Source organism: Odocoileus virginianus, chromosome 4 (assembly GCF_023699985.2).
Source record: "Odocoileus virginianus isolate 20LAN1187 ecotype Illinois chromosome 4, Ovbor_1.2, whole genome shotgun sequence".
In the NCBI taxonomy this organism is placed as follows: Eukaryota; Metazoa; Chordata; class Mammalia; order Artiodactyla; family Cervidae; genus Odocoileus; species Odocoileus virginianus.
Window position 1 is genome coordinate 36,072,671 of NC_069677.1, and position 576,716 is coordinate 36,649,386.

The 576,716-nt window shown below is 39.7% G+C and overlaps 3 protein-coding genes and 2 long non-coding RNA genes across 10 annotated transcripts in view; 2 read left to right on the forward strand and 3 right to left on the reverse strand.

Moving 5' to 3' along the window:
- GHSR (growth hormone secretagogue receptor) overlaps positions 1 to 915 on the forward strand; it is a 13,592-nt gene extending 12,677 nt beyond the window's left edge. For all 3 annotated transcript variants that reach the window (XM_070466409.1, XM_020879606.2, XM_020879608.2), the window contains one exon: positions 1 to 915. This exon is cut by the window's left edge and continues 3,774 nt beyond it. The gene's annotated coding sequence lies outside the window, so the exon portion shown is untranslated.
- A 74,137-nt stretch (positions 916 to 75,052) lies between these two features.
- Positions 75,053 to 423,086, reverse strand: FNDC3B (fibronectin type III domain containing 3B). Of its 3 annotated transcripts, none has more exons than XM_070466411.1 (26): positions 422,932 to 423,086; positions 348,799 to 348,937; positions 323,539 to 323,614; positions 238,530 to 238,606; positions 220,228 to 220,471; positions 216,888 to 217,178; positions 180,538 to 180,596; positions 172,507 to 172,658; positions 167,974 to 168,033; positions 159,146 to 159,284; positions 156,097 to 156,150; positions 142,379 to 142,503; positions 140,978 to 141,152; positions 138,852 to 138,938; positions 137,507 to 137,645; positions 135,405 to 135,476; positions 132,738 to 132,856; positions 130,782 to 130,887; positions 129,743 to 129,915; positions 127,281 to 127,394; positions 126,801 to 126,950; positions 119,891 to 120,171; positions 105,561 to 105,773; positions 91,713 to 91,879; positions 88,946 to 89,073; positions 75,053 to 78,572 (listed from the first exon to the last, which is right to left on the reverse strand). In XM_070466411.1, the coding sequence occupies exons 2-26, from the start codon at positions 348,907 to 348,909 to the stop codon at positions 78,261 to 78,263; spliced, it is 3,624 nt and encodes a 1,207-aa protein (XP_070322512.1). In that variant the 5' UTR covers positions 348,910 to 348,937; positions 422,932 to 423,086; the 3' UTR covers positions 75,053 to 78,260. The 3 variants fall into 3 exon arrangements, with proteins under 3 accessions (XP_070322512.1, XP_070322513.1, XP_070322514.1); XM_070466412.1 differs by lacking the exon at positions 422,932 to 423,086 and adding an exon at positions 422,031 to 422,108; XM_070466413.1 differs by lacking the exons at positions 323,539 to 323,614; positions 348,799 to 348,937; positions 422,932 to 423,086 and adding an exon at positions 267,700 to 267,763.
- Positions 141,150 to 142,639, forward strand: LOC139034753 (uncharacterized). 2 transcript variants are annotated; one of them, XR_011487294.1, is made up of 3 exons: positions 141,150 to 141,242; positions 141,408 to 141,479; positions 141,891 to 142,639. It is a non-coding gene; the product is annotated as an uncharacterized lncRNA (long non-coding RNA). The 2 variants fall into 2 exon arrangements; XR_011487295.1 differs by having other exon boundaries at positions 141,894 to 142,639.
- An 89,341-nt stretch (positions 423,087 to 512,427) lies between the features above and the next one.
- On the reverse strand, positions 512,428 to 531,893 carry LOC139034659 (uncharacterized). The gene is made up of 2 exons (XR_011487153.1): positions 531,671 to 531,893; positions 512,428 to 512,607 (listed from the first exon to the last, which is right to left on the reverse strand). It is a non-coding gene; the product is annotated as an uncharacterized lncRNA (long non-coding RNA).
- A 31,009-nt stretch (positions 531,894 to 562,902) lies between these two features.
- Positions 562,903 to 576,716, reverse strand: part of TMEM212 (transmembrane protein 212) — a 16,615-nt gene continuing 2,801 nt past the window's right edge. The window contains exons 2-4 of the mRNA XM_020878100.2: positions 571,289 to 571,348; positions 570,001 to 570,324; positions 562,903 to 563,088 (exon numbers count right to left, since the gene is read on the reverse strand). Coding sequence (XP_020733759.1) covers positions 563,068 to 563,088; positions 570,001 to 570,324; positions 571,289 to 571,348 — 405 coding nt within the window. The 3' untranslated portion in view covers positions 562,903 to 563,067. The remainder of the gene's footprint in view (positions 563,089 to 570,000; positions 570,325 to 571,288; positions 571,349 to 576,716) is intronic.

The window sequence follows — 576,716 nt, forward strand, 5'->3', positions numbered from 1 at the left end:
AGCCAACAAAAAGCAATGTGCCGGTGGTAAATGCTCACTGCTGTAAGTTCATGTCACTTATTTATTCATATTAAATGAATTCAGTCATGTTAATTCTTGACAATAATCTCTTTGAAGCAGGTGATGGGGAAGATTTTGGTGAGGCTTATTTTGGGTTTTTCCTTTTGAATGCAAACTCTGGCAGGGTGTTGGAGTTTAGCCATTTTGGTTGAGAGAATTATCATCACCCTTTGGAAAAAAAGAAAAAGCTGTCGTGTCTATGTCCTTTCCAATTGCTTGGATATTTGCTGGAATCTCAATAAATAATTTATGTTGTGACACATACCCTTAAAGGACTACTGACTACCCTCAAAACTGACAAACCATTAAGGCCTTCCAAAAGCATGTCTCATGTCAACTCTCAGAAAATTCTCCCAAAATGTTCATAGATTTTCTTTCCAGAACTATTCTGCCTCCTGGCCCCAGAGAAAGTGCTTGGGAAGAATAGTTTCAAAGATTTTCTGTGATTTAAGCATCTCAAATCTAAAGATTTCTCTGGCTCAGACAACAAAAATATTTATATTTTTCAATTTTAACTCGGTAAATTTAGGATACTAAAGAGCCCTTGCTCATATAAATATATTCATACAGCATAATCTCCCATTTCGCTTATACCTGCTGTTCTCTATGTCTGTGTAGAATTTACAACTTAGTTGATTTATATTGTCCCAGTATAATCTAAGTGTGACTAATGATATTTTGTTTTGTGATTCTTTTTATTTAAGGTTTTTGTGGATATTAAAGAGTTTACTTTAGCTCTCCATGTACTTGTATTATGAAATTAGGCGTTGGTTTTCCTTTCTTTGGGTGTCCTTAACCAAATAATTGCTTAATAAAAAAAGCTTACAGCTAATTTCTTCTGCTTACAAGGATAAATCTTGGTGTCTGGGTTATTTAACCTCTACTTTTGTCCTACGTTCAGTCTAATTTTGTTCTTTTAATTTCTGAAATACATACTGTGCAACTCTGAGGAGGTGTTTGTTGTAGTGAATTTTATTTCCCCAGGGACTCCAATGAGGTATATCGTTCCTGTAAGCATTAAGACTTGGGGACCCTGTGATACACTGTGATTCCCATGTTCCCCTAGCTTTCTGTCATTTACAACCTGTCACCCCCAGAGACAATGGTGTTGCAGCTTCATGGTGTTATACTAATGTGTGACCCAGAGATTTCCATTCATCTTGCACACAGCATCCACTCACTGAATGTTGGTTGGATAAATGAAAGTTTCAAGACTAGCTTATGTGTCATTTGGACATTTGCTTCCAGATATATGGATTCCAGGTACCTATAAAATTTAAGACTAAAAGTAGAAGACAAATAAAGTCTTTTATTTGCCAATTAAAAGACTCTAAAATACCCTACCACCATCACCATTATTTCAATTTTAAAAGAACTTTGAAAAGAAAAAAAGTAGCAAGGACATAATCTCAGAATAAAGGATCACCACATTGTGAAAATTCAACATATTCAATATCCCACAAAATTCTATACATATGCTGTTAATATGAGTTAATTACAATTTGGAAGTAGTGTCTAAAAATGAATAAGTAGTACTTGGCAGTAATTAATAACACTAAAGTAATCCAAAGAAGAAAATTATGGGATTTGTTTTTATTGATCTGACAAGGGTTTTGCACCGTCTTCTAATCTGTCTAACCTCTCCTTCAGTCTAGGGCCATTCAATGCCCATCACATTCTGTCAGGTTCCTTCCTATGTCAGAACCTGGACCTGATTTGAGGTGGAAGAAGAGAGGCCAGCAGGCCTGCCCAGGATTTGGTAGGTATTATGTGCTGGGCTCTGCCGATTGCTTCTTACTTCCCTACTTATGTAACTCATCATCGGTTCCTGATTTCATAGCCACCTCTTCCAAAGGGCCATCAAATTAACTATAAATCAACACTCATCTCTTGAAGAATAGTTTGACAATGTGTATCAAATGCATGCAAACTCTGCATACCTTTTGATCCAGTAATTTCGCATCAAGACATAATTATAGAGGACCACAAAGATCTGTATGTAACAGTGTTCCTTACCTCTTATTCATGATAGTGAAAACCTGAGAAACCCAAATGTTGGAGAATAGGAAATCGGTAAGTTTACAGAAATGATAAGAGTTTGCATATATGCAGCACTGTGGAAAGCGTTTTCAATTCCGTTTCTCATATGATTGTCCCAACATACCTAAGAGGAGAGTCTGTTATTCTCTTCATTGGGTGGAGGGGTTTTGTCATATGGTCAGGAAAGGCAGAGCTGGAATTTGACCCCAGGCCACTTAGGCACTTGGTGCTCTCATTCCTGCTGTTCTGGAGCACTGTGCAGGCATTAAACATGTTATTGTTTAATTGAGAACTTATTAAAATGTGGCAAAATGTTTACATAGTATTAGTAAGTGAAAAAGCATATGGTCCCATCTTGTAAAAAAAAAAGAAAAGAAAAATTCATGTTCCAAACTTGAAGATACTGCATTCTAAAGTCCTAACAGTATTTTTCTGATTCACAGAAATATTTTCTTCTTTCTATTTTTTTAAGGTTTTCAATCTTTCTCCAAAGAATATGTATTATTCTTATAATAATAGCAAGTGGTAAACTGAATTACTGTGGTTCAAAGACTGGCTATCTTTCTAACCCTCTCATCTCCCCAAGGGACTTGCCCTCTGCTCTCTGCCTCTGTCACCTTGGGTTTGCAAGTTTCTTCTCTTCCCTTTCAAGTAAAATACCAGAAGCTGGTAGATGCTCATTAAATGGTCATGATTATCACTAGTTACTTGGCAAAGCATGAGACAGCCCCATTTTGAGTCCTCCTCTCAGGGGCTCTGCAGTCTAGAACCCTTCTCCTGACTTCTCTGTCTGCCCTGACCCCAGCCAGGCAGAGGTCCCTCGGCAGCTTCATGGATCGTTTACAGGGATTAGCCTGGTAAAACAGATGCAACTTTAGCAATGCTGGTGACTCCTCTGGCCAGGGTGTTGACAAGATGCTATCAGGTTTTCAAGACGCAGCAGACATACTTTGGAGTGATCCCTTGGACCCTCTCTCCCAGGGGACATTTGTACCTCTATTTATGGAAGGAAAAATAATTTCAGCCTCAGTCAACAGAAAGCAAAAGAGACAAGGCAAGCGCTTCTAGTTTCCTGAAAAGATAGCTCTAGTCATGGCCACATGTTCACTATCTAAGCCTGTTTAATAGCATCCGAATCTTTATTGAGCAGCTTTTTTCTTTCAAAATTTATCTTCCAGAAACAAAGCACATGACATTGTGTATGAAAGACTTTGAAACCAAAAAGTTACAGAATTTACTCCAGGCTTCACCACGTACCAGCCATGTGACAGTGGGCAAACACTTAGCATTAACCTCTCTGGGTCCCGCTGTCTTGACGCTCACAGCAGCCACTTTCCAGGAAATGTCCTTCTCTGCTTCACACAAGATGCTGAGCAACGTGGAGAAACATCTCATAGTACAAGCGCTTGGCGTTTCCAAACATTCAAGGTGAGCAAGCTCTCCTGATCCATCAAAACTCCATGGTGGTGTGCGGGGAGTTAGCTCCATTATTCTCTACAGAATCAATTTCAGGGAATTTCCCTGGTGGTCCAGTGGCTAAGATTCCAAGCTCCCAGGCCAGGAGGCCCAGGTTCAATCCCTGGCCAGGGAAATAGATCCCACATGTTGCAACTAAGAGTTCATGTGCCACAATTAAGGCTTGGCACAGCCAAATAAATAAATAAATAAAAATGATTTAAAAAAAAAAAGCTGGTGTTAAGTTTCTTAAAAAAGAAAAAGAATCTATTTCCAACCTTCTCGGTGATCTGCTTCAGTGGACTCTTTCAAGAAGCAAATAACTTCAAGGAGCAAATAACTGCCTGCTAATTGCTTAACCCTAATTGAGTTGCGTGCTCTGGTGGGGAAGTCCTGGGGTAGGTGTTGCTGTGAGCCCCCTTCATTCACCCAGCCCAGTGCGGGGCATGAGACTAAGGAGGGTCTCCTGGGGTAATGATGTTTACACCATAATATGGAGGGTAAGTGGGAGCTGATCAGATTGCTAGATAGATTCCAAGTATAAAAATAGTATGTTGATATGGCAGAAACCAACACGACGTTGTAAAGCAGTTATCCTTGAATTAAACATAATTAAAAAAATAGTACAGAAGAGACCCGAGTTGGGTAGGAAGGTGCCACATCTGAGGAGGTGAAAGACAGTCACAGGGCTGGAACATAGCAGGCAAGGGAAAGAGTGGCATAAAGTGGGCACCGCCCAAGAGACAGGGCCTCAACGGCCATGCCAGGGAACTGCTTGTTATCCTAAGAGCACCTTAGAGCCAGTGAAGTGTTTGGAGTGGGAGAATGATGGGTCATGTTTGCACGTAAAGAAGATCACTCTGTCCGCTAGTGGAGTGAGACTGAAGCAGGAAGGAGCAAAGATCAAGACACTTCTCTCAAAGGGAGAAGTCTCTGAGACAATGTGCAGTATTTTTTCCACACATGTTGAGATCAAAGGGTTGGTCCGTGAAACCAATTCAGTGGTCTCTTTCAAGAAGCTTCCTCTTTCTGATAGTCTGCAAGTCCATCTTGCTTTAGCATCAGTGAATCTCTGGTTTCCTGGGCCATTCGTATTCTGTCCCAACTGAGGCAGCCACCCTGGGAATCAGCACAGCAGATGGTAGTGCGCAGATTGAAATGGGGAAGTGGAAACATTCTCACTTTGTTTTCAAGGCCGCCGTCAACCAGCAAGTGAATGTCAAGCCCTAGAGCCTTAGCTGGCTTGAAAGTCCCCATCAATTAGGAGCCCAAAAGAAGCTGCTAGAATATCTTATTTATTCACAGAGAATATTTTCTTTTCCTTCCTTCCTTCCTTCTTTATCTCTTTTTAAAATATTTTTCTCTTTCTCTCTTTCCCTTCCTTCCTTCCCCTCTCCCTTCTGTCTTTCTTTACTTGTCTGCTTTGGGTCTTAGCTGTGGCATGTGAGTTCTTTATTGCAGCTCACTGGCTTAGTTGCTCCATAGTATGTGACATCTTAGTTCCATGATCAGAGATCAAACCTGCATCTTCTGCCTGGGAGGAAGATTTTAAACCACTGGACCACCAGAGAAGTCCCAAGATTGTCATTCTTAAGATCTGTATAGTATTTTATTAATTGTATTGACTGTAATTTAGTTAACCTTTTGTAATAGCCTTTAGGTTATTTTCCTTCCTTCTCTATTTTTCCAGCCTGAAACACTCTTTCATTCATTAACAGATATTCATATGACTTAAACATCTCAGCTGCTTCGGCCATCTGCCAAATACCAGCAAAGCTTCCCCGGGCAGCCTCTGTAAGAGAACACCTCTCCCTGCCCCTGTTTTGTTTTCCTTCAAAGCACAGACCTAAAGGAACAGAGGGTCCAAGCCATATGACTGTTTGTTAATGGATGAAGAGCGTTTCAGACTGGAAAAATACAAATGAAAATGACTTCCCATCTCCAGCAGGATAATGTCTGAGGTCCTTGACAGTGTATTCTCCCGTTGCCTGAAGACCCCTGAATCAGTTCTTGTGCTCATTCTCTCCACTCCAGCCTCCTGTTTGACATCTTCAAAATGGAATGCTGGTGATTCCTCTGTGAAATATCTCTCTCTTTCCTCACTCCCTTGCTAGGCTCTGCCTTCCAGGGATTTTAATACCAAGGACAATGGATAAGCACCATTCATCCATTCAATGCTTACTGAATGTCAACTTAGTCTTCAAGACACATCTCAGGTATCACTCCCCAATCTCCATCACTAATACCACCCCTCCAACAGCAGTGAGGGGCACTTTTCAAGGTCACTAGAGCACAAGTATCCTTGATCACTTCTCTCTGTATTTATCACACAGAGGTATATCTGTTCATATATCTGGCTCCACCACCAGAATGTAAATCCACACAATCAGGAACTTTCCTTCCTAACGTTTCCTCTCTACTTAAAACAGTGCTTGACACAATCAAACTGCTCCATGTGCATTTGTGGAACCATTGAGGGGATATATACTAAAAAAACCATAATTTTTTTTCATTTATTTTTATTAGTTGGAGGCTAATTACAATATTGTAGTGGTTTTTGTCATACATTGACATGAATCAGCTATGGATTTGCATGTATTCCCCATCCCGATCCCCCCCTCCCACCTCCCTCTCCACCCGATTCCTCTGGATGCATGCATGAGACAAGTGCTCGGGCCTGGTGCACTGGGAAGACCCAGAAAACTATAATTTTTAAATTGTGTAGTAGTGTGGAAATCTCTTTGCTGTGGTCTGTGTAACACAATCTAACACAAGACTGACTGACTTGTGATGGCTTGTCTTGACTGTTAACACTCCGAATCTCATAGAGAAATGAGTCTCTAAGTTTCATCTCCTAGTTAAAAAAACTGAGCAGTCCTGCCTATGCCATCCTTTTCACAGGGCTTTCACACTCACTCTCTCATCTGCCCCACAATGACCCTGCCAACTAGGATTCCTCCTGAGAGTGAGTGTGAAGCCCCGCATAGTTCTATAAGGTGACGTGACTTGCTGAGGGTGGTGTAGGTTGGTTACACAGGAATCAGAAATAGAATATGAGATCAACACCTGATTGCTGTGAAAGATGCTCATCATCTAGGCATTGTTTTTTATGGACCTTGAAGGCTAAACAGGATACTCAGAAAAAAAAGATCTAGGTTCTACCCCTCAGGGATAAAACTCAAGATGAAAAGAGCCAGAGGCGAGGAGAGAGTTGATGTCACTCTGCCATTCCATCCTCTTCTCTTGATTCCCTGTAACCCCTTTTCTGCCCACCAGAAAGGAATTGTTGTTCCAGACATGAACTGCTGTCATGTCTGACTCTTTGCAACCCCAAGGAAGGACTGTAGCATGCCAAGCTTCCCTGTCCTTCACTGGAGTTCGTGATGCTATCCAACCGTCTCATCCTGTCACCCTAGAAAGAAATAGAAAGATGCTTCAATTGTGCAGTGATATGTTTCAATTCAAATGCATTCAAATTCATCAATGTTCACGAATACTTCAGTCCAAAACCCTGGGTTAGGGGCTGCAGGAAACCAATATATGAATGAAGCACCCTCTGCCATAGTGGATAATATTATGAACAAAAAGAATTCCTATGTAAGCAATATTCATACATTCATATATAAGCTTATTCCACAAATATTTACTAAATGCCCACTGTGTTCCAGGAAATGTGCTAGGTGTTAGGGATACAGTGTTTAAAAGACAAAGTTTATGTTCTTGTGGTGTGCTGCGTTCAGTCACTCAGTCATGTCCAGCTCTTTGTGACCCCATGAGCTGTAGTCTGCCAGGCTCCTCTGTCCATGAAATTTTCCCAGGCAAGAACAGTGGAATGGGTTGCCACTTCCTTCTCCAAGTTCTTGTGGTACTTCCATTTTATTGAAGAAGAATCAGGATAAACATTTACCTGCCTTAAGGAATTTGCCCAAATAAATACAACCAGTGATGGAAGTGTGTGCATCCTAGAGCAGCATTCAAGTTTCAGCAGTCTGACTCTAGATCCCTGCTCTTAACCACTATCCTATTCTACCTAAAACTCCGAATTTCTGAAATAAAATAGACTGATGTGTGGTCAGGCCATTCAAGATGGCTATTTCCCAAACTTATGTTTACCAGGGGGGAAGGGTTTGGAGGAGGGACAGTTAGGGACTTTAGGATCAGACCTGTACACACTGCTATATTTGAAACTTCCCTGATGGTCCAGTGGTTAGGCATCTGCCTTGCAATGCAAGGCTCACCATTCAGTCCTTGATCTGTGAAGATACAACATGCCAAGGAGTAACTAAGCCCTTGTATCACAACTACTGAGCCCAGACTGTAGAGTCCATGAGCCACAACTACTGAGGCCACATGCCCTAGAGCCCATGCTCCAAACAGGATGTAATAGAGTGCCTTGTAGTGCAGATCTTAGCATGCAGCTAGTTGCTATGGGCCATTAACCCCTCCAGGACTGAGGACTGAACTGAACTGATTAACCCCTTCCAGCCCCCACCCCCACCTGTTACCAGGCAACCATTACTAGGGGAACGTTAGTGGTACTTCTCAGCCATTGGTCAGCAGTAGTGAGCATCTCCCTCAAGCAATCAACTATCAGTGAGGGACTATCTGTGGGTCGGTGCCACAGTAGGCCCCGCCCACAAGCAAGCATCAGTGAGACTGTTAGGGAGGCCATTCACCCAACAATCAGTGAAGTATTTGCCCTCGGGTGGAGAGCGAGGTAAGAGGCGATCTTAGCTTTCTCCCTGGGGCCTCCAGCTCACCCTGCCTTGGGCCAGGGAACAGGCTGGGGTGGGGGGAGTATATGTCTGCATGACTCAGAGCCCTCCCCAAGACCGCTTAGTAGTTGTGGCACAAAGGCCTTCCTCTGTTTCAGACTCAGGCATTTTGGCACTGTTTGGCCTCACTGTGCGTTGGTCACAGGGCCTTGCCTTTAGATACTAGCGGGACTTCCCTGGTGGTCCAGTGGCTAAGACTCTACACTCCCAACGCATGGGGCCCAGAGCTTGACCCCTGTCAGGGAACTATGATCCCACATGCTGCAACTAAAATCCCGCCTGCCCCAGCCAAGACGCAGCACAGCCAAATAAATAACCATGAATATTTAAAAATTTTTTTAAAAAGGATAACCAATAATACAACCTATTGTATAGCAAAGGGGACTCTGCTCAATATTATGTAACAATGTAAGTGGGAAAAGAATTTGAAAAAGAATAGATACATATGTATGTAACCTGAGTCACTTTGCTGTAGACCTGAAACCACATTGTTAAAAAAGATGGCTGTTCCCTTGTTTTCTGTATATCCTCTGCTCAAGGAGGTTCTGTTTCACTCAGGGACTATGCAGTCCTCTTAATTACGGGACTTCATCGGTAACTGCCTGCCTGCTCGCCCCCTGGCCCAGCTGCTGGTTTCCCTGGTAACTGATGAGACAACGTGACCTAACTTGCCCCTATAAATGGTAGCCTCCTTCTCTCCTGAGTAGCCAAGACTGCTGCCATGTCCTGCCTGCCGTCTGCCACACATAGTGGAGCTGTCGTTCCAGGACCTTTTGCTTCAGACATCTAAGATCCCTCGTCCACTAAACCACTGATGTCTCTGTCCCTGGGGTCTTACTCAGGTCTCAAGGCTGAGCAACTACAAGGCTTGCAGGCCTGCGGGGTGCAGCCCAATAATTGATGAGCAGTCAAGAAGCCGAGGAACCTCCTGTGAGTATAGCACTGTTAGGAAATAAACTCAGGGGACGGGAAGTTATGGGGGTGATCCTGGGATGATGGTTGTCTCAATGAGGGCTGTCTTTCTCTTCCATTATGTTGGTATTTTGTCAACCTCAGGTCTCTTTCCACCTTAAAAGGAGCAGCCTCACATTCACGGCTCACTTGAATGCTTGGGGATGGCTGTTGAACACAGGCAAAACACAAGGGCCTGGATTAGATGCAGAATACCAGCATACCCCTGAACCATCAACCCTAAACAACTAAAGAAGTGGGCTTTAGAGATGTTAACTCAGGGACAGATTTGTGAATTGGATATGGATGGCCAGTTACCTGGAAGGGTTTGGTAGGGACCTGTGGTAACAGCAAAATAATACTGCCATTTGTGGCCTTGTGGTGAAGAGGATTAGAAAGGGGTTTATAGGTCTCACCTGTCTGCTACCTGTTCCACCTAAGACCAATAAGGTAATTAATCCAGCTCTGACTGGAAGAAGGCACAGCCATATTAACCCTGTGGGCCTCTCCAGGATTCAGCGTGGGCTCTGGGGACTGAGGGTGAATGGATGGTACTGCCACCAGGATAGAAACCTCAGGCAGGGGTGGCACTGTCTCAAGATGCTGTTACTGATTGTATGTTGGTTAATGGTCATGATCTTCCCTGTTCAGTGCCTCTTAACAAATTTAGTCTGAGCAAAGGCAATCTGTTTGCAGGCTGGGCACAGTGGTGGTGTCGCTGTGAAATGAGTCTGCTTGCTGGGTCTATAGCAAGATACCATTGTTGTTGTCCTCTGGACTTTCATGAAAACTGGAGCCTGTAACCGGCTGGCTTGAATGTTTGCCCACCTCCTGGACCCTTTACACTCTTTAACTGCTGTTGTCTGTATTGCATTTGTGGTCTCTTGTTTGCAGTGCCCCCATACATACCTGAGCCCTGGGATATCACAGAAGAGGGATGGAGCAAGATTGTAAGGGTTGTACAAAATGTGCAGGGGTGAATTTTATGGTCAGGTCATTGAGGATAGCTATTTTTCTTTTGTCTTCCTTTGTGTCTATCCCCTGCTCAACCAGGCCCTGTTTCATTCATGTGACTATCCAGTCCTCCTAATTATGAGGTTTTATCAGTAACTGCCTACGTGCTTGCCTCCTGCCCCAGCCCTGGCTTCCATGGTAACTGAGGGGCCCACCTGACATCAATTCTCCTTATCAGTTCAGCTGCTCAGCCACATCCAACTCTCTGTGACCCCATGGCTTGCAGCACACCAGGCCTCTCTGTCCGTCACCAACTCCTGGAGCTTACTCAAACTCGTGTCCATTGAGTCTGGTGAAGCCATCCAACCATCTCATCCTCTGTTGTCCCCTTCTCCTACTACCTTCAATCTTTCCCAGCATCAGGATCTTTTTGAATGAGTCAGTCCGTTGCGTCAGGTGGCCAAAATATTGCAGTTTCAGCCTCAGCATCAGTCCTTCCAGTGAATATTCAGGACTTATTTCTTTTAGGATGAACTGGATGGATCTCCTTGCTGTCCAAGGGACTCTTAAGAGTCTTCTCCAACACCACAGTTCAAAAGCATCAGTTCTTCAGTGTTCAGCTTTCTTTATAGTGTAACTCTCACATCCATACATGACTACTGGAGAAACTATAGCTTTGACTAAATGAACCTTTGTTGGCAAAGTAATGTCTCTGCTTTTTAACATGTTGTCTAGATTGGTCATAACTTTCCTTCCAAGGAGTGTGTCTTTTCATTTCATGGCTGCAGTCATCATCTGCAGTGATTTTGGAGCCCAAAGAAATAAAGTCTCTTACTATTTCTATTGTTTCCCCATCTATTTGCCTTGAAGTGATGGGACCAGATGCCATGATCTTAGTTTTCTGAATGCTGAGCTTTAAGCCAACATTTTTACTCTCTTCTTTCAGTTTCATCAAGAGGCTCTTTAGTTCTTCACTTTCTGCCATAAGGGTGGTGTCATCTGCATATCTGAGGTTATTGATATTTCTCCCTGCAATCTTGATTCCAGCTTGTGCTTCATCCAGCCCAGCATTTTTGCATGATATATCCTGCATATCTTTCTGGTGTAGTAGAAGGATGTGCACTCATCTTCTCCTGTGAGAACTCCAAAATTACAACTCACTGCTGAACAACCATTGACAGGAGGATGTTGGATCACACTAAAAAAGATGCCCCATGTCCAAGGGCAAAGGAGAAGCCCCCAAAAGATGGTAGGAGGGGTGAAATCCCATGTAGTATCAAACCCCATACCCACCAGAGATGCTCAGAGGGCTCAAACAAAACCTTTGTGCACACCAGGAGACCCCATAGAGACTGAGTCAGGCCTGCCTTTGAGTGTTTGAGTGTCTCCTGTGGAGGTATGGGTCAACAGTGGCCTGTCACAGGGGCAAGGGCTCTGGGTGCAGCAGACCTGGGGATGGCATAAGCCCTCTTAGAGGAGTCACAATTAACCCCACCATAGAGCCACCAGAACTTACACAGGACTGGGGAAACAGACTCTTGGAGGGCACAAACAAAACCCTGTGCAGACCAGGACCCAGGAGAAGGTAGCAGTGACCCCACAAGAGACTGACCCAGACTTGCCCGTGAGTGTCCAGGAGTCTCTGGTGGAGGTGTGGGTCGGCAGTGGCCTGCTGCAGGGTCGAGGGCACTGAGTGCAGCAGTGCTTGCACAAGACCTTTTGGAGGAGGTCGCCGTTATCTTCATTACCTCCACCATAGTTTGGCCTCAGGTCAAAAAACAGGGAGGGAACATAGCCCCACACATCAACAGAAATTCTCCCTATAAACGGAGCCTAATCCCCTGAGTAGCAGAGACTACTGCCATGCCTTACCTGCTGTCTGTCATGCATAGTGGGATGTCATTCCAGGACCTTTGTCTTTAGACATGTAAGATCCCTTGTCCAAAAAACCACTGATGTTCCTGTTGCTATATCTGGGCTCTTTCTTCAGTCCAAGGTTGGGCAACTACAAGTCTTGCAGACCTCTGTGGAGTGTGGCCCAGCACCTGGTATCCAGGAGCCAGAGACATTTTTGCAGAATAGGAAGCAAAACAAGACTGACTTTGCAATATACAGATTGGATAAAATGGAACTTCCAGATTCACATTGTTTGTGATAGTCTGTTCCTAAATCTCCAGCTAGCAAAGTAATAAACATCAACTAATAAAACATGGGCCTGGAATGATGTGTGACTATTCTAAGACCTAGTCTATTTATGATTATCAAGTGATGTATGTTTGTTATTTCACAGTGTCTTACTACTCTTCATAGTATGTTTATAAGTCTGCTCTTATCTTAGCAGGTACAGGGGACAAATAGAAGAAGAACAAAATTGGGAATGTGAAGAGGAAGAGCTAGATGGTACTGCTGATGTGGTAAAGCCATCACCCTGGTCTCAGGTGGCTCATGTGGGCTCCAGACCCTTGACTCTTCTGGAGAAGTTAACACACAATGGAGGACACAGCATCACTCCTCAGGTGAGGCTCCCACCGAAGATGAGCAGCCTTGGTTGATGAGAAGGGCATCTTCTAGGAAGGGTGTACCAGTGGCTCCTGTCAACTTGAGGGGCATAGCTCTGGAATATTAGAGGAGAAATCTAGTGATGGAGCTGTAATGAAGTAGTGAAGGGAGTGAAGTATTTGAGCAAAAGATTCTGTTCCCTTTCGATACAATAAGTTTCCCATTTAGACCCTAGTGACAAGGGAGTGACAGTATAAACAAAGGAAGGTACTGAACAAATGATATTTAAAGAGGCGCTGTTGACTCAAGGAGAGCCTTGTCTCTAAGTTCAGTAATAACAACTCAGCCCTTTAAAAGTCGAGGAAAACAAATGCATCCACAGATCTCATGATTTTGGTGTGGCTTAGATTTCAATTCAGGCAGGGTTTGTGACTTCACTGGGTGGTGCTAATGAAACACAGGGCACATTGACTCATTTCTGCTTGACATTTAACTGGCTGCATGATTTCTAGCATGTTCTGTTTGACTCAGGTATTTTCAGGATGGACAGATCATTCAAAACAATGCCTTTTTTTTTTAAGAGGTGGTAATATTAAAAAGCAAAACAGAGTAAGATCTAAGTGCTATGCACGTTTAAACCTCCAACCCTATTTAATTCATGATTCTTTCAATCATAACATCATTATGAACCCAATGTCTACTTTGTCTTTGGCCTCAAGTTGAATATGCATGGCAGAAATCCAGAGGGGGAGCATGAAGACTCAGGTATTATATAATTTCTGGTTAATATTTATGAAAGAAAGACATTGTCATTTTAAAGCCTAAAAAATGCAAAGTTTTTTGACTTGCCAAAGCATTAAAATAATATGTAATTGATTGAATTGAAGATTTGTTTAGCAATAACATGGTAAAGGTTTTGATAACCATTGCTATGTTTTAAAAGTGGTGGACAATGACACATTATATCCATTATATTGTGTAAACTTGCTATGAAGTGGAGGAGAAACAGAGGTAAGAAGGCATCTGTCTAGAAGTAGGTCAAGCATTTGTCCATATATGGTCTGAGGAAGAACCTGTGCTACAGAAAAGAATAAGAATATTAAAAGGAAGCCAGGAACAGCCGGTCTCCAGAGCCTGACAGGCAGGCTTACAGGGAAATCCTAGCTCTGTTGCTCTGTGATGTGAGGCTATTTTGATTGTTGTTGCTGTGTAACAAATTACCCTAGAACTTGTAGAGAAACGACATTTTTGTTTTGCTCCTCATGTTGAGGGACAGAACTTCAGGAAGGGCTGCACTATGTAGATCTTGTTTGGGGTCTCCTAAGGTTGCATATTAAAAAGTAGAGACATTACTTTGCCAACAAAGGTCAGTCTAGTCAAGGCTGTGGTTTTTCCAGTGGTCATGTATGGATGTGAGAGTTGGACTGTGAAGAAAGCTGAGTGCCGAAAAATTGATGCTTTTGAACTGTGGTGTTGGAGAAGACTTTTGAGAGTCCCTTGGACAGCAAGGAGATCCAACCAGTCCATCCTAAAGGAGATAAGTCCTGGGTGTTCATTGGAAGGGCTGATGTTGAAGCTGAAACTCCAATACTTTGGCCACCTCTTGTGAAGAGCTGACTCATTGGAAAAGACCCTGATGCTGAGAGGGATTGGGGGCAGGAGGAGAAGGGGACGACAGAGGATGAGATGGCTGGATGGCATCACCGACTCGATGGGCATGAGTCTGAGTAAACTCCCAGAGTTTGTGATGGACAGGGAGGCTGGCGTGCTCTGATTCATGGGGTCACAAAGAGTCGGACACGACTGAGCAACTGAACTGAAGGTTGCGCTGAGATGTTGGCCTGATCTGCCATCATCTGAAAGGTTGAGGTTGGACCAGATATGAGAGCTAGATGGGGGCTGTCGCCTGGAAGCTTGGTCATGTTCAGGGGATGCTCCAGCATAGTGGCCTTTAGGATGGCAAACTTCTTAGCTGGTGGTCGTCCTTTGCCAGAGCAAGTGTTCCAGTGGAGGCTGGTGGTAGATGCCTGGCACTTATAATGAAACCTTTAAAGTCAGTCATTTTAGTCATTGCTCTGTTGGTAAAAGCAGTCACAGCCCCAGGGGTAGGGGAATTAGACTCTGCCCTTTGACTGAAGGGGCTTACCTGGTGGCTCAGCTGGTAAAGAACCTGTATGCTAATGCAGAAGACACGAGAGACATAGGTTTGATCCCTGGGTTGGGAAGATCCTCCAGAGAAGGAAATGGCAACCGTTTCTTTGCAACTAATTGCTCCAGGTATTCTTGGCTGGAAAATTCCATGGACAGAGTTGCCTGGTGGGCTACAGTGCACAGGATCACAAAGAGTCAGACAGAACTGAGCGTGCATGCATACACACACTGTGACTGAAGTGGCAAGGCCACATTGTGGAGGATGGGAGATGTGGTTGCAGCCATCTTTGTAAATGAAATCTGCCACCATAGCCTTGAGAAAAAATAACTTCTAAAGTTTAGTTTCCCTATATGTAAAATAGAAATAACAATTATTCTATAAAATTATTCTATAAAAGATTATCATAACTAAAGAAAAAGTGCTTATAAGAGGCTTAGCCTGGTGCTGGAAACCCAGTGAGTGTTTAATCAATATTTGCTATTAATGGTCCTGGCACGTGGGGTGCTGACTCTAGCTCCCACTTTTACCAGAGCAGGATATGAAGCCATGCCACATCTCTTCGTGATACTCAAACTATCAGTGCCTCTCACTCCCTTCCTACCTATCCATAAGGAGATTCTTCTCTCTCCCCTAGAATCTGACCTCCTGTGACATCATCAAAACACTCATAAAGTGCTGGTCATTCACTTTCTTGACACTGCCCGTTGGGTTTCATCTTTGCCAGAGACATTCATTGACAGTGGTGGGCACCTGCTCGGGCTGTTCTGTTCTGAACCCTGTCTTCTCTCCTCAAGCTCCAGACTATCCCTCCAGGCCTTTCACCCCTGAAGAGAATTCTTTCACTAAGAGTCGAGATCCCTCCAAGTGGGAATTCTCTCATCCCCGTCTGCTCCATCTCCACAGTTAGTGCCACCTGCACCCATCATCATTTTCTCACCTTATGTCTCAAAATGAAGACGGATATTCTCTGGTTCTAAGCCTGGGTCCCTCAGCCTTGAACTCTGTTCCCATCCTTTCTCTCTCCTCTGGAACATCACTACACTGATGACGCCTTCTCTTGTATCTTCAGCTGCCTCCTCTAGACCGGCACCTTCCCTTGAGTCTATCAAATGCTGAAGCTTTTCCTAGTTTACTGTGAATTAAATCAGAACTGATCAACCATACCCTTTCTGCAGTCTTGTTCCCCTGGCAAGTGGCTGTACTCACCTGTTCTTCACACCAACCTCACTACCTACAAGTCCTTGTCACTATTCATTCTTTACTCCCTGTAATATCTCCTGCTCTTTCTAGAAACTGTTTCTGCAGAGGAACCTTGGGGCCTCTTAATTTAAATTGCTGTTTTGAGGTGGCTTGTTAGACAGGAGAAGTGAACTACCATAGTGATCAAGCCGAGATCTTAACCCATGTGATGATTGCAAAGTCTCTTCTTCCTTTCCATGTCAGCAAGTCCTAGAGAGTAAGGCTGATGTTTCTTGTGGGGGCTTTGACTTTCAAGTGAAGGAGTCAGAATATCTCAAATTTGGTTGTTTGCCTCTTTTTAATCTGCAAGGTTCACACTAAGGAATACTGTGTGCAAAGGGAATGGGGGGCAGAGTTTTAAAAGAATCGCTTGGGAAGGTTTTGCAAAACCTATGTGCCTCTCTTCTACTCTCTCACAGCTCTTTTGTAATTTGCTCCCTCACATAAAGGTAGTTGGGGGTGTTTGGAGTCTGTTTCTACACCCTTGTTGATCAGACCAACATTTTTCACCTGCAAAGAAACTAGGTCCTAGAGGGGCTAAATACTTGCTTAAAGTGTCAAACCTGCTAAAATGCCAGGATTTTGTACTCGGTTTTAACATATGTATGCATCCATATTTTTATATGTCTGGATTTCTCTAAATGTCTGGATATCTGTCCACAGCAAGTCAAACAATACAGAGGTTTATAAAAGAAATTCAGTCTCCTTTTCTACTTTATTATTGAGGTTATTAATTACAACAGTTTGATTAACATTTCATACTTCTTTATGCTAACATTTATTTTATCTTATCAGTGACATATTTCCAGGTAAGTAAAAATGGTCTAATTTTTTCCATTTTTAGACTGATAGTTGACATAAAATGTACCTCTTTAAAGTATAGAGTTCAGTCACTTTTAATATATTAAACAAGGTTATGCAACCATTATCACACTTCATACACTTTCATTATCCCCAAAAGGAGGCTTACCCAATTAGCAGTCACTTCAGTTGTGGTAACTATTAATCTACTTTGTCTTCATAGCTTGCCCACTCTAGACATTTCATATAAATGGAATCATACAATATGTAGCCTTCTGTGTCTGAATTTTTTCACTCAGCATAATTTTTTCAAGGCTCATCTTTGTTGTAGCATGTATCAGTACGTTCTTTATGGTCAAATAATTTCATTGTAAGGATAGACTACATTGCTTATCTGTTCATCAATTGGATATCTAGCTATTACAAGTTTTGTGTAGTCTTAAGTGTTATTTCTCTTGGATATGTACCTAGGAGTAGAATTGCTGGGTCATATAGTAATTTCATGTTTAACTTTCTGAAGAATTGTCAAGCTGTGTTCCAAAGCAGCTACACCATTTTACATTGCCATCATGTATGAGAGTTCCAATTTCTCCACATCCATGACCGTGTTTGTTGTTATCATCTTGATTATGGTTGTTCCTGTGTGTAACATGATATTTCATTATGGTTTTGATTTATGAGTAGTCATGTCTAGCATCTTATGTGTTTATTGGTCACTTGCATATTTTCTTTGGATAAATGTCTATTCAAATTCTTCTTTAATCTGATTGTTTTTGAACTGTAGTAGTTCTTTATATATTCTGGAAACAAGTACCTGACTGAATATATAATTGGCAAGTGTTTTCTCCCCTTGTTTTTACATTCTTGTCCTTGATGCACACAAGGTTCAAAATTTTAATAAACTAATTTATCATGTGTATTGTCATATCTAAAAAATTGTTGCCTAATCCAAGGTCATGAAACTTTATGTTCTAGACACTTTGTAGCATTAGTTCTTACACTTAGGTCATTCTGTTTTGAGATTATTTTTTCTATATGGTATGAAGTAAGGGTACAGATTTATTCTTTTGTGTATGGATTTTCATTTATCCCAGCTTTGTCAAAAGATGGTCCTTTCTCCATTAAATGGTCTTAATGCCTTTGCTGAAACTCAATTGATCATAGTTATATGGGTTCATTTCTGAAGTCTCAATTCTATCACATGTATCTGTGTTTATCCTTATGCCATTACCAAACTGTCTTTATTATTGTAGCTTTTCTGTATTTCTGAAATTGGAAAGTATGAGACCAATAACTTTTGTTTTTTGCAATATTGTTTTGGCTAATCAGAATCCCCAAACTTCAACATAGATTTTAAAGTTGGAGTGCCAATTTCCTTAGAGCATCTGGAGTTTTGATGAAGATTACATTGAATCTGTAGGTCAACTTGAGAACTTCTGACATTTTGATTTTGAGACTTTCAGTCCATGAACAAGAGGTATTCTTCTATTTAAGTCATTCTTTTAATGATTTCTGGTTTCTGGTGTACAAGTCTTATATTTTTCATTAAACTTATTCCTAAGAATTCTTGATACTGTCATAAATAGAATTATTTTATAATTTTATTTCTTTTCATGGCTCCTTGCTAATATATAGACACAATTGACTGTTACTATATCCTGCAGTCTTGCTGAATTGGTTTACTAGAAATTTTTTGGTTAGGATTTCAATATAAGATCATGTCAACGGCAAACAGTTTTATTTTTTTTGCAGTTTGGATACTTTTACATTTTTCTTAATAATTATAGTTAAAACCTTCAGTACAATGTTGAAAACATGTAACAAGAGTGAACATCCCTGATTTGTTCCTGATCTTTAGAGGAAAGCTTTCAGTTTACCATAGGTTTTTCATAGATCCCCTCTATCAGGTTGAAGAGGTTCCTGTCTATTCCTGTTTTGAGTCTTTCTATGATGAAAGACTAGATTTTTGTCTAATACTTCGTGTGTATATGGAGATGATCATACTTTTCCTTTATTCTATTAGTATGTGTATTCAACTAATTTATCACATGTTGAATCCACTTTCACTTTCATGCATTGGAGAAGGAAATGGCAACCCACTCCAGTGTTCTTACCTGGAGAATCCTAGGGATGGGGAAGCCTGGTGGGCTGCCGTCTATGGGGTCACACAGAGTTGGACACGACTGAAGTGACTTAGCAGCAGCAGCAGAACCCACTTTGTGTTCCTCACATCATTTGTCAATGGTTTATACTCATTTTTATGTTCCTGGACTCCATTTTCCCATATTGTATGGATTTTTATATCTATTGTAATAAGGGATATTGATTTTTTTTTTTTTCCAGGCAAGGTTTTATTGGGCCCCTGCTTTGGCAGCGGGGAATGAGGACAAACAAAAGTTTCCCTTGCTTGCTCCCTCCCTGAGGTGGGAGTGAGTTTGTTCCTTAGATGGAGTGTGTCCAGGGGTCTAACCAGAGGCGTGACTTAGTTTGCTTATCCCTGGTGTAGTATTGTGTGTAGGGAGCATGCACAGTACCATGCTTTTGCTCCTGACCCCTGCTTTCGCACCACACTCCTCAAAATGGCACTTGGGTTTTTTTGGTCTCTCTGAATCTTTGGTCCAGAATTTGCCCCAACCGCACAGGCACAGTTATTTTTAGTCCCAGTTTCTTTAGATTTTGTTGCTTGAGGTATATCCAGGTGCAAGTACCGCAGCGGAGCGTCCCAGGTCCCGGCCTGTCTCATTATCCCTGAGAGACTCTAAATCCTTACTCTTAATAGGTAAGGGAGTAAGGAACTCTTCTGAAACTTCTTCCTGCTGGACGGGGCGGCAGACGCTAGCCCATCCTAGAGGAGTGGAACTTGCTTGCTGACTGTTTTAAGGACCTGTAGGGACCTGGGCCACTTCCCACTGGAATGCGCTGAATTCCTTGAGCAGTCACAGCCTTACTTCAAACTGTTAGAGTCTAAAAGATGCAAACTCAACCAAAAGGTTAAACAAACAAGGGCTAAAAAGGAGATAACAATAGCCATGAAAGGGCCTAAAAAGGGAAGGAACCAGGTTAACTTTGGGAGGACCTTCTTAACTGTTGACCAGAAAAGGGAGGCAATATTACCCCTGCCGAAGTTAGGAAACCACTTGGCCTGGGTATATATTTACTTAGTATTAACTTTTACCTGTCCTGTTACATTGATCCAGGTGCAGCAGGGAGTATTAGTTATTGCACAAACTCTGCCTTGTTCTGCCAGAAGGCAACTAGGGGCCACACAGTTGTCAAGAACCACCTCAGCCGGGGCAGCAAGACAGGCCTGAAGACACATTAAGGCTTTTAAACAGGAGCCAACCCACTGCATCATTTTACTTATCTGTTGATGGTGCCTGTCTTTTGAATAGGTGTCTTAGGTCTTCCAATGGCTCACAAGTATATTGTTGTTCTGCTATGACCTGCAGGGTTTCTGAAAGTAAAAGCTTGAGTCTGGACAAATGTACCCAACTAGATATCCCTTGCAGTTTGACAGCAGTGGGGGGTGGTTAAAAGTGCTTTATAGAGGCTCTTCATTTTGGCAATAATTGGTTTTGGGGACCCCTTCTTCTAGGCTTTGAGAAGAACTTGGTCCCCGGGGTTTATTTGTTAGGAACTGCTCCTTCCTCTGCATTTTAGTGGGAGTTAGCAGTGTCTTGTGGGCATAGTCCTGGACTGCCTCCTGAACTTGTCCTGAATTAATATCTTAGGGCCTGATTCACATCCTCACCCAATAGAATGTCAGTAGTAAGACATGGCCTCCATAGCTCATTGCAGATGGTCTAGGTCTCGACCACTCCTGGGGGTGACATGGACGCTGAGGACTGCAGTAGGAAGCAAGCTGGTTCAGGGATCATGAGTTTCTTGGCAGAGGTTTGCTAAGGTTTAAAGTATGGTTCATTTTCTCTACCTTCCATGAAGACTAGGGGTGCCAAGAGGTGTGTGGCTTATAGTCTATCCCGGTGTAAGCCTCTGTGTGATTTTGGTTATAAAAGAGGGACTGTTTTCACTTTGGAGGGACTTTGGAAGTCCAAACCAAAATTAGTTCTCTTAAAAGCGACTTACCAGGGCTTCCCAGGTGGCTCAGTGGTAAAGAATATGCCTGCCAGTGCAGGACAGACGGATCCGATCCCTCATCTGGGAAGATCCCACGCGTCTCAGAGCAACTAGACCTCTGAGCTACAACTATTGAGCTTGTGCTCTAGAACCTGGGAGCTCCAACTGCTGAAGCTCATGCACCCTGGAGCCTGTTCCACATCAGGAGAAGCCACCACGATGAGAAGCCTGTGTACCACAGCTAGAGAGAAGTACCACTCACTGCAACTAGAGTAAAGCCCATGCAGTGATGATGATGCAGCATAGCCAAAAATAAATTAATTATGTCTTAAAAAAAGGGACTTACTGGCTTCCATAGCCTTTTCAAATGGACTGGAGAAGACTTCAACCCATTCTGTGAAAGTATCAACAAACACCAGAAGATATTTATATCCTGATCGTGGAGGCATTTGAATGAAATCTAACTGCCAGTCTTCCCCCAGATATGTCCCTTGGCATTGAATTGGCCTGAGTTACGAAGGGCGGATTAGGTGGGTCTTTGGTTTACTACAGACAACATAAATCATAGGCAAGCATTACTTGTTTTTACTGCTCTTGTAAACCTCTCCCCTGAAGCTGACTTTTGCATCAAGTCCCATTGTATATCCCTCCCATAGTGGGTGGCATATGTAAGCTCTTAGTGAGTTTTCATTGTTGGGTTTCAGGGATTAGAACCTTATTCTTCTTTTTATACCAGCCTGTGCTTCCCTTCTCATAGCCCCATTTTTAGTATTTTCTTGTTCCTTTGGGGTTATTAGGGGATGCCAGGGAGTTCAGGGGGACCAGTCACTAAAGCACTATAGTCATAACTTGTTCAGGGTCCTGAAATCTAGCTGCCTGTTTTGTCATCTGATCATCTGTGCTAATCCCTTGTTCACAAAGAACCCATCCTTCTGATGGCCCCTACAGTGGATTAGTGCTACCTGAGTCGGGAACTGCACTGCTTCTAAAAAAGCCAGAATCAAATCTTTGTGTTTTCTGGGGGAATTTCTAGCAGTTAACATTCCTTCAGTTCCAAGTGGCAGCATGAGTATGTAGCAATGTGGAACCCATGTTTAGAGTCAGTAAAAACATTTAATTCTTTATCCTTCCCTAATTGCAAATCTCTCATTAATGCAATTAGTTTACCCTTCTGGGCTGATGACGGGTGATGGTCTTGGATTCTATGACTTCATCTAGAACAACTACGGTATACCCCACCTTTCTGGTTCCCATTTCTACAAAACTGCTCCCATTAGTTAGCCATTCGACCTCAGGGCTGTCAAGAGGCTCATCAGACCTGCTGGAGTAAGTTTGTTCTGTGGTCTCTCTGCACTGATGCAATAAGTCTCCACTCTAGACTGCTGGAAGCAGAGTTGCTGGGTTCAGGATTTGGGACAACCTTAATGTCGGGGGTGTCCATTAGGAAGGCCTGATAGCATTTTAACCTTCCTCCAGTCAACCAGTGATGTCCTTTGACTTCCAGTACAGATTGTACCTAATGAGGGGTTAACACATCTAAGTGTTGTCCCTGGATGTACTTGGAAGCCTCATTAATGAACAGGGCTGTGGCTACAACTGCCTATAGGCAGCTTGGCCATCGCTAGGCCACTGAGTCCAGTTGCTTTGAAGTATGCCACTGGTCTCAGATCCAGTCTTAGCTTTTGGATCAGGATTCCTAGTGCTATCCCTGACCTCCTGTGAACATATACCTAGGTGTGCTGTGCAGGCTCCCACATTTGGAAGTCCCAGTGATGGTGTCTCAACTCAATTCAGTCTCTAGAGTCTCAAAGCTCTGCTGGTGGTCCTTCATCCATTGAAAGGGTTTCTTTTCACTTCCCTTTAGAAACTCATAGAGGGGTTTTGCTATAAGGCCATAATTTGGAATCCAGATATGACAGAACCCAATTATACCAAGGAAGTATTGGAGTTGCCTTTCCGTTGTTGGAGATAATAATGCAATAATTGCTATTTTTCCATCTATGGCCAGAACTTGTGTCCCTGGGGTCAAAACAAATCCTAAATATTGAACCCATTGCTGTGAGATCTGAGCCTTTGTTGAGAAGACTTTATATCCCTTTTTTGCCAGAAAATTTAGAACCCTAATAGTATTTTGACCTGAATCTTATTTGATCTCACTATTTATCAATAAATCATCAGTATATTGAAGGAGAGTTCCCTTCTCAAGGCTCAGTTCCCTTGCTAATTAATGCATTTCTTAAAAAAGGGAGATGTTCCAAAAACCTTGTGGAAGCACTATTGATGTATGTTGGGCATCCTCCAGGGTGTCAGGGTCCTTTCATTCAAAGGCAAAAAGGTCTTGAAAGTCTGGATGTAGGGGAATAGAGGAAAATACATCTTTGAGGTCCAAAACAGAGAAAAGCTGGGTCCTCCTTGGTACTTGGGTGAGGAGGGTGTATGGGTTTGTCATCAGTGGGTGAATAGGGATGACTGCCTTATTCATTGCTCTTAAGTCTTCTTCAAACCGGTACTCCCATTAGGCTTCTGAACAGGGAGGATTGGGATATTGCAAGGGGGTTGGCAGGGTCTAATGAGTCCGTGTTTTACAAATTTGCTGAGCAGCAGTTGGAGTCCCCTCAGAGCCTCAGGCTGTAAGTAATATTGTCTCTTCCAGGAGTATTTTTCTCAAGCCTTAATCTTTTTATTGGAGGAATACATTTTGTCCTTCCTGGCACCAGGATATCCCAAGCTGCAGGATCTACATATTCTCTCATTTCTTGGGGGATGTCTAGGGGAATATTTTGATGCCCACCAGTTGGATCATCTGGGACTACTAATAGATGCATTCTCTGCTCAGATTTTTTATCTCTTTGGACTTCACCCTGTCCTAAGAATATACTAGCTCTTAGCTTATTTAGCAAATCTCTCCCAAAGGGTGAGACAGGGCATTCTGGCATGTACAAAAAGGAGTGAGAAATAATAATAGACTCCATTCTGCAGCAAGAGAAGATGTAAATCATCCTCCCTTTGGCTGCCCATCAACTCCCATTGCAGTATAGTCCACAGATGGAAAGGGGGCTGGCCGGCCAAATCAGAGCAGAGCAGGCAGCTCCAGTGTCTACAAAAAATTCAGTTCTACCTGCTACATCAAGGGTGACCCAGGGGGTCTGCTGGAGTAATGAGAATGGATCAAGTGGGATAGAAAGCCAGGCAGGCCCTCGGGCCCCACCAGTCAATGTGTGGGAATTTCTCATCCAAGACATTCGCAAGGACCTGGGGCTGGTCGGGGTTGACCCTCCACATCCCACAGGAGGGCGCTCAGAATATTTTTCTGTCCAGTGCCTCCCTTTCTGACAAAAGCATGTTGATTCATGCCCAGGAGGCTTCTGGGTGGTCCGTCCAGCCATCTTGGCCCTGCAGGGCCTCGAGGTGGTGGGTGAATCAGAGCAGTCAAGATCTGTGGGGTTTTTGTTTTTTGTTAGCCTCTTATCTTTATTGGCCTTTTCTATTAAGTCTTGGCTGTTACAGACCTTGAAGGCCTCCTCTACCAAAGTTGACAATGGGGTTTGAGGCCTAGCCTTAAGCTTTTGTAGTTTTCTCTGGATGTCAGGAGTAGTATGGTTGATTAAAATGCATGGCCAATAGTGTCTCCCCCTCTGCAGACTCAGGATCTGTACGGGTTTGAAGGCCTCTGTCTCCCACTTAGAAAGATTATGGGTTTTCATCTTTTTCCTATGTAACCTCTCATACCTTATCATAATTTACAAGCTTTACCATACACCTTTTCATTCCTTCTGATAGGCAAGTAATATAAAATCTCATCCAAGCCTGGACTACACAGTCTTCATAGTTTCAGTGTGGGCTGTGTTCTGGGATCGCATCCCCACCTGCATGATGAATTTGATGTGGATAGGTGGTCAGTGGGCCATCTGTGTGTTCCCTGGCCTTTCTCAATAAAGGCTCCTTTTCATCTGAGGTGCAAGAGTGGTCCAGAACAGCCATGATGTCCTGCCAGGTGAGAGAGAACATCACCCTGGCCTGATAAAACATCCCTGAACTTGTCAGGGTTCTATGAGAAACTGGCAAACCTCTCCGTACAGATAAGTCCAGTTAAAGATCTCCCTTTGGGATGTTCCAGAGGTTCCTTGAAGCGAAAGTTGTAAAAAGCTTTAAACACCTGGTCAGATAGAATCATATTAATAGGTTTCTGTGGAACAATGCTTACTCCTTGAGCTAAGGTGGGAAAAAAATAATCAAAGGTAAATATAGATCACTTAAAGGCACAGGAACTCATACAAACTGTTATCAAAAGTAGCACTCTAGAACAATTTTTTTTCTCTTATGAGAAAGAGAAACCAAATTCAGTCTTGCATCGGCCTACTCTTAATAAATATCTATTTACCTAATTAAATATAATCCATCCTTAGAAAATCCTGACCACATACAAAGTTCTTTTTCTCAGTATTACTCTTCTGTAAAGCTTCTATCTTTCTGTAGCCATACTTTTCCTTATTCTTTCCCCATTCAGAAATAGCCAGCTGTAGGACAAAATCACCCTTTTCCCTTCCAATGTAATGTATTTCCATTCCTCATACCTTGTTTTCTGAAAATGTGCATCTTACTTTCCTTTGTTGTTCGGTTGTGTCTGACTCTCTGCAACCCCATGGAATGTAGCATGCCAGGCTTCCCTGTCCTTCACTATCTTCTGGAGTTTGGTCAAACTCATGTCCATTGAGTCGATGATGCCATCCAACCATCTCATCCTCTGTCACCCCCTTCTCCTCCTGCTCTCAATCTTTCCCAGCATCAGGGACTTTTCCAATGAGTGGGCTCTTTGCATCAGGTGGCCAAAGTATTGAAGCTTCAGCTTCAGCATCAGTCCTTCTGAGGAATATTCATGACTGATATCCTTTAGGATGGACTGGTTGGATCTCCTTGCAGTCTAAGGGACTCTCAAGAGTCTTCAACACCACAGTTCAAAAGCATCAATTCTTCAGCACTCAGTCTTCTTTATGGTCCAACTCTCACATCCATATACGACTACTGGATAAACCATAGCTTTGACTATATGGACCTTTGTTGGCAAACTGATGTTTCTGCTTTTTAGTAGTCTCTAGGTTTGTCATAGAGTTTCTTTCAAGAAGCAAGCATCTTTGAATTTCATGGCTGCAGTCACTGTCTGCAGTGATTTTGGGGCTCAAGGAAATAAAGTCTATCACCATTTCTATTTTTTCCCCATCTATTTGCCATGAAGTGATGAGACTGGATGCCATGATCTTAGTTTTTTGAGTGTTGAGTTTAAGCCAGCTTTTTCACTCTCCTCTTTCACCCTTTTCAAGAGGTTCTTTAGTTCCTCTTCACTTTCTGCCGTAAGCATGATACCATCTGCATATGTGAGGCTGTCAATATTTCTCTCAGCAATCTTGATTCCAGTTTGAGCTGTATCCAGCCTGGCATTTCCCATGATGTACTCTGCATGTAAGTTACATAAAGAGAGTGACAATATGCAGCCTTGTCATCCTTCTCTCCCAATTTTGAACCAGTTCATTGTTCCATGTCCAGTTGTAACTGTTGGCTTCTTGACCTGCATATGAATTTCTCAGGAGACAGGTAAGGTGGTCTGGTATTCCCATGTCTTTGAGAATTTTCCACAGTTTTTTTGTGATCCACACAGTCAAAGACTTTTGCATTGTCTATAAGGCAGAAATCAGTTTTTTCTGGAATTCCCTTGCTTTTTCTATGATCCAACGGATGTTGGCAATCTGATCTTTGGTTCATCTGCCTTTCTAAATCCAGCTTGAACATTTGGAAGTTAATGGTTCACATTGCTGTTGAAGCCTAGCTTGAAGAATTTTGAACATAACCTAGCTAGCATGGGAACTGAGTGCAATTGTATGGCAATTTGAACATTCTATGGCATTTCCCTTCTTTGGGATTGGAATGACAACTGACCTTTCCCAGTCCTGTGGCCACTGCTGGGCTTTCCAAATTTGCTGGCATATTGAGTGCAGCACTTTCACAGCATTGTCTTTTAGGATTTGAAATAGCTCAACTGGAATTCCTTCACCTCCACTAGCTTTGCTCATAGTAATGTTTCCTAAGGCCCACTTGACTTCATACTCCAGGATGTCTGGCTCTAGGCGAGTGATCACACCATCGTATTTAACTAGTTCATTAAGACCTTTTTTGTACAACTCTTCTGTGTATTCTTGCCACCTCTTCTTAATCTCTTCTGCTTCTTTTAGGTCCATACCATTTCTGTCCTTTATTGTGCCCATCTTTGTATGAAATATTCCTTTGGTATCTCTAATTTTCTTAAAGAGATCTCTAGTCTTTTCCATTTTATTGTTTCCCTCTATTTCTTTGCATTGTTCACTTAAGAAGGCTTTCTTATCTCTCCTTGCTCTTCTTTGTAACTCTGCATTCACATGGGTATATCTTTGCTTTTCTCCTTTGCCTTTCACTTCTCTTCTTTTCTTAGCTATTTTTAAGGCCTTCTCAGACAACCATTTTGCTTTTTTGGATTTCTTTTTCTTGAGGATGCTTTTGATTATCACCCCCGTACAATGTTGCAAACCTCCATTGATAGTTCTTTAGGTACTCTATCAGGTCTAATCCCTTGAATCTATTTGTCATTTTCACTGTATAATCATAAAGGATTTGATTTAGGTCATATCTGAATGGCCTAGGGTTTTCCCTGCTTTTTTAAGTCTGAATTTGGCAATAAAGACTTCATAATCTGAGCCACAGTCAGCTCCCAATCTTGTTTTTGCTGACTGTATAGAATTTATCTATCTTCAACTACAAAGGATATAATCAATTTGATTTCAGTATCAACCATCTGGTGATGTCCATATGTAGTGTCGGCTTATGTTGTTGGAAGAGGATGTTTTCCATGACAAGGGTGTTCTCTTGGCAAAACTCAGTTAGCCTTTGCCCAGTTTTACTTTGTACTGCAAGGCCAAACTTGCCTGATACTCCATGTATCTCTTGACTTCCTATTTTTGTGTTCCAGTCTCCTATGATGGAAAGGACATCTTTTTCTGGTGTTAGTTCTAGAAGGTTTTGTAGGTCATCATAGAATCATTCAACTTCAACTTCTTTGGCATTATTGGTCTGGGCATAGACTTGGATTACTATGGTATTGAATGGCTTGCCTTAGAAACAGACAGAAATCATTCTGTCATTTTTGAGATTGCATCCAAGTACTGCATTTTGGACTCTTTTGTTGATTATGAGGGCTACTCCATTTTTTCTAAGGGATTCTTGCCCACAGTAGTAGATATAATAGTCCTCTGAGTTAAATTCACCCATTCCCATTCCTCCTGTCCATTGTAGTTCACTGATTCCTAAGATGCCAATGTTCCCTTTTCCATCTCCTGATTGACCATATCCAATTTACCTTGATTCATGGACCTAACATTGCAGGTTCCTCTGCAATATTGCTCTTTACAGTATTGGACTTGACTTTCACCACCAGCCACATCCACAGTTCGGTATCACTTCGGCTTTAGCTCAGCCTTTTCATTTTTTCATTCCACTCTTCTCCAGTAGCATATCGGTCACCAACTGATCCAGGGGGGTTCATCTTTCAGTATCATATCTTTTTTGCCTTTTCATACTGCTTATGGGGGGGTTCTCAAGGCACGAATGCTAAAATAGTTTGCTATCCCTTCTCTAGTAGACCATGTTTTGTCAGAACTCTCTACCATGACCCGTCTGTATTGGATGGCCCTACATGGCTATTTTCCATAAGCAACCATGAACTGTCCTTTAGCATTCTGTAAATTGGTAGCGAACATGTCAAGGTGACACCAAACATCTTCAGTTTCTCTCCCACAAGAAGACAAAAGTAGACAAATTTAGCCCTATTTAGCAATTAATGTTCTAGTACTTTATCTTATTTGAAATGGCCTGAATGTTCAATTAATTCCTATTATTTAACTTCATTTAGTTTCAAATTTATTAATACCAAAATTTGGAGGGACTGTTTTAGATACATGTTTCCAAGACATCATTATTCCTATAGAGTTTACCAATATTCTTATTCCAGTTACACTTACTTAAAAGTTTAATCATATCATGCTCTTTTCCATGTTGATATATTTTTATAACAGAAATAGTGTACACTTACCTCCAGAAACCATAGGTGTTATGAAAGTATCATACTTACTGTTGATGACTAAAGACAGACAGGTCTGTATTAATTAAACCCACAAGTTTAGGTTAGACAAGTTAATTTCTATAGAACCAGAGATCTCATAGTTTTCCCACTTTAGTTTAAAATGACCCTTTTTGATCCCCTCAGTCTGGGGGGCTACAGATGAAATCAGATAGTTCCTGAGAACCGAGGCAGAATAGTTACATTGCAAGCTGAGAGGAGAGAGAGATGCAAGCTCCCGTCTTTTCTTTTTGTTCTTTAAATTCCCGCTAAGTAACCCAAGGCTGGAGTCTCAGGCAATGCGGGCTGTGTTTGTATTCCAAGGCTTAAGTGCTCCACCGTACCCACAATGCCGGTCAGACTTGCAAGAGCAGTTGAACAGACAAGACTACAACACAAAGATATCAATCACAAAACTTGGACACAACCAAGGACTTTTCAGGATAAAAGTGTTGGGAGTGCAGGTGTGAGGACAAAGGAAGAGGTAGAGGGAGGAGGGACAGAAAAGACTGAAAAAGAGAGAGATCGCCACGTCTATTCAGACACTAACCTGAGCACGTTCAGAAAGGGCCAGTGAAGGAGGGAGCGCCCTGTCCACTGCCCACCGGGGTGATCAAGCCCGGAAACCAGTCAGTTGTACATTGTCTGAAGGACAACCCATAGATGGGATTCTCACCCGTGTGTATACCACTGTATAGAAATCTGCCACTTGAGCCTGTTCCCAGTGGGACTTCTGCCACCAATCCCTTCCAGCATCAGGGTCTTTTCCAATAGTCAACACTTCACATGAGGTGGCCAAAGTATTGGAATTTCAGCTTCAGCATCAGTCCCTCCAATGAACACCCAGGACTGATCTCCTTTAGGATGGACTGGTTGGATCTCCTCGCAGTCCAAGGAACTCTCAAGAGTCTTCTCCAGCACCACAGTTCAAAAGTTATTTTTAGTCCCATACAATTTCTTTGTATTTTGTTGCTTGAGGAGAGGTGTGTCCAGGTGCAAGCATTGCAGCGCTGCCCCAAAAGTCCCGTGTCTCAGGCCTGTCTCGGCTTTAGTGCCCTTGCTGAAAATCAGGTGACCATAGTTATATGGGTTTATTTGTGGACTCTCAATCCCATCGCATGTATCTATGTTTCTTTTTCTGTTACTAGACCATCTTGATTACTGCAGCTTTGTACTAAATTCTGAAATTGGGAAGTGTGACACTATCAAGCTTTGTTCCTTTTCATGATTGTTTTGGCTAATTTGAATCCTTAAACTTCCACATGGACTTTAAAATCAGAGGGTCAATTTCATTAAGGCAGCTGGAGTTTTGATGAAGATTGAGTTGAATCTGTAGATTAATTTGGGAACTTTCGACATCTCAGTTTTGAGACTTTCAATCCATGAACGTGAGATACTCTTCCATTTTAGTCTTTCTTTTAATGATGTTTTCTGATTTCTGGGGTACAAGTTTTGCACTCTTGCATTAAACTTATTCCTAAGAATTCTTGGTACTGTCAAATAGAAGTATCTTCTGATTTTATTTCTTTGGATGGTTCCTTGCTAATATATAGACATACAGTTGACTTACTATATTCTGTAATCTTGCTGAACTGGTTTATTAGCACTGAAACTTTTTGTGTGACTTGTTTTCAGATTTTGATACATAAAATCATGACAACTCCAAATAGGGTTTTATTTCTTTGTAGTTTTAACATTTTTACTCTAATAGTCCTAGTTAAAACTTCAGTACAACATTGGTCATACATAACAAGACTGAACATTCACATTTGATTTGTTCTTGATCTTTAGGGGGAACGGCTCTCAGCCTTTCACCATTAAGTGTGAATTTACTATAGGTTTTTCATAGATCCTCTCAGGTTGAAGAGATTCCTGTCTATTACTGTTTTGTTGAGTCTATGATGAAAAACTGAATTTTTGCCTAATTCTTTTTATGTGTCTCTTGATATCATATTTGTCCTCTATTAATATGGTGTATTAGATTGCTTTATCATATGTTGAACCCACTTTGTATTCCTGAGAAATCATTTGTCAATAGTTTATGCTTTTTTGTGTTACTGGATTTTGTTTGCCAGTACTTTATGGATTTTTGCTCTTATGGTCATAAGGGATATTGATATTTCTTATGATAACTCATTTTTAATACACCTAAGAGTAATGTGGGGCTTCCCTGGTAGCTCAGCTGGTAAAGAATCCACTTGCAATGCAGGAGACCTGGGTTCAGTCTCTGGGTTGGGAAGATCCGCTGAAGGAGGGCATGGCAACCAGCCTCAGTATTCTTGCATGGAGAATCCCCATGGACAGGGGAGCCTGGTGGGCTTGCATGGACCTGGTGGGTCCATGGGGTTGCAAAGAGTCAGACACAACTGAGTAAGCACAGCAAAGTGATGCATTCATATTATGGACTATGTATTGAAAAATATTTTAAATTATTTTTCCCTGTAATAAGTAATGAAGAAATAAACACCCTTTTACCTGTGCTAAGTTGCTTCAGTCATGTCCGACTCTTTGTGGCCTATGGACTGTAGCCCACCAGGTTCCTCTGTCCATGGGATTCTCCAGGCAAAACCTACTTACATACAAATTCATTTTATTTCTGTAGACTTCTAAATATAAGTCTGCTTAGCCAAAGTGTGTGTTCATTTTAAATTTTAATAAATATTTCAAAAAATGCAGCAATGTAGATATTTCTAGAGATGTAATTATATACTTTCTCCAGTATAAGATACTGATATTTTAAATTTTTGCCTAATGGGTCAAATATTTCTCATTATTTCAATTTTCCTAACATGTGCCAAGGTTGAACATTGTTTCCTAAGATATCTGCAATTTACCTGTCTTCTATAAACTGCCAGTTGATTTCTTTTGGCTATTTTTAATTGGGTTTTTGTTCTTACTAATATAGGAGCTTTTGCATATTAGTTTTTAATGTTTTGTCACTGATGCTTTGCAGTTTTCTATATTTTTAATTAGCTCGTGTGTCAACCCTTTTTGCTCTAAGTTTTAAGTTTCTTTTTACCCATACCACTTCATGTACTCCAAAGGTATACAAATATGCTCTATATTATTAGTTTTTAAATACTACATTTACTTTCTATTGCTGCTGTAAGAAATTACCATAATCCCTCTCTCAATCTCTATAGATGCTTAGAACGTGCTTTTGACAAGTATTTGACAGAGGGAAGGAAAATACCAGGGCTTGGTTCTGAAGGACTTGATATTGCTGCAAGGTCGAAGACCTTCGGAAGGAAAGGCACATGGGTCAACAGGTCCACTTCCTGAAGATTAGGGCTCTTCTGGGCAAACCTACCCGAGATCCCATGGGATGCTTCAGCAAACTCCCTTGGCCTTCCAACTCTAGGGACTTCAGAGTCTTCAGAACTCATTTCTGCATTTCCTTTTCCTTTATACACTGTCTCACATTTTTACTCTTTCCTTTACCATTTCTTTATTAAAGTATGATTGATTTACAATATTGTTTCACATGTAAAGCAGAGTGATTAAGTTATTTATTTTCTGGTTATTTTCAGTTACAGGTTACTGCAAGATATATAGCTCCCTGTCCTATATAGTAAATCCTTGTTGCTTACCTATTCCATGTATAATAGTTAGTGTCTGTTCATCTCATTCTCTTAGCTTATCACTCCTCACTTCCCTTTTCCCTTTGATAACCCTAAATTTGTTTTCTGTCTGAGTGATTCTGTTTCTGTATACAGGTTTATTAGTATCTTTTAGATTCTATATATATGTTATGCTATAAAATTTGTCTGACTTCCCTGAGTATAATATTCTCTAGGTCAGTCCATATTACTGCGAATGTCAGTATTTCATTCATTCTTATGGCTGAGTAATACTGCATTGTATATTATTAATAGTACATCTTAAGCCAATCATCTTCTAATAGGCACTTGGGTTGTTTTCGTGTCTTAGCTACTTAAATGGTGCTGCTATGAATATTGGGGTGTCTATATCTTTTAAAATTAGTTTTCATCTTTTCTCAATATATGCCCATGACTAGGATTGCTGGGATCATATGGTAGCACTGTTTTTGGTGACTTCCATACTATTTTCCGTAGTGGTTGAACCAATCTTCACTACAACCAACAGTATAGAAGGATTCATTTTCTTCTACATCCTGTCCAACATTTATTTTTAGACTTCTTGATGATGGCCATTCTGACTGATGTGATTTGATACGTCATTGTGGTTTTCATTTCCATTTCTCTAGAAATCAGTGATAGACACCTCTCCATGTGCCTGTTGGCCATCTGTATGTCTTCTTTGGAGAAATGTCTGCTCAGGTCTTATCTCAGCTTTTTATTGGATTTTTTCTGATACTAAGTTGTAGGAGCTGTTTGTTGGCTTGTCACATTGTTGGCAAATATTTTCTCCCATTCCATAGATTATCTTTTCATTTTGTTTATGATCTCTTTTGCTGTACAACAGCTTTTAATGTTTGATTAGTCCCCATTTGTGTTTTTTTTTTTCTTTTATTGCTTTTCCCTGGAGACTGATCTAAGAAAATATTGTTACAACTTAAAGTCAATTTGAGTTTATGTTTGTTTATGGTGTGAGAGTACTCTAACTTCACTGATATACATGCAGCTGCCAACACTTGCTGAAGCAACTGTCTCTCTTCCATTTTGTGTGTTCTTCCCTCCTTTGACAACTAGCTTCCTAGTTGGTGCAGCAGTGAAGTATCCACCTTCAGTGCAGGAGATTTTTTCCATACTGGGTCAGAAGATCCCCTGGAGTAGGACATGGTAACCCACTCCAGTATTCTTGCCTGGGAAATTCCATGGACAGAGGTGGGCTGCAGTTCATGGGGTTGCAAAGAGATTGTCTCTCCTCCACTGTATATTCTTTCTTTCTTAGATGATTAACTGACCTTAAATGTTTGGGTTTATTTCTAGGTGCTCTGTTGTGTTGCACTGATCCATATGTCTGTTTTGGGGCCAATACTTACTGTTTTGATTGTCATAGTAATGAGTATTGTCTGAAGTCTAGGGAAGATTATGCCTCCTTTGTTCTTTTTCTCAAGATTTCTTTGGAAGTTCTGAGTCTTCTGTGGTTCCATGTAAATTTTAGGATTATTTGTTCTAGTTCTCTGAAGTGTCATGGATATTTTAGTAGTTCATATAATACCTGTAGATTGCTCTGGGTAGAAGGGCAATTTTAACAATTTTAAGTCTTCTAATCCAAGAGTACAGGATATATGTCTGCTTCTTTGAATCATCTTCAGTTTCCTTATCAATGTTCTATAGTTCTCAGCAATAGGTCATTCACCTTTAGTGAAGTTTATTTGTAGGTATTTTTTCAATCAGATTTTTAAATTGAATTATGATTGTTTACAGAGTGTTTCTGGTATACAGCAAAGTGATCTAATTATACATATATTTTCATAATATTTTCCATTATCATTTATTACAAGATATTGAATATAGTTCCTTATGCTATACAGTAGGATCTTGTTTGTCTAGTTTATATATAGTAGTTTGTATCTGCTAATTCCAAACTCCTAATTATTCTTCCTCTATTGCCTCTGCCCTTTGGTAACCATACATTTGTTTTCTGAGTCTGTGAGTCAGTTTTTGTTTTGTAAATAAGTTTATTTGTATTATATGTATCATATTTTAGATTCCATGCACAAGTGATATCCTATGGTATTTGTCTTTTTCTAACTTCACTTAGTATTATGATTTCTAGGTTCATCCATGTTGCTACAAATGGCATTATTTCATTCTTTTTTACAGCTGAGTAGTATTCTGCTGTGTATATATAAAAAATCATATGTATCTTCCTCTGTCTACAGATAGGGTTGCTTCCATATTTTGGCTTTCATGAATGATTCTGCTATGAACATTGAGGTGCATGTATCTTTTCAACTTAAAGTCTTCCCTGGATATATGCCCAGGAGTAGGATTGCTGGATCATATAGTAGCTCTATTTTTAATTTTCTAGGAACCTCCATACTGTTTTCCATGGTGGCTGCACCAATTTACATTCCCACAAAGAAAGTAGTAGGGTTCCTTCTTTCTACACTCCCTCTCCAGCATTTATCTGTAGACTTTTTAGTGATAGGCATTCTGACTGGTGTAAGGTGATACCTCATTGAATTTTTTTTTAAACTTCTATTGGAGTGTAGTGGATTTAAGGTGCATTAGTCAGGGGTACAGCAAAGTGAATCAGTTATGTGTATATCCACTCTTTTTTTTCCTTGGATTTTTCCACACAGGCCATTATAGGGTACGGAGTAGAGTTCTCTGTGCTATATAGCAGGTTTTTATTAGTTATCTATTTTATATATAGTAGTGTGTATATGGCAATCCCAGTCTCCTAATTTATCCCTCCCCCTCCCTATCCCCTGGTAACTAAGTTTGTTTGCTAAATCCATGATTCTACTTCTGTTTTATATATAAGTTAATTTAAACCCCCTTTTTTAGATTCCCCATGTAAGTGATATTATATGATACTTGTTTTTTTCTGAGTGACTTCACTCAGTATGACAATCTCTAGGTCCAACCATATTGCTATAAATGGCATTATTGTGTTCTTTTTTATGGCTGAATAATATTCCGTAGTGTACGTGTAACACATCTCCCTTATGCATTCCTTTGTTGATGGACATAGGTTGTTTCCATGTCCTGGCTATTGTAAATGGAGCTGCAATGAATGTTGGGGTGGGTGTATCTTTTTGAATTATGGTTTCCCAGGAGTGTGGTTATGGATTATATGGTAGCTCTACTTTTAGTTTTTTAAGGAAGCTCTATACTGTCCTCCTTAGTGGCTGTATCAAAATCCCACCAACAGTTTAGGAGAGTTTCATTTTCTCCACACGCTTTCCAACATTTATTGTTTGTAGATTTTTTATGATGGCCATTCTGACTGATGTGAGGTAATAACCTCATTGTTGTTTTGGTTTTCATTTCTGTAGTAATTAGTGATGCTGAGCACCTTATCATGTGCTTTTTGGCCATCTGTATCCTTTGGAGAATGTCTATTTAGTTCTTCCAACCATTAACCTTTTTTTTTTTTTTTAATTGAGCTTGCATGAGCTATTCATGTATTTTGAAGATTAATCCCTTGTCAGTTGTTTCATTTGCAAATATATTTTCTCCCATTCTACAGGCTGTCTTTTAGTTTTGTTTATAGTTTTCTTTGCTTTGGAAAAGCTTTTCACTTTAATTAGGTCTCAATTATTTTTGTTTTTATTTTCACTACTCTAGGAGGTGGATCAAAAATAACTTGCTAAAAAAATAAATAAATAAATAACTTGCTGCAATTTACATCAAAGAGTATTCTGCCTATGTTTTCCTCTGAGAGTTTTATAGTATCCAGGCTTACATTTAGATATTCACTGTAGTTTTGACTTGCATTTCTCTAATTGACAATGTTGAGCATTTTTTCATTGCCTGTTAGCCGTCCATATCTTCTCTGGAAAAATATTTGTTTAGGTCTTCTGCCCAGTTTTTTGATTGGGTTATCTTTTTGTTATTGAGTTGTATGAACTCTGTATATTTTAGAAATTAAGCCATTTTAACAATGTTAATTCTTCTAATCAAGAGCATTATTTCCTGAATTAAAAAAAAGAGCATTATTTCATTTCTTTGAATCATCTTCAACTTCCTTTATCAATGTTTTAAACTCTCAGAATATAAGTCTTTCACTACCTTGGTCAGATTTATTCCTAAGAATTCTTTTTGTTTTGGATGCAATTTTTAAAGGGATTTTTTTTACATTTCCTTTCTGATATTTCATTGTTAAAGAAATGCAACTGATTTCTATATGTTAACCTTATATCCTGCTACCTTGTTGAATTTGTTTATCAGTTCTAGTAGTTTTTATAAGGAGTCTTTAGGATTTTCTATATAGAGTAGCATGTCATCTGTGTATAATGACAGTTTTACATCTTCCTTCCAATTTGGGTGTCTTTTATTTCTTTTTCTTGTCCAATCACTGTGGCTAGGACTTCCAATAATAGGTTGATTAGACGTAGTCAGAGTGTGCATCCTTCTTTTCTTCCAGATTTTAATGGGAAGGCTTTCAGCCTTTCACCAGTGAGTAATAGATTGACTATGGGTTTGTCATAAATAGTCTTTATGCTGAGAAGTGTCCCCTCTATACCCACTTTGGTAAGTTTTTATCATGAATGGATGTTGAATTTTTTTCTGCATCTATTGAGATAATTGTGTGGTTTTTGTTTTGTCTTTTGTTGATGTGGTATAGCACATTGATTTTCCCTGCATTTTTGACCTATCCTTATGACCCCAGGATAAATCTAACTTGATTGTGATGTATTAGCTTCTTTATGTGGTGTTAATTTTATTTGCTAATATTTTGTTGAACTTTTGTATATCTGTTCATCAAATATATTGGCCTGTGATTTTCTTATTGTCAGTATCTTTGATTTTGGTATCAGGGTGATGGTGGCATCATAGAATGACTTTGGGAGTGTTCACTCCTCCTCACTCTTTTGGAAGAGTTTGAGAAGGGTCATTGTAAATTCTTCTTTGTATATTTTTTAGGATTCAGCTGTGAAGCCATCTAGTCTTAGACTTTTGTTTGCAAGGAGTGTCTTAAATTACAGATTCTGCTTCACTTTTAGTGACCAGTCTGTTCAAGTTATCTATTTCTTGATTCAGTTTTGGTGGGCTGTATGTTTCTGGAAACTTGTCATTTCTTCTAGGTTGTTCAACTTGTCATCATGTAAGTGTTCATAGTAATCTCTTATGTAAAAAATGAAATTTTTGGCTGTGCTGGATCTTAATTGCTGCACACCAGCTTCCTCTAGCAGCAGCAAGCCAGGTCTACTCTAGTTGGCAGGGTGGAGCTTTTTATTGCAGCGGCTCCTGTTGTTGTAGACCACAGGATTTAGGACGTGTAGGCTTCGGTAGTTGTGGCTCGCAGGCTCTACAGTGGGGGCTTCGTAGTTGTGACACTCAGGGTTAGTTGCCCCAAAGCATGTAGAATCTTCCCAGAAAGTGAAAGTGAAGTCTCCGAGTCGTGTCCGACTCTTTGTGACCCCATGGGCTGTAGTCTGCCAGGTTCCTTCGTCCATGGGGTTTTCCAGGCAAGAATACTGGAGTGGGTTGCCATTTCCTTCTCCAGGAGATCTTCCCGACCCAGGGATTGAACCCGGGTCTCCCGCTTTGTAGGCAGACACTTTCCTGTCTGAGTCACCAAGGAAGGCCAGAGCAGGGATCAAATCCATGTCCCCTGCATTGACAGGCAAATTCTTAATCACTGTACCACCAGGGAAGGCTAGTAATCTTTTATTTTTGATATCCCTGTTGTATCATTTATTTCTCCTTTAATTTCTTTTGAGTCTTTTCTTAGCCTGAGGAGAAGTTTATCACTCTTCTTGTTTTTTTAAATTTTTTTAAAAGGAAACCAGCTTTATTGATCAATAAAACCAATTTTATTGATCTTTGTTTTCTATTTTATTACTTCATTGATCTCTATTCTCTTTCTTCTACTGATATTAGGTTTTGTTTTCCTCTACATGATAAGTTAGGTTGTTCTCAGATTTTCTTCTTTCTTGGGGAAGGCCTTTGTTGCCATAGACTACCCTCCTGAACTATTTTTGTGGCATTCCACACATTTTGTATGGTTGTATTTCTATTGTTATTTATCTTGGTGTCTTCTGATTTCCTTTTTTATTTCATCATTGACCCATTTGTGGGGTTTTTTTGTAGCATATTTTAGTCTCCAATTGTTCATTCTTCGTCTTTTTCCTTCTATTGTTGATTTGTCATTTCATATTTGTTGTGGTCAAAAAAGATACTTGAAGTAATTTCTATTCTCATATTTCTTGAGGATTGTTTATGATCTGTTATGTGGTCTGCCCTTGAGAATGTTCCACATGCACTAGAAAGAAATGTGTATTCTGGTTTCATATGTAGTATTCTGGTTTTATATGTAGTGGTCTGTAGACAGAAATTAAATTCAACTGGTCTATTGTGTCATTTAGGACTTCTATTGCCTTACTGACTTTCTGTTGAATAATGTGTCCTTTAATGTCAGTGGGATATTAAAATCTCCTCTTATATTTCTGTCAACTTCTCCCTTTGTCTTCTGCTGTTGTTTTTGTTCAGTTAATCAGTGCGTCTGACCCCATGGACTGCAGCATGCCAGGCTTTCCTGTCCTTCATCATCTCCCAGAGCTTGCTTAAATTCATATCTATTGAGTCAGTGATGCCATCCAACCATCTCATCCTCATCCTCTTCTCCTCCTGCCTTCAATCTTTTCCAACATCAGGGTCTTTTCCAATGAGTCAGCTCTTCACATCAGTTGGCTAAAGTATTGGACCTTCAGCTTCAACATCAGTCCTTCCAATGAATTCAGGATTGATTTCCTTTAGGACTGACTGGTTTGATCTCCTTGCAGTTCAAGTATTTGTTTTATATTTAGGTGCTCCTAAACTGGGTACATATGTTAATAACTATACTGTTCTCTTCTTATATTAATCCCTTTATCACTATATACTGCCCTTCTTTGTCTTTATGGCCTATGTTTTAAAGTCTTTTTTGTCCAAGGATCATGTTCTTTTTTTCAGTGAATTTGTTTAGTTTTCTCAAGTCTCTATTTAATTAGATAAGATAGAATTAAGAAAGGGTACCTGATCACAGGCCCCTGACAGCATGTATTTGCTCCTGTCTAATTTTCAGTTTTATCTACTTTAAACATAAAATGTTTTAAAAAAATGCATCTTTATATACTTTGGCCAAGATGGCAGAACGGAAAGATCCTGAGCTCACCTCCTCTCACAAGCACACCAACAGAACAACTATCTGCAGAATAACCAAAGATGAGCAAGACTGGAACCTTAAAGCAAAGGTCTTCTATGACTTAAAGACAAAAAGAAGGAGCCATAATGAGATGGGTAGGAGGAGTGGACTTGCGATATAGTCAAGTCCCATAATCCTGGGGTATGTGAAACACAAACTGGAGAAATAATTATATTGTAGTGGTTCTCCCACAGGAGATATCTGAGCCCAACTTTGGGTTCCTTAGGCCAGGGGTCCTGCGCCAGGAAGACAAGACCCTAGAGCATTGGCTGTGAAGGCCAGTGGGGCTTAATTTGTATAGAAAGAAAAGCTCAAACCTGTAGCCTCCTTACAAAGCTTGCCCAGCAGCAGGCTAGACCTTGCCCCAAGACCAGCTGAGCCCTAACCCTGCCAACTAGCATGCCAACACAAGCTTTCGGACACCTCTGATGACATAATCTGCTCTGTCAGGAACTATCCCCAGCCTATGTGCAATCTGACACCAGCTCTGGGACCTCTGAGCACTGCAACCAGACTTCAGGATCCATTTTGGCCTGCTAGTAGTCCAGCACTAACCCCAGAAACTTGCATTACCCACCAGTGGGCAGGCAGCAGCCCTGAAGTCTTCTGGCCTCTGACTCTGCCCAGTGAGCTAGTATTAGTCCCAGGGTCCACTGGGTCTCTGCAGTCAGCCACCTTATGACCTGACCCTGCCAACCAGCAGCTGCAGCCATTGTATAACACAAAGCCTGGCAACCAACTGGACTGGGCATCAACCATGCCTACCAGACTCCCCATTTATAGACACAATAGAGGGATCCATGCAAACCTCATAGGGGAAACTGCTAGAGCATATAAAGTGGAATGCACAGATTGGACATCCATGTTTCCTATAGAGAGCCAATTCTCTAAGTTTTGGAAATGTAAGTAAACTACCAGACTCATAAATATACAAACAGAAACTTAGGTAAAACTAGGGAAAGAGAAACATGTTCCAGACAAAGTAATAAGATAAATCCCCAGAAAAAGTAAAGTGGAGTTAGGCAATCCACCTGAGAAAGAGTTCAGAGTAGTGATTGCAAAGGTGATCAAAGAACTTGGGAGAGGAATGGATATACAGAATGAGATGTACAGAGTGAGAAGCCTTTAATAAAGAGTTAGAAGATGCAAAGAATAATAAATGAAAAATACAATAACTTAAACGAAAAATGTACCAGAAGGCATCAACAAGTAGACAAAACAATTCAGAAGAATGGATCAGTGAACTGGGGAACAGTGTTGGTATTCACTGGTGTTGAACAGGAAGAGAAAAGTGAAAAATGAGGACAGTTAAGAGACTTCCCTGATGGCTCAGATGATAAAGCATCTGCTTACAATGCAGGAGACCTGGGTTCAATCCCTGGGCCTGGAAGATCTCCTGGAGAAGGAAATGGCAACCCACTCCGGTATTCTTGCCCGGAAAATCCCATGGATGGTGGAACCTGGTCGGCTACAATCCACGGGGTTGCAAAGAGTTGGACATGACTGAGCAACTTCACTTTAAAAGACCTCTGGGACAGCATCAAGAGTGGCAAGATTTGCAATAAAGGGGTTCAAGAAGGAGATGAGAAAGGGGCTGAGAACATATTGGAAGACATATAGCTGAAAATATCCCTAACATGAGAAAGGAAGCTGTCACCCAAGTGCATGAAGTGTGGAAGCTCCCAGAGAGGATTAACCCAAAGAGGACCACATCAAAACACACTATTCTGGGGGCTTCCCTAGTGGTCTTGTAGTTAAGAATCCACCTGCCAACGCCGGGGACATGGGTTTGATCCCTGGTCCAGGAAGATCCCGTATGCCATAGAGCACCTAAGCCCGTGTGCCACTACTGAGCCCATGTGTTGCAAATGTTGAAGCCAGTGAGCCTACAACCTGTTCTCTGCCACAAGAGAAGCCACCACAATGAGAAGCCTGTGCCCAGCAACAAACAGTGGACCCTGCTCGCCACAACTCGAGAATGTCTGCTCACAGCCAGAAAGACCCAGTGCAGCCAAAAGAAATAAATAAATCTTTTAAAAACACTATCTTTAATTTTTTGCCGTTTTAATCGCAAAGAATTTTTTTAGAAAAACTTATTTTGTATTGGAGTATAGCTGATTAACTACAATGGTGTGGTCACTCACCTAGAGCTGGACATCTTGGAGTGTGAAGTCCAATGGGCCTCAGGAAGCATTATTACCAAGAAAACTAGTGGAAGTGATGGAATTCCAGGTTATTTAAAATCCTGAAAGGTGGTGCTGTTAAAGTGCTGGACTCAGCATGTCACCGAATTTAGAAAACTCACAGTGACCATAGGACTGGAAAATGTCAGTTTTCATTCCAGTTCCAAAGAAGGGCAATGCCAAAGACTGTTCAAACTACCATACAATAGCACTTATTTCACATGCTAGCACTGGAGAAGGGAATGGCTACCCACTCCAATATTCTGGCCTAGAGAATTCCATGGACTGTACAGTCCATGGGGTTGCAGAGAGTCAGACACGACTGAGCGACTTTCACTTCACTTCACATGCTAGCCAGTTTATGCTTAAAATCCTTCAAGCTAGGCTTCAGCAGTATGTGAACTGAGAACTTCCAGATGTACAAGCTGGGTTTCAAAGAGGCAGAGGAGCCAGAGATCAAATTGCCAATATTCATGGGATCATAGAGAAAGCAAGGAAGTCCTAGAAAAACATCTACTTCTGCTTCATTGACTACATTAAAGCCTTTGACTGTGTGGATCACAACAAACTGTGGAAAATTCAAGGGATGGGAAAATGAGACCACCTTACCTGCTTCTTGAGAAACCTGTATGCGGGACAAGAAGCCACAGTTAGAACTGAAAATGGAACAGTGGACTGGTTCAAAATTGGGAAAGGCTGAATATTGTCACCATGTTTATTTAACTTATATACAGAGTACATCACGCAAAATGCCAGACTGGATGTATCATAAGCTGTAATCAAGATTTCTGGAAGAAATATCAACAACCTAAGATATGCAGATGATACCATTCTAATGGCAGAAAGTGAAGAGGGACTAAAGAGCCTATTGATGAAAGTGAAAGAGACTGAAAAAGCTGGCTTGAAACACAAAATTCAAAAAACTAAGATACTGGCATCCAGTCCTATCATTTCATGGCAAACAGAAGTGGAAACAGTCATAGAAGCTTTTATTTTCTTTGGCTACAAATCACTGTAGACAGTGACTACAGCCATGAACTTAAGATACTTTTGCTCCCTAAAGTTATGACAAACCTAGGCAGTGGATTACAAAGCAGAGACATCATTTTGCAAACAAAGATCCATATAATCAAAGCTATGGTTTTTCCAGTAGCCATGTATAGATGTGAAAGTCAGACCATAAAGAAGGCTGAGCAGCAAAGAATTGATGCTTTCGAATTGTGGTGCTAGAGAAGAGTCTTGAGAGTCAATAGATCAAACCAATCACTCCTAAAGAAATCAACCCGACTATTCATTGGAAATACTGATGCTGAAGCTGAAACTCCAATACCTTGGCCACCTGACGCGAAAAGCCGACTCACTGGAAAAGATTCTGATTCTGGGAAAGATTGAAGGCTAAAGGAGAAGGGGATGGCAGAGGATGGGGTGGTTAGATATCATCACCAACTAAAGGTGAAAGGTTGTTGCTGCTGCTGCTGCTGATGATGATGATGTTGATGATGATGCTGATGCTGATGATGATGCGGGATTCTTGGCCTCCGGAGGAGACGAATTCAATCCTTGGCCAGAGACGAGACTGGATCTCTCAGAGCTTTTGTATAATAAAGTTTTATTAAAGTATAAAGGAGATAGAGAAAGCTTCTGACATAGGCATCAGAAGGGGGCAAAAGAATACCCCCCTCCTAGTCTTTAGCTGTGTGTCATATAGTCACTCACAATCTGTTAATGAAAAGAAAGGCATGTCATAAAATTTAGAATGGCACCAGATAATTCATCCCTGGCCATAAAACGATTGACTTGAATCTTGTAGAAGGGCAGAATACCAACAAATAGTTTCGTTTACATAGATTAGGGGAACAATACCTGAGTAAGTAAGTTAGGCCCTTTGGCGGAACCAACTTGAAGATAGAGTCTGGGGTTCATTAACATAGCTTAAGACAACATTTCCATACGAAAAAGAAATGTATTGGTTAACTCAAGGTTTGAGAGTAGTTAGCTTCAGGTGAGACCAGGTGTCATGGCAACACAGCACTTTAAGAGAAACCTCCTTTTAAATTTGTATAGAGAAGGAAAGACATATCGCTGTTTTTTTTCTTCCTGCCGCTTAAGAGAGATAAAAATGTCTGGCACCTTCAGCCTCTTTCCTACATTTGGAGACCCCTGGCCTTCCTGCCTGTTACCCTCTCAAAGGAACATGAGTTTGAGCAAACTCTGGGAGATAATGGAGGAAAGAGGAGCCTGGCATGCTACAGTCCCTGAGGCCACAGAGTTGGACATAACTTAGTGACTGACCAGCAACAACAATAGCTAATCAACAAACAATGTTGTGATAGTTTCAGGTGAAAAGCAAAGGGACTCAGTCATACATATGCACATACTCCCTTCCCACCCAGGCTGCCACATAACTCTGAGCAGAGTTCCATATGCTATACATTAAGTCCCTGCTGGTACCCATTTTATTTATTAATTTATTTTTTGGCTACCCATTTTAAATATAGTAATGTGTACTTGTCCATCCCAAACTCCCTGACTATCCCTTCCCTTCATACTTCCCCCCTGGAAACCATAAATTCATTCTCTAAGTCAGTGAATCTCTTTCTGATTTGTAAGTTCATTTGTATCATTTCTTTTTAGATTCTGCAAATAAGGGATGCCATATGATATTTCTCCTCCTCTGTCTGATTTACTTCAGTATGACAGTCTCTAGGTCCATCCATGTTGCTACAAATGACATGATTTCTTTCTTTTTAATGGATGAGTAATATTCCATTGCATATATGTGCCACATCTTTTTTTCTTAATCCATTCCTTTGTCAATGGACATTTAGGTTGCTTCCATGTCTTGGCTATTGTGAACAGTGCTACAGTGAACATTGGGGTGCATGTATCCTTTTGAATCATGTTTTTCTCCAGATGTATGCCCAGGAGTGGGATTGTAGGGTCATATGGTAGCTCCATTTTTGGTTTCTTAAGGAACCTCCATATTGTTTTCCAGGGCTTCCCTGGTGGGTCAGAGGGTGAAGCATCTGCCTGCAATGAGGGAGACCCAGGTTTGATCCCTGGAGAAGGAAATGGCAACCCACTCTGGTACTCTTGCCTGGAAAATCCCATGGATGGAGAAGCCTGGTAGGCTACAGTCCATGGATTTGCAAAGAGTGGGACACAACTGAGCAACTTCACTTTCACTTTCATATTGTTTTCCATAGTGGCTGTACCAGTTTACATTTTAGGGAGAGTTCCCTACAAAGAGAGTGTTTAAAAAAAATTTTTTTATATTGGAGCATAGTTAATTAATGATGGTTGTGTTAGTTTAAGGTGTACAGCAAAGTGGTTCAGTTTTAAATATCTATTCTTTATCAAAAGTGATAAGGGAAAAGCAACAAGTAACTTATAAGAGAACTCCCATAAGGCTAGCTGCTGACCTTTCAGCAGAGATTCTGCAGGCCAGAAAGGTGTAGCACAATATATATGCTCCTCAAGTGGGTTGCCATTTCCTTCTCCAGGGGATCTTCCCAACCCAGGGATTGAACCCAGGTCTCCTGCATTGCAGGCAGATACTTTACCCTCTGAACCACCAGGGAAGCCCAACATAGGAGCACTTAAATATATAAAGCAAATATTGTCACACACATACACACACTCATACCACCTCTTCTTTATCCAGCTGTTGATGGACACTTAGTTTGCTTCCATATCCTGGCAGTTGTAAATAATGCTGCTATAAACATTGGGGTGTGTGTATCTTTCTGATGGGCTTCCCGGGTAGCACCCTGGTAAAGAACGTGCCTGCCAATGCGGGATGTGCAAGAGACGTGGGTTTGATCCCTGGGTCGAGAAGATCCCCTGGAGGAGGCCATGGCAACCCATTCCAGTATTCTTGCCTGGAAAATTCCATGGACAGAGGAGCCTGGTAAGCTACAGTCCACGGGGTTACAAAGAGTTGGACACAACTGAGCACGCATGCACATGTGTATGTGTACACACACATATATACACATACACACACACATATATAATGAAATGCTGCTGCTGCTGCTAAGTCACTTCAGTCGTGTCCGACTCTGTGTGATCCCATAGACGGCAGCCCACCAGGCTCCCCCGTCCCTGGGATTCTCCAGGCAAGAGCACTGGAGTGGGTTGCCATTTCCTTCTCCAATGTGTGAAGGTGAGAAGTGAAAGTGTCGTAGCTCAGTCAGGTCCGACCATTAGAGACTCCATGGACCGCAGCCTACCAGGCTCCTCCATCCATGGGATTTTCCAGGCAGGAGTGCTGGAGTGGGGTGCCATTGCCTTCTCCGAATGAAATACTAGTCAGTGATAAAAAAACAGAATTTTGTCGTTTGCAGCAATATGGATAGACTTGATGATCATTATGCTAAGTGAAAAAAATCAGAGAAAGACAAGTACTGTGTGATATCACTTATATGTGGAATCTAAAAACCGCAACAAACATGAATTTAACAAAAAAGTATACTCAGATATAGAGAAAAAACTAGTGGCTACTAGTGAGAAGAAGCAAGAGAGGGGTAATTTAGGGATGTAGGGCATTAAGAGTTAGAAAGTAATAGGGATAAAACAAGTTACAAGGAAATATTGTACAACATGGGGAATATAACCAACATTTTATGATAAGTACAAATGAAATATAACCTTTAAAAATTATGAATCACTATCGTGTACATTGGTAACTTACATAATATTGTATATCCACTATACTTCAATTTAAAAAGACATGTTACATATATATGGAATTTAGAAAGATGGTAACGATAACCCTATATGCAAAACAGAAAAAGAGACTCAGATGTATAGAACAGACTTGTGGACTCTGGGAGAAGGCAAGGGTGGGATGTTTCAAGAGAACAGCATTGAAACATGTATGTTATCTAGGGTGAAACAGATCACCAGCCCAGGTTGGATGCATGAGACAAGTGCTCGGGCCTGGTGCACTGGGAAGACCCAGAGGGATGGGGTGGAGAGGGAGGTGGGAGGGGGGACCGGGATGGGAAAAAAAAAAAAAAAGAATAGAACTGTTTGCTATAAAAAAAATAAATAAATAAAGTAGTCCTGAATTTGGTTTGGAAAAAAAAAAAAAAAAGAATGTTAAAAGTCTATTTTGTCTGATTGCTATCCCTGTTTTCTTGTCATTTTCATTTGTATGAAAATTATTTTTCCAACTCTCCGCTCTCAATCTGCTTCCCTGGTGGCTCAGTGGTAGAGAACTGGCCTGCCAATGCACGAGATTTGGGTTCGATCCCCGGGTGGGGAAGATCCCTTGGAGAAGGAAATAGCAACCCACTCCAGTATTCTTGCTTCAGCAATGCCAGGGACAGAGGAGCTAGTGGGCTATAGTCCGTGGGGTCACAGAGTTGGACACGGCTTAGTGACTAAACAACAACTTTCAGTCTCTGTGTGTTTTTTGCCCTGAGGTGAGTCTCTTGTAGGCAATATATTGTAGGTTCTTGTTTTTTAAAAAGTCTAATCTCTCACTATCTTTTTATTGGAGCATTTAGTCCAGTGACATTTAAAATAACTATCGATAGGTATTTATTGCCATTTTAAATCTTGGTTTCCAGTTTCTGTACTTTTTCACTTATTTTCCTTTTGTGGTTTGATGGTTTTCTTTTGTATTATGCTTGAGTTCCTTTCTTCTTGGTATTTGTGAATATATTATATGTTTTTGATTTATGGTTACCATGGTTTTCAAGTATGTTGACAACCCATACTTATAGTATTTGCTTCAACTGATAATCATACATTCTAAAAAATCTGCATTTTAACACCCCCTTCCCCACATTTTAATACTCCCCTTCCCCACATTTGTGATTTTAATGTCCTATTTTACATCTTTATGCTATAGTTTTGCTCTTAATTGTAGTCATAATCACTTTTATAAAAATTTGGTTGTTTTTAACCTATGCATTGGCTTATTTAAATTATCTTCAATCCTTTTGTATGTTTTCCTTTCCTATTGTGATTCACCCTTTCCTATAGGTTCTTGCTTCTTTTCTATTTAGAGAAGACCTTTCAATATTTCTTTTAGGGTATTTTTAGTATTACTGATTCCTTTGTTTTTCCTTGTCTTAGAAATTCTTTATCTCTTCTATTCTAAGTGATAAACTTGCTGACTAGAATATCTTACATGGCAAATTTTTCCCTTTCAAGATTTTGAATATATCTTGCCACTCCATTTTGGCCTGAAAAATTTCTGCAGAAAAATCAGCTGATAGTCTCTTGGGGGTTACCTTTTTTTTTTTTTTTTCATTTATTTTTATTAGTTGGAGGCTAATTACTTTACAACATTGTAGTGGTTTTTGTCATACATTGACATGAATCAGCCATGGAGTTACATGTATTCCCCATCCCGATCCCCCCTCCCACTTCCCTCTCTACCCGATCCCTCTGGGTCTTCCCAGTGCACCAGGCCCGAGCACTTGTCTCATGCATCCAACCTGGGCTGGTGATCTGTTTCACTATAGATAATATACATGTTTCAATGCTGTTCTCTTGAAACATCCCACCCTCACCTTCTCCCACAGAGTCCAAAATCTGTTCTGTACATCTGTGTCTCTTTTTCTGTTTTGCATATAGGGTTATCATTACCATCTTTCTAAATTCCATATATATGTGTTAGTATACTGTAATGTTGTTTACCTTTCTGGCTTACTTCACTCTGTATAATGGGCTCCAGTTTCATCCATCTCATTAGAACTGATTCAAATGAATTCTCTTTAATGGCTGAGTAATATTCCATGGTTTGTGTATGTACCACAGCTTCCTTATCCATTCGTCTGCTGATGGGCATCTAGGTTGCTTCCATGTCCTGGCTATTATAAATAGTGCTGTGATGAACATTGGGGTGCACGTGTCTCTTTCACATCTGGTTTCCTCAGTGTGTATGCCCAGAAGTGGGATTGCTGGGTCATATGGCAGTTCTATTTCCAGTTTTTTAAGAAATCTCTACACTGTTCTCCATAGCAGCTGTACTAGTTTGCATTCCCACCAACAGTGTAAGAGGGTTCCCTTTTCTCCACACCCTCTCCAGCATTTATTGCTTGTAGACTTTTGGATAGCAGCCATCCTGACTGGCGTGTAATGGTACCTCATTGTGGTTTTGATTTGCATTTCTCTGATGATGAATGATGTTGAGCATCTTTTCATGTGTTCATTAGCCATCTGTATGTCTTCTTTGGAGAAATGTCTGTTTAGTTCTTTGGCCCATTTTTTGATTGGGTCATTTATTTTTCTGGAATTGAGCTGCAGGAGTTGCTTGTATATTTTTGAGATTAATCCTTTTTTATTGCTTCATTTGCTATTATTTTCTCCCAATCTGAGGGTTGTCTTTTCACCTTGCTTATAGTTTCCTTTGTTGTGCAAAAGCTTTTAAGTTTCATTAGGTTCCATTTGTTTATTTTTGCTTTTATTTCCAATATTCTGGGAGGTGGGTCATAGAGGATCCTGCTGTGATTTATGTCGGAGAGTGTTTTGCCTGAAGTATATCTACCTAAAGAAACAAAAGACCTATACATAGAAAACTATAAAACACTAATGAAAGAAATAAAAGAGGACACAAACAGATGGAGAAACATACCGTGTTCATGGATTGGAAGAGTCAATATTGTCAAAATGGCTATCCTACCCAAAGCAATCTATAGATTCAATGCAATCCCTATTAAGCTACCAACGGTATTTTTCACAGAACTAGAACAAATAATTTCTCAATTTGTACGGAAATACAAAAAACCTCGAATAGCCAAAGTAATCTTGAGAAAGAAGAATGGAACTGGAGGAATCAACCTGCCTGACTTCAGGCTCTACTACAAAGCCACAGTCATCAAGACAGTATGGTACTGGCACAAAGACAGAAATATAGATCAATGGAACAGAATAGAAAGCCCAGAGATAAATCCACAAACCTATGCACACCTTATCTTCAACAAAGGAGGCAAGGATATACAATGGAAAAAAGACAAACTCTTTAACAAGTGGTGCTGGGAAAACTCGTCAACCACTTGTAAAAGAATGAAACTAGAACACTTTCTAACACCATACACAAAAGTAAACTCAAAATGGATTAAAGATCTAAATGGGGATTACCTTTTAACTGACACTTTGTTTTTCTCTTGTTGCCTTGAGAATCTTGCCTCTAACTTTTGCTATTTTAATTATGATATGGCCTAGTGTGCATCTATTTGGGTTCCTCTTGTTTTGGACTCTGCATCCTGTGCCTGGATATGTTTCTTTCTTTAGGTTTGGGAAGTTTCCAGCCATCATTTCTCCAGATACATTTTCAATCCCTTTCTCTCTATCTTCTCCTTCTAGAACCCCTATTATGTATAGGTTGGCATGATTTATGTATTATCCCTTAGATCTCAACATTGCTTTCATTTGTCTGTTTGTTATTTTGATTGGATGATTTCCTATACTATTGCTTCCAGATCATTTATTCTTTCTTCTAGGTCTTTAGTCTGCTATTCATTGCTTCTAGATTGGTTTTTATCTTGGCAATTGAATTGTCTAATTTTGATTGATTCATCTTTACAGTTTCTCATTCCTTGTTACAGTGAACATTTCTGTAATCTTTCTTAATTCCTATAGCAGTTTCACTATTTTATTTTTGAACTTGGGGTCTAATAGTCTGATGAGGCATATTTCATCATTTGTTCTTTTAGTGGATTTCTATTATTGTTTTAATTGGGGTATTTCCTTTGCTTTTTATTTTACCTAACTTTCTTTGTCTGTGTGAATTTGGAAGTAACAGTTACCTACTGTGGTGTTGAAGGTTTTGTTTCGTTGTTTTTATTTATTTTTAATGTGGGAACATCCCTCTGTAGACCGTGAGTCCAGTATTCTTGGTGTGAGGGCTGCTTTTGGTATGGATTCAGCCACAGTTTTTCTTAGATCATGCTGACCTTTATCCCCTTGCTGGGGGCTGTAAGTGGTGGTACGGTGTCCAGAGCTTGCGCTGGATTGAGGTAGGGCCCCCTCTTCGCTCCATGGCTGTCACTGCCTTGTCAGGGGCAGTGTCTCTCCCCAGCTGTTGAAGTAGAAGCCCTGAGGTTTAGGTCTCATCATGCTTCATTGCCTTTGAGTGCATGCCTTGCCCCGAAGTAGGCGGCCACTAAAGAAAGTGAGGTTCGTGTGGTCACAGTGAGTCTGGGCATCTCCTGCGTGGGTGTCCAAAAGCGGCCCGAGTTCACATCCCTTTCTCTGTTGTGTTTGACAGAGACTTAGTGCTAGGCTGTGCTGTTGAGTGGGTAGGGGCTGGAGGCTGGGGGTCTGGGGGTGTGGCTGCAGGAATCTAGATGGCTGTGCTGATACCTGGGACCTGGGCTGCCTCCGTGGGGGACCTCTCCAGGACCTGTCTGCCCCAGATGTTGAAGTGGGCAGAGCTGGAGCACTCCCACCAGGAAATGAACAGTCGTGTCCTCCTGCGCAGAGCCTGTCCATCCAAGACTCTGCGCCCATTGCTTCTGTGTTCCTGTCCATCTGGTTCATGGCAGCCAGCAGCCAGCCTATACCCTGTACACGTGGAAAACGGGCTCCACAGCTTGGCCCTGCTCACACCCCAGGCACCCTTCTGTCTCTGCAGTTAGACCAGATCTCTGCTGTTATCCTGTGCGAAGCTGCAGCAAGGGGCGAGGAGGGCAGGGTGTTTGCCCCTTCCGGTTGGGAAGTACAGCGAGTCCACCGCCGCTAGCGCATGTTTCTCTCCACGCTGATGTTAGAAAGCCAGCACTGGGGCACTTCTCCCCAGTAGCCTAGGCTTCTCCAGCCCTTCTATCTGACCCAGCAGATTTCTCAGTAGTAAAGGGAGCCCCCAGAGTGACGGTTCACCCATGTGGACCTTCTCTTCCTCACAGATCCCTCCCAGGGCCACCAGTTCCATCCTGATGATTTTTTTCCCATCCTACTCTGGTTATATGGAGGTCTTCCTTGCAGTTTGGATATAGGAGATCTCTTGCCAGTTTCCAGCTGGTTCTCTGTGAGAACTGTTCCACACATAGATGCATTTTTGATGTGTATGTGGGGGAAATGAGCTCCGTATCCGCCTCTGCCATCTTGATTCCTCTCCCTAGACCATTGTCAATTCCTAACCACTGCGTGGTAATGTCTGAAAATAAGCTTTGTAGAAATGTACTGTGTTTCCTGAGCAGTGAGAATACTGGTGTTGGCTGGGCAATCTTTTGACTGGCAGCTTTGCAATCTAAATTGCAAATGTTTACCATTGACTTGATGTCAGTTTTCTCAGCCTAAGTCTAAGGCTGTGCATATATGGAGGATGTTGTAAGGGGATCTTGTTACCCTAATCATATCAGTCCAGGAATTGTAGTTTGGAAAGAAGCTCACCTATCTCAGAAGCGTCCAATCTTCATAGAATCATAAAGTTAAGGACTTTAGATTATGTAGTTCAAAAGTTGCTTTGCATTGGAGAAAACCAAAGCTCAGAACCCAAAATTTTCACTCCTTGTTTCAGAGGAGTTTCAGTTTATTTTTTAGAAAGACAATCACCCCGTAGTCAAACATCTGACTCTTGGATGGATACCTCTGGTACCTTTCACCAGGAGGGGAGAGGCTGCCAGTGAAGAAATGGACTCAAGCCTGAAGGTCAAAGCTACAGCTGCTAGTCCTTTAATTCTTATTTAAACCTTATTTTAACACCACATTATTTATGAGTTTGAAGTTTGATGCTAGTATCTTTGTTGCTCACATCAGTTAAATATAACCACAATAGAAGAGGTCCTGAAGGGTTCTGGTAGGCAGTACAGCACAGGGTTAGTGTATGCTGGCTTCAGAAACTAATTAGAGCCAGGCTTGATCCTCCATCAACACTTACATGCCTTGCCCAAGTTACTTGAGCATTCTCTGCTTCAAGGGGATAGCTATACTCAGCTCAAAGAGTTGTTATGAGGCATAAATGAGGTGATACATGTCAAGTGCTCACCAGTAAGTGCTCCAAATCAGCTTCATTTTATTAAATAAAAAATAGAGCTCTCCTAAGTTCAGCGTATGTAACTTGAAAGGTAAAAACAAAACAAAAACACACAAGGGAATAGGCCAAATCTGGATGAATTCCCAGCACAAAGATCTTTTAAGGTTGTGTATTTTATACATTGTATATCCTAATTATTTTTAAAAAAAAATTTTATTGAAGCATAGTTTATGTATAATTCACATTAATTTCTGCTGTACAGAAAAGTGATTCAGTTATACATACATATATATATATACACACATATTCTTTTTCATATTCTTTTCCATTGTGATTTATCACAGGATATTGAATATAGTTCCCTGTGTTATACAGTTTAGGACCTTGTTTATCCATTCTGTATATACCAGTTTGCATCTGCTAATTGCAAACTCCCAATTTATCCCTCTCCAACGGCTTTCCCCCTTGGTAACCACCAGTCTCTTCTCTATGTTCCTGTATTGTTTCTCTTTCATAGATAGGTTCATTTGTGTCATATTTTAGATTCCACATGTAAGTGATATAATATGGTATTTGTCTTTCTGATTTACTTAACTTAGTATGATAATCTCTAATTGCATGCATGTTGCTACAAATGACATTATTTTGTTCTTTTTTTAATGGCTGAGTAGTATTTCATTGTATATATGTACCACATCTTTAAAAAAAAATTTTATTGGAGTTCACTTGATTTGCAATGTTGTTACTTTCTACTATACAGCAAAGTGAATCCATTATATATATACATATATCCACCCTTTTAAGAAAGGGTGGATTCTTTTCCCATATAGTTCATTACAGAATATTGAGTAGAATTATTTTTAACTATACAGTAGATTCTTGTTAGCTGTCTATTTTATATATAGTAGTGCATATACATCAGGTACCATCTCCCAATTATCCCTCCTCCCTTTACCCCTATGGTAACCATAAGACTGTTTTCTATATCTGTAATTCTATTTCTGCTTTGTAAATAAGTTCATTTTTACCACTTTTTAAGATTCCACATATAAATGACACCATATCATATGTTATTTGTCCTTCTGTCTGACTTACTTTACTCAGTGTGACAAACTCCAGGTGGCTCCAATTGCATGCTTTTGTTCTTTTTACGGCCATTGTATATACGTGCCACATCTTTATTCATTTCTCTTGATTCACATTTGGGCTCCTTCCAGGTCCTGGCTATTGTAATAGTGCTGCAGTGAAGATTGGGGTGCAAGTATCTGTTTGAATTATGGTTTTCCAAGGAGTATGACTGCTGGGTTATATGGTAGCTCTATTTTTAGTTTTTTAAGGAATCTCTATACTGTTCTCCATAGTGGCTATACAAGTTTACATTCCCACCAATAGTATGACTTGCTGTTGTTCAACTGCTAAGTCATGTCCGATTCTTTGCCACCCCACGAACTGCAGCACATCAGGCCCCCCTATCCTTTACTACCTCCTGGAGTTTTCTCAGATTCATGTCCCTTGAGTCAGTGATGCTATCTAAGCATCTCATCCTCTGCCACCTGCTTCTCCTTTTACCTTCAAACTTTCCCAGAAGCAAGGTCTTTTCCGCTAAGTCAGCCCTATGCATCAGGTAGCCAAAGTATTGGAGCTTCAGTCCTTTCAGTGAATATTCATTGTTGATTTCCTTTAGGATTGACTGGTTTGCTCTCCTTGCAGTCCAGTGGACTGTCAAGAGTCTTCTCCAACACCACATTCAAAGCATCAATTCTTTGGTGCTCAACATTTATGTTCCAACCCTCACAACTGTGCATGACTACTGGGAAAACCATAGCTTTGACCATACGGACCTTTGTCAGCAAAGTGATATCTCTGCTGTCTAGGTTTGTCATAACTTTCCTTTCCAGGAGCAAGTGTCTCTTAATTTCATGGCTTCAGCCATCATCCACAGTGATTTTGGAGTCCAAGAAAATAAAATCTGTCACTGCTTCCACTATTTCCCCTTCTGTTTACCATGAAGTGGTGAGAATAAATGCCAATATCTTTATTTTTTGAATGTTGGATTTCAAGCCAGCTTTTTCATTCTCCTCTTTCACCCACATCAAGAGGCTCTTTAGTTCCTCTTCACTTTCTGCTATTTCAGTGGTATCTGCATGTCTGAGGATGTTGATATTTATCTGAGCAGTCTTGATTCCAGCTTGTGATTCATCCAGCCCAGCATTTCTCATGATGTACTTGACCATGTAAGTTAAATAAGCAGAGTTAAATATACAGCCTTGTTGTACCCCTTCCCCAATTTTGAACCAGTCCATTGTTCCATGTTTGGTTCTAACTATTGCTTCTTGACCTGCATACAGGTTTCCCAAGAGGCAGGTAAGGTGGTCTGGTGTTCCCATCTCTTTAAGAATCTTTTTCCACTGTTTGTTGTGATCCACACAGTCAAAGGCTTTAACGTAGTCAATGCAGCAAAAGTAGATATTTTATGGAACTCCTTTGCTTTCTCTACGAGCCAACAAATGTTGGCAATTTGATTTCTGTCTCCTCTGCATTTTCTAAATCCAGCTTGTACATCTGGAAGTTCTTGGTTCATGTACTGTAAAGGCTAGCTTGAAGAATTTTGAGCATTATCTTGCTAGCTTGTGATGTGAGTGCAATTTTATGATAGTTTGAAGATTCTTTGCCATTCCCTTTCTTTGGGATTAGAAAGAATCTTCTAATTGATTGATCTTCCCTTGTGGCTTAGCTGGTAAAGAATTCACCTGTAATGTGGGAGACCTGGGTTCAATCCCTGGGTTGGGAAGATCCCCTGGAGAAGGGAAAGGCTACCCACTCCAGTACTCTGACCTAGAGAATTCCATGGATTGTTTTGTTCATGGGGTCACAACAAGTCAGACACAATTGAATGACTTTCACTTCTTTGGGATTGGAATGAGAACTGACCTTTTGTAGTCCTGTGGCCACTTCTGAGTTTTCCAAATTTGCTGATACATTGAGTGCAACACTTTAGCAGCAGCATCTTTAAGGATTTAAAATAGCTCAGCTAGAATTTCACCACCTCCACTTGCTTTGTTCATAGTAATGCTTCATAAGACCCACTTGACTTCACCCTCCAGGATGTCTAGGTCCTGGTGAGTGATCACACTATTGTGGTTATCGAGGTCATTAAGACCTTTTTTGTATAATTCTTCTGTGTATTCTTGCCACCTCTTCTTGATTTCTTCTGCTTCTGTTAGGTCCTGACTGATTCTGTCCTTGATTGTACCCATCCTTGTGTGAAATGTTCCCTTGATATCTCATTTTTCTTGAAGAGATCTCTAGTCTTTCCCATCCTATTGTTTCCCTCTATTTCTTTGCATTGTTCTTTGAATAAGACCTTCTTATGTTTCCTTGTTATCCTCTGGAACTCTAAATTCAGTTAGGTATATCTTTCCCTTTCTCCTTGGCCTTTCACTTCTATTCTTTCCTCATCTATTTGTAAAGCCTCCTCAGACAACCACTTTGCCTTCTTCCATTTCTTTTTCTTTGGGATGGTTTAGGTCACTGTTCCCTGTACAGTGTTATGAACCTCCATCTGTAGTTCTTCAGGCACTCTACCAGATCTAATCCCTTGAATGTATTCATCGCCTCCACTATATAAATGGCCTAGTGGTTTTCCCTACTTTCTTCCATTTAAGTCTGAATTTTGCAATAAGGAGCTGATGATCTGAGTCACAGTCAGCTACAGGTCTTGTTCTTGCTAACTATCTTTGGCTGTAAAGAATATAATCAATCTGATTTCAGTATTGACCATCTGATGATGTCCATGTGTAGCATCTCGTGTTTTTGGAAGAGGGTGTTTGCTATGACCAGTGCATTCTCTTGACAAAACTCTGTTAGCCCTTGTCCTGCTACATTTTGTACTCCAAGGCCGAGTTTGCCTGTTACTCCAGGTATCTCTTGACTTCCTACTTCTGCATTCCAATCCCCTATGATGAAAAGGGCATCTTTTTTGTTGTTATTGTTAGTTCTAGAAGATATTGTAGGTCTGATTGCAGCCTGCCATACTCTTTTGTCCATGGGATTCTCCAGGCAAGAATACTGGAGTGGGTTGCCATGCCCTTCCCCAGGGAAGAGAAGGTCTTCACAGTAACAGTCAGCTTCAGCTTCTTCAGCATTAGTGGTTGGGGCATAGACTTGGATAACTGTAATGTTGAATGGTTTGCCTTGGTAACAACCAAGATCATTCTGTTGTTTTTAAGATTGCATTCAAGTACTGCATTTTGGACTCTTATTGACTATGGGGACTACTCCATTTCTTCTAAGGGATTCTTTCCCGCAGCTGAATTGAATTCGCCTATTCCCCATCCATTTTAGTTCACTGATTCCTAAGATATCAATGTTCACTCTTGCCATCTCCTGCTTGACCACCTCCAGTTTACCTTGATTAATGAACCTAACATTCTAGGTTCCTATGCTTTATTTTTCTCCACAGCATCAGACTTCACTATCACCACCAGATACATCCACAACTGAGTGTTCTTTCTGGAGCTCTTAATTGCACTTTGCTCTTCCCCAGTAGCATATTGGATACCTTCTGACTTGGCGGGCTCATTTTCTAGTGTTATATAATTTGGCTTTTCATACTGTTCATGGTCTTCTCATGGCAAGAATACTGGAATCGTTTGCCATTTCTTCCTCCAGTGGACCACTTTTTGTCAGAATTCTCCACTATGTCCTGTTCACCTTGCGTGGTTCTGCTTGGGTAGCATGGTTCATTTTATTGTGCAAACCTGTTCTTCATGAGAAGACTGTGATCTTTGAAGGGAAACAGTGTAGGAGAGTTCCCTTTTCTCTATACCCTCTTCAGCATTTATTGCTTGTAGATTTTTTGATGAATGCCATTCTGACCAGTGTGAGGTGATACTTCATTGTAGTTTTGATTTTCATTTCTCTAATAATTAGTTACATTGAGCATCTTTTCTTGTACACTTTGGCCATCTGTGTGTCATCTTTGGATAAATGTCTTTTTAGGTTTTCCATCCATTTTTTGTGTGTTGTTATTTTTTTGCTATTGAGCTATACTAGCTGTTTATATATTTTGGAGATTAATCTCTTATTGGTCACATCGTTTGCAGATATTTTCTCCTGTGGGTTGTCTTTTCATTTTGTCTATAGTTTCCTTTGCTGTGTAAAAGTTTTTGAGTTTAATTAGACCCATTTATTTTTGTTCTTATTGTCATCAGGAGGTGGGTCGAAAAAGATATTTCTGTGATTTATGTCAGAGTGTTCTGCCTATGTTTTCCCCGAAGAGTTTTTATAGTATCTGGCCTTACATTTAGGTCTTTAATTCACTTTGAGTTTGTTTTTGTGTGTAGTGTCATAGTAATATCATTTCAGTTTTTTACATGCAGCTGTCCAGTTTTCCCAGCACCACTTATGGAAGAGACTATCTTTTCTCCATTGTATATTCTTGCCTCCTTTGTCATAGACTAATTGATCTTAGGTGTGTGGGTTTATCTGTGGGCTTTTTAACCCATTTCATTGACCTATATTTTCGTTTGTGTACTAGTACCATACTGTTTGTAGCTTTGTAGTATAGTCTGAAGTTAGGAAGCCTGATTCCTCCAGCTCTTTTTTGTCTTTCTCAAGATTGCTTTGGCTACTTAGGGTCTTTTGTGTTTCCATATAAATTGGAAAAATTTTTTGTTCTAATTCTGTGAAAAATGCCCTCGGTAATTTGATGAGAATTTCATTAAATATGTAGATTGCTTTGGGTAATTAAAATCATTTTGGTAATATTGATTCTTCCTATTTAAGAACATTGTACCACATCTTCTTTATCCATTCATCTGTCAGTGGATATGTAGGTTGTTTCCATGCCGGTCTATTGTGAATAGTGCTGTTATGAGCTTAGAGGTGCATATATCTTTTGAATTACAGTTTTGTCTGGATATATGTCCAGGAGTGGGGTTGCTGAATTATATGTTAATTATATTTTTAGTTTTCTGATAAACCTCCACACTGTTTTCCACAGTGGCTGCACCAACTTATATTCCCACCAGTGGTGTAGGAGAATTCTCTTTTCTCCACACCCTCTCCAGTGTTTGTTATTTGTAGACATTTGTCATAGACTTTTAATGACATTTAATAACTTTTAACATGTAGTGATGGTCATTCTGACCAGTGTGTGGTAGTACCTCATTATAGTTTTTATTTGCCTTTTTCTAATAATTAGTGAGCATCTTTTCATGTGCCTATTGGCCATTTGTATTTCTTCTTTAGAGAAATGTCTATTAAACTAATCTCCCTGTTTTTCAATTGGATTATCTTTTTGTTGTTGTCAAGTTGTATGATCTTTCTGTATATCTTGGAAATTAAGCCCTTGTCAGTCACATCATTTGCAAATATTTTCTTCCATTCTGTAGGCTGTCATTTAGCTTAGTTCATGGTTCCTTTGCTGTGCAAAAGGTTATAAGTTTGATTAGTCCCAATTTGTTTATTTTTGCTTTTATTTCTATTGCCTTGGAAAATGACCTAAAATAACATTTGTACAGTGTATATCAGAGAATGTTTTGCCTTTGTTCTCTTCTCGGAGTTTTATGGTGTCATGTCTTATGTTTAAGTCTTTACACCATTTTTAGTTAATTTTTTTGCATGGTGAGAGGGTGTGTTCTACCTTCATTGATATATATATGTGACTGTCCAGGTTTCCCAACACCAGTTACTGAGGAGACTTTTCCTCATTGTATAATCTTGCCTCCTTTGTCAAAGATTAATTGACCATAGATGTGTGGTTTATTTCTGGGCTCTCTATTCTGATACATTGGTCAATATGTTTCTTTTCTGTGCCAGTGCCACTCTGTTTTGAGTCCTGTAGCTTTGTAGTATTGTCTGAAGTCTGGGATGGTTATGCCTCATGTTTTGTTCTTTTTCTTCAGGATTGCTTTGGCAGTTCTGGATCTTTTATGGTTCCATATGACTTTTAGGATTATTTTCTCTAGCTCAGTGAAAAATGTCATAGGCAATTTGATATGGATTATATTAAATTTGTAGATTGCTTAGAGCAGTATGGCCATTTTGATAGTTTTCTTCCAATCCAAGAACATGGGATATTTTTTCACTTCTTTGAATCATCTTCAGTTTATTTTATTAATGTTTCGTATCTATAAGTCTTTCACCTCTTTGTTGAGGTTTATTCCTAAGTATTTAATTTTTGAGATTATGATTTTAAAAGATATTTTTTCTTACATTACCTTTCTGATATTTAATTGTTATAAAGAAATGCAACCAATTTCTGTATGTTAATTTTGTATCCTACTACATTGCTGAATTCCTTTATCAGTTCTAGTAGTTTTAGTGTGGAGTCTTCAGAGTTTTCTATGTATAGTATATCATCTACACATAATGACAATTTTGCCTTTTCCCTCTAAATTTGGATAGATTTTATTTCTGTTTTTTTGACTGATTATTGTAGCTAGGACTTCCAATACTGTGTTGAATAGAAGAAGAAAGAGTGGGCATACTTGTATTGTTCCAGATTTTAAAAGTAAGGCTTTTAATTTTACACCATTGAGTATTATATTGATTGTGGGTTTGTCATTAATAGCTTTTAGCATTTTGAGATATGTTCTCTCTATACCCACTTTGGCAAGAGTTTTTTTTTTTTTTTTTTTTAATTTTTATTAGTTGGAGGCTAATTACTTTACATCATTACAGTAGTTTTTGTTATACATTGATATGAATTAGCCATGGATTTACATGTATTCCCCATCCCAGTTCCCCCTCCCACCTCCCTCTCCACCCGATCCCTCTGGGTCTTCCCAGTGCACCAGGCCCGAGCACTTGTCTCATGTACCCAACCTGAGCTGGTTATCCGTTTCACCCTAGATATACATGTTTCAATGCTGTTCTCCTGAAACATCCCACCCTCTCCTTCTCCCAGAGTCCACAAGTCTGTTCCATACATCTGAGTCTCTTTTTCTGTTTTGCATATAGGGTTATCGTTACCATCTTTCTAAAGTCCATATATATGTGTTAGTATACTGTAATGGTCTTTATCTTTCTGGCTTACTTCGCTCTGTATAATGGGCTCCAGTTTCATCCATCTCATTAGAACTGATTCAAATGAATTCTTTTTAATGGCTGAGTAGTATTCCATGGTGTATATGTACCACAGCTTCCTCATCCATTCGTCTGCTGATGGGCATCTGGGTTGCTTCCATGTCCTGGCTATTATAAACAGTGCTGCGATGAACATTGGGGTGCATGTGGCTCTTTCAGATCTGGTTTCCTTGGTGTGTATGCCCAGAAGTGGGATTGCTGGGTCATATGGCAGTTCTATTTCCAGCTTTTTAAGAAATCTCCACACTGTTTTCCATAGTGGCTGTACTAATTTGCATTCCCACCAACAGTGTAAGAGGGTTCCCTTTTCTCCACACCCTCTCCAGCATTTATTGCTTGTAGACTTTTGGATAGCAGCCATCCTGACTGGCGTGTAATGGTACCTCATTGTGGTTTTGATTTGCATTTCTCTGATAATGAGTGATGTTGAGCATCTTTTCATGTGTTTGTTAGCCATCTGTATGTCTTCCTTGGAGAAATGTCTGTTGAGTTCTTTGGCCCATTTTTTGATTGGGTCATTTATTTTTCTGGAGTTGAGCTGGAGGAGTTGTTTGTATATTTTTGAGATTAATCCTTTGTCTGTTGCTTCATTTGCTATTATTTTCTCCCAATCTGAGGGCTGTCTTTTCACCTTGCTTATAGTTTCCTTTGTTGTGCAAAAGCTTTTAAGTTTCATTAGGTCCCATTTGTTTATTTTTGCTTTTATTTCTGAAATTCTGGGATGTGGGTCATAGAGGATCCTGCTGTGATTTATGTCGGAGAGTGTTTTGCCTATGTTCTCCTCTAGGAGTCTTATAGTTTCTGGTCTTACATTTAGATCTTTAATCCATTTTGAGTTTATTTTTGTGTATGGTGTTAGAAAGTGTTCTAGTTTCATTCTTTTACAGGTGGTTGACCAGTTTTCCCAGCACCACTTGTTAAAGAGGTTATCTTTTTTCCATTGTATATCCTTGGCAAGAGTTTTTTATCATGAATTGATGTTAAATTTTGTCAAGTGTTTTTCCTGTATCTATTGAGATAACTGTGTAATTTCTGTCTTTTGTTTATGTGGTGTATCACATTTATTGATCTGTATGTGTTGAATCATCTTTGTGATCTTGGGATGAATCCCACTTAGTTATGGTGTATGATTTTTCCTATGTGTTGTTGGATTTGGCTTTCTAATATTTTGGTGAGAATCTTTACATCTAAATTCATCCCAAATATTGGCCTATAATTTTATTTTTTGGCAGTATCTTTTTTTGGTTTGGTATCAGATGATAATGGCTTCATAGAATATCCTTGGGAGTGTTCCCTTCTCTTCAATTTTGGAAAAGTTTGGGAAGAATCAGTATAAGTTCTTGGTATGTTTGGTAGAATTCACCTGATATTACTATGACACTACACAAAAAAATAAACTCAAAGTGGATTAAAGACCTAAATGTAAGGCCAGATACTATAAAAACTCTTTGGGGAAAACATAGGCAGAACACTCTGACATAAATCACAGAAATATCTTTTTCGACCCACCTCCTGATGAAAATAAACAAAAATAAATGGGTCTAATTAAACTCAAAAACTTTTACACAGCAAAGGAAACTATAGACAAAATGAAAAGACAACCCACAGGATGGGAGAAAATATCTGCAAATGATGTGACCAATAAGAGATTAATCTCCAAAATATACAAACAGCTAATATAGCTCAATAGCAAAAAAACAACAACACACAAAAAATGGATGGAAAACCTAAAAAGACATTTATCCAAAGATGACACACAGATGGCCAAAGTGTACAAGAAAAGATGCTCAATGTAACTAATTATTAGAGAAATGAAAATCAAAACTACAATGAAGTATCACCTCACACTGGTCAGAATGGCATTCATCAAAAAATCTACAAGCAATAAATGCTGAAGAGGGTATAGAGAAAAGGGAACTCTCCTACACTGGTCCTAGACTTTTGTTTGTAAGGAGTTTTTAAATTACAGACTCTATTTCAGTTCTACTGATCCATCTGTTCAAATTATCTATTTTTTTTAAATTCAGTTTTGGTGGGATGTCTGCTTCTAGAAACTTGTCCATTTCTTTTAGGTTGTTGAATTTGTTGGCACATAATTGTTCATAATATTCCATTATGGATTTTTGTATTTTTGTAGTATCAGTTATTTTATTTCCTTCTTCATTTCTTATTGTGTTTATTTGGGTGGGTCCTCTCTTTTCTTCTTGGTAAGCCTAGCCAGAGATTTGTCAAACCTGCTCTTGGTCTTACTGAATTTTTCTTTTGTTTTTTTTACTTTCTATTTTATTTTTTTCCTCTCTGATCTATATTATTTCCTTCCTTTTGTTGACTTTAGGTGTGTTTTTCCCCTAATTCTTTTAAGTGCTAGGTTAGGCTGTTTGAGATTTTTCTTGTTTTTTGAGGAAGGCCTGTATCACTACAAACTTCCCTTTAAGAACTGCTTTTGCTGCCTCCCATAGATTTTGTATGGTTGTGTTTTTATTGTCATTTTTCTCAAGCTATTTTTAAATTTCCTCTTTGATTTCATCATTGATCTATTGGTTTTTCAGTAGCATGTTGTTTAATTCCCATGTGATTATTTTTCTCATTTCTGTATCTGTGGTTATTTTCTAGTTTTATCATATTGTAGTCATAAAAGATGCCAGAGACAATTTCTATACTCTTAGATTTGTTATGACACCACCCTTATGGCAGAAAGCAAAGAAGAACTAAAGAGACTCTTGATGAAAGTGAAAGAGGAGAGTGAAAAAGTTGGCTTAAAACTCAACATTCAGAAAACTAAGATCATGACATCTGGTCCCATCACTTCACGGCAAATAGATGGGGAAATAGTGGAAACAGTGACAGACTTTATTTTTTGGGCTCCAAAATCACTGCAGATGGTGACTGCAGCCATGAAATTAAAAGATACTTGCTCCTTGCAAGGAAAGTTAAGACCAACCTAGACAGCATATTAAAAAGCAGAGACATTACTTTGCCAATAAGGTCCCTCTAGTCAAGGCTATGGTTTTTCCAGTAGTCATGTATGGACCTGAGAATTGGACTATAAAGAAAACTGAGTGCTGAAGAATTTAGGCTTTCGAACTGTGGTATTGGAGAAGACTCTTGAGAGTCTCTTGGACTGCAAGGAGATCCAACCAGTCCATCCTAAAGGAAATCAGTCCTGAATATTCATTGGAAGGACTGATGCTGAGGCTGAAACTCCAATACTTTGGCCACCTGATTTGAAAAGAACTGACTCATTTGAAAAGACCTTGATGCTGGGAAAGATTGAAGGCAGGAGGAGAAGTGGATGACAGAGGATGAGATGGTTGGATGGCATCACCAACTCAATGGACATGAGTTTGAGTAAACTCCAGGGGTTGGCAATGGACAGGGAGCCCTGGTGTGCTGCAGTCCATGGAGTTGCAAACAGTCAGACACAACTAAGCAAGTGAACTGAACTGAACTAAGTTTGTTAAGGCTTATTTTGTGCCCTGATATGTGGTTAACCCTAAAAAATGTTCCATGTAGACTTGAGGAGAATGTGTACTCTGTTTTTCTTTGTGATGTAATGTCCTGAAAAACATCAAATGAGTCTAACCATTCTATTGTATCATTCAGTATCTGTTATATTGATTCTGTCTAGAAGATCTTTCCACTGACGTGAATGGAGTATTAAAGTCTCCTACTATTATTGTATCCTGTCAATTTCTCTGTTTATGTCTGCTAATATTTATTTTATGTATTTGAGTGCTTCTATATTAGGTACATATTTATATTGATAACTATAAAATCCTCATCTTGTATTGATCCTTTTATCATTACATAGTGTCCTTCTTTAGCATTCTATTGTTGTTATTATTTTTTCTTTTTTTTTCTTGGTGGCTCTGCTGTTGGCATGTAGGATCTTAGTTCTCTGACCAGGAATTGAACCTATGCCACTTGTAATGCAAGTGTGGGGTCTTAACCACTGGACCACCAGAAAGTCCTATCTTTCTATATGACTTTTGTTTCAAAGTCCATTTTATCTGATATGAGTATTGTGACCCTCACTTTCCTGTCATTTCCTTTTGCATGAAATATCTTTTTCAGTCCCCTCATTTTCAATCTGTGTGTGTCCTGTGCCCTAAAATGGGTCTCTTTTGGGCAGCATATTGTAGGCTTTTGTTTACTTTTTACTGAATCTGCCACTCTGTGTCTTTTGATTGGAGCGTTTAGATCGTTGACATTTAAGTCAGTTGTTAATAGATATGTGTTTATTTCCATTTTAAACTTTGTTTTTCATTTATTTTGTATTTCTTCTTTGCTCCTTTTATTTTTCATTTTGTGGCTTGATGATTTTGTTTTGTTTTATACTTATGTCTTCTTTTTGGTTTTTGTGACTCTTTGTAGGTTTTTGTTTGTGGTTACTCTGCTTTATAAGTATGTTAACCTCTTATATTCACTTACCTTAGATGGGTAGTTATATAGGCTCAAACACATTCTAATTTTTAAAAATCTACATTTTCTTACTCTCCTCCCACACATTTTATAATTTTAATGTCTTTTACATTTTTATATCATCATTTTTCTGTTCATTATGGCTATCATCACTTTCACAGAAAAATTTTGATTTTTTAAAAAATCTGTATATGGCTTAAGTTATTTTCTAATTGTGAATTTTCTCTTCTCCATATATTTTTCTTTTCTATTTGGAGAAGACTTTTCAATATTTTCTTTAGGATAGGTTTAGTATTGCTGTATTCTTATAGGTTTTGCTTGTCTGAGAAATTTTATCTTTCCTTCTATTCTAAATGATAATCTTGCTGGGTAGAATATTTTAGGTCGCAGATTTTTCTCTGTCAGAGTTTTGAATATATTAATGTCTTGCCACTTCCTTCTCACCTGCAAATTTTCTGTGGCAAAATAAGCTGATGGCCTTATGGGGGTTTCCTTGTAATTCACTTCATTTTTCTCTTGTTGCCTTTAAAATCCTCTCTTTAACTTTTGCCATTTTTATGATAATATTTCTTGGTTTAGGTGTGTTTGGGTTTGTCTTATTTGGAACCCTCTGTGCTTCCTATAGCCGAATATTTGTTTCCTTCTTTAGGTTTGGGAAGTTTCCGGCCATAATTTCTTAAAATACATTGTCAATCTCCCTTTCCTTCCCCTTCTGGTATCCCTATTATGTATAGATTGGCAAACTTTATATTATCCTGTATGTCTCTTACATTACTTTCACTTTTTTTCATTTGGCTTTTTGTCTGCTGTCCTGACTGGGTGATCTCTATTTTTCTATCTTCCAGGTCACTTATTTGTTCTGCATTATTCTTTCTGCTCTTCACTGCCTTTAGTCCAGCTTTGGTCTCTGCAAATGAGTTTTATAGTTTTTCTTGGTTCTTCTTTATAGTTTCTAGTTCCTTTTTAGAGTACTTTGCATTTCTGTTGATAGCCTTTAATTCCTTCAGTATTCTCATCTTCTTTTTGAAACTGCTGTCTATTAGACTGAAGAGGCCTGCTTCATTGTTGCTCTTTTAGAGGAATGCTCTTGGTCTTTTAACTGTGAGTGGTTCCTCTGCTTCTTTGTTTTACTTATATTTCTCTTACTCTGTGAGTTTAGGATAAACAATCATCTACTGTGGTCTTAGAGGGCTATTTATTTGTGGGGTGGTCCCTAGGTAGCTTGCGTGGGTTTAGTATATTTGGTAGAGGGCTGTTTTTAGTGTAGATGCCTGCTGTCTCTTTCCTCAGTGGGTGCTGGTCATTATTCCCTAGATAGGGGATGTGCATATGTGGTGGCTGGTGCCCAGTCTTGGAGTTCTCAGTGGTGGTGGGCAGTTGAGGTACATTCCCAGGGCATGAGATGGGAGTGGATGTAGCTTGCAACCACACCTGGGCAGGTGGTGGGGGGCGGCACTCACAACCACTTCTGGCATCCAGCTGAGTGGTGGCTTGCCAAGTTTGTGCAGTCAGTGTCCTGCCCTCTGGGAATACAAGTGCAGACATAGGAAAAAAGACTACAATTTTCACCCTGCCCTCCCCCTCATATGCCCCCCAAACAATGGTCTCTGGTTTCTAAGGCAGCCCAGGCATCCTTGGCATACGTGGTTGCATGTATGGCTGCATTGGATTCCAGTCCCTCACATCTGTCTCCACATAGCCAACCCCAGTCCTCTCCTTGGTTATGATCTCTAAAGTCTGAGTTCGAGCACCCAGCCCCCTCCTGAGCTGATGGATATGCATGTCAGGCTGGGGCGTGCAGAGGGGTGGTACTGACTGTCTGTGTGGTACTCCCTTTGTACTGGTTGCCACAAATTGGCTACTGTGCCCTCCTTCAAGGTTCTGAAGTTCGCCTTCTGTTCTGGCTGATCTCCCACAAGTGAGGGGGCTTCACAGGGTACAGGAACCTTTCTCCTCACAGGTCCCTTCCAGTGGCACAGGTTCCATCCCAATTCCTTTCTTGCTTTTTTTCCCCTCTTTTTTTCTACCCAGTCATGTGGAGATTTTCTTGCCCTTTCCACAGTCTAAGGTCTTCTGCTAGCATTCAGTAAATACTGTGAGAATTGTTCCACACATAGTGAGTTACTGTGATTTCTTGTGTTTGTGGGAGATGGGAGCTTCACATCTTACTATACCACCATCTTGATCATGCTCCTGTATATAATAATTTAAATAAGCCCCTTTTGCAATATGAAATATGTCTTACATGCTTCCTATCCTGGTTGGGAATCTTCTGGTCTCTGTGTCAGTAAATACCCAAGTCCAAGTAGCTTAAACACAAAGGGGCAGAAGGAAAGCAAGGAAGGGGGGTCTCAGTGAACCTATGTGCTTAGTCATTCAATCGTGTCTGACTCTTTGCAGCCCTATGGATTGTAGCCCACCAGGTTCCTAGAGAATCCATGGAGATTCTCTAGCAAAAACCCATGGAGTGGGTTACCATGCCCTCCTCCAGAGGATTTTCCCAACCCAGGAATTGAGCCCAGGTCTCCTGCATTGCAGGTAGACTCTTTACTGTCTGAGCTACCAGAACCTAAAGGCAGAATAAATAGGACCTTAAATATATGGTCCCTTTGCTTTGCTTCTCTCTTCCTGCCAGCATATTTTCTCTAACTGACCACTTGCTTACTTACTCTACACTGAGAAAACCAGTTGCTCAAAATCTTCAAAGTTTTCATCTTGCAGTTACAGGCATAACTTACATCTTAATCCCAAATGGTTGAGGGCCCATCTCTAGAATAATTTAAGTCTGGGCAAGGAATTTTGGGAAAACACAGCAACTTGTGGAGAATCAAGTAGATGGAGTTGGAGGTGGGAAGGAATGCCCCCCTAGCTCACTGCCCAGAAGAGGGAGTGGCAAATGAATAAGTAGAGGCCCATTATATTTTCCTTCTCTCCCACATGCCCATTGCAAAAACAGAATCTACTCTATCTTGTCTCAGGCTCTACAAAAATAACATTATTGAACCTTCAGGGTTCGGGAAAGAACACTATAACTTTAGATAAGCTAATTCTTAGTCTTGTGACTATTCTTAAGTATTGAATGTGAAAATATGCACAGTAAAACAGGAAGGGATAAGCAGGTTATTGAGGCTGGTAGGGCTCAGCTGCATGGTTTCTAGTTCAGCTCCATCTCCAACTGTGTGTGGATTGTGAGTTTTTATTCCCACTCCTTTTCCCCTAAAGTAACTTTATACCTGAGAAGGAAAAAGAATGTATCTGCAGATGCTAACTTAAAATATGTGTTGCACAGACCCATTTGTATTTTTAGGAGGCAGTATTCTACAGTGCATTGTTCTCAAACTTTAGTCCTATTTGTTTATCAGTCCTGTGATTTCTGCCATATCTGAGTAGGACCTGCACTATTTACTTGCTCTATTTCATTTGTAAACTTAAATATCCACTGTAATCCTATGTTTTTCTTTAATGTGCTGGCTAAAATTTTCCCTAGTACAGAAAACAAAAACTATCTAATTTTCAAGGTGTTGGCCTTCAAGCCTGGGAGACAGCATCTCAAGTGACCCTGAGAGAACTGCTTTGAGGAGATGAGGGGAGGAGCCAGGTTACATAGAAGTTTTACAACAAAAGGCAGGTAGTCAGAATGCCAAAGGATTGTTAAAGAAAACCAGATATCCCAAGTTAAGGAATATAGCACTTTTCTATGTATGGGAAGATACATGAGTCTGGGCTCCCTGAAATCATTCTTTTCATATGCATCTTAGCTATCTGGGGCCAGGATCCTGTGTGTTCACTCACATCCTGAGCTTCCTTGGGGCTCACCATAGGGAGTGGCTGCAGCCTGATGGTTAACAGATGGCAGGCATTCCCCTTCCTGAGTGCTCTTAGGGAGCATTGGAGGGTTGTGGTCGCTGATGACTGTTACATCCTTATCTACTGACGTGGCAGGAAATACTCCCTTTCTCAGCAATAACCACTTAGTCATCTTGTATACCTCCTCACTTTGGGAAACAATGCTATAGTGGAAAATCATCAGCAGTCAAGGGCTCATGTCTGCAAGAAAGTGTGTTTGTCTAAATTGAACACATTTCTCTTATAACTTGCTCAGATAGAAAACAAATCTGTACCTTTGGTCCTCGAGGGAAAAAATTAAGCATTTTCATTTATCCTTTGGCTCAGAAAAGAGGGAAGAATTTTATTTTCTTCTATATGGCTTTGCTTAACATGAAACTAATTTTTATTATATGATATATAAATTAATATTTCATCTAAACAGCAAACATATTACAGTTAAGACCAAAGCCGTCTTTGATTATCACCTCCCTATTCCTCCCATGGACAGAGGAGCATGGTGGGCTATAGTCCATAGGCTCGCAGAGTTTGACATGACTGAAGCAACTTAGCACACATACACAGAATCTGTACTCATCATTAGCAGGTCTTCCCTGGTGAATCAGTCAGTAAAGAGTCGGCCTGCAATGCAGGAGAACCGGGTTCAATCCCTGGGTCAGGAAGATCCCCTGGAGAAGGAAATGGCAACCCACTCCAGTATTCTTGCCTAGAGAATTCCATGGACAAAGAAGCCTGGTGGGCTACAGTCTACAGAGTCACCAAGAGTTGGACACGACTGAATGACTAACACTTTTACTTTCTTTTCATTAGGGTAAATCCAAGTTATGAATTTGGCTTCCCTGGTAGCTCAGCTGGTAAAGAATCTGCCTACGTTGCAGGAGACCTTGGTTTGATTCCTAGGTCAGGAAGATCCCCTGGAGAATGGATAGGCTACCCACTCCAGTATTCTTGGGCTCCCCTGGTGGTTCAGCTAGTAAAGAATCTGCCTGCAATGCAGGAGACCTGGGTTCGATCCCTGGGTTGGGAAGATCCCCTGGAGGAAGGCATAGCAGTGTAGTCCAGTGCTCTTGCCTGCAGAATCGCGATAAAGAGAGGAGCCTGATGGGCTCAGACATGACTGAGTGACTAAGAACAAGTTATGAGTTCAGACTATCTTTCCAGACTTCTTCCTTTGAATATGGCCACTAAAGTATCATTGTGTTTTAATGGTGAGTTAATGCATGCTCACAGGTTTCCTTAAATGCCTTGAGGCAGTAAGTCTTCATTTGTCAAGGGACTCTGTATGATGGAGTGCAACCTCAATGCACAGGGAATTTATCCTTCTGCCTTAACCTTCACTCCCCACTTGCACAAGGCCAGAAGATCAGTCAGAAGTGAGATTAGGGCCTTCTCAGATCTTTGCTGAGCATGCGCACAACCCCGCTCATGCATATAGCCTTCCATACCCGGAGAACTATGTTACAAGCTTTTAAAAACCCTTAAGGATATTTCATGCTCCCAATCTTGAAGTTTTGGGCAAACTCTTGTTTGCTCCCATTGGTATTGCAGCCTCAAGTAGATGCAGGGTTAGACTATTGCACTAAATAGCTTTCAGCAAGTGCCCTGGGTATACAGCTTTCCCATAGAACGAGCTTTAAGGCAGGTTAAGTACTACCACCCTGCCAATGCGGCTTTTCCAGAAAACTGTAAGACAGGTTAAACAGTGACCATGTACTTGGGATGAGCCATTTTGAGGTGCTCCAAACCCAGCGTGCTCCCTCTGGTGGTTGCAGGGCTGCTGGTTTTCAAGGCTGGTGTGGAGCTGGGGTAGGGAAGGAAGGTGTAGATTGAGTTAAATAGCACAAAACCTGCTCTTCTTACCAAGGTTCAGATTGTTATAAGCAACTCGTTGGGCTTCCCAGGTGGCACAGAGGTAAAGAATCCACCTGTCAATGCAGGAGATGAAGGAGAAGAGAGTTCAATCCCTGAGTCAGGAAGATCCCCTGGAGAAGGAAATGGCACCCCATCCCAGTATTCTTGCCCAAAGAATCCCATGGACAGGAGCCTGGCGAGCGACAGTCCATGGGATTGCAGAGTTGGACACAGCTGAGTGGGCTGGGTAGAGGTTAGGTTGAGTTCAATACCACAGAACCTGCTGTTCTTACCAAGATTCAGATTGTTACAAGCATTTGGTTAATTTCTGGAGCTCTGAAAAAGTTTTCAGAAAATTTTGGGCAATTTTTTTTGCCAGTGTTTTTGTCACTTCTTTGGAAAAGCAGATTTATAGACACCCTCACTCCATCATTCTTGGAAGTCTTGACCTCCCCATCCCCTCACCCCCAACCTGTTTTCTCACTGTTGATTGAAACAAAGCCAGGCGTTTTTCTTTTATTAGAGGAGGTGTCATCAGCCATATCCATGCTGGGGATTTAGGGGGGAAGGTGGTCAAGTGCAGGGCAAATGTCAGTCTACAAGGACAGCTGCTGTCAATTCCTGTTGATAATCACCATTCCAGAATAAGACTTCGAGTTGCTGGATCTCTCAAACCTCAGTGGAATCTGGAATTTCAGTGTTTTGTGTTCAATTTCTACATTTTACTTTATTGACTACAATTTTAAAAGGAACTAAAATACTGTACAGAAAATCACACACCATGACTGAAGATGACTGGAGCAGTATCTTACGGTTCTCATCACTACTACGTGAACTTTTCTGGCCAAATTAGTCAACTGAATTCAACAAACCTTTTTTTAGCTTCCATTATGTGCCAGAGAATGTGGTGTGTGCTGCAGAGTTGAGTGAACTTATTGTCCTGGGTACATATTCACTCTCCCATGCTTTTGAGGCACTTAGAATCTGGTGGTGGAGGTGAGAACTTCTTTTAAGATACCACCCTGAACAGAGGGTACCAGTGCTGGTACAGATTTAACCGTTAGTTGTTTTTTTTTTTTTTTTTTTGGCCATGCCACATAGCATGCAGGACCTTTATTTCCCCTATCAGGGATTGAACCCATGCACCCTGCAGTGGAAGCACAGAGTCTTAACCACTGGGCCACCAGGGAATTCTCTAATTGTTAGTTTTAATTATTCCAAGGTCAAGTGTTGAAAAGGATCATTTTGCAGTTTTTCTGTTGAGAGAAGTGTGTGTTTATGCACCCATCAAGACTGTGGATAGGGAAGGGATAAAGTGAGAGTTGCACAAAGTTCTCTGAGGCAAAGGGCCAGAGAGCCAACAGCTGACCTGTGTGAACAGCATTGAAGGTGGAATCCCATAAATGCATCTTTCTTGGTGCACCCACTCTTATCACACAGGAAGCATGCAGCATGCCTGGTGGCTCAGATAGTAAAGAATCTGCCTGCAATACAGGAGACGCGGGTTGGATTCCTGGGTTGGGAAGATCCCCTGAAGAAGGGAATGGCTACCTATTCTTGCCTGGGGAATCCCAGGGACAGAAGAGCCTGGTGAGCTACAGTCCATGGGGGTCATAGAGTCAGACGCAGCTGAGTGCATATTCTCTGGTAGCTTCCTAAGAAAGGATACTTGGTAGGCAAAGGTGCGAGAGCTCTAATTTCTAAAGATGTCTTCATGATGCTTTACCCTTGACTGAGTAAGCAGGTGGGAAATCTTTTTCTTTCAAAATCTTGACATGCTTCACTGATTCCTTGCTTCTGGTGTTACCACTAAGAAGTATAAAGCTACCCTGACTTCTTATCCTCCTGTGTGATCAGTTTTTCCATGTGTCGGGGAGCTTCTCTGGGTTCTGTTGTTTAGAAATTTCAAGCTGGTGTGGTTTGGCAGAGGCCCTGTTTTATCTATTGTGTTGAGCACCCTGTGTACGTTCACTCTGGAAACTCATGTGTTTGATTTCCTCCTCTACATTTTCTCTTCTTTCTGCAGTTCCTATTATTTGGCTATTGAATATCCGGCTCTGATCCTGATGTACTTATCTTTTCACTTTTCTGCTTTGTTTTGGGATTATTTTCAATTCCAGTTTCCAATCCTTCTACTTGAGTTGCTAATTTCCAAGAATGTTTCCATGTTCCTCACATATTCTTCTTCCACAGCGTCCTAACTTTGGTCTAAAGATGACTTGTCTTTTCTCATTTCTTTGGGGCTATGATAGTTTTCTGAAGCTTCTTCTCCCTTAGCCTCAGATTCTTCCAAGTTGTTAGCTTTGGACTTTTCACATTAGCAGCTTTCATCAGATGTCAGGTTACCTTTGGTTAAGCCAGAGGACTAAAAAGCTGAGAAGATTGCTGCCTGAGAGTTTCACCTTAGGATAGTGGTTCTTGATCTTGGCTGTACAATGCAATCACCTGGCAGGTGTAAAAAACATTGATATTCCAGAAATACTCGTTCTTGATCTTGGCTGTACAATGCAATCACCTGGCAGGTGTAAAAAACATTGATATTCCAGAAATACTCATTTTATTGGTGTAGGATATTCCAAAAATACTCATTTTATTGGTGTAGGGTCTGACATAGGGATTTTGAAAAGCTGCCCGGGTGGTATTACTGTGTAGCCAAGACTGAGAAGTACCACTGAAGGGTGGACTGAACCATTTCATCTTCAGGTGAGAATAACATTCTCTAAGTCCAGGGCTTATTTTACATTCTCTTGGGGATAAACTTTTGGTTTCTGCAAAAATGGAGGAGCAGCTGTCTGGCTGAAAAAAGACATTATTTTTTATAATGGCATTTTTAACAGCTTTTTACCAATACTATTTGAGGTTCCCATCCCTCTTTACCATCACTTTAAAGGGAAACATGTCTATCAGTTTTTGAACCTTCTGTGAATTCGGCACGTAAATTGAGTTGGTGTTCATTCTCTTCTCTGGTAAATGAGAATTCAGAGCTTTCTTTGGTCGGGTTTCCAAAATTCTCAGGCTAACAATTCTTTCCCACTCTTCAGTGTTGAGAGCAGTTATGACTTAAAAAAAAAAAAAAGCCCTTTAGTATATTTTCATGTAAGAAGCATGCAAAACTTGATGTGTTCAACTTGGCATTTTTACCTAAAGAATGATTATCAGCATTCTTTGAGAAAGAGAGCTTTGAGTTATAAACAATCAGTTTCCCCAATCATTTTTCCCTCGGGGGAAAAAAGATAGCAGGGATTCGTAGCAAAACAAATCTAAACATCATGATGAAACCATGACTATAGTAGCAACACTATACTTTATTGCTGTTGTTGTCGCTGAATGGGACCTGGAGGAGGGAAGGGGGCGGTCAGAACCGTGCGAGTCTGTCCCAGAGAAGGAGCATCCCAGGTGCTAAGTGAAGAGGCAAACCTGGGCTCCTGAGTTTGGCATATGGATAACATGTTAGAATACAAGTGTATTTTATCTACACAGACTCTGAAAAAGAACTGGCTGCCCATGGGCCTTGTCCACAATCGCATGTTAGTTGGCCCACTTAGGGAGATCTGGACTTGCAGCCTCTTTTGAAAAAACTAGCCTACATGTTTGTGGGTGGCAGAACCGCAGGACCCCAACCAGGAGCAGGGTGGCAGCCACCCCTTTAGATGGGCAAAGCAAGCTCCCTGCACTATGCCACCTGCCTGGTCTCTAAAGGCATCTGAATTTACAACTTCTGGGATGTAGTTTAAGATTTTAAAAAGGAACAACAACAAAAGCAATCCTATCCATGGCAGAAGAACCCTGCTTAAGTCAGAAAGAATTAAAACATTTATTGGGCATAAATATATTACATATACACTACAGATACAGTTAGGTATTACATATAGCATAGTATTTGCAAAATCTATACATTAAAATTGATATGGCAGTTTTAATACAATGTATATGAAATAGTCTAAAATTTACAATACAGGAAAACATGATTATTTTTTTTTTTCTCCTAAAGTTGAAAAGCTTGGAATGTATGTCCAACAGTGAGGTAAAACATTTTGTCTTTCAATTTAAAGAATTGTGCAAGGATAACATTCAAACACATTCAATTAGGGCACTTTTCAAATTTGACAGGAATACTGAATTACTGTAGCCGACAAAACATGGTTAGAAAATGCCAACATTTCAAGTTGATAAGAACAAGGCAGATAATATGCAAAAAATCTTTTAAAAAAGTTTTCTTTTTAAACAATTTCTTTGAGGACAAAAGGGAATTTTGCTTCACATGACTGGAATTTCTTGTGCCAGAGAGGAGTTTGACATATAGAGAGCATCAGAAAGCCACTCACTCATTCCTACATATTGCAAAAGGGCAAAGAGAGAAGGTTAACATAACACTTTATTTTATTGTTCATGTGTAATGGCAATATATAATCATATATCAATATCACATATACATAATATTTGTAATATAAAATAGTGCCAGATAGTGTGATAACTTTTTGACTGAGGAATTATAATGAACAGTCAATAGTGGAGAGCAATAAAATAAAGTGCTGTTAGTTAGTGTTCACACACTCAGCTTTCTGGTGGTTAGACAGTATGAAAATCTCAAAGATCAAATATTCATAGCAATTTTGGCTTAAAGTACGATTTCATTAAGAAAAAATGCCAACCAAGTCAGAGAATTTCTTTATAGCAGCAGTTCTGAAGTGTTTCCAAAAAGGGATTTTATTTTTCTCCTGCAGACAAGGTTCTTGTAACTCAGCTGACTCTTCATTGTTTAAAAAAAAAAAAAAAAAAAAAAAAAAGCCTTCTCCCCAAAGGCATGAGATTGTTTCAGAAAATGCAGATGCAGTTGTTATAGTGGATTGTAATGCACATTTAATAGTGGAGTGAGTTTTGGAAGGCCAGAAACTTTGGCAGAAATATATTTACCTTGATGCCATCAGTTTGCAAGGCTAATTAAACTAGTTCTTCTAGTCAATAACAGAATACAGAACTTTCTAGTACTTACTACATCACAATGTAGGCACACAGAATAATTCATTGATCTTAGCACTTTCTTTAAAGAGATGATTATGTTTTTCTTGGGTACATGTAAACGTTTCAATTACTGATAATGGATTTTTTTTTTTTTTTGGCATTTAATGCACTAGATGCTCTTTATCTTTAAAAACACAAGAAAATGTCAGAAGAATGGTAATACTACAGATGTTGCCAAGGAACAAGACTGACCTAAAATTACAAAAGTATAAAACACAAAAAAATAACATGCTACAAGGGAAAATTAGTACATAAGTACATTTAAAAAATTTTACAATAAATAAAGATTGCACTGTAATTGGCATTTAAAGTACTGTATGCAGAATATAGTATAAATAAACCAAAAACAAAATAATGTTGGTTTCCCCATGACTTTGGTATGGGAACATTATAAGCTAGTACAGGATACTGCATTTTAAGACAACACAGACCAAGCACAAAATAGCCATGATCAGGAAAAACCAAGTAGCAAAAATATACAAAAACAGAAGCAGGGGGATACACTGTGTCTGTTGCACCCTTTTGGAATATATTTGCACCTCCAACTCTTAAATGTCCCTGAGGTACGCAAACATTATGGACTTCATATACATAATCCAATGACTTTGGGTTAAAATTGACAATCTCAGGAATCAAAAGAAACATGCAAGAGTAACACTTTGCACTCCGATAGCACCTGTTGATCAAGGATCTCAAAGCACTTACAAACATTAGAATCCCCATTTTATTTTTTATTTTTAATGCATGGGAACACTGAGGCACAGAGAGGTAAAGTGACGTGTTCAGGTCACGCAGCAAGTTAGTGACAGATCCAGGGAGAGAATCTAGGCTCCTTGACCCCCAAACACCCTGTGCTTCTTACCAGCAAATACCATTCCCTCTCCACACATAGCCAAATCAACCCCCAAAAATAGGAACTACAAATTTATTGGGTTTTAATTTTCACTTGCTATTAGATTAGTATTATGTGCACTGAATTAAGGAACTGAAATTCAATCACTTCATTGATACCTCAAAGAACAGCCTAACGGCAAATCTTTCAAAAATAACGAGCTGACATATAAGGAGACTGATCACAATTAGTGTAAATCATGGACAATGGGCAGAGGCACTAAACTGTCACCAGTTCTCGTCATAGAATTCTGGTCAAACATAACAGAATATAATAACTCTAGTGATTAGATTAGAAGTAGTTATATACAAAGACAAACAAGTTAAAGCAGCTTTTAAAATAGCTGAACAAGGAAACAACTAACTATTGCACAATGCCCTCGAAAAGTTACTGCTATGAATTGACATGGTAAAATCTACAATGCTCCATAATTTATAGGTGCATTTTGGTTACTTGATTTCTTAGACAGGCAGCTCATAGTGTTAAAATCATAAGAAATACAGATTATTAAAACATTTTAGATTAAAGTACACATTTTGATTTCAATGAGCTAAACAGTTAAATAACTGAGTGACAACTTGGTTGTTTAGGGCAGCCTTATCTGGGTGAACATATTTTCCATCATGTGGTGGTTTCTGTGTGGTAATACTCTTGACAATGCCGAAATCCTAGCCCTGTAAGTACACACACTGTGATTCATGTTCACAGATACAGATGATCAAGACATAAGAAGTGAATGGTGAATATAAATTACTAAACTGTAACATGGAAAAAAAAAAAATCAAAGGCTTGCAAAAGACATCAGTGAAGACAGAATGAAGGCAAATCTGAAAAATTTAAAAGAAAACATAAGCTAGCTTTTGGTATCTGGTTTGCTTTTTTTTTTAAAAAATCCAGTTTAACCTCTTCCTAGTTTTGCATTTCAAAAAGGTGCACCAAAACACTGATATTTTTTTCCTAGCTAAATCTGTAAAATAAGTATATAAATCAAAGAACAAAAGGGCTTAAAAAAGGGAGTATCTGAATAAATGTGTATATTAAAATGTGTAGCATTAATTAAATTCATACCTCTAGTTTTGTTGGGTTTGTTTACTTCATTAAGAAGTACTGTAATATAAAGGCAAATAAAATGGATAAAGTTGCAAAGCCAACCACAATGAGGGCTGCAAACTGTTCATCAGTAGGCATCATGCTCTTCATTTTGGGATCATCTAAGCTCCCCATGTCCCCTGTAAGCATGACCTCACTTCGTTGTAGTACAAAAGCTGCAGAGGGACTGAAAGCTCCGCTTAGCTCCTGAGAGGTGTCTAAACAGCGACGACACGCACACACGCGGAACCGATAGTCTGTGTTGGTCTGGAGGCCTGAGATTTGGAATGTGGCTTCTTCCCCCTTGTACACCTTCAAGAGAAAGAAAAGTCCTGGTCAGTTAATTTATAACAACATTGCGGTCTCTGAAGTAATAATCATATAACATTGGGTCCTTGTAGAACTGGTTTGGTTTAAATGAACTCCATAACAACAAAGAGTACATGGAATGGCATTTGTCCAAGTCTGTATTTCATCCATAAAGTATTCTGACCTACTCTGAATAAAACATAAATTCAGTGACTCTGATATTGACAGGAGGTAAGGCATGCATCAGCACTGCAGCTGATACAAGTAATGGTGATGCATCTAGTTGAATTTTAATAATTTAGGCTATAAATCAGCAGATGACTTAATTCTTATAAAGGGCTCTCTGATCTTGGTGCACAGAACTAATTTTTTAAAATGTAAACAATTAAAAACAAATTACAGAAATAAAGTGCAAAGTCTCAGTTGACATTTGCTAGTGGCTATACCATGAAACTCTACTCCATTAGATAGCTCACCCCAGCCCTAAGAGGTACACACTATTTTGACTTTTCATCCTGTAATTTGTTTTGCCTGCTCTAGAGGTTTACACAAATACAGTCACTGTGCACTTTCCCATGCCTAGGAGATTCAGCTGTTCCTTTTACTGAAGAATAAGTATTTTATCATATGCCTGTACACTGATGTGTCCATTTGCTTCTTGACAAATATTTGCATTATTTCCAGTTTGGAGTTTTTATACAGTAAGAGTACTATGAACATTTTTGTTCAAATCTCAGGCTTAAGTTTCTCTTTTTCTTAGGCGAATACCTAGAAGTGCTGAGTGTAACTCCATATCTAACTGCATGGGAAAGTTTTAACAAACACATCCCTTTGCACTCCTGCCAGCTAAGAATGAGAGTTCCAGTTGCTCCACACCCTCACCAACATTTGTTATTGTCAGTCATTTATATTTCAGTCATTCTCATGGGTGAGACTGGTATCTCAGTTGCATTTCCCTGATGCCTAAAGGCATTTCCCACCTCTTCATGTGCTTATTTGGTCATTCATATAACCTCTTTTGTGAAGAGTGTGTTCAACTATTTTGCCTATTTTAATTTGCAGTGGTTCTTTAATATAATCTGGATGTAAGCTCTTTGTCAGATATGTTATGAATATTCTCTCCCAGTTTTATGGCTTACCTAATCATTTTTTAAGAGATTTTTTGATATAGTCCTATTTATCACAAATTAATATTTACTTTAATGGTCTGTCTTAAGTGTTTCCTGTTTGACAAACCTGTCCTTTTCCATTTTTCTTCCACTTTGTTCTTCTATCAAAATGCTATTGATACTCAAAACACTTAGAGGAAATGATAATCACCTTAAAATTACATAAAAACCCATGTCTTATGTTAGAGATAGGAAAAAACTACCTGAAACTCAAATCAGTAAAGAGATTTGGTTAATTAAATAGGAAAGTAAAATTGACCAAACACTTTCTGGTTGAGTAGCACTGACTTAGCCTCATAAAGTGCTTAAAACACGGGTGGTATATAGGCAACTGCACAGCAAAAGTTAGCCATTATTATTACTCCTACTACTACTGTTTAGATTTAAAAATACTTCAGATATATTTTTAACATTCAGTGATCAAAAGTGATAGGGGCATTTTTAGTGACAGGCCACCTTAGTAAAACAATTTTGCCCATTAACATAAACTCCCTAGAAAATAAAGAGCATTTCCAACAATCTCAACTCTGTCTGAAACACTTGCCAGAGTCAGTGGGAATCTAAAAACATTCAGGTGCTAAAGACCAGCACATAAACTCCCACAAGAAGCAGGACATTGTATTAGAGAACACAAGTGCGCTGGCCACTCATTCCATGTTGTGAGAACTGAAAGAGCAAGAAGATTGTAGTTTAGAAAAGGCATCAGAACATCCAATGTTCACCTGATACTCAGCCTTTGGAAAATTTTTTCCTCCCTCATTTTGAAACTTTAGAAGTAGCCATTAAAAGTCTTATTGTATTCTGTTTAGTGAGTAGGCCCCAGAAAATCAATTGTGTTTCTCATATTTCCCAGATTCACCCTTGTTTTTGCTATTCCCTTTTATAAGACTTGAAGCATGTGCCTCCAGGTGAGTTTACTGTTTCTCTGTGAAGATTGTGGCATGTGTCTTAGCAACTGCAGTTACAGACTGAACAGGGCTGGAGCAGCCAAGGATAAAAGAGCAATAAGAAAACCCCAGTGATCCTGAGAGATCACTCCTTTCTCATAGCTCACTGTTCCAATGATAAGTTAGTTAAATGGCTATTTTAAGATGAACTTGTCATCATGGTGACTGCCCCAACCCACACACAGCCAGCTATTCAGGAGTTCAGACTACAACATGATGATACTGTCTATGGATTATTTCCCAACATCATGTGCATGGTCTCAGAAAAACAATGGTGCACCTTTGTTTCTCTACAGAGAATGTTCTTTACAAAATTTAGATGCTCAAATCAGTATTTTTTGAAACAAGTCTTTTTTCGAAACTGTTGGGACCATTCATGAAGGGAGTGACCAGCATACTACCAGTCCCTTCACCATCTGAGCCTTGGTTTCCTATCTGCAATAGCCCAGGTAAACAATCTATTCTAACTCTATGGTGGCAGTAGTTAATGTTAGGATGTTGATGGAGTTGAAGAAAAGATGCCATCTAAGCTTTAGCTGTAAGGTTTCTTGATACTTTTCTTTCACCAATCCTTTTGGAGGTCTCACCTCTTGAAATGTTTACACTTATCAAAGGGTAAAATATGGTAGCTACTGGAGCTCTTTTGTGGGACCCCAGGGAACTGGCATCAGGATTCCAGGTCTAAGTCCTTGCTCTGGCACTTTCTAGGTTTGTGACCTCAGGCAAATAACAGCTTTGGGCCTTACTTTTCTCATCTTTAACACGGGACAGTAACAGTACCTAACTTAATCCCAACAGGGGATTATTAAATAAGAAACTGTGCAAAATGCTTTGTGAAAGGAGTATGCTGGAGATAAGTCCTCTTTATCAAATTTAATCCTTCTGATTACTCTAGCAACTGAGTATTACTCCCATTTTAGAGATGAGAGAGCTAAGGATCAGAGAGCTGTTAATTTCTTGAGGTCTCAGGCGAGTAAGGGTGGTTAGCAGTAGCCCCTAGGGGAGAGCTCACATCTCACTAGCTCCTGCTCGTCACTGGAACCGCTCCGGCTCCACTGGTTCCATGTCCTTGGGTTGAACCCACCCTCCAAGTTGGTATCACACCATGGTCACTAGATGAGGACTAAGAGTACTTCCCTTGACCTTCTGACTTTGTCTTCCCAGGGAGTCTGATAACTTCACTGGTGTTTCCATGAAACACTTCTAGATCACCCCACCCTGGGTCCCACTGCCTTTCCTTTATGACGTATGGAAAGCAGGTCCCCAACCCAGACTCTGCCAGGGAAAGTCTTGGGCAGCACTTCCGTGATGTGTCCTCTTAATTTATGCTACACTGATGACCTCATGGCTGAAAACCACTTAGTAACCTATTTCCCCACAGATGTGGGAGAGATTTTTGGAAAGTTGATATAAAGTTTCATTTATATCTAGTGTTAAATTATTTCTATGGTTTCCAGAGTTTGCATAGCTCCTTCTATGAAAGTTGGCTCAGTATATTTAATTTCCCAGAAACCCAATTCATGGAATCTTGAATAGAGACTTTATATAAATTTTTTTGATTTATACCACTTCTCTCCCTAAAGATCCCTGAAAATGTATTCTGAAAGTAAAGGAATGCTACTTTTCTCATACCCTTAGGCAAAAAGCTTAGCGAAGGAAAAATGAATATCTAATAGAAGGGAACTTCCTTAATGACAAGTCCAATCAAAAGCAGAGCTTTAATTTGTAAATGTTTTTCTTTTAGCTTTTATTTTAATTGGAAGACCTCACCCCTTTCAAAAGCATTGTCAACACAATGTTTTTATTATCTTTAAATATATATATGTGATAAATATATTGAGTGTGGGACTGGGTTCTATTTCCATAGCAAATAGCACACAGCTATAACAGAGAAGATGCGCACCGAATGTTCTCTAATTAGAACCCATAAATATTTGAGAGTAGATATGCTTATACCACGCAGTTTGAAAAGAGGAAAATTACCAGAAACAAGTACATCTGGACATGTAGAACCCCACACAAACCACAGGGCGTAGTGTCAGTACAGCCCTGATTATACAAGGGAGTCATTAGCAACGATTGAGCTGTTTTCAACGCGTTGATGGTACTCAACAACACTTAGGATTAACCCTTTTGGGTTCCTTCCTAGCTAAGGAAAAAATGAAACAATCCCAATACTCCATTTTCTGAGGATTCTGGTCCCACAGGTTTGAGATAACTGATTTGTTTTTGTGTAAAGAATCACAGCCATAGGATCACACCATCAGTAAGGTCACCAGGCCTGCAGCACAGTTCAGGTGACTTTTCATGGGACTGGGCCTCTCCTCCTCTTGTTTTCATTCATTTTGACAGGGGCACCATTATGGGTTCTTCCTCCTGCCTCAACCCAATTTAAAAGGCATAGCTCCATCTGAGATTATCTTTATTGAAGTAACCAATCATAATATCACAGTAAGTATACATGCAATATTATTTTTACAAAGACTATTTCTGTCCTTGATTTGGTGTGCAATATATTTTAAAGTAATTTTGACATGTTTATTCCAAGTGAGAAGATTTAAAGTAATACCCAGATAATCAAAATGAAGAATCTGTGACCCTCAATTCAGAGTAACATGCTGTGTAGTTGAAATCCTTGAAATCTCTTTTACTAATTCTCCCAAGAAAAAGGGATATAACTGCCCAGTATCACCATCTGCACAGCACCCTCTCAAGACTGAACAGAGTTGATGTTCACAGTAACCCTGAAATGGAGAATCAGTATCTCCACTTTGACAAGACAGCAAGGCCCAGAGAGGTGAATGAGTCCTCCAATACCACATGACTCCAGAAGGCAGACTTGACCGTCCTTGGCCCCTTGCTGAAGTGGGCATTTACTAACCTGCAGGATTCCCCTGTGGAGAGTGCAATGATGGGCAGGAACTGCTGCTCCTGAGCCAAAGAGGATGGGAAGGGCACTTACCAAACTGCATCTTGGGGGCATGCTGTTTCCACCCCAGTGGGACTGGGAAGCTCTGAGTGCACAGATTATGCCATTCTGTCATATGCCAGGCAGCCCTCACTGTACAGGGCACCTAACAGTTTCTCAATGAATCAGGGGTCCTATACCAGAATTCCAGGAAACTGAATATACATTTGTTTTATATGCAATTTAAAATGGATGTATGCATGAATATTTTTCTGGTAGAAGGGGTTATATCCTTCATCAGATACTTAAAGCGACCTATAAACCTACAAAGTGTTGAGAGTCGGTAAGACAATAATAGCTTTTAAATATTCCCATCTTGATCTATTCTTACTTTGGATTTGAACCTTTATGAAAATAGACAATCATAGCCTGTTTCATTTCTGTTAGGGAATTAAATTGCAAACCATTAAAAAATATGCAGGCTCCAAGTCTTTAAAATCATTCCATCAAGGTCAAGAGAAGATCTTTCTTCACAATACCTTGTGTGATACCACAAAGAATCAATACATGTCCCAATACTATATTTTAAAAATGATACAAAATAAACTCAGAGAGGCCATCAAGTTAAACGTGGAGCTCTATGAATTTTCAGATGCTTCAAATGTTTTCTTAATGCAATAAATCTGAGCAGCAACAGTATTAATAATATGTCAAAAATTTTGGCTCCCAGTAGGTAATACTTTCTTAGAGTTTGTTACCCTTTTCTTACCTTCAGTGTTTATATTTACACACTTTATATAAAAATCGTTGCTATCTGAATGTGTATCATTTCAGTTTCTTGATTATAAAAGTGCTTATGTTCTGTCTTATGAGGTGAAAAAAGTCACCTGGATATACACACAATTTTCATTTTTTTCTTGAATGCTTTATAATTAATGTCTGAAAAGAACTTTTAAGCTTCTTGAAAAAAAGCTTATGCTTGAAAAGACTTTTTAAATGGCAGAGAAGCCAAATCAATATATGCATGCATACTAACGCAGAGTAAAACTTTAGGTGAGGACTTAATACTTGAAGTTAATAGACTGTTTCATAATTAGAACCAGCTGCTCACCCTACATCATGATAGCTAAACAAAAGAAAGCTAATTACAGAGTTTAACTCAATGTTTCCGGCAAAATATCAGCAAAAGCCTTGGCCCTTGCCATATGTTGCCTGTAAAACATGAGCGTGGGGAACAGAAGCCACTGCCCTATGATGGGTGATTTTTTTCACCTAAGTTACAAATATCACTTCTAAATCCCCCCTATGGTCAAGTTTAATTTTCATCCCCACTGCAAGTATAAATCACCCTGTTCCTTTGAAACAGGCCTCTTTCATGCATGCAAAAAACATTTACAGAGTGCCTAGCTATGTTCCAGTCCTGGAAAGATAAAAATGAATAACACAAGCCCACACATTAGTGGATCCTGTGTGATTAGTGCTGTAATTGAAGTATACACAGTGCTTCCTATAAGCCCACAGCTCTGCCGTGGCGTATGCTCTGCAATCATGACCTCTCATTTTCTTTTCCTTTGCCTCTATGAATTCAAAGCCTGTTATCTCTGGACTATAATTAACTATTATTTTGCACACATAATATAAACAGGCTTCATTCCCTATCTTGTGTCCAGAACAAGTGAATGTAGGGCTCAAAACATCATGCTTAAGTTAATGCTTGCTGAATAGGGAGAAGCGAAAAACTCAGTACAAATTGTCCCTGACTCAACTGCAACTTTTCATGTACCACTACCTGCCTTAATCATTTCTTGATAAATGCAGGAAACACATGGTTACAAGAAGATTGCTAATTCCTATCTACTGAGCCCGCCCTGGTTTAACTGTTTTCACCAAGAAACTCTAATTTATAGCTGTTTGTTTATAATAAGAAATATATTTTGAAGCATATATGTAATTGTATACTAGTATTTTTATGTTCATGGGTTAAAATATTCTAGCATTAAACAGCAAGATTCAAAGCAGCACATCTACCAATAAAATCTAAGTTGAATTAACCTACACTCTGGCAATGCCTGATGTATAGGTATTGAGTAAATGGTGTTTTTCATTGAAAAAGCATTAATCAGTGTGCTTTGAGAAGCAGAACATTTACCCAAGAACAAGCAGAAATGCATGGTACCTGGAGAAAAGGTTTATAAAATACAGTGATGAATGTACTGTTGGGAAGTGAATATTGTTAAGTGTTAAATGATATGTTGTAAAATTTTGTAACACTTCGTCCTTTAACCCATTTTTACAATGCTATGGGACAGGACCGTTCTGTTGGTGTTAAAGATAACTAAACCTAGTGGGAGAAAAAAATCCTCTATTCTCCATGTGAGCTGAAACTCTGAAACCAATCATATCTTTGAGGTACGTTGAAAGAGTAACACATGTAAAATTATTTACTGTGAAGAACTAGAACAAATAATTTCACAATTTGTATGGAAACACAAAAAACCTCGAATAGCCAAAGCAATTTTGAGAAAGAAGAATGGAACCGGAGGAATCAACCTGCCTGACTTCAGACTCTACTACAAAGCCACAGTCATCAAGACAGTGTGGTACTGGCACAAAGACAGAAATATAGATCAGTGGAACAGCATAGAAAGCCCAGAGATAAATCCACACACCTATGGACACCTTATCTTTGACAAAGGACGCAAGAATATACAATGGAAAAAAGACAATCTCTTTAACAAGTGGTGCTGGGAAAACTGGTCAACCACCTGTAAAAGAATGAAACTGGAACACTTTCTAACACCATACAAAAAAAAACAAACTCAAAATGGATTAAAGGTTTAAATGTAAAACAAGAAAATATAAAACTCCTAGAGGAAAACATAGGCAGAACACTCTCTGACATAAATCACAGCAAGATCCTCTATGACCCACCTCCCAGAGTAACAGAAATAAAAGCAAAAATAAATAGATGGGACCTAATTAAACTTAAAAGGTTTTGCACAATGAAGGAAACTATAAGGTGAAAAGACAGCCTTCAGAATGGGAGAAAATATTAGCAAATGAAACAACTGACAATCTCAAAAATATACAAGCAGCTCACGCAGCTCAATACCAGAAAAATAAACAGCAAAATAAAAAAATGGGCCAAAGAGCTAAAGCAGACATTTCTCCAAAGACGACATACAGATGGCTAACAAACACATGCAAAGATGCTCAACATCACTCATTATCAGAGAAATGCAAATCAAAACCACAATGAGGTACCATCTCATGCCGGTCAGAATGGCTGCTATCCAAAAGTCTACAAACAATAAATGCTGGAGAGGGTGTGGAGAAAAGGGAACCCTCTTATACTGCTGGTGGGAATGCAAACTAGTACAGCCACCATGGAGAACAGTGTGGAGATTCCTTAAAAAACTGGAAATAGAACTGCCATATGACCCAGCAACCCCACTCCTGGGCATACACACCGAGGAAACCAGAACTGAAAGAGACACGTGCACCCCAATCTTCATTGCAGCACTGTTTATAATAGTTATGACATGGACGCAACCTAGATGTCCATCGGCAGATGAATGAAGAAGAAAGTTGTGGTATGTATACACAATGGAATATTACTCAGCTATTAAAAAGAACACATTTGAGTCAGTTCTAATGAAAATGGAGCCTATTATACAAAGTGAAGTAAGTCAGAAAGAAAAACACCAATACAGTATACTAACGCATATATATAGAATTTAGAAAGATGGTAATGATAACCCTATATGCAAGACAGTAAGAGAGACCCAGATATAAAGAACAGACTTTGGACTCTGGGAGAAGGCGAGGGTGGGATGATTTGAGAGAACAGCATTGAAACATGTATATTACCATATATGAAATAGATCACCAGTCCAAGTTTTATGCCTGAAACGGGGCACTTAAAGTCGGTGTACTGGGACAACCCAGAGGGATGAAATAGGGAGGGAAGGGGGTGGGAGGTTTGGGACCGGGGGACACATGTATATCCGTGGCTGATTCACGTCCATGTATGGCAAAAACCACCACATTACTTAATTGTAAAGTAATTAGTCTCCAATTATAATAAATTAAAAAAGTATTTACTGTGAAATGAAATATACTGTATAAAATGAGATTCTAAGGTGAAAGGAAACAAGAGTGTGTTTGCTCTTATTTAAGAGGAATGATGGAAACTGGTGAAACCACCCACTGATGTTAAACAACACTGGTGGCTGTCATATTTAAAACAAGTTTTTGCAAAATGTATTTAAAGCAATTCACTTTTTAATCTGACACTTCATAGTAACAAAGGATTATGAAATTTACTAAAATTTTCTTTCTTTCTACACATTATTATTATATGAGGGATGTTAACCAGTGAACTAACACAAGCTCTGAATCATTTTTTCTACTTGTTTTGTGTATCTGGAGCCTTTATTCTTTATCTGAATAAAGAAGTTTTTGTAAATTATGATAAAGACTCAGAAGGCAGGTGGCATTTATCTTCAATTTCTTGAGTTTGATGTAAATGCACACCTCTATTACAAGTGCTGGTAAGGAGCAGGTCTCAGCTTTCCTAACAGAGCAACAGTGTTATATTCTGCTTTTACATAGTTATTAAGTTTCTGGGAGTGTTATGGAAACCTACAGAGTAGTTGAATCTTTCATAGCTAGTGACAAGACAATGAGTGGCTCTGGAAGAATCAGGATCAAAAAGGGTGTAATGAATGATAAACCCAAATCTTTATCATGTGATATGTATAGTCTTGCTACTCAAAACATGGTCCATGCACTAGCAACATCAGTGTTACCTGGGGACTTGAACCATGACCCCAGACTGACTGAATCAAAATCCACATGAACAGATTCTCATATGATCCTACGCACACTAAAGGATGACAAACAGTGACCCAAAGCTTCTGAATCATAGCCTTGAGGGCTGATAAGTCCTCTTCTTCCTTCCTCATCCTTCAATTATAACTTCCGTAAAAAAGGCAGATGGAACAGGGGCTTCGGTAATTAGGCTGACACTTTTTCCCTCTAGAGTAAAATCACTGACACAGTTTTCGATACATACACAGTTTGATACTTGTGAATACCATAAGCAATATCAAATAGAAATATAGAACTTAAAACCCATAAGATCATGCTTGAGAAACTGAAAATATAAGAAGATAAGCTAGAGCTATTATATCCTAAAGAGTTAGCTAATGGGTACTTGTGAATCAGTTTCTACAATTGATTTTAAGAAAAATGTAGTTCACTTGCCACTGAATCCTCACAGCAACAGGCAGAGGCCAGGAGCCAACCAGACTGACAGGCCACACACATGCTACACATGCTGGTTCTCACCTGTTTGTACTCAGATTCTCTTCCAACCAACACCTGCAGAACGTAGTTGACAGGGTCGCCTTTCATGGGTGGTACCGTCTCCCATAAAATTTCACACGCATTTCCTTCTAACTGTGTTACTCGAGGTGCTGAAATACAAATCCACACATTCATGGTCAAAAATTCAAAGTATCATATAAATGGTCAGTATTTCAGTAATATTACTGAGAATCTGAGAGAGGGAGAGTGTGCTTGTGCCAGCCCTGGGAGGGGAGTTTATTTGTCCAGCCCCCTAGAAATCTATCAGGACACCCTTTACAAAGAGAAGGCATTGAATTCACTGGCGAAGAGTCCTTTGCTCACTATCGTATTAATAACTGTTTGACCTGACTTGCATTCTCATTTTTTTCCTTAAGGCTAATGAGAATCTTCTATGATTAAGTCCTGTGTTAGGTACTTTGCAAAACTGGACACTACTTTCAAGGAAGTTAAGATGTAGTTAAGGGAAGCAGAGAGAAAGGTATGAAACAAAGATAAGCAAGCAGACATAACGTAGGCCAGATGGGAATGAGAGGTACAAGGAAAACATTGGGGAGTTCCAGGGGAGGGAGGTCGCGTTCATGTGAGGGTCTGAGAAAGGTTTGAGGAGCAGGTGGCCTTCAACATAAGCCTGTAAAAGTTATCTTACGTTCGTATATTTTAATTTTCTATCTACTGGACTCATCATTCCGGTTTAAAGTGAAATTATATTAGTTTGTAGCAAAGCACTTACAGGCTATAAAATTTTAATATTTTCTTATATTCAATATCTGATGTGTTTCCATTTTGTGACTAGCATGTGTAACTCCTCTCACTGAATGCCCTTATTTTAAATTTCTAATTACATGAATTCTTTAGAGACAGTTGTTTCTACTTTCAATTCTGTACAACACTATCTCAGAAAAATAAAAGTTGCCTTTAAAAAAAAGTTTGTATGAGTTGGCTGAAATTTATGGAAAAACTAAAGAAAGAATCTCAGCCAACCATAGTCCTCCAGCTCTGACAACTTCCTGAATCTAAAAGTGAGAGGAAGACTGGGTAGTGTGGCAGCGTGAGGACATGGTCCACCTGAAGAAGTACCAAGACCTACAAGGACTATTAATTTGGTGGTGTATTTTCCAAAAGATGAATCTACCTCAATAATCCCTTTCAGAGGCAAAGACAGTGTTGGAAGAACCCCCGTATTTATTTAGGTAACTGGTAAAATGTGGCAACCCTCCCTGTTACAACAGCAAACCTATCAACCACAGCATGGTCAGGAATCTCCTGTTACAGCTGAAAGGCAAAGCCACGCCAAAGTGCCAGGGCGTTTAGTACCCAAGTGACCCAGAAGTCTACATCCATTTACATCAGTACCTTAGTCACAGGAAGAAGTCAAAGAGCTTCTGGACCCCTGAGGGCCAGGGGAGCACAGGGAAGGCATGTACCGTAAAGTACCCTGCAAGGGGGCTTCCCTGGTGCCTCAGTGGTACAGAATCTGCCTGCAATGCAGGAGATGTGGGTTCTATCCCTGGGTCGGGAGGATCCCCTGGAGTAGGAAATGGCAACCCGCTCCAGTATTCTTGCCTGGGAAATCCCATCAATAGAGGAGCCTGGCGGGCTACAGTCCATGGAGTGGCAAAGAGTTGCACACTACTGATTCTAAGCAATTCTAAGTTACCCTGCAATTCTAAGGTTTCCTATGGGAAACCTTAACAGATTGTGAGTCAGACCCTGACTCAGGCCCTGGAGGCCCCACACCCTCCTGTAATGCACTCCATGTCCTGGTATATCCGATACAGCTCTGTGTGGAAGCAGTGATTCAAATGGCCTAGCTCTTGGGGCCAAATACATAATTTGTGCTCACTGCCTAGCACCTCAAATAACAGAGCCAACCCTCACTTGACCCCATGTAAAACTGGGTTCAGGTGGGCTGCTAGTATATCTGTCAGCCTCAGAGTCATTTTGGGCAGCAGCTGGATAAAGCAAAGGAGGGGAGGGTGCAGACTCAAGAGTTCTAGAGGCGCTGGACCTGCACTGGTGAGAAGGGATGAACCAGCTTTGCCCTGTTGCTGTCTGCCTGGCAGGTCTGCTGTGCAGAGGCAGCGCTCTGGCTGAAAGCGGGAGACAAGGATTGAGCAGGCCTGGTGGAGGGAGAGTTGAGTGGAGCTGGCTTTTGCTCACTCCCTGATCCCATGAAGTGGGCAGAGAGTCAGCCAGTCATTCACAAACCTCGAGACAAATACTCCAGGAGATGAGGACAGCCTGGTGCTGCAGCCTTCCCGTGAGAGCTGCGGGTTGGAGGGAAGGTGGGGGTGCCACCCTTGTTAGCCTCTCATTTACACACCAAGGGCATCCAAAGATGCGGATCAACTGTTGAAGGGAGGTACTCAAACCTCTGTGGTAAACTCCATGAGCATTACACCACCAGGAACTCACCTGCATTCCTAACCCAACATCTGTCGCTCTGGTCTCTTTCTTCCCTCGGCCCATCTATCTCCTGTGGGGATAAGACTGCCTCACTGTTGTTTGTGATAATAATTTACATGTACGCAAGAGAAGTCACACCAGTAAGCCATCTCCTTTAAGGCCTCTCATTCCCCCTGTAGAACCCATTTCCCAATCTTCTCTTTTAGAAAGTTCTTTTGATTCTATCTGGCTAATATGAGAAATATTAGGAGAGCACATTTAAGGTCAGAATTGAGCCTCCTACAGCTAAATCCCAACATTTCCTCATAGACTAGCACACGGAAATACATGGTCCACAAACCTTTGATGGTGGGGGGGACACTCTTGGTTGTGCTGAAGGTGTAGGTTTCTGAGAAGGGCCCTTCCCCAGCCTCGCTGGCTGCCTGGATTCTGAAGGAGTAGCATGTGAATTCCGTCAGCCTCTGGACCTTATAGGTATGGCTGGGTCCTCTGTAGATTGAAATAAACCTAGAGAAAGGAACAGCATCCATTAGCCACCTGAACTTTTATTAGGGACAAGAAATTAACTATGATACAAACATGCAACAGATTAGGCCAACTTGATAAATGCTTTTCATACCATCTGAAAACTCAACCAGTTGCTATGTTATAGTTGTTTAATATCTAATATATGTCTACATAAAAAAGAAATACACACACTGAGGTACTCCTACGTTGGGTGCACAGACATTTACAATTGTTACGTCTTCCTCTTCGATTGATCCCCTGATCATCATGAAGTGTCCTTCCTTATCCCTGGTAATATTTTGTCTGATATGAGGATTGCTACTCCAACTTTCTTTTGCTTCCCACTTGCATGGAATATATTTTTCCATCCTCTCACTTTCAGTCTGTATGTGTCTTGAGGTCTGAAGTGGGTTTCTTGTAGACAGCATACATATGGGTCTTGTTTTTGTATCCATTCAGCCAGCCTGTGTCTTTTGGTTGAAGCATTTAATTAATTTCCATTTAAAGTAATTATGGATATAAACGTTCCTATTGCCATTTCCTTAATTGTTTGGGGTTGCTTTTGTAGATCTTTTTTCTTCTCTTATTTCTTGACCATATAAGTCCCTTTAACATTTGTTGTAAAGCTGGTTTGGTGGTACTGAATTCTCCTCACCTTTGCTCGTCTGAAAAGCTTTTTACTTCTCCATCAGTTTTGAATGAGATCCTTGCTGGGTACAGTAATCTTGGTTGCAGAATTTCCCTCTCAGTTCTTTAAATATATCCTGCCATTCCCTTCGGGCCTGCAGAGTTTCTGCTGAAAGATCAGCTGTTAAACATATGGAATTTCCCTTGTGTGTTACTTGTGGCTTTTCCCTTGCTGCTTTTAATATCCTTTCTTTGTGTTTAGTCTTTGTTTTAGTATGTGTCTTGGTGTGTTTCTCCTTGGGTTTATCCTGTATGGACTCTTTGAGCCTCTTGGACTTGATTATTTCCTTTTCCATGTTGGGGAAATTTTCAACTATAATCTCTCATCAAAAAGTCTACAGATAGTGAGTGCTTGAGAGGGTGTGTGTGTGGGGGTGGGGGTGGGGGGGCGCTCTTGCACCGCTGGTGGGAATGTAAGTTGATGCGGCCTCTGTGGAGGACGGTGTGGAGATTCCTTGAAGAACTAGGAACGGAGCTGCCATGTGGCCCAGTAGTCCCACTCCTGGGCACATACCCTGAGGAAACCAAAAGTGAAAAAGACACATGTATCCCACTGTTCACTGCAGCACTGTTTGCAGCAGCTAGAACATGGAGGCAACTTGGATGTCCACTGACAGATGAATGGACGGAGAAGTCGTGGTGCATATACACTATGGACTGTTACTCAGCCATAAAAAGGAATGTCTTTGAGTCAGTTCTAATGAGACGGATGAAACTAGAACCTATTATATAGAGTGAAGTAAGTCAGAAAGACAAAGTTAAATGTTGTATTCTAAAGCACATATACAGAATCTAGGAAAATGGTACTGAAGAGTTTAACAGGGCAGCAGTGGAGAAACAGACATAGAGAACAGACTTATGGACGTGGGGAGAGGGAAGGAGAGGGTGAGATGTATGGAAAGAGTAACATGGAAACTTACGTTACCATGTGTAAAACAGACAGCCAATGGGAATTTGCTGTGTGGCTCAGGAAACGGGCTCTGTATCAACCTAGAGGGGTGGGATGGGGAGGGAGATGGGAGGGAGATTCAAAAGGGAGGGGATACATGTGTACCTATGACTGATTCATGTGGAGGTGTGACAGAAAGCAACAAAATTTTGTAAAGCAATTATCCTTCAACAAAAAAATAAATAAAAATTATGGTATAGATTCTAGAAACATCAGTTGATGCTTTTACTTACCAATAAAAACAAATTTCAGATTTTCCATAAGGTAATACTATATAATCTGATATATTAATTACCTTCTACTATGTACTAGGCAAAGAAGTTAATGTTAACTGGGCATCTGAGAAATACCATGTCCTCTTTACCAGAATTTTCTAAATAACTGAGGTTTAACTAGAAAATCCTTTCAATTTTAGTCTTTATCTTCCCATAGAGCTTCCCAAGCCCCTTTCTCAAACTAGAAAGATGACATTTAGGACTACACATCTTTGAGGAAATCTGTAAAAAAGAAAGATTTTGCTCAGAATCATCCATCAGGTTAATCAAAATAATAGAAAAACAGCACAGGTGAGCTGGACAGTTTTGACTGGCAGCTTATGGATCCTTCTCCCATCTGAATCAGGACTATTTTGTACTTCTCTGCTAAATAATTTTTCCATGACACAGGCATAGAAGGCATGAAAAAAACAGGCCTTACATTTTAAGTGTTTTCCCCAGGGTCTTAAGAAAATTAAAAATATCATAATGAAACTGATGGCATAGAACTACAATAGAACGTTACCACTTTTCTTTCTATAGTTAACTGTATACCTGTGGAAATAATATAACTTCTCAACACTATCCAGGATCTTTAGTAGATTCGGAACCTGAATCGGCTGGCCTGATGACGCTCTGAGAACTGCCACGTGAGTTAATCCAATAACAATGCCTTGTTCCTACAAAGGCCAATTCTCTCTCCCACTTTCCAGGGCTTTGTCCCAGCACCTGGGGACAATGCACTGTCTTCAAATACTGCCCCAAGTCAGTCAGCGGTACAATCACACACAATTTAAAATGTCTCTTACACTGATTTGGCCTAAGGGTAGGCAGAATTTATGCATTCATTTAGCACACATTTCTTGAACATCTGTTGTGTGTCAAGCTGTGTATTCAAAGATTGATTAGACCTAACCCCTGTGAACTAGTTGGTCTGGTGTGTGGGCAGGGTTTTCTGAAGGAGAGCAGCAGCTTTTCCATGTGCTAGACAACATTCCCTCCAGATGGACGGATGGACAGATACAGAAATTAAGCAGCCTTTTTTTTTTTTTTTTTTTTACAAAACCTGTCAGAGTTAATAGTTATCTTAAAGTATCCATGCATTAATTAGCCTTTACAGGTAGTTCCTGAGCCCTAGTCATTTCACCCGTTTAATGTTCCTTCTGCTTTGTTGTGTAAGGAAGAACATTTTACTGAAGAATGAACATTTTTAATTTCAGGAAGAGCCAGAGTCCAGGCTGAAACCCACAAATACCATGGTAACCTACTTAGGGTACCTAACAACATCACTACTTTAATGAAGATACCTCTTGCTAATGATAGAGGCAAACAGCTATTTATTAACTCAGCTTCACTCAGGCTAGAATCTCTAACTAGAGTAATTGCCCTTAATTATACCACAAAATGGAAGTCACAGTTTAAGAGGTAGATCTTCACTACAACCTTGCAATACAGCCTGGTTTTTAAAGAAGTTTGGAAAGGATGACTAGCAGCAGTACTGCTTCCCTGCCCGTTCCTGGCTCTGAGGAGGGTATCTTCTTTTGAAATAAGTTCAATAAATCTACATGGGCAGCAGCACTCGCATTCATAAAGAAATTTACTGAAGCAGAGTCAGTACTCTAATTTTGTCATATAATCTAAACTGAGCAAATGGCATATTTTCAAATATTTCAATCTTCAAATTCATCAAAATCTGCCAGTTTTAGAATAGCTATTTTGTTCCTTCTTCTTGTTTTGCTGGTGTACCACAGCATTTTAATAATCTTTTAAAATTGCATTCCAGTTTAGAAAAAGCATGCGGAACAGGTGATGGAAACGGAAAAGTTTACAATTTTGCCATTAGGGAGCTTGTTTGCATCGAGGGATAGTGCAGTGAAGCTAATGACAGGACCCACCTCATGGAACTGTTGTGAGGTTGAAATGGGTTACTACAAGGAGCGTGCCCAGAATGATCTTGGACAGGTAACAACCACGCAGTGTGGGTCACAGTCATTTTGTAAGGCTGAGAAGACAGCTAACCCTGAGGTTGCTTTCTTTCCTCCTGGGTGGAGGGTCAGCTGTGTGGGAAGAGGCTGCCCTGCACACAGCGGTCGTTTACCCTCACCCACTAGACCGGATAGTGAAGTGTGGGCAGGAGCACCTTCCTCCCAAGATGGCAGGATTCAGTATGAAAGCTCACGAAAGAGCCCCAGTCCCTATAGACCAGGCCTCAAGTAAATATCTGTTGATCCTAAACTTTCTGTATGTGCTGACAGTGACTTCTCTTTCAAACAATAATGACCAACCAAAACAAAAGCGCACAAGCCAACACACACACAAAACAATCCCTCTTTCACCCCAATTCTATATTTTCTATCACTCCAAGAGGCAGGAGAAGAAAGAACCTTCTTCAGAGCCAGTGATTTACAGCCAGTTGCATGGTGGCCTCCCTGGGAACCCCCCTAGGTTAACACCCTGTGGCTAGAACCACTCAGGAAGAGATTAAAAATATTCATTAAATATTTGTTTTACCAAGACCAACTTATTTTTAAAATCCATTAATAAGTCAACCAGAGGCCTTTGGTGATAGAATTAAACATGCTACACATCACAGTGATTGAAGACACAGTGATTGAAGACTCCACATTTTACAACAACCAAGGACTCAGAGTGAGGCTCTGCCATGAAGAAGAGGCCAGCGGCCATCCAGGTGTCCCGATGGCACCTCCCCGCCTTGTGTTTAGAGTGTTCAGGGTCAGTGTTGGGATCCCACACGTGTGCATGCGCCACCAGTCCTGGAACGTGAGCCACAGCCAGAGGCCCTCCTGTCATCTAGAAGGACCTGATCCACATCACGTCACAATGCACCACCCCAAGCCCTGGAAAAGAAGAAGATCTCTGCTATGAGAAGAGATCATCGAGGAAGGGAGAGGACCTACAGCAGCTGGAGTGCCCATCTCACCAGCAGGAGATGCTGAAACTGAGACCTCAATCTCCTGACAAGGGATGCACTATCTGGGGAGTCCGTGTTCCCCTGGGGCATACCTTCGTCTGTACTGCCCAGTAAAGACTGGCTACCCTTCACTTCTTCCCGCCCCTGCTCCCCAACTGTTGGTTTCAAGGGGGTGGAGCAGGGGACTTGGACCCAGGAAGACTAGCCATGAGTTTCAGCCCTGCCTCTTACTGCCAAACCATTTGCCCCTGTTAATCATTTCTCCATCTGCAAAACAGGGACAGTATCCACCTAATAGGTTGTTTAGCGAGTCAACTGTGGAAATGTGGGTAAAAAGCTTAGCACCAAGCCCAAGACACAGTAAGAATTAAATACAAGGAGCCCAGTGGCTCCAGACCCTGTACCATGAGTGCCACCAACCCTCCCAGTGAGGGCAAGGTACCCTGAGGACCACTGCGGCTCTCAACTCCCACCACACAGGCTATTCTACAGGTTGCTGGGGCCACCACCAGTTTATGTCCCAGCAGGAAGAGGTCCCTCTGAACTTGTGATGCTCGGCTGCATCTGTTACGGCTTGTGCTAGACATAAAACATCCCCCCCCTCAATAAAGTTAATCTAATCTGGTAACCAGGGAGTGTGCATGAAATTTGCACTGCTTCTCATATCAAATGAATGCCTCTGTGCTATCAAAACACAAAGAGATTACACACACATGCACATACATACATACATAACAGGTGGCATGGTTTCTAGAATGTGGTTCATGCTCAGTAAAGTCACCGAGTAATTTTAGTACCAGTTCAAGCCACAGGGACCTCTGGTGGGTGATATCACAGCTCCTTAAAGATCTTCCTGGAGCCCTGGGCTTACACTGGCAGTGCCTGTGAGTGGTCTTCCACTCCACCCTCAACCCCTGATGCCCATGGCCACGTACTTTCGGAAGCATCAGTCCCATGACCTAGGGTTCCTGTGAAGGCCAAGTAAGAGGAAAGGTATGGAAACACCTTGAGCTCCACTGTGGTGTTCCCTCACTGGTGCAGGGGCTGAAGGCACGATGGGTAATAACAATCTTTGCAGGCAGACTTGAGTTTGAGTTCAACAGCCTGGTGATCTTCACTAATGTAAGCCAAGTAAACTGTTTTCTCCTGTGTAAAATGGGCACAACAGTAGTGCTGACCCCCTCAGAGGGTTATTATGAGAATTAAATGGGAAAATGCAGAGAGAACTCATTACAAATTGCCTAGCACCTGTGAGTGCTTGATAAATATTAGTGGTTATTGTTTATAACACTATTAATAACAAAGCAGCAAGGTTCATGAATGATTTACCTCCTTTCTCAACACTGGAGAAGTCTGGAGGGCACCCCCCTCACCCACATCCCTTTGGCTTCCTGGAGCTGACGGGAAAACTGCATGTAAATACCATCCACCCTGTCCTGGGGAAGCTAGGCTGAGAATCGCTGATGAAAACAGTCAAAAACAGAGCAGCAGATGCTACAGAAATGCTGGCCATTAATGGAAATTTGGGCATTTTTACTTAGGGAAAAGAAAAACAAAGAAATGCTCTCAGGTACTAAAACAAATACTTGGAAGGGGAAACAACAATGGCAGAAGGTTCGGTGGGTCACTGGAAGTTTAGGGTTTAAATAAACTCTTTATGGCTCTGCCCCCAACTGGCTTCAGCTTTGACTATAATGTCTTCTTGAAACTAAACACTCTGACGACAACACACACACATGGGTTTCAATGCTGGCAATTTAGCACTGATTGAAAAAAACATTTTACATATTTACAAATGCAAAATGAACATGCCTCTATTCTGCTTGCCTGACCAAATACTCCATGCTAGATATGAAGAGGTACAAAGACCTTGGCCACAATGCAGAGCCTATTACTGTCATGATGAACAAGTCAAAACTCTCCAGTCTGCTTTGAGACACTTGGGATAACAACTGTCTTATTCACCTGGCAGGAATTTACTAAGATCCAAATGAAAGGACCAAGAAAATTATATGATTTGTTATTAAATATATATTACGAAGGCAAAACAACAGATTTTTGACATTTTCAAGAAATTCTTTCAACCTCAGTATTTTAGGTTTTAATTTAATATTGCAAAAGATGACTTTTTTGCACCAAAGTGCAACTGACAGAAAAAACTCAGACATATTACATTTTCAAGTGCTTATTTTAAATCATTTCAGGGGAAAATGATATACAAATAATTTAATTTTAAAATCTGTTTCCTTAAGACAGTTTTGTTTAAAAAAATCCAAGAATTCTCTGGAAGGCATTTAACAAGTTCATATAGAAAATAGATAATCCTGAGGTTTCTGTGTTTACTTTCCTGTTGCTATCTGCACACTGAAGGCTAACAGCGGTCCATTAATATGAACTCCTCAAAATGATCTAACCTGCTGACCTAAAATGGCCTGTGGTCCACAAATGACTGCAAATGGCAATTTCGAAACATCATAAATTAACAGGTGCTAGTAAGCTCAATGCAGCTATATTCCTTAGCAATGCCATGCCATTGCCTTCATTTTTTTCTTAATTTCTCTGGATTGTATATGTGTGTGTGTGTGTGTGTGTGTGTGTGTGTGTGTGTGTGTGCGTGCATTCTCTACATTACTGAAGTTATCTTCGGGATGGAGGATGTTCAAAACAGGAATGAATAGTATGTGTCCTCACCCCACCAGGAACACAGAGTCCCGCCATTTCTATGCAGAAGCAGATGGCAGCAGATGGCATCATGTAGGGACACCTGAGGCAAGGAAGGTTCTTTTCCTAAACTGGCTCTTATGTTGCTGAGAGTACCAGTTTGGAGACTGAACTCTCAAGTGCCAACAGTGATTTCCAAAAGACCAAAGAGGAAAGGAGTTAATTTCCTAACCCCCATGTTCCCAGCTCCACACGGACAGCTCCCAGTCTCTTTTTGGCTTATGAGTAACCAGACTGCAATACATTTTGGTTATGCTTCTTTTCTAAGAAATAAAATGTCACTATAGCTACTGATGAAATTCTGTACATAGAATAAGATTCCTATTTTCATCTTTTTTTGTCCACACTGCACTTGATATAGATCAAAAAAGAAATTTACTTATATTCAAAGCAAGGATGACTAGAATCTCTAAGGACCACCTGAGAACCTTGAAACTCTTTTCTTTTACTTTGCTTTCTAATAAGTGCAGGGAACCTCATCTTCAAGCATATTCTTCTCAGTCTTCCAGATTTTTATTAGCTTACTTTTATTTTAGTGACCTTGCCTCAATCTTATCTCATTTAGGAAAAATGGAACGAAAAATGCTATCTACTTCCATTCTGCTACTTATTTTTTAAATAGAAATTCGATTCTTAAATAGAATAAAAAACTGTAGTCTGAATTCTACTTGTGCAAGCAAGTAAGATGCAAGTAAGGTGCAAGTAAGATCTCAAATAGTTCATTTATTACCCCTCACCTCAGGCTGTACTTAGAACATTTCAGCCTGAAACAAAATAAACTAGTAATACTTTTCATTTTGCATGATGAATTTTCATGCTCCCTTTTAAAGAAATAAAAATTCTTTTTTTCCCCTCCATCAGTCAGGGACTGAAGACAGGTATCACTAGCTTCATTTTGTAAATGGAGAAACTAAGGCAAAAAGAAGTTAAGGGACATGCCTACAGTCATTTAGAAATTCAGTAATGGATGTGGGATTACAACAGAGAATTGATATCCCTGTCCAGAACTACAACTGCCTTCTGGTGATTGAAGGTTATAAAAATGCCATTTACCCAGCAAGGATGGTCATGTGAATTGCAGACTGGTCCAGAAAAGCAAAAGGAAATGAACACCAAGGGTCTTTTGCAGGCCCTGAGTTAGTTAACATCTATTTCATTTAATTCAACAATATTCCCTGAGAAATACAAGCAGGAGTTTGTTCTATAATAGGCATGCATTCACTCCTGGAGTGCTCATATACCCTGCCCACTTTTATTTGTTACCTAGTGTGTATTTTTTTATGGTTTCTTTATGCAGGTTACTTTTTGTTCCTCTCTAACAGTGAACTGGCAGTTATACTGAACACATTACAAACCCCCCCCCCCCAATTTTGCTGGCTAAAGGGAAAAGTGTCATGGGTACAAGGGCTGATTTAAATGGAGAGCAAGTGGCAATTATCCAATTCTATTAGAGCCCTCTCCCCAGTCCCCACTTGGCTGGAGCCTTGCTTTAAAATACACTGGCTGGCTGAGTAACCTGAACAACAGATTAACCATAAATGCATTCCTGGAACTTAAGTTCCTCTTGCCTTGGTGCTGTGTACAATTATCAGGAACAGGGTACCACAGGGTCAGGATGAGAGTCAGCATCAACTCAAATTCTGTTAGGGCAGCATCAACATTTTGTTTCAGTAACATAGACAGATGCATCTTCAAAATCATCATTACAACATTATAATCTTAAAATGCATGAGCTGATCTTGTTATTCTAATCCCTGTATTAGGTTAATGCAGCATTATGAAAATGTTTACTTTTGGGTATATATTTTTCTTGCATATAAAGGAAACAAAGACATTTGAGTCTATGCTAGATCTGTTAAGAATAACAGAATTGATCACTGTATAGCCAAACTGACATAATTCTTGTTTTTCTGTTGAAATTAAAGAAAATCTCTTGTGCTATCTGTTCGTTTTTTCACATTAATTTATTTCCTCAGCAAAATAAGCTCCTTATAGGCAGGCTATGTACCTCACAAGACCTAGTACATTGTAGTAATTAAAAAAAAAAAAAATGGATGACTGAGTGATCGTAATCTAAGTGCTAGGGATAAATTTCGTCCTGCTTTGAGGCTGCTGAATAAATATATAATCTGTGATCCTGAACTGGGAACCTCGTGGGTCAAAATCTTGACTATGTGGGAAACGAATATCTTGTTCAAGGCGAAAGACTTTCCACACAGCAAGTCCCAGTGAGCTGCATGAATTCTAGGTGGACTTCCCTTGAAGCAAGGATTTGGGCAAGGTGCCCTACTGGTTCCTTTTATTTACATGGAGTAGTAGTGAAAGTTGCTCAGTTGTGTCTGACTCTTTGTGACCCCATGGATACACATACAGTCCATGGAATTCTCCAGGCCAGAATACTGGAGTGCATAGCCATTCCACCTTCTCCAGGGGATCTTCCCAAATCAGAGATCCAACCCAGGTCTCCTGCATTGCAGGTGGATTCTTTACCAGCTGAGCCACCAAGGAAGCCCTCATTTACATGAAGCTGCCCAAAGTTAAAAAAAAAAAATCCATGTGTAAAAGTACCAGAATAGAAGGGCATTTACATGAAGAGCCAGGACATTCTGTTTCCTGAAGATTATAGCTTTGGTTTCCACTCAGTCCTGAGTCCTTATCGCTGGTCTCCATCCTGAGGCTCTCTAGCATGAGGTTATGTGGACTGATACTCTTCTAAGACTCATCCAATCTGTTACCTTCCGAATGAGCCCTCTCTGCTCAATTTTCGGCCTAAAGCATGTGCGATTCTTCTACCTTCCCTCAACACCCTGTGCTTATGTCAAGCTTTCAGCCTTTCACACTATGATCTGCTGTCTCTTCTACCTATGCCCCACCAGACTGTTATCTATTCAAGAACTAAATAATGCTGATAAATGCCTGGTACTTTGTAAGTGCTCAATAAATAGTATTGCCTTTTTGAGAGTTTGAAAATATAGTTTTGGCCAAATAGTATACTTAGAAATCTCTGGGCCATGTCAGATTTTTTTGATTGTGAGCTCTATAAATTAAACATAATAAACCAGCACATCATAGATGCAAAACCTTAGGGGTTTTGACCATCAAGTGGTCACTCTTAAGGAATGTTAGTATCTTTCTCTTATTTATCAAAAGTAGAAGCTAAAACATAAAGAAAAAAAGAGAACAGTCTCTAATCATTTACAAAAGACATCTTTTTGAATAGGATTTAGCTCACAAAGAATCTACAGAGATTCACGGCTTTAAGGTGAAAAAGGTGGGAGTTTTTCTGGACTAGAGTTCAGCTTCTAGTTCAACTCCTTTATTTTATGGGTATGGAAAACTCGGGAGCAATAGTTTAGCAGGTGAAATTAACTCAACTTTTAAATCTGACAATTACCAAGCACGGAGTTATTGCATTGTTCTGCTGCTGCTTCATGTTTAAAGACTCAGATTACTTGCATTGGCTGCCAAGGACAGTGGTAAAACTCAGACACTGTGGCACTCCTTCCAAATGCCCACAGTGATTGGTGAGCCAGGAAAACATGGGAAAAGAGATATTTTGAGAGATGACAGCTAAGTGGGTGCACAAACACCATAAACTCTGGTTCTCACTTTGGCCACAGAAGGATATATGATATTTTTGAAACATCTATAACAGAAACTAATTGGTGGTTAATGAAATCAGTACACGTGCTAAAGAATGTGAATACTTTTCCCAAAAGCCACAACTAGAAACCACTCTAGCAACCACAATTTCAATTAAAAAGACAGCTGTCATTTTGGAAGAAAATGCTGTTCCTTTCGCTGGACAGGCCATATCCAAGTTTTAAAGAACTTCAAGGGGAGCAGAATTGACAAAGACCTAAGTACAAGTATTATGGTCTATCTAATGCCAAGTGTTTCTCCCTGATCTTCAGTAGTCAAGAGTCGAAGTCAAAGGCTTGGATTCATGGGACCATTCACGACAACAGTTCAGTTTCAAGACACTAAGGAAGGTCATCTTCAAACTCAAATTAGGCCATGTTTCAACCTTTTAAATCCCAGGAAAATAATTCCACAAATAGAATGAGAATTTATTACGTTCTCTATCCCCATCACTTTGATAACTTCTGAGAACACTGACAAATCTAATTTAGGAAAAGATAAATCTGGACTCTTAACTCATAAAACTAAGAAAAATACTATTCCTAATGGTGAGTTTTCTTAAATGCCATTTAAATTTAGGCAAGTCATTTATTTGATTAACAAGCCAGCTTTTTTTCCTTTTTTTTTTAATGAGGGAAGAGCATGGATTGATTATGAGGGTTTGCACTCTTTCCGGTCTGACATATTTAGATGTCTCACAACAGCATTCTTATTTGGACCAGTGCTCACAGAGCCTCTGTTCTAAGCATCTGTACGGTTCTCTGCACGAGGGACCTCAGGCCGCTGCCTTGCCTAGGACAGGGCTGCGGCACACTGGGGACAGTGCAGAGCTGTCAATCTCCCCGTGTTCTTGGAGGTAACAGTACAGGCAGCTGCACTGGGAGGTCAGGAGGTGCTAGCTCAGATCCCAATTCTGCCACCAGCTTCAACAATCACTCGGAAATTTGCTTTTTTTCTAAATAGTACAACTAGAAGGTATTCTCTAAGGAAGGTTCTCAGGACCACCAGTGCAAGCCAAAAGCCCAGGAAAAAAGACTCATTTACAAATTTCCCCAAATGCTAAGCTTAATATATTTATCATGATTTCTGTTAGCCATAGTTCCTATTCTTGCCAGTAAGGTTGAGGAGTCTCCTGCCAATAAAATAATGAACCCATGAAAAATGCATCCAAAAGCACACGGCATGGTAAGATGAATGATCTTGTCTGCAAATGAATATGAATTTGATCTCTAATCAATCTCCCCAGAAGTAGCCTTACTTTTTTTGTTCTTTCTGTACTAGGACTCATTTCCTAAAGGATGATCACTTTTTGTTCTAAGTCAAACTATTGTGTTTTCTAGGTCTTTCAATGTCAAGTTCAAACGTGACCTGTTTCAAAAAGCTGTTCCTGTTCTTTGCAACCAGAGAGTCTCTGCACTTTATTCCCTATGTCTGCCCCCTTCAAAGTCCCAGACCACTTTTCTCCAATTCTACCAGTGTTCTCTGACGACTTGTAGGTTGATATCATGCCCCCGGAGGTGGGGCAGGGCCTTCCTTTTGTTCTTGGTCTCCACTGAGATGACTTGAAACAAAGGACTCAAGTACAGAGCAGAGATGGAGGTTGGAAGGGGTCTTAAAAAGAACCAGGTCCCCAAATGAAAGAGCAGGGTACCATGATGCATTAAGGGGAAATGACAGAAACACTTCCACATACCCTGGTTTTTGCTTCAGCAGGTATGTGCAGGAAGGGGCAGCATGTCTACCCCAAAAGGCTGTCTTGGTTTTATGATAATTTCCCTTCTCCTTCAAGCTGAGACTCTTGTTTGAACTTTTGGTAACAGAACTTTCTGCCATTAACTCTTGCTCCACAACTGAATTATTCCTAAATACAGGTCAGCTGCCCATCTTCTGATTGGCCATTCTCAGAGGAAATGAAGTTAGGCTAAATAAATACTATGTGAAAGGCTGGATTTGATTTCTGTCACCAAGAGTGTTTCCTGAGTATGGAATCTTATAAAGAATCTCCTATTTGCTCTAGTTAATTTGATATTATGTTGCACTGCCCAGTTACAGAGCACAGTCCCCATCTGTACATCACCACAGCTATTTCAGACTGGTAAACATGTTTGTGTCCTGATGGTTACTGAATATTTAAAAGAGGATAACATCCCTTCCTGAGTCTTATTTCCCTCTGCACTCGTGACTAATCTAACACTATTACACAGCAGGGACTTGAATTTGACCATTTTCTTTTTAGATAATTTCTCTTCATTTTTCTGGCTTTATGAAAGGAAAAAAAAAATGTATTTATCCTCTATAGGGAAATCAGGATCATTAGATTCTTAATTTAGAAAATTCCAAATGGAGGATACAACTTTGAATATAAAGTGCAGGACCCAAATACCAGGAAGTCTTTCAACAAGGATGAGGAGTGTTTCAGAGGCCAAAAGAACTGGGAAGGCTTCATCCCACAAGCCACAGTCACGGAGTTTTCGAACGAACCCCTAGGCCCCTCACCTCTTGTTTCTGTCCTCTAGCTGCAGCGTGTATACCATGTCGTCGGCAGCGTGCGTCTTGGCGTTACTGTCTCCCCATTTCAGCTTCAGGCTCTGAGGCCCCGCAGCAGCACATTCCAGCCTAGGAGGCAAGGGTGGTAACGGCCGAGTTTTTGCTTTAATGAACTGACTAAATGGTCCAGCTCCAATTTCATTTATGGCCTGAATTCTGATCCTGAAAAAAAGGAAAAAAAAAAAAATCACAAACACAGGCTTAAGAACCAGTGATTCCTCATTTGAAATCAACATTGTATGGTATATTTCTTACTTGCTCCTATAAAGCAGTGTCATGGAATAAAGGAAAACCAGCTAAAATAATCAACACAAAACGGGCAGCTCGGAAGACACATTATCTTCTCCATTCCAAAACCAACAGCCCAAAACAGCACATTAGCAAGATATTCCTTAGTTCTTTTATTTTAAAAAAAAAAAGGACTCTTGTTTAAGGGAACATACACTAAAGACTTTCATATTTTATTCTGGCCACCCTTTGGCTGCCTCATCAGTTTTGGAAGTAAGTAAACTATAAACAATACATGAAATTATAAATGAAAGAGGAGAACAAGAGAGTCTTCTTCAGATTTTGACAAAAAGGACAACAGCTCTTCGATAGTGCATTTTTCCTTCTCTGTCTCCAGCCTCACCCAACAATCTCTGGTAGTCTCTAACCAACACCAAGTGTGCAGACACTGCTGGTAACAGAGTGTCATTCAGAAGTGTAGAAATCTTAACTGGATGCTTACTATGTGCAGTGTTATGGGTAGTAAAGATACATTAACACTTCTCTCATGGTCAAGGAACTGAAAATCAAACAAAGTGTGTCTTCCCAGGTGGTTCAGTTGCAAAGAATCTGCCTGTCAATGCAAGAAGATGCAGGAGATGCCAGTTTGATCTCTGGGTCGGGAAGATCCCTTGGAGGAGGGCATGGCAACCCACACCAGTATTCTTCCCTGGAGAATCCCATGGACAGAAGAGCCTGGTGGGCTACAGTCTACAGGGTTGCAAACAGTTGGACATGAACTGAGCATGCATGCATATATAAGACAATATTCCATCATCATTCCTATTTTTCTTGTTCTTCTACTTGCTTGATTAACTGAAAAATTTCTCCAAGGTCATCAGACAACACACTGATGGCACTGCCCCATCTTTCTTCATTCTCTACACCCCTTGCTGCAGTAAGTACAAGTTACTGAAGCTTGTTTCCTCCCGGCACTGGGGGGGCCTACAGAGGCCTTCCTCCTCCACTTCTCAGAGTAAAGGTCTCAAACAAGCCCCCACCTCACTCTACTCTTCTTCTCCTGTAAATGGACAGTCCTCTCAATAACCTCAGCACCTCCACAGCTTCATCCACACAAGACCCTTCTCGGGTCTGCCTCTCCTCCATCTCTTCATGCCTCATCACTAGGCCTTCAGTGGAAACTTCCACCCAGAGCCCTTGCTAGGTACACAGGCATTTTATTCAGCTGAACAAGCAGTGTGGTATCACTAGTTCTAAAAGCTTCAACTTTTAAACTTGATGTGAGTTTGAAACAGTGTTTCAAAACACATGATAATAAAAAATACAGTCAAAGAGAAATTCTCAGGAAACAGATCAGTTTAAAATATTCTTATAATTTAGCTTTATGCATATCTGTCTCACAATTACTGCTTATATTTAAATAGAAAATATCATTACATATTACAATACCTAAATCCATTGTATGACCGCAAATGAACCTTAATTCTTCAAATTTAAAATTACATAAATTCAGCAAGTCAATTTAATAATGTCTGTAAATTGTTAAGAAGAAGAAAAATAGATTGGTTCCAGGTGAGATGGAGTAAGCACACACCACCCTGTCTCTCCCACTGAATGGAGCTATTAAACCTGGACAAAATAAATAAAGCAGCCATCTAAGAAGAAGAAAAAGGAAATAGCAGCTGGAAGATTTGGGGAAGAAGTTAAGCTATCACCAAACCAGTAGTGGATTTACCATTTCCCTCCTCCATCATCCCCTGGTTGGACTCAGTATAGCCTGAAATCCAGGTAGTTCCCTCCATTCCTCTCTCTTTTGTTTTTCTTTTCTTTTCTACATTGTCTTATTCCCCAGCCCTTAGCCAATTCCATCAATTAACAGCCTAAAGAAGAAAAACTGCATGATCACATCCACTAATACAGAAAATGCGTTTAATGAAATCCAACATATATTCATAATAAAAATTCTCAGCAAACTAGGTATAGAAGGAAACTTTCTCAATCTGAAAGGGGCACTTATAGAAATACCTACAGCCAACATTACACTTAATGGTCGAAGACTAACTGGAAGATCAGAACAAAGCAAAGATGTCTTTCACCACTCCTATTTAACATTAGGCACAAGATCCAGTTGGTGGGGGTGGGGTGGGGGAAAAGAGAGAGATGGTAAATAAATGTCAGGACACAGCTGGGACTACTTAAGACCACCTAAATAGAGACATACTGTGGTCATGGATTGGAAAACTCTACATAGAAAAAAGGTCAATTCTCCCCAAACTGATCTATAGATACAATGCAACTGTAATAAAATTCCAGCAGGATTCTCCTTAGTTGATATAGATAAGTTGATTCTAAAATTACATGGCAACGCAAAGGAACTAAAAAAAAATTGCTAACACAAATCTGAAAAATAATAAAGTTGGAAGAATCACACTACCTGATTTAGGACTTACTATAAAGTTTACTGTAAAGTAATCAAGATAGTGTGATATCAGACAGACACAGACCAACAGAAACAGACCCACGCAAATATGGCTAATTGATTTCTGACAAATTTGCAAAATTAATTCAATGAAGAAAGAACTGTCTTAACAACTGATATTGGAACTGGATATCAAAACCAACAATAAATCTCAATGTAAATTTCATTCAAAAGTTGACTCAGAATGGATCATAGATCTAACAACAGAATGCAAAATATAAAACACTTAAGAAGAAAACAAGAGGAAATATTTGCTACCTAGAATTAAATAATTTTTAGATATGATGCGAAAAGCATGCATCCAGAATGCATCTAAGGCCTTTCAAAACTTAGCAACAAATCTAAAAATTGGACAAGAGACTGGAACAAACACTCCACTGAAGAGGACATACATGTGGCAAATAGGCACACAAAATGATGTTTAACACCATTAGCCATTAGGAAAATGCAAATTAAAACAATGAGCTGCTACTATCTTTCCCTAATAAAGTGGATAAAATTAAAAAATGCTTAATACCATTCTAGCAAGTATAAGTAACATCTGAAATTCCCATATTTTGCTGCTAAGAATGCAAAATGGTATACAGTTACACTGGAAAAGTTTGCTTAGAAAGTTTCTTATAAACTTTAGCATACATTTATCATGTGATCCAGCAAACACACTTCTTGGGCTGTACCCTAGAGAAATTAAAACATTTATGTTCACATAAGAACCTGCACATAAATGTTTATACCAGCTCTGTTCATAATCACCCAAAACTGAATGAATATCTGCCTCAGTTTGGAATGTAGCCAACACTTATCTCTGATAAAGTACAGCTAAAATTCTATTACAAAGAGCCTCCTTTTCTCAGAGTCTATTAAACTAGGGCTTCATCAGGTCTCTCTTAGGTAATGCAATGTGAGTCTCTCAACATAGCATTCAGTTCAATTACTCAGTTGGGTCCGACTCTTTGAGACCCTATAGACTAGAGTACGCCAGGGTTCCCTGTTCATCACCGAACCCTGGAGCTTGCTCAAACTCATATCCATCAAGTCAGTGATGCCATCCAACCATATCACCCTCTGTCATCCTCTTCTCCTCCTGTCTTCAAGCAGCACCTCCTGCCTGCCAGCATCAGGGAACATTGAGTCAGTTCTTTTCCAATGAGTCAGTTCTTCTCATCAAGTGGCCAAAGAATTGGAGTTTCAGCTTCAGCATCAATCCTTCCAATGAATATTCAGGACTGATTTCCTTTAGGATGGACTGGTTCGATCTCCCTGCAGTCCAAGGAACCCTCAAGAGTCTTTTCCAACACCACAGTTCAAAAGCATCAATTCTTTGGTGCTCAGGTTTCTTTATAGTCCAACTCTCAAATCTATACATGACTACTGAAACACCATATCAATATGCTGCCTAGGTTGATCATAACTTTTCTTCCAAGGAGCAAGCATTTTTTAATTTCATGGCTGCAGTCACCATCTGCAGTGATTTTGGAGCCCAAGAAAATAAAGTCTATCACTATTTCCATTGTTTCCCCATCTATTTGTCATGAAGTGATAGGACCAGATGCCATGATCTGAATGCTGAGTTTTAAGCCAACTTTTTCACTCTCCTCTTTCACTTTCATAAGAGGCTCTTTAGTTTCTCTTCATTTTCTGCCATAAGGATGGTGTCAACTGTATATTTGAGGTTATTGATATTTCTCCCTGCAATCTTGATTCTAGCTTGTGCTTCATCCAGCCCGGCATTTTGCAAGATGCACTCTGCGTAAAAGTTAAATAAGCAGGGTGACAAGATACAGCCTTGATGTACTCCTTTCCCTATTTGGAGCCGGTCCGTTGTTCCATGTCTGGTTCTAACTGTTGCCCTTGACCTACACATAGATTTCTCAGGAGGCAGGTAAAGTGGTCTGGTATTCCCAAATCTTTAAGAATTTTCCATAGTTTGTTGTGATCCACACAGTCAAAGGCTTTGGTGTAGTTAATAAAGCAGAAGTAGATGTTTTGCTAGAACTCTCTTGCTTTATCTATGATCCAACAGATGTTGGGAATTTGATCTCTGGTTCCTCTGCCTTTTCTAAATCCAGCCTGAACATCTGGAAGTTCTTGGGTCACATAATGTTGAAGCCTTTTTTAGAGAATTTTGAGAATTACTTTGCTAGCGTGTGAGATGAGTGCAATTGTGCTGTAGTTTGAACATTCTTTGGCATTGACTTTCTTTGGGATTGGAATGAAAAGTGATCATTTCCAGTCCTGTGGCCACTGCTGAGTTTTCCAAATTTGCTGGCATATTGCAACATAGTATTGAAAGACTACAATAAACTCTTCTTTGCTTCCCAACATGAGTCTTGTAAAATAGCTGTATGGTATTAATGTAAGAGTTTTTTCCCTATTATTTGAAAAGAAAGAAATTTTTCTGCAACTAGAGAGGAAAAGTCTTTCTAAAAAGATAGTCCTCATGGTGGTAGAAATCACTCCTTTTTTCCCTATTGAGGAAAAGGGAATTAAGCTAGACCTTTAGGCTCAGTCTTTCTTCAAGACTGAGTAACAGTCTGAGATTTGGGTAAACAAATCTCCCAACCTACGTGGTTTATGTGAATGTCTTTCTACCGTCCAGCGTGCTATTCCTTCCCTTTATTCTGGGCAGAGGTATTCCTAGAGCCCAGAGACCAAGAGGCTTCCTTCCATCCGCTTGCCCATAGTCCTCCAGAGCCAAGCTCACCTTGTATTCAAACGCTCTACTGCTTGGCTCCATGCAGCCACAACAGCCCTTAGCTACACCAGTAAGTAAAAGAAAGTGAGGGACAATGGGTTGCTTAAGATTGCTGTTCTGCCCAAGACAAAAAATGAGAGATTTCAATCATCTATAAGAATTAAAAAATAATTTATAACACACAAGCATCAAGACATAGAAAGAAATGTAGATGTAATATTTAATTTCTTTTGTAAATTCATTTTCTTTGCAAGGCCCCCATAGTATTTTGGTAGGCAGTAGGCTTCTTACATCTGTAGCTCTCTGGCTCTCAGAACTTTTAACTAAGATGTATTTGGTAAATGTATTGAATATTAGCCATAAATATTCCCACCCACCCACCCCAAGAACAAGAAAGTTATGGTAACATTTTAACTCTCTTGAGCAGTGAAGCCTCTCTGGCTACTCTGCTAATCACTTTGGTGACCTCAGGGAAATTATCTAACACCTTTAAAGTAACAGTTTCCTTCTCTATAAAATGGGGGTGGTGATATATTTGCTGCATTTACAAAGAGGATTACTTATTTAAGTAAGCAATGTGGGAAGCATTTTCTACTCTTTACCATTTTATACTCTGCCATTCAATCAAAAAAGGAATCTAGGTGGCCAAAAGCTCTCTGGTAAACTTTCAAGTGCTAATTTATGGAGTTATTGTTTTTATGACTTCTTTTCAGACCGTATTCCTCCCCAACAATGAAGAAAATGTGCTGGGCATCCACAGGAGACGCACTGCACTGGGCTCATGAATGCTATGTCTGCATTTTAGTTGTATTACTACCACCACTGCACTTTATTACTTGAGGAATGTGCTGATACCATCTGTGTTTTTCCTTTTTCTAAGTTATTGTCAAGGACCCAACCACAGCTAAAAGGACTGCCTTCTTTTTAAACGTCCTCAGAAGGTGAGGTAGCAGCTTGGGGACAGGTGAAATGTTAACAATAACCTGTGCAACAAACAACACGTGAACTTGCTCTGTTCAAGGGTCTGTGCTATGGAGTCAGTTGTCCCTCGGTACCCGTGGAGGACTGGTCTCAGGACCTCCGGGGATACTAAAATCCATGGATGCTCAAGTCCCATATATAAAACAGCACAGTTCAGTTGGCCTTCCAGACCACAGATGTGGTGAGATGACTGTTTCTTTGCTTTTAGAGATGAGGAAACTTCAGTTAAATAACTCAACTTAAATGATACAGTAGCAAGTAGGTGCTGAAGTCTAGATTTGATATGTGCAATACTATCACTAATTTCTACCCTGACCCTTTGATTGTTCCACAAGTGCAGAAACTGCAGCCAGCTAGGTTCAGTCATTTGCACTAATCCTCACAGCAGATATAGGTCTGATCGGTGTGTGAAGCTGGTCTTTCTAAGTCTTTCAAAGTCTTAATGTATTTACACACCATTCCCTCCTGGTATAACTTGAACCAAACACAGCTTCTTCCAACCAAAAGATAATTTTAATTCTAACCACACTTTCAATTTAACAACAACTGCCTTTTGCCAATGAAACAGACATTTAGAACAGTCAGATTTCCTTCCACATTATTAAAACAACTTTTGGCCTTGGAATGAACTGTGTGTATGCTAAGTTGCTCCAGTCATGTCAGACTCTGTGTGACCCTATGGACTGTAGGTTCCTCTGTCTATGGGATTCTCCAGGCAAGAATATTGGAGTAGGTTGCCATGCCCTCCCCCAGGAGATCTTCCTGACCCAGGGATTGAACCCACATCTCTTATGCCTCCTGCGTTGGCAGTGTGTTCTTCACCACTAGTGCCCCGAGGTGGCTCAGGTGGTAAAGTAGCTGCTTACGATGGATGCGGGAGACTTGGGTTTGATCCCTGGGTCGGGAAGAACCACTGGAGAAGGGAGTGGCAACCCACTGCAGTATTCCTGCCCAGGAAATCCCATGGACAAAGAAGCCTGGTGGGCTACAGTCCAAGGGGTCACAGAGAGTCAGACACAACTCAGCAACTAATACACATACACACAGCACCACCAAACTACCTAGATTTTAAAATATTTGCTTCAATTTATTCAAGCAACAAAATGTGTTCCAGTAAAAATGTGTTTCAGTTAAAATGCATGGAAAACATTCTCCCCTGTGGCTGATGCACTGAACTAATGTTAATTAGTTTTAATGATGAAGTAACACTCAAAACTGAAATACAACTGAGGACCTGATCAAATGAAGCCATATCTTCTTGCAATTGATGAAAATATTAAAAACTCTGAGTCTAGAAGGCTGAGAAAACTCAACAAGGACTAGGGAAGCTAATATTTCTGTTGTTTGGGGATGAAAATGCAGTGTGTGAAAATAATTTCCTAATTCCAGTGACAACTGACCCAGGACAGATGAAACCAAATACTATCTAGAGGAACAATTCTAAGGATTAACCTCAGAAAAAAACTGATTTTCAAGTTCTACTAAATTAGTCTATCCCAAACCCAAACTTGAGATGTTCTCTCTTTCTCACTGAACTAACAATGTTAATCTTGACATTTAGATAGGACCTATAGTTTTTTTTTTTTTTTCTCCCCCAAACATGCAATGTATGTCAGTTTCTGAAATCGAAAGCTCTGCAAAGTTAAGTACAAGGGAAATGGAAGTTTTCTTTCCAATGCAGGGAAGTGATTTAACTCTGAGAAGCTCTGTCTTGGCCATCTGCTGCTGCTGCTGCTAAGTCGCTCAGTCGTGTCCAACTCTGTGTGACCCCATGGACCGCAGCCCACCAGGCTCCCCCGTCCACGGGATTTTCCAGGCAAGAGTACTGGAGTGGGTTGCCATTGCCTTATCCTTGGCCATCTGAATTGATGTGAAAAATCTCTTCAAGTGTCCAGGAGTCTGCAATATCCATCAATGTACTGATAATACTGATTCAATAAATCAAATTAAGAAGTACATTCTTTATATATTTTGACTGGAATTTCACTATTAAAATGTCTGCTACTTTTAGATTCCAAATGCATTACTGCTTCAGAAGATCACAGCGTAACATGATGCATTTTATATATACACACACTCTCTCTCTCTTTCTCAAGTGGCATTCTGTCAATTTAGTTCAATTCAGTTACTCAGTCACGTCCGACTCTTTGCGACCCCATGAATCACAGCACGCCAGGCCTCCCTGTCCATCACCAACTCCCGGAGTTTACTCACACTCATGCCCATCGAGTTGGTGATGCCATCCAGCCATCTCATCCTCTGTCGTCCCCTTCTCCTCCTGCCCCCAATCCCTCCCAGCATCAGGGTCTTTTCCAGTGAGTCATTACATTATGTCAAAAGAAGAATGACTTTGAAACCTGGAGAAGGTGACTTCTCAGTCAGCCATCCTAGTTCTCAGGAAGTGTTGAGGGAGAGTGAGGACAGCACCCCTCTTCCTCCATGAAGAGTTAGGGATAAGAGAGGCCTAAGAAGCAAAAGATAGGCTTTGTACCCCACCCCACCCCACCAGTCTACTATCTAATAATCTAATTAAGAAGAGAAAAATATTAAAGAGTAGACCTCTGAGGAAATATTAAATGGTAGCTTAAATATAGGAAACCTCTTTAGGGAAAAGATGGGTTCAGAGTAAAGTTATTTGGAGAAGGTTCCCGGGAAGAGTAACCTTTGCTGGCTCAGTCATTCCTCCCCTTCAACCTATCTCCTTCTGATAGCTCCTTGGATACCAGGCACTTAAGAGTTGTTTTTTTCATGTCCTGCCTCTGCAGGAAAGAAACCTTAAATGTCTCCCATGGCTTGAAGGACAATGCCAGATTTCCACACATTTCTACCTGTGAAAGTGAACTCGCTCAGTTCTGTCCGACTCTTTGCGAACCCGTGGACTGTGGCCCACCAGGCTCCTCCGTCCATGGGATTCTCTAGGCAAGAATACTGGAGTGGGTTGCCATTTCCTTCTCCAGGGGATCTTCCCGACCCAGGGATCGAATCCAGGTCTCCTGCATTGCAGGCAGACGCTTTAACCTCTGAGCCACCAGAGAAGCCCGCCAGCCGATTTCTTCCCTTCCAAACATTAGCAACAGAAAATTTATTGAGACCTTATGTGTCAGGTCCTTCACAAGGTACCTGAAGTCTAAAAAATAACACTATCAGGTAGTTAAAGTAATCATCTCCATTTTATAGATCAGAAAACTGAGATACAAAGAGCTTAAAGAGATACAAAGACCTCTGTGCCAGAGGTCACAGAGGCAACAAGTGAGACCCAGGATTGATGCCAAGGCTGTTTGACTCCAGTGCACTGCTTTTGAACCACTCAGAACTTGTCTCCTTATAAAGTCCACTTCATCTTGTTAGAATGAAATGACTCAAGATTCACTTCTTGACAGGCTAATGTAGTGCTTGACATATAAGGATTCATAAAATGTTATTTTCACCCCTATTTTTACCTAGCCAAAAGAGCAGAGCAAACAAATTTACCTTAAGTTTTAGCCATTTGCCAGTTCAACATGAGTCAGACACATAACAAGGTTGCCCAGAAAAAGTGATCCTAGGCTACCTTACCAACAGCTCACTATGGAGAACAAAGAAGGTGACAATCTTGTTCTGCTCTGAGCCAGTCACACTATTCCTGGAGGTGAGTGCACTGCTCATTAAAGAGGCCATCAAGAAACAGAAATCACCCAAAGAAGAGGTTGGAATGGGTTACAGAAACCCCTGCCAGTGGAGACAGATTTGAACCAAGTGAATATGGTTAAGTAGGAGACAGCAGACATAATAAGCTAAAGATGTCTAGGCCATAGGGGTGGGGCTCAGACTTCTGTATTTTGCAAAACCTCTCCATGGGAATCTTAGAATCACTGGTCTAGGGCAAAGTTCTCAAATTTTTGTGTGTGTGCGTGCTAAGTCACTTCAGTCATGTCCGACTCTTCGTGATCCCATGGACTAGAGCCTGCCAGGCACCTCTGTCCATGGGGTTCTCCAGGCAAGAATACTGGAGTGGGTTGCCATAACTTTCTCCAGGGGATCTTCCTGACCCAGGGATGGAACCCGCGTCTCCTTTCAAGTAGATTCTTTACGGCTGAGCCACTGAGCCCTCTCAAACTTTTAACAGGCAACAAAACCTCCTCTGGGGCTAATTAAAGCAGAGTGCTGGGCCCTATCCTGAGATTTCTGATTCCAGGGGTTTCCTCTAGGGCCTGATAAATTGCACTTAATACTGATGCTGCTGGTCCAGGAACCATACTTTTGAGTATCACTGCTCTAGAAGAAAGCCCAGGATCAACTGAGTTGATTTTAGTAGATTTCAGCTCAGGTTTTAACAAAGTATATAGGAAACTCTACAGAAACGGAGTTGAACTTCTTGGTGAGGAGAAGATGAAGCTGAAAACACTGCTTCATCACTGGAGATATTCACGCCAGGGCACTGGGAAAGGGTGACAGCAGGCGATCTCGTCTCAGCTCACAAAGCCTATAGTAGCGGGAGCATGTAAAAGAAAGCTATATCTCTTTTTTTTCCTAACGATTTTTTCCTCCTCGAATCAAAACACAAACTCAATCCTAAATTTAAAGGTAGTACCTTTTAAAAATCTCATTGTAATTCCAACCAAATTGTATACAGGATGTTAGTAAGCCAGAGCACAGTCTGGCAAGCACCGGTAAAGGATTGATCCATTTTAGTGTCCATAGGTTGGCTGGAGAGGTGAACATTTCTGTCCCAGTGAGACAGAGAAAGAATAAACTCCATGTGAGAACAATGTGTAACTGCTAAAGGTTAAAAAAAAAAAATTAAAAAAACAAGTCTTTTTTTATCCAAGCCCCAGAGCCTGTTTCATTCCACATTTTTGTCTAGAACATCATGATCTGTTCACTTATATTTTGACCAATTTGTGGGACAAAAAAAGGTGAGGTAAAAGTTGATTGGACTAAAATTATACTCTCAGTTCCCTGAAATACTCATTTTGTATCTCACCACAATTACTACGATCTTGTGTTTTTGAACCATAAAAGAACAAGACTATGGGCTGATTGGAGTTCTACTATAGAGAATCTAATGAAGTATTATAGAAAAGAAATTCCTTAAGTTGGACAAACGGTTATCTTAAATGTGAATATTAATTTTAATATCTTAAAAGTGAAACATCCAATTTATTTATTGATTGGCCAGTAAATATTTTGACTAAATCTTTTTTTTTTTTTTTTTTTTGTCAAGAACACACAATATGACTTAAGGCCAAAGATTTGTCTTTTCTAAAGCTGTACATTTTTCATGCAATCTGTCTGAAATGGTGTCTTCCAAGCTGCCCTGTAAGGTTAAGAGGTGACATCCTCCCCATGTGACCTTCCACATTCAGCTCAGTATACTAGCCTTGTATATTACCACTGAAAAGAATCAGTGACTTTTTAACATGTCTTTAACCAACCACTTATGTGGAATATATTCTTGATAATTTCCACTGTAATTGGCATTTCATCAATGAACAAAGATCCCCGACATCAGTTTCTTCATTTGAACTTTTGATTTCTAGATTTCTTTCTTGAAGTCATTTGACTATATGTTGACTAATGAATATCAGCATTCATTCCTCCAATATCAACTTTCTAAAACCCATAAAGTTTTATAAGCATTTACACTACCTTTAAGGTATGCATAAATGGCAGGAAGAGGCAAAATTCTTGTGCTGGAACCTTGTCCTGAAAGTCCTTTATGATTGCTGACCTGACTGTTCAGAGGACTGACCCGAGGATCTGAGTCCATTCTGGCATAGACATGGATTGTGGGTCTCACAGCAGACATGAGATCTTTCAGTGAGCCCTGAGCCAGTGGCTTCTTCATAGGTTTTCTGGCCTGAGGGTCCAAGTCAGGCGATATTCTGGACATGTGCTCACTGAGAAACAGTTAGGGGATGACATTCACATGCTCATTTTTCCCCAGAGATATACCTCACGGTCAGGTCTTGGTAGAGCATCATCACTGGGGAATGTCTCTGAGGTCAAGGTCTAGGTTTAATCACCTCTGGATTTCCTCAGCACCCAATTAGAGTGCTTTGGACACAACAGTCAGTATTTGGTTAGCATGTAAAGGTGGAGGGTGGTTTTCTGAGACTGGCTAAGATGCTAAAAATGAAAAATGCCCTTGGGGCCTGTCTCTTCAGCTATGTAAGTCATACCTCTTTTATTCCAGTTATTTCTAACTTGATTCCCACTTTAAACCATCCTGACCATTCTGAACCCTGGGTCTTGACCTTTCTGAAATGCCAAAAGGACTCTGTATAGTGTCATTTTCAGCCTGTGAGGTCATAAGCACCTTCTATCTTAGGTTGCTGTTTAAGTGTCCCAATTCCTTGAGTGCTCTGAGGGCAAGGACGATGTTCATCCCTATTTCATAGACCCACGGTGCACAGTACTGTGCCCAAGACAGATCTCTTAAAAGAAGGAAAGAGCAAACAAACTCTCATCACTTGGAAAAGCAAAATGAATACACTTATATGAATTATTCACAAAAGACTTGGTAAGAGAGGGAAAGTAGAGTTAAGATGCTTAGGCAAGTTGGAACTTTGGTATCTTATAGCTGATAAACTGATTGCTTCTGGGGATGAAAAAGGTAGTCTGAACTACAACATTAGAAAACACTGCAAAAAAAAAATAAGTGGTAAACATTTTTTTTTTTAGCAGTAAAATCACCTGCTTGTATTCCCCTGTCCCACCTCAAGAAGAACCAGGTTTTTTGGTTGAAGATCTTGATAACAATAAAAATGACAGTGCCTGTTTACTGTGGACTTGCTATGTACTGCTGGACTCTACATAAGCATTAAATATTCATCTGCTTACTCCTTACAACATGTTTTTGACGTTAAGTAATCTTGTTCTCCTAATGCTGTGGACGATGCTGAAACACCAAAAGCTTAAGTAATTTGCCTGAAGACATAGCTAAGGATCTGTTTCTGAATCAGGCTCCACTTCACCTCCTTAATAAGCCACTGAACATGACAAAGGGAGACACCCTGAAAAGGCACTGGAATAATCAAATGGTTCCTGCACTCCTCTAATGCTAAGCCTGAATTTTTTGTCTCCCATCTATGGCCCCTTGGTGCATGCGTGCTAAGTCGCTTCAGTAGTGAATGACTCTGTGCGACCCCATGGACAGTAGCCCACCAGGCTCCTCTGTCCATTGGATTTCCCAGGCAAGAATACTGGAGTGGGTTACCATTTCCTTCTCTACGGGATCTTCCTCACACAGGGATTGAACCTGCGTCTCTTATGTCTTCTGCACTGGCATTGGCAGGCAGGTTCTTTACCACTAGCAACACCTGGGAAGCCCTTGGAGACAGAACTAAATGTCTTGAAATCTCAAGAGGCCATGTTGAGAAAAAGGTATATAGGGGAAGGTGACATGCTGGCTCCTTGACAGGAATTCTGGGGGAAAGGAAGAATGCAGGTGTTAACTGAGTTTTGCTGGGTGGAGTGTGATATAATGCCTTTTCTCTGGCTGCTCATGAAATCCTGAACAAAAGACCCATCATAGATGCTCTGTAACAGCGTGCCTGCTTTGAGGGGATCCGAAGAATGGCAAAGCCCTGCTTCAGAGGTGCAGAGCGTGTCGCCAAGTGATGAGACAGAGGAAAAACAGCAAGAAAAGCAGTTTATCAAAAAACTAAGGAGGAGGAATTGACTTAAAACGGTTGGTGAAATGTCCCCTCATGGGTTAGGAATTATATCAATTTGCAACTGACTCATAAGGTAAAAAGTAGTACAAGTTTTTGAACTGTATTTGCATTTAGTACTCTTAAATGCATTAAAAATGACTAGAATTCACCCATTTGGCCTTGAGGACCTGAAGGTTCGGTAGCCCCATGCTCTGATGTATGTGTACATGCAGCTGTATTTCAACTTTCCTGCACTCACCGGTAGGTGGTTTCTGGAAGGAGGTCTTTCATAACATGGGTGGTGGTATTGCCCACGGTGATGCTAGTGTCTCCAAGATCAATGTTGTAAGCAAGGATTTCAGATCCATTATTGCACGGCTCTTCCCAGTTCAGTACAAGGCACACAGAAGGCGAATCGGGATAGGCGTTGAGGGTCTCCTCCTCCAGGACACACACAGTAGAGACAGGGTCAGGGGCAGATGCTGGTGTCTGGCAAAGGACGAGCTCACTGTACGGTCCTGCTCCAGCTTGATTAACAGCCTGGAAAACAGAACAGCGAGACAATGTTCCCATTACTTCATGAGCACCTACTAATGCCTCCATACTAGGTGCTGTTGAGTCTAAAGTAATATATGACTGCTGCCAGAAATGTAGGTGGAGATAAATCCTCCATGATGTTCATATTGATAACCACCTTCCAAAAGATATCAATCACATCTTTTCTACTAATAAAAGATAATGTCGCCATTGTTTCTTATGAAAAATCATTTAAAAATAACACTTCATCTTTGCATAGCCCACTTCAGTTTATGTACTCTCATGCCATCGTCACAATAACTGTCTGAGGTAGATAATTCAAGGAAGCTATTCTTATCTGCCTTTCAGACAAGATCGGGTGTGCTCAGGGTGGTATAACCTTGACTCTTATCTGCCTTTCAGAGAAGAGGGAACTCAAAATCAGATCAAATAACTCAAGCCCAAGATTCAGATGCCAAGCTGGGATCAAAATCCAGTAATCTGACTTTTAACTCAGGTGCTGCTCTGGAAGAACCACAGGAATTTTAGAAAAGCACTCCCTGTTTCCCACCTGAGTGCAGAACTCCTGTCTGAAGTCAATGCTCCGCTCTTGGCTGACCTTGGGCGTCATTGCTGACACTTGTCACTCATCACTCCTGCAGTCTCCGGGACCGTCCTCTTGTTTCTGCGCTGCTTCTCAGTCACCTCTGCTTCCTGCTGCTCATTACCAGGCTCTCTCAGCCCTGGAGGGAACCAGGCCCCGGGCCTTGCACGCCTCTGTACCACTTCTGCTTAAACTCCCGGACATCTCACCTTGTCTCGGGGGCAAATGCCATTTATCCCTTTGTACTCCCAAATTTATGTGTACAGTCCAGACCTCTGCCCTAAGTGCCAGCCTGTTGTATTCAACTGCCTACTCAATTCAACTGACTATCTCCGTTTAAGTGTCAAATAGGCACCTCACACTCAAGTGTCTATACAGTTCCAAAGTGGTGTCAACCGCATGCTTCCTCATCCTTCCTTCCACCCCCCACTGTACCTCCTGTGGTTTCCCCATCCTTCAGGTTGTTCACATCATATCTGTGAATCACTGCTGGGCATCTTTCTTTCTCTCACACCCCTGCCCAAGCCATCAGCACACCCTTTACCATTCTAATCTGACTACAGTCTCCCACATCTGGTGACTGTAATGACCTCCTAACTGGTATCTACATCAGCCCATGCCCTATATATAACAACAACTGTCCCTTCTATGGTCGCCCACAGATACACAAGTGACTTCAAAGTTCTCACAACTGTCTATGAGATCCTATCCGATCTGTTCACCACCGCCGCCTTCCCCAAGAACCCAGAACCATTCTGCCTTCACTGTCTCCCACTTCCTCCACTCCCTCTGCTTCAGCCACACTGGCTTTCTTGCTATTTCACAGGGACACCAAGCTTGCTCACCTCAGGGCCTTTGCAACTTGCTGCCCCTTCTGTCCACAAAGCTCTTTCCCTGACATCTGCATAGCCTATTCAATCAGCTACTCAGGCTTCTCTCAAGTTTTGACCTTTGCAGAGAGACCTCTCTGAACACCATATTTAAACTTGTAGTTACCCCCACCCCAACCCCCATAATCCTTCTCATTTATTTCCCTTCTTTGCTTTTATTTTCATTATAGCACTTATCACCAACATAGTATATATTTCATTTAATTGCTCCCTTCAGAATGTAAGTTCTGTAAGGGCAAGGTTTTCTGGTTCACTGCTATAGCCCTAGCAACCAGAACAGTACCTGATACAAAGCATGTGCTCAATAAACGTCATTAACAATATTTTTTTTCCCTTACAAAAACACTTGGCAACCTCTTGACAAAAATGAAAGTGCTCAAAAATCTAGTTTACTTCTCAGCAGACCTTATGAGAACAAATGATAAACCAAAAGGAAAGTCATCTGAGCTCTTAAATCAAAGGTTCACTACAATGCCTGTGTGTTACCATTCATTTCAAAGAAGCAAGTTAAGAGCACTCATTTGCTATCAAATCGCTTTTGAAACCCTTCTGTAATAAATTTCTTACATCTAGTCCTATTTCATAACAACACCAACTTTCTTTTTGGTAGAATATTTATGTTACAAATTAAGAGTATCTATTTAGATATTCTTTTGAGGTACAAATTTATCATGGGGCAGAAAAATAAGATACTGTGGAGTCCAACTTTCATATTAACTAAGGTTTTAACAACTATGTAATACAAGGAAAAGAACATAGCTTTTAGAGTTGGAGCGTTGTTCATATCTTGATTTCATTACTTGCTAACTGTGTGATCTTAGGCTAATTAATATTTCTGAGTCTGTTTCCTCAGATATAAAATGGGGATAGTAACACATAATTTATAGAATTATTTTAAAGATTAAATTTGTTAACATGTAAAATCCTGGCACAGTATTAAGCCAATGGTCAGTGCTTCACTTCCCTCCTTCTCACTAGGAAAATCAAGAACAAAACAGCAATAGCAATTTTCCTTGTTTCCTAAATTTTCATAAAACAATTTTATTAAAACAAGGCAACAACAAAATACCCTGAACTAATTTTAGACTTAAAGAAAGGTTGAAAAAATAGTGCATATATTTCTCATTTTGCTTCTCCTAATATTAATACCTTATATAACTATCAGTCATGTCCCACTCTTTGAGACCCCATGGACTGTAGCCCACCAGGCTCCTCTGTCCATGAGATTTCCCAGGAGGAATACTGAAGTGGGTTGCCATTTCCTTCTTCAGGGGATCTTCCTGACCCAGGGATTGAACCTATGTCTCCTGCATCTCCAGGTGGATTCTTTACCACTGAACCACCAGGGAAGCACATATATACACACACACACACACACAAATAGATGTATGTGTGTGTATATATGTATGTGTGTGTATATATGTATGTGTGTGTATGAAGTGGCTCAGTCATATCCGACTCTTTGAGACCCCAAGGACAGTAGCCTGCACCAGGCTCCTCCGTCCATGGGATTTTCCAGGCAAGAGTACTGAAGTGGGTTGCCATTTCCTTCTCTAAGGGATCTTCCTGACCCAGGGAGCAAACCCAGGTCTCCCGCATTGTAGGCAGACCCTTTACCGTGTGTGTGTGTGTAATTTTTTTTAATAAAAGAAAATTCCTGGACAGTGATCAAGAGATATAACAGCAGAAGTGGCTGAATGGGAGGCTGAGCTGTTTGTCTTTAGACTCCCACAGTTGGCTATAGACTCAAGTGCCCATGGAAAGAAATGATTTTCTGCTACTTACAAGAATAGAACTGAGATGCTATGCTGGTCTAAGTCTAGAAACCAAAAGGAGTTTCTTAAATACCCCTATCTTTAACTGACTACCATTAATAACTAACCTGAGGGGATGTGATGTCAATGATGATGATCTCTGGGTGGAGTGGGGTAGAAAAGAGAAAAACTCTTTGTTAAAGGTAAGTAAGAAGTAAGCAAATGGTCTACAGGGAAATAAAGGTCATAATTTGTTTCAAATTTTTAAAATATTTATATCTCACATAATTATGACTATACAAATCTAACATACACTTAAGGCTGAATTACTGATTTCTTTACAATCTCACCATATAATGAAAAATTTAGCACTAAGTATTTTATTACCCTTTTCCCTTTTCATGTTATTAATGTACTCTGAGGTATTATTCGTTTTCTCCATTATTTTTAAAATTAACATTTTCTTACTTATTTTACTCTGTGTCTGGGTTCCACCTTTAGTCTGCTCTCACGCCTCCTTCCTGGTGTTAACTGAGGTCTTCAGTAATGATTCTTGACTCATTACTTTGTCAAACGTGTATTTGTGTGGAGTTATTCAAGGGCCAAGGGGATATGAAGGATCCAGAGGAAAAAATACATATTTTAATGAAATAACTGATATCAGCCATACTACACTGGCGATCTCTACAAAAACTAAGAAAGTATCAGTTTTGTAATTCTTAAAATCTGCATTTATATCATAACTATCAGTCATGTCCAACTCTTTGCAACCCCATGGACTGTAGCCCACCAGGCTCCTCTGTCCATGGGATTTTCCAGGCAAGAATACCGGAGTGGGTTGCCATTTCCTCCTCCAGGGGATCTTCCTGACCCAGGGATCGAACCCATGTCTCTCGTGTCTCCTGCATTGGCAGGTGGATTCTTTACCAACTGCACCACCTGGGAGGCCTATATTACTATAAAACAGTGATCAAAACCAGGAGATACCTATTAACTATGTACAGATCTTATGTAGTTAGATTAAAATCTTACCAGTTTCTACTAATGCTCTTTTTATATTCCAGGATCCTACTTAAGACCCAATTTTCTTTTACTAGCCTTATACTACGGAAAATGCTTTCTTGAGTTATATCTCTTATTATTACCAAATTTCAAAGTAAACAATTTTAAAGAATCTTTTTACTTATTTATTTTTACTTTTTTTTTTCCATTTATGTTTTGTTAGTTGGAGGCTAATTACTTTACAATATTGTAGTGGTTTTTGCCATACATTGACATGAATCAGCCATGGATTTACATGTGTTCCCCATCCCGATCCCCCCTCCCGCCTCCCTCTCCATCCCACCCCTCTGGGTCTTCCCAGGGCACCAGCCCTGAGCAAGAATCTTACTAATATTTAAGAGTATGTGTAAAATATACAATATGCCTCATGTAAACAGAATTATTTGGGTACATGTTAATTGAAGCATTCCTAAGGAAGAATATAAAAATTCAAAAACTCCTATACAAAATAAGCAATGCTTCCATCCAATTTTTATGATATTATTTACATATTACAGTGATTTAATTTTTAAAGCACCAAATATTTAAAAGAATATTCAGGCTTTAACCTGACTTTGTAGTAATATCAAATGAAAATGATTCAGATTAGGTTCACAGGTATCAAGAAATTAATATAAGATGAGGAGACTTTTTCCTGGCAATACTTCTTTAGTATAGCAAGTGTGGTCTTGAGAGTACTATCCCCTTTATAGTGTCTGATTCATTTTATGACAAATAAGTATACACGTTTGAAAATACTACTGTTGAAACAGGGAGACAAGATTATTACGCAGGTTCTATTCTTACCAACGTACTTTTAAAATGCAATTTTGGGGTGTTAATGGTAAGTAACAACAAAAACCCCGAAAGAAAAAAAGCAAATAGAACATTTTAAAGAGAGACCAAAATGCAGAAACAGGTTGAACTGAAGTTCTTTCCTGTGATGGCAAAGAGTTTTTATTTATATCCTGCCTTGTTCCAAAAACAGGAGTGAAGCACATACTTCAACCTTTCCCCAATGACTCAGCATTGTTATTATAAATAGCTCAGATAATGTGCTGTGACCCTGACTCACTGATGAAGGGTTAATTATGTCCCAGGCTCTCCATTTGAGGTGTGTATAGCAAAAGAGTTTAACCAGAAATGTTTACGATAAAACAGCCTTCAGAATTTAGCAGAAAAGCTTCTGTTGATCTGGAAAGTTAACTTGTGTGTGTGCATGCTCAGTTGCTAAGTTGTGTCCAACTCTTTGCAACTCCCATAGACTGTAGCCCACCAGGCTCCTCTGTCCTTGGGATTCTGCAGCAAGAATACTGGAGCTGGTGGGTTGCCATTTCCTTCTCCAGGGGATCTACCTGACCTGGGGTTCGAATCTGTATCTCCACTCCAGGCAGATTCTTTAAGTTAACTTAAGGGAAGCCCAAAGTTAACTTAAGAAGGGACTATTTTCTCTAGAGGCCAGAGACACTGAGAGTAAATGGATGTGTAATAAACAATATGATCCATGACTTAAATCAGATGGAGACCTAAACCTGGCATCTTTGCTTCTTTATTTAAATCTAAACACGTGTGAAAATAGGATTCATTGTTATCTCTCCTTTTGGTCATCCTGATCATTCTTGGAGGTTGGCACAAAGCAGGGCCCAAATGTTACTGAACAAATGGAAATAAATGAACAAAGAACCCTGTTTTCTCAAGTCAATAAGGCTTTACAAAGTGAAAAGAAAATATTTACCCAAGTCAATAAAATGAAAGTAAACCTATGACTACTGTCACTCTTGGGGGTTAGGCTAGGAGCAAATTATTCTTTTTGTTATTCTATTTGGACACCCAAGAGGAAGCTTACAGATAACCAGACTTGTTAATGGTCACTGAGAGGTGGGAGGTGGGTCCTATGATCAAATGCAGGCTGTCCGAACTACTCTACTGCTTGTTTCTGGCTCCATTTAACATCTGGAATGGGAAGTTTTAAAGGTTTTTTTGCTTTTTGTCTAAGTGGCTTTCCCAGCAAAATGTGCACCTCGGAAAATTCAGACAAAAGGCATCTTTCCTAAAGCGCTGTGCCCACTTTGCCTTGGACTCGATCCTGTATTCAGTGAATTAACCAACAAACACAATGCAAGGGTGGTGAGGAGTACAGTGGAGATGATTTGGATTTTGTTCCCATGTTTCAGGACCTCTCAGAGAAGCAAAAATGAACTGTAAAGTGCCAAAACGATTGCATCTATTTTTATCTAAAAGGACTCTTCCCCATATCATCCTTCCTTGATGGCCTCCATCATGAGCCTTTGAGTAAGTTTCCCAAGGAGTCTTTCGGGGAACACCAGTATTTGTGTGAGTAGCGGCCGCATGGTGTCAGCCTACCTGTAATCGACAGCAATACTGTGCGGCAGGTAACAGGTCCCTCATTTCGAAGCCGGTGTCTGTCCCATGATAAACAAGTTCTAAGGATTCTTCATCTTCTCCCCACTCCAACCTGTACTCTGAGATGTCAGCACCAGAGCTTTCAGGACTCTGGAAAATTCAGAAATTTAATTTCATTGAGAAGAAAATCCTATGATGTTTGTGTTCAACTAATTATACAAAAAAAAAAAAAAAAAAAGAGCAAGATGCCTCAGAATATTTGAAATACATACAAAAGAAAAGCATGAAAAAGATACTCAATTTCCTCTTAATTTGGATCAGTGGTAAAATTTCCATAACTCCTGGCAAGTGCTAAGGCAGATGACTGCGTAAGAATCATCTACCTACATGTGAATTTGAGCTTTGTAGATCCCTTGTACCTTGCACCGGGGAACAGATAAAGTAGAAGAAACAAATTAACGCAAAAAGTGCCTGACTTACCTCCCAGCTCACTAGGACACATCCATCAGGCGTAAAAGAGATACAAGGTGCTTTGCACTGTCCAGGAGGCCCTGCAGCCGTGGTAATTTCTGAGACATCAGAATAGGGACCATACTGCAAGAGAGAAACACACATGTGCTTGGAGGGGTGTGTGGAGGGGTGTGCGTGCATGTGTGTGTGCACATAACACAAGCTTATACCAGACAAGGAGTGTGTGTGTGTGCGCATGCGTGCATATAACACAAGCTTATAACCAAACAAGGGCTAGGCTAATGGTATCATCAATACAACTTTCAATTACATGAGTAGATTTTCTTCCAACATACATTACTTGAGTGGTAAATGTCTACTTTATATACATTTTATTTTTTTTAATTCAAAAGGATTAGAAAGTTGATTTACTATACATTTTTGCTGTGACCTAAAAATAAAAGGGCTTCCCCAGTGGCTCAGAGGTTAAAGTGTCTGCCTCCAATGAGGGAGACCAGGGTTCGATCCCTGAGTCGGGAAGATCCCATGGAGAAGGAAATGGCAACCCACTCCAGTATACCTGCCTGGAGAATCCCATGGACGGAGGAGTCTGGTAGGCTACAATCCACGGGGTCACAAAAGAGTCGGATACGACTGAGCAACTTCACTTCAAGAAATAAAAAACACTGACTTTTGCTACATCACAGCATTGTGCTTTAATTTCTCAGAGCGTTTCAAAGTAAACCAAGTCAGATGCACACTGTAGTTTAATTTTTAAAGCATAAAAATCTGTGTGGAATTGTTGGTTATCAAATTTTGAGTATTTCTTCTAGACACTTGTATTTTCCAATTTGAAACCAACAGTCCTATTAATGTTTTCTTGGCATGGCCACCATCTCAACTATCTGAAGGTTTATATGGCATTTCTCTCCTCCTCCCACCATCAGTGGCCACACTGCTCAGAGACGATCATCACTACAAATTTGAAACACATCGAGAGAACCAGAAGCACCAGGTTAAGGTGGAATATGTGGTACTTAAAAGAATTGGGGCAGAGAGTAAAGCAATTTTCAGGCTAATGAAGTATATGACTGTGTTTTTCAAAACGGAGGAAAAAACATAAAGAAAAAAATCTTTCACATTTTCTAATATAACTTGCAAATATACTGAAGGTGGGGGAGAAACTGTCTGGAGTAGACCACAAAAGAGGCCCACAAGTCAAATATATGGTTAAATTTTAATATAACAGGATTTAAAAATAAGGCTGAGATACTTTCTTTAAATGATAAATTAGTGAAAGGAGAAAGTAAACCTCAATCAGTCCAGTTGCACATGTCGCTTTATCATGGCAAATATCTTCTTCAAAAGTTGAAGGGGAAAAGCACCAGGGTTTCTTCTGCAGCACTGGTGATTATCACCATCCATCCTCTTTTTACTTATAAAAAGTCAGGGTACAGAGGCTTTCTTATCTTCTCACCAATACATTTTAATTGTCTAGTTTTGTGTGTGTGGGCTTTTTAAAATTTAAACACCTGTATCTGAAATTCTTTCCTCATGGTGAATTAGAAGAGATCCAGCTCTTGATCAAGATTTGCAATCCTACTTCAGACGAAATGTTTTCAAACTAAGGCCTGGCTAACTTGAGACGGATTAAAGACAAACACACTTCACTTCAGAAAGGCATGAATGAACACCAAGAACGAGAGAAGTCATTGCCAGCTTCCTGTCACTGTCAGCTTGGCTTTCTTTCCTATAAAAACCTCATCGATTAATGACGTCTATTTATTTGCACAGGATGCATTTATACACATCACTGGCCGTCTGTAGGGCATTAGCAGCACTTTGTCCTACCCACACCCTTCTACCTTCTTTTACGTTTCTGCCCATCTGTGACATACCAAACAGCCTTATGGTTTCTGGGTCACTTCAATTCTCATTATGAATCCACATCACTCTGCAGTTAAAAAAACCAATCACCTTTGTGCATATAGTCAGACCCTTTCAATCTTGAATAGCCCACCTCAACAGCTTCAAATGGAGTACTAGAAAGGGCCAGAGAGCTCTATGAAATAAAGAAAAAACAAGTAAGCTGGTCTCCCTAGCCCCTACCCCAGCAGAGTTTTAAAAACTGACCTAAGACACTGCTGAGTAATTTAGACAACATGGCAAAGGAATATTATGTAGTCCCAATTTCCCATAAGTGATTTATATAATCGATGAGAAACTAGGAAATTAAGAAACCACCAAAAGGCATCTAAACAGTAAAGTCCTTATTAACTTTGAACTCTGTCTTAATAGGAGGACAAAAGAACCAAAATTTCCAATGCTGGGTCTACATGAAATCAAAGCAGGATTTCTTCAGAAATAAGATTTTACGTCAGTTCCTTAACGGCTGTCATGGTTGGACAGATACAGACGAGGAAGTTTAGGAGGGTGGAAACGGAAGTGCCAGGACCTCATGCTTGTGTGGTGATAAGTAAGCATGTACTCACCCCTCCGTCATTCAGAGCTCGCACCCTGAAGCGGTACACGGTTCCTGGGAGCAGGTTTCCCACGGTGCACTCGAGCTCCGGCCCGTGGTACACCTCCGAAGCCACATCCTCCGGTTCTGTCATCTCCACGCTGTACTCCGAGACTTCACAGCCACTTTCAGAGGCAGGAACGTCTGGGAATGGGGAATGTTGTTCATCTTAGAATATTTTTATATTTCTGGTTGGCCCTATCACACCTTACTTTCTATGAAGCTTGCAAAATATCATGTAGGTAGCCTGTCCTTGATATTTACAAAAGAACTCCCACTTCAAAAAGAGAAAGAGATACAAAAGAAAGTTTCTTAATGATGTTATTCATACTTTTCAAAGCAAGTATGTTTAATGATACTAACAAAGTGATTCCAAAACCATAGAACTTTTAGGCAATTCTTTTACATTAGAGGGGAGAAAAATCTTCTTTTTAACCTGAAACCAAAGGACATATTAAATCAAATTAGAGAACCCCAAACTGGCATAACATCTTAATTTAGACATTAAGTGATGGGGAACAATAGTCTGAGAGTTCTGTAGGTTTATATTTGAAATTTCATATGCTATGAATTATTAATATGACAGGAAATGCTAACATAGCTTGAGCTGAGACTGTAAAACACCAGGACCCACACACGAGAGGGTGGCAAAGGTGAGGAGGAATCAGATGCTACCTGTGAACAATTTCTTGGTTTAACCTCTTTATTAAGCACAACTTTTATTTTATGAATAAAGTTGAGGAATTCCTGCTCTGAAACATTTTCTAGAACAGTGCCCTCTGAGGGCAGAGGGTGAACAGCATGTGCAGCACCATCAGGGCCAGGAGGATGGGCCACAGTGCTGGGCATTCACAAACCCAAGCCCACGTACATTAAACAGAATATGGACACTTTCAATAGACACAAAGCTGGTTTTCAGAAGAAAGACCTGAATCTTAGTTACAAAGCAGTAAGTCTTAAACTCAACCTCCAATGGTCCAAGTTGGCGAGGTGAAAATGTGGTCACTCACCCCACTCTAAGTGGACTTCTTTGTGCTTTGGTCTACCCAAAACCCTCGGTGGGCGACACTGACCCGGTGCAATGCTTAGAGTGCGAACAGGGAGACTTTCAGAACACTGCAGGAGAAACATCAGAGAGAACCGTCTCTTAGTTACTATGCATTTTTTAGAGCTCTACATACCAGGCAAATTCCACTCCATACGAGCAAATGCTGCCAAAGCAGGTGGGGGGGGGGGGGTGTCACACACTGAATGTGGACACTTCTCACCCAATCAGATCCTTCGTCTCTCTGTGTGTGGTGCACGTGTATGTTTGTGTATGTTTTAAGTACGGACATATGCATATGGCACTGGTAAAAATAATTATTGCTGGTGTCAGATTTGCAGACTGACATTTTGACTGTTGTGCATCCCAAGCACACAGTTACTTCCCTTTAAACTAAAAATTAGACACTTCCTGAGGACAGAGGAGAACACAAAACATCAGCTGGATGAGGTTTTTAAATGGTGCCATAAATGGCCCACATCTACACACAGAGCAGAAAAGCAAAAAAGTCAGCTGAGTGTGACATTAACCAGCAGGTTCTGCTAACGTTAAAATCATCAGGGCTTCTTTTTTGCAGGATCTGGCTGTGTAAGGCTGGCAGAATGGAAGCTGACCCCTTTTTGAGATATGAGGAACACGGTAGAGATATGCAGCTCAACCAGCCTCATCCCTCTCCTTAAGGAAACGCGGTGCAGAGGAGATGTGTTTATACACTCAAGGGGCACCGCGGCCTCTGCGCAGCCTCGAGCAGCACCTCGCATGTCAGAGAAGCTCGCCAATCACCTGTGACTTTGAGGTCAACCAAGCTCACCCTGGGAGACACTGTATAAATATCGTCGAGCTGGACCTTTTTTTTTTAACCTGAGAATTCTGTCTAAATATACAGTCTAGACTTCACAATACTGCTATCCTTGGGGGGGGGGGGGGGGGGGGGGGGCAGCGTGGAGAAAATAAACATATGATGGTGTTAGAGGTGGGTTGACTGGCAAAATTCTGCACCTACCAGCAGCTGTTCTCCTGAGAAGTCAACCCAGTCCAGGACTATAAGCCATCTTCTGCTCTCTCTCTCTCTCTCTCAATACTAATGGTTTCAAAACCACAATGCTAAATATCTGTACGACGAAGATGTTTTTTACCATATTGCCTCTCACTTTCTAAATGTTCATCATTTAGATAACAATCTCACTTCTAGAACACTTCATGTGTGCTTCTGTGAGGTTGAAGCCAAGTTTCCTGACATGTTGAATGGTTGGTCTAAGGTCATATAAATTGTAGACAATGGTGGTGGTCATTCTGTAACGTATAAAAATATTAACTCACTGTGTTGTGACAGGAAACATATAATATTTTAAGTCAACTATACTTCAATTTAAAAAAAGGCAGACAACAAGAGAACTGGCGCTACCTACAGATGTATAGGTTGGGCACTGCGCAATTGCAGGAGATGCAATTCAGCTCGGTCATCCTAGGTATATGTGGCTTTACAATCATTTTCCAGCAGATGGCAGTAAAGTATCAAGAGGAAGGTGTGTCTCACATTCTTACAACACTGCCAAAGTAACAGCAAAGCTGAGCTGGATGGAGGTTGTATCTTTTTGCTCTAAATCCTAAGCTTTTCTATCATTTCAATAACTGAGGTTCACCCCCTGTATTTGTTAGCCAATGCAAATTGTAGACCACCCTCAATTTTCACCTGTGACGTGGTCATGCCCAAGTCTTGGAAAGCAGCACAATTCAGTTGAGAATCATCTGGGTCTATCTTTCTATATCCTCTAAAGCACAATTCAGAAAACTCTGATGCGATACCATGGCAGGCTGTAGTACCAAGATATATTTTTAAGAAGCAATTTATTCTGATGTTACAGACAGGCTGTCTGAATTTGACCAAAGATGTTTACTTTTACACCAAAACAAAACCAACCTGACTGTGTCCACCAGTACTTATGCAGCATGCTCGGAGTTTGTACAAAGTGCCTGGTTTCAAGTGGGTGAAAGTGTACTCTGTAGCCGACCCACTGTAGGCCACTTCCCACTGACTCGCTGCAAAATAAGACCATGTGTGAGTTTACGCTTTTTGTAAAAATGTAATAGTATCAACCATTCCTGATAAGAAAAAGCTCTAAGTGGTTTCCATGAAAACGAGCATCTCTGATTCTTTTCTTCTTTTTTAAACAGTCACAGGGCTCTCTTTCCATTTCCTTTACAAAATTAAATAACTAAAATAACACGGAGGCATTTTTAATGCTTAGCACTGCTGGTTACACTACTTAATATTACCATGATCACATTTGCTGACTGTGAGGTTTGGATGCTGGAAAGCACATGAAATCTGTAGTTGGCCCCACAGCAGCAGATGGCATTGAGCAAGCTGGCAAGTGGTAATGGTGTGAGAAGCCCCTGGGGCCAGCTGGGCAGGGGGAAGCAGGCTCAGCCATGAGGTTCCTGGTCAGCCCAGGGCATCACTGAAGAGCTTCTCCCAGTTCTTATCTGCCTGGAGGTCACAGCAAGTGAACTCCCCCGCCCCACCCCTGCCATATAGACCAAGTCCTCTGGGGAAAGGCCTGCTGTCTCCATGGAGCCCCACTTAAGACAAAAATACCCAAGACAGTGACATTAAAGATGAAACACTCAGTTTGACCCAAGTTATCTAACCACCGCCGGGGATTAAAGAAAGCAAGCGGGCCACTGAGGGGCCTGGGTGAGGCTGATGCCACTTCGCGAAGAGCACGCGGCGGAGGCTGCTTCAACCAACCAGGACATTTATTCCTCCTCTGCTTTGCTTCCACTAACACTATGTTCCCAGCAGACTATTTGAAAGGAGCGTTTTACTCCATGCAGTTGTTTTAGGGAAAATACTTTTACCCTCTTCCATGACAGTTACATGGAAGGAAATGGCAGCCTACTCTAATATTTCTGCCTGGAGAATCCCATGGACAGAGAGCCTGGAGGGCTACAGTCTATGGGGTTGCAAAGAGTCAGACATGACTGAGCGACTAACATATACACACACACACGATAGTTACTAACTTCCACAGATACTCTCAGCTGCTTATTAAGCCAGATTTACAATAAAGTCTGGCGAAAGAAATGGCAACCCACTCCAGTACTCTTGCTTGGAAAATTCCATGGATGGAGGAGCCTGGTAGGCTATGGTTCATAGGGTTGCAAAGAATTGGACACAACTGAGCGACTTCACTTTCTTTCTACAATGAAGTCACATGCACAAGGGCCATATAGGAAGAAGGCAGAATAATAAAGACAGTCATTCTGACATAACTGATTAGATGACCTGCACTGAAAAGGCAACTAGGATCAAGGAGTACAGAGATTGAATTAATCACTGATGTCATGCGCTAGCACACTGTTAACTTTAAGTGCAGAATGGCATCTACTTTTAATCAGTGGTCAGGAGAGCCACAAAACTTCAAAATATCCATGGCTGATTCATGTCAATGTATGGCAAAACCACTACAATATTGTAAAGTAATCAGCCTCCAACAAATAAAAAAAATATATATTTAGTTTTTCACAAGGAGACACTGAATATACATGACTTCTCTCAAAGGTCTGGTTTTTAGCATAGAATGTGATTTTATGTTAAGAACAGCTATGCCCATCTCAGAGTATTTTCATGTTTTTTGGCTTAAAATAGGGTAGGCCCAACTGATGTGAAAATAAAACATTCCAGGTGGCTATCATGGCACAGAATAAAAAGCAAGCCACACACCTGCACAGACTGTTTGTAAAAGTTGCTGTTAACTCTTTCCCCCCTGCCCCGGCCCACCATGTGCATCACTTTAAAAAACAAAGTAATCGTTTACAGGGATCATTAGAGTGGTGATGAGACAGGTGTCATTTTTATAGTTCTGAGGACTTTACTTTTTTCTATTAGAGCAATAAATTTTATTAGAAAGAAGATCTAAGCATTTTTTAGAAAACACTATGGAAGGAATCTGGTCTCTAATACTGTCCCACTTTGCTCACCTAGTAGTAATGTAACGATTAGTAAGTAGTAATGATTAAATAATCTGAGAAATCACAACAAGAATGAAGACATTTCCTGAATTGTTACAGTGTGTTCTGCTTGTCAGCAACCCACAGCGATATGTTGTCATCCTCTGCGCACTGCTTTATTCTTCCTGCTGACTGCCTCTGACACTCTCTGCTTATAAGAATTTCTACAGAAAGTATGGCAAGAGAGGTGAAAAACATTTATTCTATTAATGAGGACCTTTGGCTTAAAGAGGAGAAGGAAATGGCACCCCACTCCAGTATTCCTGCCTGGAGAATCCCATGGACGGAGGAGCCTGGTGGGCTACAGTCCATGGGGTCGCAAAGAGTCGGATATGACTGAGCGACTTCACTTTGACTTAAAGAAGTGACAAAAATTTTAAGAAGCATGATACAAATATGCATATCCAGCAGACTGATCCCTGATTCTGTGTTTCAAAGAAAAAACTGTCAACATGTGACTAAAGTCCATTTACCATAGTACCTCTATCAAGAGAATAAATGATCACCCACTATTATTATAGATGTTTATCTTATTAGAAAACAGGACTTGAATAAGAGTTTCTACAAACTTCACCTTCAGAATTTCCATCAGTAATCTCCAGCAAGTACTTGAGTATTTCTGAACCACCATTGTCCTTTGGAGGATCTGGAGAGTAAGCAAATGTTTTATTAGTTATAAAAGCATATTGACTTTTGTTAGTAAACATTATTAGAATACACAGAACCATGTAACATTAGACTGTATAAATTCTGGATTCAACTAAAAGACACGTATAACATTTCGCCCAACGCCTTACTTGAAAAACAAAAGAAACAAAAACACCACGAAACTTTCTATGCAAAGGTTACAGAGCTACAAATGCCGAAAGGTTAGCATTTAGTGAAACATGAACAAAACTCAAAATATGACCTTATTTTACTAAGAGTTATGGTCAAATATTTATTTTGAGAATTCTAAAGCCTGTTCTTCAATATTTTGTGGTTTTTATATAAAACGAAATTCATGTACTTCTTTTCAAAAATTATTTTATTTATTATTTCACTTAAATCATCATGAGCAGATTCTTTGGAGAGATGGAAAGAGAGGGAAACGGAGGTGTAGAAATTACTGATGAAATAAATAAAACACCAGAATATAACAAATATGTTCACCACAGTTTGCTACTAAGCAAACTTACATCCCAAGTGAACCTAATAGAAAATCATATCACCTGGAACCTGTATCAAAGAGGCAGTCTGAGAAAGAGGTTCTGGCTCGTTACTAGAACCCTGTGTACCTCAGCTATTTGTCTACTGCTAACCCAGGGCCTGCAAGAATTTTCTTTTCTGAGCAGAAAAATACCCTTTTTCAAGACGACACAGAAGTTGCCTCTACTATCAATTGGCCATCTCTATGTTTTAGACATAATCTCGGGTTACTCATATAGATTTAGAAACTTTAATTCCTGTCTCTTTTCACCTGTAACTTCCATTAATACACATGAATTTCAGTAGTAGATATTTATAGCAATAATTAAATAGTTAAATATTATGGCACACGGGGCCTCCTGGGTGGTTCAGATGCTGAAAGAACCGCCTGCAACGCAGGACACCTAGGTTCAATCCCTGGGGCGGGAAGATCCCACGGAGAAGGGAATAGCAATCCACTTCAGTATTCTTGCCTGGGAAACCCCATGGACAGAGGAGCCTGGCAGGTTATAGTCCACGGGGTTGCAGAGTTGGACAAGACTGAGCGACTTAACAGTTAACCATGAAAGTAAATATTTAGCATTGACAGAGATTTCTAGGATATTCTGAGAAAAGAAGCTTTAGATCTGGCAAAAAGCACACCTAGATTTTTTTGTTTCTTTTAATCATATCCATGTTTCAGGGAATAATTCTGCCTCGAAATTACCACATAACTTCAAACAGTGATATGTCTCAGTGGTTGGTCTCCACTAATGATTTAGTTATGCTTTACATTTCCTTTATATCACTTAACTGCCAGGTAAAATCTTTTCTTTTTTTTGTCTGTTAGGTAGTTACTACTATTATATGATGTTAGTGATGATCATACACATCATAACAGTTTCACATACAATTGCAAACGTCTCTCAACATTCTAATGGCATTCATTTCATTGAAATAACCCATCCGGCAGGTGAGACACAATATCCTTCTATCAGATTCCTACAAATAGCATATAATGAACTTCAATATGGAAACTTCCTAAAGTCCAAGACTTCTGATTATATACAAACAACAAAAACTGAAGTCTTCCTAATTCATTGTAACTTAATCATTCTGTAAAATCTAATACAACTTAACCTAAATTTGAAATCTATTTTCAATACGAACTTTATATATCAATTTTCATATTAAATATTGCTACATTTTAAGGGAAAGTTACTGAAGAATGATATATTCAGAGACTACCACATACAAATCATTAATACATTAAAATACAGGCAGAAGAAGTGTCTTACAGGAAAATCATGAAGTAAATGAAATGCTCTTGCAATTGTCAATTTATCAACTGGTGGCATTGTCAGGATATTTCTAATATATATATTTCAAACATGTAAAACTCCCTCAGATAATATGGTTTCTTTGTCAACTGGTTTGTCACTACTGAAACTAATCAAGTTTTTAAATAATCTGTCAAAAAGCAGCAGTAGCAATAGCAATAAAACATACCCCATTTGACACTAAAGCCATGAGACATAACTGGTCCTTTAATGAGGGGTCTTGTAGGTGGTCCAGGCCTGTCAGGACTCGTTGTACAAACCAAAACTTCACTTGGGCAGCTTTTCCCTTCCATATTAGAAGCAGTCAGCTGTAACACAACCAATAACACATTCATATGCTTTATATAGTAGGTCTTAAACCAGTGGTGACTTTCAACATGGCAAGATCAAGGCATCCATGAACTCAGATACACACACATACTCTCCCTCACTCTCTCACAATCCCAAACTACTAATTTATAAGTGTTTCTTTAAAGGAGTACTTATTTTCTGTATAGTTTACTTAACAATTAAAAATGAAACAAGGTAGGTTTTAGGTAAAGACATTTTTACCTTTTCAAGAACACAAAACAAAACCAGTATGTCACCACCCAGTTCATTTTGTTTTATGGAAGGAAAATGTGGGGGTGGGGGGGAAGCAGATATAAAGAACCATGCTAACCTTGATTATTTAGGAGTAGGACAATGCCACCTTGTGGAGAACTGCTGGCAGCATACCTCTGATATAAACAGCCATCGAATAGCAAGGTTTTTTAAAATATCAAAAACTATCATTTTCCTTTAGTAGTCACACATTCCACTTGATAATCTGACAAATATTTACTCAGTGACTCCTACAAGTTAAATAACATGATTTGGTTCACTAATTAAGAGAAGGAAAGAGAGAATCAGAAGACAGCCACATCTCTCCAAAACGCGCACTGTTACACTAGAAAGTGCAGTGCTGTGCTAGGATCAGTAAAGGGTAAGGCAGCAGAGAAGGCAGCCTGCTGTCTCCTCTCTCCTAACGAGATGGCAAAACTGTCTTCTGCTCCAACACAATGGCCCATGGTGCCATTAGCAGTGCTTGTCCAGAGCCTAACGGGGAGGGGCGTAGGTAACAGACGAGAAAACGAAAAAGGGCTGAGAAAGAGAAAATGGGCAAAAGAGCACAGGACAATGAAAAAAAAGGAAATCTGATGAAAAGAAGAAACTCTTCAGAAGGATGTAAAGTGCAGGTGAGAGACAGGTATGCTGGGCACCTGGTCTGAATCTTCCTGGGCAAGGGCATCTAGCCTCGTTGTTATATTAATTTATTATAGCACATTAGAGTGACAGGTTTCTTTTCTCAAAAGTTGGGGGTGGGTTTTAAAATTAAAGTATGGTGTGTATTTTATAGATACTACTTTAAAAATGTAAAGTGCAGCAACCTTAAAAAAGTTTTTAACCTGTACAGTTGACTTAAAATGATAAAGGGGTAAAACATAAAAGAGCTTCATTTTTAAGCATTTCAAGTACCCAAATAACTGACTTACCCTGAATTTATACTGTGTGCTTCTTTTGAGATTTTTCACAGTACAGGTTAAATCCTCTCCAGTGTATTTTGGGTGGAAAAGGTTATCCTGAAAAGGCAAATCCAGAAAGAAACATCAGTATCATAAAATCTGGGCATTAAATCCCTTGTATGTAGGAGTTTTATACTGCCTCCTTCCAACATCACAGTGGGCCAGAAGTCTGGCAGCTATAGCAAAAATAGGGCCAGAATCCCAGGATGCTTTAAGTAAAACTTTAACTGTTATCACATCATAATCTGTCCTGATCTGGGCACTTTTATTGTGAGACTAGCACTAATGTGAAAGAGAACAATTCTCTCTCTTTCAAAGAGTGCAAATTTGCTTTGGAATAGATGCCACCATATACTTTCCTCACAGAGCAAACTTTTTCTGGTTACTCAATAAGAATTTTAAATAGTTTAACTACCAAATTAATGAAGCAGTATGCAGTTAAAAAAAAATTATTTAACAACGTTGTCGTGAAAAAAGGCTCTTGTGCCGAAGTCCTCACGGTCAAGCTGCAATGTGTTATGGGGTTGGGATTTCTGACATAGTGTCTTCTTCTGGCCAATGGGGAAAGGCGAGCTTGGATGGGGAAGATATAGGCCTTCAACGGGCTAAATGTCCCACTGACAGCTAACTGTACGGAATTCATACAACAGTATTCTTAGTCATGCATGCATCCATCGATCCACTCCCATTCATCCATCCGATCTCAAAGCACCTCTGATGCGCCAGGCTCTCTTCCACACTCTAGAGGTTTAGCACCACCCGAGAACAAAGCCTTGCCCATCAGAAACTATATGACAGCTGGAGAAAGCAATTAGAAACACTCTGCATACAAATATGAAGCATGTTGTGTGGTGTTAAGTGCTATAAGATGAAAAATAAAGGTGGGTAAGAGAACAGAGTGAGTGACAGAGCGAGGGAGAACTGCTTTCTATAGCTCCCCAGGCTCAATGAAGCAGTCACATGCAGCTCTTCCAATTTAAATTAGATCCAATTAAAAATTCAGTTCCGTGGGCTGACAGCCACATCTCAACTGCTCGACTGCCATGTGTGGCTAGGCTCTATCTTATTACACAGCACAAATTACAGAACATCTCCATCACCACGGAAAGAGCTCCTGGACAATGCTGTCATACAAGGCGGTCAGGGAGGGGCTCTCTAAAGAGGTGACATGTGAGAAGAGACCTGAAGGGGACGAGGGAAGTGACTCAAAGGTATCTGAAGGGGCATGTGAGCCAGAGGGCACAAGGGTCGCATAGGTGTTGTGGGAGGGCATGGCTGGTGCGCCCAGCGAGATGACAGCAGCAGGAACAAGGTCAGGGATGAAGACCCTGAATTCGGTGGACCTGGAAGTCATCATAAGAGTACTGACTTCTCCTCTGGAAGAGAAGGGAAGGCACTGAGATGGGAAGAGTTCTGAGCAGAGCACTGATATGCCGTATTTTATTTAACAGGATCACTCTGGCTTCATGTGGAGAACAGAGTGTAAGGATGAAAGTAGAGAAAATACTTAAGAGGCCATTCCAACAACCCAGGGGCGAGATGATGGGGGCTGGAAAAGTATAGTAGCTGTGCAGATGCTGAGAAACAATCAGATGTCTGGGTAACTTTGGAAGGGAGATTTACAAGCATTTGTTCACTGATTACATATGAGGTCTGGTGACTCAGACGGTAAAGAATCTGCCTGCAATGTTGGAGACCTGGGTTTGATCCCCGGGTTGGAAAGATCCCCTGGAGAAGGGAATGGCAACCTACTCTAGTATTCTTGCCTGGAGAAGTCCATGGACAGAGGAGCCTGGTGGGCTACAGTCCATGGGCCCAGACATGACTGAATGACTAACGCAACAACACAACACACATATGAGGTCAAGGACGGCCCCACAGGTTTCTGGCTTCCCCAAGTGAAAGGTCGGGGATGCCATTTACTGATCTGGGGAAGACTGTGCGAAGGACAGGTTTCTCCTGGTGGTTGCACTGACAGAAATTAAGAGTCTGGTTTCCAATTTAGGCAGTGAATCTAATTTCACAGTGTACCCTGTAGCTGTGATAAAACTGACTTTACGGAATGCACACAGAAGTATGACGTGTGCCAGACTTACATTTTCGTCCTCCTGGATTTCCAAGGTGTAGGTGACTACTTCCTCAGGTGAGCAGCCTTCTGGTTTATTCCACTGCAGTGTGACCCATGTGACCCCAGCTCGAACGAGTCTTGGTGCCGAGGGCATCTGAGGAATGTTCCCTAACGTGTAGCACACCACCTCTTGGCTGAACCCGCTGGGGAGAAACAGACCCGATGAGACACACGTAGGAGCATGTGGAGGAGTCTCGGCATTTCAAAAGCTACCGTGTGACTGGCTTGGGCTGGTAAGGCTGTGGCCTGACAGGTTCAGAGAGCAAAGGCAGGATCCTTTGTGTGAGTTCCTCCCCAACTTCAATGGGCCCCAATCACCCACTCCCTACTTAGTCTACTACTAGAAAAGCATACTGTGTTACAGGACAATATGTTTAAAAATGTATTTCCCCCAACAGGCACCTAGGAGTAAGCACAGTGTGATGGTGACAAGCTATGAGCCACAGCTACCAAGGAACTGTCAAATCAAGGTTTATAAGGGCAAACAACTGTCTGTTGATAAAATAAATGTTTTACAAATATGTACACTGCCGTTTTCCAAAAGTTTGTGGATGCTTTTAATTCATTTATAAATTCTGAAGCTGTAGAAGCCTTTATCATTATGACTGTTCAACTAGTGAACTCTAAAAATACAATGGCTATCATGGGTAGGGAAAGAGGGCTGAAAAGCTTGTGATCTTAACAAGCTCTTTAGGCTGAATAAAGGGTTGGGACCAATCATGTGCTGAACCTTTAAGAAGATTTTCAACAAGCAGTGATGAAAGAAAAAGATTTTTCCCTTAATCAACAGTTACCCAGGCAGTGCAATTGAAATATGGTCTTTTCAAGGCACTTTTAATCTATTGATGCTTCACCATAAACCTGTTCTCGCCTTTCCCTAGCAGCTTGGAGGCAAGCCGTGAGTCCTACCCAGTCCAGATTCTCTCCAGTCTTGTGACTATCTGCCTGGGCTTGACAACAATGGATGGCCCAGCAACTCGTTCTTTGTATCAGGAAACACTCAGACATAATTGAAAAAGGCAACTGAACGAGTAGCTTGCTAAAGTGATGAAAGAAAAAGGCACAGCATCTGAAAAATAAAGTCCTCAGAGGATTCCCTTTCAAAATCTGTAGTTACCTTTACCTTGATTCTCTGAGACCCCTAGTGGGCCTTTCTGCATTACAACCTGCAAGGCTGCAAAGAGGACACACAGTGGCGTTTATCACCTTGGAAAGGGCCTTCTAGCCTCTGAGTAGGATTCTCTTTTGGAAAATCTCCAGCTGGTGCAGTGTTGAGGCAGCAGGCGACCTCACCTTTCAGCAACGTGAGAGGAGGACTCAGGGGCACCACACAGAGGCTTAAAGGTGCGAGGACTGGGCAACACCATACCTGGTGCCAATGTCATTCCGAGCAGCCAGCCGGAACGTGTACCCCATGGCTGGGCACAGCTTTGTCAACTTGCAGTGCTTCTGGCTCCCAAAGAAGCACTGTCTGAAACCACTGTTTCTTTTTCCCTAAAAGAAAACAACAATGTACATAAAGTTTAAAAAAATAAATAAGAAAATGAAGGAGCATTTTGAATAACTGCTTAATTTTCTAGCTTCAATGAACAAAACCAAGAGAAGAAAAGCATTCTACAATGAAACGCCATCCTTAACACAGGCACTACAGACAATTCTGTTACTGAGGCAGGTGGTGTACCATACCTGAGGTATTTTGAAAGAGGACTTTGGTCAACAAAATAGAAAGCCCTTTTCAGGCACAGGGCAATGCTCAAGTTAAGGATCCCAGTTTCTCAGATCTTCTTCCTCACTTGGTCAAATGGCCCAATCTGGACCATTAGAGTGCATCTGCAGCCTCACAGGATCGCTAGCTTAGAACTGTATAGTCTTCCTCAGACGGCTCAGCACTCAAGGATCAATCTATGCAGCCCCGCAGGTCACAAATGTTCCTCCCCTGCCCCCCCGACCACCTCCCTGGTCTTCTCTCTCTCCTGCTCTGTGGCAGCTCCCAAGCCCACACCTGTACATTCCGGCTGGTGAGCTGCTTGCACGCTCATCCCTAAACGCTGGGCACATGCCTTTGACTAACTCTTGTCCACATCTGGTCTCAAAGCAGTGCTTTGGACAATCTGGGACTTCTATCAAGGCTAGTAGTTGAGCTGAATGTCTGACGAGGACTTGGAACATCAGTTCAATTCATTTATGTGTGTTACAGCCATTCTTAAGTGTTTTATGAGGCTGGAAACACATTTTTATGCATTCCTAGCCTTATATGATGCTTCAAATTCCTTGAAGTAAAAAAAAAAAAAAAACCACTCCAGTGGGTTCTCTTAATAGATCTAAGAAGAAAAAAAAAAACAAAACTATTCTGTGCCATGCTCAGAGGCATAGAATACTCATATCAGCAGTTTTCTAGAATGTTTCACACCCATAATTCACAGTAGTTTATCTATGTTCATGCAAAAGAAAATCACATGCTAATGCTAGATGAATCTCAGCATTTTAATCAGCCAAGCCCAGGACTTTCAGGACTATGTTTGAAGCTCTCTATTATATAAAAAACAAAGAAAGCACATTTTTCTCCTTAGAAAATGTAGGCATTTCCTTGCTTTAAATAGGCCTCCAAATGCTTACTGCTTAAAAAAAAAAATCCCAGGTGAAGTTTAATTCAAAATAAGCATACAACTAGCTTGAAGTATCACTAGGCTGAACAGATTAAAAATCACCATACCACAGTCATCCTCAAACTTTTCCCAATCTCCCCTCTGAAGCAAGGTGGTACCCTTTCCAAGGAAAAGAGCAGAAGCCCTAACAGTCTTAAAGAGCCAAAGTTCATATTATCAAGGGTTCAACACACAGTCAGGTACAATGATGAAAAATGGTAGGGGTGGGGTTGGAATGGGGCAGTAAAGCATATGTTTTTCAGCTGCGACTTGGGCAAAGTCACTCTGTGGCTGGCAAATCATGCCCTTATGCTTACTTTAACCTTGAGTATTAAGGCTGCTGCAGACAATTTATTCAAAGGACAGCCGTTTATGCATACATTTGCATAATTACATCCAGTGTCTGATTATACTCCATGCGCTGCACGCTCTGGTATGTTCTGTATCCATTTCAAGCAGTAGCGTGATCCACCTTTTTTCCTCCTCTATTTCTGAGCTCAGAGTAAACAGTGCAAGAAAGGCACATCCTGCCGCCACGGAAGCCTTCCAAACCCAGGTTGGCTCCCCTTCAATGCCTCGTTTTTCCTATTCTTTGTTTGGTCTCCTTTGCCCATTTCTGGTGCTTAGAACTACAGCCAGTAAATAAAAGTCAGTCTGTTCCTTACCAGGTTGATTTGCTTTAATATGGCAGAAACCAGCCTGTGGTTTAAATGAGAAAAAAAGAGTGGGGAGGCATCAATGATGGGAACTAGACTTTTATTTTAAAGGGCCAGAGCACTGGGGCTCACTAAAGAACTGAGAGAGAGAGTCGTTCTGTGACCTTTACGAGGTTTTCCTATATTGCCAACATTAAAAAAAAAAAAATTCTACTTCAGGATCAAGAACAATTACTAGATAAACTCCAGCTTGTTTAGGTAAATCATGCCAAATTTTGTACCTTTCCCGATATCCTACTATGTGCATGAACTTCAAGAACACAGAGAATGACCCAGAGTTGGTGGAAGTTCAGAATCAAGTTTTAGAAAAAGTACTTGTAGAATATGAAGGGGTGAGAGTACAAATGTTTCACAGAGTTAAAAAAGTAAAGCTTACTGGTAAATTTTTAGAAGTTACTGAATATAAAACAAAACAAAAAAAAAGAGGAGAGGAAGTAGGTTAAAATATTTCAAACAAGAGAAGTTCTTGAATAAAATAAAATACTCATGTATGACAAGGAGTTTAATATAACCGGGATACCTGGGAAGAAAGAAAATTAATATTCACAAGAGTCTCTGCAGTGCAAAGGTAATCTACCGCTAAGAGGTGGGCCAGTGAAGATGGGGAACACTGTGGGCTCCCACGTGGGATGGCTCCTGAGTCACCCTAATCTTCCATGGAAGACCACGCCAGTTTCTCTGATGGCTTCAGGCTTGGGCATCAGAGTAAGTACACAGTCAAAGGCACAGGCGATGTAAGAATCTGTTTGTAAACCAAGCGTGACCCCAGGTTGCAAATAGCATTTATAAATTAAATATTATCCAGTTCTTCCTGTTGACAGAAATGGGTAGGGTTTAAAAAATATAATGTTTAGAAGATTTAAAGACTCAGAGAAATGGACAGGAGTGATAGTTCAATTGTTTATCGGGAATTAAATATGTCCAAGCCACTGTGGTTAGTGAAGTTTTACAAACAGTAAATCACAACTTCCATATTTGATAGGTAGCGTGGCTCCAAATGATTGAGATATTATAATCTGTATCATGTTCCCTCTTCTGATAAAGTCTAATTTAAAGCACACAGGATTACTGAGACATAATAGCTGTACCTGGAAAGAATAACCTACGTCTTAATAGGTTAAAGTTAGCTTCATGCAAACTTTCCTGCAAAAACATGGTCCCCACACTGCAGGCCTGCTGTCTTCAATAATCTGGTCAAACATAGGCAGCAGAGACACCCATGGCTGAGGCGTTGCCCTGCTCAGCCACTGCTGCGAGGCCACACGTGGGGTGTCACACAGAGGGGAGCGTGATAGGCCGAGGAGCTAGTTGCCCCACGAGGGCAAAGCTGAGACATGGATGGCCAGGAGCACCCTGATTCTGCATGTTGGGAGATCACGGATGTGCACCACAGGAGCAGTCAGGATCAGAATCTCTCTGAGATAAGCACTCGAGTGCCTCTTCTCCCAGGAAGGAAAGAAAACTTCACCCAGTGAGAGCAGAGGTGAGAGGAGGCTGGAAATCCACACTGGAGGCTGGAAATGCGATCGTTCTGGCACAGACCTAGCCACCACACTACTGACCTCATTGGACATGAAGCCCCAGCATGTTCTGGACCAGCTCCCTACTGCCAGTGTCCACAGGCCAAAAAGAACAGATTTTCAGGGTTCCCTGACTTGTTTCCATTTCATAATCCTGGGCATGCCCAAATGCTTTTTCCTACCACGCACACTGAAGTTCACTCAAGGACAAGGTTAATCTTCACTAGAACGTGAAGAAATTTTGGAGACAAACCAGCTGTGTGTGAAGAGACTTCAAGGTGCTCACTTGGTGGGGAGTGAGGCATCACAAACCCACGCTGCTTCTTTTTTCAGCTGAGTTCCTCTTCTCACTCGTGAGTTCACAGTTCTCGCTAATATGCATCATCCTACACTCAGACCTAGCCTGCAAGCACCCACTCATAGTCCTGGGCATTGGGACAAATGGAACTGTTTTCCACCCAGGGCACTTATCCTCCACTTCTGGTTAAAACTGCTTCTCAGAAAAGCACTCAATTTGCAGGCGGCTCAGTCATGTACACGACATATATCAGATTAGTCTTTCCACAGTCCCAAGCTCCTGTTTGGCCTCCATCACCTCTTGTTACCATTGAACAGAAATACTTGGCATAGAATCTATATTCTAGACTCCACTGATCAGCTTAAGCTCCAGCCCTCCAGGAGGCCGGGTCCCTGATGCCACTGAACTCAATTTGCCAGAATTCACTGAACCTAGTCTGTACATCTCTTTGACCTGATCCTTAGTGAACAAGGGGCTCTTTTCAGTTCTCGACTCACACAGTACGGGGCAGCAGTGGGGGCGGGCGGGTGGTGGTGTGCGGATTCTCTTGGGGGGCAGGTCCCAGCCATCCCACACTCAGAAAGCTCCACTCTGCCCACGTCTGTCCCCCTCCATCCTCATTTTCACTCCCTTGATAGAAGGGTCACACATTTGGTTACAAGTCCTAATAAAAATCAGAGTCCAGATGTTCTTTTAGGTCCTACAAAGTTCCTGCTACATTCTGAAGAGTGCCAGCTTTCTGCCAGACTGTGAAAGGACCCAATCTCAGACCAGCAGGGGTGAAAGAAGGCAGTGTGGAGGCGTGTGAGACATAACTCCTGTGGCTACAGAGCAGACAGTGAGTCACTCCTGGAGACAGTTTTCAAGATGAGTTAATATAAACTTCAGGGACAAAGATATCGTGAAATATTATTTCACTCTTTAAGATGAAATCTGGGGGTAAATTATAAATAAAAGATTTAAAATGTTTTAAGTACTATATTCTCTATTTTCTCACTTTATCTTCTGCCCTTTTACTCTCTACTTAAGTATTTTTCTTTTTAACTGAGTTAACAATTTAAAATGAGTTGTTAAATAAGATGATAAACATATTAGTTTCTATGTTTATAAACTCCCTCAAAAAAGGGGGGGGTGGAGGGAACACTTTGCTGATCTCCTGTGAGTCATCCAAAGGAGGACACATGAAGTGCAACAGTAAGGCAGAGACACTAATTGGCAGGAACGCGGTTTTTCTCGTGGGTTCCCTCTCCTCATCACTGAGGGAGCAGGCATTGACCATGACATGTGTTTAGTGAGAAAAGCCGGGTTTGTGCACCACTGAGTCACGGCCTGTGAGGCCAGGGGTCTGAGTCCCATCCTATTGCTGTGTTTCTGGGGCACATCTGTCTGCCTTCTCCTCTTCCCAGAACACTCAGAGGAGAGCAGGGGCAGGAAGAGAGTTACGCTGTCCTTTCTAAGTCCACACCCTTTTAGGGCATAGTACCTAAAACACCGGCTTCCCTGGCAGCTCAGCGGTAGAGAATCTACCTGCAATGCAAGAGACATGGATTTGATCCCTGGTTCTGGAAGATCCCCTGGAGGAGGGCATGGCAATCCACTCCAGTATTCTTGCCTAGAGAATTCCCATGGACAGAGAAGCCTGGCAGGCTATAGTCCATGGGTTCGCAAAGCATCAGACATGACTGAAGCAACTAAGCACGCATCTAAAACACTGTATATGCTACACAAAGATAAAGGGGGAAAGATCAATAGATTAGGAGAGTCAGGAGAACTTATGTCACATTGTGATGATTGCAAACATGTCCAAACATTCCGTGATTCCCCATCAGAGAGGAGCAAAGTCTATGGCCCTTTCTCTTGAACGTGGGTGGGCTTGTGACTCTCTTGTCATGACAGTGGAAATGAAGCTGTTGTGACTACCAAGGAGAGGTCTGAAAAGGCAATGAAGTTTCTGTCTTTTTACCAGAATATTCACTTTTGCAGTGCTGATTCCCCTGAAGCTGCTGTGCTGTGAGAGCACCTGAGACAAAGCCCCACCTAAGCCAGCAGTGACCACCAGACTTGTGAATGAGGATCCCGCCAGGAGGTTCCAAGTCCAGCCAACAAGCCCTCCCCAGCTGAAGCTCCAGAAACTGGAATGCAGACGAGCTAATTCTCCAGTGCCTTGTCCAAATTCCCAACCCTGAATCCATGAGAAAAGAAAAGTGACTGGTTCAAGACACTGAGTTTTGAGGTAATTTGTTATGCAATATTACACTTATCTATTTTGATGTCCATATATGTTTATAATATGAAGATTTTTTATAAACTTATAAATTCCTCCTGCACTATAAATATAAATAGCCAGGATGTAAGGCGGCAGAAGTGAGTGTGCTTGGATACAGTCAATGTTCAACGTCTGTCTGCATAAAGGGCCCTCAAAGCCATCCAACAAAGTAAGGCTTTTGAATAGATTTTTTAAATTGTTTCTGTAGAACCTAAAAAACCTAACAAGATTCCTAGATAATAAAGATCACCCAAAACTGTTAATCAATGGCAATGCAGTCACTTCATCTTAGAGTAACATTTTAGAGAATTAAAAATTTTAATAATGCTATCTCCAGAGCTGGAGAAAACCCTGGGGAATATTTTTATATTTAAATACAGATAGGCAAAAGTCTTTGGGACACAGCTTAGGTATGGCACAGCCTAAAGCCTCAAGAGTGAGCAAAGTAAATAATCTATCAAAGGACATCCACATGCAATCACATCTCTACCTGTTTGATATCCGTTTACAACACATAATGGAAAAATGCTCCAGTGAAGAAATCAATTTACAGATGTGTCTGCCTATCTGAAAAGGGGTATCTAAGTATACAAAAATATTTGATTTATAACATACAACTGATTGTTAAAATCTGTCTAAGTATAGGTGTTAATTTGTAAAACTATGTAACTGAAAACAGATAAAAGTAGCTTTTCCAAATCTATGCTCCTTCTTTATTAACTTAGTATCTTTATAAAGCTGCTCTTGGTACTTGGGAAGAGGAATCCTTAAAATGGGTTCCCTGCTAAGGAACTTAACACAGCCATAGCCAATTCTATTCATACAACTTACATATACTCCAACTATCTCAAGCCACAGTATTTTCCTGCCAGGAGTGGTTCTGTAGACCGTGGGGAATGTGGTTGCTCTGGCTAACGTTTCCAGTTCCCCTGGAGTGTACTAACAATCTTGGAAGCTGGTGTTTCTAAGTCTGGTACTAAAGTATTGACATATATACGTTACTGTGTGTAACATAGCTAGCTAGTGGGGAGCCTGGTGCTCTGTGATGACTAGAAGGGTGGGATGGGAGATGGGGTGGGAGGGAGGCTCAGGAAGGAGGGGTTTTACATATATATATAAAAGTATACACACACACACACACACACACACACACATATACACTTACAGCTGATTCATGCTGTTGTACGGAAGAAACCTACAGAACATTGTAAAGCAATTATCCTCCAAGTAAAAATAAAAATGGGGGAAAAAAAAAAGATGAAGTTGGCTGACATTTTCAATTGCCTTCAAATTAATAGATTGGAAATGATCCTTCCTGTTCCTCTTTCTGGCACAAGAAAATAAGAAAGGCCAACAAGTGTGCTAGAATCCATGATGAACCAGCAACCTGTGTGTGACTTGTACTCCTCCTGATGTTTCCTCAATCTATGGACCTCCTTCTCTCACAGGCAACATGCATTTAGCTGTCAGGCACCATGTGCTCATGGCCCATGGCTGCTGGATCCAGACATGGGCTGAGCGATGCTGGGCTGGGTACTCTCTGTGACAGCATAGTTCAATCTGTCAGAAACATCAGTGATAAATCAAATAAAAAATAAGGCTGCACTGGCCAACTGAACTACTGCCAGGCTCAAAGATTTAGTCTGCTAGTACATCTATATTTAGAAGTTGTTCCAGGGCTGGCGGACCCTAGGCAACATCAAAGATAAATGTTGGCTTGAGAAATCAAAGCTCGTAAGTGTTTAGCATAACCATCTATAAGAAGGGGTTCAGAACAGGGAGGTGGGTGGATTCCAAAGTTCTTTATGCCAAACCTCACTCTCCCCTCAGTGATGCCTCTTTCACTTCACTGACCACTCTGGCACAGAGGAAATTTTCAAAGGTAAGAAAAGGGGGGAGTTTGTGGCTGCAAGATACCAGATGAATACTGCATGCATTTTATTCCCTGGCACACTAGTTTTTTATATTAGTGGGAGGGTCTTGGCTTCCTAAAACAGCCAAGGATGATCCTCTGGTTCAAAACCAACAAATGCAATGTTTCTGTATATCCCTCCAAATGTGGAGGTTTGCCAGATGTCGAGTGCTCTGATAAGATAGATGTGTTGAGACTGTCCCAAAGAGAAAGGAAAGGAGAAGCGAGCAGGTGATTTTACAATAGGCTGCCTGTACAAGGGACGAACCCAGGGATGGCTGGCTTCAGTTTACCACCTAACCGAGGCCCAGGTGGCCATCTTGTAGCTGGAAACTAACAAACAGAACAAATGAGTTGATGAAGTAGGCGCTGAGGACACAGGTATACAGCCTCAGCTGGAAGTTCTCCAGAGTCTGCTGCCCTAAAACATAACTCCCTCCTTCACACATGCAACAGCTGGTAAAAACCATGGAGAAGCTGCTTCTGGCGTGCAGACGTCCGAGGGAATGAGAGAGCTCCTTGTAACTCAGCTCTGCCTTTGATACTTACGGACCTCTCCGAGTTACTAAATCCTCCCTTGCCTTGTTTCCTTCCATAGAAGCTGCAGTGGAGGAAGCTATTCCCCTGGCTCTCAGAAACTACCCTTGGATGTGGCAGTGAAGACTTGTGATGTGGCAAAACTCTCTCTGCCAGCTCACTAATCTGGCTCTTACGTAAAGATGCTTTCCGATAGACAAATGATAAAGGACTTACTCATTCTCACTCTCGAGAATGAGCAGAAGAGCTCATGGGCCTGGGCGAGTGGCAGCCTCCCTTGACTTGCGTCCAGGCATTGGTGATGGACTGGGGAGTGGACACTGGCCTTTCTGGTATTCTCCACTGGAGCAGCAGGCTATGTAACCGCGGGCAGCAGGGCTCCCAGAGACAGCGGCACTCACGGCAAGGCTCTCTTCATCCATTCTGTAAGTCACTCTGCTTGTCAATGCTATGGTTCCTCCTGGAAAGGCTATTGCCTAACCAGAAACACCATGTGTGAATTCACTTATGGCAAGAAGCCTTTTGAAAGACTACCAATACTAACACCTAAGTTAAACAGGTGCCTAAAAATTGATGCTTTTGAATTGTGGTGTTGCAGAAGACTCTCCAGAGTCCCTTGAACAGCAAGGAGATTAAACCATTCAATCCTAAAGTAAGTCAACCCTGAATATTCACTGGAAGGGCTGATGACTGAAGCTGAAGCTCCAATACTTTGGCCACCTGATGTGAAGAACTGACTCATTGGAAAAGACCCTGATGTTGGGAAAGATTGAGGGCAGGAGGAGGAGAAGGTGACAGAGGATAAGATAACTGGATGGCATCACCAACTCAACAGACACAAGTTTGAGCAAACTCCAGGAGAAAGTGAAGGACAGCGAAGCCTGGCATGCTACAGTTCATGGGATCACAAAGAGTCGGACACAACTTAGCAACTGAACAACAGCAAGTTAAACAGGAATCTGATTAATAAATCAGAAACCAAGCACCTCCTTATGAGGCCAGCTCAGTCCCTAAATGATAGAGGATGCATGGCTGGGGCCTGTGGCCTGCTCTGGGTTTCTGCAATGGGGCTGCTGAGCCCAACCTGGCTGCTCCGTGGGTCCCCAGGGGATTCTGGGCTCTACCTGCTGCTGGCCTTTTCTGTTTGATTTCAAAGTATCCCTTGATTTCTGCCGTATTTATTTCATTCGTGGTCTACAGTTTGACAGCTGTGTTCACTCATTAGTCACCGGGAAAGCCAGATGTGACATTCCTGTTCGGGTGAGCTGAGTCACGTGGAGGAAGAGATTCTTGAGAACTCCACTAGTCACATTCCCACAAAGCTATTTTTCTGGTTCCCTCGAATATTCCCAACATGTCATGTCTGGAAGCAAAGCTAATGGCAAATTAACATCTATATATAGCATTGACATCCGTTTTTGTTTAGTTCAAACCAGAGCCATTAACCTCAGGGCTCCTGTATAAATTCCCAACAGAAAAATGTCATATTTCTTTCACACAATCCTTCTATAATTGTTGACTTTTCCTATCCCAGATCTGAACGTTAACGTGCTTAGGTGACATGAACTAATCATTACACAGAATCTGTCATTGCCCAAGTTATCTCATTCAATCTTAACCTACTTGTGAGATGACAGACACTTTTTCAAATGGAGAAGCTGAGACCCGGGGGGTTAAATTATTTGTTTGACTAGCTTGAGACAAAGCAGAAACAATCCAGTTCTCCTGGGGTGAACACCACACCACTGAACACATCAACATGAATCCATGCCACGTTTTCACAACAAGATCTTAGGAGACCTGCATGTGCACAAGGAGCAAGCTGCTAATAGCAACAGTTAGCATTTCTGTAGAGCAGAAGTTAAAACAACACCTAAGAGCAGAACTCACACTTCAGCTCATCTGAGTCATTCCAACAAGGGGAACGTGGCCAGGAAAGGCTACACCTTTCCAAGTTATGAAAACTGATCTATTTCAGGGGAAAATTGAAACCAATGGCTATGACCGAAAAGCCAGTGACACCTGTGTGTTCCATTTTCAGCTGCTTATTACTATCTCATAGTTACTTCCTGCATTGATGGAAAAATTAAGAGAGTGTCTAGGCACAATTATTAATGGAGAAAAGTAGGCATGCAACACCCTCTTGCAGAACCATTAGTGAGGAGCCTCCAGGTGAATTCTTTGAACAGTGATGTGACGTTACTGACAATGAACTCAGGAGAGAGGACATGTCGGTCCCCACTACCCGCCCCCCCCGGCCCCGTGCTTCATGGTTCTGTTTTCTGTTCCCCAATTGGGGTCACACCTGTCTTCAGAGACCAGCAGGCGGCTAGCTATTGATTGAGGTGGCTTTCCCCAAATCAACTCAGCACAGCATTCCCAGGGGTGGCGCCCAGTGGCCTCTCACTACCGCCCTTTCATTCATGGAGGTCTTTTTCTAGAGCCCGACAGCAGTACTTGAAGCCCTGTACTCTTGGTTTAGTAACACCTTCAGAATTTTACACGATTATTTTACTGGAATGGTGATTAAAAATTGAGGCAAAGAATAGTGTATTCTGGGAACTTTAGCCAATGCTGATATGATAAAAATAAGGGGACACCCAGACACCCACAGTGGGCATGTATGTGGATGGGGTCACCTCACCCAAGCTGGGATTTTCAGGCCAGGTGCTCCACCAGGAAAGGGGCCGGTGTGACCCCTGAACACAAGTTTCTTGGAGACTGAAGGACAGCTGTTGCCCTCAGGTGGGGATCTGCTCCTCCTGCACACCCTACCTCCTTCCTGCCCTTTAAGCTTGTTTCTACAGCCCCCTGGGTGCCAGAGAGGCCAGGGGCGCATGGCTGGAAGAGGCGAACTCTGGCTCTGGAGAGGGCTGGGTGTGGGGGCAGTGACTCCAGCCTAAGCTGCTCTGTTCTCCTACCCCAATGCACCCCCCGCCCCCCCCCCCCCAACCGCTGTGGTCTGGAAGGAGACCTGGTAGCAGCTGCACTTGGCTCAGAAACCACCAGCGAAGGCTTCAGAGGGAGAGTCAGAGCCTGGTACACTCACTTCCTGCAGGTGAGATGGTGTGCTGTGCGTGTACGTTTGATTTTCTTCCTTGAAGAATAATTAAGCCACAGGTCATAAAAGGATTCCTGCGATGACCTATAGCCAGTTAGCCTGAAATCTGCAGGAAAGCTCATCAGAGCTGACACTAGTAGAAATTCAAAGGTGGGAGGGTATATAAAGAGGAAAGGGAAAGAACCAGGAGGAAAGCGAGGACAGGATGGAAGGAGAGCAAGGAGGGAAAAGGCGGGAGAAGGCCCCAAAAAAACAACTTCACACTTTGTGGTCACCAGTTAAGAGTGGGTCCTATTGATTATAAATGCTCATTTAGACAGAGCTGGTCCATTTCATCTGAGGCTGTAGTATGTTCTTCCCAGAATCGTGCCAGGACACCTTCAATTCAAATTCGAAGGGAAGATGGCCAACAACTGAGTCACCATTACCATTTCCTGTTGCACCTGAGTTTTCCTTGGAGGGCCCATTCAAGCACTCAACTTCTCTGACCTTACTTAACTTATGAAGCCATGGTCCAAGGCAGAGAAGAGGAAAAACACAGGCCCCCACCCTCCCCCAAGACACACACAGTGCTGGGCTCTGAGAAGGCATGTGAGAGGAAAAAAGCCTTCTCTTTCCCAAATCTCTATCTCCATGTAAAACCTCAACCACCAGGGCCAGAGGGGATGGTTTCACCTTCCAATCAAGCCGCCTTAAAACGAAATCCATCTAATCTGTAAAATATACTAGTTAAGTCTGAGATTTCACCAATCTGTACATAGGAGCCATTCACAAGGATCCTAGAAACAATAGATCATTGTCTTTGCTAACTTGGAACTCTAGCTGTTCAGACGCAACCCAGATGGGAGAATATGCTTCTGCAAAAAGTGATAAAGAGCCCCCTCTCCACATCAAGATTTCATCATGAGAATTTCACCGTTTTCATTTAACATTGAGTTAAATATTTTTTCCTACTCTCGACAAGTTGACTTTTTGCCTAAGCTTGTGTGCTGAATTTTTCAGTGCCTTTAAATTTAAGTCACAAAGACTAGTTAACTTGGATGGCATCCCAAATCCCACATTTCCTGTATTTCAAATCCTTAGTCCGTTTGCTCTACCACAGAAAGAGAATAAAACATGGGTAAATGAATGAACAGAATAGAATAATACTGTTGCTTTTTAGAAGGAGAAGATTTCTGCATCCAATGTTTCCAGCCTGAGATTCTGTGCAGTGTGACTGAGGCCAGAAAGCACTGGGTCAGTATTCAGCGGAGAGCGGCCTTGACTATAAAAAGACTTCACCATGGATACTATACAAGGACTCTGGTTAGAGAAACACCAGAGGTGGCACTGCTCTAGGATGATCTAGGTAGGGCAAATGCACGTGAGCAGGTGAGACCAGTGCAGCCCACCCTCCACGCCCCACTCCCAGACAGCATTCAACAGGGCAGAGTTCGCACACAGAACTGAAAGCAATGACCCAAATTAGGCTTCTCAGGCCACAGTGTGGTCTACCTTATGGAAACTATCGATTCAGGCTGGCCCTTGGCAGTCAAGATAAGAAAGAAGTCAGTTCTAAATACTCATTAAAGTGAAGTGAAAGTCACTCAGTCATGTCCGCCTCTTTGTGACCCCATGGACTATGGAATTCTCCAGGTCCATGGAATTCTTCAGGCCAGAATACTTGAGTGGGTAGCCTTTCCCGTCTCCAGCGGATCTTCCCAACCCAGGGATCGAATCCAGGTCTCCCTCATTGCAGGTGGATTCTTTACCAGCTGAGCCACAAGGGAAGCCCAAGAATACTGGAGTGGGTAGCCTGTCCTTTCTCCAGGGGACCTTCCCGATCCAGGAATCAAACTGGTGTCTCCTGCATTGCAGGTAGATTCTTTGCCTTCAGAGCAGTTAGGCCCTGTCTTTTCTTTCTGTGGCATTTCTTGCAAATAAGCCAAGTAAATATATTTTAATGCACCATTCACTATATTTCAGTCCATTTTCATTTTCCACAGTCAATAACTATTGGTTTAAATTTTTCTCTACTTACATTATTTTTTCCATGTGTTTAGCATATCTTCAAAAAAGAATAAAATGGCATTTGTTCAGCAGTTTCATTTTTGAAAGGTGTTTTAGATGGATGAACATGAAAATATGATTACCTCATCCCACTCTAAAAGGTAGTTGGTGATTTTTGAACCATTGTCAATTGGTGCCTAAAAAAAAAAAAGAAAAAAAGAGATGAGAGAAAACTGTTTACAGACAAAAGTTTTGAGCTCTCCACCTTGGTTCAAATACACTATCTGTGCTAGTCCTAGGCTCTTCCCACAGGGCAACAACCCTCTGTATCACCTCCATTTCCTTGGTCAAACATTACCACAAACCAATTTCAATGCAAGTAAACTAGTAGGGAGAACTCTATTAATAAATCATACCCCACCAACAGCCAAGCCTGCCTTGCCCACCACCCCTACCCTTAACACCCACACAGTACCCTAGTTCCTTTGTGGGTAAAACTTTTAAGAGGCACTTAAAAGTTCAAGGGTAAGGGAGAGAAATGCAGAGAAACAGGTATGACACGTGGGAGTCTGACAGGGTAAAGCTGACCCACCTATGTTTAAGAGTTCAGAGTCTGTATTTTTGTAACTTTCCCCACACAGTTTTTGTTTGTTTTAAAGAGGTTAAGATTAGAAAGCCTTCTGTGGCATTAAGATTGGCCTTTTTTTAAACACTGAGAAAACCTGGGATCTCCTGGAGAGATTACGAGGGGCAATTAGCCCTTAGCACATTCGCCAAAAGAAGTTTCATCATTTCCTTTCCTCCTAAAATCATAATACTGAGATCTCCCTCACTGAGAAAATAGGCTTTGGACAATGGGAAGAGGAGAGGGGGTGCTACAGGGGGGTCCCTCACAGCACTAGTAAGACCACGTCTCCAAGCACAAATACGCCTGCACCTGGATTTTCCCAGGACAGGAGTCAGGGCTCCACAGACCATGGTGAGCTGCCCCCGGCAAAAGGCAGCCGAGTCGCCAGAACTACACGGACGCCCAGCTTGGCTGTCTGTCACAGGTGGGCTAATATAAGCTGCTCAGTATCAGTGCTTAGTTTCTTTTTCCAAGAATGCATGGGTGTTTTGAGGGACTAGGAGAATATATGTAAATCCCTTACTAAACTGTCCTGGTCTTATACAGGAAGCACCCAAAAAACAACAGCTGTTGGTTCATTGTTCTTAATAATAAAACATCCAGGGCTCAGTAAATATGAGTTAATTAACAAACTCGTATCCCTCGCCTCTCCTTCCTTCTTTTCCTCCTTTCTTCTGAGTACTAAAATCTGGGAGTTCCAAATTTTTTACCCCCACTCACTCACTCCAAATACAAGTGAGTGTTGTATATTCTACTAAGCTGTAATTTCAGGCTTTTGTGGGCTCAATTTGGGAGAAAACATAGGGATGTATTTAAAGTGTAAATAATGTATGAAATCAAAGCTTTAGCTGAGAACCCATTTCTCAGGTAAGGACTACATTTAGGAAGCTCATACATTCCTCTGTGATGCTCTGCCCCACCACTGAGTCTGCGATTCCTTGAGGGTGGGGACACAGACCCCGGTATTTGTGCTGCCCTATGTCCTGGTGCTAACAAAGTGACATTAAAGGACCCCGAGCTCTCTGTGTCCTGGTGGCTTCAAGGACAGGTGGGGAGCCAGAGCGTGGTCCCCCTGTCCTTGCGCCCCCAGCTGGAGTCCCTGGAAAACAGCAAACCTGTTCTAAGGACATGAAAACTGAACTGAATCCAGAACTTTCAACTTTGCACATACCTGAATGGAACAAAAATATGCTTCTGATCTACAACTAAAGGGAGAAAGAAAATGTGAAACCTTTTCCTCCTAGTAAAAAACTTTTGTTGAAGTTGCTGGTCTGCCTGAGACCTGAATTACATCCAGGTTTTGAGCAGAATGTATGTATCAGTGATTCCGAACTTAAGGTTTGTAAGACCCCACAGTCCCTCTGGGAATCTTAAAGAAGATTATCTTATACTCTCCTAACAAAATGGATTTTGATTCTTTCCTTAAGATGTATTTACATATGTATATGTGTAAATAATGAACACACTTTAAAGTGGATGTGTATGCTTCAAGAACTTAAACAGTGATGACCAGTTGGGCGTTAAAACTTTAAAAAGGTGGGGAATCACTGACCTGGACTATCCCTGGAAGCCAGGAAGGAAAATAAAATAGTTCAGATTTTACAACTTTGCCTTTGTCCAAACAACATGCTCAATGTTGACCACTGGCTACTAGAGGGGCCTACGGAAGTCCATGCTCTGTTGCTAACGACTATGCTCAACGGTTTTTAACAACTCCCAGGATAAACTGGATCCTCTGGTCTAAAAACAAAAGGACAATGTATTTCTTCACCAATAACACATTTCCCTAGTCATCTTATTTGCACATCAGTGTTCTTTCCCAGTACTATGTCTTTACTATCTTGACTTCTATTAATTTTACATTTTGAACTATATTTTAAAGTGTTAAATAAGTATATAGAAATAATCACTATAGAGATTGGTAACAGTCTATTTTCTTACAACTATGGCTGGTAAGTTAATAATACACTTTAAGGGGCTCTCTTTCTCAAAAGTTGTTGGTAGCCTAAAAGTTGTATTTCATGAAAACTACTACATAATTCAGATGTTAAAAAAATAATTAATAATCCTAACTGATCTAAGGTCTAACTGGCAAAAATTTCATGAAACCTTAATGTAGTTTAGAACACTAAACATTTTAGGCAGATTTAAGTATTAGACATTTCAGAGTCACCACTGAAAGAAGCCAATGGACCCATAAATCTACTTTAGCTCTAAATCTTTCTTCACAAAACTTTTTACTCAAGTCCTCAAATGTCTGTTGAAATGAATTAAACTATTAGAAAGTGATGACATTTAGGTATCTTAAGTATTTTTACCACTTAGAAAGAACTGCTCATTACCCTAAGAGACTCCCCTGCAAAGAAAGCTAAAACTTGATTTCACAGTTCTCTCTCTTATTCTTTTGCCCAATTTTTGCAGAGATGGTAACTTTTGATATCACAATAATTTGTTTCACAGTCAAAATGCAGAAAATACCAGCACCAAAATGGAATATTGCTAAATAAACCTTTCAAACAGTCACAGACTTCAGAACATTCTTCTCGACACGTTGCATTACCCACCTTCCACTGCAAGGTTAGTGAACTTTTGCTCCTGTGTGCCAGCTTAGGTGGGAAGGGACACTCAGGTGCGCAGCTGTGGGTGGTGAAGCTAACCGGCTCAGAGCAGGACCCCTTTACAGAATTATACATAGCGTATACCCTGAGAATGGAAACACAATACAGTCAGTGCCAGAGGCCTATCACACAAGACTGGGGTGTTAATCTCAGCTTTGCCCCAGGGTTTCCCTACAGGAACAGAATTTCTTATGTAATACACACTGCGGCCCTCATTCTTATTTGCTAGTCTTGTTCTGACCTAACTATGGTCACCATTTTCAGGGGAAAATAATTCCAGCAGGCCATGTGCCTCAATGCGTTCTCTCCTCCCACTAGTTGTCAGAACCACCCAGCCTCATTTAAGATAGGCAGAGTCTACTGACCGGAAAAGAATATGCTAAATAAGGACATATCCTTATTCCCCGAAATGGTCTCCAAGTATATATTCTAAAATCCATCAAGCCCCTCTCTCTGGTTGACTTTGTCTGGAATGAGGCTAAAAGTGCAATTGAAGGTTGGGTGGAAGGAGACAAGAAATGGTGGGGAGAGCACAAACCGGGAGAGAGAGATGGAAGTACAAACAATAAGGTAGATACCATCTTTGAACTGTCTATCATATTGCAGATATTTAAATAGAAATATGAATATTTCACACACAAACAGGCTTGCTACTGCCAAGTGCATCTTTCTCTAGTTCAATAACAACATTGTTCAGGTACAGTTTATCCATCCAACTCTTACACCTGGAGTCAAGATTAAAAATGTGCACTCTGAACATTAAAATGCCTGGCTCAACATTCAACATATGGACCTGATTTCTCAGAGAAGCTGTGAAGAAAAAGCATGTAACACACTATTATAAAACGACACTCCTTGCAAATAGCGTAAAATAGGATTATGCTGATTTTTATCATCTTCCTTTTTTTTAAAAAAATATTGGGGATTAAAAAAAAAAGCTTGAAAACATACTCTTTCAAAAAGACAACAAAGAAATCTTTGCTGCCAAAAAAGATGCATGGATTAAGCTATTCAGAATTGGTAAATACATCAAGCCCTTAGTTCTTGACAATTCTTTATGAGGCGCCATTAAAGACGGAGCAACACTCAGACTGGAGACGTGCAGTGAACTCCCCAAAGCAACACGGCTGGAGAGCTGGACCGACCGCACTCAGTCGCGGAGCTCTAACTGCTGTCCTGGATTCCCCAGCGTCCTGACTCACCCTGCAATTATGTGTTTCTAAACACCCACAGTTCACTTCCCCTCACTCTGCTCAATGAATAAACAACAGCTAAAGATACCATTACGGAAGATAGGACCTACCTAGGTATATGATTTTTAAAATCCTTTCTCCTCAAAGTCCACCACAAAAATTTTACAAAGGCCATACAAATCAAAAGAACTAACAGACATGCCTCGCTTCCATTCTAAAAGGTAAAACATGTATTTATTGGCTATTTGACTTGTTTGCCTTACGGGAGCATACCATGATACGTGATCCAAACAAAAGATGCTTTATCGTTAGGTACACCCAACCTGATGAAAGAAATGCTCCTTTTTGCATTCGCTGTAAGTAGGCAAATGATAATAGAAAATGGAATGGCAGATTTGGCAGGATCATTTCCGTGCATCAGGACAGGCTTGTTGGGAGTAAGTTGCTTAAAAGGAATCACAAAATGTTCCAGACATGGGCAGAGTTCCAGCTTGAACTTTAACAGATCAGTTGAATTCTCCCACTGATCACTCATGGGTTGTATTTGGCCCAAAATATGTGCGCGGGGAGGGAAGAAAGATGGTGTTAAAATATTACCTCCACCTATGAATTAAAGGACACTGGCAATGACCACCAGACAAGAGACGAGCAGACATCACATACTCCTAAGGAGAGACCATGCCACTATCTACAAAATCCCTGCCAGAAAAACGGAAGCTGTATCTGTTTAAGCCTCTTCACTGCTTTATAAGAAACGTGGAGAGAACACCATTAAGCAACACTGCTGCTGCTGCTAAGTCGCTTCAGTCGTGTCCGACTCTGTGTGACCCCTTAGACGGCAGCCCACCAGGCTGCCCCGTCCCTGGGATTCTCCAGGCAAGAACACTGGAGTGGGTTGCCATTTCCTTCTCCAATGCATGAAAGTGAAAAGTGAAAGTGAAGTCGCTCAGTCCTGTCCGACTCTTCGTGACCCCATGGACTGCAGCCCACCAGGCTCCTCAGCCCATGGGATTTTCCAGGCAAGAGTACTGGAGTGGGTTGCCATTGCCTTCTCCGCATTAAGCAACACTACAGGGATGCAATCAGCCTAATTCGCAATGTGGAAAATTCTACAGACAGAATTTTAGTTATTATTTCAACAAATAATTGCAAGAAGAGAAAAATGGAGGGAAAAATCTATAGCTTAAGAGAAATTTAAGAGCTATCAGCCAAACATAATATGCAGACTATGTGTGAATTCCAATGACAACAAACTGAAGAAACAAAACCTTCATTTTTAGGACAGTTTAGGAAATGGGAACAGTCTCTGGACTTTAAAGACATTAAGGAATTTACAATTTTTGTTTATGTTGGATGGGCAAGGGGTGTGTGATGATGGTAATGTGGTTCACAGGTGAAACAGTATGTCTGGACTTCACTTCAAAATAACTGTTGGGGGAGGGGGCTGGTGAAGGCACCAAGGAAAGAAAAAGTTGGGTAGTGGGCTTATGAGAGTTCATTAAATTACTGCCCACTTTTGACTACTGAAATCTTCAGAAATAAAGTAAAAAATTAAGCCAATGTTAGAAAAAATGGAGATCTCATTTTAAAAAATGAATCTCTGGCTTCTCTTGAAGAGTGTAAGTTCTAGCAACACTGAACTGCAAAGCTGAATGACAGACACGGGTTTATTCTGATTTATTTGTTTATGGCTGCGCTGGGTCTTGGTTGCTGCGCATGGGCTTTCTCTAGCTGCTGCAAGTGGGAGCTACTCTCTAGCTGTGGTACAGTGGCTTCTCATTGGGGTGGCTTCTTTTGTTGCTGAATACAGGCTCTAGAGTGCATGGGTTTCAGTGGCTGTGGTATGTAGACTCCGGAGTTGCAATTCAAGGGCTTCAGAACACAGGCTCAGTAGTGGCGCGTGGGCTTAGTTGCCCTGCAGCATGTGGGATCTTCCCAAACCAAGGATCAAACCCGGGTCCCCTGCAATGCAGGCAGATTCTTAACCACTGGACCAAAGTGCCAAATGACAGAAATTAAATGAAACTGAGAGCAGCCCCTCTATAGATGGGGCAGGCGCTGTCCATGTCAGAGTCCCTGTCGCTCCCTACCATCTACCTGGCACTGAGGTGGCTTTTTAAGCTGCCTTTTACCCAATCCTCTTTACCCACTTTCATTCCCAGAAGATATCTCATGCAGTGGTCAGTAGGCATTTGCTTATGAGTTCAGACTGTACTCAGGGAGACCAAGTCCTAAAAATCCACAAACACATTCAGCACCAGAACTCCACGAGGCTAACAGAGCAGGGGAAAGGAGCGAGGGGATGGGCCTGCCAAGAACCAGCAGACCACAGCTGGTTATCTGGGAAGAGCTGGACTCAGTCCTAAGTTCATTCTATATTTTTAACGAGATTCTTGGATCACAAATCCACACTTAGGCTAGCGAAACACGAATAAAGGAGGCTCTTGACAGGCAGACCGGGAGGATGACAGTAGAATGAAGGAACCTGATGGCACAGGTGAAAATCTGAGGTAGCTGAGGATGGACGGTTGTGTGGGCCACCAGGAGTCATTCCCCTCGGCTTTAAACTCACGAACATCACAGTTTGTCTAAACGAGGAGTCAGTGCTCGGCACTGATAAAAATTTGTCTGCAAAGGAAACAAGATCCATTTTACGTGCCATTTTATAAATGTGCTGCACGAAGGATCTAAAACTTGACATGATTATTGAAGTGCCTTATGATTACGTCTGTCAATTCAAATGGTTTAGTGAATAGATAGCAACTAATTGCAATAATTACCAGCTCCATTTTTACCAGCAACTTTCACAGAAAAGTCTCTGGAAATGGCATTACATTTTCAAGAATGCTGCAGTAATATTTCTCACATGATGGTGTGTTTTCTCTACTAATCACCATGTGATAGGAGGATCTGTGGAGTTGGAACAATGTCCTAGGTTAAATATATCAGCAAACAATTCAGTTCTTTAAGCAATTATACCAGCAGAAAGGAGGACACTTTTCTAATTAATCTTGTGCTGGGTTTTTACATTTGCTTCAGTTTAAATACTAACTAACTGCTTATGAAACAGGTGCTCCAAGAATTTCAGAAATTTGCCTCCAACTTCCTCCCAGCACATCTGTAACATACTAGGGGCAACAATTTCTAGTCAATAACACCTATTTCATAACCCTACTCTGAGCTAGTCAAGCCCATATTTTTGGAAACGTTTCATCACATAATTTTTCTGGGAAATGTTATTACATGATATCATCTCTGGGCAACTTCTTTGCCAAATTGTTTATGCCAGTGACTGGAAAATAGCTTCACATTTTGTCATGAAATTGCTATCAATTCCATCACTCAAATTTTTGATTATCCTTTTACTTATAAAAATATAAATTCTTGACCCCCACAGTAAAATGATTGCTTCAATGTCAGTATCAATTATAAAACTACCAATTGAGAGGAATATACTTTTCTTTGCATATGTGTAAATAAATGAATATATAAATATTTTTGATTATAAAAGTTACATACTTATGCATAAGTATTATAAAATAGAATGTGATTTATTTATGTGTATGTATGCACTAGAGTTTTCTTATTCCTTTTTCTTCCTCAACATACACACACACACACACACACACAACACGGGAAATTTTGCATTGGTGGTGTTATACAATATATAACACAATGCCTTATATGGAAGCACTGAATAAATACACTTTGATAATAACAAATTGACTCCTTTTAAACCAAAAGAAGCAATTTGTTTAAGAACTGGGTAATTAAAGTGATGACCTTAATAAAAATAACTCAGGACTCAGCACCTAGACTTTTTAAATCAACATAATAGAGGAATTATTGAGGAATTACTTTCCTCAATCACTAGGAGAAAAAAAAAAGTGGTTGAATATGTGGAATAATGACACAAAAATACAAAGCAAAAAGTGAGGGGGAAAAATCTTTAAAGCCTGGAATGTCTCAGGATACAATTTTTAATGTGGAATTTGGCCTGGAGGGCATGGCAAGTGCCAGTCTAAACAGCCACAGACATATGATCTATAGCACAGTCTCAAAGATGCCACTGGTCTCTTAATAAATTATTCCCAATAACAGTGAGGTGATGGCAAGTAGGAGTCAAGAGCGACTCTTGCCTGGAGACTGATGCCAAGCCCCAGACAGCTCAATGACAGAGCTCCATGACCGAGAGACTGCTACTCTAGAAGTCCAACGTGCTATCCATTGCTCCACTGAGCCATGACAGCCACTTTAAAAAATGGTTATGTATCTGGCTGATGAACTCAGACAATACTCACTAACAGGAGGGAGGAAAAAGTTGGAAAAGAACTCATAGAGATAACAAGCAATCAATGTGAAGGGGATGGGATCAGAGTAGCAAAATCAGAAGCAACAAAAAAAAAAGGAGCCCAGGTGAGACATCGGTACCTGAGAAAGAAACCTGTCCCTCTACAGAAGAGTTATCTGGACAGAGATTTCCGCCAGCCTACGTCAAAATGTTTACTACCAAGAGCTGGAAGGGGATTCAGCCGGCTCGGTGCTGCTAAAAGCATCCTTGTTTTCATCATCAGCTCGCCACACTTCTTCCAAGGCAACACTCTTGAAATTGGTAATGTACAAATAAATAAAAATGGCAATGAATATAATGGCTCATTTTGCAGCTGTATAGTAACGGAATTCTTTTGGCGTTTCTATTGTGGAAAAGTGAGGAAATATTTCCACACAGTCTTTGAGGCCTTATAGTTCAGTTCAGTTCAGTCGCTCAGTCGTGTCTGACTCTTCGCAACCTCATGAATCGCAGCACGCCAGGCCTCCCTATCCATCACCAGCTCCCGGAGTTTACTCAAACTCATGTCCATCGAGTCAGTGATGCCATCCAGCCATCTCATCCTCTGTTGTCCCCTTCTCCTTCTGCTCCCAATCCCTCCCAGCATCAGGGTCTTTTCCAATGAGTCTGAGGCCTTATAGGTGACTATTAAATTTAAAACTATATTTGAGGTCACCGTGTTGATAAAAGTTTATATTTTTAGAACCAAGATGCTGAGAATATTAATACTGCATCATAAAAAGAGATTTTGTTCCTTTTTTCAGCAACAATTATGATACATCTTTATCTCAATAAAATAGTGAGTGGTATGGTCAAACTATACTTAGGTTCAAAGAACCTGCATCACAAAGGTCCTTTTTCTTTTTAGAACAACTTTGGAATAATAAAACAAACAAAAACAACATCTATACATGTTACAGGTTTATAATAGATTTGCACTTATATGTAATTTGCTCTCACGCCATCTTTCTGAGGCTGATATTATTATCCTCATTTTATGAATGAGAAAACATGGTCACTGAAGTTTACATGGCTTGCCTAATCACACACCTGCAGTAAGTGACGGAGCCATTAACTGCATATTCCAAGCTCTGTCTACAGTGTCATCAAGCTGCCTCTGAAAATAATCCAGGGCAGAGGAAACTGACTCTAAGTAGGGGCTGAGAGTCTTCTCTAGTTTGAAAAATGAAAGGCTGCACAGTATAAGGAAAGAGAAGGAATGGTCTACATAGCCAGATCAAAGTGACTACCATTTGGACTGTACACACTTTTCTCAGTAAAGAATTTTTTAAAATTCTAGAAGAGGTTATTACCAAAGAGAGGGAGAATTTTCCATCTCTCTGGCCAGTAGAGTGCTAGGCTAGATGATAGTTGGTGGTGCCTTGGGCTGTGTACATGTAGTGTCACATATGTGTCAAATATGTCACTAAGGTGGGGTCCTTGATGTGTCAGGAGGAAGTTTGGGTCCAAGGCCCCTAGGAGGTAACATTTCTTTGGGGGATTCCATTAATTATTCCTTTTATCTGCCCAGAAGTTGAAGGTGTTCAAAAGACATGTAAGAAGAATTCATGTGCAAGTAAACTCTAAAGTTTACCCTTTGTAAGAGGGGTTTAAAAGAAACTAAGGGAAACAAGAGACAGGACAGTAAATAAAGGGCAGACTGTGACATTTACATCATTTAAAAAAAAGATATCATCGGCTCATGGATGAGCAGAAAATTAATAAAGTCAGTAAAGCAATGGCAGTGAACATTAAGAGAAAAAAAGAAACACATGTTAACAACGTCTCATGCAAAACATCTACATGACTCCCCATACGGTGCTGCATTTTCTGTTGTTTTTTGGTTGTTAAACCCACTATTTGAAAGAATGGTTTAACTATTATCATTCCTGCTTCACAAGTTACACAAATCTTTTTGTTTGTAGATGGTGTGAAAAGTTCAATACTTTTGGGCTAAAGTTAACTGACTCCAAATCCAAAAGTTCTGATTCAAAAGGGAAAAAAAGATGGTTGTCATAGAGTTCATCTAAACAGTGCGGTAGCTAAGCAGATGCACACTTTATGACTGAATGTAAAAACCAGCTCTTTTATGTATTGCTTTAAACATAGCTTTAAACACTTGTGCAGCTAATAAGATATTACTACCTGAACACACCCCAACTTGCCCTACTTTTGTTACCAAGAAAATTTTGGCATGGATTCTCTGTGATTGACCGAAGTTGAAATAGTCAATTCATGGCAGAACCAGACTAGAAGTCAAGCCTACTGATTATTAATATAATGCTCTTCCTATTAGGCTATGCTGTCTCTATTCCACCACAATGGAACATGTTGTGTCAACTAACCATTGTAAAGTATAACAAAGGATGTGTGCTTGATGCTTGCAATTTTATTACATAATCTTGATATATACATGCACAATTGAAGAAAGGAGAGAGAATTTGTTGTTGTTCACCCTATTAGATAAAATAAGAATTTCTGGATAAATTAAAAATTATATAAAATGAAAGTTTTAATTAAAACTTAAAAGATATTATGGATCACATTCAGATTAAGAAATCTGCCTATTTGCAAATGGATGTATCTTTGAATAATCAGATGAGCCCTGATACTTTTCTCTTTGCAGGTCGGTGGTTGGCAGGGTTTCTTCCTAAAATTAGCAGGCCCTGCCTTCCAGAGCAGTCATGAAAGAGATTGCAAAAAAATCACAGAAGAGATTTCAGACTACATATCAAACTATGTGAGTTGTTTTGGCAAACTGCATTAGTTCTTGTTAGAGATAATTTTGATATTTGCATTACTAGACTTCAAATTCAAAACCTATTGCCTTTTATGGTCCAAACTTGAAACATGGGAAGGACTTTATTTAGTCATTCATGCTGAACATATGGTTCGCATGGAAGGTCTATAATGAAATAACTGATATACTCATGGTAAAAAATTATATTTGCTTTATAGAAAGAAAATATCATACATTAAGCCACATGTTCCAATAGATCTTAGAAGGATATGTGAAATAAAAGTTACTTTATAAAAATAATTTAAAAATTCTGTTCAGGGTATCATCTACTTTTCTATGACCAGATGCACTTCTGTGGACTCCCAATCTTGATGCCAGAAAGTGAGGGACACTGAGAAATGGCCAATGAGCAAAGGTGCTGAAACTTTTAGCCAGGCAAGTGCTGTTAATCAGATACTTTTAAAAAGGAGAATACCATTTATTTTAGCAATTTGAAGTCCCCAGTACTCACCTCACATGATAATCGGTTGCTGGCCTAAGATCTTTCAGGTTACATTCTAATTCTTCTCCACTGCAAAGAAAAATCACCTATTAGTCAACGACAACAGTTTCAAAAATAAAATAGGTTTTGGATTTGGGTCTCATAGTCATGTACAAACAAAAGTTCAAGAACTATTATGTCTCAGTTCAGTTCAGTTCAGTTGCTCAGTCGTGTCCAACTCTTTGCGACCCCATGAATCGCAGCACGCCAGGCCTCCCTGTCCATCACCAACTCCGGGAGTTTACCCAAACCCATGTCCATCAAGTCGGTGATGTCATCCAGCCATCTCATCCTCACTATTATGTCTACTTCTGCCATATATCAGAAATAAACTTCCCTATTTGGCATTATCATTTTTTCGGGACTAGTAAATTAGATTCCTTTAAATCATGTCATTCAGGATCTGGAAAAGGGTAAGGTTAACTTATGAATAAAATTCCAAAATGTCTTATCACTTCTTCAAAGTAACTACATGAAAGTAAGTAAAGAAGCAAAAAAAACTGAGTAGACAGATACACGGATAAATGTGTAAATAACAGTACCAAATGTCAACTGAAGGTGACTCTCAGATTCACCCTGGAGAGAACTCCAACAATTTCAACTTCTCAGCTTTCTTCAAGAAATCTCAATCTGTTTCCCTCACATATCAATACTAATAAGCAGCTCTCTTATAGATACATTCCAATAAATAGTTCTCTTATGCAAAATAAAACCACTTATTTGATCAGAAACTGCAAATGAACCTTGACTTAATCATGAGGAAACAACTAACATAAAATATGGACTGTTCCCATTAAAAAATTTTTCAAAGGTAAGAGGGGTGTGTAGGGGCATAACTGTGTTCTTCAAAAATGTCAGTGTCTGTTCAACCACAAATAAGAATGAAATTCTGCCGTTTGTAACAACATGGATGGACCTGGAAGGTATTATGATTGGTAAAATAAGTCAGACAAAAATACTGTATGTTATTACTTATATGTGGAATCTAAAAAAAAAAAAAATCAAACAAATGAATGAATATAAAGAAACAGAAACAAGTTCATAGATATAGAGAGCAAACTAGGGGTTACCAGTGGGGAGAGCAAAGTGAGGAAGGGCAAGATGGGGGTAAGGCATTAAGAAGTACAAACTACTTTGTATAAAGCAAATAAGCTACAAGGATATCTCATACAGCACAGGAAATATAGTGAATGCTTCATAATATCTTAAAATGGAGTTCATCTATAAAAATTTTGAATCACTATGTAGTATACCTGAAACTAATGTAATACTGTATGCAAACAATATTGCAAAGAAGTAAATAAGTGAGTTAAAAAAAAAAAAACCAATGGGTTGTTCCTAAACATGATTTAATCACAATGAGGCCAGCAAGCTCCAGTGCTTCCCAGCGTGCTGGAATAGGAAGGACATAGAGCTACCCTGACGAAAACCTCCCACAAATGTTACAAGGCGGCATCTGATCAAGCTCCAGAGCTGACGATCAATTAATAAGAAATACAGGGAAGGAAGATTAAACTAAATTCAGAGTGGTAAAAAAAAAAGTGATCCACTCTTTGCAACTGGTCAAGAATTTTAAAAAAGGATGGAAGATATACCTGAAACCAATATTGTAGATCAACTATACATTAATAAAAAATTTTAAAGTTAAATTTAAAATTAAATATATTTATATATAAAAATACATTTTAAAATATAAAACTTTACAGAAAAGAAAAAGGATGAGGACAATCTTCTAGATTAAAATGCATTTATGAGATCTAATAATCCCAAGCAGTAAGTAAACTCTGTTTGGATTCCAAGGGGAAGAAATCAACATTAAAACATATTTTTGAGACAACTGGGGAAATTTGAACATGGTCTAGGTATTAAATGATGCCAGGCATTATTGTTAGCTTTTCTAGATGTTAATGAGATTGTGTGTTACTTAGGTCAGGTTTGACTCTTTGCAACCCCATGGAGCGTAGCCCTCCAGGTTCCTCTGTCCATGGAATTCTCCAGGAAAGAATACTGGAGTAGGTAGCCATTTCCTTCTCCAGGGGATCTAATCCTAACCCAAAGACTGAACCTGGGTCTCCTGCATTGTAGGCAAATTCTTTACCGTCTGAGCCACCAGAAAAGCGTTGCAGTTATGTAAAAAATGTCTATGTTTATCTACAGTGAACTATGCAGGAGTAAATTTGACATGTTATCTGTGAGCTGCTACCGAATTCTTCAATCATAATAGCAATAATAAAGATAAAGGGGACATGAGTCAAATGTGGCAAAATCTTGAAAATTTGTTAAATCTGAGTGATGATTACCTGGAGCTCACTGTATTACTTTTTCTACTTTTTTGTATGTTCAAAATGTAATCATAATTTTAAAAATATTTTAAACCTCTTGGCCTGCTAGGTTTAACATTTTTGTTTTTGAAAGAGTGTGTACATGTGTCAGTTTTCTTTATTAAAACAGAAGATAAAAAAAAAAAAAGTCAGGGTAATAGAAGACAATGAAATATGGCAGAAGTGTTCCAAATTAAAGAAGGTTGCTGAGACATGACAACTAACTGCTGTATTTGACCCTGAATGGATCTCGTCTTAGAGGGGAAGAAAAATGCTACGAGACATTATTTAACCAACCAACGAAATGGGAATGTAGATGATGGACTGGATAAAAATATGGTACTGATGTAAAGTCATGAAGTTGGTAACTGCATTGTAGCTATTTCAGAAAATATTTTAGGAAACACACTGCAGTATTTAGCAGTAAAGGGCCACAATATTTAAAACTAATAGAAAAAAACAGATTTAGAGAGAAAAGGCAGGAGAGAAAATCAAATACTAAAGCAAATAGAGTTAAAAGTTAACAACAAGTGAATCTGGGTAAAGGATATGCACATATTCCTCGATCTCTTTATTTTTGCAACATTTTGTAAGTTTGAAAATTATTCAAATAAAAATGCTTTCTAAAAGTTGCAAACTGAAGGCCAGTGTCTACACCTTGGCTACAGCTCTGCTGTTTGACTTGACTTTAAAGTTTTAAAAATTTGCTCAATAATTAATAGTGTAAAATTAGGAATGCTTACAAAATAACTCAGATTTTCAGCATTTCCTTTAAAAAAAAAAAAAAAAATCCAAGGAGTTCACAAATCCAGACCTATAAACCCTTATGCAACAACCTATTTCAGGTGAGTTGCAGCTGCTTTCTCAATGAAGGCAGGAATGTTCCCAATTACCTCATTCCCAAGCTTCCTACTTTCTCACCTATGGGCATCTGGGACTCCAAGTCCTGCCACCAACGACCATCACGCATTGATAGAATCTGTTTCCTAGTAGGCTGGGGGAAATGGCGCTCTTTTATTTTGTTAAGGTCACTACCAATTCTGACTTTTCAAAACAGTACCCAATAGAGTTAAGGGGTTAGGACTACATTCGGAGGACAGTGAAAAAGCACCACAGAGCTCTTTCACAGGGCAGCGACACGGCCTGATTTCTGTTTCTGCAGGGTGGAGGCTGGATGGGAGGACAGCTTGCCAGAGCGGATGCTGGAGGGGCCTGAGGAGACTCTTGCAGGAGTCCAGGAAGAGATGACAGAGCTCCATGGGCAGCCACAGGAGGACAGAGTGACTGAACGGCTGCCTACCCCCTCTCTTCCCCCCTTTTCTTTGTCCAGAAGGAGACAAATCCCCACAGCAACTTAGTAATAAGGAATGGAGCTGGTTGGGGCGGGGGGGATGCAAGGTCTGTAGCAGGGAAACAGGAGAGAAAAGCAGTCTGTCTGGCAGAGGAAGAAGTGGACTTCTGCGACCTCACGACTCCGGGCCCAGGCAGCACTTCCTGGGGCCAGCCACAGAGAGGTCACACAGACTGCCTCCATTTCCTGTTCTGCAAATCTGAGAGTACCCAGCAATCACAAAAGAGAAAACGCTTGACCCTAAAGAATATTTTATCTCATTTAGAGCACAGCTATAAATCATGTGAATGGGTAATATCTGGGAGTTCATAAAGTGGAAGAGGATAATCTCTTATTCTGTGTGCTAATAAACTTTTGACTATTTAAGATAGCCTCCAAATAAAATGCTTCACGACACACTGGAAAACTATCATAGAGGATAAAAAGTAGGCTGAATAGAAACCACATTGTAGAATTTCGAAAAAACCACACAGTAGACTAGTAAAAGGTCTGGGCCTAAAAGGTGAGCATAGGAGGGCAGGATAAATGTCATACTCGCTTTTTGCCCTGCCAACATTAATGGAAAATCTTCTTTAGTCCTATGCTGGCAAGCTAACATAACCAAGTGACACATCTGAACAACACCGAATGGCTCTATGAAAGTCATTTCTGATTAGTAATTACTCGGACAAAATTAACTCTTGACATTGTAATTATCACTAATTCTTAGAAAGAACTATTTAAAGGAAATTTTACAAAGCCATTTAATTTTTCTTTGTTTTTCTATTCTCCTTAATAACGCCAATTTCACAGTTTAGCAGCTGGAGAAAAACACATGGAAATATACATTACCTGTAAATTATCTTGTACTTTCCATCTCGTCCTTTGTCTGACAAAGCCACCTCATAACTGTAGGGAAAGGAAAGACCGCTGTGGGGTCCACATGAAAGTCCAACAGGGGGCGTCCAGGACAACACAACTGTTCTTGCCTGAATGTTAGAAACCTGAGGAGGAAAACAAGAATCACACACCACACTTCTCCTCAGAACATTTTGTGATTATCAGCAGTAGCATAAAAATGGCTCAGATTTAACTCCAGAAAAAATGATTTTAATTCACAAATTTATTTTAATTGCAAAGAAAACCCATTCTATATTGTGTTCTCTTGTCAAGGTCCTGATGTCCAAACTGTAACTCCTGAAATGTCTGTCCTTATTATGCAAACTTATGTCCAAGTCTGGTGTAATTCACACTTGGTCCTCCAGAGAGTAAAAATAATGTCATGTCCGAGAATTTTTCTAAAGGTAAAAAGTTGAACGTGATAAATCTCCATGATAGTACTTTCTGGCAGACTCCAAGGCTTGCTTGATGTCGAATCATCCTACAAAGCCAAGATCTTCCAAATCATGCCCTTCGAAGGCCTGCAGGTCCCTGGAAGGCCTTCAGGGTGCGGGAGGATGGGGGGAGGCAGGGCTGGGAGTGGAGGTAGAAATGGAATGGCCCAGGCAGACAGCTGGCAGAAGGAAGTGCAGAAATGTTCCACCTCTCTAGGCTCTGCTTTTATCTTTTGCGTTGGCCTCCACTTAAGACTTCATTTGAAAAAAGGAGTCTGGGACGCTAAACGCCCCAACTTTTCCCCTTGAGCTAGCACTCACACTGTCTCCTGGGCATCCTCAGCAGGACTGAGACCCAGCTGCCCGCAGCCATAAACTGCTCCTTAACAGGTTAACCTGTTAACAGGTTAACTGGCTTCTCCTTTGCAATTTCATGTCTCGTCTCTGACTGTGCTTCCTGGGGCACCTCCCCACACATACTATTTGCCTTCCAATCTTTGTTTCAGAGTCTGTTTCTGGAGAAACCAAAAATCTAGTGCCCAATCTAATTCTTTAAAATAAATCTATCAGTGCATTTTAAGGTTCTGATCTCCTAAAGTTCATTTTGTTGTTCTCTGAATAACATATTAAAAATATAAGAGTTAAAACATACACTAAAGTTTAATGTCCATACAAGACTTTATAGCCATAGATTAGTAGGCTATGGATGGAGATGACTAAACTACGTTCTTTTCTTCTATTTTTTTTGTCACTATTTGACCTAAATAAAGAGTATTAAAATACAAAATAACATAAAAGCATGAATAATAAATATGGAAATGAATACCAAATTTCCCTCTTCAGTCTATCATTCATTCCATTTTGAGCAGAGCCCTGCACATCATTTCTATTCCAAATAGACATAACATCATATATTTAACCAATGATTTAGTTAAACTCCTACTCATCCTTCAAGACCCTAAGCCTAGGGCTCACTACCCCCAAGTAGCATTCCCTGAAGCACCCTATGGGGTCTCTGTTCCACAGCACCTGTTGCTATCTCTATCCATTGCTAATCACGTTTATCGCATTTGCCTACCTTTCTCACTGGACTGTGGGACTCCCTAAAGAGAAGGCCCAAGTCATATTCAACCACGAGTAGTGGTTGTTTGGTAAACATTGAATGAAAAATAAGAAAAGAGTAAGACAGCCTGAGTTTCTGATACAGGTCACAAGATGGAAGGCAGGCTAGCATTATACACAGCTTTTAAAAAATCCCCAAAAGACACTGTTAGAGAACTGAACTCTACCCTTCTTGCTTCGACTCCAGACTAAGAGCTCCTCTTCTGCCTGCCGCTGCCCCCTCAGCATGCCATCTCCTCTCACACCCTGAGACTTAGCTCTGGACTTGCCTGTTTTCCTGCCTTTAACACACCTTACTTGGTGAGAGGCTATGGACACAGAGATGATTAAGATAGGACCTCCGCCTGGTGAAGACCGAGAGATGCATGAGGAGCCTCATGGCAGACCCACTGAACACACAGGGCCCCAGAGAAGCTTGAGACCAGCTCATGAAAAGTCTCCATACAGTGCCCGACCGTCCGCTCAGGATCTGGCGCTGTTCTTCGTGCTCCAACCAACCACACTGTGTGGGCACTGACATGTACCACTCGCTTCATGCCGCTCTGCTTCGGGGGTTGTTCCCTTGACTGAATTTTACGGCAGTACTTCTACCACATACACCACTATATTTGCTGAATTACTCACCCACCATTCATGACTAGCCTAGAGATACTGGATACTTTATTTGATTTTTAACTTACAAAGAGATATTTTTGCCAGGAGGAGTTCAGTTTATAACTTTAAAGGATGCTGATTAGGTACTAAGAAACATTCAACCTAGATGATAAATGGCCCAATTCCAAGAGCACAGAGTATAGTAACACTGATTCTATGAATGGTGGTGTGAAATAACATCACATCTTAAAATAGCTCAGTCAAATGCTGGCACTTTAGATACTGAACAGGTACCCATAAATTCACATCCCTTTAAACTCTACCATTCTCATCAGCTATTAAGACTGTATGCATAAGAGCTTTTACCACAAGAAGAAAAAATTTTTCTTTCTTTATATTGTATGTATATGAGATGACAGATATTAGCTGAACCTACTGTGATAATCATTTGACAATATATGTAAATCAAACCAAAAAAATTTCTTTCTTTCCTTTTGTTGTTTACTCACTCAGTTGTGTCCAACTCGGCAGCTCCACGGACTGCAGCCCATCAGGCTCCTCTGTCTGTGGAGTTTTCCCAGTGAGATTATTGGGGTGAGTCCTACTCTAGGGGATCTTCTGAACCCAAGGATCGAACCCACATCTCCTGCACTGTCGGCAGATTGTTTACCGCTGAGCCATGTGGGGAAGCCCTCTAGGACTTGGTGAAACTATTACTTAACTGAACAGTGGTGTGCAACACCTGAAGCATCAGCTAAAATAACACCCCTGTTCCCGAGGCTCCCTTAGCAAGCCTTAGGAAGGCCAGCTATCGTCTGAGCACAGATCTCTGCATCCTTCCCACTGGCCAGCCTAACGGAAGTGCACTTGGAGAACTCAGCATCATTCTCAAAGGTTGGCAGCTTCTGGGAATTCTTCCCTGGATCTGAGCAGCCTGCCACCTAGATTACTACCAGACTTGTGAGGCCTGGTCCCTCCTGTGCTCCCCCTGCCCTGCCTTTCACTGAGCCTTTCTGGGTCTCAGGTTTCCTTTCTTCAGGCATTAGAATCCTGAGAGAAAGAGTGCTTTGTCTCTGTTAGAACTTGGAACTCACTTCCATCCCAGGTTTGATGCCAGGGAATTACACGGTGCCTTTCAGGGGAATGTCATGTAAAGGGGATCATCAGCAGCAGAGGCCTTTACTCCAAGCATCCAGGGAGCTGATAACCTTAATGAGGGATTCAGAACTCTAAGAACTAAGCTGGGTTCAAGTCTACTTTGGAGTGACAGCATTCTTAAACAAGTTTCCCCTTCACTCAATCAGGGTCTCTCTCTCTGGTGAAACTTTCTCACCAGCGGTGACCACTGAACTGAACTAGGGCACAGCTAATCTGATCATCACAATGACTGTCATGGCAGTGATCCAAAAAAAGAAGTTTAGAAGCCATAAAACTAACTGACTTTCTGATGTTTAACTATTCTACATAAACAGAAGTCAATCTCCTTTGAATGATGATAAAAGCGGTGATTGCCAGTTACAAAATTATTGGACAAGGCCCAATGTGACATTTGTTTCAGCACTAGAGATATGAGAGAGTCTACTGTGAAGGCTACTATTGTAGGTCTGTATAGAAATTACTGAAACTGCTTTGAAGTATCTCTGAAGGACTCATAAAAACCACTATCTACTTCTCAATGATTACACACTGATTAGAGATCATTTCTGTTATGTATTTATTAAATATAGATGTGAACTTGAGAACAGCTGCGAGTTAAAGGTATATATATGTGTATACTCATGTTCACAAATGATAAGATTGCATATCTTGCAGCTATTTCATATGCAATCCTCAATGTTCTTTCTCTTTTTCCCTTTATCTCCTGTTCATGCTAGTATTTTTATTCTGTGAAATTTTACTGTCTTAATTTTCAGACTATCTTATATGCAAATGATATTCATTATTTGGATCCAAAACACCACTTACTCTCATAAAGTTACTACACTGTTACTCCCATGTTCAAAAATATTTCTGTGTAAGTTAATAGCTTCTAAATTTGGTCTGGTCTTAGGATTTAACTATGTGGGAGGCCTGCTGATCCAATTTAGGGAGTATGTTAAGAAAATATTTCCATAGCAATATTGGCTTCACTTCTAAAGTACCATCACAAAAAACACAAACATAAAGGAAAATTTAAAAGGAAAAGGTCAAAGAGATCATTATTCAAAGAAAAAGTATATTCAAATTTAGGGATTTTAGAATCATCTGTTACTATAATTCCTTAGTGCGAAGACCCTTGAATCTGTCTCCAGATCTATGACTGTTTATCTTTCAATGGATTGCTTCTTGTAGGGACTGTTGTTCTCCTTAGGTCGTTTACTCATGTCTGGAGCCAACAAATCCATTGTTTCTACAAGCTAAACATTAGCGGATGGAAACGATGCAGAACCGCAATTCCTGGTTACATTTATTTACATACTGAAAACGAACTGTCAGGCGGTTCAGGGGAGACTTCATCGAGCATCACCAGAGCAGATTAACCCATGTCAGGTTGGAGCTGACTGGGACTGCAGAGGTTAATTCCTAAACCACTTTGAATAGTATCCAGCTTATTTCTCTGGTATAGCAGTGGTACATGAGTATGCCCCAAGACACCTAATTTTTACAGTCTTGGGACAAAAACCTAGTATATTTGTACCTTGCTTTATTTAATGAATAAGTACTTGGATCTTTACAGTATTTGGGTTTCTGAAGCATAAATGACTTGCTTAATTCAGGGTGCCCAAAGTTCTAGAAAGATGACTAGAATCTACAGGTCCTTGATAATGCTCCTATACCTACAACAAATCATCTGCAAAACGTGGAAGAAAAATATATGAGTATTATTTGGAAGTGTTACCAGATGAGGCTGCAAGAAAAAAACAACAACAATCCTTTAGACAACTGTGTGCCGAACCTTCTGCAGTTGTTTCTTTTCCTAGAAGGTGAACAGTCCTCCTTCCCACTTCGGCATGTTGCAGGGAGTCTTGCCTTTGCCTAATGATATGCTATAAACTATAGGAAAATACTCCATTCCAAGGACTCTATAAATAGCATATAATTTACTTCTCAGATAATCCAATGTGGTATTTATTATTCAACTTTCCAAAGATAAGGAAACCTCTGCTCAGGGTCACAAAGACAGCTAATGGCCATGCTGGGCCCCAACTCACAGGACCCCCCACCAGCCCTCCATGCTGCTGCCTCCCACCCTGGCTCCCAGCCAGCCCCACACCCCACCAGGCTGGCTGAGCCTCATCTGAGCGGGCCAGGCTACCAGCATCTGTCTCACCTGGCGGAGCCTCACTACAGCCACTGCAGGCTGCCACACATTTATTTACCAAATGTTTGTTAAGGGCTCACATTGTGCCAAGGACAGTGTGAGGTAGTAGGGACACAAAGATGAATAAGACACAACCATGGACAACTTCAGACAGAGGGGAGAGGAGAGGAAGGGAGAATAATGGTGCAAATAATTAATTGGGATCAGAAGGATGGGTGGACTGTCACCTAGCAGAGGTTTATGTGGGGACCATTGGTGGGTGTGGTGGACAGAAGAACAACATGCCTCCCTCAAGATGTCTGAATTCTAAGCCCTGGAACCTAAAAGGTAAAAAGAGACTCTGCAGATATGATTAAGTGGAGGACCTTGAGAGGAAGGGCCTACCCTGGCTTATCTGGGTAGGCCTGAGGTAGTAACAAGTGTCTTTGTAGGTAAAAGAGAGAGGCAGGAAAGTCAGAGTCAGGAGAAGGAGGTATGAGAATGGAACGGGTGTGAGCAAGCAATGCGGGCAGCCTCTAGACAGTGGAAGGGGTAAGGAAACAGATTTGCCCCAGAGAGGAGTGTAGCCTAAGCTGATACCTTGATTTTAGCCAAATGAGCCCCACTTGGGACTTTCTGACTTCTCAGATAACAATCTGCTTATAAGTACACTGAACATCATGACTATTTACACAAAAACCTGTCTACCTTGCTGTAAAACCTGGAAAGGGTTTAGCACTTAATAAACACTGAATTAGGGTAAGGACCAATGTGTATAAATACTGTTTTTATCTTACTGCAGCCACATGATCCTCAGAAATAGACTCTGTCATCTGGTAAAGAAATGACCGGGTATAACTCAGAAAAACACTATGTGTGTGTGTGTACATGACAGAGACCAGATGAAGCTGTCTGAGCGCAGCTGGGACAGTCAACCACACTGTCCCCTGCCTTCTCAGGCCGACGATGACTTCTGAGTCCAGCATGGGTTCTTTCTGCGGCACTGGACATGTTCGCCTGCTTTATGACTCTGCCCTCAAGCCTACTCTAATCTCTCCCCGCACTCTGCCCCATCCGCAAAGCTATCCACCCACTCCTATCACCACCTCGCACGTGTTCCCCCACGGCTATCTCATTGCTCTCTCTCCACAGCACTGATCTACCAGATCCTTTGGACTGCCCACTTACTCGTCTTCCTGGATACCCTGCTTGTGAAACAAATTCCACATGTCTAAGAATGGCACTGAAGACAGAAAAAGGACACGGACATGAACTTTTCTAGAGGAACTCACAAATGACTGGGAAAGACACAAAAGCAGGGAAACAGTACAATACATCACATACATGCAGCGAGGCTGAAGAAAGACCAGTGGTACCAAACATCGAGTGGAGCATCCCACCTGATGGGACAAAAGTCAGGGCAGCCAGCTCCGAGGAAGCAACCCCTGAAAGGAGGCATCTCAGCCTGAAAGCCCAGCTATCTGTGACACCTGATATCTAACAGGTTGGCGCGCCTGATGGATTTCTCTAGAAAGGCTCTCATGTCCTTCCTCTCCTTGCAGCACCTGGGCATCACCCTAACTCTGACTCCCATGGTCTCTCACCAGGACTATAGTAACACATTCCTAACATTTGTCTCCCTGGGTCCATCCTCTCTCTGCTCACTGCGCTGCACCTGCCCACTGTTTGATCCTCCTAAAAGTACAGTCCTGATTATATAGCTTCTTTGCTCGCAAACTCTCAGCGGCAACCTGCTCCTTACTGGCTTAAGTGCAGACTCCCCAACCCAGCATCAACACCCTGCTCCTCCACAAGTGCCGTATTGTGCCCAGAGTCCGGCACACCTCATGTTTTTAGGTTGAGTCAAACTCAACTATGTGCCCTGAGGCATGTTTGGACCCTTCTGTTAAAAGTCTCAGTATTTGAAACACATGAAGAAGTAAGGTTTTCCAATTCAGCTAGAAAACCCTCCAAAGAACTTTGGCTCTCTAAACGCAGATGAAAGGCTGAATCAACATTTTGAATTTTTCACTTGAATTTCAAAGCATCTGGCAAAATCAAACTGAAATCTCACAATATCACTACTCCCACCAGTTTTTTTTTCTTGCCATTACAGTTTGGACTTATTTTACTCAGCTAATATTTAAGTATCTTTTGAAATTTACCTGGAAAAATACTTTGAATTACTGAGGTTTTCAAAAAATTATTATTACTACATTTACACAGGTAAAGGGAAATTACCAAAAGAAAACTTTTCTGTGGACCTTGTATGTGTGGGGGTGGTGTTGGTGGTGGTGTATCCTTGGATGTTGGGATGAATACCTAATTGCATTCAGAATATCTAAATAAAGAAGACATTTTAGTGGAGGATGACTAAACAGAAGACTGCTGTTTTATATTTTCATGCTCCATTAATAACAGCTCTATTTCATAGTGTATGAATAATCTGCAATGGGAAGGGGCCCTTTTGCTTACCTACTGTGTGGTAAAAGAAAAGCATGTTTGAAATACTTAAAAGAGCGCCATTTATGCCGAGAAATTCAGAAGACATACCTGTGGCTTCTCTATTCCCGAAAGAATGTCTTGCACCCTCTTTACTTCCAGCTCATACTCTGCATGGCAAAAAGAGGGAGAAAAAGAGAAATCAGTTAACACCATTAGAAGTCAGTAAGGTTGTCAACTTCCTTTCCCAGGGCCTTTAACAAGGGTTATCATTAAGTCAGTTGCCTGTTACCATGAACTTTCGGTACCACAAGCATGATGATAAAAATCAGGAATGGGGATGTCTTTGAGGGTATGGATTTCACTGTGATTGTGCTAACTTGACACTACTTGGTTTACATATTCACAGAGCTGACTAGATTAACACAGAATTCCACCTAATAATTCAAGAGGCAACAGGGAATAGAGAACCCTAAGGAGGGAATAGAGAACCCTAAGGAGGAAACAGGGGAGACCAGTGTGGCTAGAAGCTGAGAGCAATAAGGAGATGAGGTTGAAGATAGGGGTCAGTTCATGTAGGGCTGTGAGTTCAGATTTTTAAATTTAAAAATTTAGAATTTTTATTCTGAATTTGGTAAGAAACCACTGGTGTGTTTTAGTGGAGGGACTGACACAATATTATTTTGAGTTTGAAAATATTTGCTGGTCTGCATGAATAATGGATATATGGAAGCTACGAGTGGGAGCAGAAAGACCAGTCAGCACACTGCTACACGGATCCAGGTGAAGGGTGGAACTGGCCCAACCTGGGGGTGGTAGTAAATATGCTAAAAACAGGTATGGTTCTAGAGGTATAGGTGCTAAAGGAAAGGGCATGATAGGCAAGGATGAGGGAATATGAAGAATCAAAGAATATCCCTAGTTTTGGGCTGGATCAACTGAAGGAATAGTATTTTTAAATAAGATGAGGAGATGGGCAAGTTTTAGGGTGGAGTAAGAATTGTTTTTGAAATGAAAGGGGAGAATTGCTTGGAGGAGAGAGGATGGAGTGGGAAGGATATGTATAAATAGGATAAATGACAGAATTTAAACTTAAGAACCTGTTTTGCTAAAGGAAACATCTGACTTTCACAACTTGCTTGATGGAATCTAATTTTGAATCTACAGATTAACTTAACTGTTCAACTAGTTTATGAGCTATATACCTAGAGAAACATGATTACTAAGACATGTCCTTGACCCCAAGATATTTCAAGTCTAGTGAGGGGTGGGGTTGGGGGTGAGGAATGGAAGCAAATAGGTGATTACAGAGTGACAGTTGCCATGGTACAGGCTCTCCAAGAGACAGAAGTTCTAAAAGTTTCCTACGAACAAACATCCGGCTGAATACTACGGGCAAGCAGACATTTGGAGGAGGAGAGGGGAATGGACTAGGGGGGTGAGAACAGGTTAGTAAGCCCAGCTCTTCACAGTCTGTGCATTCACAATGTTCAAGTCTAATTTCAAAGAATCCCACCTCAACCTCTATCCACTTGCCCCAGGTTTCCTCCAGTCATTCTCCTATCCTACTTATTCTCTTGTCCAGCGGTCATCAAAACCAGACATTAATTCTCCTGTTTAACTGTTTCCTCATTTATTACTTCTTTTCTGCTAAAATAAAAGCTTGAGGAAGGAAGATAAACTATAGATCTGGAGCAGATACATTTTTTCTGTCAATAATTTGAAAAAGTCGAAGTGTTAGTCATTTAGTCGTGTCTGACTCTTTGAGACCCCACAGGTGGTAGCCTGCCGGGCTCCTCTGTCCATGGAATTCTCCAATCAAGAATACTGGAGTGGGTAGTCATTCCCTTCTCCAGAGGATCTTTCCCACCCCAGGGATCGAACCTGTGTCTCTTGTGTCTCCTGCTTTGGCAGGCAGATTCTTTACCACTGTGCCACCTGGGAAAGCCCATACATTTCTGCTGATAACCAGACAGTTAAATATTTTAAACCTTGTGGGTCACATAAAGACCTCTGACATGCATTCTTTTTTTCTAGCACTTAAAAATGCCACCCCTATTTTCACGTGTGGGGGTCACAAGAAGAGGCCACAGCGTAGACTTCAGCTCCAGGCCCCATTGTAGGACAATGCAGCCCAGAGTGCCTCGCATAGATCCTGCAGGGTCAGAGCCCAATGCATACTTGTTGACTCAGTAAATAAAGCAAGCCTACATAAAAAATAACAAGAATTTCTAGTTCGCTCCACCTTAAAGGGATCAGTTCCTTTTTTTCCCCATTGCATTCTGCTTGGCAGAACATGTTTACCTTTATTTTGGTGAGAAAAATAAATGGGTTGGTGGCAATATCATATTTTTAAAAATTGCAACTAAAAGAAAATTCACCCTCAAAAGACTGAATGTCCTAAGCTCATTTATAATCATGTATTCGTGTTAAGATATAGACAATGGACTATACCCCTAAGTCAAAACATATCCTCACTTTTTCTGGGAATTCCTACTGAGCCAACTGTAAATACTATGTATCTCAGAAGTTAATTGTCAGTAAAAAACACATGAGCACAGTTGCAATAAAGGAACTGCTTCAGTTGTTAAAGACAAAACCTTCTGAATCACTGGTTACTCCAGAGTTTGAAGGACCCTATGGTTTCAAACACTCAACAGAGATACAATTCAAACATCAGATACATTCAAAGAGCTAGCTGTTCTGACAGACATTTAAAATGTCTCAGGACAAGAAGCCAAACCCTATTTTTAAGGTAATAAAGCAGGGGTCCCCAACCACCACCAACCTTCCCGCCCCCGCCCCATGACCTGTTAGGAACCAGGCCACACAGCAGGAGGTGGAGGTGGGCAGGTGAGCAAGGGAAGCTTCATCTCAGATCCCCATCACTCCCATTACTGCCTGAACCACCCTCTACACCCTGTCTGTGGAAAAATTATCTTCCCCAAAACCAGTCCTTGGTGCCAAAAAGGTTGGCGATCGCTTAATAAAGTTTTAGATGAGAAGAGAGATGATGGCCTATCCAACAAAGAAAGGACTGAAGAGCTCTGCAAAGGAAGAATCCACTGGACTATAACTAGACATAGGGCATAAAAGAGTGTTTAAAAAAAAAAAAAAATGAAGACCTTCTTCCCCCAGCCAGCTTTCAAACACACACAGGTGACAGAAAAAGGAAAAGTGGGAAAGGAGGTTGAGTTAGAAGGAGGTGTGGGGTGGGGAGAAAGATCTGCTTAAGACTGGAAAAAAAAAAAAATGGGTTTCAGGTAAAAGCCAGACATACAAATGAAAGGCTGACTGAGAGAAAAACAACTAAACAATTTCCAGAGAGAGGTCAGGACTTCTCGTGTCTGTCTTATAATAAGGAAAGCTGGTATTTCCTGAGCATGTAGACACGCGCTGGCCAGGCACCGTCACCATGCTCATCTTTACAACCTTCTTGGCAAGACGGACATTTTCCACTCCATTTTACAGCAGGAGGCAGAACTGCAGTCTTTCCTGCACATCACAGTTTTCACCTTCAGTTCGGAGCACAAAACCTGCACCATGTCTTTGTCGACTGAGGAGTGAGGCTGAGGGACAGATGAGGAGGATTTACTTGCCCAGGAGCACAAGTGAAGCCACGTCACGTGTCCCAGAGCAAGTTGGAACCTCTGGCTGCATCACCAGGAATGAGGAGTCCGAGGGAGAGGGCGTGGACAGGGGAGAGGAGAGGGTGTTTGTGCTGAGGTGGATGGGAGAGAGAAGGGGGCAGCCGGGACACCACAAGCCCCACGAGAGGGTCTGTGTTGTGGGGTTTCTCTCTTAAACTCTGAAAAAGCCGTCAAATGATTAGAGCAAAGGCCTTTGGGGGACAAGCCATACGAGGAGCGGAAGAAAAAGAAAAAGTAGGCCATGGATGGAGCCAAACAAAGGATTCTGAGAAGATCAAAAATACAAAGGGCAGGGTGTGAGGAGGACAGGTAGTGACAGGACGATCATCACCCTATTATATCGGGAGAAATGTGGTATCAAAGCTAGGCTGGATGCCTTCTTTCTTTCAAGATTCTGAATTGTGAATAAGGAGAAAAGAAGAAAATGCATTTACACTACATTTATTTCATGCTTTTCCATTTGTGTTGCCACAGACTAGGAGAAAAAAGTAAATGCCAGGCACACAATCTGCACAAACAAGAGTGAAAATAAAATTTGTTTAACTGTGCTAAAGTGACAGTTACTTACCACATATAAAATAAACTCTAGTGTGAAAGCTAACTTTCTGGTATGAAAATGCCCAAATCCAGGATTCTACCACCTAAATAACTCAATTAACTCAGACCTCTCCCTAAGCAAGATTTAACAGTGCCTGGGAGTAGTCTATGCCTTATCACCCTTCCCACTGAACAGCCTAGCAGACCAGCTCTACAAAGTCCGTTTCAGAGCTGGATCTTGCTTCTGCTTGCTTACATGATGTCTTTTTCTCTACCTCTGTCACACTCTCACACACACCATGAGTGTGTGAGAAAGGAGAAAAAAAAGTAATGCCCTCACAAAAATTAACAAAACAAGGAAGAACAGTTCTGATGATTTTGCCATTAGGATACCTTTCATATCAAGTTTAAAGAGGAAACTATGTCTTGTTCATTTTATGTCCTCCCAGGACCCCCAAGAATTTGGTGTGTGTCAATGTGAACAAGAGATTGTCCAGAAGAGGGAGAAGGGTAAGGCTGTGGGAAGAAAGGGGCTTTTCTCCATTATCAGGGCTGCCTTCTGCCCTCTGGTTTTGCAACAAGCAAATTTATCCAGAGGCTAATCTTATAAGCCAACTTTGTGTTTCTTTCTCCCCACATTGAAGCTGCCATAAGGCAAGAAAACAGATTAAAACCACCTGCTTCAATTTTGATTGTGACCACGGCTGAAGTGGGCAGACACGATAACTCACCTTTTATATCATCACCTTCTTAATATTTAAAAGTCTTTCCCCTGCAGTGAAGGCTGTGATCAGTAAAAAAAGATTACGGGGCATTCTCAGATAGCTTGCCAAATGGAGTGGGTGGGGGGCCGCGGCGCTGGGTGGGTGGTGGGTGTGGGTGTGAGTGTGTGTGTTAGGTGCTTCAGTCGAGTCCGACTCTTTGCAATTCCATGGACTGTAGCCCACCAGGCTCCTCTATCCATGGAATTCTCAAGGCAATAATACTGGAGTGGGTTGCCAAGTCCTGCTCCAAGGGATCTTCCCAACCTAGGGATCAAACCCAGGTCTCCTGCATTGCAGGCAGATTCTTTACCATTTGAACCACCGGGGAAGCCCCAAAAGAGAGGGTGGGGAGCATTTGTAGATATGGACACTTTGGGGGTAGGGAATTTCTTAAAAAGGAATTAAGATGAAAGCCTCTAGTTTAAACATGCCCCAATGAGGTGAAAACTACCCTATTTGGAAAGGCCAAAAAAAGGGAAGGAGAACTTCAACTAAGCAACTTATACCCTTCTTCCCTCCTAAATGCACATCTCCACCCAAGAAAATAAAGCATTTTTAGCAAAGGGAAGCTTAAAATAAAAATACACTAGCAAAGCAAATACATTTTTCTGAAAAAAGACACAAACAAAACAAAAAACAACCCCACACACAGAGGGAATATGTGTCATGTGAAATTTAAACTTTCCACAAATAATGGTTTTCATGTTTGTTCCAAAAAGAACTGTAAGTTCAGACTGTTTGTATAACAGCAAGGCCTAAATTAATTAAAATATCCCACTTTATAAACACAATTTTTTTCTTTGGCTTGTTTCACATTTTTTTCCCTTCTTAGAAGAGAAATAGTGCTAGACACTTAGCTGCTAGCTATAGAATGCATTTATGGTTGTAACAGCAGCCCCTTCATTCCAAAGACATGACATCAGCATTATTTCTCTGTAACCCTTCTGTCTAGCTCTCATCCACAGGGCTCATTTACAGATATGCCCAGCATAACATAATATGCTCTCTCAGATTTGCCAAGAAGCTGACTTAGCTACTCTCTTTAACAATTATATATAATAAACTAAAGGCATGGAAAATATGCAACTTCTGGTCATGCCCATTTTTAGGATAAGAGGCTTAAAATCAAAAGCAAACATTCAATATATAACTAACTGAACAGAAATAAACAGTACTTCTGGATGAAAAAGAGAAAAAAATGACTCAATAACAGGGACACACCGGCTATCTAGTCAACGCCTACTAATGCTGATGACAATAAATGAAGGTGAAGGAATGACAGTTTACAGTTTACAAATGCTTATTGAATTGCTTTACTAATCAGAAAAATGAATCTGCATCTTCATGTTTTAAAATATTACTTATCCTGTATGGAAAAAGGAGGAATCAATAACTGCATACAAAAGTAAGGTTAACTACCTAAGAATCCCCATTTAGTAATTATGATCCACAGTGGTGTTAAATACAAATATTAAAAGTGTGCAAAATTACAAAGAATAAATTCATGAAACATAAAGACAATGCAGTTAATCCCCAAAGACAAAGGTGCCAGAAATATCTTCACTTATCAGTCATCCTGATGCTACAAATGCAAAGACGAACAGCTTTCCAGCCATTTAGCTGGTTAAGTGGTTACTTCACGTGAAATCCTGAAAGACAGACAAGGCAACATCAGATTCTTAATAGTGGACAAGAAAGCAGCAGATAGGTGAACATATGTTGTGGGAAGTTGCCTTTCAGTCTAGGAAAACATTTTCAAGAGCAACTTGGGTTCCAGATAGAGCCTGGAACCTTAGAGAAAGCAGAAGATGAGAGACGAATTCCTTCTGCAGCTGGTGTGGCCAGCTGGACGGGAGAGAAGACTGGAGAAGGTAAATGGGACAAGGGAGGCTAATTTCCTCTGAGATTTTGTTGCTATTTCTGGAATTCAGGAGAAAGAGTGATTTTCTGTCCTAGCCCAAGATTTGAGCAAAGCCCTACTTGGAATATTCGTTATCAGTCTATCTGTACACAAAATGGGTCTCTTTGGGCAAAAGCTATACTACAATTTAGTTAATCAGGCATCGAAGTGTGAGATCTGGGGCTTTAATGAAAGGGGAAAGCCCCAGATACGTTACTCTTGCTGAACCCCAGGTCAACTCAAGTTTCTCTCTCAAATACATCCTGTGATACCAACTAAAGTGGATGGATGAAACTAGATGGATTCTACCTAAAATACCAGGAGATTCTATGTTCATGTCTGTCAAATTCTCTAAGAAAAATTCTCATTGTTTACTTCACAAGGCACAACTCATATAAATGCATGGAACTGGAGGGATGCTGCTAGCGTTTTCAAGAACAGCAAATTACATAGGGATGAAAAACCCACAAAAATGGATCAAGTATGAGGTAGATACGCTTGCCTGGCAAGCCTGACTCTAGCACTAGTCCTTTTCTTTCCTTCCCTCTGTGTGTTTGAACCATATCACCGGCTAACTGAGCCCTAACCTGTACCAGATATAGCTCTTTTATTTTGGGGGAAGGCTGAGCGCCATGATTACCCAGAAAGACCTGGTGCCCTCCCTGGGTGTGGGACAGGAAAGCAATCACTTAAACATAGGATAGAACAACTTACAAAGGTAATTGAAGCTTATACCCTACTTTCTGCACTGGCATCTATAAACGTTTCCACAAAATGTTTTCTCGTTAAAAGATTGGCAAGTCACACTGAAAACCTTTCAAGTAGTGTATTCAATAATTTTGCAAGACTGTTCAACTGATTTTGCAAGACAGAATCCAGAGAGCCTGATTTTGTAACACATTAAATCTGAAAGAGAATTTTAATATTTATACCATCTATCGAGCAAGTTTTGAACAGTTTTTACAAACACATTTTAAAATCTGATGTCTCTCATGACAAAATTATATGCATTTGGGGATGACAGATACTCAGCCTACAACCAAAGAACCCAGTGAAGCTCATCAGCTGATGTGAGAACCATGTCAAGTGCTACCCAGATCCAGTGTTAACTTCAATGTGCTAGGGCTCTATATAACCTCCCAGAGTTCTGGCATCTGGAAATAGCTTTATCATCCAATGATACAACCTACCTCACTGAGGAAATCAACAAATGCATATAGTCACCCAGCAGGTAATGTCAAGGAGTTAGCGGACATGTATCAGGCAAAAGGGAAAAGTAAAGACTGTGAAAAACTGAAAAATGCTTCACCCTTTCTAAAGGAGGCAGCTGCTATGTATCCAATTATCACTAAGCAGGATCCAAGGAATCTCAGGTGACAGACTACCATTTTTCCAGAAAATCTGGAGATGGAAAATTTTCTGTGAAACTGCCTGATCTGCACAAATATATATTTAGAAACATTACCAATCTATATAAAAGTAAAAGAACAGTACTATGAGCCACCACATGCCCTTCAGCTACACTGACCAATCATTAACATTTTGCTATACCTGCATGTTCACGTTTTGTCTCTCTATATACACACACTTAAAAAACTAAAAATTAGGGTTTTTTTTTCAGAACTATTTGAAAGGAAGTTATTGATTTTATGACATTTTACCCCCAAAACTTCAGCATGTATTTCCTAAAAACAAGGACTTTCTTGTACATAACCACAATAACATCACAACCATTTAACACTGAGAGAATAAAACTTAATCTATATTCCATACGCAAACTTCCCCAGTCATTCCAATATGTCTGTAACGCCCTCTCCATTCAAGGATCCAATCAAGGAACATGTGCTGCATTAGTCTCCTTTAATCTAGAACAAAAATCTCCTATAATTTTTGTCTTAAGTTAATATTTTTGAACTGTCCAGACCAGTTTTCTTAGAGCATATAAAACTATCTGGATTGTGTGACTATTCCCTCATAGTTAGATTCATACTAAAAATGTTTGTCAAGAGCTCTATGTGAATGTACCTCCTATTCCATCACACAAGGAAGCAAACGATGTCAGTGAACCTTTCGGGGATGTTCAGCACTTGGGTCACTTAGTTCCGGTATTATGTGACACTTCCCTGTTGTCAAAGGCACCCTCTCCTCCTTTGCCCTGATGGTTAGAGTAAATATTAACGACTGCTGTCAGAAGATATTACTAAATTGATAGTTGTAAGATGGTGACATTCCTAATTCTATCATTCTTTCTATATTAATTAGTTTCCTCTCCCACACCTTTATGCATCTATGAAGTCATGGATTATTATTTTTTTAAATTACTTTTCCACTCAAGAAAACTTGTCATACTCTTTGCCATCATTCTTTTGGATGCTAAAACTGTCTCAAATACAGCCAATAGGAGATCCTTCAAGCTGTTTTCTGTGACCCTTTGTTCATTTCCTTGAGACTTCTGTTTTGAATACCTGTTAAATACTCTGGATTAAGATCACTTGGCTAACTGTGAGAAAATGTGCAGACTGCAGGTGAGAGATTTTATTAACATTAAGTAGAATTCATCCCAAAATTCTAGATTTGTCAAAAGCCACTATTACTCAAGAACTTTCTTATTTAAATGTGAATAGGAAGGGAAAAAATCATCTAAGTATTTCTTGTTTCTGTATCTTTAAGAAATTGAAGCTAAAACAAACACCACAAGAACCATCCTAAATGACATTTTAAAATACAGCGAACTTGAAGTCTAGAAACTTAAACATGAATCAGGGTAAACTTTGAGTGGAAAATCATAGAATACATTTGGGTCTTCTTGGATTATATAATTTCTGCTCTCAGTTTCACTTGATCCTGTTTTATTTCTTTCTCTTCGTAATCAACATTTCCTTTAAAAAACAGATAATCAAGAGACAGCAACATCTGCCCCAATCCAAAAAAGAAAACAGTCTGTATTCAAAATGCATCAAACTGAGAAATAAACTAAAATGAAAAGTTAGATTAGGCCAGTGAGCAGGAAACATCTCCAGAGAGAATACGATTCATGAGAGATTTTTCTCCAGAATTGGGACGATCGTGACGACCAGAGTGCTCTATTCTTAAAGGTTTTCCTTTTACCCTTCAAACCATGTATAATAGAGCAGACAAATCTAAGGTCAATGTGAAAGAAGTCTTAAGTTGTTTACAAGCAAACTACTCTATACCAAAGTCATATGGCACTGATTTTGCTGACTCATGTTAAATCTTTTATAAAACTTAATTACTTGGAATTTAAAATTTTCAGTTTCCTGTCTAAAATAAAGGACTCTCTTGAGCCATGCAGTTGGCACCTCTGTTGTCCAAATGGGATGCCCCATTGTTCAAAACAGGGAAGTTGTAGCTCTATTAATAACATCTTTTGCATGCATGTATATGTAAAAATTCAGTTAAAAGGTCTGAGAATTACATTTCTACCCCAAACCAGCTCAATAAATGGCACACTTTACCAGCCAGCCACATTTTCATGTCTGTAGGTGATAAATCGTGCTCACCTGGGCAATAGCTGAGGCATGTAACTCCTGGTCTACAGCGAACTCCTCAGGCCCTGGGGAAAACCCATGAGCAAAAGTAGCCATTTGGGTCATGAATCAAAGGGCCAAAGAAAAATTGCTCAAGATGAAAATATAAAAGATAGCACAGAAGAAAAAAAACAAAAGAGATGACCAAAAAAAGAGGGCAGCGAATAAGGAATGAGCGACAGAGATAAAAAAGATTTCAAATACGGTTCTCAGAAATTACACTGACAATTTTTTATCTAGGTAATTATTTTATCTCAATAAGTTCTAGAAATTATAATGATAAAATTTCCATTACAAGACACCAAAATGTAAAAGGTTAATTTGTGACAAAGCTTGAAGTTATCCAAGGGTGACAGGACAGTACAAAATATGCATGTGAGTCTATCCCTCCCTTCCTGGTCCAGTTCCCTTTTCTCATCCTTCATGCCTCTGCTGAGAAATCCATTCTTTCTGGCCGTACTGCCTTTATCACCCTCCTGCAATGGTTCTCTTTGTAGGGTCTCCCCTAACATCCCATCCTCCTCCCGATATTTAAGTATATATTCTACTGCATGTTCTTGTTCACAGTACAGCTGGCCCTTGAACTACATAGGGATTATCAGGACAGACCTTTCCTTTAGTTGAAAATCCACGTATAACTTAATGTAGGCCCTCCATAAATACAGTCCCTCCACATATGCATATTCAACCAACCACAGATCGCGCAGTACTATAGCATTTACTATTGAAAAAAAAATCCAGACCTGCAAAGTTCAAACCCATATTGTTTAACGGTCAGCTGTGTAGCCTCCACTTCTACAAAAACAGTAAAGGTTGGCTTCCCTGGTGGTTCAGATGGTAAAGCATCTGCCTACAATGCGGGAGACTCGGGTTCCATTTCCTGGGTCGGGAAGATCTCCTGGAAAAGGAAATGGCAACCCACTCCGGTACCCTTGCCTGGAAAATCCCATGGAAGGAGGAACGTGGTAGGTTACAGTCCATGGGGTGACAAAGAGTCAGACATGACTGGGTGACTTCACTTTCACTTTCGTGAGTACAGGAATCATTGTGCTATGTGTCATTGATCACCCAGTACCTAGTACCTGCATAGGAATAGGTATAGAATTCGTGACTGAATAAATGGTCAGAGACCATTTATGAACAAATGCACATACTGTGCTTTTTATTCTCTGAATATTTAGAAACAAGCACATGATAGAAGTCATGGCAGAGATACTTATAAGGGACGACACCTTGATAGATCATGATATTACATCAAATAACACATTATGATAAACCTGTGTCAAAATCTGTACACTTCTATTTCTGCATTGGAAACCAGTATGCACATGCTAAATTAATTCAGTAAGAATTCTACATGTGATGTGTATCAGAAATATTTCTATAGCAAAAGCTAACAGTCTTCCTGGCAGAAAAAAATAAAAATAAAAAGAACTCAATAAAGTCATCAAGCTTCCTGTGATGATAAAAATGCAACTGAGCACATTACTAATTAAGCAACTGAGAATTCTTAGAATTCACTCTGGATAGTATCCTGGAGAAGAATGGAGCATTTTATCTACTTGTGGTACCTTTCAATCTGCTACATACTAATCTCATTTCAGAAAATTAAATCAGAATGCACAGTGTTGTTTTTAGAGGCTAAAATGCCTTGGTTTTGTTTAGCCAAGTTAGTTGTTTTCCAGTTTTCCTGTTACACAATAGTTTTTTTGTAGATACAAATCACACATGTCTAAAGGACCATTTGAGATGACTCTATTATGCCTATTTAGCAGTTAATTATTCAATCAAATAGGAAAATCTGAACTACAGAAGTATTTGCAAGTCTTTCTTTTTTGCAATATTAATGCATGCTTCCAACTGCTCTGACTACTCAATTCTCCTTTCTGCCTTAGAGTATGTGACTGTCTGGTTGCCTTTCTTTCCATAATTAACAGTCCTCCAACTGCAAACCCAGTGAATGAAAAACCTGGCATTTTCCATGAAGGGATCTCCTTCTTTGCATTCCCCTCTATTCCAGGGCCACAAAGTTGCATTTGGAGTTTACTGCACATCCAATATTTATGGCTTACCAACTATGGTAAGCAGTCTAGCAGTTACACATTTTGAGTAAAACACCACCATTGGCACAAAACTTCCAAGTGAGAGAGTATTTACCCTTCAACAAAAGACTAATTTAGAATTCTTTGATCCTGGCAATAAGCAAGTCACCCACTCCTGTGAAACTTTCCTAATAACCTCCCAAACAAACCTTTACAACTAAGAGTCAAACAAAGAGATGCCCTGAGAGATAGGAACCGGAATAGTGTGTACACAACAGTTAAACCTTATTCCTCCAGAGTAAAAGATGTTATCTTTTGACTTACAAATTCACCATATGGAACGAAAACACAGTTGTGTATTAAATTTTAGGTTTTAAAGAAGCAAAGTATGGTGCTTTTTTATTCCTATCAATGTGCCCACCAGGATAAAACTTTATTACAATATTTTGAATACATAGTGCAATGTGAAGAATTACAAACTATAATTTATCACTTATTATTAGATAGCCCTTTGTAATGTATTGTTATGGGGTGAATTGTATTCCACTCAAAATCCATACACTTAAGTCCTAACCCCAAGTATCTCACAATATGGCTGTATTTGAAGATAGTGTCTTTACATGGGTAATTAAGGTAAAAGAAGATCATTATGGTGGGCCCTATGTGACTAATGTCTTTATAAGAGGAGGAAATTTAGATATAGACCCATACAGAGGGAAGATGATGTGAAGATAAAGGACAAAACCAGCCATCTATAAGCCAAGGAGAGAAACCTAAAACAGATCCTTCCCTTGTGGTCCTCAAACCTTGCAGACACTCTGATCTCAGATTTCCAGCCCCAGAAACTGTGAGAAAGCTACATGTCTGTTACTTAGGCCACCCAGTTTGTGGTACTTTGTTATAGCAATCCTAGTAATCTCATGCCTGTATCATGTATATATTTGTATTATTATATCTATCTACTAGATATGAATCCTACAAGCTAAGAATTTTCAGAATTTGCTCAAGATCACACTAGGCAAACCTAAAAAGACCCAGTATTAACCCCAAGCTTTCTAATTCTCAGTCTCTTTCTTCTTAGGGGACCTCCGGACTTCCTTTTGCCCTGCCATCCCCACTGCCTAAGGGAATAAGAAAAGGGTAGGGAGAACAATTTTACTTATGATACATAAGCAAATCTATTAGTTTGAAGGGATTGCTAAACTACTTGCTTCAGTACAAAATAATTACAGTGGAAGTTAAAATATGTTTATACTACTGCTTCCATAAGAGGTCATATTCAATCACAGAAGCCAATTTAGAAGTCCAAACAAGAAGTGGCTGAAAATCATTTGAAAAACTGATCCCCAAAACCCACTTCCTATTAATTCTACTGACTATTCCATGCCAATGCATCAGTAACTCAATATGCTCTCCCCTTCCTCCCCATGTATAGAAATATATCACTCAGGATGTTTTGAGGCTAGAATACTATTATGCAGTAATTGTTTCCAAAACACATGTTAAAATATTTTTGCAGCTGACTGTGGCTTTAGAGAAGAAGCACATACTGGCTCCAAAAGAATAGAGACTGTGTTGGACCATAAACTACAGCTGTTTGCCGTGCAGTGCACCACCTGAAATATCTGCGTATTGTTTTCTCCCTAACCAGCTAGTACAGAGTGTATTCAGACTACTCAACTTATTTATGGCTCCAGCTGTTTTTCTGTATTTTCAGACATTCCACAAGGACTGGAGTGTGGCAGCCATTTTGCTGAAGTCTTTCAGTAAGGATAAAGAACTGCAAAGTGTACGGTGGGTACTAATTTCTGTTCTTAGATAAAGTAACCGCCATCAGAGTATAGATTAATATCTTTATCTTAGTGGAGTAAAGATCCTAGTTTGAGTCACTGAGCGCAAGTCTCGCAAACACTTTCCTTTGTGTAGGAGACCCCAGCATGCCAGAAAGGACAAGGCAGTGCATTTCTGGGGAGCTAACGGTGGCCTTGTGCACATATAAGACCCTCGGATAATGAGCCAGAACAAAGACGCGGGAGGACATGGGGAAGTGGAGCAGTGGCCTGCGATCAGGTGGTACAGGAGTTGAAGGCAGCTGATACAGGTGACTTGTTCGATCGCATAACACAGAAATTTCTAACAAATGGACACAGAAAAAGAGCTCACAAGTTTCCTTAGGCAGCAAGCAGTTGGACAGTTTAGCTGTAATCACTGTCATCTTCATGTCTACAGTTTGAATGAAATTTACAAGTCTTACTCCTCCTACCTACTGAGCTTCTCACAGTACATTATTGAACAGTGGTTACTGAAATGCAATTGAGTAAGAAATTGCACAACCAGAATTATAAATGATTCCAGCAAGTGAGTGACCTATGAAGGCTCATCATTCACCACAATTAAAGTATCACACTGACCAGTGCTATATTCCAGGAGGATAAAGTGAAATGAACTAGAGAAAACGCAAATAGGTTCTGTGCAGATTTAGGTTTAAAGCTACCTAAGATTGTGAAATTATAAGCATTCCATCTGCTCACCAGCTGTGGTCTCTAATCCTCTTTAATAACTTCAGCTTGCACGACTCCATGAGAATCCAGGCGTCTTCCAAATTTCACTTTACATTAGTTGCCAGGATTGATTTTTAGACACCAGTCTCCAGTGAAAGCAGCATAAAGTTGATTTCGCTGGCAGGTGTTAATTTTCAGAGGAGTGAAAGCAAGTGGGAAGAGAGACTGAGAATGGAAAGAAAGAAATTAGGGAGGTTCCAAGACCATCGCATTGAATGTTTAAGGTTGTATGCTCTTTAGCAATGCCCAAAGGCTCAAATGAAGAATTTTCACCTGTAAAGTGAATTAAATTAAAAGTCCCTAAAGCCTGTAAAAGGCCACATCTAAAATAAAGATTATATACAGCTGTGCCTAGAATGACGCTCTGTCTTCTGGAGATCAGTCCTTTCCCCAGTGCAATCCATAACCTCTGCCTTTCACCAATCAGAGACAGGGTCACAGCACTGTGAAATGTCCCCCATTGTGACAAAGCTAGCTACTTTTTCCTTAGGGTATCATTTCGCTTTTACTAAAGTACAGCTGATTTACAATAGTATATTAATTTTGGGTGCATAGCATAGTGAGTCATTATTTTTACAGATTACACTCCATTAAAAGTTTTTATAAGATAATGCCTATAATTCTCTGTGCTATACATTATATCCTTCTTGCTTATCTATTTTATACATAGAAGTCTTTATCTAACCCCATACCCCTAATTTGTCCCTCCCCACTTTCTCCTTACTGGTAACCATTAGTTTCTTTTTTTCCTTAAGGTATTCATAAGGCAGTTTCTAGCTAGGTTCCATAAAGGTGGTCACCATAGCTTAATTCAGGAATAGTAAAATATGTTATTAAAGAAAATACCCATATGTAACTAAAGTTGCAAGCAGGGCTCATGGTAATATGCTTTATTACTTTTACATTCAAGTATCTTTCCAAACCCCCATTCTCACAGAGTTATTGCAGAGAAAGTAAGAGAAGAAAGGATTCCTTTTCTCACTCAAGGTTGGCAACAGCCTAAGTTCCAGGCAAACTCTGGTTTATAACACCTCCTATACCTCTAGTTCAGACTGCTGGAATTAGAGGTCTATGCTTAAGCCCAGTGGTGATCTGTACCTCACTGACAATATCATGAACACTAGGATTTGCTTCCTACTCAGATGTGTTCTACCATAACAAGCTTATCTTCCAGGCTATGAATCACAGAGGCTTCCTTTCCTAGCATGCTGTCTTTAGGGGCTCTCTGAACCAAGATGGTTCCAACCTTGTTGGAATCCAACCTTGTTCCAAAATGTCAATGTATTATCTTGTAGAGCATGCTTTCATATGTGGATGGGATTTCCACTAATAATTCTCAGAAAAAAAAAAAAAAGAATCTGTTGTTCTTTCTCTCAGTCTATTAACATTTAGAAGGTGATGGATCCCCATTTTTATTTCTGGCACCAACCTGAAGTTTACTTAAGAAGTCCCTCCTAAGAGCATGCTGACCAGTTGAGTTAGCCCTAGCTGGAAGATTGGGAGCAAATAGGCAAACGGTCTCTAGTCCTAGTACAAAGTGGTCAAAAAGTCAGGTTTCATGCTTCCCAACAATCAGAAAAGAAAATTTTCATCTAATCTTTAAACAGAGTAAGAGCAAACAAAACTACCTTCAGTGCCAAAGGTGATGAGTAACACAAAAGCTATCATACCACTTTTTAAACGCTCTAATATAAAAGTGCTAAGAGAATGAGACTACTAAGAGCTACTGTCTGCAAAACATCTCCAAGCTATGGGAGAAATCAACAGTTTAAAACTAAAGATAGACTCAGATTCCACATTAAAATCTGTTCTAATATTGCAAAATGTCTTTACTGCATGCAATCAAGAGTATCTGAGTGAAGTTTTAATTCTTATGAATTACACAAAACTCAGGGTAAACGAGGGGTTCCCTGATAACTCAGTTGGTAAAGAATCCGCCTGCAATGCAGCAGACCCCAGTTTGACTCCTGGATCAGGAAGATCTACTGGAGAAGGGATAGGCTACCCACTCCAGTATTCCTGGGTTTCCCTTGTGGCTCAGCTGGTATAGAATCCACCTGCAATGTGGGAGGCCTGTGTTCAATCCCTGGATTGGGAAGATCCCCTGGAGAAGGGAAAAGCTACCCACTCCAGTATTCTGGCCTGGAGAATTCCATGGACTGTATAGTCTATGGGGTCACAAAGAATCGGACATGACTAGGTGACTTTCACTTTCAGTGTAAACTGGATAGAAGAAAACACAAAGTGCAGATTCTGCCTAAGGGTATAAAAGGTAACAGAAATAATTCTAAACTGCCAAAAATGACTCTGCAACTACCAAAGGTGGTGAACTCCTACTGAATAAAAATGGTGAAAGCGGTGATGGACATTTATTACATTTATTTGGTGGGAAGGAAATAAAAAACTTCATCTATAGGGAAGTCCTTCGTCTTTGAAGACAAATGGGCTCAGCAAAAAATTCTAACCTGGCAGTTTAGTTACTTTCTCAAAAAAAAAAAAATCTTTTGTGCTTCGTGCTGTGCAATTCTGGCACACAAACATGCATTATAACTATCTGGTTAACTCTTTCCAGCTGCAATGGAATACTGTATTTTAAATTAAGCCTTATAAAATGAAAAATTTTAAATACAATAACAAATTCAGCAATTCATATTATCTACAAAAATGTTTGGAAGTTCCTTTGAATGAGCTCTGCACTTGAACCTCTGACAAGTCCAATCTGTTTTAAATACATTCAAGGGGTGAACTCTGGTGGGAGAAAACAGACGGCATACACATCCCCGAACAGAGGATGAGGTCGACTAGTGCCACAAAGACTGCGTTCTAAAGGGTGATAACAATAGTTTGAGAAGGCTTCTCTGATGGAAGCATTTGGGCTACTGGAGGAAGGACGGGGAGGACCCTATCATACAAAGAGCAAGAGAACTTTGGAGACAGCGGTAATAGAACAGAGTAAAGGTGGGAAGGCTCTGGCATCTTGAAGACTGGAAAGGAAGGACAGACAGCTGTTACAAGGCTGGGAGGGGCTGAGGCAGCGGATGGCCGCAATAGATACTGTCACTGGGGAAGAGAGACTGCACTGCATGCTTGTTTGAAGACTGTGAATTTGGGAAGGAACACACAGAGCATTTTAATGAGATCCCCTGGTTGCTGGGTGGAGAATGAACCATGAGGGAACAAAAGTTAAAGCAGACAGACTAGCTCAGGGAATAAAATCTCTGTGAAAGTATACATGCATGCACACAGATTAAAAACTACATGCTGATTTCTCATATAAGAGATTTCCATATCACGGCATATATACTTGCTGTCTTCTTTCACTTACCATCCTGGCTGATACTATATAACCCAGCTGAGTTCTCATGTTTGGCTAAAACTTTTTCCCTCTACTTTTTCTTTCATCTTCACTTGCACATCCTTCATTATTCTCTCAATTTTGCCATGAACCTAGAACTGCTCCAAAAAAAAAAAATCTAAAAAAAAAAAAAAGCACTACAATAATACTGCAAATTTAGAGAAGAGTCATCACACTTAGTGAAATATATTTTGGATATACAGAAACTTATTGCTTCACGATCATCAATGTAATTTTAAATTAACAGATCTAGGGTTTAGTACATGATATTAATATCCAAGAAGAGTTGCAATTCAAGTGACCAAGAACACGTATTCAATGAAACATCTAATGGAAAAGCACAGGTTTGAGCCACACTTGCTCTACAATCTGAAGAATCCAAAAAATGAGGTTGTGGATCCTGAAATGTACGCCTCCATGTAGTTTGAAGCTATCCCTCCTTTCAAACACTGCTGATCAGCATAATGTTGTAATGCAGACTGTAACACCATTCTAGACAGCAAGTAATACCAAAAGCAATAAGTCATACTCTCATTTAAGATTTCAACATATTTCCATGAATGTTGTGACTCACACACACAAAAAAAAGAAAGCCAAATTCTACTAAATGGAAAATTTATTTCAGTCTCCAGAGCTATTCTCAAATAGTAAAACAATTTACCAGACATACTTAAATAGTTCTTCCTGAAGTTCTTTATTTTTCTCATTTAAATTGGTTCCAAAAGGAACTGGCAAAGGCAGAGCATATGCAGTAAGTGATTGATACCATTATGGAAAAATCACGTAAGTTGCTAAAACTGAAGGTTCAGATTATGGGTACAGTTAAGTGGCTTAAATTAGCCTGTGTGTGTGTGTTAGTTGCTCAGTTGTGTCCGACTCTTTGCAACCCCATGGGCCATAGCCCGCCAGGCTCCTCTGTACATGGAATTCTCCTGGCAAGAATACTGGAGTGGGTTGCCACTTCCTTCCCTACGGCATCTTTCTGACCCAGGGATTGAACCTAGGTCTCCTGCATTGCAAGCAGACTCTTTACCACCAGGAAAGCGCTAAACTGGACAGATTTAATATTTAAAATCCATTGAAAATAAGACTGGGAAAGCTATTCAAGGAAGGTTACATGATGTGATCCCCTCAGTTTCTTTCTCCCCTTATTAAGGGTTTCAGCAACATCACTAGAGTTGTTTATACAATCAAACAAGAACATCTAGTGGCTTGACACAGGGAAGATTATGATCCACATGACTAGTACTTTATGCTTCACACCACAACATCTGTACCTGCTGTCTTCTGTCATTTACCCTCTTGGCCAACACTATATAATCCAGCTGAGTTCCCATGTTTGGCTAAAACTCCCCCCCTACTTTTTGTTTTCATCTTCCCTTACACCACCTATGCTCTGCACCTCAGCTTCATTAGTCTCATCAATGAAATATGAACAGATGCAGAGCTCTGACTAATTTGTTCATCCTAGCAATGATTTGCTGACGTGGTAGCTCAGTTGGTAAAGAATGTGCCTGAAATACAGGAGACCCAGGTTCAACACCTGGGTAGGGAACATTCCTTGAAGAAGGGAATGGCAACCTACGCCAGTATTCTTGCCTGGAAAATCCCATGGACAGAGGAGCCTGGGGTCACAAACAGTCGGAAACAATTGAGCATCTGAACATATATAAAGTTAACTTTGATAAATATATATTTCATGTCAAGTTTCACACAATCACAGAATTCTACTAGAGGAAAAAACCTTAATTGATTTCAAATACTATCACGTATGCACTTAAAATCTTCTATGTCTATTTTTTAGGTTAACACATGAAGAAATCTGCAAGACACAAATTTCATTATATGGGCAATAATTATTAAAAAATATAGCAAGGTAGATAACAGGGTTTACAATTTATCACTCTTATGACACCTTGGGGTCCATATAACTCTTCTTCAAAATTAAACTAAATATTAGACCCCACCTAGATACAAACCATCAAGGAAAGGACATATGTAATCAATCTACAGCATTAGTCATCCAGTCAATACTGCAACAAGCATCAGCTTTTATAGAATTTTCTTGGGGGAGTTTTATAATGATTAATCATTAATCACTATAGAATCATTAGATTCATTAGAAGTAATTATTCTTACAGCCTTGTCAATCTTATCTCACGCTAGGTGAAAACTACCTCAGGTTCTTTTTTGAAGAAAACATATGTTCCAAATTGGACAGATTCCTTTCCCTTCTTTTTGGAAAATGCCATTAACTGTAAAGGAAATGATACAGATCCTGATATTTAACTATGGTTTTTCCAGTGGTCATGTATGGATGTGAGAGTTGGACTATAAAGAAAACTGAGCACCAAAGAATTGATACTTTTGAACTGTGGTGTTGGAGAAGACTCTTCAGAGTCCCTTGGACTGCAAGGAGATCCAACCAGTCCATCCTAAAGGAGATCAGTCCTGGGTGTTCATTGGAAGGACTGATGTTGAAGCTGAAACTCCAATACTTTGGCCATCTGATGCAAAAAGCTGACTCATTTGAAAAGACCCTGATGCTGGGAAAGATTGAGGGCAGGAGGAGAAGGGGACAACAGAGGATGAGACAGTTGGGTGGCATCACTGACTCAATGGACATGGGTTTGGGTGAACTCCAAGAGTTGGTAATGGACAGGGAGGCCTGGCGTGCTTCATGGAGTTGCAAAGAGTTGGACACGACTGAGCAACTGAACTGAACTGATATTTAACTTCCATTAAATATGTTCTAAAAATACATAACCCCAATTTATATATATATATATGCACACATATCCACGTGACAACTTACTTCAATTTCCAGAGTTCAAGTGAGCAATTGCAGCGTTCAGCTTTGTGACTTGCCTCCGCTAGCTTAATTACCTGTGCAGAGACTTCCCTGGTGCAGACAACTGCCATAATGAGAAGACACAGCTCTGCTAAGTGACTCCTGTTATCAGAGACAGATACTCGGAGCTGCTTTTAGACATTTATACTAACTGTAAACACCAGAAAAGTCATGGTGGGTGCTGAGGAAGGTGAGCCAATACTTCAATCAGACCTAAAAGTGTTTAGGTAATAAGCTGGTTCCATCCTAGTCACTGGAATGGAGACACTGGAAGTAGTTTGTGACAGGTGGAAAATGGCTCCCAAAAGATATCCATTTCCCAGTCTCTGGAACCTGTGAATGTTATCTTTCCTAGCAAAGACTTTGGAAATGTGATTAGGCTAAGGATTCTGAGGTGGAAAGATCATCCTGAGTAAGACCCACATGAAGTCACATGTATTCTTACAAGAAGGAAGCAGAGTAAGATGTGTCATGAACAGAGGACAGAGCAAGGTGAAGCTGGAGTAGAGAGAGACTTGACTTCAAGAGACTGCACTTGAAGAACAGAGTGATGCAGCCACAAGCAAAGGAATGCTGGCATCCACGGGCTGGAACAGGTGAGAAACAGGTGCTTCTCTGGAGCCTCTGGAGGGAGCATCACCCTGCCAACTCCTTGAATTCAACCCAGTGACACTTGATTTCAGCTTCTTCAGCATTACTGGTCAGGGTATAGACTTGGATTACTGTGATATTAAATGGTTTGCCACGCAAATGAACAGAGATCATTCTGTCGTTTTGAGATTGCATCCAAGTACTGCATTTTGGACTCTTGTTGACTATGATGGCTACTCCATTTCTTCTATGGGATTCTCGCACATAATAGTAGATATATAATGGTCATCGGAGTTAAATTCACCCATTCCAGTCCATTTTAGTTCGCTTGATTTCAGACTTCTGACCTCTGAAATCCTATTCTTCAGATTCCTTCTGGAGTCATGAAAGAATAAAATTCTATTTTAAATCACCGAGTCTGTGGTAATCTGTTAGTTACAGTCCATCAGAGCTGTGCTTCACTAAGCTAACCTCTTTGTGGACAACAGTAACTTCCATACAAACAGAGAGAGCAACAAAAATAAAGTCAAATTAGATTAACTAAGTTCATACTACATGCCAGGACTGTGGCTACAGTTTATCACAGACTTTTATTTTTAATCCATTCTCCTACTAAATAGAACTGAAATTTGCTGAATTTAGGGGGTCTGACAACAACAGATGAGGTACTATCCAAAATTTAGCTTAGGGATAAAAAAGACTGAGCATATGGTATTTACCCCTGCTCAGATGCATTTTCCTTTTTCTTCTGATTTCCAGTTTTTCCCACTGTGTGCATTAAAATGATTTTAAAAACACAGAGGGAACATCTGCTCACAACAGTGGAGCAGAAAGATAGACAATATGCTTTCCAGTATGCCTGGTGGGAGAATGTTTTTTGGTAGCAGATGCCATAAACAGTGTCCATAAATCTAGGCCTGAAAAAATGCTTGGAGACTTACCAAATTGAATAAATGTGAAAAACTACACTCAAGAGCTTCTACGGAACATCCAATTCTTAAATGCCTCAAATTTCTCTTAAACAAAAGCCATCTTTCAAGGAAGAAAAACAACACCTAAACAAAGTATAATTAACATAATAGTCACCTATGATTACCACTTGTTTTGGGATGGTTTATTTTCCATTTTGGTGTCTCATTCACCAGTATTAACCAATAGGACTCTAGACACTATTCTGAGTAAACATCTTGGACATTGTAACCTTATTCCAGTTTACTCCTTGGTATCTTTATCCCACCTTAAACACTTAACTGATTCATTGCTCCCCCAAAATACTGCTTTTAATATGCTGCCTGCAAAAATAACCTATCAGTGAATAAATCATCTATACTCCTTGATGTTGATTGTTTTCTCTTCTTCTTTCTTAACAATGAGAAAGAGGAAAAAATTAACTCTGGCATAGCAACAGGTGAAAATAGAATTATAAATATATAATTTATCAGTTACCAGTAAATATATAAATATATTTTATTTATTATTAAACACTAAATATATTATCAGTTACCAGTCATATTAGGGGTCTGGACTATCAGACTGAATCATATAAAATTTCTACTAATCAACTGTTTTCGACCTTAAGAAAATAGCAATTTTCTATGGACCTACCCAACATGATGAGTCAACCCTATAGGAAATTTCTGAGCATCATTTTAAATTTCAGGTTCTCCTCACACATCAAAGCTTTACCAGCTATTAACAGCAGGAATCTGGACACACTCTCCCTTATCCTCTGATCTAGAACTTGTTACCACTAGTGAGGAGATCACTGAGGATAAACATATACAAGGGTGGTGAGCAGAAAGGAAACGGAAATAAGGGGACAAAGAGAACCTATCAAGCAGATCATGCACCTTTAAAGAAGGGCCATAAACTTATCTCAAGTGCTATTCTTTCCTCCAATGTGCTCAGTCAGCTTTAACATAGTTTTAAAATAAGAACAAGACTTGAACTTTTCTTCTTCAAAAAGCAAAACAAAAATATCCCAGTATATATGAGTGAACAAATGAATGAATAAAGAAATAATTCTGAATAAAATCCATTCATAGTATTAGTGATGACATATATGACAAGTCATGGAAATCATGTATTCAGAGTGGGGAAGGCAAAGGAGAGAATTCACTGGATTTTAAAATTCAAGGAATAAAATAAAAGTATAAAACAGAAGAAAAAGAGAAGCAAAAATGAATGAGAATCTTAATTTCTGGATACAAATATTCCACAAATTATCAAGTTCAGAAAACCAAAGTTCTGAAAGCTTAAGTAATAAAGGCTAACGTACAAAAGATTACTAGTATCTCCCATTATAACTAAAAGGTGCATGACCGTAGAATGGTAACCAACTGACCCTTAAATTATTTAAAAGAAATGGTGCAGAAAACAGGCATTTATCAAGTGTAGAATCAAGCAGATCAGTAGAAAATTTTAGTGATTTTACAACACATTTGTCTTCACTACCCAAAAGATAATCTTCCTTTGATAAAATACTAAATAGTAGAGACTTATCAAACTTTAATAGAGACATTTTTGGCCTTAGATATGATATTCTAGATGGTGTTGAGTCCACTAAATCCAGAGACTGAAATCTATGGAGAATAATATTCCATGGAATGGAAATCTTCAATGTAAAGGAAATACAGTTTCAAATTGAAAACTGTCTACAATCAAATTTGAGCCACCCTCTCGTGGACAATAGTGCGAATAGTAAATACTAATGGTGTCAGTGTTTCAAAGTAGAAAATAACTTGATAGCTCAAGCATTAAAGCACCAACAATCATTTTAAGTAGCACATGATTTTTAAACAGAGTTTTCAAGAGATGCTGGTATCTTATGGAGCTTCTAGGAACAACATTCCACCAAGAAATAAATCTTCCTGAAAGACTAAATATTATTTTTTAATGAGCTTGGCAATATACTTAAATAGTTTTGAAGAACTCTGTGAACCTAAAATATGGCAGATTCTCCATTCCTTTGGACTGTAAGGATCTTACTGTTCCATATAATAACTTGTGTCTTTTCAAATCATAGGAAAAAGGAGGTCAATCTAAGTTCACCATGTGAATAAGAACAGCAGTAACAAATGCACTTATGAAAATCTTTTAAAATTGTTTGTAGACCGAGTTTTTCCCTCTCACTTCCTCATGTTGCTCTCCTGGGGTAGATCTAATAAGTCTAGAAAGCAAGATCTGAGCATTTACCAGAAATGCCATCAATATTCTCTTTTACGGCATATAAATGTAAACTTAAGAATGAACTTTCTTTTTTTTTCACTCCAGAAAGTACTGACTGCATTTTAAAGTAACCTGGGCTTGTTAGAGGACCTAAAAATAATGACATTTGATTAAAGTAGGCTGCTTTTAACAAAGGTACACTAACCCAAGGGTAGAGCTTCCTTTCTTGTCCTTAATTTCTGATTTAAAGTTTAAAAAGGATATTTTTCCCCAAAATTTCCCACAGTTTTTAGGTATACCAGAATTCTGTCACATTAACAACTACAGAGCAGTATTCAAAAACCCAATACTTCAAGCTCATGCACTGCTAATGCCACTGAGGTCCTGTATAAGGTTTCATTCTAGTTTGCTTATCAAATCAATGTACACCAGCAGCGAATGCTGTAACCCACCCACAGAAGGAAGACAGAAGCTTCAGGAAAGCCCAAAGAGGAAAGAGTAAGAGATTTATTTACGTGGAGATATGTTCAAAGTGGAGCCACCCAAAGTGGAGCTGCCAATAAAAGGGCTCTGAGATCACATCAGGGCAAAGGGGCTGTGTTCCACTCCTCTGGAAAATGCTGGGAGGAATGGAATCTATGAAAGTGGAACCATGAAACCTCTCTTCTTTTTTGCCTCTTGTTTTTCTCCAAATTATCTTTATTCCACTATCCAACTAATCTCCCCGTCCACCACACCTGCTCCTTTCACTCTACTTGTTTTTCCTTTTGCCCTGTCCTTTTGTTTCAATGTGCCATTCCTCTGAGGCCCTTCTCCATTCACTCCTGCCTCCATTTTCCAACTTTCCTGAATATCACAATTTCCTTTTGTGCCTGGAGCAAGTCACCCCACCACTATCACCGGTTCTTTCCTACCCCGTGAGCTCAGTGCCTACCTGGAAAGCGCCATTCTTCTGATGCAGCTGGGGAAGCAGTAGCTATAGTTGGGTGGGGGTGGGTGAGCATGTATAAAAAGTTTTTTTTTCACAATGCAAATTCAGCACCAGAAGAAAAAAAAAGGAGATTTTTATAGTCAACTACAGGGACAATTTGCACTCTCTACCTTGCAAATCTTAAATCTCGAGCATTCAGCTAAAGTCACTATTATTTCTCATGGACCTTTCCCAATTTACCTTTGTGTTCTCTATTTCATTCTTAATAGACCTTCAAGGTCTTATGATAGTACCAAAAACTAGAACAGCATGATACAGTCTGCTACACTGTGGTGTGTGTGGTTGGGCAAATGAAATTTAAAATAAAAGCCAAGGCTGGTCACAGCAGAGAGGATGACCTGTCATTAGCACATTTGCAATATTGACTGTAATTGTCATGTTACCAGAAACTGACCCTGTGAAACCAGACATTCAATACCATGCCTCTCTACCCAGCAGTTACATACAGGAATTCCAGAGGACCATTCCACAGGAGACGCAGCGACAAAATCAATGCTGACATAACGGCTGGAAAGTTGCCAAAATTCTATCACAAATGCTAAGACTATTTTAGATAAAGTATTTACAAGAATGGTTTCTGACTACACACACCATGTGGTGGCCAGCTTCTGTGAAGCTCCCTGCCCCACGATCATCCTTTCCTGGTATTCACACCTTCCACACTGCATCAACAGATACAAAATGTGACCAACATAATATGACCAACAGAATGTGCACACGGATGGCTTCTGCTATAAGGAAAAACTGTAAAAGACCTTGAAATTTAGTGGTGTTCCTAGCTAGCTTGGGATTCCCTGGTGGCTCAGATGGTAAAGAATCTGCCTGCAAGGCGGGAGACCCAGGTTTGATCCCTGGGTTGGGAAGATCTCCTGGAGAAGGAAATGGCAACCCACCCCAATACTCTTGTCTGGAGAATCCCATGGATGGAGGAGCCTAGCAGGGGTCCAGTGGGGTCGCAAAGAGTTGGACATGACTGAGCGACTTCACTCACTTCACTAGTTAGCTTATCCACATGGGTTAAGTAACGGTCTTACAGCAAGTAATATGAGTGACAGCAAAATAAATATAGAGAAGCCATTGCCTGCCCAAGTCATCTTCAGCCATCTCCTTCTTGTTTCAACACATCTAATATCTAGCAAAGTAATTTGAAGCTGTGTGTTGAGGAGGTCCAGACCACAGAATCAGGTCGGCCTACTCCTCAGCCTCACAGGAGAGCCCAGATCGGACAGGAGGCAAAGGAAAAACAGAGGCGGACTGTTATTCTTGCCCAGAACTCACCAGGCTGTCTGCGGGTAGCAACTGTCACAGTCTTTCCTGGGGATGGGATGCCCCCCGACTCCCCTCATATCTCAAGTCCTTGGCACTGAAAGTCACTCAGTTGACTCAGAACACAGGACTCGGTGACCTTCAGCTCTCCAAGGGGCATGTTCCCAGGCCCAGGGTTCTGCTAACATGATCCCCACAAGGCAGGCCTCTTACGCAGAAAAATGCCATGGTCTGCCTTCATCCATGTTCTGAAACATTTCTAAAGTACTAAGTGCCTCTAAGGTTGTATTAAGAACTCATGAGAGCCCTCTCAAGTAGGTGCTACTAGTGGTCCCCAATTTATACAGACATGAAGAAACTGGAGTTTAGAGAGGGTAACTATCTTGCCCAAAAGCAGAAGGTTCACAAGGGGCAGAGAGGGGACTAAACCCAGATCTGCTTGGTCCCGACTAGTATGCCATTTTGCTTCTAAGTATGGCACATTTGTGATGATGCCCTCTGACCCAGTTAAATTCAGAATTCAACTCAGCTAAATGAGAGAATAACATGTAGAAGTTTCAATTCAATAAAATTGAAGGTTATATATGTACCAGAAACAAACCATGTCATCACTTATACTTGCTATTTAAAGTGTTCTTTGGGATGACATGTATTTTACCAACGTGGGTTCTGATGTCATCTAAATGCCTCTATGATCAGTTCCCAAGAAAGCAAAAAAGGCAGAGAAAATAATATGGGTTCACAGAGTTAAGCACTACATATGGTAAAAACTAATCAAAATTCTGCCCTCAATCTTCTGGTGAACATTCACTGCAAGAGAAAACTCAAAACAATTTTTTTCATGTTGTTTTGTCATTTTATATGTAAGTGAAAAATAGGAAGTTTCAAGTATGATTTAATGGGTTAAGACTTCTTAAACTGACATGACAAAAATATCTCATCCTGTCTGTTGAAAGAACCATGTAGTTAACATCTTTAAAACATTCCAGATTGCATCAAAAACATAAGGGGATTAAAAAAAAAAAATACAAGGGGGAAAGGGCAAAAGACAAAAGATAAGTGATGGAACTTGATAAAGATAACTACACACCCTATTCATTAGCAAAAATGTGGGCCACCACAGTTTCCAGATTTTTTCCTCAAAAATCTGAGCTGCAGATTTTGCCTCTGCACCAGGAAAGTCAATGCCTCTGGAAGGGGGAAAAAAAAAAAATCAGCACACTGGGATTTTACTGAAAAAGTGACTCATGGCTGGATTTCTCTGGTCCCTAGAGGACAGTGCCCAGGTCAGAAAGCAGCACCCTCTTTCTGAAAACAGCCACATGTTCCCCAGACTGCCTGCCTTCCAGCCAACACGTAGGCAGTTGTTGCAAGGCCTGAAAACCTGCTCAGACCTCTCCCAGCATCACTCAGAGGCCTTCGAGACCAGGGGATAGATCTGGCAGCCGATGTCTAAAATGGAAGTAAGGGTGTTAATTGCCCAGTTTCTTGCCAAAATGAGTGTATCTTGCATTTTGATCCAAGGGTCCACACTGTCCCTTTAAAAAAAGAAAAGTTATTTGGGTTTCCTTGGACTATTTTCACTTTTCAGACTGTACTTGGCAGAAGAATGGATGAATTCCACTGACCTGAGCTCATTTTTAATTTTTTTTTCATGTTTTCTTGATATATTTGCCATACACAGGATTCAAATGCAGCTGCAGACAGGTGAAAACACACACAGGATTCATCATCACCAGAGACTTGAGAGATGAAGCAATTATGAAAAGCCAGCTAGAAACTGTACATTTTTAAATGCACTGCAGAAAGTACCCACATTGGGAGAAAGGACCCCTGCTCCCTCCACAAACAAACTCTCTTCCAATACACCCAGTCTGAGTATGCCTAAGAGGTATGTGCTCATGAGATAAAAAGGCTACAAGTGAAGGAAGAAATCACCCACTCATGAAGTGCAAAAGCCCCACCAAACATCTCAAACAGAAAAGCACCAGTGCTATCTCTTAAGGGGAGCCAGGACCAAAAAAATTCCAAAAGAAAATCTGCTTGGACTCTCCACATTCCTGACCTTATTAACATCAGGCTCCTCCTTCCAAACAAAGCAGACCACTGTCATGCCTGCACAGGTGGATGCAGCCACCTCCTCCCAGAGCCAAGCCACCCAGCAAGACAGCGCTTCCAAGAACCCACAGATGCTCATCATCTCAGAGCTCCAGAGGAAAAGGCTGTCCACAGCCTTACCACAGCAATTCTTATCTGCAGAATGAATAAGCGTGCATACTGATTATCAGTAAAGAGATACTGGAGTCAGATTCTGTCATCTGAATAGTAATTGCCAAATGTAGGAAAAGAAAAAAATGTCAGGGAGGGCCATCTGAGAAGGGATCAGGATACAAAAACTTGGTATACTGCTACTGGGGATGAGAAGGCAGTTTATGACGTCTGAAGGAGAAAAGCACAAGAATGATGCCTTTGTCACCAGCTTTCAATATTACGATTAGAAATTATGATTCTATGTGATGGAATTTTATTGAATGTGTAACTGAATCTCTGGCTTATCAACAATTCCAAAGGTCAAATGCCTAAAGTATACTATACCTTCATCTTCTTCTATATTTGAAATTCTTACCATTTTGTTTCAATTTTTCCCCATATGGCCCTCTAAGTTCAAAAGGTTTTGCCATAAGCTACTATTTACATGCTAGAGACAAAAAAGGAACTTCCCCTCCCTACCCCTCACATATACATATACAAGTACCACAAAAGGAACATGCTTCAGCTTAAATCCAGTGTTTTAATGGAATGCCTCCCATAGCTCTCATTTAAAATCTTCCTTAAACATTGTCTGGTATTCACAGGGCTGCTTGGTTTTCAAATGTTACTGTGCCTGATCACTACCTGGAGAGCCCAGTGAAACACAGGTTGCTGGGCCCCAGGTCCACCAACTGTAACCCCGCAGGCCTGGGGCAGGCCAAGGGGGCACAGGTCTTAGAAGCTCCAAGAGGGTGAGAAGGCAAGAGCCTGGGACTGAACAGCCAGAGCTCAGGAGAGAATGAGAAAGGCCATGTGGATGACAAGTGCCTGTATCTCCCACCCCAACTACAGCAGCACACCAATTCTACCTGCTTTCCTGGTGCACACTCACGTGTGTGTGTGCATGTATGTGACAGAGAGAGACAGAGGGAGAGACAGGGAGATGGTGGCAGGGGAGGAAGGTTACTGTATTTAACTGGGGATCCACATGAGATTTTTTGAAAAAGGAAGATATGCTCTTCAATAAGATATTGAAAATCACTGACTTTAACTCATCCATTCATTTTACTGAAAGGAAAATGGAGTTCCAGTGAGATGACTTGTTATGCATCACACAGTCCAAAACACAACCAGTTGCTATCTTACAATTCCATTAAGGTTTGAATATGTTCAAGTAATGAGTAAAAAAGATAAACCCAGGATGAGGTAAATGTCAGCAGTATCAACTGCATACATGAAATACTTTTACACACACACACACACACACACACACACACACAAGTGTTTGGCGATTTTGACTTATAAACACTCTTGATGTTCTCTCTCTCTCTCCCTCCCCCTATCCAAACCATCCACCCACCACCATTATTAATGAGACTGCACAAGTCTTTTCATATTATCAGACAATGGATCCTCACCATAGTTTTTATTTTTCATTCTGGCTTCACATCAACACTTCTAAAACAGTACCAACAGACAACCTTACTTTCCTACTCAGGATATATGACAAAGAGATTACAATGCTGGTTAAAAAACTAGGGGATTTCAGTTACAAAATTGTATCCCTCTGAGTACCTTCCTTTATACCATGCACTTTGGTTTTTACCAAGGATAAAATGAAAGCATGAAACTTCCCTCTCACTCAGCGAAGAGCAACAGAACCTTCTTTAGTTTCTGTGATAAAAGGAACATGACAGTTTTAACTGGGTTTGGGCCACAGAAGAGCCTGAGCTCTTCTTCCACAACTCTCTGCACACAAGGACAGCTTGTTTCATTCCTGTTCTGGGCCAACTACGGACATGGAACCCAGGCACTGATCTACAATCAAATGTTAGTTAAGGAAAAGAAAAAGTAGGAGGAAATTCTTGAAATATTTTCTCCTAGTCAATTTGCCCTAGCTATGCCTTGGGAGACAGGCAGGCTTAACAGAAGAGGTGATATTTGACCTAGCTCTTGAAGATCTGAGTTGGAGTGTGCTAGGCAGAGGGGCTGGAAGGAAAAGAAGAGAGAATGAGGCATATTCCTGAAATAGGGAAAAACTCTGGACACCTGGTTAGGAGAGCACCAAGCAGTTTAGACAATGGGGGACCACCACAGAGGTTGCATAAGGAGGGGGGATAGCATGTTCAAATCTGATGGAGCTGCAGCCATAATCAGAGAATGGGATGGAGACATAAGGACGTATCTTAAAATAGAAGGTGGTCCTTCTCAGGCTGAGCACAGGGACTCCTAACTCAGGTTTCTAAAAAATGTATGAGAAGATGTCAAAGACAGGGTCCATTAGAAAGGATTCCCCAAGAGGGCACTGAGAGTTATCACTCACTTGGAACTTTAGGGTGGAGAAGACTGTCTGATCCCAAAGCCCCAAGTGTTCTCTGCCCACACCAAGGTATGCAAAGAAACAGGAATCCTACATTTCCCTGATGGTACTGTGGGACTTTGTCCTAAGCTGGTTTTCCCAAAAGTACCAGTAAATGAACAGAGGGGTTGGCTGCAGAGTAGAAGCCAAGAGAGCAGTTAAGTACACAGGACTCTTTCTGCAAATATTTACTAACTATTAGCAGGAGCAGCAGTTCTCTATCTTGCTGGTCACCATTCTCAGTGGAGGTTTGATCAAAAACATCAAGCCAGACCAAGTGAAGAGATTCTGGTTGAGCAGGTCTGAAATGAGGTTGAGGGGGTCTGCATTTTTTGCAAGTCCCATTGGTGTTTCTGAAGTCAACCAAGAAAACCAGGATTCAAGAGAGTAATTAATATATCTCTGTCTTTTTAATGTGTTGATTTCTTCAGGTTAATATAATATGTTTGCTTCTCTATCACAGGACCAGGTACAAATCTGAAGTTTGCAAACCCTTTTCCTTTTACGTTTGTTATTTCCTAAGTGGTAGAAAGGTGCTAAGTAACTTAAGCAGACTCCCTCAAAAGCTAGGGAATTCTGAGGAAAAAAGGTTGGCCTTCTCTGGCAATGTGGGCATCTTAAATAGAACGTAGAAAAATAATACCACAAGCTGCACTTCAAGGCTAAGTATATAACATAATCATGTGCAAAGGACATATGAATGTAAACAGGTCAATGTACTAGAATTAACTTATAGCTTAATATTAATCAGATGGCATTGTATGAATTATCTGAACTTATGAATTATCTGAAAGATGTATTTCCCAGGTACAGAAGTCAATTGTTGTATATTCAAGGAAAAAGATGCTCTGGGAGAATGTTCTCACTTAAAAGAAGGCAGAAGAATAATTGTGGGATCCTTTTAGCCAACAACCACATTCTGAGGCCCACAGGGCAGAACCATTATAAACATCATAATGGACTCCACAAACAACAGGAGTTTTGTTCACTTACTCCACCTGATTCACGATTCCCTCTTTGCTTGGATAACCTAGAGGCTCAAAGCCAAAGAGATGACATATAAAATTGTTCAAGCTAGTCTTTGACAGTATGTGAACTGAGAACTTCCAGATATACAAGCTGGATTTAGAAAAGGCAGAGGAACAAGAGATCAAATTGCCAACATCTGTTGAATCATAGAAAAAGCAAGAGAATTCCAGAAAAACATCTATTTCTTTTTCATTGACTGCTCTAGAGCCTTACTGGTTTTTCCAGTAATCAAGTTTGGATGTTAAGAGTTGGACCACAAAGAAGGCTGAGCACCAAAGAATTGATGCTTTTGAACTGTGGTGTTGGAGAAGACTCTTAAGAGTCCCTTGGACTGCAAGGAGAACGAACCCTGAAAGAAATCAACCCTTAATATTCACTGGAAGGACAGATGCTGAAGTTCCAATACTCAGGCCACCTGATGGGAAGAGCTGACTCATTGGAAAAGACCCTGATGCTGGGAAAGATTGAGGGCAGGAGGAAAAGGGGACAACAGAGGACGAGATGGATGGATGGCATCATTAACTCAGTGGACATGAGTTTGAAGAAATTCTGGGAGATGGTGATGAACAGAGAAGCCTAGTGTGCTGCAGTCCATGGGGTCACAAAGAGTCGACTGGACTGAGCAACTAAACAGCAACATCAGGCCACCCTGCGGGATTCTTTTATGTACAACGTTCCTTGTGTCTTCCTTTTATTTGTCCTCAGTTTCCTGAGATATTTTTTTATACACTAATTTTTTACAGAAGATTTAGTTGCAGAGCAAAACTGAGCAGCTACAAAGAACACTTGGATACACCCCACCACCAAATACATGTATTCTCTCCCACCTATCAGAATCCACACCAGAGCAGTACATTTGTTACAACTGATGTATACTGACATCACCACCACCAGGGCCATAGTTTACATCAGCGTACATGTAACTCTTAGTGTTGTACACTGTACAGGTTTTGACAAACATATACGATGTAAGCCTACTGTTAAAGTACCAGACAGAGTAGTTTCACTGCCCTCAAATCCTCTGTGCTTGGCTTATGCATCCCTCCCTCCCCCAATCTCTGACAACTGTAGATCATTTTACCATCTCCATAGTTTTGCCTTTTCCTATCAGGTAGTTGGAATCATACATTATGTAGCCCTTTCAGACTTGCTTGTTTTACTTAGTAATGCATATTTAAGGTGGCTCCATGTCACTCATAGCTAGACTGCTCATTTCTTTTCAGGGCAGAGTAATATTCCATGTCTGGATATACCAGTTTATTTATCCATTTACTTACTGAAGGACATTCTGGTTGCTTCCAAGTTGTGGCACTTATGAGTAAAGTCGCTCTAAACATACACGTGCATTTTTGGGGGTCAGGATATAAATTTTCAATTCATTTGGGTAAATACGTATTTTTTATACAACATGTAAACTCCCTCAGACCCTTACTGGAATGAGCTGGAGTACGTAAGCTAATACTCCATCTGATTCATGTTTCATGGCTGAACCGCCTGGAGAGCGGCACTTGGGCTGATTCTGAGGAGGCACATAGTGTGACGAGAACAAGGGCGACACCCTGCGCTTGAACTGAAGGGGAGAGAAAAATATTTTCTCTTTTCATTGTGAAACACACACTTCTAAAAGGCCATAGCAAGAGTAATCTCACTGTTACCAACACAGTAACATGTTTTCTACACAACAGCAAAGAGTTTGAGGTGCTCAGAATAATTATATTCTCTGTCAGAAGATAAAATGACAAAATGCCTATAAACATATGCACATTAACAAGCATTTCAGTGTTGATTTCAATGCAAATCCATTTTCTATCTAATAGCTATGACAGGATATTAAAAAATAGGGTAGCTTACATATCTAAGTATATACAAAAGGATATAATTGCATACATAAGGAAGGTACTTAGTTTTGCAGCAGTTAATTCATAATACATTAATTTTGTATGCTAACCTCAACCCTCCTTCATCTTATTTACCTTCTCTTATAATCTCTCAGCTTCTTAGATCTTCCTAAATTTATTTTACTTATCTGTATTATATTTATCTATGTCACCTGTTTTAAATCTTTTCTGATACAAGGCAGGGCAAAAATTATTAAAGAATGAATCAAGTAATCAAGGTATTTAGACTTGGTAAGCTCTCTGAAGACAGCTAATACATTCTTTTTCTCTTTTCTATAGATTAAAATTCTCCTTAGGTAAACCTATTTCTAATTTTGTGTGTTTGTGTGTATGTGTATGAACTATTTTTTATGCCATGATTTAAAATTACAACATTGCTAATACCTGAATTTCAAACTTAAAAATTATAGTATCATCTAACTAAAACTTACTCTATATAATAGACATAGTACTTTCCTCTAGGAGCTGTTTAAAAGCCTCTTAAATCTTGGGTTTCTCTTATATACTTATTTATGCTTTGCTTAATAATTGCTATAATAATGCATGATAATTAAATATAACTTGGAAAATACAGAAAAGAATAAAAAACAAAGTGAAACGCATCTATAATTCATTTCACTCAGAGAAATTACTGTTCACTTTTCACTATATCTTATTATTACTCTTTTTCATGCTACAGTTCACTCATGTAAATAACATGGGGCGAAATGCTGATACTGAAGTCTGGTTTTACCTAATTTTCCTCAGCCCTGACAGAGGCCACTCTTTCCTACACAATTAACCACACACTAATTAGTTTTCATTCACAAACATATTCTCACATACACAGTGCCTTTTCCTACCTGGTTGAGGTCCAAAAAGGAAGGAATATATTTAACCGTATTATAATCAGTTCTGACCTTGTCTTTTACATGTCTTTGTTTATCTACATCTGTAATCTCATCTAACTTATCAAAATGTTCTTCTTTGTCTTCCCTTAAGTCAACCTCCTACATATACCCATATAAAAGGCTTGTTTTTCACTCCTGTGGCGTTAAGAACAGGTTGTGTCTAAATCTCATCTAAAAACATCATTTACAACATACACACCTTCTTCCCCAAATTAACTGATCTACAGCCACAAAATTAATCTACAAAAAAACAAAAACAAAAAACCCAACATGCCCTTCGAGCTGATATCTGTCTACCTGGACGTGGTGACACTATTTCTTCCTTTTCATTCTTGGTCTATGAATCCTTCATTCAAGATGCCAAAGGTGGCATTCAACAATGACTGATGAGGAAGCCAGAAATACACTGCCTTACAAGACGATAAATTTTACTACAGTATAGAATTAATCACATCTGGTTTTATGAGGTAGAATTATGCAGAGATTTAAACTAGCCCTACATTTGGTTTTACTTAAGACTCTTCCACATCTGTCTAGTTAATGAAACAACACAAGTAAGCCAATGTGAAAACACTTTCAGAGAGTTGTTACCGAGATTAAGTAGACTGTTACATGGCCCACGTGGCCAAAGAAATAATATTTCTGTCACGAAGCAGTAATAAAAAAGGGGTGATACAATATCCTGTTCTTGCTAAGCAAAGATAAAGAGAAGGTCTACCCTATCATTCCCAGAAGAAAGACCAACTGCCATGATATAAACTTCCGTGAAACTCATAATTCACTCTTGATGGCAAACTGCTCTGAACATTACCTTGCAAGTCTGCATCGTTCGCCTTCGGGCTGCTTCTGGCCCGCCGCTCGGCTTTCTTAAGGCCCGGCCCGCCGCCGCTGCCACCTCCCCCGCCGCCGCCGCCGCCGCCGCCGTGGCCCTTGCCGTAACCATTGTACACGGTGGTGCAGTTGCTCTTGTAGATCGAAGAAGGAGGGCTGTTGAGGCGGTTCTGGCGGTCAATCTGGCGGTCTTTCAGCTTTTTGTGCGGAGGTTTGCTATACTGGTCTTCGCGGGTGATGTAACTCGACATTCCATAGAGTGGTATGATTTCTGAAAGAATGGTCAGGAGAAACGCAAATTCAGTCTACATCTTCAACAATAGAGTCTTGCATGGTCAAATGACCTGTCTCCTGAAGGAAGAAGTTAACATATTTTACAGTAAATACAGTATAAAATATTTTTAGGAGAGTGGTATGCATATTATATACATGTTTAAAATACTCCCATTCATTTCTAACCAATAAAGGAATAATTAATCATTAAAAAAAATTATAGTGTGTTCAGAAATGTCCAGAGATTAAGGAAAATATTAAAGAGTCTTTTCTATCAAGAGTTCATATTCTAATTGAACATATAATTAAGCTTGATTCTGCCTGTCAATTGTTCTTAATACTTGCAATCTACAAAAAAAAGAATTAACAAATGTCCCCTTAAGTAATAAGTCCTCAGAATCAAAACATTTAAATGTATGCTTATTCTTACAGACAGAATATTTCTACTGGAAAATATACAGCAACAAGAATATAAGAGGTTATTTGTGCCATCTAGAACAGCCAACATTTGAACAAAATCTACTATAATGAAGAGGTGAGAAATTTCCATTAAAAATAATCAAAGCTCACAGAATTAAAGGAAATGTTCAAGAGATTATAGAGCTATATATAAGCCACCTTTGCAACCTGGCGCCAGACATAACCATCTATTGTCTTAAACTTGCATTCTGGGGTAATCAGCAGACAAGACACACCCACCAGTAGAATGTCACCTGGCTTCACTATCCATATTTTTACATGGCTCAGAAGAAAATGGAAGCCTGTGAAATAATCTTATGATCTGAGAGGAAAACACCTATTTTAAAATTATATTTTTTAAGCAATTAAAAGTCATATTTAGATACTAATAAAAATGATAATAAAGAACATAGATACTGGGTCCTTACATGTTTATAACAAAAAAAAAAAGGCCCCACATGCACAGAGGGATCATATAAATTACCATCCAAATCCAGGTACTTCTGAGGGTAACTAGGGAACACTTCTAATTACTTATCTGGACACAAGACCTAAACCAGCACTGTTCTAGGCACATCAGCAATGTAAAGTCACCCTACATAACTGAACAACCGACGTTTCAACTGTTGAATGGTAAAGCTCCACTTTTCATTTTCTTTCTGTTCACATAGCTTGAGGAAGACCTTAAAAAAGCAAATCTTTACAAGATAACCAATTTTTACTAGAGAAACACAATTCTATTCACAGAGTGCATGCCCAAGTAAATTATGTTTAAACACAGAAAAAGAATGATAAAGGCTTTAAATATCTCAAGATATTACACGTGAGACTTAAAATATTCACCATGAGTACTGGTTGACTAATATTTTAAAACATCAAGAACTTTAAAAATGCATACAGTTTGGGAAACTAAATGTCTCAATTACTTTTAGGTGCATACACACTGAGAACTAAGGTACAAGAACATATAAAAGGCTTTTTATTTACAAAGCAAAAGATTTTTGTTTTCTGTTTAATTAGGAATCAATGAAGACAGCACTTTCATTTATTTTACATTATTGTTCTGTGTTATTTTAATGAAAATAAATCAAAACACCCTAATTCAATGAAGAAAAGGGGTTTTTTTTGCTTAATTCTAATAACTTTAATCATGCTATTGTGTAAAATTACAAAAGACACCATTCACAAAACAGTAATTGTGTGGCATGCTACTAAAGACTGTTAAAATAAAGCAGGTCATACATTCTTCATCAAGTAATGATCAACAGCCAAGACTTTTCACACTGTCATTAAGCTCAGACCCAACTAGAAAACTGACAAGTACTCAAATATTTAATGTGTATTGTACGAGTACTGAATATGTTTTTAAAAACTATTCTTAACTAACTGAAATTTTTCAGTTTTTATCAAAATATTTTCATGGATTATGCCCAGTGTCTGATGTTCTAGAGTGTTATGTTACTAGGCAAGAAGACTACAGCAATAGGAAGTTATTGACGCCTCTATGCATTTAAAGTATTGATTTTGTCTTTTGCTGTCACCTCTCTGTACCCTATTATAATAGCATTTAAGTCTTTTGAATTATATTAAATTTCTTTCTAAATGCTACTGCGAGAAAAAAATTAAATTCTATCCCTAAGTTAAAATAGGATACTGACAATTTCACTTAAAATAGCCACATATATATATTTTATATATATACAAATATATATATTTTATATATATATAAAATCAATGAAAGTAAGGTAATAACATCCTCCAAAATAAGAAGACATTTCCCATACACTTTATCTATAAACCAACATAATAAATGTTTGAAGCAATTCATAGTCAGACACAGAAGAAAATTACTTCGCAAAGTTCTAGTGTTTAAAGTCTAATTTTACCCTCACTTATCTGGCTTCTTAGTATCCATTTTGACAGAGAAGGGCCTCAGATTAAACCAATACCAAGGCCAAAACTAACAAGACATAATGCCAGTGTCTCTGAGACTCTTTTCATTTCAAGGTAAGTATCTGCCTAACAAACAGTGAAATTGTGGCTGCACTAATAGCTATTCTCAAACTAAAAACAGCACTCAGGAAGACCTGTCAACAGTGAGAGGATTCTGAATTATGCCAAGATAGCAAAAGAGCATCCAGGAAACTCAAAGGTTACTGAGACCTCCCAGTCTTCTATCACTGGAAGTGCGGCACAAAATCGTCTGTAATTTCCCTTCTACTGCTTGACCATATGGATGCCTAAGAACTCATGTGCTGTAGCTGTGGCTCAGGCCACTCTCATATAAAAATATGTTAACAGGACATGGAAACATATGATAGATTACTGCCTCTTTTCTGAAATAAAAAGTGGTTTGCCCACTACCTGCGCTCTGTGGGGTGGGATGGGGATAGAATTTGAAAAAATATAGAGTCTCAAGATATAACTTGAGGACAAAGAAAGCTAGGAATTTCCAATGAGCTTTACACAGCAGATAGATCCTCCTCTACCATGCTTATTGCAGAAGAAACAAAGGCTCTATGGCTCTCTAAAGCTACTTCAGTTTTGTAACCAGTTCCAACAGCTCCAGATGCCAGCAATCGACTCACCTTGCTCGCTGTATATTGTGGGAGGAAGGTGATGCTGAGGAAAGAACTGAGGGGGCATATCTCCAGGCCCAGTAACAGGTGGGTAGTACGCCGTGTGCGAGTTATGGATGAAGTGTGGGTGGTGAGTCAGGTAGGGGGGTAGGTGATGGGTTGGAGACATGGCCGAGGGGTAGCTTGGGGGGTAGCACTCAGGAGACTGGGGTGTGACCACCACCCGGCGGACTCCGGTATTGTCTTCAATCACCTGGGGAAAACAACAGAAAGAACACAGCATGTATTATCAGCAAGTATCTGTGAGTGTAGATAGTATTTAATTACTTCCCTCCTTAACTTTAATCTTCTCTTCTCTATAGGGGGGAAAAAATAGTGCATGTTGAATTCTGGTTCTCTAACTCAACTAGCTGGGCTTCCCTGGTGGCTCAGTGGTAAAGAATCCACCTGCAATGCAGGAGACCAAGGTTCAAGCCCTGGGCCAGGAAGATCCCTGGAGAAGGAAATAGCAACCTACTCCACTATTCTCGCCTGAAGAATTCCATAGACAGAGGAGTCTGGTGGGCTATAGTTCATGGAGTCATGAAGAGCTGGATAAGATTTAGTGACTAAACAACTACAGAAAAATTCAACTAGTAAAATGAATTTTAGAAATAACATTATTCAACCAGCAGTTTTCTAGAAAGAAGAGATGTTCTGGGTCACATAAATATGCTTTAGAGGTCTGAGCTTCCATTATCTGCCCAACAACACCCAACCCCACACCTGCTTTAGCAAGTATAGTTCCATGACACTGCAGCTTTAAGAAACCAAGAGAGGTTGGCTTTACAAACTATAGCTTCAGAAACTATAATAGTACTGAAAGGTCATTTAATCTGGAACCAAGTTAGTGGATGAAAGGAGGGGATCCCCACTTATCAAACACTTGAGCAATCCCAAATCACAAAGGACACCTTTTGCTCCCAAGATGTCCAGATGACATCCTAGGGGTCGTGAAGGGGACATTATGACCAGGGACTTGCTATGGGCAGAATGAGCCTATCAACTTTCTATCCATACTTTCTTCAAGTGATTTTTTAAAAATCAAGGAAAGTAACACAAGGCAGTACAATGCCGGTATGTACTGGCTCTGTGGCCAACTGCATGCTATCTGCTCTAGGAGCAAACAATTTTGTTGAGATGCAAGACATGAAATAATGCAACAGAAACTGCAATCCAAAGGCAAAGCTGTGGGGTACAGAGAACGAGAGCATGAAATGGCAGAATCAGAGGAGGCTTCAGGGACCTCACAGAACTGGTAAGGCTGGGACAGGTAGAAGCCTGTGAGCCCTGTGTGAGGGCCCTGCAAAGAAGACGACAATGATGGCGCAAGAGTAAATGTGGAACCTGGGACTGGGCTTCCAAAGAGACCAGGTGGGCTAAACAAGCTTAAGACAATCAGGCGCATCCACTGACAGAAAGTTCTGCTTAAACAAACAACAAAACTGAAGAGTAAACTTGTATATTGAAATAGATTTCTCATTACACCTTAGGAGGCTGATTAGGGGCCAAAATAAAATGACTTAATCATGTCTAAAAACATTCTAACAAAAAAAATTATACTAAGCTTTGCTTTTTAAAGTACTGCTTGAGACAAAATGACAAGTTTATCAACATTATTAGTCTGTACTTTAATGTACAAAATAGGTTTAATTTTAATTAATAGCCATTAATCTTTATGTTAAGAAAACAAAAATCTTTGTTTATTAATGAACTGATTAACATAATAACTTCAGAATTTACTATGTTAGCTCATTGATAAAGCAACATTAACTCCATAAAATTAAGTTTCTGAGTCATACTCCCTACTAAAGCTCAGGATGCAGCTTTTTACATATTCTTTACTAAATATAACCTCTCCTTGGCAAGCTAATCACATTAGCCTTATTTAGGTTGCTAAGTTATAGGTATATGTGAAATGGTGCTTAAACCATGACACTAGAAATTCTTTAATGTATACACTAATAATTATCAAAGCATCTCTTTTTTAAAAATCTAAGTATAGTTGATTTGCAATGTTGTATTAGATTCTGGTATATAGCAAAGTGATTCAACTATACAGTGTATGAATCTATGAATATATATGTGTGTTGGTCACTCAGTCATGTCCAACTCTGAGGTTTCATGGACTACAGCCCACCAGACTCCTTTGTTCATGGAATTCTCCAGGCAAGAATACTGGAGTAGGGAGCCACCCCCTTTTCCAGGGGATGTTTCCTGACCCAGTGATCAAACTCGAGTCTCCCAGACTGCAGGCAGATGCATTACCACGTGGACATCCATGGAAGCAGAGTATATATACTTTCTTTCTCCCTTCAGTTTATTATAGAATATTGAATATAGTTCCTGGTGCCATACAGTAGGATTTTGTTGTTTATTTTATAGATATTAGTTTGTTATCTGCTGATCCCCAAATCCTCATTCATCTCCCTTCATCCTGTCACTTTCCCCCTTTTGTAATCACAAGTTTGTGTTCCATGTCTGAGTTGGCGTCTGTTTTATAAATAAGTTCAATTGTATCCTATTTGAGATTGCACATATAAGTGATATCATATATTTGTTCTCTCTGGCTTACTTCACTTAGTATGATAATCTCTAGATCCATTTATATTGGTGCAAATGGCATTATTTCATTGTTTATGGCTGAATAGTATTTCACTGTATGTATGTGTGTGTATACACACACACACACACACACTACATTTTCTTTATCCATTCATCAGTGAATGGACATTTATGTTGTTTCCATGTCTTGGCTACCGTAAATAGTGCTATTATGTACACTCGGGTACATGTTATTTCCTCGAATTAAGAGTTTTCTCAAGATATATGCCTAGGAACAGGACTGCTGGATCATACGGCAACTCCATTTTTAGTTTTTTTAAGGAATCATCCATTCTATTTTCCATAGTAGCTGCACCAATTTACAATCCCACCAACAGCGTAGGAGGGTTCCCTTTTCTCCACACCCTCTCTAGCACTTGTTATTTGTAGACTTTTTAACGATGGTCATTCTGACCAGTGTGAAGTGATACTTTTTTGTAGTTCTGATTTGCATTTCTCTAATAATTAGTGATGCTGAGCATCTTTTCATGTGTCTTTTGGCCATCTGTACGTCTTTGGAGAAAAGTCTTTTTAGGTCTTCTCCCCCCCTTTTTAAATTGGTTTCCTTTCTTTAGAAATTAAGCTTAGATTGCAATATTTTCAAATATTTTCTCCCCTTTCACAGGTTGTCCTTGTGTTTTGTTTATGCTTTCCTCTGCTGTGCAAAAGCTTGTAAGTTTGATTAGGTTCCATTTATTTATTTCAAGCATCTTCTAGTTTGTCTAAAATGCAGAGCATGAATATGGTAGCACATTCTGTACAATTTTAGTATAAATATGGGTTTTTCTTACCATCTGGTATCAACATTTATTCTATAGTGTCTTTTTTCCTTCTACCTTGCCACTAGTTATTAAGAAAAGAGTAGGGCATGTTCTAGATGTCCCTCTTTCATGAAACCTTGATTCAGTCCTGTGCTAGACAATGGAAGGTCCACAGAAGCGAAGTATTTGTTTTCTAGAAACTCACAACCGTCCTTATTTCAGAATGATCAAGCATTCTTAGAATGATCAAGCAGCCCATACACAATTGATTGCGGTAGTAGAAGAGCAGGGCTCTTACTAAATGTGAAGAACAACCCCGGGCTGGTAAACAAGGGTAGTTAGAAGGAAGAGAAATAATTTTCATTTTATCATAGAGTTTTTGACTTGTTAAAGCACTTAAAGAAAAACAAATCGAGCAAACAGCACTAACAAAAGTAAGAATTCTAGTCAAGGAGGGGAAAAGAAAAACTAAGAAGAAAACAGATGAAACATTATCTTTTTACTACTATATTTTATAAGAATAAATTTTTCCACTAATTACAAAAATTAATAAATCTGAAATATAAATTACTTTTCTTCATCAAAAAATGGATTTCCAATTAGAGAAGTAGCTTTTTGAAACCACAAATTTCTGGCATATATGAAAACTATTTCATAGCCCCATGTTTAATTATTATATATTATCCTATGGTGTTTGTGAAAAAAGTCTATTTACATGTACATGTGTAACGGGATACTTTTGTAATGGGAAACTCCCTTAACCAATCAAGGTCTTATGACTAAAAATACTTTTAAGAAATGGAATATTATGAAATAACTAAAAACAAAAATTTAAAAAAAAATTATGCTGAATATTTTATTTATTGTTCTTCACAACACAAACTGTACCATATTTAGTTATCAAATCAGTTTTGAGATCTATGTCTAAGGAAATTAGGCCTATGTTCTTCCAAAGAATAAAAAAGTCTGAGGAGCCAAAATAATACACAATATAATAATCAACTCAGGGAACAGTGGCCATAAATATTATGGTTTATAAAGAAATATACTACTGTAACAGAAGAATGTAGACATTAGAAAGAGTTCAGTCTAAGAATCCTGAGACCATAAAAATGTGCCTTCAATCTCCATAAAAGACCATGGAAAAGACAAGACGTTTCCTTTTGGGGTGAATGAAACTGTGATAATTTTCTGAGGCATGTTGCCTCTGCATACAGGCAAATCACTAGTATTCAATTCAACGATTTCCTGATACAGACTATAAGCTAAGCACTGGATACTCAAAGGTGAGAAAAAAATAGGTGCTAAATATTGACTTCTCTAGTTAGCCTAAAAATAAAAAGAAAAATCAGGCTGAGTCCTAGTGAGTTCTATTCAGAAATCAGGACAAAGTATTTTTTTTCCTAGATATCAGGACCAAGTATTCTTCATCTATAATTTTTTTCTAGAGCTATGACTCAACGGAACACTCACCTTCTCCAGACAGGCACAGACCCTTGGAAAAAATCACTGTGCTGGGTCCTCAGGTTGCCACTTCTTAAGGGATGAATCATGTATACTCTGCCCTGACCCCCACCAATTCATATAGCTAAGTCCCAACCACCCAGTACCTCAGCATGTAACTATATCTGGTGATAAGGCCTATAACAAACTAATTATAGTAAAATGTGGTCAGACGGGTGGGTCCTAATCTAATATGACTGATATCCTTTTAAGAAAAGGAAATTAGGATAGAGACAGGCAGAGGGAAGACCATGTGAGGACAGCAAAGGAAAAAGGCCATCTACAAGCCAGGAAGAGAGGCCTTAAAAGAAAACAAATTGATAGCCTCAGGGATTACAAGGAAGTAATTTCTGTTTAAGCCACTCAGTCTATGGTACATTGTTACGGTGGCCTAAGCAAATTAGTATACCACCTAACAGAGCCTCCTATCATAAGTTCTACCAGTCTTGTCTGCTTAAAAGCAACAACAGAAAAAACAAACATCCCCCCCAACCCCAAAAAAACACAAAACCCCACAATTCTCTTTTAATAGTAGTGCATTTAATTCCTCCTGGACGGGCTTCCCTGGTAGCTCAGCTGGTAAAGAATCTGCCTGCAATGCAGCAGACCCTGGTTTGATTCCTGGATTGGGAAGATTCCCCTGAGAAGGGATAGGCTACCCACTCCAGTATTCTTGGGCTTCCCCTGTGGCTCAGCAGGTAAAGAATCCGCCCACAGTACGGAAGACCTGGGTTCGACCGCTAGGTTGGGAAGATCTCCTGGAGAAGGGAACAGCTACCCACTCCAATATCTTAGCCTAGAGAATTCCATGGACTGTCCATGGGGTCTGCAAAGAGTCAGACAAGACAGCGATTTTCACTTTCACTATCCTTCTGGGTAGAACCACCCAGCCACTTTCCTCTAGCTAAGGAAGAAAGTTTGACGGCCAACAGCAGGTAATTGGAGTCTTTATCATGTCCTTTTACTCTGTTCAGTAAGTATTTATCGAGAAACCTGTATGTGCCTAGTAGTCTTGGTTATCCTGTGGCCTAGACACATGGATGAGAGGCCAGAAAATAAGGCACTAAAGGTTAAAGAGGGAGAATGTTTGCTTTCCTTGCACCAGTGACTTTTAGAAGCACAACCAAGAAAACCACTGAAACAAAATGAGATAGGCTGGGGGCAATAGCAAGAGGGAGGGAGAGGAGAACGCAGGTCACAGCCTGTGCCTATGGTCTGCTGGGTGCATTCATCTCAGTTAACTTTCTTAACTACTGGAGAACTAGATATTAGCATCCATGCTGCACATGAGAAAACCAAGGCACAGCACGATTAATATATACACTTAGTTCAACTAGTGAACCAGACTTGCATCCTGGTCTATACTCCGAAGTTTTCATTATGTAGAGCAAAGTTGAGTATGCTGCAAAATAAACATGTAAATAATGAACTGTTAGAAATAGGTTATGAAGAGATGTGAAAGGATTCAAGAAACAAACAATATTTACTGAATACCCGCTGCTCTGCTTTAATACATTCTACCTAACATAACGCTACTCAATGTTCAAGTCCTAGAATGGTGACTGATACACAGTAGGAAAAAACTTCCCTAGCCATTACCACTATTAATATTACCACCTCACTAAATCCTCCCAACAATCCTGGGAGGCAAATACAGTTATCCTCATTTGAGAGAGAAAAGGAATGAAGCTCAGTAAAGTTAAGCTAACTCACAAAGTCAGAGAGCTGGGGGTGGTGGTACAGTTTTGAGTCCAAGAACTAAAATGGATCTCTTAAAAACATTTATGTTTTGACAATCTTTTCTCTAGTTAATAGAGAAGGTAGTTCCTCCCCTTACTGAACTGAAATATGCTCCACAGGAATTTCAATTAACTCCTCAATTCCTTAAACTCTCTCCTTCTACTTCTGCACTGCAAGCAACAGGAATCAAAAGAAGAGCTTCAATGGTAGGAGGCAAAAGAAAAATTTTAAAAGGCTGCCCCAAGGACCAGTGATGATCCGAGATGCGGGCAGAACAGACTGCATGTGGATACATGTGAGCCCACATGCATGCAGTTAGCATGCAAGTCTGGCTTGCCTGAGTGAGACGCTGCAAACAGAAAAGTGGGACCAAATGAGTTTGTAAAAGTTGGTTTCATGCTCACTTCCTAATGGTAGCCAACATACTTGAAGCAGGTTCCCAAGCCATTCTGGTAACTGAGCAGTGAACAAGGAGAAGGAAAGGCTGGGCAACATGAAACAGCTGCATAGACAGAGGAACAGGCAAACAAACCATCAAGGCTTCTCCTGGCCAGACTGGTGCTCACCCCACCATCAGCATCTCTGCAGCACTGATGATAGATCTGTCTCTCCCACCAACTTCAAGTCCCTCAAAATACCCAGGCATACAGGAGGTTCTCAATATAAGTTGGCTAATGAACAAATGAATGAAAAAGCAAGCAAAAAAAAAATAAGTTTATCTCTTATATTTAATGTCTAGCAACAGTTATTATTGGGTTTCCCTGGTGGCTCAGCAGTGAAGAATCAGCCTTCAATGCAAGAGCTGTAGGTTCAATTCCTGGGTTAGGAAGATGCCTTAGAGAAGGAAATGGCTACCCACTCCAGTGTTCTTTCCTGGGACATCTCATGGACAGGAAAGCCTAACAGGCTACAGTTCATGGTATTGCAAAAGAGTCGGACACAACTTAGCAACTAAACAACAATAAGAGTTGTTAATAATAACATATTCTTTATCAAAATCAATCTTCCCCATAACTCAGGTAAATACCTGACATCATACTCTAAAATTTTAGATAATCTAAACTCAATTGATTCCAGATCTGTTATCCCTGACACTCTTGTTTTAAGCGAGTATGGTTTTACTGTAAGTGAGACACAGAAAATTTACACATTTCTCGTGTAAGTTCTACTTCAAGTCCAAAGGCAGCTGAGTGGTTCTATTTTATTCATCACCAACCAGGAATGAAAAGTGTTATTTTTCACCCTTCCTTTCTTGCACTGACTCCTCACTCTGCATTTTCTAATACAGTAAACATAACAAAAGAGGAAAAGCAAGTTTGTTCTTCATGGAGGTTAGAAACTTGAAATGTAAGGACTGTACTCTCCCTTAGCCCAAGCCCTTTTCTGACTCTACGGATGAGACTCCTACCAACATCACCAAGTGCCTTAGAAGAAAGTGAAAATTAGGATAACGGAACATTCAAAGGGCAACCAAAGACGTGCAGGAGCCAAGCAGTGGCTCTATCTTACAGATGAAGTTATCTGACTTCAAAAACATGGCAGGAGTCAATGGATTTCCCAAATCTCCTGACTTTTCTGCGTTTTCAAATTTAACGATTACGACTGTGGTTGAAAACATCAAATATTACTTCTCAATCTCCTTTCTCTTCACATCTGTTACAGCCAAACACTGATGAAATACTATCTGCTCTTTCCAGTGTTCCATTATTGTGAATGTTCTGAGACGATAAACCCTCTAGGTTTAGGACCAGCTCCTTTTGCCACTCAGCATGATTGTTTTTGTAGCAAAATGGAAAAATAAATTATCAGTGATATTCCTAGGTTTTTAAAAGCCCTTTATATAATATCAAAGGATTATCCTGCAATGTAGATGCAGATAATCAATATCCTCTTTGAATCAAGAGTGAAAAAAAAAGTTCCTTGAAAATTCCACTTTTCTGAAAGAGTTCTTGCCAATGGTTAAGTAAACAATCAATTTCATATGCTTCATAGGTAACCAAACTTCAGGTGTTAAGTAACAAGGTGATTCATGAATGAATAACAATTCCCCAAACATTTTACCCACACACTCACTTATATCTGGAAACCTTAAATTTTCCATTGGTGAATAATTTTTAATGCACGTGCCAACTTCAAGCAACGGCTAAAGTACAGACCAATGCGTCAATGGTTAGATCCAGATAACACATCCGAGGTTGCTGTACAAGGGAATCCCAAGTTCCTGAAGGTACCGAAGTGGCTCACTAGTCTTCAGTGTTGTGGAGCATGACTCTTATAGAGAGGCTTGTCCAGAGGGGAACAGTATAAGGAGATAACCTCATAAATGGCAAGCCTCACTCTACTAGCCTTATGTATACCAACACTTTTATACACAGAGAAACCCCTCACGTGTACATGTATCTTTAATCTGGAAAAAACAGCACAACTAGGTCGTATATAAATGATTTATAACCAAAATCATTGAGGACTGGAGAGGAGGATGGAAATAAGTACATCTATAGTGGTACCTCTTTTAATCCAACTACTTCAGAAAAGGATGTAATGTCGTTGAGGGGACAATGGCAGTAATTGATTAAGTCCTTCCACATTAAGAAGGAAGCCCAGCAAAGTTTGAAACCCATCTTATGAACCACAGAACTGGGGTTGGGTCCTCCGCTGGTGCCAGCTCCATCTTATCAAACCTCAGCTACCCCAGCTTGAGGGGCAGCTATTGCCAACTTGAGGGGCAGAGAGGCAGAGAACTAAGCAACAGAATAATGTATAAAATGCTCGGCACATAATTCACATAACCCTCAGAAGATCCTCTGAAGTGGGCAACATCACAGTCCTAAATTCTAGATGAAGAATCTTCAGGAGCAATTAACCCAAGGCCAGCTAAGTGGGTGACAAGATTCATACCTAACTACTGTGACTGGAAGTGTTGTACCTTTTCTATCATATTTTACTGTATATTGCCACCTAAAGACCAAAAAGTTTCACCACATTTGAAGATCAAAAATCAAATCTAACACTCCTAGTATTTGTAAGAACCCTGGACAACTGAGAAGAGTTATAACCATAGAGTTTCAATGAATAAAATGGAACAAATAGTTTTATCAGACTATATGGTATCTCTTGTTTTAAGGAACAGGAATATTTGTCAGCAGATAAACAGTAAGTAGTAACCTCATGCTTTAATTTGTGCCGAACTGAGTTGCCTTTAAGATATTAATAGTAAACAAGGTTCTACTCTATAGCACAGGGCATTATATTTAATATCCTGAGATAAGCCATAATGGGAAAGACTATTTAAAATGTACATAAATGTGAGTGTGTGTGTGTAACTGAATCACCTTGCTGCACATCAGGAATCAACACAACATTGTAAATCAACTACACTTCAATTTTTAAAAAAGATATTAATAGAACTATTAATAGAACAGGAATCTTCAGGAATAACTGCTCCTATTCCTCATGCCTCTCCACTGATCCGCAGGGAAAACATCACCAATCACATCTTTGCAGTCCAGCTTCTCAGACACATTTATATCCACAGAAACACAGGTAGGTTGTTCTAGACTGTATCTATGAATTTTATATTTTACACTTAAAAATGCTTCAATAATCTGGCAGTGGGCCCCATGGCACAAGAAATGATTAAGAATCTGTGCTGTTGATAATCAGATATTTATTACAAAGCAAAATAACCATACTATACATCCAAGTTTATAAACGTGATGAGTTTCAAAGAATGTGTAGGAATACAACCTCTTAACCTTGGTTAAGTTTTGTGCCCAAAGGCTGGGCAGAGGTGATTGTCTAAGAAAAGTTTTTTACATACTTGGGTTACTAATTTAGAAACACAGACTACAATAATCATGTAATAAAATATAATTTAATTTAATGTACATAATTTAATCCTTTTAATGATTCAGAAGTCATTTGCAGATGTGATATCTTCTCAATATTATTATCATGAAAATCAACTATTAAATCACTATCATTTTTCTATAGAAGTGAGGAATAGCATCCTACTCAATAAAATGCTAAACTTCCCAAAAGCCCGCCCCACTGTTGTTGTGACTGCTTGTGGAAACTTATATGTTCTCTTGGTCTCTTCTTAAGGAGCAGTATGAACAGTAGAGGAGACTCACCTAATTTTAGATTAGAAAACAATCTCAGAGATCCTCAAACACCTTCCTTTGCCCTCCTCCCTCCCAAAGATAAAAATTACTCCAAAAGTCAGACAAATTTTGATAGATGCTGAGCATGTGCTTGACACCTTTCAGGGAACTGAAGATACAGTGATGAACAGGACACAGAGGTCCCTGGTCTTGAGACATTAAATGCTAAAAGGGAGGAAGACCAACAAAGGGCAAGTAAACAAACAAGTAAAACACCCAAACAGATAACTTAAAATAATCCTAAAATCACACAGGGAGCTGGATGCAGAACCCTACCTGGGCTCACATTTCATCTCCTAATAATCCTGCGTTCTATTAGGTCACAATGCCAGGATCTCAGAAACAAAGGAAAGAAATCTAAGAGAAAATGCAGAACAAGGAGACAGAGGAACTTGCACAATGCTCAGGAGAAAGGGTACATCTCTTAATTCAGCATTGCCAACCTTGTCTGTAATCACTCTTCAAACAAAATAAGGCACAAAATAAAAACTAAAGTTACTGTAAATCTGCTGATGATAGAAACTAAAACAGAAGGGATACATAATGTCCTCTGATCTTTTCCACAGACGCTCCCAGGACGCACACACATTGTTGACTGTGAGATATTTTCCTAACTTCTAATAGAAAAATCAATGCTGCTGAAGATTTAAAGTCTTAAAAGAGATTTCAAATTCTTATTGCTGGTTGCCAAGTGGGTCTGATTTCTGGTCTGCCCAGGTACAGGGCAATCAATGCCTCATGCTCCATTCTGATCACCATTTTTACTGTGTTGAGGATGAAGGAGGGCATTAGTCTAACACCAGGTCGTACTTACCAAATGGAAGCATTGAGGCTAAATCTTAATAGCTCAGATTTGGCTGAACAATATGGGGGAAAGTATTCCATGGCTTCCAACTACAGCCCCCACTGTTTCTCCAAAGGACGCTGATTTCTGGCCAACTCTGGAAACAAGCCTCTCTGGAGAATGACCAACCAAACTAAACTTTAAATGTGTTTTTAAATGGATTTCTTGTCTCCCTTCAGTCAAGAGAAATGGAATATATATACTTTCAACAGGTAACCACCCATTAACTAATCCTCAAAACAATGGAAGGAGGTAAAGTGTGTACTTCTGCTATAACAACAGCAGTACTTATTTTGACTACTCTTTAAAGTTTTTAGGTTCTACCAATTAATCTGGAAAAAGAAGCATGGTTTCTCAAATGATGGAACATTAACTTGAATGTTTCACTTTTTCTCTTCATATGCTTTTTAAATCTGGGGGTCTACACGAAATTTTCCCCTATTAACTTTTGAAAATGTTTCATAAATTACTATGGAAGCATGGAAAATTACACATATGGCATCTGCTTAAGAAATTTTTATATATAAATTCTTCAAAAGTTAATGATGAGGTTAAAAAATTTAAGAAAAACCGGGGCAAGTATACAATGAAAGGAAAAATTTGCTTCATATGGCGTGATCTCAATATGTATTGGGGGAGGCAAATTCTGCCAAACTTTCATTGAAATTGCTTTAACAGGCTTCTTCATTCTAATAACTACCACTTAGTGAACTGCCCAGTGTGGACTGCACAGTTTACACAGCATTTCTCTTAATTCTTCCCTCTGCCACATCAGGTAGGTATTCGCCTCTGTGGTGAAAGAATCTGTAAAAGTCACACGGGACATGGCCATGGGAGAATACAAAGACAGGTCTTTTCAAATAATGTCCATGATCTTCCCAGTTCACCCAGCTTTCCCATAGTTTCAACCCTAATCACACTAACAAATGCTTTTCCATGATGGAAATAATAATGAGTGTGATAAGACTAAACTCTCTCACATAAATTCACTTCCTCATAGATGTGGGAAAAAATTTTTTTTCTTAGCCTGTATTTTCCCTCAAGTTTTAAAGGTCAGATTATAATTTCCTCAAAGCTCCTCCAGGCCTCCACCAAAAAGTAAAGCACAACACCCCCCCCCCACACACACACACATGACAACAACAGAAATAAGCCTACTATCTCAGACAAGATGCCACTCATCTCCTGCCCTAGTCTATATTACCTCTAAGGACCGCAGGTTCAGTCCTTCTCAACCTCAGAAAACACAGGCTGTGCTGTTGACTGTACATTGGAGCAGAGCTGTCTTTTCAGCTCCAAATTTCTCTTTAAGATCATCTGTTCAATACTGACATCAGTATTTTGTCAATTTGATCAAGTTTACCAGTCAGTCTTTAAAGCACTTTTAGCTATTAAAGTATGGAATGAATTCTACAACCAAGAATTTCTCCATTGACTCCGTTTAGAGTGACTTCTGTAACGTCTTTAACACTTCTTTCATCATTTACGTGCCTCCCTCTTCAATTTCCTTACAATAATGGACCATCTCATGCGTGAGTAGCTGGTGTTTCATTACTGGAGATGTACAAGCAGACATCCGCACTCCCACTGTCAGAAAGCAATGTAACATGAAGCAAACACAGTTAATCCTTAAACAAGGTGGGTGTTAGCGGCACTGACCCTCCTCACAGTCTAAAGTCCACAAATAATTTAAAATCAGTTCCCCTTATCCATATCCTCATTCACAGAGTCAACCAACCACAGATTGTGCAGTACTGAGTACCTAGTATTGAAAAAAATCCAAGTGTAACTGAGTCTGTACAGTTCTCCACATCGTTATTTAAGGGTAAGCTGTGTATCCATCAAAGGAGGCTCTGTCGCTAACTTTGAGACCATATCATAGTGGCAAAACGGTCAGTAAATTCAGAAATGCCTCTGTTGCAATCCTGATCCAACTCAGGGTCTTAGCTTCCTCATGTGTAAAGTTAGGGTGGTGAAAACTAGAGATGCAAATAAAGCACTGACTGAGCAGAGCATACACAGTATTATTACCATCATCAACCCAGGCAGCAACACAGGCTGGACCACTTTTCCCAGCTGTGCCATTGTTTGCTGATTAATAATTAGGACTAGTCACTATCTCCCCCTTCCCTTTTGTAACTGCTTTGAGATATAATTTACATACCACCAATCCATTCTTTTAAAGTGTCTGATTCAGCTGGTTTTTAGTATATTCAGAGTTGAGTGACCATTACCATTATTTATTTCCAGGACATCATCATGATCCCAGAAAGAATGCCATACCCATTAGCAGGAACTTCCTAATACTCTCTTCCCCAGCTTCTGGCAACAACGAATTTATTATCAGTGTCTATGGATTTGCCTATTCTGTACATTATATATAAGTGGAATGATGCTGTATATGGCTTTTCTGTCTGGCTTCTTTCACTTAGCATAATATTTCAAGGTTCATCCATGTTTTAGCATGCATCAGTACTTCATTCCTTCTTAATGGCTGAACAACAGTCCATTGTATGGATATATCACATTGTGTTGATCCATTCATATGGTGATGGACAACTGGGTTGTTTTCACTTTGGGGTTATTATGAAAAATGCTGCTATGAACATTCATATATAAGCTTTTTTGTGTAAATATATGCTTTCTCTCCTCTTGGATATCTACCTAAGAGTAGAAGAACAGAGTCATATGGTAACTCTGATGAGATGGTTGGATGGCATCACTGACTCAATGGACATGAGTTTGAGCAAACTCAGGGAGATGGTGAGGGACAGAGAAACCTGGCATGCTGCAGTCCATGGGGACGCAAAGAGTCAGACACAACTTAGCAACTGAACAACAACAACAATAGTAACTCTATATTTAACCATTTGAGGAGATGCCAGAATATCTTCCAAAGCAGTGTACTGTTTTACATTATCACAGGCAATGTAGGAGGGTTCCAAGTGTTCCATATTCTTACCAACACTTGTTATTACTTGTCTCTCAGACTAAAGGCATCACAGCGTGTGTGAAGTGTATTGCACTGTGGTTTTGATCTGCATTTCCCTGATGGTTACTGGTGTTCACCATCTTTCAATGTACTACTCGGCCACCTGTACAGTGCTTTTGGAGAAACATCTGTTCTGATCCTTTGTCCATACTTAAACTGGGGTTTTTATCTTTTTATTCTTGAGCTGTAAGATTTCCTGGTATATTCTAGGTACAAGTCTCTTCTAAAATATATGATTTGCATATATTTTCTCCCAATTTATGAGCTCTCTTTTCATTTTATTGATGGTGACCCTGAAAGCATAAAAAGTCTTAATCTAGATGAAGTCAAATTTATCTATTGTCTTCTATTGATGCTTCCGCTTTTGGTGTTACATCTAAGAATCCATTGCTGACTCCAAGGTTATAAAATTTTACTCCTAGAGCTATGTAGTTTTAGCTCTTACACTTACATCCATGATCCATTTAGAGTTAATTTTTGTACATGATGTGAGATAGAGGTCCAAATTCATTCTTTTGCATTTGGATAACCAGTTGTCCCCATGCTGTTGTGGAGGACGCTATTTCTTCCTCTACCAAATTATCTCTGCATTCCTCTCAAGTCCACATTCAGAGCTTTTCATTCCTTGTAGGTATACATCACTATGATCTTGTCAATTTCCCAGCTATCAAGTGTTTTATTACTCTACTTGAACCTGCACATCTTTGAATCCAATCTATGAATCTATCATATATCTACTTTATTTCAGCTTGGCCAATCACTTACATTTAAAAGCACTTATCAAGTACCTACCACCTACCAGGCAGAACTCTAGATTCTCAGATACAATCCCAATGAGGCACCAAGATTCTTGGGGATGATTATAAAATGTATTGTGTTTTCTGACAGAGATGCGGAGAAAGTACCAAAGATGCTGAAAGAATAAAACAAAACAACCATCTCTGTGTTAGAGGTTCTAAAAGGGTCACAATGAGGAGGGGCATTTGAATAGAAGAATGACTGAACTGTCAGACAAAGAAGGGCTCTTGAGTTCTCCAAGAAGAGAGAAATAGTGGGCACAAAAGTATGTAGTTAAGAAAAGGCCAGGGGACATAAATTTAAGGTGGTAGCAATATGGGACAACAGGTATAGGTGATTCTCAAAAAGAGGGTAGTGTTGAAGAATTTATAAACCAAAGAGCTTTAATTTTACTTCTATGCAATGTATATCCAACTCTAGATCTGGACAAGGAAGCTGCATGTAATTGAGGAAAAGGACTGTGGGGTTAAGAAGTAAAATTGTTTTGGATAGTGACAGACTAGTTTTGGGCATTCTTATGTATGTCTAGCCAGGAGGGGGATTTTTCTTTTCTTTTTTTTAAGTGATGCTTTCTCCTCACAACTGAATAACAAAGAGACATTCTGCTTCTTGACAAGTCTAAGATGTTTTATATTTGGCTCCAACCCTCTTCATTTCTTTGAAGTCTGTATATGGTCAGCCTTAAAGAAGATGTTGTACATCTTCTTTGTGCTTCAGGATCTCAATTTTCTTCACTATAATAATTTCTTTTACTTAGACATTTCACTGTCCAATATTATTAACATTATAATACTTACCACTGAGGATCATTTAACTCTGGGCCCATCTTCTGATCAGAAAGCCCAATCTAAATGAAACTGAACACATGCCTTACAGGCTGTTTCTTGCGCTTTTTCTTTTTTTTTTTTTTTGGAATATTTCCATCAACTTTATTTTAAATTTTTATTTTAGATTATTCTTGCTCTTTTTCAATTCAGAATCCAAATTATTTCATTTTAACTATTCTTCCAATATGTCTGAGCACACACTGCCATAATTCTGAATTGAGAAAGTGTCTCACTATACTTCCATCATCAGTTTTATGAAAGTAAGTTTACAGTTCTACTTTTCCTCTTTCTACTTACATTTTCTATCAAAGTTTTTCAGAATCAGAAATACACCATGGTCTAAAATTCTCTATTTTCCCTAGGAAACCTAATAAATGTTTGGCAGTTAGTAAAGTCACAGCAACGCCACTAGCAAGAAAAAGCACGTTACAGCTTCCCTCCACTAGAATTTTTAACTGGTATTCCTTAAATGGGCCTTTAGCATAAAAGGAGGTGTTATTTCAACCATCACAATGGTGAGAACTGTACTCTGTTTTCACAGGAATGAAACACTTCCTCAAAATAAATGAGTGGGAGACATAATAGAATTCTACATTCCTTGTTCTTTTCTGTTAATTGACTGGTGACGTGAATGTGATCCATCATCCTGGGTCCTGGTGCAAGGGCCTGCTCTGCCCCCTTTTCTCCTTTCAGTGATCCTTATTTACAAAGACTTGTGTAAAACAAGTCATTTATTTGCAACAGGGCAAAGACAGGCCAATATTCTGCCTACTCAAAAAAAAAAAAAAAAAAAAATGATGTCAAAAAATGATGTATAAAAAAGTAGGGATGGAAAAAATCAAATTATAGTGGCTAAACTATGGCTTAGAGAGTGAACAAGAGGGTGAATTTTTACATCAGAGAAGGATAAATCTTTGATTCCTGCCTGAACTTCAGCAATTTTCCTATGTAGCTGCCTATTTTTTCACTCTAGCAAAATCATTAAAGCAGCAAATTACACATTTTTTGATCCACTTTAAAAGAAGACAGAGAGAAAGAAAAAAATCTGGAAGGCTATAATCCAAAAAATGTTAAATATAACATTTATATTTAAACTTATATTTATATATTTATATATTTTATATTTACAAATATTTTTATATTTAAACTTATAAATATTTTTTACATGCTTCTCTGTCTTTTCAGAGTTTTTGCCAATGAATATAAGATGCCTTCATAATCAGAAAAAAAAAAAGAAAACAAAGGTAAAAAGTGGAGAGAAGACTTGGTTAGTTGGGTATTCAGGGAAGGAAGTAGTGCAGAGAGGAGTTCCTATTGTCCTAGGAGAGAGGACAAAAACTCAAGTATACCCAGACGTACATGTTCCAGGCAGTCTGAAGACCTTAAACCTTATCCAGGTATAGGGGTATAGCTTTACCTTTTTTTAAAAATCCTTCCAACATACCTCTGAAATTGCCACTTCTTTTTAAACTACTGTTCTTTTTTTTTTTTTAACTTAAATAATCCAATTTCAGAGAAATTCAAGTACAAACAGCCAAGTTCTCACATTATATTCATAATTCACCACGACCAAGTTGTGCCACATTACAGAGAAATTAGGACACCAGAACAGAGCACAGATTCTGTTGACGTTAACTATGTCTCCTTTAATATTTTTGCTAACTGAATCTACACTTCCCTCCCAACTAGCAAATCAGGGTACAGTGGAAGGAAGTCTCTAAGGCAGTAGACTTTATGAAGAAACCACCATCAGATGGTCGAGGGTGAAACCCACCCCGATGGAAGGAGGCCTCCTAACCCTACTGTGTTTGCCTCCAACTGACTTTCTGGGAAGTCGAGCAGCAAGAATCATGAAGAGACCACGTGGTGCCCAAGTGCACACACACAAAAAATAAAAAGCCAAAACAAACAAAAACAAAAACATCCCACAACTCTACCACTCTCCTAACTAAATTAATCCCGGGGGGAGTCTTTGAAGCCATATATTCTTTTGAAGTGACAGGGCCAACAGTGGGTAGAGAAGTCTGTTAAATGGTTTACCTGTGAAATATAACCTGGAGGCACATGGATGGGAGGAATGGATCCATTGGGTGACATCATGGGAACTTCAGCAGGTCCTAAAAGAGGAAGGAGTAAGATATTAACAGCTGAAGAAATATACATTATTCAAAACAATCACTGGTATGTTTAAATATTATCAAAACTGAAGAGAATTATTTTGACTATTTTCTCTTCAATAATTGGTATCTCGTGCCTTAAATCCAAAATGGATGAAAAGGAATTCTCCAGTTGCATAAGTCAAGGGCCTGGGAAGGAGGAAAACCGCTATGAATATCTTTATAAAGATTTAATTATTCCCAAAGCCTCAAATTCCATAAACTAAAGCTGCGCAGGTAAGAGTATTCTAACAAAGCAGGGCAAAAATTTTCCTTTCTTGCCTTTAAAAAAATGTACTATTAATACATGCTTAAGCAAGTAACTTTTTAACTGAGTTTACCTCTTCTGCTTTAAAAAAGCTTTGGGTTTAAAATTTTTGATTATTGTTTCAGCAAGCTACTGTAACACGCCATTAATTTGACATAGAAGAAACCTTTAAAAATACTCCAAACCCACTGAATTTGGCATATCTCTGATAAGGAAGGGGGTAAAAATAGACCATGTTTAAAACTAGGCACTACTACTACTAGGAATACTCATACAAAATTTAATTGGATTATTTCAGAGTAAAGCATTTAATTAACAAAAGGTTAGTTTCAAAATATTAAATGCAACAAATGTTAATGGCATGTCTAAGGCAAATAACGAAAGGCAAGGCGATCATCAATTACCTAAGGCATACTTTGAGTTAAATATTTAATTACAAGGAAACTAACTGTCATAACATAAAAATCAATTTCTGACACCCTTCCAGAGATTCTGTGACTAAATAGTTTCCCTGGAAGAGTACGACCTCAGGTTACAGGCTTTCAGTTTGATAGGTGGCTCCCCTATTTAGCAACCCTCATCCCAAACGTCAATCCAAAGCCATGTTTCGAGTCTGAGATGTGACTTCCTGGCTCCAAGTGCCCTGTGTTGTTTATTTGCTTTCTCCTAATGTGTTGTGCCGCTGGCAATGAAAATTGCCCTGCTGTAACAAAAACAAAAAAAAATACGCTTTTCTTGGCAAAAGAAGACAGACCCTGGCACCCAGTGCTGTATTTACGTATAAGCACAATGTACTTTTCACCTCACAGTACAATCCACTGTTAGAACTACTTCTCAGGAAAAGTGTGGAGGAACAGGGATGTCGGGTGCCCATTGAACGGTCTGCACATATAGGAAAAATATAAAGAAGAAGGGCAGAAAAGATTCCAATATTCATGTAACATCCCGTATGACTTGAGTCACTGCAACTTCAGGTACAACGTGCCAAAGCTCTGAACTATCTATCTGATAATCTAAATACGTACCAAATACACAGCAGTCTCTTACACTGCAAGACACTGGGAATCAGATAAAGCAAAGGATGACAGTGGCATAAGAAAGGATAATTCCATGACCCCAAGGTATTTTTAAGTATGAGTCAAACTAATACATTCATCTATCACCGAAGGCACTTTCCAAATTCATCCTTCTTATCAGCTTTAGCATTTTTGCCATAGCCATTAAGACATTTAGGTATTTACTATATATTTTTATTTTAATTGACTCACTTTAAAAAAATCATAAGCAACTATTTTACCTTTAGCCTGAGTACTATCCTTGAAATACAAGGGTCAATGAACTCAGATCCAACTCTTTGTGACCCCATGGACTGTAGTCCACCAGCCTTCTCTGTCCATGGAATTCTCCAGGCAAGAATAGTGGAGTGGGTTGCCATTTCCTTCTGCAGGGGAAATTCCTGACCCAGGAATTGAACCCGGGTCTCCCGCATTATAGGCAGATTCTTTACCATCTGAGCCACCACAATTCCTACCTCACAGGACTGGGTTTAAAGATTAAATTCAGTAATTCATTCAAAAGCACTTAGGGCAGTGCATGGCACAATAATCACTCATCAAAATGTTGGCAATCCTTACAATTTCTTCTTTTATTTATAGCTTCTTGTTTTCTCCTGTCCTTTCATTACAATTAGATTTTAAGCACTTTTTTTTTTAAGTGCATGTCCCTGCAACACATAAAATCAACACGCATATACTCTGTACAACACTGACTTAACGGCAATAACTTCCTCATCAGACAAATGTCAAATAGTTGACAGTATGGAGTGTGAACAGAAATGCCACCACCTCAATAAAGTACTACTTTTTAATCACCAAACTGTATACCAGACAAACAGTCTCTTAACCCCAGGCGAGACCCCTAAAACTGTTAAAGTCATTTGTATAAAATGCTTTAAAGAATGTAAGACAAGTCAGTGATTTACAGCCAGAAAATGTTTTCTTCCTGGCCTTGATTTCAAAAGTAGCCAAATGACTTTACCATGCTTGTTCCCCCTTCCTCTTGTCACTGTCATCAAAACCCTTTCAAAAAGCATCGCAAAATATACAGTAATGGTTTCTGAAACTCAGCTCTGCCATGGAACCTTAAGATTTCACTCCTTTCTGAAATAAACCATTGCACCCTCAGGCATTCAGGAGTTTAACAGCTAGCAAAATAAAATCCCTTTTCACAGTGGTGGTATGAGAAAAGTCACTGTCTTCCTAAATACTTACCTGCCAATCAATGAGTTTAAGTGCTTCTGCTCAACTGTTTGTGTTTGAGACCCTCCTTATACTATTATAATTATTCCCTAATTAAAATACAAACTTCTTCCTAAACTTTTAGAATCACTAGATACCTTTTGATTTTTTAATTGGTGATCTCATGACACAAGATTTCAAGTATATAGTTATGAGAATACAGTGGAAAATGGTTCTCTTCTTATTCAAACCACCAATACAGGATATGTGAGGCAGGGAAAAAAGCGACACAGTCTCCAAACAAACTTCCTCTTTGACTGTATTGGAAAATCATCGATCTATTAAACTTGAAAAAAAAAAATTTAATCACTTAAGATATCTCAAACCCTCTTTATTTAAACATTCTTGGCACATAAATGTAAGTCTACACAAATATACATACACATAGATGAAATACTTTGAATCCAAACGTACACCTTCAAAATACTGTCTGAATGGGTTTTTTTTTTTTTTGAGAAACTAATTAAGAAGCTCAGCTAGAGACCACATGAGCTCTTCCACAGACAGATAAAAGATGCCACATGTACAATTTCTAGAACTGGAAGTAGAATGTTAGCTAAAAGTCAAGTAATTCCATGAAGAAATGTCTTGGGAAATTTGATCAATTTCAGCTTTTAGGTTGTGACTTCAACAGTCAAGACCTGCCCTACCCACCCGCGCCTCAGCCCTTTTCATTGAATAAGATGTGACATGCAAATAAGAACTATGATCCATTTATAGTCATTAAAATTTTTAACTGCAATATTCATGTACACGGTCTGACATCTTAAAAGTCTGCTAGCATTTGTTAGTGAATTGATTTTTCATTTACTTATAACAAACTGTGAACAAGAAAGGTTGGAGAATGGCTTAATTATTCACCCAATAGTAATTCATGCAAGGATCCTACAACTTTATCAAAGAGACTGAAGGGAAGTCCAGCAATGTTGTATTTTTAGGGCCACACATAGCTCATGGAGCTATGCCCCCACCAAGGCTGTAAGCCCATTCTACTTCACTTTATGTTTCTTCCCTGCTACTGGTGATCCCACACAGCTCCCACATGGAGATACCCCTGGCTCTGACACTATTAATATACTCAGAATATTCTGTCCTGAGAGAAGAGTTAACTAGATTGACTCTTGACTGGAGGAGAATTTGCAAATGAGGTTCAGACACCTAGAAGTGGTGGAAAATGGGAATCCACGGTATCAATTATCATTAAACCAGTCTCAGAAATAGACCAGCTATAAATAATTAATTATACCACGATTTTGCCGTTTTGAAAATGTATTTTTATGAGCTGAATATTCACCAGTAGGTAAACAACTAATAAATAAATAGAATGTTATTACTGTATTTGTATATAAACTGGTACCTGTGTGTCCAAATGGCTAGTTTCAACAATAGCCATAAGTAGCACTAGATTACATTCTTAGCTTATTAACTTAAATACTATCTTGTTCAAAAAGAATGAAAGAGGGAAAAAGGATGTAAGAGGACTGAAGGCACAGCATAGCAAGATAAAGGAAAACTAATGAGAAATATAAAACAAGGGCAAAACAGGTATGTGATGAAATCCAATAAGCCCTATTAAAAACAAAAACAAAAGACTCCAGATCTTTCCAAAGAGCCAGAAGAGAATTTCATGCTGGCTGAAGTAGTCATAAGGGTAAGACCACAGCTAGTAGGTAACCAGATAATTATGGTGAAAGCAATTACCAAGACAAACAGCCTAAATAAAAGTACACTTGCGCTGTTTGCCATGCATGGGTCTAAGACTAAATACAAAATGTGAGGTCCTCTGGTGAATCTTGTGAATGTCCAATAATGAATCTCCAGTTATGTATGGTGATTTGAGACATGTAGACAAGTTAACAGATTATGTAGGCACTTTGGGAACATTGTTGTTGTTGTTGTTTAAGTTATTCAACACTAATTAATCCCATATGAGGACTAAAAAGAATAGAGAGATAAAACACAGGTCCTAACCTAAGCTTAAACTCTAGTGCAGTGGTCCTTAAACTTTAGCACACATCAAAATCATCCAGAGGGTTTCCAAAAATCCAGATGACTAAATTCCACTTCCTGTAGTTTCAGAATCAGAAGATATGGGGTGGATCCTAAGAGTCAGAATTTCTAACAAGTTCTCAAGTTGGTTAAAAGACAATAAGCATACACAGCAAACATCACACTCAACGGTGAAAAAATTAAAGGCTTTCCCCCTAACATCAGGAACAAGAGAAGGATGCCCACCTTCAAAATCACTATCAACAATGTAACCAGAAGTCCTAGCTAGAACAACTGGGAGAAAAACAAAAAGCAGCCAAACTGGAAAGGAAAAAGTAAAACCATGTTCGCAGATGACATTATTCTATATATAGAAAATCCTGAAGATTCCATAGACAAAACACTATTAGATTTAAAAAAAGAGTTCAATAAATTTAGAGGGTACAAGAGCAACACACAAGTCAATTATGTTTCTATGCACCAGAAATGAACAATCTGAAAAGGAAATTAAGAACAAATTCTATTTACAGCAATATCCAAAAGAATAAAATACCTAAGAATAAATTTAAACAGGGAGGTGAATGTCTTCTGCACCTAAATTACAAAACACTGCTGAAAGAAAGTAAAAGACCTGAAGAAGTGGAACCCAAGAACACCTAAACAAAGACATGGAATGGAAGACAGTATTATTAAGATGGCAACACTGTTCAAAGTGATATACTCTAAGTCAAAGTGATCTACAAAATCAGTCCCTTCTCCAGAGGATCTTCCCAATCCAGGGATCGAACCCAGGTCTCCAGCATTGCAGGCGGATTCTTTACCAGCTGAGCCACAAGGGAAGCCCAAGAATACTGGAGTGGGTAGCCTATCCCTTCTCCAGGGGATCTTCCCAACCCAGGAATCAAACCAGGGTCTCAAGCATTGCAGGCAGATTCTTTACCAGCTGAGCTACCAGGGAAGCCAAGTCAATGTAATCTGTATCAAAACTCCAAGTCTTTTTGGCAGAAATGGAAAAGCAAATCCTTAAATTCATATGAAACTACAAGAGGCCTCAAACAGACTAAAAGAATCAACTTGGACTCCTACCTGATATCATATATAAAAGTTAGACCTAAATATAAAAGCTAAAACCATAAACCCTTAGAAGAAAACATGGCTATATTTTCATAATGTTATATTTGGCAATGGATTCTTAGATGTGACACCAAAACTACAAGCAACACAAGAAAAAACAACAAAGAGGACTTCATAATAATTAAAAACCTCGTGCAAAGGACATTAGTACAAAGTGAAAAGACAACCTATAAGACAGGCAAAACATACTTACAAATTCTGTATCTGATAAGGAACTAGTATCCCAAATACAGAAATAATTCTCACAACTCAACAAAAAGACAGCCCAGCTTTTTAAATGACTAAAGGACTTAAACAGCCATTTTACCAAAGAAGACAGAGCCAACAAATGTGAGAAGATGCTCACCACCTCATTAGTCATTAGGGAAGCAAATCAAAACCACAGTGAGGCACCGCTTCAAACTCCTGTAACAGCGATTCTCAGAGAGATGGAAAATAAGTGTTGGTGTGGACGTGGAAAACTGGAACCCTTGCACAACTGCTGGTAGTCGTGTAAAACGGTACAGCTGCTGCGGGAATCAGTTCGGCTCTTCCTCAAAAAGCTGCACAGAAAAGTACTATACGGCCCACCAATGTGATTGAAAACTGAGATTCAAACAAACACACAAAAACAGCAGCACTATTCACAACAGTCAAATGGTACAAACAGCCAAAATGTCCATTTGGGGGAAAATGGGTAAATACAATCTGATATAATACACACATGGGAATATTACTCAGTCATAAAAAGGAATGAAGCACTGATAGATGCTAGAAGGTTGAAAATATTAAACTAAGTAAAAGAAGTAAAAAAAAAAAAAAAAAAAATAGAAGAAGCCAGACACAAAAGGTCACATACTGTGTGATCCCATGTACATAAAATATCCAGAATAAATAAATCAGAGATGAAACTCAGATCTGTAATTTCTGATGGCTGAACAGTGGGAATGATTTGGGAAGTTAACTGCTTAAAAGATCGAAGTGTTTCCTTTTGGGGTGATGAAAATGTTTTAGAACTAGAAAGAAGTGAATGACCAACACTGCAAATGCACTAAATGCAAATGAATTAAAATAGTTAATTTTATCTAATAGTTCATGTTAATATTATATGAATTTCACCTTAATAATTATTTAAGTTTTCTAAAATAATGTTACATGATGAGTACATAACCAAAAAAACTATAAGATGGTAAAACTGGGGTAAAATACCAAAAAGCAACTGAACACAAATCTCCTAGAGCACATTTCATGACGCGTACATTAATTTTGGGGAGGATGCTATTTCTAGACACTGTGCTATGCAAAATACCAGTAAGCTGCATTCTTAGTCCTCAAGAGACTGATGGTCTAATTATGGGGTATAGATATATAAACACACACACACAAGGATGCATTTCAGGCACTGTCTAAATTCAGCAAGATTTTAAATGATCACCATCCTATGAACATGTTAGTGATCACAGAAATGAGCTGTTAGAAGACCCTCAGGATTTGGGAGAGGTCTCACTGTGAGGGCCTCAGTGAGGCCCAGATGCAAGCTGAGCATCAGGCAGGTGATGGAACAATAGGGTCTGGAAGTCAGTTTTTATAGTTTTTAGCTCAGTGTGGTTTCCTTCGGGAGTAAGTTTTGCTGTTTCTTAAAATGTTGCTGCAAAGTCATTTTTTTTCTCTCTCTCAAAGTGTAACTCTCATATGCAGTCAGGTACAGACTGCACATCTCTCTGGTTCAGATGTACTGGTCTCTCCAATCTGTAACTTCTTCCCCCAGTCATCCTGCCAGAGAGGAAACAGACTGGAAAGAGCAGAATCTGAGCAGTGCAGGAAGAAAACCCTTGGAGCTAGGGAGGCCTGGGTTTGAATGTGAGCTCTACCACTTTCTAGCATGACCCTGGGCAAGTTACTTAAAATCTCTCTGACAGATCAGCAGTTTTCTGAGTTACCAAACAAAAAAAAGGACAAGAACTAATTTCAAAGGATGCTCCAAGGACTGAGAGTTGTATTGATGCATATAGTGCCCAGTACAGTACCTGGTTAAATAATGGTATTTTAAAAACAACTTTAACATTGTGCCATAAAGAGAAATACAATATGAACAAAGAGGTTAATAGAGAATTTATCAGAAAGACAAACCTAGACAGCCCATAAAAGAAGCAGAGACATCACTTGGCCAACAAAGGTTTGTATAGTCAAAACTATGGCTCTTCCAGTAGTCATGTAGGATGTGAGAGTTGGACCATGACAAAGGCTGAACACCTAAGAATTGGTGCTTTCAAACTGTGGTGCTGGAGAAGATCCTTCAGAGTCCCTTGGACAGCAAGGAGATCAAACTAGTGAATCATAAAGGAAATCAACCCTGAATATTCATTGGAAGGACTGACGCTGAAGCTCCAATACTTTGGCCACTTGCTGTGAAGAGCTGACTCACTGGAAAGGATTCTAATGCTGGGAAAGACTGAAGGCAAAAGGAGAAGTGGGCGACAGGATGAGATGGTTGGATGGCATCACTGACTCAATGGACATGAGTTTGCACAAACTCAAGGAGATAGTAAAGGACAGGGGAGCCTGGCAAAGTGCAGCCCATGGGGTTGCAAAAAGCTGGACACAGCTTAGCGATTGACAACAGCAGCAACAGAAAGACAAATGAAGAGTTACATGAGCTCTCAAATGAGCGAGTCACTTGTTTTGCCCTTCACATTTTCTCCTCTAAAAATGTTTTTCCATCTTGTTAATTTAAAATAATATTCTCCTTTTAAAAAATAATGCATTCAAGATACATGAATTATGTTGATTAAAAAACAAGAAACAAATTTCTTTAAAAGGGAAAGATAGCTGCTTTGCCATAGTAATCTACTTTCCCATCCCTAATTACTAGCCCTACCTCTCCCAAAACTACCTGTTATCTTTCCATAATTTCTAGGAAACCTTAGAAAATTGCAGGTGTCTAACTTTCTAAATGTCTGGACAACTCTATAAATAAGAAGATCAGCCTTTGTTTTCTGAAAGTCAATCCTCTACTTCTCTCTGACACTGGCTTTATTACAAGAATTTCTAGTCTGGCTCAGCATTGTCCTTAAAAGTAGCAAGTGACCATAACAACAAATTGCCCGGTGACTAAAATATTCCTGCTGAAGTCTTCCTGAAGTAAACCACCGACAAAACGGAGCTGCTGACAGAACTCATAAATAATGGGAAACCACCATCTTAACAGTCAACCATTCAAAACACAAGAAGGTGCGACATTAGTTAAGCATGTTTCCCATTTTGAATGCAACTTTTTCTTTCTCAATACTCCTCTTTGAACTTGTTCCGTTGCTTAGCTGTTATAAGGGCATCAGGAGTAAAGAGTTTAATCTCACACCAGATTAAATTTCATCAATCCCAATGTTCCTTAGTTTCAATAAAATTGAGTTATCTACTTTATCAAGTTTTTTTTAAGGCTTAAATATTAACAAAATCTATACAGAGTGAGTTTCCTGTATTAGTTAATATTTTATTACATTCAATTCAATAAACATTTATTGTACAAGATGCTGTAACAGATTAAACACCACACAGGAGACTTTATAACAGAAATGTTACTAACTACTACATAAACAAGCAGCAATTGTTTTATTAGAGGCCAAGAGCACTGGAGCTGGACAATAATCATCCATGGTGGGTAGAAGGAGCATATTTAAAACTCCCAGTGACTGGCATGAATGGTAAAGGAAGTTAGTGAATCCATTCACAACAGGCACGATGGCTAACACAGTTTTAAAAAGAACTTGATTTAAATTCAGGGCTACACTGGATGGGAGGGAAGTTTGCAGGACAATGGATACATGTGTATGTGTGGCTGGGGGCTTTCCGGGTGGCTCAGTGGCTAAGAATCAGCCTGCAATGCAGGAGACCTGGGTTAGATCCCTGGGTGGGGAAGATCCTCCTGGAGGAGGAGGAAATGGCAACCCACTCCAGTATTCTAGCCTGGGAGATCCCACAGACGGGGGAGCCTGGCAGGCTACAGTCCATGGAGTTGCAAACAGTCCAACACAACTTAGCAGCTAAACAACAACAACAGATATGTAGGACTGAGTCCCTTTGCTGCTCACCTGAAACTATCACAGCATTGCTACTTGGCTATACCCCAGCACAAAATAAGAAGCTTAAAAATAAATACAGTCAGGGCTACAGAAATACAAGCTCTAAGACTGTTAACGATATTAGATATCATGAGAGAGGCCAGTAATACAGCCTTCAACTCCTGATTTTAGAAGTCCTGGTTGCTGCTTTGTTCTGTTCAACAAACCTTTGCTGAACCCAATCTAGTTGCCAGACCCTGAGCAGGATGCCAAGGACACAATGACATTGAAGAGAACAAGGATTTCTGTTCGTAATTATGGAGAGAACGGCATGCAGAATGAGTAATGCACAGGTGCAAAGAAGTGCGGCCCAGGGGTGGGGTGGGGGGCGGTGCGGGAATGCAGCTCTCAGTCCGCTTCTGGCCTGAGATGTCTCTGACAGATAACGGTGTAGCTCGGCATGGAGTCAGGCACACGGCCCAGACATCTCAAACTGCATGAGCATTTGGTAAGATCTAGTCCAGCAAAAGAATTGACTGAAGAATTAGATAGGTCTATGAAAAATGGTTCCAAAGGTACATCTTTGGGCAAACCAAAACATAGGATGCTGAGTTCATAGATCCAGCCTGATGCTGAAACTGGACCTTCCGAGGTCTTAGGGCCCTGCTTTTCATGCTAAACTTTCTCACCCTGTTCAAACTTGGAATATAACTTACTCAGTCCACAGATGAAAACATTCAGTATCATCCTCCCAGTTAAATTTATCTAAATGAACACTAAGATTCAGTCTGTCTTTGATTTTTAATGTCAGGTTTTAATGGAAGATAATCCATGGATTTCCTTATTTATACTTAAACCAGGACCTTATAAACTTCAAAGCTCTGAGGAATGATACAAATACAACTCATTAATACCAAGAATGGGCTCCTGATATTTTACAAAGAGAAGTCGCTGCAAAAGTTCACAGCAAAATTAAAGTCATAAAAAAGGCATTCACTGCAAAGCCTTTTGAAGGAAATCTTTCCTTGCATGTTTTCTCTATATCCATCAAGGGCATCAGAGAGCCCATCACATTTCCTTACTGAGGGAAATGAGGACCCTTTTGCCCAAGAACTGGTGTTCCAGCTAATAACTAATTCAAGAGGAAATTGCCAAAAAAACTGAGGTGGAATGGGTGAGTGTAAGTTCAGTGGAACCCTCCAAGAGAGTCTTGCTGAAGGTAAAAATTTATTAGGGCAGAGTACTTAAAATTTCATTTTAAATGTACTGAAATAAAATGCAAACTGATGTTTTTAAGAAATAAGTCTATTAATTTTGTACAGAAAAAAATCAGAAGAAAGATTATTCATTAGAAGGGCAATGGCAGAGACAGCAACTAAGCAATGTGCCAGCAGGAATGGGGCAGATCTTATTCGCTATGACCCTGAGTATTTTAAACGGGTCTCCCTCATTCTCTCACCAGCCTTCTCTGGTCTCAGAAAGGGTTATGAAAGGGAATGTGCATACTCGGTCACTCAGTCATGTCCAACTCTTTGCGACCCCCTGGACCGTAGCCCACCAGGCTCCTCGGTCCATGGGATTTTCTAGGCGAGAATACTGGAGTGAGTTGCCATTTCCTCCGCCAGGGGATCTTCTTGACCCAGGGATGAGTAAAACGCGGTCCACTCTTCCTACCCAGGCCTCAATTCCCACCCTATTTGGCTGACCAACAAGCCTGTTTCTCCAGGGAAGGACAGAACAGCAAATAAAAGGCAGGACAGCAAATAGTTCATAACTCTGTGAAGAACTCAGGGGCAAATTTGCACTTCCTTACAACTCCAAGGTCATGCTGAAGAGGGGCAAGTTTGAAAATAGCATGGAGTCATTAACCCGACAACAGTATGTGATTGCATTCCTCTCAAGAGCTGTTTTACATTATCCATCTGTTAGAAATCAAAGAACATTTAAACATCACCCAGACCTGAAAGCTGAATTACAAATAATAATGTATAGCTTTACCAACATATTATTACACAATATATTTGGGGGTGGGGGTGAGGTTTCAAGTATCCATTGCTCTGATGAGGTTTTAGGTCAGCCACAGAGGATCCCTTTTAATTGCCCTCAAGGCAGGCTCTTCTGCTTTCCACCCCTGTCCACCCCCCACCAGAAGCATGCTTCCCATAAGGGAAAGCCTTTAACAACATTCTAAAGGCATTTTATTGACAGCATCCCCACACGGCTTACTATCTTGGTTCTTTTAACTCATGTACCTCAAAAAAAAAAGAGAGAAATGTCTGGGATCCATGGCACAGAACTGCTAAAGAAAACTAATAGCTATTATGGAAATAGAAAAAACAAAACAAAACACTAATCCATAGAACACAAATTACAGTTTATCTACCTGATGCCATTTTTCCTCCAGTCTATAAGGTTATTGTATTTGCTCATTCACAATCACACAGGTCAGGTTGGAAGTTGCTTCTCAACAGAAGACCGGCAATCTTCTGAAATTAACTTAATTTTACAAAAATGTTGTCACTGCTAATGAAAATCCTCTAAATTGTCCAGTGGCTGGGACCTAATAATGGGCTTTGAGATGACTAGTTCAGTTTATAGTTCTAATGTCTACCTTACCTAAACCATGCAGAGGAGGCCAAGAGAGTAAGTGAGAGTTCCTATAGACCAGATATGTTTACACAGCTTGTTTGCATTTACTCTTTTGTTTGTACGTGAAAAATAAAGGGCAGGCTGAGACTGACAGTAAATAACAACTACAAATAGATTAGACTCTCCTATTTGAAGTCTGATCAAAGGCAGGTAGTAAACACCTCCAAGTAACTGTAGGACCGCTGAATCACTCTGGCTGGTTATTTTCTCAGCTATAAAAATGAGCTGACACAGTTACTGTTGAGGGGCAGCCGACTGCTTTTATGGCATAGATGCTTTCTTGTCCTGGCACAATGGTGCATCACAAACAAAAAAATTTTCCTAAGTAAGCCACAATTCCAAGTACCAACCCTTCATTTACAAAGGGGCCTGAGACAAATGAAAACAGAGAGCCTAAGCTTGGGGAATAGATTACCAGAAAGTTCTCCTAACTGATTAACCGCTGTTCTTTCTGAGCTTTAAAAAGAAAAAAAAAAAAGCAAGCTTTTCAAGAGAAGGATAAATTTTAAACTTCTCTCATCCACTCAACTACCAGCCAATCAGGAATAGCCAAGACCAGGTCTACAGGGATAGATAAGAAAAGGAAAATGCAGAATTATCAATATGTTTAATGAAAAACAAAAAACAGTGATTTCACTTATACTGCCATCAACGGTTAAACAACATAACCACAATATACACAATATACAAACATGAGCAACTCATAAATCCCTTCAAGGCAAAATGTTCACATTACACCCCTTCCAGTCCAGACATCCCTACTCAGATTAAACTGTGAGTATCAGAAGATGTGAATAAGTCTTTTTCAAACTCTTCTTCTCCATCACTGCCTTCGAGAAACCATTGTTTTGTGACTTCTCTTCCCCGCGATATCACCTATAAGATAACTCCCATATGCACAAGTCTCTGAAGACCTTCTACTGAGATACACCTTAAGCCTCATACTTACTAAGTGATCACCTTCACTTTTAGAAGAGTAAAACAATGACAAATATCTGATTAAAAATTTCTTGGTCACAGATATAAGGTCGGGTTTGTTAGGCAAGGTATTGCTAGAACAGAGTGAAGACTGCTTAACAAGGAGAAAGAAAGTTTCGGGGCAGCAAGTTGACATTCTCCAAAAAGAAACAAGGAACTAGACAGATATCGAATATGGAAGAAGGAAGAAGGAAAAACAAAATCAAACAAAAACACAAAAGAAGGAAATAATCTGATGGATTGAGGAGAAAATTCAAACCATGCGAAAAACCACACCAATTAATCTCTACTGAACTGTTTTCCAATTCAATGTGATGCATTAGAAGGTTTGTGATCAGAGCACACGTATGATACTCAAAGCATGATAGTAATATAGCCACTGGTCAATGGTTCATTTCAGCTTTCAAATGGTATTTTTTAAAACTCTGATCTTCAACACCTCCATCAAAACCAACTGAAGCTCAGTGAGATATGGGATCCAATCCATAAGGCCTTGGGTAAGTCACTTAACTGTGCATGTTAATGCCTCAAATGCAACCCAAAAGAAACCCAATGATTTCCATGCTTCCTTCTAGAGCAGTAGCATTGATGTCATTTAGGCCTATCCTTGCAGACTGTAGAAGAGAACTGTTAGTTGACAATCCCTAAAATCCTTCCGGTATAGTCAAAGCTACGGTTTTTCCAGTAGTCGTGTATGGATATGAGAGCTGGACCATAAAGAAGGCTGAGCACAGAAGAATTGATGCTTTTGAACTGTAGTATTGAAGACACCTGATAGTCCCTTGGACTGCAAGGAGATCAAATCAGTCTATCCTAAAGGAAATCAATCCTGAATATTCACTGGAAGGACTGATGCTAAGGCTGAAGTTCCAATACTTTGGCCACTTAATGGGAAGAGCCAACTCATTTGAAAAGACCATGATGCTGGGAAAAGTTGAAGGGAGGAGAAGGGGACGACAGAAGATGAGATGGTTCGATGGCATCACCAACTCAATGGACATGAGTTTGAGCAAACTCTGGGAGATGATGAAGGACAGGGAAGCCTGGTGTGCTGCAGTCCATAGAGTCACAAAGAGTCAGACACGACTGAGTGACTGAACACAAAAACGAGCCTCAAATGTGAATCACATTAGAATCTCTGGTGCCTTTTGAAAATGTTGATTTCCAGACCTCTAGAATCTGTTTCCTTTCACAGACTGACCAGCTCGACCTTCCTCATCCCTCACCTATATACCCCCCTGGCTTTGATGCAGATGTCCTATGAATCAGTCATAGATGAATAATAACCTAGAAAGAATGAAATAAAGAGTAAGAGAAAAAAGTAAGCACATCCAGGATTCTTGAAGCACATCTCATTTGTACTTACTTTAAGTCAAATTAGCTTAGTCGTAATTTCAGCACAATGTTTAAAAGTGAAGAGAGGAAAAACGACAGCCAAGTTCCATAAATTTTATCCAATTAATGGGTATTTAATTAAGTATATATCAAAGATGACTATAATTTGGCTAAAAATACTCCTCCAGTTTAGTCATAATAAAGCATAATAAAGCAACTATTATTATACTCCTATGGCAACAACAAAATCACAGAATTTCATGTAACACAAAATAATAAACACTCTATTAAGAAACAGTCTAGGGATTCCCTGGTGATCCAGTGGCTGAGAGTCTGCCTGCCAATGCAGGGTACATGGGTTCAATCCCTGGTCTAGGAAGATCCCACATGCTGCCTGGCAATTGAACCCTTGCACTTCAGCTACTGAGCCAGCGCTCTAGAGCTGGCAGGCTGCGACTACTGAAGCCCGCTCTCCAAGAGCCTATGTGCTGTAACAAGAAAAGCCACCGAAATGAGAAGCCGGTGCAGCCCAACCACAGAGTCTCCCCCGCTCGCCACAACTAGAGAAAGCCTGTGCACAGCAACAAAGACCCAGTGTAGCCAAAAAATATATGAATAAAATAAATAAATAAATCTAAAAAAAAACCAAAGATAAACTGAGATCATTTAAAAAATAAAAGAAGCCATCTATACAAGTATTGCTTTTATTTATATGATTACCAGGCACCAGTAATAGTTTAATATGAAACTCTATGCACCTGAAAATAGATAAACAGGGAAAACATTTGACAAACTCTTTATAACTGTTTTTAGTTAACAGCCAAGATCACAGAATCAAAATTCCCTCAGGGGTGGGAACCATCTTAAAGGTCATTCAGTTCAATTCCCCAGCTGAAGCTCCAATACTTTGACCACCTGATGCAAAGAGCTGACTCATTGGAAAAGACCCTGATGCTGGGAAAAACTGAAAGCAGGAGGAGAACGGACAACAGAGGATGAGATGGGTGGATGGCATCATCGACTTAATGGACATGAGTTTGAGCAAGCTCCAGGAGTTGGTGATGGACAGGGAAGCCTGGCGTGCTGCAGTCCATGGGGTTGCAAGAGTTGGACACGACCGAGTGACTGAACTGAACTGAATGAGTTCAATTCCTAACTCAAGGCTTGAACTGTTGATCAAAATCTCTAGTAGGTGGCCAGAATATTTTACATAATATAGAATCCACTTTCTCAGCAAATTATTTTTTATAAATCTTAATTGATAATGGTTTTCTCCCTTTTAATAAGAAGAAATCTGAAATCTGTGCCTCAGAGTGTTACAGACTAAATGTAATCTCAATCCCATAAAACAATTCTTCAGATACTTAGGGAGTTAAATCTCATCAGGCCTCCCAAAGACAAAACCATTTGGGATTTCTTTACCCTCTCCTTCTATGATGTGGCTTCTAACTGCATCCCCACTGGTCATCCTAACAATCTATCTTGTCAACGGCCTTTTTTAAACTTAGGTTCTGAAAACATTACACTCTATCACTCTAAGCACAAGGTGTGGAGAATCATCACTGCCCTGATCTATTTACAGTCAACAAGTCTGTTTCAGGCAGAAGACTAGCAGTCTCTCATCCACACCATGGCCAGCTCACTAATGATGAAAGTGAAAGTCACTCAGCCATGTCCAACCCTTTGCGATCCCATGGACTATAGAGTCCATGGAATTCTCCAGGCCAGAATACTGGAGTGGATAGCCTTTCCTTCTCCAGGAGATCTTCCCAACCCAGGGATCGAATCCAGATCTCCTACACTGCAGGCAGATTCTTTACCAGCTGAGCCACAAGGGAAGCCCAAGAATACTGGAGTGGGTATCCTATCCCTTCTCCAGGGGATCTTCCCGACCCAAGAATCGAACCGGTGTCTCCTACATTGCAGATGGATTCTTTACCAACTGAGCTATGAATCTCTGAATTTTCCATGCCTTTGGAGACCCATGAGCCTCTGCAGCTGGGAACTCAACCCACAACAGGAGTCAGGCAAAGCCCGAACAACAGAGTACTGCCAAGTTCACACCTGAGGGAGATTATGATTTCATTGTTTTTTTCTTTTTTTTGTTGGTTTTTTTCATTTTAAATTGTACTAGGTTATTGAGATCACCAGTATTAGAATCAGCATTATAGTCACTACTTAAATATTTATATCTTCACATTTATATGCTATGTAAGTTTTTATGATATTATATGAAATAATCTAGGTATTATAGTTTATATGTTTTTTTGTTTTAAGTGTATTATCATATGAAATTATAACAAAGCTCACCTCATATTAAGTAGTCTCATTATCTATAACTATAACCCAAAGAATAGTCAGGCATTACACATCCGATAATCAAGATACTTTCTCATTTTCAATCCAAACTTATACAAATATGTCAGCTGCAAAATTTCAACTCTCTTAAGAATACGTATATAAAGAATGACGACAATTCTACACATGGGTAACACATCTACTAATAAAAAGCAGATAACTTCTCAGCTGATGTTTCTCTCACTTGAGCCAGAAAAGAGAATGTTTTCTTCCCTAAAACTTTTGTTTATTCTTCTCAACTTTTATACCTTTTTGGGTATTTGCATGCAAATTTTTTCATTTTTTGTATGTCGCTACAAAGGTTTTTTTTTTTAAACACACTACACAAAAATATAGAATCTTATGAAAAAATTAATACTTAGGTTTTCTTAAACCCTAAAACAATCTGATAGTGATTCATTTTACTGAAAAATATCAACAATTTTGATGGCCTTTATTCCATCACTTCCTTAACCAGCTCCTCTACCCAAGAAAAAGAATGAAAATAATAGCTTATAACCTATGAAGGCGTGTATCCACCTTCCAACTTTGGTAAATTTCATGAATATTTTGAAAGTGCCAATATAATCTGTGAAATATTCTGGAAAGGTTTTCTCAGAGATTCTTGATTCAATTTGAATCTGTTATTTAAAAAAACAAAATGTTGCTTTTTCAAGAACTCGCTTTCTCATTTTACACCACTCTGCAGGTTTTTCATGAGGACTGTTAGCAATTATATGTATATTGTGATGCGCTTATAGCAATTTACAGATCTCTCAACTAGTGAGGTTCCCAGAGGGATTACTCATTCAAAAAATTAAATTTAAATTTATCTACGTTTGTTAGTGGTCCAAAGTCTAGAATCTCGACTATGGCCCGACAGAGTAAGAAGCAGAAAAACAAATGATGCAAGTTATTGTTTGTAGTATAGGGGCCTATTTTTATAAATATCATATTCCACCAAGTCTATGATACCATCAAAAAATTTTATTTGCTACTAATAAAGAAAAAAATGTTGCCTTTAATTGACATTTAAAGATGCATGACAATTCAAAGGGTGTTAAAATGGGAGTAGAAATGCATCCTCATGAGATATGGTACAGTCTGAGAAGAAACTGAAAGAAATTAGAAAATTCATAGTCCCAACATTTAGACCTATCCAATGGTCCAATGGATGTTTAAGAGCTTTGTGAACACAATCACAAAATTTCCACTAACAACCCAATTTGGATTTATCGTAAGAGCCAGCTTCAAGTCTAATGTCCCAGAAACTACCAAAACTCATTTCCTGCACAAAATCTTCCACGTTATAATTAGAGAGTAGCTTACTATAATAAATGTATTCTGCCCCTCTCCTTTCTCCGTTAACTTCAAATTCAGATTCACTGTATATTAGTTGGACTCAGTATTCCTATAACTAACACATTTGTTTTACTTAAGTATAAATTGACTTATACTTTCTAAATATTGAAAGTTCCCCAGAGAAAAGCAGGTCACTGTCCCCTGGAAGGACTGACAAATCTCACTATGCATTAACCTAACACCGAAGACGATTTCTGAGAATAGCCATGCATCTCTAGCTTCCTCATATTCTGAAAGTATTCAAAACCACTGGTTCAGGACTCTTAGGGCAATTGTTTAGCAAACTAAAAAAAAAAAAAAAAAAATTCCATTAAAAAAAAGGTTTTATATCTCTGGACAGACTGGGAACAAACAGTGTTAAGAAAGTTTGGTCATCCCATGGACTCGGCAACATATATGATTCACATTAAAATGCCAAGTCTTACAAATGTATGTGTTCCTAAAACTCATTCTCAACATAATGAAAATACTGCTTTACCCCATGTTTTAAAGAGTCCTGCATCCCTCTTAGTCTCATTCTTGTAATGGAATAAACAATATTTTCTGCTTAAAAAAATATATATTATAATCTATCTCGTCCATTTGCTTCCCATCTGCTTCCCTCCACTTCCACTCCCCACACCTCCGGATGAAAGCTATATGGGGAGGGGTGTAAAATAAATTCACATATTCATGTTTTGAAAAAGCCACTTTTGACAGTGGACAGTGTGTCGATCTAATCTATGACCGCATAGTAATTAACGTTCTGACAACTATGGTTCTCCAGCAGTTAGGAGAAATACCAGATGCCTGTAATTCGTGCTTCATCTCTCCCTGTGTTTCCTTCATCCCATGTGCTCACATCACAATATTCTTATTAAAGTCAGCCAAAGTAAAGGAAGAAATAAAGATGCAGATCTTAAGTACCAATGTATGGTCCTAACCTGGACTTTACAAGATGAGATTTACCAGAAAGTTAAAAACCAAATATTTTCTCTAAAAACCCTGGAAAAAGAATCAGTGTTACTGATAATGTTTTATTTTGTTATCTTTTAATGTCCTAATTTTACTGAATTCACTACTCACAAAATGATTTAATACATCTGGGAGAGTCTAGCCTATCAAAATTTACCAAACCCGAAACCTAACAATCTGAAGCATATGTACAAAAATAAAAGTAGCCAAATCTGACAGGGTGCTTTGGTCACTTTTTTCCCCTGTAGATTCTACGTTTCATTTGATATTCACTGTTTCTTAATGATTTACTCAATGATTGGGAAGCAAGTGCTAAAATGTTATGCTACTTCAACATTCAAGTGGCTATCAAGCAAAAGTAACACCAAATAAGTTTTCCAATTTCTCCAGGTTTTCACACAAATTAACATCTTAGCTGCAATTTATAGACTAATCCTAAACCAAGCAGAAAAGCCTGCTGAAAACTACTAGATGGCAGCTTCCAGAATATTAAAGTAGTGATCATAGGTGTCATTCAGAAAGTAGGGGCTGGGAGTTCTTTAGATGTAAAGTCACCACTTTCTAATGAGCTCTTTTGTGGGGAGTTTGTGAACCCCTCAAAAACAGATTCCAAACAGGCAAAATAGACTCAGGTCAAATAAAATAAAATTGACAAAGGCAAGGAAGGCCAAAACAAAAGAAGTAATCAGAAGAGGTAGAAAGCTGAGCTACTTTTTTGGTCATAATTTCTCTCTCAGAAGAACTTGAACACATTCTCATTTTAGAGCAATTCTAAAACTTCTGGCCAGGTTTCATGTGCTCAACACATTCACACAAAATTGTTAATTTAGTTAGTGTTTATAACCCACATAAAATACCACAATACAGCATGACCTACATTTTTTTAATAACTGATTTTCTGAAATATACTCTCTAGAATATACTTCTAAACAAACTTTCTTTCTGATAGACTCTTAGAAATGAATGACAAAACTTGCCTTACATTATTCATGCACTATTTTGACTCCTTTTCAGAAACCATATGACTTCCTCTTCATTTGGTGCACCTTTTCAGATGACCAGTAACTACTCAACATAGCATTCATGAGCTGCAATAAATATAATTCCTAAAGAAAAAAAATCATTTTAAACTGGCCAATTTCAATCAGCCCTATAATCCCTTGAGAAAAATTAACTATGCTGCCAATAGTCATATTACCTTACAGTAGTAAAAATTAGTCTAAAAACATTCTTTCCAAGTCTTATCCTTCTCTTTCCCTAGTCACATCATAAAGAAATAAATGGCTGAATAATTTCTATATATTTCTCATACACAGCATACAAGAATATATAAACATTCTGATTTTCTACTAAGATACTGGATAGTGACTCATTACCTTCATATTTAAAATAAAAATGCCAATTAAGGGCTGAACAAAATTTACTACCCACCTACCTATCAGCCACAATGTAATTCAATCTATTTATAGTAACTTCCAAGGAATTAAATATGGAACTTCTCTCTGAGATAAAAACAGATACAGGAGAAGGGCAAATTCCTTTACCTATAAAACACATTATCTTTCTGAAGTGATCTCAGCTTCCTAGTATTTAGATTTTAAGTAATTTTAAACACTTCTCCAAGATACACTATAAGAAATAAAAGATAAGCTGAAACTCTGCAAGGAGAATGAAGATTTATTTACTGGCCAGCCACAGAGAAGTAGCTGTGGCAGAGATACTGGGCCTACTCTTCTAGGTTCAATTCCAAGCTTCACCAGTTACTAGTAGTGTGATCCTATGTATGTTAATTACTAAATTCTCTACCCCTCAATTTCCTCATCTGTATAGCTCAGTTGGTAAATCATCTGCCTGCAATGCAGAAGACCCAGGTTCGATTCCTGGGTCGGGAAGATCCCCTGGAGAAGGAAATGGCAACCCACTCCAGTATTCTTGCCTGGAGAATCCCATGGACAGAGGAGCCTGACAGACTACAGTCCACAGGATCGCAAGAGTCAGATACGACTTAGCAACTAAACTACCACCACCAACATAAAACACAGAAAGTAACAGTACCAATCTCACAAGATTACCAGAGGACGGGGTGAGTGAGTGAGGCAGAGACGTGAGGCATGTCTCAGAAGAATGCCTGGCAGCTTAACTCCCCACGGATCAGCTGGGATCACCACTATTACACCATAGCCACAGTAGCCACTTCCTCTCCAGCCCAACCATCCCTGTTACTCCTGTTATACTCCAGTTTTAACCAAGTGAGATAATAGACCCAGATTTTTCTGTGAGTACAGGAAATCACAAATAAAATTATACAGACAACAAATACCAATATCCAGACAATAAAAATGATTAATACCTATCCAGTCAACAAAAATGGTTGTTAACACCATAGCTTGGGATGGGGTGGTGAACCTGGTTTTAAGCTTTCTATCAGGTTAAGCCAAAAAATGATTTACTCCATCTAGGCAAATCAACACGGATTTCTCATTGGCTGAGGGAAAGCAACATAGATTTATTGCTGTGTGGGAATCTACTTTTCCATTCATAAAATCACAGTCCTTCCCATCAGTTACAAGAAACTCTCTTCATTTTCCCCACAATACTCAAGCAAAGTTGGCCCAGAGGTTTAACAAACACTTGATAAATAACTCAGGCTAAAATGGGTGTTTCCTATGAGTGCCATGTACTCATTTAGCTTCATTACCAGACAATGTTGTTGGTTCTGTCCTATCTCCACTCATCCAAGGTTTCTAAACAACAGGTAATTGCAAAGAAAGTCTAACTTTGTCCTGTGAGCTGTGTCCTCAGTTCACACAGCTAACACTAGAGCTTGCCAAAAAGCAGATTTCAGTACAGAAAATGACTCAATAAAGGGACCAAAATGATTTTAAAAAAAAAACAAAAAATCCCATTTTATTTTATAGACTAGGTATGAAACTCTAAAAAGAGTTTATAAAGTAATTAAGACACGTGTATATCAATTAATCTTTTCTTAAGGAATTATTTAAGTGGAATGAAACCCTATTACCCATTTAATAACATATTATGGATGTGTTATATGCTTTGGGAGGTAGGTGTGTGTAAAAGTGAACAGAAATGAGCCACGAGTTGGAAACTCGGTGCTGAAAGTTTTATTTTGCTCAGGGGAAATCAGGAATATTCTCACAATTCTATTTACCAAGGCAGCCTGGTTTATTTATAAAACCTTGGCCATGAGTGGCCAGAATCAAGGCATTTCAATGGGGCTGTCTTTTACTTTCTTCCTTTTCTTTCTCTACCCCCTGTCTCATTCTCCTTAAGAAGCATCTCCGGTGCATGCTTGGTTTCTAAAGGTCTGATGAGACTATGGATGCTACGGTGAATACTTAAGTCTGAAAGAAATATTTCTCTTTCCCTCCTTTGAGTCAGAAAATTCTGAACACAAGAGGATCCATTCAAGGCATGATGGAGTGCCTCACAGAGGCAGCAATATGTTCACAGTTGGCAAACAGAGATCTGTTTGGACAGTGAGCACAGCCATCCACTCAGCAAACATCAGCTTCCCTATTAGTTCACAGCAGAAAGACCCAGATGCTGGCGGCCCTTCTTTCAGACTCCAACACCACTTTGGGGCAAGCCTTCAAAACAAAATGCCTTTGTCCAACAGTCACAATTCAGTGAGTCCCAACGGCTTTCCTAGAAGCTATGTCTGTCTATTCAAAATTGAATTTGGGCCCAAAAATCATTTCTAAAGGTCTAGAGGAAAAAAGTAATGGGGAAAAAAAAATTTCCATTGAAAATACTAGACAAGGAGTGACTGAATGGCTTTATACAATCAGCAAGAACAGCAGCAGGAAAGGTATGGAGTGTATGATGTATCTAAAGGGCTATCAATCCCCTCAAGGTGGTTTTGGGAAAACAATGTTTGCACTGAAATCTGGAAGGACACCAAGTATAACCTTTCAAAGGAAGTCAGAGAAGAGAGAGAGCAAATCAAACAGCAAGCTTCCTGTGGAGTGTGTGTGAATACAATACTCCCTCTCCACAAGGCTTCAAAATCATATGCAAGTTAAAAACTATTTTCAGAAAGACAGTAAAACTGGTTAGGACATCTGGTTCTACCCAAACTTCCACCAAACCCTCAGTCATGAGTTTAAATTCACATACGCACACACACAAAAGACGGAAAACAAATGCATGGCCTGTCTTGCTTTCTCCCACTGTAGGCATGAACTTGCTATAAGAGCAATAAGTGGGTTCCTACAGACCCACTAACACAACTCTGCCGTTTTTCTTAGTATAAATATGAATTCAAATAAAAAATACAAGTATATTCACAGGAGAAGGTTAGGGGAAGAGAGGGCAGTGTCCTCCAAGATAGTACATTGTCCACAGCTGATAACACTAACATATTCTTAGTACTAAGAATTCACTTGTTACCTTACCTCTTCCCACCAACATCATTTCTATATAGTTGGAAATGAAGGGTAAATCTGAGAACTCTCCACGTAACATACTTCTGACAGCAAAGACTCTTACATAGTAAAACTACTGCCAGCCCATAGTCAGGTTCTATAGAGCCAAGAAGCTAAAAATGGTTTTCACATTTTTAAAGGTTGTAAAAGAAATTAAAAGTATGCATCAAAGACCATATGTGTGCAAAGAAAAATATTTACTATCTTGTCCTTTACAGAAGAAGTTTGCCAACCCTGAGAACCATCAAAAGGCCTCAAATAACTCCTGATTCTATTTAAGCCAAATCATGAATGTGGAGCCAAGTTACAAGTATGCTTTCAAATAATCTCTTCCAGGAGTCAAGGACCAGACTCGGGAAGATGAAAACGACACAGTTGAGGACCAAAGGACCTCACCAGGACCCTGCTCATTCAACAACAAAGGGCTAAAAAGACAATCCTAAGATTTAATTAGACAAACTCTTTATCCTCTGGGAAGATACCTAAAAAACTGTTCAACTTGGAAGAATTCCTGAATAACATTGGCCCTCACAAGAAGCTGTTATTTGGATCAAGTGAGTCCAAGAATACGCAAGAGAGTACCTACCAGAGGGTGGGAGAGATCCTTATTTGTATCACATGGGGCACTCTGGTCTTCTTGTCGAATATGCCAGTGGAAATATGGACCAAGTAAAAGACAAGGCAAGGTGGAAGGAGTTACAAATGAAACTTTCTTTTTCCTACAAGTACAAACGCAACCTCAGATAGCTATCTTTTTTAATGAATAAAGAAAAGAAGCTTTTTATGAAGGGAAGGCTCAGTCTAAATTTCTAACCTACAAGCTGAAAAGCCATTAAAGAGGAGGGAAAAAACAGGTAATCTGAAATTCTGGATGCTGTAACTTCAAATTCCTTCCTCAAGCTGGCTGATTTAACTTCGTCTGGGCACCTGACAAATGTGAGTTGCCAGCTCAATTGCAATTCAGCTGCCTTTTAAGGAGAGTTAAGATCAAGTCTCTAATTTTCATCCACTCAGGATTTATTTGTGAATCTTGCCAATTTTTTAGAAATTGATCACATATACACTTTATTCTAGGTATAATATGTATCCAAGTTATTGCATCATGCAAAAACTCATGAAGTAGGGATGCCAAATAAGACACACAGAGGACAAACTCAGAGTTAAATTTGAACTTCAGATACATAATAATTTGTTCCAAATACCGCATGGAACATGTTCATGCTAAAAAAATTATTTGTTGCACATCTGAAGACCAACTTTGGGCATCATGAAGACTTGAAGGGGACTCTGGTATCAGTTAAACAGCTGCCATTCTGTAATACTCCGTAGGCTGGGGAATGAAAAACTGATAAGCGTGAGTCAGTCTCTCAATATGTCAGCAATCTGTACACAGAATGCTAGAGAGAAGAGGTTAAAGACCCAGCAGGAGAGTCCCATCACCTTACTCAGACAACCACAGGGAAGAAAATGCCCGTGACAGGGAAATCCTCTAGAGGTGTTGCTACCACTTCTCAGGAGGTCACCCTCCCAAGAAAGCCAGTGGTGGAAGAGCACTGCCGGGGAGCCAAGTAAAAGGGCCACCTCAAGCCCCCCCAGTACACACACATACTCCACACACTGCCTTCATCCCTAGTATGTCCACTAGTAGTGTTAGGGTGCTTCTCAAAGGGAGAAAGACAAGAGAAGAAACCTCACAGACATTAAAGTGTCTGGAGACTGGCCAGAATCCGATGGAAAAACACCACCCTGTGCCTTCCCCGCTGGGCTGTGGCTTTCTTGAGGGGGCACTCGGCCAGAACCCAGCCCGCAATGGGCTTCCAATGGAAGTGCTAACAGAACTTCACTGTGGGGGCCCTTAGGAGAGGCTGGCTGGAACAGACAGCTCTGAAAACATGGCTGGCCCAAACATCCACACAGGGATAAGATCATAAGCATAAAAATTCTGAACTATTGTTCACATAAATCCTCTAAGAAGCTGGCTTTAGCTAGCAAGTGCTATTCAAACTCTTTCTGCCCACATATGCATATGGCAACAATTATACTGGCAACAGTTGCCATAAAGACAGTTCTTTTGCTAAAAATTAAAGATCAAGGTACTTAGGTACACTTTTGAGAAAAGAAAATTCACTTCTGTCTTCTCCCCAAACTACCAAGTCATTTCACTCAGTTTCACTCTCCAAATTAAGACAATGAATTGTTGACACGTACATTACTGCATTCATTTATTTGTCCAAATGCCAACCCAAAGGACAAAAGTAAGTTATATAACTTTTTCCTTGATGAGATTAGTATCATAGGGTTATCATAAATTCCTAACAGCTACCACAGCTTCACAAGGCATGAGAAAGACATGAAAATAGTTCCTCATTTTGCTTCTTTCTCTTGCCATGCCCTCCTCAAGTTAGACTTCCCAGAGCAAGAGGGTCAGTCAGACATGGGGAATGATCATTGGAGTGAGATGAGGAGGATGCCCAGCATGGAGAAGTCACATAAAAGAGTGGCCTAGCATGGGCATCTGGAGATAGGTTAGGTTCAAGAAGACATCACTCATGGTGGCAGCCTGGTACTGGGCAAGGAGAATGTCCCTGCAGTGAGGCGGTCTGACATGTGCTATCAGCCAAAGGAATGAAGCAGGGGGAAATAATGGGAGGTTGGTTACATATACAGGGAGCCAGACTTGTCAGTATAATAGAAAGGAGTTTCAGCAACATGGTGAGGAAAATTAAAATGCCTGTGTTGGATTGGAATTAGAAGTATCAATGTAAACTCATTTCAATATATACAGTAAGATGTAGAAATACATATGAAATGTGTACTCATGTGTGTTTTTATGCCTATATGAGTGCATTAAGAATGTGCATTAAATATTCTCTAACTCTTGTCACTGAGAGTCTTGGAGAGGTACAATCCCAGTAGTAATGGCCTACATACCATCCAGATCATCTTGGATTCTAAATATCATTCTCTACTAAAAGAAACCAGGGTTTCCTAGGGAAATGGTTAATTGAGAACAAAGGCAAGAGAACCTCAAGATGAGCCCGGAACATCTTTTTGTACTAGAAAAGAAGTACTCAAAGAATGATGGGGATATGTTAAAAGAGTACATAAGATGGTTGGAAGAGATTTTATTTGAGTACCAAAATAATGTTAGTAGTGGGTTATAACCCACTAAATTTTTTAAAAAAGTATGCATTTGTATTAGTATAAATAAATAAATGAATAAATTGACACTTTGATATTGATTTATTTTCATCACTTTAAAATATCTCCCTACAAAATACATATTCATTACAAAGAAATTGAGAAAGTCATCGATAGAGAAGATTGGCAGATACCACCTTAACCACCTGATCAAAATAATCATCATCAGAACAGGAAAAATCAAAATCATGGCCTCCTAACAGGACATATTAAGAACACAACTATCAAATTCCTAATTTTGATGTTTGTGCTGTGGTTTCACAGGAGAATGTCCTTGTTTCTAAGAGAATACAACTGAAGCATTCAGCAGTGATAGACATCAGGAGACCAATCCACTGTGCAGTGGTTTTCCTGTACTATTCACACCATATTTGCACAATTTAAATACAAAGTTTTTGTACCATTCAAATTATTTCCCCAAAATAAATTGGTTTTAGCCAACAAGTGCCAGAAGATATTTGGTACTGCACTTGCAACAAATTCCTTAAGTGTGAGACAGTTTCAAAATTTTAAGTAACTATTTTTTAAAAGAGGAAAATGATAGCTTAAAGGATATATTTAACACAAACGAAGTCCACTTACTGCTATGCCTTCATGTGGCCCATTCTGATTTTCAGATTTTCAGGCTGTCCTCAAACTCTAGATCTCCTCCTCCTATTCAAAATGGAACCTCTGACTATGCACACCCAGAGCTCAGATCACAGAGATAGGCATGACCTAAGATATCAACCAAACCCCACCTCTGTCCCTCCATTTTACGGGTGAGAAAACTGAAGCCCCAGAGAGAACAAGAATTAGGGCCAACACCTAGAAGGTCAAAACCCAGAATCAAGGAAAAAGAGTAAGTGGAAAAAAGCTATGAAAAGTATAACATAGAATAAAAATGTTTAAAGCTGAATAACTCTTTGAGCAATTAAAAGCTTTTGTGGGGGTGGCCTTGTCAAATGTCAACTACTACATTTTTAAGATCTGAAGAAAGAACTCTCACAGTCTCTCCCAAATATCCTCTATAATAATAATTAACATTGAACATTTACGGAAGTCCAGAATAAGTGCCAGAAATTATGCTCTGCATTTCACATAATATCATTTAATCCTTACATCTCTCTGAAGTAGACACTGTTATCATCCTCCTCTTACTGTTGAGGAAATCTAGGATTAGTCTTTCCATGACTCATCCAACATCAGAAAGTTTGAGGCAGAAGACTCAGAACTGAACCCACACAGCCTGACATCCAAGCCTGGGCTCTTGACTGCTTGTAACCACTCACGCATGCCCTAAACTACTCTCCTCCGCTCCTGCAGGCCAGCTTGTGATTTAAGTGGTACTACTCTCAGGAAACTGGGGTCAAACGGGCAAGACCCCCTTCTATCTTCTCCATCTGGACAACAGTCTAGAAAGGGTGTCTCAAAACATGATTTGCTAAAAACAAGCACCTCAAAATCTAGGTAGGTACTAGAAGAAAATAATGTGGAAGAAATCTAAGTTATCCAAAATGATGAACAGTTTACAGCACAATTTTTCAGATTCTTCACTAATATGTGGATTTACAGGTGGAGCTCTAAGAATCTGCACTGATGCCAAATTTATCTATGATGGAAACCTTTTGCCATGAAGCAAAGCTAGCAAAGCCAGGTTTCTGCCCTGAATGAAATTCTTAACCTTAGTGCATCAAGAAAGATGCTACACAGTGCAGCCTTTTTTAAAAATAAAATGTTTGAGTCATTTCATATCAAAGGGCAATTTCTATCAAGTGACAAATTTTACACATATTTTCTCTCACAATCTCAATTCAAACACTCATCTATACATTATAAACACATTGCCAGGAATCTAAGAAAACAAACAGAATGCAAAGTTAAGGAGGGGGAGAAAAATGCACCATTCAATAGACAAACTGTTCTAATTTAATTATTACAGAGATAGTTTTGTATCTTGGATCACAACTTTTTAAATAAATAACTAAAGATCATAACTTAATTAAAAATAACTTGGGCTTGTCTTTCATGTCAGTTTTTACAGACCCAGTCTTGTTTCCCTTCCTGATGAAAAATTAGTTATAACCTGGGAAACAAATTCTCCAAGGTCCTTCGTAGTCCTGATTAACCACCTCCCAGCAGTGCTAAGGAGGCTCAAGAAGCCATTGCTTCACCAAGGCAACTTGATAACATTACAGGTTTCTTAGCAACAAGGTAGTCACAGTAACCATTCACCATGGTATTAGAATTAGGCTACCCACCCGGGTTGGGGCCAAAGGAATAATTTAAACGTATTAAATCTTTAGGTCCAAGGTAACAAGAAAAATACACATTTTTTTAAGTTATTCATAATTTACCTATGAAATTATGTTCTTACATGACTCTTCAGTGCTGGACTAGATGAGCAGATACTTAAAAACATAATTACAAATCAATCCTTAATGCTCTTAATACTTAGCTTTTTTTTTTTTTTTTAAGAAATTTGGAGCTAAGTATACAATCTACACCACAATTAAGATTATTTTCAAGAGAAAAGTACCATGCATCATTTTAACCATGATAAGAAGATGATTATATAGAGGCAGTAAGTTATAATTCAAATATGGAAAACAAAATCTTTCACATGTGTATGAAAGTATTCTTAAATTCCATTTAAGAAACAAATGACAAAGAATGAAAATAATTTCCAATTTATTAAAATGTCTACTAAACAAACACTAATTTGGTTTAAAGTCAAATTTTACATGTTTCCTCACATGTTATAGAAATTTAATAAATGTTCTATATACAAAGAGAAATAAATTCAGAATTTACATAAATTTGACTTTCCAAAATCTACAACACAGCAGACACTGTTTGTGATGGGGACAATATACTTGAATTTACAACCAAGAGTTAATGAGCTATTTAATTTTCCGGAACTTGCAATCCCAGTCATTTCTAATGTACCAAAGATTTCCTCACTCATAAAAACAGAGTATTTTCTACAAATGCTATACTTTCATGTTAGCAGCTTCTCAGTCTTACCCCACTCTTTAATTTTTTTGGCCACATCGTGACTTGTGGATCTTAATTCCCTGTCTAGGGATCAAACCCAGCCCCCGCTACACCACCCTAGAATTAAGTGCTGAGTCCTAACTACTGGATTGCCAGGAATTCCCCTCACCCCTCCCACTGAAAGAACATTCCAAAAGAAACATAGGCTTGATTACCAAATGTGATGAGGATCTACAGCAGTGACATACAATCTCAATCCTAACTGTATAGCATTCACTCCTGTCCATGTCTTATTTCACATGACAGGTAAAGTCATACAAGACACACTCTTATATTTTGGAGCTTTCACAGTGTCTGCTGGAGTACCCAGCAAACAGGAGGACCTTACTAATGGCTGCTGGTTGAAGAAATTAGTGAATCAGCACCACTCCACAATGGGGTACCTTGTTAATATGGCTTTTAAATTTCTGCTTACTCACCTACAAGTAAACTTTCTCTGTATTCATACTTCTGCGGGAGCACTTCCACTATTATAAAGATGATGCAATTTCTGAAAACTTGTATTGGTCTTCCTTTTGTGGTAATACCTTGAGCTGTTACACAAGGGCACACTTCTAGACATCAAAAATATCCTCCTTTCCTCACAGACTGCCAGTATGAGAAGAAAGAAAGACGCCAGGCCAAGCAAACCCAGACAAACCTAGCCTTTCTTAATCTAAAAAGTCATGCAGTGGTGGAGGACAGAACAGGAGCCAGCAGCCCACAACCAAAATAAGACAGAGCACGTGGAGGAGAAGCCCAAGATTTCAAATCAACAACGAACTATGGGCTATGAGACAAAACAGTCATTCAAAACAAATAGTCAATGAAAACTTTAGTAATATGACCCCATTCTCTGCAGTAGGATAGGGTTTTGCAATACCTCTTAATATATTTGAGACTAACCACCCAAATATCATGAAAAAAAAAATGACCCAGAGAGAGAAGAAAGACTGGGGCCTAACATTTAACACAGTTAACACAAGATTTAGATTTAGAGAGAGCGTCAGAAGAATAGAAATGATGAATTGATAAACACAAGCAGACATTTAAGACATGCACTTATTTGCAAATTAACTATACTTTTCTTGATAATGAAATTCTAAATAGTGAAATCTTCCAGATAATTATGAATTTGTATTTTAAAGACAATGTTCTTCCCAGTCTGAAATGAATTGCATTTGATAAAGCCAACCTGGATGAATAGTAATTTATAGTCCCAGACCTCTGTAATTAAGTCCTTGTTACAAAAGTAAGTACACCAGAGGCGACAGGATTCCTGATAGGAAAAATCTCCAAAATTAAGATGAGATTAAAAATTCTCAGGCCCTGAAACCAGAGACTGAGACAGTCAAAACAAAATAGGAAATAAGTTATCTATAGAATCAATCCTCCCTGAATTAATACATGTTTAAATATATCAAACAACAGAAAGCAAATTACTGACCTAGTATTACTGCATATAAAAATCTTCTGTGAATTTGGTTGACATGAATTGGTTTTCCAGAGTCTGATAACCAACCCTACCTCCATTTTCCCATTGTACATTTAAAACTGAGTTTCCTATCCTGAGAAACTAAGAAGCAGCTTGCTACATTTAGGAGAAATGGGTCTGGCAATGTACATCACATACACCACATCTAGACCCATCCCAAGGCCATGGCAGGCAGGTACATGCACACAGTCATGTCAGACTCTGTGTGACCCCATGGACTGCAGCCAGGCTCCTCTGTCCATGGGATTCTCCAAGCAAGAATACTGGAGTGGGTTGCCATTTCCTCCTCCAGGGGGTCTTCCCAACTCAGGGATTGAACACGTGTCTCCTGATTCCTACATTGGCAGGTGGGTTCTTTACCATTGAGCCTCCAGGCAGACCTCACCAAGGACCACACCTTTCCCACTGGGCCCAGAGGCTGTTTCTGGGTCCTGCACACAGCCTGCAGTTGAGCCACAACTGGTTGAGAGTTGGCAGGACAACTGAAACCTCATTTTCCCTGCTGCGAACACACAGAACTTGAAAGTTAAGCAAGAATTTGAAACCAAGGTCTACCCTGAAAAACTGAAAGCCTGAAAAAGCCCTGAAAAACTCAGGTCTTCCAACCTCTAGAATGGTGATGATGAGGAGGACAACTGATGACAATTATTACTGATGACAATACTACTTCTCATGGCATTAACAGTGATGATTATTTGATACCAAAAGTATAATCTGCCCAGCACAAAGCAAATGTTTAACATGTTAAGTTCTTTTAAGACACTTCCATAGCCCACAGTCTATGCCAATGTATTGATATCAACAATAGTATATACACCAAACACTGACATAAAAGTGATTTTTGTGAGAACAATGATTAAATTAAAGACAATAAACACACACACAGACTCGGTGATAAGAGGCTGAAAGGACCTGAATTCTAATCAGCTCTATGTTGTGTGATCTTGGGTAAATTATGTGGCTTCTCTGGATAATAAGGGAGGGCTGGTCATGTTCTGTGGTCTCAGTTCCTTTTTTTAACTGAAGTACCACTGATTTACAATAATCATTAGTTTCTGGTGTATGGCAAAGTGATTCAGTTATACATATATACATTTCATATTCTTTTCCATTATGGTTTATTATAGGATATTGAATATAGTTCCCTCTGCTATATATACAATAAGACTTTGTTTATCTATTTTGTATACAGTAGTTTGTAACTGCTCATTCCAAACTCCTAATTTATCCCTCTACCATTCCTTTTCCCCTTTGGTAACCATAAATTTTTTTTTTAACATTTTTTTTTAATTAGTTGGAGGCTAATTACTTTACATCATTACAGTAGTTTTTGTCATACATTGAAATGAATTAGCCATGGATTTACATGTCTGTGAGTCTGTTTCTGTTTTGTAAATAAGTTCATGTGCATCATATATTAGATTCCACGTATAAGTGATATACAGTTTTTGCCTTTGTCTGATTTCACTTAGTACGGTACTCTCTAGGTCCATCCACATTGCTTCAAATGGTATTTCATTTTTTATGGCAAAAGTATCCCATTGTGTGTGTGTATGTGTATATATACACACCCCAAATCTTTGTTATCCCTTCAGATGCTACTTTTAGAAATACTTTGCTACAATGTTCAAATCTCAAACTTGGAGGCTTTTTATACAAAAATATCGCCATGGAGGTGAGGAGAAAAGTGTATGTAATCCTAAATTTTATTTAGACATCAAAAAGAAAGAGGTGACAGTACATGAACTCAATTCTTTACTTTTTCCAGGTTCCATAAATTAAAAAATATAGCAGGCAAAGCACAGAGAAAGTCCCACTGTTGGAAGAGAAGAGAGAAGAACTTCTTTAAGCTCCCCAACTTCTGAAAGCCTAACTTCAGCTTTCAGGGCCCTCTTCTAGCATATCTCTAGAGATGTGTGACATCTACAGTCACTTTTTGTCAATTATACTCACTCTCCCCTTTAATGTTTAGTCTTTTCAAATCTTAGACACTGAGTAAAATAGAAGAATATAAGGTCTCCAAAAGTAGTGATAGCTCCCAGGAGTGACAATTCCATGAGTATTTGATTTACACTTACTGCATTGAGTTTTTTAAAGACAGGCCAAAAAAAAAAACTACATTAAATTAATGCAGTATAATTACTTCCTTGGAATTAGTAAACACCATGACTACATCAGACAAGTTATTTTTGTAAGGCACTAAACTACCAATATAAAGTTCACAGACTCCACTGGCCTCTTTTCTGGCAACAGTAGTTAACATTTCCTGCAACTCTGATAAATATATTCTAAATAAAATGATATAAAGTAACATGACACACGGCATACAGAAATTAACTTTTGTTCATAAGTTTTTAAACAAAAGCATTCCCTTTCAAATCTCAGTAAGCAATAAGATTGCTTCAAAAGATCTAATTCAATCTTCTATAGAAGAACTGAATGTTGCCAGCTTTCCCAAAATAAGGAAAGGAGGGAAAACAGAAATGCTCAGGTTTATAGCACAAAGAATTCTTCAGACAGAATTGCACAGGATTAGGTGTCTTCCAAGTTTATCGGGATTGCTTGACTCTTAATCAATTTCTAGGCTATCAGGCCAATCAACTGGCATAGTGGAAGAAAGATAATGAACCAGAAAGAGGCCAGGACAGTTTTCGAGTCCACCTGGCAGGAAGAAATAGGAAATCCTTTCTCCAATCTTTTATAAAAGAAAAGGTCATGTACCATGTTTTGAAAGACGTTATGAACTTGACAAGAACCTACTACAGAGGAACCAAAGAGTGGGTGTTCTGAGCTGAGATGGTCTTCGGTGCTGGATTCATACAAACACACAACTTCAAAGTGGCAAATAGTAATGGGTTCTATCTACTCTCCTGAAAAAAATTTTATAGATAAATTTTCAGTGCTTGGACACTGACTTCCAAATGTCACAACATGCTTTTTTGATGCTTCAGTTTTCGGTCTATTTTTCCCCTTGCTTCTGAGTCTTTAAAAATTCATTTGCGGGCATTATCAAAAGGAACAAAAGAGAAGACCTTTGCTAATTAGCAGTTCTTGGTGAAACAATTTTAAAGCAGTATTTCCTACAGAAAAGGAAAGCTCCAGAAGAAAATTCCTGACAACCCTTATCTGAAAGACTGGTACTGTTAACTCTGGAATAACTGGAATGCTGGTGCTCCCAACATTTAGACCCAACCTTCTTCACATTTACCTCCTGCCTGGTCACACTCCCCTGTGAGGCACACAAACAATCGGCCTTTCGAGTATGCAGGCTGACAAGCCATCTGTCAGCAAGATGTGAAACTTTACAGAAAGTCTGATCTACTTTTTTCTTGCCTTTTTTTTAAACTGTCCTAGGCGAAGGCAATGGCACCCCACTCCAGTACTCTTGCCTGGAAAATCCCATGGACAGAGGAGCCTGGTAGGCTGCAGTCCATGGGGTCTCAAAGAGTCAGACATGACTAAGAGACTTCACTTTCACTTTTCACTTTCATGCACTGCAGAAGGAAATGGCAACCCACTCCAGTGTTCTTGCTTGGAGGATCTCAGGGATGGCGGAGCCTGGTGGGCTGCCGTCTACGGGGTCGCACAGAGTCGGACACAACTGAAGCGACTTAGCAGCAGCAGGCTTTAAGCAGAACCCAATGACTAGAACAACATCTCATGTTTTTAAAGTTTTGCCAGAAAGCATGCTCCTTCCATTACTCTTCCCTAGTATTTTCTTCATAGCCATCATCACCTCTGGCGATGTGATATGTTTATATACTTAATTTAATTTCCATTTACTGCCAACTCTGGTTGTTCCACTCTTCTGTCCTCTCAGCACACAGAACCAGACAGTATCAGTGCTCATTATACAAGCTGAATACAAGAACAGTGTAAGAGGCAACAGCGCAGAGATTAAATAGAAGTCAGGACTCGGAGCTCAATAGAGACCCGCGTTCCTGTCTCCACTCCATTCCTTAACAGCTATTTGCCTTCAGATAAATTAAGTTTTCTAGCCCTCTATTTCTACTTTAAATAACAGCACCTATCTCTTAATTAGGGAGATCAGAAACAGGTTATATACCCAGCCATGTGCCTGGCATACAGTAAGAATGGATAAAAATTCAGGAATACATAAAAGGGTTACCTAGTAAAGAAGAGTAATAGGCCTGGCATATAAACTGCTGCCTGAGACTAGCAAAACCTGGATAAGTTATGAAATGCCACTGAAGCCCAAAAGAAATATGTCATTCAAAGACAAAACAGATTGTATTTTCTAATAAAGCAAACAGGGAGACCAATAAACAACTCTATCTGCATGACCAGAAGGTTAAAGTAGCACACAGTCTGACAAACTTCTCTGAGAGCCATACTGGACATATAATTAATTAAAACAAATGCTTTAATGACACAGTGAAAGAAAACTAAAATCAGAGTTTCTTAATGTATTTGTCAAGTAGAGGAGAAATTCTATGCTTTAGTGCATGGTAGTTACAAACCTCCGATAATGAAATCTAGAACAAGAATGTAATTTTCATTACCTATTTTATTAGAAATATAACTTTAAATCTTGTGTAACAAATCATGTTTTCAAATCAAATTTAAAAGTTATCAGACTGCAATTGACTCACTAATCCAAATGTCCCACTTCTTAAAAACACAAAGAAGTAACAAGGATGACCTGGATCTGTCCACACAAATTCCAAAGAGCAATTGCCCAGGGGCTTCTTATTTCTTATATTTAGAACCTTCATGTCACAGAAAGTGAAAGCAATCTAGGATACTCATCTTTCGGCTTGCTGTATCTTGCTTTGACTTGCCAAACAGACAACACAATCAGCTTTCTGTAATTTCTCTGCCACTAGTGTGGCAAAGGGGTGGGACTTCGGAGCAAAAAGCTTCGTGTAACAAGAGTTCCTTCTTAACCCTTTTTTAAACAAAGGAAATACTTCATCTCTTTTTCTCATTCACAGCTCCAAATTTCACTATATCCTGTCACCAAATGAAGCAGATTCTACTCTAAGAACCCTTAACATTTACTCCAAAATTATCACTATCTTTTGACATCCATAGACATTAATAACGTGCGTAATACTGGTAGTACAGAAACTTCCTCAAGAGTCCATGTTAGAGTCCTAGGTCCTTCACCGGTTCTAACAATTTGCATTTGGCTGCAGCTGATGAGCGCTGCTGATTGTGCCCAACGCAAAACTCACACCTTGACCGATTAGCCTACAAGTGCCTCTGGCAAAAGTACGGCCTCCAGGGATCTGCTGGCGTTGATGCTCTGGAGACTAGATGGGGGAGGAAGCTAGGCGGTGATCACTGGTTCCCACGCAACAGGAAGAGCCCAGGAAACTCTGAGCATAAGAAAGTTGTCTTGGTGTCTGACACACCACATCCACTGTGCTGCCAAGACCTCTGGCCAGGCAGCTCTGACTCAACCCCAGATCCCAGCTGTTGCTGGTGTGAGGAGACCATGAACAGCCATCAGCCTGACTCATGCCTCTTCCTGAGTCTATCCTTCCTGTGACCACACCAGCTCCTTGAATTGTTCTCCTCCATGAGGCCCAAGGAGTTGGCTTAAGACTCAACATTCAAAAAACTAAGATCTTGGCATCCAGTCCCATCACTTCATGGCAAATAGAAGGGAGGAAAAAAAGGAAACAGTGACAAACATTCTTTTTTTGAGCTCCAAAATCACTGTGGATGGTGACTGCAGTCATGAAATTCAAAAACACTTGCTTCTTGGAAGAAAAGCTATGACAAACATAGACAGTGTATTAAATAGCAGAGATATCACTTTGCCGACAAAGGTCCGTCTAGTCAAAGCTATGGTTTTCCAATAGTCATGTATGAATGTGAGAGTTGGACCATTAAGAAGGTTGAGTGCCAAAGAATTGATGCTTTCCGACTATGGTGCTAGAGAAGATTTTCAGAGTCCCTTGGATGGCAAGGAGATCAAACCAGTCAATCTTAAAGGAAATCAGTCCTGAATAATCAACGGGACTGATGCTGAAGCTCCAATAGTTTGACCACCTGATGTGAAAAGCTACCTCATTGGAAAAGACCCTGATACTGGGAAAGATGGAGGGAACGAGAAGAGGATGATAGAGGACGAGACAGTTGGATGGTGGCATCAACTCAATGGACATGAGTTTGAGCAAACACTGGGAGAAAGTGAAGGAGAGGAAAGCCTGGTATGTGCTCTTTGTGGTTGCAAAGAGTTGGACACAACTGAGTGACTGAACAACAATGTGGAGCCCAGGCCCTTCTCACAACTTCTGGTCTTGCTGGCAAAGGATTGCTCCCAATTAAGCATGCTGATTCTGGTGGGACAAAGGGAACTCACAGCCACAAGTGCAAAAACAACTCAGTGCTGAAGCTACTGTTGTTGAGAAGGGTGCGCACACTTAAAATTACTACTGCTGTGGAAGTCCAAGACCCTTCAAAACTCAACAGCCCTCTCTGCATCACCCTCAGGCCAAAGTAAGGGAAAAGGAACAATGTAAACTTCAGTTTGTTAAGCAGTGTGGGGAAACACTATATGAGATGATCCAAGAAAATCCACTCAAGAGGTGAGAACCACAGCCTGTGGCCGCCCCCTGTGAGAGGGGTAACTCTTGGCTATCATCTTGAAAAGACGACACGACAACACTGGACTTAACCATGGAAAGTAAACTCTAAAGGCATTATTTTTAAACCCCAAATGAACCTATCTGCTTAGAATGCCTGTATCATTTCCAATCATCTTTCCAGGGGTCATTCTTGCAGGGATTCAAAATCAATTACAGATTATTAATAAAACCAGTTTCTCTCAGGTCTGAGAGGAAAGGTCCCCTTTATACATAACGGCTTCCTTCATTATAATTTTCCTCTGACCTAAGCCATAGCTGCTTCTGAAGAGACTAAGCCAGCACCTAAAAGATCCACCCCCCTCTTTAAAATAGTATGAATCTGTAAGTAATCCCAGTTTTATCACTGGTTCCAGAAATTCAGGCCTGTTTTATCATCACTCTCCAGGCTCCCATTCACATAGGCATCATCCCTCCTGAAGCTGTTGCCTGATCTGCCTCTGTGCCCATTTCTCTTAATGGCACAACTCGATCCCCACACCCAGCTATAAACCAAGTCCCTCACATCCCATCAGTCACTGTGATCTGTCTGTTCTGCCTCCACTCCCACAGAAACTAACACAGGGCTTTGTATACAGTGAACAGACAAATTTTTGTTGCATGAATGAACAAACTAAATGATTATAACTTTGACTCTGAGAAGTTTTATTTATACACACATATATTGATAGGGGGCTTCCTAGGTTGCATTAGTAGTAAAGAACCTGCCTGCCAATGGAGGAGATATAAGAAACATAGGTTCAATCCCTGGATCAGGAAGATCCCCTGGAGAAGGAAATGGCAACCCATTCCAGTATTCTTGCCTGGAGACTCCCATGGACAGAGGAGCCTGGCGGGCTACGTCCATAGGTTTGCAAAGAGAGTCAGACACGACTAACGTGACTTAGCACATGTGCATATACTGATACACATACAATATGGCACCTGCCTTGAGAGAACCAGGGTTAAAGCTAAAGACCACAGTATATACTTAGAGCTAAATCATTCAGGCTCTTTTCTTTTCTGATCTTGTCCAAAGATCACTTTGGAGGCTTGTTGAAGTATAGACTCCAGAGCTCTACTTCCAGAAGTTCCTGCTCAACAGATCTGCAAGAGGTCCAGCAGTCTGCATTTCCATGTAACACCCAGGAGAGCCCCAGTCTGCACTGGAGAAGCGCCGTCCAGCTGAATGGACAACACAGGCGCAGCTGGGGCCCAGGGACGACGTGCCCATCCACACCCACTTCTTTGTGCTTCAGAGGAAGACACGCTAGCCTTGACTGTGGCCCCACTAAGTACCAGAAATTGTGCAATCAAAGCATGCTAATGCAAAGAGAAGAGGAAGAAGAGAAATGTTTCCGTGGGTCACCAAGTCAGAATGGGGCTGGCCAGGGCCACCTCAAATGATGGTCGATGGCTGTGGAATGTAACGCCCTTCATCAAACAGGTGGGGAAACTAAGGCCCAAGAGACAAAAATCACCAGTCTAAACTCTTACAGCTGGGGAGTATATGAATGTATGTGCACTGCTGGCAGGGAGGGATGTGGTGCGAAGACCCAGGTGTCCCAGTTCCTATCATCTCCCCTGTATCTACAGAATCAATGTCCCAGTTCATATCATCTCCCCTGTATCTACAGAATCAATGTCCCAGTTCATATCATCTCCCCTGTATCTATAGAATCAATGTCCCAGTTCCTATCATCTCCCCTGTATCTATAGAATCAATGTCCCAGTTCCTATCATCTCCCCTGTATCTATAGAATGCAGGTCTTGAATGCCTCAAAGTACTTTCTGCAACTTATATCCTCTATTTCTCTTGATCACAACTGTTATTTTTATGAGACTCCATGTTCTATTGGCCCTACAACAAACAGCAAGTATACAGTAAACCTTTCCAAACCTATACATTTCAAAGACAAAGCAATTTTCTGGTCAAATGCTAATGTCCATGGTAATCCTATTTAATCACAAGGCAGAAATAATAATATTGGAAATACTAGAGCTTACTCATTGGGTGTGAGAGGGAGCTGAGTTCAACAGGGTAACATGGAAGTAAAAGACTGAGGCTCTCAGAAGGTGGCATGGGCTTTTTACACCCAAATTACCTTAAGTTTCTTCCAACTGTCCTTATCTGTGAATTTCTATTATAGCTCACATTCTTATCCCTCCTACCATCACTCTCTCCAGTTATCTTTGGTTCTGAGACATAATAAAATGAGAAGAATGTGGGATTACAGGAACATCCGGCTCACTCTAGGTCTCTAGGCATGGAGCTTCCCCTGCTTTCTAACCCCTCTTTTTCCCCTTGTTGATCCTGCAACAGTAGCCTCGATTCCCTGCAAAACTTGACACTGGCCCCTTAATTCTTACCAGCCTGTATCTTACCATCTGTCAAGAAAAAAGCATCTGAGTACTGATTTGCAAAATCTTACAAAAAGTTCACAAGCAGTTTTAAGTAGAACTTGTGATTCTTCCACCTTGCTTTAGAGCTTTCCGGTAACAAAGCAGCTAACTTCCTACAAATGTCTCTCCGAGGCCTTGAATTCTCACAGCAGTGTATCATGCCTACTGGGTTTTCAGTCCGTCTGACTTCAGCTGGTCAGCATCCTGACCCTACCAGTCCAGACCAGACTAGACCAGACCATACCACTGCTGAAGTGATCTCTTGGCCTCTGCCTGCCCCTACTCGCCCTACTGGCTGAGACCATCTGCACTTGGCAATCCAGAATGGACAGAGGCTGAGAAGCTCAGCTTCAGGCTCAGACAGATCAGAGTTCAAGTCCAGCTCCTTGGTGAACTCTTTCTGATCCTCAATTTGCCCCTGGGTAAAAAGCAGGGGTGATGACAATTATACCTTCTTCAGGGCTATTGGGAGAAGTATATCAATTATATGTAGCAGATAATAAACTTTCAAGATGTGAGTCTTACACCTTTATTTCCAAGACCACAGAGATGTTTGGGAATCCCTTCACCTTGTAACATTGCTGTCAGCCCTGACTGAACACATTAACACTTCCCTGCTACCCAAAAGCAGTTTCACAACTGGCAACTTCAAACTTCAAAAGGCTCCATCCTCTAGTGTAAGTATCTCTGGTGTAAAGTGCAAAGAAATGCTCAAGGAGGTTTTAAAATGCAGATTCTCAGATCCTTGCTCTCAAAAAATCTGATTCAGAAGGCCTAGGATTAGGCGCAAGAATCTGAATATTTAACGGCACAGGTGGTAAAGAACCCACCTGCCAATGCAAAAGACGTAAGACCCCTGGGTCGAGAAGACTCCCCTGGAGGAGAGCATGGCAACCCAGTCCAGCATTCTTGCCTGGAGAATCCCAGAGACAGAGGAGCCTGGCAGGCTCCAGTCCACGGGGTTGCAAAGAGTCAGACGTAACTGAAGCAACTTAGCACGCATGCACATCTGCATACAGGTAATTTAGAAAAGTTTTATCAGCCTCACTTAAACACCAAGCCACAGTTTTAGATGAACTTAAGGTTCCCATAGCACTCTCCAGCCACAGAGCAGTCTCACACCACATCTCACTGACCATTAACATCCTGGGAAAGAACTAAGTCAGGGGCTCCCAACCACTGGGATCTAATGCCTGATGATCTGATGGTGAGCTGAGGTAACAATAACAGAAACAAAATGCACAATAAATGTGATGCACTTGAATCATCCCAAAATCATCCTCTCTGCCCCCATCCACAGAAAAATTGTCTTCCACAAAACTGGTCCCTGGTGCCAAATAGGTTGGGGACCACTGCTCTGAAGGGACGCTCCAGAATCCTCTCTGATCACTGGCCCCTCCTTCATCCTCCCCATGAAATCTGCAGTTATAGCAGGAACTGTGTTTTTAAACCCAATTCAGAGATTATTCTCATTTGGCTCTTACAACTAACAAAAGGCATCTCATGAATATAAAGAATGAGTTGAGGTATCCCATGGAAGGCTAAGCCTCTTAAAGTACCAATGCTTTAAATGGAAATCTCACTAAAAACTATCATGCTCTAGGAACTCTTACATTCACTTCTTATAGTTTCACCCTTGTTGTTGTTTTATCTCTCCCTCTGAAGGTTCCCCTTCCTTAAAATTTGCTGACTTTAATCTCGTTGGTCTGAGAAACCAAACGCTTCAGTGCAACCAGAAGTAAATAACATCAGGCGCTGGTGAGAGAATACAGGGCTCTTCGACAAGCCCAGTGCACACACTTTTTTTTTTTTTTTTTTTTTGGTCTCTCTCAAGTCTGATTGGCTAAACAAAGGACTTTTCAGCCAATTGCCTGGCCAGGGGTTGATTTGGAAATGGGACACAGAATTCTATTTCTTTAACCAATATTTCAGCCAACTAGGGCCTGAATACCTATATTAAACTCTCACTCTACAGGGGAAAATTATATTCTCTGCAGATATTTAATGTTCAAAAAAGAAAAACAGATTTAAAAAACTGTATGGGGACTTCTCCAGTTAAGACTTCCAGTGGTTTACACTCCACATTCTCAAAGCAGGAGGCATGGGTTGAATCCCTGGTCAGGGAACTAAGATCCTGCATGTGCCTGGCCCAAGAAAGTATAGACAGACAGACAGAGATAAAATTATTTGGTACAGAAGAGTTTTCATTTCCATCCCCTCAGTGCAAGCAAGGAATATCAGGGCAGAATTTTTACATCTCTACTAACTCTGGTCCCGACCCTGGAGAAACAATGACCTCCTGGGAGAGCCCCCATCTACAAGTTTGTCACATTTTTAACCACGTGCTTATATATTGGTTTTAGATTTACAGTTTTCTGTGTAGACACCTCTCCTAAATTTACTTAAGCCCGTGTAGTCAAAGCTATGGTTTTTCCAGTAGTCATGTATGGATGCAAGAGTTAGACTATAAAGAAAGCTGAGCACTGAAAAATTAATGCTTTTGAACTGTGGTGCTGGAGAAGACTCTTGAGAGTCCCTTAGACAGCAAGGAGATCCAACCAGTCCATCCTAAGGAGATCAGTCCTGGGTGTTCATTGGAAGGACTGATGCTGAAGCTGAAACTCCAGTACTTTGGCCACCTGATGTGAAGAACTGACTCATTGGAAAAGACTCTGATGCTGGGAAAGATTAAAGGCAAAAGAAGAAGGGGATGACAAAGGATGAGATGGCTGGATGACATCAACGACTCAATGGACATGAGTTTGAGTAAACTCTGGGAGTTGGTGATGGACAGGGAAGCCTGGTGTGCTATAGTCCATGGGGTCACAAAGAATCAGACATAACTGAGCAACTGAACTGAAAGGCACAATTTCAATCAAATTGATTCTATATCTTCCACAGTGCTCAAAATAAAAGAACTCAATAAATCAGTTATTTGTTAATGAAGTCATTCAAGGTCTTTCTTACCACTGCAGCTCCAACTCCATCCCAAAGCTAAACTTTCCTCAGATACACATACTCTAAAGTGCCCTTTTCTAATGATCTGCAATGGGAAGAGACATTTGAGAACAAAAAAGGGAAAAAAAGGATGAAAAGACTATTTAAGCATTTAGCTAAAACATCTCTCCCACGGAACTGTAAAATCCTGAAGAAACCATTTAAAAAAACAGCTTGGAAGGGTTTTTAGGGAAAACCCTTCCTCTTCTTAGCTTCCCTGTGGCTCAGATGGTAAAGAATCTGCCTGTAATGCAGGAGACCTGGGTTCGATCCCTGGGTTGGGAGATTCCCTGGAAAAGGAAACGGCAACCCACTCCAGTATTCTTGCCTGGAAAATTCCATGGACGGAGGAGCCTGGCAGGCTAAGGGTAATGGAGTTGCACAGAGTCAGTCACGACTGAATGACTAACACACTTTCTCTACTTATCTCCATTCCTTCATTCCACAAAAGCAAGGAGCAGCAGACATCATCTTCCACAGAGTTTGCCTTAACTAGTTTCTCTATCGCTAACCTGAGATAACTAAGAAAAGAAGAATCAGACAAGAACCCTGGGCTGGCGGGGAACATAGCAGAGGGCAAAGCAGCCGGGGCCCGATAAGGAAACAAAAGTAGAAATGAGGAGAGCAGCTGGGAACCCCTCCGAGAAAGCCTGGCAAGAGAGGAAATCAGGCCAGGGGACCGGATGGACAACAAATTGCGGGGAGGGGGGGGTAGAGACGGGGAGCAGAGGAACGGTCTCCAAAGTCCATAGAGAATCAGCAATTTGGCCCAAGCATGTATGAATAATTGGGAATTAACTGTATACGCAAAGGACTTCACCTCATTTACCATAGCAGCTAGATAAACAGCATACCAAATCCAATAAGAGGCTGTTCACCAACAGCCTAACCAAGACCATTTGTCTTCATTCTCCACTACAATTTTATAGACATTTCAACCAGGCCTTTGCAGTCACCCTCCCAATCTGTGTCAGGCTTCTGTTTGTTTTGAAGTGACTGATTCCACTTTTTAAGACTGAAGTTTGAATAGGACTACATTAATCCAGATGCTCATTCTAAAAATCTTTCAAACCTGCCCATTCAAAACATTAACACAAAGATACTCAGGGAACAGCTGTTGCAATTAACAAAATTGTTTATATTTTCCTTTCCGTTGGCTTGAAAGTCCTAGAAAGAATTTTAAGCCAGATAAGACAACCATTCAGATTTGGGATTTTTAAACAGATGCTCTTCATGATTTTTCAGGCTAAAAATAACAGTCTGTATGTTGGACTTCACGTTGTAAAAACTGGTTTCAAATCACAAGATTATATAACTAGATAGGAGTTCCAATATGGAGAAGAAAACAAAGCAGGCAGAAGAAAAACTACCTCTGGAATAAGCTTCAGTATTTGGAAACATCTGATCTTTTAGAATTTTCCCACTAGGGAACAAGAATGGTCTTTCCCAAATATGCGCAAATACTTTCAGTCGTAAGGAGTTGAACGATGAATTTGCCCAGCGGTCAGGGAAAACGGGACTCATTCTGTACCTAGAGGTGTGGAAGTGGCAGTTTGCACGGCTCCTATCAAGAGCAGTCCAAATTCCCCAGTCTGAGGAGGTGTCACAGGGCTCAGAAACATTCCCCTAATGGGCATCTTTTACACACCCGTGAATGGATTCTCAGTTTGCTGATGGACTTGGAGTTTTCCCTACAAATAACACATTCCTGAGCCATGCTATACCAACACCAAGTCTCACTGGCAGCAACTACCACTCCCATCTCCTTGTCACAACCTTCTCTTCCTAGAACATCATAAGGCTTCAGATACCTTCAATATGATTCACAGTAGCCCAAAAATTACACATAAAGTCTTCTCCAACAAGCAGTGGATTTGAAGAACCCATTAGAATTGTTTACCCCTTGTATCTTCCTAGAGAAATCTCTACTAAGGTATTCGGTAATCTTAAGCTTTACTATAAAATGGTTATAGACAAATTTAGTGATACAAAGCGTGGGTAAGGAAGAGGTCTAAAAGAAGAAACAGATAACCTTATGTCAAGCAAAAAAAAAAAAGAAAAAGAAATTCTACAGATTGGCTTGTCATTTAGCCCAGAGTCAAATTCTCATAATATTCCTCCCTCACTGTATTGTATTTCTAACAGTATACACTAATTCCAGTTTCTTTTTCTCTAACTTAAGAAACAAGGAAAAGAAAATTCCCTTAACAGACTCCTTAGGAAGTTAATAATTTTAAAGTTTTCTATAAATGACTTTACTGGGATTTTCTCACAACAAACTACACAATCATTTCAATGCCCATATTACATGGATAAGCGGCATTAAAAGATTAAGTAAAGCTATGGTAAAACTGACATCACTCAGAATATTAATAAGCCCTTAGAAACCCACTTCTGAGCTCTCATCTTTCATTGAAGAATTTTTTTTAAATGAAAGAAGGAAAAGAAATAGGCTCTTTGTATTTAAATTGTGACTTTTCAAAAACCATGACTTGATAAAACAAACGGAAAACAGAAGACTTGGGTGATAAAACTACATATGAAAAATATACACTGAAACATCAAACCAATATTCCTAAACCTGTATTTATATTAATCCATCTGACATGTAAAGGTTTAAAAGAATCTGGGGATTCCCCAGGCAAGTTCTTGGAAATGTATTTTTGCTGTGTTCCCATAGAGTGAGAGCTATTCAATACCAGTTCTACTTCATTTCTTCCCCAGGACCAGTCAGGAATTTTCCTTCCCCCAAGAAACATACTGTTTTGGACCAAAAAAAAAAAGGATCTTTGAATTTTCCCTCTGATTTGTAGTCTTAGGAATTTGTATTCCTTACTTTGTCACACACAGAAAATTCAGAAATTGAAATCTAGGTAATTCTAGATACTTCTACCCCTAGTCTTAGACATTCCTCGCTTAATCACTACTTTTTAAAAAATCCAGAAACTGAGATCTAGGTAACTTTTGGTCATGGGTTTAAATGTACTCCAGAAAAAGTACAGAAATTCCCACAGGCAACAAAATGTCCACTTCCAGAAATGCTTTAGAAGACATATATCAAATTGTAAACCCCTTCGACTACCATTTACCTACTGAAAGCACTTAAAGCCACTAAATGATTTAGACCATTGCTGTCTGAAGCCTGATAATGGGGCATGTTTGCAGGCACACAATGTTTTCTTTTTACAAAAAGCAAGGAGGAAGAATGGAATGACTGGCCAGGCAGTAATGACTCTCTTAAAATAATAAACCTGAAAATGCTTCTAGTCAACCACAACAAATCTTATTTTGCTACAAATGTATCTACTTTCACCACAAGGCCACCTCCCAAATGCTGGCTTCCACTTATATCCCTGAACAATGGTGCTAAAATACAGCGCAGACACAGGGCAAAACCACCGTACACATCTGGTGTTTATAGAGGGGAAACCCCACTATTGGATTTTCTTTTTTTTTATTTCAAAGTACTTTCATTAGTAATGTATACAGCTGTTTTCTGCTGGCTAATCATCAGAACTGTAGCACTGCACACACTGACTGCAGGCATCACTCTGCCAAGCTGTCTGTGCTCCGCTGTGAAACTGGAATTCTGAGTGTCCGGGGAGATGCCCTAGACCGCCCCCTCCCACCTCGGTCTCCACCCCCAACGGTTAATATAGCCGTTTGCCTCTCAGGAATGCCAAAAGAATGCGATTCCTCCCTCTAAACCTCCCCCAAGCCCATCTCTACTAGTATTATGTTACCTATTCATACTAATAGATGAAGAGAGTTTTTAACATATACCCCATTCTTTAATAAAAGAATCGGGGGGGGGGGGGGGAATGTTGGACATCCAAGCTTCCAGTAGTAATATGTGCCATATCTGCAACAGGAAAAAAAAAAAAAAAGAAAGAAAGAAACAGAAATAAATCAAGCAGAATCTTTTAAAAATAAGAAGTATGAGTACTAGATCATACATAAAACGGCAGTTAGTTTCAGAGAATTTTAGTATGTGTTTCTAAACCATGTGTTTTTAAAGTATGTTCTTAGCCTGTCTTCATATAATCAAATGAAATGTCTGTGTACTTGCTGGCGTGTCACTTTGTTTTGTAAACAAAGGAGCAACTTTATTTTGAAGTAAGGGAGCTTCAGCTTGGCCTTTTCATACACCTCCCCTCTGGGAACAGCTCACCACCTTTGCAGAGCCACGGAGAGCCTGCACAGAAGGCCTTTGTGTACAGGTCTCAGCCGCCTATCTTCACACGGCCACTCGCAAGGGCCTCCGAGGAGTCCCTTTCTTTTCCAACCAAACACAAAGGTTTTATCTTACAGTAAACAGAGAAGACTTTAAACATTAGGGCAACACGAAGACAGTGATGCTATAAAAGTGGTTCGAAGATTTGCATAATGAAATTCTATTGCCTTGGTTTGAACTCAAAACTGTTTTAAAAAGTCAACCATGGGAAGGGCGTGTTTCATTTGGTTGAAAGTTGTGTTGGCGTATGTGTGTGTGTTCAATTGTGTCTGACTCTTTGCTGAAAATTATATTCACAAAATGTGCTTCATCTGAGCTGTCCGGTTTCACCCAGGGAGCTCAGCAGAGAGCAAGTGAAAGGAGCAGTAACGATACACAGCAGGTTCCTGTATAACATTCCCAACCGTCTCCATGCACTGGAGGCTTGGCTTCCTCACATTCTTCACCAAGCCTCCCAGGCTCTCAGAGCAAGGAGCGGGGGAAAAGTCATCGTATCCTTCCTTCCTCTCTCCCCATCAGCCATGGGAGCCATCCTGGAATGGAGACTGAAGGCAACTACGGCCTAGTAAGAAACAATTCGCTTGTAAGCATTGAATCACAACCTTGCTTATTACCTCCTAACCCCAATCACCAGCACAGCAAAGGCGAAGTTGCGGTATCTGCCCTGACTCACCAGTCTTCTGTGTGGCACCTGTGGTGTTTCACTTGTGTGGAGTATGAGGACAACAAATATCTGACTTGTCCACAATCCTGAATATTCTACACTCAACTAAAGAGTGACAACGAAGGTACAGGCAGTATCTCAGGAGGAAAATTCTACAGGAATCTATGGAATTAGGAAATAATCATCCCCTCTAAACTTGCATTTCTACTTTCAATAATAGTAAGGGGGGAAGTGGAGGAGAACTTGGCTAAAATTCTTAAACATAGCAATTAAATAACAAAAATAATAAAATTTAAACCCAAAAGTTAGATCTGACTGTTAAAAACCCTACTTGAAGGAAGGTAAATAGTGGACTGTGACAGGAAGCCAGTTTTGTGCAAAATCTCAGAGGCAGGACGGAAACTGACTACAGTGGCTTAAATTGATGTGTTGAAGTTAGCCTTTTAGGGCCATCTAGTTTTTAAAAACGCTGCTTTTAAATTTAATTAATCATTGAATTTCCTTCTTTGTGGCACACAAAAAATGAGAAGATACTATGAGAATTTTCATAAAGTACTATTTAAACAGAAATATTAACAGTGACCTTTTAGTACAAAGTAACTCACCCAGTAGAAGTGAATGGACCAGAATAATCTACTTGGCATATGCGCTACTTTCATCATTCAGAGTTACATGGCATGCTCCCTAGTGAGGACAAGTTAAGTTCAGCCTGCTTTTTTTCAATAAGTGTATCATAAAGTTAGTCCCTGTAGGTAGGTCTGGCTGCACAGCCCTGTCCATGAAATGGTTTTTAATTGTTTGATATTGGCCAAGTGGCTAGGAAATAAATGACTCATCTCCACTGTACTTAATGCTATTTCCAACAAATGTGCAATCCCTGCAGTAAACACAACCATCCGGCCTGAAAAACATCTTTGTAGGGAGGATTTAACCCCTGCATCTACTTTACTATTTAGTAACTAGTTTGTGAGCACACACAAGCACCAGGCCCCATCCCTCTACCCCCAAAGTGCCCTCTGGCTTGGTTCTACAGGTGGGCCTCAATCTGAGCAAAGTGTATGGAGCAGAGGCCTGCACAACGTCCCCGAACCCTGCTCAGGCAAGCCCTCGGGCGGCTCCTCTCAAGGGCTGCTGTGCACCTCTCAGAAGAGATGCAGCTCTCAGGGTCCCTCAAGTGCTCAAGGCACCCCGGAACAGAAATGTCGATGGGAGCTGCCATGGGCCTGTGAGTGAAGATCAGTGATACATTCTGGGGAGATGCTCAAAAAACATGACACTGGCACAAGTAGAACTTATGTCAAGGTAACACCAGGGAAACCCTTGAGCAATCTTAGCTTAGCTGTTTGACTGCCAGGTCTATGTGTAAGTATCTCCCAGTGGCAAAAATTATGAAATGCTGAATCATTCACTATACACACACACAAACACATATTACTACCATCATGTAATTAAAAATGAGTGAAAGTCTGTACATCTGAAAGACACATAATATTATACACTAATTTTATCTCAATTTTTAAAAAAACAAATGAAGGCACCATAAAGATGTTTTTTGTCTCAAAAGCATACCCAATTCCCTGAGCACTAAAAATGTGTGAAATTATTCTAGAATAGTTTATATTAAAAAAAAACATTTAATTTTCGAGTGTAAATGTTATTAAAAAGTGACTTTAGCTGAGAACAAGATGTTGGGTAATCATTTTACAAAGCTGTAAATTTTCCAAAAATAACCTGCAATACCAGTAAATAAGTCAGTATAGTTTTACCACACACATTATCTGAGGTAGTCCCATGTTTGCTTTTAGGCTAAGGCATGCCTCTGTATTTCAACCTGCTTCCTCACTGCTGTTCCCTTATCTATTAGCTATTTCTTTCCCTCACTGTGACTATATATGTTAAAGATAACCAAACCAATAACACAAAAGAAAGCAGTATCAACCTCCTTGTTTCTAGGCATCCCACTGAGTGTGTGGTTGTAAATATTTAACAACAAATGCTTCTCCAGGAAAAAAGGGGGTGGAGGGGGTATGTCCTGGATTGTACCGTTTGCCAGTTTCTGTGGTATATATATTCTCCCACCATGTCCAATATCAACCCAGAAACATATCAGTGAATAAGGACTTGGAAAAGACAAGCACAGCAACACACTGCAACACAGTATTTCCACCATATACACACAAGAGACCTAAAGATAACAGCAATATGTACTTTAAAAAAAGAAAAAAAAAAAACAGGAAATAAGGAGTTTCAAGTATTCATTACTTTTGTTATTAAATACAATTTAAATTGTAAGCTTGTATATCTTAATGTCTAGGCAAAGCTATGGTTTTTCCAGTAGTCATGTATGGATGTGAGAGTTGGACTATAAGAAAAAGCTGAGCACCAAAGAATTGATGCTTTGGAACTGTGGTGCTGGAGAAGACTCTTGAGAGTCTCTTGGACAGCAAGGAGATCAAACTAGTCCATCCTAAAGGAAATCAGTCCTGAATATCCATTGGAAGGACTGATGCTGAAGCTGAAGCTCCAATATTTGGCCACCTAGTGTGAAGAACTGACTCACTGGAAAAGATCCTGATGCTGGGAAAGATTGAAGACAGGAGAAGGGGACGACAGAGGATGAGATGATTGGATGGCATCACCAACTCGATGGACATGAGTTTGAGTAAACTCCGGGAGTTGGTGACAGACAGGGAAGCCTGGCAGTCCATGGGGTTGCAAAGATACAACTGAACTGAACTGAGCTCTTAATGTTAAATAATGGTTGTGTTTAACAACCAGGTACTGAGATGTCTGAAACATTTGACAGTCGGCTCTCAGCAGATGGTACACACCAGCTCCAGCATTCCACTGACATGGTCTGCTCATTTCCACTACACCATCCTGCGCAAAAGTGCCACAGAATGGCAGAAAAATAGCAACACCTTCCCTGACTCCCAAAACATCAAAATAGCAAAAATCCAAGAGTAAAAGAAAAGACAGCTTATCGGGTTTTATGAGATTAGCAGGAGAACAGGAGGTGTAGTACATAGAATCAAATCATACTAACAAATGGCAATGTGTATAATTCTGGCCAGTTATCAGTTACACTTATTTCCTGGTTATTTTCAATGCTATAACAATTTGAAAATATAAAAATTTGAAAAATAAGGGTAATTAGTACATTATATAAGATTAGTAAACACACTATGAGCAGCCAATGATAGTCATTAGCATGTTCTGTGGAGAGAAAAAACCTTCACCTCCCTGCAGCATTAAAACAGGTGCCATGCCAAAATCCTATCCGTGCTGGGAAATCTAAAATAGGGATGCTATTGGGATATAACCACTTTTTCTGAGAGATGTGGAACTCACAATCACTTCTCAGAAAAGTAAAAGAACTACAGTGCAAGAGTTCAAAGGCTGTGGAATGAGTGAAAACCACATGTAAGCTCAGTTGCTTCCACTAACTAGTCATGTGATCCCAGGCAAAAGTAAAGCCAATCAGTATTTACCCACCAGGTGCCAGGCATTGTATTAGGTTAGTACAAACATAATTACAGTTTCAGACTGTGAATTTTAAATAATCATAACTAGACTCTAACACATCTTTATTAATCAAAATAGGAACCATTACAATCAACACATTTTCGTCAATGAGAAATACGTTTGTTTATTCCTGTAGTGTAAAAATCCATATTTTAGGATTTGATGAACTCTTGGAAAGCATTTTCTGCCTACTGCTGGTTTTTGAGCATTTTCCCTGCAAAAAGTTGTCAAGATACTTGAAGAAGTGGTAGATGGTTGGCAAGAGGTCAGGTGAATATGGTGGATGAGACAAAACTTCATGGCCCAATTTGCTCAACTTTTGAAGCCTTGCTTGTATGACATGAGGTCGGGCATTATGCAGAAGAATTGGGTCCTTTCTGTTGACCAATGCCAGTTACAGGCATTTGCAGTTTTCAGTGCATCTCATCAATTTGCTGAGCATACTTCTCAGATGTAATGGCTTGGCCAGGATTCAGAAAGATGTAGTAGACCAGACCAGCAGCAGACTACCAAACAGTGACCATGACCTTTCTCTGGTAGCTTTTTGGCTTTGGGAAGCGATCTGGGGCTTCTTCTCAGTCCCAGCACTGAACTGGTCATAGCCAGTTGTACCACTTTTGGTCATTCATCACAACCTGACCAAGAAATGGCTGGTTGTTGCATAGAATAAGATAAGACAACACTTCAAAATGATGATTTTTCTGATTTGCAGTCAGCTCATGAGGCACCCACTTAGCAAGCTTTTTCACCTTTCCAATTTGTTTCAAAGCCAAATAAATGGTTGAATGGTTAACATTGCATTCTGCCATTTCTCATATAGTTGTAAGAGGATCAGCTTCAATGATGGCTCTCAATTTTCAGCTATCAACTTCTAATAGCTGGCCACTACATTCCTCATCTTCAAGGCTCTCATCTCCTTTGCAAAACTTCTTGAACCACCCCTGTACTGTATGTTCATTAGCAGTTCCTGGGCCAAATGTGTCATTGATGTTGCAAGTTGTCTCCACTGCTTTATGACCCATTTTGAATTCGAATAAAAAAAAAAAATCACTCAAACTTGCTTTTTGTCTAACATCATTTCTACAGTCTAAAATAAATATAAAATAAACAGCAAGTAATGACACTAGCAAAAAAAAAAAAGAGAGAAATGTCCATGAAAATGATGTACAACATAACCATGTTAAAGAATGTATTTCAATAGCAAAGTTCAACAGTGCGAAACTGCAATTACTTTGCACCAACCTACTATCACATAATGAAAACACAATGGTGAACAAGACATACACAACTGTATCCTTCATGAGCATATATTCTAGGGGGCAAATGTAGCATTTGAGAGCCTTGGTTTCCTGATCTATAAAAAAAAAAAAAACCTGAAGCCTGACATGCTGCAGGTCATGGGGTCACAAAGAGTTGGACATGACTTTGCAACTGAACAAAATGGGCTAATCTCTATTCCAACGCGGCAGGGCCATTAGGATAATGAGACAACACAAATGGCACAAAGGATACTTTTCTCCTTTCTGTCAATATCTAAATATGTTCCCTTGTAGAAAAGTAAATGACACCAATCTTTTCAAACTCTTTTTATCACCTCTGAGGAAGATCCAAAGAGGAACAGAGATGAACGCCTCCAAAATTCTCAAGCATTTGAATGGGTTAAGTAAAGACTGTTGGCACTACCAAGAGTTCTCTTACAGCTTCTCATTCTTTCGCCTTCAGTCAGTCATAATTATTCTTAAAAGAAAAAATGAACACAAAGGAGAGTTAGGATCTAGATTCCAGAGTGTCTGGAACAAGCAGACCATGACAAGAACTCATGCATTCTTCAACTTTGTTACTTCTGACTGTAATTTGTAAGAACCATTGCAATGGAGAGAGATCAAACAACTCAACATAGCTTATATGCTCTCAAACAATCAACAAAAAGGTCAGTGGTTACTCATTCATTCATTCATTTCATGAACTCATTCAACAAAAATTTAGATGGCTACCCTGCAACAAGTATTGATTGAGGCACAAGAAAAATGGCAGTGATCAAAACAGTCCAATACATATTGGAAAAAGGCAGAGATTCACAAACGTGGTTGAATTACAATCCTAATTCAGAATGAAATGGGTAGTTTTCAAATGCTGACTTTCTTCCCCCAATGTTAATGCATACACATACTCTGATCTAAATTAATAAATCAGGGACATAAAAATCTGAAATAAACTTTATACAGATGCTTATTCTGAACTGTGCATATCGCATAATCTCTTGATTCTATGCAATTTAGTCTCTTTGGTTTCTACTTCAACAGGCTGAAACGTGCCTAGCAACCACTGGCCTGGCAAAATGCAATATATCTTAAATAAATTCTTTGTGGAAATGAATTAAATATAGTTTCCTGAAGTATACATAGATTTACTGACATAAAAAAATGTATTTTAGGCCCTTTGTGTATAAAGAAAGACTGAGAAGACTTCTTAACCAAACTTGAACTCCCATGGTGTTAGGAAAGAGTAATACCTCCGAAGAATAAAAACAAGTGCCACTGAAAAGAATAAAATGAAACCATCTCTCCTGAAAACCAGGTTATTTTTGAGCACAAACCTATGTATCCTAGATTCTTAATCTGATGTGCTTTATGAAGGTTATAGCAAAATTCAAGGCAGTGAACATTCCCATCATGTAAGTAAACAATTTCTGGCAGCTTCTCTTTTTTGTATCTTCCACCATGACTTGTAAACATTGTTCTATTTGTGGACATCTTTATGAGACAGTTTATAAAATGGCATACAAAACAAAGATTTATGACTTTAAAACTGAAATTCAGTGTACTTAACAAAAAGACTCATATCTATTCTTCATGGTATAGTATGAAAACTCAATCTAGAATAAGGTTATAAGATATTGCTATAGTATTACAGGGAGGAACTGTTATTTAGTCTAAAGAATATTCAATTATAAAAATAAGACCAAAATCTTTAAAGCAATTAAACAGTCCTATTTTGATTTCCAGTATCAATGGGAGATCTTCCCTACTTCACTCTTCCTTGAAACCACCCCCACACACACAAAATTCAATGAAAATTCACCCATAAGGGTGCAAATATTCCTGTGACATCTTAAATAATACATAATACTCATGAGTGAGGCATGTACATGTGCTGTGTTAGTTGCATCCAACTCTTTATAACCCCATGGGCTGTAGCCCACTAGGCTCCTCTGTCCATGGGGATTCTCCAGGCAAGAATACTGGAGTGGGCTATCATGTCCTCCTCCATGGGCTCTTCCCAATCCAGGGGTCAAACCCAGGTCTCCTGCATTGTGGGCAGACTCTTTACTGTCTGAGACACCAGGGAAGCTATTAATTAATAATAGCAACTTTCCAAGTGGCACAGTGGTTAAGAATTCAACTGCCAACACAGCAGATGCAAGAAAGGCAGATTCAATCTCTGGGTTGGGAAGATCCCCTGCAGTAAGAAATGGCAACCCACTCCAGTGTTCTTGCCTGGAGAATCCCATGGACAGAGGAGCTTTGGCACGCTACTGTCCATGGAGCTTCAGAGGGTCAGACACGAGTGAGCAAATGGTAGGCACATGGCACATAATGTAAAGGATACTGGTCTGATAAGACAAAATACCTCTGCCCCTAAAAACAACCTAAATTCATCTCTACTCAAGAACTGAAAATAAAGGCAGTAATTTGTTAACTTTTGTCTCCCATATACTATACAAATCACCCAACAAGAAGATACATCACCTGTGCATACATGGCTTAGTCGTTCAGTTGTGTTCGACTCTTTGCAATCCCATGGACTATAGCCCTCCAGGCTCTTCTGTACCTGAGCTATTTTTCAAAGTTTTGTTGTTGTTTTTTTTTTTTAAAAAAGAAAAACTTCCAAGTAGTGTATGCTACAATTTAGTCTTCCCTCTTATCGGAGTCCTAGAGAAAGTATTCCTAAATACCCTTTTTAAAAAAATTTCATAACAAAGTTCTGCTTTTAGCCCATTTCCTCATATCTGAAGTGACAGTCTTACTTTTTCTCATTAAAGTAAGCCAGATTTGGTTTTAGGTTACTGTTCAGTTTTTAAAATACTTGTTTTCTCCTTTAAAAATAGTAACTTTCTTTCTCTGGCACAAAACACTAGTGGAAAGGATCAAAATGGCCCACATACACGGACACATATGCATACACACACAAAAAAAAGGTATTACTTTCTAATATCTAGAATCTTTTAAATTAGACATTATGAGTTCCTCTGAAGTACTTTATTCACCATAAGCAAGTGACAGGTTAGATATATTGGTCTCAGAGAATCAATATTAGCAAACCACAAACTTACTGTTTGTAGTTGCCTATGTTAGGTAAAAGGTATCAAGTTAGTAACCTAAACAAGTAATTCCATACATTTTTAACTTTATTGTACAAAAATTTATATGGCAAGAGAAAGATTTTTGGATTGAAAAAAAATCTAAGTGCACAAGTTCTCAGTTATGATAACCTAAGGAATATACTTTGGCCCCCTCATGCGAAGAGTTGACTCATTGGAAAAGACCCTGATGCTGGGAGGGATTGGGGGCAGGAGGAGGGGACGACAGAGGATGAGACGGCTGGATGGCATCACCGACTCAATGGGCATGAGTTTGAGTAAACTCCGGGAGTTGGTGATGGACAGGGAGGCCTGGCATGCTGCAATTCATGGGGTCGCAAAGAGTTGGACATGACTGAGCGACTGAACTGAAGGAACATACCATCTCAATGACTTTGCAAGAGCACATAGGATTTTCAGGTAATCCTATGTCCACTTTTCTTCAAGGAAATAAAAAACATAACTGCTCATGGGCTAGATGAAATTTTAAAAGTAATGACACTCTTATGGAAATGCTAATTACAACCATGATGAGATATTGTTACAAGAACCACCCACCAGACTGGTAAAATCTTTAAAGTCTGAAAACATTAAAGATTGTTAAGACTGTAAAAGAAAGCACTTAGAGCATTTTAAAAGAGGTTTGGCATTATCTAGTAAAGCTATAATTCTATTATTTGGCAAATATTCCAGAGAAATTCCTGCAGGCCTGGAGACATGGACAAGAATGTTCACAGAAGCACTGCTCAAAATTATTCAAATCCAGGAACAACCCAAATGCTCATCGAAATGAGTATAAGAATAAGGAACTGGGTCACTATCTAGTAACAAAAACAAACAGCTACACACATTATCTTTGAAACTCAAAAATTAATGTTTAACAGAAGTATTCAGCAAAGAATGCATATAACGGTTTCATTTACATAAAGTTTGAAAACAAGCAATCTAACCTACATTTCTGTGTGTGTATGTGGGTGTACACGCATGTACTCACATGCATGCTGTAAGACGATAAGGAAAAACACAAAAAATTATTATCCCTAAAGGTTAGTGATTTTAGGGGTTGGGGGATGTTAAAAGGAAAGGCACAGAGGAAATCTGTTAATGATTATTAGTATTTATAATATTTATATACTTTCTCATCAATCTTCATTATTAATGGCTATCTAGAACTATAAATTTCTACTTTATAATCTAGCCGGGTTTATTGTTTGCTTTACAATTGTTTTTTAACTATACATATATTTTATGTATTCTCATGTGTATCTGCTATATCTCAAAGATTAAATCAAAAGATCAGATGTGAACTTCTGAAAAGAAATATTTCTTGTGATACATATGTGGTTTGGTTAATGTTGTGATTTGGGGTCAAGGTCAAAAACAAGGAAGCATGCTGGTTCTAGCACAGGGCTTCATTATAGCTCACAGGCATACCAGAGCTAACCACATCCTACTTCCTTAGGTATATAAATTCCGCTCTCCTGAAGGAACAAATGCTAACAATGCAAAGAGAGGGAAAAAAAAAAAAAAACTGCATAAAAGACCAAAAAAACAGATAATAACTAAGTGCTGGTGAGGATGTGGGAAAATTGGGAAAGCTCATATACTGCCAATAGGAATGTAAAATGGTGCTTTGGAAAACAGTCTAGAAGTTCCTGAAAAAGTTAAATATAGAGTTACATATGACCCAGCAATCCACTCCTAGGTATATATCCAAGAGGAATAAAAACATATGTCCACACAAAATTTATACACAGATGGTCCTGGTAGCGTTATTAGTAACAGTTAAAATGTGGAAACAACTCAAATGTCCACCAGTTGATGAATAGATTAATAAAATGTATATCTAAAGAATGGAATATATTATCAGGCAATAAAAAGAAATGAAGTACTAATACAAGCTACAAAATGGATAAACCTTTAAAATTATGCTAAGTGAAAAAGCCAAGCACAAAAGTCCACATACTATTACTATACGATTCTATTTTATATAAAATATCCAGAATAAGCAATGCCATAGATAAAGTAGATTAGTGGTTGCCTAGGGCCAGGAATGTGGGGAAATTGGGGGTGACTGCTAATGGATATAGGGTTTTTCCAAGTGATGGAAATATTCCAAAATTCATTGGGGTGCTACCTGCACAACTGTGAATATACTGAACCACTGAATTGTATACTTTAAATAGGTGGATTACAGGGTATGTGAATTATACCACAATAAAACTTTTATTATAAAATATTGCATTACAGGCGATCCCTGCCATAAATAATATACAACAGTGTTTAGAAATTGTCAGTCTTCACTTATCACATCCACATGTGAAATAAACTTTTACACTCAGCCCCAAAGTCTGGGAGAAATCTGACTAGTCATAAACCTAAATGATACACAAAATGGCTTTGTTTCCAATTCTTAGTACCGTAATCAATAGGTTTTGATCTTATCCATCAGAGGTTGGGCGAGAATCCACAGTAGCCTGCAGAATGTGCTAAGTCTTAAATGCATGCAGAGCAGTTTCTTCTATAAGTGACCCATAACCTCTTTTCTGAAGTGATTTTCCAGGACTCTCCATGAGAGGAAAAACTGAACCTCACTAAATTTGTTAACCAGAAGTGTGCTTTCTTGACTTCATATGTAGAGAATTTTTTTTCCAAACCACACTGGAAAATAACAGGATTGGAAAAGTGATCAGTGAGTTCACATTCCAGCCCACCAATGTCCAAGAGCCTGCCCAAATGCAGACGTGAAAGTCAAACACTTCCAATGCCATTCAATCCTATTTCTAATGAGAGCTCTACATAACACAGTCAGAAAAGAACACAATTGAAAAATTATAGAAATATTATATCAAGAATAATGGTTGACAAAAACAAGAACAAGACTTAAGTGCCTTGTAAAAGTCAAAATTACTCCTGGATCTCTCTTATTAAGGTGACATTTTCTTTGCATCATTTTTTTCACTTTTAAATTTTATCTCATGTATAGTATACATATCTGTATGTTGCCAATAATCTTTCAAAAGTAAGCTGGGGTTAAAAACAATCCAAAGATGGAAATAGGGGCTCCTTCCATTATTCTGGATTTATAAGTTATAGGTTTAGCAATAGCTTACAATTATGTGGCTTCTTTATTTTAAAAACCTAGTTTAAAAAAATCAAAAGCCAGCATTATAAAAGTTTTTTCTCATCTTTAGAGACAATGAGCATACTTTAAAATGTAGCTACACAGACTTCTCTGTTAATTTTGCTCCACTATTGGATCATGCTTTCCCAGCCCATCAGGCTGACATTTTCTGATTTATAGTTAATCTTTTCATTACTCTGCTTCATGACAACCTTGAAAGGAGTAGAATGACATTATTTAGAAGACAGTTTTCACTGTCTTGATTTTTGCAGCTCTTCCATAAAATTTAATATGACTTCTGGGGAAAGAGGAGGGAATAAATCAGGAGTTTGAGATTAAAATATATAACACTATTATATACATAAGAGATAACCAACAAAGATCTAATGTAAAGCACAGGGAACTATACTTTATCTTACAATAACTTAAAATGGAATAGAATCTAAAAAAGAATAAAAACATACATACATATATATACATTATATATAAAACTGAATCACTTCTCTGTACACCTAAAACACAACTTGTAAATCAACTATATTTCAAAAAAAATTTTCTTTAAAGATTTAATTTGACTTCTCATAGCTGAGGTCCAAACTCTAGAAGGTGCAAACATGGACCACATCAGGGACAGACTAAATAGCAGGATGGTGAGCCTAAAGAACAAAGCCATAGAGAAGAAACCTGAAGAAATCAAAAGGCAAGGCCTGTGGGACACAGAAGGCAGCTCCCAGCCAGCAGGCGGGATGGCAAATCCACAACAGGCAAGGCCCAGGGAGCAGGTCCATGAACAGAGAATCCCATTCAAGCAAACCTGTATAGTGTAGTACTGTGACACCCACTGCTGCCCTTGGCTTTAGGACCATCTCAGATTTAAAAAAACAAAAAACAGCAGTTTACCACAAGACAAAGACGTACACACTCCACCCCCAACGTGAGAGCTGCCCACCTCCCCCCCTGCTCCCCCACACCTACACTATGCAGGGTATCAAGGACGCAAAAGAGCCCAAGCCAGGAAAAGACCCAGAGATGCAGGGTGGACCCCAATGTATATGGAGGAATGTGGATCCAAAAAGGCACTCAGCTTCATGCAGAGTTGACCAATGAAGCTGTCCTCCTCAACTTTGACCCTGAGGTTTAGATTCACAGAAAATGATTTCAAATCTCCAAGTTCATAAAGCTGTGGCTCCTGATCAGCTTCCACACCAAGAGTCAGGCTGTGACTCGAGACAGATGGAATGGTGCTGGGATGGCGCAGGGAATAGTGGACGTCCCACAGCTTTTCGTAAATACCACTTAATTTGAGCGGGACCCAAAGGATCTGCTTCCCTATGTAAGAGTTGAAGTGAAAGTGACTGACTGTCCAGGATCAAGACACCCTCTCACATAGACAGGCCACCTGCCCTTCTGTAGATAAACCAGCCTATTTACAAAAGCACACATTTTCTCCCTGCAAAATGTCAATGTTAAATTGATCTCTACTTTCTCTCCAAGTCTAAAATGTTGTAGTATCTTTGCTCTCCAAAGATGACAAAACATACAGAAGGCCTCAGTGAGCGTAAGGTGCCTTAAAATACACAAATGAAAATGGTGAACTTTTCTTTAATGGAGCTGAATCCTTTTTTTGTTTAACTTTCTGCTCATATGATTTCTTTTTTGATTGTCAACAGTTGTTATTTCAGGACAAACAGATCCAAAGATCTAGACCTTATAATCATTCTATACTTAAAAGTCCTTAGGGACCTCAGTGACAGCTGTTCAGAACCTCAGACTTACAACCCAATTATTATTTGTCTTCACTTTTTTTTTTTGCTCACTTCCTTTATGGGTTCTGTATAGGTTTTCTCAAATTAAGTCAAAGTTGAACAGAGAACTCATATTTACAAGTACCCATTTAAGAAGAACTGACATATCTTTATTAGTTCCTTTATTTATCCTAAATGCCTACTGTAGAAATTGTTTTCTAAAATACTAGGGTCCAATGTTAAGGTTTACTTTAAATAGCTACAGTAACCAAGACTGCATGGTACTGAAAAAGGGGACAGATACATAGATCAATGGGACAGAAAGAGGACCCAGAAATACACACACGCAAGTACACCCAAATGGTTTTTAACAGATGTGCAAAGCAATTCAATAGAGAAAGGTAGTCTTTTCAACAAATGGTGCTGGAGCAACTGACATTAATGGGAAAAAGAAGAGCTGAGTGTTAAGATCAAATGCTGGCAAAGATGAGACTCCAGATCATTCACACATCATTACAAGGCATGCAGAATGGTATAGCCACTTTGGAAAAATTTGGCAGTTTCTTACAAAACTATATATGCAATTATAACACAGCACGGCACTCTTAGGCATTTATCCCAGAGAAATAAAAAGGCATAATCACACACAAAACTGTACATGTATGTTCATAGCAGATTTATTTTGACAATTCTGCCAAAAAACTAGAACCAAATGTCTTTCAATAGGTAAACTGTTAAACTGTAATTTGTTCATATCAGGGAAAACTACTCAGCAATAAAAAGGAACTATTAATACACGCAACCTAGATGGATCTCAATTTATGCTGGGGGGAGGGGGAGAGCCAATGTCAAAAAATTAAGTACCATGAGAGTCCATTTATATGACAGTCTTTAAGTAACAAAACCAGAGAGATGGAGAACAGTTTAGTAGTTGCTACAGGTTAGGTATGGTGGGAGAACAGGGGAGTGGCTATAACTGGTAACACAGGGAAGCCTTTTGACAAAAGAACAGTTCTTGATTGTGGTAGTAACTACACAAATCTACGTCCACATGCAAAAGCCATGTACAACTGGTGAAACCTGTATAAACTCTGTGGATTTTACCAATGCTAACTCCTGGTATTGATATTATACTATCAAAGACATTACTACATTAGGCAAAATTGGATCAAAGATACATGGGATCTGCCCTGTAAATTTTTACCAAATTCTTGTGAATTTATAATTATTTCAGAATAAAAAGGTTTTGGCTTTTTAATACCAGTAGCTCTGGAATCTTGAGACCAAAATCTGGTTCTGCTACTTACGCTACTGTGGGTAAGTTATTTAGCCATTCTGAACTTTTGTTTCTCTGTGTTTTAAGTAAGGATAATAATATTAGCTGGTGGCTTAATGAGAATTAAAATGAGCAAGAAAAAAAGCTGCACTCTTTTTTCATCTGAGATAAACGGGACCAGATGGCAAAGTATTTTTCAAGAATGATGCCATATATGGGAGTGCTTGTATGATTAAGCTACACATTGTACCTACTAATTTTTATAATCCATTTGTAAATCTGACTTTCTTATTTGTAGACAAAATTAGGTTTACACTTAAGAGCACTATTGGAATAATAGCCATGCCACTCTATAGATTAGAAAACTGAGGACAAATAAACTTTCTATAGTCCATAATCTGATGAAGTATACCTCAAAAGGTTAAGCAAACATTCTACTGGGGAAAGCGATTTGACCTGGAATTTGATATGGTTCATTTCCACATCAAGATCAAACAGATTCATTAGCTGCTTTTTAACCTAAGAAACTCCAGTTGCTTTGGAGAATGAGCACCGAAAAGCATTTCAAAAATCACAACAGCCACCTTTCACTGTGGATGCCTCCACAACAATAAGCCTTTCCAGGTTCCATCAGCAAACAGTACAAAGACGCGCTCAAGATCCTGGCTGGCACCGTGACACCCTCGGGGCTACCCTGTTCCCTCTTGCAGCGGAACGGAAATTCCTGCGCCCGTCCCTTGCTGGCAGCCCCTGTGAAGGCCCGCCCGCTATCAGGCGCCCAGCCTCCTGGCAATAATCCTGCAGTCAACCCTGAACACTTCCTCTAGACTTCCTCCAACACCAGGATGGACTGACACTGGGCGGTTACCACTCCGAGTGGGTGGCTGTGGTGGGAACAATAGCTACTCTTAACTAGACTTGGTCAAATTATACTGGGGAGACAGAAGGAGAAAAGAGAAGACACCAAACAAATGGTGGCCTGAATTCTTTCATTCAAAACAATCGAGTTAGTTTATGCAACTGATGACAGCAAAACATATGAAATTAATAAAGACTTTGTTTAAATGAAGCAAAGAGACTTGGTAAAGTGGCTTTGCAAAAAGTCTCTGAAGTTTCATTTAAACAAAGAGTGTCCTGAAGATCTGTAATGCAGAAATTATCTCATTAACATCACACAAAAGAATGATTGCTTCCACTGCCCAAGCTTCCTACTCACAGTTGCACATGAAGAAAAGAACTACCAAGAACTTTGGAAAGAAGTCTCTGGGCATTTTTTTTTTCCCCAGTATGAATTGAGGAGGGGAATGCATGTAATTACATACACAGCACCTCTACCACTGAAGCAAGATCAACAGGTAAAATTGTTTCTCCCCTTCTAGTCTTTATAAAGTGTACACCCAGTCTGCAACATCAACACCAAAACGCCACAAATAATTTGAATAACTTTCTAATTCCACCCATTTATGGCCCAGGAAAAATCAAAGCCTCCTTAAAGGAAGTCAGATGACCTTACTAAAAATGTAAGTAGGTCTATTATACTTTTACTACCCCATCCCCTCCATTCCACTCCTAGCCTGCTTGCTCTTCTGAGAATTCATTTGCTATGGGCAGAGGCTTCAGTAGACTGAGCTGAGGGTAGTAATCTGGACAGCAACAGGAGAATGTGGCTTGCAGGAGAGAGGCAACACTGGAACACACAGCCACTGTAAATAATTCCCACAGTGTTTAAGTCCAAGTCCACCTACTCACTAGATGTGGGGGGCTATGCAGAAAAGCCAACACTGAACCAGGTATGAGATCTGTATGCTGGATCTGAATTTGTCTCAGCTTCATTCCATAACCTAGAGTAAACAACCCACCGAAGAACAAATTCAAATGGCTTATACAAATAAATGATACACCAGGAACTAAGTAAGGGTTATACCACATGTCAAAAGCCACCTGGCAATCATGTGGAGACGCGGAAACAGTAAAGAAAATCAGGTCTCAACTGGCGGCGAGTCCTCGATCGTAAAGAAGCTAAAGGACCCAGAGAACTGAAAAGTAAGAACATTTTCCTAGTATCTATGGCAGACAGGCCCCACATTCTCCTGATTGCCTTGGCTGGGTGTTTGAGAATCATTTTGACTAAGTTCCCTTGGTTACTTTTCCATATCCAATTTCTGTAATTTAAACCATACTCTAAAACTTAACCATGCTTAAAAAGTGCTGACGGTTCTTCCCTTCAAATGGTTCCCTTCATCTCCAGTCTCACTGCCGTCCCCCAAATCACCTCACAAGTGCCATCAGCTGGGTCTTACTCACGCCATCTGGGTCGTACTTGGTGATTCCCATCTTCCAGAGGGCTTTCCAGGTGGTGCTAGTGATAAAGAATCTGCCTGCCAATGCAGGAGACACAAGAGACAAGGGTTCGATCCCTGGGTTGGGAAGATCCCCTGAAAGAGGAAATGGCACCCCACTCCAGTATTCTTGCCAGGAAAATGCCACGGGCAGAGAAGCCTGGCAGGCTATAGTTCACAGGGCCACAAAGAGTCAGACGTGACTGAGCGCGCACACAGCCTATAAGACAGCGCACAACAACAGTCTGCCCTAAAGCTGGGCTGGAGGCAGGGAGGCCAGGGAGGCTGTCGCAATAGCTAAGAGATTGTGAAGGCTCAAACGCAAGAGACAGAACAAAGTACTTTTACTCTAAGGCACTTTGAAAGTCACTGTAATATTATCTAACAAACTGACCTACCTGAGACAAAATTTCCTCACCTATAAAATGGAAATGGAACATTAGATCAGTGATTTTTGGTTTCTCCACATATGCATGCTAGGAGAGCAAGGTGGTCAGGGGAGGTTTTAAGAGCCTTTACCAGAAAAAAGAGGAGCAGGTGTGCCTCAGGCCTCTCCGCCCTCAATCAGCGCCATCTGTTTTATACAGTGGCCGTCCATATCAGATGAACTGAATAAAAGGTTCTACAGTAACCTTAAAAACAGGTGAGGCCACTGAAGGTCCACATCAGAATTCAAGTCCCCTCTCACTCTAACATTCCATGACAGCTTGTCGTTTATGGCTCCATTAGAAGGTAACGAGGAACTATATCTGGACCTTTGCAAAAAAGCAAATTCAAGGAAACAGGCAGTGGCTGAAACATAAGCCAATACATAGCATCCAGCGGGATGCTGATGCCACTCATGGGAAAACTGTGCAACAGTCTTTGCTCCTAAACAGTTGCTCTCAAGAGTCCCTTTCTCCAGTTCCTCCCATGTGGGCAGAGCTTTTTCCACCAAGACACAAACAATAGTTTTGTTTTTTCGGAATGTCTGTCTGCAGGATATGACAGGGAGTCCATACTCCCACCGACCTCCGTAGGAGTGTGGCCTGAGCAGGCTGCAGCCCAGTCTGGCCTTCTAAAGCCTCCTTTCAGATGTCTGCAGCAGACGAGGTCTCACCCCAGAAGTGAACTCCTGCTGATAAGAAACCGTTCCTATGGCCAAACAAATCAGTGTTGGATTCTCGTCACATTCTTCACTTCTGTTTTTCTTCCTCCTCCTCCCTTCCTATAAAAAAAGGTGTCTTTTAAGTATATCTAGAAGGAAACCTGAACAGCTAGGCGCTTTCCCCTCTTAATGTGTTCCTTATCCCGCTGGTGATTCAAGCCCTGGGCCGCTCCTTGCTCAGCACACTGAGACGGCTCTGTTCTGCTCGGTGGTGGGAGGCCACGTCAGCAGGAAACAGCGCTGGCTGCCAGGTCACATTCAAGACTGTCTGGAGCAAGTCAGCGTGCAGCACCCGCAGGACAGAGGCTGCTCTATGGTTTCCCTCAAGCAAAGGGAACACTCAGCCTGGAAAAAAAAAAAGAAAAAAGCCTGGCCCCCGTGTACCACACCAACCCCGGCTTAAGGGAGACTCCAAATACTACAGGTTAGAGTTTCCCCATTTTGAAATGTTCCCCAAATATTTCCAGTTACAGAGTTATTGGTTTCCCTGCTCCTCTTTTTCTTAGAGGACGTACTGTACTGCATCCAAACTCATATTTGGAAAAGGCTGCCACAAGCCAAATCAAACTTCATCGTGGCTTTCTGGCTCCTCGGTCCGACAGAGGAAATTCTGCACACCCAACCCACCAGTCTCCGCAGCCCTGACGCGCGTTGAGTCAGGACGGAAAAGCTGACCTAAAAGGCTGAGACACAGAGCCGATCACTACAGGCCTTTTTCCCTTTCCCCCTTCTAAACACACACAATAAAAACAGTAAACAAACAAGCCCTGCCAGAAGTTATCATGATATCTCACTGGATGGATTCCTGACAAGCAGCAAACAAATCACAGCGCACAGATAGGCCGCAAGAACAATGTTGTCCTCTATGCAGCTGGCGCAGAAAGGTCCAGAGCCAGCCCTGCTCATGTAAACCGACGTGATCAAGGTTAACACGCTACAACAGCAGGGCTCCTATGCATCCAGGACACCTGGGAGTTTCATAATTGGCTGCAAATTTAGACCAGAGATCCTGTTAAAAAAAAAAATTTTTTTAAGTGAATTTTCTCAGAAATGCCCGAAGTTCAGGGCTTTTTCCTTCCACTCTTAGAGGAGGAAGGTCTTCTTAGGTGGACAGCCCAAAGGTCAAATCTTTCTCTCCAGAAACACCAGGTTTGCTAAAGAAAATATCCATCCCATGGAGAATATTAGAAGAAATAGGAGAGAAAGGGGGTGAAGACAGAGCGAGTAGTTGAGGACATGGAGAAGGGTGTTATGAGAGAAGAGAAGCATAGTAACACAGATGAACACTGCAGAGGCATGGCTAAGGCAGTACGCCCTGACAGTTCTGCAAGGCGGCTGGGCCACCACGTGGAGAAGGTGTTAACTACCCCAACGACATGTGGACACACACAGGCCCAAGTGCGAGAGAGACCATGTAGCTTCCGAGAGGAGTCTATAGCAAGACAGGCATTAGGAGCAAACCAAAAAAGAAAACCACATAGTCAGGAGACCACACGTGGCTGCACAACAAACGTTCCCATGAAGAGGAACTAGAGGACAGAGGAAAACCAAATATCATAGGTGCTTAGAGATTTAGTGAGGTAAAAGGTACTCTTCTTTTATTTCAACCATTTGTGAAAATGAACACCAATAGCGCATCTAATCTAAAGGGTCACTTCATCACACCTGGTCTTCAGACAGAAATTGAGTATCACCAGCACCTCCTTATGGGGAAGAAAAGAAAATTCTAGAGGGCTACCTACTAATTTACTGAAAACCAAACAAATATTCCAAAGTTAATTGGCTACCATAGGCTTTAAATAAATCCAAAGCGTTTTGACCAAAGAAAATATCCCAGTGCTCTGATAAACTACAATAAAGCTTTAAAAGCATCTCAAAAGTAAAAACTACCAAGTCACATATGCTACTTCTACAGCTGAAATAAATTTAAATTAGTTATTACACAAGGGAGCTTTTTAGAAGTAGATGATCTAGAGCCGAAAGTAATGTCTTAGCTAACACTGTAGGAAAGGCAGAAAGGGAGGAAACAGGAAGAATAGGAGGGAGGGAGGAAGGAAGAGAGGGAAGGAATCTAGAAGGAGGGAGAAGAAGAAAAGAGAAGAGGGAACATGTCAAGAAGATGAGGTATTTGCCACATACACATATTAGAAATACATGATAAGATCATTGCACTAGACTATATTGTTTTTAATAAAAGACTGCTGCAACATCCAGCACAGAGATGAAGAACAGAAGAGCCTTGAAATGTTTTAAAACCCAAAGTGCAGATTCTACCAAAAGGCTAGAACAGACACCAGTGGCAACACTGGCAAACTCATACATTCATATACACTGTGTGAGTGTGCGTGTGTATGCATACATGAAGAAAGAAAGAGAGTGAAGTCGTTCAGTCGTGTCCGACTCTTTGCAACCCCATGGACTGTAGCCTACCAGGCTCCTCCATCCATGGGATTCTCCAGGCAAGAATACTGGAGTGGGTTGCCATCTCCTTCTCCAGGAGATCTTCCCAACCCAGAGATCGAACCCAGGTCTCCTACATTGCAGGCAGACGCTTCACCATCTGAGCCACCAGGGAAACTCATGCACACATATACACACATTAAAAAATAATAATAACCCTTTGGCAGAGTGCAACAGACATTTGGTGAGAAGCTAAAACTAACAAAGAGCATCACCAGATGATGACTTGTGTGTAAATCCTCCAGGGCATATTTAGAGAATATGATGTTTAAACAAATGAGTCATATCTCTACAACTGAGAAGTAGAATAGTAAGCTATTTCAATTTTTACATACACGCACACACAGGATGATGCAAACACAAAATTAGGACAGAACCATATCAATTTGTCATTTTCAATAACTTAATTAAATCTGGAAGAGAAACTGAAAACTAAATATATTTCATGAATTCCAAGCAATTTTTTGTTTTCTCATTTTAACATGTCAGGAAAAGGAAAGCATCTTACAGTTAACGGTAAGTCAGTTTAATTGACGGAATTTTCTCATGTAGAGATACATAAAATGCTGGCGTATCTCAAAGTCAACCACATCACAGATTCAATAAAATGATAGCAAGTAACCCTATGAAACCAATACAAAAAGGACAACCATGTGTGCTGTTTCAGAGATAAGAGGGAAAGCAGCAAGGTGATCTTAGCCAGTTCATAAACAAGCAGTGGGCACGAGGCAGGGAGCCAAGGCACATACAGACCCTCCAGCTGAGGCAGTACACCCAGGAGGAGAAAGTGTCACTTTTTATGTTTTCATGATTCTTTCCACTCACAAATAATTTAATAACCTAAATATCAGATGGCAATAAAAATAACTTTTACTGAAAACAGTGTTAACTACCTACTTATGACAATTCTATCTTTAAAAATATACTGGAGGGAAGTCCAGTGGTTAGGATTCGGCACTTTCACTGCTGGGGCCCGGGTTCCATCCCTGTTGGGGAACTAAGATCTGCAAGCCGAGCAGCATGACCCACCCACCCCCACCCCCCTACAAAAAAAATACTGGGTACCACTAACTAAATCCAAGTCTTTGGAGGTGGAACCCAAGCACTTCTTTTAACCACGGTGATTCAACTGTGCAGCCAGGGTTGACAAGTGATATAAAGCACCTGGCAAACACTAGGTACATACATTTTTTTAACATAGCAATTATTAAAACAAAGAAAAAAATACATGCTGGATAATTTTCTCTTTTTTTGGTTACCAGTCAAAATTAATTTATGATAGAGTAAGCGTCCTAAATGACAGTTTAACATCTCGCTTTCAAAAAGAAAATTCTAGATAATTAAACTCTTGAAATCTGCCCACACTTGAACCTATTAAGTTATAGTCTTCTCCTGAAATTAAGATCTAAAATGGCAGAAAACTCTAAGGGAATAAAAGTGACAGAGGAAAGAGAAATTGAGAGGTAAAAAGAGTTTTAGAAACGATTTGGTCCAATTCTCTTTTTCTGAGGTGAGGAAAGTGAAGTGTTTGATCAAAGAAACCACACTGAATGGAAACATTGTTAAATTCTACCAGGGCATTCTCTTCCTTTAATCAGAGGCAGGTTTTGTCAGCTTTCTTCATTTAAAAGGGAAGAGAAGGCTTCTCTGGTGGCTCAGTGGTAAAGCATCTGCCTGCCAATGCAGGAGACACAGGTTCGATCTCTGATCCGGGAAGATCCGACATGCAGCAGAACAAGTAAGCACGCACTCCACAGCTGCTGAGCCTGTGATCTAGAGCCTGCGCTCCACAACAGAAGAAACCATGGCAGCAGGCAGCCCATGCTCCCAGCTGGAGAAAGGCCATGCAGCAACGACCAAGCACAGCCAAAGATAAATCAATAAAATTATTTTAAAATATTATTTAATATTCCCTGATGGTCCAGCAGGTGGGACTCTGAGCTCCCGATGCAGGGTGCCTGGGTTCGATCCCTGGTCAGGGAACTAGATCCCACATGCTGCAACCAAGAGTCTGCATGCTGCAATTGAACCTTCATGCTGCAGTTAAGACCTGGCACATCCAGATAAATCAATCAATCAATAAAACATGTGTGTGTGTGCGTGTGTTAGTCACTCAGTCATGTCTGACTCTTTGTGACCCCATGGACAGGGTTCCTCTGTCCATGGAACTCTCTAGGCAAGAATATTGGAGTGGGTTGCCATTCTCTTCTCCAGGGATCTTCCTGACGCAGAGATCAAACCCTGGTCTCTTGCATCGCAGGCAGATTCTCATCTGAGCCACCAGGGAAAAATATATATTTAAAACACACACACACCCACACACACACATATATATATAGTTTAAAATAGGGAAAAGAAAAATTAACAAGATCAACTGATTTTTACTATATGAGTTCAAGTCTAATGACCTTTGATGTGAACTTAAGTCAACTTTTTTTTAAAAGTTGCACAAAACAGTGGGACTGTTGAGAGTGTATAGTAAAGATTTGTATCAAGGAAGGGAAATAGGCTTGATATAAATTTAAAGAGGCCAGATTAGCAAGGCCATTTCACCCTTCCTGTTAAGCCACTTCCCATGTGCCCTAAGTACATTACCCAGAGCTACTTTTCAGCACTCTGGCTCAATTTCTAAAGAATATCATTTTCTCCGAAGCCTCTTCTAGAGTTAATTACTTGCCTTCTTACTACCCTGGGCTCAGCCAAGGAGTCGGCAGAATGTACCTGTTGTTCTCCAGTTCCATCTGAGATGGAGGCTGGCATTCTATTCAACTCTGAGGAATGTTAATTGCTGATACTAGCATGACAGGTGCAATGAGTAGAAAAATGATCAATGAAAATTCACAGAACAATGGCAGAACTCATCTGGAGATCATGAGAAAACTCCTCAAGAGTTGTAACTTTAATTACTAACAATTGGTCTGGAATTCAATTTGACTCTTGAAACAGATTTTTAAAACAGAGCACAACGTTCTAAATTTCTACAATGGTGCCCTGTCCACAGAAGGGAAAAAAAGGCAACATGTATAATCCTGTTTTTCATGTTACTATGGAGTCGTTCACTAACCCCAACTGCTTCTCATGGATTGCTTCTCCTCTCGTTCCTCCCATTCCAGATTTTTACTGGTAAAGAGCCCTATCTATTTTGAATTCTGAGTCACTTCCTTTTCCCTTAGTTTTATGCTTTAAAAATCTTAACAGTTTCTTTAGAATACTTTACAGAGTGGAGCCAACTTCCATGTTAGTTCCCTGACTTCTTCTTATCCTCCGCTTTGGCTTTTTCTTTACTACCACCTAGCTGTCAGGGGGATGGGGGGTACTTGCTTATTACTTGAATAGAGTATCAGATGTTGTTTATTTGTTTAGAATACTTCTCATATTTGCATAAGTTTCCCAACTCAGTGATCTCCAAATACTACATAATAATATGCATTAAACTCCAAAATAGTCCCAGAATATCTTTGGCAATTGTATTTATTCTCACTATATCAGAACTGGGGCACAGAGAAGAAAAAGAATTTCTGATAAAATGGCAATTGAATAAGGGAGTATAAACGGAAAGACTATACAAACAAATCCTTTGAAAAGAGACCCTGATTCAAACACCAGTTCATTAAAACTCTAATGGAGGGAGGGGGAAAGTTTTCAGATTAAGAAAAAATTCTATTTTTGAGCATACAACTGAAGAATTTAAACCAATCATTCTTTTGTCTGCATTTACAAGAATTTTCTTTCTTTTGTCCATTTTATGACCAAACTTAATCCTGAGAATTTTCTCTTTGAAGGGCGTGGTGGTGGTTTAGTTGCTAAGTCGTGTCCAAGTCTTTGGCACTCCATTGACTGCAGCCCTCCAGGTCCCTCTGTCCAAGAGATTTCCCAAGCAAGAAAACTGGAGTGGGTGAATAGTCATTTTCTTCTCCAGGGGATCCTCCTTACCAAGGAATTGAATCAGCATCTCCTGCACTGCAGACATATTCTTTACCACTGGACCACCAGAGATTCCCTTTGTTTAAAAGCACTTCTCTATAAATCCCCTCTTCTTACAAGTGCCCCCCTTCCCCAAATTCTCCTACCTCAAAGTTGTTCTCAAGGCCTGGTCCCAGAATCATGTACATCAGTATGTGATTATACTGATTATACTGATGTACCCCCGGGAACTTGCTATAAATACAAATTCTCAGGACTCACCTCACCTATCCCAGACCTAAATCAGAAACCCTGGGGGTGGTACCAGCAAATCTGTGTTTTAACAAGCCCCAGGTGATTATAATCTATTGGTAACTGTCATCATCTGACCCTGGATGTAATACCCTGAATTCAGGTATGCTGAAGGGGGATCACGAGCCAAATAACCAAGCTGTTTTCTGGGCACCTACATGATTCAAAGTATGAGGCAAGCTCTGAAGGAAAGAAAGAGGGAAGCAATAGTTCTAGCCCAATTCCTCCACCAAGTCAAGTGGCACCAGAGATAAAAGCAGCTTCTGCAAGCAGCAAGCTGTAAAACGGTTATTTTCCCATTTCACTTTTTCAGCTTCATCCACCCTGTACAATCTTACCTATTTTGATCAACTTTTAGTTTTAATAGTTTATAATAGGTGAGTTGTGTTTACATCTAAATGAAGGTAAAATAAATCTACTCTCTGCTGAAAGGAATAAATTCAAATTTGTTTGATGACCCTTTTGTACTACTTACAGGAGTTTTTAATAGCTGAAGACCAATTTTAACTAATGGATTCAACAAAGACAACCACCACAAGGAGTTTACTTATTAAGTATATGATTACAAGATATAAGATTTTTAAGCACTTTGCAAACTTTCTTAAAGAAAATGAACCTGATGAACTGACAGGTACACGGCATGTGTAAGGTGATGTACTTGGGAAAGCACACCACGAGAATTCCTTAAACTCTCCCGAGGGTTAGGTTAACCCGAAGTTCTCCATCTCCACTGCATATTAAATTACCTATGAAGCTTTTAAAAACTAATGCCAAGGTCTTGCCCCCAACAATATGACAATGTCCCTTGGCTTAGACAACCTGACAATTTCCTACAATTAGCCTGGAGGCCAGCTTGTACATTTTTAAGATCTTCAGGTAATTCTGATATACAAAAGTTACAAAGCACCAATGTTAATACAACCAGTTGTTAAATTCTGAGAGATTAGAGATGTTCTTTGTTGTTACTTAGTCGCTAAATTGTGTCCAACTCTTTTGCGACCCCATGGACTGCAGCCCGCCAGGCTCCTCTGTCCCTGGGATCTCCCAGGCAAGAGTACTGGAGTGGATTGCCACTTCCAGCTCCAGGGGATTTTCCTGACCCAGGGATCAAACCTGAGTCTCCTGCTTTGGCAGGTGGAGTCTTCACCAGTGAGCTACCTGGTAAAGAAGCCTAGAGGTGTTCTTTACCTCAAGAATAACACGCAAGAACTAAGTCACTCAAAATGTGAATGCTTACAAGTGTGAAGGTCCTTAGTGCCACTGAACTGTACAGTCAAAATATGGTTAAAATAATGTTTTATATTATGTGACTTTTACCACTATAAAAAAAAATTTTTTTTAAGTACTCACTAAAAAAAGTGAATGCTTGACCCATAAAATAAGAAATGTCTTGACTATTGAGACTAAATTAACCAAATTGATCTCTGGTCTTGATTTGTAATTTACAGGATAATAAGCAACACTTTTGCTGCATTTTAACATTTTATGGCTGTTTCAGCTTACTCAGGCAAGTGAAGTATAAAGGTTTGACTATAATACCTGCAAAGATCATTCTTTCTCAACTGGAGGAGGCAAGCTAGGTTCTAGCCATGCCTAAGTACTTGTTTTGTCTGCACTGCTTGTATCCTCACAGCAGGCACAGAGAACGGACGTGGCTGGGTCTAGCACGAGACACCCTGAATTGATGTTAAAGGATCCAATCCCGGCTAACGAAAACAATCCAGCCCCAGACAGCTGCCAAAGACATGCAACTTCAAGCAAAGAACAGGCAGAGTTTAATCTGACATCCACATGAAGTAAGTGTATGTGTGAGTGTGTAAATCCACTTTCCTGAGAACTGCATAACACAACAGATAAAATTCATCTGGTTGGCCTTCTAGCAGAGAACAGCACACTTTCACTCAAAAACACACCAAGAATAATGCTTGTGCTTATCGTTTCAAGTTTCCATTCCTTTCCCAAAGAGTTTTCTTCCCTCGATGTTTTGCCTCCTCTTACCAGTTTAGACTAGAAATTATAATTTGTTAGTAATTGAAAACTTTTAAAATTAAGTGAAAATGTGGACAAACCTAAAGCCAGAAAGATACCACAAAACATGTCAATTTTGGTTCTATTACACTGCAATATATGAAGTGTTCATAAAGATGTTACATTTAAATTATGGAATGCTTCCATTTTAACTCAGACACAAAAAGATTTGAAGAGTTTTCAACAATCAACTTTTCTCTCCAAACTACCAAAGGTGGTGGGGGCGGGGGGAAGTGGGGACGTTTATATTCAGCCACGTAAGAAATGTGGGTATATTCAAAGAACCCCAAACCAGTAGTCATAAAGGAAAGTCGCTGATGTGGGCAGTTTGGAAGTCACTTTTCTCCACATTTAGATGGCTGGACACAGAAAGAAGTATTAAAACACACTTCCCTTTCACCCAACTGTCTTCACATCCTGAAAAATAGTGTGCAAAATACTTTTCAAGTCACTGAACCGCTCCTCTGAGAAGCAATACTACCAGAAAAAAAGCACTTACTTTAAAATTTTTTTCTTTTTTATTAATCCTAATGTTTGCCCAATTATGACAGAGTACAAAATGTTTAGTCACTATTGTTTACACTGTAAGACAAACATTTTCCTAAAAGACTAGATTCCACCTATCTTAGGGAAACATACAACATCTATTCCATAGCTCTCTCCCCTCCTTCAGTGTCTCCCTGGTCAGCAAGTCATGACTATCTCCTATACAATTCAAATTTCTGCTCCCACTTCCGCACCCACCAGCGCTGCCCTCACTTGAGCTGCCTTGGCCTCCTGCCTGCCCCTCACCATCCCACCACCTCTCTCTCTCCCTCAATCACTCTGCTGATGGAGGAAGAGAAAAATCACCGTAACAACTCCACTTACTTCAGTAATCAAACTTATTTACAATTTAAAGTGCACTCTATCTATTATTCCTGGGTCTGACATGGGGTTTATTGAGAGTTTACTGCTACAGATAATGGCAATAACTTTTAACTGCATGAAAATATAAAATACTATTAATAATCTAAATTATTTGCTAATAATATAAAAGATAAAGTTGGTCCATCTTTCACTATTAAATAGCCTTAACAATACTTTCCAGGGTGTTTCCAGCCTACTCCTCACAAAAGAAAAACATTATTAAAAGAATATAACGATCATTCCCTCATGTTTTTTACAAATAAGGGAGCTAACCCATATACTGGACTTCAGAATTACTGTGTGCTTTTGGAAACAAACTTATACCTGCATTCATTATCTTAACTTGAGGAATGGAGAGTAAAAATAACCAAACTTAACTACTTAAGCATAACAACAAAAACAAAAAATTACCTCTGTGAATTAACTAAGAGACTTTCCCCAACATTTTTGACATGATTTTTCAACAGTATATTAGGAAAGGATCTTCCTTTTGTTCTGGACACCTAGGAGGTGGTGGCTAGGCACTGGGATACAAAGATTACTAAGATTTGACCCCTACACTTTAAGAATCCTTTACAGTCTTCTTTACATGAAATTTTCCATTTCAAATTATAAGTGTAAAAACAAAGGTAAAAAATACAGAAAGAAGAAAGCCAGAACTAAAGACTACAAGCTGTGAAATAAAATGTGGACAATCAAAGTAAGGAGACAATTAGCTTCTTTGGAATTATCTGGCACACAACAATCCATGACTTTTAAGGAAAGCCAAGCAGTGGTGCCCTCAGAAATGACACTTGCTGAGCAAGCCTAAAAGACAAAAGGGCACAGAAGCTAAACTCCCACTGCATACGTTTTAAACATATTATTATGAAACATTATTATTTTGAAGCATTTCAACTAAAGTGTGAAGACATCTGAAAACTCCTAACCAATGCCTCAAGTTCAGAAAAGCTTTTCTGAAATGCTTTAAACTGACAGACAAGTAACAAAAATAAAGAGCGGTTCAATGTCTAGCTGTAAAGGATACTGGGAGCCTCATAATGGTTCCTTTTTCACTGGACCCTTGCATTGCTTTAGAAACTCTTCCAAGTGCTTTCTACCCAATATGTCATTTAATCCGCACAGTAATTCTTTAAGACTGATATTATTATTCCAATTCTACAGATTAGGTGTAGATAAAGAGAAGTAACTGCTTTTATGTTATACATCGAACATGCAGGGGACTTCTAAGCCAGGCAATCTTACCTGAAAACCCATAATAATCTTACCAATATGCCTTACTGCCCCTTCAGGATGGCCTAAGAGCAAAATACATTAAATAAAGATTAAAGAAGTCTGGAATTTCATTGAAATGTGAACGACAAAACCTAAAGGAGTGAAGACTTACCCACAGGAACTGCTTCACAGGCCTGTCTCAATAGGGCCTCTCAGGTACAGTGTGAGAATTAACTGTTTATCACCCAGAAAAGGAAACAGCTGAAGCTTCAACTACAAAACTTACTTTACATGTAGGAAAAGGTGGAGCCACTGTCTTATCCACAATCCTTTATTTGAACAATATATATACATTTCCATAAACCTTCATCTGAAATGTTGCCATCACCATCAACCCCATGAAAGCAAGCCTATTGTTAAGTTGGCAATAAAACGGAGATGAGAACTTAAGACAGATTTCCACGAGCTGGATAATCAAATCAATGCCCACAAATGATCATGGCATCAGTTTAGGACAAAAATCATCACCAAAGCTGTGATTACTAGACGGTGATGGTGATGATGCTGGTATTTACAATGGATTATCTCACAACCTTATTGCAAGGGATTTCCACTACCTCCATTTTAAGAGAGGAAATTGGGGTTAGGAGTTGAACTTTTATCTAGCAAACAATCAGGGATTCACACTACAGAGCCTTTACCCTCAGAACATAATTTTTATAACTTCTAGCAATTAAATCACTCAAGCTTTACTTGGAGAAAAAGACCGAAGAAGGTCTGAGCGCATAATTTTGGGTAAAGTTTTTGTCCTGATTGTGAATGTGTGGCGGTGGTGCAGGTGGCTTAGTCACTCACTCATGTCTGACTCTCTGCAACCCCGTGGACTGTCGCCCTCCAGGCTCCTCTGTCCAAGACATTTTCCAGGCAAAAACTTTTGTCTCATGGAGGAGGGCAGGGCTACCCACTCCAATATTTTTGTCTCCTGCATCGGCTGATGGATTCTTTATCACTGAACCACCGAGTAAGCCCCATGAATATGTAAGAATAGCTAAAGACAATCAAGATAACTGGGCAAGGCAGAAAGCAGCAGACATAGTGGGTACATCTCGAGAGGGACTTCACACCTCCTAGGATGCAGCACAGGCTGGCACTGATGTAACCACTCTCGTGACATTACTTGGTCCCAGAACGATGACAGCTGCACTTAGCATCCCAGACTCTCCTCCTACCCCCTCCAAAAACTGGGCTCTCCACTCTAGGCACGTCAGTATTTACTGTTCTTACCACTCTGCTGGTAACCTTCCAGTTACTCAGCAGCAAGTTATTGTCTGAAAGGGGACCTGTCAGGTCAGCATACAGAACTCCTGTTTGCACAAATACGTATGCCGTGTGTGAGAGAAAAGGCAAATCATCATACCCAAAATAAGGCTTCCAAGCATTTGAGAGATCAGGTATATATCTACAATGCTAAAAGTGATTTTTCATCAACCTTTCATCAATATTACACACATACAGGTAAAAGACTAATCTGTCCCAAAGCTTAACTTATAAAACGAGTTGGCAAGTTGGTGGAGTAATTCAGATTTTCCTAGAAACTCAAAGATTCTCCAACCTAGAGCCTCACTAGAAGACTATGTACTAATAACTCTCACCAAATATAGCTTTGGATCAGTCAAAAAGATGGGCAGTACAGAAGGGCTAGCCTGGGCTAAAGATTTGGTATTTTCAATTCTACAAGATTTTTCAAGTGAGACCTTAACTGTTCACAGTAAGATTTCAGGTTAGTGATCTCTCACAAATCCCTAGATGCAAAACAAATTGACTTTAAAAGTGGTTTCCTGTGCTCTGAAAAAAGCTCTCAAAATCCAAAAATTGTAACAGGAAAAAAAAAAAATCTTTTCCCCATATAATGCAGACTTTCCATAAATTAATTAAATACAATCAAATGAAATTCAAATACATATTCAATATAATGAAAGTTTGCAAAGACTCTCAAAGATTTAAAGGCAGTCATATGCAGTAATTTCACTTGCAAACCACCCAAATAGTTTTGATGAAAAACTTGTTTGCAAATTTAAGCCAGGACAAGGGTGCAATCAATCTCAGAAGATCGACTTCATTTGCAGCAGGTCCCCTTCCTTGATTTTAAGCCAGTAAAGCAGGAATACCTCATTTTCAGGCAGGCTGATTTAAAGGCACAGACTTAAAGGCACAGATTTGCTCATGAAATGATAGTCTACCTCAGCTTGTAAGCCCTCCCAGTGACATCACTCATGTCATTTCTCAATTAACAAAGCAGGAGACGAGAATTCCTGTGTCTTAAAATTCTTAGAAAGAATGTCAGGTTGGTGTTTTAAGGTGCCAAACAAGTCTAATAAATGCACTTAAAGTACCAAGTGAGGAAGAAAAAAAAAAAAAACTCAAAGGTCCCTGTGGCAGTCTGGATCCTGAATATGCAGGGTGAGGGGGTGGGAGGGAGACAGACAAGGAGATTCAGAAATGTGGAACGGCTCTCAATGGTGTCATTCACAGAGCCTGTGAGCAGAGCGTGCTGTTCATCAATGATACGGTTCCCACACTCGGTGGGGCAGGCGGAGTCAGACACAGAGCTGAAGAAGGCTGAGGGAGGGGAAAGCAGGCGGGGAAAAGTTTCCACTCTAATAGCATCCAAACTACAGCCATCTCAGAGAGGGTTTTCCTGGAGCTTCCCTCCTGCCATTTCAAGATCTCTACCCACTTAACACAGATTGGCTGAGTAATAATCATCTTTGTAAAGATGTCTGGATTATTCTGGACAAAGAACACAAGCAATCAAATATATTTAAATATTATTCTTCATTAGAATAATGGTGATCCCAAGCATTTCACTTTTATCTTGTTTTTGCTGTTATCACCATAACATTCATCTGTTTTCTTCGGGCTGACAATTTGAAATATAACAGTCTTGAAAGACAAAAATCACAGGATTAATACAGGTCAATATGAAAGTTCTGCAGACTTACAAATTTTTTTAAAGGAAACTGATTGGCTTTAATTAAAATGTGATTTGAAAGTTCTTCTACAGAGATTTTAAAACCCACTAAAATCACGTAACTAAACATCTTTAAGTTCCCAGCACAAAAGTAAAAGTTAAAAGAAATATCGTCACATCTGATGTAATGCCAGAGCTAGTCAAGGGTCTAAAGTCAGGAATTATTGCCAGGCTGTGTGGCTGGGGTGGGTTAGGGTGGAGGATACATTGTTTCCTGTCACAGCTGAATTCACAGTCCAATTCAAGGGCTAAGGAAAGGTTTCCACATACCACCAGACGGCTACATGCAGGCTACCTCTACCTGCTCCTCCAGGAACGCAGAGAAGGGTCAGAATGGACTGAAATGGGGGGGCGGGGAGGGCCCCGCTGAAGGAGACAGACCTAAAGCCTAAAGGAAGTGTGGTGTTTGTTTTGGCTGAAGGGTTTTACAGGGAGCAGAGAAATGGCCCAGGGAAAAAAAAAAAAAAAAGATGGCATGTGTGGACAGGAAGGAAGGCTGCCCTGCCAGCACCTCAGCCCAGACAAGGATATGAAAATAATAGGAGAGACCTGCGGCTGCCCTCTATTAACGTCTGAATTTAAGCAAAGGAAAGAATTCATATTGATTGCTAAGACTCTTTCTTCCCCCCCAACAATTAGCTCTTTATACACTTTCATCTGGCCTAGGAAAGAAAAATCTTTTGTCTAGGATGCCATAGGTAAAGTGCTGCCTCCCAGTGAGAATGAACTATGACCTTTTGTGGCCCCTTCAAGACCCATGATTCATGTTTCATGGAAAATATTGAGAAATATTCCATTAGAAATGAATCTGCTTTCACAGCATATTGTATGTTTCCTGTGTTTTTCTTCCTTCATTATCACCAAGGACATTCCCATGAAAACAAAAACAAAAATCTCATTTTTCCCCAGAGTAACAATATTCTTTACTTTGATTTGCTCTGAATTTCGAGAATGCCTTTTCATGACATCACAATAAGCTTCTGGGGATTTTCTAGTGATGTCATAAATATCCAACAGAGAAAATCATTACGCTAGTAAATGCAACTACAAGCAAAGGGGGTTGACCTCATATGGTGTAATTTCAAAGTTTCCAGGGAGGCCTGCAACCAGCTCCTCTCCCTACTCCTAAGTCACAAGTCCCCACACCCCCCACTACCAGCAATCTTTAACCCGCTGGCTAGTGTTGAAATAGCAAAGCTACAAAACTGACAGTTTTAACCGTGGTGTAAGCAATGGGTATGACTTGAATTTCCAGGAAGGCCACCACCACCAACCGTCGCTCCATCCCTGCCAAAAAAAACCACCTCTCCATCTGCTAGCTAGTGTTGAAACAGCATAACTAGAGCTTCATTCTCTTAACTTTAATCTTGGTAAAATGCAAATACTTCTTTCAGAAGTTTCCATTACAGTATGACTCAATTTCTGATCCTTTCCTAATCAGTCCTCTACCATTGTACCTCTCTCCTTCCAGCACCTTAAGCGGAAGCCCCACCTAGAAGTTCAGCCCACCCCAACTCTGGGCCCAATCCTGACTTTGGACAGAAATAATGTAAGGATTTATAAAGCAGTACTCCCTATATCAAACTAGCCTACTCTTACTTCTGTTAATAGGGTTCCTGTCTTACTCCAAAGACCCAGCCTCCACCACCCATTTTTGCTCTGCAAACCACCTCCATCTTATCCTGGGGACCTCAGTACTCATCTAGCATCCTTCCCAGAATCCAGCTACATCAGTACTCATCTAGCATCCTTCCCAGAATCCTGCTACTCCAAGAATCGTAAGCTGACTCCAAGAAAATGGAGTCTATTTCAGTTCATGATGCCCTGATGTAAAGCCACAGAGCAAGGCAATCAAGAGCTCTGGTCCAGGGGCTTTCTTGGTGGCTCAGTGGCAAAGAATCTGCCTGTCAGTGCAGAAGATATGGGTTCAATCCCTGATCCAGGAAGATCCTCCATGCAGCTGAGCAACTAAGCCTGTGTGCCGTAACTATTGAGCCTGTGCTCTAAACCCTGGGAGCCAAAACTACTGAGTCCAGCTGCTGCAACTACCAAAGCCTGCGCACCCTACAGCCTGTGCTGCAACAGGAGAAGCCATTGCAATGAGAAGCCCACACACCGCAACCAGAGAGGCGCCCCCGCTCACCACAACTAGAGAAAACCCTGCGAAGCCACAGAGACCCAGCACAGCCAAAAATAAGTAAAATAACTTGAAAAACAAGGGCCCTGCTCTTTCTCCCTATGTGACTGTAGCTGTGTGTTAACCTCTACAGGTCTCAGCTTCATATGTATCTGTCATACCCATTCAATGAGAGAATACATAAGCCTAAAAGTTGAAAAAAATATATATGAGCAATGATAAGGATGTTAATCACAATAAATTTATAAATATATTTGCCTAGTCCCACATTCTGTATGGATATGTTCTACCCATCTGGAGTGAGCATTCACTCACTCACACTGGAACGCAAATGAAGGGGTCAGTGAGGATACCTGGCCTGAGTGACTGCCTATTATGCATGAACGGCCAACAATGGGTCTGGACTAGGGTTCCTTCCAGTTCCTGCAGTTGATCCTGTTGTCCCAGTGCCTCCCAAGCCCTAGCAAACCACTTGGGGTTCCAGGTCCTTGTCCCTTTCATCCTGTCCTGTGTCATTTCAATTAGCTGGCCCAGGTACCAATATGTCCCAAATAAAGATAATCACAGTACCTGGGTGTTCAGAAGAGAATAAAGACTGGGAAGACTCAGAGGAAACCAAAGATAAATGGCTCCACAATTCTTCTTTAGTCAACGGCATTTTTTTTTAAATCACTGAAAGGGGTGTTAGTGTCACTTATCTCCAAGTAGCATCATGAATAAATACAAAGCTCCCATTGTGGACAGTGCAATATACTTGCAAAATACCCTGCAGAGTATACCAGTTACGAACATGCACTCAAAAAAAGTGAGGAAGAGGCTAACTAGATGAATACACACACACACACACCCTCTTCAGACACCAAAAGTAAAAGCAGGTGGCATGAAAAAGTGGATTTTATACAAGTTGATCCACTCAGCAATTTGCTTCTTATAGATTCTATTACACATATTCAGTTGCAGAGGGACACAGTCTTCCAGCCAGTACATTGGGTTCCAACCTTACCGTGACCAGCTCAACTATTCTCTTACTGAACTGGAAACATCAGCTTCATTCTATGTAGGTAAAATAACTTTTCATCTAGTTTTCTCTAGTGTGTTCTTTTTTTAAAGATACAGAGTGAAAAAAAAAAGAAAAAAAAAGAAAGATACAGAGTGAATTTTGAGGTTTTATTTGCTGATAATATGTTACAGTAATACAAGCAGGTGGAAGATTCTCTATCCTATACTACTTTAAAATATTTTCTCTCTTCTTTTATCTGAAGTTCCTTTGTATGATTATTCATCACCAAAGAGTAGACTTGGTTTTTAAATTGTTTAGAACACCAAAGATCAATTTCAGGGACACAATGATCAGCGAAATGCCATCAGAAAAAAATACCGTTGTTAAGTAATTAGCCTCCAACTAAAAAAAAAATAAAGGAAAAAAAATTTTTTTTAAATAGATAAAGAAAGAAAGAAAGAAAGAAAAAATACCATTCATGAATGGCTAAATCATTTCAGATTAATTGCAATTGAAATGAGTTTTAATTTTTTTCCTAAATTTTTGTTATAGTTAAAAAAAACTAGTAGTGAAGCTACACGGCAGCATACTCTATTATTCAGGATAGAAAAAATTAAGTTTTTCATGTAGTTCACTATGGAAAACTAAAACTAAAGGGCATTTCCCTTCATTTTCTTTATATATTGGTGAGCAAGCCTAGGTATTAAAAATAAGACCTTTGGGCTGATTTCAGTCTAACCCAACAACCTAGTATTGAACTCAATTACAGGCCAATTTACCATTTGTCCCATAATCCCAATCACTGCCAAAAAGCTATCACCAGAGTGCCCTCCAACACTTCCTACAGTAGAACCTCATATGGATCAAGAGTATCTATGTCTCTCTCTTTTTCAAAAGTGAATGACAGAGAAGAGGCCCCAGTATTACACGAACTAGAAACGAACAGAAATGGCCTAGGAGCAGTCCTTAAAGAACTACATTCAAGGAGCCTCACGATACCTGGAGTTTATTTAGATAACAAGACTCTGGAGAGCTGATGCATTAATGGAAGAAGACTTTTGGAGACCTTAGGAGGGGGCATCTTGCACACAGGAGAGATGTGACTTTCTGAGGGCAGAGGGGGCACTGTGGTGGGCAGCCTTGTAAAAGGGCCCCCAGTGATTCCTGCCTGCTAGTGTTCACGTTCTGTGTAATCACTGCTCTCGAGTGGGCTAGACAGAGTACTCCCTCTTGCCCTGTAGTTGCTGCTCCGATGAAGCCGGCGGCCATAATGTAAGCACCTCCATGGAGAGGCCACTTAGCAAGGAACTGACGGAAGCTGCCTGCCACTGGCCCACAAAAAACCCTAAACCCTGCCAACAGCCACTGAGGCGAGCCAGGAAACAGACCGACACTCAGACACGCCTCATGGTGACTGCAGCACTAGCCCACACTTGGACCTTAGTGTTTCCAGAGGCCCAAAGCCGCAGGACACAACTAAACTGCACCTACACTCCTGACCCACAGAAGCCAGACAGCCAATGCTGTACATAGCTGCCAAATTTGAGCAACCTGTTACTCAGTAATAAACAACTAGGAGAGATTTACCTCTAAAAGCATCATTTGGGTAGCATCACAGTATATATTTGAAACTTTCATCTAACTTGAAAAAGTAAGTGCTGTTCTCTACTAGAATTTTAAGGTCTCTTAAAAATCTCTGGATTTTTCAAGGGATCAAATTCCATAATACATGAAGACAATGCAAGCTTTCCCAAGTTGATTTAATTCACTTAAAAGTCAATAGAATACTCAAGATATTTGACTGTGTCACTTATATATCACAGGCCCACTCAGCATTAAGGAGCCTCTAATAAAAGCAAAAAAAAAAAAAAATCCAAGATAAATTTTACTTCTAGAAAATAACATGCAGACTCAGAGATAAACTTTACTTCCATAAAATAATAATGGAAATTTTTTTTTATTAGAAAGCTTACAAAAAAACTTCCTTACCTTGAATGCACTGCAGTGTTCCATCCTCCGCTCTTATTGTGAAAGTCTCACCTGGATTAACTTGAACGAGAATAACCTGCCAAAATAACACATTAATTTCAATTTTTTTTAATTTATTCTTATCTATTTATTTGGCTGTGCTGGATCTTAGTTGTGGCATGCGGGATCTTCAGTTGTGACATGTGGGATCCAGTTCCCTGATGAGGGATCAAATGCAGGCCCCCTGCATTGGGAACACTGAGTCTGAACCACTGGACCGCCAGGGAAATCCCTGATTTTCAACTTAATATAAGTACATCTGGGGATTTCTCCAAAACAGTTTCATTACATAAATTTATGTACTAGACAAGAAATATGTGGCACAGAATCTTGTATAAACATAAAACTTAGGAGATGTCTTAGATCTGGTTCAAATTTGATGAGGGATAAGTACATGCATTTGTATTTAGCTAAGTGAATTCTCCCATGTTATAACAATGGGAAGCAATTTATAAGAAAACTGTTTTGGGAGAAAAAAAGTATCTATGTATAGGACCTGGAAATAGTAATAAACAGTATAAGTCGGACCCATCAAACACACAAATCTTTAAATCTATTACCTAAATGTCTGTTTTAGTCATGTAACATAGATATTTTGTTATCAGAAGACAACTTCCAAAAGACTAAACCATGCATGCCATGGCAAAATACGTTCTTTCAAGAATCTCAGAATTTTAGTTTTAATCTCATTCAGTTTCTTTAGATAACAAAAGGGGAAAAATAATCTATTATCTAAATATAAATGAAAGGACATAATCCAAGTTTTAAAAACTGCTATTAAAAATCATCAGGTGCAAGATTAACACTATTAAAATAATGACTATATAGTTCTAGAAAGTGGAAGGATGTCAATGTCACATTCATATTAAAGTTCTTGGAGCAAGCCTGGTTCCTCCCTGCCTCAAAACCATCAAGCACACTGTTTCCTCTGTCTGCAATGCTCTTCCCTGCACTCCATCATCTCTACCCTCTGCCCACCTTACTCATTCCTCCACCAGCCACCACCCATTTATCCTTGCCAGGTTAAGGACTGGCATTTGACTCTCAGGACAGGACAGGTCTTGCACTATGGGTTCTCAAAAAACAAACAAAATGAAACTCAGCTCCTTCCTAAAATCTATAATTGCAATTAATTGTTGTTGTTGTTCAGTCACTAGGTCATGTCTGACTCTGCAAGCCTATGGACTGTGGCACACCAGGCTTCCCTCTCCGTCACCATCTGCTGGAGTTTGCTCAAACTCATATCCACTGAGTCAGTGATGCCTCCAACCATCTCATCCTCTGAACCCCTTCTCCTCCTAGCTGCCTTCAATCTTTCCCAGCATCAGGGTCTCTTCCAATGAGTCAGTTCTTTGCATCAGGTGACCAAAGAATTAGAGCTTCAGTATCTGTCCTTCCAATGACTATTCAGGATTGATTTCCTTTAGGATTGACTGGTTTGATCTCCTTGCTGTCCAAGGGACCCTCAAGAGTCTTTTCCAGCAGCACAGTTCAAAAGCATCAATTCTTTGAAACTCAGCCTTCTTTATGGTCCAACTCTCACATCCATACATGACTACTGGAAAAACCATAGCTTTGACTAGACGGATCTTTGTTGGCAAAGTAATGTCTCTGCTTTTTAATATGCTGTCTAGGATGGTCATAGTTTTCCTTCCAAGAAGCAAGCATCTTTTAATTTCATGACTGCAGTCACCATCCACAGTGATTTTGGAGCCCAAGAAAATAAAATCTGTCACTGTTTCCACTTTTTCCCCAACTATTTGCCATGAAGTGATGGGATCAAGGATGCCATGATCTTCGTTTTTTTTAATGTGGAGTCTTAAGCCAGCTTTTTCACTCTCCTCTTTTACCTTTGTCAAAAGGTTCTTTAGTTCCTCTTCACTCTCTGCCATTAGGGTGGTAAAAGAATTATTTTTGTGTCTGTCTTTCCTTATAGAGCCTTAATCTAGGTTCTATAAAGGCAAAATCTGACACAGAATAATTGCTTGAGAAATATTTTTACTGAATGAATTATAGTTATAAAACTTATGGAAAACCACTGCAACCATTACTCTGAGAAATTAAGCTTTCATAATATGCAATGTTAAAAGTCAACTTTATTTACTGTGGTGGTGGTGGTGGTTTAGTGGCTCGGCCATGTCCGACTCTTTGCAACTCTATAGACTGTAGCCTGCCAGGCTCCTCTGTCCATGGGGATTCTCCAGGCAAGAATATGGGAATGAGTTGCCATTTCCTTCTCCAGGGGTTCTTCCTGACCCAGGGATAGAACCCATGTCTTCGCCTTGGCAGGCGGATTCTTTACCACTGTGCCACCTGGGAAGCCCATATGGACCATAATTTATGTATTTTTTTAAAACTATTTATTAAGATCAAAACCATTTTATCTTTAAAAGCTAAATCTTTAAAGTCTATGTATTTTGCTTATACTAATAATTCCAGGAAACACTGTTGGGATATTAAAACATTTTTAATCTGGAAATACATTAACTAGAAAAAACAAGACCATTCAAGGAAAAGCAGTACAAGTTTCATCCCTGGTGCTTCTTGTTATCTTGAATTATAATAGTTATTTCAAGGCAATTTATTTTTCCTGTACAGTAACTGTGTCAATAATTTTTCAGTCTTAAGCATTCAAATCCTCACCAATGTAAACACACTGTGCCATTTTAAGAACGCAAAAGGAAATCCTTCCCGATCTCTATGGAGTGATTAAAACATTCTCATTGCTTTCTTGAAACTGAATTTTTAAAGTCATTCCTAACATGAAAATATTTTTGACTTAACTTTATTTCTACATACACATAGAATATAACTTGACTACAGGGGAATAAAACAGTCCAAGAAAGAAAATTATCCATCTTTTAAAAAAAATCCTTAAACCAATTCTAACATCACTGTAGCAGAGCAGAAGGCATCTGCTTTGCGTTTACGCCTTTAGGGATAGATCTTTAAGATATGCCTGTCAAATTATTTAGTCAAGGGAAAAAAAAAATCAGTGGACACTAAGACTATGACCCAGATATTCTTTGACAATCTTAACTGCATATCCTCTCTTCCACTACACTCATAACTGTCAGACAACATGTCCTAAATGCAAGTTCTACAAGTACAATTCACCAGTATTATGGGAAGTCCCAGGCAAGAAAAGGGATATCTGAATTGGAGCATGTTCCAGGTTCTATCACATTATCTGCTTACCATATTGCATGAAAAGTGTCTGCAACAGTTTCTCTGTGGCCCCCAACACCGGGCCACATCTCACGGAATGGCTTGGAGGCAGCCAGCCTCCAAAAGCCATGTATGCCTTCCCCTCGCTGCTCGCCGGAGGCCCATTCCCGACCCCACCCCATCTCTTCAGGGAGAAAGAGGATAGGTAAAGGGCTTGCACATATCCTATTAAAATATCTCTCTTCAAATGTTTCGTTCCTGCAATTTTCCCTGCTGCTGTGTTTCTATGGCAACCAGATTATAATCTACCAAGTTACCTCAGAAACCAGGCAAATCTCCTGTGTCCCGATAACCATTTTTCTTAGCAAGAGTGAAAGTCATTATTTGAGCAAAGCGTATGCATCTTGGCACCAAGATATTTTAAAAGAAAGCATTTTATTGTACTGAAGCGGACTGACCACCGTGCTGTTTTTGCTGTCAATAAAGGAGATATAAAAATAAACTTTTGACACACACCAGCCCAATGATCTGTCCCTAACCAGAGATATGAATGAGATGGCGGCAGCAGGCCTTGCATCGTGTGGCCCTGAGGAGCGTGAGTCACACCGGCAGGCTCCCTGCACTTAACCTTTTGTATCGAACAAGTCACTCCGTCTGTCTGTCTCTCTCTCCCTCTCTCAATCTGTCTCTCCCCATCCCCCCCGACCCTTCTTCCCTCCCTCCTCCTCTCTTTCTTTAGCCACAAAGCAGACATTACAGTTACAAGTTCTCCTAAATACAGAATGTAAAACATAACATCACTGTCCAAACCTCATCATTTTTTGCCCACTTAGTAAGCATTTCCTGCTTTTCCAAAATCAGCACTAAAACAAGTCATGCTGTATTCTGTCTCTTGTCAGAGAAGGGAAAAAAAAAAAAAAAATTTTTTTTTTTTTTAACCACTGATTTTTTTTCCCCCAGAGATGTTAACATAGAGCCATGTTAATCAAAGACATATTTCAGGCTACTATTGTTTTGTCAGATCTGTTTCAAATCCGTTAGTGCTACAGGAACCGAGCAGCCCAAAATAACCAAAGGCAGTTCATTAAGGTTTACTGAAAAATAAGTGACCATTCTTCCAAAGTCTAAAGAAACAATACAACAAGAGGTAGAATTAACATAACTAAGCAAAAGGCTAAACACAGCATACTGGGAAAGCTTCACCCAACAAGACAACTGAAGCAGGTATAACATCTTTCTTTAAAGGTATAAATCTAAATAGAACTCTGTTTCTGACTCGCCAGAAGAGCAAAAGGAAGGCTATTTTTGCATTTTAAATTTTGGATGGCTGATTAACCAGAAGACAGTTAGCATCCAAGACTTCTCCTGGAGGCAAATTCCTAATTTTTGCCTCAAATAAAATACTACCAGGCACCCAACTAAATCATCACTGCCACGTATGTGTTCATCACAAAAGCTCCTGCTCAGACAGCAGTACTGACTGACCAAAGATGAAATGTTACATTTGCAGTATTTACAAGAGTTAAATTCCATACCTAGTCAAGATATAAACAGTACTAGGAAATCTCATTTCACTTTCAGAGCTTTTCCCATTTGCCACATTCTGTGAAGCTTGTCTTACTCTTAGCTGTTTCATGTATGCATGAACATTCTCGTTTAGAGCAGTTATGAATATCCAACAGACATCTTAAGAGAGAAAGGAGTATTACAACCTAAAAGCTGCAGATGAGTTCCAGGTAAGGACAGATTCTATCCAGGAAGATCTAACAACTTAAAAAGAGACCTCTGACTCCATGAAAGGCATAGTAGCACCATCCTTCTGACACACACACACACACACACACACACACACACACTTCAGATTCCCAAACTCCAGAAAAATCCTGGCAAGCTTCACCCAGGCTCTTTCACTCCACCCAAAGCATCCATCATGACACACTGCTGAGACTCTGGTCTTTGTGTCAAGACCACAGCTGGCCTCCAGCAAATCTGAATAGTAGCATCATTTGATTTTTGAGTTCGGTCTCTTTTAAGAAAAGGGAGATGATGAGCTACAAATGACTGACAATCACCTTTGTGGTAACAACATACACAAAGAAAATGTCCCAGGATTTAAAACATGAGCAGTTAAACTGGAAGGTCCTAGAAGATAATAGCAAAGAATTGACTGACTCACCTGCTCGCATGTCCAACCTGAAGCCTGAATCCAAAGCTGCCAGGAAAAGAACATATAAGACCAGGGAGCCTCCAAGGATACTTACACACTAGATCAAGGCAAAAGGACACCCAGACTTAAAGATGGGGAAACTGAGGCTTAGAGAGGATAAGTAATTTGTCCAAAGTCACAGAACTACAAAATGACAATCAGCACTGGAACCCAGCCCTGCCTGACCAAAATGCAAGCTTTTCTCTTCTCCCACATAGCATCTCCTCCTCCTCCCCAACAGGTGTGGGTTTCAGAGTCAGTTCTCTAGAAAGATGCTTCAATAAATGGCTACAAGGAGAGAATGCATTTAACTGGATCAAAAGCATGTCCCCAACGACAGAGGACAAGTTCTCTTCTAGGAAATCTGTGCTCACTCCCTGAGGCAAAGCCTGTTACTCGCAACATGGCAGTTGGATGGTAAGGAATCCACCCCTTAATTAACAACAAACAGTTGCCTTTAAACTGGGCAAGATTTATTCTCATAAAGTCATTGTCAAGTCCTTGAATTCCCTTAGAAACCTAGGACAAACCAATAAGCTAACTATTTGATTATCGCTATCATTAGGTGCCATTTCTCATGACCTAATAGGCATAAGAAAAATTAAAGATTACTCCTGAAAAAGACTGGGTCTTAAGCTTCTGTACTTTTCAAAAGTCACCTGTCATTAACGAAAAAGACAGGGATGGATGAATAGGTAACCAAGGAAAGAGTAGTTAGATGAACCAAGGAGAACATTTTAATACACTGAAATCTCACCAATGTCTGCTGAAAACATATACACTTGACCTTGAACCCTCTGCACAGTGAAAAAACTCTGCATATAACTTTACCGTTGACCCTCCACAACCTCTGATTCAACCAATTGCAGATGGTGTAGTACTGTGCTATGTATTTAGGGAGGAAATAAGCATAATATTTTACAATATTTATAATAATAAATATAAGTGGATGTATGTAGTTCAAACCTGTGTTGTTCAAGGGTAAACTGTGTATTCAAATGAGTTCAATAACTGCATTTCATGAAGTAAGTATCCTTAGAAGAATTACTACTCTGTGGTTTGGTCACTAAGCCATGTCTGACTCTTGCGACCCCATGGAATATAGCTCACCAGGCTCCTCTGTCCTCTGTCCACGGGATTTCCCAGGCAAGAATACTGGAGTGGGTTGCCATTTCCTTCTCCAATTACTATTCTACTTCATCTTAATTCAGCAAATATGAGTGCCCAGAATAGGTGAGGCATTCCATCAGGGCACAAAATAGAGACTTCAACAACACAAAGTTCTCCCTACCTCGCAGGATGACAAAGGGGAACTTGCATGGGATGGGAGTAAGGAACGACTTAAATAAAACAAAACATTTACAGATAGTGATAAGGGCTACAAAGGAAACAATGGCAGCTTGTAAGAAGTTATACATTTCTACTCCCTTCAAAGGTGTTGTGCCCTGAATAAAGAGATTCTATTACCAAAAAAGCTGCTTGCCAAGAATAAAAATATAGCACTAACTTAGGTGTGAAAAATGCAGGATGTAATATAGATGGCCCAAACTAGGTTCAAAGCCTCTTTTAAGACAGCCACAAATGCCTGAATCTAAAGTTTCAACTACAGGACTTTTCAGATAAAAGTCAAAAACAAAAAAGTCCAAAAATGTGAGTGTAAGTGTAGCTCTTCCCCGGCTAAGAGTAACAGTCACCAAATATCCCTGAGCATTTGGAGCAGTGTTACATTTATTTAAACAAATCTTTTTCATTTTATTGATTCCTGGTAACTCAGCTGGTAAAGAATCTGCCTGCAATGCAGAGGACTCCACTTCGAATCCTGGGTCAGAAAGATCCTCTGGAGAATATATTTTCACAGCGTTGTTGAGTACCCAAAAGATAATTCTTCCTGCTTTAGCTGAAATAATTATGTTCACTGAGAACAAAATTTGGCTCCTGTCATCACCATTTCAGGGTCAATTCTTATTAAAAATATCCACCACATGAGGTAAAACCATTTCCTACCCCTCAATTCCATCCACGCACCCCATATCTCCCAGCTGGGCTCTGGCCACACTGATGGGGAATCAGCAATTTGGACCACTTTTCATCTGATGTGCTTTGCACACTAAATCTTGCATGTCATCCTGCATTTAGAGCCAGCTACCTCATGTCTGGTTTTTGGTTGGCTGATGCAGAGCAACGTGATCCATACTGACGTGCTAACTGATGTCACACCCCTGGCTCAGACGGTAAAGAATCTGCCCGTAATGTGGGAGACCCAGGTTTGATCCCTGGGTCCAGTAGATCCCCTAGAGAAGGGGATGGCAACCCAGCCCAGTATTCTTCTCTGGAGAATTTCACAGATGGAGGAGCCTGGCGGGCTATACTCCATAGGGTCATATGGGTGACTAACATACTTCTCTGGTAAACTGTGCACTGAACCTCACAGACAACCCTACTATGGGAATCTCAAGGCTGCTGAAGAACCATATTTAACTGCTTACATTCCCAGTATTCTATCATTTTTAAAACTCATTTCGATGTTGGCCATGTGATTCATTGAACACTGTTCTTTCCCCACTAAGACATAATCAAGAAATAATGTGCCCATGAACAATGTTCTCATTCCTATAACTAATAGAAAATCAGTCCCCAATATTTTGTCTTTAAACATTCTAGAGTTAACTTTTCTTATTACTATTGCCTTATATCTTGTTCCCACTAACATAAAATTAAAAATGAGTACAAATATGTAACGCTCTATGGTTTTGGAAAGACTCTGAGTTAGAGAACTTAGCCTTTCCCTGCCTCTGCACAGAACATTATCATCACTTATTCAGGCCATGCTTTTGTACTGACTAAACTTATTTAAAACAATACCTAATGTAATTATTAAAACCCTGATCATTCAACAAATATTTGCTGAGTCGTTACTATGTGCTAGGCACTTCATTAAGCACCGATGATTCTAAGATGAGAAAGATAAAAGCCTACTCCTATTTGTGTATTTGTGCAAAAGTAGAAAACACAATTAGTTGTTAAAAAAAATGATTATTTGCTATCAAGTGCTCTGGAAACTGAAGAAACCACCAAGATAGCAGGAAAAATTGTAGTTGGAAGTGACACTTAAAGGGAAAATGCGAAGATAAGCAAAAGGAGAATCACACGGCACAAGAAGTGAGCGGTTCCGTGCGTTTAGAATGACAGTGGGCTAGAGAATTCCAATGCGGCTGGAAAGGCATGAGCAAGCAACAGAGGGGAAAAGGTGAGACTGAAGAGGCAGGCCAGGCCCACCTCAGAAAAGTCTTTGTTTGCTCTGCTTTAAAGTCTGGGCTTTACCCTGCGAGCAGTATTTTCCAGTAGGAAAGCAACATTGCTAAGTAACTATGATAGCAGGGAGAAACTCAAACATCTCTGAGATGGGAGATACAGCAAAGGTATTTATTAAACACCCCACTGTGACATAATTCAGGGTTACACAGTTCTAAGTAAGAGTTTTCAAAGATAACCAATGGTTTAACCTTTAAATATGACTATCCAGATCACAGGGTTCACTACTAAAGAGCTCTGCCCTCCCTGTCAACACCACGGTATCTCTGATTACAGAGGTGAAGTCATGGGCATGGCTCTCCCAGACGTAACTACTTGATTTTTCCTACTTCCTGTCACTCTCTCTAATTCTGTTATCCAACCGTGATTCTGTCACTTCCATTTCCACCACTCCTACCACTGATAACTAAGGGGCCTTCACAGCCTGCCCCTCTCGTGTCTCCACCTCTTCCTAGACTTTTTCTCTCTCTTATTTCTTCCCTTTGGTTTCTTGCTCTACAACGCTAAACACCAAAGCACTCATCAGGCACCTAGCAGTCCCTTCCTTTCCTTCAAGTCAACTCATCAGTCCAACAATGGACTATGTTGTCCACCTACTATGTTGCTGGCTGATTTGTTGATCAAAAGGAAAGGAGGACAAATAGGGTTTATTACTATTGGGATTATTGGGAAACAAATTTAATTAGGAATCAAACGAGAATCATTACTTATTCTCAAGGGTTCCAAGGTAATCATATCCCCAAAACACCTGTTCTCCGATTCCTAGATAACCCCATTTCAGACTAGTAATTCATTTTTTATATCTTTAAGCTATACTTTGCCTTTTAGCATACCATACCTACAATAAAAAAAGTTTGAAAAATTAATTTAAGGACTCAGAATTGCAGATAAGGGTAAAAAAAAAAAAAACAAGGTCATACAAGCTAAAACTTAATTATTAAATTTAAGATGGAATTTTTATTACTTTCTTAAGACTACAAAAAATAAGGAAGCAATACCACATATTTCTTCTACATGTTTGTCTTCCTGCCACAACATACGTTCAGGTAAAATTACATGGCGTTCAAGCCAGACCTGTCTTCTAAGTAACACTACACTATGTACATACTGAGTAATTAAGTCACTTTGTGCTAATCTCATTTTACTTTCAATTCACTTTTTAATTAAGAGTTTAAAAATCAATGAAGACACCAAAGATACACAGTGAGAAGAACAAATCAGACACAGAGTGGCTGAGTCCCAGCTGTGCCAGGCAAGGCACTTAGCATTTCTAACCCTGCATTTCCTGCTCTGAAAAGATGAAACACCTACCTTACATGTGTGCTCTAAAGAAAGCAACCTCCAGGCAGCCTGTAGAAGGCCTTATACATAGTATATGCTCAATAAATAACTTATTAACATTTCTTTCTCTTCAAATTTCTACCAGCGACACGGCCTCTAATGAGAAAGTTTGAAGAAAAAACATTTGCCACATCTGCCACATTTCATGTTCTCAATAAAATCTAAAACCAGCCAATTCTCACCTCTGACCAGATTTTCTGTTTGAGAAACATTCTGGCTTTCCTTAAAGGATCACCTCGCAGCTCATTCACATTTCAGTGTCTGTTCGGCTTCCGCAGATCCCAGCAACAATAGTGACTTTGGAATCCTTTCACAGTAGTTCTGAAATCTAAGCCCTTTATATCCACAAAATGGTGTGAATTACTTGGAACTGCTTCTAATTAAGATTATCACAAGGAAAGTCAGCAATAAAATGTAACAAAGTAACACCACAGTACCTAGGATTGCCTATTAGGCACCCAGAACTCCAGGAGAGGACCCTTTTCTGACCAGTAAGCTGCCTTCTCAAAGCACGAAGGAAGAAATAAACCTGGCCAGCTTCTCTAAGAAGCATCAAGCGTCTGCCTTTTAAAACACTTAAGCAACTAGTTTGAAAAGTTATCCACCATTCAATCCAGGAAAACAGAATTACACAGCAGGATACTTAAGACCATTAAGAAGTTTAAAGACACTACCCAGATTGAAGATTTTAAGGCAAAGAGACTGAAAATGCTCTTCAAAAATGTACTGCTTTAAGATTTTCCTCTCTAGATTGTAGTGCCAGAGCATCGTAAGCAACTGTTGGAAAGCCTGACGCACTTACACTCAGTCTTGGAAGAACGACATCCCTGAGTGCATCACATACCAACTTGCACAAATGAACAGATTATTCCGACTCTTCCCTCACTCTGCACCCAGTCCAAATTCAGGACTGACACTAGGCTATGCAGACAGCAAAGGAAAAATGTGACAACGATTTTCCAGCCAGCCCCTCCTTCCTCCTCGCATGCCCTCAGCACACACAAGCGCGCAGCAGATTCTATGCACGTCTCTAACTCGGGCCAGTTTATGTACCATGACATCAGCGCAGTATAATGAGCCAAGTTTAAACTCCATCTGGGACAAATAACGTCCAGGCACACTGTGACTTCTTTTGTTTATATACACTGACTAAATATGTCTTGGTGGTAAATGAACTTAAGATTTATTTCCCAAGGCCTCCAAACAATATTCTACACCACTGAAGCACCTCCCTGCCTCCAGTGCTCTTTCCAAGCCTACGCGTAAGTGATTTTTAACAGAACACATGATTTTGAAACATATAATTAACATCTTGAGGAGAGTTAAGTCCAAGCAGCCCTTCATCAATCTGAAACAAAGAAGATGAGGAACTCACTAGCAAAGGGGTGTGGTCTCACAGCACAAATGCTGCGTGACACCTAATTTTGTATTCCCCCTGAGAACAAGAATGAGCAGAGGTGAAACACTTCAGAAATGCTCATAGAGTGATTTCTTTTTGAAGGATAAACTTAAATGATTTTTTTTTCAATTCTGGCATTACTTAAGAGACATAATTATAAATTCAGAAATGAAAAAAAAAAGCAATCTAATAGGTTCAAGTCTTATAATAAGTTTTTAGATTTCTTAAGACACAAAAACTGTGCCTCGGGGTGATGTAATTTTTGAATGGAAAAGAAAGGCAAGGTTTGGGAGGAAAAGAAGGCAGACAAAGGCCCTCTCCTTGTGCCCAGGCTTGACAAGCCCCTGCCTCTTCTCTCTGGTCACCACCATCTCTCAGGAGGTGCTGATCCCAGAGGAAACTGCTCACCTATGGCTAACCTCGGGGAAAGAACCATTCCCTAGGGGAAAGAAAGGAAGCTACTCTGACAACCTGGGCCTGAAATGACTTCACCCCCACTTCTTCCTCCAAACTCCATTGGTGCCTCCAGGCTTCAGACACAGTCACTCCAGCCTGGTTTGCAACTCGGAGACGCTCCAGAGCCAGATTCACTGCCATCTTTCAGAGGTGATGTGAAGAAAAGTTAAGGTAATGGCAGGAATACTCTTCTTTGCAAGCTTTACAACTTACTACTATACAAAACCCAGTCCCATGTCTCTCCTGACTGTTTACCTGAACAAAACAATGGGGATACACCTAGTCCAAGCAATACCACCGTTCCTGGATGGTAGGACATAGGGGACTCAAATCCCAGTCCTGTGATTGCCAGATGCAAAGCACGTAACCTTTCTCATCTGTGGTTCTGTCTGTAAAAATGATCACCACCTTACAAGGTGTATGTTCACTGGAAGAAATAATATATAAAAGTGATTAGCACATCATAAGCCTCAAATAGTTACTATCCATTCCCTCTACCACACAGAGAACAAAAAAATGAATATACCAAATGGAAGTCTCTTGGGGAGTTCTCTGGCAGGCCAGTGGTTGGGATTCAGCAATTTCACTGCCATGGCCCGGGTTCAACAAGGCTAAGAAACTAAGATCCCCAAGCCATACAGCACAGCAACCTCACCACCAAAAAATCATTGTTTCCAATAATTTAACAAATAACTATGCAACTAAAAATTGAGCATAAAGTTGAGACAGAAACCTTCTGGTGATCAGCAAGTTTAAAAAGTAACATTTAAGTTTGAAGTAAATGCCAAAAATCTGTAGTCAGACCCTTGGCATTCTTTCAATGCCAAAAAAAAGTCTGACCTTTAATATATCTTTTACATTGTTAAGACACATCTCTGGAATGTTACAAAACATGTTAGCCCACATTTCCCCCATGTTCTTAAAATTATGGTTGGAAAATGAGCCACTGCCTCCCCGCAAAGCAAAAGCCTACACCTAGTAGGCTGCTTCTCTTCAAGTCTCCCTAACGGAGGCTCCTCAAAGTCCCAAGGCAGCTTGAAGCAGCATGGTGTAGATGGGCAGGTGATAAAAAGTGGGAAGATTCTCAGTGCCTGACCCTGAGTAAACCACTTTAAAAATAAGAAAACAGAAAGTCTGAGAAGTAAACACCCATAGATGTGAATACCCATCTATTAAAGGATGATGCCATCCATTACTCAATTTCACTCTCAGTTGATTCCCTGGTCTTTAAAACAGATATTATTCACAGAGTATATATTAAGCCTGAGGTCTAATTTCTCAATGCAAACATTTTATGAAAAAATATGGATGCCATTCCTTTATAGGACATATTATATTCACATTTTACACTACATTTATTTTCTGTCATGACTAAAGTTGCGAAATTAATGATAAAGAAACAGCCGTTCTATAAGGATACTTTTTATATAGCCTTTTTGCCAAAGTGATGAGAATTAGGATGAATTTTACAATAGATGCACTCTGTCAATGCAAAACACATCAGAAAAGATAAATGAGCTGGATGACTCTGGCTAACTTAGCTACTAAACAACATCACTAACAAAAGCATGTGTGTCGGAATTTTCCCCATGAACTAGAATGATAACTCGATATTCCAATATACATGAAGACCAAAGAAACTTCTATCCAAGAACATGCTTCGGTGCAAATTTTTCTATCTACTTAGAAAACACAAGAACATTTTAACAACTCCTAAAAATTAGAAATCATGAAGCACAACCGGATAACAAGTTCATTTCTCTACACATCTAAGGTTTAGCTCAGAAGGATTCATTTCCACTTTTTTACAAACACAGCTGGCCCTTGAAAAATGCAGAGCTTAGGGGCACCAACCCTCCACGAAGTCAAAAATCCGTCTGAAACTTCTAATCAGCCCTCTGCGTTCGCAGATCCTAGGTATCCTCAGGTGTACATCTGCAGACTTAACCAATGGTGGATGATATTGTTCAATAATACTACTGTAAAACATAAATAAGTGTATAAGTGGATCTGTGAAGTTCAAATCTGTTATTCAAGGGTCAACCTGCCCTCCCAAAACGAAACCAAATAGCTCCTACTTTCTGCTCTCTCCGCTTAACTAGTTCCCTTATTACTTGTGAAGCAGGAACCCTTGGCAAAGTAATTTTCTATATGTAGATGTCCAAATGCACACCTCCTATACTGCAAGGGACAAGGAATGGGCAAAAAAGAATGGATCCCGGTCAAAGAATTCTAGTTACTGGTTGTGCTAAGCACACACTGCACATAAAACAGACATCCTCTCAACACTGCTCTATCTCATGGTCGCCTACTAAAAGAAAAAGGCCCAGGGCCGAGAGGCAATACCAGTGTAGGCATGAACACTAAAGTGGCACTGAACTGTTTCCTCTGGAGGCCCACCACAGTTCAGCTTCGATTTACTATAACAACAGAGCTGGCTGGAAAATTACTGAGGGGGGTACCCAGTTCTGGTCAGTTCCAATTTAAATGTAATCTGAAGGCAGCAAAGCCCCCAAATTACCTAGATACAATACTAGGATGCTTCAGCAATGGGTTCCTTGGAAGGCTGTTTACTTTTTGCACCTGCATTTGGAACCTAGAGATTACTGTTGCTAATTTATGCAGCTTGCTCACTATTGTTCTACTTGGAAATGTAATGTAGATAATTGCTATACAGTCATATTTTTAAGTCAATCATTTGAACCAAAAAAGATGAGTCTGCCAACATAAAAATGATTATGTGCAAACATATGTCTTAACACATTCTGGAAGAGAACAGTCCCATCTTTTTTTCTTCTGTGTGTGTGTGTACATATACATATAATTTTTACCATACTCTAAGATGGCTCAGATGGTAAAGCATCTGCCTACAGTGCGGGAGACCTAGGTTCGATCCCTGGGTCGGGAAGATCTCCTGGAGAAGGGAATGGCAACCCACTCCGGTATTCTTGCCCACCCCCCCACCAAAAAAAGGAGCTCCAAGAAATATTTGGGGCTTCCCTGGTGGGTGGCTCAGATGGTAAAGCGTCTGCAATGCAGGAGACCCGGGTTCCATCCCTGAGTCGGGAAGATCCCCTGGAGAAGGAAATGGCAACCCACTCCAGTACTCTTGCCTGGAAAATTTCATGGACAGAGGAGCCTGGTAGGCTATAGTCCATGGGGTTGCAAAGAGTCAGACATGATTGAGCAACTTCATTTCCCTTCAAGATATATCAATGGCTATCATATCACATCCAATATGACAAATATGCATTTTAAAAAAAACAGAAATTTGAGGTTAGAAGTCTATCAAATGCAGTTTTATTCAAAGAGAAAGTCAATATAGAAATGATTTAAATAAAAACGCCTCATCTAGGTAACACCAGGGAAATTTTACATTCAAAAAATTCTATTTTAATAAGTACCTAAGGAAAATGCAATTCTGGAGAAACTGTAAAAAAATATTGTAAACACAAGTGTTTGCACGTCTATCTCTTTGAACGCTGATACCCTCTAACCAGTTTGTGAACAGTAAAACCACGGCGCCTGGTCGTTTCTTCTGCCCTTCCGACACTTTGATGAGTGTTCAATATGGCTCCGACCGGGGACTCGAATCCTCTTCACCGAGAAGCAGAGGCCAAATAACAGAACACGTGGGTCCAGAGTCGTCAGACCTATAACCGAAATCCTTCTACAGAGCTACATGAGCCAGAGTCCATGCTACTTCATTTTACAAGTTATATAAGGAAAGTAGAAAACTAAGAGACTTAAAATCACTTCATCAGTATGATACAACGAGTGTGCCCCAAAGTCTTAAATAGTTTTGCTTTTAAAAGCCGGTATGTGTAAGCATAAGAAACAATTACAAAGCTAAAAAAAAAAAAAGGTGAACAATTCCCAGGTTGCAAGTTCAGCTGACCACAGAGCCCAGGCAAGTTTGGGAATTGAGTTAAGTGGACAAAGGGGGCCTGAGGACAGTACTCCCCACCCAAAGTGGGGGGCTGCGACTTTGTGTCCGTCAACCGTTGCCACGTGGGATGACCAGCCCGGTCACCAGATCTCCTGGGTTTTTTACAAAACAGAAAGATCCAGAGTTTTGTGTAAATCTTCCCATTTTTAAAGATTGGCATCTAATTATTTATTTGTTAATCATAAAGCTTTTTCTTTTTTAATGCCTGTATGAAAAATGTAATAGGTAGCCAGTTTTTAAGCCCTGATTCAGATGAATTAAACTTGTTCAGTTTGTTCATCCTTCATTCATTCTGAAGGACTTACTGAATGCTACTTCAGACGCCAGGTACAGCATGACCAGGAGACAACCCCTGCTCCTCCAGAGTTTAGAGTGCAACCAGACAGTCACACACTGCAATAAGTTGAAAACAATCATAATGTTAAAACCACCACAGAGTTTTAAATTGCTGTTATTTTGCAGTGCAACCTTGCCACGCCAGTGTTTTACCTTAATCCTCTCCTTTTTGAAGGCAGCTCTATTTCTACCATTTGAAGGATACTGACTATAACTTGTATCTTATTATTATTGCCTTTGGCTAATTAAATTCTGAAGTGTCTCTCAACCCAGACAGCTCAGAGCTGTCATAATTATATATCATATGTCATAATTATTGTGAGTGCCACATATAACACCCTCCTCTGCAAGGCATCAACATTTTCCTTTATGAAACAGAGATTATACATAGGCTATGCCTTTTCGGAAGGCTTTGTAGTGAATGGAATTGGCAAACCTAAGGCAGAAAGGATTGTAAAATCAGACCACAGACCTGGAAAACTCAGACTTCTTTTCTTTTCTTTTCACAGTTCGAAGGAAGTCCTCAGAAACGTGGGCAGCTTCCTGCACTGCTAGAAAGCACTTCGGTTAAGGTTGCTCATGGTCCTCACCTCCACAGAGTTGGAAATTGTGAGGGACAGAATCAAGAAGGCAGGAGTGGATCACCAGACTGGATGCACAGAGGACACACAGATTCTCTAGAAAGAATACTGGAAGAGCAGTTTCCAGAAAAGAGATTCTAGAATGCATAGATACAGTTTGCCGGGGGCATCACTAACATTAAGTTCTCCACTGATCATGCTATCCCTACAGAGTATTCACATTTCACACCACAGAAACTGATTACATGATTATACAAAGTTTGACTAACTTCCAGCATGATATCGCAGTTCAGTCTCAGCCTCCCCACAGACACTCTTTCTTGCCTGGTGTGTTTTCCTGCTTGCCTCTCCCATTCCCCACCCCCTCCCTGGATGCTCCCAAGACACTGATACATTCTGCAGCCCAAGCACTTCTCCCCTGGTCTCAGTTCAGTTCAGTCGCTCAGTCGTGTCCAACTCTTTGCGACCCCATGAATCGCAGCATGCCAGGCCTCCCTGTCCATCACCCACTCCCTGAGTTTATTCAAACTCATGTCCATCGAGTCGGTGATGCCATCCAGCCATCTCATCCTCTGTCATCCCCTTCTCTTCCTGCCCCCCAATCCCTCCCAGCATCAGGGTCTTTTCCAGTGAGTCAACTCTTTGCATGAGGGGGCCAAAGTATTGGAGTTTCAGCTTCAGCATCAGTCCTTCCAATGAACACCTAGGACTGATCTCCTTTAGGATGGACTGGTTGGATTTCCTTGTAGTCCCAGGGACTCTCAAGAGTCTTCTCCAACACCACAGTTCAAAAGCATCAATTTTTCAGCACTCAGCTTTCTTCACAGTCCAACTCTCACATCCACACATGTCTCCCCTGGTCTACACATGTGTAAATACAGCCTTTTTCTTTTTTTTCTTTTTGTAAACCACATTTTGCTCCCCAACTAGACTGCTCATTCCTTTAGGGCAAAAACAGTGTCTTATTCAGCTTTGTGTCACCAACACCTAATACAGTCCTGCAGAGAAGACATATGATAGATGCTTATGCAGATGAACAAATCTGTTATTCAGTCACTCCTTAATTCAGTCATAAATCTTACCCTCTCACTCCTCGTTTCCACCCCAAATCTCAAAGAAGAGAGGCTGACAATCTTGACACGAGAGGCCTTGTGAGTAGTAAAGAGAATGTGAATGGCAGTTTGCAATAATAATTTTCTTTAAACACATGCACAAGTTACATGCTCCTCATAGGCGGTGACGCTTAAGAGTCTGATCCAAAACTGCATTTCTCCATGTTGGGTTTCCCAAGCCCAACATTTGACCAGCCTAACTTTTTCTACCTGCCAGCTCAAGCCCCTGCCTCTAAATAGGGGGGTTATCATAAAATGAGACGTTATCTAATATTATTCAGCAGTAATATTTTAATTGCAGTCCCATTCTCATTTGAATATCCTTTTCCTGGGCAAGGCTCCCAAGAGCCATTTATTCGTTTTTCTACACCATACTGACGGTGATCCTCTTTCTGCGTCCCCCTGACACGGTGGTCGTCTATATGTTTGAAGAGTAAACCTGTGTGATGAGAGGATCTGAACTACTGATTGCAAGAAGGAAGCTGTCAGGGGAAATGTTCTTAAGAAGATATCAACCTGAACCGACAAGGTCACTGGACTAGGAGGAGAAGTACATTTGATGTAGAAGACATGCTGATGACGAGCATCTGAACATGGAACATTTTAACATATTCAATGTGCTGTCTGGAAATGTGTACTCAAAAGAATGTGCTGGGAAAACTCTGGCTGCGTGTGCTGTCTGGGGGAAACAAAGGCTTTCAAAAAGTAGAAACCAAAGTGGGAAAAAAAAACCTCACTCCCAATGAAATGACATGCTAAATGCTGATCAACCAAAACGGGCAAAAGTCAAGCCCATTGGACAGGAATGAGGTAACTGTAACCTCCTGTCTTCCAAGGAATGTTTATTAACAGGATATCCCAGAAAAACAGTTTTCTGTTTACATTTAAGGAGATCTACTACCTGAAACAGAGGCTTGAAAAAGAATGCTCATTAGCTGTTAATATTCAGGAAGCTTAAAAGAAAAAAAAAAAAAAGCAAAACATAAGAAATAAAAATGACAAAACATGCTCCAGGTGCTCTATGTCTTGAATTCTTAGTTAGGACAAGGAGACATCTAACTATATCCCCACCCCACTGACATAATAATACATCCATGAGAAGTGTCACTAAGAATATATACAAAGTGGCATGCCACCATCATGGAGGGCTGTCAGTGTCACCGATTAAATAAGCAAATCAGTCAATTCTATGTGAACACTCTGTTCTCAACCTAACGGTTTCTTTATTTACCTAGCAGCCGCTGTAATTCTTCTTAAGAGATAATTAAAATATTAAACCAACAAAACAAGTTGGAAATTGGGCTGATGTTTATTCTTTCATGCTCAAAACTAGCTGTTACTTCTTAAAATCTCCAAAATGTGCTGAAAGTTCATAACAAAGATAGTTAATACACTGTTAGGTTCTAAAATGTAATGTATGAAATGCAACATTTTGACTACTGAAGGACATTTACTGTAATTTATACAGCCACACACAAAAACTCAGGTGGAAACCTGAGTTTTACAACTCAAGAATAATATGTGGTTAGGCATATTAAGGGAAGTAAACTTTATTTAGCTATACTGATCTATTTAGAGGTAGAAGAAATTACAGTGAGAGAAAAGGAACCAAACATGAGGAAGCGCAGTTTCGGATCAGACTCTTCAGCATCACCATCTATGAGGAAAACGTAAATTGTGCAAACATTTAAAGAATATTATTACTGCAAACCGCAATCCACGTTTTCTCTACTACTCACAGTTACAAGGCCTCTCGTGTCAAGACTGTCAGCCTCTCTTCTTTGAGATTTGGTGTGGAAAGGAGGAGTGAGAGGGTAAGACTACAGTGAGGGCAAGCAGAAAATAGAAATTTTTTTAAATTCAGAAAACAATAGTTAAGCTGTTCAAAAAAAAATTTTTTTTAATTTTAAATAAGCTGCTCAATTTACTTCTAGGTGTATGTATATGAGAAACAAAAACACACATCCACACAAAAATTTGTACACATACATTCATAGAAGTATTATTCATAATAACCACCAAAAAAATGGAAACAATCCAAACGTCCATCAAATGATGAACACTAGAGTATTATCAGGCAATAAAAATGCTAGAAAGGACAGGTATACCTCATTTTAGTGCACTTTTTTGCTTTATTGAGCTTCACAAATAATTGTTTTTTTACAAATTGAAGGTTTAACATGGCAACTCTGTGTGGAGTAAGTCTATTGGCGCCATTTTTCCAAAAGTATTTGCCCGCTTCAGGGTCTATGTCACATTCTGGTAATTCTTACAATATTTCAAACTTATTCATTATGGTGGTCTGCAATCAAGACCTTTGATGTTACTGTATTATAAAAAGATTATGACTCACTGAAGGCTCTGATGGTTAGCATTTTTTAGCAACAAAATATTTTTAAATTAAGGTATGTACTTTTTTTAGACATGCACAGTTAAAAGTCTACAGAGTATAGTGTAAACAGAATGTTTACATGCACCAAGAAACCAAAAAATTCATATGACTTGCTTTATTGCAACACTGGCTTTATTGCAGTTGTTTGGAACTGAAACTCACAATATCTCCAAGATATGTCTATAGTGATACACGCTACAACATGGCCAAGCCTCTAAAACATTATGCTAATGAGAGAAGCCAGACATAAAAGATCACATATTGTATCATTTCATTTATATGAAATGTTGAGTGGGCAAATTACCTACAGAGACAGAAAGTAGATGAGTGCCTGCCTAGGAATAAGGGAGAGAAGGGAATGGAGAGCAGCTGCTACAGGGTTTCCTTCTAGGGTGATAAAAATGATCTGAGATCAATGGTAGTCATGGTTGCACAATTCAGTGAACATAATCAATTTCATCGACTGTATATATTAAGTAAGTGAATTATGGCATGTGGATTATAATTCCCTGGGGGCTCAGATGGTAAAGAATCTGCCTGCAATGCAGGAGACCTGGGTTCTATCCCTAGGTTGGGAAGATCCCCTAAAGAAGGAAACGGCTACCCGCTCCAATATTCTTGCCTGGAGAGCTCCACGGACAGAAGAGCCTGGTGGGGTCGCAAAGAATCGGACATGACTGAGCGACTTTCACTTCACTTCACATGGCATGTGGATTATATCTCAATAGAGCTATTAAATAAGTTCTTTCTACCCACCTTGTATATTTGTTACTGTTATTCTTGCTCATTTCCTTAGTTGATGATATACTTTAAATCTTCATTCATAATGAGGCTGGCTTTTCATTTTAAGAAAAGAATCATCCTTTTCCTGCTACTTACACAAAATGACAGACCTAGGTTTCAACCTTAACATGACTTCTGATAATGAAAATTAACAGTCTTTCTTGGTTAGAGCCAGAACAGAGCAGAGAATCTTGCCAAGAACTCATCTTAATTAAATCCAGAAACCAACAGGACAGAAATCGGGGCGGGGGGGGGGGGGCGGGGCTGAGGAGACTGGAGAGCTTTCTCATAACCGTGGTGGTTCTTTCGCATATATAGAAATGTTTAAAGTGTCTTCAGCACAGCTGCAAAGTATTAAGAACATTGTAAACACATACAAGGTAAGCTTCGCTAGATACACTCCTAACAGAAATGGAGAGGGAGAACCCGTGGCCAGCAGGCAGCTCTTCAGGACGGTATAGTGTGAGAAGAGGCTCCAGCGTCTCTCACCCCACGGGTCTGACGGGACAGCATCTGCAAGGTCTGTCACTACAGTCAGCCTGGTGCCTCCACATGGTCCTTGTTAAAAAGTACTGGCCTCAAGCGACAACACAGTTAAAGTCTCAGGAAACACTGTACAGACTTTTCCCTCTGGTGTGTCCCCTGCGTCCTGATCCTTTCATACAAACCCATCCGAGCATCGTACGCACATCCAAACAGCAAACACCAGCAGGCGCCCCAGGCAAGAACTCAAATCTCTGGCAGTTTCTGACTCCTGGATCCTCACTTTTGGGCCCTGTTCTCTGCGGTGACCCCCTCGCTCTCCCTCTCCCCTACCTCCTCTCGGGTATTCCTCCATCATTTTTGGTTTTGCTTGTTCCTTGGATCCACCTTCCCCTTGCGCCTTAGCCCAGGTTCCACACACAGGACCACCACAGTTAACTCTGACACAATTAAACATTAGGACTCAAGGAAAGAGTGAAGCCTTGCGGGAATGAGGAACACAGAATGGGGCTCTGGGGACAGAAAGAGGCAAAAAAGAGGCACGCAGGCCACTGTCTCGGCTGAGCCAGTGACACGGAGGCAACATCAAGGCGTGATAAACCTCAGGCTGTTCCTACTGAGAGGAATATTTCAAACACAGTCTGCCCAATTAACAGCTGTTCCCCATTTAGGGAAATTTAGGGGTAATATCAGTCAACAGCTTGGCCCACATAACCTAAATGCCTAAATGTCAATGTTTCTAGCACAATCAGATATATTTGCAAATTAGACAAACATTTCCTTCCAATGAGATTTGTTTACAGTGAGTGTACCCTGGCCTGACAAAGCTTGATGTTTGTGACTGTGTATAAAACAGATTAACAAGTTTTCCCATTTCTTCGCTTTATAGAAAGCTTCTCAGGTGAAATCAAAATGTGATCTTATTAACTTATATTATTACACAGTTGCTACTTAAGAGATGAGGTGGATATGTGGAGTAGAGAATACAACAAGGCCTTCCAACGAAGTCTAGCCTTTTTAGTCTTTGGTCATTTTTGGAAGGAAGGAGTTTACTTCTGAAGGGAAAACTGGAAAATTCTAAGGGTTCTGTATGCTGGCTTATAAACTACAAACCACTACTCTATACAAGATGAATTACAGAAACAAGGGAGAAATCATCAAAACACAAAAATGGTGCACAGCTACACAGATGGGTGGTCTCAGGTCTCCCAGGTACATACGCAAAATGGAATCGAGACACCTGAGAGACTGGAGTTGCTTTTCAAGTTTAGTCACTTTGAATACCTTGGCCCACCTCCCCCTATTTTTGGGGGGCGGATCTTAGTGGGATCTTGCTTCCCCAACCACTGATTGAACCAGCGCCCATAGCAATAGAAGCGCCGGGACTTAACCATGAACCACCAGGTAAGTCCCAACTAGCCCTTTTTTAAATCACTTTAATTAGTGCAAAGAAACGAAACCATACACCACATGCACCTCGAAACTATTCATGGCATTTTGAGACCTTCCCATGAGTGGCCGGAGCAGAGCAGCGGGAGGATGAGGGGGAGAGGCAAGCACGACTCACAGGAGGCTGACCAGCTGCAGGACTGCACTCAGCTTTTCTCTCAGGTGAGCAGGGCAGTGACACGGTACATTTTTACAGTTTTAGCAGACTGATGTGTGGCAGATGTTTTCTGGTAGGGCAAAAGTAAAAGCAGCAAGACCAGTTGAGAAAAACTGTCCTACCCCTGGAGAGCAATGACGGCTCAGAGTCTAGAACAGCCACAGAAATGAAGCAGATGTGGCAAAATATGGTTTCAGCAATGTTCCTGAGATAAGGCCAACAGGACTCGCTGATAGGCTAGAACACAGAGATGAGAAGCAACAAGTGGAGACTCTGGAGATGAAGAGCGACGGAGGCAAGGAAGCAGAGGCTCTATTTAGAGAAGAACTGTTGGAGCAGAGATATGAGATATAACTGGGGGCGGGTGGGGATGTGGAGTCAAGGAGTGGGGTTTGTTTTTGTTAGGTGGGCCAGAGGGATAGCTATTTGTGTGTTTAAGATAACAGATATAACAGTAGATTGGTGGAAATGAGCCGAGAGAGAAACAGGAGTCAGGAAAGGAGGTACTTCCATCCGTGGCAAGACAGGAAGAAATTTATTCAACTGACATTTATTGAGCACCTGTTAGACATTCTTTGCTCTTAAGAAGTTCACCATCTAGTACAGGAGAAAGTAATATATATAAATCATTAAACAGCAAAGCAAGACCCATCAGAGGTATATACAAGTATTAATGTACTATGCTGGATAGAGTGTTAATGTACTATGACAGACGAGGTGGGGGGGGAGCAGCAGGCAGAAGCGTACTGACATCAAATGGCCAATTAACTTATCTGAATTATTGATATATTTTGCATAAATATTTTCCAAGCAATCGTTCCCAATTCTACTTTCAATAAAACAAAGACTCCTACTTTAATGCTTCTAAAGAACTATACAAATATAAAAAGTGGCATTTATTTAGTACCAGACTGACTGAACCAGTTTTAGTAGTCAATTAAAAAACTCAGGAGTGGAAGAAGATGGCGGAGAAGTAAGACAGGGAGATGAGGGAGATCACCAGCCTTTCCACAAACACATCAAAAACTCGAAAGGAAAAAAAAAAAGAAAAACTCATCAAGATATGGAACCACTCCTACAAAGCAACCTCTAGGTGACAGCAAAAGATCCCAGGCCTCCAGGGGCACAGGCTAAGCTCCCTGGAATCAGGTAAGACTAAGGTAAAGACATAAAAAGGGAAGAGACAACACAGAACTTGTGGAGGAGAGCTTGTGCCCTGAGGAAGGGAAGGCATGGTGAAGGAGGAAGAGTTTCCGTGCACTGGGAAGCTCCCTGCCAGGCAGGACCAGGGGGTGCTAAAGGGGAGAGCCTGCAAAGCCGGGACCTAGCAGGCAGAATGCAGAGAAAGCTGCACTTCCCAGCCCATAAGCAGCTCACAGACCTTGGCCCTGATCAGATGGTGAACTTGGAGAGCTGAGAAAAAATTTAAGTAATGTTATCAGAGACAATATCTGTCCCTAATAATTTTTGAAATTTTACTTACCGTTTAAATTTTTTCCCAAGTGCTACAGGAATGAGCTCAGGAATAACTTTTCTACTCTGCAATGTTAAGTAGCTAGTGACAAAGAAAGGAGTTTTACAGAAAACAAGGGCTATCATTTTCACAGCAGCAGACTTGCTGCTCTGGAGCCAGGACTTGGAAGGACTGCTCCAGGAGCCAGAGCGGGTTCACATACACCTGTGTGTCTTGTCGGGGTCAGTCACCTCCTGCATGAGATCAAAACCTGACTCAACCTCTGGGCATCCTGCTCAGGCCATCCTGCTCTGGCCAATCTGGAAAAATCCGTCAAGCACAATACACGACATGAGTAAACACAACTTTATTCCAAAAACTTGTACATATTTTCAAAATGATTCATTTCAAAAGTCACTTGTTTTTGATGCGTCAAGAATACCAGCTAGATTAGGTAAAGTTTGCTGTTCTCAAAAACTACAACTTCTGGTATTTTAAAAAATCATATAGTGATTCTACAATGGAAACGACCTCTAGAGAATGACAACGGTTCAAGATCAGAGATCTTTGAGTCTCAAAATAAAACCATTTCTGGGCTAATGTTTCCCACGTGGACAACTTAAATCCTCTCTTACTGCACCCACCTGCTGAGCCGCATCTCCATTCACCAAGTGAGGCATCATGGCAACCTCTCCGTTCAGCAACGGTGGCAGTTCCAGAGGGATCTGGTCGGTCATCATCATTGTGACGTACATTCATGGAGAATCTCCCTCAACTGGCTTCCTGCAAGAAAATCACCATTTGTAAAAAGAACTCAAGACTGCAAAAATTCACCTGTAACAAGTCAGCCATTTAAGTGCACCATCATGCGGTCAGCTGAAAACTCAAATTCTTCCAAATGGTGTTGGATTTAGCAGGGGTGAAGCAAAACCCAGGGTGGCTTCCCAGGTAGCTCAATTGTTAAAGAATCCTCCCGCCATGAGGGGACCTAGGTTCAATCCCTGGGTTGGGAAGATCCCCTAGAGAAGGGAATGGCAACCCACTCCAATATTTTTGCCTGGAGAATTCCATGGACAGAGGAGCCTGGTGGACTACAGTTCATGGGGCTGCAAAGAGTCAGACACGACTGAACAGCTAAGCACAGACAGCAAAACCCAAGAAAAACAGCTTGAAATGGGAGACCACAGACCTGAGTCTCTAAGCAGTCAAGCAAACACAACCTCCAGTTCCTCAGCCTTGTTATTTAGAAATTTATGAATAATATTAAGTCCCCTAAATCCAGAGATCTTCCTCGGAATAAAATGAGATAATTTGAGAAGATAGAAGTGTCAAATGAACATTTATCATGCTATCTCTAAGGTAATTACAAAAAAACGAAGCCAAAGAGAATGACTTCTAAGAAAAGTTTTTTTTTTTTTTTCATTAGGATCAAAATACTGTTCATAAGCAGTTACTCCAAGCAAAGGTTAACTACCTACACTGCATTGTTGCAATTTCTGACCTTGCTATTAACTCAGTAATTAATCAAGTTCTAATTCTCTCTCTCCCATCATCTCCTTGAACTGGATTTATCCTGTTGCCTATTTACAGCTTTATTACTTGTGCCTATCTTTAACTTTCCTGTACTTAACAGTACCTACAGTACCTTGTACAGAATAAGGCTTAAACCCACATTTCAAGGTTTCCCCAGAATAAATGATTTTCATGTAGGAATTCAAAACAACACAAAGCCCACTTTCATTCCATAATGGTACCTGCCACTACTATCTAGCTTTTCAAAAAACAGCAGGAACACAATAAATTCCTATTTAAGATTATATGTATTCTTTAAGAAGTATTTACCCATCCTTCACTTATGTCTAAAATTTTTGCCACAAAAAGTTTAATAGCATTGACAAAGGAGAATAAACAAATACACACACGCATACGCTATTTTAAATCAGTTCAGAAATAAACTGCCATATAGTCCATTTTAAGTTTTTTCTTATTTATAATAAAGTTCTCAAAAAGTTCAAATTCAAGACTTTTGGGAAATGAATCCTTTAATACTCAATATCCAAATCAGGCAAAATAGCAGGTCAAGTCCTTTAAAGACTATCTCTAATTTGTCTCAAGTGTGACAGAAATATTTCTTAAAATCTCCATTCTGAACATTAAATATATTTCCCTCCCCTCAAGCCCACCCAAAAGAAACTCCTTCCCTGGAAGTATCAAATGATGCATACAAGCCACCCAAGAGATTATAAATTTTTTATTTTAAATAGGTAAAATTTTACACTATTCATTATAACCCCATTTGGAAAAACTAATTATTTTAAGTACCAAACAACAAAGTCATGTCCCAACTAGGGAAGCACATTCTATAATAACAAGTCTTATAATTCAGTGTTAACAGTACCATCATGCTGTTTTATGAGGCAATTACTCAGTTCCTAAGCAAATAAAAGTACAAAACTCAAAACCCAATAGTTTATCCTAATGTAGGAAACAGAACTGTTTCACAGTAAAATTAACCAAGATAACTTCCACTGACACCATGAAGCCATCAACTGCTTGATTTTGAGTAGTACTACTAACAGAGTACTAATGTCCATTTCAATTTTATTTCAAATATACTTAACCCTACGCGTGCACAAGGAGACGAATGATTACTTTTCCTCAAACTGATATTACACAGGCCTATTTCTTAAGCGTGGTGTTTTATCTAATGATTCTTCAACACTGGAGGTTGAATAAACAGGGCAGTAATTTACATGAGGGGTCTGAGGATAAAGCATCTGCATGTAAAGAAGCACTCCACACTCACCCCCACCTTTCCCTCTCTCCTTCCCAAGGAAGAGTCCCACAGCACTTGCTGGTGATGGAGACCGTGGCTCTGTCCTCTGTCCTCCCCTCTGCTAAAGCAGTGAGCACCAATGCCTTCTCCCACAAGGGACAGTCCTGGTCAGCTCACAGACAAGCCCAAGGACGGAACCTACTCTCTCTTCATTCAGTGAACACAGGCACTGGTAGAAGGACATAACTGTGATCTAGTGAAAAAAATATTCAGGCATTCCTAACCACCCATCCCTAAGACCAAAGAATGTCTCAACTCCAACATTAATACCTAACACTGACATTTCCAATTTTAGGCACCTTCCGGTTGGCGTCATGATAAAACAATAGAATTTCCTATCATCAAAATACAGCAATGCAGCCCCGCAGGCTGGCGCTCTTAAGCACAGGTGTCAGGTCAAAGCTGGGGAGTTAAACTCCAGATTCTGCGTGTGGAATAAAAGGACAGATCACCCCCCTAGTTCCATGAAAGTCTTATAAATGTAAGATGAGAGAAGGTGGGAACCCCACAGAGTTGAAACAAATCCCAGAGAAACAAAGTCCGCTGGCACAGAGAAATAATTGTATTTGCTTTTGAAAATCATATAGGCAACTTTGGGAATGCAACTATTCCATACAAAAAAAAAAAAAGGTGCCTGAGTCCTATATTTCTTTCCAAAGATGATAGATTATCCGCCTCACAGATGTGCAGTGGTTGCTGCAAGTTACTGAGAGGGGAAGATGGGAAACTGCGTAAAAAAAGTCAACTATATATACAATCAACTCCTTAGACAGCATACAGTGGGAACTTATAAACACCATGCACTCCTAGTGCCCTGACTCAACCAGCCAACAACTATACCTTTAATCATGGAGAAAAAGGGAAGAATGAATAAAGTGAACTCTGCCATAGAGTCTCACTTCTCATAACCAAAACTGTTAATCCTCTTTACCCTAGGACACCAGCTTGCTAAAAATCCAACACCTATTTTTTAGTCCCCAAGAGATCCACCAAAGGCAAACCAGATTTTATCCTGCCTAGAATACAAGGTTTCTAGATCTAGTTGGGGTGGTTTACACAGTCAACAATGTTTAAATACCCCTTTCTACACTCCATGCACATACAGAGGATAGTTCATTTGCCTGGAATTCAAGGGACATACAAAAAAAGTAATAAATTATCTCTAGGCAAGATAATGCCCAGCTATTTAACAAGGCAACTGCCTGGCAACCGGTCCTTAAATCATCATGGAACAGAAACCATTTAGTGTCATGGACTATAGAAAGGACAAGAGAAAAGGCAGGAAGAAGAATTATAAAAGAATGAAAACCATAGATGCAAAACATAAGACTTAGGGTACAAAGCAATACTGTACTATGGTTATTACCTAGTTTTGGTTATTTCCTAGGGATGGAGATGGGTTGGGAGGAAGTAATGACTTTTCCAAATACAAAGTCAAATGTTCAGGCTGCAAACTGGGAAAACCACTCGGCCCTAACCATTGATAGTTAAAGAAGGTTAAGTCAGACCAAGAGACTGGGGAAGGCTTGCCACGCATCAGTGATTTAATGGTGACCACTCCCCAAAAAAGTGAGTCTCCTCTGTTTTGGCTGGTAATCCAAACAAAACTACACATGTACTCAATTTAAACAGGTGTGCCTCAGCCCCACTGCTTTGAGGAGACCTGGAGAATGTGACATGCCTAAGAAAGATGACCGAACTTTTTAAATGGAATTTTTAAAATGAAGCAATGAATGTGGAAGGCTTACTATCCAAACAGTTAACTTTAAGGACCAAAAACTTTATTTGCCATGATTGTGGATGGAAATGATACATTTTCTAACTTCATTATAGAGCAGGCTGGTCCATAACTTTATTTTTTCTTAGGGATGTAGGGTCACTGTTTACAATACTGTGTTCAGTCACAAGGTGATGTAGTAGGGAGTTCCTAGGCTTTCTGACCTTAGCTACTCAGAGAAATTCTCCCCAACTTTGAGTTCTTATGTTTAAATTCTATGTTTTTTCCTCTTTTCCTCATTAGGCTGTACCTCAAACCACACCTCCTCAACTCTGAGAATCATACTCAATTTGCTATCTTAATCTTCCTTGGGCTGGGAAGCCAGGTTGTTAGTTCCATACACATAGAGGCATGGTCTCTGGGGTCTCAGAAGCTTCCCTCTGTGCCCTGCGTCCTGATCCCTGGATAACTCAGCTGTAACTGCCTTCCGTGTCAGTCAGAAAGTCTCATGAGAAATCATCCCGACAAAACCCTCATTATCCTGGTCTGGGTTCCTTCTCCCCTAGACAGATGTGCATCTGAGTAGGCCAAAGTGATCACAGAACGCACGCATTTTATTCAAGGCTCTCCCACATCCACACTGTCCTCACATACAACTGAGTTTTTGCAATAAATTCATTCTTAGATTTTCCAGGCAAGAATACTGGAGCAGGTTGCCATTTCCTTCTCCAGGAGATCCTCCCAACCCAGGGATTGAACCCGGGTCTCCCGCATTGTAGGCAGACACTTTACCATCTGAGCCAGCAGGGAAGTCCCTTTTACAAATAAAGAATCAATAAATATGCTACAAAACTAATCATAATAAACCAATGGAAAACAGATGACATCTACTACAATGTTTTTTTTCTAATTCTCTGAATTTTTTTTTTCCACACACAGAGTTCCAAGGTTTCACTCCTATTCTTTTTAATTCTTACTTACCCATGCTTCCAGTTCAAAGAATTCAGTGACAACCACAGGCCATCACAGCCTCTCCCCTAACCACACATCCTAACAGAAAACCACAAGTGCTTCATGCCTGGCCAGTTCTGTTCTTTTGATTGACAGGGAAGGGATGCCACGTGAGCTCTTGTGGTTGACTTCCCTCTCTCCTGAAAGTAAGTCGTGTGTTACCTTCCTTACCTGCAGGGAGGCCCAGAACCAAAGAAGTAAGCTAATGGCAAGGGTGGGGGGTGGGCAGGCTGAAAAACAGATCCTCACTGTTAGTAAGACATTTAGTGCTGTCCAAATATGACCCTAAAGCTTTTACAAAACACCTTATTTTAAAATAATATTACAAAGGGTCTTCAGTTTTTACAGTACTCTAGGCACTGGGTTATTACTTTTTCCTTTTGTTTTGCTTCCCTCACTCCAAGTCTAAAAAGGTTTTCCATGGTATTTTGGCCCCACACTATGCTAAGAAACATACGGCCAATTTCATAAAAAAAAGAAAAACCTGATTCTCAGGAGAGAACCACAGATCCATTTCCAAAGGCCAGAGAAAGCAGTTATATACTAGGAAGAATTTCTAACTTGAAAAAAATCAAAGCCTTCATCACTGCTGGGAGAGTTTTAAGTCTGTGGGTCTGGCCTTCAAATGAGTAACAAAATGTCCTGCACCTCACTCCATGGGCCAATGACCCAAATTTCCTTACATTAATTCAAGATGTGAGTGAGCAGTACAGTACACAAATTAGTTTCAGATGACAAGAGGAAAAGAACCCCAAGAGCACCAAAAGGAACAAAACATAACCATCAGTGCCAAATGATTTGACCCCGCGGGGTGAAAGGAGATGGACTCCCCGAGTTAAATCTCAGGCCAGTGCCAAGGTGCAGGCTCCCAGGCTCACTTTACCTACACCTTCATGTGACTTTTGACCTATTCTAAACCATCCCAGGGAAGTGCAGAAAACGTAAAAGCAGAACGAGAACCAATAAGAAGAATGCATCGTGTCAATCATACCTCAATTTTTTCTTAAAAAGAAAAACGGCACATCATCGGTTTTAACTTTTTGCTTCTATCTGCAATTCAAATGCACTTGCAGAAGTAAAAGGGGTTTCTTGATGAGTGGGAAATGGATGGATAGAAATCAATTAAGACCTATAAAGCAATTAGGCAAATAATCAAATAAATAAAACCATCTTCAGAATTCATACCGTGTGCAGTGCTTAGTTGCTCAGTTCATGTCCAACTCTTCGAGATCCCAGGGACTGTAGCCCACCAGGCCCCTCTGTCCATAGGGATTCTCCAGGCAAGAATATTGGAGTGGGTTGCCATGCCCTTCTCCAGGGGGTCTTCCCAACCCAGGGATCAAACCCAGGTCTCTCGTAGTGCAGGCAGATCCTTACCGTTGAATCACCAGGGAAGCCCACGAATACTGTTGTGGGTAGCCTATCCATTCTCCAGGGGAGCTTTCCAACCCAGGAATCTAACTGGGGTCTCCTGAATTGCAGGAGGGTTCTTTACCAGCTGAACTATGAGAGAAGCCCTCAGAATTCATACCACTAAAAGTTAACTGTGATTCCATAAAGCTTGAATATTTTCCAATAAAATATACATTAACCAATCACGTTCACAAAATCTAAGCAGCATGAAAACATTTCGCTTGCTGCTTGCCTGTTCTGCAGCCTGAGAAGAATATGTTCATGGGCACATTAGTAAAATCATAGCTTGATTCATACTTAAACAAAAGTTCCTTCTCTGCTAAAAATACTTAATGACTTCTAACAGTAAAAATCTACTCTGGACCACGTGTCAGAAAATTGTCACAAACACACCAGGGAAATGTTCTAGCCATTTTTCTTAAATAGTAATAAGGAAAAGAAAATTTTTTTTCCTGATTCAACACAGCAAGGAGTCAAAATTAGTAGTCAAAATGATGATATGATAAATTACTGAACCACAAAAAAAAAAAAGTGGGGCTTTGTTTTGCTGTGCTGTGTTTGAGGCAGATGGGTATGAGAGGTTACTATGAAATTACTGTATCTCTTTTAAAACAATATAATTATCAGATAGCTAATGTTTTATGAGTGATTACAAGTTTCTTAATGGCTCCCAAAGTAAAACCTAAGCCTAATAAAATTTAACTTATTACAACAAACATTTGTGCAGCTGATTCACACGTGTATATGCCATGACTGCAATAAAGAAAGAAAAATCTTAAAAAGTCAAAATTTGACAGAGAATCATATAGCCCAGAAAAAAGAAAAACTGCTTTCCTGAACTTTCTTCTCATACAGGGGGCCACTGTGTATACATGCCTTCAGTCACAAGGACTTCCTAGAGTGTCATCCTCTTATTAGCCACACTTAGGAAAACAAAGAGGGAGAGATGAGGAAGGGAAAGAGTTATTGAAAGAAAAAGAGAAGAAAATGTTTTTTTTAAGTTACTTATACACATTCTTACAAGTAACAGGGTATCAAAGTATCATTGCTATTTTCATCAGAGAAACCTCTTACCTTCCTGCTCCATTCTGCTTTTGAAAGATAAATCCCTGACTGATACTTCAAGACCTAGAAATTCTCAAAACGGTTCTAGCCTTCTGAGCAAAATGAGAAAGAACGTTCTGATAATAACTATAGAAACACCAACAATAGCATCAATAGAAAAAAAAATAATGAAAATAGAAGCACTGTGCCACCTCCTTTACCTCTGAAATTGAGAAAAATCTGCTCATCCATCAAGACACATCAGCCTGGTTTTACCATGTTCCTGCCACTGGGCAAGCAGGACTTCTCTCTCCCTCCTGGCCCAGCAGTGGCCGTGGCACTGGCGCCGACTGTGGGATAAGCACGTGGCCACTTAGGAACCTGATGTGGGCCGCCGCCATTGGCCGGTAAAAGGCTGGAGGTGGTTTCACAGCTTCTCTTTGAACTGTCTGTCCCGTACACTGCAGGCAACCATGAGGAAAGGCAAACACTCTCCTGAAAACCAAATCAAACTGTGCCCTCAAAAAGGATATGAAGAGAAATTTAAAGATACTTACTAGAGTTTTTCACAGCCCCTCCACTAAAAACTGTTCAAAGGACCACCAGTAATGTTATAGGAACATTAAGAGCGCTAGAGCAGAGAGACCCCAAGACTGAGGACTGGGAAACCTGAGCTCTAATCTGAGGTTTACCAATCATCAGCTTTAAATGTGGACAATTAATTCCTCCTTTTACCAAATGACAAGGTTATAGATTCACCTTCAAGGTTTCTTTTTGCTCTATTATCTTTCAAAACTGCCTACAGTGCTTATTTCATACAGATTAAATAAAAACTGAAAAAAGAGGTTTACTCAAACTCTAAAAACCTATTAGTTTCTCTTACTCATATGAATATAATCTGAGCCTTCTGGATAAGAGAGGAAGAACTTAAAGAAAATGTTGAAAAAAGAACGTACTGAGTAAATAGTGATAGTAATCACTGTGCTTGTATGCCAATGAAATCTAGTTTTACAGCTGAGTTCTGCACAGCTGTGAAAGAAAGACTCCTGCCATGGCTTGCCACTTGAATGAGAGAAGGAGTGGTGATAACCGTTCATGCAGAAAAACTTCTTGAGACATGAGCAGTACCTGGAGGTATGCACCCAGCTGGTTGGTTGAGGCACAAATAGTCTGGAATTTGTCTTCTTGTCTGATATGAGCTCATTAGTGAAGTTAAATCACAGTTGTCTGAAAAGGTTCCTAACCTTAAAAACATTCTTGCTTTTAGCATCCAACTATAAACACAGGAGAATTAAGTGGCAACATTTAAATCCACAGGAGAAATCCTGTGAAATTGAGTTTAGATTAAAAACACCACCGCCACTGCAGCATGGATTAAAATAAATAATAATATGTGATTCAAACAACAAATAAAAAAAGAACTGTCCACTGTGCTCCAGAGGCTAAGGAGAGATGTCAAGTAGTCTGATGTATAGGCTCCACCTTCAAGAGTCCATAGATGCTTTCTTAATTCTAATTTAGCCCAGTCACGTCTGAACTCAAAACTACTATATAAGGAAGGCACTATTTCTGAGAAGAAGAAACAGTCTACATGTCTGAGGATCATATGTAAACATTATATGCATCAAGGCTATTTTTATAATTCTCCATGAATATACAGAGGTTGCCTGCTTCCACAGCCCCTCAATATACCCCAAATCTTTAATGAAACACAAAAACTTTTTTTTAAATTACATTATTATATATACACAATCTCTGGACCTCAGATCCACACCCACACATAAACAGCTCAGTTCTACAAATATTAACTAAAAGGGAAGGCCCAACTTCAAAAAAACAAAAGTTTACCAACAAAAGGTCCATTTGTTTTGTTCATTGTTTTTAAGCAGTGTTTAAAAAGGTCTGAAGATGTAATTAGACATTTTTATTAGAACACCTAGACTCGGGGTACACGCAGCACAATAAATCTCACATCCCTCTCTCACATCCCAAGGATGACAGTCGAGCATCTACAAAAGAACATTCCAAAGCTATGAGCCCTTATTTTCACTCACATCCAAGCTAACTTTGTCACATACTTTATCCAAAGATGAGAATAACTGAAAATATTTCTTTGCAATGACTTGAAATTGTGTGTTTGTTTCTTTATATCTTTTTCTACAGGATGTTGGAAAAAAGTCTAGAAAACTATAATCCAAAAGTGGAAAAAAAAAAAAAAATCACTCCTAAAGCCCCCTCCAGCTCTAGGTCTTCCTACCTCCACTCCAGTCAAGCTCTAAGGTAGGTGGGTGGGGGGCTGTGTGTGTTGGGGGGGCAGGGAGGGGCGCGGCGGCAGGGTTACAGAAAGAGATGAGATCTAAACTCTGAAGACACTCAACTCCTCAGCCAGCCCTCGGGCACTACCACCTGCCTGGAAGCCCCGCAGCTGGCTGACAGGTCCCACCGCTCAGGGCCCTGGCTCAGGTGTGCCTGCAGACAGAGGCCCTGAGTCTCAGTTCCTTCATCTGTAATATGGGTGCTTTAACACAGCTTCTAGATGGGCTTCCCTGGTGGCTTAGCGGTAAATAATCTCCCTGCAGTGCAGGAAACCTGGGTTCAATCCCTGGATCGGGAGGATCCCCTGGACGAGAGCAAGGCAACCCACTCCAGTGCTCCCGCCTGGAGAATCCCATGGACACAGCAGCCCAGAGGGTCGCACAGAGTTGGACGTGACTGAGCAACTAGACAGTAGCGGCAGCACATTTCCCTCTAATGAGATCCAAAATGTGCTTTATCATTCTGCTTTCAGAGATCGATTATGAATTAAATTCACATTTTTAGAACCACTCGGGTACCTAACAGCCAGGTATAACACTTGTTACTTTGGGGGGAAGGGAAAATGTATTGCAAACACCAAACCGCTTCTGGGCAAGGCTGAGAGGAACAGTCCCCAAAGCAAAGGCAGTCACGGCTTGAAGTCCCCGGGCACTAATTGTTCCCGAGCCTCACAGCATTCAAGTGAAGGAGGCAGTACTCCCCTCTGAACAGATACTACTGTGACTAAGGTTGAGAGAGTTTAAATGATGTGCCGAAAGAGACTCAGACAGAAAGTGATGGTAAGACGTCAACGCTCTCTGAGCGAGCTGATTATAACATCTAGGAATCTGGCAACACAACATGGCAATGGAAGGGCTGGTGCAAAACTCATAGGTTAGTGAATCTGAAAAATTAGACAAAACAAGCACATAGTACAGAATTCAAAAGGTAATTTTCAAAGACACCCAACCAAAGTACATTTCTCTCCTATCCAGACCCAGTTCCCTGTACACAAAGCCAGTAACGGACTTTTTGGTGTATCCTTACCAAGATGCAGATTTAATGATTTTTTAAAAACACTTTTTAAAGTAGCTCAAGCGAAGTTAAACAAATTCACTGTACTATCTTGTAATCCAGATGGTTAAAATTTAGGGAGAAAAAGGAACCAGCGGAAAAACAAACTAGAAAATACTGAAGTTAAACCCTCAGTGGTAATATTCAGAAAGACTATATTCAGAGAGATATTCAGAGAGTGGTGATATTCAGAGAGATGGGCCATAATGAAACACAAAAGCAAAATTACTTCACAAAGGAGGGCAGCTTAGCAGGTTATTGATAAGGAGACTGTTTAGAACAAGGTATTTGGTACAACGGGTTTCAAGATTCTATTATTTTCAGTATCCCAAAAGAAGGACTCAGTTGAAGAAAATCTAAAATAACATCAAATCAAAGGACACGAACAAAGATAATCAACCATTCTTTTAACAAATATTTACTGAGCATCCACTGTGTGTGCCAGGGACTGTACTAGAATTTTAGGATTCTAGAAACAAACGCGTGAGGTTTAAATGGCATTGCACTGAAATGTTATTATTCGATAACCCAAATCCACATTGGACACTTCTGACAAAACCTGTCAACAGACCACCATGCTCTATGAAACCTTTCATCTGAGGTAAGCTTCACAGTCTAAATCTGGTTTCCCAGCTGTGGCATCTTTACTAGTCTTAGGTGGATGAATTTGTCTCAAAACATGCCCCCTTCCTCAACCTTCATTGCTGATTAACCAGAAGAATACTAAATTTTTTTCTTTAATCAGCTCATGTAGAACCCAGTCATGCTTATTTATGCAACAACAAACTCAGTTTTGTCGAATTGATGTTATAAAACACTCATGACAAGGATGAGCTCTGAAGCTGTTATTTTAGTCTCGTAGAAGCATCACTGGTGTTTTACTCAGTTTATAGTTAAATATGCATTTCAAATATTTCTAACACTTTATTACTAATTTTAGATGTTGGTTCCAATATTTCCTCCTCTCCTATGTGGGGGGAGAGGGGGTGGTGGAGAAATAAACAAGAATAGTATACAATACACTGAAAATCAGTTTACAAACATGTTTTTTAAAACAAACTATTTCTTTAAGAGTCCACAACTGATGACGTCCTCATAAGCAGCTCTGTATTTCACCTGATGGGGCTAAACACACCACAAATACCAGGTGTTCCTCAGAACTTACAAGGTACTGAAACAGAAAATTCACATGAAATGATGCTTATAAAGAAACAAATTAGCAGGTGCAAAGACACACTGTGCAAGGGAGTATCTATTTACTATTTCAGATTTTAGACCATTACAACAAAATTTTAACATGAATACCCACTTTACTAATTCAGACTAATATTTTTGAAAACTCCAAAACGTGGGATTTTTCAGAAAAAAAAAAATTTTTCTTTCTTTCTTTTAAGGGAAAAAGAAAAAAAAAAACTGCAAGGAGATTTGTTTTACTGGATGAAATGGCAATTGGTCTATACAAACTCACATGCAAATGAAGTGAATCTAGATGTTTGAAAGCAGCAACCCCTGTGAATAATGATGACATCATTAATTACACTAATATAATTTGTTAAGAAAATGCAACGAGGCTGCATTTATTTATTTATTTATTCACTAAGGTTCTGCTTTGTGTAAAACACTCTTTTGCTTTGAAATCATTCAAACTTCAAATTTAAGCAGTCCACTAACAGGCTTTAAAACCTTTCCAGAAAAATAATTTTAAATTTCAAATCTGCTACAAAATGCATGGTCTCCAATTCAATTTTTGTATTTCTCCTCATGCGAAAGCATGAAAGACAAGTATTTTTCAGTTAACACTATTGAAGGACACAAAAGCATAAGATTGAAAAAGACATAAAAACATTTTAGGATTATTAATAGCTACAACCTCATGAAACCTGTTAAAAGAATTTCAGGGTCACCCAAGGGCCCCCTATACCAGACTCTGACAACCACTACTCCATGCCAAGCACCTTAGATGTAAAAATGTAAGAAAAATGTAAATTCACTTTCTAGTAGACAAACTGTCCCTATTTTATATACTCTATACATCCACAATTCACCTGGCAGGGTCTGAAACAAAGAACAAATTAACCCAAATGAAAAGTATCCAAATTCCGGCATGGACTTTTCTCTCCAGGAGTTTATGTTACACTCTTTAAAGTACTTTGGTGAAACAAATTCATTTGGTAAAATCTTGATAAGAAAGCAGCAGGCTGGAGGGATAGGAAATGGATGTTGGGGAGCAGGTACTCCTGGGCTTGGAATGTGAGGAATGTGAGCACAGTTCGGGGACAGAGTGGGACCTGACTCCAATAAATCCAAGCCCACTGGACAGGGACCGAGTTTAGCCTCTCAAGTAGTCGCATTTATGCCCTGGATTCAAAGCAAACCATCAGTTCCAAGGAAATAAAGACAAATAATTTTGTGTTGCCATTCCCAAGTAAGACTCTTATCTGCTCTGATCTCCAGACCTTCACTGACTGCTCCATGAGCCCATTTGAAATCCACAGATGACTTGATCTAGTGTTTTCTACAGTCACTGCTTTCTTTTCTTTAGCCGTAGCCTATTAGGTCTTCACCAGAGAACCCAAAAGGAGTTTTCCTGACACATAAGGATAACTCTTAAAACAAGAACCTCAAGCTTCAAACATACACAGAACAGTTGGTGAAAAGGTGACGCTCATTTTCCTAGAGCAGCAAGTAAGCAAGGTTGAAATATGCCACAGTCAACTGATTTACATTCAGCAAACACTGTTAGGTGAGGGGCTTCCCTTTTATTTTTAAAAATAGATTAAGCAAGCATATTAATTTTTCACTGGCCACTATAAATAAATGGAACTACAAAATACTTTCTTTGCAAGGGGATTCTGGCCAGGCGCTGTGAGCCTGACCCCAGTGGGAAGTGTATTTACGTTGCGCGAGGCCTCATTGTGTGCTGGTGGGAAAACACTTCTCACAAACCTCCCATTCAAGGGAGGCCTCCACAATAGGTGCTCACACAGGAAGCAGGCCTCACTAAGAGCACCTCAGACTGTTCCAGAGAGAACTTTCCAAGGCAGACGACGGTAAACCACTGTAAATGCCGTGTTCACAGGCCCCAACTGCCTACACTTCAGGGTCAACAAAGCTGGTATTGTCCACAATCAAGCCCCCAAGTTCTTCCCAAGGTTAAAGGGAAGCAGTCGACAAGTACATATCATTTTGTAGCTAGTCTCTCAGGGTATCACTTGGTTTAAAAAAGAGTCACAAGGACATGACATTTGCTTTTCTCAAAAAAACTGGAAAATACTCCTAAGAAGCTATTGCTTTTCAAAACTAATGAAAAGTGTTAGTATTTAATATGCAAAAAAGAAATCAAAATTTTAAGTCACCTATCTCTACTGAAAATTAGGGTTCCTTAATTTTGCTTAACTGCCAAAGCAAAAAAATAATTAACGCCTCAAATGGGAAAGTGGGCACTGTCAGCATCATATCAATGACTTCTGCACAAATATGTGAGGAAATAAAGATAATGGTGACACATGCCATCAAATCAATCAACTGCTAGTTGAAAAGTGAAATAAGTAAGTTTCATAAATCTGTGGGCCCAGTCACTCAGTCGTGTCTGACTCTTTGCAACCCCATGGACTGCAGGCCACCAGGCTCCTCTGTCCATGGAATTTCCCAGGCAAGAATACTGGAGTGGATTGCCGTTTCCTCCTCCAGGGGATTTTCCAGACCAAGGGATCGAACTCGCATCTCTTGCAATGGCAGGTGAACCACTGAGCCTCTATCAGTCTGACTTTGTTCTCCCTACCTTAGCTTTTCAAACACACACACACACACACAAATGAGTTCTTTCAAAAATGTTGATTAAATTCTCAATACCCCATTTCTCAACCTGCTAAAGAGAGTAACAGCTGCTTCCTACAGGAGTGTTCTTAGGTCATTAAATAATTAATGATACCGGGCAAGGGACAACTCTCCTCTGGCTTGCTTCTCTCATTTCTCTAATTAGGGGACTGAACTCCATGATCAAGGTCCCTGGCAGCTCTAACAACTTGTCAGTTTGGGTACAGCAACAAAGAATATCACTATTAGCACACACATCTCAAGGGTTGATAGGAAGTCTAATACTTAAGGCAGTCACTGTAAAATGAAAAGGATCTGTACCCATAAATACTACGACTTACAAACTTCAGGAAGTCACCACTGCAACATGGAAAAAGTAAACCAGAAATAATACATGGAGATGTTCATAACAATATTCAGTGGAATGTACAGGGTATATATGTACACATAACTGCTTATAAGACTGTAATGAAATAAAACCAAAATGTTAACAATGGTTAACCTATGGATAATGAAATGAGTTATATTTTTCTTTTGTATTTATATTTGAGCATCTATAATTTATATAATCATAAAAGTTAACTCTTAAAACCCCATATAATTCAATCTAAGTTGCACCATGTGACTGCTTACATTTTTGTGAAGAGATATTTCCAAATTTATGTCCAAATGTACAAATAAAGACCTAAAAGACACGATTTAGCCAACTATCCCAGAAGGAACTTCCACCATTCGGCCTGGACTGTGTGGAACACAACAATGGAAGAACATCTGCGGTTAAGTAATAGATTGATTTGGTAACATTTACAAAACCAGCCATGGGATCATGCTTACTGAGTAATCCCTAAGATTAGGCGTGCTCACTAGGAGCAACCCGAACAGTTTTTCTGGGTTTTGTTTTGTTTTGTTTTGTTTTGTTTTAAGGGAGAAAGGGAGGAAGGGGAAAGCAGGTTCCCCAGTATAATTACCTTTTTTAGATAACAAGCACTCCAAAAAATCTTCTTTGAAATTTGAACTGCCAAAATAAATCAAACTTTCTAGGTGGAGAAGTCTTCGTCAATCAAATGAGACCCAGCAAGTTTCAAGATAAACTAGTAATAGCAATCTGTTACATACTTACTTAGCTGTGCTAACTATGCTAGTCCCTAACTAGCACAAAGGACTTCAAAAACTTTAGCTATGGAAAGTAGAGGGTGGGGCCAGAGTTCCCTCAGGGTTGGCAGGCTTCATTCTCAGTGGAAAAGTAACTACCCATTCTTATCTTTGCAGTTTCTCTCTACTGGTGCACCCTCCCTCATCTGAAACCTAAAAATATTTGTCCTGGGTTTTAATTCCCACATCCCCATATATTATATAATACATGTTCACTCTAGGAATCTGGAAGTACAGAAAAACAGGACGAAGGTTTCCATTCACCTAGAAACATCCACTGTTAAAAAGGTGATGTGTTTCAACTTCTTCTATCCATAAGTAAGTGTTAGTCGCTCAGTCGTGCCCAGCTCTTTGCGACCCCACAGACTGCAGGCTCCATGGGGACCATGGAGGCTCCATAAGAGTAGGCTCCTCTGTCCATGAGATTTCCAGGCAGGGACACTGGAGTGGGTGCCATTTCCTTCTCCGGGGATCTTCCCAACCCAGGGATGGAACCCAGATCTCCTGCACTGCAGGCAGATTCTTTACCGACTAAGGGAATATGAAACCTACAAAGTTAGAGGGCTGTAGTTTACACAGTATAGACCTGCCTATTTTTCATTTCTGATATTTCATGATCATAACACTGACAACTTTTAAAAAATAAAGAACTGGTTCCTAACTAACATTTTCAGAGAATGTGGCAAAATCTTCTTCAGGGTCCTTGACCTTAGCATAAAGCTAGGGAATACCATGTATTCAACTGAGATGACCAATGGGTACCAAAGGCATAATTTCTTTCTATCTGACATCAGGTTATAATGCTATAATACTCTTAGATTATGTGTTTAAGTATTTAAATAGAATAATGAAGTGAATGGAGAAGGCAACTGCACCCCACTCCAGTACTCTTGCCTGGAGAATCCCATGGACGGAGGAGCCTGGTAGGCTCAGTCGGATACGACTGAGCGACTTCACTTTCACTTTTCACTTTTATGCACTGGAGAAGGAAATGGCGACCCACTCCAGTGTTCTTGCCTGGAGCATCCCAGGGACGGGGTCGTACAGAGTCGGACCCGACTGAAGTGACTCAGCAGTAGCAGCATGAAGTGAATGGTCCCCATACAACACTGTAAATTCAATTTGTTTCTATGTTTCCAGGTAAAAAGTTTTGCTTTACACAATGAAAGATTATGCCGCCAATTTTAAACGCATTTGAAGTCAACCTAACAAAGGAAGATGTACAAAATACACTGTTTATAGGGAAATAACAACATAGAGGAATAACAGGTTAACAAACAGAAGGTCTATGCTGTAGTCCAACTTCTGCAAAACTAGGAATATGTTTTTCACAGACAACAGAAATGAAAGACTATGTACCTAAGTGTTCACAGTGATTATGGGTAGGTAGGTAGGATGAGGGCTTCCCTGGCGGCTCAGACAGTAAAGAATCCACCTGCAATGTGGGTGACCTGGGTTCAATCCCTGGGTTGGAAAGATCCTCTGAAGGAGGGCACAGCAAACTACTCGAGTATTCTTGCCTGGAGCACCCGCATGGACAGAGGAGCCTGGTGAGCTATAATGCCTAGGCTTGCAAAGAGCTGGACATGACTGAACAAGTAAGCACAGCACAACACAAGTAGGATGAAGAATTTATCAATACATTCTGACCTTTGTTTTTTAAGAGATACTTTCACTAAGGAGAAAAATGTATATAGAACACAGACCATTTGCCAAGGCAATCTCATATTTGTCAAAGAAGCCAATAGAATAATGAGAAACAGATAATGGACATCTGGGCAATCAAAATCCTATTATACAAAACACACTTCTAAGACTTCCTGAGAAGGGGCACTGATGGTAGCAGCTCCACCCTCTAAACTGGTGCGGGGGCTCACAGGTGTGGCTTGCCCTCGCCCTGGGCACAGCTGGGCCGACCTGCAGGGGTGGTGTGGCCTTGGCTCCTAAAACTATTTTCAGTTTCAAGATATACCACAGAATCCTGAATCTAAAAAGGAACCTTGAAAAGTTCAGTATGACACAGGCTTGCACAATATTTAAACACCCTAATTGACCACAGGCTTCAAAATACCATAACCCAGCATTTTTTTTTATTATCCTATATCCTTCAGTTAGTTATCCCGGATTTCCTCTCTCAAAACAGTCAGTGAAAACACATTTATTCGGAAAAACAGGATGATAGGAATAGATAAGGTCAGAATTAGACATAACCATGTCTGAGTCAGTTAAAAATATAAAGTGTTGAATATTTTAAAATCACCACTATTGAAAGGATTCTTTAATAAAATTCTGTTCTTCTGATTCTTCCACTCCTGACCAGCAGGGCCAGCGTCCTAATTCAGGAGTTAAATCAAATCACTTCTAGATTCTGGAAACATCTGGAACCATCTCATCCTGCCTACCATCTCTCTCCCGTCTCCCCATTCTGTCCATTCTAACCTGCACACACAGAATATGTAATTCATTTTGACACATCACTTTCACTGGGCCACCACTCACTTCACAAACCAGGGATTCTTCAAGCAGAAGCCAGTGTTCATGAGAGATGTAGAATGAGGAACTTGGCACCGTGGAAGCAGGAGTTCCCCTGAGCTAACTGCTCCAGGTCTGAGGCAGGAAATACTGCAACAGAATCAGGTGGGGTGCTTGTTTATAAACATTAATTCCTCATAAATGTTCATGGCAGCATTGTTCATAAATGCCAAGAACAGAAGAAGCAACCCAAACAGTTACCAATTTCAAGATAAATAAATATGGTATACATATACAATGGAAAATTATTTGGCAATAAAAAGGAATGAGGTACCGACATGTGACAGAACATGAATTAACCTTGAAAATACTATGCAAAGGGGAAAAAGCCAGTCACAGAGGGCCACGTACTGTATAGCTTCCTTTTTATGAAATGTCCAGCATAGGTGAATTTTTAGAGACAGAAAGTAGATTGGTGGTTGCCTGGAGCTTGGGCAGGGTGGGGTGGAGGGGAGGGTGCGCATGACAGAGTGACTGCTAATAGGTAGTACAAGACTTCTTTCAGAAGGTACAAAAATGTTCTAGAATTTGATAATGTTGGTAACTGTACAACCTTGCCAATATGCTAAAATATATATTGAAATTGACATCTTAAATGAGCAAACTGTATGATGCAAATCATTTCTCAATAAAGCTGTTTAAAAATCCAGATCCTTCAATTCCACCTCAGAACTACTAAATCAGAATCCCCAGGAGTCCATTGACCTGGATATCTTCCCTCTGAACAAGGCAGGTGATGTGCATTTTCAGAAAAGTCCTACAATACACTATACCATGTCCTAGATCTTCCCTAATGCTATATATAGAGGCTAGGTATCATATTCTGTAGCTCGAAAACACTTTTCAGGCCAAAAAAATCCTCTACAGTCGCCTGCCTATATAAATGTATTTCCTACTCTGTCCATATACCTCTCCCTCCCACCAGTGTCACGACTCCCCCAGAAGCATGCGATGGCTGAAACTGGGCTCATGTTCATCTCCTCCTCCTTCCTAGGACATTTACCTTTGGTCCAAGCCTTCAGTTCAGTCGCTTAGTCGTGTCCAACGCTTTGCGACCCCATGGACTGCAGCACTCCAGGCGTCCCTATCCAAGGCTTATCTGCTGCTTAACGCTACCTCAAGATTACTCCAGTTTAGAGTGACTTCCACTCAGAGCTCTTTGGGCCTTCCTACCCTCAAGTGTGAAAGGAGAGTGACGGACTGCTCGACTTTCTCCCATATCTGATAGTTGAGCCTCGCTGAAGACTCAAGAGACACTCCAGGCAAGCAAATTTTCCTCATTCACTTATTACCTCCAAATAATGTGTTTTGGGCAAACTTCTCCCTGACCGGATGTATGAGGAAGTTAAACAACAACTTGATTTTTTTTTTTTTTTAAGGCAAGAGAACATGCACCTGTTAAAAGGTCCTCAGGACACTGGTATAGGACCCTGGCATGTGATAGCAGCTCAGAAATTTGATGCATTCCTTGATACTCAAGAAGTTACTTCTTGTAAGCCAGAAAGATAAGACCAATACAGCATACTAACGCATATATATGGAATTTAGAAAGATGGTAACGATAACCCTATATGCAAAACAGAAAAAGAGACACTGATGTACAGAAGAGACTTTTGGACTCTGTGGGAGAAGGCGAGGGTGGGATGTTTCGAGAGAACAGCATCGAAACATGTATATTATCTAAGGTGAAACAGATCACCAGCCCAGGCTGGATGCATGAGACAAGTGCTCGGGCCTGGTGCACTGGGAAGACCCAGAGGGATCGGGTGGAGAGGAAGGTGGGAGGGGGGATCGGGATGGGGAATACATGTAACTCCATGGCTGATTCATGTCAATGTATGACAAAAACCACTACAATATTGTAAAGTAATTAGCCTCCAACTAATAAAAATAAATGGAGAGAAAAAAAAAAAAGAAGTTACTTCTTTAGCTTCAGTCTATTCAGACTTCTAGGTTTGCTGAAGTTATCTACAGAGATCTTCCACATACAGGAGACTTACACTCTGTACTGCTCCTGTTTGACATACGAAGGTTGCTATTCTTCTTTGCCAAGAGGACACAATCAACCCCTATCAAAGAGACCTGTAATAGGCACTGGTCTTTCTGCCAGTGATGATGGCTTCTGAAAGCATTTCAAAGAAGAGCTGTTAAGGTTAGAGGTGCATTCCATGGTCATGAACAAAGATAACTGGCCCATCTTGTGATTAAGCTGCACTCTTATTTTCTGAAGCAGTAAAAAGTCATTCATCACTGCCCCCCCCCCCCCCATACACAGCACAATGTTACTGAAATGCCAGAGCACTCCAGCTGACGTTCCTGGAAGCAGCACAATTTTGAAAATTGCTCTTCAGTGACTACTTGTGTCAAGATGAATAAACAAAGATTTCACATGTGTTAAAATAAAAGCCTATTATTTGAAGAAGCTAACAACTTTTGTGTTACATTTTATCAGTACAAAATGCATACTTATATTTCCAGTAACTGTAGTGACAAAGCTTCATAAAGCTGAAATTTAGATGCTCCAAAACAAATATACATAAACACATACATATATGCATACATACATGCATAGATATATACTCTTTAGAAAAAGCACTAGGAAATTACAGAACCCATAATCCTATAATGCCGATTTCTAAATCTATAAAATATCAGACTCTTGTAATATCTAACATGTTTTTTTCAGATTTTTACAAATTAAGGGAAAATGGGCACCTCTTCTTCAAACTGTACTCTTTTCATATGTTAATATTATATAAAACCTTGGTAATTCAAAATTGAGCAAAATCCCATCTATACATATATGAAGCATCTGCAACAACAAATATAAATGCAGTTAAAACTTTCAATAGCATTGCCAAGTGAAACTCCTACCTGCTCCACTTAACAGATAAGACATGTTTATACCTCTTACAATTGCTACTTCAAAAAAAATATTTTCCCATGGATGGACCTAAAGATTACCATACTGAGTGAAATAAATCAGAGAGAGGAACACAAATGTTATATGATACTGCTGATATGTGGAATCTTAAAAAAAAGGTACAAATGAACATATACACCAGACAGAGTCACAGATGTAGAAGACAAACTTACGGTTACCGGGAGATAAGGCTGGGGGAGGGATAAATTGGGAGACTGGGATAGACATAAACACACAACTATAGATACGAAAAAGTGAAAGCGTTAGTCGCTCAGTCGTGTCTGCCTCTGCGACCCCATGGACTGCAGCCCGCCAGCCTCCTCTGTCCATGGAATTCTCCAGGCAAGAATACTGGAGTGGGTTGCCATTCCCTTTTCCAGGGGATCTGCCCAACCCAGGGATCAAACCCACATCTCCTGTGTTGGCAGATGACTTCTTTACCATCTGAGCCACAAGGGAATAGATAACTAATAAGGACCTACTGCATAGCACAGGAACTCTTCAGTCCTCTGTATTGGCCTATATGGGAAAATAATCTAAAAATGAGTGGACATATATATAACTGATCCACTTTGCTGTATGTACACTTGAAACTATCAACATTATAAATCAACTATACGCCAACAAAATTTTAAAAATAGTTTCCCAAGAACTTCAGAAGAATTTTATTTGATTCTACTGCGTTGTCCCAACTCCTTAACCCCAGTCTTATTTTAGTAAATTATTTCCCAAATTCTTCATAGCAATGAAGAGAGTACTAAAATGAAAACTTAAATCAGCTCTATTATTTTCAGTATCCAGATAAAACAAGGTAAAGGTTTAGTTTTAATCTTGTGAGCTGGAGCCTAAGTAAGGATATCCTTTCAGTTTATTTTCACAATCCCATCATGTTAGATGTGCTAAACATAGTGCTAAGGAGTACTACCCTGGAGAATCAGAAAACCTGGGTTACTCTGACTCCACCAAGAACTGTGTGTGTGTTCTAAGCACAAATCCTTCTCCGGCTCCCTAACAGGTGCTATTTGGTGAGAACCCTGGCTTTTTTTCTCAAGCCCACTCAAAGTGATTTGGTACTTGCCTGGATTACAGTGTTGAGAAAGCCTCACTGTCCCAGGTCAGTGAGAGTCAAGAGATGGCTACCAATGTAGTGAGATTTAAAAGTTGAGAAGATCCATGCCACATATTTGCCAGGCTTTGTGCACCAAGGCTCCCTCCACTCAGTTGTTCTCAATCAGAACTGAAGTAGTAGAAAAGAGAACATTATGTCCAATGCTGGACAAGCTTCCAGACGAAACCCTGAGCTCCACCTCTATTTTGTTCAACATTTCAAAGACAATAGTAAACTTCGAGAATTTTTAATCGACTGTTAAAAATTTTAATCAACACCTAATAATTAAGATATCAGAATTAAGCACACCGACTCAACTTATTTAACAGACAGTCAGGTCTGACACATTACCACAATCAGAGCACTACTACAAATGAATACATGTTGAAATCATATGTATGACTGAAGTCATATAAAGGTGAATAGACAGACCTGGAAATTTCTTCCCTCAGTTTTCAAACATTTATTGGGTATCTTATGTGCCTGGCACTGTGCAAACACTAGAAATACAGTTTTACACATTTGGCTAACTCTGTAAATGAGCGAAGATTTAAAAAAAAAAAAAGAAAACCCTTCAAATAATGAGTAGAGAGTGAGATTTCTCAAACCTCCATGTCCCTGATGTTTACAAAACAGTCTTATTGGAATCTTTTTTTTTTAATGCTCCAAGACCCTTCTGTCAAAGGTATTAAGATATTGCTATGATTGAAATTATAATCTGAAAGCATCATACTGCTGAAGGTTCAGTAAATCTGACATTCAACTTGTGTGTGGCGTAAGTTGCCATCTACCCACTACCTTCAATCAACTGATGATTCAGTCCTGACCATCAAAGGGAAATCCTCCACCCGCAGCAGACAGCTGTGCCGTGTTGCTTCCTGCTTCCAGCATGCACTAAAGAATTCTTACTGTTTTTTCATGGGGTCTAAGAAATTCCTGTAGTAGAATGTCTTGCCCCAATCTTATACTGTGCTCCTATAACATACATTCGGAAACACGTTTTAATACATTCTAAAAGATATGTTCACACATTCTTGATTCATAGATTTCATTCAGATATGAGAATTCATAAAGGAGATAATTTGTTCTGAACTAATTTTTACTTTGCAAAATCCTATGGGTATTAGTTACTGTGAGTTTAAAAAGCTCACAGCACATTGAAAATCCTTCTTATTCAAAACTAATTCTGTGAAATGCAACACCATGACCAGTCAGTTCTCTCTCAATGCCTTTTCTGTCCATAAGAGAGCTAATTTCCCTATCACATAAACCAGAACCCTGAATATTATTTGGCCATTGTCTATGCATCTTAAAAGTCTTATTGCTGGATACGTGAATAAAAATAGTTTTTTTTTTCTACCCTCTATACAAGCTATTTGTTTTAGGCATTACATATCCTTAGGAGAATGCCTTCAACACAAATAATGACATTGTACTTGTCAGCTACCTTTTGTAGAATTTATTTTTAAAATGATTTCTAAATGATCAATTATGTTTCAAAACATACTTGTGAAGACTCAATTTTTCAAATTTGCTATATGTACACTATTGATATATTTCAATTTCTTAAAGCATTTCACAAGAAATTCTAGCACTGCACACACTACCTGAAATCTACATGATATGAGAAAAGAGGATCTCAGTGGCAATGTAGAGATTTGGTTTTGTTTGCTTTATTACAAGTACCAGCTGTGTGACTTGAGTGTCTCCAAGCCTTCATTTATCTGCAATGTGATGTGCCTGGACTAGATTATCTGCAAATTTCCTTCCAATTCTAAATTCTGCAATCCTAACACAGCAATTTCACTAATTTGGGATGAGAGTCATAAATAAAGTACCACTTAAAAGATATTTTCCCAGGACCTTCCTTGGTCCAGTGGTTAAGAATCTGCCTGCCAATGCAGGTAACACGGGTTCAAACCCCGGCCTGGGAAGATCTCACACGTCTCAGAGCAACTAAGCCCATGTGCTGCAACTATTGAGGCCACACCCTGCAACTACTGAAGCCCTGGCACCTAGAGCCCATGCTCTGCAATAAAAGAGGCCACCTCAAGAACAGCCTGCACACCACAACAGAGAGGCGCCACTGCTTGCTGCAGCTAGAAAGCCCAAGTGCAGCAACAAAGACCCAGCATAACTCAGATATTTTCCCCAGAAAGCACTTTTTTTAACCACGTATCTTTAAAGAAAAATTACAATAGCCATATAACACTCATTCATGTCACACCTTGAGTGATACACATTTTTAGGCTGCAGACTTCTCAGGAACAAGATGTAGCAAGCACTTCCCTGGTTCTAATTAATTCCCTGAAAATGTGAATGGCTGAGGTGATGAATGGTAAAAGCTTCAAGAGCCAAAGGCAGAAGTGAATATACTATGTTACTCTTCCTGCTATCTGTGGACTACGATGTGTCCAGGAGATCCCTGAAAGAGGTCAACCCAGGGCTCTCAAACTCTCCTGCAGCCCTCTGCAGGTACAACAAGATTACAAATGGAGAGTCATTTAATTCTTGTAGCCCCTGGCAAATACCAAAGATTCCAAATCATATTTTTACATCAGCATAAACTTTTCCACCATGAGAGTTTCATTTCCCTTCTAGCATGTTACAACCTATACTAGTTTCAAAAACACAACCTCAGCATTTAAAATTTGCAATACAACTTTTAAGGTTTTGTTTTTTTTTTTTCAACATCAGCAGCACCTTTAGGACTATCTAATCCAATTCCTTATTTTTTAGAGGTCACAGCATTGCAGGTCTCCTGCCTCTCAAATTGGTACAAATTTCTACAAATATGTTCTATCTAAGTTCATACAGGAAAATTAACCAAGTTGTACACTCTTTACAACACCCACACACATATATACCCACTCTAAATTATTAAACTCCAAAATGTTAATTATTCCACTGCCTTTCCCCTAGTCCATCAGGTTCTCTGCAAAGTCCCAAATCAGGCAACTAACGAAGCTCTCGGAGAAAACAAGTGTTACCTACACTTAGTAAGTCTCCTAAAGAACAACAAGAAGAAGGAACAATAACAAGGAAAAGATAACCACACCTAAATGGTCATTACAATATAGGCATGGTAACTTATTTGTCTTAACTAGAAGCATATGACCTGAGAAACAGGAAATCAATATAGATCTATTTGTTCTCCAAATAAAAGAAAGACCATTCAAAACTATCCTCTACATTCCATCTGGATTCTACACTAAATTTTAACCATGTCACTGCCTGACATCCTTGGAAGTGGCCTGACAGAAATGCAATTGCAAGTCCAATGAAAGGGGGGAAAAAGTTAAACCTATACAGAAACAGGAAGCAAGTACATGTAGTATCTTTTTTTCTAAATCCAACCAGGTGATAATTTCCAAAGTATACACCATGGAACAAATATTTTGCTTCATGCTAACATGCCTTATGTAAAAAAAGAATGCTATTAAGTAAGTCTGAAAACTGTATTGAATAGCCAGAGGTTCTTTAATGCTGGACTTCAAGAACTAATATGTACTGAGAATCAGTACGACTTTACCCAAGGGCTGGTGTTTATCAGATAATGATCTTTTGGTAACACTGCTCTAGCTACTTAATAATTTTCAACTCTCCTAATGAAATTATATGAAATTCTACTTTATGCAGATTGTCTAATGATATGTAAGTAGCATCTCACCTAGTTTCTCCACCTGAGAACTTAGCCGAATCTTTAGGTAAAGAGTCAAAAGAAAACTGGATCTAATGGTTAATCCTATGCAATTCCTGAGTCTAAAGCCTGCACAATCTTATTCACCCATACAACGTCCAAATGTAAGTCACATTTCCACATTAAAGATGTTTTGAAATTGTCTAGTTGTTTTGAATTCCTCTAGGAAGAGAAAGCCATTTCTTCTTCCTATTAAAAGGGATGCAAAGCTCAATTTTTCAAGTCTTTAAGGTAACAACAAATCTAAAATATTCACTTTTCCTGGATGAAAGGAAATCACTTTTTCCAAACAACAAAATGCTTTCTAAATCTTTTGCATTTCCTGCCAATATTAGAAGCAGGAAGAAAAAAAAAAATCTCCTCAGGAGACAGGAAATAGTACAAATAGAGAACACACACCTTTAGGGCCCTTCTAAAGCTGTATCTGAGCACACAGCAATGTGGCCATGCACTTCAAACATTTAAACGAATTACACATCTACAGTTCAACAAAGGAAGCATTTTTTCCCCAGACTCACATTCCACGCTGCCACTTGTACAGTCAAAACAGTGAAGCTCATTCCTCTACGTCTGAAGCACTCTCTTCCCTGTTGCATACTATCAGCACTCACAGCTAAAATCATAAAAACTAGAAAGAGGTAGAGGTTTTAAATAATCATAACATCAAGGAGCTGTTGATGTCCAAATGGCTACAAGAGCCAAGAAGGGAATGTCAACGAGCAAAGTGGTTTACCTTCCTTGCTTCTTGTTTTGGAAACATGGCCATGAATAAATAATTCATATTTACATTTTTTTTACATTTTAAAAATTAAACTATGCACACAATGGCAAAAAACAACTGACAGCCTTAGTATCTAGTGATGGAGACCTCTGCAAGTAGAGCAGACACCTCTTCTAAGCACGGAGCTGACACCAAGCTTAGGACCTTCACTACATGCAAGAGCACAGGTCCATGTTGCCAGGTTTTCAAGAGAAACCAGAAACCACATTTTATGTTTGAAGAAATGAAGAAATCCCTTCATTTTCAAAAGCTGCCTCCAAATTTTAAAAAACACTGTGCATGCCACATCTCCCAGGCCAGTTTAAAAATTCAATCTCGCCCTATCAGATGAAACAATTGGCATTGTCCAGAGATGTCCAATCATTTGCCCAAAGCTGGAAATATTATCTAAACTCAGTCTCATCAGTTTATAGTACTAGGTATATAATATACCACATGTTGATTCACTTAATCACCAAACTTACTGTGGACCTACTAGGGGTTAGATGCTGCTCCAGACCAATAATTCACCAGTGCACAAGAGAAAAGACAAAAGCCCCTTGCTCTGATGGAGTTTACGTTCATCAGAAGGAGAAACTTTGGTCTCATTGGAAAAGACCCTGATGGTGTGAAAAACTGAGGGCAAGAGGAGAAGGGGGCAACAGAGGATGAGATGGTTGGATGGCATCACCGATTCAATGGACATGAGTTGGAGCAAACTCATGGAAATAGTAATGGTCAGAGAAGCCTGGCGTGCTGCAGTTCACGGGGCCGCAAAGAGTCGGACACGACTTAGCAGCTGAACAACAAAGGATAAACAATGATCACACCAAGTCAGGTGGCAGTATGTAAGACAGTGATACTCTATGTTTAAACACACACACACACATGAAGAAAGAGCAGGTCAAGGAGAATGAAGGGCACTACAGAATTAGTCTCATGTCTTATAAAGGTTTCTGTTGGGGCCAAAATCTTTTCTAAGTAGTGAGAAGCCTAACATGGCTCACATATAACCAATGGGCAAATTACCTTGTGTATGCCTGTTTCCTTATTCACAAAATAAAGATTGTTTACCTGACCTATCTAATGACCATTATTGTAAGACAATCTTCAGTTACTACTTGAGAAAAGTGAATTTATAATATTTTAATATTATATTTATGATGCAGTATTGTGACTATTTCTAGACATTCAGAATACCTCTTAAACGTCCTAAGCACTTATTAGATTCTAATCCTTCAAAAGGAAAAGGCAGCCACTAAAATCATTAACATTTCCTCTCCCCTCTAATGTTGACTGATCCAAAAACCATAGAAGTATAGCAACCACTATGAATTTTGAGCTACAGTGTGGTGAAATGTAGAAAACTTTTATTTTTTTATGCTACCTGATGCAAAGAACTGACTGATTAGGAAAGAATGAAGGCAAAAGGAGAAGGGGTGGCAGAGGATGAGATGGTTAGATAGCATCACTGACTTAATGGACATAAAACTGGGCAAACTGCAGGAGACAGCGGAAAACAGGAGCACAGCGTGCTGCAGTCCACCAGCCACAGAGTCAGATATGACTTAGTGACTGAACAACACCTGGGCGGGGGGCGGGGTTTATTTTAAATAAAAAAGTACAACGAACTTTCCTAATAATAATAATTTTTTTAAACCCCTTAAGGCCACAGTGCAGTGAAGAAACAGAGCTAAACCTAGGCCTGGATCCACATGCAACCACTTTCATTTCACAAAGGATGTTAAGGATTTAATAGTGGAGAAACAAGATTTATAACCCCTGATGATTTGCTTGTGATATCGTTTAATAGGAACTGACCACATCCATAAGTATCATAACAAGATATCAATTTACAGAAGAAATAAAGTTCTTCATATTTTCCTCCCTTTTTCATTCTCCTGATTATCCAGCAATTACCATTTTCTCTTATTTTGAATTTGCTTCCTAACAGCTAATATCTTTTACTCTCTGAAGTTGCTAGCAATGCATTTTGTTGGATCATCTTTACTTTCTGGCACATAAATGGACAGAAAGTGCAGGACATTATCACTGTGAGACACTCTCCATCAGTCTCCGGCGCTCCTCCCTGTCCTGGCAGGTATGCTAAAAGGCGAAGCCCTGACTATTTTGTGTCCCGGCTATTTCTCAAAGTTCTGTTTGCAATGAATGACCTTGACAGAAAGGATAATGGCTCTGCTCTAGCAAAGCGCAAGTTCACTCACTGCATGCTACAAAAGTAGTGGATTTCCCAAGTAAAATGTCCCTAAGCAGAAATACAGTGGTTCAGCAATCCGCCTGCCAATGCAGGAGACTTGGGTTCGATCCCTGTGTCGGGGAAGATCCCCTGGAGAAGGAAATGGCAACCCACTCCAGTATTCTCACCTGGGAAATTCCATGGACAGAGGAGCCCGGTGGGCTACAGTCCATGGAGTCACAAAACAGCCGGACACGACCTAGTGACTAAACAACAACACAACAGCAGAAACACTACCTGACTGTGCACAACCCATCTGGATGCCCCACATCAGCCATGTGGGACTTGGGGGCAAGGAGGAACTGATACAAGCGCTGGAGCTCATGCTGTTTGGTACACCCCTGGCTGTGGTCCCTTGTCTTCTGCCAACATTGGTAAGACAGTAGCGGGGTCACTATTATCTTAGGGCAAAATCAAACCCCAGACTCAACAATGTCAAATCAAGTTGAAGAATCACACATTTATTCAGATACGTCATTCTTGGTAAGCTTATATATAACACTTGCAAATCCTCAGACCCTAAATGCATGCCTAATTTCTTCTGTGTTTTATCAATGATGTACATAAACATAAACACACACTACGATAGAATATCCCACTCCGTATTAGGTTTCAGAACTAGTTAATAAGCTCCAATGGAATCCATCTGTCACTAATTCAAGACCTCCTCCTTCTAAATGAAGTTAATCAGAGAGCTACATCTGGATGTGAACCTGATGTTTCCAATCAAGTCTTCCACCCTTTCCCCCTCTGCACAGGCCACTGCAGAAGAAAGCAGAGTAAGTTCTAGGCAGAGTCCTAAAGGTCTAGATTAAATCACACATCTCTGGGCCTGAATCTGTTTACCCATAAAGCAAGAGGGCTGGGCCAGAGGGACTTGTCTCTCTTTCCAGTTAGAATTCCGATGATTCTACTTTCAGCCTATACATGGGTGGAACATTCCTTGCTGCTTTGTTCAGTGTTGGAGAGGTTTATGAAGTGTGGTCCCGCTGAAAAGCTGGAGAATGAACTAGATGTCCTCTCAAGATGCCTTCTGGCCCTATAATCCCATGATGTGCTTATAATGGAATTTGGCTATCCTTATAATTAGAAATGTAGCCTGCTGGTCACACATCTGGATCAGATAAATCTGCACAAATAGCATTTCACCAGAAGCAGAAATGCCAAGCATATAACAGCTGTGTTGTTACATCAGCCTTGCAAATAACAAGGAATACTATTTATCCATAGAAAGCAAATGACTGTGGCAGACAGGAATAAAGCTGATTTCATTCAAATTACTTTGGGGTGGGAGACATGTTTATAAAAGAAAAAAAATATGTTGGTCAGACTTTCAAATTTACAAGATCAGTACAGGAAAGACTTCCCATACGTAAAAGACCACAAATGCCAAAACACTACTTCCTTATTTCCTGCCATCCTAGTTAATGATGAGTTTCTTGTTATTGAATTTTTGTAAATGTAATAAGCTCCTCCGACTTGCATGTCAACATATCACAAGAAGCCATGAACCTAATCCACAATTAAGTACTATCAAAGTGTCAAATGTACTCTGGGAATATTCACATCCATAAAAAATAAATGTGCTTCAAGTTAACAATTAATTTCACTCAACCAATGTGCTGGATAATATGAAACAAGAGGAAATTATTTTCCTTAAAAGAAATAAACACTCTTCCTAGCCAATTAGGTAAGCATTAACCACCTTACACTTTGAAGCTCATTTCTTAAACCCCAAAACTTAATGTGCTAATCTATTTGCTCTGAGGAACAACTGACAAAAGGCGTGACTAATGGCAAACAGGTATGAATACAAAATCTGTCACCTATTACTAACGTTACTAACACAACTGCTCTGTCTTCTAATTTATGATACTGTTAATAATTTTATTTTCCCCATTCAAAAGTGTATTCAGCTTGTGGGCGCTAATGGAGGTTCATCAATAGTAACAAACATACTACGCTCATTGGGGGATGCTGATAACGGAGGAGGCTGTGCATGTGCAGGGCAGAGGAGTGTATGGGAAATCTCTATACCTTCCACTCAGTTTTGCTGTGAACCTAAAACTGTTCTAACAAAGTCTTTAAAAGTGTATTCAATACAATATATAGACTTTAAAAGATAGAAAGGAACTTTCATATCAAGTAAATGCTCTACATCGAAGTGTGTATATGAAATTAGATCCTTAGATTGTTAATGTATAAAATGTGAAGACTCAGTAAGTCACTTTACATATAATCACTTTTCATATACAAATTTTTAAAAATCCACAATGTTAGTATAATTACCATTACCTCAAAAATCCAGACTTAAGTTTTGTACCACATAAAGAAAAAAACAGAGAACAAAGAAAGCAAGCCAACCAAGACAAAAAAAAAAATACCACAAAAACCAGACTTACACTTCTGATGGATGGAGAAAATAGTGATGACTGGAGAGGTAAATTAAGACAAAAGCAAATTTACATGGTTCTTAAAGGGGAGAATCCGAAAGGTAATCAGATTCTTACTTCAGAAATATTAACTGAAAACTACTAGTAACAATCGGTCTTTGAATGAAGCATGAAAGGAGTACAGGGATTTTTGAAAAGTTGACTGACTAGACAGATGATTCTTTGGAAAAATATAGTAAGACACAACTTTCAATCTTTATATATCAATTTTTAAGCTTAAAGCCTTAGACTAAAATGATACCCTGATGGTCAGGTAATTGATTCTCTAAAGAATGTTAATCAACTATTTCCAAACACTGGAAAACAACTTAGGCAATTGAAATTCTCAACTGATTCTAATTCCTAAGGAAGTCACTATAAGAAAATGAATTAATACTTCAAAAGTCCTAGAAGAGAATCTAACAGATGCATTATATTTTATGTGCAACCACTGAGTAGCTAACTAACAGGAGATTCATAGCAGAAACCCTCTTTGGGGCCTAAAAGACTTTGACTAAGTAAATATCAACTCTCAACCCGTGATGGGCTTATCAGTGAACCACCATCAACACACAGGAGAAAGCAAGGCCTTCTGGCTTTATGCCGAAGTGAAGCATCAGATGGGCAGCTTCCATCCCTTCAAGGATATTGCCAAAACTTCTAAGGTTCGAAAGGATGAATCCAACCTGGAAGGTGGGAACTCTCAGGATAAGGTAACAGCTGAGCCACACTCAACTTCAACTTCTAGAGTCAACACAGGAAATACCTCATCTTCCAAAGCCCTGGATGCAAGGCAATTAATAACAATGGGGAACACCCCCAACTCTTTTAAAATAAATTCTTTCAGGTAATTGAATGTCATTGGCAACTAGGAGTGAAACATGAGCTTTTTGTAAAGTAAACCTTATTGGGAATGCCCTGGCGGTCCAGTGGTTAGGACTTGGCCCTTTCACTGCCAGACTCGATTCCTGCTCAGGGAACTAAGATCCCACAAGCCATGCAGCATGGCCAAAAAGAGATGTCTTATTTTTCTGTTTTGATTTTTTTCCATATTTCTGTTTTCTTGATTTAGGGGCTTAAACAGATTCCTAACATATTTTTTTTTTAAATAATGACTTACCAATCTTTTTCTCTTTCTCTATCCTCTATTATTTTAATGTTATTCTTTTGTTTTATTTAGGCTTTGTGATTTCAGACTTAGAACCAGGCATTTGAGATTTTACACAGCCACACAGGATTTCAGTTACCAAGGCTGCCAGACCAACAGCTAGTCCAGTAGTGCAAAAATCCACTCTCTTTTCTCAAAGAAATAGATTTTCTGCCTCCATGCTTTCCATTTCCAGGAACAATACTTCTCTCACGATAAGGAGAGACCCAAAAAAACAAGGGGCCACATTGATCAGAGCTCAGCCTCATTCCCATCCCTCACACACACCTCACTTTTAAAAATGCTCTGGGTCCTACCTTTCCTTAGTAGAAGTTAAATTTCATCATCTTAAAGGATACGTATGATTTCCCAGATAGTAGCTGTCCAGGCATTACCCAGCATCTCCACAAGCTTCAGCATAAATACAACTGAGTGCTAAAGTAAGACTTTGACCATGGCTATACAGGAATATTCCCAAGATGCCTCTATTTTGGTGGTAAAAATGTCCTGACTCGAAAATTTCTTTCAAACTACCTGAAGTCTTTTGTATCACTATCTGCCCAATTGACTTATCCAGTGCTTCCTGGTCTCTCTTTCAATAAAATCAGCAGGAGCACCTGGAGTTCTACCTACCCACCCCCCACCTCCAGTAAAGCCCCCTCCCTGCCCCAAAGGAGAACAACAGATTCGGAAGGAGGCAGAGACCTGCTCAGGACTTCACCAGGTCTGCGGGCTTTGCAGACTCCTACAACTCAATACGGATTTCACCCCAATCAGCAAAGGACACGGGATACTGAGGCCTCATTTCAGATTCTAACCATACAGTTTAGCAACATGACACTTTTAGTACTTAATAAAAGAAACTAGTCATTTCTTCCTAATTCTAGGGAGATGCTGATTTATACAAACGTCAATCCTGGCCAAGAGTCTACAGCACACAGTTTCTACAGGTGTCTCAAAGGTTGTTAAAATACCTACCTCAGAGCTTAACCAAAAAAGTGGGGAGGGGTGGTTTGTGTTATCCTCTGTATCAGTATGTCGAGAGACAGTCAGGCAAACACATTCCCAAAGCAATCATGTGACACTCACCAAGAGAACGCCCTATAAAAGGTTGCCTTACAAGAACCTCTAGAACTTTTATATGAACTGTTTCCCCCTCACTTTAGGAAATGCTCCTCAACCCAGTGAGCACAAGAAGGACGCCTGGATGGCAGCCGGTAGAAAGCTATCATTAAAGTCAAAAGCATTTTGTGCAGATTTCCTTCCACCAAAGACACCAGGGTTTTCATCTGCTGCAAACCAAATGCTTCAGTATATTTAAATATTTACCTCAATCAACCTTGTTTCAAAGAAACCAGGATGAAGAAACGAGGTAGTCTTCTTCAAAATCTAAAGTGCACCATTTCCAAACAAACAACAAATACTTTCTACAGAAGTTATCACACTAGTCAAATGGTTCGTCTAGCCTTCTTCTCACCCACATGGACCTGCCTTCCATTAGAGTGGACACCTGTGCTCGTCTTCCCAAACCCCAATATTTCATTTGCATGGCAATATTATAGTATTACAATATACAATATAACAGAATTACAGTAAGACAGTAGGTGCTAAGAGAGGGTATCAGGCAGGCAGACTGAAACCACGATCACAGAAAACTAGCCAATCTGATCACAGGACCACAGTCTTGTCTAACGCAATGAAACTAAACCATGCCGTGTAGGGCCACCCAAGACGGACGGGTCATTGTGGAGAGGTCTGACAGAATGTGGTAAACTGGAGAAGGGAATGGCAAACCACTTCAGTAATCTTGCCTTGAAAACCCCATGAACAGTATGAGAAGGCAAAATGATAGGACACTGAAAGATGAACTCCCCAGGTCAGTAGGTGCCTAATATGTACTGGAGATCAGCGGAGAAATAACTCCAGAAAGAATGAAGGGATGGAGCCAAAGCAAAAAAAAACACTCACCTGTTGATGTGACTGGTGATAGAAGCAAGATCTGATGCTGTAAAGAGCAATATCGCATAGGAACCTGGAACGTTAGGTCCATGAATCAAGGCAAATTGGAAGTGGTCAAACAGGAGATGGCAAGAGTGAACGTTGACATTTTAGGAATCAGCAAACTAAAACGGACTGGAATGGGTGAATTTAACTCAGATGACCATTATATCTACTACTGTGGGCAAGAAATCCCTTAGAAGAAATGGAGTAGCCATCATAGTCAACAAAAGAATCTGAAATGCAGTACTTGGATGCAATCTCAAAAGTGACAGAATGATCTCTGTCTGTTTCCAAGGCAAACCATTCAATATCACAGTAATCCAAGTCTATGCCACAACCAGTAATGCTGAAGAAGCTGAAGTTGAACAGTTCTATGAAGACCTACAAGACCTTTTAGAACTAACACCCAAAAAAGATGTCCTCTTCATTATAGGGGACTGGAATGCAAAAGTAGGAAGTCAAGAAACACCTGGAGTAACAGGCAAATTTGGCCTTGGAGGACAGAATAAAGCAGGTCAAAGGCTAAGAGAGTTTAGACAAGAAAACGCACTGGTCATAGCAAACACCCTTTTCCAACAACACAAGAGAAGACTCTACACATGGACATCACCAGATGGCCAACACCGAAATAAGACTGATTATATTCTTTGCAGCCAAAGATGGAGAAGCTCTATACAGTCAGCAAAAACAAGACCAGGAGCTAACTGTGGCTCAGATCATGAACTCCTTATTGCCAAATTCAGATTTAAATTGAAGAAAGTGGGGAAAACCACTAGACCATTCAGGTATGACCTAAATCAAATCCTTTATGAGAAATAGATTTAAGAGACTAGATCTGATAAACAGAGTGCCTGATGAACTATGGACAGAGGTTCATGACACTGTACAGGAGACAGGAAGCAAGACCATCACTAACAAAAAGAAATGCAAAAAAGCAAAATGGCTATCTGAGGAGCCTTACAAATAACTGTGAAAAGAAGAGAAGTGAAAAGCAAAGGAGAAAAGGAAAGATATTCCCATTTCAATACAGACTTCCAAAGAACAGCAAGGAGAGATAAGAAAGCCTTCCTCAGTGATCAGTGCAAAGAAATAGAGGAAAACAATAGAATGGGAAAGACTAGAGATCTCTTCAGGAAAATTAGAGAAGGGAACATTTCACGAAAGATGGGTACAATAAAGGACAGAAATGGTATGGACTTAACAGAAGTAGAAGATATTAAGAAGAGGTGGCAAGAATATACAGAAGAACTATACAAAAAAGATCTTCATGACCCAGATAATCACCATGGTGTAATCACTCACCTAGAGCCAGACATCCTGGAATGTGAAGTCAAGTGGGCCTTAGGAAGCATCACTACGAAAAAAGCTAGTGGAGGTGATGGTATCCAGCTGAGCTATTTCAAATCCTAAATGATGATGCTGTGAAAGTGCTGCACCCAATATGTCAGCAAATTTGGAAAACTCAGCACTGGCCACAGGACTGGAAAAGGTCAGTTTTCATTCCAAGCCCAAAGAAAGGCAATCCTAAAGAATGCTCAAACTACCACACAATTGCACTCATGTCACACGCTAGCAAAGTAGTGCTCAAAATTCTCCAAGCCAGGCTTCAGCAATATGTGAACCGTGAACTTCCAGATGTTCAAGCTGGTTTCAGAAAAGGCAGAGGAACCAGAGATCAAATTGCCAACATCCGCTGGATCATAGAAAAAGCAAGAAAGTTCAAAAAAACACATATATTTCTGCTTTATTGACTATGCCAAAGCCTTTGACCGCATGGCTCACAATAAACTGTGGAAAATCTTCAAGAGATGGGAATACCAGACCACCTGACCTGCCTCTTGAGAAGCCTATATGCAGGTCAGGAAGCCACAGTTAGAACTGGACATGGAACAACAGACTGGTTCCAAATTCCCAAAGGAGTATGTCAAGGCTGTATATTGTCACCCTGCTTATTTAATTTATATGCAGAGTACATCATGAGAAACGCTGGGCTGGATGAAGCACAAGCTGCAATCAAGATTGCTGGGAGAAATATCAATAATCTCAGATATGCAGATGACACCACCCTTACGGCAGAAAGTGAAGAACTAAACAGCCTCTCAAAGAAAGTGAAAGAGGAGAGTGAAAAAAGTTGGCTTAAAGCTCAACATTCAGAAACCTAAGATCATGACATCCAGTACCATCACTTCATGGCAAACAGATGGGGAAACGGTGGTTGACTTTATTTTGGAAGCTCCAAAATCACTGCGAATGGTGACTGCAGCCATGAAATTAAAAGATGCTTACTCCTTGGAAAGAAAGTTATGACCGACCTAGATATTAAAAAGCAGAGACATGACTTTGTCAACAAAGGTCCGTCTAGTCAAGGCTATGGTTTTTCCAGGAGTCATATATGGACGTGAGAGCTGGACTGTAAAGAAAGCTGAGCACTGAAGAATTGATGCTTTTGAACTGTGGTGTTGGAGAAGACTCTTGAGAGTCCCTTGGACTGCAAGGAGATCCAACCAGTCCATCCTAAAGGAGATCAGTCCTGGGTGTTCATTGGAAGGACTGATGTTGAAGCTGAAACTTCAGTCCTTTGGCCACCTGATGCGAAGAGCTGACTCATTGGAAAAGACCCTATAGCTGGGAGGGATTGGGGGCAGGAGAAGGAGGGGACGACAGAGGATGAGATGGTTGGATGGCATCACCAACTCAAGGGACATGAGTTTGGGTCAACTCCAGGAGGTGGTGATGGACAGGGAGGCCTGTTGCAGTCCATGGGGTTACAAAGAGTCTGACACGACTGAGTGACTGAACTGAACTGAATTACAGAATAGCTACTTTCACAGACCTTAAGTACACAGGGAAGGTACATTTTAAGAATTAGTATAAAGTGTCACCTCATGCTAAGGAATGTCAAGTGGAAGTTCACAGATAAAGAGTTTAAAATAGATCTAATTTGCATGTTTGCCTGAAATCATCTAATTAGACATGTTCTTTTCTGTGTATTTTATTTAGATTACTATTTTTGATTTTGAGGCATATAAGGTGACTTTAATACATGTTGTCCAAATACTTTTTCAGTCCACCTTTGAGAACTCAAAGTATTCAAGTTTTCTTCTTGGAGGGAAAAAAAAAAATCAAGCATCTCTATAGTGAGAGTCTTTCTACATGAGATCATAGTAAAGAATTCATTAGTTCTCTCTCAGACAAGTACACTGGAGGCCAACATCTTTGTTCAGAGAAGGGAGACAGCATTCATCAATTAAGTGCAGTATTGTTCTAGGGCTTTGTTTATAAATCCAGCATACATCGCCATCTGTTAACTTGGACTAGAAAGCTTTAATTGATATTTATGTAGTTCAGAATAAAGTAAAGGAAGAGGCCTGTGTGAAAATGCCACCCCATAACCATTTTCACACCCTGGATCAATACAATACTATTCTGAGTTAATGTCATGTTGAAGGCTTGCTCTCCTGCTCTTTCTCTAAACATTAGTTTCTCAAGTTAGAAATATATTTACAATCTTCTACAAAAATTTCTAATTTGTTAATTTTTCAAATGGGAAGAAGAAATTCTGACTTTTTAAAAAAGGTAAATAAATTGCAACTTCACCTATGCAGTTTTTCTTAACTCTCCAGATTCCTTATGTTACATGATCTTTTTTACCACTCTATTTCTGTCTACCTCAAATTCTAGGTTTCCAAGTATTTGTTCTTAATTTTATTTACCTATGATCATATTCAAGGTGTACTTAAATGGCTTGATCACCAGTATATATACAGTTTCGTGTATGCAGATTTTAACTCGAATACAAACTTTGAAGACAAGACTCACATTTTTATTCATTTCATCCACTCAAAGCTCTTCCCCACTGACCCTCATCCTGAATAAATTACTTTATATATAGCAGACATTTTAGTTAACTTTTAAACTATAAACTAAATTTTCCCATGCCAAAGTCACTCTAGAAATAGTTACAATTTTATTTAAAAATACTTCATTGTCTCCCCAAATTAAAGACCCCTCTTGATGCCTTTGTGACATGAATGGCATTCACAGGTTTTCATCAATATTAAAGAAGCGTTCAATGTTCCTAAAACCACTCTGAAACTCATGAAAAATAAGTTAGTATCCCTGTGCTTTGATACCCTTTTAAAACTGTCTAATTTTGACTTAACTTTTCTTTTGGAGAATTAACATTTTTTAAAGCTTCATACCTATACTGCCTCCCTAGAAGTGGACGTTTCAACTTTGCTGAGATGTGCACTCAAGTTGAAAGGCAGGAAGAGCTCACAATTCAGAAGGAAAATACCTAAGAAGCATGCAACAGCCGTAAAAGAGCACATGCAACTGTGCACTGAAGGAGGGCCTACAGGGCCTGGCTGCGATTCACCCTCACTCCTGGCAGGCAGCACCACTCTCTACAAGTACGCTCTCTGAAAGCAGAGCCTGGGGTGCTGCTCCTTGCTGTATCCCCAAACACCAAGAGTCCTAACACATAGCAGCATTCAGTAAATGTGTGGAATAAATATTTGTAGAAAAAAATGTGTAACACATAGTAGACATTAGTAGGAAAGAAAGTGGAAAGAAGGATTTGGCATAGTTAAAATTTTATTTTGAGACTGTACTTCCTCTGGTCACCATGACTTTAAGAGTGACACAAACTCTAAATATCTAGGGACAACTGACCAGTGAGTCAAAACATCAAACCACACAAGGAAAAGCTCTGAACCCTGGGGACCTGCAGCTGTGGAAGAGCAGGCAGTACTAAAGGCAAACGAGCTGGCGAGAGCTGAGTTTGAGGGGCTGTCACACGAAAGAAGAAATCGAACTTGTTCTAGGTTGCTGTGGAGTTGCATGTCTTGAACTATGGCTCCTATCAATTTAGTGGGTCACTGACTGGCACTCCTTTAGGTAAAACAGAATAGTAAAGACTTGGATCACAAAGATTAAAGGCAAAGTATTGATTTGATTCTGGTATATATATACTTAAAATTTTTGTGTACTTACTGGGCTATAAGGCAAAATGTATCTCAACACGCATGCCGGTCAAAATTTGTGGAAAAACAGTGCCCATTTTTCACCATGATAATTTGGGTTCAATATAAACATGAGAGATGTTCAACAAAAACAACAACTTAACTGATTACTTCTTTTTTTTTTAACTGATTACTTCTTAAAGAAACTGTTAGTGAATATTCAAAGGAATCAAGAACTTCAATAACCATAATGGTAAAACACCCAAAATCAAACCGGTAGGTAGGGGGCAGAACCAGGCCTGGAAGCCAGTCTCCAGAGCCCCCTAGTCTAACAGCCTTGTAGTGGCTCACAGTGCCTCTAGCACAGACTGGCGACCATGTGTCGAGATGTCACACACAGGGGTCTTGACACTGGTTGGATCAAATAATGAGATGACCACCTTGGTGGAGAAAGATTAAAATCTTTGATGTAGGGGCTTCCCTGATGGCTCAGAGATAAAGAATTCGCAATTCTTCAATGCAGGAGACAGGTTCAATCCCTGGTCTGGGAAGATCCCACATGCCTCGGAACAGCTAAGCCCAGGCACCCTGGAGTCTGTGCTCCACAACAGAAACCACCATGATGAGAAGCCCATGCACCGCAGCTCAAGAAAGCCCACATGCAGCAACAAAGATCCAACACAGCCAAAAATAAATAATTTCTTTAAAAAATCTTTGATGTAAAACTACAAGTACTGTTCTTATCTTTTGATGGTCAGATCTGTAAATTTTCAGGATAATGAGGTAATGCAGACTTCATCTACATATATGTCATTATTTAAAGAGCTCAGTACTTAAAACATGACCAAAAGCAGTAAGGAAAAATTAAAACAAAGCCCTCTTCTTTTGAAGTTTTAGAAGACAGAAAGACAAGAAAAAATACCATTTTGACCAAGAAAGCATTAGATAACCCTTAAGTAAAACAAGAAATTCCACCTTGAGATGTTACAAAACTTAAAAGATCTCTGAAATTGGAATGTCCCTTGCCATGTTTTCCCGAGACCTGTTCATACAATTCCCTACCAGTCCAGTCCCACGCACATTTTCACTACCCTCCACCTTCCTTTCATAAGAGAACAAAATGACTCCTTATAGCAAACCCCTCAGGATACAACCCACTAACTTCCATAAAAAAACAGCAATGAACATTTAAAGTCTATATTAGTTCATGTTTTTAAGTCACTGTCCAAGTCCTAGAGGTCTATCTGTCCCTGTATTCTTTCAGGCCCTCTGGTGGCTCAGCGGCAAAGAATTCCCCTGCAGTGCAGGAGACACAGGTTCAATCCCTGGGTCAGGAAGATCCCCTGGAGGAGGGCATGGCAACCCACTCTAGTATTCTTGCCTGGAGAATCCCAGGGACAGGGGAGCCTGGCGGGCTACAGTCCATGGGGTTGCAAAGTCAAACACAACTAAGCACGCACACATAGAATAACATAGTTTGGGGCAGTCTTTCCTGCTTTCTCTTCACTAACGTGTTAAGAAGAAACCCATAGGTTTCCCAAAGATAAGCAGTGGGGAAGTAATGGAATTATCAGTTTCTCTAATGCTTTATTAAAATTAAGAAGTTAAAAAAAATAAAGTTCAAATAGTGGTGACTGGATCATGATTTAGTACACGTACACAGAATCACAAAAACTTTCACACATGCAAAGCAAGAAACTTTTGTTATTGGAAGAAAGTTGGCAGGACAGGGTGAATAGTTTAATACTGATGACAACATCAATTATGTCAGATCTTGATCTGCAATAAGCTGGCTGTAGGTCCCCAACTGGTAATCAATCATGTGACTGTGGCCACTAATGGACCTGAGTCCTGCCAAGTTTCACATGCCCCTAGTTATGAAATCGGAGAAGGCAATGGCACCCCACTCCAGTACTCTTGCCTGGAAAATCCCATTCATGGAAGAGCCTGGTAGGCTACAGTCCATGGAGGTCGCAAAGAGTCAGACATGACTGAGCAACTTCACTTTCACTATTCACTTGTATGCATTGGAGAAGGAAATGGCAACCCACTCCAGTGTTCTTGCCTGGAGAATCCCAGGGATGGGGTCACAGAGTCGGACACAACTGAAGTGACTTAGCAGCAGCAGCAGTTATGAAATAGCTTCCTTTCCATGTGTCTTAAAACAGGCTTAAATTACCTTATTTCCCCGCCCCCCCACCCCCTCCAGCCTTTAAAGCATGCCTCATGCTACGAAGCAGCAAAATTAAGATCCTGCGACATCCTCCACCATGAAATCATCCTTTATAGCTAGAAGGCAGCATTTCATAGCCACAATCAACAAATTTCATCAACTCTCAAATTACTCAAATTAAGAAGCACAAAGGGCTGCTCCTAAAAATAATGAATATGATGTCTTTACATCAGTAAAGTTTTAATTTTGTGCTACTTTTCCTTTTTTAGAAAAGTTTAAGACTCAATTGTCACCAAGTCCTTGGTACAGGCTGCTCCAGGAGTGAACTCAGACTGATCAGATGCACATGAGCACACATGTTTCTGATATATGGGATCCACAGGACGTGCAGAGAACTAAATTTGAATACTGGCCTGGTGGACTTTTGGAACTGCTGCTACTTCTTACACAGCAAGAAGGCCACCTCAGTGTCGGTTACAAGAGTCACAGGCTACAATGCAGAACCAGCACATCATCAACCACATAAAGGTATCTCAGAATAGACACCTACTTTCGATTAAGTGACCAGAAAAACAGAGTCCGATATATGTCAGAATTGGAGACGACTATATTTCAAATCATCTTCTGCAAGGTCCTAACCAGAGAGAGTTTTCATCCAGAGTCATCATCCTGTGATACAACCCCTGCTTGAAGATGCAATGTAACATCATCATGTCAGAAGGTCTGGCTTCCAGTTTGTATGGGTCATACTTTAAGGAAAGAGGCTAGGAGGGGAAAAGCACGAAAAGAAAGGAAATTTTACTTTCTGGCTAAAATAACAAGAGTTTCTCAGTGAAGAGAACACAAAACACAGTCAGTTAGCAAACTTAGTTAAGCTATAGAAGTGCTGACCCATCAAAAGGCCAACTCAGTTCTAAAGATAACTCCAGAACATACCGTACAGTCACCTGCATGAGAAAAACTCATTTCAAGTGCCTTTAGGTAATGTTCACCTGCTCCTAAGTGTAAATAGAGAGTTTACTGGCAACAAAGCAGTTAGAGTAAACATGAGACCTCACTCATCATAGCCACTTTTCATTCTACAATTAAACCATAATTCTCCTTTCAAGAAGCTAAATCATTCTCTAGTGATATGTGGTTTCCTGTCCTGAAAGAAGTTTACAAAGTGGAGAAGTCAAAGTTCACAGCAATTAAATGATCTGCCCAACTTCAGATAGAAGCTGAAGCCAGGAACCCACTGTGTTTCACCGGTCACTCAATACGTTTTGCCTTCCAATCCCAATCCACTTTCACATCCAGTCCTGGTTCTCTACATCCTAACTTTGCTACATCTGAGAATTACAAATAAGAACTGAGCCAAAAGGACCTGTTGAAAACACCACATGGCCATGCAAATTCCCCATGTTTGATAGCAACTCCTCTCCATACAAATTTTCTAAGCAGACGCATGTGGCTGACTTTTAGCACCTGGCTATAGTACTTCAAGTCCTTCACTTAAATGCTAAAGATAACAGTTCAACCCCATAAACAAAGAAAATGTCTGTTTTAGAACTGCTAAATGAGGGGACTGCAGACATGTTTAATTATGTCTGCCGGGTGGCTAAGGTCCAAAACCCACCACCATCTGGAGACTTAATCTTGCCTGCATTTGAGATCCCCACCATTCCTGATGGAAACAACCACTCTGGCCCTTTTCATCAACATAAAGAAAAGATTAAAATAATTAGGTTTAAGTGCCTCATAAAGGCTTAGATGAAAGCACATTATAGGAGGTATGATTTATCAACTAAATCACAGTTTATGTGGTCTCATTTGAGATGAAACCTGACTTCATTACCACTGAGTTTTCTTGCTTTATTTTCATATATGGGAGCTCTGTCAATACAATTCTACTGGGACAGGCTGGAGGAGAAAATGAGCTAAATGCTTGCTTCTTCAGGGCTGCTCTTGGTCCGCAAAGGCCATTTTACTATTTTATCATTACTCCTTGATGTTAAGCTTGACCAAGGAGCTGGACTCATTACAAAGCAAGAAGTTCCCTCCAAGGCTAAAAAGCAAAAGTAATGTCAAAGCAATTTTTGCTACATAGCAATTAACAAGGGGATGCCTCCAGACGTGGTAGGCTGACGTTATGTTAGTGATCAAACAGCATCTTGTCGTCAGGCATTAAGGTTTTAAACATTCAATTATCTCATTTGTAAAAATATTTTCACTCTCATTAAAATCATTACTATTTAATGATACAACCATTATGGTTGTACCCTAATGAGGTGGAGATACTGACAGTCATAAAATGTCAATATGCTGTCAGTACCCCAGAAAAAATACAAACTATAAATTCTCCCAGGTTTCTTGTACTCTTAAAACTGCAATGTCCCTTACAGAAGTTACCTGTGACTATTTAAGTTATCAACAAATGGGGTGAAAAGTTTTGTTCCTTAGTCACGTTAGCCACATCTCAAGTGTTCAGTGTGATTAATGGTTATCCTACTGGATAAGGTAGACAGAATATTTCCATCATATCACAAAGTTCTATTGAACAGGACTTCTCTAAAATGTCATATTCTCACTGATGAAAAGGCAACAAATTTTTGCATAGGAGCTAGTATTTCCCCTTATAAGCCAAGTGGGGCACTTGAGCATAGTTGTTAAGAGCCTGCACTCTGGAGCCCAACTACTGGATTCTAACCCAGGCTCAACCACTTACTATCTCTGGATTAGGACCAGTTACTTACCTTTTCCATGCCTCAGTTTCCTATCTATAAAACAAGGCTAATTACAACACCTATCCTCATCGGAGTGTGGTAAGGATTAAATGAGTTAGTTAAGTGCTCAGAACAGCAAGCACTAAGCAAATATTTGCTGTTAGTAAGCCCTAAGTATGCTTCAAGGCTTAAAAATGCTCATAGCCTTTTCCCCATCGCCTTTTCTAGTTAAGGAGTATTATTTTGTTCCTTTTAGTATGTGTGACTGCCTGTAAAGCCAGTCTCCATGCTAAAAGATAAAATTCATTAACCACCTTTCATAACATCAGATCTTCACCTTGAAAGGTTAATTTTAATTTATTACTTATCTTAAATTTAATTCATCAGCTAACTGACTGTATGTATGTATAAACCAGGTTAGTCTTTTCAACTAAGGTTAAATCCACAGCATTATGATATGTAAATATACACACTTAAAAGATAACTGAGCCCATAAATTCATTCACTTTAACTATAAAACCTTCAGAATTCTCTTTGTCTACCATCTCCAATTAGCAAATATGTTCCTTGAATAGAAACCTGCTATCAAAGTTATATTCAACTTTTAGAAAATTCCAAATCAGTAGTCTAAATCAATTAATGCATAAGCTTATAATACACTGAAATTCAGTCTGTTTGAAAAAGCTGGGAAACAAACGTTGAAAAGACATAAAACTGAAGAGCATTATGATTCTGCACTGAAGTTTGAAAGTTTCTGAAACAGACTCATTTTTTTTAATAAAAAAAGTTAATGAACACTCCGTGTTTATTACTATGAATAACTTTTTGCCTGTTTCAGAAAAAAAGCTTGCGAGACAAAAGTCAACTTGAAAAGCACTGATTAGTTAGAAATTGTATAATATCAACCAATTTATATAGCAAAAATTCCAATATTTTATTTGGCAAACTTTAAATTAGAAAAAAAAATATTCGTCCGAAAGAACTTACCTGAAACACACACACACAAAAATATTTAGAGATTAAATGATAAGAGGTCTGGGGTTTGCTTCAAAACAGTACAGCAGGGAGTGGAAAATGCGTAAAGACCAAGTAAGTCTGACCACGAGTTGACAGATGTTGAGGGTGGGTGACAAGGACACAGGGACCCACTGCTATTCTCTACTTTTGTAGTATGTGTTGAAATTTTTCATAATTACCATGTTTAAAAAACAAACTCATCTAAATATAAGGGGGTTTTGACTTCAAGTGAAAGGTAAAGGTTAAAGGTCATCAATGTGCACCAGTTTCTTAGTCCACAGCCAGAGTGCTACAATTCTGCTTTTCCCCTACCCTCGTCAGCCACTACAGGGAGTAGGATTTATGATTATCTCAAAGACTGTATGCCCGGAGGAGTGCTGGTTTTTTCATGTGACTTGTTCTTGGATTTTGTTTGTCTCTTTCTTCACCAATTCCACAGAAAGAAAACCAGAAGGTAAATTAGCTAACACACTCCAGAAATAGCCAAGAGTCTTATTTTAATGTCATAATTCTTGACTACAAGATGTGCCTTTTTTTTTTTAAAGGCTATCAAGAGGCTGCATTCTGTTGCCGTATCCCAGTTTAATAATAGAACATCTAAAATCACACAATTATGGTAACTTGAGTAATTTCTAATTTTATTCTGTTTTTATAAAAATGAATGTCAAAATATTCTAATAAGAGTCTGGGAAAATGTAAGCACAATGAAAATATTTTAATGTTCATCGTTTTAATAAGTGAAGATGTGCACCTACAGATTTTCAGTTAGAGGTCTGCCAATTTTGAGACAATAAAATGCAATAGGGGAAAAAGAGAGAGGGAATCAAGAAATCGGAATTATTGCCTGATTTTCCCTTCGTTTGCTGAGGTACCCTTAGGAAAGGGGTACACTTTCAGATTAGGTTTTCTTATCTTTAAACTGAGACAACCCTCACTTGGCTCACATCACAAGGTCCTGCTCTGGCCACAAAAAAGCCAGCAAACATTTCTGAAAAACATTTTGCTTAGTAACATGAAATGAATAAATAAATACAAAGGAAATTTCAATTCTCATTAAGATACACAAACCTGTCAACTTTAAGCAGAAGGAGCAGCCAACAGCAAGACCAGCATTACCCTCCCACCAACAGCAAATCCTAACAGGCAGGTATCAAGTCAGGGAGACCAACAGTGAAGTTTCTCAGCAAAAGCACAAGAGGCTGACCCAAGTAAATATAAGAGGAATAAAGTCAGAGGTAACACAGAGAAGACTGACAGAGGAATACGCCTTTTCAGGGAGAAGATGTTATACCCTCTCCTATCCCACAAGCTCTATCACAACTGCCTGGGTTCCAATCTTGACACCGCAACTTACTAGATTTTTAACTTCAAGCAAGTAGCTTGCTCTCTCAGTGCCTCAGTTTCTTCATTCACAAAATAAAGATAATATCCTCATGAAGTTGTGAGGATTAAATGAAGAAATGCACATAAAGCACTTAAAAGAGCTCACATGGTAAGCATTCAATATTATTATTTTTACTAAACATTTTTACTCTTGCTATAAATGAGTACTCCTCAAAACACACTGTTGCCCAGACACTTGACCAACGGTTTGACAGGAGTGAACACATTCTAATTCAAGTAAAGCGCCTGAGGAACCAGAATGGTGAGTACTATGAGAGCTGTGCTCAGGCCAGTCAGTCACTGATTTTCTTCTTTTCTTCTTACGTGGGCTTCCTTCCTCAGGGGCACAGCATCAGCCCTGAGCCTGGAGATAAAAAAGGGGAATCTACTATCCGTCCAGAGGAGCCCAAAGCCTGAGTGAAGCATGGAGGAGACAGGCAGCTAATGACAAAGCAGAAGAACCTGAAAAGGGCAATGGGGGCTGTGGAATAGGTTCCAGTAAGACAGGTCTGGGTATGAAGGACGGCAGAGCTAAAATCTAAGCAGCCGCCACATACCTGAGAGGCAAGGGAAGGAGAAGAGGCCCCCCAGGCAACGGGGACACAGGTCGGCGAGGATGCCGAGCAGCATGATTTCTGGGGTTCCTGGAGCACGTGGGCACAAGGGCAGGAGGAGAAGACGCCCTGGACGGTCTCCGCTCTCCGGAGCCTTTCGGTAGAATACCACGCTGCACAACCTGAAACAGTTGGCAACACCGCACCCACTGTGTGAAGATCTTTCAATAAATATTCTCCGGTTAATTCTCAGACAAAGACTCCTCAAAACAAATGGCAAAGAGAAACCTCTGAAATATATTCAGTAAATCATGAGGTTAAGTAGCAGGGAAAATTACTGGTATCCCAGATCTGAAAGTCAGTTCTATTAGTATTAACTCCTGGACCTTAAGGCCCTAAGAAGATACAAACTTCTACAGACTCTTACTAGGTCTCTTAAGTAATTTTTTTTCAAGGGTGATGACATTTCACTCCCCTGATACAGGCACAAAAACTGCACCAAAAATCCACTAGAGACTCTTTCATATAAGAGACTCTTGATGTAATTGTAGTTTTATGACTCATGGTTATTGTTGTTTTGGTTTTTTTTTTACATAGAAAACACTAAAAAATGTATCTTTATTTTATGATCTTTTATAAAATAATAGCATTAATGTTTCATTCATAATTGTAATAAAGCCACAAGAAAGCCTCCTCTGTTGCCGTAGTGCATGTGTAAAAGCCTCAGAGATCAGACTTAAATTAAAAGAGACTAACCCACCTCCACTGCACTTTGATCCTTTTTCATCACAAAGGCAGCAAGACTTCAAAACGCACATCAACCAGAACAAGATGTTCTGCAGTTTAGGACTCAATCCCAAAAGAACTCGTGAAGTAATTATAGCACCATATAATATGTATAGAAAAATAATACTGTCTGAACAGTGGAGATTTTAAAAGAAGACAAAATAATGAAGCAGAGTAACAGCCTAGGAGGATTCTGGAAGCTCCTGGAAGACTGCTGGGGATGGAAACTGCTGATTTACTTAGGTCTGCACAGGGAAGTACCTATTTGTGAAGAACACAAGTCTTTACACTTTTCAAAAAAAGTGCTTCAAAATAGCCATCTATCATCAAGCACCTAGACAATCAACTAAGAGTCAAAATTATAGGGTTTTTTCTTTGTTTTCAATTTATATACCAACATCTCAAAATAGATAAAAAATTTCTTTCTGGGGTATGCAACTTAATGTCACTTCCCCATGTGTTGGATTTTCTTCGAAGACATAAAAACTTTGTTAATGTTCTTCAAACTCACCAAGTTACTCAATAACCACAAGGGTAACCGAAACCAGTGTGGGAGCAGCAGCCTGTAGGTTTAGGTCTTAATCTGAGCCTTGTGACCAAGCTTTACTAAAAGGCTCAGCTTGAACAAGGCCCATGTTTCCCAGAGGAAAATGAGCTTTATTTCCTGAAGCCTGCAGTCACCTCTAACCTGAAGGGGCAGGAGACTTGTAATAAATTTCTCCAAAATTGTTTGTGAGCAGGTAGCCAAAGAGTTACCTGGTTATTCCTTGAGCATATTAGTATCGCTCTGAATCTGTTTTCTCATCTAGAAAATAGGAATCACATCATTCCCCTTCCAAGGTTGAGATGAAGGCACATAAGGTCATGTGGAGAAATGAAGTGTTAGTGCCCAGAAAAGCAAAGTCTGGGAACTGCTGTTAACACCATAACCTTCCCCCTGCTCATCTCCCCGGTCCCACCTCCCACCCACACTGGTCATCTACACTTTATCATTGCCCAACTGACCACAGAATCATGGGGAAACATGAGAAAAGATGCAGTAACGCCCAGCTCCCATCAGAGATGGACCAACTGACTGAGGAAAGCCACTAAACAGCAGTTGTGGGTCAACAGCCAGTTTATCAGAGGAGCACACACAATCCAAATGAAGCTACTGACCCCCATTCCAAAATCAGTTAGAATGCTCTTGGTGTATCAATTCTTCATGCGGCCTTTGTAAGTACTAAGTACCAGAGGTACTGAGGTTAACAAAGCAACTCTATGGACCACATGCCATAGCTCTACATCCCCATCAAGAACAAAGGTTTTCCAAGTATTAGATTCCATAACTCCAAAGCAGTATTTTCTTCCTCTTACTCCCTCAGGTTAAAAAAGAAAAGAAAAGGAAAGACTGTGCAGAGGGATAAAGTGGGAAGTCCCTGTTCTAATATAAACATGGCAAGCACAACTCTATCACTGCAATATACTCTTTGACTTCAGCACAAAACTCTTTTCTGACCATCTGGAGCAGCTCTAGGCAGGAGGCCAAAACTTTGTAATTCCTTTTCAAAGTAAACGACAGATCAGTAACTGCCACGTTGCTAATGCAGAGCCAAAAAGGAGCACCTCTACTATTCATGCTCCCTGGAGTTTTACGCATGTAGTAAAAACAAAGTGCTTCCAAATAAATCTGCCCACTTATCAATATTCCAAACTGAACAGAGATCATGTCACTTCTGAACGAGGTGGCAGTTTCTCGGATGTGATCCTATCACCCTATCTCACAGGCAGGAAGTAGGACCTCCTGCAAATTTCACTAAAAAGAGCCTTTTCTGATCTACAGTGAAGTTTGTATGTTGATTTACATTTCAGTTTTCCAAGAATGAGACATGGAAGTCCACCAAAAATTTTAAGAGTCTGTCCCCTATAGTGACTGAGATGTCTGTTAAGTTTGCAATAAATTTGAAGTCACATAACACAGAGGGTAACAGGGGCCATCAATGGTGATCTTGGTGGAGACTTTTTAAAATCCCATCGAACAGCAGAATCACTTTCTTTGTTTATCCAATAAACCAAATGGAGAGCCTACTTATGTGCCAGGTACATACAGTGACAGTGAATGAAAATCAAAGTTCCCATTATCTCTGCCATAAATATGAATCTGAAAAGTTCCAACTTCATGCAATATACCACTGATAATAAGAGCCACTTGAAAGCTCACAGGTTTAAATTCAGTGAAGAAAGATGTCAACCTACAATGGCTATATATTTCCTACAAATACTTAATTTTTTAATTTATTAAATTTTAATTTAATAAAAATTTTTCCAGATTTCAAAGACATGAAAGTTATCTCTGAAGTCACAATTTCCACTGAAGAACTATCTTCTCTTTTTAAGTAAAACATTTTAAAACTAAACAATCTGAAATTTTATCGGGTAGCAGACTTTCTTACAAAGATAAGTTAAAAGGAATTTTACAGATGAGCAAATAGTCGCTAAGCTCTGATTACAAAATTAAACTGCAGACAGAGTACAAATAAAAAAGCCTAAAAAGGGGAATGATGGTTCTTCCCTTCTGACGAACTCTTCCTGGAGGATAAATTCACAGATTGAGAAGAGAGAGCTAGAGAAGTCATTAGAGGTCATCCCATTCCGATTTCACCCAGCTCACCTTTTAGAGAAGCTGTTTCGTTTGCCTTCAAAGCATCATGTAATCATTACTAAATTAATGGTAGCTGAGGGTCTGGAGCCAACTCCAAACGCAACGCTTGTGTCCTACCCGGAGCTCAGGGAAGAGATGGGAGATCTTATCAGGAACCTTCCCAGGGATTTCACACCCTGGTAAAAAACAAGACAGCAGAAACCCCAGATTCCTCAGCACAGGAGTGTGTAAGGATTCTCTGTCCTTAGCCTTTTGGAATAGAAGAGAAAGAGAAGTGAATGAGGCCTGAACTACCTTTCCCGAAGGGTTTAAGAAGCTCAAGTACAAATTCCAAGGCAGATTTCACCATCAATAGAAACTGCTGAGAGGAAAGTAGAAGAGGAATCAACTGCAAGATTCTGGACCAGAAGAAAAAGTAAAAGCAAAAGAAGGACTTTATGAAGACATTTCGAGGTGATGGGGGTGAGTCGGTAAATGGCAAAACAAACAGACCAGAAGGAAAGATTACATGTTAAAGAACTGTGGAACGTTTGAAGAAAAAAATGGGGAAAATCTACAAAAATTAAGGTTTGCTCCCAAAGTTCTTAAAAAAAAGAAAGTATTTAGCAAGGAAGAAAGCAGAAGACACAAGCCAAAAGGGAATGGCAATGGGCCATTCAAAAGAGCAATCTTAAGGCGTTCGAGAGTACACACGATTTTGCAGCAGCAGTTCATATAGCAAAAAGTGCACTTCTTCAAAAGGAATCAGACAGCTCACGTTTTAAACAGAGGACCCATTTTCTGACTCTGCCCAAATTCACTCAATTCATTTTCTTTTCAATGTGACCTCTATTAGTTATTTCCTTACTTAAGATCATGTTTTCTCTCAGTGATATATGGGCTTCAGGAAATAACAGAAGTCAAAATGAGAGGAGGATGAATGAATGGGTAGGCAAAGTCTGAAAAGTAGTTAGAAGTACTATACAAAAAAGCGGGGGGGGGGGGGGGGGGGGGGGGGGGGAGGGCGGCGGCGGGCTCTGCTCAAACTGCAAATTATCAGTCAGAATGCTTAACGAAATATCAAACACGAACCTCCCTGGAGGTCCAGGGGCTAGGACTTCAGCTTCCAGTGCAGGACATGAGAGTTCCACCCCTGGTGGGAGAGCAAAGACCCCAAAGGACTCACAGTCAAGAAACCAGAGCATAAAACAGAAGCAGAATTGTAACACATTCAATAAAGATTTAAAAAATGGTCCACATCAAAAAAAAAAAAAACTTACAAAACAAAATCATCAAATGGTGATGAAGAGAAAAGTTCTACTTTCAGGAAGGAGAAAAGCAGGAGATAACTGCGGTACTGAGAGACAGGTACGAGGCCGGAGCAAGGAGTTGGGGGAAGAAGCAACATGCCAACCCCAGAAAAGAACAACAAGTTTCCAAACAGCCTGCAAGGGAGGATGTGGAAGAGAGGAGAGAGAGAAAAGAAAGGCTGACTCTTCCTGGTAAAGCCAATGGGGAACCAGCTTCAGGACACCTCCTTTCTAGCAGGCATAAGAAACTGTTAAGAAGGAAGGAAAACTGCACAGACTTAATCTCACAACCAGCCTGATGACCTCATGCATCCACTTTCCTCAATATCCCTAAACAGGCAGCCATTCTGACAGCAAAAATCGTAATTTATTTTACCCAAGTGTCCCCCAGTAACCTGGCTTATGCATCATCTGTAAGCTTCTGAATCCAAATAGTTAATTCTGCAGAAAAAGATCAGAGACTTCTTTGGTTCCTTGCTCCGACTTAGTTAAGATTGTGTAACTTGTACAAACATAACCATTTCCTGCCCACTGAACAAAGCAATTAATGGACTGGGCACAGTTTCTGAGATGATTTAAGGGAAGAAATCAGCCAGTCCATGTCTCACTGCAATTCATTTTAAAGAAACAAGACATAGGAAAATATAGATTATCATTATTTTGATGAAATAGCAGTCATTCTTTATATAACTTTCCTCCCACAAACTGACTATAAATGACACTCTGGGAAAGGAATTTGCTTCAAAGTGGCTCTAAGACAATATTTCTACCATCTATACCTTCAATTCATTATTAGAAAGCATGTGTAGACTGGCATTTTGGAAGGAAAAATAAAAACTGATAAAGTTTATGAGTTTAGAAACATCCAACATTAATGTAACACGGACTGTACAGAAGAAGAAGTATCAAAGAAAAAAGGAAGAGAAAGAGGAAGAAAAGCAGTCTTGGCTCCCAATGACTTCCCAGGGCTGGGTCCAAGACCTCACGAGGTCCAAGGACACCGCCCTAGTTTCCAGTGACTCCAACCCGTTTTTTTTTTTTTTTTTTTTTGGCTTGAGCTAGTTTGAGTGTTTCTGTTACTTGCAAGATAAATAGTTCTTCACTATCATTGGACACTCAAAATTTTTCAATCTTCACTTATTTTCAGGTATCAGTTATTTTAAATTGAAAATTTCATATATCTTTCAAGAACTGGAACAGAGTTTTAAAACTGAAATCAAACCAATTTTCTCCTGGTTGAAACACCAGTCATATCAGTGTCAAAACAGCATTATGTTTTGCTCAGTAATTAAGCCATTTATTCAATAAACACTTACTGAACACTTGTTGTCTGCCACTGCACAAAGAGAAAAGGAAAGAGATGGTACCTGTCCTCATGGAATTTCTGTAACAGTGGAGATGTAAAGGGAATTAGCAGTCTCCTTGTTCCACACATTGCTACACGGCTAGAGTCAAACACAAACACACACTAGATCTAACTGAACTGAAGGCTCTCCAAGTTTCAGGTACTGGTTCATGCAACCCATCAGTTCCTACAACCTCTGCTTCTAAGGGAGAAATGAAAAGTGTGGGGTGGGCCACAAGAATTTTCTCTCACCAAAGCAGGCAGTCAGCCTCACCACCAGGGAGGAAAGCCTGGGTGTGGATTTAACTCCCCAGTTCAGTTCAGTTGTTCAGTCATGTCCAACTCTCATGGACTGCAGCATGCCAGGCTTCCCTGTCCATCACCAACTCCCAGAGCTTGCTCAAACTCATGTCCATCGAGTTGGTGATGGATCCAACCATCTCATCCTCTGTCGCCCCCCTCTGATGCTCTTCCTGTCCTTCACCACTACCAATTCTCTGAAGGCACCTACAAGATGAAAACAGCAGTACCACCTCCGACCCCAGGACAAGGGCTCACCACCAACCAAAAGGAGGATACTTTCAACTGAAATGTATCCTCTTCCATCGCTTATACTTATTCAGAGGTTCACAAGATTGAATCAGGAGAATCCTGAGAGAACATCAAAAAACTCAGTGTCAACTGGTTCTCTACAACAGTTCACCATGAGAGTCCTCTCTTCAAGATGGAACAACAGTCTGCAGAAAAACAAGTGTTTAGTAAACACCAATCAGTTTGAGGCCTAGGCCCTCTCACAGCTAACAGGAACTGACTACCTGGTTAAATCTTCACATTCTTGCTATTCCAAGTATGTATTCCTTAAAGTTGAAGGCTGGAAGATTTAGGTCAAAAGATGCCTAACTGGTTTGAAACATTTCAAAATGAAGGCTCTCAGTAACTAAACCACTCAAAAGAACAACCCTAGGAATAAATGATACACACCCTCTATTCCTCTAAAGTTTTTTAATTCACTGGACTATAGCTAAACATCCTTATACGCAATCATCCGGTCAGCATCCTGGAAAAAACATCGTTAAGCTACAGGTTAAGCAAGTTTATACAGGCTATCAGGTATAGTGTTTTCAATGATTACTTTTCCATGGCAAAAGATGAATTGCATTACTGACTTAGAAAAATAAATAATAACGCCTAACTTGTATCTCTGCCCTGATTTCTTGCCAAACTTAAATATACCAGATATACTTCAAACAGTTTAACCAGTCTATAAGGGATTCCAGCCAGCCAGTTAACAATCCATACAAACATTTCAAACTTAAATTCCCAATCAAATAAATTTTTAGATCAAGACATCTGACTCCCAGTATCCCACAAAATTTTCCAAAGCCCTTTAAATTGTGTTTATGTGTAAGTTGCAAATTCCCCACACCATGGGGTGCAATTACTGTCATAAATCTCAAGGAAGACTAATCTCAGTAGTGTCCAAAAAAACCCACTGGGACCCTTACAACAGAAAAGGCTACTAGAGAGTACCATTTCTTTTAAAAATGAAATATAAATTTGGATTTTAAAAAGTACCCCCAAATATGTATCACACCATGTGCTCGCGCCAAAATATATTTTACAAAACACACATATAACATCACGGTCAACTACAAAAACTGAGGATCCCATGCTTTACTTCTTCTGGTCCTGATACTGGCAAACAAATGAGGAAAATAAACATCATGAATAATGTTCACAATGACGACAACCTGAAGCAAAACGTCAGAGGCAAAATGCTCACTATTAGAGGCAAACTGCTAAAAGTTTAAGAATTAGGACCAAAGGACGATATTCATCAAAGCTCCCTTGATTCACTAGTCTTTTGCTCCTTCTGAAATTAGCATTTCAGGAAACAAAGGAAAAACTCTTAAGTATACAGTCAATGCAAAGCAAACACAATGTCCTGAAGTAACACAACAGGACCTGTTCCAGACAAATTACAAATCCATTAAAACAGAAGGGTTTCTTTTACACCTTGTCTGGACACAAAGACTGAAACACTTGCTCTTCTAGTACTGGCTACTCCTGTGATTTTAAACAAGTCCCTTCAACTTCATTATCTATTTCCTAGGAAAACCTGACAGTGCCTTAGAAAAATGAATTATATACCAACTGAGAATCTGGAACAGAGCCTCCCAATAAATCAACCATCAAAATGGTAATAAAGATACTCTGATTCATTAAAAAATGTAAAGATATAGGAGGAATATCATCAACCTACTTTTTTAAAAAAACACACTTTTTAAAAGATTTCATTTTTAAGCAAAGGACATGAATCAGTGAAAACCAAGAAAACCATGAGGTTAGTCAATGCAACTCTGAAAGGCAAGGAGAGGCTCACTCTCTCTGCAACATTACCTAATACCAATTTTTTTCTTCCTTTTATTGATACTAACAGAGTAACTGATTGCCCTAACAAATATACAAATTTCTCCAAAATGAACGTTGGTTTTGAAAAGCAAATCAATCTTAAAAACAACTAACCCAGCAAGTTTCCAGCAGCCAGTGGGATATGTGAGAACTGTGCAGTCTGCAAACATGTGGTAAAAAATCCAGAACTGAGCCAGTTCTGACAATATTCAGAAAGATTTTCTACACACATAACCTGCATACAAGTCCATTTATGATTTCAATGTACATAAGGGCCAAACATCCCTCTAATGGAGATCAAAAACATCAAGTTCTTTTTTTAATGACACTGTTCTTATTCCAGCCCCCCAATCAACCTCTATGCAGCACTGCATGATTTTTTTTTCCTCCTAGCAAGTTAGAAAATTAAATTTTCTTCATTTCCAGCCAGGGGCCACTCAAACAAATCTAATGGGTGTAGACAGCATTTCCTGCTTACTGCAAGAAAATAATAGGATTGCCATTATTAACATGGCCTGGGGCACGCACTGAGGTGGAGTACTGAAGGAGCTGACCTTTAATTTTCATCAGTTAGCCTGCAATGACTGCCTGATTTTTGTTTTTGTTTTGTTTTTTTAAAATGGTGAAGGTTGTTTTTTCCCCCAACATGAAGGTCTAACACTGGCTCATTCACTCCCATGGAGCAACACAGGCTCCAATCCCTATTATCCTTCCCATTCAACTGTGTTTATGTCTAAGACAACTGCCAGTACACAACTAGCTAAAATTCAGGTTTTTTCTTCTTTTATGTTTTTGGAGCTAAGCTTCCAATTTATAAGAAGTTGGTGAGGTTTAGGCACTGCCAAAGCAGAGAAAACTATTCTAGTCATTGACACCTCTGCCAAATATTCTATGTTATTTTAAAGAAATGAGCATCGAAGCAGTGAGCAACAAAGGGGGCTAAGATTTAAAATATGTCAAGGTCTTACTTAGCCTGCACTGTGCTGTTCCCCTGAAATGGCATCTCTATGCCATTGTATAGAGATGAAGAACATCATCCAAGGTGAAGACCCAGAGATGAAAGGCAGGTCTTGGAGCCCCATGGTTTTGCCCACAAAAGTCAAGGCCCGATCTTCTCTCTTAAAAACTTAGAGCCACATCCACAAAAAAGGGAGAGGGAAAGGGAGCGAGTTACTCTCCTTTATTACAACTTTCCTTAGATCCCAGAGTTTGGAGAGGAAGCAAAACTGCCGTATATCTATTTTAAAAGAAACCACCTTTCTTGGAGTGGGTGGGCAAGAAAAATACTGGTAGAAATAGCACTTTTTTAAGTACTTTTCTTGGCATTGGACATGCTCCCTCCAACCCCTCAAAGTGCTTCTTACATATATTATTGCATTCTATACCCACATTCCCTTATAAAAGCTAAACAGCTCAAGCACGATTTTGAAAATTAACTACAAAGATGTCACTTGAACAAGAACACTCAAGGAGTCAGGGGTAAGGCCAAGACAAAACTGATGGAACAGGGAAATGATTTTAAAGAACTATCATCCCATTAAGAAGTATGTCCAATGATTAAATGTCTGTAATCAGTGAATAAAATAATAAAATAGCAGCTCTCTCTTGCTAAGCACTTGACAAAGCATCATAGCGAGCTAAACAGTTCTAACAACTCCTTTTAACAGACAAAGCCACCAAGATGCCGTAGTTAACCAGAGTTACACGTCTGCAGAGAGCTGAAAATGTGGGGTCTCAAATTCAGGGCTCAGTTTTCGGAGCACATGGGCTCAGTCCTCCCCCTACAAATGATAATGAAAGATTTACTTTCTTACCAAAAATATTAGGTCCAAGTTAAGTGATTAGCTTCTCATGCCCCTCAAATAAAAAAACTGTATGTGATACTCTATTATTTACAGACAAGAACCAGAGAACTTCCAACAAGAGTGGTTTCTCTAAAAGATGTTTCCTTTTCATCCAACCTATCTTGTGATTAAGCTTCCTAGAAAGTTATTAATATGCTTTTCCCCCAAAAAATGGTATGAAAAAGTTATTTCTTGGCCAAAATGGACACTTAACTAAAAATATACAAACACAGCAATCTGCATTAAAAACACTTAAAAAAAAAAAAGAGGTTGTTTATTAATCTGCCAAGCAGAACATCAGACAGCAGACAAAGAATTTCCCCTCTACTGAACTCACAGATGACTCAGTGGAAATTAGAATTTGGAGAACTTTTCATCCCACATAAAACATAATAGAGACAAACTCACTCACCTTCACTGGCACTACATCCTTCTCAAACCTGGCCTACTCTCCTCCACTCCCTCCTACAATCCCTGCTTCTCACAAAAACAAGACAGGAGAGCCTGCAAAAACAGAACGTTCATGGCAAACAGTCAGGGCCTAAAATTACTCCAAACAAAATGAAGCTAAGAGAATCTAGGGAAAATTTATTAGTACCCTCAATTTTCTCTTATTAGCCAACTACTATGCTTTAATGGGTTTGCACTCCTGAGAAAACTGAATTAAGAGAATTGGAAAGTAAAACATAAATAGGAAGTGACATTGTTTCCACAAATCTAATAAGCAAATGGAAAAATCTAAAAGACTAGGTTTTAAAATTATCAGAGTGTCCCAGGTATCATTAAAATACAGTTAAAGCTACAGTACAGTAACCACATAGCAAGATTAGAATGTCAAAATCAAATAAACTTGGAAATTACTCTACTGCATTAGTAATTTTGTGTTGAAGATGTGTGTGTGCTAAGTCACTTCAGTTGTGTTCAATTCTTTGTGACCCTATGGACTACCAGGGTTCCTACCAGGTTCCTCTGTCCATGGGATTCTCCATACAAAAATTTTGGAGTGGTTGCCATGCCCTCCCCTCCAGGGGATCTTCCCAACTCAGCAACTGAATCCACGTCTCTTATGTCTCCTGCACTGGCAGGGGAGTTCTTTACCACTAGCGACAGCTGGGAAGTTCAAATTAAAGATATATGTTGCTAATTAAAGCCTGAATTAAGACACAAGCCTAAAAAATTATCCATTTCTTCTCCCCACTCCCATTAAGTCTCTTTAAAAAAAAGACAGCAGGTAGATGAAGTTGGAAATGCCTGTGGGAATTAAGGTAAAGATATCTATAGTTGAATACATTGGTCTAGAACTCAGGGATATACCTAGGGGGTTGGGAATTATCAGTCTTCATTTGCGGCATAAGAAAAGAACATCCATATCCAGTATTTTTATGTGCTAAGTGTAAATAATGATACATATTCATTAAACAGCTAAATAATTTTAAAAGGGCAGCATTTTAAAAATTGAACTTCCTTTCTAGGAGGCTCAAAGCTAATTTCATAATTTCCTTGAATATGAGTGTACACATCAGTCCTGGGTGTTCATAGGAAGGACTGATGCTGAAGCTGAAACTCCAATACTTTGGCCACCTCATGCGAAGAGTTGACTCATTTGAAAAGACCCTGATGCTGGGAGGGACTGGAGGCAGGAGGAGAAGGGGATGACAGAGGATGAGATGGCTGGATGGCATCACCAACTCGATGGACATGAGTTTGAGTAAACTCTGGGAGTTGGTGATGGACAGGGAGGCCTGGCGTGCTGTGATTCACGGGGTCACAAAGAGTTGGACACGACTGAGCAACTGAACTGAACTGAGCAATTTCATATCTTTTATCCAAAATTAATTAGGTATCAATAAATCTCCACTTTTAGGTGAAAGTGGTAAAAGTGTACGAAGGGTTAGATAGGGGAGGATCCAAGCAACTTAAGACAATGAAGTGCCCAAATTCAAAAATTAAAACATACTCCTTTTTTTTACTATACTTAAAACTGTTTCCTTTACATCTTAAGGTATAAAACAGATGTTTTAAAATTAAGTGCTCTTAAAAGTTAGTTCAATCACACGTAAGTGTAGTCGCTCAGTCGTGTCCGACTTTTTGCGACCCTGTGGACTGTGGCCCACCAGGCTTCTCCGTCCATGGGATTCTCCAGGCAAGAACACTGGAATGGGTTGCCATTTCCTTCTCCATCAATCATACAGGGGTATGTGTGACATATAAAACGGACAACCAACAAGAACCTACTGCAGAGCACAGGAAATCATACTCAGCATTCTGTAGGAATCTATAATGGAAAAGAATCTGAAAAAGAGTAGACATATACACATATGTACAACTGACTCACTGTGCTATAAACCTGAAAGCAACACAGCATTTTAAATCAACTATATTTCAATTTTTAAAAAGAGGTTTTCTTTTTATTTTAAAGTTAGTTAGATCCTGTAGTACTCCGTGTCATGAAGACCACCACCATCAAGCTCTGAAGGCCTGGTTACAAGGCAAAGGCTTGCTGCCCAAGCTGCACCGACGGGAGGGCATGTAGGCAGGCCGGCACCAGGGAGCCCCGCGCTGGGGTGGCAGCGGGTCGTGGACATTTACCACTTAGCCTCCCTCCTGGACAGAAGTTTTGAGAAACAAGAGAAGGCTGTCCTCACAGTCCTCTCCATCCTGTGGACACACAATCCCCAGAGAAGCACACGGCTCCTTCTGGACCATGAGCAGCATTCTTGTGAAGGAGTAAGCAGCAGTGTGTAGGTAACAGCACCGTGGGCCCTGCATCTTCATTACTCCCCATCCACACCGCCCCACACACAAACACAGTGAGAGAACGCAAGTCAGGTCCCACTTCAAAGCCTTGTCCTTAACTCACCTTGGGTGAATTCACTTTCTAAAGATGGAGTAAGGAGCGCAATAATTTCTAACAAAGGAAGCATTTAGGGCTGCCAGCTCCCCAGGTTTAGCCTGGGCCGTCTGGGAAAGCAGAGGGCCTCTCTGAATCCTGAGGTCACCTTTTATGCACCACGGGAGCTGCTCTTGGCGTTTGCAGAGACGAGACACGTTCTAGTCAGTTCTGGGCCATCCCACCCCTGTGGCTGCCTTCAGTGCAACCCAAACACCACAAACTATTAGCCTTAAAAGGGCAGAAAGGGTTAGTATTAGGAATGCGAGGCCTTGCTTTTCCAGGTGCAGCTTCTAAGTACAGGATCTTACACTATATAAATTAACTTAAATGAAAGGCACCGGGGAGAGAGAATGCAAGGTGAACAAAACGGTGTTGCCACTGGGTGAAAAGGACTCTCTCTCTCAGCATTTATCACATGTCTGAGTCAGGTAAAACTTCAGTACCATTTCTTAATCAACTGCTCTAGATTATTCCTATTCACTATATTGAGTTTCTCATATATTACTTTCTATGAAGTATACTTTTATTCTCTGGTTTCTCTCATTCCAAGGTTCAGTTGCTATTACAGAAAACAATCTAGGAAAATCTCCCTCTTGGGAGGTGTCCAGACTATTATGATTGTTTCAAAAGTAAATTTTAGGTTTCTGGACCATAGACAGGTCGAACACATGGAAGGCATTCAACTAGTACTTAGCCTTAGCATTCAGCTACCTGGGAACACAAACAGACCCTGTTCCAAGTCTGGAGATACAAAGAAGACATTTAATGTGAATTATTAAAGCAGCAGTGTGATATAGTTGAAAAAAAGTTCTGGAGTCAGTCCAAGTGATCTTTTTAACCTTTTTGAGCATATCCTCTAACCTTAGTTCACTGACATATATTTACAGCACACCAGATATGATCGGGCTTCTGCAGTAGATAGATAGTGAAAACATAGAAAAATAGAAATCTTATCTATCTTTCATAGTTTTATATACATGCAAGTCCCTGACACGTGGTGTGTGCTCAACAATTGCTGGTCTCTATTTTACATCTGGCTTGCAGTCCAAATGTTCGGATTTAGCGCACAAATGACAAGTGTCCTCGTCTCTATGTTAAACCGCTAAGGGTGGTTATCATTTTATCCCGAAGAACATGACGTTAAACCCTTCAATTCTGCCCAGGGTCCTAACGCGAGTTCTCTGGTGTCCTAAGTACTCCTCCCACCTCACCTCTTTCCAGGCAACAGGTAAAAAACTTGAAAAGGATAGATTACCAGTAGGGCCGAGTTCCCACGTCTGGGTTTCCCAAAGTTGTCTGATCACAGAATTCACCTGAAACACCTGAGGAAGATTTCGGATCCCACCCCAGATCTAATGAGCGAGGGCACAGGTGCGCCTTGCGCCCCACACACTAGCCCTAGAATGCTCCGAGATTCTTCTCAGGTGTGCTTGCCGCTCCCTCCTAGTGGCTGAGCTCATTCACCTCAGCTTTCCATGATACTCTCTTGCCTTTTCTCCATGGCTTAGTTTAGCACTAAATACTCTGGTCTCCAGTCTAGCAGAATCAACTCTCTCTGCTGGACCCCCCAGCACTTAGCAACACACATGTTGGGTTTTCTTCCCTGCCCTCTTAATGTCTCCCTTCTAGGGTTTCCCTATAAGAAGATCATTTTAAACTACCATAAATCTCTGAAGTGTCACCTTTTTCCAAAAATAATTTTCTTAATTTATAATTCCCAAACTGACTCCAATAGACAAGCAAAACATACATAATCGAGGGTCACATTTTTAGGGAATAGAAATATAAGCTATTCATTCTATTTGTATTTTCAAAATCAATCAGCAATATGATACAGACATGGGGGAAAAAATCCACGTACTCTCTAGAGAACTTTGTTTCTTTAAAATAGCAATAGATGAAAGGCTAGGTTTGCACTGAAAGTGACTCATGCCTTTAATTTAATATTTTATTAGATCCCTACCATGAGAAAAAAAGTTTTCAGGAAAACCGTGGAAACACAATGCCTATTAATATGGCCCATGCTTCAAAAAGATCGACTTCAGCAGAGAAGTAATGACTTGAGTGTCTGAGAAGAGGTACTAAGTTTAAATGACATATTTAGCCTAGGAATTCATCCAACCATCCATCCAATGAGCACTTACTATGCACTCCCCAAAGACATTAAGGTAAATAAGTAATCATTCCTACACTCAAGTAAGGAGACATTCAGACAACACTGAAAAGGACAAGTGTTCTGGAAAGTATAGAAACAGTGCCAGAAGAAATTAAAGAAAATGATAAATCACCTAAAACCATGACTTTGGAGTAAAGTCTTTCCATCTGGATTTTTATCTGATATTTTCAGTATTTATAACATGCACTTGATGCCGGATGTTTAAGCTTTATATCCAATCACTTAACAAAAACCCTGTACCATCATTTTATAAGTGATCTACCTAAACTCAACATCTGTATCTCAGAAGCAAAACAAAAAACACTCAGAGAACAGTCACCACTATGAAATTAATAGGTGCTAGAGATAAGTTCAGATGAATAAAATACAACATACTTGCTTTCTATCCCTCTATCCCCTCTCAGTAAGTTTTAGTCTAACAAACTGAAGAACGCTTTTCCTTAAATGCTTTCCCAACACTAGTACTGAGATGACTTAGACCCCTTCTCTAAGTGGAAATCAAAGTTTTCCCTAGAGTATGGAAGATGACACAATTGAAATTTTTTAAAAAATGTTTAAAGGTTAGAAAATACGACAGGTCTAATTGTACACCCTACTCTCTGGACGACTCATGGTGAAATTCATGATAGACCACCTTTGTGTACCTACATAGGTCTGTGGATATTAATAAACTACCTTGATCATCTAAATGTTAAAATATCTTTTTTTTCTCTCTCTCTCCAGGGACCTCCTACTTTTAAATAGTCTCCTCTTAAATTCAAGTCAGTTAATAAAATAAGGAAACGCTGACCTCCAAAATTGGCCTAGGGGAAATCATCCTTCACACTGCACTAGGCAGCAGCAGGGAGGGAGGGGGAACATCTACACGCCCTGCATGGAGCAGACCAAGGGGCGCAAACAGAGGCAAGCTGAAATCATACGGAAGAAATCTCCAGTTTTTTTTTAGTTTTTTATTGTGATAAAACATACATACTATTTGCCATTTTAACCATTTTTAATCACACAGGTCAGGGTACATGAAGGTTCGGGTACATGAAGTACATTAACAATATTGAGCAACCATCACCACTATTCATTTCCAGGACTTTTCATTATCCCAAGCAGAAGCTCAGGACCTATCAAAGTATAACACCTATTCCTCTTCCCCCGGCTCCTGGTAATGTCTATTCTCCTTTTTTTCCTCTATGAATTTGCCTATTTCAGGGACCTCACATAAGTAGGAACATGCAGTATTTGCCCTTTTGTGTCTGGCTTATTTCATTCAGCATAATGTTTCCAAGGTTCAACTCTGTTGTAGCATATATTGGAATTTCATTCCTTTTTATGGTTGAATAGTATTCCACTGTGTGTAGAGACCACATTATGCTTATCCATTCATCTGTGAATGGACATCTGGCTTTTTTTCACCTTTTAGATATTCTAAATAATACCACTATAAACACTGGTATTGAAGTATCTGTTTGAGTCCCTGCTTTCAATTATTTGGGGTACATACTTAGATATGGAATTGCTAGGTGATTCTATATTTAACTTTTTAAGAAACCACAAAACTATTTTCCACAGCAGCTATACCCAATACACTAGGGTTCCAATTCAACATATTCAAGTATTCTCTGATTCACTAATTCAGATTAACATTTACCTTTATTACCCTAAATTGTAATTTTTTTTCCTGATACAAGGAAAACAGAAAAATCAGGGACAGTAATATCTAATGACTTTTAACATTTTCCTCTTATGTGATTTAAATAATAGAAAATACAAAATGTGTTTTTAATTTTTTTTTCAATATAAGATAAAAAGGAGCATAATACCCTAAAAGCATATTGAGGATCCTACATTTACAACCTGTACCATAAAAACAGATCAGTCTGAACTCTAAAAAGTCAAATATTTGAAAACCTCATGTCTGAATAAGTTGATATAAATATTTTGAAATATTTTAAAAAGAAATTTACTTTTCTTGGGGGTCAGTTCACATAATACCTGGAACTAAGCTGTCCCGGAAGCCCTTGCTTTAGTAAAAGTAGAAGAGAAAGATTTATAATAAACTTACCTAAATACCACTGGCAGGCTTTCCACAACTTTGCCCAATCTCATATGGAGGAAGACATGGACAGTTAAAAGCAATAATGATGTTTTTAAGCCTTTAACACCTGCTCTCACCAATCTGCCATCAAGTGCTTACAGGAGGAGACAACAAGTAGCAAAACAAATATCAATAGAAAACATTCAAAGCAAATCAACAGGCATATTTGGGACTCTATTGGTTGGAGTGGGATGAGATATGGGGAGGTGGACATTTGCTTACTGTTGTGACTTATTTTGTATACAAAATTATACTTCTAACTATTCCTAGTTTATGTGACAGTACTGAATATATTGCCATTTATTTCATGGAAGTCCCACACCTCTATGAAAAAGCCCAGTAGTCAAACTATTTTCAACCCATACTGCAGTTTTACATTGCTTTTAAGTAAATTGATTTTTTCAAGGTGCTTAAAGTGGTTTGTTCTCCCAATTAAGTAAATATTCCCCTTATGATCTATTTAAACTTGTTACAGTAAAACCTTTTCATATAGAGTAGTAAGCCAAACTTTATCTTAGATTTGCCTGGATAATTGCAAATTCCTAATTAGTTACAACCAGAACAATGAAGTTATTTTTAACAGAGACCCTCTCCCACCAGCTGTGGAGAAACTGACTGAGCCCCTTAAGAATAAATTAACTTGTGTTATTTCCTGGGATTTTAGAATCTTTCATTATTTCTCAAACATACTACGTTTGCTCATGTATGAAGACAATTTTCCAGATAGTTATTTTAACAGAAAGCTTTTCATAATTGAACACTATGAGTCTGTATTATATCAACTTAAACAAATTTTTCTGACTGGTTGCCTTTATAAAAAAAAAGTTCATCTTCCGAAGTTAAAACAAGGTTGAATCAAAAGCCTTTAATTATTATATAAATTTAGTTTTAAACATAGCCTATAGGTGCTCCAATTGTTAACATTTTTCAGATTTCAGATAGGAGCAAAGGACTAAATTGTTACATCCTGCCCTAGCAGTTTGGTGGCAAACACAGCTCCCTCTACATCTCAAAAATATAAGCAAAAGACCCCTGTAATTAAACAGAAAAATGACTTGAATGTGCAAAAAAAAAAAAAAAAAGTCAGAACAACATAGAATATTTCATTAAGCACCTAGTTTAGAACTCAATAAGTGCCTCCTCAGTAATAAAACAAGTGAATGAAATAAAATTACATAATTACATTTTAAACTCAAATATAATCATTTAATACAAGGGACATTTTAAACAGATACTCACTAGAATCTCAAATTATGCTAGCTTTGGCTCAACACCATTAAAATCTTCTCCCTCCAATTATATGAAAACTGACAAGCAATAGTAATACTACAGAAACGAAAGATAATAGGAGCCAGTGACTGAACAGTGAGTTCCGGCAAGGACTTTTCATCAGCCAATGAAATTACAATCCAGATGTTTTTACATCTCAAGACCAAGAAAAGAGATTCAAGGATTGATACATTTTTAAATTAAGAAACTTCCCCACCTGTAATAGATGATCACTATAGTCTTATCTTACTGGATTTATTCTTGGTGGTTTAAAAACCTCCCAACTTCCCCTCTCCTTTGCTGATTCCAATCCCTACCCCCACGTACTTCTGGTCTCCAAGGGCAGATCCTTGACACTAAACCTACACCATAAACAATTCCCCTCTGGGTAAGCTTGTGACTAGGGACCTGCTTCTCATTGGCTGTACCTTGCAAAGAGTTCAAGTACCTGCATGCTCAGCTGTGTCCAACTCTTTGCAACCCCGTGAACTATAGCCCTCCAGGCTCCTCTGTCCATGGGATTTCCCAGGCAAGAATATTTAAGCAGGTTACCATTTCCTTCTCCAGGGGATCTTTGCAACCCAGGGATCAAACCCACATCTCCAGCATTAGCAGGCAAGTTCTATGCCACTGAGGAAGCTCAGGCACCAACCATCAAGTCATCCTCCCAAGTGAGACTGTACGTGGCTTCCACAGAAAACTGCCTCTATCTAGCCACAGTGACTGAAGCCTCCTCTGCCTTTTAAAAAACACAGTAATACTATATATACTGTATTGTGTATTTTAAGGCAAAAAAAAAAAAATATGTGCTTATAAATATTTTCCTATATTCAAAGGCATTCAGTGTCAACTAAAGAATAAAGCTTTTCCTCAACTACCTAGGGGATTACCTGGTGTCTCAGGTGGTAAAGAGTCTGCCTGCAATGCAGGAGACCTGGGTTCAATCCCTGGGTTGGGAAGATCCTCTGGAGAAGGGAAAGGCTACCCACTCCAGTATTCTGGCCTGGAGAATTCCATGGACTGTATAGTCCATGGGGTCACAAAGAGTCGGACACGACTGAGCGACTTCCACTTTCAACTATCCAAGTGCATTCCCAGCAGATGCCAAGGATGAGAATTAATGTTTACTTGAAAATAACAGGCTCACAGCTGAGCTATTTCAAATCCTGAAAGATGATGCTGTGAAAGTGCTGTACTCAGTATGCCAGCAAATTTGGAAAACTCAGCCATGGCCACAGGGCTGGAAAAGGTCAGTCTTCATTCCAAGCCCAAAGAATGTTCAAACTACTGCATAACTGCACTCATCTCACACACTAGCAAAGTAACGCTCAAAATTTTCCAAGCCAGGCTTCAATAGTACATGAACGGTAAACTTTCAAATGTTCAAGCTGGATTTAGAAAAGGCAGAGGAACCAGAGATCAAATTGCCAACATTTGCTGGAACATCGAAAAAGCAAGAGAGCATTTCTGCTTTATTGACTATGCCAAAGCCTTTGACTGTGTGGATCACAATAAACTGTGGGAAATTCTTTAAGAGATGGGAATATCAGACCACCTGACCTGCCTCCTGAGAAATCTGTATGCAGGTCAAGAAGCAACAGTTAGAATTAGATATGAACAACAGACTGGTTCCAAATTAGGAAAGGAGTACGTGAAGGCTGTATACTGTCATCCTACTTATTTAACTTATATGCAGAGTACATCATGCAAAATATCGGGCTGCATGAAAAACAAGCTGGAATCAAGATTGCTGGGAGAAATATCAATAACCTCAGATAAGCAGATGATACCACCCTGATGGCAGAAAGTGAAGAACTAAAGAGCCTCTTGATGAAAGGGAAAGAGGAGAGTGAAAAAGCTGGCTTAAAGCTCAACATTCAGGAAACTAAGATCATGGCATCCGGTCCCATCACTTCATGGCAAATAGATGGAAAAACAATGGAAACAGTAGAAAACTTTATTTCTTTGGGGTCCAAAATCACTGCAGATGGTGATTGCAGCCATGAAATTAAAAGACTCTTGCTCCTTGGAAGAAAAGCTATGACCAACCTAGATAGCATATTAAAAAGTAGAGACATTACTTTGTCAACAAATGTCCATATAGTCAAAGCTATGGTTTTTCCAGTAGTCAGGTATGGATGTGAGAGTTGGACTATAAAGAAAGCTGAGCGCTGAAGAATTGATGCTTTTGAACTGTGGTGTTGGAGAAGACTCTTGAGAGTCCCTTGGACGGCAAGGAGATCAAACCAGTACATCGTAAAGGAAATCAGTCCTGAATACTCATTGGAAGGACTGATGCTGAAGCTGAAACTCCAATACTTTGGCCACCTGATGCAAAGAACTGACTCATTGGAAAAGACCCTGATGCTGGGAAAGATTGAAGGTGGGAGAAAGGCATGACAGAGGATGAGATGGTTGGATGGCATCACCAACTCGATGGACATGAGTTTGAGTAAGCTCCAGGAGTTAGTGATGGACAGGGAAGCCTGGTGTGCTGTAGTCCATGGGGTGACAAAGAGTCGGACACAACTGAGTGACTGAACTGAACTGAATGTCTTACCACAAAAACTCATTCAATGCATTAACCTCGTTAAAGTGAAGAAAAGGCATTGTGATTTCCAAAGTGAACACACAGTAGGTTGCAAATATTTCCCTATACAGATAATTATTTTTCCCCCCATTCTCAGCTATAATTGGTAGCTTCCCTGGTAGCTCAAATGGTAAAGAATCTGCCGGCAATGCAAGAGACCCAGGTTCAATCCCTGAGACAGGAAAATCCCCTGGAGAAGGGAATGGCAACCCATTCCAGTATTCTCCACCCTGTTCCCCCAACTCCACCCCACCCAGAACCTATTTTGGGGCTTCCCAGGTGGCGCTGGTGGTAAAGCATCTGCCTGCATTGCAGGATTCCATCCCTGGGTCGAGAAGATCCCCTGGAGGAAGAAATGGCAACCAACTCCAGTATTCTTGCCTGGAGAATCCCATGGACAGAGAAGCCTGGCGAGCTCCAGTCCACGGGGTCACAGAGAGTCAGAGGAGACCGAGTACACACTTGGCACACAGCTGTAATTACTGAAAGCTCAAATAACAGGCTTACTAAGATACCATACAGGGGCTGAAGCCCGTTCCTCTATCATTCAAGTTTGGAAATTCCTCTAGGAGACTGTTATTTTTCCCTTTCACCTCAAGAAAGACTCCGAATCAAGCCGACTGTCTTGTCCACTTCAGCAATGCTAACCAGCTATGGACCACATGTAAGGAAATACAACTGTTGAGAGTTCACAAATCAACTATGGCATTAGGAATATGGAGAAAATAAAATTGCAATCTAAAGATTGAAACTTTATTCATTCATCGCAAAGAAAAAAATGAGTCATTTTTCAAAGTGTCCAAACACAATTTGGAGGTCTCTGAAAACATGCAAACTAATTCCCTAAGAACAGCTCAGTTTTTAAACTTTGCAATGTAATAAACTATGGAGTTTGTGCAAAGCTTTGCTAAACATTTTTCAATACACTGACTCATATTAACCCCTTGTGACAACCACTTGAAAAATGGTACAGGTAAGATGTTTTCTCCTTATACTAAACTGAAGAAACAGACTAAGAGAGTTTCAGAAATCTATCAAGGACACACAGCTAAGAAGTAAATTAAGTCCCTGACAGATTATTCTGAGTTCAAACTGATACTCAGATGTGGCCCTCACTAGGGGATATAAGATTTGGGAGGCCCATAAGATTTCTAATCTTTGCCTGTCATTTCAATCTCTTTTAAATTATGTCTCATTTGTATTAAGCACCTTGATGTCCAAAAAATGGAACTATGCATCCTGAGTTAAATCATGTTTCCAGTATTTGTCACACTCACAAGAACACTATAATCCCATTTATAACACGGTTCTTATGTTGGTTCTTTGACCATAACTATGATCCCAACAGTCAGGAAAGGGTATAAAAAGGTTTTTCAGCTATCTGAATGGTCTAATTAACTGATGCCTCACCTTTAGTTGAATTTACAATTTTCAGAGCTGGAGACCACGCAATTCACACAACACTAAAATAATATAGAACAATTTAAAGCTGACTTACTAGTGTAAGTCTTTCAGAATCACATTAATCCTCTAGGGTCAGGATTATGAACTGCAATTATCCCTGAGCAGTACAATAACTATGAAAGAGCAGCTTCAGATATATTTATAACAAATCTGGCAGTTACTGTTTTTAAAACTCTAATAAAAGATTATTTTGTCATCTGTCTTTTCCTGAAAGCAGTATGCAAAAAAAAGAAAAGGATACTGGGTTATTGGATATTTATGGATGAAACCCAGATAAATGAATGCTTATTTTAACATGAGTTGGAATTTTCACTATTTCATATATTAATAAAATATGAAAGTTGTTGAAATTCCTTCTACCAAATAAATTCTAAAATGCAAAAGATTTAAATTAAATCCACTTATCAGAAAACTATTTGACCATACGCCACCAAGAGAATCTTTCTTTGGTAGTAAAGCAATGATTTTAATTCTTCAGATTAATTGTGCAGCTAGATGAGAAAAAGTGAATGCTGGTTTAGTTATATTATTTACCTGAATGAACACATTTGAAAAAAATCACCCAATGACCAGATAAATGGATACTGGGGGTAGTTTTTTCAACTTCTTCTTAGTGATTTTTTCATATCTTCCCCTACTTACACTCCTTTATTACACTGAAAATAACCAACAATTCCTATAAGCAGTTATTTCAATCAAACAGAAAATGTCATTTAAAATCTTTGTCTATCAGTTTTTACTATGACAGGCAAGTATTTTTAAAACAATTATTTGCTTGTTTTTGAGCTACAGGTAATCTAGTATTTGAATTTCACTTAAGAACTAAATCTAAGCATCTTCTGGTGGTATGGAAGAAAGAAAACTGAACTAGGCGATCTTAAAAAGGAATGGAACCCAGTTAAACAGAAATAGATTTGAGAGAAAGTTCTACTTTACAGTCCCCAAAATCGGAGTACCTAACCACTAGCCACAAGTAGCAGTTTAAAATAATTAAAAATAAATACAATTTAAAATGTAGCTCTTCTACCGAACAGGCCACATTTTAAACAGTACAACAGTTATACGTGCCTGGTGACTGCCATACTTGGACAGCACAGATATAAAACCATTTCCATCACCAAAGAAAATTCTATATGATCTTGTGCAAGTTACTAAACTTCTATGAACCTCAATGCTTTGTCTATAAAATGGCCTTAACATCAACTAAATTGAAAGACTATTAGAATTTTAATGAGATAATGTTAAAAAAAAAAACCACTATATGCAGTACTTAGTACACATTAGATACCCAAAAGAGTAACTAGTAATACAATCTAGTATTGCATTTTAATCTAAGATCACAAACAGGGAACAAGTCATTCCCCCTCACTGGGCCTCATTTTCCTAAAACTGAAGTTGGGAGGTTCTTCAGGTTTTCAGTTCTAAGGACACTATCAAGTGTTGCCACTTTAAATGTTAAGCAAAACTCCTACTGAGTAAACTACTATCTAGGCTCCTAGAGCCAGCTTCCTAACTGATCCCAACCGTTCCTCCAGAAACCCCAGAAGACTGACTCTCCAATATAGCCCATGGTCTGACATGAGCTATTTATAAAGTCTGTCTTAAAAGGTTACTGCAATATCTTTCTGAAATTGTACATACTGTAATTAGAAGCTACAACCTCCTATTCCATAATGATATCTTACAGTTTTAAGATCTCTTTTAAAATGAACACTATCTTTATGCAGAATTCTTTTCTCTTAGGAGCATATAAACCAAAACACTTTAAAAGCACCTACGAGTTTAAGTACCATTTTTTAGTGACTTTTTCTTTCTACCAAGTATGCCTCATTCTTGGCCAGCTTGTGCATGACCCTCTCATGTCTAAACAAAGTGAGAATTATATCCTTACAGGTGAGGTCCCTTTGCATGATCAGAAAGCAAGACCAAAGACTTTACCGTCATTAACAGCTTCCCCGGGAGCCAGAAAATTTACAAAACGCAGGTTTCACAGAGGCCGCTTCCAACCAGGGGGAACCACGGGCCCCCATACAAGGCACAAAACCAGGGCCACAGGCTGCTCTTGGCGAGGCTGCAGGGCTCTTTCCCCGGGCGTAGTCCCAGGCCCCGAGTCACAGCTCTAACTTGAGAGTAAAGAGCAGCTCAGGCAGTAGAAATCAGAACAGAGCATTTTTGCCAGAGGCCAGAAGCCTCAAAAAAAAAAAAAAAAAAAGTGTTATTCCAGAGCAGATTCCTTTTCTTCCGGGTCTGTCTGCTCCCTCTGACTCTTTGCCCACAACCACCGTGCCTCCCCTTTCCCAATGCCCCACCTCTCCACATTAAAAAAAAGAAGAAAAAAAAAAAGGTGGCGGATTCCCTCTTCCTTAGCTTTCCCTACGAGAGCCTGGAAACTGGAGGAAATTCAAATCAAATTAACTGCACATCAAAAAATAAACAGACAAGCAATCAAGGGGGGTGCCCACCCAACAAAAGATCTCGCCCGTTCCAAAACATGATTAAGGTTAGGTAGAAGACAGGGAGGGAGACTAGAAACCAACAAGGATGGAGAGATCAAAGTATGAGTCTGCGGCCCCGGCGTCGGCCCACTGCGGCCAAATTCCAAATCTTGTTTCAAGAACGTGCTGAACTGATGAGAAAAAAATTAAAAGTTTTAACTTTTAAGTAAGTCCGCAAACGGTACTGTCTAGATAAAATGCCATCGCTTCCCTTAGTCAAAGATAGAAGGGTGGGAGTTGAGATTCGAAAAGCTCCAACTCCAACCGCGCACTCCTGGAAGCCTCCCCGCCAACGGCGCCGCCGGGCGGCCCTGCCCGGTCTCCGGGGACATCAGGCCCGGGTGCTCGGGCTCCTTCGGGGCGCGGGGACCGGACCTTTGGGAAAGTTCGCGGGCACAGCCCGAGGGCCCACTTTCCGCCGGGAGTGACAAGCCCTTCCCACGCCAGCCGGCCCCCGCCCAGCCGCGGGCACCAGACGGTTCGCGCGGCCCCTCCCGGCCGCCTCGGGGCGCGGATTCCGCCCGCCCGCCCCACCCCGGCCCGGGAGCCCCTCGGGGTGACCGACTGACCGGAGCTACGCTGGCCCACACACCGGGTCGCCCGCTCCTTCCCGCCGCGCCCCACTCCCCCGCCCGAGCTTCCAGCCGCTAGGCTCGCCGAGTCCGGCCGCTGCCGCCGGTTACCGCCCCCAGCCTGGGGGGAGCCCGGGGGGCAGGACGGGGAGGGAGGACGTGGCGCGCACTGAGGTGGCCAGCGGCGAGGCGGGGAGTGTCCCTGAGAGGCCTGGCCTGGGCGGGGGGCCGGCTCGGGCTCGGGACCCTCCCCGCGAGCATCCCCAGGTCGGAGGTCCCGGCCCGCCCCCGCCTGGCGCGGAGAGGCGGCCCCGACTTCCAGCCCCACTTCGCACACCCGCCCTCCTCCCTCCACCATATGGAAATCTACAGCCTCAGAAAGTGACACGTCGAAGATTCCTCGGCCTCTCCGCCCGCCCTCCCCCTCCTGGGCAGCGTTCCTGCCGCGGAGATTCCGGGAGGGGGAGCGGATTCCTCGGACAAAATCTGCTGGGAAGGCTGGGGAGGACGAAGGGGGAGGGAGAGCCCGGGAACCACTGCCCAGATTTTTTTTTTTTTTCCATCAAGAAAGAATCTACCCGTTTCTTTCCCTCCTCCAAACCTTGGCCAGCTGCGTGGATGAGCGGGGGCCCTGAGCCCAGTAAGACGCGGCCCCAAAGCGGAGGCCGGCACCCCCCACACCGGGCCCCCTGTTCCCGGGGTGCCCAGACCAGCGCAGGGCGCCCCAGCACTCTGGCGGCAAGTTTTCCTCTGGAAGCCCGGTGCTCCCGAAGCGCTCCGGGGCAGGCACGCACTTTGGCGGACTCTGCGTCCGGACGGGGCTTTCCAGTGCGCCGAGCGCGGCGGCAGAGACTTGGGATCCCGGTCCCCTCCAGAATCCCGCTCCCGCATCCCTTACCTTCCCTGGGGCTGAAACGCGGGGCTCCGGGCGCGCCACACACCGGGTCTCCCACGCCTCCCCAGCCGACAGCCCCGAGAATCCCTGCCGCCCCTTCGCTGCTCCCGCCGCCGCCGCCGTCCCCACCGCCGATCTCCTCCTCCTCCGGCCGCCGCCGCCGCTCAAATAACTACCAGGAGGGTTAGATGAGGGATTCCGCCATGTCAATGATGTCGGGACCACATGGGGATTTGGGGCCCGCCCACTGCCGTAATCTGCGGAGTATAACCGCCTCCACAAGCTCTGATTCGCAGGAACTGTGGGATCCTCCGTGCCCCACTAGTCCTGCATAACTATCCAGAAACTCCTTTTAGTTCAGCCAGACTTTTAAAGAAGTCTGAGGCTTAAGAGAACTAGCAACTCCTGAAAGGAGAGGACTTCATGTTCGGCCAAGATCGCCAACACCGGTATAAATGCGGGGTTTGCTGAGTAATTATCAGAGTTAAGAATATGACATTTTTTCATTTGCACATATATAATTTTTTTTAAATTCCCACAACCTTGTGAGCTGTTTTGTCACCTCCTTTCTCTATTTCCCTCAGCACTTTGTTCATACCATTCACACAGCATTAAGAGATTTTATTATATTAATACCAAAGTTACAATGTTTGTTTCCCCCTTTCAATGCCCAGTATGCGCTCCTAAGAGCAGAGACTGTTCCTTACTCCTGTATTTCTGTATCAAACAGAGTATAATGCATAGGGCACAGTAGGACTCATTAGGTCCTAGTATAAACTGCAGTGTTTATACTAATTAAGCCAAATGTAATGTATCCTGTTGTATAGACTCAAAATGGTAAACTGACTGCATCCCATGTCACCCCTCAAATTATCCAGGCAGGCAAGAAAGTAAAAGTTATCCCAAAGAGGCCACTCGCCCTTTTAGCTTCCCAGGTATTCTAAATAATTACATTAGCCTCAGTTATTAGGCTACAAAGCAGGACTGGGTAACAACCAGATGCAACTTTCACTGATCTAAAAAATACATAAAAGCCATGTGTCAGATAAAGTTATTGTACATAGTACTGTATTAAAGCCTGAAGACATAAAAGAATACTGAGAAATAGCTCCTTTTCTCATGAAATTTGCGGTTCTTTTTTGCAGATGAGAAGAGTAATAATGAGTCTGTGCACTGGGGCCCTCAGCCCTGACTGACTGCTTTTTGCAAATGCTCCCAAAGGATCTCTTAAAGCCATCTTTCTATAACAAGGTTCCAATCCTAGGTCGTAGTCCTGTATTGAAAGGGAAAAAAGAAAAATCAGAGATTCCCCAGCTCCTGCCTCAGCTTCTCTGGCTTGTCCCTGAGCCATGGCCTCCAGCCCAGCTGAACTCTCCTGACCTCCAAGCACCTCTGTCACTCTACACATGCTTTCACTCTGTCTGGAGCATACTTCTTCCTTTCCCCTATGTGAAGAGCGTTTCCTCATCTTTGATCACTCCCTCCCTCCCGTCCCATAGTCTCACAGCTGTTTTCCCCACAAGCTCATAATCCTTTTCAGTTCTTCTCACATTGCTCCGAAGTTATTGTATATCTCTTCCACTTGACTGGTCTTGTTCATTTTTGTATCCCCACCATTAACCTAGCATTGAGCTTTGAATACAATACCCCCCTTATAAATGTTTCCTGAATAAATTAATTTTAAAGGATATGGAAGAATCTGAATGACTAGATAAATGGCCAAACTTCAGAGGGTGGAAGTTTGAATCTAAGTGTAGAAAGACAGGCTTGGCAAAGGAAGTGAAAGCAAGCAAGAGAAATTCAGAAAATAGAATTATTTCTCCTAGTTTCTACCACTAGACTAAATGTGTTCTAATTAAGAAAAAGAATCAATGACACAAAATTACTTAAAATTTTAAATGTGTTTTCATATATATAATCTCAGTGTTTCATTTGTTTTCTTATCCTAACGCCTAACATCAGTTTTGGCACAGAATAGAAATCCAATCAGTGTTTGCAAAATGAGAGGAAGTATGGTGTAGCGGAAAAAGCATGGAAATTATAATTAGACAAAAGCCAGTGACGTTGGTCAAGCTTTTAAAGTTCTCTACGCCTGGGTCATTTATTTATTAACTGGTGATACTGCCTTCCTGCTGAGGTTGTAAAGAATAAAAACCTCTAGCACCTGATACTCAATATATAAATACTGCTTCCTCCCCTTGAATGAATGAATGAAGATGCCTTTACTACAGGGAAATTTTTAAGAGGGCTCCCAACTACACGTTGAAGGATTTAAATTTAGTACAATGAGAAATCACTGTAGGATTATGAAGGCATGAAGTGACTGAAGTAGGTTTCAAAGTTGATTATTCTGGCAGTAGGATGTAGAATACGGTTCATATCATAGAGGTATGCCCTGAACCTATGTGGGAGATATGAAGTCTTAGCCCAGAGAGGTAGTTCTGCAAATGGGAAGGAAGACCTCAACTTAAGGCAATGAGTATTACTGTCTGGTGTTGACAACCCAAGTCATCTGCTACCCTAGGTCCTAAGTTATAGAACTACAGTCATAACTTTGCTCCAAAAGCAACTTAGGACTTGCTCTAGTACAAAAATTAATATCCAAATGAGATGCCTAGAAGTTAAGGCCTATAACAAAATATACAGATTTAAAAACCCTTCCATTACCCATTGTAATGTGGGTTGAGTTGTATCTTAAAATTTAAAGAAAAAGTTCAAAGTCAAACTTCCTGATCTTAGATAACTTACTTTATAACAAAAGAAATGCAACTTTAACATATTTGAAACTAGCACTGAAAAGGTCTCAAGCCATAACACTTGTAATACTTCTCAGCCTAAGATTTCTAAATTCACTCGCTGATCACGTTAGCTAGTAATACCTAATATCTAGAAGACCCACCCAGGTTCTCAGTCTTCACATCCTACCTCTGCCTGCAGCTAAGGTTGCTAGATTCTCATAGGCAAGCTCAGTCCTGTCTCTTATCCTGAAACACAATTTTGACCTTAGAGGGTATTAACTCTTTGCATATACCTTTTGCTCTAATGTTCTGAGCCAGATCTGATGCCAGCTACAATATGAATATTGATGAAGAGCCAATTAATCCAGTTTTAAAGACTTAGGAATTCACTGGAGTATGAACTAGACTAAAGGATAGCTGGCTCAGTCAATAATAAAATCTAAGAGCAACGTTGCAACTTTACATTTCTCCAGAACAGTTTAACCAGTCAGCCTGTAGCCTCACCTTCCTTACTATTGTTCATTGCAAGACAAGGGAAAATTGTAGCTCTGTGTGTGTTTGTGTGTGTTTGTATTTGAAGTCATTTCAAACCAGAAGATCTGATCCACAGTTATCAGAACTATTCAGGTAGAAGGTGAATAGCTGTCAGGGCTCATAAAATCACAGGGTTGATGGCGAGCTAAAGGTTTTTGGCCTGCTCGCTCCCAAAGCAGAATCTTTGCTCCATATCAATGACGGCTTAGTACCCAATCTCAGACTGGGCACCACCAGGAAAAGGAAAAAATGCTTCTTGCCAGGATAGCCTTTTATCAACAATTCTAGACCTAAACTAAGATTTCTAAAACCTGCCTCCTTGAAGTCTGTCCACACTGGTCCTTTTTCTGCCCTCTGGAGGCAGGTAAAGTAACAACAGTCACCTTCCACATGACTTCCCTGTCAATACATTGACTACACCTGTCACACCTGTTCTCTTTTCCTGGATAAACTTGAACTCTTCATCTCATCCACATGGCTTCCAGATCTCTCTTCATCCTTTTCTTCCACCACCTCTACTTACCTACTTGTTCAACAGCTCTGAAACCTAGATATTCAGATTCTATCTGTAGTATTTCAAGTATGATCAGCACACAGCCACAAAGTGGTACCCCTTCTGGTTTGAATTTAGACAAAATGCTTGTATCATTACAGTTTAATATTGTGTTAATTTTCTTAGCAGACTCTTCATTCTGTTAACTCGTTCTTTTTTCTTCCATAAAAAGTTGTCAACCTGGGCATACATCAGTAATACAACTGACTTTATTTTAATTGATTTGAATTAATGTTAAGTTGTTGAATATTTAACTTTAATAAATTTCATTTTTAAGTTCCATTCTTACGTTCCAGCCTATCTAGTACTTCCTGGACATTAAGTCTATCATCAAAAAACCTTTCCCAGCTCTGTCACATTAAATAAGTATGACAAGCATGAACATTTCTATGTTCCCATTCAAGTCACTAAAAAAAGCACCAAACAAGGCCAAGAACTACTAGTAATTTTTCTCAGACTGGAAAAAAAAAACCAACTATAAATCCGTCCATCACACTGACTTTCTCTGAACTCCTCACAACAGGGGAGCCAGGTAGGTCTGACTTCCTTCATAGTCATTGTTATCACTCTTGCTCACACTCACACCTGATTTATTCCCATGATCACTTTTTCTTCCTAAGATGTCAAGACTTCAGTATGGCACACTGGTCTCTTCACACCAGGTATGCTAAATAATATCTTCCTCAAACAAATTTAAAATTTGGCCTGGAGAGAAATACATGTAGATATAGATATATTTGTCCTTCACAGAGAAATGAAGCAAAGAAATGTCTTTAGCTCAGGCTGCATGCCTCAAATACAAACCATTGTAGTCAAGGAAAGATCCTGAGATTTGACCAGAAAGCAATGAGGTGGAAAAAGTAAACATATTGAAGAGCCTGCTGGGTCCACTCTGTTTGTGAAGAGCTGGATATCATATTTGAAATTGTTTCTTGTCTTTTGTGTATTTACTGCAATATTTCTTTTATTAATAGTTATTAGAAGCATCGTTATTGGTATTTCACATATAATCTGTGTGCCTTAGAACTCAGTGTAACTCAGGGGGTTAAATCACATATGGTATTCATTAATACCCTTTTTCTGACTCTGACAGCCACGATTATTGCAGGACGTCTCACTACCCTCATACTCTTCCTGATTCTTTCTAGAAGTTTCCTGTAAGTTTATGAGCACATTTTTTCAGCTTTCTTGGGTAACTTATTAACCCAGCCAGAGCAGCTAATGTGGCATGTCCCACGGTACTGAGCCTTCTGCGTGGGAGAAACCTGAAGAGCCCACCCAGCTTAGCCCATGAGGCCAGCACCACCCCGGGACAGGGCTTCCTGGTGCCTCAGATGGTAAAAGAATCTCCCCAGAATGCAGGAGACCCAGTTCAACCTGAGTCGGGAAGATCCCCTGGAGTAGGAAATGGCAAGCCACTTCAGTATTCTTGACTGGAGAACTCCATAGACAGAACAGCCTGGTGGGCTGTGACCATGGGGTCACGAAGAGTCAGAACATGAATGAGCAACTAAGACTTCACTTCACCCTGGGATAGACTCACTTCTCTTTCTCTCTTTTGACAATGTATATAATTAACACACAGCATTGTCTAAGTTTAAGGTGTATAGCATAATTATTTGATTTATAATCATCATGTAGTGATTATCAGCACAATTTTAGTGACCATCTGTTATCTCATATAGATGGAGAAGTATAGAAATAAAAAATGAAATTTTTCTTGTGTTGAGGATTCTTAGGATTTAGTCTCAACAACTTTCATATACAACATTTCATATACATATACATTTCATATATTTATCATGTTGTACATTACATCTCTAGTATTTATTTATCTCACAACTGCAAATTTGTACCTTTTGACTGCCTTCATCCAATTCCCCTTCCTGCCTCTGGTAACCATGAGTCTGGTCTCATTTTCTATGAGTTAGTTTGTTTGTTTTTAAAATATAATTGACCTAAAATATAGATGACCTATAGTTCTCGTTAAACAACATAGTAATTCATCATTTCTATACATTTCAAAGTGATCACTAGGATAAGTCTAGTTATAATACGTCTCTACAAAAAGATATTACTAAAGAAATATAGTTGTTGACTATATTCCCTACACTGTATATTTCATACCTGTGATTCATTCATTTTGCGAGTGGAAGTTTGTAAATCTTAATCTCCCTCACCTATTTCTTTGCTCCCTCTGCACCTCTTTCCTCTGACAAACACTTATTTGTTCTCTGTATCTATAACTCTGTTTATATTTTGTTATGTTTGTTTATTTGGGGATTTTTTTTTTAGATCTCACATGTAAATGAAATCAACCAGCATTTATCTTTCACTTCTGATTTATTTCACTTAGCATAATACCCTCAAGTTCCATCCTTGTCAAAAATGGCAGAATTTCATTCCTTCTCATGACAATAATATTCCATTGTATATATTAATATATTGTTGTGAACAATGCTGCAAAGAATATGGGAGTATAAATAGCTCTTCAAGATTCTAATTTCATTTTTTTTCAGGATATATACTCAATAGTGGGACTGCTGGATCATATGGTAGTTCTATTTTTAATATTTTGAGGAACCTCCATACTGTGTTCCATAGAGGCAGAGCCAATTTACATTCCCACCAACGGTGTTGAAAATTCCCTTTTCTCCACATACTCACCAACACTTGTTTTCTGTTGCTTTCTGAAATAGCCATTCTAACAGATGTGAGAGGGTAACAGCTCATTATGGTTTTGATTGGCATTAATTCTTTTTAAAATATTTGGTAGAATTCATCAGGGAAACCATATAACCCTGGGTTTTTTGTGGTGGTTGTTCTTGGGAGATTTTGATGATTGATTCAATTTCTTTACTCTTTATTGGTCTGTTCAGATTTTCTATTTCTTCATGATTCAATCTTAGTAAGTGTTTCTAGGAATTTATTCATTTCTTCTATGTTATCCAATTTGTTAATATAAATGTTCATAGTAGTTATTTCTTCACTATCAGTGGTAATGTCTTCTCCTTCTTTTCTGATTTTATTCATTTGAGCCTTCTCTCTCTTCTTTTGTTAGTTTAGCTAAGGATTTGTTGATTTTGTTTATTTTTTTCAAATGACAAACTCAAGTTTTATTGATCTTTCCTATTGCTTTTCTTGTCTCTAATTCACTTATTGAATTACCCAAAAATTTCCTTTGGTTTTTAAGTAAAAATAAAAGACACACATTTCATTTTTACCAAGAACTTTATGGAACAACATATTCACCATTCTGTTCCACCACCTTCTGCCATTTTTCAGACAACTTCAAAGTTCCATCTTCCCAAAACTTTTTATCTTTTTTGAGCAAAGAACTGTTCCAGGTGCCTTTTACAGTTTTCCAGGGAATTGAATTTTTTTCCATTAAGAGAATTTTGTAAAGACCTAAATAAACAAACATCCAAAGCTACAATGTCTGGTGAATACAGCAGATGAATCAGAACTTCCCAGTCAGGCTGTAGCAGTTCTCGCCTGATCATCAAAGAAACATGTGGTCTTGCGTTATTCTAATGGAAGATTATGCATTTCTGTTGACTAATTCCAGAAACCTTAATTTGGTTTAATTGGGAGCAGTACTTGAAATTAATCATCTGGTTTTCTGGAAGGAATAGAGGACTCCCTTCCAATCCCAGCACATTCACAGCATCACCTTCTTTGGATGAAGACTGGTCTTTGGTGTGGTTGGTGGTGGTTCATTTTGCTTGCCCCACAATCTCTTCCATTTCACATTATTGTTAAGTATCCACTTTTCATCACCTGTCACAATTTGTTTTAAATACAGAATGTTTTTTGTTATGTTTCAGTGGAGAATTGCAAGCGGAAATACAATCAAGAAGGTTTTTTTTCCTGCTTATGTAGAACCCAAGTGTCAAAGTGATTAACATGCCAATCTGGTACAGATGATTTTCATCACTTGATTTGGATATTTTGAGTATCTCAGCTGTCTCCCATGTGGTATAACATCAATTGTTCTCAATTAATGTATCGATGTAATCCCTATCAACTTCAACCAGTCTACCCAACTGTGAAACATCATCAAACAAGAAATCTCAGCATGAAACTTCACAAACCACTTTTGACACGTTCGATCAGTCACAGCACCTTCTCCATACACTGCATAAATCTTTTGTTGTGTTTCAGTTGGATTTTTACCTTTCTTAAAGTAGTAAACTATAACATGCTGAAAATGTTGCTCTTTTTTCTTCCATCTTCAATATTAAAATGGCTACACATTTATTTAACTTACATGCAGAGTACATCATACGAAATGCCAGGCTGGATAAACCACAAGCTGGAATCAAGACTGCCAGGAGAAATATCAACAACTTCAGATATGCAGAAGATATCACTCTTATGGCAGAATGTGAAGAGAAACTAAAGTGCCTCTTGATGAAGGTAAAAGAGGAGAGTGGAAAAGCTGGTTTAAAACTCAACATTCAAAAAACTAAGATCATGGCACCCAGTTCCATCACTTCATGGCTAATAGATGGGGAAACAATGGAAACAGTGAGAGACTTTATTTTCTTGGGCTTTATTTTCTTTGGGCTCCAAAACCACTGTAGATGGTGACTGCAGCCATGAAATTAAAAGAATTCCTTGGGAGAAAAGTTATGACAAATCTAGACAGTGTATGAGAAAGCAGAGACTTCACTTTGCCAACAAAGGTCCATATAGTCAAAGCTATGGTTTTTCCAGTAGTCATGTATGGATGTGAGAGTTGGACCATAAAAAGGCTGAGCACTGAAGAATTGATGCTGCTGAACTGTGGTGTTGGAGAAGACTCTTGAGAGTCCCTTGGACTGCAGGGAGATCAAACCAGTCAATCCTAAAGGAAATCAGTCCTGAATATTCATTGGAAGGACTGATGCTGAAGCTGAAGCTCCAATACTTTGGCCACCTGATGCAAAGAGCTGACTCATTAGAAAAAGACCCTGATGCTGGAAAAGATTGAAGGCAGGAGGAGAAAGGGATGACAGAGGACAAGATGATTGGATGACATCACTGACTCAATGGACTTGAGTCTGATCAAGCTCCATGAAATGGTGAAGGACAGGGAACCCTGGAGTGCTGCAGTCCATGAGGTTGCAAAGAGTCGGACATGACTGAAGGAACAAAAAACAAAAAACCTGACATATCTATAGAAAAAGATGACATCTTAAGTCACTTTAGCTCTAACTTTCTGTGATTCTATGAATGAATTAATTAATATTTGGTAAACAAAACATATTTATACTTTGTCCATAAAGATATCACTACATTTGTATCTAGACTGTTCTGCTAGTTTAGTAATCATATCAATAAGATTAACCTGATATGCCTTATTTGAATGAGCTTATGTGGCTCCTAGTGATTCATTCTCAATTCCTCTCACTGCCCAACTGCAAATTATTCAATAGACTAGAGCTGTAGTGGGGATTGCTGCCTTAGACTGGGAGACTTCTCTAAATTTCATCATATTATAAAAAGGAGGAAGGTTTTTCAAAAGAAATGTTATCATATACCTTTTATCAGAAGTATATATGGCATATTCAAGATCAGCCCTATGAGGAGATAGCCATGTATTGGATTGTTACAAATTAAGGGGAGTTAATTTGATCTCCTCTTCATTTGTAACATATGAATCAGACCACCTTGAGTTATTAGTCATAAGATCATAATGAAAGTCTAAATGAGAGACAGGTCAAAACAACATTATTGTTGGAACATTACAGTCAGTATGATAAAAAAAAGTTAGTCTATGAATGAATTAAATTGATATCTATAATGCAAAGAGAGGCTGATCTTTAATGAACATATTGATATTCTGTCTATAATAGAGAGATTTTCGGGATGGCAGACATCAAGAGCATAGAGGGTATTTCAAGAGTGCAAAGTGTCTAATTGAGTGCACCTCAAATTATTCCGTCTACTTAGCTTTTGACTCTTCCCTATATGGCAGTAATCACAATGAGCACTTTCCACTCTTTTTTTTCTTAGTATTAAAATTTACAAAGAGGTAAATGGTATGTGTGGTGGCCATGAAAAATAACCCTCTCAGATCTCCTGCTCTAAGGAGCACAGCTGACTGATAATTCCAGTTGCCTTGCCCCTGGATCCGCCACCACATTCTATGAGGCCACATTTTCTCCAGACTGGTCTCAGTGAGTGAGTGAACACGTGGTATGAAGGTATGAATGAGAGGTATGAAGATTCCTTCAGGGCATGGGGTCTTATAATGAGTGGCTTTGTGGCTTCCTTGGTAGCTTGGATGGTAAAGTGTCTGCCTGCAATGTGGGAGACCCGGGTTTGATCCCTGGGTTGGGAAGATCCCCTGGAGAAGGAAATGGCAACCCACTCCAGTACGCTTGCCTGGAAAATCCCACGGACAGAGGAGCCTGGTAGTCTACAGTCCATGGGGCCGCAGAGAGTCGGACACGACTGAGCAACTTCACTTTCTTTTGGGCGTCCCAGGTGGCACTACTGGTAAAGAACCTGGCTGCCAATGCAAGAGACGTAAGAGATGCAGGTTTGATCCCTGGGTTGGGAAGATCCCCTGGAGGAAGCTATGACAACCCCCTCCAGTATTCTTTCCTGGAGAATCCCCATGGACAGAGGAGCCTGGTGGACTACAGTCCATAGGGTGGGTCGCACAGAGTCAAACACAACTTGAAGTGACTTAGCACGTCTGCAATGGTTAAAAGACTCCACTTTGGGCTGGCCAAAACTTTGTTAGAATTAAGATATAGTCTGAGTCTCTTCTTACCCAGTGCTGCTGAATCCTTTCTCCTCTCCTTTCACAGGTATCAGACCTGCATTACAGTCTGAGGCTTTCCTTACCTACACCTACTTTTTCTCCCTTTATTTTTCACAGGAGTTTCCCCCAGTAAATCTCTTACATGTCTAATACTGTGTTCACCTCTGTCTCTTAGGGGATGTTATTTAACATAATATGGAAAATTAAGAACCTCATTAGCTACTATCCCTGAAATTTTTGGAAATAAATTAACTGCCCTCCTAGATATTTTGGTTTTACTGTAAGAAAACAAGAATTAAGCTCACTGAATATGTTATTTTGAAGAGGACAGCAACTGTATTTCATTTCTTACTAATGCCAGTGTTAGATATTTTCCTCCAAATCTGCTCTCTCCCTTGCTCTGTGTTTCCAAAGGCTAGCCTCATTCACTGGGCTCACATTAACAGGCTTTCTTGCTCTCTAGCTTCTGGTTGAGTTTCACCATAAGAAATACACATGAATATGGGAGAACGGGAATATTGTGTAGTTGTGTTTTTATTTTTCAGGCTTCTTCCATGTCAAGCCACAGGCTGGCGTTAGTATGCTCTATCTACCAAAGGCAACAGCTCCTATCAAGATGCTGAAGGTAGTGACAGATTCTCAAATACTTCATCACACCCTGTTGCTTTCCCCTAACCTTGCCCACACTTTGTGATTTAGTCCCTTTGTTAAACTTGCTTCTGTTTCCTACTTGTTTCCTGCTAGAACTCAAGGTGATATTTAAAAATTCCCTAGTCATTCTGGGGGGTATAAAGCAGGTAATGACTATTTTTACAAGTCCTTTTCTCTATTTATTTACTAGATTACATTTTCTGTTTGGTATGCTATCTCATCTTTGCTTGCTGGGTTTATATCTATTCTTAGGAAGTAGAATGCCAGTGGTGATACCGTGTTGAACACATTGTTTATTTTTACTGTTGTTGAGATGTAAAATGATGTCGATTATAATCATAACATTATACATTTTATTTACATTCAATCTTTTTCCACATAAAATCTATATAGAGATATTTTTAATTATCATTTATGAACTTTTCTCTGTGTTATATTTCAACAGAAAGGTTTTTTAAAGTCTTTATGATATATACTACATTATTTGCAGAAGTAATAAAAAGAAAAATAAGATTTTATGATTAAATCAATATCTAACATTCATTTAGGCCTATATACTTCATCATGAAAATTGCTTTAGTTGCACCTAACAAGTTGTGATATGGAGCAATTTCATAGGAATTTAGGTCTAATTATTTTCCAATATCTATGATTATTTCTTAATTAATATACAAATTATTCAGAAATATATTTTGAAATTTCCAAATACAAGGATATTTTATCTATTAAATGATCTTCAATTTTTTGTGAGCTAGTATTTGATAAATTTCTTTTTATTAGTGCAAATGTAAGAAAATATATATGTCTAATTACTGAGTACATGGTTCCAAATATGTATTAGACCAAAGGCATTTGAAGTGTTTTTGATACTTCTATATCCTTATTTATGTTCTTCTATTGTATCTATCAGTTATTGAAAGAGATACCTTAATATCTACATTTAATGTACTAAAGAATAAATCCACTTTACTCTTTATTGTTGTACAATAAACTGTTTTGTCCATCCAGTATTTCTCAGTGTTTGTGGCAGATTTTCACCATTAGCTTTGTCCACTGACTTTCTGGAAGTGACAGTCTCTGCAGCTGATATGTTTGTATTATTCCTGCTTCACAAGTGAGGAAACAGAGGCATGGAAAATTTAAAGCATTTTCCTCATGTCATACACGCAGCAAGTGGCATTTACAGGAGTTAAACCTAGTGGCCTTTAGCCATGTGCTTTACTGACATTATTTATCATCATCATTATTATCATCACAGTATTTACAAATGACTGCCTATTATCTAGTAATAATATAATTTAGTAGTACTAAAGTATCCAAGTCTGTGGTAGAGGAATGAGAGTGGGTGCTGACTTTATTTTTTAGCTAGTTTCCCTCCTGGCAGCAAAATGCCTCCAGCAGTTCTAGACCACATAGCTCCACATCACATCGTCCAGGAGAAGATGGAATCTTTTCCAGGAGGCCCCAAGAGAAAACAAGGAAGTATCTCTTTCCAAAAATCCCTAGTAAATGCACCCTAGCACTGAGTTGGTTTTGATTAGGTAATGTGTCAATTCTTAAGTCAGTCATGGGACCCTGGGCAAACGGATATAGTGATTGTTTAAATCAATTTAGACATACCTCTAGAACTCAGAGTGGAGTCAGTCTCACCAAAAACAGGGCCACAGGCTTCTCAAAGGAAATATCGTGAAATATTCCCAGAAACAGAGGAATAGACGTTTCGCGGCAACGGACATTAGGTAAGCAGAGAGGATGGGAGGGTGTTCCAGCAATAGATAAGCAAAGGGAAAGTGTGAAGTGAGAATGATAGATAGAATGTTAAGAAAGGACTGCAGTAAATCTATTATTGTTTTAACACAGGAAAAATTTCCACATAGAGAGCCAAGCTACCAATTCTTTCTGATTTTTCTTCTCCCTCTAAAGAGAACATATTTTGCTCTTAGAACAAAGAATGTGCTTCAGAGCCACAGTCTCCGGGATCACAATCATTCCTCATCCTTAATTTCCTGCAATCAGACTTTCCTCTCAGCCCTCCATGGAAATGTTTTCTGATTCCCAATCAAGGCCTCCCAGGGATCAAGAGAAGTCAGAGTACCAGAGTCTTAAACAAGGGGGAGCAAGAGCAATAGATCTCCCCCTAAAAACATTCTCTCCAAGTGGCATCCTTGGATGAAAGTTTCTTGGTAGAAGCAGTGTGAAAGAGAAGCCAATGCATTTATTATGCTTACAGCAGTGCTCAGGTAATGAGCCATATGGCAAATAGGAAGGTAGGAAGGGGTTTTTAATTTAACCATTTTAATACAATGGTTTCCTCACCAATCAATGGTGCAGCTTTAGTCCTTAGATCAGGCTTGTCTTCAGATTTGTACCATCTGATGGTAGAAACCTAGCTAACTATGGGAGTGTTTCCTTCCTTTCTTTTTTAAAAATATTTATTTGGCTGCACTGTGTTAGTTGTGGCATCTGGGATCTAGTTCACCAAGCAGGGATTGCACCTGGATCCTCTGCACTGGAAGCTTGGATTCTTACCCACTGAACCACCAGGGAAGTCCTGTGGGAGCATTTTCATTTGAGGATCTCGGTATATTAAAAGTTAGGAGATTACAAAACAGGCTACAAAGAGTGGGGGTTATTTTATCTAGCTACACTTAACAAATTAATGCTTTTCATACTCAAAAATATGCCCATGTTATGGGATATATGTCACCAGACTATAAGGTGGGAATACGTCAGGATTATTCAAGGATTAGCGAGATCACAATATTTATAGGGTAGCAAGCAAGGGGTAGGCTTCAAGGGCCAGTGCTTCCCTGGCCGCTCAGATGGTAAAGAATCTGCCTGCAATGCAGGAGACCCAGGCTCGATCCCTGGGTCAGGAAGATCCCCTGGAGAAGGGAATGGCAAACCACTCCAGTATTCTTGCCTGGAGAATTCCATGGACAGAGGAGCCTGGTGGGCTATAGTCCATGGCGTCGCCGAGTCCGACACAATTGAGCAACTGACACTTTGACTTTTCAAGCAAGGGGTAGACGAGTAGAAGATAAGTTTGGGAGGAGGATATGCGAGCCCAGAGGGTGGAGGGTTCCGGAGGCACTGCTTGAGTGAAATGCGGAGCTTTTGGTAGATTTGGAACAGAGCACAAGAATAGCATGAACTGATGTGAGTTTCAGTCAGTCTAGCTTCTGCTGGAGGACAGACTACTGGGAGCAAGAGTAGAGACAAAGAGAACAGACAGGAGACTTGCAGTAATCTGGGTGTGAGATGATGGCCAAATGTGGGAGATGGGAAGATTCTGTTTGTATTTTGAAGGCAGAACAAATAGGATTTGTTGATAGATTAGATATGGGGGGAGGGTGTAAAAGGGTGATGAGATGATTGCAAGGTATTTAGCCCGAGTAACTCGAAGAATGGTGTTACCATCAGCCAAGACAGGGAACAGGATTCAGGAGACAGCCAGAGTTCAGTTCAGGGCATCTTGAGTGCGAGATGCCTGTTAGATTTCTGGATTTAACTGGTTGTCTGATCTGAGGGAAGCCCCTTAACTTCTCTAGGCTTCATCTGCAAAATGAGACATTTGGGCCAGAAAAACCTCAAAGTCCCTCCAACATTTATTTGATTCTAAGTTTCCCTTAGCTAAGTTGATTTTGTGCTGTATTTTAGAGTAAATTTTAGTTTTGCAATTTGAAACTGGGAGGTCAGAGTAAGCATCTTTGGAAAAATCACTTTTAGACAAAGGAAATACAGAAGCTAACCATGAAAGGGTGTCCCATGCTAAGAAAAGCACCTGTGCATGGGTCCTGAGGTAAGAGTGAGAGTGAACCCGTTCATAAAAATGGTTTAATTTGAGAAATACGGGTTAAATACAAGGCACACACTGGACCAATAAAACCCACAGAGAGCAGAAAGTCTATAATGAGGGGAAAAAGAGACATTAAAAAGCCTTAAAGGATTCAAAAGCTAGTGGAACATCAAATAGCTTTTAGAAAAACAGCAATTTGATGATTCAAGCATAAATGAATCAGAAACATAAGAATTACTTTTCCCCTTAAATTGCTCTGAATAAAAATTCAGACATAAAAGTCCTGGCAAATATGGTTTAGATGGTTTTGTAACCCTTTCCTCCTCTTTGGAAAACTTAACATTTTAAAATTTCAAATTAAGTTTTTGTAAACAATCTTGAATTGAGCAGTAATGAAACAATTTGATGTTTGAAGAAGTAATGCCAAGCACATCAAAGAACAGGATAACTACTAGAAAAATAATACAAATCATGAAATAATGAAGTTTCCAATTATATTACAATTCTTTTTAATATAGTTAGGAGCTTTAAAATTTAATAAAAGTAAGGACAATTTCACCATGAAATAGACAAAATCTTTTTGCTTTTGGTATTTTCTAGAATCTAGACTAAGTACAATTTTTTTTCTGTTCCCCAGTCAATATCTGTTGATATTTAATGCAAACCTGACAAAATTGGGAGAGATATTTTATTAATTTAGATGGAATGTGAAACCCTTCCTCGCCTTCCTGGGGCTGGAATAATTGAAATGTAAGTGGGAAAGAAGAGAGAGGAGAATGTGTCAGGTGAGGAGTGCGGTCATGGCCTGTGTGGTATGCAGGTGGAATATAGTTATCACCCAGGGAAGGAGAGTCCAAGTCTCAGATCCTGGCCCTATGGATGGTAATAACAGAAAAACCTTACAGGGCTCTTACTTTGTGGCAGGGCATGCCTTTTACACACATGTAATAGTATTCTTCATTTTGATAAGTGAAGTATATAGCAACCGGTCATAGGATTTTTAATTTAAAAATGTGTTTCACTGCCTTCTAGCTTCTAGTGTTGCAAAGGAAAATTTCACTGCCAGCCTGTTTCCCCTTCCTTCCCCCCCACTCCCGACCCCCCTTTACAGATAACTTATTCATTCTGTCTGGAAGCTTATAAGATTTTCCTCTTTATACTTAGGCAAATAGTAACAGAAAATACTTCAAGACTGCTTACTATGCACCAGTAAATATTCAAAGCATCTCACATATATTAATACCTTTTACCATTGCAGTAACACTTTGAAAGCATTACAGTGGCTATCCTTAGTTTACAGGTGAGAAAACAGAGACATTGAGTAAGCTATCCAAGTTAAATAACCTGCACACAGTTGAGCCAAGAGAGCTGATAAATAAAAGAGAACACAGAAGACAAAATCACTGTAAACGCTGTTCTAAAGGCACTGTGCTTCATCAGTCAGGTCAGTCGCTCAGAGTGTCCGACTCTTTGCGACCCCATGAATCGCAGTATGCCAGGCCTCCTTGTCCATCACCAACTCCCGGAGTTTACTCAGACTCATGTCCATCGAGTCAGTGATGCCATCCAGCCATCTCATCCTCTGTTGTCCCCTTCTCCTCCTGCCTCAAATCCCTCCCAGCATCAGGGTCTTTTCCAGTGAGTCAACTCTTCACATGAGGTGGCCAAAGTATTGGAGTTTCAGCTTCAGCATCAGTCCTTCCAATGAACACCCAGGACTTATCTCCTTATCAGTTGGATCTCCTTGCAGTCCAAGGGACTCTCAAGAGTCTTCTCCAACACCACAGTTCAAAAGCATCAATTTTTTGGCACTCAGCTTTCTTCACAGTCCTACTCTCACATCCATACATGACCACTGGAAAAACCATAGCCTTGACTAGACAGACCTTTGTTGGCAAAGTAATGTCTCTGCTTTTTAATATGCTATCTAGGTTGGTCATAACTTTCCTTCCAAGGAGTAAGCATCTTTTAATTTCATGGCTGCAATCACCAACTGCAGTGATTTTGGAGCCCCCCAAAATAAAGTCTGACACTGTTTCCACTGTCTCCCCATCTATTTCCCATGAGGTGATGGGACCAGATGCCATGATCTTAGTTTTCTAAATGTTGAGCTTTAAGCAACTTTTTCACTCTCCTCTTTCACTTTCATCAAGAGGCTTTTTAGTTCCTCTTCACTTTCTGCCATAAGGGTGGTGTCATCTGCATATCTGAGGTTGTTGGTATTTCTCCCAGAAATCTTGATTCCAGCTTGTGCTTCTTCCAGCCCAGAGTTTCTCATGATGTACTCTGCACATAAGTTAAATAAGCAGGGTGACAATATACAGCCTTGACATACTCCTTTTCCTATTTGGAACCAGTCGGTTGTTCCATGTCCAGTTCTAACTGTTGCTTCCTGACCTGCATATAAGTTTCTCAAGAGGCAGGTCAGGTGGTCTGGTATTCCCATCTCTTTCAGAATTTTCCACAGATTATTATGATCCACACAGTCAAAGGCTTTGGCATAGTCAATAAAGCAGAAATAGATGTTTTTCTGGAACTCTCTTGCTTTTTCAATGAACAAGTGGATATTGGCAATTTGATCTCTGGTTCCTCTGCCTTTTCTGAAACCAGCTTGAACATCTGGAAGTTCACGGTTCACGTATTGCTGAAGTATGGCTTGGAGAATTTTGAGCATTACTTTACTAGCGTGTGAGATGAGTGCAATTGTGCGGTAGTTTGAGCATTCTTTGGCATTGCCTTTCTTTGGGATTGGGATGAAAACTGACCTTTTCCAGTCCTGTGGCCACTGCTGAGTTTTCCAAATTTGCTGGCATATTGAGTGCAGCACTTTCACAGCATCATCTTTCAGGATTTGAAATAGCTCAACTGGAATTCCATCACCTCCACTAGCTTTGTTCATAATGAGGCTTTCTAAGGCCCACTTGACTTCACATTCCAGGATGCCTGGCTCTAGGTAAGTGATCACACCATCGTGATTATCTGGGTCATGAAGATCTTTTTTGTACAGTTCTTCTGTGTATTCTTGCCACCTCTTCTTAATATCTTCTGCTTCTGTTAGGTCCATACCGTTTCTGTCCTTTATCGAACCCATATTTGCATGAAATGTTCCCTTGGTATCTCTAATTTTCTTGAAGAGATTTCTAGTCTTTCCTATTCTGTTGTTTTCCTCCATTTCTTTGCATTGATCTCTGAGGAAGGCTTTCTTATCTCTCCTTGCTATTCTTTGTAACTCTGCATTCAAATGGGAATATCTTTCCTTTTCTCCTTTGCTTTTTGATTGTCTTCTTTTCACAGCTATTTGTAAGCCCTCCTCAGACAGCCATTTTGCTTTTTTGCATTTCTTTTCCATGGGGATGGTCTTGATCCCTGTCTCCTGTACAATGTCACAAACCTCCATCCATAGTTCTTCAGGCACTCTGTCTATCAGATCTAGTCCCTTAAATCTATTTCTTACTTCCACTGTATAATCATAAGGGATTTGATTTAGGTCATACCTGAATGGTCTAGTGGTTTTCCCTACTTTCTTCAATTTAAGTCTGAATTTGGCAATAAAGAATTTGTGATCTTAGCCACAGTGAGAAGAGAGTGGCAAACCACTTCAGTATTCTTGCCTTGAGAACCCTATGAACAGTATGAAAAAGCAAAATGATAGGATACTGAAAGAGGAACTCCCCAGGTTGGTAGGTGCCCGATATGCTACTGGAGATCAGTGTAGAAATAACTCCAGAAAGAATGAAGGGATGGAGCAAAGCAAAAACAATACCCCGTTGTGGATGTGACTGGTGATAGAAGCAAGGTCCGATGCTGTAAAGAGCAATATTGCATAGGAACCTGGAATGTTGGGTCCATGAATCAAGGCAAATTGGAAGTGGTCAAACAGGAGGTAGCAAGAATGAACATTGACATTCTAGGAATCAGCGAACTAAAATGGACTGGAATGGGTGAATTTAACTCAGATGAATAGATTTATATATACTTCAGTGGGCAGGAATCCCTTATAAGAAATGGAGTAGCCATCATGGTCAACAAAAGAGTCCGAAATGCAGTACTTGGATGCAATCTCAAAAACGATAGAATGATCTCTGTTCGTTTCCAAGGCAAACCATTCAATATCACAGTAATCCAAGCCTGTGCCCCAACCAGTAATGCTGAAGAAGGTGAAGTTGAACGGTTCTATGAAGACCTACAAGACCTTTTAGAACTAACACCCAAAAAGGATGTCCTTTTCATTATAGGGGACTGGAATGCAAAAGTAGGAAGTCAAGAAACACCTGGAGTAACAGGCAAATTTGGCCTTGGAGTATGGAATGAAGCAGGTCAAAGGCTAATAGAGTTTTGCCAAGAGAACGCGCTGGTCATAACATCCTCTTCCAATAACACAAGAGAAGAATCTACACATCATCAGATAGTCAACACCAAAATCAGATTGATTATATTCTTTGCAACCAAAGATGGAGAAGTTCTATACTGTGCTTCATAGAGTACAGGAAATTTGAAAGAGAAATCTTATCAAAGATAATGGAGTTGCTGAGATTGTTAGTACCCTGGTGTGTGCTGCAGAGGAAACTAATTGAAGGAAATTCTCTGAGCCCAACACCTGGAGGCTGCCCTGGGTTAGATAACATCTCTTCTCTTAAAACATACTTAAGAGGGAACAAAATCTTGACCATGACTTACGTGGACGTGTGTGATTTGGGCCCCTGTACACTCTTCCACTGTAAACACTTACCTTTTAGTTTGCTTTGTTTTGGTTACCCAGCCCTTGGAATACTCTCCTTAACTTGGGGAATTCATAACCCTTCCAGATCTTGCCTCTCTGTTGAAGGTATACAGCTTTTCCAGCTCCACTTTTTATCAAGGTCAGAAACTACATCAGATGTGAACGACTGAAGAACTGGCAATGTTTAACCTGTGGGAGAGGAGACTTTGGTGGGGGGTGGGTGGGTGAGTGAAGGAAACCATTGATAGAGACTTCTCCAAATATTTGGAGAGCCGGCAAATGAAAGAAGGCTGTGACTCAAGAGCAGAAATCAGGGGTGGAGGAGGAGTAGTCAGGGGAGAAAAAGTGAGATAGCCAAGCAATGGGGAAACAGCTCCAAACATATTCTCCAAAACGATTACTTCTGAATAATTTTTCTTTAAAATTAACTTTCTTGAGGATATAGTTTCCATATAATAAAAATGCACCTATCTTCAATGTACATTTTTAAGAATTTTGACCAATGAATTCACCCATATAACTAATCAAGATACCATGCATTTCTATCACCCCACAAAGTTCATTTTCGCTCCATTCAAATCACCCACTCCCGCCCCCTCCCCTAGCTTACCACTAATATGATTTTGGTTACTAAATCTAGAATTTCACATAATGTAATCGTACATTTAATGTCTGGCTTCTTTCACTCAGCACAATGTTTTTGAGACTCATTACTGTTGTAACATGTATTTGTTCATTTCTATTTATCTCTCAGTAGTAGTCTATTGAGGAGCTATACCAAATTCGTTCATCCATTCATTTGTTGATGGACATTTGGTTTGTTTCCAGATGTTTGTTATCTTGAAGCTGCCATGGCCATTCATGTACAAATGTTTGTGTGGACAACTATTTTCATTTCTCTTGGGTACATTGCTAGGTTACATGGTCAGTGCATATTTAACTTTTCAAGAAATTGCCAAGCTCCTTGCTAAAATATTTTACATTCCTACCAACAGTGCGTTCGATTTTCAGTTGCTCCACACCCTTGCTAACATTTAGTGTCTTAAGTCTTTAAATTGGAGCCTTCTCATTGGCCTTTGGTGTATATCGTCACAGCTTTAATTTGCACTTCCTGAATAACTAATGATTTGGGATATTGAGCAATTTTTCATGTGTTTATTTGTTGTTCCCATAGCTTCTTTGGTGAAGTGTCAATTAAAATCTTTTCCCCATTTTTCACGAGTTGTTTAAGAGTTGCAACATTCTTTATATTGTCTGAAAAGAACTCCTTTATCAGGATTATGTTTTACAAATATTTTATCAAAAACCATAGTTTGAATTTCTTAGAAGTCATTTTAAGAGAAGATGTTTTTAATTTGATGAAGTCCAATTTAAGCTCTTTATTTTTTGATTCATGCTTTTTGCATCCTATCTGAAAGAATCTTTGTCTAACTAAAAGTCATGAAGATTTTCTTCTAGATGTCTTACTATTTTAGTTTTTACTTTGATTTCATGTCTAATTCTTATGTGGGCTTCAGTTGTGTCTGACTCTTTGTGACCCTATGGACTGTAGCCTACCAGGCTCCTCTGCCCATGGGATTTTCCTGGCAAGGATACTGGAGTGGATTACCATGCCCTCTTCCAAGGGATCTTGATCTAGGGATTGAACCCACGTCTCCTGTATTGCATGAGATTGCTTATCATTGAACCCCTGGGGAAACTCGTCTGATTCTTACCCTGGCACCATAAACTTGATTAATGTAACTTTATAGTAAATCTTGAAACAGGTAGTGTAGCTCCCCAACTTTGTTCTTCATTTTCAAAATTGTTTTTCCTGTTTTAATTTTTTTGCATTTCCATATAAAATTTATAATCAGCTTAATTTCTAAACAAAAAGTTTTCTGGGGTTTTGCTCGACATTGAGTCTACAAAGAAATTTGAGGAAAATCGACATCTTAATATTGGTAAATAATATTGAACATAGTATATCTAATTATGAAGGCCTTCCTTAATTTTCTTAGCAGTCTTTTTAGTTTTCAGTTTTTAAGCCTAGAATATTTTTTTTGTTTAAACTTTCCTGAAGCATATTATGTTTTTGATGCTGTTGCAAACGATGTTTAAAATTTTCAATTTCTAATTGTTGCTGGTATAATAATTGATTATTGTATACTGACATGGTCTCCTGTAATGTTCCTAAGCATACTTGCTAGATCTTTTAGTGTTTTTGGAAATATTTTAACCATGTCCACATAATGACCATGCGCTCTATGAGTAAATCAGTTTAACTGCTTTCTTTACAATCTTTCTTTACTCTTTCCTTTACTGATTAAGATTCCCCCTGAACAGTGTTGAATAGGAGTAGAAGGACTAGACATCTTTGCTTTTTATGCAGTCTTAAGGGAAAGGCATTCAACCTTTCACCATTAAGTGTGATGTCAGCCAATGAGATGTGAGCTATATGGATCCCCTTTTCAAGCTGTAGAAGTTTCTACATGTAGTTTGCTTAGAGTTCCATTTTGTTTTCTGTTTTATTATGACATAAAGAAAGAGTATTGGGTTTTGTCAAATGCTTTTCCTATATCTATTGAGATGAACTTATGGTTTTAAACCAATCTTATTACTATGTCTCATTTAATCAAAAAAGGAGACAATAAAAGTCAATGAGGATGTGGAGAAGGTGGGACCCTCATGTACTGCTGAGAAGAATGTTTAACAGTATAGTCACTCTGGAAAACAGCTTGTCAGTTCTTCAAAAAGTTAGACAGAGTTACCCTATGACCCTACAATTCTATTCTTGGTATATACTCAAAATAAATGAAAATATATATCCGTCCACGTGAAAAGTTGTGTAAGAATGATGATAGCAGTGTTAGTCAAAAACGTGGACAACCTGTATGTCCATCAAACTGATAAATATATAAGCAAAATGTGGTACAATTGACCCATTAGTTTGAAATGCATGAGTCCACTTACAACCAGATATTTTTCAGTAATAAATACTACAGTGCTACTTGGTTCATGGTTGATTAAACTGTGGTTCTGAAGGAACTGCAGGGCCAATTATATACAGATTAATCTGTGTGTTGTTCAAAGGCCCATTGTATATCTACACAATGGAAAAATATTTGGCTATAAAAAGGAATTAAGAGCCGATACATGCTACAACCTGGATGAATCTTGAAAGCATTCTGCAAATTGAAAGAAGCAGTCACAAAATACCATGTATTACATAACTCCACTGGTATAAAATGCCCCAAATAGGCAAATACTTAGAGATAGCAGATTAGTGGTTTCCAGAGACAGGGTAGAAAGAATTGGGTAGTGAATACTAATGGATACATTAGTATACATATTTAAGGTGATAAAAATATTCTAAAATTAGTCATGATGGTTACATAATCTTTGAATAGACTTAATTATTAAACATCATTGCACTTACACTTTAAATGGGTGAATTTCATGGTGTGTGAATTATATGTCAGTTCAAAAATAATAAAACAAAGCACAGCTACTTTACACTCCTGGATTAGAATGTAAGAATTCCTGCTAAACATTGCTTGGATGTGACATATTATCATTTTTAATTTGACACACTAAAATGTTGTGTGTCTATTTTTATATAGTCATTTTTAGCAATGCCCTTGGTTTAACCTCAGCATAACACTGTTTTTATAAAGGCAACTGTATTGATACTATTTATTTTTTAAATATATAGTAAAATTCACCTGTGAAACCATTCGAACCTGGAGTTTCTTTGTGAGAGGTTTTTAACTACAATTCAATTTATTTTTTAGGCACAGATTGTCTATTTCTTCTTGAATGAGTTTGGCAGTTTGTATTTTTCTAAAATTTTCCCATTTTGCTTAAGTTGTCAAATTTATTGGCATGAAGTTGTTTATAATATTTCCTTATTTTCTATTCTCTGAGGATCTATTTTTTTATTGTCTGAGGATCTAGATGATATTCCTGTTTGCATTCCATATATTGATAACTTACATCTTTTTTATTTTGATTAATCAATTCTAGTAATTCTTTTAAAAGAAACAATTTTTTGTGCCATTGATTTCCTTTATTTCATTGACTTCTGCTCTTAGCTTTATCATTACTTGTGTTCTGCTTACTTTAGGTTTAATTACTTCTTTTTCTAGTTGCTCAAAATGAAAACTTAGATTATTGATTTGAACATTTAAAGTTATAAATTTCCCTCTACATTCTACTTTAGCTCTTTCCCATAAATTCAACATATTGTGTTTTAATTTTCATTCAGTTAAAGAATATTCTAATTTCTTTTGTGATTTCTTCTTTGAGTAATTTACTTTATTTTAGACACACCACATGGTGTGTGAGATTTTGGTTCCCCAACCAGGGATCAACCTCGCCCCGCTAAAGTGGGAGCATGGAGTCTTAACCACTGGACAATGAGGGGAGACCTTTTTGAGTAATTTAGAAATGTATTGCTCAAGTACTAAATATCTGGGTGAGGGGATTTCCAGGAATTTTTTTCTTATTGATTTCTAATTTAATTTTATTGTGATTGAGATTACACACTGTATGTTTTCAATGCTTCTAAATTTGTTGAGACTTCTTTTAAGATCTAGATTACAGTTGATATTTGTGAATGTTCCACTGGCATTTGAAAGGAAGGTGTATTCTATTATTGTTTGGTGGGGCGTTTAAATAGAATGTTAGTGCTCAAGCTGTTAGTATTGTTAGTGCTATCTACTTGTTCTATCAATTACTGGGAGAGCAGTGTTGAACTCCCCAACTACAGGCAAACATAGTTTTATTGCACATTGCTTTATTGAGCTTCACAGATACCTGGTCTTTTACAAATTGAAGGTTTGTGGCAACCCTGTGTTGTTAGATGATGATTTGAATTTTCAATTTTTAAAATTAAGATATGTACATTTTTTTAGACATAATGCTATTGCACAATTAATCGACTACAGAATAGTATAAACATTACTTTTATACACACTGGGAAGCCAAAAAATTTGTGTGACTCACTTTATTGTGGTGGTCTAGAACCAAACCCACAGTATCTCTGTAAGCCTGTGTAGTTACAGATTTGTTTCTTTTCCAAAATTTGATCACAATTTGATCAATTTTTGCTTCATGTGATTTGAATCTGTTTTAAAGTACACGAATACTTAAAATTGTTATATCTTCCTAATGAATTGACCTGATTAAAACTGTGAAGTATTCTTTTTTTAACCCTTGTTCTGAATTCAAATTTATCAGATATAAATAGAGCCATTTCAACTACCTTTTGATTAATGCTTGCATGGTATATTGTTTTAATTACTATTTTTAAAAATTATTTGTGTCTTTATATTTATTTGTTTTGCTTTTGGTCTTTTTGTGTGCATGTCTTTATATTTAAAATGGGTTTATTATAGGTGGCATATGGTTGGGCTTTTCTTTTTCATTTTTAATGTAAAATGTAAGCAACATAAAATAATGTGGTATTGTATAGGAAAATGTATATAACATAAAATCTACCATTTTAACCATTTTTAGGTATACATTTCAGTAGCATTAACCATATTCATAATGCTGTGCAATCATCATCACTATTCATTTCCAGAATTTTAAAAACAAATTGATACAGAAATTCTGTAGTACTTGGGCTTACCTGGTGGTCCAGCAGTTAACAATCCACCTGCCAATGCTGGGGACCCACGTTCAATCCCTGGCTGGGGAAGATTCCACATGCCATGGGGCAATTAAGACAGTGCGCCACGACTACTAAGCTCACCAGCTACCAACTACTGAATCCCTCTCACCGATAATAGAGCCCATGCTCTGCAACGAGAAGCCACCACAATGACAAGCCTGAGCGTCATTAACGAAGAGTTGCCCTCACTCATCTCAACTAGAGAAAATCTGCAAAGCAACAAAGACCTAGCACAGCCAAAAATAAATAATTAATTAAATGAAATAAACTCTGAAGTACCTATTAAACAGTAACTTCTCACTCCCAGCAACCCTCAGCTCCTATTTTACTTTTAGTCTTTGTGAATTTGTCTCTTCTAGGTACTTCATAAAAGTACAATATTTGTTTCTTTATGTCTACCTTTTTCACTTAGCACAATGTTTTTATGATTCATCCGTATTGTAGCATGTATCAGAATTTCATTATTTTTTATAGCTAAATAATATTCCATGGTATTTGTTGTTGTTGTTCAGTTGCCAAGTCGTGTTTGACTCTTTGCAACCCCATGGACTGTAGCACGTCAGGCTTCCCTCTTCCTCACCATCTCCCAGAGTTTGCCCAAGTTCATGTCCATTGAATCAGTGATGCCATCCAACCATCTCATCCTCTGTCACCTCCTTCTCCTCCTGCCCTCAATTTGTCCCAGCATCAAGGTCTTTTCCAATGAGTTGTCTATTTGCATCAGGTGGCCAAAGTATTGGAGCTTCAGCTTCAGCATCAGTCTTCCAATGAGTATCCAGGATTGGTTTCCTTTTAAGATTGACTGGTTTGATCTCCTTGCTATCTGAGGGACTCTCAAGAATGTTCTCCAACACTGCAGTTCGAAAGCATCAATTCTTCAGTGCTCAGTCTTCTTTATGGTCTGGCTCTCACATCCATACATGACTACTGGAAAGACTGTAGCTTTGACTATATGGACTTTTGCTGGCAAAGTGATGTCTTTGCTTTTTAATAACTGCCATGGCATACATATACCATATTTTGTACATGTGTGTGTGTGGTACTGTGGCACAGCTTGTGGGACCTCAGTTCCCCCACCAGGGATCAAATCTAGACCCCTGGCAGTGACAGCAATGAGTCCTAACCATTGGACCATGAGGGAATTCCAATATACCACATTTAAAAATATCAGTTGGGTTTTGTGTTTCTATTCTGTCCCATGATCTCTGCTTTTTATTTGGAATGTTTGGACCATTTATCTTTAATGTAATTATTTAAATAGTTGAGTTTAATCTACCATTTTCCTATTGGTTCACTGTTTGTTTCATTGTTCTTTCTTCCTTTTTTCCTGCTTCTTTGGGATTCTGTTTTTCAGTATAAATTTTATTTAAAATGTCATATAGTTTAGAGACATTATTCATATTTTTTTTATTTCCTATATTTCTGTTGTCTCATATATTTGTGGTGATTTATAATTTGTGAGTACATGTTTATAATAGCTATTTTTAGCATATATCTGCTAATTCCATTCTCTATCTGTTATTTCAGAGTTTGTTTCAACTTATTATTTTTTCACCTGGTTATGTGTCACTATTTTATGGTTAAAATAGGTTATGTTTCCTATTTTTTTGTATGTCTGGTGGTATTTTAATTAGGTAAAGAAGCTTATGAATTCTACATTATTTGGTGCTAGATTTTATTGTGAATGCAAAGTCTCTTCAGTTGTGTCCAACTCTTCACAACCCTATGGACTGTAGCCCACCAGGCTCTTTTGTCCATGGGATACTCCAGGCAAGAATACTGGAGTGGGTCGCCATGTCCTCCTCTAGGGGATCTTTGCAATCCAGGGTTCAAACTCTCATCTCTTATGTCTCCTGCACTGGCAGGTGGGTTCTTGTATTCCTTTAAATAATGTCAGGCTTCTTCTAGTAGGCAGCAAGGTTACTTGGAGATTAGGTTTCATCAAGCTTTTTTAGAGAGCCTCCAGAATACCTTCAATACTAAAGCTAATTTAGCCTCACTTCTATGGCAGAACTCTTCTTAGATCTCTATTAAATGGCTAAGTAGTCAACCAGATTTCTCCAATCTGGATGGAGGGAATTCAAACATTTATGGTTGTACGTGATTTCTGGGGATTGTTCACCTTACAGCTTCTCAGTAATTATTCCTTCCTTTGATTTTCATGCCCAAGAAAAAGGGGCTTCACCTTATGCGCATGCAGATTGAATTTAGCAAGAACTCGAGGAGACTCCTACGCAGGTTTCTGGGCCTCTCTGTTTAGCTCTATCTGTCTCTCCCTTGAACTCTGCTCTTAAGATTATAGCTGCCAGGCCACCCCAGATGGATCTGTTTCTTCGACTCAGCAAGATACTAGATTCCTTTTCCCTGTACTGTGCCTTTCTCAAGGCAGTAATCTGGGATAATCATAGGGATTCTTTCAGGAATCTACTTCTACACTGCCAGATGTCTAATGTCTGAAAACTGTTATTTCATATATTTTGCCTGATTTTCAAATTGTTTATGGTGGGGAGGCAATTCCTGTTAGCAGTTAATCCTTTATAGGTGGAAATTCCCCTCTCAAAAATTTTAAAGCCATTTAATCAACATAGGAGATAAGACTGAGGAAAAAACTTTAGAGGAAGCAATGTGAAAGTTGAGATTGAAACATCAGAAGGCAGTTCGTGAAACTTTTAGAAACTAAAATCAAAAAGGTAGCACCATTTTGAATATTACCCACCTCCATTCCTAGCTTCACCTACCAGTTACCCAGGTCCTCCTCCCCTGCCTCCTGTAGAGTACTTCTGAGGCCCCTGTATGGCATAAAGAATATTTTAAATGCCTTTGAATCAAAAAAATTAATGCCTAAATGATATCTTGTTATTGACAAAGATTAGTGGGGTCTTCCAAGTCCATTTATCTTCATTTTTTTTTCCTCTCTGGAGCACTTATGCTACTATGAACTTAGTGAAGATACTTTATAATTGCTTTAAAACTCAAGAATCCATAACTAAAAGCAATTAAAAACTGATCTGTACATCACAACAATAAAATAAATGAAGCTTTTGGCTCTCCACTTAGTGTATTGCATTGTTTTTTTTGGATCTCTGGTTCATTTGGACTTGACTTGTGAAAGATAGTATGCATTCAGCATTAATTCCCTGTTGTACAAAAGCCATCATTCTTCTGTAAGTGTAAAACAGCAAAAGGGGATTTTTTTTTCCCTTGTCTTTGTGCTGAAGGGAGTGCTGTGGTTTTTGCTATGTTCACAAGCTGACAAAATGGACAGTACATTTTTCACATTGTTTCAGCCCATGTAAATTTTTCGAAATAAATGGTTCCTGCTTGCCAAGCCTCAGTGAATAACACTGACTTTTTCTCAGTCCACAAAGCTTACCACATGGATTACATGTATGCATTACTCACACAACACAATCACTGGCCCATATGCCAGATTGAAATACGATTTTACAGTTGCCTCTAGAGCACACATTTCCAGCTTTGGTTCCACATATAAGGAGACAAATTTGCAGTTTTTGTTTTCTTACGGTTTTAAACACATTTGCCTCAAGCAGAAGTATATGCTCCATAGGCTAGTTCTTTTCATTGTAGGAAACTTGCTTCTTTTCAGACAATCTGTCACCTATTTAAAAAATAAAGAGCAATGCCACACTGTTCACTTTGTTAAAACTTAAAACAGGTCCAAAGGAAAATGTGCCTTGGAAATCCTTCACTGATTTGTTTTTGTAGAACAGCTGGAGGTGAGGCCCACTGTACTAATCACGTCCAGTTGCTGCTGGTCAAATTGCACATTCAGGAAATTCATAATTAGGTGGTTATATCCCCTGACTTTCCCCTGAAGCACTCTTTATAACTCTCGATTTGTCTTGTTCCTTGTCATTCAAAACAACCAGAAAGAGAGAGAGGGAAAGAGAGGGAGAGACAGGAGAGGAAAAGGGAAAAATTGAAATAAAATTCTAAGTTAGGCTTCCAAAATAAATTGTCTATGATTGCTGGCCCTCTCTTAAAAAGAAAAACAGCCAGAGCCTGTGTATATATTAATATGTGTATGTGTGCGTCCTTCTCAAAAACACTCAAAAAGGGTTAAAAATATTTTAAAAGGGTATTTGCCTTAAAAAATTATGCTCTGAAGTGTTCATCTGCTCATGCTTTGATTTCAGAGTGTAGATTTAAGATTAACAGGTACTACCTAGACTTCAAGGATTAAATTTTAACATTTCATGTAAATTGTGTATGTTTCCTTGTTCTATTTGCTTCTCTATGCTCCTCCTAACCTTGGAATTCTTAGGTAATTAATACAATGCAAGAATTTGTAGCTCAAGTGTTTGTCAATCTTTTGTTGATTATTAACAAGTTTCTCAGTTCTGTATCAGAAGATCTGACTTCTAATATATACTTTGGAACACCAAGGTTTCTTACAATCTTCACTTCTTTATTAGACAGTTTTAGGGAAAGTGGGAAAGGAGAAAATACACTGTGAGCCAGACTGCAGTGAGGAATATATATCATTAGTTTCCTAATAATCCCACAGGACTGTTAATTCATTGATCTAATGAAAATAAACAGAGGTTAAGTGCCACATGCTAACTAAGCAAATTAAAGCCAAATAGAATTCTTCAAAAACTCAAATATAGAATTACCATATGATCCAGCAAGTCACTTCTAGATACCCAAAAATATTGAATACAGGTACAGAAATAAGTACTTGCACACAAAAATCTCATAGCAGCCCTGTTTTCAATAGCTCAAAAGTAGAAACTATCCAAATGTTCAGTAATGGATGAATGGATAAATAAAGTGTGTTATAGCATACAATAGGATAGTTTCTGCCATAAGAAGGAATAAACTGATACATGTTACAAAATGGACGAATCTGGCAAACACCCTAAGTGAAAGAAAGCAGACACAAAAGTCACACATTGTATCATTCCATTTATATGAAGCATCCAGAGTAAGTTAATCTATAGACACAGAAAGCAGGTTGGTGGTTGCCAGTGGCTGAGGAAAAGAGAATGAACAATAACTGCTTAACGGATACAGTGTTCTATTTTTTGGTGATGAAAATGTTTTGGAACTGGGTGGAGGTGGTAGTTACACAACATGGAGAAGGTACTTAATGCAAATGCCACAGAACTGTTCACTTGAAAATGACTAATTTTATATTGTGTGAATTTTACCTCAATAAAAAGGTAAAGTTAAAAATAGAAAAATAATGTTTTCTATAAAACAATAATGTTTTCTGTTTTCTATAAAGGCCTAGTACTTCTTGGAGGCTATAGAAGTTGATATTTCTAACAGCTTTAGGTAGGATCACAATCTAGCAAAACAAAAGCTATCTGTGCTTCACTTTTTCCAAAAGCCAATTTAAAATGTTAATTCATTATTAAAAACAGACTGGTAAACATGGCAATAATAATTTTCACATGTTTTCCTCTAGAAACAAGGCCTTATATGAACTATAGGTACATTCTATGTGCATTCTGGGCTCTCCTTTCAAATTCTGCACCTCATCTTCCTTTCAGGTACATTTTAAACTAATATATTCCTGAGCCTTCATGCACAATAAATTTGACATTTCTCAGTTATTACATGGTAATTCTTCATGTCATATAGAATCTCCTCCTTCTACAGGAACTTTTCTTCCCCTCCTTAATTTCTCTAAATGTAAATTGGTGGCAGGGGAGGGAGTTCTAGTACAGTCTTTTCTTACCTTAAGGAAATTGAGAGCTTAGAAGCAGAAAGAAAAAGACAGTAGCATTTCAGATTAAATTGCTTTTTTGAAAACATACAAATAAAGTTGCAGAAAAGAAAATACACAAAAGAATAAAAAGGGTAAATTAGGCATAATAGATTGTCCTCAACCGAGGAAGTGTACATGTTCTTCCCGGCCCTCAGATGCAGCTAGAGCAGTCCGAATCATCTCTCTCCTGAGAGAGCATGAGAAGATAGGGTGCAGACAGCCTTCCCCTTGCTGCCTTTAAAGGCACTGACAGCTTGTCTGATGTCACACGTGCATCCTCAGGGGTAGAGACTTCCGGGCAGGCCACCATTCACGGAACTGTCACTGCTTGACATATTCCAGCAGCTGAAGCGGAGCTCTGATGAGCGGATCGCTCAAGACCAAGCAGCCAGGGAGAAGAACAAGCTGGTCATTCAGAACAGGCTATCTACGAATTACAGTTGCTGGAGCGCAGAGAACATAACTTAAATTTGGACGGAAAGAATAATAGAACTACCTAAGAAGGAACAAGGACTACCCAAAATAAGACTTCCTTGATTTAAAACAATAACAAAAACATGATTTTTAAATATAAAATTGACTACTGAAGAAAATGGTCACTATTGAAATTCAACCAGTAGCCTGGAAACTGGATGCAAGAACATTACAAAGCTCAGAGGAAAAAAATGTAAATCATGAATACAGAGACTAAAGAGAGGTTCAAGGACACTAACATGAAACTACTTGGAGTTCCAGAAAGAGAAAATGATGCACAGGAAGGAAAGGATATATTTAAATAAAACAAAATGAAGCATACACACAAAAGATATTTCCCTGGATTGAAGAAAAAGGATATCAAGTTTCAGGGAAGAATGATGAGAAAAGATTATATCTATATCTATGTTTATGTCTACATCTATCTTTGTCATCATATATATAGATAGCTATGTATAGATACATACACATATCTATCTATATCTATTTATATTTTTTTTCTTTTAATGTATGTATATATATACATGATGAGGCATATCCTGGTAAAAATTTTGAATTCCAAAGATAAAGAGAAAAATCTTATTCTTTCAGAGTAGAAACTTTTAAGTTGTTTATAATGGGAAAAATTAGGCTGTTATGAAATTCTCTTTTGCAACACTGGGAAGCTAGAAGACAATGGAATATATTTTCAACTTAAAAATATTTTTCATCTCTTAGGGTACAAGAAAAGTGTTTGCAGATACATAAGGATTCAGAGAAGTCACACATCTCATTACTCATCTGGTAAAAATACTAGAAAAAGGCTTTTTAAAAAACAAACCAACAAACAAAACAGACCTGAAGAGGAGAGAAAGCCATAGTGAGCAACAAACTTGTGATATTTAATTAAAAATAGGTTGACCATGATGGACTGAGTATGTGTAACTATAATAAATAAAGAGCCTAGAAATAGAGAAGTGTACTAAAAAGGAAAATTTAATAATAATCTGGAATTTAAAGAACTAAACCACTTCAGGAAAACTTAAGAATTGTGGTGAGGAGGGGCATGAGAAAGAAGGAAGCAAAAATATTCCAAAGTCATCATCTCTTGGGAGGAGAGTAAGGAGGAAATTTCAATTGAAGTCTTTTTCAAGCTGAATATCATGGGTGGGGAGTGACAGTGGAAAAGTTGGGGGAAAGTTGGCATCTTTTCATGAAACACTAGAGAAATATCTGTCTGATTTTATACGAGAGCTGGAGAAGGACAAGTAACAATTAATGAAATGTAAAAGGAGAGCAACGTCTTTTTAAAGCCGGCATGGTGTCATTAGTACCATGGAACATGTAATTTAAATTTAAAATCTCTAAACAGAAAAAAGGGGGATATTACCTAATAATAAAAAGAATAACTTATAAAGAAACTAAAATAATCTTGTTTTATACATGAAACAACATAGAAGCTAAACAAAATTTTAAAATTATTATAAACACATTTAAATAAAACATTATAGTAAGAAGAAGTGAAGTCACTCAGTCGTGTCTGACTCTTTGTGACCCCATGGACTGTAGCCTACCAGGCTCCTCTGTCCATGGAATTTTCCAGGCAAGAGTACTGGAGTGGGTTGCCATTTCCTTCTCCAGGGGATCTTCCCGACCCAGGGATTAAACCCCGGTCTCCCGCATTGCAGAGATGCTTTACAGCTGAGCCACCAGGGAAGCCCAAGTAAAGGACTTGAATATTAGATTTGGTCAGTCCTGATAGCCAAACAGATATAGGTAGACAGATAGAAAAAGACTTAGAGGAATTAACACAATCACAAAGCTTGTGATACTTGGGCTATGTGCCTGTACTTAGTCTTATGTGACTGTTTGCCACCCCAGAGACTGTAACTCACCAGACACCTCTGTCCATGGAATTTTCCAGGCAAAAATACTGGAGCAGAAGGTTGCCATTTCCTATTCCAGGGGATCTTCCTGACCCAGGGATCAAACCCATGTCTCCTGCATCTTCTGCATTGCCAAAGGGATTCTTTACCACTGTGCCATATGGGAAGACCAAAAATAAAATAATACAATCACAAGACTTGTGATACAGTCATCCTCACTATTTGTAGAGTAGGTATTTGTGAATTTGCCTTGCCAAAAGGAATTAATAACCCCCAAATCAATATTTTCAGAACATTTCTCTCACTCACAGACACATTCAGAGTGGTGAAAAATCAGAGGTCAAATAAAGTGAAACTGCCTTCTTACATTTCAATTCTTTATTACAGACATGTCCTTTCCTCAGTCTATTTAGTATCAGAATTTGGGCATTTGTGGGCTTTTTGTTGGTGACTTCACTGTTTAAAATGGTCCCCCAAGCACTGAAGTGCCATTTAGGTTCCTACATCCAAGAAGGCTGTGATGTGCCTCATGGAGGTAGATGAACTTCATCTAGGCAAGAGTTACTGTGATACTGACTGTGGATTCAATGTTAATGAATCACCAGTATATATTCAATAAGTGTCTTTAAACAAAAACACACATAGAGGAAGGTTATGTATTGACCGGTTGACAAAAAATGTTGTAACCAGAGGTTCACAGGAATCTAACCCTGTATCTCCCCCAAGAGCAAAGGTTCAGTCTTCAAAGTATCTTTATATGATATAACCACAAGGAATAGTAAGAACCAACTGTACATAGAATCAGAGAGAACTTGTTCCTCAAAAAATTCCTTTTTTAATATTCCATGGAAGACTTCTAAAAATTACTTATGTGTTTTTCCCTAAAGAAGTCCTCATTATGCTTTTTGATCACAATCCAATAAATTTAAAAATAAGCAAAAAATATACAGAAACTTCAATTACACTGGAATTCAGAAGTATATACCTATATATTCCCTGAATTTAAAGAAATGTTAAAAACTGTCAAAAAAGCAATGGCAAAATTAAAATTACCTAGAAATCAATGAAAATAACATTTCCTACTAAATTTTATGGTATTTGGTAAAAGCTACATTCATGGGAAAAAATATAACCTTATATTCTTTACTATTAAGGAATAAAGATGTTAAAATATAGAAACTTTATAATCACTTACAAAAATGAGAAGAACAGAAAAACTAGGAAGGGGGAATTAAGGGAAAGAAAACATGAAATTAAAGAAACACAAAGCAAAAATAGTATAAAAATGAAAAGCTCAAAAATCACTTCATCTGAATAACCTGTGAAAGGAGAAACCACCTTTATTTGAGATTAAGGAAAACAGGGAGAGCAAAAACCATACAAGATTGTGAATGAGAAAGAGTACATAAAGACAAATACCAAAGAGAACAAAAGAAATAAAAGAAAACATTATGTGCAACTCTATAATAAATTTGAAACCTACATGATTTGCTAGCAAACAACATGTGTAACAATCCAAGTAAAGAGAGGAAACTTGAATAAACCATTATACAAGAGTTTTTTTTTTTTTAAGTGATTTAAGATCTATCTCTTACAAAGGCAACAGGATCAAATGTCTTCATATCTAAATTCTAGCAAAATAATGTAAGTAATTGCAAGATCTTAAAAAAAATATGAGGTACCCCAATTCATCTGAGAAGCCAGGAGAATTTTAATACCAAACCCAATAAAAAGAGTGTCAAATAATAATCCATGTGATCAGATAGGATTTATTCTAATAGCAGGCTCTCAGGAACTCTAACAACATGATCTTATTCTTTTTCATTTGTGTGTTTGTGTTTAGTCATTCAATCATGTCCAACTCTTTGCAACCTTATGGACTGTAGCCCTCCAGGCTTCTCTGTCCATGGGATTTCCCAGCAAGAATACTGGAATGGGTTGCCATGCCTTCCTCCAGGTGACCTTTGCGACCCAGGAATTGAACCTGGGTTTCCCGTGTCTCCTGCATTGTGGTTGGATTCTTTACCACTGAACCACTGTGGAAGCTACCTTTATCACTGGAAATCATGTCAAGCTCACAGAATAGAACAAGAATGGTACAAAGAACTCTCGTGTACCCATCACGCAGAGATACTATTCGAGTTTTGCCATCTCTCCCAATAATGTTCTTCATAGGAAAAGGCTCCATCTAGGACCGTGTGTTGCAACTAGCTTTGTTTAGTCTCTGGGAAACAGGTCCTCAGCCCCTCCTTGACTCTCAGGACATTTAACATTTCAGAAGGTCACGGGCCAGTTATTTTGCAGACTCCTCCAGTTTGGGCTTGTCTGATGTGTCTTCACAGTAACATGAAGATTATGTATATTGGGCAGGAACCACACAGAATGATGTGTGATGTTGTATCCCCTTGACTGGCATTTGTTGATTTGCCCCATGCCTGGTAGTTCACTCACTAGGGTAAGGTAGTATTGCTCCCAGGTGTCTCCACGATAGAGTTCTCTTTTTCCCTTTGTCATTAATAAGTATTTTTATGGGAAGATACTTTGACACTAGTAAATATCCTGCCCCCTGTCCAACTTTCACTCCCTGCTTCCCTGTAATGTTTTTGCCTAAACTGTTTATTGTTATGCTGGTTAAAATGGAGAATTCTAATATCATAATCTCTTCTACATTTGTTGGGTGGCATTCTACAGTAAGGAAAAATTTTCTCTTATTTGTGGACTGAAGCATTCCTATTTTATTCAATGGGTTACAATACTTTACTATTATTATTTATTTTCATGATCCAATTTTTTTCCCATATTTTGGCCAGTGGGAGCATCTGCAAACTTATTTCTAAGTCCTTTTGGTAGATCTCTATCTTTCTGTGATCATGACCTTGCTTTCTGTCACAGCAAGATGTTCTGGATTTATCTCTTACTTTCCCTGCCTTGGCCTTAAAATCAGCCATTTCCAGAAGAAGGCTTGATTCACCTTAAAAGAACATGTATTTGGATACTAGGTCTGTCTTCGTTTCTGTAGCCAAAAGTGTCTTTACACATGTAGCATTCTTACACAGTTAAGAATCTTGAGTGAAGAGATCATCCCATTTATTCAGGTGGGTTCTAAACTCAACGGCAATTGTTCTTATAAAAAGGGCAGAAGAAGATCTGAGAGACAGAGGAGGGAAAGACAAAGACACACAGAGAAGAAGGCTATGCAAATACCGAGGCAGAGATTGTGCTGATGTGGCCATATGCCAAGAATGCCAAGGAATGCTGACAGCCACCAGAAGCTGGAAGAGGCCAGCTAGGTTCTCCTCTCGAGTCCCCGGGGCAGGGGAATGCAGCTCTGCCAACACCTTGAATTTGGACTCTGGCCCTCAGAACTGTGAGACAACAAATTTCTGTTGGTTCAAGCTACCCATTTTGTGGTAATTTGTTATTACCCCAGGAAATGAATACAACCTCAAAAACATTAAGCTGAGAAAATAAACCAAAGACCACATATTATATGATTTCATTTATAGGAAATTTTCAGAAAAGGCAAATCTATAGTCATAAATCAGATGGGTAGTTGCCAGGGGCTCAGACAGGAGAAGGATTTGACTAAATGGCCATAAGGAACCACTTTGGCATGATGGAAATTTTCTAAAATTGAATTTTGTGGTGATGGATGCACAATGATATAAATTCATTGAAAGCATTAAGCTGTACATTTACACTGGGATATTTTATGGTATGTATGGTTATACCCCAATAAAACTGCTAAAAACTAAAATATAAAAATATTAGAAATAAATTTAATAAGGAAAACAAAGGACATATAAAAGAAAACTGGTAAATCATTTTTTTCCTTCTATGGGAGGCATTCTTAACTAAGATGAAAAATCTTAAGGTATATTTATGCCTATGGACATATATTTATGTATAAAATTTTAAAATTTTATGGCTGAAGATGCCATAAGTAAGATTGACTGAGAAAATAACATATTTAAAGAAAATCTCAGCAGATGACAAACCATGAATATTTTTAGTAATATTAGGGAATCTTAGATAATAATGAAACGCAAAAAAATATTCAGTAGAAAAACAGACAAAGAATATGCAGAGCAAAGACAAATAGTCAATAAATGTATATTTTAAATGCATAAACTGAAGAATGATGAGAGAATGCAAATTAAAGCCTTGATAAAGTATTACTTTCTACTTCAACGCTGGAAAATTACAGAGCAATAATACTATTGTTGTGGGAAAAACATAAAAGAATAATAATCTCATGTATTTCTTATGGAAACACTGTAAACAGCTCAGTTGAAAAGTAATTTATGTATTAATATGTTACTACAGATAAACTTTTCATCCACTCTAGGTATTAATTTCATTGACAAAAATATCCAGCCATATGATATATGCACAAGTATGCTCATCTTAAAGCACTGTCTATAGAGGCGGCAACTTGGGAGTGAAAAATTAAATGCACCTCAATGGAGGAACTGGTTCAATAAGTCACACTATATCCATAGCCATGGAATGTTTTCAAATCATTGACAGAGTTACAGATATCAAATTAAATAGAAATACTAGTTAATTTGGAAATTCTACCAGGTATTACTGTCTGAGAAAGCAAGTTGAAGGTGGGGGAGGGGTTGGGAAAATGAGTGAAAGAGGTAAAAAGGTCAAACTTCCAGTGATAAAACGAGTCATGAGGATGTAACCGTATGGCTACTATAGTTAGTAATACTGTACGACATATTTGAAAGTTGCTAAAAGAGTAGATCCTAAAAGTTCTCATCACAAGAAAAAAATTTTTAATATGTACTATAATTCTGTCATTACATTACATTGCCAACAAAGTTTGTCTGTCTAGTCAAAGCTACGGGTTTTCCAGTAGTCATGTATGGATGTGAGAGCTGGACCATAAACAGGGCTGAGCACCAAAGAACTGATGCTTTTGAACTGTGGTGCTGGAGAAGACTCCCGAGAGTCCCTTAGACTGCAAGGAGATCAAACCAGACAATCCTAAAGGAAATCAATCCTGAATATTATCGGAAGAACTGATGCTGAAGCTGAAACTCCAATACTTTGGCCACCTGATGTGAAGATCCAACTCATTAGAAAAGACCCTGATGTTGGGAAAGATTGAAGGCAGGAGGAGAAGCGGACAACAGAGGATGAGATGGTTGGGGCATCACCAATTCAATGGACTTGAGTTTGAGCAAGCTTCAGGAGATGGGGAAGGACAGGGAAGCCTGGCGTGCTGCAGTCCATGGGGTTGCAAAGAGTCAAACACAACTGAGCGACTGAACAACAACTATAACTAGACTTATTTTGGTGATCATTTCATAATATACATAAATATCTCATCATTATGTTGTACACTAAAACTAATTCAACAATTTTATGTCAATTTTACCTCAAGAAAAAAAAAACAAAACAAGAAAAGCAAGTTGCAGAGAAGTGTGTAAATTTTTAAAAGTTATGTACTGTTTCCCATTGTAATTAATAATAATATGTAGGATGCATCTTTGAAGAGAAACGAATGTACTGTTTTCCAAATACCTTTCATCCAGATTTGCATCCTTGCCTAATTCAATTTTAACTCTGAGTGGTTGCAAATGAATCTTTTATTATTATTTAAGATAAACTTTGTTGAAGTCTATTGAATCATTTTAAAAACCCCATCTTTTTCCATAGCATGTTTTGAAGGCTGAATGATCTACATAATGGTTTCCTTTCTCTTTAACTTGGCCTATGTCAACCCAAAATAAATAGACTTACCTCATGCTTGGTCATTGTCTCCATGAATACAGCTGACATTTTCTGTTTTCTTTTAGACCATCCGACATGTCCAGAAAAAAATATTATAACAAATTAGCCAATGAGACAAGTAAGTTACACTTTTGATTTTGGCATCTGCATCAGCAGCATTGATTAGTAATACTTACCAGAATAAAATTTTATTAATCTGGTCTCTAGTTTTCTGCACTTGACAGTTGCTTTTTGAATTTTCTGTCAAGGCTGGTTCAGTGATATTAGCTACAAGTAGTATTTTTGTGAGTACGACATTCAAAATCTGACTCCATAAAACAGATTAGGAAATTTCACAATACACATTTTTTACTGTCTGGTTTTTGACGTTAAATACATAGATTATTTGAAAATAAACTAGACTCTTTTGAGTACAAGTGACTAGTGCAATATAAATTTATCTCAGTTCGAATTGCATCATCCAAAATCATTTTTTGGATCCAAAATCAAAATCATCCAAAATCACCATGCACATGAAAGAGCATTAAAGTTTGTTCAAATGATTAAGTTTATGTTTTATTGCTTATTAAAGCCTTAACTTAGAAAAAGCAAGCAAAGAAATTTTTTTGTTTCGGATGATAAGAATTAATCCTAAATCCAGTACCCCTCTATTTCAGAGTTATTTTTCTGAGTAAAATGAAACTTTTAGCACAACATAGACTCCTTAGTATCCAATGAAAACACAGAATTAAAAAGTAAACTCTTTTTAAATTAATTTTTATTGAAGTATACTTGATTCACAATGTTGTGTTAATTACTGCTGTCCAGCAAAGTGATTGTCATACATACATTTTTTAAATATTTTTTCATTATGGTTTATAATAAGATACTAAACATAGCTCTTTGTGCAGTAAGTAGAGCCTTGCTGCTAAAAATTAAACTTTTATTTAGAAAGTTTCATACACTTCTATATATTTAGAAGCATTAAGTAAGAGATCCCACTGAGGGATTAGGTGAGTAACTATTTGAACATTCAGAAAAAACTTCTCACCTTTGAACTTAAGGTGATTTTATAGTTACATAAAGCAAATGTTTCATACACCAGGATGTTGTAGTAGATAAAATGAAGAATTTATTTGAAGGTTTGAATTTTAATCCCAATTTAGCCCATGGTTTGCAGGATCATAAGAAGAGGTAGTTGAATAAAGAAGATTATCATCTCCTTTGTGCTTACAACTCTATACCATAAGATCAGTAATGCTGTATACAGTAATGCCAAAAATGGCAGCATATAATTAATTCATCATTCAAAACTATGCAGTAAGCCTATTACATGTGCCAGGCATTGCTCTAGGCACTGAGAATACAGATCACTTACCTTCTAAAATAAGGAAAAAGCAGAGATATATCCTTTTAATATAACAAGCATTTAATAAATCTTAACTTACAATTATGTTATATTCATTCAATAAGTTGTACTCTTGTCCCCACCATTCCACTGAAACTACAATCAATGCTGTGAAAACTATTCATCAGTTCAGCTTTCATCAGTCTGATCTATTGATAGCATTTGACCCAGTTAGTTGATCATTCCCTCCTCCTTGAAGCATTTTTCCTTCTTGGTTACCAAGATACCATTCCACTGTTTTCCCATCACAATAGCCACTTCTTTTCAATTTTCTTTGATGTTTCTATCCATCTCTCCTGATCTTTAAATATTAGAGGTCTCCAAAATTCACTCTAGGCCCTCTTTTATTCTCTAGTTCCAGTTACTCCCCAGGTGATTTTTATTTAGTCCTATAGCTTTAACTATACTTTGGCCACCTGATGCAAAGAGCTGACTCATTTGAAAAGACCCTGATGCTGGGAAAGATTGAAGGCGGGAGAAGTAGGGGACGACAGAGGATGAGATGGTTGGATGGCATCACTGACTCAATGGACATGAGTTTGAGTAAATTCCGAGAGTTGGTGAAGGACAGGGAGGCCTGGCGTGCTGCAGTCCACGGGGTCTCAAAGAGTCAGACATGACTGAGCGACTGAATTGAACTGAACTGATAGCTTTAACTACTCTAACAACTCCCAGATTCAAAGTCAAAGCTCCACTTCCCTCAACTCAGAATCACATGCATGCTAAGTCGCTTCAGTCATGTCCAACTCTTTGCAGCCCTATGGACTGTAGCCTCTGTCCATGGGATTCTTCGGGCAAGAATATTGGAGTGGATTGCCATGCCCTCCTCCAGGGAATCTTCCCAATGCAGAGGTTAAACCCGTATCTCTTATGTCTCCTTCATTGGCAGGTGGGTTCTTTACCATGAGCACAACTCGGGAAGCCCCATTTGACAACTTATCTCCTTGCTCACTATGACTCTGAGATTTGTTATGAGATTTATTGAGGGGTATATTCAGGACTCACACTTGTGATGGTTGAGAATGAAGGAAGCAGCACTGAAAAGTGGAAGATGCCAAAATATTGATATAGTTACAACAAAGGCCTCAGGTGATCCTACAGCGAGCTCTGGAGCTGGAGCCTCAGAACTGTTTCAGTTGAGGCAAGGGAGATCAGTTTCACTGCACAAGGTGATTATCAGATATAGGCTAACCCCAGAGAGGAGGGTAATCTTGGGCAAGGCAGCTTCCTCCTAACAAGAGCAGGTCCTAGAGAGGATTCAGCTATGACTCAGCAGCCAGCTTTTGTGGCATCTGGGGGAATGAGCACCCCTTCCTGAAGGGAGATCTGGGTGGCACAGCATAGCTTCTACTATAATCATCTGCTATCTGGTAGTGTCTCATATGCATCACTTTCCATCCATTATGCAGCCTAATTTTTTTTTTCTCTCAAAGTATATACAATGTTTTATTTCTTTGTTGATTATTACCTACTAGAATATAACATGGGCTTCCCTGGTAGCTCAGATGGTAAACAAACTGCCCACAATGTGGGAGAAGCAGGTTCAATCCCTGGGTTGGGAAGATTCCCTGGAGAAGGGAATGGCCACACACTCCAGTAGAATATAACACAATAAGAGCAGAAACTTTTCCTCTTTCTTCTTTATTTATATATCCCCAGCATTTAGAAACAGTAGGAACATAGTAGGTGCTCCATAAAAATTAGTCAACGAGTAAACAAATGTATCACATACTTACTTTATGCTAGAAACTATGCTATTCTATGTTCCAGGAATACAGGAAGGAGAAGACAGTCTCCATCCTCCTGGAAATGACAATTGGGTAGAAATGATATACATAAAAAGCACACATGGATAAAATATGCATATATAAACAATATTTTTTAAAGTGTAGTTACAGCCAAATGCTGTTATCTAGTATTTTAGGAATTTAGGAATCTATCTAGATTCAGTACATCTGGTGGTCTAGCACACAAAACTCTACTACATGACAATGTCAGAGAATAAAAAACAGCGGAAATTTTAAAGATTTATTGTTCCTGCTAGTTTTTGGAAAGAAAAGTTAGAACTCTAGGACACATATCTTTGGCCCAGTTTGGGAGGAAAGAACAAAGAACAAAATAAGAGAGAGTAACTCAGAGAAAATGAATATGTACTCACTTAACTGGCATTTTTATTGACCAACATCCTGTTTTCTAAACTGCTAGAGAGCAAGGCTATAATTGTATCTAAAGAGATAAGGGGTAAAATGCTTGTAATGAATGGATAATTCATAGTCACATTATATATAAAAGTATAATTTTTCTATTATTGTAGTTTCAGTGACAGTTAAAATGTAATAAGGACTAGGAAATAACACTTCAGCTTTTGTGTCATTGTGGAATCACAGATTCATCTTTTAAAACGCAGCTTATCTTCTGAAAGCTATGTTTTCTGCTTTCTATAGAATATTTATTTCTATTCACAATCAACCAAATGACTTTGCCTTATAGAGCTTCAGCAAGATGAATCTTGTTCCCTCCTCTGCTTGTTTTATTTGAAACATGAAAGTCTTTCACTGTGTGTTGTCTGTGTGGTAGTGAACATGACAACCAATATTTCAATTCTTGGGTTATCATAAGTAAGATACTTTGCATTTCCAGAATAACTTTCATGGGAAATCTCAATTTGCTCTCTATATATGAATTTGCCAGTCTCTTTGCTTCCTTGCACATTATTGTTACAATGCACGAAATGTAATCTGGGGCTGAACAGGTTTATATACCCATCTTCTATGTGCTAATTCATCCTAGAGCAATGTAAGCCTTGAGAAGATTCTAGCCTGTAAGAATTTCTACCTTAAAAGTGAAAAAGTTTTTTAATGTTCATGGGATAATAAAACCAATGAGTCCTACTATTCTTCACTCAGTTTGTTATGGGCCTCTATTAAAATAAATTTTAGATTTCATTTTTTAAATAAAATAGATACACACACACACACACATATATATGTATACACTTTTTTTTTTTTTGGCTGCATAGCTTCTGGGATTTTTTTTCCCTTACCAGGGGAAGCAGTAAAAGCAAGTCTTAACCACTGGACCACCAGGGAATTCCCAAATTTTATAGTTCTGATGAATACCTTACTTGTCAATTTTACATGAATTTACTGAGATGTCACCTCTATTCTTAGATATCTTTTCGAAAAGAATAGGTGATTACTAGCCTGGTATCATAGTGTGCAGATACAGTCTAATTATATCATCTCTTTGATGACTAATAGGTGGTAAGGCCCTTACAGTGGTCTTTCAGAGCACAATAAATAGAACTCTACAAATTATCCTTGCTGATAATTAATTAATCCTCCTCTTACAGTTGGAGATGATATTTGAGTCCCTCTAAGCACAAAAGGGCTGCTGCAGACCCTCAATTTTAGGGCTGACAGTATTTGATAAGAGTAGTCATGGTTGGTTAAGTGATACATAATTTTACAAAAAGAAGTAACAGAAAATGACCTTTCACTCTGAACTCAAATGTATATCAGGTTATCACAGAAGCAGCTCTAACATGCCTAATACCTCACATACTATTGCATGCCTGTCTGCCTCACTGTACTTTGCCTCTCTGTCTCTGTTCATCTCTCACCATCTCATTCTTAATCTGCTTTTTTGAGCTTCTCTACTTGTTTCCTTGTCTTGTGCATTCATCTTCTTTTCCTGGCCCCAGATTGTTCATGTAAATTAACCAGAAAGTATATTTCAAATGTATATCTTATAGTTTCTAATGTTTTTTCCTACAGAAAATTAATCTTACTATTGGTTGTGTTAAAAACAAGAGAGTAAATCTAAAACATCTTTAAATTTAAAACCTCTTCAATTATATGCAGATCTTGACTTTAATGAGTTGTAGTTTAAGCTGAAAAAAAAGATTACTTACTTCAATAAGTAGTGTTCTAAGACTAGAGCCCATGGTACATGTCCAACAAGTGATTTTGGGATAAATGCAAATACTCAAATACTTGCTGTTTAGTTGCTAAGCCATGTCCGACTCTTTTGCGTTCTCATGGACTATAGTCCACCAGGCTCTTTGGTCCATGGGATTTCCCAGGCAAGAATACTGCAGTGGGTTGCCGTTTCTCTCTTACTACAGTATTTAATACGTAGTTCTGTAGTGTGCCGTATCCTCCAGGTACAGGTAGGTAGGGATTCATTAAAACATAAATTTCCAGAGGTACTGCTTATCTGTTTTTGCTCATCTTAATATCAAAATCTTGAAGTTACGGTTCAAGTTCACCTGGATGAGATTTCTATGTGTAACCACACCTAAAGGGGTTCTTTAATTAATACTCCTATGAACACTCAAAATTGTTGAGAACTACATGTGCTTTATCTTACATGCTTCTGTTTAATGAACTGCAAAACAATGCTTCTTAAGCTGTAGTGTGCATACGATTCATGCATTTGCAGACTCTGGTTCAGCACGTCTGAGCCAGAGCTTGAGATGCTGCATTTCCAACAAGCTCCCAGGTAATGCTGCCGTGGCTGGCGCATGGATCACCCTCTGAGCAGCAAGGGGCTAAAGGTAATGGGGCTTTGTATCAAAAGTTTTGCTGTCACCCTTCAGCTCCTTTTCATTAAGGAAGTGTTGATAAGCCTCAGCTAGTATGGGTCTGGCCTGTATTCTCTCCTGTCATCTGAAATCCAGTAGGAAGATGAAATATTCATCTTTTGGGAACCTCCCTAAGTCCTTACACATCCACAGACTTATTTTTCTTTGGTTTTCCATTGACCCACTGCAATACCTGCCCTATTCTCTAAAGATTCAACACCAAGTAAAACTTGAAAATCTTGACAGTGTGTCGACTTCAGTGTGAGGAAAGTTATTTCCTGGCTTGAAAATAAAGTGGGAGAACAGAATAGACAAATGGAGAAGTAGGGGCAAAATAAAAATGAGGATAAATGCCGAGAAATGGGCTGTTTATCTTCCTCTCTGGTTTTCCTCTTCTTCCTTTCTTTTTGCACTCTACTGTGGACAGGAAGACAATTTTGTAGCTACCTAGGGCTTCAACTCCCACCACCTTAGCACTCTTATTAATTTTTGAGATCTTTGTCACACTTTATTAGGAAGCAATTTTTTTCTCATAATAGTCAATGGTCAAGTTATTTAAAGTCTAGATTATCTGATATTGCTCATTTTGCCATTTAGATACTATGCTTTGGCGGGGGTGGTGAAGGAATGCCCTGGGGATTTTATCTAAAGGCAAATGAATTGGGTATTTGCATTTAATGTTTTCTTTCTACTTTAGGGGAAAAAATCAGATAATTGCTGTAATTACTGCATTGATGCTTCAATGGGGGCAAAAATGTAATCCATTACAAACTGGAAAATATATTTAAAAAATGAAGGTTTAACAAATTTCTTTATAAATTATTTCCTTTAGCTCTCTATTTTGTGAGCAGCTAGGATGGGGCATAAACTTGTCAGTTAGAGAGATTTTTAATACCTCTCAGTTTAAAACTGACTACTTGGCTCCTTGGCCAGGCATCCGTATTCAGTGAACAAGCTGCACAACCACTAAGAGTGGCCCTCAAAGAGAAGCTAGGACCCAAGTACTTGAATGTTTCCTCTTCTTCCCCTTCTCTTATGTTTCCACCTCTTCCCCAAGGAGCTGCTACTTCCCCTTTCTCTTTAAGTAGGCACAAACTTCCTTTACATCATATCCTGAGTTATCACTCCCATGACTCATGTTAAAACTCGATGAACTGAGTCTACTGTGTCTGGCTATCAAGTCTAGCCTTGCCCTGAACTAAATTACTCCCCAAACTTAGCAACTTAAAACAATAACTGTTCAGAATTTCACATAGTTTCTGAGGGTCAGGGATCATGAAGTGGCTTAGTTGGGTGGGTTATACTCCAGTTCTTCGGGACTAGAGTCTGAGGACTTGAGTGCAACTAAAGGATTCGATTCGAAGCTCAGTCACATGGATGCTAGAAGGAGGCTTCAGTTGTTCACTCGAGGCCCTTTCTATAGAGCTGCTGACCAGAGGGCTTCCCCCAGAGTGAATGATCCGAGAGACAGCATGACCAAGATAGGAGCTGCAATCTTTTATAACCTAATCTCCAGAATGACTCACTTCTGCTATATTCTATCCATCACACAGACCCATCTTAGCACAATGCAGGAGGGACAAGACAAGGGTATGAATGTCAGGAGATTGGGATCAGTGGGGACTTGGCTGGAGGCTGGCTGCCACATTTTCTGCCAGTGGTCCTCAGTGGGAGCAGCACTGCTTTACATGGCAGGAAAATTCTTGCTTGGCTGGGGTGGCCCCAGGTACTGTTGGACATCTCACATCCTTGACCCTCACCCACTAAAGGCCAGAAGCACTTCATAATCAGCGACAAGCAAATATCCCCCTCAATGTTTCCAAGATGGCCAGTATTCATGCCCCACTGATAACCTATCCAGCATGTGAGTCGGGAAGACTATGCTTTGGGAGTTACTTAGATTAAAAATATATGAGTATATTATTTTCAAAAATACTACAACTGTGGCACTGCCCCTACTCCCCGGAAACCTGACTCACTCCTGAAGTTTGTGCGTCCCCGGCAGTATTTTCAAATTGTCTTTCCATCAGGAATTTCAGGCAAAGCTCTTCCACTCTCAGCTGTCTCCCTTCTTTGTGCTCAGGGCTGGGGGCACTGCTGGAAAAGCTCATCCACCTCTTGGGAGGGTTGTGCTCCAAATTCACTCCCACAACATCTGGGTCATTAGCACAGCCCCAGAACTCCTGCTTCCCTGGTCAGCTGTGTTCCTTCAGTCTCCACAGCATCTTTATAAGCCTTTTCCTCCATTTACATGAAATCTTCTGCTCCATTTCTTCACACTTCTACCTCACCGCAACTGCAGATGACCTTGCCTGCTACTTCGAAGCTGCAGACAAGAATGCCCACACTTTCCTGCCAGCCCTCCCCGTGCCCCACCTCACCTGTCTTCATACCTATGCATACCTTCCCTTAAAACTAACCTCTCTACCTGTACTCAGGTTCTCAACACCTTGGGCCTTTTCAAGCACTTTCCTCTAACAATTACCCTCCCTACATATTTCAAAATTGATATTTTCATTAAATACTTCCCATTTAAGTATCCTTAAGACTCTTTATTAAAAAAAATCCTCCCTCCAACTCTCCTTCCCCTCCCTGTCCATTTTTCTCTTCTCCTAGTTTTCCTGCTCACAGCCCATATTCTTGAAATAACTCTGCACATTTTCTGCAGCTTCCTCACCAGCCTTCCCTCTCAACTGACAAGAGTCTGCTTTGGCCCACACCTCTCCTCTGAACCTACTCTCAGGTCACAAATGGCCACCTTTTTGCTAAATCTCATGAACATTCTCATTTCTTATCTGACTTGACCTCTCAGTGTTTCACACTGTCCATCTCTCCCTGAAAAAGCTGACTTAAAACTCCTTCAAAAAACTAAGATCATGGCATCTGGTCCCATCACTTCATGGCAAATAGATGAGGAAAAACTGGAAACAGTGACAGATTTTATTTTCTTGGACTTCAAAATCACTGTGGATGATGATTGCAGCCAGGAAATTAAAAGACACTTACTCCTTGGAAGAAAAGCTGTGACAAACCTAGACAGAATATTAAAAATCAGAGACATCATTTTTGCCAACAAAGTTCCATATAGTCAAAGCTATGGTTTTTCCAGTGGTCATGTACAGATGTGAGAGTTGGACCACAAGAAAGACGGCGCTAAAGAATTGATGCTTTTGAATTGCGGTGTTGGAGAAGACTCTTGAGAGTCCTTTGGACAGCAAGAAGATCAAACCAGTCAATCCCAAAGGAAATCAACCCTGAATATTCATTGGAAGGACTGATGCTGAAGCTGAAGCTCTAAGACTTTCGCCACCTGATGCAAAGAGCTGACTCATTGGAAAAGACCCTGATGCTGGGAAAGATTGAAGGAGAGAGGAGAAGGGAACAACAGAGGATGAGATGGTTGGATGGCATTACCGACTCAATGGACATGAGTTTGAACAAACTCCAGGAGATAGTGAAGGTCAGGGAAGCCTAGCATACTGCACTCCATGAAGTCTCAAAGAGTCAGACACAACAGCGACTGAACAACAACAATAATCTCTCCCTTCTCTGCTAGAATGCCCTCTTCCCTTGTCTTCTATTCAACCACATTCTCCTAGTTTCCCTCCTGTACCTGCCACAGCCCCTTCTCAGTCCCCTTTTGGACATGGTTTCCTGTGTGCTCCTTATAGATCAGTGTCCTCAAGTCTCTGACCTTGGTTCTCTTCCCTTCTCCCATTACATACGTTGCCTACGTGATTCTATCCATTCTCTTATCTACAATGAATGTTTACATGCTAATAACCTTTGAAAGCATGCCAGTGACTCAGAAGGCACTCTTGAGCCGCAGACCTATATTACACAAAGTCTCCCTGAAGTTTACACCTGGATGTCCCACAGGTATCTTCACTCAATCAGGCCACATTTGAATTCTCCTCATTTCTCCTCTAAAACCTGCTCTTTCTCCTTGACTTTCCTTTTCCCTGACCCTTAGCACCAATCAGGAGGTAGGGTCTGAACACTGTAGCTCCCCCAAACAATTCTCAGCTCCAAGGGCTCATTTCCAGTTGCACTGTCACTAGTTGGGTTTGGGTACCTTTTACTCTTCGGATTACCACCAAGCCTCCCAACAGGTCTCTTGGTTTCTAATCTTCACACTGAACCCACAGCAGTATTCCTGAGTCTGTAATCCTATCCCTTCCCTCAGCCCTGTTTAACATTCTTTACTGACTCCCTTGGTCCACAAGATAAAAAGCTTTTTCATGGTCTGGTCTTTCTCTCTCTCACTGTATCTGACCACCGCTCCTTGCAGCATACCCTTCAACTACACTGAACTATTTGTAGTTATAAGGTTGCTTGCTGTGTCTTGCCTCTGGCCTTTTGCAAATACTTTTCTCTGTTTTTTTCCCTTTTTTTGGGTTAACTCCTAGTGATGACTTTTTAAAAGATGTTTTCTATGGTCTTCTTGTAACAGTGTTAGATGTTCTTCCCTTCCTCTACCGTATTAGAGGTTTGCCTAGTCACAGCACCAACCATACTTTAACTGTTTATCCACCCTTAAACTTTAGGGAAGAGACCCTTTCTTCTTTGTGGTTTTAATCCTGGAGTCTGGACATGGTCTGATGAGTATTAATAGTTCAATAAATAGCTATTAAATAAAGGAGTAAATCTCTCTGTTAACATGTATCACATGAATGGCATATGATGGAAACATAAATATTGATTGAATCTGAACTTTGAGTGAGGGAAATATTAGAAAGTAAAGAGATGAATTTAAAAGGGATAAAGAGCCAAAGAGATATTCCTCCTTGTATCATGTGTTGGGGCCAGAAAGTCAGATGTTCCTTTATCCTCACTCTTTATCTCCTTTGGCAAGGAGAAAGCATCTGCCACTTAGAGAAGCCACTGTTGACCTTGGTGTTGCCATTTCAAAGACAAGATTAAAAACAAAGGCTGAGCCAGGATGGGAAAAATAACTGTTCTTTGGTTTCTTTACACGGTTCAGGTGCAAAAGAGGTAAAGACTCAAATAGAGGAGAAAACATTTTAAAAATGCAGCAATTTCCTGGGCTGAAGTCTAATAAATATTTACTGTTTAGAATTTTTAGTGTTTATTTAGGTGGATATCTTGAAACAAACAGGCTTACTACCTTATCCTGCAAGTTCAAAAAAAGGCAAATCAATATATTTTCTAATGGTAATGTCCCACCTGCCTTATTTATTGAAGAAAAGAGTGTACAGTTACTAGCAACACCCACACATAAGTAAATGAAACACTATTATGCAAGAATCTGAGGAACGCCAACTAAAAGAGCAGCCTGGTATTAAAAGATAAATAGAAACGACTCCCTCTTTTAGTTGTACTTTCCCTTGCACCTCAGATCTCCAACAGATTTAATTTCTCTCTTTTGTCTTTAGAACTGGGGAGGAGAAATCCTGGATTTGGCAGCCGTTGAACTTGGAACCCACACTGACTCAAGTCATGCTGTTGGTTCAGATGATCCTTGAGGCCAGTAACACTTCTAGCCCTAGGGAAACCTCTATTCCAAATTTTTCCCTCACTCCACAAGGGAATTCTTTTTGCAAAAGGCTTTGGCTGTTCTTAAAGCTTTCTCTCATTTTGTCTTTTAAAAAGTTTTGTGGGGTTGGAACGTTGCAGGTTTTTCCCCTCCCTCTTCACCCAGATGTTTCTGGTTCTCAGGATGTACACCTGTGAAGCTGGGTCACTTGGGACAAATGTTTGAGTTTTATTTACAGCAGAGAAGAACGTGGTCTTCACGTGCAAATGTTCAAAATGGTCATTTTGTTCTCAGAGACCAACAGTAAGACCTACTAAGATAGAATGTGTAGGGACAGAAAAAAAAACCCATTAAGGTCAAATTATCTGTTAAACATTTTCTGAGTGTCTACTTTTGGTTACCCAGCACTATTCTATCTAGGTGCTGGGAATACAGCAGTGAGGGAAAAAAAAGTAAAAGAAAGACACAAATCTTTACCCTAATTGGGGAAGGAAATAAGTGAAGATGGATATGATAAAAAACAAACAAGAAAATATAGAATTTGTTAGATGAAATTATCCTGAACTTTGAAAGGTAAATTTATATATTGACATGCCAGCTTTTTGCCATGAAGTTGTTCTCTTTGTTTCAATGAAGGATGATATATTTGAGGTGTCTCATATAACATCTGACATGTAGTAGGTGCTCAATAATATTAGTTTCTATTCTTTTCACAGCTCAAACTACCAATCCATTTAAGCTGTCTTTGCACAATGTGTTGTAAGACTCACTTATAGAAAAATGCATCACTTAACTTCAAACTAGAGAGACTAAGTGCAGCCATGATAGAATAATTCATATCATCAAAAGTTACTGTTAGTCACCCAGTTCATTCTAAATCACTTTCATAATAAATATTATCAGTTCAGTTCAGTCGCTCAGTTGTGTCCAAGTCTTTGCAACCCCATGAACTGCAGCACACCAGGCCTCCCTGTCCATCACCAACTCCCGGAGTTTACTCAAACTCATGTCCATTGAGTCGGTGATGCCATCCAGCCATCTCATCCTCTGTTGTCCCCTTCTCTTCCTGCCCCCAGCACCTCCCAGCATCAGGGTCTTTTCCAATGAATCAACTCTTCGCATCAGGTAGCCAAAGTACTGGAGTTTCAGCTTCAGCATCAGTCCTTCCAATGAACACCTAGGACCGATCTCCTTTAGGATGGACTGGTTGGATCTCCTTGAAGTCCAAGGAACTCTCAAGAGTCTTCTCCAATACCACAGTTCAAAAGCATCAATTCTTCAGCACTCAGCTTTCCTCACAGTCCAACTCTCACATCCATACATGACCACTGGAAAAACCATAGCCTTGACTAGATGGACCTTTGTTGGCAAAATAATGTCTCTGCTTTTTAATATGCTCTCTAGGTTGGTCATAACTTTCCTTCCAAGGAGTAAGCGTCTTTTAATTTCATGGCTGCAATCACCATCTGCAGTGATTTTGGAGCCCCCCAAAATAAAGTCTGACACTGTTTCCACTGTCTCCCCATCTATTTGCCATGAAGTGATGGGACCAGATGCCATGATCTTAGTTTTCTGAATGTTGAGTTTTAAGTCAACTTTTTCACTCTCCTCTTTCACTTTCATCAAGAGGCTTTTTAGTTCCTCTTCGCTTTCTGCCATAAGGGTGGTGTCATCTGCATATCTGAGTGTTATTGATATTTCTCCCGGCAATCTTGATCCAGCTTGTGCTTCTTCCAGCCCAGTGTTTCTCATGATATACTCTGCATATAAGTTAAATAAGCAGGGTGACAATATACAGCCTTGATGTATTTCTTTTCCTATTTGGAACCAGTCTGTTGTTCCATGTCCCAAAGAAAGGCAATGCCAGAGTGTTTGAACTACCGCACAATTGCACTCATCTCACACACTAGTAAAGTAATGCTCAAAATTCTCCAAGCCAGGATTCAGCAATATGTGGACCGTGAACTTCCAGATGTTCAAGCTGGTTTTAGAAAAGGCAGAGGAACCAGAGATCAAATTGCCAACATCCACTGGATCATCAAAAAAGCAAGAGAGTTCCAGAAAAACATCTATTTCTGTTTTGTTGACTATGCCAAAGCCTTTGACTGTGTGGATCACAATAAACTGTGGAAAATTCTGAAAGAGATGGGAATATCAGACCGCCTGACCTGCCTCTTGAGAAACCTATATGCAGGTCAGGAAGCAACAGTTAGAACTGGACATGGAACAACAGACTGGTTCCAAATAATATCAAGAAGCTACTATTTATCAAGCCCAGTGACAGGCAATAGGAATACAGAAATTATGGAGCCATCATCCCCGCTCTCAGGAGACGAGATAGAGCAGCAATAACTCTAAAGGTGGCTATTGTTGTTCAGCCATTAAGTCATGTCAGACTCTTTGAGACCCTGCGCACTGCAGCATGCCAGGTTTCCCTGTCCTTCACTATCTCCTGGAGTTTGCTCAAACACCTGCTTATTGAGTTGGAGATACCATCCGACCATCTCACCCTCTGTTACCCCTTTCTCCTCCTGTCCTGAACCTTTCCCAGAATTAGAGTCTTCCAATGTATATTCAGGGTTGATTTCCTTTAGGATGGTCTGGTTTGATCTCCTTGCTGTCCAAGGGATTCTCAAGAGTCTTTTTCAGCACCACAATTCAAAAGCATCAGTTCTTCAGTGTGCAGCCTTCTTCATGGTCCAACTTTCACATCTGTACATAACTACTGAAAAACCATAGCTTTGACTATATGGACCTTTGTTGGCAAAGTGATGTCTCTGATTTTTAATATGCTTTCTAGGTTTACCATAGCTTTTCTTCCAAAGAGCAAGTGTCTTTTAATTTTGTGGCTGCAGTCACTGCAGTTTGGAGCCCCCAAAATAAAACCTGCCACTATTTCCACCTAAAGTAAGGTACTGCAAAAGTTCCATGGACAAATGCAGTCTTCTGGGAGCCCAAAGAAGGAAAAGATATGTTTTGTATATGGGGGGAGAAAGGAGGAAGAGCATGAAGAGGGGCTTCAATAGGTAGATATCCTATGGGATGAGCCATCCAGAACCAAACAGAGTTTGCTTGGCAGGGGAGGAAGCCAAGAAAGCCCACAGAATATCTGGGTCCCAGGAGTTGTCCGGTTTGCCTAAAGCACAAAATATGCAATGTGTGAGATGGACCTGGAAGGGAGCTTGGGATCACAGCATGAGTGTCTTCCCTGGCAGGGGAATGGCTAATATTTCACAAGGATGGTACTGTGGCACATTTTGAGATTTTAAAAAATTTTTATTTATTTATTTTTTATTGAAGGATAGTTGCTTTACAAAATTTTGTTGCTTTCTCTCACACCTCCACATGAATCAGCCATAGGTACACATGTATCCCCTCCCTTTGATCTTCCCATCTCCCTCCCCATCCCACCCCTCTAGGTTGACACAGAGCCCCTGTTTGAGTTTCCTGAAACATACAACAAATTCCCACTGGCTATCTATCTTACATATGGTAATGTAAGTTTCCATGTTACTCTTTCCATACATCTCACCCGCTCGTCTCCCTGAAGAATTTATTTACAGGGCAGCAATGGAGAAACAGACATGGAGAAGACTTACGGACATTTGGGGATTTTTGAGCTGAGAAATAACACGATCAGCTATGCATCAGACAGCAAGCAGGCAATGAGAAGACCAGTAGGAGGTGATGGAGGATCTTAAGAAGAAATGAGGATTTTAAGTAGGGCATAGCTGTGGGAATTTATAAAATTTTCTATCAAAATGATCCTGTTTTATTGTCTTTGTGAGACTTGCCACTATTTGGAATTACCTCGTTCATATGTTCATTTGTTTATGGTCTTTCTCCCTCACTACATCACAAACTCCATGAGAGTAGGGACCTTGTCCCCACCTCTTTTTGCTGCCTTCCTGGTGCCTACAGTGGTTCCTGGTTCACAACAGGGACTCTATAAAACATGTTGAATGAACAAATGACTCATGTGGAAATAGAATTGATATGACTTGAAAAACAACTGATGCAGAACAGGTGGGAGGCAGAAGCATGGAGATGCTGTAAAGAAGAGTTTCCACCTTGGTCTCAGGAAGAATGTTTAACATACAGCTGGACTTATTTCCCATATATCAACTTATTTTCTTTTGCATTTGTATATCTTTAAGAGACGACACTTTCTTTATAATGACTCCTTGTTGTTATTGTCATTGCCCATTTGTTTTGTTTTATGGTTTTTGGTTAAAGTCTTGGCAATGAAGTTTGTTTTTCATTTTGCATTATGAGTGTTTTCAGAAGAGGAGACCCTTCCCCTCTACCATTAATAAATTATCAGGGCCCCTGGAGAAGTATACCACGAGTTGGAAAGGTTTGTCTACAATCAGTAAGAAAAGAATCTTGGGCTTGGCTGGCTGCAAATTCCTACATGAAAAGAAGTTCTCAAGTTTTGATAAACACTGCTTCCAAGACTTGAAATTTTTTTTTAAAGAAGTGGTATATTTTCTGAGTTACTGTTATACTAAAAGCAGAGACAGCATGGATTTCAAATCTGATATAGAAGGAAAGGGCAGGTCAAAGAAGAAACTTGGTCAGAGAACTGGAAAAGATTAAAGAACATGTGACGTGAGGTTGATTGCTGATAAGTGAATTTGTAGCCCCTAGGAAAGCAGAAGATACAAGGAATTCTAGGGCCAAGAATTATGGAGCCAGGAATTAGATAGAAATGATTGGCATCCATCTGCTATGTGAAGTGGCCTTGTTCTACCTGAGGTTGAGCTAAAAGATAGTACCTGCACTGTGAGGATCCAGGGAGAGCACAGTGGAGAAACATTCTCTTAGAGGCATTGCACAGTAAAGGGGAATGGTGGTGGCAGGAAGTTCTAGAAGAAGCTTGCTCACCCAAGACCAAGCAGCATCAGATATGTACAGAGACTGACGGTGCTAACTGGTACAGCGGGGGTGGATTATGATTACCTCTATATATCACATTGTACAACTCTAGGGGGCACTACTCACTTGGTAGCATATGTAAATGGGATTGTGTTCCAAGGAGCAACAGTCACACAGAAACTACTCCAATCACCTAGACAATATTCTCCATTGCACTATTCCAGAATGCCCCTCCAACCTCCTGAAATAGTCCAACGAGGTGTGCTGTCTGCTAGGGAGATGGACATCTTGGGTTTTGGTGTTAGGATTCTTTGAGTTTCGAATAGAAAGTCAACTCAAATAGCTTAAAAAATAGAGATGATGTGTGGGTTCACCGCTGTGCATTCTGGGGACAGAGTCGGCCTGTTTCCCTCTCTTGGCACTGCCTTCCTCTGGGTGTTAGTATCATTATCTCCTGTTTCTCGGTTTCCTTGTGCTTTATGGGTGTGATGAGGGCAGGAAGGGGTGTGTTTTTGTGTTGGGAGTGTCTTCATGTGAGTAACTTTCTTTGGCAACCTCCCCTCCCCCCAAGACCACAGGAAAAAGGAAAGAAAAGCCGTTTATTCTAGGGAAGGGATATTGTTATCTTCTGGATTATGGAGGATGTGAAGATGACATATAAAATGTCCATGAAAGAACTCGAACAGGATTTCAGGTGGGCCATTACTTATCACATCTGTTAAGCTATATGTTAAAAATTACTTCCTTAAAACATTTTTTTCTTCCTTGTTGTGAAGTAATTCTATTATATTCTCAGAGAAACCTGACATGAAAAATTCTGTTTAAAAGTCTTCTTTCAAGGTCAGTTTGCAGACTTAATTAATATGGATTGGTGAGTGATTATGCAATTCTCCTAGAAACAAATACTACTGGATTAGGTTATAATGAGTATTTTATAGAGAAAGTCAATACACAAAGTATGTTTTCAGTCTTTGTCATCTGGTTCTAGTCTCTGTTTGGCAACAGGATTTTATACGTGGCTCTGTTAGTGCAGCCAAAAACCTTGCATACTTCACAACTTGCCACTCTTTTCAAAGATTTAGTTAGAGACTGAAGTTTATAGCACATGCTGCTGGATTAAGCATCTAAAGTGAGAGTCTCATGGGCCTAAAATATCTCTTGTACCCACACATTTCCTGGTAGGCTGAACTTCACAAAATAAACATAGATGACCTCTCATCCATCCCATCTTCCGGAAAGTTTAGAAATGATGCAACCTTTTGGCAATATGACATGACACATTGCTTTACTTGCGCAGAGCATGAACTTCCTTCATTCTGCACAACCCCAGACAAACAAGCATTTCCATGAGCACTGCCCGGATTCTGAAACAAAATCTTATCGACTTTAATGAAACTAGACATTAAATAAATGGCCTCGCTTTGGGAAGAATGAGTTGACATGTGACAACAGGGGAAGTCTTGTGGTTGCTTCATAGTGACAGCCAAGACTTTTGAGAAAGTGGAAGCTAGTTTTTCTGTCAATACCTTGGTTTCCTTTCCTTTCTTCATCCCCATCCCCACCCCCACTCCGTGTGCAGGAATAACAATGTCTGGAATCAATATAGTGCCCTGCTTCTGAAAGGTTGAGCAGGCTGGCTTGGCTCTTTCCCTTGGAGGGAGAGTGTGAGCTATGAGATCTCCTACTTCTCCTGTGCCTGACTTTATTTCTCTACCATTAACCTAGCTCTCAACTCAGTTTCTCTTTCTGGAATGGCTTATTCTGGTTTCTCTTATTCAATAAATATAAATAAATTGTTGACCTTTTAATTAGTGTGCCATGTGTAACTTTTAACCCTTTTTGATAATTCCAAGTATTTTTCGTTGCCTCCAAGAAGGGATAGATGTGCCCTCACTGTTTCCAAGGGGTTTTTGTTTTGTTTTTGAAGATTTTCTTTCCTCTGAAATTGCCTGATTCCCCTATTTTCTCGACTCCTAAGAGATAATCTATGCTTAGAAGTGTCACGGTGTCATTCATGGTATATAACTAGGTAGAAATTGGTCAAAGAACTCTGGATAAAGATGATTTCAAACTATTTTACTTATAAAGCTGTTTGCACTCAGTTCTCAACCTATGTCTCCAGCCTGTTACTCCTTGTAATGCATCCCATATGACAATACTTCTCAAATTTTACAAAGTGAAGAGCCCGCTGTTTTCATTTCCCATCTGTCAAGGTCAGCTATGTGGTCCTACTGTGAAGGACTAGTGTGCAGTTTTGGCGACCTACCTACACATAAATGTGACCACGTTTGCTCTATATCCTATCCAAGGACTGGAGGCCAACAACCACACAATGTCAGGTTGCTAACATTTCTACAGCACTCTCTCTCTTTCTTTCCTTGTACCATCATAGATAACGACCCACAACCCACTGACTACCTTTGAGCAGCACAGACATTCTACCAAGTTCTTACCGTTTTTTTAACAAAGCTTGATTGTTACTGCTTTTGAAATTTGACCTAGGTGTTCTCAGACCGGGTGCCCTCGTTCTCCTTGCTTTGCCTGGCCTATCCCTACTTGTCTTTGAAGGTCCACCTAAAATTTTTTTTATGAAGAAATAATTCATATGACATTTACCATTTTAAAGTGTAAAATTCAGTGGTTTTTAGTACATCCCTAATGCTGTGCAACCATCACCACTATCTAATTGCAGAACATTTCCGTCACCCAAAAAAGAAACTCTCTACCTATTAGTGGTTACTGTCTCCTCCCCTCCCCCTTTCTCCCAGCTCCTGACAGCCACTACTTTCTGTGTGTATGGATTTTTCTACTCTGGGAATTTTGCATTAATGGAATCATACAACATGCAGCCTTTCATGACTGACTTTTTTCACTTAGTGTAATTTTTTTCAAGGTTCATCCAGATTGTAGTGTGTATCAGCTCTTCTGTTCTTTTTGTGACTGGTTGGGCTTCCCAGGTGCCTCAGTGATAAAGAATTCATCTGCCAATGCAGGAGACTGGAGTTCCATCCCTGGGTTGGGAAGATCCTACAGAGAAGGGAATGGCAACCCACTCCAGTATTCTTGCCTGGAAAACTCCATGGATATATGGAGCCTGGTGGGCTACAGTCCATGGGGTTGCTAAGAGTTGGACATGACTGGGCATGCATGTAATATTTTTTTGTATGGCTATACCACATTTTGCTTTTACTTAACAGCAATTAATGGATATTTGGGTTGTTTCAACTTTTTGACTATTATAAATAACTCTGGTAATTATAGATACTGTCTTTATTATGGACATATGTTTTCATTTCTCTTGACTATACATTCATTTCTCTTGACTTGAAGTCCAATTGCTGGGTCATATGGTACCTCTATGTTTAACATTATAAGAAACTGATAAACTCTTTCCAAAGTGTCTACACCATTTTACATTCCTACCGGAAACATGAATTCCAATTTTTCTACACTCTTGCCAACACCTATTATTTTCTTTCTTTTTGAAAAAACTATAGCTCTTCTAGTGGGCACCATGAATATTTTTCTTCTGGGATTGCATCTCTGATTCTTTCTCCTCCCAGGAAGAATCAACCCCCTTTTCCACTTGGCTCTCACAAGAATATATAATACAGTAATTATAAGAATAACTAGTTTTGGAGACTCTGGGTGCTAGGGACTATGCTAAGTACTTTGCTTGTGTGAGCTCATTAAATCTTCACACAGTCTTTTATGAAGCCAGTTTTATTATCTGCATTTTACAGATGAGGGATCAAGCAGAGAGACTAAATTGTCTAAAATCACACACCTACAAGAGTGGAAACTGGGATCTGAACTCCTGGGCATGTGGGACCCCAGAGCCAATTCTCTTCACTCTTAGGCTTTCTATAAATGGAAGTTACTAGTATTACATTCTCTATTTTAGAGCACGCCCATGCTGTCCTATTAGAACTAGCGACATTTTCATTTCTAAAGATTTGGTGGAACTTTATAGTTTACTCAAGAGAATTGCAGCAAAGTACTGTCAACAGTTCTCACTTTTCCATTCAGAATCTTAACACGATAAAAAAATAAATTATCCCACCCCTAAAGCTTACATCATACCTAGTATCTAAAACCCTGCAAAACATCATTTGTTTATCCCCAGTCATGTACCAATCCTATCATACAAATGAAGGCATTTGTTGCCATTTGAAGCAACATGGATAGACCTAGAGATTATCATATCACATATATGTGGAATCCAAAATATGATACAAACATACTTATTTACAAAACAAAAACAGATTCACAGACATAGAAAACAAACTTATGTTTACCGAAGAAAAGAGGGTGGAGGAGGAATAAATTATGAACTTGGGATTAGCAAATAAATACTATATAGAAAATAGATAAACAATAAGGTCCTGCTGTATACTGCAGGGAACTATATTCAATATCCTATAATAAACCATAATGCAAAAGAATATATGTATATTTAAAACTCAATCACTTTGCTGTACTACAGAAACTAACACCACATTGTAAATTGACTATACTTTAATAAAAATATAAACAAATGAAGACATGCGTTGATTCCATCTTTGAGTTTGATCTTGAAAAAGATTAGTGATATGTCTTTACCGGTTGATATATGCCACTAAGGTATTCTTTTCTCTCTAGCGATTTCCTCCTTCCCTTTGGAAAATAAGAGGATTCAAGACACCACTTCACTACTAGGAAAACCTCTGTCATCTTTTGCTCTTATACTTTTTTTTATCACACACAAGCCCTAATTATTATGTTACTGAATGTTTCCTGATGCATGGGCATAGGCTCTACCTTTTATTAGAGGGGTGTAAGTGTATGTGTGTGTGTGTGTGTGTGTGTGTGTGTGTGTGTGTGTGTATCTATGGCTATAGATCCAGCTGTATTCTGCAGTTATCACAATAATAATTTAGGGTGTGTTTTACTACCACTAATTTATAGAAAAGGCAATGGAGGTATGGAAAATTCAGAAATTTGCCTAAAATCACAGCTCTAATAGTAAAGTAAATCTTATAATAAAGGGGTTACTTAACTTATTTGATCATCAAAACCTTCCCTCCCCACATTAAAAAAAAAATTCTATAAATTAAATTCAGGAGTCTGTGTAAGACAACCTCCCTTCCCCCAACTTTTGTTACCCCCTGTGAAGCCTTCCCAGAAGGAGTTAATCACTTCCTCCTCCTTCCTGCTTTGGTCATAGTGTATCATAGCATTAGGGATGCTGAGTTGTAATTTATTTGTTTACATGTCTAACTTTTTCTGAGGGCAAGGGCCATGTCTTATTTTTCTTCGTATCTCCAAAACTAAAAAGTGTCCAATCAATGTTTATTTTTTCGAATAAGTTTTATTGATATCCGTCACAGTCATATTTGATACACATAAATTACTCAGATCCCCTGGTGAGGACAGCAATGCACATTGCTCTGAAACAGGGAAGAAGGAAAATAAGCTCAGCACATTTCTGTGCTTCTTGAGATGAAAATCCAACATCCATAAATATCTTTAGTTAAGGAGGCCTTATGGTTAGTGTGGGCTCTGGATTGGCATGCATTCTCACCAGACGAATCTGCCAAGATGAAGATTCAACTTATTTGAATGAGCATATGCCAGTATGACTTCAAAGAATGGGCTATTATGCCATTCTGGTCTGTCCATTTTTTAAAAAATTCTTTTCTTTCCAAAAATGCTTTGTCTTCTTCTCATGCTTTGATCCAGCGGCAGAATTGCTGCAGAGTCATTTCAGTCGTGTCTGACACAGTGTGACCTTACAGACTGCAGCCTGCCAGGCTGTCCTTGGGATTCTCTAGGCAAGGGTACTGGAGTGTGTTGCCATGCCCTTCTCCAGGGGATCTTCCCAACCCAGGGATCGAACCCAGGTCTCCCGCTTTGCAGGCAGATTCTTTACCAGCTGAGCCACAAGGGAAGCCCAAGAATATTGGAGTGGGTAGCCTATCCCTTCTCCAGTGTATCTTCCCGACTCAGGAATCAAACTGGGGTCTCCTCATTGCAGGCGGATTCTTTACCAACTGAGTTATGAGGGAAGCCCTCATTGTCCACACTCTTCTTCTGTACACGGGTCCATGACCCGACTCCCTTCTTCCCCCAACCTCTGCGTTTTCCTAAGTCCATTTCTATGTTTGCTCTCCAAACACATTTTAGGTCACCCTTCTGTTTTCATTATGCATATCAGCTATGCATGTTGCTATGGATTAATACAACATCCTCATGAAGAACATTTCACACAAGTCAACTGATATACCTCAGGTCCCATAGGAAGGTGAACTCTAAACCCAGAATCTAGATTTCTTGACCTATATTTCCCACTTATTTTCACTCTCACTGTATTTTTTATTGTTGTTATTGTTAAAACTTCATGTGTTAACACCCCACCCACCTCAACAAAATTTTATATACAAAGAGAAAGACATGAAAAGTTCTCTTTCCACAGACATTCATGGAATGGAAATTGTGAAGAAAACTGTGAAAAGTCTCCAAGTTATATTCATTATTTGTCCAAAGGGCTAGGCTAGGTTAAGTACACAGGAAAGAGTAGTCTTCTTACCTCCTGAGGGTGGACCCAAGTCATCTGAAGAGGCCATTCTCTGGCCATCCCTGAAACTCACGCAGGTGGTGATCTCATCTTTCTCTAAGCAAATGTGGCCTTTACTAAAAGGGCAGACACCCCCCAGGGAGCAGGCAGGCGGGCCAGGATGTGGGGAGGGTGATTCAGCAGGTAACAGCGGTTCCTCTCAAGCCTCCCTGCAGAAACACCCAAAAGGCCCACCCTCTCAGACAAGTTTCAGGGAGAGAGCCCAAACTCCTAGCTGCACGTACTATTTCCCTCAAGTGAATTCTCTGTTTGCCCCTTTCAGAGAAAAGTTTCATCCCTTTCAGAGAAAAGTTTTATATCTTGATTCAGACAAATCTGAAAATTCCTTATGAATTTGATCACTGTAATATAGTTCCCTTTCTTTTATTATAAAAAAGATTGGTAGTATGGTTCCTTCTCTTTTATTATGAAAAGGATTGGTAGTAAGCCCCTTCCAACTTTATTCTGGAGTGCTTCCCCAGTTGCTCAGTGGTAAAGAATCTGCCTGCAATGCAGGAGCCGCAGGAGACTCGGGGTCAATCTCTGGGTTGGGAAGATTCCCTGGAGGAGGGCATGGCAATCCACTCCAGTAATCTTGCCTGGAGAATCCCATGGACAGAGGAACCTAGCGGGCTACAGTCCACAGGGTCTCAAAGAGTCAGACACAACGGAAGCAACTGAACATGTATGCACACATAGGTTGGAGAACCCCAATATCCAGCATGGTATGGGGCCCGCATCAAGTGGATGAGACACATTTGTTGAAGAAGGGAGGAGAGAAATGGGAAATACTAAAAGGATCTCTTCTTGAATTTCCTTGCTCTATTCTGAGTTTAAGAAGCATATAAATATGATGCTTTACCAAAACTCTAAATGTAGCTATTGATATCCAAAAGCTTGTAATAAATAAAATACGAAATGACTTGATGTTTTTTCCCTTACTGCAAGGCACTTGGATCACAAGAATTGAAATTTTGTTCCCTTGAAGCATATTTTAAAGTATGCTTTTTCCTTTCTCAGAGCATATTTTTAGACCAAGCATTAACATGCAAATTATATGGATAAACCCTCTCCCCCCACAGCCTTCATAATAGCCTGTGAAAAAATCAGACCACAAGGGCACAAAGACGGTCTCATTACTTTTAACCTTTGGGGAAAGTGGCTTCAACTGCTACTCAGAGTTTGCTTTGGTATCAAACTAAAAACATACCTATGCCTCCAAAGGACTTGGCTGGATCACACTCCCACACATACCAAGGTGCTCTTTAGACTCTGCTATGGAGACAGCCTGGAAATTAATGACACAGGCTGAGAAGGACAAAGAGAGGGGAAAGGGGTTTCTGAAATGTCAGGGACCCCTCCTGCTGACACTTTCCCAATGACTTGCCAGGGGCGTTTCTCTGTGGTAGTGGAGCTGGGCTTTCCCATAGGTAAACTGGACATTCAGTGTCCACCAGTAGCTCCTGCTTCTCTTGGAGGCCCTAGAGTGAGAATGGAACCCAGCTGGAGGTTGGAGGTGTCACCCGATGTCAGCGACTTTAGGAGGAAGGTCCTGAGCTGGTGTCAGGCATTGATGAGGGAGGTGAAGTTCAGTGCCTCCAAGGGTTTCTTGGCCCCAGCCTGAGAGGGGAACTGGTTCCTGTCATTTCCCTGCTTTAAAAGCCACTTTGGGCCTTTGCTATCCATAGGCAAAGTCTGAATTACTGCATATAGGATAATCTTAAAATCTGGCTCTAATTGACCTGTCCTCTCTTCTTTCTTGACACCTGTGACTTGTCTTGCCCAAGGACCCTCCACTGTCAGCCACTGCAGATCTTTGCTGGTCTCCAGAACACTCAGTGTCACTGCAAGGCTCTCTTTGGCCCACTGGCTCTACTGATTATAAACTCATCCTTGGGAACCATTCAGCTGTAGGCGTCTCGAACTCCCTCCCAGACCTGTCTAAAAATTGCCATTGTGATGCTTATTCCATTAGGGTGGGATTAATTTCTTAAATTTCTGAATCTTCTACCATACTAGCAACTCCCTGAAGGCAGGGGCTGTATCCATTTTTCTTTGAATTCTCATCTTCTACAAAGGTCTTGGTAAGGGCAGTTATTTTAGTGCAAGATATACATTAACACACTCTGGTCATATTCACTCTGCTCCTGTTCTGAGGACAAATAACTAGGAAGTGGCATGACTCCTGGGGGAGTTCCAAGCAGGGCCTGCCAACCTTCCTATAAACTCTGATTGGGACTTTATCTCTCTCAGAGGTAGGAGTTAAGGTTAAATGTATTTTCCTTTTGTAAACAATATCAATTCAAATCAGAATGCAACTCTGAAGCAGCGAGTGCTGGAATGAGAGTTAATAAAACTGGATTCTAGCCTTAGCTCAGATACTAAATAATTGTGCACCATTGGAGAGAATATTTGGCCTCTCTGACCATCAGTTTCTTCATCTATAAAATTCAGAATTTGATCTGGGTGATTTCTAATGACTATCCACAGTCTCCTATGGGGCAAAAATTCTCTGGAGGGGTTTGAAGAAAAGGCAAAGTGAAAAGGAACAGAGCAGTCCAGAGTTTTAGATGCAAGCGGGTTTGCGAAAGCACCTCACACAAGCCTGTGCACAGACAGCCCTCAAGGGATGAAGGGTCTATTTCTCCCTAGTGACTTTATTTCTACACCTTGTGGTGCCAGGGAAACCAGACTTACCCTGTTTATCCCACTACCCTGATCTAGAGCTATCCCTTAAAGAGTTTCATTTCCCCCCTCTATTGCGGTGAGCAACCTTACAGGAGGTGAACGCAAAGCAGTCAGTGGGAGGTGCTATGGACTGAACTGTGTCACCTAAAAAAGGTATGCTGCAGTCCTAACCTGTGGTACTTCTGAATCTGACTTTATTTGAAAATAGGGCCATTACAGAAGTAATCGAGTTAAAATGAAGTCGTTAAGGTGGGCCCTAAACCAATATGACTGGTGTCCTTATAAAATGGGGAAAACTGGACATAGAGCCAGACATACACAGAGAACATGCTGTGAAGACACACAGGGAGAAGACGGTTGTGTGACGGAAGTGATGCATCAGTGAGCCAAAGGACGCCAAGGATTGTTGGCAAACACGAGATACTTGAGGCAAGAAAAGGTTTTCCCCTAGAGCTGTCAGACAGAGCCTGGCCTTGACTTTTGGACTTCAAGTTTCCAGAACTGTGAGACATCAAGTTTCTGTTGCTTTAAGCCACCCAATTTCTGATATTTTATAATAGCAGTCCTGTCAAACTAATATAAGATTCAAGTTGAGCTGTGTGGGCAGCTTAGAGAAAGAGTGGTGTGTGTGTGTGTGTGTGTGTGTGCATGTGTGTGTCTGTGTGTGTGTGGTGTAGGTGTTAGAAGGTAATTTACATCATGTGCAGGTAGCGTCTGAGTCCCAAAAAACTAAGCAGACACTAACTGTCAAAAATGACATATCTATTAGCAGATTCTAGCTACGCTTTCTTCTTCCCTTTTCCCTCTTCTTTCTCTTATTGCCTTGCTGAGACTTCCTAGCTTTCCCTACTGCTTCTCTACAACCCTGCACTGGCTCCTTTAAAAGAGACATTTTACTCTGATGTTTACTTAGAAATGTTAGTACCACACAATCCGGCATGGTTGAAGAGGCCTCAGAGTGAGGGCCTGGAGGAGATTTCAGAGGGCTCAGGCTCTGGTGGCACCAGAAAAGGAAGCCAACTAAGGTAAACTTTTTTTTTTCTAGTTCGTAAATCCTCCTTGTGAAGCTAGTATAATAGACGCTGTATAAGAACTCTGCTGGATTCTCCCTTCTGGAATCCTTGGGGCGCCTGACATAACCCTCACCCTCCGCACAGTGGAGGACAGAGAGGCCTCCCCCTGTGTGCGCCATCACAACTTTCCACGGAATCTGGGTTTGGGCTGCCTGATTTGAATGGAGGATTGTTCAGTGTAGCCAGTGACTGGCAGAGTTGCCAGTTCCAACACTTAGAAAATACAGTACTGCTTTTAAAGTGGAGTAGAAGGGCGTTGAAGCAAGGATGCAGGGGTTCCTTGTCAAATACACTGCCCATCTGTCCTGGCTCTCCTTGGAGGCAGGGAGTGGGGGTGGGGGCGGTGGGGTTGAGGCTTCCCGAAGGCAGAGAAATGGTCTCCCAACCTCCATGTCCAAACTAGCAAAAATGGGGAAGGAGGCCTACTTTACCTCTGTGCTCTGGAACAGACCATCTATTGGGCAAAGTGGTAGTTCCTGTCCCATTTACCAACTCCCAAAGTTGGTATTTATAGATTAACAGCAGCCTAGGTGGACCAGAAGTATTTGGTATGTACTCTAAGTTAAGTGCTATGAAAGAGATATCATCTCTGAGATCAAAAAGAAAGTTCCTTCCATTCTCTAAGAAGCAGTGAAGAAGTTATACACATAATTTCTCTCCTGAGATCTGATGTAATTATATGGTTAAATATTCATATTTTAATTATTGGAAAGAAATATATTAATGAATTATTACTGAAATATTTTCCATATAGAGTCAAGTGGGAAAACCTAAAGATTCAGTTTTTTTCTGTACTTGCAAAGAAACAAATTTTATTGTTTGCTGAGGCAGGAATATTTTTTACACAAGAAATGAAATTTTTCAGCTGCCTGAATGACCTGACTGTTACTGAATAAACCTTGCTAGGAAGCCCAGTTGCTACTATTAGTCAGCTTCCAACTTCCCCAGGAGTGTCGGATGCAGAGACAAACAGAGATTCCTTAAAAAGGACCACTGTTGTTTTGCTGGTGCTCGGTAGAAGGCAGAATGGGATGGGCTTTGACTATCCTCTGTGGTTCAGACAATTCATTTAAGACACAAACAAACAAACAAACAAACAAAAAGACACAAACAAAACAAATCTAAGCCATTTCTCTTTCAACATCTTCATGAAGTGCTGGGGAAGGGATTCTCACATATACAAAGTCTGCTGTTTCTAGCCACTGGTATCATCATTCCTTCATGAAATGGGTTGAATTAAAGTGTTAGAAATACCTATTCTACCAGTCTTCAGGGTGAAAGAAGCAATATAGAAATCATAACCATATTGACTTTCTAGATGAACCCCCACAGGAGTAGAGACAACATTATTATGAGAGAAGTCATCATGAATGGGTCTTGTAAAGGCCAAAAATATACCTCCTTAAAAAGGAGGTATATTTTTCTATTGTTCTAACTATTCTGTACAACAGGAAGATGGAGAATAATATTCGAGACATCTGCAAAGGAAACAAGCCCCAAAACTGCCTTATTTGGTGATTTAGTCAAAAAGGACACCTGCCTCACTCACCAAATAAACAAGCTTTTTTTCCCAGCCTTTTTACAAGATCAAGCCCTGCTACTTGGAGGAATGAATCAGAGGTCTATTACATTTACCACAAAAATAACTAATTGGAGGAAGTGCTCTCCTCTTTCTAATTTTATCACATTAGAAAGAGCAAAGATTACAAGATCTAATTCTTATTGCCTTATCGATCATGTCCGAATGCTATGTTCTTATTAAAAAAACAATGCTATGTTCTCAAATTCTCAAAATGAGGAGGCCAGAGTGACTTAATCAAATCTATAGTAGGAAGTACAGAGCTGAACCGTGCACTAGATGCTGTGTTTTGACTTCACCGTCTCCATGGTAACATGCATGAACAAATTTTTTGAAACATATGAATGATTTGTCTTTAGGGTAGGAACCTACCAAATATTAGCCTAATTAGTTTTTAAGTTAACGACATTTTAGATACTTAAAATGTTTTCCCAGGAATTCTCATGCAAAAAACTTTACTGCCTTTTGTATAATTAAAAGTGCATATTTTTAGAGTAAACCACTTGTGGATTGAGAATTACTAACTTGCATAAATTAAAGTGGTTGTGTTGGTTAGAAGCCAAAACAACTGTTAAAAAGTGAAATTTTCAGTTTAGCTATTTGACATCATGTGAATCTCATTTTTTTTATCTTAAAATACAGAGATATTTTTAAATTAAATATTTATATGATTTTAGTCCATTCATACTAATCTATGTAGACTGTATATACTTAGAGAATTAACTGAAATGCTATGAGGGGCAAAACCCCTGGAATCAAGGGGATGTTAAATGTGACTCTAAGGACACTGAAGTCTAAGAACTCACTTAAGACACGTTCGATCTGGAGCATCTGGAAACTGTTTTCTAGCAAAGGTCTGTCCTATTGACAAAGGACAAATACCTGTTGTTGTTCAGTTGCTGTCGTGTCTGACTCTTTGTGATCCCATGGACTGCAGCATGCCAGGCTTCCCTGTCCTTCACTATCTCCTAGAGTTTGCTCAAACTCATGTCCATTGAGTCCATGATGCCATCCAACCATCTCATCCTCTGTCAGCTCCTGTTCCTCCTGCTCTCAATCTTTCCTAGCATCAGGGTATTTTCCAATGAATCGACCCTTCGCATCAGGTAACCAAAGTATTAGAGCTTCAGCTTCAGCATCAGTCCTTCCAATGAATATTCATGACTGATTTCCTTTAGGATTGACTGGTTGGATCTCCTTGTAATCCAAGGGGCTCTCAAGAGTCTTCTCCAGCACCGCAATTCAAAAGCATCATTTCTTTGGCGTTCAGCCTTCTGTATGATCCAACTCTCACATCCATACATGACTACTAGAAAAACCATAGCTTTGACTACATGGACCTTTGTCAGCAGATAATGTCTCTGCTTTTTAACACACTGTCAAGGTTTGTTATAGCTTTTCTTCCAAGGAGCGGTGTATTTTAATTTCACGGCTGTAGTCACTGTCCACAGTGTGAAGACACAAGAAAAACTGCTTGAGAACCGACTGCAGTCTGGGGCCAAAATACCGATGGGTGCCAGGAACCGCACAGAGTGTGCTGGAGGCATAGGGAACCTCCTTTTGCTCTGTAAGTTCAATACACGGTTTGCCAGGGTTATGGAAAAGACGTTGGTGAAGAGTCAAAAAAAAAAAAAAGTGAAAAACCTGAGCTGAGTACATGGATGAGAACAGCAGAACACTCTCTGCAACTGGTGTTAAATGACTAGAGACAAAGAAGCAATTGTTCCTGCACCAACTAGTTCCTGATCCTGAGAGAAGTAGCAACAGGCAAAGCAGGTCTGGCATGATGGGAAAGGAAAAGAAACTGCCTGAGAGAGAATTCCCTTAGATTCTCAAGGTTCTTCCACAATTAGTCAGTGAGGAAGGCTGGAGACCTCGCTGAAGAAACATTCTGTATGTTTTACTGTGAACACACTCACACAGACTCATGCATGTATGCTCTGTTTACTAAACACATTCCATAGCGTAGTGTCATCATTTTCAGTTAAGAAAACTTCCATAAGGTTCTTGGAAGTTCTGAACTTTAAGACAATATTTTCAAGGATACACAGCTGACCCAGGAATCTTTGAGTGACAGTTTTAATCACGATTCTGCCTCTCAAAGTAGGCAAACTATTCATAGAGAACTTTTTACAGCACTTGCCTGAAGCCATCCTGGACTTGAGTGTACGGCACAAATACTGTGGGGACGGTGGCCAATCCAAAAAGGAGTCTGGCTTCTAGTCAGCTCACAAACCAGAAAACATTGATTCAACAGATCAACAAGACTGCAATAAGGATTTTCTTCTGGCATTGGGAACAAGGATAGAGTGATTCCTTCCTCTCATTGACAACAGTTTGAGTAGCACTTAGAAATGTAAACAAATAGTTCAAGACAGAAAATGTAAAATTAAGATAATGAAGTTAGCTGGTGGTTCTCATTTGTGTATATTACCAGTGCATATATTAGCAGTGTTTTCTAGGCTTCATAAAATACTTTTAAAATTACTGTGCTAAATGTAAAAGTTAAGGTTATGATGCTTCCAGAAGAAAACATAGAATATCATTGTGATCTTGGAGTTGGTAAAAGTTACTTAAACACAAAAAACACTAACCATAAAAGATAATAAATAGGATTTCATAAAAATAAAAACTCTGCACATCAAAATACACTGTTCAAAAAATAAAACGTCAAGCCACAGTCTGGGAGAAAGTATTTAAATATGTATGTCTGACAGAATATGTAAAGAATTCATACAATCCAACAATAAAAGTACTTAATTTTTAAAATGGGCAAAAACATGAGCAAATATTTCACAAAGGAAGATATATGGATGATCAAAAAGGACATCAAAAGATTCTCAGTATCAACAATCAATAAGAAAATGTACATAAAAACACAACAAGATACCATTTTCCACCCATTAGAACAGCTAAATTTTAAAAAATTGGCTATACTAAGTGTTGGTGAGGATATGGAACAACCGGGACTCATACATTGCTGGTAGGTATGTAAAATGGAGCAACCACTTTAAATACATTCAGACTTTTCTTCTTAACTAAGCATAAACCTACCCTATGACCTAGCAATTCCATTCCTAGGTATTTATCCAAGAGAAATGAAGACAAAAAAAATTGTATAAGAATTTATAGCAGCTTTGTTGGCAACATTCAAAAACTGAAAACAGCCCAGGTGTCCATGAACAGGAGAATGGCTAAGCAACAATGTTATATCCATTCGATGGAATACATTTAGCAAGAAAAAAAAAAAGAGAGTAACAACTACTTATACAAGCAACATAAAAAACAGGGCAAGTCAGAGAAGTCTTACACCAAAGACTATATAATATGTGATTCCATTTATATAAAGTTCTAGAACAGGTAAAACTAATTTGTGATAAAAAGTTTATAATGAGTTGCCTACAGTGAGTGGAAGTAGGGATTGACTGAGAAATTTCTAGCATAATGGCAATGTTCCATATCTTGGTATGAATTTGGGTAACATGTGCCTGAATTCATGAAAAGACACTTAAGATTTATACTTGTCATTGTATATAAATTTTTCCCCCCAAAATCCAAAAACAAGTATTAACTCTACACATGTTGAAGTGTTTAGCAGTAAAGTGTACTGACATCTGCAACTGACTTTAAAAAGCATCCAAAAATATAATGAATTGATGGGTTATGGGAAATAGATATATGATAAAGCAAATTATCAAAATGTTACTGGCAGATTTAAGTGTCAGGTATTGTGAAATAGCTGTCTATTGTACTTTATATACACTGGAGTGCTACTCAGCAATGAAAAAGAATTAACCACTGATAAATACAACAAGATAGCTAAATCCCCAAAACTGTATCTGGCGCCAAAGAAGTCAGAGACAAATTCAGGAACAGGCCATCAGAACAGGTATTGCCTATGAGTAGTAGAAACTGATTGAAAGGGGCATGATACAACTCTATGGGGTGATGGAATGTTTTATACTGTGATTAAAGTGATGGTTATTTAGGTATATACATAGGTCAAAATTCATTGAACTTATAGACTTAAGATCTGTGAATTTCTGTACGTAAACCTCACTGGGGGTGGTGTGAGGGAACGGCTGTAGAACAAAGATACCAAATTGTAAGTAGAATTGCCTTCGTGTGACTATAGATGGCAATTTAGAGGCAAAAGAGAACCCTGAATAGGAGGAGGCAAAGGTGAATGTGAAAGTGTTAGTCTTTCCGTCGTGTCCTGCTCTTTGTGATCCCATGGACTATAGCCTGCCAGGTTCCTCCACCCATGGGATTCTCCAGGCAAGAATCCTGGAGTGGGTAGCCATTTCCTTCTCCAGGGGATCTTCCTGACACAGGGATCAAACCCAGGTCTCTCGCATTGCAGGCAGACTCTTCACCGTCTGAGCCACCAGGAAGAGGCAAAGGTAACAGACTTCATGCCAGAAATCCAACTCTGAAGAGTGGGACAGGTGTCTTCTTTGAGATGCCCTAAGATAGAAAAAAAGGCACTCCATATTTCAAGGTGTTATAAGATGGGGGACAATAGTGATACCTTAGTTTGTGGACAATAGGAATCTCAGCCCCAGCTTCAATTATACAGGATTATGGTCCCACTGGTACCTTTCCCCCTTGTTTTAGGAAATGAACAGATTAAGTTCTGGTAGGGAAACTAGATGTCAAGTTGATGGATTGAAATAGTTGCCTTTAACTCCCCCCAGGCCCTCTCTCCGACTCTATTTTATACAGAAGGCAAAGAAGGTGGGCTAGCTGCTTTGTTTCCTAGCCTTCAGCAGGTTAGAAGAAGCAGATTAGAAATGAGAAGGCAGTGAAATAGCCAGAGGCCGTCACTCAGAGAGCAAGTGACAGCTCACAGCAGGCAGAAAAGGATGAAACGAAGGGAGAAATATAAAAAGTCAACCTAAATACTTAAGCACACAACAGTAAGCAGGGGACCCCCACAGCTCAATTTATTTAAATAACTCCTTACTGTACTGCAGTGCTTTACAGATCAGTCTACACTCTTTTTAAATGTCCTAAACAAAGAATCAGGAATATAATCCACTTTCTGGGAAGCCAGAGAATTGCTGTAGCTTCCCTGGGTTATAATGCAATATGATTACAATAATATTTAAACATCTTGACTAGAGCAATGAACTTCAGTTAATTTAAAAAAACTGTACCTGTAAAATACTTGTTCCCTGACAATAATGAATAATACTCATTTTACTTCTTAAGATTTCTAGTGAAGGGTCACTCATCAAAATCATATAACATTAGATGATAATATCTTGAAAAAGAAAAATAATAGCATTTATCTCTGCTATCAAGCTGATGTCTTGAAGTTCTTATTTTCCAAAAGTTCGTGAAATGTCATCTCTATTATCCTAAAAGGGCTTTATATATTTAGACATGTCTTGGAATTTCTTTCTTCTGAATGTTAATTGTCCTACTAGATCAGACCTGAAGCAATTTTTAAGCAGTTTTGTGAACAGATGATCATTTTGTGCATTTTATACCAAGTAGTATGAGGGCTAAAGCCAGATCCTACAGAGTCTCGAAAGACAATTATGGTATCTTTTCCCAACTCTGAGTTCAATGACATCATGTAATTAACTTGAAAATGGCTATGGTGGGATTATTTCATTTATACCATGAAATTAGGAAATACTATAAATCAGGACTATTCTCTTTTCTTCTCAGAGAGGTGGTTGTTAAACATTTACCAGCACAACATTGGTTCTACCAGATTCTTTAAGTACATTGGATGGCCTTAGATTCAATTGCCACCACCTGTGGCTCTTTCCTTACTAAAAAATGTAAATTATAACACCTGGTCCATCTAGTCAAGGCTATAGTTTTTCCAGTAGTCATGTATGGATGTGAGAGTTGGACTCTCAAGAAAGCTGAGCACCGAAGAATTGATGCTTTTGAACTTCGGTATTGGAGAAGACTCTTGAGAGTCCCTTGGACAGCAATGAGATCAAACTGGTCCATCCTAAAGGAAATCAGCCTAAAGGAAATCCAATATTCATTGGAAGGACTGTACTGAAGCTGAAACTCCAATACTTTGGCCACTTGATGCGAATAGCTGACTCACTTGAAAAGACCCTGATGCTGGGAAAGACTGAAGGTGGGAAGAGAAGAGGACAACAGAGGATGAGATGGTTGGATGGCATCACCAACTCAATGGACCTGAGTTTGAGTAAGTTTCGGGAGTTGGTGATGGACAGAGAAGCCTGGTATGCTGCAGTCCATGGGGTCGCAAAGAGTCAGACATGACTGAACAACTGAACTGACTGACTGAACTGAGTCTTCAACACAAATGGCAAGCCAAAAGAGCCTGTTTTGTTACTTACATTTTATTGGGAGCCTGATAATCCAGTTTAAATATTAAAATTATTTGAGCATTGGTGACAAAATAGATGGGAAATATGCTGAGCAAAAAAAAATGTTGATTGTACTGTTATAAAGTGTGATCCTAATATTACTTGTTTTAGGAAATGATATCCTTTGTTGGGTCCTTATGGGTCTTGGAAGAAATAGAAATATTGGGCTGCTGCCTTCATATTTAGGATAGTGGTGAATCACAAGCTTCCACAGAGACAGTTAGTTGTTTTTATAAGGGAAGTTATACCCTTCGATTTTCTACACATTTGATGTTCTTGAGATTGGTAAGTTCACTTAAGCACTCACTCCACCAAGTGAGTATGATTTGTTATTAAAGAGAATTCCTAAATATTATTGCTTATATAAACCCAACCTAATGACATATAACCTATTTGGGATATGAGCTTTGGCATGTGCTGGCCTATAGGCACCTACATATTGTTGATCAGGTTTTATTTGTTTGTAACAGCCATGAAATATTGACTAGGGGAAAAAAAAAGTCCAAATTTTTTTTCCTCTTTAAATCTAGGAAAGAACTAGTTATATGCTTTCAAAGAGATTGATTGGCTATTCATCCCAGGCTCATATGTAATCCTGAAAAACAGCAGAGAATTTTGGATGAAAAATATCTGTTTATCTAATAAATTCTTACTTAATGCAGTCAGTTCATCAAACTCTGGACAGTTCCATCCAAAAACTGGAATTCACAAATGTTTATTGAATGCTTTTTCTAAGCAAATCACTCAGCTGGTCATTAAGGAAACATAAAAGGATGGCTGAGATGTGGTTCCTGCCTTCAAGGAATTTAATACATATTGAAGGATAGACATTCACCATGGTGTAATCAATCACTAATTAAACTTTTTTTTTTTTTATTATACCACACTTCTGCTCATTCAAACCCTCTCATTTTGGTTTCTTCTTTATATCTTTAGTTGTGGGAAATTTTTTCTGCTAGTTTTCAGGTCATTATCATCAATAGTTTCTCTGTAAATAGTAATTTTGGTGTGCCCTTGAAAGGAGGTAGGCTCAGAGTCTTCCTACTCTGAATCTTCCAAAACAATTTTTAAAAAAATAGAAGGCGAGGGTGGGATGATCTGAGAGAACAGCATCGAAACATGTATATTATCAAGTGTGAAACAGATCGCCAGTCCAGGTTGGATGCATGAGACAAGTGCTCGGGGCTGGTGCACTGGGATGACCCAGAGAGATGGGATGGGGAGGAAGGTGGGAGGGGGGTTCAGGATGGGGAACACATGTAAATCCATGACTGATTCATGTCAATGTATGGCAAAAACCACTGCAATACTGTAAAGTAATTAGCCTCCAACTAATAAAAATAAATGAAAAAAATAAAAAGTTTTAAGTAAAAAAAAAATACAATAAAATACCCGCAAAATACTAAATAGACTATTTCATGGTCAGAAATATTTGAGAAAGTAGAGAAATGTCAGCTTCTTGAAGGGCAAGACCTTCTGTATCATGTTTTCAACTGTACCCAGTGAACATTTACAAAGAGCATTTGGTGAATGAATCTTGTTCTCTGTCATTTTAATAAACATCTATGACCACTGAGCCTAGAAGCAATGATTAAAGATCCCTGGGGAGTAAGATGTTAAATAAATAGATTATCTTCTAAAAGTATATGTGCTATTAAGTTTTCTAAAGTATTGCTTACAGTTTCTTCCAATTTAGTTCAACTTTCAGCAGGACATGAATATAACCTGGAGGAAAAAAAGAATCACTAAGACTTGTCATAGTGTACAAAACAACAATTCTACTTAAAATGTAAAGTGCTAATCCCATTACTTAAATGTTATTCATTAAAATAACTAAGGCCCCAGGTATTAAAAAATATTGAAATATATACAGAAAAAAAGGAAATCTGAATTTCATACGTGTTTTAATAATTTGCCAACTCCCTTAAATTGGAATTTTATCAGAAAAAAAAAAAAATAGAGAAAACAGGAAAGAAATGTGAAGTCAAAAAGAAAGTGTATTGAAATCAGGAAAAAAACTTGGGTGAATCCCAAAACTGCGACTTGTGAATTTGCCAAAACATTTAAAAATCTTATGTTTTTAAAATGATTTTGTTCCCTCTTCAGTGTGATTTACTTAACTCTAGCCCAACAAATATCCCTGACAACACAGGCACTAAATCTTTGAAGCCACAGTCACCCAGAGGCAAAGAAGCACTCCACTCCCAGGACCTCTCTGCTGCCCACTATCCACCCCCAACACAAACTGCCAGCCTCTCACTCCCACCTCCCTCCCACTCTCACCTCCCATCCTTGGCAAAACAAAACAGATTGCTTGGAGGTAAACCATCTGGGCCAGGGCTTTTTGTTATTTAATTTGCAATATGACTGTGTCAGTCACTTTACCTCTCTGGGCCTCAATCTCCTCATTTGTAAAACAGACATGAAGGTATATGACCTTCCTGACTCATAGTTTTTCTGAGGCTTAAAGAACTTGATAAATGAGTGAAGAAACAATAATTTCCTAAACAAGTACAATTACTCTTTATTTCAGATTATCTATTCCTAAGTACATTAAAGAGAGTTTTGGCTTATAAAATCTCATTATTACAGAGGCTTTTCCCTTAACTATATTGGGAAGTTCCAAAATTTCCCATGTTTCACCCATAAATTATGCTACTTCATTAAGGACAAGGTTGAGTAGGTTAGTGGTTAGGTTATGGGACTAAGCGTAATACTTCCTGTATTCTTATCTGACTTGGTCATTGTTTTGTTATTGCTTCAGGGAAAATCTTAATGTCTTAATTTGCTGCAAAAACAAATACATATCAGGAATATGTACTTTAAAAAAGGGTCATGAGTCTTTGAATGGATTCATATGCGAGGGCTTTTCTAAGTGAATTTTGTTCTTTGTAGCCAAATATTTCTAAGGCAATTGCTTATTGTGTATTCAAAATATGTATGTACCAAAAAAAGAACTAATTTAAAATGAGCTTTTACTTTGTCTTGAGCAGTATGCTTATATTCTCATGCAGTCTGTAAGCTGTACAGCATATAACACTATGGCTGTTTTTTACAAATAAGAAAGACTAGTCTCAATAATATACTCAAAGATAACCAGCTACAGGAGACAGTGTTGGGATGAAGACTCACTTTTCTTTGATGCAAAATGCTTATTCATTTTGTGAGGAGACCTACGCTCCTCACAGTGTGGTCTGGGGAAAAACAGCATGGAATCACCTGGATCTAGTTAGAAATGGAATCTCAGGCTACACCCATCTGCCTACTGAATACCAGTATGCATTCTAGAAGGAATCCCACATTAAAGATTGAGAATCTTTCACTAGACCACCTGGCCTCTCAAACAGACAGCTGACATAGTGGTTATCTTCACAGCTGACCTGGTTCCTGGATGAGCCCCCAACACCACATACCCTTATACCAGCAGGAGCCCAGGCAAAACTAATTACTGTTCCTCTTTACATGTGGCACTGGTTTATGCCACCATTATGACCTTTTTCTGTGCCACACTGTGAGAGTAATGGCAGAAAGCGAAGAGGAACTAAGGAGCCTCTTGATGAAGGCAAAAGAGGAAAGCAAAAAAGTTGACTTAAAACGCAACATTCACAAAACTAAGATTATGGCATCTGGTCTCATCAGTTCGGTTCAGTTCAGTCGCTCAGTCATGTCCGACTCATCACCTCATGGCAAATAGATGGGGAAAAAATGGAAACAGTGACATTTCATATTCTTGGCCTCCAAAATCACTGCAAACAGTGACTACATCCATGAAATTAAAAGACACTGCTCCTTGCAAGAAAAACTAGGATAAACTTAGACAGCGCATTAAAAAGCAGAGACATCACTTTGCCGACAAAGGTCCATGTAGTCAAAGCTATGGTTTTTCCAGTTCCTATATGGACATGAGAGTGGGATCATAAAGAAGACTGTATGCCAAAGAATTGAGGCTTTCAAACTTTGGTGCTAAAGAAGACTCCTGAGAGTCCCTGGACAGCAAGGAGATCAAACCAGGCAATCCTAAAGGAGATCAGTCCTGAATATTCATTGGAAGGATGAATGCTGAAGCTGAAACTCTAATACTTTGGCCACCTGATGTGAAGAGCTGATTCATTGGAAAAGACCTTGATGTTGGGAAAGATTGAAGGCAGGAGGAGAAGGAGGCGACAGAGGATAAGATAATTGGATGGCATCACTGACCCAATGGACTTGAGTTTGAGCAAATTCCAGGAGGTAGTGAGGGACAGGGAAGCCTGGCGTGCTGCAGTCCATGGGGTTGCAAAGAGTTGGACATGACTCAGTGACTGAACAACAATGTGAGGGTAGGATGGATCTTGTCAATTTTTGTATCCTATGTGCCTGTGACTTAAATAATCGTTGGTTAAATGAACAGACTAAAGAGCACTTTCTTAGTATCTCAAAATTTTCCCCTTGTAATCTCTTCCCCCATAATAGTCACCAGGCCTGACATTCCTCACACTGAGAGACACAACTGCTATCATTTGAGAGAGTAAGTCATATAGGCTAGAGGGTAATCCATTCCCAGAGAAATGCTACTACAGTGGGGTAAATCTCAGAGCCAGGAGGCTTCCGCTGTCTTTGCCATTAGTAAGCTGCATGACTTTTGGCAAGTCCCTTCAATTCCCTGAATTTCCATTTCCCATCAAAGACAAATGAAGTTTTGAGTTCTGAAATACAGGAATTTTTCACCCATCATGATCTGCAATTTGCATTTCTATCACCTCTAAATGTTCAAACCCAAACCTGTTCTTTATCCAAAGCCCTAAGCCTAAAGAGGGCAGGGAACAGGGAAGAAGATGAGTATGTTCCATATCTGATCTTAATTCAAAAAAAGAAGAGATTCTTAATGATTTTCCAATCATTCACATTGATGATGATCTTTCAGGAACTTTTAAAATCAGCTCTTAGGTCTTACTTCTTGGGTACTTGGATGTCACCCTCAAAAGACACTGAATCAGCCAGCTGTGTGGACAACTGTGCAGTTCTGGAAAAGAAAGAGAGAGAGAGAGAGATCTGAATATACCCTCAGCTCTCTACAGCAATTCTCTACTACACTGTTTCAACGACACAGTTTGAGGTATGCCTCAAATGGTTGTTATTAATAAGAGCTATTATATATTAAACTTCGTAAATGATTTGCTTTTTTATTTTAGAAAGTACTAGATTTTATCCAAGTTTATCCCCACCACCATCACTAGTTTCTATCTCCTTGTGCTTTTTTGAATGAGAAAAAGAGATGAAGCTATAGACAGCTCTCAAGGAATCTCCTCTAATCAAGGCCTTATCTTATCTCTGCCACAGCCCTGAAATCTAGGTATGGTCAAGGAGTTGTATGGTTTAGATATATGTGAGTGTCATTTTTATCTTGTGTCCTAGGGATAAAAGTGTTGAGATATGCTGCATTTGGGGATGTTGACATCATAGTTTTGCAGGCAGAGTTCCTTTGTGAGATTTTCATGGCCTGTTGAAGAAAGCAATGTATTGGGAAGACAATCCAAGGCTGAACAAAGGGGATGGTTGTTATACATTTAAAATGCTTTCTTTCCATTAATAAGAGAAGATTTAATGGCTCTGGTTTCCCCAACTGCCATTAGAGCCATAACTTTTTAATTATTTTGACTATAACATACAGTAAGAAATACATTGTCCAAAGTAACTATGGTGTGTGAGTATATACATACATAATGGTTTATATATGATGATAAATATATGGGCTTACCAGGTGGTGATAGTGGTAGAGAACCTGCCTGCCAATGCAGGAGATATAAGAGAAGCTGGTTTGATCCCTGAGTTGGGAAGATTCCCTGGAGGAGGACATAGCAATCCACTCTAGCATTCTTGCCTGGAGAATCTCATGGACAGAGGAGTCTGATGGGCTACAGTCCATGCGGTCACAAAGAATCAGCCATGACTGAAGTGACTTAGCATGCAATAGTTTATATATGATTGGGAAAATATACAAATAAAACTTTAAAATATCACAAAACCACACTTACTTTTACTATGTTTATAGTTGTTTATGGTATTTTTTGGCTTCCCAGGTAGCTCAGTGGTAAAGAATTCATTTGCTAAACAGGAGACACAGGTTCAATCCCTGGCTCAGGAAGATCCCTTAGAGAAGGAAATGGCAACCCACACCAATATTCTTCCTGGGAAAAACCCATGGACAGAGGAGTCTGGTGGGCTACAGTCCATGGGTTTGCAGAGTCAGACATGACTTAGTGACTAATCAACAACAACACAGTATTTTCTATTCTAATGCACTTTTTAAAAAATGTCAGATGCAATCCACTAAATTGATTTCATGACCATTAGTGGATTGCAACTTAGAATTTAAAGATATTGCTTCGTAAGCATCTACACTTTCCAGCCTTGACCAGTTGCTTACTGCCAATTAGCTGAAAATGACTGAGCTAGTGTCCTCTTTCACAGATAAAGGCTGGAGTTCTGGCCAACAGATGATGACAGCTGTCTTAGAAACACTAGATGACTGGTTTGGCCATGATAAACAAAATAAAAACACTTCTTTCCATTTAGTGGAACTCAATGAACTCTAAAAACATTCAGCCAAGCAGCTGTTGTTAAGCCATTCATAAATAAATTGTCCTACTTTATCACAAATTTATAAACCACCACACCATTGTGTTGATCAAGTCAGCTGAAAAGAAAGCATCATCAAGGTGGAATTACACCATTATCTTCACATAAATTTTTATTAATAAGAAAGTAGCTGGAATTTTAGTGTTGTTTTCTTCTAGAAATATGCAAAAATCCAATATAAAAGGATCTGATCCTCTTCAAAGTTTGTCTATTTTTGCCTCAATGGGATTCCAAATTGTAAGCTAAAAGTTTCAGTTTTCATGTTTTAGAAGTTTCAAACTCTATATCATCAGAACAGTTTTTTATGTGTGAAATATTTTTAATTCTATTCTTAAAATGTTTCTATGTTAAAGAAACTGTCTGAGATTTTTGTCATTGCTGTTAATTAACTATTTGGCCTCTTTGTGATTTTTTTAAAACAAAAACAAACAGCATTTTACTCAAAATGTGTTTGTAAATATTTTCTCCCATTCTGAGGGTTGTCTTTTTGTCTTGTTTATGGCTTTATTTGCTATGCAAAAGCTCTTAAATTTAATTAGGTCCCATTTGTTTACTTTTGTTTTTATTTTCGTTACTTTAGGAGGTGGGTCAAAAAGGATCTTGCTGCGATTTATGTCAAAGAGTGTTCTGCTTATGTTTTCCTCTAAGAGTTTTAATGTGCCCAGCCTTACGTTTAGGTCTTTAATCCATTTTGAGTAAAATATATGTGGAATTTAGAAAAATGGTACAGACGAACCTCTTTGCAAAGCAGTAGTAGGGACATAGACGTAGAGGACAATCGTATAGACACAGGGGGCAGGATGGGGGGTGGGATGAATTGGGAGATTGGGATGGACATAAACACATTACTGTGTATAAAATAGATAACTAGTGAGAACTTCGGGGTGGGGCGGCAAAAAAGAAAGGTACAACCTGTTCATAGGACGTAAGTTAACCTTAAAAATGCATTCCAATATATATTGTAATACTGTTTCATTACACTTATATGAAGTACCTAGAATAGTCAAAATCATAGAGTCAGAAAGTATACTGGTAGATGCCAGGGGCAGAGGGGTGAGGGGGAGTGCAGAGGGGGAACGAGGACTTAAAGTTTGATGGGGAATAAGTTTCAATTTAGGAAGACGGAAAATTCAAGAGATGGATGATGGTAAAAGCTGGACAACAGTGTGAATGTACTTAGTGCTACTGAACTGTACAGTAAAATATGGTTAAAATAGTATGGTTTATACCATGTGAATTTTACCACAATTAAAAAAATTTTTTAAATGTGTTTCTTTCCTGAAAGTACCTTTAAAATCCATTCTGAGATACAGAATCTATGGCCATATACCAGTTCTGACGAGTGAAATTTAAGAAGCAACCACTATAGAATGTTACAGAGAACTGGAGTGACTTCATGTAAGGGCAACAAGGAGCTCAGAGAGAACAGGGGAGTAACTAAGCTGCTGCTCTGGAGGTGGCATGTGGTTTCTGCATTATTGGGTGGAAACTAGATATTGTGATTGTTTTTACTCAAGCAATTTTTGCCCTTGTGGGAGAACTGAATGCAGGAGATAACCCCTACACAGTGCTTGAGCCTGTATGTGTACTAAGTTGCTTCAGTAGTGTCTGACTCTTTGTAATGCTGCGGACTGCAGCATACCAGTCTCCTCTGTCCATGGGCTTCTCTAGGCAAGAATAGTGGAGTGGGTTGCCATTTCCTCCTCCAGGGGATCTTCCCAACCCAGGGATCTAACCTGCATCTCTGGCATCTTCTGCATTGGCAGGCGGGTTCTTTACCCTTGGGAAGCCCCAAGCACTTGAGCAGGGGTAATTAAATATTCTGCTATGGAGTGTAAATTGGATAAAGCTCTACTCTGCGTATTTGAGATTTTTTAAAAAAACCAATAGCTGAATGTGGACTCTTTTGTGTCTGAAAAATAAATGTTTATTCATAAATTATTATTTTCTTATTTGGCAATGGCTAGAGATATGGAAGCAAGATTGGACCATGCCAGGAAGGCTAAGCAGACTTAATCTCATGCTGGAGAAAACAAAAACATGAAAAAGATTTAATATGGACTTGGAGAAATATCCTGGTAACTCTTTTTTTTTTTTTTTTCCCAGAGTTCCAATAGTACTTTATTTATTTTTTTTTTCCATTTATTTTTATTAGTTGGAGGCTAATTACTTTACATCATTACAGTAGTTTTTGTTATACATTGAAATGAATTAGCCATGGATTTACATGTATTCTCCATCTCAGTCCCCCCTCCCACCTCCCTCTCCACCCGATCCCTCTGGGTCTTCCCATGCACCAGGCCCTAGCACTTGTCTCATGTGCCCAACCTGGGCTGGTTATCTGTTTCACCCTAGATAATATACATGTTTCAATGCTGTTCTCTTGAAACATCCTACCCTCGCCTTCTCCCAGAGTCCACAAGTCTGTTCTATACATCTGAGTCTCTTTTTCTGTTTTGCATATAGGGTTATCGTTACCATATTTCTAAAGTCCATATATATGTGTTAGTATACTGTAATGGTCTTTATCTTTCTGGTTTACTTCGCTCTGTATAATGGGCTCCAGTTTCATCCATCTCGTTAGAACTGATTCAAATGAACTGTTTTTAATGGCTGAGTAATATTCCATGGTGTATATGTACCACAGCTTCCTCATCCATTCGTCTGCTGATGGGCATCTGGGTTGCTTCCATGTCCTGGCTATTATAAACAGTGCTGCGTTGAACATCGGGGTGCACGTGTCTCTTTCAGATCTGGTTTCCTTGGTGTGTATGCCCAGAAGTGGGATTGCTGGGTCATATGGCAGTTCTATTTCCAGCTTTTTAAGAAATCTCCACACTGTTTTCCATAGTGGCTGTACTAATTTGCATTCCCACCAACAGTGTAAGAGGGTTCCCTTTTCTCCACACCCTCTCCAGCATTTATTGCTTGTAGACTTTTGGATAGCAGCCATCCTGACTGGTGTATAATGGTACCTCATTGTGGTTTTGATTTGCATTTCTCTGATAATGAGTGATGTTGAGCATCTTTTCATGTGTTTGTTAGCCATCTGTATGTCTTCCTTGGAGAAATGTCTGTTGAGTTCTTTGGCCCATTTTTGGATTGGGTCATTTATTTTTCTGGAGTTGAGCTGGAGGAGTTGCTTGTATATTTTTGAGATTAATCCTTTGTCTGTTGCTTCATTTGCTATTATTTTCTCCCAATCTGAGGGCTGTCTTTTCACCTTGCTTATAGTTTCCTTGGTTGTGCAAAAGCTTTTAAGTTTCATTAGGTCCCATTTGTTTATTTTTGCTTTTGGTAACTCTTGTCATTGAGTTACTGGGTCAAGGAGCCAGTCCACACCCAAGAATAGGATGCTATTATTCTGAGGAGAGTTATCCAACCCACTGCAACACATCCTGGAGTGAGATCAGTCCTGAGACAGGATGACAGGCAAGACTTGCAGGGAAGCACCCTCCTCTCGTGGGACTGAAGGGCAACTGACCTTGGATTTCCCCTGGTGGGGGTTTAGTTGTTCCAAACCATATGGGAATCTCTGGGAGCTGCAGACGCTAAGGTAGGATATATGGGTCCCTGAGTTTGAACACTAGCAGAGCTAGTAGTTGTTGTCCAAAATGTACTTATTATTTGTGTTGCATTCCTATGAGCCCCAAACCTTTCCTAGCTTCTCTGTGAGACCCACAACTAGTCTCATTTGTGCTGCCGGACACTGAAGAGCCAGGATGAGAGCACCTCAGAAATACAAGAGAGAGATACCAGGAAACAGAGAGAGAGTGCACTTGTGCTGTGCATGATACTGAGCAAGGGTTGGTGGTAAGAGTATCACTGTGTGGGGGGGTTTCATCCTCAGGTTGTTAGCCACAGAGGCAGCGGTGTGATGGCAAGATGGGGAGCCTAGACCGGAAGTACCAGTTAGACTTGGTCAGGAAAATACATGGGGTAGTTCTCTGGGAAACCCTTAGAAATAATGTAGAGACCTTCTCAGAAGGGCTAATTTCTGGCTATTTTGAAATAAAAAGATGAAGGTACATAAAGATGAAACAAGCATGAATAAATCCGTTTTATAATATTGCAAAAATATTTGCAGAATCTATTAATCACATTGGAGTAAGACTGATTCTCTGTCTTTCCTAGCAATAGATGAAAAAATTCATTAGTGAAACGTGAACTCACAGAGAAAGTGAGTTTGGTTTAGCAAAATTAGTTATTCTCTGCTTCCATGTTAGAGTGCTTATTTCTGGCAGTCTTCAGCACAATTATTCTATATCTTCTTAAAGATGGTGGAGAGTGGGATAAATAGACAGAATTTAACGATGACCTGCTGAAGATTTTTTTAAGGTGAAACAAAGGTTTCTACTGTCTGCTTCCTCCTCTGTAAACCTGACCCTAGGAAGTCTGGGAAACTCCACGCCATTTTCGCTTCTTGCACACACTGAGCTCCAGTCTAACATCATCTTGTAGCTGGGCCAGTCTTGGAGACAAACAATAGCAACACGAAAAAGAGCAACTGAGATCTGCAACTTATTGTCAGTTTGACCACAAACATTCAAATAAGCTCAGTGTATATTTAATTGTATATAGATGTGTGTGCACAGACAGAAAGAGAGTATAGAAGCATGTTAAAGATTGGTAAATCTAGGTTTAAATTTGTTAGTTATTTTACACTTTCAGTGTTTCTATAGATTTGAAAACTTTCAAAATAAAAAGTGCTGAAAGGGTGGGAAGTAGTAACAGAGAATTCTTTAGCCTTGAAAGAGGTGATAATCAGAGTACAGATGTCAAATTTAATAAGGTCATTATATTTTATATTATGCAGTATTGTGCAATATTATGTTAGACAGTGACTAGCCTAGGGCTTAAGTTTTAGAAGGGATTCACTTATTTTTTTAATAGCATAGATTAAACTACTTTTCACTCCACTGTAAGAACATACCAAGGGGACCTCTGGAGGGAGCAGTCCATTCCCCAGTATTCCTGAGGCTGTATGATACCTGTGTCCACATATGTATTTCACCCTTGAATGGCAACTTAGGGATAGGAAGATGTACTGTACTCTACATCCTCTCAGCTCCACGGGCCTGCAGCATCTGCATCTCCTGAGAATTTATTAGAGATGTGGACTATTTCTCTAGCCCCAGACCTCCCGAAGCAGAATCTGATTCCTAGGCACTTTAATTTCATTCCTGTCAGAATAAAAACTGGCTAACGCCATTTGTTGTGGTGGTTCAGTTGCTAAACCATGTCTGACTCTTTGTGACCCCATGGACTGCAGCATGACAGGCTTCCATGTCCTTCACCATCTCCTGGAGTTTGCTCTAACTCATGTCCATTGAGTCAGTGATGCCATCCACGCATTTTGTCCAATATCATCTCCTTCTTTTGCTGCCCTCAATCTTTCCCAGCATCAGGGTCTTTTCCAAAGAGTTAGCTCTTCACATCAGATGGCCAAAGTATTGGAGCTTCAGCTTCAGCATTTGTCCTTCTAATGAATACTCAGGGTTGATTTCCTTTAGGATTGACTGGTTTGATCTCCTTGCAGTCCAAGGGACTCTCAAGCGTCTTCTCCAGCACCACAGTTTGAAAGCATCAATTTTTTGGTGCTCAGTCTTCTTTAAAGCCATTTAGCTGAATTAAATGTCTCCATGATCGCTTATAAGTAAATGTAAGACATATAACCAAAATGATTTCTTAGGACTTAGTGCATTCTTTGCCAACACTTAAAAAGAGAGCTGTTTTTCTAATCAAATATAAGTACCTTATTTCTTCAAAAACCTTTTAAAAAACTTGTGGGTGATAATGATTTTCCACATGTGAGTTAAGTATCTCCCACAATTATTCTGATCATGGTAAGAGAAAAATTTTAGATTATAAACTAAAAATAGAAAATGATACCAATTAGAATGCTTTAATTAGTTTAGAAAATATAGAAATATGCTACAGATTGTAAAAGTTTGCTGAAAGGTCTTCTTGACATTTATAATTTTCTTTTCAGTAACCCTCTAAGTGGAGATAATTTAAAAGTAGTTTACTGATGGTTCACGAGTTTAGAAGTATCCCTCCCACCTTGATTATTCTGTGTCACCAGAGCTCAGGAGAATAAGAGGAAAAAGGGGTCTTCTCCTATCTTCTTCAGTTTCTAGACAGGGTTGAAACTCAAGAAATCTGTGGTGACTGCCTTAAGAAAGAGATCAATGGCCTGGGGCCCAAGCAAGGGAGAGGTGGATGTATTTGTAACTTGGAAATTTCAGTGAAGTTGGGAAGAAACCTGTGGGCCTTCTTCTGGATAAAAATGTCCAGTGTAATTATTAAGCTTTAAAAATGCCAAAGGAAAAAGTGGGGGGGAAACCCTCACATTTATTTGGAGTCCTGCATCTGGAAGCTTTTTTCTCCCCTTAGGAAATATTTGTGGCTCTTTGTTCCTGTCAAGGAGGAAAATGTGCTTGTAAATTTCACCCAAGAGAAAGCATATCTTTGCATCCACTGCACCAAGAAGGAATAGACCCAACCCCACAAACATAGGCCAAAATTCCAGAAATTTGACCAAAGGCAACTAGGGGGATGGGGTGAGAGTAAGGGGTGGACTTATGCAAGAAAAGCAACCCAACCTGGCAGAATATTTCAGTGAGGAAGTTCTCTGGGCCAAACTTGGCCTCAAAGAAAAATACTCCACCCTCTTAAAGCTGCTAAGATGGCAAGGGAGGCAGTGGCTTCATTGGCCATGCAAACTCCCTAGACAAATGGATCCCTCTGAGACCAGCCAAAGCAAACTTCCTGTTACACACTAGACATACATCTATATGCACAGAGGTCAGTCTTGAGTGTCAGGGAGCTGCTTGTGGTGTGACAGGAGCCAGGGAATTCATCCCTAAGTTTCTCAGACTGCCCGTCTGAGTGCCTAAGATTAAACCACTGTTGGTTATTTCCTTTTGTCAGAATTGTAGCTCAGATGGTAAAGAATCTGTCTGCAACACAGGAGACCTGGGTTCTATCCCTGGGTCAGGGGAAGATCCTCTGGAGAAGGAAATTGCAACCCACTCCAGTATTCTTGCCTGGAGAATCCCGTGGATAGAGGACTTTGGCAGGCTACAGTCTGTGGGGTCCCAAAGAGTTGGACATGACTGAGCGACTAATATCACTACTACTATACTCACCCTGACGTTTCCTTAAAATGTAAACTAACCTGGGAGCAGGGGTGGGGAAGTTAGATATTTTAGGGTTTCATTCAAGACTTTTTTTTTTAATATTAAAACCTGAGGTTTTGCTCCACACATAGGGACCAAATGACAAAGGGTGAGAAGCAGGAGCACTCTTTATTGTCGCTAACCACTCTTCCTTATTCCCACTTCTAAGGCGGATGTGAAATGTTTTTCCACAAAAGAAAGTAAATTGTCCTCCAGGTGAGGCAGGAAAGGAAGGATGGAGATTATACTGTTCTTTCTCTGCCTTGTCTGTTTTCCGACTGTGAGAAAAAGTTCACCTGGAATTCCTTAGTTACACCACCAACAAAGGAATTCAAGACTGTCAAGATGGTGTCCCTCATTTGGGGGCAAAACCAATTCTCATATGGGGGTTTCCAGATGACAACTGTTGCCTTGCCAGTCAGATGTACCTGGAGTCTGAGTGTGGGGCAATCCCTCTGCCCTCTTTTGAAACCAATACAATTAACATACTTTATACTCTTAAAAGGGCTTCCCAGGTGGCGCGTTCTCTCTCTAGATGCTTTAGTCCTGTCCGACTCTTTGCAACCCCATCAACTGTAGCCCACCGGGCTCTTCTGTCCATGGAATTCTCCAGGCAAGAATACTGGAGTGGGTTGCATTCCCTTCTCCAGGGGATCTTCCTGACCCAGGGAATCAAACCTGGGTTCCTGCTTTGCAGACTCTTTACTGTCTGAGCCACCAAGGAATTCCAAGTGGTGCTCGTGGTCAAGAACCGTCCTGCCAATGCAGGAGACACAAGAGACGTGGGTTCAATCTCTGGGTCGGGAAGATCCCCTGGAGGAGGGCATGGCAACCCACTCCAGTATTCTTCACATGGATACAGGAGCCAGGCAGGCTTCAGTCCATAGGGTCTCAAAGAGTCGGACAGGACTGAGTGACTAACACACACACACATACTCTTAAATCCTTTCCTGGGTGAGGCCTGGTGCTTCAACCAGAAACCTCAGCACAAGCATTTATTGTTTCATCTTAAAGAAACATTCTTATAATGAATGAAACCTGCTACCTTGAATATTTAGTTTCTATCTTACATAATTTTAAAAATTTGTTTTCATTACCAGACCTCATGACCATCTCCTCAGTCCTGCGTATCTTGCCAGGTTCACACTGGCCCTTGCAAAAGGAAATTTTTGGTATTTCCCTGGCAGTATGAATAAGAGCTCAATGAAAGGCAACTGCAGAGCCTCATGCTGCCAGTTTTGTGCAGCTTGGACTTGGGGTTGAGGCCTGCACCTGTGTGACAAGCACGCACACACCTACACACACACACTCCATGGCATCTCAGGCTTAAAGTCTGAGTGGCACTGACTTATGCTTCTGGTCCGCATTTCGGCTTACAAGGCTCCTGGCCTCAGTTCTGTGCCGTGTATCAACAGGAACTGCCACTCAGATCAAGCTGGAGATAACCATGGACTGTTTGTAAGAACATTTAGGACTCTTCAGAAAATCTCTGTCTAGATAGACAGTCTCTTTGACACCTTTCATCTCTTTCAGACTTCTCTCCCCCAACTTTTTCCTCTTTCCTGAAGTACCTTTCTAAGGCTTGCAACCCCCATAATCTTTAGAGACAACTCTCAGCATCACCTACAAGAGACACCCTTGCCTCCATCTAAACTTTTGTTCTAGTTCTTCCTTGCAAGCAATATTGTAACTAATATGTTTGACACTTGCAGTTTACAAAACATAGATAACTATGTTGAACCCAAACAACCCTGTCAGGACTATAAAATTATCCCCATTTTAGCATAAAAACAAATGTAAGGCTCAGAGGTTCAGACTTACTCAGGTTACAGGGTAATTGATGAACTTGTGGCCCTCCTCTTCTGCCTATCGGGGGTCCCACCATCAACCCTGCAGGTTCTGTGACTACTTGGACCATGGTATCCTCTCTGCATCAGTCTACTGATGCTTCCCAAAGGCTCCAACAAAGCAAGAGAAAGCTTCTTTCTTGGAGTTCATTTCCTGAATGAAAAAGAGCAATTCTTCAGCAAGTTTGCAAGTTAGATTTTATGTATACATATATTTATACATGCTTAGCGTAAACTGGGCTTCCCAGGTAGTGCAAGGGTAAGGAATCTGCCTGTCAATGCAGGAGATGTGGGTTCGATTCCTGGGTTGGGAAGATTCCCCTCGAGAAGGGAAAGGCTACCCACTCCAGTGTTCTTGCCTGGAAAATTCCATGGACAAGAGGAGCATAGCAGGTTACAGGGTTGAAAATGACTAAGAGACTGAGCGTGCATATTTATACACACACACTACATACATGTATTTTATCTTTATTTTCTCATCTCATGATAGCTTTACTCCTACTAGAGATAATTCAGTATCTTCTCAACAATTTTTATATGACCATGTTCATTAGAGCAGGTAGCGTCTAGCTTGAGTAGTGTGAACTAGCCCAAGTGGGAACTTGGGCTAGGTTCCCAATTTGAGTAATGCCCCACTTTGGACTAGTTGGTGAGCATGAGGGCAAGAGTCTCCTCAGTGCAGGTTCCTTGGAGGGAGAGGGGGACCAGGAGAATATGGGAGAAATCCTAGGATCTCTTTGCAGCCTAAGGTTCATGGAGAAGAGTATTGGGGGCAGATGCTGAAAGCACTCTTTTCACAAATGACTTCCTGAAACCCATGACACAGCAATGCTCCTTCAGGGCCCAGCTGGAAAGGTGTAAGGGAGAGGTGTGGGAAATGTAACTCACAATTTTGATGGAAAAGGGCAGACTTTTTGCAGAAGGAGGCTTGCAGGGAGCCCAGCTCATTTGTAGCTTGGAGGGAAACAGCAAGAAGGGGCACGAAAGCAGCTTTCACCCAGGAGAGCAGAAGTAACGGCTCTGAATTCTAGAGGTCTGAGAGGGAAAGGACTTCAGCAAACTATGCAAGACACCCCCAACTCCCACCAGAACAACTTGGGGCCCCCTTTAGGTGAGGAAGAGACCAGGTCTCACCGTTATACAGGAGGGAACTGGAGATGTGGTTATCAATGGTAATAGGACCTCTGTCACCACAATTAATCAGCCTTTGGGATGCTGGGGTACAAATATTGAAGAATCTCAACATAAATTTTGGCCAACCTTCCACTTTGTCATAAACAATGTAATAATTGCACATTGCTAGTTTTTGAAGAAAAAAAGGTATTAATTTGTCCACACAATAATAGCAGTTATAGGCAAACGTTCATTGAGAATGACTGCCTGTCAAGGGCTGACAGCTTTCTCAGTACTCTGGGCAATGAGGTAGGTGATGGGTGGGGATAAGTTAGCCCCACCAGCCCCCTTTTAACTGGCCCAGACTATATAACCTCTGACAGAGTCCCCTGTGGAACAAGGGCATTTAGACAGGAGGCAAGGCTTGGCTCATCCCTTAGAGAACTGACATGAGAACAAAATGAAGAGAGCTTTCTGTTTCTTTTTACTAGTGTATTTTCTCACTCTTTTTCTCGGTAAAGAGTATACATTCAGTCTGAAGACAGGGCTGTGTAAAAGAGCAGAAACACTGGAGCTCAGCCAACCGGGTTGAAGTCCCAACTGTGATGTGGAACAGTGGACAAACCTCTTAAACACCATTCTCATCAATAGAGAAATAGCTCTAACTGCGGAGGGCAGGGATGCATCCCAATTAGAAACTCTGCACTCAGACCGCCCAGGTGTGAATCCTAGCTCTACTGCTCCTGTGTGACCTGGGGCCAACTATTGATATTGAACCTTTTTGAACCTCAGCTTTTTCATCTGTAAAATGAAGGAAGTATTACTACCTCATAAGTTTGGTATGAGGATGAACTGAGGGGGAAAAATACAAGATCCATAGCTCCTGGCACATTTCATGCACTCAAAAGTATCACTTATTAACTATGCATGTTTTTGATGCATTTTTGCTTAGTTATACCTGAGCTATTATTTTTTAATGGGAATTTATTTTTTGTTAGAGGCTGTTTTTCTTTTTGAGAAGCCATTCTTACCTCTAACTGATTTAAGACACCCACTCCTAAACTCATCTTTGGCCTAAGGGTCTCCACTTTGTGCTTTCTCTGTGAGTACTTCTTTCACAGTACTCACCACAGTGTACTTTGATTTGTGTGTGTGTGTGTGGAGGGGGTGGTTTGTTTGTCTCTTTCACTAAATTATAGGTTACTTGAGGGCAGGGAATTTGTTCCCAGAACATAGCACACTGTTCAGTTCAGTTCAGGAGCTCAGTCGTGTCGGACTCTTTGCAAGCCCATGGACTGCAGCACACCAGGGCCCCCTGTCCATCACCAACTCCCAGAGCTTGCTTAAACTGATGTCCATCAAGTCGGTGATGCCATCCAACCATCTCATCCTCTGTCATCCCCTTCTCCTCCTGCCTTCAACCTTTCCCAGCATCAGGGTCTTTTCCAGTGAGTCAGTTCTTCACATCAGGTGGCTAAAGTATTGGATCTTCAGCTTCAGCATCAGTCCCTCCAATGAATATTCAGGACTGATTTCCTTTAGGATAGACTGGTTTGATCTCCTTGCCATCCAGGGGACTCTCAAGAGTCTTCTCCAACACCACAGTTCAAAAGCATCAGTTCTTCAGTGCTCAGCTTTCTTTATGGTCCAACTCTTACATCCATACATGACTATTGGAAAAGCCATAGCTTTGACTAGACAGAACTTTGTTGGCAAAGTAATGTCTCTGCTTTTTAATATGCTGTAGGCCTTCACCAAATATTTCGAGGAAAAGTACAGAAGTGAACAGATATCTAAAAGGAATTTTGATTAGCAAGGAGATAGATGCTTTTGATTGGAAGGAGATAAAAATCGTTTCCTGCAATATATATCAGAATATAAGTGGCCTGGGCTAAAGTTAACTGTAGGCCAAAACAAAGAGACCTGGTCCATGTGTTCTAGCTCCTGAAGTAATGGTTGGCCCCTAAGGCTCTCCCAGACCACATGGCTGTAAGTTTGATCTGGTAGATGTGTCCCCAGCCTCAGTATAGCCTCCAAAGAATGTGGCTGCAGTCCTTGGGATGGTTTTACAGAAAATGGAGAACTCAACTGAGGAAGTATAGCGACCTGAGGAATTGCACTTGACTCCTCCTTCTGCTGTTGCTTTACTTCCTAATGGTCTCCCTGGATCAGATCTTCCCCTCTGCTTGTTCCCATAACCCTGGTTTTAGTTCAGCTCCTCATCATTTCTTGCCTGAATCACTGCATCACCTGGCTTCCTGATTTTTTCCATCCCAATCTCCACAGTGCTCCAGGTTGAACATCCTACAAGGCAGACCTTTCCCTACCACCTGCCATTGTTCAGGGTCCTATCTGCTTCCTACCTCCCTCGGAACAAAGGCTGAATGGGGCTCACCACTTCTTTCAGGGTAGATCTCTGCATTCTGCCCATTTCCCCCTCTTCATCTCTTCCTCCCACTCTTCACTTCCTTTTATATTTGGACATCTAAGCTGCATGATGTTGCAGATCAGACCCCTCTCTCAAGTCCATGTTTCCATGTGCTCTAGAAAGTACTCTTTGTCTCTTCCTAAGATGCTTTACTATCCCCTCATTTGTTAGATGCAAGGAGACACCCAGATCTTTCCTTCACCATAGTAATAATCATACTGAATTGTTGTTGTTCAGTCTCTCAGTTGTGTCCGACTCTTTGAGGCCCCATAAAAGGCAGCACAACAGGCTTCCCTGTCCTTAACTATCTGCCTGAATTTGCTTAGACTCATGTCCATTTAGTCGATAATGCCATCCAAACATCTCATCCTGTCACCCCTTCTCCTGCCCTCAATCTTTCCCACCAGGAGCAAGGTATTTTCCAATGAGTCGGCTCTGCATCAGGTGGCTGAAGTATTAGAGCTCCAGCTTCAGCAGCAGTCCTTCAAACAAATATTCAGGGTTGATTTCCTTTAGGATTGTCTGATTGATCTCCTTGCTGTCCACGGGACTCTCAAGAGTATTCTCCAGCACCACAGTTTGAAAGTATCAATTCTTTCGAACTCAGCCTGCTTTATGGTACAACTCTCACATCCATACATGACTACTGGAAAAACCATAGTTTTGACTACACAGAACTTTGTTGGCAAAGTGATCTCTGCTTTTTAATATGGTGTCTAAGTTGGTCATAGCTTTTCTTCTAAGGAGCAATTGTCTTTTAATTTCATGGCTGCAATCACTGTCCACAGGGATTTTGGAGCCCAAGAAAATAAAATGTGTCACTGTTTCCATTGTTTCCCATCTATTTACCATGAACTATGGGACTGGATGCCATGATCTTAGTTTTCTGAATGTTGAGTTTTAAACCAGTTTTTTCACTTTCCTCTTTCACCTTCATCAAGAGGCTCTTTAGTTCTTCTTCCCTTTCTGCCATTAGGGTGGTGTCATCTGCATGTCTGAGGTTATTTGATATTTCTCCTGGCAATCTTGATTCCAGCTTTTGCTTTATCCATCCTGGCATTTCACATGATATACTCTGCATATAAGTTAAATAAGCAGGGTGACAGAATACAGCCTGGACATACTCCTTTCACAATTTGGAACCAGTCCATTGTTCCATATCCGGTTCTAACTGTTGCTTCTTGACCTGCATACAGGTTTCTCAGGAGGCAAGTAAGGTGGTCTGGTATTCCCATCTCTTTAAGAATTTTCCACAGTTTGTTGTGATCCACACAGTCAAAGGCTTTAGCGTAGTCAATGAAGCAGAAGTAGATGTTTTCCCGTAATTCGCTTGCTTTCTCTATGATCCAACAGATGTTGGTAATGTGATCTCTGGTTCCTCTGCCTTTTCTAAATCCAGCTTGTACATCTGGAAGTTCTTGGTTCACATACTACTGAAGCCTAGCTTGACATATTTGGAGCATTACCTTGCTAGAATGTAAAATGAGTACAATTGTGTGGTAGTTTGAACATTCTTTGGCATTGCCCTTCTTTGGAATTGGAGTGAAAACTGACCTTTTCCAGTCCCGTGTTCACTGCTGAGTTTTCCAAATTTGTTGGTATATTTTGTGTGCAGCACTTTAATAGCATCATCTTTTAGGATTTGAAATAGCTCAGCTAGAATTCCATTGCCTCCACTAGCTTTGCTGGTAGTAATGCTTCCTAAGGCCCACTTGACCTCACACTCCACGACAGACATAAGCTAACTATTGAAATAATTCATTCATCTAGCTTCCATTCATTCATTCTCTTATTCAGTGCTGCTACAGTGCCCTTACCAGACAGTCTTCTTGATGCTAGAGAGACAGGTACACATAACTAAGCCAAGAAATAATCCTACTCTCATGGAGCTTACATTCTAGTAGAAGAAGAAAAATAATAAATACATGAACAAATTATTTTCCAATAAAAATGTGATACAAATTTTTGAAGGGAATAAATAGGGTGAAATATTGATTATATAATGTTCTGGTATGTGACCAGGTGAGAATCAGAGAAGACCCCTCTGAGGGAGGTAATATTTGAATGAAGTCCAGAAGTATGATGAGAAGAAAACTATGCACAGTACTGGGGATGCGTGAAGTCCAAGGAAACACTGAACCTGGAGTGCTGGAGGAAGGAAAGAAGGCACTGTTCCTGGATTACCTCATAAGTCCCCAGGTGACTGTAAGCTCTCTGAGACCCTGAGCAGTATCTCATACCTTACTATATTCACCAAGTCTAGACTTGTGCCCAGAAACTAACAGGTGTTAGTAAGTATTTGAATGAGTAAATATGATTTTAAAATTAGATTTTCTTTGGTATTTCACTTGAAAAGCTGAAAAGGTCTTATCTTTTTATTATAAGAAATTTTATCCTAGGAACTATAATAAAATATTCTTTCCCTACCCCCACCAGCTTTATTGAGATATAATTGACATGTAACACAGTATAAATTTAAAGTGGACAAAGTGATGATTTGATATATTTATGCATTGTGAAATGATTACCACAATAAAATTAGTTCACTTATCCATCACTTCATGTAGTTACCTTGTGTGTGTGTGTGTGTGTGTGGTGAGAACATTTAAGATCCATCCTCTTAGCAAATTTCAAGCAAACAACACATTAGTGTTAATTGTAGTCACCATGCTGTACGTTAGAACCTCGGAACTTTTTCATCTTATAATTGCGTGTTTGTACACTTTGGCCAACATCTCCCCACTTCCCCCAGCTGCCAGCCCCTAACAAACCATTCTACGCTCTGTCTGCATTTGGCTTTTTTAGATTCCACACATATGAGATCATAGAGTATTTGTCTTTCTCTGTCTGACATTTTACTTAGCCTCAAATGCCCTCAAGTTTCATTCAGTTGTTACAAATGGCAGGATTTCCTTCTTTTTTTATGGCTGAATAATATTTATTGTATATTTTCTTTAACACTATTTGAAGGAAATAAATAGGGTGAAATATATACAATATTATTGTATACAGACACAATATAATATTTATTGTATATATTCTTTTTCACACCACATTTTCTTTATCCATTCATCCATTCATGAACAAGGTTATTTCCATGCCTTAGCTATTGTAGATAATGTGGCAATGAACACAGTGGGGAGGGGGTGCAGATACCTTTTTGAGATAATGATTTTGTATCTTTTGGATATGTACCTAGGAGTGGGATTGCTGAATCGCTTGGAAGTTCTATTTTTAATTTTTTGAGAAATGTGCATACTGTTCTCCACTGTGGCTGTACTGTTAGATTCCCAGCAATCATGTGTCATATTTCCTTTTTCTCCATATCCTCACCAACATTTCTTACCTCTAATCTTTTTGATAATAGCCATTCTAATAGGTATGAGGTGATACCTCATTGCAGCTACATAAAATATTCTTGTCACCATTCTTGGGAGTTGTTTGAGGTTTCCTTCTTGGAGTCTATTCCCTTGTTGGTTGCCATTTTGGAGAAAATTGCTCCCTGGTGCCATACGGCAAGACTAGCACAGCAGGGGATGAAGTCATATAGGGTTAACATGCATTTAGTAACCCGGCTAGTTAGGTAGTTCTTCTTATCAATATAAATAAATGCAGTACCAAAGCAGAGAAACAAAAACTCCTGGAAAGGGTGAGAGAAGCCCTTGGCTTCCAAACAGCTTAAACAAAGAAGGCATTGTGAAGTATGTGTATTTTTAAAAATTACTGGGGACTTCCCTGGCAGACCAATGGTTAAGACTCCATGCTCCCAAAGCAGGGGGAACAGGTATGATCTCTGGTCAGGGAACTAAGATCCCACACAAAGCATGGCATGGTCAAAAAAAGCATCTCTTCTCTCTTAACCACATCCTTTTTCCAGTTGTCTTCTAATTAGCCAAAATCCTGTGATCTTTCCATATTAACATGTTAACATTGCATCATCACTCACTACCGTATACAGATGCACAGGATCTCCCTATTCCCATCCTCCAGCCTCACAAGGTCTTGAATATTTGTGGCTTGCTTATTCCTTACGTTCCTTGACAGTCAATGCTTTTATTTCTTGATAGAATCCTCCTTCTGAAGCAAAACTTTTCTAGAAGAAATCAACTTACCCTTTATTCTGTTATTTTTATTTAAAAAAATTTCTCCCACTGAGCACCTTTCTGGAACATTTTTCAAACTTGTTCTTCAATAATAACTTTTTCTCCTTGTTTCTCAACAGGAATTTCTCCTCAAATACTCTAGTGTAAAAGAGATCTATGATGATATCAATCACCTTGGCCTATTCCACTTAATCTCTTATGACTGATAATGATTGAATCAGTGTTTTAATAATGTGCTATTTTAAAAAGACCAGTTCATAGCAAATTGATTAGAACAAACTTCAAGCAACACCATTTTTTTGTATAGAGTATAAGACCTCTTTGGAGTGTGAGTGCAGCGCAAGTCCTATCTTGAGTTTTAGTGGACATGTCTGACCAACTTGTGGAAAGAACCCACCAGAAACCTACTTGAAAGTGGATTAAGAAACATCCTGTAGAGAGACCTACCCATAAGAGAAGAAGGAACTAGGCAAAGGAGGGGAGGGATGATTTGGAGTAGCAAAGCGGTTGTCACTTAGATTTAAACCCTGCTGGACTGAGTCCCATAGAGAGAAAGTAGGGGTATCGAAAATAAAAACCAAGAACAGCTTTACTTACACAGTGCAAAGGCAAGAGCCCAACTAGCTGGCTGCACAGTGGTAAGAGAGGGATGAAACTTTCTTGCCTGCTTCTCAACACAGTACTGTGAAGCTTTAAACCTTTGACTCAAAGATCTTTATTGCCTTCACTATTGCAAAATACAGTAGGATCTTCAGATATGGTGGCTTGCAATAGTTGTCTAGTGGGCAGTGGCACAGTAGGAAATGCAACTAGCAGAGGCAGACCACACAGAACACATCCAGGGATATTGATAAGTACTTGAAAAGTGCAGGAAGCTGAAGTCCTATAAAAATATCCCCTGGAAGGTAAGGTAGGAGCCCATGAAATTCAGATTTGATCTTTAATGTGACTCTATTACTGTTCTCAAGCTATGGAAGTCTGGGGAAACATGAATTAAATAAAATCCTGAGCTCTCTTCTGGGGCAATAGTAAGGAAAGCCTGCACTAGAATTAAAGAACAACGTGACTATGTAGTTTTCTTCATATCAAAACTGGACATTTGGTTGGAAAATATATTTAGACTACAATCTGGCCACAAGTAATATATTCTTTTATATGTTCTGACTGAATAAAAAGCAAATCCAAGATGTCAACTGGTGACCTAGCATCTCCAAAAAACTTGTAGAGCAAATTAATTACAAATTTATAGTTGCAAGCACATTTTCCCAGGTTCTTCTGGTTTCATGTTTTTTGCTTTTAAATCTTGTTAACTTCTAATATAGTTATGATGTGGATTTGTTCCTAATGCAGAACACATTTTAATATTCTTGTTTTTGGCAAGATTTTACACAAACATGTTACTTCCAGAAAGTGACTTAATAAGAAATGTTAATAGAAGCACCTTTATAGTGTTCATAGGCATTTAGTCTTTAATAATATGTGGAAATCAGATTTTAAAAATACTATAATTGCTAAACTTAACACATTAAGAAACTTAACTTTTATTCTTTATAGTAAATAAGCATTAGAGAAGGACATAGGCAATAAAAAAGTGGATATTAATTTAAAATTCTGATTATTGATTTTTAAATTACATAAAAATAGTGTTCTAATTATAAAATATTTAGAAAAGTTGAGACACTTTACTAAGAAAACAAACCACAAGCCCCATCACTTCAATCTGTTGAAGATGACCACTGTTACAATTTTTTTTATTTTCCTATACATGTTATATATAAATAGTAAAAAGGGGTTAATATGGCATGGTAGTTTTTATATCCTTTTATATTTTTCACCAACTATGTTTTCTTAGCTCATTTCTCTATTGTTTGGAAAGTACAATGATATTTTTTTCTATTAGTGATTACCTTTTTGTTATTAAAATTTGAAATATTTTTATCTCTGTTTACCAAGGTTAAGAATATAGTTATTAATTAACATCTGTGTAAAATAAAAAACCTGTTAGGCTTTTACTGTCCGTATTCTCTCCCCACTTCACAATTTTGATTGATGTAATCTGGAATTTAGATCTAAATTATTATTGCTATTTTACATTATCAACTTTGAAGACTTTGAAATTTGTTTTGTCTTCTACAATAAATATATTGATGACAGTTTTTAAGATGTTAATCTAGGTTTAGAGTTTCCTTTGCTTTCTGTCATCTCTTTTTTTTATTGTGGTGCTTTCATTCTGTTTCTTTATCTTTCTGTATTTAGGTTGGTTGGTTTGTATCCCTAAACTGTGAGTATAGTACCTTCAGAGAACCAGCTTATAAGAGAATATTGGTCTTTCCTACAAATGACCTCTTGACCAAGTACAACATTCTTTTCCTTCCAACCTTGGGAGCCAGTCTTCATTTACTGATGGTATTTGGTTCTCCAGAGGAAAAGTCAATGATTTCCCTTCCCTTGGGGCAGTGGTTCTCAACCCTAGCTGCACATTCAAATCACTGGGTGAGATTTTTAAAAATATCAATGCCAAGGCTCCTCCCAGAATAATTAAATCAGACTGCTTAAAGATGAAGCCCAGACACTAGTATTTTTTAAAGGCTCACCCATGACTTTAATACATAGCTGTGGTTCAGAACCACTGCTTAAGAAATAAGCTATTTTTTCTTGCCTGGATGCTTGCATAGGTTTTCTCCTTCTCCTTGAATCTTCGCAACATTCAACATGATATATCAAGGTAACTATACCTCTTCTTTACTGTCTCATAAACTTCAGTTCTACAAACTCAGCAATTTCCCCCTATTATTCCTTTGATTATTGCTTCCAACATATTCGTTCTATTTTCTCTTTTTTGTGTGTTCTTAGGACATGTTGAATGGATTTCCTGCATCTCTCCCTTATATTTTCCTTATTTTCTTTCATCATTTTATAGCTGGGTCCTTATGATGTCAGTACATATTTCCCATTTCTTTTTGGTATTTGACTTGCCGTCTATTGCTGTTAACAATATTTGTAACTCTGTGGTTTTATTTTTCATTTCCATACAATCTGCATGAACCACTGTTAGCAAGAACCTGGCTAAGTCAGTTTGGCAAGAAGTCCCCCTGCCCCTTCCACATCTAATCCCACTCCATATCTGACAGGACGCCTCATCCTCCATTATCTCCCTGGTGATGACTGATCATCCTGGCCTGTGCTCAGCTAGATTCCTGTTGTACTGGCTGCTGTCCATGCAGCCAGAATACCCCTTGACCCTTGATGTTCCTTCTTGGTTGTTTTCCATCCACTGACCTTCATCCTGCTCTTTTGACCATAAATCCCCACTTTGACTTGTTGTATTCAGACTTCAACCCTCTTTCCTCTACCTCAAAACCCTACTGAAGTAGTCTCCCTGAATAAAGTTTGCAGCTGGTACTGGTTCTGGGTCTTTTGGGGGGTCACAGACTCTTTTAAGAACTTGTTCAAGTTGACTCCTAGTCCCAGAAAAATGGCCACATCATAAAATGTGCGTGCTACTTCACAGACCAACTCTTCCAGTCTCTGTGATCCCTGCATGAAGGCTCATGAACACTATGATAGACTCCTGGTCTAAATGAAGTTCTATCTTGTTCAATACTTTGTAATCAAACAAAAGGTGAGAGAGATTGGCTCAGAAATTAGTGTGTGTTCCTGCACACCTGTGGCATCCATATGAAAAGGTGTTGCTTTCACTGTTCTAGACTTCGTTTGATGAAACCTCTTTAAGTTAAATGGTTTTAGTGGTGTTCTAAGAGGGTGACTGTCACTTATTATCCAGTCTTTCATTTTTGCCTTTTAGGTATAATCAGCTGTATAATAGGTAGCAGAAATCATGTGGATTTTCTAGCAAGTGCTCACATATCCCCATCTTCTAAGTTTTACTTAGAAATTTAAAATGCAATTTCCCTATCAAGAAAGGGAGTGTCATTCTTTTTAATATAAGTATAGAACCACCACATCTCAGTCCTGATAAATTACCAAGGTTATTTGCTCTTCTGCCCTCTTACATTTTTCACCCCAAAGACTACATTTAGCTTTCTAATATATATCAGAGAAATAATTATTTTCCTTCCTTTGTGGGAAAATATTTTTTCTGCCTGGATTTCACCTCTATTTTATCTTGAAATTCAGACTTTGACCAGGTTATGTCTAGACGTAGATTTCTATTCATTTATTTTTTTCCTGGTACTTAAGAAATTATGCTGATCTGCAGGTTAAAATTTACCTTCAGCTTATAGATGTTTTCTTTGTTGTGGTCTTAAATGTTGTTCCTCTTTTGTTTGTTCAGAAAAGCCCCGTAATCCACACAATGACTCTTTACTGTTCATGTATCACATCTCTTATTTCTCCAAATGCCCACCTTCCTTACCTGTTTTCCCTATCTTATTCACTAGGGGAAAATTCATCAAGTTTATCAACTGTATTAATGATTCATTTTCTACATTATCAGTTCTGCTCCCCACTGTTTCTAATCAAGTACAGAATCTCACAGTAAAGTAATTAACTTCAAAATGCTCTCTCAACTAACTCCCTCCTCAACTCTGTTCAGTTTATATTTTCTTTATTGCCAAATGTATGTATGTTTTTAAAATTAGTATCATTGTACAGATGCATCTAAAAATTTCTATTCCTAAACTATAAATGTTTCTATGTATATATAAAACTCTATCTGACTTTTCTCTACCTTTTGCATGCTGTGTTTTCTTTCCTTGATACTACAAATTCTTTGTGGGGTTATGGCAGAATAGGCTAGTTGTTCCCCAATATCTATTTTCCCTTTGTCCCTAGTATTACAATATAACTCTGTTTTTCAGCTGGTCTCCTGGCACCTGAAATAAAATCTACACATCCCAGACTTCTTTGTAGCTGGGTGTGCTCATAAAACTAAGTTCTACACAGTGGGGGTTGAGTGGAAGTGCTCTGTGTAACTTTTGGGAAGTGTCTCTAAATGGAAGGGAGAGTGTCCTTCGTCATCTTTTCCTGTGGCTGGAATACAGATAAAATGACTATAGCTCTTGGACAGGAGGTAAAAACCATTAGCCAAGAACGGCAGAACAGCAAGATAGAAGGCACCCATTGAGTAGCACCAAATCAGGCCTGGACTGTCTACTTCTGGACTTTTTTTTAGGTTATAGTGAAACAAATTCTATCTTATTTAAGTTACTATTATTTTGTAATTGTCACAGCCAAACTCAGTCCTACCTGATATAGGAGTTTTCTGATATTTAAACAGTGAGTTTTTTTTAGTTATCACCTCCAGAAATCAGGCGAGGAGGTTTTTTTTTTTTTTTTTTTTTTTTTAAGTCTTAACTCTTTCTTAAAAATACTTTTAGGAACTTCTTAAATCTTAAAAGAAGGCATGTGACTAGTTCCTTAATCAAACAACCTCAGCAATCAGGGCCATGTGTAATCTTGGAAGGATTGCCTTCCTTGTTTAACAGAAATATAACTTACATATCATACACTTATGTAAATATAGATGTAAAAATGTACATACTTACATAACACTGTGCAGATCTAAAAATAGAGTACTTCCTACGACCCATCAGGCTTCTTCTCACCCTCTCTGAGTCATAACCCCTTACTCTTCTGACTATGCCTGCAGACTAGATTTGATGGCTTTGGACTCCACACAAGAGCGGCTATCCCTCTGATGGCCATGGAGGTATGTTACTCAGATCTCCCTTCAAAAGAGTACCTGTCACAAGGAGTACAGTGAGTTGACAGTCTCCAGATGTGAGTGTCTAAGCTTCTGGGTCAAGATCATGCTCTTTCTGGATAGTAAGAGTTGATAACTGAGCATGGTGGTACAAGGGTATGTCATTTCTGGCTGTGAGGCAACCTTCTATGGGTAATCTTTGTGTTCAAGTTCCTCAAGCTAGCCAAGATTTCCCCAGAACTACACTACTGGCTGAGGCTCTTTCTACCCTTTCTTCCCTTCCTTCATTAAATGTCAGGGGTGAAGGCTTTCTCCATCCACTCCTATTCCCAGAAAATCTGCACTTCTAATTCAATCTTGGCATCTGCTCCTTGATGAACCCAGCCATCATTCTACTCTTTTAAGTCTGTTTTCTTTGCTTAACATTATGGTCAGACTAATCCATTTTTTTTCTTTTTGCATATAGCAGTAGTTTTTCTTTTCCTTTTTTTCCATGGATGTGAATATTCTAAAATATATATACTTTTGACTTCATAAATAAAGCTGCCTGCTTTGACCACCCTTGCACATGTATTGTGATAGATACAAGTACTTATTTATGTAGGGTATACATCTAAAATTGGAATTCTGAGCCATAGAGTATACATATGTTTTAGTGGACACTGTTAAACATTTTTCTAAATTAATTTATTAAAAACCAGTTTATATTCCTACCAATATGAGAGTTCCAGTTGCTCTACATCTTTGCCAACACTTTGTCACTTTGTATTGTTAGCTACTTGCTTTTTCCTCTAATTAATAATGTTTACACTTATTGTTTATTGATCTATCCACTTATCTAAAGTGATCATTAAAGTATTTTATCCATTTTTAGTTCATTTTTCAATTTTATTCTTCTATTTGATCTTATTCTTTGTATAGTCTGAATATGAATTTTTTGTCAGTTAACATCTATTGCAAATATCTTCTACCAGTCTGAAGTTTGCCTTGTTACTCTCTTAATGTCATCTTTTAATAAACATAAATTGTTTTAATAACGTTCAAATTTTCAATCTTTTATTTTCAGGTTAGAGTTTTGGTATCCTATTTATCCTATTTGAGAAATTTTCTCAAACAAGTCATGAAGACGTCGTGTTTTCCTCGAGAAGCTTTATGGGTTCACTTTTCATGTTTACATCAATGCTCTGTCTCACATTAATCCTTATGTGTTGCATGAAAAGAAAATGAAAGTGAAAGCTGCTTAGTCGTGTCCAACTCTTTGAGACCCCATGGACTATACAGTCCATGGAATTCTCCAGGCCAGAATACTGAAGTGGGTAGCCTTTTCCTTCTCCAGGGGATCTTCCCAACCCAGGGATGGAACCCAGGTCTCCCATATTGCAGGCGGATTCTTTACCAGCTGAGCCACAAGGGAATCCCTAGAATACTGGAGTGGGTAGCCTATCCCTTCTCCAGTGGATCTTCCCAACCCAGGAATTGAACTGGGGTCTTCTGCATTGCAGGCAGATTCTTTACCAACTGAGCTATCAGAGAAGCCCTGATATGTGTTGTATGAAGGTAAGGTAAAAATTTGGGGGAAAAGCCATCTAAACTTCAATATATAAAGCCTTTTCTTTGTATTTTGTGAAAGAGTTTTGCTAGTTGACAGATCTGGTGGTGTAATTCCTATCTAGGGTTTCTGTGGACACCACCCCTCTCTCCAAGCTCACTGCTTGACAATAATATAGTTGTCCAGGCCAAGGCCTCTAGCCAGGTACATCAGCAAAGAACACTACAGTTAGTGACAGACTGCTGCTTGAGGGAGCCACTTAGGCCTCACCTTCACGCCCAGTTCCACAGAGGCAGTGAAGGTCTCCAAAGCTTGGGGAAACCATCCAACAATAGAATTATTGCCACTGTGTATGAGCTCTCTGCTTGAAACATTTACTATTATTTGCTACCTTGCTACCTTCAAACTCATTCAATCCTGCAGTCAACCTCCTGGCCTCATCTCTCCAGGTCAAGCTGCTCATTGGTGACGGGCAGATAGGCCCTGGATGTCCTTTAATCTGGTCCCAACTGCACAGGATTTAGAAGAAATTCTTTGAAGTTTCTGGCATTCGTATGGTTTCCTTCCCTAGCTTCCAGTACTGATTTAGGGTTTTACATATTTTAAAATTTTCTAGGTCATATTGGATGGGACTGGGAGGCAGGTGGTTCAAATATGTGCTCTCAGCCTCCCATATTTCCTCTGAAATATAGTAAGATATCTTTCACTTTTAGCCTTGTGGGAATTGTGGAAAAAAATCTGCATATCATGCCGCAGTCCATGCGGTCTCAAAGAGTCGGAAACAACTGAGTGACTGAATTGAACTGAGGAGAAAATAGCATTTATTATTAATAATATTTAACAGGGGCTTCCCAGGTGGCACTAGTGGTAAAGAACCTGTCTGCCAATGAAGAGATGTATGAGACATGGGCTCGATCCCTGTGTTGAGAATGTCCCCTCGAGGAGGGGATGACAACTCACTCCAGTATTCTCGTCTGGAGAATCCCATGGACAGAGGAGCCTGGCAGACTATACTTCCATAGGATCTCACAGAGTCGGACACAACTGAAGTGACTTATCCCACATTTATTAATATTGGCAATATGTATTCATTTATTCACATTTGTTTATTATATATTTCAGTCGAGTCTTTTTGCTGGACACTTTCTGAAGTATAATTGGGATCTTGTTGTATATTAAATTTTATATTACCTATAAGACTTTTTATTGTACTATGGGTATTTCTCCATGTTATTGATAACTTGTATTTTATATATGTGTTATAATCCAATTTTTATTTGTTATATGTGAGTGCATACCTGTATTTGTTTACATAGACAAAGGAAAAACTGTGGAAAGACAAACACTAGACTAAATGGTTAAGGGTGTGGATCTTATGTAGATGACGAAGAATGTAACTTTACTTCATAAACTTCAATATTGCTTAAATTGTTACCACAAAATACTTTTTAAAATAAAAATGTTATTTTTTTCTCAAATTTCTTAATTCAATGAATATATCATATTTATTACCCATTTTATTATGTTGCTATTTAGGTGGTTTCTATTCTTATAATGTAAATGGCTTTGTTCTTAAAGCTTCATACATATATACATAATCCTTAGGATTTATTCCAAGAAGTAGAATTACTCTATAAGAACACTTTACAAGCCTAATACTTAATCATTTACCAAAATATTGTTTCACTTTCTACTTAACAAGTAGAACATAAAATTACTCTGTTTAAGTTATAATTAGGTTTGGCAGTTTAAAAAACAATGGTGAAAAAAAAAGTCACTGTAATAGTCACTTCAAAAATATTAAAACTTAAATCTGCCCCCAAATTAAATTAGCCCTAATAGTGGCTAAAATACCTAAGGTTAACAAAATATCTCATATGTAAGACCCAGAAAACCCTTTATTTTGTTAAGCCCAGAGGTAGGAATATAGCATGATATGGTGAATCATGAAATCATTAGGCATTCATCTGCTCTGTATGTTTCACTGTGGCTTCACATGGGGGTCATAATGATTGCTGGAGCTCTAGACACATGCATCCCCATTCCAGACAGCATGAAAGACAAAGGGAGACACAAAAAGAGGAATATTTTATTACTATTTTCCAAAGGGACCCTATTTGGAAGTCCAGCAATGATTTCAATGGCTTTACCTTAGCCATACGATAAATAGACATTAAATAGATAATAGAGCTGTGCTCAGTCATGTCTGACTCTTGCAACTCCATGGACTATAGCCTACCAGGCTCTTCTGTCCATGGAATTTTCCAGGCAAGAATACTGGAGTGGGTTGCCATTTCCTACTCCAGGGGATCTTTCTGACCCAGAAATCGAACCCACGTCTCTTGTGGCTCCTGCATTGGCAGGTGGATACTTTACCATGGCACCATCTGGGAAGCCCATCTTAGCCATAAGGCCACAGTTAACTACCACTGAAAAATATATCCTTCTGTTAGAGCACATTACTGCCTCAAATGAAATCAGGATTATGCTACTAAGTAAAACGTGGAGATGGACAATGTATAGAAAATTGGCAGGCTCTACTGCACCACTATATCTTGTCCCTTCATTCAACAAGAGACATTTGCTCTGATCAACCTGAAACCTTGAATACAGCATGTTATACCCCATAGCCCTGTTCAGTGGTGCTAGAGGAACTGAATGTTGAGGCAGTGAAGGAAAACGTAGTCTTCCAGCCCACCCCCTCCTCTGAACCCAGCAAGGCAGCGGCAGCATGCATGATATAGTGTGGGCTGCGGGAGCCAGCTGTCCAGGAGCTTGAGACAGTGCCAAGCACCAGAGTGAGCTGAGAGAGCACCACAGCATGGTTTGGAGGAGCAGTGAAGAGCACGGGGAAGAGGAAGGCTGCAGTGTGCACTGACACTAATCCGATTTGAGACTCAAACTCTGTGCCACCAAAGGTACAAGTGAAACTGTCCCTGAAGGAGAGGAAGACCTCATCCTGTTCTTACAAGAACGGAGGAGAGCCAATTGGCATACGTGTAGATCAAATCAGGAACTCCGCCCCTGTCCCACTCCCCACCCCAAACACATACACAAACAAGCATTTTTAAACCACCAGGGTACAAAATTATTGTTTTCCCTACAATCTGTGACTTTTGTTGGGTCTCTCTCTGCTCTTCCACGCTCCTTTCACCTTGTTCTCCCTGCTATTTTGCCCCCTACCCCCTTATTAGGCCAACTTGTGTACTCTCTTTATTACAGTATCACTTATTTTTACCCTAAGAAGAATGTAATTTTGATAGGAAAGAGAGCTCTCATTTGACAGTCAAATGATATAATTTTGTGACTATTTAAAGCAAGTCATTTAACCTCTCTGAACCTTAATTCCCACATCTGTGAAACTGATGACTACTTACATATTTCTCAGGCTTGCTGAGTAAAGCAATTATAAAACACTCAGCAATGTAAAAAAAATACATATATAATATACAAAGGTTCACTCGTTAGTCTGTTTTCCGCACTTCAGAACTTTGCTGTAAAGAAAACTACCGACCCCTGCTTTGCACATTATGGGAGCTGCGGCCTGGGGGATCCTAGGAAAGATCCCAACACAGAACTAACCCTGGAGAGGACACAGTTTGGGAGACTTTGCTGGTCTCACACAAAGGGTGGAAGTCTACAAAAACGTGTTTCTTCCAAGAAAGGAAGACAAGAAAATGAGGCAATAAGAGCTGTGACTTGGAGGATCAGACCACTGGGAGGACAGGGTGGCAGATGTTCTATCTGGAAACATATTTGAGCTGGCCTCAGCGTGGGGAAGGACAGCCTGGGATGTTGTGCTGAGACAAGAGCCTAAACAGGATCAAATGACTTGCAATAACCTTAGAACCCATTTCCTGTATGAGGAATAACCATGTAAGGCCAAACCCTTATAACCGGATAAGCCACCTAACCTTATAAGGCTAAATGAAAAAAGCTGAAATCAAATCTGTACATCTATGATCACAGTTTCATGTACTGGGGGTTTTTATCACTATTATTATTTTTCCTATATTCCAAATTTTCTATAATTAGTGTATTTTTTATATAATCAGAAAAAAATGAATTAAAAACCATTTTATTTTGGAAGCAATAATAGCCTCAAATATAGAATCGGTAATATAATGATGGTACTTTAAGAATTATTTTAAAAGACAAAATAAAGTATATAAAAAATATAAAAATTTGACTATAATAAACATAACAAAAAGCAGATGCAGTATAATTAAAACTATATAAAAATAAAAGCAAAACAGAAGGGACTATACAAAAACATGAAAGTTTTTTGTCACCAGCAAAGCCCATCAAATAAAACAGAGGAAATAAAAACAGAATCTGCGCAACAAAATAAAGCCTAACCTTCTTGTCCTTTGTGATTAATCTAGTTTCACTTGCTCAAAGGGTGTTCCATGCGTTGGCCTCGAACAGGCACTTCAGACCAGAGTTCCTCCTGAAAAATGGCTGCGCCTGACGCAGCTCGGGCAGACAGCAGAGCCCCTGCGAACGACAGCTTAATCCAAGATGGCGGCAGCCGGCCATGCGCAGAGAGGCTGCAACCACACTGCGATCTGAGGGAATGCCAGGAGCGGCACAGCCGCACCCCTCCCCGAGAACTCTCCCGAGAACATCCCTGCAAGAAGATCTCTGTAAAGCAGCCACACCTACTAGAGCGAGCGCTCCTACCTCTCTCTGCCGTCATCAAAGTAAGAAACTTCTCTTTGCTTCTGCGGCAAACTCAGTTCCATTCTATTGGCTCAACCAACACTGGACAGAAGAATCCTTGTTGGGGACCCATTTGGGAAGGTTTGGCAATATTTTCTGAAGGTCTTTTCAAAGTAGGAGCAATTTTAATTTTTTTTTCTAAATTTAAGCATTCTTCAAGTTGTTTTATTACTTTAAAACTTAAGTACGGTACAAATGATACACCTTTTTTTTTTTTTTTTTGGTCAGGATTCCTGGGAACTGAGGGCAGCTATGAACAAAACTATAAATCCAGAATACTATCACTCACCCAGCATGCTGTGACACTGGAGACGTGGGAGTTAGAGATAGCATCTACCAAGAGAAAGGAGTTTGAGATCAAGGATGGAGGTGCAGGGGGTTCCCACTTTTTTCTTGGAATTCATGAGGATGAGATGGACTGTGTGATCTAGGCGTGTGGGCTGTATCTTATGAGGCTGGGAGTTTTATGTTCTCCTCTTGTATTTTCTTTTTGTAATCCCCAAGACTTTAATAAAATCTGGTTCAAACAAACTAGCCTCTTTTCTGCTTAAGCAAAAAAGATCTCTGTGGCCATTCTTGGGGACAGCCATGCTCCATGACTAGGATATAACAGAAAGAGAAACTGCAAGAAGATGAATCTCCTGGAAGTGGAGGCAGGAGCTCTTGACTCAGCTTTTCCTTTTTAAGTTGGGAGAATATCCCCCTAAGTGAGGATCTGGAAGCTTCAGTGCTTTATTTTTGCTCTGGTTGCTCTGATTTGCCATCAGTTGTGAGGCAGCTTGAAGGAACAGGAAGAACAGAAAGCCAAGAGCCTCTGAACAGCATACCTGTGACTGTGATCTGAAGTTGCTAACTGCAGCCACTAGTTGACCAGCATTGCTTAGCGGTCTCCAGTTCCATCCACTCTCAAAATGACACCCAAGCTGTTCAACCTCCTTTTCAAACCCCACTCCCGCATGACAAGGTGGAAGAATCTGTATCTCAATGTCATTCTCAGAGATGATTTTTTTCAACCCCAGAACCGGTCGTTCTCTAAATAGCTACCTCCTAATTAGCTCTCTCATTCACCCCAAACTCCATTCCTCATCCCATTGCCTGACTTGCTCCATGATCCTATCCAGATTGGACTTCCCAGGTGATGCTAGTGGTAAAGAATCCACCTGCCAAAGCAGGAGACACAGGAGACCCAGGTTTGATCCCTGGGTCAGGAAGATCCCCTGGAAGAGGAAATGGCAACCCACTCCAGTATTCTTGCCAGGAGAATCCCATGGACAGAGGAGCCTGGCGGGCTACAGGCCCATGGGGTCTCAGAGAGATGGGATCTCAAAGAGTTGGACTGAGCACAATGCTCTTTTGATGCTTTACCGAGATTGCTGCAATAGCCTGGGAATTGGTTTCTCTGCCTCTGTTCTTAACAACCCCACCCCAAAACTACCAAGGTATTGTTTTTAAACAGGTTTAGACATGTTATTACTCCTGTTACTCCCAGCTATTTCTCCATTAAAAACTGTTATTTAAAAGAGACTTCTGTGGCTCTTCATTGATTACAAGATACAATCTAAATGTCTTGGTCTGAAATTTAAGATCTACATTTCCCACTTCATTGTTTACCACTAGCCTTATGTTCCAGTTACACAGTATTTATTAAAGGTCCTTCTTTCCTTAGCTTTTTTTTTTCTTTCCTTCCTTTTCTCTCTCTCTCCTCTTTCTCTTCTTTATTTTTCTTAATTGAAGTACAATTGATTCACAATGTTATTAGTTTCAGGTGTACAGCATAGTGATTCAGTATTTTACAGATTATATTCCACTAAAAGTTATTGCGAGATAATGGCTATAATTCCCTGTAGTATACAATATGTCCTTGTTACTTATTTATTTTATGTGTGGGTTATTTACTCAGTCATGACTCTTTGTGAACCCATGGACTGTAGCCTACCAGGCTCCTCTTTCCATGGGTTTTTCCAGGCAAGAATACTCGAGTGGGTTGCCATTCCCTTCTCCAGGAGATCTTCCCGACCCAGGGATCTCCTGCACTGCAGGCAGATTCTTTACCTTCTGAGCTACCAGGGAAGCCCTTTATTTTATACATACCCCTAATTTGCCCCTCTCCCCTTTGGTAACCACTGGTTTGTTTTCTCTATTTGTGAGTTTGTTTCTGTTTTGCATATGCATTCGTTTATACTATTTCCCTTTTTTTTAATCTTTATTTCTTAAAACAGCAAAAACAACAAATCTCAAAAACATAGGAAATAAAAATAAAAGAAAAATTTGCAATTTAACACCAATACATAATTAGTTGTCATTTGATAGTATCTTATTATTTCTTTATGTGCATAATTTCAAGTTATAAATGTTTTTATAACCCCCCCCACTTGAAGATGAAAAAGCAAAGGTTCAGAAAAATCGTGACAAGCTTTCTCATTGTTTCTTCACAGATCTAATTTATAAGTTTAATCACAGGTTAGAAGGTATGAAATTTAGTCCTGAAATGCAGAAGATAAACAACTTTCTTCACTTTTCTCTGACTTAATGTATCAATTTTGGTTTCTAATCCCATTCTTTGAGTGCAATGGAAACATAACTTCAGTCGATTTACCATACCTCGTTCCTTTTCCCTAGGGGGGTTGCTGCAAATCCTTAATGTCACCTAGCTACCTAGCATCTGCTTAGGTGTACATCACCTTGATTGTTCCTTGAGCACCCATTGAATGTCAACCACTGGAGACCTCCATTGTAACAACAAATGTGGACCCATCTGATTTCAGGGCTCCCTCCTTGCCGTTTCTGTGCGCTGGGGCGGGGGGGAGTGGATCATTGTTCAACTGTCACACCATGGCAGGGCCAGGAAACTCTGCAGGCTCTCAACCATTTACCAGGGCACCATTTCTTCTTTGGGCCGTTGCCTCCCCTCTGGAGCTCAGCCTATAGAACAAAGCCACTCCATAGCAGTGCCTGCTTCTCCTCCCAGTTTCCTTTCCTAATTTTCTTCTTTTCTGTGCTCTAAAGGAACTAGACTCAGAAATCGGAAAAGATTCCTTTTCCCTGCTTAATGTTATCGCGACCTTTTCCTGAGATGAAGAAGGTCTAATCTAGTGATAGAGGGAAGGCAGAAAAGGAAATACTGGAGAAAACTGTTAACATTTCAAAAATACTTTTCTGACACAACAACATAGATAAAATTTTGTTTTCTCTTTTTTAAACTGACCACGAGTGTACTGAATATTATCACAGTTTTTAAAATTATAATTTTAATACTTGGATAATAATTATTGCTTAAATTCCATGAGGGTGTGGCATCTGCTGTGTTCTTTTGGTGATGAGGGACAGATAAATTAGCTATAATGGGGCTGGCTTCACAGAAAGTGTGACAGGAGAGAGGTTTTATATCAGAGATGATTTTAGGGTACTTGGCAGATTCTTACTGTTGCTAGTAATAAGATATTAAAGATATGAACTTAAATTTGACACATTATATTTCGATTTCTATCCCTTTTTATATTGAACAAAGAGGTTCTATAGTTGCAGGCTTCCCAAGAGCCTGATGCTTTGTAAAAGATGAACTTTGTACCCCATGTCCTAATGCAGTTTACAATCGTCTGACTCTTTATGACCCCATGGATTGTATCCCGCCAGAATCCTCTGTCCATGGAATTCTCCAGGCAAGAATACCGGAATGGGTAGCCCTTCCCATCTCCAGGGGATCTTTCCAACCCAGGGATGAAAGCCAGGTCTCCAGAGTTGCAGGCAGATTCTTCAGTCTGAGCCACCAGGGGAGCCCCCCTTATGATTACATACATGGCATCAAATAAAAGCCTTTTGGATGCACAGAGAGCTAGAGAAAATAAGTAAAAAGTCTCTGCTGTTTAAAACAATATAGTTTTCTGGTTGCAATGCAATATCTCATACACTAGATTTCAAACCCAGTGGTTCACGTTCAAATTTCCATGGCACCTTCATTTTGTTTGCTTTTTATAGGATATGGTGCAAAGCAATGTCATTTCTAGAATTCCTATGTAGAATGACTTCAGATATGGCAACATGGTTAAAAAGGGGCTGATGGGATTAAGCAAATTATCCTGAAGCAGGGCCTACATAGCAAACACAAGATTTTTCTTTTTAAAAAAAAATCTGTGTATTTGGGCTGATGAAGATTTTGTCTGTGGGCCAGGACCAAAATTCTACCCCCAGCCACCCAAGGGCACTGCCACTGATGTTAGGTACAGCATGGGATATCTGACAGACCTTACTTGCTATATGATCTTGAGCAATATACTTCACTTCTCGAAGTGTTAATTTTCTCATTTGAAATATTGATAACCATTCCCATCTACTAAGGTTATTGTAAGGGCTTCCTTGGTGACACAGATGGTAAAGAATCTGCCTGCAATGCAGGATATCCAGGTTCAACCCTGGGTTGGGAAGATCCCCTGGAGAAGGGCACGGCTGCCCACTCCAGTATTCTTGCCTGGAGGACTCCATGGACAGAGGAACTTGGCAGGATATAATCCATGGGGTCGCAAGACTCAGAAATGAATGAGTGACTAACGCTTTTATTTTCAAGGGTTACAGACAAAGTACCTGACACATAGTAGGCACCTCAGTAAAGGGTAGCTACTATTAGTATTATTATTGCCCGTGAAAGGGTCTGTGAGCATAAACAAGATGATTTTGGAGGAAAGATGAGGTTAAAGAAAATGAACCAGCAACAAATCACTTAGCCTGTGATGTCTGACCTTTGGGGAAATTTAAAAGCTGATCGTTGCTTGATTTCATGACATTACCCTTCCCCAGGACCTCAAAGTATTATGTGACATGTTTATTTGTCTAAGTGATTTAGCTTCTTGAGACCTTAGATTTTGTAACACTCTCTGTGCTACTGAAGGTTCTATGGGAAGTTTCAAAATCAGGGTTTGAGATTTCCTTTAAAATATTAACAGAAAAGTAAACGAAGTATCTTCCTCTTCCTAATATAACAGGATCTTCTCTTCCTAACATAAGATACTATCTAATAGATGGCTGGCTTCATACCTAGGCTGACAATAGGATGCTATTTAACCACCCTACCCCTGCTTTCCATCATGCTTCCTCCCCTCCCCACCACAAATAAGCACTGGAAATTAAAAGCTGCAATTCCACTTCAAAGCGATGGTCCGGGTCCATAGATAGGACATTCCAAAGGGCTTAGCGGAGCCTGTGCTTGAAATAAGAAAAGAAGGAAAACTGAAAGTGGGGGCTGGTAACCATAGCATTTGAGGAGTGGCTCTGGGAGAAGAGATCTTAGGGAAACCCTGAAGTGGGCATAGGAAGTGGATGGACACAACCAAGGAGAAAGGGTAACTGAATATATTATTACCCAGCCTCACCCCATGGACACCCTTGGGGCAGCTGGCTTCACTTAGTGTCCTCCTTAAAACTTCTCTCGAATGATCTCTCCTGAAGCATTAATATCAACCCCTGTATAAAAGCCAATGATAAGTCTTAGTCAAGAATATTCCGGCTACCCTTGAAAATCACGATTTCTCAGGAAACCTGAGTGCTTGGGCCAGGTCTGCTATTAGTGTTTTGGGAGAGCTCCAGGAAATGATCTCTTTTGACTTCACAACCTTCATTTGCATTCTTTGTTTAACAAATTTTTGTGTAGCATCAACCAGCCAGGTATAGTGAAAAATCCTGATGATAAAACAGAGAACAAAAGAAATATGGTCTTTGATTTTATGATGTTTATTACATAGTGTACTTAGAGCAAAACCAAACAACTAAATGAAATAATATAAACGATGGTGGTCCATGAACGTGGTAAGGAAGGAACATTCAGGCCAAGACAGCATGATGAACAGCCCTGAGGCTGGTGAGACAGGTGCCCATGAGTCCTGATGGCAGAGGGAGGTATGCGGAGAGCCAGAGAGATGAGGTTAAGGAGGCTGCCCTGGGGGGCAATGCTGCACGGACACCTAGGAGTGGGAAGGCCAGAATAGGAGTTTCCCTTGAAGAACAGTGAGAAGCCCCTGGAGGATCTTAAGTAGAGATGAGATGATCCATGTATGGTTTATGAATATTTCTGCATTTCTTACTGACTATCCCCTCCAAGTACTTATGGCCCAAGGTGGCTCAGCAGTAAAGTATCCGCTTGCAGCGCAGGAGGCACAGGATGTGGGGGTTCAAACCCTGGACTGGGAAGATCCTCTGAAGGAGAAAATGGCAACCCATTTCAGTATTCATGCCTGGAAAATTCCACAGACAGCAGAGCCTGGCAGGCTACAGTCCATAGGTGCAAAAAGTTGGACAAGACTGAGTGACCAAACACACACACAGTCTCTTTCATATGAGAAAATACTCCAACCTAAAGAATAGCCCTTGGATTAGAAAATCACTTTCTAGGCAACTGATGTCCCACTCCTCTACCGTCTACCTGGAATTTTACCCTCCACATTGTAACAAATCCCCTCATCTGAAATTTCTTGGCATCTTCCTGCAAGTCCCATGTCAAGGAATATCACCTGTATCTTATTAACTTTGGATGAACCGCGTTCTAACTTGCCTTCAATTCCCTGTAAACCTAGAGTCACCCGACTGAAGCCTCTTGCCTTAGAATTCTTTTTTTTTTTTTCTTTTTTTTTTATTTTTTATTTTTTATTTTTTTTTAAATTTTTATTAGTTGGAGGCTTGCCTTAGAATTCTAAACCATAATACTGCTTCTCTATGAAATCATTTACTTTCCCATACAATTTGCTTGAGAACTATTTGATAAGCTTGTTGTCAAGAAAGAGAGAAGGAACCCAACAAACATTTGTGTTGTGTCCTGCATCTCCCACAAAGATAAAGCTATTCTCTCCAAATTATGGCCTCCAAAGACATCCTAAATCCTCCAGGCTTAAGTGTTTTAGGATATCCAGTGAGAACGCAGCAAACACCACATGGCGAAGAACCATAACCACAACGTCTGCTTCTAAGCAATGTTAACTCATGGGATCTGAGCAAAGAACTGGTCTTTCAAGACTCCATTTCTCACAGAAGTACATGTAATTTCTTCCTCATGCCTTAATTTAGCTTGGCAATATTTTGCAGTTCTTGTGCAGCTTTTGTGTTTTCCAGCTTGACATGGGTAAAGAAGAAGAGACGGCTGTAATACCTTTGGATTTTGTACGGATTGTTGGTGCCCAAAGCCAAACTTTTCCAGCAGCTGGTAAACAGCTTTAAAATTCAGGATCTCTTCTTTTGGCTCTCATTTGCCTGAAGAGCCATAAATGTCAGTCTTGTAACTTCCTCACAAACAAAGCCCATTGGTAAGTCAGTAAAAGCAGGCGGGATGTATGCTCATGATGAGCATGTTAAGACATTTCATTACCTTCTTTTCCTGATGGCTGTGCAAGGACAGAACAGAGAAAAGAGCCTGCACAGCTTACTGATGAACTGTGTTTTTAAAGCTTAGTTGAAAGATATACTTAGCATTCAACTGAAACATGCAAGTCAAATGAAAGGGCTATTTTCATCAGGTTTCCCTATAGTTTGAACAATTTGGAATAATTAGATTGGATCATTAGGCCAGAAATGAGTGCAATTACAATACATAGGCTGTCTTCTAAGGATGGTTATATTTATTGAGTAGGGATTAAAAAGCAGAATGTCTTTTCTTGCCCTTTACATTTATTCTCATCTTTTCTAAAAACTCCCACTCTGCCTTTTCCTGTCAATTATGTCTAAGTTGAGGTTATTTTAAAATTTTAGTCTTTTCAGAATTATCTGTGTTTTTTTTTTTTTTCTCCTAGAATGTTAAGTCTTCCTGGCTAAGTCTTACAATCTCTTTTCCTTGAACCTATAAGAACCTTGTTAACTACATGATATGGAGTAAACCAAACATTTGTGTAGTGTCTGTCTGCCTAGGAGATAAAGTTATTCTTGCAATGAAGTTCTGGAAGACATCAATAACCCCCTTTAGCTCTAGGCATTTTAGGAGTGTTGTCTTGAGAATAAAAGACTGTTTTACAAACTCTGGATGTGTAGGGAGCCTTAATCTCTTGCAGTAAGATAATGAGTGTACTCTTGGGTAAATAAGTGAAGAAAAAATTGACAAAGAATTGAACATGTTGACTACTTTTATTCTTCAGCAGTAATGTAACAGTAAAAAATTTTCAAAATAAGTTATTTTTGACCAGATTTTAAAAATAAAATGTATTACTTGATCCTACTTGATCTAATGCAGCAAACTCTTGGTTTTTCTATTTTAGTTTCATGTGTTGAATTTTTTTAAAGAATAAAAACTAACTCATTCCAGTAAATTAATAGAAAGAAATGTTAATTTATAATAGTGTCCTTAGTTTTTGCCAAAGATTGTGTAAATGACCATACCTACTTATAGATTTTAATAGGCCATTCTTCCAAATGTCACAGATCCAAATGACCAAAATTCTGTTATTAAGGTCTATACATCACTGAGTTTTGTTCAGAACTTTTCTCAAGGGTTATGCCCATTAGTAAATTGTTCTCAAAACCAGTGACTTACTTTGAGGATTGAAATGCTTTGCTTAAGGAGCAAAGGATATATTTTGTGAAAAAAAAACTCTTCAAGAATACCATTATGATACCAGAATAATTATAAAAAGTGACATCTATTGTTTGGTTAATTCTAGTTTTCTATTATTCTACAAATGAGTCACAATTTCTTCATTTTCTAAATTACAAACTCCCATACATATAATGTGTGGTGATGTGTGTGTGTGTGCAGAGAGGTAGTTAGAATGTGATATGATCAGTCAAGTTTAAGTAATTTGTTTTATGTGAAATGAAAAGAGCACACTACAGCTCATGAGAAAGTCAAGACTGGAAAAGCCAAAGAAGTCCTCCCCTTTTTTAAATGTCCAGAAAGTTGCGTTGGCTTTTAACAGGCATACCTCAGAGACACTGGGGATTCAGTTCCAGACCACCTCAATAAATCAGATGCTGTAATAAAGTGAGTCACAAGAATGTTTAGTTTCCCAGTGCATATAAAAGTTATGCTTATATTATACTGTAGTCTATTAACTGTGCAATGACATTATGTCTAAAAAAGTACACAACTTAATTAAAAAATTCGTTATTGTTAAAAATGCTAACCATCATTTGAGCCTTCAGCTTTGCTGGTAGTGTCTTGCCTCTATACTGATTGAACAGGGTAAAGGTATTAATTGGCCTAATTTAAATATTATTATGTCTCCAGAGTATAAGGAGGGCTTTCCCTGTGGCTCAGATGGTAAAGAATCCGCCTGCGATGCGGAAGACCAAGGTTCAATCCCTGGGTCAGGAAGATCCCCTGGCGGGGAAAATGGCAACCCACTCCAGTATTCCTACCTGGAGAACTCCTTGGACAGAGGGAGCCTGGTGGGCTACAGTCCATGGGGTCGCAAAGAGTCAGATGTGACTACCGTTTTTTCAGGGTGTAGGGAGGCCCAGGGAGAGAGACTGAACTTTGGTTGGTGGAGTACTCAGAACACACCCCTGCCTGCCCCAATACACTAAAGATCCAGTGCTTATCCCGCTTGTCCTCAGAAAACTTCCCTGATCACGCCAGCCCAGGGAAGTTTGCCCCCTCGGTCTCTCACTTACTATTTGAACTAACCATTTGACCCATATCAATGACAGGCTGGTGGTGCCATTTATCTCATCCCGTGTTTATGTCTTATCTGTCCAATTAGATTCAGGGTTCTTAAGAGTTACTACCTTACTATCTTGGTTTTTTTTTTTAATTGTATCAAACAAGAGCTCAGCATGGTGCTTTACACAATGGAGTAGGTGGTCAATAAATTTGGTTGAATGATTAGACAGTAGAGAAAATAATGTATTTTTCAAGACCACCTTGTTGGCTAAAAGAACAGAAAAAAGTTTAACAATCCTCAGGAATCAGAAGTTTTTCTTTATGGAGAGTCGAGCTTCAAGGTCCAAATTTGAGTGACTTCAGGTTGAAGATAATTCCATTTCTGCTGTTGTAGCAAGCCCTGTCATCTAACAGACAAAACATCCACCCAGCTGTAGTATCCATTTCAATTTACAAATTTTAACAAGAGAGAAATTTTGAGGAGATTTGTGTTGAATTGGTTAGAAGGAGAGAAAGGAGTTAGTTGCTGAAGAAGCATTATTTGCACTTTCACATCTCCCTCTTAACATATTAAAATTTCTTTCTTCATATTTCTCTCCAGAAGCACCATTTTGCACAGTGGCCAAAGAGCTACTTAGGACTAGTTTTCCTTCCTGCTGTATTTTTGTCCGCATCAAACTGCTCAGCTTAGATTAGAAGTCAGGGGGTTATTTTGTTTTTTGTATCCTGGACAGGTCTGAAAATAGACTTTGTCACAACAAGCAGCAATTACAGAGCACTTAATATTTGTAAAGTGCTTTCCAATCTTTTACCAGTTTGCCTTTGAAATGCTATTGTTGATGTGAGCTACTTATCTTCTGAATTTCCAGATGGAAAAAGGGCAGAGAGGTTAAGTGGTTTGCCTGAAATTTAATAGTATGTTACTAGTAGAGCTCCAGTATTAATGCTCCACAATTCCTGAGTGAAAAATGTTATCCACATTTCCTTTCTAATTTTGAAGGAAAATAGAATCCTAGAGCTATCCATTAGACACTTATTGGTAGAATGGTAGAAGTATTTGATTCCTGGTTTTTATTTGTTAAGAGATTAGAAGGATCTTTAACAAAACAAGACCAACTAGAGAACTTTTAGAGGAGGAAATGGCAACCCACTTCAGTATTCTTGCCTGGAGAATCCCATGGACAAAGGAGCCTGGAGTCACAGAGTCGGACATGACTGAAGCAACTTAGCAGCAGCAGAAGCAGACAACTTTTAAGTAACTTAGTAAACGAAGAAAACAATTTTGTGGAATAGAGATACACAGGACTTTTACATAGGACAATAAAGCTACATAGGACTTTTTTTTTTTTTACTTCGGTATCCAAATTGTCAAGAGCTCATGCTAAATGCTAACAATAAAATTCTCCTTTACGAAACACTTTTAACCTTTCCATTTTATTGAGATAATTTTATGCACTGAGAAAAGGGGAAGTGGGATCACACTGCTGATATGGGGTAAAGATTATTGGTGAGGGTGACCAGTTCTTTCCCGAACTCAGTTTCCAGTGGGAAACACCAAGACCCCATCTTGTGGGCTTAGCACTCCTGAGTTCAGTGAGTGACCTGGAATGACCTGGCACCTTAGATTTTTTTTTTCTTCTCTAGATCCATCTAGGTGAATTGTAGACGCTTCTTTCCACACAACCAAAGAAAGCCATTTGGGAATGCTATTTTTCTCTGAATAGGCCTCTTGTGTTGTGATTGGCTTTGCTCTTGGGAGATGGACTGTAAATGGAGAGTTGCAACTGTTAATAATAAAGATTTTTACCCAAGTTCATTGCTACCTCTGCTCATACCTGCTTGGTTTTCAATTTATTGCTCACTTGCAGGTGGAGCAGGGTTATATGCCTCTAACTTAAACATCACTGATTAAGCAATATAGCAATCTTCTGTCAGTATTGAAGTACAGAGCTAAGGAATCCACTCCTTTTTAGGCCCACTCACCAGGAATCACCTTGACCAGGCTTCAGAGGAATGCCCTCTTTCTTGAGGATCTGGAAAAGCTGAATGGAGAGTAGCTCATATCCTCCTTCTGCTTCTCTGTGAGTGAGAAATACTTTAAAAGGAAGAGAGATTTGCATAACTAGGAAGGTCACCATGGCTCAGATATTCCTGGCCTCATCTTTGAAACTGCTCATCAAATAGAGGTTAGGAACTCTGACATATTTGGAGAAAAAAAAGAGATCAAATCAAGCAAACAAAGTCTTTCAAAAGTTACTTCTAGGGAAAAGAAAAGTGTTCTTATTTGAAGTAGCCAATCTTCTTCATTCTCTGAGAAAATATGCTTTGGTTACCTTTGCGATGTTGCTAAGTCGCTTCAGTCGTGTCCGACTCCGTGCGACCCCATAGACAGCAGCCCACCAGGCTCCACCGTCCTTGGGATTCTCCAGGCAAGAGCACTGGAGTGGGTTGCCATTTCCTTCTCCAATTCATGAAAGTGAAAAGTGAAAGTGAAGTCGCTCAGTCATGTCCGACTCTTCGTGACCCCATGGACTGCAGCCCACCAGGCTCCTCTGTCCATGGGATTTTCCTGGCAAGAGTACTGGAGTGGGGTGCCATTGCCTTCTCCCTTGGCTACCTTAGTTCACAGTAATTCTTTGATTTATTTGGAAGAAAAGAGTAAAATGAATTTTCAGCCCCTCTGATAGCTACAATCATGAGTTCATAAAGCCAAGTCTTTAGAAATATGGCCTTCAGTCCCTGTTAATATATCAAAGTCTAAAAGTCTGTATAGTGTTACTGTTGACTTATTTTTGATGACTACATTCTTTTTCACCCCAACATGTCATTAAGGGCAGGACTTTCCTGCCCCAGGATATTCAGAGTTAAATGAAAAAGTCATTTTGGAGGTAACACTCCAAAGTAATGTCACTATGATAATCCAAGGAGAATGGAATCATAGAATATATTTCTTTTTCATTTCACAGTTGGCATGTTTATTACCTATTTATTTCATTCTATCTATCTCTGGAAAAAAGCTTAATATTAAAGATGATTTACCTTTTTTCAAAGTATGTCTTTGGATGGTGATGAGGAAACCTGGGAACCGGTGGTAGAGTATTTGGGTATGGTATACTAATAAAAGTCAGCCTTCTCACCTCCTTGTATCAGTTTTCTAAAACTCCTTTTTATGGAGAATGCCTAGGATAAGCCCTAGTTGAGCTTCTGAGTTAATGGCAGAAAATAATAACAGAAGACATTTATTAGGTGCTGTGTGAGAGGCACTGAGATGCTCACTTTGCATGTAGCCCTCTATACAACAATCCTATGATAACACTGATACAAAACCCATGTTAATACTAGAGTATTATTATCCTGAGTGAGCAGACTGTTGATACTGAGCTTAACATGGTTAAGGGACTTACATGTGGTCACACTGTTCATGGGAAATAAAAATGGAAAGAATCTGGGCAGTTTTATTCAGAGCTGGGTCCTTGGCCTTTCCATGAGCTGCATCTAGCTGCTTTTTGTTGGTCAACATCTGGGGAGGTAGGGGAACATCTTCCCATAGCTAATAGATTGTGGTCCACTGTTTGCTCTATGTTCAATCAAAACACATAAACTCAAGAAAAAAAATTTCCACAAAATACTGTGGAAGAGACTGAAACTTAATTTATGCTAAAGAATATGTGTGTGTGTGTGTGTATGTATATATATATATAGGCTGAAAGAACCAAAAGAGAAGGACAGAGGTACTTATTTTGGTGGACAAAAATGACTGCTATTTGCTCGAAGCCTAAACTGCTGGTTAGGACGAAAGTATCAGCCTGCCAATCTCTAGAATTAGTGATAAGGAAGCACAGTTGTCTCTCCCCACCCCCTACCGGAGGACTTTTTAACAGAAACTTCCACTTTACAGTCAGTGGTTTAGAAACCTCAAGAATCATATAATAATTGTAGGGAAGTTGAGACTGAAGAAATAATGAATGTGTTTAATAGATCAAATTACAGTGAGAATCAACATACATACATGTATTGAATATGTATGTGTGAAAAATGAATCTTGACCCCCTTACCTCACGCAATACTAAAAAAGCAATTCCAGATAGCTTATAGAACTAAATCTGAAAGGGTAAATGGTAAAGATTCTAGGAAATGACATAGAAAATATCTTTAAGACTTTAGAGTAGAAAAGTATTCCTTAAACAAGACACAAAAAATTAAAACAAAAGATTGGCATATTGGACTTTGATAAAATTAAGAGCTTCTGTTATCAAAAGACATCTTAATTAAGAGAATAAAAAGGAAAGCCACAAAATAGAAGAATATATTTGTGATGCATAGAACCCACTAATGACTCATAGTCAAAATACTTAAAGAACTTCGACAAATCAGTAAGAGAGAAAACAGACAATCTAGTAAAAAAATGTGCAAAAAACTGAACTAGAGATGTCACAAAAAAAGATATGCACATGGCCAATAATTATTATTAACCTTCAGAGAAATCCAAATGTAATTCCACTATACCTTTACCAGAATGGCTAAAATTAGAACTGAAAATGCTAACAGTTGGCAAAGATATAGAGTAACACATACTGCTGGTAGGAACATAAGTTGGTACAATCACTCTAGACAACAGTGTGGCAGTATCTCCTAAAGCAGAAAGTATGTATATCTTACACCAAATTATTTCACTCCTAGGTATGTACATGGGCTTCCCAGGTGGACTAGTGGTAGAGAACATGTCTGCCAATGCAGGAGACAAAAGAGAGGCAGGTTCAATCCCTGGGTCAAGAAGATCCCCTGGAGGAAGGCATGGCAACTCACTCCAGTATTCTTGCCTGGACAATCCCACGGACAAAGGAGCCTGGTGGGCTATAGTCCATAGGGTTGCAAAAAGTCGGACACAACTGATGTGACTTAGAACAGCACAACACAGTACAGGTGTGTACTTAATAGAAATGTATTCGTATGTCTACGCAAGACATGTTCATAGAAACATTAGTCATAATAGCCCCAAACTGAGAACAACCCAGTTACCAAACAATAAGAAAATGGAGAAATGAATTGTGGGTATATTCATATAATGGTATACTTGAGAGCAATAACAACACAATGTACTGCTGCCAACACAGGCAGCAAAATAGATAAATCTTGTGAATGTAATGCTGAGTAAGAAAAGTTAGACACAGAAAAATACATATCACGAGATTTTATTTATAAGAAGCTCAAAGACAGGCAAGGCTTACTGATGGCAATGGTGACAGAACTCAAGATAGTGGTTATGCTCCATGATCTCCTCTGCCCTGACTGATACACTATCAAAAACTGATATACGACCTTCACTCTGAAGCTTCATGCGATACTCTCCTGCAATTCAAGAGAATATTGCTTGTGTTTCTATTTAAAATTTATATCATCTGCCTTGCTTAGTAATTAGCAATATTCTTCCGTTTTCTTTTAATGTCTGTTTTCTCCATCACTAACCCCCGTCTCATTGTATACAAATATATTCACATACTACCTCATAAGGAAAATAAGGTTGAATTTCTTAAAGATACTCCTAATAAGTCATTTAAAATAGTGTTTTTACTGAAGTATAACATACATGTTATATGTATATCACATATATATATATGTATGTCACATGTAAAAAAGTGAACAAATCATAATTGTAAATATAAATTAATTTTCACAAAGTGAACAATGCCGTGTAATAAACACACAGATCAAGAAACAGCACTTTTTAGCATCACAGTTATTACCTTCCCAAAGGTAACCAAACCCCCCAATCACAAAATAGTACTCTCTTTCTCTGCAGGAATGTGTATTCCTGCTCCCAAATTTTGTTCAGATGTCAAAATTACTAATGTCGTGAATATACCAAGATGATATGAGAAGGTTTGTTACATTCTGAGGCTTTCTGAGGAGAGTAGGGAAGGCCTCCCAAGTTGCTCTAAAATTGGCTTGAGTGATCAAGAAAAGGAGACTGGCCTCAGATGTTTATGGTAGTCAAAGAATGGGGCCAGAGTGAGTGTTCCTTCATGTGAGAAGGTGCCTGAATGTTTTGGACCTCCCACCGATATGAAAGAAAGGAGCACCCCAAATTTTTTTTTTTTTAATCAGCTTATGCAGATGTGCAACAGAAGAGAAAGAGGCGTGGTAAGGTTTAAAAGATATCAGCAGTCCCACATCAAAAAATGGAGTCAGGCTTTTCATTACATGCAGACAACCTATATTTATTTCTTGCTGTGCTACATGTCCATCATGGTCTGAGTGGAGCCTCTGGTCCATGACATGTTTACACTTAGGCTGTCAGGGCAACCATTATCTGGAACATCACTAATCACTTTAATGGGGAGAAAAAGCCAATCTCATACTAAATTGTAAAGCTTCTGCTGGAAAGTGACATATGTCACTGTACTTAAATTTCTTTGGCCAAATCAATTCATCTGGATGCAAAAGGGTAAGAAGAGTACAGTCTACCATGTGTTTAACAGGAGGAGAACCAGAAACAGTGATGAGATACAGTGTTGTTACTATATGTGGATCTTAAAGGATGAGTAGGGTATTAACAGGTAAAGGAAGAACTGTGTTGACACTGAAGGAATAAGATGAGCAGAGATGTGGAAGGGTAGATGGTCTGGCCCAACCAGAGATTGCTTAAAATGAACATGTGGGAGATGAGATTAGAAAGAGAGGTTCAGTTTAGTAATAAAAAGCGTTGAAAATTAAGTATCTTGGGCTTTTAGAATTGGATAGGATGAAATATTTTGAGGCTATTGAACAAGTATTTTCAGTAAGAATTTACACAAATAAAAAGTCAGGAGGTTACTGTAATAGAAAAGAGTAGATCAAGGTCTGAACCAGAACAGTGGCTGCGAGAATAGGAAAGTGGAGGCTGGGGTCTTTGGTGATCCAGTTGGATATGAGGTAAGAAAGAATAGTGAAAATTATACCATTTGCTTCTATCCTGGATGAATGGAAGGATGGTGGAGACATTTCTAGGGCACAGAGGACAACCTGGGGTGAATTAATAAATTTGCTTCTGAAAATGCTGAATTTAAAATAATGCAAGGACATTGCTATAGACTGCATGTTTGTGTCCTCCCCTCAAATTTATATGTTGAAATTCTAATGCCCACTATGATGGTCTCAAGAGATGGGACTTTTGAGAGATGATTAGGTCGTGAGGGTGGGGCCATTATGAATGGGATTAGTACTTTTATAAAAGAAATTCCAGAGAGTTCCTTTACCCCTTATGCCACATGAAGAAGCAGAGAGAAGATGACGGTTTATGAACCAGAACATGGGTCTTCAGCAGACACAGAATCTGCCAGTGCCTTCATCTTGGACATCCCATCATCCAGAGCTGTTGTTTCTAGGTCACTAAATCTATGGTATTCTGTTACAGTAGCCTGAATGGTCTAAAACTGACATCCAAGTGCAGAGAAACACTCAAAAATTTTTGTCTAGCACCTAAAAAAAGAAAGAGGACTAGACTTACAGATTCTAAAGTCAACATGAGATAAGACACATTGATGAGGTTGCCCAAAAAGAGACTATAAAGTTAGAAGAGAAGAAGGCTGAACTTTAGAGATCATATACACTCAGGGAACATGAAGAATATAAAGAATGCTAGAAAAGAAAGCCAAGAAGAATCTTTCAAATAAAGAAGGCGCACACGCTTCAGGAACAGAGACAGCTGGGGAAAAGGGGAGTGACTTACAGTGTGTGATGCTGCCGACAGACACGCAGGAAGAACATCAGCAAAGATATGTTGAAAGGTGATGAGTGACTTGGGAAAGTAATTTTATTAATTTTATTTTTAAAGTCTTTATTGAATTTGTTACAATCCCGCTTCTGTTTTATGTTTTGGCTTTTTGGCCGCAAGGCATACAGGATTCCAGCTCCCTGACCAGGAGCTAAACCTGTACCCCCTGCGCTGAAGGCAAAGTCTCAACCACTCTAATGCCAAGGAAGTCCTGGAAGGCCATTTTAGTAGAGAGGTGGGTTTAGATGGCAGGAAGGTTGGGGCGAGGAGGGGGAATAAGCAAATATAGACTCCACTTTTGGTAAGTTCAAAACTGAAAAGAAGGTGAGTTATGTGTGGGAAAGCTTAGGAGAAAGGCAGAGTTTCTGGAAAGCTTAGCTGTATATCTTGGCATGCTGTTCGATATACTTTCTTTAGGGCAAAGGTTTTAGTTTAAAAAAATTATGCTATAAATCGTACCCTTAATTCTTGGTAAATTCTAAAGTACATCATCAGTACTTTATAGGCGGGGCCGAGGAGAATTCCACAAGGGTGGGCACATGACTCAGGAGCAACCAGACAGAGTCGGCCCCGGGACTGTGTCTGGAGTGATCCAGAAATTCTTCTGCTGGGTTTTGGAAGCTGGCCGAATGTAAGCTGAGCGTGGCCAGTGGCCATCTTTTCCATTACATGGGTTGAGCCTGCCTGAGAAAGTGCCAGTGCTGAGGAAAACAGAGTGAGACAGACAGAGAGACAGAGTTGGAGATAGAAACCTGGCCCCAGTGGGATCCCCTTTCAGCTGTACCTGTTCTACACCTGTACTTTTCTGACATGTAAGTTACTCAACCCCATTTTCTGTTAAAACCAGTTTGGGTGGTCTGCTCTGCCATTGCAACTGAGAGTCCTAATATAATAAAACATCACCTAAAGTTAGGGACATACGCTCTCCGCAGGTACCTTCCATATGACAGTGGGATTTTTAAGAAATTAACATCTGTTAAAATCTGTGCATCTGTAATTACGAGAATGTCTGAAGAGAACTGGTGTTTAACATTTATCTTTCCTTAGATTGTTGATGAGCTTCACTGTAGGAATAGGAAAAATGTAACGAGATAAACATTAACTTTTGAGTCATCAGAGTACATAGTTTCCTTTGAGATATAGTGATGGAATGCATACACATCAGATTATTACATTGCTTTCCTCAAATGGAAACTTTTGAAAGAAACCCATCACCACCAACAAAAAGGTGACATCTTTTTTCTTTCTAAAGGAAAAACTTTCCATCTCTGTGATCTGATTGCAAGGTTCAAAACTCGAAGACTCTTCCCCCACACTCATAGCATGAGCTGTCTTTCTTATTTGTTTTTGGATTAGTTCCCAATTGACATCAGACATGGTAGCGAGAAACCCTTTCTCTTTTGTACGGTATCCAGCAGCATCAATTTGTGAATCACAAATATTCAAACTCTCTCCTGAAGATTAGCCTTAACTAAATTGCTTGGGGACAAGAAATGAGGAATTCCTCCTCCATTTGCAGAATTAAAAAAAAAAAAAGAAAGAAAGAAACTAACTTTCAAAAGGAGCAGGAAGCAACTTGTCCACAATAAATCACCAGCAAGCAGTGTTCTGAGGAGGAAAAGGTTGATATTAACAGAGGTGGCATTTTTCTTTCAGCAGAAAAGATCTTTCAGTGAATTTGGAACTGACAGCATTGAAAACCTAGTCAGCTGAGAGTTTGAATGCTATAAACTTAGGGAGAAATGTTATTGTGGTTTATATACTTGAACATGCTTCTTCCTCTAATTGGGAGGTAGTCGCATTCACATGTCCAAATCATCTACAGCCCTTGTAAGCCCCACACACTTAAGACCACAGTTCACTTTTGGTTTCTATGCCAAGGGGTTTTACTAATCCACTTAATTATCAGTGGGAATAAAGCATCAATGAGGATAATATTATGGCATGACAAAGAGAAGTTCTTTGGACCCTGCTTATAATTATATAGAAATGTTCTCACTGCATTATTATATACGAGAAAGAAAAAGGCAATGGCCTGGGGGTCAGAAAACTAGTTCTTAGGGCCTGCATTACTGTTACCAATTTAGAACCAGGGATAAATCCGGTAATCTCTCTGGGTCTCAATTTTCCCAGCTGTTAACAAAGGGAGGATTCTATTGAGACATTGGTTGATGTCTTAGTTACTATGGCTATGTAACAAATTATCCCAAACTGACTGACCTAAAACAGCAACCATTTTATTATACAAACAGGCTGTTTGGGTCAGATATTCAGGCAGTGCTCAGCTGGGCAATTCTTTAGTTTTTTGAAGCAGTTACTGAGGTCACTCAGAAGTGCTCAGCTGGAAGATGAGATATTCTTGAAGGTTGAAGACAACCTCACTCACATTTCTTGGCCGAGATGGGCTCAGTTTGTAGACTGGAACAGCTGCACATTGCTTGTCCAGCATGGTAGCTTCTCTAGCCAGGTGGTCTCAGAGTGATCCAACTTCTTAAATGGTGGCTAGCTTCTCCCAGAACAAGCTTAGTAAGAGAACCATATAGTTCCAACCTAGCCTTAGAAATGACATATCATCATCTTCACTGCATACTGTTTGTCACAAGCCTACCTAGATTTAAAGGCAAAGGGTATAGATCCCACGTGAAGCAGGAAATGGCAACCCACTCCAGTATTCTTGTCCGGAAAATCCTAGGGAAAGAGGAACCTGGCGAGCTGAAACCCATGGGGTTACAAAGAGTCAGATACGACTGAGCAACTGATCTCACAGATCCCGCTTTTTGAGGGGAGCGAAGTCAAAGAACTTGGCAGTAATATACACGTATTACTGCTGCACGGGGTCTCTGTTGCTGCATGCGGTCTTTTCTCTAGTTATGGTGACCAGGGGCTATTCTCTAGTTGGGGTGCTTGGGATTCCCATTGTGATGGCTTCTCTTGTTGCAGAGCATGGGCTCTAGGACACGCAGACTTCAGTAGTTGTGGCTTATGGGTTCTAGAGTGCTGGCTCAGAAGTTGTGACCCATGGGATTAGTTGCCTCATAACATGTGGAATCTTCCCAGACCAGGGAGTGAACCCATGTCCCCTGCATTGGCAGGTAGATTTTTAATCACTAGACCACCAGAGAAATCCAATGGCAGCTATATTTTAAAACCACCACAATGACTTAGATGGTTCCAAATATTACTTTTCATTATTATTTTCCAGGATTGTCTACATTCCCATATTTCTTTAATTCATTCATCACATATTTTAGCCCCTACTCTGGATCAGACATATTGGGTAAAATTGAAAAGCAAAACAGAAAGATGATTTCTGCTCTTATGGTGCTTATAGTCCAATGAGGGGAACACACATTAATAGAGTTTGAGTAAGTATAACATTACAAACTCTGCTGAGTGCTACCAGAATCTCTGTGGTTTCACAACAGAGAGACTGGTTCAATCAAGATGCTGAGTCTCCCCAAGGAAAGAATTTGAGGTCTAAAGAATGTGTTGGAGTTGGCTGGGTGAAAAGTATAAATACATCATCACACAAGGCTTCCTCTTGTTGCCATGTTGCCCCTAAATCTTGGTCTCCTAACTCAGAAGACCCTTTCTCTCTACTCTACCTGATTACTCCTTGCTGTTGTTCAGTTGCTAAGCCATGTCCAACTCTTTGCAACCCCATGGACTGTAGTATGCCAGACTTCCCTGTCCTTCACTATCCTTCACTATCTCCTAGAATTTGCTCAAACTTATGTCCATTGAGTTGGTGGTGCCATCCAACCATCTCACCCTCTGCCTCACCCTTCTCCTGCCCTCAATCTTTCTCAGCCTCAAGGTGTTTTCCAATGAGTCAACCTCTTTAGCAGTAGTTTATTTCAGAATTTACATGCTTGAATGTACCCAACCTCTTAGTGTTCTTGTCCCCAGAACTTCTACTGGCTCCCTACTATTTGCTAGATAGAATTAATTGGATTAGTACGGCACTGGAGGCCCTACATTTGCTGGCTCCATCCTAACTTCCTGGCCTCGTCTTCTCCTGCCCTATTTGTATCTATGCTCCAGCCATAGCAACATCCTTGCTATTCCCAGGGCATGCATTAATTTTCATGCCTCTGGGTTTTTGTTCTCACTGATCTCTCTCTGAGGTGAGTTTCCCCTTGCCCCATGTCTCCCCCACTAATATACTATTCATCCACTAGTATACTATTCACCACTAGTATACATCTTTCCATGTCTCGCTCTAGGGCCATCTACATTAAAATCTACCCTAATCTCTGGGTATGGTTACTCTATGCTATAAGTGTTCTCTATAGCTCTTTCCTGATACTTCTTTTCCATTCTGCTTTGTTAGCTCTTTTCTGACCCCACTAAATTTTAGGATCCTTAAAGATAGGAAACATTAAAAAATCATGCCCTCCAAAGAGTCTGTCATGGTCCTTTCCCCATAGCAAGCATTCAATAATTGTTTACAGAATGAACAAATGAATGAATATGCATCATTTTGATCAGGTTAGAAGCATACAAAGTGCAAGGATCTTTCCTACCTTTGTGTATAGTCAGCATTTAGCATAGTGGGTAGTACCCAATATTGATATGTTGTTGTTTTTGTTAAGTCACTGGGTCGTGTCCAACTCTTTGCGACTCCATGAACTATAGCTCACCAGGCTCCTCTGTCCATGGGATTCCCCAGGCAAGCACACTGGAGTGGATCACGCATGTATGCTAAGTCACTTTAGTCGTGTCCGACTCTGCAACCCTATAAACTGTAGCCCGCCAGGCTCCTCTCTTCATGGGATTCTCCAGGCAAGACTACTGCAGTGGGTTGTCATCCTCTCCTCCAGAGGATCACATCTCTTATGTCTCCTGCATTGATTGGCGGGTTCTTTACCACTAGCACCACCTGGAAAGACTACCCAATATTTGATATTTCACTGTAAATAAGTGTAGAGCTTTCACTTGTACATGTTGCAAAAACCACTGAATCTATTAAAACGTTTTGCACACAAAGTTGGATACATTTTTAAGCACTTAACACTAAATGATAAATTCTCTGAGACAGGAATTGTGTCTTCTATCTATGTATTTTATACTCTCAGATATTGTTTTATATATGCCGATCACTGACATGAAATAAAAGTGCCTGTAAGTCATTTCTTGAGTTCAAAAGTTATTCAGATAATGTTCATGTTTATTATATACACATCTCTCTGCTAAGCAATATGTGAATATGGGTATGTATATATACAAATATTAGAATTCTGGTCAAACATATTTGCCATGGATTTGGATATGCTATGAAGGAAGTAATCTCTCCTGAGAAGTAATAACCACTTATAGTAAGCCTTTGCTATAATAACTCAATAAGCCTTAAGTAGGTCTCAATCTTGTCCTTCAGTATTGCTATTACAAAAATGTTGCCACTGTACTTGTTCCCACATTGGCCTTTACTGTATTTGAAGAGGGTAAAAATGATGACTATCTGTGTTGAGTGGTGGAGCCAAAAAACTGGAAGCAGAACTGATGATCATAAAGTGACAGATAATTAGCGCTAGAAGTGGCTAGAAGACTAGTGAGTCCAGCTCATTTATTCTAGTGGTGAAGCAACTGAGGTTCAAGTTCATACTCTTGCCTTTGTATCCCACGATACTCAGTTTTAGGGATTCAGAAGTTAAAAGGGTGGACTTCACAGATTAAAGGAAGCACAAAGCTTATTGACTGTTTTTCCTCAAGGGTCTCTTCCAAACAGCACAGTTTCGGAACACACCTGTTGGATCCCAGTCAGAATTTAGTAAGCACACACTTATTTAGACCACAAATGACATTATCCATCCATCTTGGAAGGCACAGTGCTCACCCCACGACCTCTCAACGGTTGCTGAGATGTCCCCTGATTTCATCGACCTCTGTATGTCTTGGTGCCTTGACCTTTAAGGCTCCCTGGTGCCAGAATGTCTGCAGCTGTAGGATCAAAGACCCACAGGGGAAAAAATCCACTTTTAACTGAGATGGAGATCGAATGAGTTATTAGGAAAAACAGCTATATACCCCGGAAACCTTGTTCCTCTGGAAAATGCCTGAGCTGTAACTCATATATAAACATCAAGCCCTAAGATCTAAATACAACACAAGCCAGAGACAGTCTCCTGTCTACCAGGCAGGAGTCACATTTCATCTGCCTTCCAAAATGACTTGAAGTGCCCAGCACATAGTAAGTGCTTAATAAATATCTGTGAAATAAATTGAATGAATGAGGTGGCATGAAATGAAAGAAATGAATAAAGCAAAATTATGAGCAAAAGATCAAGTGAGAAGTTAACATTTTTTAAAAATAGGGTGTTAGATATTTAAGTGTAAGCCCTGAATTAAATCTAAGTTCTTTTTGTAGTTTACTAGCCATCAGGGCAAAATGGCAATGCAGTGGGCTTTGCCTAGTTCTTATTGTGGAAAAGAATATATCATTCCAGGGTGTCACGTTTTCTCACTTTTTATCTCTTGGGGAAAACTGAGCTGTGTGAGAAATCTTCCTACGACCCCAAATTGTCATTTACATCTTGAGGAAATGTGAAGATTCTTCTTTGGTTTGCAGCCAAAGTGATTTTCAGTTTGGTGATTCCCCTGCCCAAGTGTCATCCAGAGTCTTGCTTAAAGAGAGGAACTCTATTCTGGTTGCCATGCCTTCCCTGGCTGCCTGTAACTGCCGATTCTCCACAATCCTCAGCTAGGACCTACTGTTTGAAACTGAACCTCAGAGCATTCTTAAAATATTTTCTAAGCCCTCTCTCCTTACAGATGTCCTTCTTCCACTAGTCTTATGGACTGAGACGCTAGGATATTTTTGCAGTACTATACTTAGCATGGCTTATAATCCTTGACCATGTTATCTCAGGCGCCCCCTAAGAATCCCTTAACAAATAAAGTAACCTGAGTCGAATAAAATCCTTGTTGATTGATTGATCTGAGGCTTGCAGTGCACTCAGCCCCGTCTTGCTTTACAGCTCTCTCCTCTGACTCCCTCTCATTCTCTTTCCACTTGGATATATTCCCCTATTTACAGCCAAGCTCCATATTTTTCCTCCTGTTTTTCTCTATCTCTGTTCTAGTGTCCATCTCCTTATCTGAAGTAGTAATTCAACTTTGAGCTTATCTTCTTCACGATATTTGCCAAACAAAGCAAATTGTGAGTATTTGCAACTTTAAACTCATTTTTAACACTGGCATATATTTTTTTTAGCACCAGAATTTGGGGACTAAAAGGACCCTACAATTAATTTTAACTCCTTTGTCTTATAGATGAGAAAACTTAAGACTGCAAAGGTAAAATAGTTTTTTTTTTCAGTCCTTAGCCTGGTAAATATTGAACCCATTAAAATTTCTTTGTGGTGTTTATTTTCTTAATCATCTCTCTTTTGTGGGCTAGGAGATTTCATTTCCCAATTCTTTACACCTTGTCCTGTGGCCAGTACCCTGCATATTCTCAATCGACAATAAATTCATAAACTAAATGAAATGATATCATCATTAATTTATATTTTATTTCACCTGAAAAGAATTAATGAATTAATAAATAAATTAGGGTTCCTTTAAGATAAAAATAAAATACATAAACGTCTCTGTCATTTGGTTATATCAAGGCAAAGTTGATAACAGGTGAGTTTTTCCACAGTTCTACGTCAGTCTCATCATTATGGCATATTAATTACCAACACTTTTTTTCACCTATCAATCCTGACAACCCTTTATACTAAAAATATCTATTTTGATACTATGAATTTAAAAAGCCATCATGATTAGGTAAACAATCTATCCTGTGGATAAATTCCCTTTTTTAGGATGCCAAATGGGCAATGAGAGTCTTGTTTATGAGAAGTAGATTTATAGAAAAGAAAAACAAATCAGCCTGTGCAGAAGCTTTTACAAACAGGAGATGTGAGATGTGTTCAGAACAAAGAAGGGGTCATCCTTAAAAAACACAAGAAGCTTTGATCTGTTTCCCTGCCTAGAGCAAGGTGAAAGGGTAGAGTCTTAAACAAGCCTCATCTGTGTATTTAAGTTAAATGACACTTTCAACATGTATGGGCAAGCAGAAGGGTTACTGAAATGGCAAAAATAACAGCTCTAGGCCTGGTGACTATACAAATAGGTCAAAAGTAAAATAAATTCCTTTTTACTCCTCATAGGTTTAACTATAGGAAATACTGTGTCCTCAAAAGGGAGTGATCAGATAGTATAAGAATGCAAATTTGGCAGAGTACTAAAACCCCAGTAATTTCGGACATTTTACATTCTTGCCCATAATTTAAAGTTTCATACTTCTTTCTAGGCTTGTTACGCTTCCTAGGCTTGTAACCACCGATACTTTTGACAGACCTTGGAAACAGTGACTCATTTACAAAGACCCGCGTATTTGAGAGAACACCCACAGGATAATGAAAGAAAGGTGTGACAACTATGCTTGTTTTGGCTCATCCTGGGGAAATATATGAGCCCTTCATGCATGTATGCACGCTCAGTCGTGTCTGACTCAATGAGACCCCATGGACTGTAGCTGGCCAGGTTCCTCTGTCCATGGGATTTCCCAGGCAAGAATATTGGAGTGGGTTGTCATTTCCTCCTTCAGAGGATCTTACTGACCCAGGGATTGAACTCTCATCTCCTGCATCTCCTGCACTGGCAGGCAGATTCTTAACCACCCTGCCTACTGGGAAACCCCTTATAAGCCCTTCAGATATTTGCAAATTTTTCCAGAGGTAACACATTTGTCACTACAAGGTCCATCCAGTTACTATGTAATGATTTATAGATGTGAATACTGTGTAAACTGTGTCTCAAAGCATCTCTGACGTCTATCCACTCAGCTGCAGTAGAGAGCTTAAATCTGTTTGGCAAACCTACATAATATCTAGAAACATTGTTTCTAATGTGTAACTTCATCCTACTTCTAGGACTTTTCATTTCTGAAATCAGAAGTGTTTGCTATTTTGGTAATAGAAACTTGCCCGCTCACTCTCCTCCACTGACATGCAAGTGAGTTAGTGTTATTAATCTGTGCTGAAATGGACAAAAGAAGCATCAGGAATCTGGGTTTTTTGGTTGTTTTTTTTTTCTGTCACATCTGCAGTCTTTGCTTGGCAGATTCCACTACCTCCCCAGAAGGATCCGAGAAGGGAGACAAAGAAAAGAAAAATGACAGAAGACGATAAGGCTAGACCCTTCATTTCACTGTATATGGGGTAGACCTATGGTTTCTAGAGGGACATGGTTATCATCAGTCAGGGGAATAAGCACTTGTTCTCTTGTTCCCAGGCAGTACTCACCAGGCACTTAGCCCCCGGAACCCATGTCCAAGGCAGAAACTCAGTTATTGAACCAAAAAATCACAAGGCCACATGTGGAGAAGCAAGGGCAATTTGATGTGGAGTCCCAGGGAACTGGCCTGAGCTCTTCTTGTCTCGATCATGTCTCTAAGCAGGTCTGTCTGCATGTGGAGCCCAGAGCAGGGTCTGCCATGTGGGGAACAGTCAGGCCACTACAGTTATGCAATTTGCACACGAGAGCACCTGGCCAGGCTGAACTCGAGCTCAGAGCTCCTACTCGGCAAGCACGGTGCCGCACACTGCGCGTGTTGACTTATTGGAAGCACCTGTTCAAAATCCCTAAAGGACTCCCAGTGTGCTTGGGTGACCCAGTCAGGAGGGGGATGTGGCCCAGAGCTCACAATTAGGCAGGTCTTCCAATGCATACTTCTAGAGATATCTTTGAAGATGTTATGGGTGTTTCTGTAACTGTAGATATAACATCTTCAAGGCTGTCTCTCGAAGTGTGAATTTGAAGATTGAAAGCAAAAGACTGGCTTATCACTCTCTTTCACACTGTGTCCTGTTCACTACCAGAACATCTATCGCTGGTTGTGAGATGCTTGCGTGAATCCAAAAAAGGGAGATCCAAGCCCCTCACCAGCAACCATGGTTTGATAGTCAAGAGAGTGAGCCAGATTTGAGTCCCGCTCTGCCTCTGGCCAACCTGCACAGTCACCCTTGGTGGCTCTTGCCTATATGCCAGTTTTAAAACAAATCTGTAAATCATTTTGCAAGTGGCAAAATTATATTCTTTTTGCCTAAAGTATCAAATGCTGTCACAACTAAAAAATTCAAGTTTTGTAGCTATGTTTTAGCACATCTTTATCGTAAATATATCAGAACTGTCACTAAATAGAAGTGGCCAGGATCTCTCTCTCTTTCACTGATCTCTGGGAAGTCCTAGCCAAGGAACAGGAGGCAGGGTGGCAGGAGCTGGCGTGGGGCAAGCCTGACACCTTCCACTGCAAGCATTGTAGCTAAAAGGCTGCTTGTCAGCTCTAATCATTTTCCCTGCAGGAAATGTCATTGCTTCATTGCATTGCAAGAAAATGATGTCATGGTGTGGGGCCCTGATCCATTTCCTGACTTTTAACCTGAATCTTGTAACCTTTTCAGCTGTACTGTACCCAGAAAAAAATGGAACACATTGACTGTAAAGGCCAGTATGTCTCATTAAGGCCTCTGAGGTTCCAGGATGGGGGTGACTTCTGCATATATGTTAATGATGGAAATACGGTTTTGTTTGGGTGTTACATTCTCGGTTTGGCATGGGCCCAGGACCTAGGAAAGTAAACAGTCTAGGATGTGTCTGTAATTTCTTGGCAGAAACCTTTCCTATACTGAGTGAAATTAGTGGGGACAATGTTAAATTTAATTAGGAAGCCTTGCTTAGTTTTGGCTTTGTGGTGGTGGTCTTCTCTGTTAAACTCTGTGTGAACATGAATAATGGTCCCTGAACTGATATTTAAAATTTTACATACTGCATTTGTGTCTCCGTGTCTTAGGATTGGTTACAACCCCAGCCTAAATGACATTATTAAGCTATTTCCTGGAATGTCAAGGGTTGAAATTGCCCTGTCAAGAACGACTCTGTTCTTTCAGGGTTGCAGAGAGCAAGGGCTCAGATTGCATTCTTGCTCTGTTATTGTAAGTTTTTCCCTGGCAGGAAACCACTAGATCTCAGAAAATTTGCATATATCCAATGAGAGTGATCTCCTGTATGGAGGTTTTCAAGATTGCATGACAACATTGTGGAAGAATCTCATATGGGGAAAGGGGATTTTTTTTTTTTGGCTTTCCCCAAGCCCCATTTTAAATAGTTTCCTTCCCACAAGCTGATGTGTCCACATTCAGAGTTATAAGTAACCCAGCCTATTTTCCCGCCTTGGCGCCTGCCACTAGTCCAGTAATATCAACAGCCCCACAAAACTGAGAACAGGCTGTTTAAAGTAAAAGTGCCTTATTCTTTGCACTCTGTAAAGGAAACTTTTGGGAGTGGGCATGTGATGATGAGCATTAACCATTTAGTTTCCCCAGGCAAAGGCATAGCAAAAAACCCAGTACAAAGGTACATGCAAGAGCTAGAAGTAACCGGACACATTACTTTGTTTCTGATTAACAGTTTATACAAGGGATTCCAGTTAACCTAAAGCACTTGCTGTTGGCCTACTTCTCTTATGTATCCATTTGGGATCCTCAGAATTGTGCACATTTTGCTGATAGCCACTTGCACAAGTTCCAGGAAGTGACTATTGGATTTACTGATCCAACAGTTAGTGCTATAGGGGCTGGAACTCCAACTGTTGATAAAATGCCCAAATTGTTGTTATTTAGTTGCTAAGTCATGCCCTACTCTTTGTGACCCCATAGACTGTAGCCGCCAGGCTCCTCTGTCCATAGGATTTCCCAGGCAAGAATCCTTAAGTGGGTTGCCATTTCCTCCTCCAGGGGATCTTCTTGACCCAGGGATCGAACCTGTGTCTCCTGCTTGGCAGGCAGATTCTTTACCACTGAGCCACCTGGGAAGTCCAATTATACTTACACCAGTCTTAAAAATGCCCAAGTCATCTTAAATCCTTTTAGAACAGAATAGGATCTAAATAGGAAAACAAAATGTAAGTAGACAAATAAGTAGCCATGGTGCCCAGTACTAGCTGGGAATGCTCAAATAATATTAAAATTAATTCAGATAATATACTGATAAAATTGAAGTCCAGTCCAGGGCTAGATACCTTATTACTGCATTGTGACAGATAAATATGTGTTGATTTAAGAGCTCCACTGGGAAGCACCCTAAAGGCTTCCATACACCAGCAATTGAGCTGTGTGTCTTTGAACATGTCACTTAGCCTCTCTGAATGGTAAGTTTTCATTTGTAGAATGAAGGTATTTAGCATTGTTATGTCTATGGTGTTAGGTCGAAAATTTTCTGTACTTCTCCATTCTCAAAAGAATGGACTTTTTAGAGACTTACATTCAAAGGCATGAAATATGGCTTGTGGGCAGGGGTTGTCTACAGCAGAAACCAACCCAATTTTCTAAAGCAATTATCCTCCAATTAAAAAATATAAATACAAAAAAAACTTTAAAAAAAATAATTTGAGTGCTTAGGGTGTGTTAGGTTCTCTGCTATGTGCTTGACTCATGAGTATCACTGAATTCTCTCTGCAGGTCTGGGGATTAGCCTTGACCATTAGCTTCATCTGATTAGGGAGGAAACGGAGTCTATTGCCTAAATTGACAGAGGGCCAGGAGCTGAATCCAGGTATTTTTCATTCCTAGGTTGCATCCATTCTCGGCTATGCTACACCAGTGCATCTCAAACTTTAGTGTGCAGCAGGATCACCTGGAGGAGGGCTTCCTAAAACAGAATGTGGGACCCAACACCAGACTCTCCAGTTATTACACATTCCCAGCTGATATTGCAGATCTTGGAACCACATTTGAGAACCACTGAACTGTGCTCTCAAGGGCTACAGATGCAAGACCAAGACATAGAGATTATGAAAAGCAGGTCTCCAGCCAAGACAAGAAAGACCTCTACATTTAGAGTCGTTCGATAGCTGATGGAGTATGCCTCTTGGAAATGGCTGAGCTGTCAGGAGCATGTGGATCTTGGATAGTCAATGAAAATTTGGTCTACAGTGCCTCTACTAAAAGTGTTAGTTGCTGAGTTGTTTCCAACTCTTTGTGACCTCATGGACTGTAGCCCATTAGGCTCTTCTGTCCATAGAATTCTCCAGCCAAGAATACTGGAGTGGGTAGCCATTCCCCTCTCCAGGGAATCTTCCTGACCCAGCGATCAAACCCTGGTCTCCCACATTGCAGGCAGATTCTTTACTGTCTGAGCCACTAGAGAAGCCCAACTAAAGTCCTTTCTAATTAATTAAACTGTTTGTCTTAAGTGCCAAAGACCAGCTACAGAGGGGTCAGGAGGGAAGGCCATAGTCCCCCTGCAGGAGACCTTTCTCATTATGCCCACAATTCAGTTGTGCTTTGAAGATTTAGAATCACTTCCGTAATGGCAATGAAGAAAGGCTGAAAAGCGTTTCCTTAATTTGGATAATATGAAATTACAGTTTAACGGAACATCACACAAAGAACAGGAGGAACTTAAAACAGTTATTCACATTTATTCCATTTCTATTTCAAATTTTAAAATTCTATGACAACAATGATACAATTTCAATTTTTGTATCATAGCATATAAATCAGAAAAAAGGTTAACTATCAAAAGGATTAAAATGTACAATTATTTCAATTTTTATGTTATAAGAACATGGAGGAAAAAAGTTTAAAGATCAAAATAATTTTAGAAATATTTCAAAATAATGGTCACAAATATGACAAATTTAAGAGGAACATTGCTTCAAATTTATTGTCCGTTCTTTTGACCCTAGGAAGAAAAAAATACAATACTGTTTATTTCTACAATTTATCAAAGAAAATAGAGTGTCATTTCTGACATTTAATTTAGCCTTTTTTATGTCACAGGAACCTAGTGAAGAATGATTCAAGTAACAGCGTCATGGTACCACTTAAGGATTTAAGAGGAATCACTAGAGAGAACAAAATTGGTGATATTGGTGGAAGGGGATGGCAGAGAAATATAAAAAAAGAAATATGTGTGTCATAAAATATCTGGCATACACATGAAACAGCCTGGAAGAACCATTACTTTTGTGGGCAGGGGTTGTCTATGGAGTGGGGACTCTCTCTGTTCATTGTCTCTTTTGGTCATTTGCTGTTTTGTCTGGTTTGGGGTTTTTTGAAAATTACGGAAGGCTAAAAGGCATGTTCTGAAATCTTGACTGAGCCAAGAATTGAAATTTGATTAGAATCGAGGCGAAGAGAGCAAACATGTGAGGACTTGTCAAATACCATGCTCGGTGTAAGGCTCTTAATAGTAATTAGATCATTTCAATTTGCAACATGTGAGGTAGGTGTTATCTCCATTTTACCAACAAGGAAACTTAGGCTCAAAGAGATTCAATATTGATTTGTTCAAGGCTACTCAAATAGTTGATGATAGAAGAAGCCATTACCCTTCAAACTGTTTGACTTAAACAGTATATATCAGATCCTGTGTGTAGCCTAATATTGAAAGCAATTCTTCAGTAAACCACCACTCCTTGGTTGGGGAGCATGGGTTCCGACTCTTCGTGACCCCATGGAGTGCAACAGGGAATTCAAATCTACTTTTCTATTGTATTTGTTTCTGGAGATTCTTCTTGGATTCCATGACCATAGTAAATTTCCCCATGACATGTAAATTGTCTCTACATTTAAAATTCTCCTGCTGTAGGTTTAAGTAAGCTGTTAGCTATGGCTAGAGGATATAAAAAATGACATTTAGTGTTGCAACCTGCTTCTCTCTTCCTCTTTTGGTTCTCACACTCCCAGTCTCACCTTTCTTGCTCACCTTGGTCCCTGAACTGGAGGAACTCACGTGCTCAGAGAGGAGCTGAGTACACATGATGTCATGTGAAGGTGTATGAAGGGGAAAGCAGGGGAATGATACAAACAGATCTGAAGCTGAGAGTTCATTCTAGAACCTGTGTGGGCGATACTTTTTAAGAAAGAGATTGGAAGTGAAGAAGTCTGAGTGAGAGAATACGGGAGCCAAACCAGGGTCCCCACGGTTGGCATACAGAAAAGAGGACAGAGTAGAGAAACACTTGAGAGGTAAGGTACAGTTGTCAGGAGAGGAAGTGTCATAATGTCTGGATTGGTTCCTCACCTCCCAAAGCCTCCATTATGTTTCACCCTCATTACTTCCTCTCTTTCTCTCCCTTCTTTCATTTGAAGAGGGGTCTCAGGCATCCAATAATAGCTGTCAAGTATTCCCTCCAATTAAAAAAATTTAAAGTGTCCAACCAACAATGCTGCAATCCTAAATGGCTTTGTATTCATAGATTAGCACCATTACAGTCATTCTGAAATATTCATTAGCGGAAATTGAGTTTTCTTTGTTGAAAACTGAATTTACATGATTATAGGGAATGGAGGCTTCTGCTTTCTACTTAAGTTTCTGCCCTGTTATGAAATAAAAATTTCTTCTTTCTTTTAAATCTATTTCTAATTTTGAAAACTATGACATTGAAAATTTGTTAAAAATGTATTCACAATAAAATAATATTTTAGACTGAGAGTAAGTAACAAGGGGGAAAGCCTATTAGGGTATTTTTTATTAAATGTTTCAACTGACTGACTGTTAAAAGGAAAATATGTTGAACTCAAAACAATATATAAAGTAAAATTCAACAGAAAGCAGTTCTCTGGCTGCTAACCCCTCCCCACCTATTGCTCCCTCTTTGACAAAATATCAAGCTTATTTTAATACATTACAATGGACACTTTAGTCTCATTTCCTCTCTTAGTAAGTTGCTATCACCCTTGGTATGGTTCCACTGATTAAATAGAAAGAAAATATCCTGGGAAAAATACTTCCATTTCTAAAATATGAGTTAATTTTTGTCTATGGATAACATAAGAAAAATTGTCCATGAGAAGCATGATTATGCCAAGTCACTTGGAGTATGTAAAACTGGAGATACACTACCTAAGAGGTGTGATACAGTAGCAAGGAGCCTGGCCTCCAGGCCCTGCAAGCCCTGGAAGAGAACCCTGATCTGACATGAATACTTGGACATCCTCGTCTGTGAAATGAGTTCAGTGAGCTTTGGAGTGTTGTGAGGAATACAGTAAGCAAAGTGCCTGATGAACAGTAACTGCCCCATAAATAGCAGCTACAGTTATTCTTCTATTCCCCAGTTTTATGTAACTACTATTATTATTCCAAACAAAATTATGAGATAAAAGGAATAGTGATGCCCTGAGTTGTGATTCTTTTTCTAGATTCTGATTTTTCTACTGGCCAATTTGAGAAGACCACACGATAGAATTTATGAGGAAGAAATACAGTGCATTCTTACAGTTGTACGATCCTGCTTCAGTTTTACTGGATCTACCCAAAGGGATTAGTTCCCAGAGGCACCAGAAAGACCTTGCTATATAACCCAGCATGGAACCTCAGACCTTTAGAATAAAGTCATAGATGAACTTGTTTCAGGTGGGATGCATAAGACAAGTGCTCGGGCCTGGTGCACTGGGAAGACCCAGAGGATTCGGGTGGAGAGGGAGGTGGGAGGGGGGATCGGGATGGGGAATACACGTAACTCCATGGCTGATTCATGTCAATGTATGACAAAAACCACTGCAATGTTGTGAAGTAATTAGCCTCCAACTAATAAAAATAAATGAAAAAAAAAAAGCATGTTTCTATTGCTAAGGATGCAGAGTAGGTTTGCTGGAAGATTAGGAACCAGTATATTGCTGCTAATCTGCCTTTAGTTTGAAGAAAGGAAAGTCATCCACTTATAATCTGTCCCCATGTTTTAAGTTGCATTTAAAGGGTTTACCTACACCTTTTATGGCAAATATTTCTCAATTCATTGAAAAAAAAAAAACCATATCACATGATAAGGGGAAAATATTTTCTTTCCCCCTTTCATTAAAAAAAACAACCCCAAACATAACAATGAATAATGAAAGGAAAACAAATGAAGCCATTCCATTCCATGGAGGAGGGGCAGAGTAGCTGCAGGGGACAGCTGCAGTGTGTCTGGCATCCCAATTCTTTCCTTTCTCATCACTTTATTACTTACTGAACCAAGAATGTAGACAATTTCAGCTATGGTTGTTTTGCATGTTAGTTTTTCAACTTAAATTTTATGTGGTGCTCATTTGCCCCATGCATTGAATGCTAAGCCCACAGGATCACTTCAGTGTATTGTATGGAGCCACGCAAGCAGGGGACTCTCAGTCTTTTCCCAGCTCCACCCCTTCCCACGAGGCCCTACAAATTTGGAAGGACTCACTGTCTTGGTCAGCCTGGACTGCTATAACATACAACCAGATAATGGATGGCTTAAGCCACAGATATTTGTTACAGTTTTGGCAGCTGGACTTCCAAGATCAAGGTGTCAACAGATTCAGTGTCTGGTGGGAGCCCACTTCCTAGTTTGTAGATGGTCCCCTTCTTGCTGTATACTGTTTTGGAGAAGAGAGAAAAAAGGCTGGTCTTTTCATTTTCTTATAAGGCACTAACCCCATCACAGAGTCTCTGATGACCATCATGACCTCATTCAAATCTAATTACCGCTCAAAGACCCACACCTCTTAATACCATCACAGTAGGGGTTAGGGCTCAGAATTTGGGGGTGATAACATTGGAGAAGGAAATGGCAACCCACTCCAGTATTCTTGCCTGAAGAACTCCTCGGACAGAGGAGCTTGGCAGGCTAGAGTCCACAGTCACAAAAGTCAGACATGACCGAAGTGGCTTAGCATGCATACACATGCACGAATATTTAGTCTGTAGCACTCACACCATGCTTTCGTGTTTGTCAAAATCATCAAACCCTTCACACCTCTTTCAAGCATCTCTTCCTCTGATTTTAGTTGGGTACCAATTGACTGCATGCTCATACACCAGCACTGTGTGACCTTCAGTAAGATGTTACCAACTCTTTATGTCTCTCCCCTCCCCAATCCATATGTTGAGACCCTAATCTCTACACTGTGATGGTAATTTGCAATAAGTCATTTGGGAGAAGTTTCCATGAGGTCATGAGTGTGGAGCTCCCGTGATGAGATTAATGTCCGTAAAAAATGGGAGACAGTAAGATTGCTCTTCTCTAGAACTGGGCCCTGGAAAAGCTATGTGAGCACTCAGTCATCCACAAGCCAGGAAGAAGGCCTCACCAAAAACCAACCATACTAGCACTTTGATCTTGACTTCCAGTCTCTGGAACTGTGAGAAATAAATATGTGTTGGTTAAGCCACCCAGTCTACAGCATTTTTTAATAGCAGCTGAGCTGACTGGGACACAAGATGACTTCAGTCCTACTGAACTGAAAAGGCACAGGAAGCAAGAAATAATGAATGTGGTGATTCCTAAGGGGGTGCTTGATTCATTTTTGAAAACATGTTTTTGAACTTACAGAAACAAATCCTTAGGAGGGAATATTTTTCATCATAATATTGACTGTTACATATGGATCTGAAAAAATTTTGATTTTGTTGTACAATGCAACCATAATTTCCCCCAAATCCTCCTTCAAACCACCACTTTCTTCTTTTTATTTTTTATGATTTTTCATAGCTTTCAAGTTGCCTGCTATGTACTATATTTATACAAGAGAATTTTAATTTTCAGGCAGACACTTGAAGCTTTTAAAAGCATTTTCAGTGTTCTGTTTATATGAAAAAGTGTGAATCAGAAGCATATTTTGCAATGTTTATTAGTTTTAAATAAAAATTAAAAAATATTACTTATCCAGTTCAGCATGCAGGGAATCTAACAACACAACTACATGAAGATTCATTAAAAGTAGAGTCACTATGTAGAATTCTGTATCCCAACAAATGATCCACCTTTCCTTCTAAAAAAGTTGTCTGTTTTCTAGAATTTTGATAAACAATCCATTTATTCTACTGCTGAAAATTATACCTAATGTAGCTGAGATTTCTGCTTGATAACAAAGGTTTGTTCAGGCTGCACATATTTCTTTTGGGCTAGGGGCAACAGTGGTGTATTTATTAATACAGGACAGACATCATATCCCATTATGTCAGCCGCTCATCCTTGCTAATGAAATGTGATTTTCCGCCCCTACAGATTAAGTAGCATCAAGTCATCCAAGAACATTCACCAGAGACAGGCTTATTAAAGTTATCTAGAACCCTCAACCACACTAGTACTCCATTTTATGTAAATTGTATAACTGAAATTCTGTTTAGAAGTGATATTAAGTAAAGCTTGTGCTAGGAAGAGAATTTTCATCAGAGTCTCTTGGGACATGTGTTAAAAATGCACATTCCCTGCCTCCAACCCCAGAATTTCTGATGTAGTGTGAAAGGACCTGGAAAGGATTTTGAAACCTAGTTTCACAAGAACCCTGGGTGATTCTGATACCATTGAACCCCTTTGAGTAACATGTTGCAGTTCTACTGGGTCCTAAACTCAGAGCAGAAACCACACACCTAGGAACTGTTCTGAGCAAGATGGGCAAAGGCAAAAATCTGTGAAGTCACAGACTCTTTCTCTGCTTTCAATTAATTTTCTCTCTCTCCAGGCACTTTAGGTGGTCTCACTGTTGAGTTTCTATGGGGCTGGCTTACCAAGCTCTGCATATATTTTTTTCATTCTTTTCTCCCTATCTTCCACCCCAGGTTAAACCTCAATGTTGTGGGGGTTATGCCTAAAATGATAGCCAGATGTCTGATTAGCCACCCATGTGAAGGGGTTATGACTGTCAACTCTTTAATGGGTGGTTCTCCTAGGCATATGTTCCTTTTAACAAATGACTCTAGAAAGTTAGGTCATTCACCACAAGGGAGGGATCTCAAATACTAAACTTCTCCGGCAGTACAGTGGGGGTGGTGATTTTGGTCTGCTTGCCTTGTTTCTCAGAGAGTTGCTTGTAAAATCAACTCTGTTCCTAAGAATGTACAGGATTTCCTTTGCAGATTTATGAAGAAGTTGAAGAGGACAAGACTGACCACAAAAGGCATCAAGAGTGCCAAATTCTTGTCTTCCAGCTTTACTGGTTGGTGTTGATAGGATGAAACTGGAAAATAATTGGCTAACATAATCCAAGTTTACTTGACCCTGATATAATCCTAACTTGAATCATAAGGTCAGTGTAAGAGTCTAGTGGGAAATATCTCTTTAGGGATAGGCTGTTCAACCTACAAAAGAGGGACCAAGTGTCAACCACAGGAATTTTGAACCAGAAGTCGCTTGTGCTGTTCTTCCAAACAACCCACTCTAACCCTCAAGGAAGCCAAAGCCTTGCATCTTAAAGGTCTGGCAGAGGAGCAGAGGATACAGGGTGGGTGATGAAAGAGCCCAGGGTAAATCTGGCCTAATGAAGAGAAATAGCTCTGAGGTCTGAATCTGGTCTTACTATCCACTAAGGTGTGTGATAAGCTGGGCAAGTCATGTAAATGCTTTAGCCTCCATTTACTATCTGTGAAATGGACACATACTAAATATTCAGTTTATATTTCTATTATCGTATCATTAATATTTTTATCAGCCCTTTTGGAAAAAGAAAGCCGAATCTGATGTTGATGTAAATCAGTCTCTTGGCTGGGGTAGAAGTAGAAAGAGGGGGAGAATTTTGGTTATACAAGATACACAGGTAAGTAAGAGAGAGAGATCAAGTATTAATATACCAAACTTTCCATGTTAGCATTTAAAATGCCACAAGAAGTGTCTGCCCTATTCTGGAAACTTACATTGACATGTCCATTCTGGATAAGTCTTGCAGAAAGTGTGATGAAGGCCATCAGGGACACACAGAACATGGCAAAGCTCAGGCACAGGTCGAGGGCTTGCAGTGTCAGGTGGTACTCTTCATAGTGTGGCGGGTCCACACAGACTGATGGGAATTTTGCATACGGAAAAGGAAAAGCAACTGCATAACCAAGGTAACTGATCCCTGCAATCCCTGAAAGTGAGTAGAAGCAATACGGGCCGAGGAGAGCAGAAACCAAGGCTACTGTAAAATGAAGTGGGCATCCCATCATGCTCAGAATCACACAGGTGAAACTAGCTTCCCACTGAAAATAAAACAGAAACAGATTATTACTTAGGGAGCTCGATTTTTTAGAAGCTTCTTAGCAACACGAGGGAAAAAGAGAGGCTGCCTATTAATCTTTTCTACTGGGAAATGACGGAGAAATGGGTTCCAGCCGCCTCTTTAGTTCCTTTTGTTTTCCTCTTGACCCTTCAATACGGGAGAATAACATAGCAACCCACTGGGGCAGAAATGAAATCAAGTCCATTCAAGAAACATTTATTTATCTCCTATCACATGTTGAGAACCAGTCTAGGGTGGGAAAAACAGAAATGAGTGAACAGAATCTCTGCCTTATTCTAGGACTTGGTTATTCAGGGTGGGGTCCATGGTCCAGAACTGACACCCTCTGGGAGCTTATTAGAAATGGAGAATCTCAGTCTCTTGCAGATCTTCTGAGTCAGAATCTGCATTTTAACCAGATCCCCAGGTAACTCACACATAAAGTTTCAGAAGCCCTGCTGTGGCCATGGGAAGAGGAGCTATAATCTGCTCAAAGTAGTCATTCTGTACTTGACTCTATACTGTTGAAATGCAAGAAATAGACTGTATCCTTTTTATGGGAGAGGCAGTAGAGAGATTGGAAAGAGATCCCAAACAGGAATTGAGAACTTGAAAATACATCATTAAAACAGACAAGACTATAGATCCATTTTTGCAAAATGTAATTCACAAAGACTAACACAGGTTCTGTTCTTCCCAAACTATTAATGCAATACTTAAATGCCATAATCACAGTAACTTGTAGAAAATGCTTGGAGCAGGTATCAGATAAAAATTAGTCATTTAAAACAGTGTTTTGTTGAAATGCATCATAATAAGGCATAAATTAGACAAAATTCAGTTTTAATCAGAAATCACATTCTTTGTGTTCTATCCTGAACTAGTAGAGATTTAACCTTCAAACTTACTCTACCACTTTACTTGACATCTATCTATATATTTACCAGGTATCTCTGTGTCCACTCTTTGTGAGCCAACAGTAGGAGGATACCAGTTGTGATGGCCTGGAAAAGGAACATGGTAAAACAACATCCATGAGAGAAGGTACCTCTGGAAAGAGTTCAATCTGCTTCACAGTTTGACAACTTTATCATGAACTGGAAGGATTGCAGATAGCTAAATGGGTTTATGGCTTTGATTGCCTCCTCATCAGTGATGCCAATGAGGAAAAGAAGCCATCAGTGTCACAAAGACACAATTCACACAGGCTCATTTTTAAATTTTCTATCTTGCCATTGCCATCACAATTATAACCTTTACTACTGTAAGATGTCACTGCAATAAAAGCTTGACTTTATAACCCTTGCCATATGTTTTATTTTGGTTAACTGTCTATTGTTCATCTCTCTCACAAATTGCTAAAATTACAAACAGGAGGAACTGGAATGGAAATGTGTCACAAAACCTCCTCCCCACCCCATCCCCGAACCTATCCACACCCACCCGGACAAACCCTCCCAGTAGCAGCATATCTTTTACTGTTTGCTTTCTTCAGAGATTTTGCAGGCTTACCCTGCTGGTAGGATACAAATCCATGATCTCTATTTTTCAAGTAATAAAAATTAGTGCATGATGGGGCATTTATGGTTCTAGGGGCAGTGGTGTCCAACTTTTAAGAGATTTTTTTAACAGTCTCCGTTGAAGAAAAAGTTCCCAAATGCAGAATGAAAATAGTTCAACATAGGAGGGAATGGTGTCATCAGAATTGAGTAACAGATAGTGGGGAAAAATTCTGGACTCATCTTCGATTTGGCACTAGGTCTGATGGAGACCTTTGTGGCCACTGAATCCAGAAATTGCTTATTCCCAACCCATAAATAATTTGTCCCTGTGCAAGGAATGTTTTGGGGTTGAGAGAGAAAACCAGAAAGAGATGTGCCCGAAATAAGATATAGAATGAGGACAGGACTAAAAATAGTTACAATTTAGGGTTTTGACAGAGAAATAAACTTCACTGTGTGTATAGTATCAACAAATTTAAGGAGAAAAAAAAATCAGAGCTTTTACCAAAATGGTTTTGTGGGATGTTACTTTTTGTAGCTCCAGGTCTGGTATATTTATTGTTTTGAGAAGCAGTTTTTCATTTTCCTAGCATATTCTATTTTGAATATTGAATTTAGAGAATTTGAGAGTGAGGGGGGAAGCACACATACATACACTCACACAAAACTTCTCATTGTAGCTAAGCCTGAAATTCCAGATTTGGCATCACCATCCCATTAAACTCCCATGGATAAAAACAGAACCATCTGTAGTCAAACGAGGTTGGACTTGATTCTGCAAGAGGAAAGTTTCCAAGCGACCCTATGGAGGTTGAGCCAGCATAAATAGTACAACAAAACAGAGAATTATTAAGAGCAACCGTAGCACTGATGCTAAGCCTGGGGCCAATCTCTGCTTTCAGAGGCAAAGTGCTCAACTGACACGTCACTCCTCCACGCAGAAGAAACTCTAAAGCAAACGAAATAAAAAGCAAAGGAGACACCGCTCCTGATTGAAGTCCCAGTAGATAACTGACATTATCAGATGCTTACATTCTAGATGGCCTTAGCTACGTTGGCACAAACTGTTTCTTTCCTTTCAAAAGTTGAAAAATCCTGCAGAATCGCAGCTGCCTGTTATTTCTGTTGTAGCTGCCAGCTTGAATTTTGCTTTGTTTACACAAAACTTTGAAAAAGATCTTTCACGGGGGAGGTTGGTGTATGAATGCCATTCAGTAACTTGTTCAATCCACCCTGAGGATGGTGACTCAGGACGCAAGCACACCCAACTCTCTTGGTGCCTGGCTGTGGGTGGGACATGGAGTGAGAGTGTTCCCCCGAGAGTCACGGGCTTTCCCCTTGCCTCCTCTCATTAAAAAATATATATATATTTTTAGATAGGGAAAAGGAAAAGAATTTTAAAAGGAGAGATTTGCAAATAGGGAAGAGAAGACAACTGGGAAAAGGAAATGGTGAAGTTCTGAGAGGTGAAGAGTTGGGCAGAGAGGAGCAGTCAGCTTGTGAGGAAGGGAGAGGGGAGGCTATGGTTGGGGAGGGTGTGCGGGCAGAGGGTGACCCAGCCCTGCCCCCTCTGCCTTCTTGTCTGGCTGTGGACTTGTTTTCTGGGAGCAGCTTGAGGGACATTACTTGGGTCTGGCAAAAGTTGCTGCTCACATTCTGCCTGCTAATTGTGAACCTTCCCACTAAATCTTTAAATGGCCCCAGTAAGGATGCAGTTCCCAGAAGCAGATGAATTGAAGGAAGCAGAGAGCTTCACAGCAGAAATAGAAACTTTTAGAGGAATCCTTATAATATGGGTTAATTTGTTCACTTACAGACATCTATTTTGGGGGTACTGGTTCATTATAGGCACTATGCTGATGGAATAACAATAATAACATTGAGAATTTATTGTGCATTTACTGGATACCAGGCACTCTACCAAATACTTTACAAGTGTTATTCATTTAATCCTCACAATGAATGACCCTAGGAGGTAAATCATTTTCTAGTTTTTAACTGAGGCACAGAGAAGCTAAATAGGAAAAGCAAGCTCACCAAGCAATAATTATACAAACCATGGCTCCAACTCTCAACGGAATTTACATCCAGATGTGAAAGGAAGGACATAAGAATGTCCACAAAATTAGGCAGGAAGAGTGAGTGCTTTCTGTGTGAGAAGAGGTCGGTGACAAGATACCACTTCCGGGGGACAATCGCTGATGGAGGCGATTGCTTGAAGGATGGTTGTGATTTCAGTGGGAGAGACAGAGGAAAGGGCAGTCCAGGCAGCTGGGACCTCATATACACAGGGGAGAACATGGCAGGCGTGCTTGGGGGATAAAAGGTGAGGGGACCCCGGACCATCAGAGGGTTGGTCCCTGGCAGAGAGGAGTAGGAAATCAGGCTCGAAAGCCGCAAGAGGCCAGGTAGAGGAGGGCCTCAAAGTCCAGGCTAACAAATCTGAACTTTGGATGATGAAGCAACACTGAAGATTTTCAAAGACAGGACTAGATGGACACAGCAGAGGTTTGGAGAGATAAGCTGTTTGTTGCATGCTGGATCGGTATGGAGTAAGACCTAGAGATCTCTATAAGATCCTGCTCTTCAAGCTTTTTCTTTAAACCTCTACCCATAATGAGATACACATTTTGTGTCATGGCCAAGTTATAAATATTTTTACATGATAACACATAACTTTATTATGTGATATAACTCTTTTCTGTTTGATTTTATTCTATATGTTTAAATACTCACTACCCCACAACTTGATTTTATAATCCACTAACACACAGATTCTCACAGTTTAGCTATCAAAGTTTCAAGGCATAAAACCTGAGTGGGGTGGGAAGTGGTAAGGAGGTAGGCAGGGGTGCGCAGAGAGAGCGAAAAAGGAAAAGAACCTAGAGATTTTGCCTCGTGGGAAAAATACAAGTTACTTGGCAGTAGATTGGACATGGTGGGGTAGAAGTGGGGTGAAATGGGCTGGATTCGTCTGTTGCTGCCCTAAGTCTTAAAGACCAGTATTATCTCATCTCTTGGTAACTTGTCAGACATGCAGAATCTCAACTGTCCTTTAGATTCATAGAATCAGAGCCAACATTTTAAACAAAATCTCTAGCTGATTTGGCTTTCCAGGTGGCTCAGTGGTAAAGAAATTGCCCTCCGATGCAGGAGACACGAGTTCAATCCCTGGCTCAGGAAGATCCACTGGAGAAGGAAATGGCAACCCACTCCAGTATTCTTGCTTTGAGAATCCCATGGATGGAGGAGCCAGGCATTGCTCTGTCCATGGAGCTGCCGAGAAGTGGACACAACTGAGCATGTATGTGCACACTGGCCACAAGTGTGCTAGTTGGTTCGTATGCACATTTCAGTTTGAGAAACACTAGAGGAAAGGATTGAGTCAAAATTCATTTGAGGGTTTAAATTGAGTTCAAAGACTGCCAAGTCAGAAGAAAAAAAAAGTGCTTTTGGCGGTAAGATGATTTCATTTTTGGACAAATTAAGCTTTAAAAAGTTTAGGATAGCTAAGTAGAAAACTGACCATTGCCTGGTTGGAAATCACAGGACTGCTGACGCTATAAGAGTCTTGAGCATTTGGTGCCATCAAGCCTCTTCTCTAATGGATGAGGAAACTGCAGATTGCATGAATGAGTCTAGCCCCGCTTTTCTCCAAAGTTCCTATCTCCAAGCAGGACTGTGGGTGCAGCACTGCTGCTCACTGTTGGCCAAGTCACTGGATCCTGCAGGCTTTAGGTCCTGTTTTTAAATTCACTGCACTTCAGTCTCTTCATCAGAATTTGATCTGCAGGCCAGGTTTTCCAGGATTAAAGTGGAGCTCAGTCCTTAAGGCACTATGATCTCCTTGCTGCACACTTCTAGCAGCTGATACCTTTAAATAACCTACATCAGAAATCCTAGGAAAACTGCCTATCGCGTTGCTGTCCTAATTGAGGTGACAGTCTGAAGATGAATATTTGTGAAGAATAAAAAGCCTTGAATGAAAGTCACCAAACAAATACAAAGTATAGATGACTTCTAAAAATTTCTCTCTTCTAATCTCAAAAGAGATATGGAGTCATTTTCAAAAGAAAATATTATTGAAGTGTAAAAATCATCTTTCTACCAAAGGAAGATAAATTTTACACACAAGTTGAGAAGTGATTGGCAGAGATGGCTGCAGGATGAGTCAGAGACCTTTTGAGATTGACCCTGATCAGACAGAGCTGTGGTTTACTATGAAAACTCACTAGGAAAAAAAAAATCAGACTGTTCCAAATTTAGATATTATTGAAAGAGTAAGCTTTCTTATTGCTTTCCTTCTCATGAGGGTATTTTTCCTGCTTCAGTATAAATATCAGCTGGACCTTTATTCTTTGCAATCTAATCAGAGTTCAACTGTATAAGGAGTTTTGTTCTATCAAAATGGAGAGCATGGGATTCACCACTCATTTAACACTGACAGTATCAGGCAAATTCAGGCAAATATCAGGCAAACACTGGCAAATATCAGGCAATATTTACTGAATATCTAGCATGATATTTACTCACTCTGTTTTAAGTGTTGGACATATAGCAGTGAACAAAATAGAAAAAAAATCCTGCCTTTGTACAATGTACATTTGGGGAGAAGGGTGACAATAAATAAGACAATTACTTTGTATATTAGATGGTGTTAAGGGCTATGGGTGAAAAATAGAACAATGATGAGAGACTGAGAATACTAATGTGGGGGAGGTATATAATTTTAAATACAGCAATGAGGGAGGGCATCTGTGAGAAAGTGACATTTGACCCAAGAACTGAAGGAAGTTAGGGAATAAGCTATGTGAGAAAAGGCTTCAGACAGAGAACTGGCAGTGCAAAGGCCCTGAGGCAGACACACCTT

Bases quoted from the DNA above. Each gene is read 5' to 3' on its own strand.
- FNDC3B (XM_070466411.1), bottom strand. From the start codon at position 348,909: ATGTACGTCACAATGATGATGACCGACCAGATCCCTCTGGAACTGCCA. The intron at 217,179-220,227 runs GTGAGTCGATTG...CCATTCTTTCAG, and splicing joins CACAATATACAGCGAGCAAG to AAATCATACCACTCTATGGA. The intron at 130,888-132,737 runs GTTGGTTTTGTT...TTTCTCCTGCAG, and splicing joins GTACTGGTGGACACAGTCAG to TGTTCTGAAAGTCTCCCTGT.